At 37.8% G+C, this 487587-nt stretch overlaps 5 protein-coding genes and 1 long non-coding RNA gene across 14 annotated transcripts; 3 read left to right on the forward strand and 3 right to left on the reverse strand.

The window, feature by feature from the left end:
• Positions 1–79225: 79225 nt before the first annotated feature.
• Positions 79226–187783, reverse strand: BCAT1 (branched chain amino acid transaminase 1). 3 transcript variants are annotated; one of them, XM_043564793.1, is made up of 11 exons: positions 187345–187783; positions 151419–151490; positions 140756–140956; positions 134799–134909; positions 132328–132447; positions 111948–112111; positions 106505–106647; positions 100954–101039; positions 98137–98277; positions 96164–96238; positions 79226–85725 (listed from the first exon to the last, which is right to left on the reverse strand). In XM_043564793.1, the coding sequence occupies exons 1-11, from the start codon at positions 187348–187350 to the stop codon at positions 85684–85686; spliced, it is 1161 nt and encodes a 386-aa protein (XP_043420728.1). In that variant the 5' UTR covers positions 187351–187783; the 3' UTR covers positions 79226–85683. The 3 variants fall into 3 exon arrangements, with proteins under 3 accessions (XP_043420728.1, XP_043420727.1, XP_043420729.1); XM_043564792.1 differs by lacking the exon at positions 187345–187783 and adding an exon at positions 152582–153141; XM_043564794.1 differs by lacking the exon at positions 187345–187783 and adding an exon at positions 151565–152769.
• Positions 187784–231072: 43289 nt separating this feature from the next.
• On the forward strand, positions 231073–358824 carry IRAG2 (inositol 1,4,5-triphosphate receptor associated 2). 3 transcript variants are annotated; one of them, XM_043564826.1, is made up of 39 exons: positions 231073–231668; positions 238169–238279; positions 266879–267059; positions 269592–269671; positions 269762–269840; positions 271211–271369; positions 275144–275261; positions 277333–277383; positions 280617–280694; positions 282923–282979; positions 284439–284498; positions 284598–284662; positions 285376–285475; positions 287151–287282; positions 288020–288121; positions 289296–289459; positions 309125–309239; positions 309692–309854; positions 316748–316809; positions 317936–318016; positions 318592–318688; positions 320890–321037; positions 321772–321853; positions 332380–332426; positions 332529–332593; positions 332751–332858; positions 335857–335927; positions 338800–338857; positions 340644–340707; positions 340794–340821; positions 341079–341219; positions 345849–345983; positions 352421–352568; positions 353413–353456; positions 354945–355007; positions 355123–355169; positions 355428–355529; positions 357352–357459; positions 358309–358824. In XM_043564826.1, the coding sequence occupies exons 1-39, from the start codon at positions 231098–231100 to the stop codon at positions 358550–358552; spliced, it is 4329 nt and encodes a 1442-aa protein (XP_043420761.1). In that variant the 5' UTR covers positions 231073–231097; the 3' UTR covers positions 358553–358824. The 3 variants fall into 3 exon arrangements, with proteins under 3 accessions (XP_043420761.1, XP_043420759.1, XP_043420760.1); XM_043564824.1 differs by lacking the exons at positions 231073–231668; positions 238169–238279; positions 266879–267059; ... (12 more) ...; positions 289296–289459; positions 309125–309239 and having other exon boundaries at positions 309666–309854; positions 318595–318688; XM_043564825.1 differs by lacking the exons at positions 231073–231668; positions 238169–238279; positions 266879–267059; ... (17 more) ...; positions 318592–318688; positions 321772–321853 and having other exon boundaries at positions 320929–321037.
• Positions 358773–430411, reverse strand: DNAI7 (dynein axonemal intermediate chain 7). 3 transcript variants are annotated; one of them, XM_043564821.1, is made up of 16 exons: positions 430310–430407; positions 426367–426384; positions 405300–405381; positions 402993–403084; positions 400893–400994; positions 399898–400035; positions 394590–394736; positions 391644–391747; positions 389529–389838; positions 371347–371422; positions 368650–368810; positions 365612–365768; positions 362637–362851; positions 361539–361706; positions 360046–360159; positions 358773–359295 (listed from the first exon to the last, which is right to left on the reverse strand). In XM_043564821.1, the coding sequence occupies exons 1-16, from the start codon at positions 430310–430312 to the stop codon at positions 359017–359019; spliced, it is 2166 nt and encodes a 721-aa protein (XP_043420756.1). In that variant the 5' UTR covers positions 430313–430407; the 3' UTR covers positions 358773–359016. The 3 variants fall into 3 exon arrangements, with proteins under 3 accessions (XP_043420756.1, XP_043420757.1, XP_043420758.1); XM_043564822.1 differs by lacking the exon at positions 426367–426384 and having other exon boundaries at positions 430310–430411; XM_043564823.1 differs by lacking the exon at positions 399898–400035.
• Positions 430412–430483: 72 nt separating this feature from the next.
• Positions 430484–437796, forward strand: ETFRF1 (electron transfer flavoprotein regulatory factor 1). Of its 2 annotated transcripts, none has more exons than XM_043564830.1 (3): positions 430484–430593; positions 435703–435790; positions 435872–437796. In XM_043564830.1, the coding sequence occupies exons 2-3, from the start codon at positions 435740–435742 to the stop codon at positions 436091–436093; spliced, it is 273 nt and encodes a 90-aa protein (XP_043420765.1). In that variant the 5' UTR covers positions 430484–430593; positions 435703–435739; the 3' UTR covers positions 436094–437796. The 2 variants fall into 2 exon arrangements, with proteins under 2 accessions (XP_043420765.1, XP_043420766.1); XM_043564831.1 differs by having other exon boundaries at positions 430503–430597.
• KRAS (KRAS proto-oncogene, GTPase) lies at positions 437039–477611 on the reverse strand. 2 transcript variants are annotated; one of them, XM_043564827.1, is made up of 5 exons: positions 477243–477611; positions 473284–473405; positions 454975–455153; positions 453319–453478; positions 437039–441486 (listed from the first exon to the last, which is right to left on the reverse strand). In XM_043564827.1, the coding sequence occupies exons 2-5, from the start codon at positions 473392–473394 to the stop codon at positions 441370–441372; spliced, it is 567 nt and encodes a 188-aa protein (XP_043420762.1). In that variant the 5' UTR covers positions 473395–473405; positions 477243–477611; the 3' UTR covers positions 437039–441369. The 2 variants fall into 2 exon arrangements, with proteins under 2 accessions (XP_043420762.1, XP_043420764.1); XM_043564829.1 differs by having other exon boundaries at positions 477256–477423.
• Positions 477612–478825: 1214 nt separating this feature from the next.
• LOC122473963 lies at positions 478826–485929 on the forward strand. Its single transcript, XR_006294747.1, has 3 exons — positions 478826–478978; positions 484298–484407; positions 485689–485929. It is a non-coding gene; the product is annotated as an uncharacterized LOC122473963 (long non-coding RNA).
• Positions 485930–487587: the final 1658 nt, after the last annotated feature.

The raw sequence follows: 487587 nt of genomic DNA on the forward strand, positions 1-487587 counted from the left end.
GCCTGAGATTTCAACCCATTGTTTTATCTAAAGAAAACAAAAAAAGAAAGAAAATCAGTAACACAAGAAACAACAGGTATTTGTGAGAATGTAGAGAAAGGGGAACATTCTTACACTCTTACACTGTTGGTGGGAACGCAAACTGGTGTGGCCACTCTGGAGAACAGTATGGAGTTTCCTCAAAAAGTTAAAAACAGAATTACCCTAGAATCCAGCAATCCCACTAGTAGGTATTTATCCAAAGAATACAAAAACACGAATTCAAAGGGATACATGCACCCCAGGGTTTACAGTAGCATTATCTACAATAGCCAAATTATGGAAACAGCGCAACTGTCCATCGACTGATAAATGGATAATGAAGATGTGGTATATATATGCAATGGAACATTACTCATTCATAAAGAAGAATGAAATCTTGCCATTTGCAATGATGGATGGAGCTAGAGAGTATAAAGCTTAGCAAAATGAGTCAGAGAAAGACAAATACCGTATGATTTCCCTCATATGTGGAATTTAAGAAACAAAACAAATCAACAAATGGGAAAAAAAAAGAGAGGCAAACCAAGAAATAGACTCTTAAGTACAGAGAACACTCTGATGGTTACCAGTTTGGGGGGGGGGGAGGTTTAGCAGGTAGAAGGAAGAGTGAAGTAGTCGATGGGGATTAAAGAGGGCACTTATGATAGCCCTGAGTGATGTATGTATTGAATCACTATATTATACACCTGAAACTAATATTACCCTATGTGTTGACTAACTAGAATTTCAATAAAAACCTTTAAAAAATAAACAAAAAATAAAAACATTTATACTCCCCCCCCCCAAAAAAGGAAAAGAAACATAATGGCAATAGCACATATATACATTCATTTAGAAGTATCATTGTTACAGTTGAATGTGTCAGATTCTATTTCTCTAAAACAAGCAAGGGATGTTTTTCCATCCCCATATCTGATCCCTGCTAAAGGTTTAAAACCTAGAAGAAGCCATCAGATATAATCACTTGAGCTCTCCCTGTGGTGAAACCTCTCATAAAAGAGACTTACACTATCTATTGTAGGGATCTCAGATATATAAAATTTAGTGCATTCCAAGGTAGACGCTGCATACTGGGGGCCTTATCTCAAAAGGAGAACTGACATCTCAAAAATATAGGGTGCTCAAAACTTTTACTGTCTGTCCTCTTAGGCATTCTGAACTCAGAGTCTCCTGATCTCAATGACAAGGAACATAAATTTTTTGGAGCAAAAAAAACACATCCAAATTATTGGTTAAGATTATCCTGCATGTAATATTGTCAGTTCATTTTTTTTTTTCAAGACTTGCCTCAATTAAAACTTGGAGCTATTTTCTTTTTCTCAAACTAAGTCTGGTAAAATCATTGTTTTTCCTACCAAGTAGATATAAAATAGAGTTGTACATGTGTGACTATTGCACGTTGGTCCCATTTATTGCCTCATTCTCTGATTTCCCATACAAACACATCTTCACGCCTCTCTGGCTTTGTTCCTGCTGGTCTCTCCACCGGAGTGCCTCTCTCTTCACTTGGTCCTGGGTAAATTTCCCTTCCTTGTCATAAACCTTCTTTGCTTCCTGTGAGGAGCCCCTCACTCCCCCTGTCCTCCCGTCTCATTTCACACAAGGCTCTGTGGTGGCACATGTTCAAGTAGTGGCCTACTCCCACCTTGAAGTTTTTGCATTTCTGTACCTTCTGCAGGTCTTTCTGCAAAGCCCACATCTTAGAGAGGCCTTCTCTGATTACTCAAATTAAGGGTATAAGACCCTTAATTCCACTAGCTCTTTCTCTGCTTTATCATTTCTCTTTAGTGCAAAGCATTATTGAACATACTATGTATTTCACTCATTTTATTTATTTATCTACTTCATTGATTGCCTTCCCGCTCTAAGGTAAGATTTCTGATCATTTTATTTACTATTCACCAACCACAACCCCTGGCACACAGCAAACACTCAATAATATTTGTGGAATGAATGAATGAATGAGTGAGTGACTATTATACTACTGCAGTTATATATCTACCCACTTATCTGTGCTCTGCTCGTTCTCATATGTTCTTTAGCACTTAGTACAGTGCTAAACGCATCCTTTCATATTTACCAAGGAAAAGAGTAGATGGATAAACTGAATTAACCGTGTCTTTTTTGCAACTGAGAAAGGATGGAAATTTTACCCTAATCTGTAACATATTGTCATAATACCATAAAATAACAGTGTTTCCTGGAGAGTGGTAGCAGATCTTTTTCATTAGCAAGTAGAATAGTAAAAGGTATCCACAAATTATCTGGTAATACTGAGTATCTGAATACTTTTTTCAATAAGGCAAGTCATTAAATTCCACGGCAAATATTTATTGAATGGCTAGTATTTATCAGGCACGAGGCATTATACAAAGTCAAATAACTTAAATTCAGCTCCAAAGTGTACCAAAGAAATAGAAAATGCTGAAGAGTTTTACTTGAATATTCCTGTTTGTGAAAAATATGTCTCACCCTAAAAATCCAAGCCCTGTACATTGGCTCCAAGCGAGGAGAAATAAAACCATAAAGTGCAATTCAAAACTTTAATAAAAGAGTAGAATCTAAAATATAGCAGCAGCTAAAGCAGTAATAAACCAAATGAAACTGAATTACACAAGAAAGCCACGCCACCTTGTGGCTACTGGGAGTATTTTACCAGCCTCAATGTACAACTAGAGAAACAGTGACCAATTAGAGAAGGAGTAATTAGAAAGATTTTCAACAATTTTTATAACAGTACATAAAACACATCACATTTATTTTTTGATGCTGAACTGTTAGAATCCTTATACCAAAATGCACTTCTTTGTAAATGAATGCTACATCTTCTTAAAGATGCAGACACGCGCTCTTTCCTTTTCATTTGTCTTGTCTGAACAAAAGATGTTAGTTGTTAAGACAAAAAAGCATTCCAACAAAAAATAAAATCACCAATACATAGACTCTGATGTAATGCCCTAAAAAAGCAACCAGAAATTGTAATGCCTTTGTAACCTTGTACCACCAACACATAGCCTAAAATTTAAAGATATTATGTAATGAGAAACATAATTTTTCAGAAACATTGAAAGTACTAGCCATGAAACTACAAAGTGTCTCCATCACTCAGAGATAAATCTATCATTGTGTTGAGATCATTGTTTGGGGGGGGTGGGGAAGTAGACATCTGTTCAGGCTAATGGGTGTATCATAAGATATCTAGAAGGTAAAAAGTAAAGTGATCTTTCACCTAAAAGTGATAGGAAAAATTGTCCATGGTCTCAAATTAGAATCTTAGAATCATAAACTTTAATACTGGAAAGTACCTTACATGAAGCAGAGGGACCAATGACTCATTCTAATGAATCCTTAGGCAACCAAAGTATTTCATCTCTTGTTATTCTTTATCTGAGTAATTACCAAAAATCAAGAAAGAAAAACCCGCATACTGGCAAAATCTTTTAAAAAAAATAAATAAATAACAAAAGCAGAGTTACTAGTATAATTGAAGGCTAGCCGGAAAGGGTTTTAGAGATTACGGAATCCAGAACTTTCAAAAGATATTTGTTATACTCTATTCCCAAAAGATATTATGATGTGTGTGCCACTAGAAAAAAAAAATGTTTGGAAAATACTGAACCAAAGTTAAGCTGGGGTCTTTACCCAAAGAACCTATCACACTCCTTACTGTACTAATATAAATTTGGAGTGCATATTATGCAGCGGTTTTCAATTAATTTAATAATTTTACTTTTGCAGACAAGTTGACAAGCCTAAAGTACAAGTTTTGAGAACTCTGATCTAAGCCAGTTCCTTATTTTATAGAGAAGGGATTGATATCATATTGGTATTTAATTTTCCCAATGCAACAAAACCAAAAAATTGCATAAATAGGACTAGGTCCCATTTATTAGGATTTTTCCTAATCCCTAAATTTAGTGGTTTTTTTTTTTTTGGATGATGTCACTCACATTGAATTCGCTCTTCACAACTGTCATGCTTCAAAATTACTGCTCTGAAAAAGCAAATGTGTTAAGAAAAAAAAGTAAGCAATAAACTTCCATATATTGAAAAAAAAGTATGCCAAATATCTTTTATCATAATTTTGTGATTTATACAACCATTGACCACCCAAAGATCCAGCATCTCTAACATGGCCCCTCCCCTAAAGCTGTGACTTCCCAAAATGACATCCTTGTGGTTTCCTCAAAGTGAGACCACCAGACAAGAATAGTAATACAAATTAGTTTGATTAGCTATAGTGTTTCTGCCTCTCTTGGGTTCAAACCCAGATGTATAGTCAAATTGGTTGGCTTTAAAATGTTCATTTTGAGAAAGTGTCCTTGACTATAAATGAAGTGATTCAAATATTGAGAGAGAAATTTTCATGCTTAGTGATGTGAAAAACCATGACATTTACCAAAAATAGGTATCAACATGTCGTAGCTGTTGCTTTCATGGGGAGGAGTAGACAGAAAGGGAAGATGTGGGGGTCATAGGGTTGAGTGCAGCAAAGGCATGTTTTTCCCAAGATCATGGAGCAAAGGGGTAGATGTGTTCACTGACATATCTGTAGCTCCTTCCGCATGAGGCACTGGCCTGGGAGCACAAGATTCATGTGTAGATGGCTTTAGGATATCTCGGATGGCGAAGAAGTGGCTCTCCAGCATACTGAAATCCTGTTCTGAGGAAAACATGCATTCAGCTGTACTTCATGAAGCCATATTTATTGCTTTAGAATATTGACAGACACTTACACATTGCACTGTGGCAAACAAGGCAGTCTGAACTTGATAAATTACTTAAAGTACCAATGATACAGAATCCTGGGAACTAGAACACGACCTCAATGTAAGACACCAAAATACCTATTTTCAGGACAGACGTCCATCCACTGAGGCCATTTGTCCCTCTGAAGCATCCTTCCTCCTCCTACTCTCTGTGTGTTTAGACTGAAGGAACTCAAGATTATGTTGACAACACTACTGGAGCAGGTTTTGGTTTTGTTCTTTTTTTGTTTTTTTTTTTTATTTTTTTTTTCAACGTTTATTTATTTTTGGGACAGAGAGAGACAGAGCATGAACGGGGGAGGGGCAGAGAGAGAGGGAGACACAGAATCGGAAACAGGCTCCAGGCTCTGAGCCATCAGCCCAGAGCCTGACGCGGGGCTCGAACTCACGGACCGCGAGATCGTGACCTGGCTGAAGTCGGACGCTTAACCCACTGCGCCACCCAGGCACCCCGGTTTTGTTCTTTTTAAAAGCAGCTAAATAAAAGGAGATTTCAGGCTCTTGTTTGGGCAAATTGGGCCCTAAAACTCCGCTATTGCGGAAAAAGTTGTGATTTTGTTTTATTTTAAAGTGTGTGTTATTGTCATCTTAATGCAATGCATTAAGTGAACAATTGCCAGTTTTCAAAGTACGTTTCTAGAGCTCCTGTCAACCTAACTTTTTATAAAAATAATGCAAAAAGAGATAGAAAGGAGAAGTACTGAATATTAAATCTTTCTGCAGCCCACTGTCTGATTCTCTTAAGGTCTGTGGTGATATTTTTAGGCTTTGAGCACATATAAAATTTCATGGCTGTTTTAATATACATACAGGCTTGAAACAGATGAAAGCTTCCATCTGAATGATATAGATTCCCACTCCCACACGCAGTACTCAGACAAAACACATGAAACTAAGTTTAACTACTCCAGAGGAAAAAAGCTAATTCAATCCTGCCAGGATCTGAAGCTGAGATTCTAAGGATTTTAGGCTTTTCAAATCTGTTCTTTAGCTTTTTGACACACTCCCCTCTGTTAGAAACTCTCACATGGAATCGATCCCAGGACTTGTCTGGTGTCTACATAGTAAGTCTTCATTATTCAACATGGATACAATCCTGGGGGTCATGATAAACAAGAGCATATCAAATAAGTGAGCATAAAAGTCTGTTCTCTGGTAGAAGGCAAGGTCCTTCAGTGAGAAATCATTTCTGCTCCTGGATCAGTGAGAAATATGTGAGCCAATGAATAACATGACAGGAAAGAATGAGGTCCTTCTATCTATATGTATTCAAATGCCATTGGAAAGAAGGGGACAGACTTATAATTGAGAACTTATATACTATGCACTGTACAAGGATTTAAAAAATACTTTATGTACCCTCTGGTTCATAGAAAAAAAAAAACCTCTCTTTTTATAGAAACAACAACAACAACAACAACAACAACTACAACAAAAGGCTCAGGGCTTACATAACTTGCCCAAGTTTACAAAGGAATTAGGAATGTCCAAATTTGAAAGACCCAAAGCAAATTAGTACTGTAAGACTCTAACCCAGCAATGGAAAATTCCCTATAAGCAACATGGCTAGAATGTGCATGAAATCTACCTACCTGGCAAACAAATACTTGCCCTACACTTTGCCATTATCTAAATCTTTCACGACTTATCCAGGTTTTGGAAAGTCCCTTCTGAATATAAACAAATACATGTTTGAGGTCTCAAGGTGAGGAAAAGGTATTCTCCTTTTTATTCATAAGACAAAATTCTATCATTAGTCTTCTTTTCAGTTTTATTAAGGTATAATTGACAAATCAGATTGTAACCTATCATGTTTCTTAAGAGGAAAATAAGAGTCAGTTTGCCACTGCTGCCCTACAGGCCAAAATCAATACGTCCAATGCACATGTACTGATCGCACTTTTGTTGCAAAGTTCAATGGTTCTTTGCAATCTAAGCAATACACTAAGACGGGTTGAGTCCAGGTTCATTCACTAAAATATTATGATCTCATCTCCCTCATTAGAAAGACTGACAATTCATGAGAATGTGTCATATGAAAACTGTCAGAAGAAATCTCAGTGAAAATCTTTTATAAACCTGTAATTGTAACTTAATAATAAACTGCTAAATATATTGTTTATTGAAATGCATTTTCCAACTATCAAAAAAGAAAGAAAAACTCAACCATTAATGTGTTCTCAGGCTTTTTTCCTATGCCATTGTTTTCAGCTGGGTCTTCATAATCATGAAACAAGGTCTACTTGTGCTTAAACTATTTCCCCTTCCTTCCTAAGACAGAGAAACAATATTCTATGGGTCTATTGCATTTCTGAATATCTTGAACATCTTGAAAGAGAGCATTGACTGACTTTTGTTCCAGACTACCTTTTCAAGGAAGTCTGTATCCCAAACAAGCTTTGAGTATAGAAGCAGTGTTTCTCCTCAGAGCAAGAAGCAGGTTTGCTTACTGACTATTATAAAACATTTTGGTTCCCTAAGCCCAGAATTCCTCTCCTGTGACATAACCTACTGCGTGTACAGGTGTCATCTGACCTTCTTCACATCAGCCTGTGCAAATTAGAGCTGGAGGAACTGGCACAAAAATGCCAATACTCTGACTACTTCTATTAAGATGAGCAACAAATTGTTCTCTATATCCCCAGGAGTCTTGTGTTTTCTACCAGCATCTATAATACAGTGGCAGGCCAATTTGTTCAATTGCAAGTGGGGTAAAATCCCAGACCTTTCACAATGTTTGGCAGTTTCGGAGATGAGGATAGGATGCTGAATGAGAGGTGGCTTCACAGAAGAGGAAGGGTGGGGGTTTCACAGGCCAAGTCAAGGGACCCAAGGGAGTCCATATCCTCAGTAGTGAATACATTGGCCAAATTGTATGATGTATAGGGCAATAAATGTGCTTTCTCTTTATTGACTGTAAATGAGGGGGCATTTAGAAAGTGACTGAAGGCTGCATACAGGAAGTAGTTCAAAAAGAGCTGCCCAAATGCTGCTCTGCTTATTGTTAATTCTCTTCTAGGCTAGGGGTGAGGGAGGATGTCTTATCCTATTTAATGGTCAGCCTCAGATTCTCCATATTGTAACAAACAGCACTAAGACTCATCCTGGTGTTCCCTCTTTCAGACAAACATTACAGAGATATAACAACTACACTAAACGTGAAAGGAGGGAAATTTTTGACCATATAGATAGATGTCAGGCACATCATTAACACCTGGCCCAATATGTTGAAAATCTGGAAAGGAATGGCAGGGAGAGGGGCAGGTTGCCTAAAATCTGTTAAGTAAGAATGGCAATAGTTGGCCATCAGTCCATTCCACCTCCCATCATAACAACATTAAAACTATTTGGAAATGACAGTAAATGTCTCAGAGTTTTTTGTGTAGGTTCTGACTGATAATGGGGACCTTTGACCTTTTCAGGTAGATTTCCTCTGAGACAGACTTCCAGGAGAATTGGATTCTTTTTGCCCTGGTTGTCTTTACATTGCTGTTGAAGATGACCCACCGGAGAGGGTGAAAGTGACCCAAGAAATCTACACAAATTCTTGTGGTCAATATTGTTGCTTTGGAAAATTCCCCTAGTCCTTAGAATGAATCTGAACAAAGAATTTAAGATGTTTTCTTAGTAACAGCCAGCCATTTCTCCAGAGTAAGGTGAATCCTCAAAGAAGGCTGATGGTGTACAAGTCAAGGCTGAACTACCCAGAGAAGGCAAACCTTGCAGCTCCAGCTGGGAAGCAATGTGTCTGTGGTTGCAGACTCAACAGGTGCCTAAAGTTGAAATAGAAGGTACCAGTAATGATGGCCTTGTCACTTGACATAGGGCTTTTGGTATAGCAAAAAACATGAGAAATTTGTTTAGTGAAGACTCATAAGAAAGATAATGTCTCCCTCCAGAACAAAAGCATAAATATTTACCTCCCATTACAAAAGATCCAAGCTCTCTATGCGCAGGCTTCTCTTCTGTAACACAACTCACTGACCTGAAGGTGTCATCTGGCCCTCTTTGCATCATTCTGTGAGAACTGGAGCTCAGGAAGCTAATGCAAAAATGCTGATGCTCTGGCTTGCATGTTGCTGTATTAACTGTCCTTCGTTTCTCACCCCAGGGTTTTGTGTCTTCTGCCAGCATCCGTGGAACTGTTATTGGCTAAATTGCTAGCTTGCAAGTAAAGTAAACTCAGGTTCTTCACAGTTCTTGACACCACACACATTTATGACCTTCTGTAAGGATGTAAGAATTTGAATAGATGCACGATTAATGTGTGTTTTCTGTTGATGTCTAGAACTACTTTTAAGATAGAAACATTTCATTAAGGTAAGTAAAATAGCAAGGGAGAAAATGCCAATGAAATACAGCTTTTCTCTTGGAATAAGATTTGAAGCTTCTCTTGTTCTATTGCCTGACAATCCCACCATCTAAGCTTCCTCATTTTAGGTTTAAAAGGTTGACTTGTAAACAAAAGTGCTCCTGGAAATGGAATACACTAGGTAGCCAGTGGTCATTCATACTTCAAGGTAATCAAAACAATACCCTCTCTCCATCTAATTATAAGAATTACCCAGAAATGATGATAATTCCATGGGTTTATAGTTTCATAGTTCATGTGTTTATAGAGGGATAAGTAAAGAGAGGCAGAACAAAAGGAAAAGAAAGAGTACTATTAGAGCAATATTTAGCCTGTATTATACCACCTGGTTTTGGCAGCCAGAATACAGGACGACTGTAAAACATACTTCGAGTAAAATGCCTAGAAAAACCACAACAAAATGATAGTGGACAGTCACTAAAGACAAACTGCTTCTGCATCCCTAGAGATGCAGAAACCATAAACATAAAGTGGCTGGAAGATTCAGTATGACTGATCTATTGAATTCTCAATTCTCAACTGTGCTCCTAAGAACCACTCTTGACCAGGTTTTGAAGATGAGTTACATAGTAAATTTGGGCAGAGAGAGAGAGAGAGAGAGAGGGAGAGAGATTGAGAATCAAAAGTTAAGAACTATAGGAAATACTGGACTCAGGAAACCCAGTAGATGTGCAGATCTTGTACTTTCCTTCATATGCAATATAGTCCTCAATAACAGAGTCTCGTCAAGCATTTTGAGTTATATCCTTTTATCCTATAGATAATCCACTGGAAACACACACACAGATGCACACAAGGTACACATAAATATAAATTTGTCTCAGGAATTACTTTGCTCTTCTCATAGGATATTGAGTGGGAAGGAAGGACTTTTTTGTACAGAATTGTAGCTAAGGTTCAAAGCTCAGGGTAAGACTGTAAAATACCCTTCAGTCCCTAGATAGCTGCTATTGAACTCCTAACAATTGGAGTTGGGAGTAGTAGGGGAGACAGAACTGGCCTTCTCACCAACAATCACCACCAGAGCCTCTCCTCCCCCAGTCCATACAGGAAAATAACTGAAGATAAAAGGAGGGTATGGCAGTAAATCTCATGGAGAGAGCACTGTGGTGGAGACTTACTTCTTCCCCTGCGTGCTTCCTCCTTACTGCATGCAGATCTCAGGAACTAACTTGGAAGAGGGAGAGGGGGTCTATCCAGTACCACACCATCTATTCCTCTTCACTTCAATCCTTACTTCAGAATCTAGGGTGCAACTAGGAGGGAAACAGCTTTGAATTGAATATGAGATTGAAATCTTAAAAAGGTCTGAACAAATTTTAATATTCAGAATTGACTGGTAAATTATACAGTATGTCCAGGCTGCTATTAGGAATGCAAAAGGGGAAAGTATTATATAGTACAGTGAAAGGCAAAGTTTGGCCAAAGAAAATAATTTTCTATCCATACCCCAACTCTTCAATTAACCATTAAACACTTTACATGAATCAAAAAACATATGTTAAATTTTTTGCAAGCCATGATCTCTCCACACACAAAGCAAAAATGAAGACCCAAGATATCTGAGAAATAGGATCAATTCACAATACGTTTCTCTGCCTGTTACCATTGAAACATGTTCTAAATATTTGCTGCTGTCTTTATGATGATACTAAGAATCAGATCTCTTCTGTGGTTTTAAATGAAGGAAGGAACACACTCATTTGTACATGCTAGGGCATGGGTGGTTTGCAGGAAAGGGGGAACTTAACATGTGTTGGGTGCCTACTAGTAGACATCAAAAAAAAATGTGATCTCATTTAATCTTCGAAGTATGATAGATGATAAATGATAGATTATATATAGAGTTAATTATTAGAATCAAGTATCTGAAAGTTTCAACTAAAACCTCTTACTATGAAGAATTTAATTTTTCTAAAGCAAGGATGCTTGAATTCAATCTGACAGTTTTGTGGATATAAAAATCTCCCACCATAAACTTAAGACATGTTGCAGAGTCACCTACAGAATCAAGCTTAAAACTGAGTGAAAGGAAATCTAAGTTCAACTTCTCTTTCTTGACAGGTTCCTCAACAAGGAAATGATGGGAGTGGACTAACAGTCTGAGATTCTTGTGTGATAAAGAGAGAAGGATAAATAAAAAGTTCAGTTTTTTGTATAAAGCAAATCTTAATTAGGCAAGTCTAAGGTTATGTCCACCCGATGTCATCTAATTAGTTGAAAATGAATATGTCAGCCAAATAGTAGATTTGCTGTTACATAGTAGACCAATGAATGGCACTACAAAAAATATATATATATATACTAATAAAAAATCCCTATCCTGCTATTTAAAAATATCCAACTGTGTGCATAGATATGACCTCAGATCTCTCTCAGATTTCTCAAGTCTCAAAATCCTCTTTCCAATAATAAACAATACCCCAACAAATTCCCTCCTAGGAGTACAGCGGCTTTGGATACCAAGTGGCATTTCCTCTGCATATTTTTCCCTGGGGAGGCCTTTGAACTTCAGCCTTTTGGGGTTTCACAATCTTGACCTAACCTCAGTGAACGATAAGGCATGAGCAGGCTTTATTCTAAATCCTTTATTTTACAGATGAGAAAATTGATGCTCAAGAAGTCATTACTGACCCCACACTACCACCAATTCCGGCGACGTTGGCCACTAACTTTTCATCTCTTGAAGATAACTTCCCTAGAAAATACAAAAGGCTTTATGTTTCTCCTATTTAAGGTAGGAGCCAAAAACACCAAGCTTATTTTAAAGAAAGAAGTCTTTTCCATTAAGACTAGAAGTGATATGCTGCTGTGAATGAGAAAGATGTGGACAGAAGGAGCATGAGAAAGAGAAGGGATTTTTTGGTGGTTTTGATAAATTTCTCATCGAGTGATTTGTCATTTGTTGAGCTGAAGGCAACAGAAGCACAATTTCGAACTCTTCCAGCCTCTACATTTGATTTAAAAAAAAAAAAAAAAAAGACTTTAAAAAATAAGGTCCTAAAAGGATACTTTGTTCTTTTTCTCTGAAGTGAGTCCAAAATCAACAACAACAAAAATGAAACTGCTAAAGGATGGAATGTTTTAATCTGGATTAGTTTGGTCACTGTTTAATTCAATTTAACTCAAAAAAACTTTTATTGAGTATGTGATATGTGTAAGTCATTATCTTTTTTTTTTTTTTTTTAATTTTCCTGTCTCATTACCACGTATCTCTGAGCTGAATGGGAGGGGACAGGGTGTATAAATTGGAGTTCAGGACTATATTTGTCACTTAAAAACTCAACTCTTTGTACTTTCTTGACTGGCTCATTCTTAATGAGGACGTGATGTTGGAAAAGTATCTGGCAACCCCAAATGAAAAGCAATGCTATTACTTATATTATATTACTTACACTTTACTGAGTGAAGGAGACCTCACCTTCTCAATATTCCAGTGGAATTAATATGTAGGCATTTGTGCATGAGCAGTGGTGGAAGAGTGGCCCATTCTCTTGGTTGCCTCAGAGCTATCATTCAAAACCCACACCTAAAATACTTAAAAGACAGGGGCTCCTGGCTGGCTCTCAGTTGGCAGAGAATGTGACTTTTGATTGGGGGTTGGGAGTTCAAGCCCCACACCGACTGTGGAGATATTTAAAAAATAAAATAAAATGTTATTAAAAATAAATTTTAAAATGTTAAAAATAAAATACCTAAGGAGAGAAATGATAATCACTTCATATCAATGTTTACAGAAAAATCCTTTAAGACAGTTTCATGTAAATGTCCCCATCTCTCTACTAGCAGGAGCATAAATGGTCTTCCCAGTCCACTCATCTCAAACAGGTGGTAACTTTAAAGTCCAAAGAAAGATTTAACCCAAACATTACTAAGGCTGGGAACTTTACTTTCCAATCACTATAACGTTGGATTTACAAACATAAACAACAAAGGTTGGAAAGGCAAATATTAAATTTCTTTTAGTTCTGAGTTTGTGAAATTGATGTTAATCATCTATAAAAATTTTCAATTCATTACTGTAGGTGAGTGAAGAGTGTCATGAGATTATTGCGTTAGACTTATGCATTTAACTAACTGCCCAGAAAATTTTTTTAATAAAATGCTAGATTTTATTTAGCACTTTGGTCCCACCTAAGATGTTTGAAGACTTCAGAGATTGCCTAAGTAAAGCTCACCACGTCACTGAGATGCAGTAAGACCTGAGAAGCATGACCTTCATTGAAGAGATCGAGCAAACGAGAACCAGAAAGTGATGGCTCATCAGGTCTGACAATAAGCAGGTGGCATACATAGCTTGGGAACAAAGGGAGAGAAGCCTCAGACTTCCCTGCCCCAGGACACAGTTGTCTCCATCTAAGTATCCACACATTGCCACAAGGTTAAGAGTTTAAACTGAAGCAAGGGGGTGAGGAGGACACTTTTTTGGAATAAGTTCCTACCACTCTGGTCCTCTCTAGCACAGAAGATAATGACAGAGGAAATCTAAGTCCAACCTTATCAGCACTCCAAACCAAGATGACACAAAGTGCTATGGGGACACCATATTCTACAGATGGAGGACACAGTTGTGATGGTGGCAAACTTTTGATAAAAGACTTTCTATGCTATTTGCTTTGTACTGGTGTTATTTATGCATATGGCCTCTTGAAAAATAAACTGCAGAATCAGAAAAACAAGCCAAATCCTGGCCCTTCCCCTTATGAGCTGTGATATGGAAAGAAATACTGCACCCCAAACAAGTTCAGTTTCCTTATTTGAAAAATTGGGATAATAAAATTCATGTCACAACACTATTGTGATGACTAAATGGTAAAATATTTTAAAATTCTAGAGCTTAATGGACTAAAAACCATTATTTTTCTTTTCAATATGAGAGACTCTGGGTGGGGGGGAGGGGTTGGCAGAGTTGTGTTTGTGTAACTGGTTTTGTTGTTTGCAATTGAATCCAAATGAATCTGTGAAATCCCACACAGAACTCCACTTAGTTCAAAAGTCAAAAACTAGTTTACATCATTAGAAATGCAAAGTAACTCAACTTGAAATTTCTTTGTCACCATTAGTAAATGAGAAGTGGTCATTAAGCCGTATGGCTCAGTCAACTGAGGCTCACGGGAAGGGGAAATTGCATGCTCTTACCCAAGACACAGCATTTAAAACCTGAAGGCAAGTTATGAAATGCCTCACAAACGATGAAGCATTAAGTGGAAATCACTGCCTCTGTAGGACTAGCTCTTACTGGCACCGAAGGCAGAAGATGCTTCTCACTGTGGTACCCACACCCAGAAGGGCTGTCACTGTCAGTCATGGCTTTCTCACACGGACTTCATGTTTTCGGTCAAAATTTTTTTCCATATCCCTACACTGCCACATATCTGGTTTTTCCATGTCTCTTCACATAGAAGAATCTTTTGACTAGAAATAAAATACTTGCAAATCCTTTTCCTTTACCAGATCAAAATCAAAACACAATGACTATGGAAAGCAAAAAGGAACGGCAGGAAGGAATCAAACCTTAAATTTTTATTTTTTAACTTTGACATAAATCTTGATGCAGGAATTAGAGCTTCTTGAAAATTACAGAGAAAACTGTAGAATTCCTAGACTGACAACAAAAAATACATATTCCTTGCCAAAAATTTCTTCAGAAAAATGAAAGCTAATTCTGAAACTTCCCAAACAACAAGTAGCATGATTCTGATGGCAATGAATCCAAACATAAAAATCTTCCAATTGCCCCATAATTGCTATTTCTTCAGGACAGGTGCTCAAACTAAATGAAATCATTGTTTAGATTCAGGTTATAAAATATTTCATTGTTCTGACTTAGTTCTGGTTTATTAGTTTTTGGAAAAAAAACAAAAAAAAAACACATGAGCTTAGGTCTGGCTCAAACAGAGCCAGGTTTTCTTTGAAATGGTTTAATTTCATTCACAGTTCAGTTAAAAAAATAACAATAAAGTCAGGTTCAGAGCAGATTTAGCAAATCTTGCAGTTTCATATGGTTTGGGATTGAAAGGTGTTTTCAGGTCAAAGCTTGTCCTCAGAAGCCCAGAAGTTCATCCAGTGTCTTTGAATCAAGGGAATGGAAAGGGGACCAGTTGCCTGCTGTGTGAGGAGGAAAAGAAGGGCCCCGGTCCTCTGCAATTCAACCTGAGAGACACTGTAGCATCATACTGGGGCTACTCCTCCTTGGTAGAGGAGGGAAGCCGGTACACGTCCTCACACAGGCCAATTCTCTCCATGATTCCTTCCACTTTACCCAAGGCCAGTTTCCCAAGGAGTACCCATCTCGGCTCCCAGGAAGAGTCTTCTCCCACCCCACCACCTCTTCTGTGCCTAAATCAACTTCAGTGGCACTTGTCACAAAGGCTTCTCTGATCCTCACTTTTGAAAATAGAGCTGCATGTTGTACATACACACACCCCTTATATTTTTTCTTCATTGCCCTTATTACAATTGTAATTATACATATACTCACGTGGTGATCAGTCATGGCTGGTTTCCTTCATGATGCCATTTGCTCCGTCGAGTTAAGAAAAATGTTTTTTTAAAAAAATTTTTTTGGGGCGCCTGGGTGGCGCAGTCGGTTAAGCGTCCGACTTCAGCCAGGTCACGATCTCGCGGTCCGTGAGTTCGAGCCCCGCGTCGGGCTCTGGGCTGATGGCTCAGAGCCTGGAGCCTGTTTCCGATTCTGTGTTTCCCTCTCTCTCTGCCCCTCCCCCGTTCATGCTCTGTCTCTCTCTGTCCCAAAAATAAATAAACGTTGAGAAAAAAAAAAAATTAAAAAAAATTTTTTTAATGTTCATTTATTTTTGACAGAGAGAGAGAGACAGAGCATGAGTGGGGGAGGGGCAGAGAGAGAGGGAGACACAGAATCCGAAGCAGGCTCCAGGCTCTGAGCTGTCAGCACAGAGCCCAACACGGGCTCGAACTCACAGACTGCGAGATTATGACCTGAGCTGAAGTCGGACGCTCAACTGACTGAGCCACCCAGGAACCCCGAAAAATGAATGCTTTTAAATCCTCTATTCCTAGCCCTGAAGCAGAGGGCTTGTTACCCAGTAGATGCCCCATGAATAATTGTTGAATAGGCAGCTCACTGTTTACAAGTTTTCACCCCTTTATTACTTGCCTTTCCTGCCTTCAAGTCCTAGTTCACATTCAACATACCCTATATGGGTTACATATAAGCAGCTAGCAAAAATAATAAAAACTAACCCTCATTGAGGCCTTAATATATGTCGGATGTGGGAATAACTAAAAACATCATAGACATTAGTTTATGTAATTTTCTCAACAGTGGGAAGCGCATAAAATTATTATTTATATGTAATAGGTAAAGAACTCAGGACTGGATTAAGCCTGGGGCACTGCAAATCTTGGTGTGGAGTAGGGAAAGGGGGGATGGTGAGGAGTGTGGAGGGAAAGGTCAAAGACACACAGGGAAGGTAGGAGGGTGCCAGTGAGCATTCTTTGGGTCGTAATCCTTTTTCAGAGTCAGCCCTTTCTGTGCCACTTAATAGCAACTCACAGCCCATATGTGTTGTTATCTGCAGCGTTAGACAAATATTCCATAGTGGAATCCCTCTTCCTGGTGCTACAAAGTAGCAGATCAAAGGAAAATGATGAAAAGAGATTTGACTCTGTGGCCCTCATTGTTTAGTATCTATTAAATATGTTCTTTCCCTCTGTGTCTAAAACATTACAGCTAAGAAATGGGTGGTCAGAACAGATAAGTCTCTGGCCCTCTTCCCTGTGATTCTACAGTTCCATGTTGCCATAATAATTTCCCCTAGATTCTGTCAATGGGCTCTTCCTTCCTTCAGACTGAAGATTCATGTAGCAATGAAACTGGTCCTGACCACATCTAAAATGGTTTAGTTAATGGTGTCTCAAAGAAATTTCTTAACCCTATATTTATATACCACCAAGATAAATAAGTAGGAATTTGGCCATTAAAATGTTAATTGGGTCAGTTGTGATGGCCACATTGTTTTGGCATCTCATCCCCATCCTTGGAGCCATGATGAGAAGTGGTTCCTCTGGAGTCTGTCATGTAGCACTTGAACTCCTCGGTGACAGCTGGTGGGCATGCAAAATTGCAGAACACGCCTTTCTCCCACGTCTCTCTCCCCGTCTCCTCTTTGCTTCTGTCTTTTCTAGGGTTTTGTGCAACTGCACTGATAAAGCACTGCTTGAAAGCTTGACAATTATATATTTTGTTGTATTGTAACTTTTTAAGAATAAGGGTTTCTGTTAGAGAATGGAGATTTGGAAGTGTCTCAGAAGGTTTTAACTAACTGGACACTAATTACTTAGGCATAACTTGAATTGGTGGATTAGAGGCAGACTTGAAGCATAAAGATATTTAAGAAATAATAATGATAAATTTAGATGTTCAGGTGGAGATAGAGATGTTCTCAATGGGCAAGACTCATAATTCCTGGATTTTCCAATTCGTATGGAAAAAAACATGAGGACAACAATTACCTTGCTCAGGGGTAGATGCACTTGGAAGGAGACAGACCCAAGGATCTCCAACTTCCATCTCAATTCACTTACCTATTCCCACAAAGAAACAAGAAACACAGAATGCTGTATGGCCATCACTACTCCTTCATTTTGCATTTTCCTATTAGAAATCTCTAGTTATTTAAAGTGATTTTTTTAGTAAAAGAGGCAAAAGAAAGAAAGTGATAATGATACAAAGATATTACCTCATCACATCTGATTTGACATGAGCTTTGAAGAAGAAAAATCGATAAATGCGTCAGAGGAAAAGGTTAATGAATGAATTACTTCCGTGTTGGCCATCATTACAACACACATACGTATAAACAACATAGCCATGCACAAGGAATGAAGGCGAACACATCGGAAGAGAAAAAAAATAAGAGACATGTTCAATTCAATAAAAGAATTTAGCAAACCAGAGCTCTGGGTTTAAGTGAGCTTCTTTAAATATTTTTTTCATTATTAATATTTTATCAAAAAATAATAGTTTTAGCACAAATTCCACTTTTCAAAGCTCACACGGCTCCAACACTGAGGTTATCTTGTTTGGCATTAGAATAGCTCATGTCTACATTAAAGCTGGAATCTTAGAAGTGACATAAACAGGCCTTTTTCTATAAAGATAAAAGGCTAAGCTTTAAAGGATTTTATATTTATAGATAAATGTTTCCATAGTAATCAGTACCATAAAACTTGCTAGTGTCAGCAGTCCTATGCATACAAAAATGGCTCATATTAAAATGAGCTAGATTCAGAGAATCAAATGTAGATTCTTTTACCTTAGGAAAAAAACTTTTGTGAGATGATCAGAAATGTTTTTGAATTTTTCTGGAAACGGCTCTTCTTTGGGTCACATGCACCATCTACTCCCACAGAACACACAAGGGATGAAGGCCTGACCTTTGAAGGCAGCATGGACCATGATGAAAAGTAATTTAAAACAACACACTCATTATTACATGCTCAGATGATGAGCTTGGAGCTATGCATTTTAGATTTTTCCAGTGTCTGAGGTCAGTTTTGTTTTAGGAAGAAAGAAAGTTCAGGAAGAGGGAAAACAAAGTTCAGAAGGAGGCAAGATGAAAAAGAGGAGAACACAATTGTATTGCTTTAATAATAGAGTCAGAAGCGCATGGGATAAATATCACCCAGAAAATAGTATAAAACAGGTAAGAAATCTGTTTTTAACATTTATGGCTTTCCCTGCAGAAGTGGAAACATATGTTTACCAAAAGACATGTACAAAAATGTCATAGCAGCTCTCTTCATAATAGCTTCAAACTGAAAACTATCCAAGGGCCTATCAACAATAGAATACACAAAACAGTTGGGGTGTATTTACAAAATGAAATACTATAAGATGAGAATGAATAAACTATTTCTACATACAAATGCATAGGCCTCACGTTCAGCAAAAGAAAGCAGGAACACACAAAAAAAGTATATACTGTGTGATCCCATTTAGGTAGAGTCAAAAAATAAACAGAACTAATCTATGGGTTAGAAGTCAAGACAGTGATTACTTTGGGTAGACAGTGACTGGGAGGGGGACCGGAAGGTTTCTGGAGCCCTGGCAATGTTTGCTTTCTTAATCTGGGTACCGGCTGCATTGGTATGTTCATTTTGTGAAAATTTGTCAAGCTGTACATTCATGATTTACACACTTTTTTATATGGATATCATACTTTAATGAAAAGGGAAAAAAATTACAACTAGGAAGTGGCCTGAGCATTTTTCAGTAAATACATATAAATGTTTCCATTGTAATCAGCTCAGTTTTATCTGTCCTGGATACCTCCTCATTTCTGTTTCTCTTGGCCAGCAACCATTTGACACTCATAAGAGATTACTTTCATAAGGCAAAGTATGTGTGCGCATGTGTGCACACTTCCAACCTCAGTCATCCACATTTTTATGATATCTTTGGAGATACACATCCAGTTTTCAGCTGCCCAAAAGCTACTGAAGTCTGGGATCTTGCTGGTTGGGGGCAAGAAGTGATTTTTAAATAAATAATGAAGCTATGTTGTGCTAATACCTCACAAGAGGGCTGAATATAGGCAGGGAAGAGTGCTTTGATTTCGAAAGATATGTCCCTGGCTGCCCACAGTCTCAAATAGGACCTTGCTGTGTCAGAAGGACTGGCAGGTGAAAGCGGGACAGTGGCTCTGCTGCTCTCCCATAGTTTATCATGCTTATGGGTTCCCATGTGGCATTCCAGTGTATGGAATAAATGGATAAATGGATAAATGGCATTCCAGTGTATGGAATAAATGGATAAATGGATAAATGGAAAATGATAAATGGAAAATTAGTTGGGAGCTTTCAAAAATTTTCCATTCCAGGAGTTTATACTGCTCAATCTGTAGCACCTTTGGCTGAAAGGAATACTCCTTTTTTTCTTTTTTCTTTTTTTAATTCTTCAGAATGAGAAGCAGCAAGCTATGAAGAAGTGGCAAGGGGGCGGTTGTGAGAGTTTGTAGGCTCTAGGGCCTCTGAGTGACTGTGTGACCTTGGGCATAATATTTCATCTCCGGGAGCCTTAGCTTCTTAGCTATGAAATGGGGATGATAATAGAGCAGCTCTTATATATAACTGCTGTAAGCATTAAATGAGACAGTAGTAGAGTTAGCAGGTCATTATCTTTTGGCACAAAGCACGGTCAGTAGTCAGTAAATGTTGGCTATTGTTACTAGATTATTGCTCTTCAGCAGTTTTCAACTTAATATCTGGATTTTTCCATCGCACAGGGCTTATAAAAAATAGAATCCTGGCTGCCCATGCTAGAAGATCATCAAATATCACACATAATCTTCAAATAACCACAGGTACGCTGGCAATTGTTTTCACTGGTGAAAGTTGAACCCTCAGTGTCAGAGCCACTGTGACAGAGTAGTTATGTATGTCAGAGGCCTGTCTCCAGACAGACCACAGGAAAGAAGATCATCAAACCTCAGCTTTCCCTTTGTTTCTCATTCCATTCTTTTTGGTCTCTCTGATTCTTCATTCTCACCCCTCACTTTCCCATCTGTGCTTGCTTCCTGATGTTGGCATTAGTTTAGCAGTCAGGTTGCTGGGGGACCAAGAAGCTAAACTTACATTGAAGGAGTTAGTCATGAAAGGCAGGACAAAATAGGAGCCCAAATGAAGGGACTGTGTACAGGCAGGATTCATTCGTGAGCACACATAATACTTTTGGATGGTCTCCTGAGATGGGCTGCATGGCAATTTTGCTGCCTGTATTCAAATATATTTAATAGTGCTCATTGCATTTCTAATCATGTTGCTCATAAGGGAATTTCTATCCTGAGATATGACAGAGAGGCACAACAGGCATAAGGAATAAATATTGGCAAAACAAAGAGCAAAATATTTTACCTGCAGTGCTGGCCTCTACCTCCGACAAAAGCAAAACAAAAACAAAAAACTGAATGTGGCCAGAAGTTTCTTTAGGATCCAAGAAAATGCTAATGGATGGGCAGTTTTTCCAAGATTTCTTTTCACTTCTTTCTCCATTTTCCTTTTTCAAGTAAAATGAGAAATTTAAGCACTAAAGTTCCAGAGAAAGAAAGTTGTTGTTTTTTTCCTTTCTTTTTGTCAGCCACATTGTGATGGGAGACATGGTAAGCAAAATTTTGTGACAACATTTCAGTTCATATCATCAAGATGTATTCTAGATATATTCTATACTTGGATCTATGAAAATTAACAAATTGTAAAGGTATGGGCAAGATTTTCTGCTGTGGCTCTTCGTGATTGAGCCATGGCATGAAATTGCTTAACTAAAAAACACATTACATTTTCAGGCATATCTTTCAACACACGTGTGTGTTCATGACTTGCGGGCTCCTGAAATCTTACTGTGCCTTGAATCAGTGGTACCCCCCAAATCCTTATCACAGAGGCAAAAGTAACCCCAAGCCAAACTACTCTTCTAACATGGTGGTAACCCCTGGATGTAGAAGAAAACACAGTTAAATTTGAACTTGAAATAGATGCCATATGAGATACAATCGGGGCTAATGTTATAGAAATATACAGATGGGGGGCGCCTGGGTGGCTCAGTCAGTTGAGCGTCCGACTTCGGCTCAGGTCATGATCTCGCGGTCTGTGAGTTCGAGCCCCGCGTCGGGCTCTGTGCTGACTGCTCAGAGCCTGGAGCCTGTTTCAGATTCTGTGTCTCCCTCTCTCTCTGACCCTCCCCCATTCATGCTCTGTCTCTCTCTGTCTCAAAAATAAATAAACGTTAAAAAAAATTAAAAAAAAAAAGAAATATACAGATGGAAGAAATGTCCTAATGACAGCTCAGTGTGCAACTTCCTTTTCTGAATTTAGAAATATCTATAAACTTAAAGGCAGAATGAGCAAAAGTAGAGAAAGATGAAGATCTTATGCAAACAAGCCAAACCATGTTGTATGCACAGTTCTATGTGCATATGGCACAAGTGGTTACACAGGTTAGCTCCAACCACACCAAAGAACATCACGAAGCCCAACTGCGGACTTCCAAGATCCATGCGTATTGTGGCAGATTAACATTTTCGTATATTAATCAAGGCTTCCCCACTCACATTTTCTCTTACTGCTTCTTCTTTCCATCATTCAGGCAACTTTCCAGTGCCTCAGGAAAGGTAATGCAAAGAATTTAAAAAGGAATCAAAACCTTGGCTTTGGGAAGTTTCAAACACTTAGGTTATAAATTGTGGTGGTGTTTGTATAACTCTATAAATATGCTAAAAACCACTAAATTGTCCACTGAAAATGGATGAGTTATATGGTCCTGGACTTATATCTCAATAAAGTTGTTTTTAAATAGTTACAAAGTTTAGATTAGGCCATAAACCACAGATTTGGAAGAAAAAGACCAAGGCTACCCTGCATTCCAACTAAATGAGTATTTTTCTGACTCGGAAAAGAGAGGAATCTGAAATACAGGGCTTAGATATAGAGTGCTAGATAAAGGGGCCTCTTGGCTTGTCTACCTTACTTAACACAAGTCAGTCTTAGGAGGAAGTGGGTAGAAATCCCCAGATATATTTGAGGAATGTGAGAACACAGACAAATCTGTTTTCTATTTCCTATAGTCCAACACCCCAGTGCAGAAAGTCCTATACAGGTGTCTCTACACTTGGCAGTGAGGCAGCCCCACTGAGTTTGCTGCAGCTCAGTTATATGGCATCAGTGGAATGCTTCCCAGTACTCAAGAGAAGCTCAGATATTGCACCAAAAGCCCAGGGTCTAAAAGGGACAAGGTGTTTATAGAGTGATCTGTGTGGCCTAATGACCACTAGCTGGATAGCAATGAAGGTGCCTCAGGAGAACATCACATGAATCAACTGCAAACAAGAAGAGCACATGTCCACTTCTATCCCCACATTTTGGAGCTACATAATCCTTCCTGATCCTAAAGACAATCCCAAGGCAAATGAAGGAGACCCTGAATTGACTTGAGTATGTCTTTTGCCTTTTATCCCGATGAAGTATCAAGTTCAGTTTTAAACAAATAAATTACATTGATTGAACTGAGTTGGGAGATTGAAATTTTGTCTAATACAGAGTTATTTTAAAATCAGCATGTGAAATCATGAAAGCCTGAGATCCTGAATTCCACAGGCTACAGTGGGCTGGTTTTTACAGAGGATGGGGAGAGATTTTTCTGCCATTTATGCCTCTTGAGGCGGATCAACTGGGCATTCCAGACTCAGAAGGAAAGAATCAGGAAATTAAAGATACATTTACATTTTTTAAAGAAATACTATAGTTGAGTTACTTTCTCAATAATGATCTCTCTTTCCCTGAAAGGTTACACCACAATGACATGAAATCATTTCATAGGTTGAGTTATTCTATTAAACTTTGAACAACCTGATTAGAATGGCTTTGAGTTAGAAAGGGAAAAGTAGGGGCGCCTGGGTGGCGCAGTCGGTTAAGTGTCCGACTTCAACCAGGTCACGATCTCACGGTCCGTGAGTTGGAGCCCCGCGTCAGGCTCTGGGCTGATGGCTCAGAGCCTGGAGCCTGTTTCCGATTCTGTGTCTCCCTCTCTCTCTGCCCCTCCCCCGTTCATGCTCTGTCTCTCTCTGTCCCAAAAATAAAATAAAACGTTGAAAAAAGAAAAAAAAAGAAAGGAAAAAGTATATTAGAATGTTTACTATGGGTTTTTTCCATATGAGTCATATTACATATTGCCATCATTTTATCCATGTGTGCCCTTGATTCTTTCTCTTCTTTAATCTCAAGTGTTAATTGTTGGTTCTTTCAGCTATAGTTTTTTATGCATCAGAAATCAATGCTAGTGAAAATATACATTCTTGGTATCTACCATTAATGAATGAAATTGCATCTTTTTTCCTACAATTACCACGCCATTTTTCTGCTCTCCTTCTGAATATCTGAATCTCTCAAAAGAATGATCTATGTATATTGCTCTCCACTTCCTACCTCCCATTTATACTTTAATTCTCTGCAATCTGATTTCTGCTCCAAGTACTTTTGAAGGAAGGTCATGATCACTTGTCAACATCATCAATGACCTCCATGACTCCAAATTCAATGAACTCTTACAAGGTATTCTCCATATATGCAATTTTGCAGCAGTATTTGTTACAGGTAAATACTGCCATTGTCCCGAAATTATCTCTTTTCTTAGTTTTTGAAGCATCACATTGTTTTGATTTGCCTTTTTTCTCTGGCTGTTCCTATTCTCTTTTGCTGGATTCTTCTATAACTACTCTCTAAATAAAACTCAAAGCTAAATGAGAAGCCTCTTACCTTCTCTAATCTACTCACATATCTCATCATTTCCTGGGTTTAAATACCATTTTAACTGTGATGACTTTAAAATGATACCCTACTTCTGACCTCCATATACACACACAACATTGCTTACTTAAATAGGATATCTTATAGACATTTCAAACTTAATAAATCCAAAATGAAATTCTTGATTTCCTCCTCAAACCTGTTCCCTCATCATAAGCTCCAATCTTCTCCTCAGTAAATGGCACCACCAATCACTCAGCTGCTAAACTGAGAAATACAGATGTCATCTTTAATTTTTCCTTTTCCTCCTGCACCACATTCATACAACAGCAAGTCTTGTCCAATCTATCTCCAAAATACATATTAATCAGTTTGTTTTCTACATCTCTTCTGCCCTCACTTTAGACTAGTATGCTGTCATCTCATTAAAGTGACTATTTAAAGATCAATTGATCTCACATCTTCCATACTTACCCCTCACCAAGCCATGCTCAATACAGCAGCAATCGGTCATCTTATTAAAATGCAAATTTTGTCTCATGTCAGTCCACTGCTTTCAAATCTTCCCATAGCTCTTAGAACAAAATCCAAAGCCCTTATCAAGGTTTGTGAGGTCCTGTTTATTTCCCCAGTCTCAGCTCTTACTTCCCCTGCACTTACTATGAGCCAACCACTCTAGTATCCTACATTTTTAAATGACTGTTTTCTCTTCTGTTATACTCTTATCCTCTAGACTTCAAACTAAATATTACCTTCTCTGAGATTTCCTTCTTGAACTCCCTATTAAAAGTATGTCTCCTTATTTTCTATCTTAAGCTTCTTTCCTTTATCTTCATAACACTTAAATGCTAATTGTAACTGTTTTACTTGTCTGTTTTTAACTGCCTCTTTCACCAGAGTATAAACTCCAATTTGTCCACAAAGTAAATCATGGTCAACATGGTCCTTGTTATATTCCTAGAGATTAGCACAGGGCCTAGCACATAGTAGGCACTAAAAAATAATCTATTGATGATTAGTATAATCATAATAGAAATCAAGTGCATATCCTCATATGTTTATATATTGATATGGATATATATGTGTACAGGAAAAAGAAAAATACATATCTCTGTGAGCATATGCAACCTACCCAATGAGACAGTGGCTGAGGCGTATGCATCTTTTGGGGTAAAGGTGATACAGAGATAACATACATAGAGTGATGCACTTAGTTAGGGCTAGTTACTTAGCTATGGGATTTCTTTTTTTTTTTTAATTTTTTTTTTCAACGTTTATTTATTTTTGGGACAGAGAGAGACAGAGCATGAACGGGGGAGGGGCAGAGAGAGGGAGACACAGAATCGGAAACAGGCTCCAGGCTCTGAGCCATCAGCCCAGAGCCTGACGCGGGGCTCGAACTCATGGACCGCGAGATCATGACCTGGCTGAAGTCGGACGCTTAACCGACTGCGCCACCCAGGCGCCCCGTTATGGGATTTCTTAAAACAATGACCTCCAAAGTTTATCTTTCTACCTACAACACTAAAAAAATGTTTAAAACTTTGCCAACCTTATCAAGGGGAATGATTGATTAGGACCTGATAATGTGTCACATTATAGTAGAAGCCCAATCATATACTTGTTAATGGATTTTTATATGTTTTGAACATTTATTTGAATTTTATTTTTTCACTTGTCTGGTTTCATTTGGATATGGCTTGTTTACTTCAAATTTTGGGCCAATGCTTTGTAGATTTATATATGTGTTTGTACACTATATGAGAGTTTGTAATCATTCTCTGATGCTATATTTTATAGCATTCCTTTTCCTCATGATATTACTTCCTTTTGGGTATGAAATTTACTCCAAGTGACTTTCAGAAAACTTCCCACCATCGCCAATAAAAAGGAAAAGTATCTGTATCTGTTGCCATCAGAGAATATATTTGCCTATGTCCTATGTGATCAGATAAGGGTGTTGTCCCTGCAGCCAGGTCTCTGGCACCCTTCAATACTTAGCCTGCCTGTTTTCTGTGATTGTTAATTTTGTCTGTCCACTTGGCTGGGCTATGGTGCTCAAATATGTGGTTGAACATTATTCTAAATGTTTTCATGGAGGTTTTTAAGATGAGAGTAAAATTTCACTTAGTAAACTCTAAGGAAAGCAGATTACTCTCCATAATGTGGATGGGCCTCATCCAATCAGTTAAAGGCTTTAATAGAAAAAGGCTGACCCCCAATGAAAAGGGAATCCTGACAGCAGACTACCTTTAGGCTCAAACTACAACATCACCTCTTTTCTGGGTCTCCAGCGTGTCAGCCTACATTGCAGATTTTGAACTTGCCTCCACAATGGCATGGATAAATTTCCGAAAATGAATCTCTTTCTCTTTCTCCCACAACACACACACACACACACACACACACACACACACACACACAATTATTTTATTGCTTCTCTTTCTCAGGGGGACTCTGACTAACACCGTTTCCATCACCAACCCATTTTCAATTTGATTCCCATTTTTTTAAGAGTGCCATAGACACTACTAACAAGACTGAGGCTCATTTCTCCTGTTTTAAACTTTCACAGAGTAAGAATAACTGTAATATGGGTAAATGGAGAGACTCTGTTCTCTGAGGTGGAACACATTAGTCTCTATGGCCTTAAAACTCTCCCTGATCACCCTTCTCACCAACTCAAAGGCATCAGATTCTGTAAATGATACCCTAACAAAGAGCTTGACAATGCAAGCTCTCTGTTTCTCTATTGACCATTCATATTGACTCTGGCCAGGTCAAGAGCTTTTCATTGCTTTAGCTTCCCCATCTGTTTGTGTAATGCTTATTTCTCCAATATTCTGAACTCCTTCCATAAGCAGGTGCCCCAGAAGAGCAAGTGTAGCTATTGATCGGGTACTACACTCACAGAAAGGCTCCAAATAACACGCCTGAACCCATTACCCTGCTTTGTCACATATTAAAAGCCTGGAGATTACCAGAAGTATTTGGTTTGGGTCGTTCTTTGAAAGATATGACTGTACCCACAAATATGCACAGAACACTGGTAGAGGACTCTTGAATCACAAAGGCAGGTCCTTCCCTCTTCTTGCCACATCTTTGATGGTGATGAAGAATGTGTTTACTCAAGTTCACAAAAGAGAACTTGGTTTGCTCTGTTTTAGCAACAGATTAGGAATTTCAAAGAAATACTGGCAATGTAGGTCATTTTTTTTAACAAGCTTTGAAGCCATGCAGAAATCTTATCAGTATGTCAAGATTTAAAAACTCCCACCTGTACATCGGCCCTCCCTTAAACTCTTTTGAGCAGCTGCACCTCCTCCTTTGTTTGTTGATTATGTGTGAACAGAAACATAGCATACACTCAGCTCTAGGCACTAGAAACCACCGTAAGTCATTTCTATCTCCTTGTGGCCTATCTGGTAGGCAGATTCAAAGCAAACATGAATTCCTGGGGATATATTATAAATATATTATGTGATTAAATTGTGCTGGCTCACCTGCAATGGATTTGTATTCACTCTCTCTCAGAACCCCCATTTTTCCAGCAGTAATCTTCCCAAAGGGAAGGCCTGCTCACTGGGCTCTTTTTAAAAGGCGTGCAAATCTCAACACCGCAACCATTTAATGCCACAAACGTGATTGTAAAGAGAGCACAACAGAATGAAAATATTGTATTTTCATCACTCATCAACAGAAAGCTTATGTGTAATATACCGCTGCAGGCGGGTCTAGCGTGTATATTCATTTGTTCAAGAAACACATCAAATTACTTCACTTACAAAACCATATTAAAGAAGGTCAAAAGTCAGCCTGAAAGTACATTGGGAAGAAAAAGTCCTCCAGAGAAGAATCTGCCTCCCTCTTACTTTTGACCACCCTCGCTTTCTCTTCTAGGTAGTTTCTATATAAAGCAACAAATTCTAGTTTTTATACCAGCTCACACACGATGGTTGCATTCAGGGCATTCACAGAGTCCACTGTCATCTTTAAACTGCAGGGCCTTCTTGTGGCTGAGCAGGATTCCTCCCGCCCCTCTCTCACTGCATCTACCCCAAGCTGCAGGCCGCTGGGCTTCATTCCGTAGTGTCCTCATCACCAAGACACCGAAACCAGAGAACTAAATCCAGAGAGAGTCAGACAGCAGGGCTGGTGGACAATGAAATCAAGTCACACCGCTGATCTAACTTCATGCTCACATATATTTTCAAAAGGGAAAACTTTGAGCAGGCACAGCTTAGAATTCTCTTCCTGGCCCACACTGCAATACTTCTCTTCCGCTCTCCTGGAAAGCTGGAGCAAAATCTAACAAATAACACCCAAGAAGGACTTGCCGCATAAGTGTTATTTTCCCAGCTCAATGTCACAATTATTTAGTGTGCTGAGCACTATACGTCTTTTAATTTCCTATAATCCCTACCCATAGTATACTGTGGAATTCCATTTATTCTATTTTAAAAGGGATGAAGTCATTCATGGTGGAAACTATGACCTGATTGAAAGTACTGAAATGCTGCTATGTCTCAGACTGGGCTCTGGCACATGGAGAAGTATAAATTAAACTCTTCTGCAGACATTTGATCTCTTGCTATGAAAAGGGATATTGTGTTTCCTCTGTTTAACAGTATTCTCTGTCCACTGTGAAAAGAAGCCTGTTTGCTTAAAAAAAGTGTGGCATATTTTTTCCACTATGAGTGACATTGCAGACGAAATCACAGCACGCCCTGAATATAGTTCCAATGGTCTATATGAATTGTACATCTATCAAGAGAAGCCAATGTTGAAATTGTGGTCACTTAATATGAGATGAATAATTTAATAATATGATGACTGATCGCAACCACATCTCTGGATGCTAAGACTGGCAGCTTTTGTTGAGTGCCCACCTGCAGACAGCGCTGTGCAGAGCAAGTTAAACAGAAACAGTCATGCCTTCTAATCCCAGTCCATCTTGCTGCACACCAGAGGCTGCCCACACACAAAGTTAGGCTATCGCAGTTACTGGTGGGACATTATTCTGAAAGTGCATGCACATTTTGTTAATTGAGCAGAAACATTCTCTTCCATTTCCGTCCACAGGTCCTATGTGCTCTATGAAAATCATGATCATTCTTTGTGAAAGGATACAAACTTTGAAAATTTCTATGATAGCATATGATAGAAATGCGCTACAATAGACCTCTCGTTAGTATCTGGCATGTGGTAGGCATGGCGTTGACTGAGTGAACCAAGGCTACCACCCTTGAGGAAAAACCCTAGCAGAGTTTTTCAAGCTCTGCTCTGCCCTGTCTGTGGAGGCATTTCAGAAGCTACCAAAACGTCGTTTTTCATGTAATATCAACTTGTTTTATCCTAATGCCTTGAATTCTCCTCTCCTACCAAGGGAAGCTGGTGCATTTGGAAAGTGCTGATTTAGAGCTGGGAAGCCTGTAGACCTCTCCTAGCCCCCCACTTCTCCAGCCCCTGGTGAAAACATAGCTGCTTCTACTCATTTATATACCCGGGTTTGGGCAAAATGTCCAGCTGCTAGAATAACAGTTTGAAAACCATTCCTGGAAAGCATGTTTTTCTGCCTTAAATGAGTTTGATTTTTACAAGATTGTATGGAGAGATGGTGTACACGAGGAAGATTACATGGTGGGTACCACAGACCCAAAAGAAGAACTTCATTGTCATAAGCATGTAATAAAGTATATTTGGAAGAAACAAAAGATTTATTTTTCTTAACTGTAGTACCAGTAACAAATTTATTTCACTTTGTAATGAAAGGAAAATATAGTCTGACCCACATTTTTTTACCCCGACCTAATTGGCGGTACTTACTTTAGTGAAGCAATCTGGAGACCCAATAAAAAATTTGGCACAGTTGCTTTTTATATTGTCGTCATTCCTTCTACTAAAGTGGCTTGCAAAATTATAGAATATGCAGCCCCAACTATTTCCTCATTATTTTGATGCTTGGTAAGGTCCTATATTACAGTGTTCCTCTTAAGCTTAAATAGTATACGGTGAGTTGAAGAATGCTGTTTTATTCAATTTACTTAATCATTTTTGCAATGTTTCCCAAAGTTCCCTGAAGATCAGGAACACCTGGAGTGCTTGGCAAAAACAGATTTCTGGACCCCAAACCAGACCCACTGAACCAAAATTTACAGAGGGCGTACCTAATAATCTGCATACCTAAGAAGCCCCCGGGGATGATCTTATCCTCATGGAAGTGGCGAGTACCATGAGATAGAGGTAAATCGAGTCTGTCCTGACTAATACACAATTTCCCATTCTACTCTCTATGTAGTTCTCTACTGCAGAGTGACAATTCAGCTAAAGAGGTTAAAAACTTGGAAGTCTTGGCAATTGCACACAGCTGTCCTGCCAAGCCACTAGACTAGCTGCTGTGATCAGTTTGGGATCAAAAGTTAAATACTTTACATCTGAATGACATAGCAGATATGCAAAGGGAATGTGTTTTTCCAATATATGTAACTGTGAGACCATTTGCTTCACTCAAATATCTCCTTCATCTCCATGCCATTGAAAGGGAAAAGAGCCGCCAGGATATGGCAGCTGAAATGGAGGAGGCTAGGCTGTGTTTACCTAGGTTTTGAGAACCTCCATTATGCAAGTTTGCATTACCCCCATGCCCCAGAGGGATGCTCCTGAGTTTCCTTTAACTTCATACGGCTACATTCCCCAGATGCTAAGGACTTGGAGTTATCACATATTTATCCTTTTGAAAGCCTTTCGATAAAATGATTGTTGTGTGTCTTTGTGGGTGACAAATGACTTCTCTCAACAAATGATGCATTAACTTTTCAAGACAAGTAAAATATTGAGTGGCTATCAGGTGAATTCAAACACTGTAGACAATGAAGGCAGGAAAGGCAGGTCAAGAAAATATATATTATCAGTGTGATGAGATTCGCTTTGGGACCCTAAATGCACAACTGACCGGTTAATTGATTTGGAGTTGGAACTGTACAGCCTGGCTAGCTTTCTCCTCCTCCCTACCCTTCAAAGCCTCACAGTCTCCTACAGGATCAATTCCAGACTATTTAGCACACACTGCAGGTGCTCTGTGGATTCAGCTTTCTCCTTCCTCTTCATCTTCTTTAGTCCTAACCTACTGTTGATGATTCAGTTATCAGGAACCTCTTGCAGCTTCCTATACAGACCCTGGCATTCCCCAACCTTAGAAGGTGTTGTCACCTCTACATGTATTGCTGCCCCAGCCCCTGCCTTTAGGAATCAGCTTAGGGGTCATCATCTCCAAGAAGCCACCCTCCTCTACACTTCATTTTTGCTGTGGGAATAATCAATGTCATGATGTTGTCCAAATTCTAGAATATGAGCTACAGGACTATGGAGAAAGGAAAAGAGGGAACTTACTGGCCTTTATGCCTCTCAGTGCCCAGTGCAGAGCCTGGCCTACAGAAGGTTCTCAAAGAGATGGTTATGGACTACAAGAACGTTAATCAATCCTTACTTAGAGTGTTTAAAATGATGAGACCAGATTATCCCTGCCAATATTGCTTTTCTGTTGTCCTTCAAAAATGACCACAGTACCTTTTTTTTTTATTATAGCTTTGGAAAGAAGGCCAGAAGCACCAAAGGCACTCCATTCATTTTTGATAGAATGTATTTGTTTGGTGTGCTATGTGATTCTTTTTCTGCCTATTACGTGTACATTTAAAAAATTAGTTGCACCTTTTCCTTTCGAAGTGCTTAGTAACCATGTTGTTTCAGATACAAAGGCCTATAGAGCAATGCCCACTGCCCTATGAATGGGGCCTTTGTTCTCAGTGCTGTTTTGGTAGGAAATGGTTGCTATTTAGGTTTCCAAGAGGGAATATAAACTATGCTCACCTAATCAAACAGACCAGTAAATACAGCAGTTAATCTGACAACTTCAAATTCCTGAGTTGCATTCTGAGAAACAATTTAACACCAACAATCATTTAAAGCCTATGTAAATCATAAGCCTTTGGTTACTAAGAGCTTTATTGTATTTTATTTCATTTCGTTTTATTAATTACTGCAAATGCCTGGTTCTAAATCATATTTCAGTTAAAGATTTCTTGTTGGTGGAAAAGAAAAGAAATTACGTAGGAAAATATAGGATGAAAGCTCAAAAATAAAACACGTTAAACAGAAGTCAAAGCAAAGGACAAAACAGCATGGGTGAGTACGTGAAAGGGAAACATGACCCTATCCTATTGGTGTGCTATAAAGAACTGATCCTGAGGACAGGAGAAATCCGAGTTCAGGTCTGTGGTGCCTGATGAGCGAGCTTGCCCATTGTTCTCATTTCTTCAGATAAGTTACTTCAAACTAATCTGCCCCGTGGCTGTGGAATAAAAGGCAGTACCTGTTTGTTCAAGTTATTAACAGTTTTATAACGTCCTCAGCGAGTCACCTTGGACGTTTAGTCACACTGCTTGAGGAACAAAAGCACTGAAACAATACTTGCTGGGGGGAAAAAAATCCACCTAGTTCTTAAATGCAATATATAAACCCAAACAACAACAAAAAGATCTCTTTGTTTGAAGTATGGATATGAATATCACCATTTAGTTTCTACCTGTTTGCTAACAATTGTAATAGCCTCTTAAAACTATGTCCTTGCAATACATCAGGGAGCAGGGCCTAACATGCACACGGCACATATTAAAAGCGCTATCTGAACTATTCCTTCCCTCTTGAAAAAAAAAAAAAATCTAGTGTTTCTGGTTTTTAAAGGAGCCATTGTCACTTCTGGTTGAATGTTTGTTTTACTGTCTCCTGCACAGCGGAGGGCATTTCACCTATAAAGAGTGATTATAGAGCGCTGGCACGATTTGAATACTCTAATCAATGCTAGTTAAAGTAGGAATAAATAAACTTTTATGGCACCAGAGTTCCTACCCTTCATGGAAATTATTGTTAATTTATTGAATCAATAATCTTAAAACAATAAATTATGATGCCCTTTGTTTTACTAAGCCCTTCTCACAGTGTGTTAAAAAGCAAGGGCTTTATAAATATTGCAACAGGCTGGGAGGAGGTTTTTTAACCAAGTCTTTGTATGTGGCCCGTTCTGCAATAGATTAGACTATAAAAGTTAAAAGTGTATATGTGCTTTGGGGGTGGGAGGAAGTTGAACACAAGCAGACACTAATAATAATAATAATAGTAATAATAATAATAATAAATTCCGATACTAATTAAAGTAGCTGAGAAAGGAATTTTGATTCTTTTTCTCACTAAACCTGTCACTGTTTGAGCTGGTTTGGTTTTACTTCTCAGCTGTTTGAGAATTATTAGTTATAAGAGAATATGTATTACAAATCAAGGATAAAGATTTTTGGTTGATATAAGCAGGAAGCTGAGTGTCCAAAAGGAATACTTGTCCTCAATCTTTTTCTCTTAGCCATAGTCCCATGTTTGTTTAATCTCTTCTCTACCAAAACCCTCAGCAAAAACAGAACTCCTAGACTCATTTTGAATTTTGCACCTTCTACTGTCCTGACTTCTTAAGGATAAGATAGGGGCCTAAAACAGTGGCTGACACATGGCTGACTCTGAACCAAATGTAATGTTCCCTCTCTGAGGCCATCCTGGGACTGTTTCTCCACCCCTTACACAAGCTTAACAGGTCAGGAGAGTTGTATCCTTGCAATCTTTATTAGTTTTCTCATTATGTTCCTACCTTTCGTAGCAATCAAACTATCTTTTGGGTACCTATTCATCCTGTTACAAAACTGTACCCAAATGCAAACTCTCTGGCTTTAAAAAATAAAATATAATGGAGAAAAGTGTACATTTGGGGTAATATCTGCAGATGAGACATTACTGTAGAAGCGATGTCCCAGAAGCACCTAATATCCAAAGCTTTCTGTGTAGATTAAGCTCCTCTAATGGCTCTACAGCTACTATATACAATTATCTGCTCACTAACAGCATCCCCTAAAACAGACGTAAGGGATCTTTGAAGCCGAGCTCTGCATACCTTAATTACGGAACCAATTTGGGACACTATCTGTTCCAACATTTTTTAAAGGCCTTCCCTAGATTATAAGAACACATCTAATTCAGGATTATTTTTCGTGCTTGGAGACTACAGACCTGAATGCAGGCAGTTGGAATGGCCCCCCAGGGCGCCGGTGCCTGCCACCACATTCTGCTGGGGGTTTTACAGTTTTTGTTACAGGACTGACCTAAAACCAGAAATATTATTCCCTGGAGTTGCACTTGCAACAGAAGTTCCCACTCCTTGGGATCCAACTCTGACTACAGGACTGTAATAATTTAGCACCTGGAGGGCCCAGCAGGGAAACCTTAGAAGCTGACAATTTATGGAATTTCCATCAATCATTGGTATTCTGCTTTGAAGAACTCTCTGTGAGTTCAGTTAAACTTCAAGGAATCTTCCTGGGATTATGAAGAGTTCAAGAAGTATACCTGGGCCAAAAGAGGGAAGGGAGATCCAATATGTTTTGAGCACCTACCGAATGCCATACATGATGCTAAAGCAACCGAATCCTCCTAGAGTTGAGCCATCAGCAGAAGCCCTCAGTCTGATCCACTCTTAAGAGATTGCTCCAGACAAGGAAATTCCTCGGCTGGGTTTGATTTACAGGAAGGCTATGTCTTAAGTAAAGATTCTAGCTTGGTCCTCGTTCCCTCCCACCATATATTCCCAAAGCAACTCTAGAGCCACTGGAATCTGGTTGCAGGATAAGAAAAAATCAATTTTCTGAGTATTAACTGCATTCAACTGCTAACAGGACGAATAGGGATCCCAGGCAGTAAGAACGGACAGCACTAAATCTGAAAGGATGGCTAGCCTGTAGAAACTGGCTACCACAGGGGGAGCCCTATCTTGGGAAATTTAGTGTGACTTCAAGGAGCTCTCACAACAATGCTTTGAGGAATATATTGCAATCTCAATTTTAGAAATGAACAATGGTGATTTACAGGGGTTCAGAGGCTTACCCAAGGTGACACAGTGGCAGAGCCAGAAGTCACATCTGGGCCTTCCCAAATCTAAAGGTCATCCCAGTGCCTGAAGGCCATACTGACAGTCTTCTCCTAAAACTATTTTGTTGCTTCACTCTGTGTATCTTCAGGGACTTGGCAACTATCTTATAATGATCTTTTTTTACTCACAGAAATTAATCCAAACCTTGCCCTCATGGATATTCCACACTCTGAAATTCTCATAAAGAAAGAATCAGTTTCCATTATGTAGGTATAGGATTCATAGATTTCAGTGAATTCATTCATAACTAGGAAAGTTTAATATTGATTTAATATTAGTGGGTCTATTAATATTAAAGCTGATTAATTATATTCTTCCAGCCTTAAGCCTTTAATGTCCATGTTTTTCCCCCTTAGTACTTAATAGATTGGATTCTCTCCTTCCGTTAGGTAAAAGCCAAGTTACCTGAAGAAATGGGAGGAGACATTGTTATATGGAGATACATACTCAAAAACTGAATCTTTGGGGGATCCCAAAACAATCCTGTACCTGGGCTTCACAGAGTTGAAAGCATAATTTGAAAACCAAAAGGGTCTCAGACAGCTCTAGAACTAGAACTATTTTGTCATTTCATGTTGCGGATGCCAGCATTCACTGCCCAGACCCCGCTTTTAGGACTGAGGTTCTCATTCCCATACCCCTTCTATATTGGCTGCTGAGAGCTGATAATTGAGTCCCTCTCCAGAAATCACCCCTGGCAAAAGAGAGCCATGTTGCTCAAAGTTACACACCCTTCTAGGAAGTAGCCCACCTATGCAAGGATTGGTCCACGGGAGGGTTCAAAGGCTCGCCCTCCTGCCTCACTTAGGCACAACTTTGATGCGTCACCCCAGTTCCAGAGCTTCCATGGGATCAGAAGGGGCCCTGGTGCCACTCTATCTGAATTCAGTCTCTTCCCCTATCTAACACAGCTTTCCTTTCTCCCTTATAGCTGATTTCCCTACTAACCCTCCATCTGTGTCATTTGTGATGGCACAAATCATCTCCAGTGTTTCCAGGAATCTGACCTAAGACCCACCTCTAAAGCCAGAGGTTTATCAAAACCTTGCTCTAAGTCACTCAACCCTTCTCTGCCTTTACTTCCTCTGCGTGTCATTACAAACTTAAATTGTTGCCCTTGAACAAATGCTGGTTTTGGTTTTTTTTTCCATATCATGGCTCCAATTTTTGATGGCTTCTGCATACACATACCTGATTTACTCATAACTCTAGTTTTTTCTTGTTCCGTCATGTTTTGACTGCCGTCAATCTCCTTTAGAAAGAGATGTTGTCACAGATCATCATCTCATGTGTCACTGGCAATACTGTTGATTTGGCTAATTTTGGTTCAGGTACCTATCTTTGGTTTGTCTAGATGGAAGGTAGAGAAGATATAAGGCATAAAATATGGCCACCCCTGCTTAAGAAAAAGCTCAAACTATTTTTTTCAGTAGAGAGAACCATGGATGTAATAATTTCTCTTAGCAGGGAAGGTAGACTTGGCTGGCACTGTGACTAGCCCATCCATTGAATTTGTTATGTACTGAATGTTTGTGTCTCCCCCACATTCATATAAAGTAAAACCTTGGTTTACAAGCATAAAACATTGTAATCCAAAGCACTTGTTTATCAAAGTGGATTTCCCAAAGAAATGATTGACATTCAGATGATTTGTTCCACAACCCAAAAATATTCATATAAAAATTATTGCAATACTGTAATATAATACAAAATAATAAAGAAAATACAAAATATAAAGAACAATAAACAAATTAACCTGTATTTATCTTTGAAAACCCTCTTGGCTAGTATAAGGCAGACATGAGAAGAGGGTTATTGTGGAAGAAGACTTTCATATTGCTAGCAGAATCACTGCTATCTATTGGCTCAATGGAATCTTTTTCTGCATGGAGGCCACTCTCATGGATGTGTTAATATAGTACAGTGGTAACAAACTCTTGTCGTATACTGTATTTAATGGAACTGGCAATAGGCAGCAGAGGAAGGGTCTATATATACAGACAGCCTGACCTAGAAGGAAGCAAAGCATTCTTATGTTTCCTCTTGTATGGAAAAGCAAAGCACTGTCCATAGGTGCTTTGAAGTGACAAAAAATACACTGGTGCCAGTTGTGAGCACCTTCCAACGTTCTGAAAACTCACTGATTACTGCCAAACTCTGCGGCCCGAGATCATGGGAGACAATCACCCACAATCCCGCAGAGAAAAAAACGATTGACTTATTTGTGATTATGTGACAGTATGTGTTGCATATTACTCATATTGCAAGACATTGCTTTTTTATCAAGTTAAAAGTTATTAGAAATGTTTGTTCATCTTGTGGAACATTTGCAGAATAAGTTATTCACAATCCAAGGTTTTACTGTATTGAAATCCTAACCCCCAATGTGACGGTATTAGAAGAGGGGAACTTTGGGGAGTGTTTAGGTCATGAGGGTGGAGCCCTCATGAATGGGATTAGTGCCCTGATAAAAGACACAAGAGTCTGTTCCTCTCTCTGCTCTCTGCCACATAAGGATACAATGAGAAGACAGCCATCTGTAAATCAGGAAGAAGACCCTCACTGGATACTGAATCTGCCACACTTTCATCCTCTTTCATCCCACACTTCCCAGCCCCTAGAACTGTGAGAACTAAATATATTTTGTTTAAGCCACCCAGTCTATGGTAATTTGTTACAGCAGGCCAAACTGGCTAAGACAGCATTTAGGAACAGGTCTAATTCTAATCAATGTATCAGGTAGGAATTTATTTAACAAATATTTATTGTGCACTATGAATTAAGCCCTATTTTAGGTAAGGATAGAGCAGCACACAAAATGACAAAAACTCTTGCCTTCATGGAGTTTGCATTTTAGTGTAAATGACAGAAAAAAAGTAAATAGTTAAAATTCAAAGAGAGCAACAACGAACAATCTCAACAAATGTATATGTTTTCTCTGACAAAACAGGTCCTCTAGGAGCTGGGTGGCTCAGTCTATTGAGCGTCCAATTTTGGCTCAAGTCATGATCTCACAGTTTGTGAGTTTGAGCCCCACATTGTACTATCGGCTGTCAGCCCGCTTCAGATCCTCTGCTCCTCTCTCTCTCTTTCTGTCTCTCTCTCTCTCTGCCCCTCCTCTACCCCCACTCTCTCTCTCTCTCTCTCTCAAAAATAAATTAACATTAAATAATCATTAAAGAAAAAAAAATCCAGATCCTCAAGAGGTCAAAGCAAGTTGACCTTTCACCTCCTTTCTCTGCTCATCCTCTTCTATTCATACTAATTGGCAGGGAAATGGCAAGAGAGAGGAAAGAACCCAAAACCTTACATAATCCACTTCATTAATAAAGTTAGCTTTCCAAGTGAGCAATCAAAATCTTAGCCTGAGAGAGAATTTTCTTTCCTCTATTCAGGCTGCTTCATCCAGTCATTTATAATTTTTAACAACATTTATATAGCATTTTTACGGTTTCAGAAGCATTCCTATTTAATCTTTCATTTAGTCATTCACTCAGCAAGCATTTATTATTTAATTACGAGTGTCAGACCCATATATCATCTCCTTTCTCCCCAGTGCAACTCTGAGAGAAGAGCAAATATTAGCATACCTGTTTACCAGATGAATTTGGGGGAAAAATAAAGCTCAGCAATAAACAAGCAGAATAGAAAAACAGGCTTTAGGGGTGTGTGGGTGGCTCAGTTGGTTAAGCAGCCAACTCTTGATATCAGCTCAGGTCATGATCTCATGGTCAAGTCCCCAAGCTGGGCTCTGTGCTGGCAGTGTGGAGCTTGCTTCAGATTCTCTCTCTTTGCCCCCTCCATGTGCTCTCTCTCAAAATAAATAAATAAACTTAAAAAAAAGAAAAGGAAAAAAAAAGCAAAACAGGCCTTTAAAGCCAAGCAGACTCAGGTTTGTCTCCACATAAACATGTTGATAAGAATATCCTTGCACATGAAAAAAAAATTTTTTTAGGTCATTTATAATAATATATGGAATACAGTGAAATTAAAAAATATAAATGGATTGAAAGAAGATTAATGAAGGGACAAGAGTAGAATGGAAAACTGAAAACAAACAGCAAATCAGAGAACAGGCATGTGTGCTAACTATGTTAACAAGATCTTTCATAATTACTAAAGTTGAGTTTCCAATCCTTTATGAGATTCGTGGCTATCAGCGGAAAAATGCAAATGGAAAAGTAACACTCTTTCAATTACTAGATAGCAAGGGAGTTAAAAAAAAGAAAATGGTAGAACTTATGGGATAAAAGAGAATGAAGAGACACGCCATCCAACTGCAACATGTGGACCCTACTGGATCCTGACTCAAACAAACCAACTGTAAAAAATGATTTCTAAAACAATTGGAGAAATGTTAACACTCACTGTTTTTGTGTATTAAGGAACTGGTAAGTACTTTCAGTGCAATAATTTATTGTGTTCATGTTTTTGAAAGAGACATTATCTTTAAGATGCATATTAAATAATTTGAGCTGAAAATTGGATACAATTTTCAATGTATGTAATCTATACAATGGATGTAAGATTCCTATTGCCCACACAGTAGCTTTGTGTTTTGGGGGCCAGTTGGTGGACTTTATTCTCCTACAAACCTGAGGAAAGGCAACATATTGCCCAGAGTTTTTGTGAAGATTAAATGACATATGTATACTCAATCCTCATTATTTGTGCAATCACTATTTGTGATCCTCACTATTTGTGGATTTCCCTACTCATTACAATGTATTTATAACACCAAAACCAATACTCATGGTCGCTCTGTGATCATCGACAGACACGCACAGAGCAGCACAAAATTCGAGTCGCCTGAAGCTTGTGTTCCCATCTGCAGTTCAAAATGGCAATGCTCTGCTTTCTCCTTTTTAGCTCTCTTTCAATAAGTGTCCTTCCCATGGTCTATTTAATGCCATGTTTTTGCATTTGTGTGGTTTTTGTTGGTAATTTCACCATTTATAACTCTCTCCTGCCGAAGTGTAGGGCTGAAGTGCTGTCTACTGTTCCTAAACACAAGAAGGCTGTGACGTGCCTCACAGAGAAAATACATGTATTAGATAAGCTTCATTCAGGCATGAATTATAGTGCTGTTGGCCATGATTTTCATGTTAGTGAATCAACAACATATATTAAATAAGACATCTTTAAACATAAACACACACAAAACAAGGTTATATATTACCAATTGACAAAAGTTGTGGCCAGAGGCTCATAGGAACCTAACCTTGTGTTTCCCCTAGGAGCAATTATTCAGTATTCACAAATTCACTGATCATGGCAACTTTATAAAATGTAACTACTGAAGATAACAAGGATCAACTGTATATAAAAGACTTAAATTAATGCTTTCCATAGAGCAAGCACTCAGCAAATGTTGTCTCTTCTGCTCTTAAGTGATAGATAAAGATCAGACCCAAAATCCTTTCCTCAGAATCATTTCCTGGGTTCTTTATGTTTGACATAGCTCCCCCGCTCATAAGTAAATTGTAATGTGTGTAATACACTATTTGATCAAAAAGATCTTCAACTGGACATAAGTTTTCCAACTTTCAACCAATTTTTGTTTCTCTGGGGTTGTTCTGGTTAGCAGAAAATGCACTGGACTTGGAATTACAGAGAGTGAGCCAAGCTTCTGCTGTTCTATGAGTGTGTGATGCACAGTCATGTCTCAAGCACTTCAGAGTTCTAAGTGATAACTACATAAAGAAAATATAATGACTCCATTCTACAGGAAGAGCTAAAACAGAGATTAATGAAATCTGGAGAAGCTAGGAAACAGATGAAAAACAAGTGTGACGCTACCTTCTCTTCTTTTGAAACCACTGAGCACTGCCTGTCCCCACCAAGCTGGAGAACTCCTAGACAAGTTGCATATCTCCTACTATGATTTCCAAATTAGAATTTACTTCTGGGCTTCTAAATAGGTATGCCAGGTCTACTCAAACCACAGCATAAACATGCTCCCAGGAGCATCAATTTTACTAGAATGTTCACTGAGAAAAATACATTAAAATTTATTTTATTTTTGAACTGTGGCTCAAAATTTCTACATAGGAGGATGAAGTACGTGCTATTGGTATTTCCCAGTATATCCTCTGAACTCACCTTGGAATTCAAATGACAGCTTTCATGCAAACTAATGGCATCTTGGACTAAGGACCCACCGCATCTCTCAATTTTATGTCTCAAGACCTTTCCCAAGCCTCAGATCTTGATCAGCTGCAAGCAGGGCAAACCAAGAAGTGCAGGGAAGTTAATGCCCCTGGGAAGAATCTGCAACTAACAAGGGATACGTGCACCAGCTCCCTGTCCTTCAGAGGAACAATTCTGAGGAGTATTACTCATGAAGGGTTGAGCCCCATGGCCTGCAACAGCAAATGGCTCAGTGACTCATCCTATATCCGCTTTTCTTCTTCCTGTCTCACTCTCACTACTCTCTTGCCTACCAAATAAACTACCTGTGCCGAAATCCTTGCCTCAGGCTCTGCTTTTGAACTTAAGGAGAGCTATCTAGTTGGAATGGACTTGAGCTGCATTCACACGGCACTTTACAATAAACTAAAGAAATTCATGTATCTGTTTAGACATTGAACTGCAAGTAGATATATGAGATAACTAAAAGCATAATTTTCATATACTATGCAAAAAAGATGTCAAAAAAATTTCTATTATGGTGGCTATTTTGGACCATGCTCTAGACTTCAATGTATTTTTCTCTCTGATTAAAGATCTTGAGTGAGGAGAAAAAAAAAAAATTCTTAGATTAATCATCAATATTGCCCCACTCAAATGACCAATCAGGAGTTGACTACAAGTGAATGCCACTGCCAATGTCTAGAATATATATTTCAGCAGATGGGGCTTAGGGAATGTTTAAGTGTGTAGTTCACTTAGTTATCCCACTCATCATGAGACTCAAGGGGAACCATGTAACAAAGACACTCTGTCCTATTTTCAGGCAAAAGAAAGTGGAAGGCTCATTCAATAACCTGGATAACTGTGGCTATATGAACCACATTAACATAAAATTATCTTCCCTGCAAATCTGATCAAGACTTTATGTACATAGGATATGTTTCCCTAGAGGACTTCAGAAACCATTGCTTAAAAAAATTACCATCATAATTAAGGCTCTTCCTAAAAATAAAAAGTACTCATATCCAAATTGGGTAAATATATATATTTGAACACTCTTTCCCTTACTGATCATTTGTCCTCAGGAAAGGTGAATATAAACTTTGTTGCTGCTATTTCAAGGTAAAACTGAACAAAGGAGGAGAATAGAAGGAAATTAGTTGATTTTTAACCATTAGCCATGTGATAGAATTTCAGTTTATACCCTTCACGCGATTCCCCAGGATGTCCCATGCCAGATTCTCTGATTCATCATCCTTCAATTAATCTTACAATCTGCACTGCATAAATTAGGGTCCTCCTTGAGTTTTATGAGAAAGACATAAATACCAACTTCGGCAGGAAAATCTAGATTGCTTTACCCTATTGAAATTCAAGAAAAGCTGCACTGTTTGTGCATGAATTCCATCCTCATCCTCACTGGCTTGGATTCTGTTTTGTTTGGACAGAAGTGATAAATAAACAGAACTTTCCATCAAAAGCAATGAAGAAGTCACAGTTTACGATATATTCTCTTTTAAAAATTTAACATCATTACTTTCATTCCTTATATGGCCAGTGGTGTGTCCACCCCTACATCTTCTGAATGTGGAAGACCTGGTGGTGAAACACACTGGCTTCCTGTTGCCAAGATCAGGCAACAAATTCATGATCCAGTTATGAACACGTTGTGTATGTTCCGTGACTTTGTTGTAAATTAGTCCTAGCTTGGTTTTGCCCCCTTCCTTTTTAAAATATACTGTCTGCACCCAAATTGCTATTTGATGACAAGAAAAAGCATAGCCATACTTCAGCCATTCATCCACCAGTTTCTTCCAGCATGCCCTGGTTTCATTTAGTGTCCAAGTAGTGACCCTTCTCAAACCTGGAGCACGAAATAGAAATGGTAACATGGTAAACTCTCCTGAATCATACCTATCCCATGTTCTAATAGTTTGACTCCATCGCCAGAAACCATGCGTCCTTGGCATCAACCACAACTGATTGTTCAAAGAAGAATTGCATAAATTACCTTGACTTTACTTTTTCTTCTTTAAAATGAAGGAGAAGTCATCAGGAGCTCAGTGTTTACACAAGAATATGTCATTCACGTTGACGTACACCTGAATATAAACCCTTTTCTTTGTGAATAAAAGCAGTCTGGAAATAGTAATGTTCTATGTAAATGTACTTTAAGTTTCTAGAATTTTCACTGAGTGTTGGCGGTCATACATTTAAGTTTCTTGGAAGGCTACTTGATGAGAATTGGTCTGTAGCTTACACCCTTCACATACCATCCTCTGCTAACGAGCAGTACAGAGTCTTCCAGGTCCAGCTATTCAGGGAGCAGCAGCAAGGATATATAATCTTAAGGCATAATGACCGATTGTGAGGTTTTTTTTAAAGCATAGAATTCAATACAATTCAATAAGAAGTATATTCTAATGCAACTCATTCATTGATTCACCGATTCATTCACTGTTCAAACATTTACTTGCCAACAATTTTTACATGATACACACTATATATACCTTGGAAATTCAAAAGCAACTAGGATACCTTACCCTTTAAGAACTCACAGTCAGTGAGGAAGGTGGGTAAACAGTTATAATTAGAGATGAGGGTCCATATAGGGTATACAAAGGGCTAGAAATATGGGTGATGATGACGAGGGAGTCGTATTTTATAGTGCCATGAGAAAATGAACTTGATTTTCATTGTTTCAAATCCACGTGGACTTCCTTGCAAATATCTTCTTGGTACATTAAGATAATTCGAAAAGAATGTCTACCCTTTTAGTCTCTGATGCACTAGGTAGGGAAGAAAATGAAAATGATCTATTGTTGCTCATATAGCTGCTTGATGGCCCATCATCATGGACAGAGTCTACTCTGCAGCACAACTCACAATTCTTATCTCTGCAGCTGCACACAGGACTCTGGTTGCAAACACAGAGAAGCAAACAGATGATGGAAATCTCTTTCTAACAGAAATGTAGGAAGTGAGCTTTCTATTACTTTGGATTTATTCTCTCTTTTTTTGGCAAGTTCTAGGAAGGATGGACTATAGCCTCCTTGAAAGGCCTCATTATGCAGAAAGAACATTTTAGAAAGACTAGAAGGGAGGAAAGAAGAGAAAGAAGAAGGGAGAAAGGAAAGAATGGTGGGAGAGAAGAAGACATAAAGGCATGCAAGAGAGCTATAGTATTTGGAATAAGAGGAAATTTTTTCTGCTACAAAAAATAACCAGAAATCACACAACATCAATTAACACAAGAAGTAAAGAAATGTTGAGAATAAAAGCTAGCCCACAGTTTTTCCACAATTCAAATTTATAACTGGACAGTCATCTATTATTCATTATACTGGGTCATTTCCTACCATGCCTACCTGTCTACCCATTAGCAAAAACTGTGTGTTAATTTTGCTGCAACTATTTCAGGTATGTGAAACACGCTAGCCCCACTGGAAAATAACTGGATCTTTAAAATCAAAAGCCTAATGACCACAGCATATAATTCTCCCATTCTGGAGAGTACAATTCACATGGATGGTAAAAGTCATACACAATCACACGAACTCTTGGTATGGAGTAGGGAGGTCCAAAGACTATCTCTGAAAGCCCTTTCAGAAAGGAGACAGCTCACTGTGTTTTGGGCCCAGACTCTGAGCACATTCTCATTCTTAGACATTCTCTTGCATCATAACATTTCTTTACTATAACCAAGTAAAACAATTAAAGGGCATTAACGTGCTCTAAGAAGGGAAATTCAAACTCTGTTAAAACAAGAGACAGAGCTCCTTTCTTTGCTTAATATTTATTGAATGTTTCCTAAGACATGCAATTTGCTACAACTCTCTCATGCTCATCACAGTGAGGATTTAATACATTTGTTAAGCACATCAAATACAATTCTTCTCCTGGAGGGAAATCACTGTATAGAATTGTCAGGGACCTATTTCGGAAGCTTACACTAAATTGGAGTCATTCATTGTTGCTGTGCAGCTAAATAATGAAACTTAAATTGGTGACAACTTTTCAGTGTTTTCTTTACATTGCTATTTTATTTTGGAAAGTTATCTCTAATTAGAATGATAGCATTCAATCATTCATTCAAATATACATGCCTTGAAGACCCACTATGTGCAATGCACCATTCTAGGTTCTGGGGGAAAATGGTGAACAAGACCACCCTCTTCTATGGAGGCTATGTTTCAGCAGGAAAAGACAGACAACCAATATACATTGACACAAATACCCATGCATATAAACAAATAATTACATAAGATGATTTAAAATATAAGTGCTAGAAGATACTAAAATATAAAAATGGGATAGAGAATGACTGAGTCAATGTGGGGTCTGGCGTCCTCTTTAGTGTGGTCTAAGACCTCTCTGAGCTGAGAGGAAAACGATAAAATGAAGGAAGACATGCAAAGAAATAGAGAAAGACTTATCGGGGCGCCTGGGTGGCTCAGACAGTTAAGCGTCTGACTCTTGATTTTGGCTCAGGTCATGATCTCACAGTTGTGGGATCAAGCCCTGTGTCTGGCTCTGTGCTGGCAGTACAGAGCCTGCTTGGGATTCTCTCTCTCCCTCTCTCTCTGCCCCTCCCCTGCTTGTGTGCTCTCTCTCTCTCTTTCTCTCTCAAATAAACATTAAAAAAAAAAGAAATAGGGAAAGAGTAGTTCAGGCAGAGGGAACAGGAAGTGCAAAGGACATGGGACAGCTAATACTCCTGAATATTAGAGCGTGTTTTGCACAATTCTTTATAGCTTGGAGCACTTTCTTGTATATAGTTTCATTTGATCCTCACAACAACCCTAGAATAACGGTACTGCAGGTAATGTTATCCTCACCTTCTAAATGATAAATCACACACCCAGTGGAGGGTCAAATGAGGTCTTGTGACACCTATGCTTTCCAACACATTGTGACTCTTCTCTGTGTTCCACTGACTATGAAGGGTTCATAAATCATCTGAGCAGGAGGTTTAATGCCATGATTACCTCTACTTTTTTTCTTTCTTTCTTGTAGCATAGTAGATAAAGCTTGAGATCTGAGTCTGGCAGACCTTTATTTGAGTTCCACTCTTGCCTCAGTTACATCTACTACCTTCCTGCCAGTCACCATAGATGCACTGTCTGTTCTCCTATTAAAGCCAAACCCTCCACCTAGACCCTGGATCCCAGTGTCTCAAGCCTACTAAAAACATTACTGCAGAAATTCTCCCCTCTCTCCTGCATCATTAAATTATCCCTCCCTACTGTACCATCCCCATGAGCCTATTAACATGCCATTATTTTGCCCATCTAAAAAAGTGTTCTTCTGACTCCATATCTCCTGTGCTCAGCATGCCATTTCTTTGCTCCTGTCTTTACCAACACTACTCAGAAGAGTTGTTTGTACTCATATGTCACTGATTCTTTTCTTTCTATTCGACATATTCCTTATATTCTGACTGAACAGGATAGCAACCTTAGCATTATCCTTAATTCGCTCCCACAGACTTTATCTAATTTGGCAGGAAATCCTATTAGCTCTACCTTCAAAATATATACAGAATCCAAACACTTCTTCCCTTCTCTACAGCTACCACTCCAGTAAGTCATCATGACCTCTCTTCTGGTTTACTAATAGCCTCCTAACAGGCCTGCTGCTGCTTGCAGCCCATGCCCAATGCAGCAGCCAGACAGATCACTCCTCTGCTCAGACTCTCCAGTGGCTCTCATCTTGCTAAGCATTAAATCAAAGCACTTAGAATGGATGTGAGACCCACGTGATCTGTGCCCCCCACCCCCCACCCCACGCAACTCTTTTGACCTTATTTCCTACTTCCCTCCCCCTGGCTCACCTAGCTCTTGCCACATGGGCTCTACCCCCTGACTCCTCTGCTAGAATGTGAGCTCCACGAAGTCAGGTTTCTTCGGTTCCTGCATGTATTGTAAGGGCCTGGAATGGTGCCTGGCACATAGTGGGCATTCAGTATGTAACTGTTGAAAGAATAATCCAGGACCACCTAACACAAAGCTAGGTGCAGATTTGCCCATTTTTACTGAACCTAATTAATGTGTAGAGTTCCACCAGATCACACCACAATCTTAATTACTGAATACAGATCTCTCTTAAATAAATAAATATAGAGAAAAATTCCATCTCACTATGTACTTCACAGAGTTAGCTACTTATTAGTATCTTTCATGTATATATAAAAATCTGCTCCTTTGGCTGCTGCCTCAGTTTAAGGATCCAATCTTGACTTGGAGGGAAATATTGCTTGCTTATTGTTCAAATTATTAGTTTACCACTACTTAAGTGCCTAGAAATAGTTAGGAAATAACCTTAAGCTGTTTATTTCTTCCGGAACAGAATCAAATCTACTATTGAGTTTCTTTTTGAATCAATGAAAGCCACCATGAGAACACTGAATAATTCAATAATTTTTAACTCATTCATATAAAATAGAAAATAGTTGCTTGGGAAAACAAACAAATATTACCTTTTAAAATGCTTTATGGCTTAGCATTTGAACTAAAGCTTTCTCTATATTAATCAAGAGTCTTTTCATCACCCATCAGAGGTGATGATAAAAACAAGGGTGCTTAACCTCTTGTGGTGATCATTTTGCAATATATTCATATATCGAATGATTACGTTGTACGCCCAAAACTAATATAATGTTATATGTCAATTATATCTCAATTAAAAAAAAACAAGGGTGCTCAAATACAACTAAAACAGAGGGAAAAACAAATGTACCTGAGACAAGTAAAAAGATGGAAAAAATAAAACATTTAAAATAATAAATAACATTTCTGACTTTGATTTGAAAAAGATAATGTACTAAGTCTCATAATTACTTCATTTAACTCTACAACCAAAACCTGTTATGGCAATTTTACGGGTGTTTTGCTTAACATTCTTGAACTGCGTTCATAATATGAGTACTTCCCTCTATCTCCTGTCACTTACATAGCCTTAGAGCCTAAGATTTAAAAACATACTAAATTTGTTCTCAGACTGTATTTCGTACTTCCAAAGTTCTCCTGTGGAACTCTCAGAACTTGGAAATCTGGTGACTAGTCCTAATACTTCCCCGCTTTCCATTTGCCCTTAAAGAAGAAATCAGCAAGGAAATCCCAAACCCTAGCCACAATCCTGCTGAACTCTCCTGCAGCCATTTGATTCACAGCATGACTCTCCAATACATCTGGATGCAGATCTCCTCAACTGGGCCTCTCCCTGCAGGGTCTGTCCTGCTTCTTTTTCAGGAGCAGGATTCTCAGTTTCCCATAAAGCTCTGCAGAGGTCATTGCAATTGGGGGGTTGAAGGAAACCCAAAACTGACTGCCAAAGAACTATTTTTGGATTATCTAGTCTTAAATCATTTCAGTTCAGCCCTATGGACATTTATTCAACTTGCAGGCACAATGCTAAGCAGTAGACCAACAAGGCCTGGCCTTGCTTTTAACACAATGAGTGCGATGGTGGAAATAGGTCTGGCGTGATCTGTCATATAAACGAGGTAGGCTCGTCTGGCCCTAGGATTCAAAGAAAACTTTCTGGACACAATCATACATGGGCTGAATTTCAATACAAATGGAGTATAAACTGGGCAAAACAAGGTGGAAAAGGGTATTCACAACAAATCCCATTGCTCTACTTTATCAATTTGGTAAAAAAAAAAAAAAAAAATCAGAGAGAAGGAAGGTTGATACCCAGTCTTTTCAAGAAGGCTGGACACACATTTTCTATGTGTCTTAGTTTATTTTTGGTGTGTTCACCTTTGTTGAGTTAGGTTGGGGTTAACTGCAGTCCCATATTGAAAATGTTTGATGTATTTTGTCTTGCACGGCATAAATGTCTTCACAAAAAAAAAAAAAAAAAAAAAAAAAAAAAAAAACAACCCAGTTGTGCTGGTCTGAATTCTGAGAGTAAAATTAATATATTCTGGATTAAGTCTGAGTAAAACTACATTTTAACTCAGTTAAAAGACATTTATTTTAATAATCAGTTTTAAAATTTTGAGTGACTGTGTGAGATTTTTAGGAGTATTCAGTCTGAGTTTTGTTTACCAATATTGGAAGAAATCCTAACTTAAAAAAAAAAAAGAGGACTATATTCCAGTTCCTTCAATCCTTTGTTAGTTTGTCTTCCTTCATGTACCCACTGTGCTTGTTTCTATAACATATGGGACTTTATACATTAAAGCAAAACTGTGTTTGTAAAAAAAAAAAATCTGCTGGTTTTAAATTCCAGTTTTTATTCCATGTATGCTATACCCTGTTATAAAAAAGTTACAGATCATTGCTATTTTTGCCCAAATTTCACTCTACAGAAGTCTCTTTATTAAGAAATGAGAGTTAATGAAAAGAAAAGTAGGGCTACTGTTTATATGGCTGCAAATATCACTGGGGAAATATTTCATGTTTACATTTTGCTGAACTATTTATAGCAGGGACACATACTTACAGTAAAGCCCTCTTTTCCCCATATAATGGATATCTTTGTGCCTGAATTCTATATACTTATATGGTTTACATTTTTATCCAGTCTGACCACATTTCATTCCACATTACTTTGTCCTCTGAGCCCAGCTATATTATAGCAACACCTTCTGGCAGAACAGAGACACTGGAAATGTAGTGAAATAAAACAGTGCCTGCCTACCAGCATCTTAAATTGTTAGCAGGGAACATGGACTAAATTTAGCTATTTAATAGATCTTTCATATCAATTACTAAGATCTTTTTTATCCCCACTGGTGGTCTTTGAAAATTCTCAATTTTAAGTACCTGAGTTTGTTCCTCTGAATTAATGGCAATATGTATTGCTGTATTTTATCTATATTTTAACTATTTAGCATGATACATTCATAAATCTAAATCTTCCAAAGTGTTTCTTGCCTGAAGTACAGTGTCGATGAGTGAACTTTGGAGTCCCTCTGGTGGTCATTTAAGTCAGTTTTAAATGAAACTGATTTCTCAAAACCTCTCAGCCACCAGCATCACTGTTCCACCTTCTTATCTCTATACCCCCAACCCTACCCATCCTAGGTCACCGCCACTCACACACACACACACACACACACACACACACACACACACACATACCTGCCCACCCCATTTCTAAAAAGTATTTAAATACAATGTAAATAATGTCTATAAATTCCTAATATTAGGTTGTGAGAATCTTTTGCCCAGGACAAAAAGATTTATTGCCAAGATTTACAATAAAATGCTCTTATGTTTTATGACACAGCTGAAAGTTAAAATTATTGCCAATTCCCTGGTTCCTCAACTGGAAATCATAGCTCTGGCTTCTTCTTTACCTAAAATAGATTTTTAAAATTAACTTTAATTATTAAAGAATATTTTTATTTGTATAGCCCTTGATGACTTGTATTTCTTTCCAGTTACCTGATTTAGTCCCTTTAAATATTTTCTTAATTTTACAAATTCAGCAGCCCAAGCAGAAAACAATTGTATTCAGAATAAACACTGGCTTGGGGTAGTCACTGTGCAAAGCTACTGTCTTTCCCTTGGCTCCTTAGTTTTACCTAAAATAGGAGAGAAGACTTCCTGGGATTGGCTCTTGAGTGATAGAAGAGGTTTTCAAATAGATAAAGTCTTGAACTGTGCTTAGAGAAGATTAAGAAGTTATTTACCTAAACAGAAATGAAATGTGTCCTTGACATTACATGATGTCCCCTTGACATTTCTGTCATTATCTATGTTTCTGGTCAATGGTCTCAGAATTTCAGAGCTTTCAACGTTCAGTTCCCATGAGTCTGTGGTTTCTCTCAGAGGGAATATATTTCCTGCCTTCACTCTCAGTTGAAAGTGAGGGATGTGTTTGCTTATCTTCAGAAAATGAGTATATTTAATTTACTGTTTAGAAAAGGAAAGGGATAAAAGTAGTGATTGTATTGATATTGAGATCGCTGGGTGCTCCTAAACCTTTCCCAACACATGGCTCCCTGAACACCTCAGAATGCACCCTCTTTCTCTCTTGTAATAGGTTTCCTTGAGTACCAAAATGCTAGATTATACAACGCTAGTCACCAAATCCAATATATCAACCATCCATTTTATCCAATTAGACTGGAGAGAATTGAGTTTAGAAGTGTGGTACAAAATATTATCAGACTACAGATCCCGCTTTTAAAAACTGTAATAATCAAATATCAAAAATCTACATATACACATACTTCAGACTATTAAAAAATAGCCAAACAGATACAATCTTGTCCACTAGGACCTATATATAAATAATGTTGCGTTTGTTCAGAGTCGGCACTAGTAAAACATTTTAATAGAATAATTTGCAAGCAAAAACGTGAATGGCATCTTTCACTGCCTTTTCTTAGGTGTTGCACCACACCACATATGAAATGAAGAAAACACATGAAAAAAAAAAAAACAGCCACATAACTCCTTTTGCAGACATCTTTCCTCTGTAGTTTCTAATCTCCAATTCACTTGTTCATTGCTTTTGAAGGTGGGGGTGGAGATCACCTTTTAATATTTTCAAGGGCATGTAAGCAATTGGATAGGGCAAAGAGAAAACATGTTCCATTGTTCTTTGGGTTTTTAATAAGTAGTTACTTATGAATTATAGCAACCAACTTTCCAACATCCTGGCGTTCACTGCTGTCTGTTGAAGGTTTTCTGAATGTGAAACAATGTGACTTGTAGACTTTCACAAGAAACTGTTTCAACCGTTATCATATGGTACTAATTATTTTAGATTGGAGGAGCTGGCTAACAACACTAGAAACATGGATACTTAGCACCATCTATTGCTCAAGAACAAAACAACTGTATGATAAAGGGGAAAGTCAGTCATTCTCAATGTAGAGCTTTTAAAAAGAGCAGTTTTCTATGACTGCTGTAACAAATCATCATAAATTTACTGGCTCAAAACAACACAAATATATTCTTTGAATTTTGTAGGTTAGGAGTCTGAAGTGGGTCTCACTGGGATAAAATCAAGGGGTTAGCAGTATAGCATTTCTTTCTATGGGAGAATTAACCCATTTCTTTGCCTTTTCTAGTTTGTAAAGGATATAGCTTTTAGAGGCACCAACATCCCTTGGCTCATAGCCCCCTTCCTTCATCATCAAAGCCAGAACTATTGCATTCTTCCATGCTTTCTGACCATGCTTTCATAGTCACATCCTCCTCTGATTCTGACCTCAGGTGGAAAAGGTTCTCTATTTTTAAGGACTCATGTGATTAAGTTGGAGGCACCAACCCAGTCTGTCCACAATAATCTCTGTACTTCAAAATCCTTAACCTTAATGACATCTGCAAATCCCCTTTTTAATGCAAAATAACAAATTCATAGGTTCCAGGTATCAGGATCCAGATATCTTCAGGGAGCCATTATTCTGCTTACCATGGAGTCTGACAGAGCATTAATTAAAAACCTTGTACAAAAATATCCAAATTGTAAGTCTCTTGACTTTTGGTGGAGTTAATAGTTGGCAGTGGTATATTGCTATTTATATTGAGGGCAAAGAAAAGGAAGGCTGCATTGCAGTGTTACGATATTTGTCATTGTTATCATTTAGTTTTTATGAACCCAGCCTATAATTGTTCATTTTCTATTAGGTAGGCATTCTTAAAATGACCATCTTTTAAGAACATGCCAACTAAGTTAAATATTCCTTAGGGGAAGGGTCAGTCCTTATTTCCTCTATTCTTCCCACACACAACCTTTGCCATTCACTCCATCCCACCCTGTGATCTGGTCACCAATGCATGCACGTACACAGAGGCATACACACATCTAAAAATATTAACACAATCAATCAATGTCACTAATTTCCAGTGGCTGATTCCTGTTCCGCTGAGGGGTTCTTCTTTGAATGTCTCTTTTAGAACATATAGATAACTTTCCCACCTACCTTACAACACTAAAATGCTAGTTGTGAGTATTATTTGTTCTCTATAGTAATAATATTAGTATGTTAGTGATAGGCAACTTTGATAATCAGTACTGAGCATCCAGTTTTATTGTATTTATAACAGTAATACGGACGCATGAGCTATTGGATGCTCGGGATGCTTCTGGCATTTCAAGACTAATCTAGAGAAAGCAAAGAGCAGGTGCCAGAGGGATGCTCCGTGGACACGCTCCATCTGAAACCCATTCCCTCTCTGACCAGATACACTGGTGGCAGTTGGATATAGAAGACCGCTTTTGGCTGACAACACTGTTCATAGTCCTCACTGATTTATAACCAGTGCTGACCACTTTTAAGATTTCTGGTGGGGAGGAAATACCTAGAAAATAGTTTGTTCTGGCCGCATTCACTCTGGATGTGTTTGATGTTCCTCACTTTGGGATAGGAAGAATGGACACTTTGGAACATAGCAGCCTCTTTTTATAATTTCTCAAATTTCGTAATAAAACAAAGGCACCGAATTTTTAAAAGGACTTGAAAATTAATGTAACTATTCAAGGTCTATCAGATCATTATCCTCAAAATAACTAGAATGTATACAGAAATTATAACTTACAAATAATGTTCATGACCATCTAACTTGATAATGACATCAATCCTGTAAGACAGGTATTATTCTACAGTTGAAGAAACTGATGCTCATGTATAATTGACCAGGATTCTAAATAGCATACTTGTTGACAAGGATATGGAGAAATGATCACTATTATAGAATGTGAGTGGGAAAAAGATTCTTGTTTTTTCTCTGTTGAATATAGTCAGTTTTAATGACAGTGACCCACCTTTATTACTTAATATATAGGTCCAGTGGATATAACTGAGACTCTAAATAACAGGCTTATACAAGCTATAAGTCTATTTCTTTGACATGTGATGGGCCTGTTGTAGTGAGTTCTAGACTGGCATTCTGTCAACATCATAGGCACCTTCAGTATCCTGCCCTGGAATCTCTAAGGCAGTAGTTCCCTAAATTTGCTACACACCGGAATCACTTGGAGTGATTAAAAACACTCATGCCTGGGTTCTGCCCCCAGAAATTCTTATTTGATTGGTCCACAGTGCAACCTGGGCATCGGGAGTTTTAAAAGCTCCCTAAGTTCCCTAAGTAATTCTAGTGTCCAGCAAATTGATCCAGCTTTTCAGAAGGGTAGCTGATTATATCAAATGTTAAAACATGTCTTTGACCCAAATTTTCCACTGTAACTAATGTATTCTAAGGAAAAGTTTAAGAATATGAACAAAGATTGAAATAAAGTGATGTTCATCTCACAGTTGTTTATTACAGCAAAACACTGGAAATAACCTATAGCAAAAACTGCTGGATATTCAGCAAAATCTGTCTCCCCTGCCTCCTAAACACATAGCTGGAGTACATTTCCCAGCCTGTTCTACTGGTAGAGATGATTATGGAACTGCATCCTGGGTGATGAAATGTAGGCAGAAGCGATAGGAACAGCTTCAAGTTCTAGTCCTTCAATACTTCCTGAGTGATTGTCCACGCTCTCTCGTCCTGAGGTTGAGTTACAAAGAATCCAGGGAAGAAAGCCAAAGCCCGAAATCATAATGAAAGTAGGAAAGGGGCGCCTGGGTGGCGCAGTTGGTTAAGCGTCCGACTTCAGCCAGGTCACGATCTCGCGGTCTGTGAGTTCGAGCCCCGCGTCAGGCTCTGGGCTGATGGCTCAGAGCCTGGAGCCTGTTAACGATTCTGTGTCTCCCTCTCTCTCTGCCCTTCCCCCCTTGTGCTCTGTCTCTCTCTGTCCCAAAAAATAAATAAAAAACATTGAAAAAAAATTAAAAAAAAAAAAAAAAAAGAAAGTAGGAGAGGTAGCAACCTGGCTCTTTCCCTGGAATGACCAGGTGGGAGACTATTCCTGACCAGGAACATACACATTACGCTCAACGTTGAGAATGAGATAAACTTCTACTGGATTAAGACACTGAGATTTTTGGGTACGGCAGCTAGAGTTGACCCTAATACAAAATTTAGGTGCCAAATAATAAACAAATTAGTCAAAGTTAAGTGAATTTCTTGCAACACAGACTTTCGTTCCATGACTTACTGATCACAATCTGGGTAGTAGCCAAACTAGAATAGATACGAAAGCATGTGTTTTCATTCTGCTTCATTATTAGCAATTTGAATACCAGGCTATTAAACGAAGGCACTGCTATTCACTTGACTGCAACTTTGGTGCAGCTGAGCTGGGGTAGTTCGGTTTCAAATCTCTGTTTCTGACACGATAAGAGGCAGTCAACAAAATAAAACAAAACAGAAACAAGGAACGCCGCATGTGATTAAACTTTTTAAAAATAAAACGCCGTTGAAGTCTCCTACCTGGAGCTGGCGCACAGACCGCGCCAGAGCTCAGCCCGGCTGGCCAGGACGGTCAGGCTGCTGCTCGCCGTCTTTGCAGACTCGCTGGGCTGGCACGTACCCCCGCGTGGCCCTCGACAGTCCCAAGAGGCGGCAATAAAAATGGCGCTTTCGGGGCGCCTGGGTGGCTCAGTCGGTTCGGCCTCCAACTTCCGCTGGGGTCACAATCTCGCGGTTTGTGGATTTGAGCCCCGCGTTGGTCTCTGTGCTGACAGCTCAGAGCCTGGAACCTGCTTCAGATTCTGTGTCTCCCTCTGTCTCTGCTCCTCCCCTGCTCAAGCTCTGTCTCTGTCTCTCTCTCTCTCTCAAAAATAAACATTAAAAAAAATTGGGGGCACCTGGGTGGCTCAGTCGGTTAAGAGGCTGACTTCAGCTCAGGTCATGATCTCCAGGTTCGCGAGTTCAAGCCCTGCATCAGGCTCTGTGCTGACAACTCAGAGCCTGGAGCCTGCTGCGGATTCTGTGTCTCCCTCTCTGCCTGCCCCTCTCCTGCTCACGCTCTCTTTGTCTCTCAAAAATAGATAAACCTTTAAAAAAAAATTTTTTTTTTAAATGGCGCTTTACTTGCCCCAGGTTCCAGGGCAAGACCGAGGCCGTGAGGAACCCTCACACTTCACTTCATCCCTGTACCCATCACAACAAATGAAGCAGCCACACCTGAATTCCTCCAAACAATCTTTATTTCCTCAGTCTTCCTTAACCCTATGGAACAAGAAGCTGCGACTGAATAGGACCCAGTACAGGGGCTGTTTTCTTTTCTACTCCCTCCCTCCCAATATAAAAATATAGATGGGGCACCTGGGTGGCTCAGTCAGTTGAGTGTCCAACTTCGGCTCACATCATGATCTCACAGTTTGTGGGTTCAGCCCTGCATTGGGCCCTGTGCTGACAGCTCGGAGCCTGGAGCCTGCTGCGGATTCTGTGTCTCTTTCTCTCTCTGCCCCTCCGCCACTCACTCTCTGTCTCTCTCTGTCTCTCAAAAATAAATAAATGTAAAAAATATATGGATATAGTTATATTTTTTAATAAATTTTGAAAATAAAAAGTGAAAAATCAGATGCCATTTGTGACAACATGGACAGACCTAGAGTATATTATGGTACATGAAAAAGTCAAAGACAAGTAACATATGACTTCACGTATATGTGGAATGTATAAAAGCAAAACAAATGAACAAACAAACAAAAAGCAGAAACAGACCCTGAACAAACTGATGGCTGCCAGAAGGAAGAAGGGTGGGGGGATGGGCAAAATGGGTGAAGGTGAGTGGTCGATACAGCTTCCAGTTTTGGAATAAATAAGTCAGAAGGCTAAACGTTACAGCATAGGGAATATAATCAGTGGTATTAGAATCATGTTGTATGGTGAGAGATGGTAGCTATACTTGTGGTGAGCACAGCACAATGTATAAAGTTGTTGAATCAATATGCTCCACACCTAAGACTAATGCAACATTGTGTGTCAACTATTCTTCAATAAAGAATAAAATGACACATTGTGATCAGTTATGTGCCGTGGAATCCTAGAATTGGAGAGCTGAGATGAATTAAGTGTTGGTTAAGCCCAGATGGCTTGAATTCTAGCCATAACATTCAGTCCAGGAGCCATTCATTTTTAACTTGAACACCTCCAATTATGGAGATTCGATGAACATAGAATGAAAAGCAGCTTAGGGTTTTTGTGTCTATTTGTCTTGCAGAGCTAGTAACAAAGATACAAAGAGCAAAGAAGGCAAGAAGACAAGCTAGCGTTTATTGCACATCTATTGATTAGGCCCTGGGTTTAGCACATCCACACATGCTATTTTGTTTAATCTTCACTAGAACACTGTAGGGTTGGTGTGTCCATTTTTTTTCAGAAGACTTGAAGCTCAAAGAGTTAAAATAACTAGTATAGCTCCCAAGTTCATATATCTGCCAAAGTGATAGAGGCAGTGCTTACCCCACCACAGCATGCTGCCTCCTGAACTTGGAAAGGAGGCAAAACGAAAAGACACAGGGTAGAAGAGATTTGGCTAATGACTGTTGAGCTGACATTTGACATTCAGTTTCCCTAGAGGGCTGGGCAAAACAGCATCCTGGTACACAAGTGGCTTCTAGAGTTAGAAGCTGGGATTTATATCCAACTTCCTCTGCTTCCTAGCAGTGTGGCCTTGAGAAAGTTTCTTAACATCTTTAGGTCTCAGCTTCCTTATCTGTACAGTGGGAGAAGGTATGATAGCTACATCCTGCCATTATATTGAAGATAGTTTGACACGATGCACATCAAGTGCTTTGCATGATGCGTCATAGATAGCGGCTCAAAGGTGCAGGTTTGGTGCACAAAGAAAGGGGGGGACGGTGGTGGCAATAGGTGCGGCATTTGAGAAATTAAAGCCCTTCAGGGAGCCTGCAGCTTTCTCAGAGACATAGAGATAGAGATGAAAGAAAGTGACATAAACACATAGTATAGTTTCAAAATAGTATGTATTTATTTCAAGTTGGTATAATTCTAATTGGGCAAAAATTCTGAAATATTCCATGCATTGTATGTGAACATGATGTTATTGATGTGTGCTTTGAAATACACCTCGGGCCATCATCAGAAATTTGTACGTGGTATTGTTCTCTCGCCTGCTCTCCTCCTTCATTCCTTAAGACGAGTAACATAGAATCTTAGGGGGACAGTCCATAATCATTAAACAAAGGAGGGGAAAAAACCTAACAAATTCATTAAATGGCAGAAACCATTACTTTAGCATAGTGATCGCAGCTTTTAAGTACACCTGACTCAGATCAGGAACATTATGTCAAGCAAATTAAATACTCCTTTTTCTTTCAGAATATATTAATATAAATTACAAACAAACAAGGTCACATAGATATATGGAAATCTGTTCAAAGAAAAATGAGAGAGTTTTTTTTCTTCAGTGTTTCCATTTTGTAATTATATGCCTGCAATGATTTCAGTGCTGAGAGAAAAGTAAAGGAGCGTCTGTCTAATTGGGAGTATTTACAGCTCAATTCTAGTTGTCTGTGAGAATCAGGAAGAAATGGAATGCAAAATGTTAAAAAGTGTCCTGGTGAGCTGCAAAAGAAAAGCATTTGCAACTTCATGTGGCTGCTGAGAAATTAGACAGGAAGATATATAGAATTGAAGAGAGCTATTCAGAAAAAAAAAAAAAAAAGCAGTGGAACTCTTTTAGCAAATAAAATCCAGTGGAACCTCAATGTATAAACAACCTAAAACTGGAGTTGCTCTGTTGAAGTAGAATATGTAAAACCTCTCTAATAAACTTCTCTTCTGTTGAAACCTGAGATCATACCTACCTGAATGCATTATTATCACCTAGGGATACTTGTTGAGAAGACAGATGTCCGGTTCCAAGCCCAGAAATTCTCATTCAGTAGGTCTGATATAGGATATGGGATTATTTATTATTGGAATGCCCTCCCAGGGATTGTGATGAATGATGAGGTTTGGGAAGTGCTAATAAAGCTACCCAATACAAGCACTTTAAGCTCAGGCTTTTGGATGAATTCAAATAATGTACCCCTTCAGGTATTTAATAAAGTAGACCATGTTATAGGTTGATGTGATAAATGGAGGCAATCAAAAAGGTTAAAGTTTTTCAGTTAAAGAATGACCAAAACTTGGCCTAAAGATTTGGTAAAAATGAAAAGAAAGCATCAATGCACTCTCTCTCTCTCTCTCAAGATAGTAAATAAACTTAAAAAAATATTTTTAAAAAGGGGCACCTGGGAGGCTCTGTTGGTTAAGTATCTGGCTTTTGATTTCAGCTAAGGTCATGATCTCACAGTTTGTGAGATAGAGCCCTACACAGGGCTCCACACTGACAAGCCAAGCCTGTGTGGGATCCTCTCTCTCCCTTGTCTTTCTGCCCCGCCTGCCTTCTCATTCTCTCTCTCTCTCTCTCTCTCTCTCTCTCTCTCTCAAAATAATAAATAAAACTTAAAAGATATTTTTTTTTAATTTAAAAGAAAACACAGGTGCCCTTGAAGAGAGTGGAGTAACCTCCCATCTTCCCTATGCAGAGGTCACTATAGACAGTGGCCCAACGCATGGGCCCCCGAGTTCAATTCCTGAGCTTGAATTCATTCACTTAGCTGTCTGACCTTGGCCAAGCTATTTGATCAGGACACAAGGAAGTACAGGGATCGCAGGAAAGCTTCCATCAATGATCTACAGCTACCTGTAGCACCACAGTGGGCAACTCCTAGGGGGATCCCGGAAGCACGGTGGATGATCTCAGCTGCCACAGAATAATGGCTCTCCCTTTCTGCACCTTTGAAACCTCATATAAATGTATATCACTTAACAGAATCTAACCTAGAAACGTATTGGAAAGGGGTTCTGAGCATTGTATTTTCCGAGATTTCCTCTGCAGAAGAATGTAAATTCAGACAGTGGTAAGGCTGAGATGCCAACAACTGTCCAGTGTATCCATGTCTGTTCCCCACGTTTCAGTGTCTTCTGACTCTGCTCAGCCACCCACCATGTTCTCTCCTCTTGTTGGTTCTTACCCTGCTATTAAGACTCCAAAATTTGCCACAGCCAAACATTTACACATTGCCTACCACAAAATTAAAGGCTGTCGAAAAAATAACTGAAAAGCGAGAAATACCATATCGAGTTTCATAAGGGCTTACCACCTTTCTGTAGTAGAAGATGACCTGATTTCTCTCAGGGCTCACGAGCACATAGTAATTTCCTCAGCTAACTTACACTATATTATTTTACTCTTCTCAGGCAAAGAGAAGTCCATTTTGAGAAAATGTTACAGCAACATCGCCTCAGGGCACTTGAGATATATGAGTCGATGGTTCTTGACCATGTGTAATTGGTACCAACTTAACTCACTCCTCTATGCCCTACCCACTCTGCCCCGTTACACAAATACATACCAAAACAGTCATGTTTGGAAATGAGACAGGCACTATACCATGATTTTTTAAAATAAGTCCAAATCATTATCTGTCTCTGGGTCCATATGCTAAATAAAATGTAGTTAGAATTAAATGGATATCCCATCCCCTTTGGAAGACTGATGTACTTACTGATACATAGTGCTATGCACACTTTAGAAATATATCCGGGAACTCACAGAGCCATGTTAAATTGGCAATTAAGCTAGTTGGCAATTGAGTGCTCTTGAGAAATGACAAATTACCTGTATGTATTGTATAGACAAAAATTAAACCACACAAAAGGATAAACCGAACCATGTTAGCATTAGGAAGAGTTTCAAATGTACTTAGGAACCTATATGCACAAAACGTCTCTATAAAAATTTCTGAGATCTGTTTGTTCCTAAAATTTTTCACTAAATATTTAAAAAATAGAAGTGCTCCTGGTGCGCTTGGCTAAGCATCTGACTCTTGATTTCAGCTCAGGTCATGATCTCATGGCACATGAGTTCAAGCCCCGCATCGAGCTCTGCGCTGACAGTGTGGGGCCTGCTTGGGATTCTGTCTCCCTCTCTCTCTGCTCCTCCCCACTCACACTCGTGCTCTCTCTCTCTCTCTCAAAAGTAAATAAGTAAACATTTAAAAAAGAAGACATTTCATTTCTTTAAAGAAGCGCTTCTAGACACATGTGCACACAAAGCCTGTGTACTAAAACTATCAAAAATAATTATAATGTCATATGAGGTATTTCAAATTGCTACATCTAATTTAAAAGACTTAATAGTAAGTTTAAGATGATTTAAATGCTGATAAGGAAACAGTAAAAGAGAAAACACCTGTCTTGAGAACTAGCTAGTAAAAGGATTCAGAGGATATAATTCTTATTTGTGAGAAGCACTATATGTTATTTTTCAAATGTTTAACTTCTTAGACCAAGAAACATTATAGCACTCAGTCTTCAGTCAAATGCAAGGAATAATGCTTTGTTTTTGTTTTTGGTTTTGCATTTAATCATTGCTGGCTTCAAAGGCAATTGGTGATTGCATTATCTTTGGTCAAGTTGTCCTTGTTTCCATCCCAAAGGTTAAGCATTATTAAGTCACTTGAGAGGTAAGATCCCACCCTTTTAGAATTTGGTTTTTTTACTCTTCTTTTTCTATAAGCTGAGTAATAGTATGCAAATTTGGATATATATATCATCAAATTTAGTGTAAAAATAATCAACTATTAAATTTTATAAGTAAAATTATTTATGTAACACAGTATTTCTATTTTAAATGAATTCCCATTTATGTCTACATAGTAAGACAGTGGCTGTTACATTGCAATGATCACAACTAATACTTCTCAGTAACCAAAGAGGAACCCCTAATCTTTCCTTAACAATAGCCAAAAGGGTCCTATTTATCTGCCTCCAGAAATTAATCCATGCTCCTGGTGTTTAGTTAAAATACTTCTAAAACTCCCTCATAAACCAATTCTGTATTAAAAAAAAAATTAAGGCAAAATTAAAGCCATGAGGACAGAGATAATACATTGATAAGCCCTGAACTTGTTTGCTACCTGGTATACAAAAGGTACTCAAAAGCAAGTCAAGAAAACGGTATGGGCCTTAGGTGATGCAAGGAGAGAGGAATGCCAAAGAGAGAATATTTAAGTTTTGTAAGTGAGCCCCTAAATATCTCAAACAAGGTCTTAGTGAAAAACCAACAGAGAAAATGCTTTCTTTTTGAAACACTTATCCACAAAACTTGTAACTTACGGACATTAGGCAAACATTCTGTGCAAGGATGTACTCTTTCATTCTGCCTGGAAGAAAGCCGTAATTAGGTTAACACCTAAACATAGCCTCAACTAAGTAAAAAAGAAAAGTCCCTCCTCTTCACAATCCATCAACCACTTTATGGAAACATTCTCTCACACGCTTGGCCCTACCTCTCCATTCCTCCTCCGCCCACCCTGGCATCCATTTGTTCATTCTCACCACCTGTGTGCATTGCATGTGACACCTTCTGTGTTCCCTGGTTTACTGCTGAGAATTTCATGTGGAACATCTGTTGCTCAGATGTTCAGTTCCTTTCTGTCTTAATCACTTCTCATTCAAACCTAGAAAGAAGAGAGTTCATCTCAACTAACACAAAATTTCAAAATCAGAGTGATAAAACCAGATCTTCTGAACATCTCTGCTGTTCCCAAAGGAGGAAAAAAATATGCACATCCATTAAACGGGAAGGTCCCCATATGCAATCCACTAGCCATAATCATATCAGTTCTTTCCAGTGTCATATTAGGGTTTTAAAGTCAAAACTGATAAATATAAGAAATTGACTAAAGAAGTATTCTCATATTACAAGGAAGTGATAAATCTCTGGGAAGTTCTCTGTCCAACTATACTCCTCAACTACGGTAGCAAATCCACATAATCTAAGAAGCATTACTTCTTAGATTACTTCTACCCATTCTTAACAAGCTCAGGTAATGTTTAACTTTCCCTAGCCTTCTTTCCTATAAAAATTACTAGTTTCTTGAGGAAAAGACATCATTTTATGTTTACTAGACTATAAGAATTCTCAAGGACTTACTTTCAAGGACTAGGGCTTTAAAGGTAGAAAAAGCATGTGAAAAGAAGTCACTGATTAGGAGGTGTGAAAATATAGCAGGAGTAATATTCCTTTGTATCGGATAGAAATAAGTCAGGTCTCAGAGCTAACTTAAGAGAGGAAGAAAAGGCCTACATGGCTTTTTGAAAGTAAAAAAGTAATTTATGTCTATTTCAACAACAACAAAAACCCTATGCAAACTCTGATGTAGAGAATAACCCTGAGTGATTCTGGCAGCCAAAATCAATGAGGACCACTCTAATAGCTGGAGATAAGACAAGGTTTAAACATTAAGTGAAATGAGTAAGAGTTGGAAAGTGCATTTTATCAGGAAACGTATGCTCGAGCTACTCGAGCAATGGAAATTAGATTATTTTAGAAAAGCCAAAATAAGGACAAGATAAAAATGAAAATAACAGAGGTTGCCTGGAAAGGCTTCAAAATAAAACATTAATTTAAACTCATGGGGGAAGGTACAGAAACCATGCTCCATAAAATTGCTCGTCATCTTCTCCACATTGAAGAAGGCAGATTTCCCTGCTAAAGGACCAATTTTGTATGAGGACAGATTTTGCTCTTTGAAGAGAACACAGTTACTCTTTTACCTTTAAAAAGGCCCAAATACTGAGCTGTGAGATAAACTCCAGCAGCACTGAACATGGCAGTTTTTAGGACCGTGCTGAAAGGACAAGATTTTAGGAGCTTGCATCCAAAACTAAACTAATCTAATAAAAGTGATAATGGGGGAAAACCCCACCTAATAACACTCATGTATGGCCAACAGTCATATAGCTTATAACAAATGAAATTGAAATGAGAGCAAACAGTTTAACAAAAGCCATAAAGGGTCAGTATTAAACACAGAGAAAAAAACTGGTCTATATATTTTTAAAATATGTGTTTATTTGGTCATATTGAGGTATAACTGACATGGCTCATGTTAAAAAAAATTGTTTTAATGTTTATTTATCTTAATTTTTTAATGTTTATTTATTTTTGAAAGACAGAGAGACAGAACATGAGTGGGGGAGGGGCAGAGAGAGAGGGAGACACAGAATCCAAAGCAGGCTCCAGGCTCTGAGCTGTTAGTACAGAGCCCAACGCGGGGCTTGAACTCATGAACCGTGAGATCATGACCTGAGCCGAAGTCGGATGCTCAACTGACTGAGTCGCCCAGGCGCCCCAAATATTTATTTATTTTTGAGAGACAGAGAGAGACAGAGACAGAGCATGAGCGGGGGAGGAGCAGAAAGATAGGAAGACACAGAATCCGCAACAGGCTCCAGGCTCTGAGCTGTTAGTGCAGAGCCTGAAGTGGGGCTCAAACCCACAAAGTGGGAGATCATGGCCTGCCCCAAAGTCAGACGCTTAACCAACTGAGCCACCCAGACACCCTGACATGGTCCATTTTTTTAAAACTATAAATGACACTATACCATGTTATATCTATCTATCTGTCTATCTATCTATCATCTATCTATCTATCTATCTATCATCTATCGATATATTTTAACCCAGGTATTTAGTTTCTAAGTGATACTATAGGAGGTGTGTGTGTGTGTGTGTGTGTGTGTGTATGCATATGTAGGGAAACCACTCGAGTTATTTAATGCCCTCAATGAAAGGATCTAAGAGAAAGCTATAGAGTTATTTTCCCTACTTTCATCTGCCAAAGATAGATTTACCTTAAAGAGCCATGTTTTTCTTAGCATAACTAATGCTGCTACTATCATTTGGCAATTTGTTGAACTCTTTTTTTGACTTAATATGGTTGTAAGTTGTACCCTTTCCGTCTCTCAAAGCAATGTTTCATGTCCACTTACTCATAGGAAAATGGTAATTTTATTTATCTGAAAATAATTGCCTTCCAACTCCAATGGGTTTCAAGGTAAAGCCAGCCAAAATTTACCAAAATGGTTTTAACTTTGTTCCAGGAAAAAAAAATTAAATCTAGGGAAGCTAAACCAACTGAACATTTCAAGTTGAGAAAGGTAGTTTGGAAGATAGAAATTATAATTAGATATAGATATATCTATAGATGTATATCTATATCTACAGATATAGATATGGGTATTCTTCTGGACTAACACTGAGTTGATTCATAGAACATGGAATCTGAACAGGACTTAGAGAGTACTTGTTAACAACTCCCCACTCTCCTCCCCCGCCTTTCTTTACAAGAAGGAAAATTGTGATGGCTAAACTATCACCCAAGCAAACACCTCCTTAGTCTCAAGATGTAAAAAAAAAGGGGGGGGGGAGAAAAGAAAAGAAAGAGAAGGAAAAAGAAACAACCTTAATGAATGAGACAATATTGTCATTGAGAACAAATGAGGAATAATCCGTAATGTATAGGTAAAGCTGATGAAAGAAGCAATATTAACCAAAAGAAAAATGAAATTCAGTGGCTAGGGCTGCTTGCATATATTTTAACTGTTCTATTTAGTCTATTAAAAATGACTCCATGAGGGTTCACAGCTACTCCTGGGACAACAGAGGGATGGCATCTATCATAAATATCTGATCTGTAAAGCATACATTTAAAAACGTATATTATACTTTAAAAAATAGGAATAGACGGGGTGCCTAGCTGGCTGAGTCCATAAAGCCTGTGACTCTTGATCTCCAGTTCGTGAGTTCAAGCCCGACATTGGACATGGAGCCTACTTAAAACTTTAAAATTCAAATTAAATACATATATAAAAATATATATAAACATATATATTATATAATAATTATATAATAATAATTGTATATATATATATATATTTCTACTCAGAAAAAAAGAAACCTACAGGAGCTTATTCTCTCTTTCTTTAATTTTTTTAAATGTTTATTCATTTGAGAGAGACAGAGCACAAGTAGGAAGGGGGAGAGAGAGGGAGGCACAAAATCTGAAGCAGGCTCCAGGCTCTGAGCTGTCAGCACAGAGCTGGATGCGGGGCTCGAACTCACGAACCGCAACATCATGACCTGAGCTGAAGTCAGACGCTTACCTGACTGAGCCACCCAGGTGCCCTTAGGAGCTTATTCCTATATTTGAATCCAAAAGACCCTTAAATTTTTGGTTTAATGTAACAGTTCCAGGAATACCACAAGCATGTTCATGCAGCTGATGTTCTGTCAGAAATGATCAAGGAGCCAGGAACTTGGTCGACAAAAGCTCTTTGGCAGAAAAACAAAAGAAAACAACATATGTATCTACAATTCTTTGAAGCCGAAGTTTCCTTATGTGAAACTTCTGAGCAGCGTGAATCTTCCACAGGTGAAAAGGCGTTCCCCAAACCCCCCATACTTGGAAATGCTCGCATGAATTTCAAGAACTAGAAAGTTGGACGATAAGGAACCTCCCAAGATACAGCTGTTGATGTGAACCAAGTGTTTTACAAACAGGGATATTAAACGCCTCTGCTAAAGTCAAGTTGAAAGGAAGCTGTCTAAAATACACAGGCCATCGCTGTGCCAAGCAATAATTATTCATTTCTCTTGTAAGGAAATACATCTGTGGCATCTAGATTCAAGGAAGCCAAATGCTCAGTAGAGCCTGTTGTTCTGTTTCATATCTGGGTAGTTCATTTTGGGAGAAAGTTTGCACATGATGTATGATTAATAATCCCTTGTTGAGAATGTGTCCTGGAGAGCTGGTGATCCTCTTAGAGAAAGAATTTTTGTTTGCTGTATCTAAAGGCTTAGGTCTTGGGTAAAATAATGGCCTGCTGTGGCCTATTGAGTCTCTTTTCTAGAAATTTGAGCAGACACTGCAAGTGTGGCGGTGGTTATAAACCTAAAGTGAAAAGTTAACTTATGAGGTTTCCCAAGAATCAGTTTGTCACAGACTTGCGGCTCCAGGCCATGGGGAGTTGAGGAGCTAAATTCATTTCTTTTTCCTTCCGTAACCACAATACCTGGACCACTCCTAACAAAAATAAAAAAGAAAGTTCCCTAAGAGCATTTAACTCCCATTCCATATTCAAATTTCTCCAACTCTTTCCAAAAGTCTTGTCACCCAGTTTTGGTTCCCAGCCAGAGCATGGGATCTCACATTGCTGTTGATTCCCCTCTAGTGTCCTTATAAGTCTTAGGTAACCCCTCCAACACCACTCTCCATACCTTCTTTAATTATTTTAAACTGAGGGGCACCTGGGTGGCTCAGTCGGTTGACTTCAGCTCAGGTCATGATCTCATGGTTTGTGAGTTTGAGCCCTGCATTGGGCTCTGTGCTGACAGCTCAGAGCCTGGAGCCTATTTCAGATTCTGTGTCTCCCTCTCTCTGCCCCTCCCCAGCTTCCACTCTGTCTCTCTTTCTCAAAATTAAATAAACATTAATTATTTTAAACTGAAATTATTATTGACATAATTGTAGAGTGAGAAATAATACCACAAAGTCCTGGGTACACTTTACCCTGTTTCCCCCAGTCATAAATACTACATTACAATACTTTAGGATGCTAGCATAACCAGCATACTGGCATTGATACAATCCACTGACCTTATTCAGATCCTCCTAGTTTAACTTATACTTGTGTGTGTGCGTGTGCGTGTGTGTGTGTGTGTGTTAGTTTTATACCTATATTCATTTTTAAATAGTGATTTCGGCTAAAATGTGTGGAGTGCCTGCTATCTGCCTGGCACTATTTTAAGTTCTTTACATGTATAATCTCATTTAATACTCATGAAGTACAGTTCTCATCCCCATTGTACAGATGAGAAAGACTACATGACTCGGCAGTGGCAGAGCAGAGCCAATTTACTTAACTGTCATGCCACGGGTCTCATTATCTCAGAGCACTTATTGGTGTACAAAATACAGCCTTGAGCAACTAGATTGTGTTCCAAGGGGAATGAGGCTGGGAACATCCTTCTAAATAGCTATACAGTCAATGTCTCTTGCAGGGGATTGTTAGCACTGTGAAATTATTCTGCATAATACCATGTGGTGGGTACATGACATTATAAACTTGTCATACCAGAAAACCATTCAACACAGAAGGTGAACACTAAATAAAGTACACATTTTAGTTAATAATAATGTATCAATATTGATTCATCAATGGTAACTAATGCATCACACTGTTGCAATATGTTGATAATAGGAGAAAGGGGGGGGGGAGTACATGAGAATTCTTCAGACCTTTGCTTAATTTTTCTGTAAACTCAACAGCTCTAAAAAATAAAGTCTATTAATTTAAAATACAGGTTTTAGAGGTCAATTGTTCTTTCAGATGGATCCACATAACGAAGTAACTGGAAATACTTTATTGTTGGAAATCTCCAAACTGTGGTCGCTGAGCATTTATATTTCACCAGCTGCCTTACATTATCTCAAGTGGCAGGAAAATAGTGACAAAAACTTAGGCACTTAGAGGGTGCCCTGGGGATATGTGTGGCTTTTTTGCCTCCTTCCACATCTTCCCCTGCACGAACCTCAGCAGCTGAGCAGAACAAGGGCAGACAGAATACAGTGTCTGTAATTTCCATCCACTCTTGAGCCCCATGGAATTTGAACTTACGCGTACTGTATCATCACTTGAACGCTAAATCTTAAATGTCAAGATATTCTTCAGGGCAGAGGGGGGACTGCACCATGGTATCCCCAAATCGCTTTTCCATACTCTTTTTGGGAACTCTGAAAGAAAATTTTGCTACCACTTTCAAAAATATTGCTTTTGTGTTCCTGTGGAAATTCACAAAGGGAATATTACACTTACTCCTTACCACAAGCAGAAATACTTCTTTCTGGTGGAAATAATATGAGACATGAACATCACAGAAAATATTATCTAAACTTTTATATTGAGTAAGAAATGTATCCTGCACCTCAGGACTAGTGTATACATAGAGTAATCAGGAAAGGTGCCAGTCGCCAATGACTGCTCGCTGTGGAACTTGTTCTTTTGACAGACATGCCATGCTCTCAGGCAAATTGTACCACCACACATTATCATATAAAACTGGAGAGACAAATTAATCTTAGCAGCTATTTGGAGGAAGATATCTGAACACGCCTCACCCTCCTCTGCCCCAAATCACAATCCAATATTAACTCCTAATCTGTTCATCGTCTTTAGTAATTGTACCCTTTGAAGACGATCTATGAATATGGATATGGCCTTTAGGCACTTTAATTGTCATTTCATCCAATTAACAGATAATTAAAAATGCTTCATGTGAATACCTTTTCCCCCCTTCTTTTGTCACCAAAGAGTGCTCAGTGCCTGTAAGGATGAGGTGCAGGAAGCAGTCCATCCACGTCAGTGGCAGAGACCAGGTGTCTCAGAGGCGAACACAGTCTTTCTTCTATCTTTGGCCCTTGACCCTCCAGCTTTGGATGTTAATGCTCTGCTGTTCTCCTTTAACTAGTCAACTAGTCCTTATGGGACTAGTCATGAGATCCTCCCAAAGTGATAGTGTGTTGCTCAGAGTCATTTTTCATGTAGAGTTCACACGTGGATCGTTTTCATGGGAAAGAGGAAGTAAGTCATATTTATGTCTAAACTGGTGGTGATATCCCTTTATAGACACTGTAATCAGCCTTTCTTACACTCATCAATGGGAGGAAACGGGCATACCTGGTCTCAAGAAATAAAACCTGACTTGCAGAATAATCAAATATATTTTAGGGGATTTCTTTTTTCTGTAACAACCAAGATGGACTATGTTAAAGAGTGATAATGTGCAACCCTCACATCTCAGTGACTCCATCCAGGTGTATTTCTCTTTCATGCAACATGGCCAACGTGGGTCAGCAGGCGGCTCTGCTTACTCTGGTTTCCGAGGAACCCAGGATGACAGAGGCTTCATGCTAACTCATGAGCCCAGAATCACTGAAGTAGGAAAAAGGAAGTTTGCAGTTGAGCACCACCAATTAAATGCTTCCACTTGAAAACGACACGTGTCACTTCCACTCACATTTTATTGGCTGAAGCAAGTCACTGACCAAGTGCAACTTCAGTGGGGCAGGGAATTGCAATCTTAACAGGAACCCAGAAGGCGGAAAAACAGTGTATTTGTGAAGAGTTCTAATTATTACCATACCTGACTATTCTCTATGACTGACAAATAGGAGTTTAAAAACACAACGTGCTTTTGTGAAGTTTGAGAATTTAGTAGTGAGTGTTTCAACTGCATGTGAGTGGCTCCGAGGTCTATAATAAGCTCTAACATCATATGGGACGTAGCAATTTAGCTAATGAATTAGCTTCGTGGTTCTCCACTTGTTGTTACATTAAGGAAGATGATTAAAACTATATCTCTTATAAGCATACTTAGTTGTCCCTTATGAGAATTTTTATTGTTTAGGAACTAAAAAAGGCTTTGTCTCCCTCTGAAGCATTGGTATGTTTCCAGTTGCAAATTAGTTAGAATCGGTTGACTTTGCAAAGAATCAGGTTACAAACTTTGAGTTAGCCCCAAGAGCTGATATATTTGTTTATCTGCTTTTAAACTTGTTTTCGTCTTTGTAATTAATTTTAAAATAATGACATTATAGTTGTCCTTTTTATAAACTACTCCAGGCCTTTTTGTGAAAGAGATCAAGAATGAATTTTTTTGTTTAGTCAAAACAAAACGAAACCCTGTCACTTGGTTAGAAACAATACTTTTTTCTGGAATTAGCACTATTTGTAGAGCCCTATTTATGTAAATAAAGCACCAGCAACACCACAGGAAATCCATTTGTTGATGCACAGAGGACAAAATGTAAGTATACTGTGATTCTCAGAGCCAGCTCTTACTAGTGGGAAGGACATCTTGCTCCCCACATGTTTTCCATCTGCCCAAAATTCTGCTGCAGGTAGATACAACCTATTTATTTTATTATTAGAGATTAGACTTGAATATAATATTTCTTGCAGGAATAACACTATGACTTAGACTTACATTAAAACTATGTGACAATCCTGAAGAGAGGGGACCTCCTAGGGTTAGAGAGGGGATTGCTATAGATGAGAGGATATCCGGAAGGTTATACTTTCATAGCTATGTTTCACTTATTGAAGTTGTGAGGTGGGGGCATGAATCATAAAGGATTCATCTCTATAATGTTTTGGATTTTGTATATTTCTTAGTAGTTTTTTTTTAATGGGTAATTGCCTTCAGATTCTCTCCTAGGATTAGTTTTCGAACAAGTAACCTCTTAAAATAGGAAAAATAGGAAGGAGGGAAGGGTTGGAAAGGATTGTGGAGAAGATTGAGTGCTTTAATGATGGATTTCTCATAATTGAGGAGGCTTAGAACAAGAAGGGACTTGAGGGGTCAATTAGTTGAAGCCCTTCTTTTTAGAAGAGTTTATCTGTTACAAATCATGTAGCCAGTTGGTGGGGTTGGTAGAGGAGATGGGGATACGAATCTCAAATCCAGAACTCCTGATTGCAGTCGGAGCCCAGTGTTACATAACTTCTTTGAGTTTCCTTTTTGCTTAGTCACTGGTGGCATCAAATTTCATTTTTGTGACCGAGGAACACGTGAGTTAGAAGTAGACCTCAAAATGATCTTTATTGGCAAACCGGAGGAAGTAGCTTGAACAAAGATGATAAGGGGCAATGAGGATAACCAGCATGGCCAAAAAGAAAGAGACGCTGAGGAAATCACTAAAAGTAGTTATCTAGATGAAGCAAAGCAATGTAGCAAAATGAGCTTTCTATCAGGGAGTACAAAAGGAATGCCCCTGAAAGTAACAACTGTATCCTCTCCATTGACCAGAATGTTACTAAAGCTCCTTGTCCAGGTGCAGAGTCTGAAGGGTGAGAGAAGCAGAGAGCTTCGTGAGGCTTAAGAGAATAGGCACAACAGTTGAAGACAAAAAATGAGATACAAAGAGGAAAATTAGAACTTCACCTAGAGAAGCAAAAATTATTGACAGCTGGATAATATTACATCATCTGGAAGGATATTATATGGGGAAAGTTAGATTTTCTTCAGTTTGTAGATGTTTGTCTGTAGGTAGAATATGAAAATGTCTTTGGTGTCAAAAGGGACTATAACTTTAGAGAAAAAAAAATTCTTGACACTTTAGACATTAGGATGACCTCCTAACGGGTCAGCTGCTTCTCCTGTTCTGGCAATAGTTCAAAAGAAATAAATTCCTCAGATCTTGCTGATTTGGATGCAGTCCAACCCAATTACTTCTGTTCTACAAATAGAACAAGGAACCATGTTTTTGGTAAGAGCTAAACCCAACTGACTTGATTCTCAACATCCTAATTTCAGATTCTAGGAAAGCTTCTCCAGCAGAACTGAGGAAGGGTAACTCATTGAGGTCACCTGGGCCAAGTGCTGTACCTGTGGTACCTCACAAGAATGCTCGAGTTCCTCAGGTCATCAGCCAACTGTCATTGGCAGAGAACTTACTTTAATGTAAAAGGAAGCACTTATCTGGCTTAGTATTCCAAGAAACCTAAGAACAGCTGCAGCTTGGCTGGGAATCTTGTTTATCTTTTTAACTGTGTATATATGCCCAGAGGCCCTCCAATGGCTCTAAATATAAAGAATAAATAGTGTGCAGGAATTCAGTAATGAAGAATCTCCTGTTGTTTCCTGCGTGGTAATTTTCACAGAGACCACCATGGTAATTTACTCACATGAGGCTGAGACAGAAAGGAAGTGCCAGGAAAAAAGTCAGAAGGAATTAGCAACTTAGGAGGCACATTTCATAATCGAACCTGCATATGTCCAGGTTTGAGCAAAAACTCCAGGCTACCTTGAGTGATGTAAAATCACTTCCGCTTCAAAATGAATGTCTTTCTTTATAAAATTGACTCTGCCTTTTAAATGAACCTTGTTGCTGACCTCGCAAGGACTTCTTAGCAGTACCTGCATTTGATGTGGCTCTGTTCCCATTCAGGTCGGTGCTTTGAAATTTGAATGTGCAAATTAATCCTTTTGTTAAAATGCAGACTCTGACTCTGTAGGTCTGTAGGGGGGCCTGAGATTCTCCATTTCTAACCAGAGCCTAGGAAATGCCCACGCTGCTGGTCTGGTAATGATACTTTGAGTAGCAAGGCTTTAGATAACTTCTAAACTCATCTGGCACTTGCTATTTTAGATTTTTCAAGACACTCTCTGAAAAAATTAAATTAAATTAGATTAAATTAAGCCCAGGCAACAGGAAGCTAGGATGATTTTCAATGCTAAATGGTTATGTCTCTTTGGGGCAAGAAGAGAGCTTTTGCAAGTCGAGATCCTGAGAGCAAGCTGGCAGACAAAGCAGTGCCAGGCAAGACTCTACACTGTGGAAGAAGTAGGGATCAGCCCAAATCACCATGCCCAGGGGGTTATGGCAAACTCCTATCTAATCAAGGCCATTTAAAAAAATAAATTTAATGTTTATTTCTGAGAGAGAGGCGGGAGGGCAGAGAAAGAGGGAGACATAGAACGTGAAGCAGACTCCAGTCTCTGAGCTATCATCACAGAGCCTGACTCGGGGCTTGACCTCACTAGCCATGAGATCATGACCTGAGCTGAAGTCAGACACTTAACCCACTGAGCCACCCAGGCGCCGCTCATCAAGGCCATTTTTTTTTTTTAAGGTTTATTCATTTTTCCGAGACAGAGAGAGACAGAGCGTTAGTCGGGGAGGGGCAGAGAGAGAGGGAGACACAGAATCTGAAAAAGGCTCCAGGCTCTGAGCTGTCCACACAGAGCCCCGCAGCACTCGGGGCCAAACTCAAGGACAGTGAGATCAAGACCTGAGCCGAAGTCAGACACTTAACAGACTGAACCACCCAGGAGCCCCTAATCAAGGCCATTTTTAATAACAAAGAGTTAGTCAAGTTGATGGGGTCCAGCAAAAACCATAATTGAACAAGAAGCAGTAATTTTGTTCCAAAGGTGTCAATCTTTATTGAAGCTGGATTTGTCCATGTTAGGATGGGAAGAGACAAAGTCCAGGCTTGAAATGGTAGCCGGGCTGGGGCTGCGAGCAGGGTGTCTGTCACAGAGAAGAACTATACTGGGGCAGAAATCCAGTTAATCAGAATGGATGGACAGGCAGGTTGAGAGGAAGAAAGTTCAGTGGGATCAGGGGCTCATCCAAGAAACACCAGACGCTGGGGTTAGGGCGGCAAAGACAATTTCATGCCCCTGAACCTCAGCTGTTAATGCACTATCAGACCGATTTCCAATGAACTCAGGAATTGGTGAGATTTAGGCTTCAGACAAGACATCTTTAATACTTGGAGCTAAGTGGGGCTTTGATAAAGGAAGGTGTGAAGCTGCCAAATATTATGTACCTACTGGACGCTAGGCATTGTGCAAGGTGTTTAGTATATACTGTCTACAAATGAGTAAAGATTTTTTTCCTCTGGGAAGACAGGAGAACCAGTAAGTTGTAATCCTTTGAAGAGTTACTCAGCAAGTGAAAGAGGCAAACATTGGCATAATTACAAGTTCTCATAGTCACCTAGATGAAAGAGGTGAAAGAGGGATGAAAGAGGGAGCTCCAATGTAAAACTGTGCCCTTCACACATTTGACTAAAAGCTAGCCATTCAAGCGATTAGCAAAATAATTGTCCTCAGGAGGAGGAGGATTATTGCCATGAAAGAAAGTTTCCATTAGAGTTGGGGGGGGGGGGGTTGGAGGGTGGGGATGTTCTTGCAAAAATGCAAACATTAACCTCACAATTATGACAAAAGCAAGCCCTAGAAAAATACTGTTCGTTCTCAAATGAAATATGAAGTCCTCCTCTCCTCTGAGAGAACGACCAAAGTGGTGAGGATGGAGGTCATGTTGGATGATCTCTGTGTCCATCACTTAACCTCATTTGGCTTCCTATTGCCTTTTAAAATTGCCTTGTCAAATCTCATTGGAGAAGCAGACCAATTTATTATCTTTATTCAGGAATTTACAGAAACTGTCTTGCAAATACAACTTTAATATACTGGGAAGATAGGTAAATAAAAGTCCAAATGACTATAAAAGATGATTCTTAAATTAAACGTGGTAGCGAAAGCATCAGTAAATATGGGGTTGAAACTGTTTGCCGTGCTGTGTGAAGTCAGCAGGGTCTAGGTGACTCCTGCGATGATCATCGCAGCCATACATCTAGTAAACGTATGAAACCGATTTTTATCATCAGAAGGCCGTTTACCCGTCAAAACAAGCCCATCCCTCAATTACACCAGAAAGGGGTTCTTTCCATCTACTTTTGGCCATATTACATTCTCAGGGCATAGATTTGGGCCAGAAACACTAAGCTAACAATATTATATGGGCATTTGATGACGGCCCAACCCTCAAATATTTCCCTCACAGGTGTCTGCAATTTCACTTGTGATAACCTACCTTCATTTAGTTGCTTTGGGTTGTACAACATCGCTTGTCCTGAAATTCTTACCTTCTCATAAGTACTGTTTGCAATTAGAGCAGACTATTGTTGACGCCTTACATGATTAACAAGTTTCTGAATGAAGGCGTGCCTTAGGTTAGATACCTGAGTCAAAAGGACATAATAAAACACGTGATTTCCTTCCGTAGAAGAGGAAACTAAGTTTGGAATGTTAAGAATATTATTTGTTTTTGTATCACTCAGGATTCTATAGGGAATCAGAACCAATATATGCATATATATAGAACTTATACAATCTACAGTATATAATATGTAACATTTAAATGTATCATATATATATACATATATACACACATACATATAAAATACACACACATGCAGAGAGCGCAAATTTTTTTTAAGGAATTGGCTCAAGCAGTTTTGGGGTCTGGCAAGTCCAAACTCTGTGGGGCAAGCTGACGGGCAGAAAACTCGGTACGAGTCAATGTTTCAGTCTTGAGTCTGAAATCAGTATGGCAGGCCAGTCATGGTGGTGACTCAGGCAGGGTTTTTATGCTGCAGTCTTAAGAATGAATTCCTTCTTGGGGCGCCTGGGTGGCGCAGTCGGTTAAGCGTCCGACTTCAGCCAGGTCACGATCTCGCGGTCCGTGAGTTCGAACCCCGCGTCGGGCTCTGGGCTGATGGCTCGGAGCCTGGAGCCTGTTTCCGATTCTGTGTTTCCCTCTCTCTCTGCCCCTCCCCCATTCATGCTCTGTCTCTCTCTGTCCCAAAAATAAATAAAAACATTGAAAAAAAAATTCTTTAAAAAAAAAAAAAAAAAAAAAGAATGAATTCCTTCTTCTATGGGAAACCTATGTTTACTTGTAAGGCCTTCTTCAACTGGATGAGGCCCACCCACATTGTGGAGGGTAATCTGCTTTACTCAAATTTTACCAATTTAAATGTTAATCACAACTTTAAAAATACCTTCTGCACAGCAACATCTAGGCTGGTGTTTAGCCAAATAACCGAGCTCTATAGTCTAGTCAAGTTGACACATAAAATTAACCATCATAGTTGTATTCGTGTAGAACTTGGAGCTTAACTCGTATTTCTAAAAACTAAAACCATCTAAACCCTTCTTAATAATTTTTTATCAATCATTGCTTGGCCTAGCACTGAATTTCACCTCAGGCTTGACTAGATCACACATTTCTAATTCACCCTAAGCAGCCTGGGGAAGCTGGATTATGCCTCTTGTCCTGTGCCACTGGTCTGAATTAGAAACGTTCACCACTTCCACCAGGCATAGAAGGAAGAACTGGTCATCATAGCTTCTTTGTACATTTTTCTAAAGTATTTACTAGCCCCTCTCTGTCTTTGGGTTCATTATTTAGTTTTAATAAAATTCCATTAGCTCATACTTTACTCATGAATATTGTAAACTTTTTACAATATTACTTCATTAATCCTTATAACCCATGAGGCTGGTACTGCTATGATCTCCATTTTTTCCATGAATTTAAATAATTGGCTTATCTGTTTATCATTATCATGAATATTGAGAAATGTTTACTAGATTATTATACTTATCTTTAAAACAAAAGCAGTTTAGTTGCTTCCTTTTAGTTAAATCAGCTCAGTTTAAAAATAGCTACACCTTGGGGCGCCTGGGTGGCGCAGTCGGTTAAGCGTCCGACTTCAGCCAGGTCACGATCTCGCGGTCCGTGAGTTCGAGCCCCGCGTCAGGCTCTGGGCTGATGGCTCAGTGCCTGGAGCCTGTTTCCGATTCTGTGTCTCCCTCTCTCTCTGCCCCTCCCCCGTTCATGCTCTGTCTCTCTCTGTCCCCAAAATAAATAAACGTTGAAAAAAAAAAAATTAAAAAAAAAAAATAGCTACACCTTAGAGGCGCCTAGGTGTCTCAGTTGGTTAAGAGTCTGCCTTCAGCTCAGGTCATGATTTCATGGTTTGAGTTCCAGCCCCACATCGGGCTTTCTGCTATCTGCTCAGAGCCTGCTTCAGATCCTCTGTTCCCCTCTTTCTGCCCCTTCCCCACTTGTGCTCTCTCAAAAAGAAAAAAAAAAGAAAAAAGAAAAAGAAAGAAAAAAAAAGAGATATATATATAGCTACACTGTGTTTGGGATACTTTCAGCCTGAGTCTTGTAACTAAACTTTTTTCAGGAGTTATTCTCACAGATTTTTCAAAAATCCTCTTGACTTAGTGACAAAACCTTTGGAAAGAATGACCATGGGTTTCAGTCAGCACTGTCCCTGTTGCACACAGACATGACTGGAGAATAAACCCAGTGATTGTCTTACATACACATAACAAGTGTCTACATGTTGGCTGTGGGTATTTTGGTTACAAGAATGTGATCCTGTAAGTCATCACCACTATAAATAAAGTTAGGCTATAATAGAACATTTCATCAAAAGTTATCATGGTAGAAGGCAACTGTTGTGGAATCAGATTCTTGATTTTAAAAATATGTTTACGATCAAATTGAATCAGCTTAGCAGAAAAATAATTACAAAGATTGAAAATTCCCTGTTCCTCCAAGCCTTTTATTTTTTGTTAGTAAACTGATGTAGAAGAGACACTTGTTCCCCTGAAGGAGACTGCTGTCTCAACTGATAAATCATATAAGCTCCAATGAATGTATGTCCTCACCCTCAGGAATGACAGGTCTTTGTCACTCTTGTGGGATTTGAGCAGTGACGCCGTGAGAGAACTTGACTAATAACCTTCACGTGGACCTTTCAAAGTCTGCATGTAACTCCTTGATAAAGATCTTGGTAAAGGCTAATATTGTCACAGGTTGACAGCGTTGGGAGAAGAGGGCCACAGAGCACTTCGACACTTTTCAGTTTATAGTAACTCCTTGAAAAAAACCTTAGGTTTTGCTGTACTTGGCAATCATTGGGACAAATCACAAGAAAATGAGTATGAAATATGTGACCCTCAGATATAATGCATTTGGCTTTATTCTCTCAGACATGTGCACATGAGGGCAGTTTATACAAAGTCTGGTTTGACTAAAAGGACACATCGCTGATGTTCTCTGAGTTTAGATGGAATGCCTTTCATTTTATACAGTGTCTTTAATTCTGCAGCTATTTAGCCACATATGGGTGTGTTGTATCAGTGAGATAGATTCACTGTGACAGTGAATGGAAAGAAGTAATCTATTCCCCTTATTTTGTGCAAAATTTAAGAGACAAAGCTAGATTTTACTAAAGACAGATCCATACCCAGGGGAAAGGACAATTCTTAAAATCCCACTGTATTTCTAGCCAAATGTTTGAAAATAGATTTAGATTCTACCCAGGTGAATAGTTAATAGGTTTTTCGGGTGTGCTCGATTCTTTTCATGCTCCCAGTGTCATTTTGGTTTAAAAATACCACACTACATTTACTTCCCATGACCAAAAGCCTTAGAACATCATGAAAATGGTAATTAAGCATTACTTTCATGCATCCAACAAATGTTAATTTCAAGAGACTACACAAACAGGATTCCTTTAAGTTGTTTTATTGATGACAAGAACAAGTGCGTAATTAAAGATTTCATGAGACCTGCAAACAATAAAGAATGTGTCTATTGCCAGCAAAAATACAATTATTCCAGGTCCTTTAGACATTACAAATATAGAGTTCTTTCACACCAGATGGTTCATAAGTGACAAAGCCATTTTAGGATGTTTAATTGTGCTTCTACAAAACCTTCAAAGAATGAGGTAGTTTCCTTTACCCACGTTATTCTCCACATTTCGATTACACTTTCAGTGAGTTTAAATCTTTTAACGTAATCTTTAAACAATTTTTTCATGAAAGCCAAGCCTTATTTACAAAGTGTTTATTTCTCTGCACTTGATTTTTCTTAAAGAGAATTTCAAGAATGACTACACAACTAGAGAACTTTGAGACAATCAATGGTTGGGATTTTTCATTGCAATTAGATTTAGGTGTAACAGCACATATTCTAAAAATTCCAGAGCTAAGCTGATATTCTCCTGTTTCTATCTATAAACTCCGATTTAAAAACTACTTCCTCAAACTACTTATTTTCTCTCAGTCACCATTATTAAGCAAGTGCAAACTCTTCAGCAGTGACATAGGCTCTGTTTATTAGCCACTTGAGTCCATTTCAGAATCATTCATTCTCATAAGTCACCAGGGAAACATCTGCAGAATTTACAGATGCATACAGATTAGCTAGCTTATTTTTAAGACTTCATTCAAAATCTTATAGCCATACTCTTGAGAGAATTCCTGCACTTTTTAGAAACTTACCAAAGACGTAAAAATTGAGGCAGATATATGCATTCCTTTGTTAACCCTGAGAATGACTGCTGTGAAATTAACCTGGGGAAATTGCAGCATGTTGCACATTTTAGTTAAAAACTAAATGACAATATTCAACTCATTTCCAAATCAGGTAGCCTTCACCAAGGAAAAGGGGATGGCGGTAAACTGTATTTCTAAGGCGCGCGCGGGGGGGTGGGGGGGGGCGATGTGCAAAAGTCACAATGTACTCCTTGTCACTTATTTTTTCAGCCTCAAGAAGCTTCACGAATCTTAAGTAGTTGAAGGAATTATACAGCCTTCTCTAAATTTGTAGTACAGTGGTTTCCATATAACACTACCGTCAGGTTATTATCTCGAGATCATGGCCTAATTCTAATACCTAATGAACTGCCCCTTATACTTAGCCACTTCTTCCTCCTCGGCACTATTGGTATTTGGCACCTACGTTGAATGCTAAAGATCCCTATGGTTGGCCGAATAAGGACAAGGCTTCTCTGGACAACACGGAAGCAAGTTTGACTTTTTTCCTCTGTTTCTTCGTCTACCTTCAGTTGTTCTTCTTCTGACATCTTCTCTAATTAAAAGTTTCTTGCCCCATAATTTCATAGAACCTAGCCATTATAAAAGTGGATGTGCAGAGAAATCTGTCATCGAAACTACATTTTAATTCATTCTCATACCACAGCTTGCAGTCAAGTCTTACATCCCAACAGTGGATTCTGTAAATTGGAACATTATACAACTTAAGTTTTAAGCCTTATTCATAGGGTCTACAGAGGTATGAAACATATACTTCCAGACAGAAAAAGGCTTACTTAAGACTTCAACTGCATCCAGATTTTAAAGACCGCTTCATTTTCTAATACCAAATTTCATGCCTTCATCATTCACATTTGAATCATTCATTCAAATCATTCACGAAAGCAAATGTATGTACTTCTATCTGATCCCACAGAATTATTTACCCACAAACACTATTACATCATGTTGATATGTTTTTTATCAAGCTCCCCAAATTAATATCTGAAGTCTTTTGATGTGGTATGTACACTAAGGATGAAAAATCACTTTCTTCTACCTCTGAATTTTTTTAAAGCGTGTTTTGGCCATGATGAATATGAATCTCTTTGCAATATGTTAAATGGCCTTTCTTTTAAAATCTCAAACCATGAAAAGTCATTGTTATATTAGTCCTCTACTTGTGATTTTCTGAGTAGCTGGATCCATCATTTTCAAGCTAAAGCTCTAAAGAGTTTGATTCATAATAGACATTTTCCAGAAAAACTCATTCTAGGAACATTTTATTTCAATAATATCTGGCTTTGAGTTTAAGATCAGCAAGGATGCTGTAATTTCAGATGATCTTTTGTTAGATGAACCATGACAATTTAACATTGCTCCAGAGAATGTAGTTATCAAATGTACTAGGCAGGTTGGAAGTAAGTGGTAAACCAACAGGGAATCACGCCATGTAGATGGTGGTTGAATAACCCTCTAAATACTAATCCTACCGAGTAGTTGTGCAGAAGAAAGGAATAGAAAAAGGGACGAATTTCCTTAAAAAATGAGATGGAAATGTTCATTGTGATTTCTTGATAAGAGATGTGTTCTAGTCATCATCTATTATCTAACTGCATTAAATAACACTTTTTTTATCTAAAAATTTTAGTAGAGTATAAACTCCACGAGGATAATGTCTATATACTATTTTCTAAAACTAACTTCCTAATCCCTACCACCAGCTGTGTTAGATGCAAATTTGTGGGTACTCAACCAACATTTATCAAATTAACTATAATCTCTATGATCTTTGTCAATTAATAGGTAATCCTTACTGAAAAGCTGGTACTCTCTGTTGGGAGCAGATATCTGGAAAACAGGTGAACAAATTCTACTTGTAAAAACACAAAGTGACAGGTATTATGAATTATCCACTAATTATTCATGAGCATTACTATTGGTAACTTAAGTTTCTGAATATACACGTAAGAAATCCACATTACAAGGAAGAATTCTTTGATCACATTTAGCATCTGAATATAAAATAAGTGAGCCTTACAATGTTTCTCTGACCCCTAAGCCCTTTGCTTTAGTCCATCTGACGAATATTGATTGCCCTAAATATTTTAGAAAATATAAACAAGTGAACAAGTATTGTTATTTTCTGCCTAAAATACATTTTTCCCAATCGTAATGGTAAAATCAATGTATGCTCTTAAAAAGGAACTTTTTAAGGAAAAAGAATACAGTAACTGAGCACTATGTGGGAATAGGGAGAATAAATAAGCTTATTCTGGAAGCTGATTTTATAGCAAAAACCCCCTAACGTGGAGTTGAATCTACTGCTTTAATAAGAGGCTCCTATAATTCTTTTGACCAAAACATACTCATTAATTGCCTCAAGTGTTCAAGAGTGCCAATTTGAAGGAAGCAAGACCACTCGTTTAGGTACAATAACATCGAGCAATAAACCTGATCCTAGGGCATCTCACATAGGCTTCCCCAAACTTCAGGAGTGCTGACACTGCACGGCATGTAAGTGGTGTTCACTGTACTTTCCTGCTGCTATCGTCTGTCATCTTTTTTTTTTTTTTTTTCCCTTTACCTTATGGCAACATTTTGAGAAAAGAATAGAGGGTGTTTACCAGGGAGGAAAAAAAAAAAACATGATTCCTAACAAGTTTTCTCATTCGCTTATTTCTCTTTCCCTTTTACTTTTCCTTTGCACTTTTGAAAGCAAAGGTTAAAACAGGTATTATTAATTTCACTTCTGCCAGCTGCAGGTCCTTCAGAGCATGGTACACACCCCTGCAGTTGATGCTTCTTTTGGGGTATCCATGATTTGAATCCTTAATAAATGACTGTAACAATAAAAAAAATTCTAATAGCAAATATCTTTAGGAAATGCCCAAGTTTTGTTTATATCTGAACACTTCATTTTAAAATCCCGGTTTCTACTGGGGCACCTGGGTGGCTCAGTCAGTTGGGCATCCGACTTCGGCTCAGGTCATGATCTCACAGTTTGTGAGTTCAAGCACCACGTTGGGCTCTGTGCTGACAACTCAGAGCCTGGAGCCTGCTTCAGATTCTGTCTCTATCTCTCTCTGCCCCTCCCCTGCTCATACTGTCTCAAAAATAAATAAACATTAAAAAAATAATAAAAAGATCCCAGTTTCTACCAATGTGTTTAGGAAAAAGCTGACAAACTTGGTCTGAAATGTAAAACATGAAAGAAGTGGGAGGAAGAGAACATGAAAAATAAGTTAATCATTATCATTCTAAGTGCCACCAGTTCTGTTTATATTCATGCACATGTGAATTGTTGAATCTCATTTGATCAACCCAATTAAACATTAAATAATTGCAGCCAATTATGCAAATATCAGCAACAATATTAATTTGTTGATCTTTTTGAGCAGATTAGCCTCACATGTTCCTAATGCTAGACTATCTTACACCATAAATGATCAATTAGTGTTAGGATAACTAAGTCTTGAAGAATGGATAATTGCCTAGTTATAATGTGTCACTCTTGCTGTATTAATCCACTGCAATTAAACAAATAGTGCACAAGGAAAAAAGATGTGCAGATGTTCCTTTTAAATCTATTTAACAAGTTAGTGTCAAGGTCAATTTTCTGTCTTATTACTTAAGAAAATGGCAGATTGCGCTCTCTCAGTTTTAGGAGACCTCCAGTTTTTTAAAATATATATCCTTAGTTTTCACTCCATCTGGTAGAAAGGGCTTAAAATGCTCTTAAGGTTTGATGAAAGAAATCATAGAGACATAATGTCAAGACATGTTGTTCTCTAACTTTTATAACGGACATGTGTTGCCATACTAAATTTAGAGATGCAAAGTGTGAAATGTATTTATGGCAAACAAATGACTTCCATTTCTCATAGAAATGTAGGTCTAGTTATTAAGTGCTACTTGACAGGTTAGAATTACCTGCAAGTCTTTTCTAGACTACTGCTTTAAAAAGGAGGTCACAGGATTTAGCCAAGGTAAATGCATACCCTTAGAACACTACTTGGTGAAGTGTGCAGAGGACAGTTAAAGCACCTGAGGCCTGAAAAGAACAGACTTCCAAGACTTCAGATCACCAATTAAAAGCCCCCTAAAAGATATTTTTACTATTCCTTTTCATCTTATATACTTCCCTAATTTTCATTTTACCATTCCTATCTAAAAGAACCCTATGGCCAAAAGTCTTGGAAAAGAATCAAAGCCCCATTTGCTATGTGCTGCTAAATGCCTTAAGGAAATTTTTCTAACACATCAAACTTTTAGAAGGTCTTTTTTCCCCTTGCTCTGAAAAGAGAATGAAATATGATCAGCAAGATGAAAGTTACTGGAACTGAGGGAAACCAAAATATGTCTGAGAGTTGACCTTCCAAGGGTAAACGTTTTCTAGCAAGGTTTGACTGACTTTCCCTAAATTATAAACCAGGATTCAATTTTAACTCACAGCTCCTAAATGAGGAAAAGATCATCTAGAATTGCTCTCCTGTACTCTAACCATGTGATCCTCCCAGCCCCATTCAACAGAAATGAGGTATATCAAAGTATACCCCTTTGCTTTCTACCAAAAGCTAAATATGATTCTTTATTTTGTATTTAACATGTAACATATATGTATTTAACACTTCACAAAGGTCATTTCCATTTGGTTGGTATGATATCATGACCTCTCTAGAGCTGCTATTTCAATTCCAAGGCAGTCTTCAAATATGAAATAATCCCTCCAACAAACTATGCCTCTGAGTATCTCTAATGACTTAGCAGTCCCTGGAAAATAAAGACAACGTGAGGTAAATGGACACAATGTCAGAATCAACCACAAATTCTAATAAAGAGGTTTCATAATATAGAAACAAAGAAGGTACACTTCTATAGAAGCTAAATGTTCATTCATTCATTATTTAATGAGTACCTATTATGTGCCAGGCAGGGGGATACAAAGATCTCAAAGGCACAAGAGCCTCAGTCTTGTGTTGGAGGCTGACAAACAGCCAATTACAATACAATGTGGAAAGGACAATGGTGGAGATGTGCACAGGTCCTGCTGATGCACAAGGAGAGCCTGGAGGAGACTGTGACATCAGGAAGAAAGGAGATCTACTCTTTAAGATGGATTTAAGGGGCCTGCAAAGAAAAATGTGAAAGCAGAAATACCAGTTTTTCAGTCTTGATTATTAAAAAACAAAACAAAACAAAACAAAAACCCACAACCATTTTCCGAAGATGAAGATAATGTCACAGGAAACATTACCTATGAAATCTATTCAGATCAGTTTTCAAACACAAAGAAACTCATTTGGTTGAGGAGCAGAACATAACTTATACTAAGGAAGAAAATATTTTTGTATCTGAGGAAACTAATAAGGGAGGCACTAAGATTATTGAGGAAAAGTCTATGCCGTATGGCTTACATTATCATCTTTCGAAGAGAAGGTGAAGTAAGCTTTTAACACTGAGTTTACAAAATACCACTTGATGATTGCAATTCATTTTCTCTGGCATGAGGAAACAATCACCTGGTAACAACTAATAACACAAACTACATTAGGCACAACTAAAAACAGGTAGCCAAAGAAATCTATTGTAATTCAACTGCGACAGTTTGTCTCCATAGCACACAGATGATATCCTGTATTTTCCATTTAGGATACTATGATTGTCCAGTTGCTCTCTTCTCTTCCGTACTACAACAAAAGCAAGAAAACATGTTTAAGTGTAAACACTACCAGTGCAAGAATCGCTTACAAATAAGTTCAGCGATACAACCAATGTTATACAAAAAGGTCTGTTCCTATTTTGAACAGTAAAAGCATATTCATGTTAAAAATAGGATTAGAGAGGGGCGCCTGGGTGGCGCAGTCGGTTAAGCGTCCAACTTCAGCCAGGTCACAATCTCGCGGTCCGTGAGTTCGAGCCCCGCGTCAGGCTCTGGGCTGATCGCTCAGAGCCTGGAGCCTGTTTCCGATTCTGTGTCTCCCTCTCTCTCTGCCCCTCCCCCGTTCATGCTCTGTCTCTCTCTGTCCCAAAAATAAATAAGAAACATTGAAAAAAAAATTAAAAAAAAAAAGGATTAGAGAGAAATAAATCAAATATCTGGAGAGAATCACAAGTTTTATAATTATGGTTGAACTCAAATTTATAGCTGAAATAAGTCTCTAAGTAATGCCTTTTCATCACCATTCTGTATTTAGTTTCTGCTCCCCAAATAAAGTAACTGAGTTAAATTTAATTACAATCATCTTTATTCTAAAGAAGCGATGCTCAGAGTGTGTGCTCCAGACCCGGAGCATCGGTATCACCAGGCAGCATATCTGAAATGCAAATTCTCAAGCCATATCTCAGACTTTACTGGGGATGGGTCCCAGCAACCATGCTTCAGCCAGCACTTTCGGGGGATTCTAATGAGAGTGAAGTTTGAGAATCACCGCTCTGAAAGCCCCCTTTCTCAAGAGGGTTTTGTGTTTGTGGACAAAATATTAAATTGACAAACGCTCTGTTCTCTAAATGAAAGTCATTCAGGTTATGTTAGCATCTCAATTTTTCTTATTCCTTCAAAAGTGATGGAACTAGATCACAATCAGAATTTGATTATTTGCATCTCCAAGTAATTTGCTTTCACAAACCTGAATTTTAATACTTAAAATTGAATTAACTGACACAAAGACATTCCAGATGTCCAAAGTAGAAAGCTAGTTTTGATCAATTTGTTCTTTTATTCATTCATTCATGTATGCGTGCATTCATTCATTCATTCATTCATTCATCAAACATCTCTGTGTTCAAATGAGCTCTCACAGTGCTAACGCTATGGTGCCAGGAGCTTGACAGACTTACTACGAAATTTATCCTCACAGTAACCCCAGAGAGTAGGTGCCATTATCGATCTCATTTTATGGATGAGAAAAACTGTGTTAGGGAGATTAAACAACTTACTCAGGTAATTCGTAAAGGGTAGAGCCGAGCCCAGACCCTAGCCAAAGGTCTCTCTCGCACCAATGACATGTTCTTGACTACCATTTGGAGTTCCCTCCACATGTTCACATAGCTGTGTCTGTGGAGATGAACTTGGAACGTATCTTCCCTACCACCATGCCAGTGAGTCTGCCACCAGGTGCTTGCCTAAATTCCTCCGACGATGTCCCCTTTTCACATGAATCGGCTTTTCATTCCCAATATAACTTCAGTTGAAATTCAGATAAAACATTAGCAGTTCCATATGGGAAAGAACTTTAATGATCATCTAAAATGTAGGGGCTTTGGGGAGCCTGGCCGGCTCAGTCGGTAGAGCACGTGACTCTTGATCTCGGGGTCATAAGTTCGAGCCCCGTGTTGGGTGTAGAGATTACTTAAAAATAAAACCTTTAAAAAATTAATTAATTAATTAAATGCAAGGATGAGTCAAATAAGTGGAGCTCTGGACTTTAGAACAATTGCACTTTGATCAGTTTTGTATGTTGGGATTCTAGGAAAGATTTCCTTTGTAGAAAATTTCTGCTGCTTAAAAATCACATACAAAGAGCAATGTACTCTTAAAGCCAAGCTTCTTATTTTACGTCTAAGGACATTAAGGTTCTAGAAAACTCTTAATCTGAAGCCCAGGGCTCCTGCCTCTATCTGATGCTATTTCTCCTATGTTATATTGTCCATGTGCTGGGTTCCTCTTAAAGAGCTTTAAAGACCTCTGGCAGCAGAATCTATCAAATTGGTAAAAATACTGGGAGCCAAGAATGGGTCTACTTACAACCTTTTGGTTTACATAAAAAAGAGAATGAAGGAAGCCCAATGACTATAAGTGACTTGCTGAATCTCTATCAGAAAGAGTTGTTTCAAGAGTATGGCTTCCCACTATTAATTGTTGATCCATGATAAATATTAGATAAAAATTCCCAAATTCTGCTTGATTTATGTATGGTACAACATGACTTAAGGTAAGATCAAAATACGTGTTTTATTTCTCTTACTTGGATTCCCATTAATACATTAGATACTTATGCCATTAATAATTGAGTGTCATCATATTGACATTTTAGCAGATCTACATTATTGTGATTCGTGACCGCCATAATTCCATCTTGAATCTCATCAATTAAAGTGAATTTGCTTTCAATTAGTTGTTTCAGTTTTATAAACAGTCAAAAATCTATTTGGGTTACAATGACAGTCATAGGCCATATCACTCTAAGAACCTTCATAATATATATTAAGATTGGCCTCCTCATCCTATAATTTATGCTTTTATGTAAAAATTATAGCATTCTGAGATGTATCTAAGAAATGTGATAATACAGGTAATTCAAACTATCTAAACCTAAGCAGTAAGCGATCAAACTTTCCATTTAGATGATAAATAACTTGATTCAATTTTTCAAGGCAAAATAATTCAAGAGTAGAGATGACAGATGTTAGCAGAGATAGAAATTATATTCTTTCCTCAGGAGTAGGTACCTAGAGAAGGAGGGGAAAGAACACATGTCTGCATGGGCAAGGCTATCATTATCAGGGTCATTACAGAACCACAGCAGTAGGCTTACTCCTTCAGCATTTGGCAGGTCTGCTGTAAGTCACAATGACTTGATGTTGTTCACTGGAATCGAAGATGAGGTGAAAACAACATGGCAAATCCAACTGAGCACATGGGGTGGTACTCAGCCCATGTGGAAGATTATCAATGTGGTATGCAGAATTTTCATCTTTCATGAATTCCAGGAAGAACACTAAACCAAAACACAACTAATGACAAGTTCTAATCTTCACATCCAACATACATATGGCAAATAATTTTACATGGCCTTTGTTAAATGCCTTTTACATTAGGCAGAAAAGTTCTTAGCAACACAAAAGGACAATGTACATGTCATGCACTTATTCTCTGTGATGTCAATAAAAATATAATCAGTGCTGCCCACCAGGTGACAATTTGTCATTCTTGTTCTAAATCCTATTCAATGGCCCGCAAAGCTCTGTAATCCTGTAACGTGGAGAAGTGTGTATTAGGGAACAAGTACAGCTGGGAAGCTGGTCAAGGGGCTGAGTCATCAAGGCAATCTGGAAATGTTCACTTAGTATGCACACAAAGAGAAGGATAACTCGGGACATCAGCAGGGAAAAGGAGTAGGGCTCTTATGTAACTAAAAACCATCAAGCTGTTCCACTGAAAACAAAAAAATGCAATAACCACTAATGGTCATTTATTCTTACAAAACTGTAGCCACTAGTGGGGAAAACAGAATTTTAAAAGAAATTCCATCTGGTGGCCTACAGTCAATACAGATCCTGCACCTATCTCACTGGGCTTTCCTTTTCCTAACTACTTAAGACACCCACCTCTCTAAACTTAACCAAAGAGGTGAAAAATCTATACACTGAAAACTATAGAAAGCTTATAAAAGAATTGAAGAAGACACACACAAAAAAATGGAAAAATATTTCATGCTCATAGATTGGAAGAACAAATATTGTTAAAATGTTGATACTACCCAAAGCAATCTACATACTCAATGCAATCCGTATCAAAATAACACCAGCATTCTGCACAGAGCTAGAGCAAACAATCCTAAAATGTGTATGGAACCAGAAAAGATCCCAAATAACCAAAGCAATCCTAAAAATGAAAAACAAAGCTGGAGGCATCACAATTCTGGACTTCAAGATGTATCACAAAGCTGTAATCATGAAGACAGTATGGCACTGGCACAAAAACAGACACTTAGATCAATGGAACAGAATACAGAATGCAGAAATGGACCAATAAACATATGACCAACTAATCTTTGACAAAGCAGGAAAGAATATCCAATGGAATAAAGACAGTCTCTCCAGCAAATGGTGTTGGGAAAACTGGACAGCAACATGCAGAAAAATGAACCTGGACCACTTTCTTACATGATACACAAAAATAAACTCAAAATGGATGAAAGACCTAAATGTAAGACAGGAAGCCATCAAAATCCTAGAGGAGAAAGCAGGCAAAAACCTCTTTGGGGCATTTGGGTGGCTCAGTCGGTTAAGCGTCCGACTTCGGCTCAGGTCATGATCTTGCGGTTTGCGAGTTCGAGCCCCGCGTCGGGCTCTGTGCTGACAGCTCAGAGCCTGGAGCCTGCTTCGGATTCTGTGTCTCCCTCTCTCTCTGCTCCTCCCCTGCTTATGCTCTGTCTCTGTCTCAAAAATAAATAAAACATTAAAAAAAAATTAAAAAAAACAACAACATCTCTTTGACCTTGGCTGCAACAACTTCTTATTCAACATGTCTCCAGAAGCAAGGGAAACAAAAGCAAAAATTAACTATTGGAATCTCTTCAAGATAAAAACCTTCTGCATGGTGAAGGAAACAATCAGCAAAACTAAAAGTCAACTGACAGAATGGGAAAAGATACTTGTAAATGACATATTACATAAAGGGTTAGTATCTGAAATCTTATAAAGAACTTATCAAACTCAACACCCAAAAAACAAATAATCCAGTGAAGAAACAGGCAAAAGACATGAATAGACACTTTTCCAAAAAGGACATCCAGGTGGCCAATAGACCCATGAAAAAATGCTCAACATCACTCATCATCAGGGAAGTACGAATCAAAACTACAATGAGATACCACCTTACACCTGTCAGAATGGCTAACATTAACAACTCAGGCAACAATAGATGTTGGCGAGGATGCAGTGAAAGAATCCAACAATAGATGTTGGCGAGGATGCAGTGAAAGAGGATGCTGGTGGGAATGCAAACTGGCGCAGCCACTCTGGAAAACACTATGGAGATTCCTCAAAAAATTAAAAATACAACTACCTTATGACCCAGCAATTGCACTACTAGGTACTTATCCAAAGGATACAGGTATGCTGTTTTGAAGAGGCACATTCACCCCAATGTTTATAGCAGCACTATTGACAATAGCCAAAGTATGGAAAGAGCCCAAATGTCCATTGACAGATGAATGGATAAAGAAAATGTGGTGTGTGTATGCGTGCGTGTGTGGAGAGAGAGAGAGAGAGAGAGAGAGAGATACAATGGAGTATCACTCAGCAATCAAAAAGAATGAAATCTTGTCGTTTGCAACAGCATGGATGGAACTAGTGTATTATGCTAAATGCAATTAGAGAAAGACAAATACATGACTTCAGTCATATGTGGAATTTAAGATACAAAACAGACGAATATAAGGGAAGGGAAGCAAAAATAATATAAAAACATGGAGGGGGCAAACATAAGAGAATATTAAATATAGAGAACAAACTGAAGGTTGCTGGAGGGGTTGTGGGAGGGGGGATGGGCTAAGTGGGCAAGGGGCATTAAGGAAGACACTTGTTGGGATGAGCACTGGGTGTTATATATATAGGGGATGAATCACTGGATTCTACTCCTGAAATCACTATTATTCTATATGCTAAATAACTTGGATACAAATTAAAAAAAATAAATTAATTAAAAAAAAACAAACAGAACAGGACTTCCACCTCTCCGGTCTTTGCAATCACTACTTCCCACTTTCTAAAACCTCAACAGCAGCTCTGCTAGTTACACAAACATGCTGCCCTGATATTTAAGGCCTGGATTCCAGGTTTTTATTTGATTCCGACAGCAGTCTTGGTATGTGTATTTCACTTTAAAAATGTCTAAAATCAGGTTCTCTCAAAGTTTTCTCGAAAAGTAATATGTGGGGCGCCTGGGTGGCTTAGTCGGCACAGGACACGATCTCACAGTTCATGGGTTCGAGCCCCACGTAGAGCTCTGTGCTGACAGCTCAGAGCCTAGAATCTGCTTCAGATTCTATGTCTCCCTCTCTCTCTGCTCCTCCCCCACTCACACTCTGTCTCTCTCTCTCTCTCTCTCTCAAAAATAAATAAATGTTTAAAAAAATTAAAAAAAAAAGAAAAGTCATTTGATATTATTTAAGGCCTTCCTCCCACCTGTCCTCAGAATGTGTTAATATATAAGAGCAACATGTTTTTGTCCTTCAGTATCTGTCTGGTATATCACTCACTTATTTGTTCCTTTATTCATTTATTCAAGAAACATTACTGAGTGTGTATGATAGCCCAGGCCTTGTGCTGAATACTGGGGTTACAAGAAGGGAGTAAAACAATTCCTACATTCAAACAACCTTAAAACAAAGACAAGTGTGTGACTAATTAGAATACAACTTAAAGGCCATATGTGATATGGAACCCAGGTACTTTGGAAGCTGGAAGAAGAAGTTATATTTGAGGGGATGAATACGTGTTTGTACTGGGGACAGGGATGTTGCTCAAGACAGACTTTAAAAGTTCCTCAAGGAGATGTGTCTTGACAGACAACCAATACCTTCTCAAGTAGGCAAACTGTAGAAGGTACAGAAAGGCAGGAAGAAGTAGACAGCAGAGTCAATTGGAGAACAGAGATTATCCCAATAGCAGGCATATTGGTGAATACGATGGTGAGTAATCAGACTGGCAAAGAGCGATGCAAGAGAAAAGAAACATAGGCAATATGGCTAATGTTCTCCATGCTGAAGTCTGGTTAAGTAACACAAAAGTGTTTTTCTTTGTCACTTGAAAAAAGAAGAGGGGGAAAAAAAAAAGACTGAAACACTCCCCTCCTAAGAGGTATTTTTAGGGCAATCTAAAATCCATGGAATTTTATGGAAAATTCGCCAAGGGGAATGAATACTTAACCTCAGAGGTTCTTACTCATATACAGAAACACACAAGTTAAATGACAATCACATCTGTGGTTAAGAAGGATTTCCACCCCCCACGTCACAGTGGCAAGAATCTTCTGGGTTTATTGGTTGTTGTTGCTCTCTTCAATTTACCAGAGCACTTCTTACGAAATATCCATGTTTTTCATGTAATGTCAAAGAGATCAAATGTAAAACATGATGCAATTCTACGCTTTTTCCTCAATAATTACTTAAATTATTTTTCGTGGACAGAAACAGGCACCTGTAGCTTGGGTGACAGCACCAATTTGCTATCTTATAAGAGAATAATTTTGAAACTTTAGGTTCCATGCCCATAGGCATAAAATAATTGAAAAAGAAGGATGTGGTCTTAGATTCTGAATAGATAGTCCTCTGTTACTTAACAATTTGGAGCAGAGTTGGTCCTTCTGGTTTGTGGTTTAATTCAGAATCATTATATTATCTCACGTATCCTGTGTCTCCACCCCTTTTGTTTCCTTATTCCTAGGGAAGCCTTGAATGTATCATTAATTTTCAGTGTTAATACCATTACATTTTACTACCTAGGGTAAAGAGAGAAATTAATTTCTTCTTAGCCACAGGCACTAAGTTATATAGAGAATATATACAGGTAAAAGGAAAATGTTGTTTCTTCTCATTCTCTGCTTCATATGGATCTTTTATTCTTAAAAGTATTCATGTGGTCTCACATTTAAATTGAGTATTTTGTTTCTCTACAGCTTTGACTTCTCCAATTTTTTTTATCCCTTCTACTACTATTAAATCACCAGCACCTGGAATAGTCTCTTGCACACTGTTTGTGCTCAAGACATATATCTATTGAATGAATTAATCAAAAACATTCACTTATTCACTAATTTTACATCCATAATCTTACTTTAAAAATGCTCTGAGAACTTTTGTAATGGCGTGTCCTCTTGCCCCCCGAATATGTCTTTGGGCTTCTCTTTTACTTAGAGTTCTGATGCATATACTTTGGCACTATCTCAAGACAGAGGAAACATTTCTGCTTTTGCCTGCCTTAGGCAAAGCTTCATGATTATGTCCATCAAACACCTCTAGTTAGATCTTTCTTCCAATTCAAATTTAATACAGTTTGATTTTCCCTTTCAAATACAGTTGACTTTTTCTTTTTTTTAATCCTTTACAACCAAATCAAATTAAGGGTAATTTTCTTATTTCATATAATCTCCAAGAGGTACTGAGATCTCATTTTGTGTATTAAGTCCGATAAAATGAAGGATTCCCCTCTGTATGTATTCAAGAAAAGGTTCCAAAGTGATATTTTCTTATTACCATAACAACACGACCTCCCCTCTTTTCCTTCCAATTTTTAAGTTTTATTTATTTTTTATTATTCTTTATTTTTTGTTTAAATCCAAGTTAGTTAACATATAGTGTAATAATGATTTCAGGAATAGAATTTAGTAATTCATAACTTATATATGACACTCAATGCTCATCCCAACAAGTGCCTTCCTTAATGCCCATCACTCATTTAGCCCATCCCCCCATCCAACATGTCTCTAGCAACCCTCAGTTTGTTCTCTGTATTTAAGAATCTTGGGGCACCTGGGTGGCTCAGTCGGTGGCTCATCCGACTTTGGCTCAGGTCACGATCTTACAGTTCACGGGTTTGAGCCTCATGTCAGGCTCTGTGCTGACAGCTCAGAGCCTGGAGCCTGCTTCAGATTCTGTGTCTCCCTCTCTCTCTGCCCCTCCCCTGCTTGTGCTCTGTCTGTCCAAAATAAATAAACTTTAAAATTCTTAAAAAAAAAAAAAATCTCTTATAGTCTGTCTCCCATCTGTTTTTATCTTATGGGTGATATCATACGACATTTGTCTTTCCGCTACTTATTTTGCTTAGCATAATACACTGTAGTTCCATCCATGTTGTTGCAAATACTGCCTCCCCTCTTAAAAATCTTTCAATTTCTGTTTTGGATAAAGGCTTTCATAATTTGGCCAATTATATATTTTTATTCTATTTATGTTTCTTATTTGTGCAAAACACTAATAACTTATTACCTTCATCAGATTTACTCAACTGTAAAAAAATTTAGATTACCAAAACATCCAAATATTCTTATTAATTTCTTCCAATTACTTTTAATTGTTTCCATGTATAAAAGTAGAAGACTCAATAAATTATATGTCTTCTAATATTAAGATATTCCTTTATTTAGTTTGCAGAATTTTTTTAAATGTTTATTCTGAGAGAGAGAGAGAGAGGCAGAGAAAGGGGAATAGAGAATCCCAAGTAGGCTCCATGCTGTCGGCACAGAGCCTGATATGGGGTTCAATCTCACAAACCATGAGATCATGACTTGAGCCAAAATCAAGAGTCAAACCCTTAACTGGCTGAGCCACCCAGGGGCCCCAGTTGAAGGATTTCTATAGAAAGCCTTTACTGAAGAGGAAAAGAGCAACATTTCATCGATTCAAAAACCACAATCATTCTTATCTTTTAATGTTATTAATTTTGCATAAAAGTTGCTGAGTAAGTCTTCCAAAAATACCATGCTTATCACTATCCCAGGACCTCAGTTGCTCTGGAGGGGCCTGCTGTTTTGTCAACTTTTTTTTTTTTTTTGTATAGTTTTAAGACCTAAACCATCTGGTGTCACTCAAACTATCAAACTTTATTTCACATTTCAGTATGAATCTCATCTCCCCTTGGGTACATTCACTGACTGGCAATGATGATATGTGGGCTCAACAAAATCGTCCAACAACGTGTGAGGGGTTTGCAAGTTATAGAACAGTCCTTTTATTGATGACCCAGCATTACGTGGTACTTGATAAGCCTGCTTAGAGATATGCTTAACTGTCTGATGAGACACCACTGTAAACTGCTGCTCAGGAAAAAACAGGCAGAACAAGGTTAGCAGTAGAAAAAAATAGGTATGCACTGTTTTTGACCCAACAGTTACAATCTCAGGAACTTATCCTAAGGAAATAATCACAAAGATTGTAGTGTTTGTAACAGGTAAAAAAACAAACAAACAAACAAACAAAAAAAAAACTGCCAACAACATAAATGTTCAATAATAATGATTCTTTAAAAGTTATAGTACATCAATATCACAGAATTCAATTAAATTTTATACATGGAATGGAGAAATTTATTTATTGATACGAAAAAGCAAGTGATTTGCTAGATGAAAAAAAGCAGGTAACAAATCACATATGACTATTTTGTTAGAAAAATACTTCAAGAAGTATATTAACACAAAATATTTTTGAGATATCAAAAATTAACAGTGGTTATATTTCAGTGTTGGAATCACAGGTAATATTTTTCTTTTGTGCTTTATTCTACAAATTTAATTTGTTAACCCCAAATGGCAGTGTTTACTCTCTTCTCTCCACTGAAATATGATTTGGTTTTAGTTCTGATTGAAATAAAAAGAAGCCCTTTTTTTAAAAAAGAAGCCCTTACCTGAATATCAGTCAATTTTTCCAAGATCCGACTTGCAAGTTTAGGACCATTCTCCATAGTTGGGATGTGTACAGTCTATGAAAGAATATCACAGGCATGATAATTGGAGGATATCCATGTATGCAATAAGTAAGACACTCAGCAATTCTACTGTATTAAGACAATCCCACTGAAATAAGGAATGGTACTATGATAACCTGATCATAAGGGCTATGCCAACCCCTTATGCCAAAGACTCTTTTTCTACTCTGAATTTGAATAAAAACAAAGTAGCCAATGATAGTTTGTTTCTTGCCTACCAACTGATTTTAGGGCACAACTGGTTTATATGTTGGTCTTCAGGCTGATATGAGGAACCAAAGAGACCAAAGAGCTAGGGATACCTAAAATAGTGGCCAAACATAAAGAATCCTACCTCTTTCAGGATTCTGAGAATCTATAGGATGAATGATTGGCCTCCTTACCTAATTCTTCTGGCAGGGAATGAGAACTCGAAAACCTTTTGCCACAAATTAAAGCAAGTCATTGCAGGGACGTATATGAAAGCAAGTCTATGCCTTCACAAAATAGGCTTCTAAACCTATGTCTGTTCCAAGTCAAACCTCCACAGTGCTGGACAGCATCATTACACTGGGGGCTGAGAGATTTCCTGCCCCTAATTTACACTTGAGCCATGTCCATTCCTGCCTGGCTGGCTTGCAGGCTTTTGATAGTCTGATTTTAGTAGATAGCCCATGCTGTCATTCTTTTCTTCTTATGCTCTTTAGGATAATAGGGTAATTAGATGTACCTTTAGCTGGGCATGCCCTGTGAGATAAGACCAATATCAAAACATTGAGCTTTATAAACTTATTTCTAGAGGTGAAATGATTGTACTTAAAAAATGTGACTTCATGACAACTTTAGTTCATTAAAAAAGTGGACCAATAATGCATTTACCTAGATACTACAATAATGAAACACAAAACAGTAGCTTTATACTCAGTAAAAGTATTGATACATAGTAAAATAATTCTCCCTTGAAACAATCAATCTGTAGATGGAATCATGTTAAAAGCCACTCCTTACAAGCAAGTTCGAAAATCTCAAGCAATGAAGTAGCCACCATTAAAATCAGAAAAGGAAAATAACGGAGGAAAAATAATTATTTTATTTATCTATTTTCAATTTAAAAACCAATCAAGTTTGTATTTAATATGATTAAGTCAAGCCAATTCACATCCTAAGAATAATACCCACATGCCTTTAAGCTATAAAGTTAGACGACGATGTTAAATATCCAAGCTTTGTGATAAAGGGGAAGGCAAAAAAACAAAAACAAAAAAAAAAACCACTACCACCAACAACAAAACTAACAAAGAGTGGAAATATACCACATATAAAATCAGACTAATTCACTGGGAGGAGAACACTTCTTCCAACCAAATGATTGAATTCTTTTTGGAGGATTTTAGTTGATGTAACAACTTAGCCAAATGAAAATTTTTCATAAAGTGGTTTAAATAGTAATAACAACAACAGAAGCAATAATAATAATAAATGTAGGAGTTAATCATTCAAATGAATTTTCCATAACTGTTTGCCATTACTACTCTAATAGTTTGGGAGTACTTTTGGAAACCAGAAACGGAAATCTAATTACCTGTAGAACCTTCTTAGCAAGCTAAAAGGAAGAAATAAGAATGGACGCTTATTGGCACATCTCCAATCCCTAAATTGACATAAAACAGATGTGATACATTTCCAAGGACAAAACTGACTCCCTCCCATACTGGAGCTTGCACAAAATTGCTGGAAAGATGAGAGTAAGTAATTTGGTAATACAGGTTCATTGGGACAAACTGCCAAGTTATTAAAGAAAAAAATCCTTTGCATCTTGGGTCCAACTACCATTTCATTTACACATTTAAAGAATTAAATAAATTATAGGCAAATGCTTGGAAATGACAGGAGGTGAAGAGATTGTCTCTTACCTCACCCTTGTACAGTATATCAGAAACTGGGCAAACGACGCAGGCTGTACCCGAGCCAAACATCTCTCTCACTCGGTTCCCCTCCAGGGCTGTTGTCAAATCACCCATGGTGAGGTACCTCTCTGACACCTTAAATTCACCCTGTTTGGAATATAAAAAATAGAAATATTAACATTTGCAAGGAAAAGGCATGCAAAAAAAGCCCTGGCGTACTTAACCTTTCAACCTGACACTCTGAACTCAAATCATGTGAGAATCATCCTCTGAGGGAAAGCTGAAGAGAGCACCACTACCTTACTGGTAAACATGCTGAGGTGTTAAGCAATCTACTCCAAGGTCACAGCATCGCTAAACGAGATGATCAGAGTAAGATGATCAGAGTATAACGTAACACCATCACTATAAAATACGGGGTATATTTTAATGCATGCCAGCTTTTTTGGCCTTTTATTTGTTGCCATGCCTAAAGTCTCACAAGATAAGGCACTTCCCGTGCTACTTAATGTGTGTTCTATGTTAACAGTGTCTTGAACCCTATTTACCACAAAAGAGAACATATTCTTAGATAATATTAATAATTATTTATTCAGCACCCATTGCATGCCTCCTACTCTCATTTTTAAGGTAGGTATTATCATCCCCATTATACGGATGAAGAAATTAAGGTTCAAAGGGAGGCTAAGCGACATGTCTAAATCCACATAGCTAGTAAACGGCAGAAACTGAATTTGAACTCAGGTGTGATCTGACTGGCTCTAAATTTCCTCCACTCTCTACTAGGTCTTCTATGGAGTGAAAACATAGACTGAGTTTAACTATCTGAACTATTTCATTATTTTAAAACACTGAAAGTATATTTGGACTTTGAGAAATTGCATGGGATATTCCTTTTTTTCCTCAATTCACTGATTCAGTTGTCTTTACAGCAGAAATCCCCTTGCTCCTCTTTAGTATCCTATTGGGTTGAGTTTCATCACAGAATTACTGGCATAACCTCATCAACTCTGCTGAACTATTTCAACATTTTATTTGCTCAAAGATAGGAAATTGGGGGGGGGGGAAAGCTGATGCTTTTAAACTATCTGCTTAAATAAATGATCTTTTGAAACTCATTCTTTAATCTGTATTAATTCTCATTCTTTTATGTTAGTGGTTAAGGTTCAAAGTTTGTCTCAAACTTATTAAAAAAATATTTATCCATCCTTTGTTGACCTTAATTTTTTTAAGAAGAGTATTTTTTAAAACTTACAGATCCACGATAGATAAAAATGAAATTCAGAGCCCTTGGCAAGATTCAAAATATTAGAAGAAGGCATCATGCTCTAAGTATGATTTGGGAGAGTACGAAAATATGTCTACAACAGAAATATGGCTCTTTGCAAGTTTCAGTTTATCTCAGTCTGGAATTTCAATTATGTTGTTCAAAGGTAAATAAATAAATAAATAAATAAATTCCAGAAAATCAGCCAAGTTAACTGAAAATGAGATGAGCTCTGTGTTCTGGGGAAAAAAAAAAAAAAAAAATCTTGTAAATAAACAGAATTGTTTTTCCTCTGCTCACCCTTACTTATCTTTGGACAATTTCCCCTGTCTGGCAAGTAATGGTAACCCCCCACATGCCTCTTGGCATTTATGTCTCACTGTTTTAAAATAGCTTTTAAAATAAATTACAGCTAAGGAGTCAAGGAAAAACTTCCTCCATAATAACTAATTTCATGCTAGCAAATCATTAGTGTGGGAAAGCATTTCCACTTGCAACTTGTCATCAAACCTTCTGTACTTGGTTGATTTTTTTCTTTAATAAAACAAAAATTACTGAGTTTCGAAAATACATCTTTCCAACTGCAAACATATTTAGGACAGGGCAAGCTGTTTGAAATTATACCAACAGTTTGTAAATGTCATGCCCAATGTGCCAGCCAGCATGTGGCAGTTGGGTCTTTTCTACTTCAGGGTTTTGTAGAATTATTTATAGCACATTTCCTTTATTTCCAAAGCTTTTTCCAGAGAAAGTATGGTAGTACTCTCCTAGGTAATATGTGCGTTTCTAAACATTTGTCCTATTAATACTGTTTGACCACAGTATGCTCAAAGTCTTTTCATGTCCCATGGAGACCATTTTAACACATGGGTCAAAAGTTCCATCCAAGAACCTTTGCCAGACAACCAACTCATCCAATATTCATCTTGAGTATGTTATAAATGTCATTTCAATACCAAATGGTTTAACATGCATGCCTGTGTCACACAGATCAGAAACTCTACTGAAAACAACTACATTTGCTTGAGTGTTTTGACTTTAAAATAAGCATGTATGTGAATTGGGGAGGACAGGGGGCAGGAAGGAGGGAGAAAATAGGCAGCCAAACTAATAAAGTTATGTTAGTAAACATTTATGTCAGTAAAATTCTTTAATTTCTGTGACTAGCATGGTTACACTGGAATAAATAGAGGAAGGGAAGAACTACAAATTATTGGAATGGGAAACAACACACTTAGATTGGAAAAGTTCAGGCCTGGTGAAATGGAAGCACATGAAGTATAAACCAGGTGAGTTGGTAGGAGACACCTGCTACAGAGCTTGTGATTAGCACCAGGATACTGCTTCACTAGGATAACTTGCCAAACTGTTTTCTCTCTGCCCTTCCTATAAACAATACTTCTATATTGGCCTTACTGAGACAGTCCTTCTAGAAGAGTTCTTTCCACTCAAGTTAAGATTTAAAGATTAGATAACACTGGATGGAACTAAGCCGGGCTCATTTTGATGACTTTTTGTTTCATGCTTCTAAAGTGGTTCACGTGAAAGGCACCCACCCACTTGCGTGCCAGGTCCAGAATGCTCTGCCTCGTCACTCCTGGAAGAATGATGCCATCTAGCGGAGGAGTTGCCAGTTCTTCTTCTGTCAAGTAGAAATTGGAATATTTTCAAACTTTAACTACATTAGCCTTATATCAACAACCATTTTTTAAAAACTGTTTCTGGCAACTTTGCTAGTAATAAACATGAAGATGTGTTACTGTTCTGCCTTGTCTACCTTCCCAAATTGATTCACACTTCAGGTAGATCTTCATTAAAAAAATAAGAAGAAGAGGAAGAGGAAGAAGAAGAAGAGGAGGAAGAGGAGAGGAAGAAGGAGACAAAGAAGAAGAGGAAGAAGGAGAAGGAGAAGAAAGCAGGTCACTCATCTAATCATCTTCAATTTATCCTTAACTAGGAAAAACTGAGATGATGTTCTACTAACAAATACTAAGAGGAAAGTTCTGAAGCTAAATTTACCTTAGAGGATTAACACTGGCTACTAATTAGAATCATGTAGATAGATCTTAGGAACACTGGTCATTACCAAAGCATGTAAGAACACTGTGGAGGAAAACCCATCCTCAAGAAGTGTGTATGCTTATTTAGGTTGGTCACTGCTTCCAGACTGCCCTTCATAGACAAGTCTATTTATAGTGATTTTCAAACCTGGAGGCATATCCACATCAAATATGGAGATGTTGACTTCACCCTTTGAGATCCAAATGTTAATGGACTCAGGATGGGCTCGAGTATGTATGTGGCTAATAAAGAAAAAAGAAGAGAAAAAGAAATCCAAAACCCAAAACAAAACTCCATGGGTGATTCACAGAGAGCCAAGGTGAGACACTGCTCATCTTTGAGAGTGATCACATGCATTCCTAACCGACACGAGGGCTGGCATGGTGATCTGTCTATAATGGTCTGTGCGATCCGACAACCACACAAGCTCTCCTTACAAAAAATCTCTGGTACTCAACATTCTCTTCTCCTCCCCACGTCTGGCACCCAAGAATCTAAATCTAGTAAGAAACTTAAACCTTAAATCACTTTATAAAGATGTTGAACCTTGTAGCAGATGTGTTACTTATGTGTTTGCAGAGAAATATTCCAGGTATGCTTCAGAGGATCACCAGGTAGCAAAAACTATAGAAATCACACTGGTATCTTTAAGTTCCCCCCAACCATTTTATTTTTTATTTTTATTTTCTTTAAAGATTTTATTTTTAATCTCTACACCCAACGTGGGGCTCGAACCTTCTGAAGAAGGACTTCAGAAGTCACCTCATACAATCCTTATTTTACAGAAAAACAAAAACCAAAAAAACAGAGGCTCTGTAAACATAAATGACTTGCAAGATTGGTAACACTGGGGGACAGTCAGGATCACAACTTAAGTGGCCCAACACTGAGACCACTGTCCTTTCTTTTCATATACTGTGGTCTGGGTTCACCTGCTCCACTGTGGTTACATCAGACATCCCCAGAAAGCAAGCTGGCTGGAAGACCAAAACTCTATATGCATTCCGGTGTCCCTAAAACTTGGCATTGTGCCTGGCGTAGGGTGGTATGTAATAAGTGTTTCTGAATAAAAAAAATAAATAATTGAATAATCCTCTTTGCTAGGAGACAGCAGTATGATTTTTTTCAAGTTTGTTTCTAAAAATCATCTGCTGAAAACCGCTTTCTGGAAAGAAGAAAATTTGTTCTTGGCAATGTTCTTAGGGCTACTCTTTGTCATGTTTAGAAGTGTTGATCTCAAAATAAACCTGTGCTTTGCAATAGCTAGCTGGCTGGATACATAAGTGTAGGGATTTCTATGTGTGTGTGTGTGTGTGTATGTGCACACATATACCCCACACATATAGACAAACATACTTCCAGTGCCTCCAAACTGGACCTTCCCTAAAGCTTCCTGAGCTCTAAGGCTACAACAAGTTAAATAAAAACAGCGGCCTCGCATGTGCAAGTGTAGTTCTGTGAAATGTACTTAACACCCAAAACTGTAACCACTAGCCTAAGGTCAAGACACAGAACATCTGTTTCTCGGGTTGCCAGACAGAGATGATGACATGACAACATTTGGGTGAGAAATATTCATTTTCCTCTGCAACCACAAACATGCTTACAAGAGCCAGAACTAGCTCCAGATTGCCCAACATGAGGAAAACAGAGCCTACAAACACAACTTGTTTTTGACAAAGAAATCATTTTTAGGAGTTGAAGAATTTAGAAGCAATAACGGCAGGAGTCATCTGTGACATCCCAAAGTCAATTTCTAATAAAAACTGGGAATGTGGGTTTGTATGAGTGCCCAAGCACACACAATTATTATCTACTCAACAAATATACATTATCGAGGTAGGCACTGTGTGCAGTTGGCTTATCTATGCACTATGAATAAAGCAGTGAACAAAACTGATATAATTCCTGTTTACTTTCTAACAGGTAGACAACAATTATTATGTTAAATAGTATGTTAGACTATGGAGAAAAAAAGGAAAAAAAAAGAGGGCAGATAATGAGGAATGCTAGGGGTCAGGGGGGAGGGAGTTTGCAATTGATTACGATGCTCCATGCTCGAGGAAAGCCTTAACTGAGTATGGGGTAAGTGGGCAAAGACTTGAAAGCAATGACAGAGCAAGCCATGCCCACATCCCAGGGAAGAATGTTCCAAAGTCTGTAAATGCCTGATGTCTGAGAAGGCTCATGGGGCCTGAGCAGACTGAGCGACATCAACATTCACTGTCATGATCGTTCTCCCAGACTAACTCTAAACTCAACCACACAACTGGGTCTTATTCTCAGGACAGCTCCAAAGTCCAGTGCGAGATAAAACTGTTTGTCCCAACAGTGAATAGCAAATGTGTATGTTAAATTACTCACCAACACAGTAAAACAGAGAATCGCTGCTGTGTGATCTTAACACCAGGGTTGCTGTTACTAGAGCCAAAACCACATGGGTTATAGGCCAACTGCCACAGATAGTTATTGTGCACAGCACTGTGCTGTGAACACAGATTATCTATTTTATATACCTTTCTGCAGCAGCCATCATGTCCCAAAGGGGCAGTGAGTGTGGGGGCTCATAGAAAGAAGGTAGGTTTTTACTAAAAGAGTTCTACTCATACCTCCAATAGGCAAAGTTTGTGAAAATCAGTATTTTGTTGATTTTCAACTCATTATTCTTTGTATTTTCCTAAAGCCACATGGTGAAGTTAGAGTAGAGTTCTTTCAACGTCTTCTTTTGTTTTTAGCCTAAAGGTTATTCCTTACATTCTACTGACTTCTCTCATGGTACTGTCCAAACATTTATTCCATCTCTTGTCCCCTTACTTCAAATTTTATTTGATATGTTAGGTGAACACCCTCAAGATGGACTAAAGCTATCTCAGGCAACCATAATGTGAATAGCAACTCTTAAGGTCTTGTATATTTTGTAAGAGTCAGAAGACAAATTCACTCATTTCCGTTCTGACCTTTAAAAGCCATGGCGGAAATGGCTCATGATTATTGTTTGGATAAGAAGTAATTTTTCACCAGGAAAAGTTTCTTGTGTTCTGGGTTAAATCATGGAGCTCTGATTCAAACTGTACTTAAATCTTGACATCTCCCATCCATAAATAATGATGGTACCACTTCTGTATGATGTAACTGTTTTTGTTTAGGGTTGTGTGGTTTTCTTTTGGGGGTGGGGGGGCAAGGGCGTTGGAGTGGGCAGGCAGTGCAAAGAATGAGTTGAATCAACCTATTATCTCCTAAATACAGAGTGCAACATTGACTGTCATCTTTCAAGCATAGCTTTTGAGGTAGGTCATAGGCAATGACTCAGATTTGGAAGTCACGAATATTCCAGTATAAATTTTATTTTTAAATAGTGCCAAGTATAAACAACAGGAATGGAAGAATCAGCATGACCTGTATCTGGCTTTTCAGATGCCAAAGATTACCAATGGTCAAGCCCAGGACAAGGTGTACTCACCATACCTTCTATTTATTCTACCTCTGACTGGAATAGAAGGCTCATCTTACTAGTTTCTACAACTAATGCACAAATTAGTGCATAGCTCTGAAGTCAGCCACATGTGAATCACCATTTTCCAACATTAGTAGCCAAAAAACAAAAGAGCAAGAGAAGTTACTGTAGCTTCCTCAAAATAAAAATTTTACTTAAAATTTTAATTGAAATGCACACTCAGACTTTATAAGTGTTTGGGAACTTTTTCTAGTCTCTATACTCAGTACTGTGAAATGAACAGCATAAGAACATAAACAAGCCTAAAAAGATAGTTAAAATTTTTTGTGACTATTAAAATTCTAATGGAAATAGGGGCGCCTGGGTGGCGCAGTCGGTTAAGCGTCCGACTTCAGCCAGGTCACGATCTCGCAGTCTGTGAGTTCGAGCCCCGCGTCAGGCTCTGGGCTGATGGCTCAGAGCCTGGAGCCTGTTTCCGATTCTGTGTCTCCCTCTCTCTCTGCCCCTCCCCCGTTCATGCTCTGTCTCTCTCTGTCCCCAAAATAAATAAACATTGAAAAAAAATTAAAAAAAAATAAAATTCTAATGGAAATAAATGCCTTTATCTGTATTTTTTCCCATGATTGGACATTTAATCCAATACCATCGACATTGCCAATGCTTCACTAAACCTCTATGGTTTCTGCCAACTAATTAAAAAAAAATAGAAAAGAAAGATAATGAGCATTTAGGATATTTTAGGTAATATAGAAATAACTGGTTTTTATAGTAGATACCTATTAACAGTCTTGAATGAACCAGAATCTAAGTACAATCCTAAAAGGGACGAATTTGTCCATAAAAATAGTGTGTTTTAATCAAATTGAGCTCCAGAGTAAACCTGGAAGGCTCCTGATATATTATCAAAATATGTAGAAAGGGCATCAGTTGTTAAAAGACTTCTAGCAAGAGAATACACTAAATCTCATATCAGTAGAATCAGTAGACGATGCTTGTTATTACATTTTATACATATAGTATATGGTGAACTGATCTGAGACCTATCTCCAAATGCAGGGGATTTCAGATAGAAAAGCTGTTAAGAAGATGGCAGAGGGGATAAGGCTACGAATCTTCAAATCATGGGGATTTAAATTCCTTAAGTTGGTATCTCAATGATAAGCACATCTAGAGCCAAAAACCGAAACCAAAACCTTTATAAATTCTGTAAATTTAAACTCATTTCTACTTGAACAACAAAGCACAGTGGTCCTTAGCCTTTGGACTTGTGCTACTTATTCCTTGTTCCAAGGTCCTCGTTCTTTTCCTTCCAGCCCTATTGAAAATGACTGACAAAGGGGCGCCTGGGTGGCTCAGTCAGTTAAGCGTCCAACTTCGGCTCAGGTCATGATCTCACAGTCTGTGAGTTCGAGCCCCGCGTCGGGCTCTGTGCTGACAGCTCAGAGCCTGGAGCCTGTTTCAGATTCTGTGTCTCCCTCTCTCTGACCCTCCCCCGTTCATGCTCTGTCTCTCTCTGTCTCAAAAGTAAATAAACATTAAAAAAAAAAAAAATGACTGACAAAGAACAAAGAGCTGAAATCTGAGTGAATTACCTCCATCTTCATTTATCCAGTAAAGAAAAAGATTCATGGTTCCAACTTCAGTTATCTGATTATCCTCTCCATACAGCCACAGAACCTGCTGACAGCTATTTTCCACTGCTTCACATTGGGCAAAAAGGGATGAGCCATAATTCCTTTTAAGAAAGAGAAAATATATTGATTATGAATATACCACTCCCTCATCTTTGGTACCAATCTGCATGTGCATGTGATCAATGCACATCTCCTTTATGTGCGCGTGCACACACACACACATATGTATGCACATATATTCTCTAGTTAACTGCCTAACGTTAAAGGGAACTCATTAGAGAAGCTAAATGATCTAATTGCACTCATTTGAGAAAGAACACAGCAAAATACAAACTTCAAAAGTAGAGATAATGAAAAGAGGTAAATAGCTAAGTTAATGATAACAGTTAAAAGTATTTTTCACATTCCAAGCAATTGTCCATGAATTATTTCATTTAAATCTCATACCAGTACTATGAGTTAGCCAAACTTGTATCAAATAACATTAAGTAGTAGAGCACCAAGCTGTGCTCTTAGTTGAGACCTTTCAATGTACCCAAGGAATAGCTAATGCCCAATGCCTAAATTCTCCAAAGGGTGGGACAAAATGTTAAAAACCCTGATTTTAGCCAAAAGTATTCCAAAGCCCATTTTTCTCACCCTGCACTATTTATTCAAAATCAAAGGAAGACAGTACATCTTCCTAGGATAGCAGTTTAGTTTAGTATTTTAAATGTATTATATTTTATTAAACTTAAATGAGAAAATTATGGAGTATATTACAAAATATGGATGAATGTTTTCAATAAAACATAACAGTCCTCAAATAAATGTGATGTTTGCTTGCCTCCCTAAGCCCCTGGTTGTTTAATTCACTTTCCTGGGCTTTCACAGGACATTAGCAAACAAGTTGGGAAAGCACTACCATATGACAAGCAGGGCTTGGAAATAAACCCTAAACCCATCTTTCGATTATGCTGCTCCCATACAAACAAGCAGAAACAACCAAACATACAACAATAACTACTACAAAGCATGAATGTCATCTTCCACAAAATACCCACCTAGGCCTTTTAAATTATCTCTTTTATATCTGGTCAAGACCAAAATGTCTAATTAGAAATATAAGTTAGGGGCGCCTGGGTGGCTCAGTCGGTTAGGTGTCTGACTTTGGCTCAGGTCATGATCTCACGGTTTGTGAGTTTGAGCCCCGCACCAGGCTCTGTGCCGACAGCTGGGAGCCTGGAGCCTGCTTCAGATTCTGTGTCTCCCTCTCTCTCTGCCCCTCCCCCACTCATGCTCTGTCTCTCTCTCTCTCTCTCAAAAATAAATAAACATTAAAAAAAAAGAAGTATAATTTAAACACAAGAACCATATCCATGGCGGCTATCTGCCATTTTCAACTACACAGCTTGCCTTCCCATTAATATTCTCTTTGGCCCTTCCTTTGGAGCCAAGTCATTCTGCTTGGGGTGACAGTCACAATACCTCGCCCTACACAACTGAATTAATGGATGGACATGTAACCAGGCTGCTCACATAAGCCCTTCTTATTCACTCATTCCTATTAATGCAGGCACTGGACTGAGCCAGCCAGGCACACCTTGAGTTGGTTTTCTCACTTGCAACTCAAAGAGTATTGACTAACAACTAAAACATCCTAGAAAAACGATGAAAAATGGGCATTATGCTATATAGGTATAGCAACCTGAGTCATGAGGTTTACTCACATCAAAGTAATACAAGATTCATTAAAAGACCTTCAAAATGCAGATAATAAAATGTAAATTTATTGGTGCACCTGGAGATGATACCACACTTATACATAGGAGGATTTTATTTAATGAGCATAAAATTTAGGCCACCCATATTCAGAACTAGTGGTAAATAAGCAATAAGTGGAGTTAAAATTATGAATACTTTTTAATAACAACAAACAAGGCTTCAGAGGGGAGTCCAATAGAAAGAGTACAGGTTTGGGGCCAGGAGGCCTATATACAGCTCTTGTACTTCTATTTGGCTATGTGTGAACTTAAGCAAGTCAGTTGAAATTTTTGCCTTAACAAATTCTTCTGGCAAGTGCAAATACTTTCTTTGTATACTGCATAGAGTTATGCAGAACAAAATGAAACAGTAACAATAAAAGCTAAGAAACAGTTTATGTGAGCCTCTTATATCCTAATGAAATTAAGTTTTTTTTTTTTAAAATGACTTCTATTTTAATTGACTTCTCTCTAGTTCATAGACACAACCAGTGAGATTTTCCAAATCTAAAAATAATTGATTTCTCTCATTAAATGCTCTTTATTAACATTAACAGAATTTTCACAGCATGAATAACTAGCCTTTCCAAGAACCTTCTAAACACACCCACACACATACACACACACACACTTTTGAGGGTGTTGGTTGAACTAATAAAACCATGATTCTTTGGCATCATGAAGCTACTTGGGCAAGAAAGAGAATTTAAAAACCTCAAGTGTTTCAGTATACTGAAAGAAAAAGGGGGTTTTACTTGTTTGGTGCTTATTTGATTGACTGATTGATTGATTACTATATTATATAGGTAGTGTTTTTCCCCACATGAGTTTTTCCTCAAAATTCTCCCTCAGGTGTAAACTGTATTATTAATATCCACGGGTCATGAATACTTTGATAATATATTTGGGTTCCCTCTCATGTGCTGCCAATATTCAGAAAAGAAACACATGTCTTTGGAAAAAGAGAAAAATGAAAAAGTTGGAAAACTGTCTACACAGAAAATTTTTAATTATAAGTGGAATAAATATCTAGGAGAAGAGATATTAAATGTATCTCTCCAAAAGAGTAAATTCTCTTGTGTGAAATCCAACAAATTGCTCTTAAGACAGGGTCCAGGAGGGGCGCCTGGGTGGCTCAGTCGGTTAAGCGGCCAACTTCAGCTCAGGTCATGATCTCGCAGTCCGTGAGTTCGAGCCCCGCGTCAGGCTCTGTGCTGACAGCTCAGAGCCTGGAGCCTGTTTCAGATTCTGTGTCTCCCTCTCTCTGACCCTCCTCCATTCATGCTCTGTCTCTGTCTCAAAAATAAATAAACGTTAAAAAAAAAAAAAAAAAAAAGACAGGGTCCAGGAGATGAAACAAGAAAGCAAACTTCAGAATATCAACTATTGTCTATTGACAGGATGCTTAGTACCTGCCAGGCAGGGAACTGGGTACTTAAGCCCATTATTTCACTGAATCATCTTACAACAACACCAGACTTTATTATACTTTTGAGGACTTAGAGGAAAAGGGTACTTAATTATGTAAGATCACACAGATTACAAGCGTGTATGACTCCCATATCTCTGACTACCAAGCCCACGTTGTTAACTGCTAGGTTATAACACATTAATTGGGAGCTTTCAATAGGTTGACCACATGGTAGTAGGCACTTTATATTATCCCAAGTAATTCTCACAGGTAAAGTGGGTATCACTGGCCTAACTTTATAAATGAGGAAAGTGAAGCTTAAAGCAGTTAAGTAACATCCCAAGGCAGTTAGGTTAAGCCAGGTCTATCTGACTTCAAAGCTTGTAGTTAAGTGCCAAATGAGAGTACAAGACAACAAAAAAGAAAGAGGAAAAATTAAGATAGAGTAGAAAGAAGGCAGCAGGCCCCATTCTTTCCAGATTAAGAAACTAAGAAATTGGGGATAAGACATTCCTACGATGGAGGACCTTCTTCTAGCTCAGTGCTTCTCAACTTTGGCTACACATTAATATATTCTGATGCGAGGCTACAGAGCAGAACAAACAAACCAGAATCTCTAGTCGGGGGACCCAGAGAGTAGTAGTTGGTACAGCTGACTTCCACACTAACCACAGGTGAGCACTGTGCTACAACTCTCCCGCAGCTGTGTGCCATTGTATTACTTCCCTCACTTATGTATATTTAGATATAAAATAATATTACTATCGCTGGTGGCTTCAAAACAGGTGGAGTAATCTTAGAAGTTAAAAAATCCTTCTCTCTTTTCCTCAGATTCACTTAGGAAGCAGAAAGTTCTTCAGCTTAGGAGAAGCCACAGCTATTTAATAAATTCCAGTTAACTATAGAGGTCCTAAAAATCTTGGAAGGTAATTATTGAATTAATTGGCTTAGAGAAGAAGCAATAACATATAAATCTAAGGCTGCTGCCAAATGTCTCTGCCAACCAAATAGGTTAATACTAAGTGCAAAATCCTGTGTTTTCCTTGCACTTCTCCAGGTGGAGAGCATAGGAGCTTTAGAACCTCTTGGAAACAACAGACGGATGTAAGTTACTGCCTCCCACTTGCCATTTCTCTTTTATTATTATTTTTATAATATTTATTTATTTTTGACAGAGAGAGAGGGAGAGGGAGAGAGAGAGAGAGAGAGAGAGAGAGAGAGAGAGAGAGAGAGAGAGAGAGAGAGAGAATTTTTTTTTTTTTTGTAGGAAAGAAAAAAACGGGCACCTGGGTGGCTCAGTCAGTTAAGCATCCAACTTGATTTTCGCTCAGTTTATGACCCCAGGTTCATGGGATCAAGCCCTGAGTCGGGCTCTGCCTGGGTGTGGAGCTTGCTTAGGATTCTCTCTCTCCCTGTGCTCCGCCCCCGCTCATGCTCTCTCTTAAAAATAAAAATACAGAAAGACTATAGAGGGTTCAAAGCCAGCTGTCAACACCTCTCTCACATCCCAGCAGCGTGTCACTGAACGCTCCCAGGGCTGCCAGAATCTACATGTTTTCCCACAGCCCAGAAGTTGCCACCGAGGCGCCTCCCAGGACTGCTGCTGCCTGTGTCTGTGATACACATCAGCACTTGACGCACACAAAGGAAGAGCCCACACTGGTTAATCTGGCTATTCTTGTTCACCCAGAGGGGCATTCTCATGTCACGGCCAAGTCCACCCCTGAAATTGTCTAACACTTTTTAAATGCTCTTTTATTTCCAGCCAGCTACATATGGCCAATGAGACTGGCCTGACAGAGCCAAAGCAGGGCTGTCCCTCGGCCAGCTGGCAGCAGGTAGGGCTACAATCTGTGGCAATGAAGACAGCACTTGAGTGAAGCGGGCACCTTCCCCAGACAGGACTCCTTGGAGCCAAATGAGAGCCTCTGCCCCAGCACCAGATGCTCTTTAAGGCCACCTGTCCGCCCGCATCCAGAGACACAGCCTCCGGGGACAGTTCACTCAGAGCATGCATGCTGTTCCTGCTCTAGTCCCTTCTTCCAGTTCTTGCCTTTGGTTCTCCCTTACAAAGGGTCACGGGTTTATCCTTTAAACTAGCGCAATTCAATACTGGAGAGTAAACACAAAGCAAAAAAGAGCATTTCAACTTGAATATTAATATATGTACTTGGATTGATGTGGGATGAAAATAACTCAGTGGTAGTGAAGGGCTCTTTCCTTTAGATAGAGACACAGATTTACTTACCCTCCCATTTTGCAGTCCCCAGTCCCACCTTTCCAGGCTCTGACATACTTCGGATTGGCCCACAGGGACACAGGCTTAAAGGTTCCACTTGAAAAATAAGGTCCCACTGGGCTCAAGATTACAAAGAGCAGGGCTTTGGTAGGCTTCTTGACTCCAAGGGAAGGCTAAAATAAAATAAAAGTACACATGACTGTTAATTTAAATGTAGACAACAGTCGTAAAGTCTAGAATAGATCTGTAACTACCTCCCAGAGGGGCTGTCTAGGCACAGGCGCTGTTCCTTCTAAAGTTGAGTTACACAAAGCCAGATGGTCTTTTAAGAAGAAAACACAAAGAATGGAGTGCTGAAGTTTCATGTTGCTTTGCCTTCTGAGTCAGGATTTTCGGGAAAAAAGCCAATTTGTCAACTTTTTTTTTTTTTTTTTTTGTGCGTGAGTAGGGTTTTAAGAGGAGAGGTACCTTTTTGACAACTAGCTATATAACACCTCGCAATGTTGCACTGATTGGGAAATGAAAAAGGGAAGAACCCAGACGTGACTTTAGTCTGTGGAGAGGAAATGTAATATTTGCTTTTTTAGTTTCCCCTTCTATGTTCACTGACTACTGCTACTTCAGGACATGCCAGGGCCTCCAGCAGGTGGCGGGCACAGGTGAGTGTGCCATTTCCACAACTGTCACAGGAAGCAGACAGCAAGAGTGTAGCCTCCTTAGAGACAAAGATTCCAGAGGAGATAAATATCCCCCTAAAAGCCAGAGAATGAAGGATTCAGGAATTTATAACGTGAATGACAAAGATAGAAAATGGTCTTTCCCACAAACACTGGAAAATCATAAGCCAGCAATGCAAAACCATATAAATATCTCCAGCATAAAACAGTTTTCATAAGTAATTACTGTCAGTTGTTTACTAAGGAGGAAAACTGAAAGACTGAAAGCCTTAAGGGCTATGTATTATAAAGGCAAAAAAAAAAAAAGGCTACTGGGCTATTCTATGCAATTCAAGACCACTGGAAATAAGAAAACAAGTCCAGGATTATTACAGTCTTGGGATATAAAACACTTGTGTTCAGTCTTCACTAGAGTCTGGTCTGACTAGATGGTGGTAAGAGTATGTCATGGACAGAATAAGAAGAGACTCAATTCCAGCTGATTTTGTGGCTTTTGTTTTGATGAACTAGCTAAAAGTGGATTTGGGGGTATTTTCTTCTGAATTTCATTACATCTCCCTTCTATTACCTACTGGCCCAAGGCCCCTCACTCACTACTTATGGCCAGGTCATCAAAAATCAGGTAGGTAAAGGGGCGCCTGGGTGGCTCAGTTGGTTGAGCATCTGACTTTGGCTCAGGTCATGATCTCGTGGTCTGTGAGTTCGAGCCCCACATCGGGCTCTGTGCTGACAGCTCAGAGCCTGGAGCCTGCTTCGGATTCTGTGTGTCCCTCTCTCTCTGCCCCTCCCCTGCTCATTCTCTGTCTCTCTCTGTCTCAGAAATAAATAAAACGTTAAAAAAAAAATTAAAAGAATCAGGTAGGTAAAATATTCACAGACATTAAAAAAATGTGTCTCTATATGTGCACACTGATGCCATCTAAAAGGCATGCAACCCTCAGAAAACGGGAACATGATTCCATTTGCACTCCATGTGAACATGAGACCAAGAAAGGCTTGGATGACCAGAGTCAGCAAGAAACAACAGGTTTTGGTGTTTTACCTGTCTGGATTTGTTCTTAGTTGGGGCTGAAGAGGACTCACCTACCAATAAAGAGTAAAGAGCCTTGAAACTTCATTTGCCTTTTTTATTTCAATGTTTGGGACAGAAAACTTCAGAATAATAATACAAACCTGCCTTTCTTCTCAGCTTTGATAAAAACTGACTATCTTATCTCCACACTTTTATTTACTTATCAGTTAAGTGAATGCAATGATATTTTCATCTCAGAGGAACTGTGAAGATTAATATATTTTTTTTAATTTTATGAACCCTCGTACTGAGTAATGAAGAGAAGCTCCCCAACAGAACTTAGAAATACAATCTGCAGGACACATCTTCAGTGATTTATCTATCTTCCACATTTCTGAATAAAATGGCTTATTTGTGGGCAGATAAGCAGTTTATTAGAGAACACATAAATGTCTAGGCTTTTTTCACTCTAAACTCATGTATTTTTTGCAACCTGCGTTATACTAAAAGCAATAACTCATCATCATGAAAATACTGGTGTGAGTTAATTTTCATCTTCCTCATTTCCTTCCCCTGACTTGAAATGATGGGTAAACTTGCATTTATTCCACTAGGTGGTGGTATAGAGAGCACAGATGGAAATGGAATAATCCTATGCGTTAAATCTATTTCTGGAAAAAAAAAAATCAATAAACCTTTAAGGAACACTTTTATTCTTAGCAAGCAGGTAAATTATAGACTAGAATTTTCCAATGTTGAGAAAATGTGGTTATGTGTACTAACATTTTATTTTCTGAAATTTAAGCAAAGTCAATTCATGTTTTTTACAAGTACTTCAAGTACTAGTGTTGAGCACAGCTTAGTCACCTTCATCCTTAAATGATTACTTATATTGATCGTCTTCTCATGAAAAGAACTCTGCGACTTTACTGCAAACGGTCACACTGCTTCAAGAGTGAAAATAAATAAAAGTTAACTGCATCAGGAAGGGAGCTTTGGGACTGGGTTTGCTTCTACCCTCAGGAACCTTTATTTGTTTTCTCTGAATTCTCCCTTCTATCCTGGAAAGCAATTTAAATTCTGTGCTACTGCTGCAATTAAGAGTAAGTTCTTTTAGGGGCGCCTGGGTGGCGCAGTCGGTTAAGCGTCCGACTTCAGCCAGGTCACGATCTCGTGGTCCGTGAGTTCGAGCCCCGCATCGGGCTCTGGGCTGATGGCTCAGAGCCTGGAGCCTGTTTCTGATTCTGTGTCTCCCTCTCTCTCTGCCCCTCCCCCGTTCATGCTCTGTCTCTCTCTGTCCCAAAAATAAATAAACGTTGAAAAAAAAAAATTAAAAAAAAAAAAGAGTAAGTTCTTTTATAATATTAATTAAATGGCAGTAAACACACTTCTATGATGACAAGGTCAGTCTTCTATTCAAATAAAGCAAAAACCACACAAATAAAGAGAAGTTATGAAAGACCACATCTGATAAGTAATGTAAATCAGTTTCATTAAGTTTCATTTCCTTATGAACATTGTTGGGTTTTTTAAATTCTTTTTGCTAGTTTCCTGGATTATTTCAATATATAAGGAATTGAAGATGGCTTAAAAAAAAAAAAAGGCCAGGGGAAATGGAAAATATAAAATCTCATAGAGGTAAAGTATGTAACTTCTCAAGGGACCACACTGACTTAGGTTGACATTCTGATGTATACCAAAAATACTCATCTTACTTTATGTTGTACCTCACAGATAAACACATAAAGGTATTCAATGCATGTATATTTTGCACAAAATAACAAGACACTTGGGTGTGATGGAAAATAAAGTGACATGTTCCAGTGAAAATTACCACTTCTGAGTCAGTCAGAAAATTAGTGCATAAAAAGACAGGATTTCAGAGGTTATGTGAACGATGGCAGGAAGTGCTTTGAGAGCTGAGAAAGGTACTATTAGTCCTTGTGGCGTGGAAGGCAGAGAAGCACAGTAGCAGTGTGGAAACTTCAGAAAAATCGTTGTTGTTGTTTTTTTAACATTCATTTATTTTTGAGAGATAGATCGTGGGTGGGATAGGGGTAGGGAGAGGCAGACATAGAATCTGAAGCAGGCTCCAGGCTCTGAGCTGTCAGCACAGAGCCTGCAGGGCTCAAACCCACGAAGTGTGAGATCATGACCTGAGCTGAAGTTGGATGCTTAACTGACTGAGCCACCCAGGCACCCTGAAAAATTCTGGTTAAGCAAGACAAATACGAGACAGAAGAAATAAGATAATTGGGAATAACAGGGACATTTTTCAAACAGAGTGGCATGACTTTTTAATCCCCAAAGGATCCTAATTTATTTTAGAGGGGAAAATGGTAAAGAATATTGGATTGAGGGGCTCTATAAGAGATACGGAGAGGGCCAGTGGTTCATGCAAAGCTTTGAGCGCGTGAGCCACAAATTCATGACCTTTTGGCAGGAAAAACTAGTTGGTCTGGTGAAAGATTTAAAAAAAAAAAAAAAAACACCTCAGTAATTACACAGTTTTCGGTTTCTAAGACATTTCACAGGTTTTACCTTATATGATCAAACAGTCCTAAAAGTTAAGGGTTATAATTCCTGATTTTTACATAGGCTCCAAACAAATGATTTGCCCAAGGTCAGTTATTAAGCTCTAGATCTTCTGCTCTCAGTCCAGAGCTCTTTTTGTAGTGTTGAAACTTAAAACAATAAATGAAGGACCCAAGATTTCTTACCCTAGAGAGGGTTCCAACCGGGGCCTCACTTCCTTTCACCTCAGCCTTCAGCAGGGCCCTCACACTCTAGGCACCCCATGCTCAAACCACACTGGCCCCTTTCAGTTCCTCACTTTTCTGCCTCTACATGGTTTCCTGAACTATTCCACCTACCCAGAATGCTCTCTGCTCCCCTGTTATGGACTGAAATGTGTCTGCCCCCAACACTTATATGTTGGAAGCCCTAACCCTCAATGTGACTACTTTTTGAGCTAAAGTTTTTAAGGAGGTAATTAAGGTCAAATGAGGTCAAAAGATTAGGCCCTAATCCAACAGGACTAGTGCCCTTATGAGACAAAGAGACATTAGAACATGAGCTCTCCACTCCCTCCGCACACACAGAAGGCTCTGGGAGGACACAGTGAAGTGGACATCTATGGGGAGACCTTACCAGAAACCAACCCTGCTGGCACTTTGATCTTGAACTTCCAGCCTCCAAAACTGTGAGGAAATAAATTCTGGTATTTGAGATGCCTAGTCTGTGGGATTCTGATATGGTGGCCACAGCAGACTAAGACATGCCCTCTCTTTCTGAAGTAATATAAATCCTTCAATCTCAATTTTTACTGTGATTTCAGAAAATGAGCCCTCTTCACAAGGCTAGGTGCTTGTGTTACATGCTATTATAGCACCGTGTACTTCCGTACATTTAGATAAAATGTCCATCACACCTTCTTACAAATAAATGCTTCTTTAATTCCCTACCTCTTACAAATCTGTACACCCCATGAAGACCATCTTTGTCCCCTACACAGAGCATTGTACATTGTTATACCAGGTTCACTACATTTTTGTTTAACGACTCTCCATCTTAATAAGATGTTGTTTATAGAAAGGGGTTGTGAAAACAACCTAGGGGACTTATTTGCCATATTTGAATTATTTTGATTAAAAAAAAAAATCTGATGCTAATCCTTGTATGTTGCGCTGACACCACAGAGAAAATGTTCCTTTGCCCCCTGATTTCCTTTAGTGCTGGCCTCTAAACTAACAGAATTTATATGTAGACATTCAAAGAATACCATGGGAAGAAGCTAAAGTCCAGAATTTTTCTGAGGCTTGCTCTAAAATGGGTAGAGGATATCAGTCCTGGTCAAATAGAAAGACAGTATATATTGAACACTTGACAAAAAGAAGGTTAGCACTTCATTTTTTTTTTAGTTTTTAAATAAGAATGATCTTAAACTTTGGGGTGCCTGGGCGGCTCAGTCAGTTGAGCGTTGGACTTCAGCTCAGGTCATGATCTCATGGTCTGTGAGTTCGAGCCCCGCGTTGGGCTCTGTGCTGACAGCTCAGAGCCTGGAACCTGCTTTGGATTCTGTGTCTCCCTCTCTCTCTGCCCCTCCCCTGCTTGTGCTCTGTCTCTCTCTCTCTCAAAAATAAACATTAAAAAAAAAAAATCTTAAACTTTAAAAAACACACAGTTTAAATTTTTTTTTCTTTTCAACGTTTATTTATTTTGGGACAGAGAGAGACAGAGCATGAACGGGGGAGGGGCAGAGAGAGAGGGAGACACAGAATCGGAAACAGGCTCCAGGCTCTGAGCCATCAGCCCAGAGCCCGACACGGGGCTCGAACTCACGGACCGCGAGATCGTGACCTGGCTGAAGTCAGACGCTTAACCGACTGCGCCACCCAGGCGCCCCAAAAAACACACAGTTTAAAAAAAAAACCTAAAGATAAGGAGAAAACAACCAAAAGAACACCTACCTGTCATGTCTAAAGTTAAACGCAATGATAGTTCCTGCTCACAGGGTCGGTGTAAGAATTAGATAACCTGTGGAAAGCACCATAACCTCATCTTGTTCAAGCATCCAACAAGTAGCGATTGTTATTGCTTTTATAAATAATCATTTATAACTGGTAAATAAATTCAATATGTACCAACATGCAGGGCATGAAGGTGACATTAAGATGACTGTAGATGGGACCATGGAACTACATTCAATGCTCAATGTTGGAATTGTGGTGAATGAACACTTAGGAAAAAGGATCATTATACCCATATCTTGGGGAATACAGCTTGGTTATATTCAAAATCAATCCTAAAGAGAAATTTCAGCATGGATTATTAAACAAATGGTCCAGAAAATTCAATAGAGAAGTACCCAGGAGGAGCCGGAATGAGTCACTCTTTAGAAAAACCACGCTTCATTTCCCTTTGTGAAATGACTTGATGGGGGGGCGGGGGGGGGGGGGGAGAGGGTTGTCAAACTTCAGGCTGCTTCCTGTTTTCTAAAAAATTTTATTGGAATACATGCATTCATGCATTTATGTGCTGCCTACTGAAGTTTTTGTGCTACAAAGGTAGAGACAAGAAGCTATCTGGCTTCACAGGGAAAGTTTGCTGGCCCCTTCTCCAGAGGACAGGAAAATGCTACACGTACATTTTCCTTGTACCAAGAATGGCCTCAAAACCAAGGTCTCCTCACTGACCTAGCCTCAAGCGCTCAGACTTTGACTTTGTGATTCCATCCAATTTGGTTCTATTGTCTGGGCCAAGCACACAATGGGCCTGGAATAGAGAGTTTAGACCAACACAGGGAGTTGACAACTACCCTGAGATGCTCCCCAAATAGGCAAGTCCCAACCCAGCTGACCAAATGAGAAAGAGGATCCTGAGTGGGCTGGTGCACGGGAAAGGATGTTACACTGAAGGGAGCCCCAAGAATGGACTATTGGATATGGCAAATGGAGGTCCTTGGTGATCTTGACAAGCATATTTCAGTGGGGGTTCGGGGGGGGCTGAAAGGCTGAATGCCATGGATTCGAGAGAGAACAAGGGGAGAGGAGGTTATGAAGGGGAGTATGTACAAGTCTTGTGGGGCATTCTGTGACACAGTGGAGCAGAGAAACGGATGTACTCTACTTCTGTCACCTTTATATGGTCACGTATCACTGCCTGTCAGTACTGTCACCCTCAGAAGTAGAACCATGACAAAGGTAGAGCTTGGGAAATCTTTTGAATATTTTAACAATCAATTTTCCCTTTTCTCTGGATAATTCCATCAGCTTAGAAATATGCCATTGTATCTCCCATCTAAAACAAACACATTCCCTTTACCACATGTCCCCCTCCAGGACATCCATTTCAGCAAGGACCTTCATGTTGCCAAATCCAAGAGTCAGTCCTTGGACCTCACTTCTCTGGTCCTGTGGGCAGGATTTGCCAGAACTGATCACTGCTTCCATGTCCTTCACTTGCCTTCCAGTTCACCAAGCCCTCTTGTTTTTCTTTCTACCTAGCAGGCTGCTACTTCTCAGACTTCTTAGCTGATTCCTTTTTATCTCCCTTTCTTCTAAATGCTGTGGTTTGCCCAGGACTTAGTCCTCACCTTCTTTTCATGAGTGTCTACATTTCTTCTCTTAATAACTTCATTCCAACCCTTGCCTTTAAAGGCGTTTTATGTTAAACACTAGAATTTATGACTTAAATTCCAAACACTCCCCTGAATTTCAGACTTGTAGATCTACCTACCACTTGGTAACTTGAGCTTAAGTTACCATGTCCAAAACTGAACTCTAGATTCTACCCATCATCACCTCCAACAAATATGCATGAAAAACCTTTTCCCTCACTCTTTCCCATCCCAACAAACGGTCACTACCCAGTTGCTCTGACCCAAAGGAAAATTTGACCTTTCTCCTCTCATATTCACATCCAGTCTGTCAGAAAATTTTGTGAGCTACAATAAATATCTTTGAAGATATGCCTTCATGTGAACTAGGGGATATGTCTACAGCATAAATTCCTTGAAGAAAGCCTGCACTCTTAAGATTCCCAAATTTAACTATCTCATTTTATTCAATTTACTAATAATAGTTCTTATGTTTGTCCTGATCAACAGGACACTAGCTGCATAAATTATTCTGCCATACTTCATAGATCCTCAGATGTTCATTTTTCCTCACACTAACATGTCTGAAATCCAGGCTCGGCATTTTACAATTGCTTTTGGCTCAGTACACTCATGGTAAAGCCGGCATTACCAGACTTGGAATTAGCTGTTCATACTGATGGTACTTCCAATGGCTTATGGGCATTGGTGATGTCATACGTGTTAACTGTCACTTAAAATGTCTTTAAAAAGTTATGGTATGACTTGGCCCTGAAAGAAAAATTATCGCAGAGAAAGGTGCAAATACACGCAGAGCATGTATTTGATATTAGTGAAACAAATACCTGTATTAATATCAAACACCTGCAATTCAATATTTTCCTACAAAGCAACAACCAGTCTTCTCATGGGACCCGCAGTAGGAAGACATCCATATGAAGATAAATCTGTGTTAGCTTTTGTTATTAAGATATATGCAAAAATAAAAAATGCCTATCATAAGCCAAGCAGCACAACTGATGGCTGGAAGAATTGCAGATGTTCTCTGAAAACACACATTTAAAAAATAAATAAAAGGCTGGTATGATTAATTCATGACTCAGTCAGGAATGTCAGGAAGGTACTGCATCATAGTTTAGCAATGTTTTCCATTTCAGTGCATAAAATAACGGGGTGACATATAATTTATGGCGTCCTGTATTCAATTAAGTAATACATATGTAGGATGGAATGCCTTGCAGCTAAGAAAGTGGATAAAATAGAGGTAGATCCATATGTACTAATGTGGAAGAATCTCTAAGACAAATAGTGAATACAAAAACAAGAATACAAACCAGAGTGTTCATAGTATGGCTGCCATTTATGTAGAAATGAGAGAGAAACAAATAAGGGAAGAGGGAGAGAGAGAAAGAGAGAAGGTACAGCTGAGGAGCCAAACACAGACTTCATCTATGGGAAACTTAACATATCAACAGCTGGCATTGTAAATCAGGCAAGAAAAGACAGACCACTCAATAAATAGTAATGGAATAACTTGGCATCCATATGGAGAAAAATAAAATGGAGTCCTTCACAAAAAGTTCACTTCCAAATGGATTTCATTTAAATGGAAAAGCACAAGTATGACCTTGGAGTAAGGAAGAATTTCTTTAAAACACATAAAAGCCACAAAACATACTGAAAAAATAATTTAATTACATTAAAAATAAGTACTTCTGTTTTCTAAAAGATGCCAGTAAGTGGGGTGCCTGGGTGGCTCAGTCAGTTGAGTGTCTGACTCTTGGTTTTGGCTCAGGTCATGATCTCACAGTTCATGGGAACGAGCTCCATGTAATCAGTGCTGAGCCTGCTCGGGATTCTTTCTCCCTCTCTCTCTGCCCCTCTCACACTGCCTCCTCCCTCAAGATAAATAAACTTAAAAATAAATAAATAAATAAATAAATAAATAAATAAAACCAGTAAGAGTGTGAAAAAGCAAAACACAGACACAAAAGCAAGACACAGACTGGAACACTATTTGTAATACATTTATCTGACAAAGAATTGTGTCACAGAATGGAAACTTACTTATGAAACAAATGTACCTCTGACAAAGAATTTATATCTAAAACATATAAAGACTCTAAAAAAATTAAAAAGACAAATCAATTTTTTTAATGGCAAAAGACTTGCAAAGATATTTCCAAAAAGGATTTCTAATAGCCAATAAATATATAAAAAGGTACTCAATGTAATCTATCTCAGAGAAATAAAAACTAAAACCACAAGGAGATAAGACTGCAGATATCAGAATGAGTAAAATTAACAAGACACTACCAGTGTTAGCAAGGATAAGAAGCAAATAGAATTTTCATACATTGCTGGTGGGAGAATAAACTAGTATAAGCATTTTGGAACACCATTTGGCAGTATCTAGTAAAGCAAAAACACATCTAACTCTTAGGTAAATACCAAAGGAAAGTGGTACATTTGTTCACCCTAAGATGTGTACAAGGATGTGCACAGCAGCTTTATTTATAATAGTCAAAAGTTAGAAATAACCCAGATGTCCATCTATAGTAAAACAACCCCATATTTGGGGGCAGGAGGTAAAAAGGAGGAGAGAATAAAGAATTAAGTACACGCCACATGGTTACTTGACTCTGGGGAGGGAAGGGGAATCAACAGAGAAGGGTACACACAGGGTTTCAACTGTACTAGTCATGTTCTGAGCCCAGTTGTACTGTCATGTTCTAATCTTCACTGGGCATTATGTGCACAGATTTTCATTCTAATTCTCTTTAAACTCTATGTGTGTGTGAGAATGTGTATAAAAATCTTTGAGCTTTGGCAAAACTTGCACAAAGAATTACCTCTAGTTTTGGATTATCAAAAGTATGTTATGATTAATAGCATTGTATGAAAGCAGATTAAACACTTAAAGCTCTCTGTAGCAGGCTAGGGGTGAGGTAGATGGAATATTTTCCTATTTTTTTTTCTGTTCCCCCAAGAGGAATTTTGAGAAGATACCTTACACAAAGCTAAGGCTCAACAAATGCATTTTGAATTGGATTAATATTCTTTAACATCTTTCATCTCTCTCCATTTATGAGTGTTTTAAGTCTTCTAAAATGCAACCAAAGTGCAAATATAGGTTTGTGATCAAAAAATTTTGAAAATTTTTGAAGATTTTGAAAATCCTTGCAATCTTAGCAATTTGAAGTTTTTTGCTCTCACCATATCTATGGGAAGAGAGAGGCAGGAGGTGATAAATTTGGAAGGTAATCATTTTGGTGTTCTAATTTCTGTTCTGTTCTATCATTTATAAGTTATTTAGCAAGACATCTCCCTTTCTGTGTCTCTATTCCATCTTCTACCAAATGGAGATAGTACTAGTTAATCCATAGGGCTATTGTGAGGTGTAAGTATCATAGTATATATAAAATTATGAGGCACATTGTGTAGCATAAGGTTAATCTTAATAAATATTGTATTCTTCCTCATTTCTGACCACTTGGGAGTGAGAATTGTGGAGTATTAAAATATTTTCTATTTTCTCCTCTATTTTTTTTAACAAAACAAAATCCAGGGGAAAAATGTAAATATAAATGTTTACAGACTATAGGAAGACATTTTAAGAGTGTTAAGTTCTACTCACAGACTAATCTCACGTATAAATGCCCTGAATTCTAGCTTTTGAGTCTATTTCAATTCCTTCTATCACTCCCTCTAAAATAAAGTGAAGTTGGAGTAATTTAAATCTTTTTTTTTTAAACAATGTGTGCCAAGTGACCATAACCAAGGTATGCAATTAAACTCACAGTTAATTTATATACAGCTAAAGCAGTTTCTTGTCTTTCTAGACCCTGCTCAATGTAGAAGGAAGCAAAAGAAACCATTCTGAATTTGTTACACTTATTTATTCTGTTATTTAAAGTAAAAAATATAAAGCAAAAAAAAAATTACTTCTAGTTTTGTAAAAAGAAACACACAATGTATGTTTCAATGACAAATACATGTATGCAGGCAGAGGTATGAATATGTACCACTAGAAGAATCTAAGAAAAGCTGACAACAGGAATTGTGGAAGGAGGAAAACTGTGGAACTCTGGATCAGAATGATAGTGGGAAGGAAGCTTCTTTATCTTTGTTTACCTTTCGTACTGAGTTTGTTACCAGATGTTTTTCCCTCCCCCAATCTCACCTTTAAAATCCCAGAAAAATACCCTTGTGCACTGTTGGAGGGAATGTAGAGTGGTACAGTCACCATGGAAACACTATGGAGCTTCCCAGAAACATTAAAAATTGAAATACCATACGATCCACTGATTCCACTTCTGAGTACTTATCCAAAAAAAAAAAAAAAAATGAAAACATGAACTCAAAAAGATATATGTACCTCTGTGCTTACTGCACATTATTTATAACAGCCAAGACACAAAAACAACCTAAGTATCCACTGATGGATGAATAGATAAAGAAGATTTGGTATACATATACAACGGAATATTACCCAGCCATGAAAAAAAGAAGGAATCCGGCCTTGCAACAACATGGATGGAAACTGAGGACATCATGCTAAGTGAAATAAGTCAGACAAATACTGGATGATCTCACTTATGCTTGGAACCTAAAACAAAAATGAAAATACACACAAAACGAGCTCACAGATACAGAGAACAGATTGGTGGTTGCCAGAGGCAGGGGGTAGAAGAAATGGGTGAAGGGGATCAAAACGTACAAACTTCCAGATACATAATAAGTAAGTCCTGGGGAGGTAACTTACAGCATGGCGACTACAGTTAATAATACCGTATCGCGAACATTTGAAAGTTCCTAAAAGAGTAAATCTTTCAAGTTCTCATCATAAGAAAAAATATTTTGTAACTATGTATGGTGATGGAAGTTAACTAGACTTATTGTGGTGATCAATTTGCAATATATGCAAGTATTGGATCATTATGTTCTATATCTGATAGTTATACCTGAATTAAAAAAAAATTGGGGAGTGACGCCTGGATGTCTCAGTCAGTTGAGTGTCCTATTTCAGTTCAGATCATGATCTCATGGTTTGTGAGTTTGAGCCCCTCATCAGTCTTTGTACTCACAGCTCAGAGTCTGGAGCCTGCTTCAGATTCTGTGTCTCCCTCTCTCTCTGCCTTCCCCTGCTCTCTCTCTCTCTCTAAAATAAACATTTTTAAAAATTTTTAAATTATTTTTAAAAGTTCCTTTAAAAAAAAATAAAATCCCAGTAATAGATTGGCAAGTTGGCATGTGAAAACTGATATTCCTAAATTTGGAAGTATTATAACTGAATATGTGTACATGTGTGTTATATAACGCATGTGTGCATTGTGTGATTATGTGTTATGTAATGCATAATATATAACATATTATAAAACCTGGGGTGATTATGTCAAATATAATTGGGAGCAAAAAAAGCAGTTAGCTCAGAGAAGGGAAGGAAATAGACACAAAGGTGGACTGATAACAGAACAATATGGGAAAGATCTGAGTAGCCCCGTCTGTTATTTCCACACTAACCACTGTGATTGAGCCACACCACGTTTCTTCACAGCACTGACCTCTACCTATCAGTACACATTCATTTCATGGGTTTTATTACGAAAATGGGACTCCTACCCTAGACACCGAGTTCCTTGAGAGCAAAACTGTGGCTTTTGCTCAGCACTGCATCCCTAGACCCAACCCCACGACAGACAGGCTAAGAGCACAGGGGTTCTTATTTCATGTCTTTGAGCTTCGGTTTCCTTATCTCTAAAATGCCACCAGAAGCTCCTACACGCAGGGTTGTTTCAGCACAATGGAGGCAGCAAGCACTATGGCTGACACTTAGGAGAGCCTCATAATGCCAGGGGACGGTGACAGTGTCAGACCAAGTGACTGCATTTCATCAAAGAAAACCAGGACTTTCTTGAAAAGCAGAACCTTGCTAGATTGGAAAGTAAGATGGGCCAAGGGCATCTGGTCGGGAAACACTCTTTAAAGAATTCCCTTGGGTGTACATTTTCAAACTGCTCAGTGCAGGACCATATAAGGCAAGAGGGAAATGGAATCCTAGTAAGACAACTGGGACAGGTGTGGCAGGTGTCTGGCAGGAACAACGCTGCAGCAGTTAGAAGTGATGGACTGGAGGGGCACCTGGGTGGCTCAGTCAGTTAAGCGTCCGACGTTGGCTCAGGTCATGATCTCACGGTCTGTGGGTTCAAGCCCCGTGTCGGGCTCTGTGCTGACAGCTTAGAGCCTAGAGCCTGCTTCGGATTCTGTGTCTCCCTCTCTGCCCCTCGCCAACTCACGTGCACACTATATTCCTCAGAAATAAAAATTAATCATCAAAAAAATTGTTGAAAGAACGAAAGAACAAAAGAATGAAAGAAGTGATGGACTGGATATACACACAGTAACCTGGACAGAAATGAAAAACAATGTGCCTTGGGAAAACGTTAAGAAACACAATGAGATCTGTAGAACAAAACCATTTATATAAACGAAAATGCCAGGCATACAAAGTAATGAGAAATACTTAAAAACACATACAAACCAAAAGAATATTCATTCAATACATGATAATGATTTCCAATGGGGGAGAAGGAGATGAGAGGAGACTGGGGAATGAAGATGGAAGGGAATCAAGAAACCAAGAGAAAGACCTCAGCGCCGATGATGGGAAGGTGCCCTGAACTGAGAGGTAGAATTATTAACTGGCTGCACCACACTCCAAGGGTAGAAATGAAGATGACCACAAGAAGCATCCCCTGTGATAATGATGCAGTGGAAGGGGCTGTCCACTGGTATGACTAGACTGATGAGAACAAGCTGATCATCACAAGCTGCAATCAATGCAAATAAGCTGGATTTCTGAAAACCAACTCAAAATTTGAAGATACTTAGACGGGGCCATTAATGCGAAACATGTTAAGTTATACAAATGAGAATTTAATACTGTTTGTAACCAGTGTAGTGAATAAATATCTCAAATAGGATTGCAAAAGAGCACATTAAAAGTGTGGACGAGGAGCACCTGGGTGGCTCAGTTGGTTGAACATGTTGAACTCTTGGTTTCGGCTCAGGTCCGATCTCATGGTTCAGGAGATCGAACCCTGTGTCCAGCTCTGTGCTGACAGCACAGAGTCTGCTTGGAATTCTTGCTCTCAAAAATAAATAAACATTAAAAAAAAATTAAATTGTTGGGACGCCTGGGTGGCTCAGTCAGTTGAGCAACCAACTTCGGCTCAGGTCATGATCTCATGGTCCATGAGTTCGAACCCTTGTGTCATGCTCTGTGCTGACAGCTCAGAGCCTGGAGCCTGCATCAGATTCTGTGACTCTGTCTCTCTCTGCCTATCCCCCGCTTGCTCGCTCGCTCTCTCCTTCTCTCAAAAATAAACATTACAAAAATTAAAGTGTAGACAAAACCCAAGTTAACGATCACTAATTGCTGCTGTAACTAGTTGTCAAATCTGTTCAGATTCTTTCATCTATAGAGACTACAGAATGAAGAGAAAAGATGGGAAGATAGAAGATGTATAAGCATAAATAAAGGCAGTGAATAAAGGGAATTCTTTTCATGGGAACTGTTATGATTATAGGTTACATTATATGGGTGATATAAAGATTTTACAAGGTGATAAAAGGAAAAGAAAGACATGTCTACGAAATTTATGTCCTTAAGCTCCCTATGCAGTGAACCAGAAATCAAGAAGTGGACCATTTGGCAGCAGGAGTTTTGTAAATGTGAGCTCTAATGAGAATGTCATACTGACAGATTTCCAGAAGTTGTGAATGGGGAGAGTGTTTTATGTGAAGTGACTGAAAATGCTCTGCACTGTTCAGATTGTATTCTGTGCATCTGAGGCTGGAATTGACCAAAAGCAGACTGCCTCTCTAGTTGAGCTCAAGCGCAGAAATTTATTTAGGGGCACTCTGAATGCAGAAGTAGGAGTTAACTGAATATGAGGAATTCATCAACCTCCACATGAGCGAAGGTCAGTCGATCTTGGAGTACAGCTGAAAAAAAGTCCAATCTGCTGGTAGCTTACACATCTGTGGCAGTCAGCCTGGGACCTGGTCAAAGGGGCTGGGTGAGCTGACTCTTAACCATCAGACCCGACCCTTCCTGTGACACTGCTTCTCAGCCCTGCTATTATGCAGTGCTGCCTCCAGTGAGATGAGATGGCACTGAGAGAAACTGGAAAGTGAAAGGCTGAGAGCCATGACCATACAAGAGGATTCCAGAGTTCGTGGCTGTGCGTATTTTGCTATAGACTATGGTCAAATCACCTGTACACTTAGAATCACTGACAAAATAAAGCCTGTGTCTGTTTGTACGTTCATATAGCTGCACCTGCCTGGAGTTACCAAAGAGAGTGAAGTTTGATAAAACATGTTAAAATCAGCGAAACTCAGCTTTTTTAGATGTAATGTTCGGTATCTGGTACTGAACCTGACAGTCATATAATTTTTGCTTCTTGTCTGGTAAAGTGAAAATTTAGAAACTGTTCATGTAAATGTTCTTTATTTAAATATTATGATTTCAGATTTTATCTTAAATTCTAATTGACACATAATCAGCTGTGGTCTGAAGCATTCTACAGCTTTTAGCTTCTCTTTAATTACCTATAAATACTTCAGAAGATATTAAAGGGATGCTGAATTTTTTTTTTTTTTTTTTAAGTAGGCTTCAGGGGACACCTAGGTGGTTCAGTTGGTTGAGTGTCTGACTTGATTTCTGCTGAGGTCATGATCTCATGGTTGGTGAGATCGAGCCCTGCACTGGGCTCTGTGCTGACAGTGTGGAACCTGCGTGGGATTCTCTCTCTGCCCCTCCCCTGGTCACATTCTCCCTCTGTAAATAAATATATAAACAAACAAACACTTAAGAAATAAATAAATACAGTAGGCTTCAGGTGCAGCATGGAGCCCAATGATGGGCTTCAACTCACGACCCCGAAATCAAGACCTGAGCTGAGATTGAGAATTGGACACTCAACTGCCTGAGCTACCCAGGCACCCCTGAAAAATCTTTTGGTAACATGAATGATTTCACTCTCTAATTTAAGCCTGTTACAAAAGGTTTATGTATTCAGTTTAGTATTTTGTTTAATAATATGAACCTTATAGAAAAAAAATTTTTTTTAATTTCTACCCACTGCCAGCCTGGCATTTTTTAATTCGCAATCTCTACTCACTGGTTACATTATTACTAGCTGATTATAAATGTTCCAATAAAATACTTTCCTGTTTATTACAATCCTAAACCTAAAAGGATTTTAATAATGGATCCAATTATTATCAAAGGCCAGAAGACATATGACGAATTGTACAAATACATTCATACATAGGTATTACCTATGAAAATTGGTAAAAATGAAGGGTCAGTTAATTATAAAACATGTAAAGAAGCACCATATTGCAAATATAATGAAATTCAGAAGTTGGTATTAGAGTCACTGTCTCAGTACATGGCAGCTACCAAATTGTACTAGGCATGAGAAGGAATGATTAATATTTGAATGTTATATCATGGCTCCTGAAAGTGATAACAACACCCTGCCCTTGGGATGACACTGAGCTTTCAAAGATATAAATATTTCTACCTGGTGCCAGTTTACAATCCCTGGAGCAAATAAAGCATTCAAGACTGCCAGACATATGCTTAATTCTTTCACAAGGTTTGAGATGGTGATACTCTTGAAAGTAGTTAAGAAATCCCTGGAGAGTTTGTTTAAATGCAGAGTCTCTGATCCTGGCTCCACAGATTTAGATTATTTGGATCTGGGCTGGAGCTCAATACAAATAAATTTGTTGTTCAACACTGAATATTCTATACACATAAGGGAATATCATACCTGGGAATAGAGATCGACTAGGGGGTGATATCACTTAATAAATGACCCCAACATATATTTTCTCATTCAAAGAAATCAAAATACCTCTTTGATCAAAGACGGCCTTAATCAGTTAATCTACTCATGAAAAGAACATGAAAAAAAAAATGGATTTCAGCCAGCAGTAGATAAGACCAAAACATCAGATAACTGATATGGAGGTGGAGCCCACAGTTATTCTGTGAAGCCAGTGACAAGACAGAACCCTCACAAAACCAAGTAACGTAAAAAGGGCAGCAAAAGTTAGTCATCTCTGATGAAGTAATCCCAGTGAACCAGAAGTCATTGAGACTAAGCCAATACTCCAGCCAATACTTCACTTATTAATGCAACCACCATGAAAAGACAGTGCATGATAATTACCAGACTAGATTATATAACATCTGTGTAGAGTACAAATGCCTAAATCCATGTTTTATTATTTGTATTATGCTCATTTCTGAATTATAGGTGATCTTTTTTCTGCCTACACCATTAGAAAAATTCTAGTTGATATAAATATACCAACCAAATATAAATAATGTTGACACATCAAATGATATCAATTATTTCCTTCAATTCTTACCCTATTGCTTATAAAGCAGATTTTTAAAAATTCTTGACTCTGAGGCCCAAGGCATGATCAAATATGTAAGCTGGCAGAGTGGAAGAGAACTACTTGGCATGGCTTTTGTCACCAAGATTCTTAAATACGGGCAGGCATCAGAATTACCATTCTGATTTACTCAATGAAAATCTCTGGGGATGGGAGTCAATACATATATTTTAAAAAATACTTGGGCAATTCAAATACAAAAAGTTGAAGACTGCCAATAGAGGGGATTATTGTGACAACAGGCTAGACTATAAAATCAGATTTAAAAGCTGGTCTAACTCTAGATTATAGGATTCCGGGACTCTAAACAATTTGCTAAATCACAGAACTAATTACGCTAGAAAACTACAGACCAATACCTTTTAGGAGCATTGACATACATTCTTAACAAAATACTTGCAAACTGAATACAAGATATAATACTAATTATTCACCATAACCAAGTAGGATTTAGTCCAGGAATGGAAGGTTGTTTTAAAACCAAAAAATGAATACACTATAATTATAGAATGAAGAACAAGATCACAATCATGTCAAGACATATAGAAAAATCATTCAACAAAATCCAACATCCATTCGTGACAAAAATTCTCAACAAACTTGGAATAGAAGAATTAGATCTTACAGTGGGAAACTACTTCAGGATAACGGGAAGAGAGTGCTTCCAGATTAGTAAAAATGTTTCAACAAACATTAAAAATTGCTTCTTCCTATCCTAAAGTTAAATAATATAAAAAACTAAAAAAATAAAATTATATAAACAAAAATATAAAATAGATTAAAAGTTCATTAATATTAAAATGCCAGAGACATAAGGAGCAGATCATTTTTTAAATTGTCCCAATTCTTTCAAGTTTGCTAGGGAGACTACAGTTCATGAAGTTCATTATCTAGATTCTTAATAGTCTTTCAAAGGCATCAAGAGGGTGTCAAAAGACCATTTAGGTATTTATTCTATGGCCTTCTATTTCCCTACTTCTTGCATCCAGATGGCATAGTAGAGAACTTGGTAAGCTTACAAATACTTAGTAGAGAACAGAATGGCTAGACTATAGTAAAAACGTTATGTTTCCTCTCTATTCCTAAAGATCTCCATATGCTACCCACACTCAATCTCCCCCACCCATCAATTATCCCTTCGTATCACTCACTCTAAGAGGAAGGAGACAAGTGAGAGGGTCTTTATAGAACATACTCAACCCACACAAACAGCCTTAGCCTTTCCAGGCATGTCCTTTTGCAAGGGCCTCAGCCAGTAGAGTGTGGCTCACCAGCAGATCTTACAGCCATGCTGTTTAAAGCTACTACTCTCAAGTTCTAACCCTCCCATTGTGAACTTTATTTTCAACATTTCCTGTGAGGGAAGAGGGCCTTCCGCTCCCAATCCTTAGTAATCTCAAGACTTCAGGAAAATGAAAATAAGAAGCAGCAGCTCTTCCTTCTCCAAATTTCAAAACCATTACCACTTCGACCTTGGAAAACTACTGCCAAGACGAGACATGACACTGAGGAATGCCTCTGAGGAAACTCAGAAAAATATTGAGGAAATCAGTATTTGGTTAATCTTGATTAAAGGAAGGCAAACAGCCCTGCTCATTGCTCATCTACGTTGGTAACTGTGGCTGCTGCTTCTGTGCCACAATGGTGGAATCAAGTAGTTGTTACAGAAACCAAATGGCCCACAAAGCCTCATATATTTACCATCCGGTCCTTTAAAGAAATGTTTGCCAACACCTAATCTTGATAATCAGGAGAAAGGAGTCATTTATGATGTGGCTGGCGGCCCTTTCAAACTATATGCTAGAAGTTTCACACAAGAATAAACAATGATAGGGGCGCCTGGGTGGCGCAGTCGGTTAAGCGTCCGACTTCAGCCAGGTCACGATCTCGCGGTCCGCGAGTTCGAGCCCCGCGTCGGGCTCTGGGCTAATGGCTGAGCCTGGAGCCTGTTTCCGATTCTGTGTCTCCCTCTCTCTCTGCCCCTCCCCCGTTCATGCTCTGTCTCTCTCTGTCCCAAAAATAAATAAACGTTGAAAAAAAAAAATTAAAAAAAAAAAAAAAAAAGAATAAACAATGATAACTTGTCTACCGAAGTACCCCAAAACAGGAGTTGGTTTGTACCTCAGTTCCAATGAATGTAGGACGAATATAGAGACTAGCAGTTGTTGAATAGGGGACCCATTCTTGATCCAGTTTCACAAGCTGTTGAATGCACTCTAAAAGCTCTTCCTTGTCAAATACCTGAAGGAATGTAAAGCATAATGAATAATGGGATTTTCTTCCACTGGAGCAGTAAGAAATGATCCTCACGAAAGCTTTAGACTGTTAAAAAAAAAAAAAAAAAGCAGTAATAATAAAACCAGACAAGAATTTTTTTTCTGTGTTTTTTTTTCCACCAAAATTGTGATGGCATGATGCATTATCCATATGGAGGAGATAAAATGTTGGATCCCTACCTCTTACTGTAGCTAATATCAACTAGAGTTGGATATATAGTTAAATACGATAAGACATTAAGACTTTTATGGCGTAAAAATTTTAAAATACCTGTGTCTCCTAAAGGTAGACAAGAATTCCTAAATCAGAGATATAAAGCACAAATCATAAAGGAAAAAAATGGGTATAATTTGGCTATTTAAAACTTAATGATTTCTGTTCTTTAGAAGATGTAAGAAGCAACAAATTGGGTAAAGTTATTCATAACACATAACCAACCAAGGATCATAACTTGAATATGTTAAGATATTCTGAAAATCAGTAAGAAAGACACAGATGACCCAACAGGAAAATGGGCAAAGGCAAAGGGTTTATTTCTAAGGAGAAAAAGGTTTTCATGTACTAGATAGGTGACAGTATGTAAAATAAGTAATTTCTACTCACTCAACAGGGCAGAGAAACATACTGTCAGAAATGCATGTGATGGGTTATCCAAGACTGAAATGAGTCAGAAACACGCATGTGAACAAAACCCATGACATCAAGAATTGGCTATTTAAATGGGAACTTAGAACCAGGAATCACAGCACAATATTATAGAAATCAGGATTGTCCATCATATAGGACATATCATCACCCTGCATCACCTGTAGGCATCTCTGGTACTGTTGTCTAGCAATAAGATTTAGTGGAAAAAGAACTTGACCAGGAATTAAATAGATTTGCACCCAGTTTCTTGCCATGTCCCTTTACTCTGTGACTTAAGGCAAGTCATTTAACCTCTTAGGGCTCGAATTTTCTTCTAGTACAAAAGCGCTACTAAAATGTACAACATACACCTTCTTGGAAATGGCTTACTGTTATGATTCAACAGGCAAAGAATGTAAAACCATCAAACACAGTTTGTGGTAGAGCTGAGGTCCAAGAGATGTTACGTCCCTTTCCTCCTGTCCCCACTTTAAAGTATTTCCTGGTAGTTTGTAATGGCACAAGAATTAAACAAGTTCAAAGAATTCACTGTAATTTCCCTTCTGGTACTATATTATGGCCTCTGAAGGAGGTAGGTGAAGCATGGGTTACAAAAGTAGGAAGGAAAGGGAAGAACCTGGCTAAAAAGGAGTGGTTACTTGGGCTTCTTCAAAAGTGCAGCTTGGGCTAGGTTCTTGAAAGTTAGATACACAGAATATGTAAAAGAAGAAAACAGCTTCTTCAGCTCAGAAAGGCAGCCTGGTCACGTCTCAGGCAAGGGAAGTAATCTAAGACACCTCCTACCTTGATATGAGCCTTATAATCTAAATCCAACCCACTGTATAATGAATTCTGCTCTTTAACAATGTTCTAGACAGGAACCAATGGCTACGACAAACCATTTTGATATCATTTAAAAAAAATAATAAAGCTTGCGGTAAAATATCAAAATAAGTCACTGCAAACTTGCTATTGCCCAAAGCAATTAGGCAAGATACTCCCAAAATATCTGTGTGGCACACCATATTTTCCATTTCATATATTATAATTTCATAAGGTCTTCAAATTTTATTTATTTTAGTTTGAGGTACATTTTTCTTCCTTATCCTATTATCTCCTACATACATATTAATCCCCCACAGACACTCACAAAAAATAGACTCTGGAATTGCTAATTTTTACCTCACTGATTACAAAGTAGATCAGAAGTAACTTCAGTGTTCACATGTTTGTACTGTATATCAATCTAAGTACAGTTGACTCTTGAACAACATGGGTTTAAATCGCACGGGTGCACTTGCATGTAGATTGATTTTTTTTTTAATAAATATAATTCAGTACTGTAAATGTATTTTCTCTTCCTTATGATTTTCTTAGTAACATTTCCTTTTCTCTAGCTTACTTTATTACAAGAATTAAGTATATAATACACACAACATAAAAAATATGTGTTAATCAAGTGTTTATGTTTTGGTAAGGCTTCCAGTCAACAGTAGGCTCTTGGTCAAGTTTTTGGGGAGTCAAAGTTACAAACAGATTTTCAACCAGGTGGGGGCCAGTTCCCCTGACCCCTGCATTGCCCAAGGGTCAGCTACATTCAGAAATGATTTGTTCCGTAGTAAATTCACAATGACCCATTACATTAAAAGAAAGAAACATACAAGAAACTCCTAAATCCACTCACATACCGGCAAAGTGGCCCTCACAGCAGATCGGTACATTCTATCCATGTTGAGGTTTGGCCGAAAGAGTCGAATTTTATTATCTACTCCTCGAAATGCCTTCAATCCTTCGAATAACTAAAGATAAAAGAGAAATAAATCTTAGGGAATCATTAATGAAAATAATCTGTGTTTAAAAGACTGACTTTTCCATTGGCGCTCATCTTCTTCATCATGTAAAGTTGTTGACTTAGACCAAAGATCTCTAAATCTAGAAAAAGCCAGCAGTTGACAGGCTGGTTAGAGTAGCTGGGCTAAAAAGAACTTCTTTAAGGGGGAAAAAAAAAAAGAAGAAGAAAGAAAAAAAAAAGAACTCTTTGAGTACCAAAAATCTGGTAGGAAGTCAAAGATATCCCTTACCTAGGAGCCATATTAGTAAATAACACCTCAATGTAGGTGGGAAGAAAACATCTCCAATCACAAAACATGGCAAACTACCCAGACAATGAAAATGGAGGCAAAGAACCCATGGTACCCTGCTGCCCTAAACACCCATGCATCCTTTCATTTAATCGGGCTCATTCAAACTCTGGATAGTAAATAATCTAGATGTGACCAGGGTTGGTTTAGTCTCCCAAATCATAGAACCCAAGCAGCTCAAGACCATCCTGTGTTAGGGCCATGGCACCTTTCTCAAAATGGCGCCCCAGACAAACCACTGGGCAGGGATGTTAAAAACCTTTGAAGTAGGTGCATACTAACCATAAGAGACTCTTAATACTGAGAACTGAGGGTTGATGGGGGTGGGGGAGAGGGGAAAGTGGGTGACGGGCATTGAGGAGGGCACCTGTTAGGATGAGCACTGGGTGTTGTATGGAAACCAATTTGACAATAAATTATACTTAATAATAATTTAAAGAGTAGGTATATACTGATACACACAGAAAAGAGAAAAATCAATAATTTTAGTGGGAAATTTTAACACTGGTTCTCTAAATAACTGACAGAACAAACAGGCTGAAATTCGGTAAAGATACGGAAGATTTGAAGAACAGGAAAAATAAACTAGCCTAGTGGATACACAGAGCCCTGCACACACCACCTGCAGAATGCATGTTCTTTTCACATATTTCCCAACCTTACATCAGAAATCAGTAGCAGAAATACAGCCGCAAAATGTCAACATTTTGAAAAGAAGAAACTCATTTACTAAAGTATGAGTCAAGGAAGAAAAATTATGGAAACTAGAAAATTCGAACTGAATGATAGTTGGGCCTTTAGAAGGTTATAGCCTTAGAGCTTACATGAGAAAAGAAGTCTACATCATGCAGCACAATGTAAAAGCACTAAATGAGATTTAGGTACAAATATGTGAGTAACTTATTAAATGTAATAGGACTAAAGCTTCAGTTAAAAGATAAAGTTGTCAGATTGGACTCAGCTGATAACATCTGAAACACACATGAGACAAAAAGACATAAAAATAATTATGTCATACAAATTCTGGCTAAAGTTGGTGGAGGCGCCTGGGTGGCTCAGTCAGTTAAGTATCCGACTTTGGCTCTGGTCATGATCTCTTCGTTTGTGAGTTCAAGCCCCGGGTCGGGCTCTGTGCTGACAGCTCAGAGCCTGGAGCCTGCTTCCATTCTGTGTCTCCCTCTCTCTCTCTCTGCCCCTCTCCTGCTCATACTCTGTCTCTCTCTGTCTTAAAAATAAATAAAAAACATAAAAAAATTTTTTTTAATTAAATAAATAAAGTAAAGCTGGTGGTCTAGGGCACCTGATAGCTCAGTCGGTTAAGCGTCCGACTTCGGCTCAGGTCATGATCCCACAGTTTGTGAGTTCAAGCCCTGCGTCAGGCTCTGTGCTGACAGCTCAGAGCCTGGAGCCTGCTTCAGATTCCATGTCTCCTCTCTCTGCCCCTCTCCAACTTGTGCTCTGTCTCTCTCTATTAAAAATAAGTAAATGTAAAAAAAAAATTTTTTTTAAGTAAAGCTGGTGAGGTTATATTAGTAAATGCAAAACAAAATAAACTTTAATTCAAAGGTAATGTCATAGGATTCCATTTACCTTACAATTTAAAAATTGTATGCACCTGAGGTGCCTGGGTGGCTCAGTTGGTTAAGTATCCGACTGGATTTCAGCTCAGGTCACGATCTCACGGTTCGGGCGTTCGAGCTCCACATCGGGCTCTGCACTGAGGGTGCAGAGCCTGCTTGGGATTCTCTCTCTCTCTCTCTCTCTCTCTCTCTCTCTCTCTGCCCCTCTCCTGCTTGCACTTTCTATCTCAAAATAAACTTAAAAATTAAAATTGTTTGCACCTGATATAGGTTCAAATATATATAAAGATTATATGATAATCTCATTAAAAGTAACAGATGTAAAATATACAAAAGGATAACATAGCATGAAAAAGTTGGATTTATCCCAGGAAAAGAAGTTGATGTAACATAAGAAAACATGAGATTCATTATATTAATAGCTTAGGTAGAAAAAAAAAAAAAACTATATAATCATCTCATTAGATATAGTAAATGTATCTGACAAAATTAAACATTCATTTGAGGCTTTTATTTTTTAATTTTCTTTTTAACATTTATTTATTTTTGAGAGAGAGACAGAGCATGAACAGGGGAGGGGCAGAGAGAGGGAGACACCAAATCCAAAGCAGGCTCTAGGCTCTGAGCTGTCAGCGCAGAGCCCGACACAAGACTCAAATCCACAGAACTATGAGATCATGACCTGAGCCAAAGTGGGATGCTTAACCTACTGAACCACCCATGCGCCCCTCATTTGAGACTCTTTAAAAAAAGCCTCCCAAGTAACTAAGAAGGAAACTTTGTTAAGTGATAAAGAATATCTACAATATGGGGCACCTGGGTGGCTCAGTCGGTTAAGTGTCTGACTTGGTTTCAGCTCAGGTCATGATCTTACAGTTTGTGAGTTCAAGCCCCACATCAGGCTCTGTGCTGATGGTGCAGAGCCTGCTTGGGATTCTCTCTGTCTCTCTCTGACCCTCCCACACTCTCTCTCAAAATAAATAAATGAACTAAAAAAATTTAAAAAAAAATATCTACAATGAACTTGAACCAAACATCATATTGATAAAATCCAAAGCTTTTCTTTTCAGAGTGGGGACATCACAAATTGCCCGCTGTAACTACTTTAATTCAATACTATGCAACTATATGCAACTACAATAAGGCAAAAATAAATAAAAAGCATTAGACTGAATAGAAAAAAGGAGTGCTTGGGTGGCTCAGTCGGTTAAGCATCCGACTTCAGCTCCGGTCATGATCTCATGGTCTGTGAGTTCAAGCCCCGTGCCGGGCTCTGTGCTGACAGCTCAGAGCCTAGAGCCTGCTTCGGATTCTGTGTCTCATTCTCTCTCTGCCCCTCCCTGACTTGTGCTCTGTCTCTCATAAATAAATAAATCAATAAATACTCTCATAGATCATGAAACAGAGGTAAGAATAAATATGTAGAAAATCAGCACAAATCAACATATTCTTTTGAAATGTATTTCCTTAGATGAGGTAACCAAATACAAAATTATATTCTTATGTAACAGCAGCAGTTAGAAAATAAAAACACTATTTATGATAGAATTAAGAGAGGACTATGGGGGGGGGGGGCGTGCCCAAAAGAAGCAAAGACCCATAAAGACAATATAAAACTTTATCAAGTCACTAGAGACCTAACTAAATGCAGAAAGCAATCTCACACTCACGGATCCAAAGACTGAATATTATAAAGATGTTGATTCTCCCAAATCAATTTATATATCCAGTGTAACCCAAATGAACATCATGTCAGGGAGTTTTATTTTCTTTTTAACAAACTAAGCTATAAAAGTTGATTGACTTGATAAACTAAATTTAAAAGTTATATGGAAGGGGCGCCTGGGTGGCTCAGTCGGTTGAGCATCTGACTTCAGCTCAGGTCATGATCTCACGGTCCGTGAATTCGGGCCCCGCATCGGGCTCTGTGCTGGCAGCCCACAGTTGGATTCTGTGTCTCCCTCTCTCTCTGCCCCTCCCCCATTCACTCTTGGTCTCTCTCTCTGCCTCTCAAAAATAAATAAATTAATTAATTAAAAAAAAAAGTTATATGGAAAAGCAAAGGGCCAAGAACATCCAAGACACTCTTGAAAGGCAAAATAGAAGGACTTTTCCCAGGCAGACATCAAGACAGTGTGGCATTTATGCAGACAGACAAACAAAAGAACAGAATAGAATAGATAAGACAGTGCAATGAAAAATGAGATCCAGAAGCAGACCCATACATACAGGACAGAGGTCATAATAAAGAACAAATAAAGGAAATGCTTAAAAATTTGAAAGGAATATGGCAAATCTGAGGGCAGTGGTCTCAAACACAGTACATGTCCACCCTCACAGTTTCTGATTTCTACCAAACTCCCAGGCCACATTAATGCTGTTGCTCTAGGGACCACACTTGGAGAAACAGTGGCCTTTGGGAAGTACATGAGAAGGGATTACTGTGATTTTTGAAAGCTAAAAAATATTCTGATAGCCACTGGCATTTGAAAACTTGTTGGAAATCTATTTAGATGCCCTATGACACAGGGAAGGGCAGCTACCATTCTTATTTATTTTATAGTTGAAGAAATGGAGGCTTGGAGTGTTCAAATAATCAAAGAATTCATCCAAGCTAATACAGTTCAGACACAGAGATGGGAATGGAAACTGAAGACCCTCAAGTTCAACATCTAGTGGATACACTGGGCATTGAACAGGTTTCCAAATTGTTCAAATTTATAATTTTGAATAAGTTAATTGGACAGGCCTCTTCATAATTTTAGTGTATGCATTTAGGAGTGATATCGCAGAAAGCAGAAGTCAGCATTTGTACCCTGTCTTTTCCCTTAATATTGTGTAACCTTGGCCAAGAAACTTAACTTTTCTGAACCTGCTTCTACAATAGATGATAATGCTGATTTAAGGGTTAAAAATAGTAGGTAAGGACTGGGCTCTCCTTCTGCACCAGACATGAGTGTGTATGCTTAAACAAATTACCTTACCTTAACCTTATAATAGCACTATGAAGTAGGTATTATCACTACTTCAATTTTATAGGTAAAGAAATTGGAAGCACAAAGTGATTTTAAATAAGCTTCCCAAGTCAAAGAGTTCCCTATGGAACAACAGAGACCGAATTGGAGCCAGATGACTGACCTGAATATTTAACTACGTTTTCTCACTATTAAATGAGATGACCCATATAAGGTTCAGAGCACATTACTGGAATTTAATAAACAAAACTAATTTTATCATTATTGTTATAAATATCTACTACTACCATCTTTTAGTCCCTTAATAGGTAGGCCACTTCTTATTTCCAGGATTCTAATATTCTGGGAAAGATGTCCAACACAGTAAAAATGAGTAAAACAAAATGAGGGTCAAGGGAATGAGGAGTCTATTGTGAATCTAAGAGTGTATCCTAACAAGGACCAGAGAAAGCATTCTCCAAATATTTAATATTTTATGCTTACAATTATTCTACTCATGCCTGAAGAATGACATTTAATTACATGTCTCTTAACACATATAACTACACATTAATGCCGGTCATAAAAACATGCAGTTAGCATTAAAATGCAACCATTATATTGTACTCAATAACACCTTCTCAGTCATTAGAATATCTTAGAAATGACTTAGTAAAATAGTAACAGTACCAGATTTTTTATTGCTAATTCTCTTACCTACTGTCCTTATATTTGCTGTAAATAATTTCTTCATTGACATTATGGAAAATTCCAAATTATCTGAAAAATTGGTCTTTAAGACTTACCTTCAATTTAACTGCCTATTGGGAAAGCTTTAAAGACATTTATGACTTCCTTGAGTAAATATGATAAAGCCTATACTGCCCACAAGCTATTTGAGCAGGAAGAGCTACCGTGTACTCACAGTGAAGATCTAATAAGTCACCCTCATTGACTCCCATGTACTTACTTCCACTGCATAGTGGAAAGCTGATGAGCCAGGATGCAATGATAGGTTCTGAAGCGGCTTGATATGTGGTTTATCCCATCCAAACTCTGAGGACCACTCCACGGTCAACATGTGATCCGTGAAAATACTTCCAAAAACCAGAGTCGCTGGGTCTGGTTTTTCCTTTAAAACGGTGGCTGGTGTGATTATTAGATCTTTAGCCTAGGGAAGAAAAATCAGCACCATTAAAGAAAAGTTATTGAACATCCACTGGCATGATGATACAGAAAATCAAAAGACAAATGAAATTTAAGTCACTGGCCACTAAAAAGTGAAATCATTTGACATTTAAGTGCTGGCAACTAACTCAGAAATTTAACAATACTATGTGAGCCAAATAAATCATGCCTGCATTCAGAATTTGGCTTGTTGCTTGAAATCTCTGCACAATACACTGCCTAATAAGTATCAGAACCAAATTCAATGATATTTAGAAATGAGGACAAAAGAGCAGATGGTGTAAAATGATGGAAAAAGTCGAGAACACGTCCCTTCTTCACTCTCACCATACTGAGCATTCGGGAAAGAGGTAAGGGGTGTCTTCTACGACAAAACCAGCAACACTCATGACAATTTGTTAAACTAAAATTAAAGTCATTAAGAACTGAACCTCTTGGCGATGGTTGTACTCCAACTCCCTCCAAGAATTCTTGGCATAAGCCTTCAAAACCCCCTGGGTGCATTATAGAAGAAATGAGCAGAGGGAAGCAAATGTTTTCCTCTTTGAAAACAGAGATGTAGAGAATGAACACCAAGATATAAATCCTCTATTCTGTGCTGAAACAGTGAACAAAGGACCTCTTATTGAAAGAAGGATAAATTAGGAGTAATAGGTAACAAGTTCACACAGCAGCATTTTACTAAATCTGCACATAGCCAGCTTGCCCATTACAAATGGCCAAACACATCCGTGCCCGAATCGCAGTCCCATCACTAACTTCGCAAGGGCTGAAGACTGCTGACAAAAACCACAGGGAAGGAGCTTTTTGACCAATTAAAAGACAATATTAAATGAGGGACAGATTTGACTTCCTAAAGAAGGTCAAACTCACTTAATACACAAATGTATAAACTGCTCCCAAAATCAAGTATAGAACTTCCCTTTAGATCATCAGCTCTTATCCTTATATTTTTAAAATTTTTTTTAAAGTTTTAATTTATTTATTCTTTTAAGTAATCTCTACACCCAACATGGGGCTCGAACTCACAACCCCAAGATCAAGAATCACATGCTCTTCCGACTGAGGCGCCCCTCTTATTCTTATATTTAAAATGATCCAAGGGGCGCCTGGGTGGCGCAGTCGGTTGGGCGTCCGACTTCAGCCAGGTCACGATCTCGCGGTCCGGGAGTTCGAGCCCCGCGTCGGGCTCTGGGCTGATGGCTCGGAGCCTGGAGCCTGTTTCCGATTCTGTGTCTCCCTCTCCCTCTGCCCCTCCCCCTCCCCCGTTCATGCTCTGTCTCTCTCTGTCCCAAAAATAAAAATAAACGTTGAAAAAAAATTTTTTTTTTAAAAAAAATAAAAAATAAAAAAAATAAAATGATCCAGTTGTGGGCACCTGGGTGGCTCAGTCGGTTGAGCGTCCGACTTCGGCTCAGGTCATGATCTCGCATTTCATGAGTTCAAGCCCCGCATCAGGCTCTGTGCTGACAGCTTGGAGCCTGGAGCCTGCTTCGGATTCTGTGTCTCCCCCTCTCTCTGCCCCTCCCCTGACTGTGCTGTCTCTCAAAATAATGAATAAATGTTAAAAAAAATAAAATAAAATGATCTAGTTGCTTCTGATTAATTCACTGTCTTACACATGTCTTAGTCATTTGATAGACTATGAATGATAATCAGTTTTATTTTTAGAATAACATTCAGGCTGAATGTTATTCTAAAATAACCACAAAGCTCACATTACAGTGAAGCCTAAGGCACTAAAGACAACACATTATTGTAATTTCCAGGTTAGTCTTGTGATGAATGCTACTTTGGAAGATGCCAACAAAATGCCAAATTGGGGGATGGTGGTGATGGACTTTCTTCTACCACCATTTAATCCAAACAAGTAAATTAACTTAAAATCCTTTACTAAGTGCAAAAAAAAAAAAAAAAAAAAAGAAAAAAAGAAAAGAAAAAAAAAGAATTTATTTAAAGAGATACAATCGAGCTAAATTGTTTGGATCCTTGAATCCCATTTCTCTCCCTTTATCCTCTAGACCAGGTAGAATGTTGGACAAATTTCACCTACAGGCTAAATTCAGGCTTCTGGCCTCTTTGTAAATAAAGTTTTATTGGAACACAATCACACTGTCCTTTTACCTTCAATGATGGCATAGTCCACTAACAGTGACAGACACCTTACGGTCCTCAAACCTAAATATTTATTATCAGACCTATTAAAAAAGTTTGCCAGTGGGGCACCTGAGTGGCTCAGTCAGTTGAGCACCCAACTCTTGATTTGGACTCAGGTCATGATCTCACAGTTCCTGAGATTGAGTCCCTCATTAGGCTCTGTGCTGACAGTTCAAAGACTGATTGGGATTCTCTCTCCCTCTCCCTCTCTCTCCCAAAATAAGTAAATAAAACTTTGGGGGGAAAAAAAGTTTGTCAGTCCCTCTAGGCTGTTTAGACAAGAACTCTGAGTAGATACCCCAGTTAAATCTCCAGCCCTAACTCAGTGCTTCACATTCAATACAGTACAAATGTTCTCAAATAACTGAAAATAACATCCAGCTGACTTCAGATGTACTCCCTGATGAATGTCAGACTTATTCACAGAAGATGGTTAGGATTTAAAGTGAGTAAAATTCTCACAAACTTTTCATTACATGAACGGTGTCACAGTGTTCTTGAACAATGAAACACATATGACTTTGCTTAAGTTAGCTTTTTTTTTAGTGGCTTTTCTTAGTCCTAGACTAAGAAAAATCTTTAACCATATCAATATAGTAACACAAACAATGCAAGTTTTCACCTATTAAAACTACATATAAGGGCGCCTGGGTGGCTCAGTCGGTTAAGCGTTCGACTTCGGCTCAGGTCATGATCTCACAGTTTGTGAGTTCGAGCCCCGTACCGGGCTCTGTGCTGACAGCTCAGAGCCTGGAGCTTGCTTCAGATCTGTGTCTCATTCTCTCTCTGCCCCTCCCCCACCTGTGCTCTGTCTCTGTCTCTCAGAAATAAATAAAAATGTAAAAAAAAAAAAATTTAAACTACATATAAAAATTTCTTAATAACAGGAGAGGGTAGTAAGACCCAAAACAGAGGAAAATAGGTACAAATGGAGATGGGAGTGTGAGTAGGAGAGAGATTTTCCTACTTGCTGAGTTCAGGGTACATCTTCAACATTGTAAAGACAGCAAACCTTAGCTTCCCCCACCCCAAGTGACAGAATCAGTGCTTTGCATGGTTCTTCAGAAGTAAAATAAAGATCACGTTCCAAGTTATTTCTATCATTAGCTAAACAATTCTAATGAGCTAATCAATAAGATATCAACTACACGTGATCCTTACACCTTACAGGATTTCTAAGCTCTCCAACAAACAACCCCACCTGCCATGAAATCAATATAAGCAATGGAATATATACTTTATATCAATAACAATCTACATAATATTTAAAAACAAGACTATGGCCTCATATCAAACAACTGTAGGGTTGTTTTTATTTCTCTTTCCCATGGTTCCTCTTTCTTCCTTATATGCTTTATTATTCTTAGTATTTTGCCTTTTTTATTCACTCAGTGAACACTGACTGAATCAGCACATGGTTCAGGCACTGCACTAAATAAGCACAAGAGAGGGGCACCTGGGTGGCTCAGGTGGTTGAGCAGCTGACTCTGCTCAGGTCATGATCTCACAGCTTGTGAGTTCGAGCCCCACGTCAGGCTCTCTGCTGTCAGCACAGAGCCCACTTCGGATCCTCTGTCCCCCTCACTCTCTGTCTCTACCAGGCTTGTGTTGCTCTCTCTCTCAAAAATAAATAAATAAGCAAGCACAACAGATGCAAAGATGCCTGTGGCCCAGCCCCTCCTTCTCAGGCAAGCTCACAGCCAGCCACGGACAGGCAGTAGCCACTGTGAGCAAGTATTACGCATTCATTCAGCCTAATATCTGTTGAGCTACTGTGTACCTGTATTGCTACAGGCCCAAAGGAATCTCAGGGAATAAAACAAGTAAAATCCTGTTGTCTTAGAGCAGGAAAAACAGTATAAAGAAATAAGTGAAGAGAGGTCAGGAGGTGATTAGTGCTATGAAGAAAATGAAAGCTGCTTAAAAGGACAGAGTGGGAGAAGAAAATGCTTATTTTTGGTAGCAGCGTTGAGAATGACCTTCCTGATGAGGTATCCTTTAAGCAAAGACTTGAATGAAGAAGGAAGTAGGCCATGTAGATATCCAGAGGCAAAATATTTAAGAGGAAGCAAGGGCCAAGATTCTGTGGTAGGAACCAGACTTGGCATATTCAAGGAACAGGAAAGACTCAGTGTGGCAGGAATTCAGGAAATGTAGGGGAAATGGAGGCACTGTGGCTGCTGGAGTGGGGGAAGGGGTGAGCCGAGAGAACTAGTTACTCCATGGTACACTGACTAACATTCCAATTCTGCATGGGTTCTGGCTCTGTGCAGGTAAGACTGTACGCCATCTTCCTTATATCCCCAAGAATCTTCACCATAGAGGCTGCTAGCAATTAAAGTAACCCCAGTTTACCTCTTTATCCTGGGCAATCTGAAGTAGCCATCAGGGATAATATTAGACACATGGCTTCCATGCTTTTATTTCTTGTTCCAAAAGTATGAAGGAGCAAAACAGGAAGGGGGAGAAAGATAGTTTGGCAGTGGTAAAACACAAGAATCCGGGTAACACTGAGTTTTTTCTTTGAGCCTCTACATTTCCTCCTCTGCATCAGGGATCCTCAACCCCAGATACACATTGAATTCAACTACGGAGCTTTTTAAAAACACTAACCCACACTCCATTCCAGAACTGAAACAGAATCTTTGGGCTAGAGCAGGGGAAGCGTTCTTTGTTTGAACTTACCCAAGTGATTCTAACTGTGCACTCTGGGCTCAGAACCATACCACACTGTCTCCCTTGAAGATTTCAGCAATCTGGGGGCACTTAGGTGGCTCAGTTGGCTGAGCGTCTGACTTTTGATTTCAGCTCAGGTCACGATCTCACGGTTCATGAGTTCTAGCCCCAAGTCAGGCTCTGCGCCAACAGTACAAAGCCTGCTTGGAATTCTCTCTCGCTCTGTTATTCAAAAATAAATATTATACATATATATATATATTTATATATATGTGTATATACATTTATACATATGTATAAATATCTATGTATATATGTATGCATATATAAGTATATATACATGTATGAACATATGTATGTATATGTGTGTGAGTGTGTATATACATGTGTGTGTATACACACACACACACACACATACACACACACACACACACACACACACACACACACACAGATTTCAGCAACCTGAAGAGTGAGGGTTCCCAACACTGGCTGCTAAGACTGGAAGGGCTGAGAACCACTTCAGAGATTCAAGTCTCATTTGTGAATTCTTATCAAAATCTGTCCATTATTTTGTAATCCCAGGACCTTGGTTATCTCACACTGAACGTATCTAAAATGGAACACCTATTTCCTCCAAAAGTTGGTCCCTATTTCTGATATATTATGTTCTACTTCTTTACTTCTTAATCCTTAATTCATTTAGTAAGAGTAATGCATGTTTACTACTTTAAATTTCTACTGTAAAGGGAAGAAAAATGAAAAGTGTCAAATTCTCAACTAGTACCCTGGCCACCACATTCCCACTTCCCAGACAGGACCTCCATTAACAAATTCATTGTGTATTTTTTCCTGTATTTTCTTTACATCTTCATTCCTTTCGAGGTAATTTATCATTCTCACAACATTCTCCCAACCCTCGGTTCCCCCTATCAGTAATAGAGACGCTTGTAATTTCAAGAATCTCTTTAAGAAGCCTGATTCCTCAATTTCTATTACCCCCTCAGTAGCAAATATTCTGTATCTCTTCCTTATAATCTCTCTGAACATAATCACATGCTTGATCATAATTTTCAATGTGCACTGAATACCTAAATGGCTATAGATTTAAGGCCAAATATTTTAGCTGCAAAATTAAGTATCCCAAGTATGGCACTAACTTCTTTTTTCAGTTCTACCTCTCACTAATGTCCTGCATTAACCTTTTACTTATCACTTAGGAATGCATTCAGCTGCAAGTAAGTAAAACACAAACAGGAGTTGGTTTTCTCACGTTAAGTCTGAAAGAGCCAAGTCCGACAGAACCCCATCATCTCAAGGCCCTGTGATTTTCTTAGCCTTCTCCTCAGGGTCAAAGAAGAGCTGCTTATAGCTGTAGCTTCAGCTTTAATGATCTCATGAAGGTCCAAAGATAGGGGAGGAAAAGGATAAGAGGAGACAAGTGTATTCCTTTTGATCACAAAAGCAACATTTCTCCAGGAATTTCCATATGCCTTACTGGTCAGAAATGTATCACACTGATCTATCAAGTTGCAAGGGAGCCTAGCAGGGCTGGTCGGAGAACTGCAAACACAATCTGTTAACAAGGAACACAGGGGGGCTGTATTTGGGGTCTCCTCACTGCCTGAAAACTGACCAGCCCTTAAGCATTCTTGTTTATATGCCATAGTTTAACAGGAAGGACTAAAACCTGGCTACAGATGTCCTCCCACCTTTACCTCTTTTTCTTCCCATCATTTCCTCCATCTGTAACACTGGACATGTGGTGCGGCCAGTTTATCCAAACTCTCTTCTCTTTTACTCCAGCAGGAAGTATGGAAACTGTAGCACCCCATCTGGCCCAGCAGTCTGGGGGTATCCTCAGCTTTTCAAACTGCCTAGCAGTTGCTCACACAATCCCTCTACACAGATATTCATCCCAGCTCCCAAAATGTTTGGTTTGGCTCTATAAAATCTTTTAGCCAATTTGAACATTTGGAAAAGGCAGTCATTGCTTTGGATTATGTTGGACTCTCATTTAGCACAGTAACTACTATACACATCAAATATGTACTAATAATTCTGTTCTAAATTTCACTAAACATGGATTGATCATCATGGTTTAGTGTATTTCAACACGACAGACTGCTGTAGATTTTATAAAAATCTTACTAAAAGACCTTTTTTGTTACTACAGATCCTTAAAGAACCAACTTTAAGAATTATCATAACCTAGGGGCTCCTGGGTGGCTCAGTGGTTAAACCTCGGACTTCGGCTCAGGTCACGATCTCACAGTTTGTGAGTTTGAGCCCCGCATCAGGCTCTGTGCTGACAACGTGGAGCCTGGAGCCCACTTCCAGTTTGGTGTCTCCTCTCTCTGTCCCTCCCCTGCTCATGCTCTATCTCTCTCTTAAAAAAAAAAAAAAAAAAAAGAATGAGCATAGCATAGTATATAATTTTTACTTTTCTGAACTCTCCTTAAAATATCTCTAGGACCACCCATAGTGATCCACTGGCCCTGTGAGATCAAGCTAGTTAATGGCAAAGATATAGAATAGGTGGTTTTATGCTCGACTTAGTGCTCCTGTAATTATAACTTGATACTACTAATTAAGTTTCTGGAAACTGAATACAAATGATTAAATTATGTCTTATTTTCATAGGCTGCTACATCCTTTTATAAGATGCGATTTTTAAAAAATATTTATTTTTGAGAGAGAGAGAGAGAAACAGAGTGTGAGTGGAGGAGGTATATAGAGAGAGGGAGACTGAATCTGAAGGGGGCTCCAGGCTCTGAGCCGTCAGCACGGAGCCCGACGCAATGCTCGAGCCCATGAACCACGAGATCATGACCTGAGCCGAAGTCGGACACTTAACCGACTGAGCCACCCAGGAGCCCCTATAAGATGTGATTTATTAATGATATGAACAGCAACCCTCTAACTTTCTAATTTGTAAAGAAGGATTGCCCAACATACAGTTTTTCAAAGTAATGCACAACTTAGTGCTTTCAGAATTTCATCAAGAAGTCTATTTTCCTTCCTTTAAAAAATTTTCTGCAATTCTGGAAACTAAAACTAACAGCTTTTAACCTGAGCTCCAAGAGAAATTACCTAAGAATATTAAATATCCTAATTGGACACTGAATGAAATTCTAAAGTAAATATTAGCTGAAGGTTTGTGACTGGTTTTGAATAGATATGAAATCAAGTCTAAGGCGGTGAAAAAATTTTTGGCATAAAAGAAATTTTGCAAACAGTTTTTATCAGTGTTCTTTAGAAACTTTACATTTACTTTCTAAAGATGGATAAAAAAGAACAATATTTATTAAGTGATACTCTCTCCTGCATAATTAATCTGTCCCTTTCCAATGCTCCATGTTCTCTGATGACTTCAGGCCATATTATGCCTGAGGAAGAATTTGAAAGGCAAGGCCACAAGGACTGGACTGTGAAATGGCAAATATTGACAAAAACAAAGCATATTAAAAAAACAATGAGTTCCTAACTCAAAGCCACGCTTGGGTAAGTATTTGCTCTGAAATGGGGAAGCCCGTAAGAGGCAAATGCAACCTGGTTGCACCTGAGGGCTGTATTAGCCAGCATTCTAGCAACATCTCTCCTTCATTGCTCAGTATTGGAGCTGTTCTCTGCATTGGACACAACACGTAATGTTTAAGAGCTATCTCAGCCTTCCAAGTGTATCAGAAATTGTACAACTTTGTTCTACAATAAGTGCACGTTTCTTACTCTACTTCGAAAGCTTTAGGTGCTATGTTCATGATCTTTTAGAGACCCTCTTTTAAAACCTAATAGAAAGGTACGAAGAGCAGAATTACAGATTTCGAGTGTCACACTCTGTGGAGATGAATAAAGCAGGGGAAAGTGGAAGAAACAGCGGATTTCTTTGAAACAAAGATGACTCTGGAGTCCATAGAAAGATTCTGTAATAAGGCATCTTATTTCTGGGCTTTGTTGGGAAACTGGATCCTCTCTCAGTTGAGAACAAACTGAGGGTTGATGGGGGGTGGGAGAGCGGGGAGGATGGGTGATGGGCATTGAGGAGGACACCTGTTGGGATGAGCACTGGGTGTTGTATTGAAACCAATTTGACAATAAATTTCATATTAAAAAAATAAAAAATAAATAAAATGACTGCATCAAAATGAGGGGAGGAGATACAATATGAAAACTCCCTATGAGAAATCCAAAAGGCAATTTAAAAATACAAATGGAGTAAGTAAAAAAGAGATAGAAAAATATTTTTGCTTTTTGTCAAAAGCAAAAATGGTCTTATAAAACCCACCATTTTTCTCCCAAAATTATCAATTTCATTTTTCATTTGCCTCATCACATATGCACTGTGAATACAACCACCATTAACAACCCATGTTTTAATATATAAATACAAATGCAGAATGTCAGCACACCTCCCCCTTAACTAAAACATAATATATAGAAATCTAAATTCAGCAAATAGATTATTTACATTATGAATTAATTTTAACTTAGCAAAAATTCTCTATGTATAAAAATATAAAGAAATTTTGAGGAAAAAAAATCACATTCATCTATATACCCTTTGAGGAATTTACCTACTATATAAAAGGACTCTGAGAGATTACCAAATAGGAGTCTGTTTTATCTCATTTTTCCTAGGACCCAATATCTCAATATATTTAAGTCTCCAAATGTATTAGAACTTAGTCTTAATAGGTTAGCAGAGTAGATTAGATCAGCTATAAGGTTACAGAGGATATGATCTTTAAAGGACCAGGAGTATTATGGACACAAAAAATTCACAAGCTTATTTTTGTAAAGAAATTACGATATTCTATTTTTTTTTTTTTAAATCCTGACAGCAGAGACCTTATCTTGAATTTATCTTCAGATTTCCAATGCTTAGCACACAGTAAGAGCTGGGTGTGTGTTAAATTGATGAGTCAAGTTTCCACTCCCTCTCTGAGCCCTGCCAGGATGTGAGATCATGAGGACACTCTGTGCTATGGATGACAATTGACAGTGAGTGACAAATAGGCAGGAGACATAAAGAGAGGAAGCAAAAACCTCCATGGTTGGTGGGGTGCAGTGGAGATGATAATTTATAAAGAAAATAATAATACACCTTATATTTGTATTTTTATGATTTTCAAAGTGCTTTTACAAGATTGTTCCTCATTTGCTCCTCACTATTTGCCTGGGAAGTTATGAGATTATTTAATATACAAACCCCATAATTCAGAGAGTAGGTAGGGAAATACAACACATTTACTGTAAAATGTTAGGTGTTGGTTTAAAGAGAAAAATGACAAGTGTAACTTTTTCCACAAGCATAGTCAAAGGTTATACTTAGACAATCAGATAAACCTCTATCTAAATGAATATTTACAAATTAGTTGTTTTTCAAGAAAAAGTTATGATTCATGAAATAAGTAATTAACTGCTAGGTAATTTTAGATATGAAGATATTACTGCTCCCCAAATGACCCGCCCCCCCCAGTGGAATCTAAAATGCATGGCAGCATATCTAAACTACTGTAAAATCCACACCGTGAAATTGCCCCAAATCTCAACAAGAAATAGATTTATTCAGTTAATTGTTGTAGCACTTAACCTTGAGCAAATAACCTTACCTTGAAAGTCCCCACCGTCTCTTTTGATCCCGCTGCTCCGGTACATTCTGGGGAGCATCCGTTACTGCAGTCCTTAAAGAAGAATTAAATTCATTAAGTAAAACCAGGTGGGTAAACTGTGGCCTGGGGTAATCAGTATCACTCACCATCACACCGCGTGCTCCGCTCAGGTACCCAAGCAAACAGGAGGAAGATCAAGCACCCGGGCACCAGCCCCAAAGGAGAGCGTCCTGGGAGTGCTGCCCCTCACTTTCAACCTTTCAGGAGGACGCAGCTGTTTTCGTCCTCCACCGCTAGCTTAGGGCAGATTGGTTAAATTCCAGGTTCGCCCTACAGAGCCAGGGTTCACCAGCAAAGAACAAGAAGGTGATTGTCCCCCTTACATCGGAGCGAATAGTCTAGACCAGGGTTTTAAGCCATTTATAGAAAAATCTCCTGGGCGAGCTCAGCCTCGTGGTCTTGTCAATCACTGGCGCACAATAGCAAGGCTGGAAAAGGGATGAGGACGAGAATGAACCATTTTCTCCACGGGCAGGGTCCTGCAATGCGGGCGCACGGACACCAAACCTCACAGGTTAAGGACATAACCTCAGGAAATTAGGGGGTAATTCAAAAGATACTTAAGGGCACAATGGTTGAGGGACGAGTTGGGGAAAGGTGCAGACCTTAAAAACAAAACAAACACCCCCCCCCATCTGCTAAATAGCTACATAAGAGATGGAGGGGGGGGGGGAAGGTTGGGGGGGGTGGAATCCAAGAAGGCAGAAGGCTGCGGTCAAAATATTTTGGGGTGGCAAAGGAACGCAGGATGTGGTTGTCAGTTCTGGCAGCCCAGAAATTCCGCTTCCCCCTCCTCCCCCAAAGCAGCTTCCATGGCGACCCTCACGTCCCCGGTGGCTGTCCACGCCGCGCTCCGGAGCACGTCAGCGGCTGGACATTAGACCTGGCCGGCGGGGGCCTCTCCAAGGCGGAGTTCGCTGGCTGGGGCTCTAGATTTCGGTTAGGATTGGGGAGAGAGGAAACGCCTGGGTGGAGACGGAACGGCGGTGTGCGGCGAAGCAGGATAGTGCAGGAAACGACAGCGATGCGCCCGACCAGGCCGGCAGGCTTCGGAGACGCCGGTGCAATCCGCCCCCCTTCCGCAAACGTCTGGGTTCGGGTACCTGGCGGGCGAAGGCCGCAGCGGCGCGGGTTGGGCTGGCCATGGGGAGTCCCCGGGGGCGCGGGGCTGCGGAGAGCTGCGGCCGCACGCAGCGCGCGGCTGGACGCGAAAGCCAGCGGCGTGACCAAGCTCCAGCGCACCGACTGCGCGGCGCGGGCTGCAGCCGCCTGGGGCCCAGCGCCAGGGCCAGGAGCAGGGAACAACGCAGCCCCTCCAGCATCCCCGGGGGTGGAGCCTCCAACCGTCTGGTCCCTCTCGCTTTTCGGTGGGTAAAACCAAAGCCCTAGTTTCCACCACTTGGTCTCCGGCTGGGGCACAAGCGTGCGCGCCACGAGCGAGCGCCTTTCCAAAGGCAGGCACTTCAGGAGCATTTACCGAGCCACCCCAGGGTTACCGGCCCGTACACGCCCCTCGGCCAGGGCGAAGGCAAACTTGGGGAAATTAATTTACATTAGGGGAAGAGTTTCCGTGGACAGAAAGGCTAAAAGCTTCTGCCCCTGAGTCTGCAGTCCGGGATTGGCAGTTGCGCACTGGCTCTCTTCTGCCACCGATCCCCACGTGCAAACTAATGAGCGAGAACGTGAATCTGGGGTTTAGATTTCTTTGCACCACCTCCTCAAGTGGGATTTGTTGTGGGGTGCTGCAGGGTTACCAGGCTCACGCCCTCTAAGAGCTCTTTCTGCCGGAAGACCTCGACGCTATTGCATCCCCCAGCCATTCAGTGTTGTAGGCAAAATAAAGAGCCCCCAATCGAGCTGACCGGTCGCTGCTGTAAACCCGTGGAAGCAATATTTAAGGAAGCTGATAAAGCAACCTTTGAAAGGAAAAAGGAAGCTACTGCCTTCTCTACGTGTTCTCCCAGGGCGACGTCAGCTTCAGTTATGAGCCTTCCTGGGCTTTTAAATTAATGGGAAGTGGCTCATTTGTTCTTGGAAAGGGGGGAGAACGGTTTATTCTGGGTAAGAGCAGTTAAATCTGGTCTGGTTTTAGAATTTATTTCATAGAGTCCTAAAGACAATATAGCTCTAATCTTTTCAACTCAGAAAACAGCATTCACTTCTCCCTTCCCTTCAGAAAAGGCATAGAACAGCTCCTGAGGTTTGGGTGGAGCGACAAGTTCCAGCCCAGGCAGGTCACATGTGGCTGGAAACCAGAGTCCCTGAAGAAATTTAAAATCAAATTTTAAAATAAAATTTTTTAAAAAGTATAGACTAAGTAAACTCTAGGGCTGCCATTTTCCAACCTTGTCCCCATGCCTAAAAATAAGAAACCCTTAGGTGAAGAACTATTAACAGTTTGCATTCAAAAGCTTGGTTTAGGGGCACCTGGGTCGCTAGTCGGTTAAGCATCCAACTTCAGCTTAGGTCATGATCTCACAGCTGATGAGTTCAAGCCCCACATCCTGCTCTGCATGACAGTGTGGGACCTGCTTGGGGTTCTCTCTCTCTCTCTCTCTCTGCTCCTGTTCTGCTCATGCTCACTTGTGTGCTCTCTCTCTCAAAATAAATAAATAAATGAACTTTAAGAAAAAAAAAAGCTTGGTTTAAATGTCTACACCAGGGGCGCCTGGGTGGCTCAGTCAGTTGAGCGTCTGACTTCGGCTCAGGTCATGATCTCGCACTCCGTGTGAGTTGAAGCCCCGCATCAGGCTCTGTGCTGACAGCTCAGAGCCTGGAGTCTGTTTCAGATTCTGTGTGTCCCTCTCTCTCTGGCCCTTCCCCCGTTCTTGCTCTGTCTCTGTCTCAAATATAAATAAATATTTAAAAAAAAATTAAAAAAAAAAAATAAATGACTACACCAGACATGCATTAAAAGTCTGTTACTGTTTTTAAAGATAAATATTACACAGCTCCAATTTTCTGGCTATTTTAAGTGTTACTTGTAAACCCTTTTTTTAAAAATTTATTTTTGAGAGAGAGAGAGGGCATGAGTGGGGGAGGGGCAGAGAGCCAGGTAGACACAGAATCTGAAGCAGACTCCAGGCTCTGAGCTGTAGGCACAGAGCCCGACGTGGGGCTCAAAATCATGAACGTGAGATCATGACCTGAGCTGAAGTCAGACACTTAATGGACTGAGCCTCCCAGGTGCCCCCAAACCCTCCCTTTTCCATCAAGAGAACATATACTGAAAGAATGAAGTTACTGAACAATTATCACAGTGCTACCTATACCTTTTGGCTCGTCAGAGCCAACATTTGTGCAAGGGCAATCTGTATTAACTGCTTCTATTTCCTCCCACTTCAAGTGGCTACAATTTGACTCCTGTCCTATTATTCCATCTGAACAAGGCTCCTAACAGCCTTCATTTCATTTAACCCAATGGTTTGCTTCCTGTGCATTTTTGTGGCTGAACCTATATGCTGATGGCTCCTAAATATGTATTTTTTTCAGTCCACCTCTCTCCTGAGCAGTGAGTACTTACACCAAAAATCTGTCTAAAATACTTATTATTGTGTATGTAACATTCGTGAAGGAAATAGGCTAGGTGCTGGGGATGTATTGTGAACATACTTCCATCGCATTATCATGCATTGCCTTTAGCCACATAGAAAAATGGTACTTGTGTTAAAAAGCAGCAACTAATCCTACAAATGTAAAAAAGCAAAAGTAACAAGTGCTACCTGTGTTTTACCAGAAATGTCCGGAAGGGCTTTCCAGCAAGGGACCCTTAACTAGAGACCTAGGGGATAAAAGTATTTACTATAAGAGAGAATGAAAAACATCTGAGATGAAAGTGAGTTCCAGGAAAAAACATCTCTGAGAAGGGAAGAAATGTGGCACTTACAAAAGACAAGAGAGACAGGGCTGGAGTGGAGACAAGCAGGGAACTTGGTGGAGGGTGAGACTGGGAGGGCTGGCAGACAGCCAACCACGTAGTGCCTTTTAAGAGAGTTAAAGGATAATTTCCCTGATAAAGGCAAAAGTATGACTGCCATATACATATAGAATGAATTTATATTATAGTCTATGTAACTATAATGAAGTTACCAGGCAGATGTTAAAACTTGTTCAAAGAACAGACACACTTCCCGGTCAGGAATAGTGACATGAATTTGCAAATGGACATAAAACCAGCTTCTTCCACAATAGGGGAGATACATTAATTGAATCCTGACCTTCAGAACTTATTTGCATGTGTATTGACAAGAATTATTTTGCACTCCTGTTATCTGGACAGTAACTCAAAAACAATGAAACAACACAAAAACACAACGAAAGAACTCATGGAATCCTAAGAACAAGAAAAACCATCCAAAGGGTAGGATTAGATAGGGAACAGGGGTGGAGGTTGACAGGACTGAAGTGCACTGTGGCTGCAGTTTGGAGACTGGAGGAGGGTGTGGCTGAAGAAATGGATTTATGAGAAAGCTATTATAGAACCCACATAAGTGCTGACCTATTAATAAGTTGGATCTGGCAGGTGGTAGGTGATACAGCTGGAGAGAAGCAGCCAGATTTCTGCAATCTTTATACAGAGTGGACAAGAGAAAGAATGGGGAGAGACAGGTGACAAGAAGGGCTCCCTGGTTTCTGGCTTGCTCTTCCTGTTGGTGATATTCGCTAAGAAAAATGGAACACTGAAAGATGAACCAGCAGGAGTCTGGTTTGGGGCATGCTGAGTTTCTGGTCTCTGAGACTGGCTGTTAGACATATGCCTGTCTGAGGCTCAAACGAGAGGTCTGGTTTCGAAGTAGACACCTGAGGACTCAGTGGCATGCAGGTGGTCACTGAAGCTACGGGAGTGAATGAGAATGTCACATCTGTGCCTCTGTAAAATGGGGCAACGGCAACACTTCACGTTTGCCCAATGGGATGGACCATCGTAACATGTACCATATGTAAACTACTTAGAACCTCGTCTGGTAAGTGCTAATTCCTCAATAAATGAAGGTAATGATCATTTATCTCCTTTGGCAAACATTCTCTGAAAGGGCCAGATAGTAAATATTTTATGTTTTAAGGACCATGTGGTTTTTGCTAAATTACTCCAATCTCGGGGCGCCTGGGTGGCTCAGTCGGTTGAGCCTCCGACTTCGGTGCAGGTCATGATCTCGCGGTTGACGAGTTCGAGCCCCACGTCGGGCTCTGTGCTGATGGTTCAGAGCCTGGAGCCTGCTTCAGATTCTGTGCCTCCCTCTCTCTCTCTGACCCTCCCCCGTTCATGCTCTGTCTCTCTCTCTCTCTCTCAAAAATAAACATTAAAAAAAAATTTTTTTTTAAATTACTCCGATCTGTCAATGTATGGCAAAAGCAGCCACAGATAATATGTAAAAGAACAGTCAAGGCTGGGTTCCCATAAAACTGTATTTTCAAAAACAGGACACAGCGGATTTGGCCTGCAGGCTGTAGGCTACTGACCCCTACTCCATGCAGCTGCCCTACCAAGAAACATCAGGGTCATCCTTCAAGCACAGCCACGTGATCACCAACGTCTATACATTCTACCTCCAAATATCCTGACAGTCGCCATTTCTCCAGCCATATTATTACCATCCTGGTACCAAATAGCTTCCAAGTAGCCTCTGTATCTTCAGCCTGCTTCCCCTTAAGCCATTCTTAGCATGGCAACCAGAGAAATCGTCTCAAAATGCAAATCTGAACATATCTCTTCTTGGCCAATAGAATCCTCAAACTTTACATCATCCTGGTGACAAAATATTTATTTATTTATTTATTTATTTATTTATTTATTTATTTAATTTATTTATTTATTTTTAAGAGAGAGAGAGAGTGTGTGTGAATGAGGGAGGGGAAGAGAGGGGGAGAGAGGATCCGAAGTGGGCTCTGGGCTGACAACAGCAAACCCGATCTGGGGATCAAACTCAAGAACCGCGAGATCATGACCTGAACTGAAATCAGAGGCTCAACCGACTGAGCCACCCGGGCGCCCCTGTGACAAGGTATTTTAGCCAGCTCTCCCACCCATCCCAAATTCTGACCCCTGCCCCTGACTCTCTGGCTCTCTGTTCCCTACTCTCCCTCTCTCCAGCCACAAATTTAACTATTTCAGTCCTTCTTTTGGGCATCAGGCCTTCTCACAGCTGGCCGTCTGCCTGAAACACACCCGTGCCATTGGCTGGCTCTCTCATCCCCCTTTATCAGTTTATGGGGCACTCCGTCCTCAGGGAGACACCCCTGAACCCTATCAAGGCTGCCATAGGCCCCTCTGCTATTTTTTTTTTTTTCATAGAATTCTTTCCATTTCAAAATAACTGCCATACTTTATTGGAATTATTTGATTCATGCTGCTCTAATTTCTGTGATGGTAAATTGTGCCTGTTTGTTCCCCCTCACCCAATGCCAGGCACAAGGTTGAGATTTAACTATCCATTAAATTGTAACTCTCTGATTTTTAAAAAGTATATATTTAACATGCTTCGGAATTTTCACTGCTAAAGTTCACAAGATAACAGACTAAAAATGTCCTCAGAAACCCACTCTGGTGATGGGTATTGAGGAGGGCACCTTTTGGGATGAGCACTGGGTGTTGTATGGAAACCAATTTGTCAATAAATTTCAGAAAAAAAAAAAAAAAAGAAACCCACTCTTCCCCTAGATGTAGGTTTCTTTCTTCACCAAAAGGCTCTCCCTCACCCTAAATCTTTCTCTTTCCTTTTCCTCTTTCCTGTTCCTTCTCTTCCCTTAACCAGTCATAACAGGGGTTTTCAATGTATTCTATTAAGGGATTGGACCAGTGCTTTCCAATAGAACTTTCTACAAGGATGGAAATGTCCTGTACCTGCACCAGGCCACATGAGACTACTGAGCATCCAAATGTGGTTAGTGTACCTAAGGAACTGAATTTTTAATTTTGCCTAATTTTTATTTATATCTTAATACACCATGTGGCTCTGGTCTCAGTGCAGGTTTGGGCATTGTCATATGTTTGGTCATAGCGGAAGGTTGGTATCCTGGCTCTATCACTTATTAGCTCTATGACCTTTGGCAAATTACTAGCCTGTTTTGAGTTTCACCTTTAAAATTAGAGTAGGGGCGGCACCTGGGTGGCTCAGTCAGTTGAGCACCTGACTCTTAATTTTGGCTCAGGTCATGATCTCACGATTCAGGGTTCAAGCCCCACATCAGGCTCTGCTCTGACAGTGCAGGGACTGCTTGGGATTCTCTCTCTGTCCCTCTCCCATGTTCTCTCTTTCTCTCAAAAATAAAATAAACATTAAAAAATAAAATAAAATCAGAGTAAAAATTAAAGCAGTGATGAGATTCAGCATGAAGATATGTACAAAGGACTCAGCAGTACTTAGCATCTTCCTCAATAAATGTTAGCTATTGTTACATTTTTATTTTTTAACTTTAAAAAAATGATTGTTCTTCACTTGTAAGTAGTTGCCCTTGGATTATCTATATTAATGATGAGAACAATATTATATGGGCGAAAACCTTAAAAATATCTAGTTAGCTTTTCAAGTGTTTCTCTTTTTTTAATAATAACAGTTTAAAAATAAGGCTGTTTGGCTCATAAAACAAACTGCATACCTATTATTTACATGCTTTCTGCTTGCCTTTGGGAAGGCACAGACAGATGAGGCGCCCTGAGAAAGCCCCATCTCCGGTCTCTGGAAACCAGAGAACTGGTTCAGTGAACCAGAAAGAAATCTTGACAAAAGAATTAGTTGGGCTTATTCAATGCCAAACCCCTTAATCAAATAAAATGAATAATTCTTTGTAGTACATATATAGTTACTATATCTGTTTCCTAGGGCTGTTGTAACAAAGTATCATAAACTGGCTGGCTTAAAACCACAGAAACTGTCTTGCAGTTCTAGAGGCTAGGTATGGGCGACACATGCTAAACCTGCAGTGGAGGGACGCCTGGGCAGCTCAGTTGTTTGGCTCAGGTCATGACTCACAGTTTGTGAGTTCAAGCCCCGCATTGGGCTCTGTGCTGACAGCTCAGAGCCTGGAGCCTGCTTCAGATTATGTCTCTCTCTCTCTGTCTCTCTGCTTGTGCTCTCACACTCTCAAAAATAAATAAAAAAACAAACAATAAAAACAAAACAAACAAACCAATTTGACAATAAATTTCATATATTAAAAACAAAACAAAACAAAACAAAACAAAACAAAACAAAACAAAACAAAACAAAACCCAAAAAAAACCTGCAGTGGAAAATCCTTTGCCTCTCTTCCAGCTGCTGGTAACTCCAGGTGTCCCTTGGCTTACAGCTACAGCAGAGTCTCTGAAGGGGGTGATTACAGGTGTCTCTATTTTCCTCCTAAAGACACAATTCATATTGGACTAAAGCCCCTCTTAATTCAGTTTCACCTCATTCTAACTTGATTACATCTGCAAAGTCCCCCATCTTCAAGTAAGATCACATTCACAGGTATTGGAGTTCAGGATTTCAACATATCTTTTTGGGGGGACTCAATTCAACTCGTAACAGTTAACTAACTTTGTTTCAAATTAAATGATCATAGCACCTTTAATGTCATGTTTTCTATCTTGAGCAATAATATTTTTACCAATAAAATGAATTGATTTACAAAATAAAAGGACTTTCACACAATGCTCCATTAGGACTTGATGATTTTATGGGGACGGATTCTTACCAAAATTTGCTTACCATGTACAAAAGATCAATCACAAAAGCATACCTCTAGATGTTCCCTTTCCTTTCTCATCCCATTCAGTATGTCACCAATTCACACTAGGACTTCTGTATGCACGTTTCTCCGCCTGCGTCTCTCCTTCCTCGATGCTCCTTACCTGGTGACGGTCCCCCTGTTGGTCTCCTTGGCCCCATCCTTGATCTTCCACCTTCTCCTCTATCTGATACATCCCCAAGCTGTCATCAGAGTGCTTGCTCTATAAAGTGTCTACACCAGCCCCTCCCCAACTCAAAACCATAAGCATATCTGCTACCGATCCAGCCAGTTATGATACTGTGGGTACTTTGGTGCACATCTTCTTATCTAATACTCGAAAGTGGCCCCACCGCACCCCACAGATCATATCTTCTCCATTGTCAGAGATGTTAGCTAAATTCCCCAAGATCGAGGCTATAGGTCAAGTCACTGTGACAAGGTATGTGATCTTACCTACCATTCTGAGTCCTTCCAGTGGATTCAAATTTTTTGACTATACGCCCCATAAGGAAAAGTTCTAGCATATGTGGCCGACTGTAGTTTTCAATGATGGCCATAATATGCTCTTCTGTTCCAACCCCATCACGAGGTGGTTTATTTTCCCCGTGCTTTTGAATCTGGGTAGGCCCTGTGACTATTTTGACCAATAGAATATGGCACAAATGTAGAAGTAACACTGTTCCAATTTTAGGGGCATACTTTAACAGGCCCAGAAGCTCCTGCTTCCTTCCTCTTGGAAGGCATGGGGTCTCCCCCATTTGGAACCCAGACACCATGCTATAGAAAGCCCAAAGCCCATGGAGAGGCCATGTGCAGGCTCACTTGTCAACAACCCAGATGAACTCCCTGCCGACATCCAGTATCAACTGTGAGTGTCTATCTTGTACATCCACACCGTACAGTTCCCAGAAGACTGACTGAAACCACAGGAGAAACCCCACATTAAAACTACCCTGCTGAGGGGCGCCTGGGTGGCTCAGTCGGTGAAGCGTCCAACTTTGGCTCAGGTCATGATCTTGCGGTTTGTGAGTTCGAGACCCACATCGGGCTCTGTGCTGACAGCTCAGAGCCTGGAGCCTGCTTCGGATTCTGTGTCTCCCTCTCTCTCTGCCCCTAACCCACTCCCATTCTGTCTCTGTATCTCTCAAAAATAAATAAAAAAAAACAAAAAAAACCCAAAACTACCCTGCTGAGTCCAGACAACGTACAGACCATGAGAGACAATAGTACCTTGCTGTTTTAAGCCACAAAGTTCTGGGTGGGTTGGTTATATAAAAATATATATGTTTGGGGCGCCTGGGTGGCGCAGTCGGTTAAGCGTCCGACTTCAGCCAGGTCACGATCTCGCGGTCTGTGAGTTCGAGCCCCGTGTCAGGCTCTGGGCTGATGGCTCAGAGCCTGGAGCCTGTTTCCGATTCTGTGTCTCCCTCTCTCTCTGCCCCTCCCCCGTTCATGCTCTGTCTCTCTCTGTCCCAAAAATAAATAAACGTTGAAAAAAAAAAATTAAAAAAAAATATATATATATGTTTAACCAAAGCAGCATGCAAGCCTAACATGTTTATTTAGTTATCATGAAAATAATCTAATACATAATAACTCATGCACACAAAAAGGAGTAAAAAAGATGAAATAATCAGGGCACCTGGGTGGTTCAGTCAGTTAAGCGTCCGACTTCAGCCCAGGTCATGATCTCACAGTCTGTGAGTTCAAGCCCTGTGTTGGGCTCTGTGCTGACAGCCTGGAGCCTGCTTCCAGATTCTGTGTCTCCCTCTCTCTTGGTCCCTCTCTCCCCCTCACGTTCTATCTCTTTCTCTCAAAAATAAACGTTAAAAAAAAAAAAAAAGATGAGATAATCATTAAAAATTCTTTTTTTTTGAAAATATCTGATGAATTATGGTTGTTTTCTTATACCATCCTTGACTAAAGGCCCCAATATACACAAGACCCAAGTAATCATTAATGATAGTAGACATAAATGCCTTGTAAAGTCTTCTTGATGATACCAAAATTTTGTGGCCCACCACTTGTCAGTTCTGATTAAATCATTGATATTTTTGGGGCGCCTGGGTGGCTCGGTCGGTTAAGCGTCCGACTTCAGCTCAGGTCACGATCTCACGGTCTGTGAGTTCGAGCCCCGCGTCGGGCTCCGGGCTGATGGCTGGGAGCCTGGAGCCTGCTTCCGATTCTGTGTCTCCCTCTCTCTCTGCCCCTCCCCCGTTCATGCTCTGTCTCTCTCTGTCTCAAAAATAAATAAAAAACATTAAAAAAAAATTAAAAAAAAATCATTGATATTTTTATCTTGGAATATGGATAATGGAGAGCTTGTAATAAGCGTTGACAAAATATTAGTTGTCTTATTTTTGTTATATCCTTGTGTTTATATTACCAATATTTTCTTTATTCTGATTCTATGATTTTAAATTTTTTGTTTGTGTTTGTTTTGTTTGCAGAAATCTTTTAAGGCCCGTTGTCCCTTTTGCAAGGATTATCAATTAACTCTGGCTGGCGTAATCTGTAAATCTCCTTAACCAGGCTCGCATAAATTGCCACAATCACAACCTGCTGAAAGAGGGCAAATGCAGGTGGCCCCTTGGGGCAGTGGCCGCACTCCCTCTCCCCAAGGAAAGTTTGTGACAGCACGATCATCTGGTGCACAGACTGAGCAGAGGGTGCCCATGTCGACCCCTGCAAGTTAAATACGAGTAATTTTTTCTGCATATTAAAGAACACACACACATAATGAATGCTTCGGACACCCCAGGGGTCTCTGGGGCACACACTCAGCTTGGAAACCATGGGGCTCCAAGGGCAGATTCCTGAGTTCAGTCTGTGTGCGGGGGTTTCTGCACATTGTGGACCTGCCTGTCAGGATTCTTTCTTTAATCTCTCACTTCCTGACCTTCCCCTCCCCCTCATTTGCACTTCCCATTTCCCTTGGTCCACAGAAGAAACTCTCAGCACGCCCAACCTCTAGGTCACCCAGCAGTACTCTACAGAGAAGCGACAGGACGGAGAAACAGACAAGATTCCAGATAGAATCTAGACTAGAAATTTCATTTCATGTCTGGAAACAAGTAAGTTTCTAATTTTGCTTTTTACCAAAATAGAAGCATATATCAACTTCTGGGAGGGAGAAATTAATCCTAATTAAATGAGCCTTGTTTTTGTTTTTGTTTTAATCCAGAGTATTATATCCTGATTGCGTTAGAGAACATTTTGTTTTACACTAGTACCTAAGGAGTTGCTAAGATAAGTTGGTAAGATTCCAGGTTAATCTACTTGGAGGAAATTAACCGCAAAAAGAAAAGGCACTGGGCCACAACCCAGATGTGTTAAGTTTTATTCATGATTGTTAAGTGCATTATTTACAGTAAAATCCACAATATATTACCACTAAGATAAACTAGTTTTAATTATGTGGTAAATAGGAAAAACATGAGAAGTGGTTGGTGCTTGACACTGAGCAAAAGATAAACATAAAGGAAAATGTAGTATTTTGGAATAGAGTAGCCTCTTGGAAAATGTTAATGAAAATGCCTTTCCTGTGAGTGTAATACATGCTCAAGAAAATATAAAATCCTACTTTCTCTGGATATGTCCCTCTTGCTCTAAGATATGTCATTCCCTATCAGAAGTAAACAGGACACTGAACCCCTCTCTCTTTTTTTTTTTTTTTTTAATGTTTATTTATTTTTGAGACAGAGAGAGACACAGCATGAGCAGGGAAGGGGCAGAGAGAGAGGGAGACACAGAATGTGAAGCAGGCTCCAGGCTCTGAGCTGTCAGCAAAGAGCCCGACACAGGGCTCGAACTCACGAACTGTGAGATCATGACCTGAGCCGAAGTCAGACGCTCAACCAACTGAGCCACCCAGGCGCCCCTGAACCCCTCTCTTTGAGAAGATGCCAAGTACACAACAGAGACACAGATGGGAAGAGTGAGTCTACCAAGCTTTCTCCTGGTGAGAAGGGGCATGCCTCGTGTTTGTCATTCCTGGTCTTCTTATAAACTTCAAATACTCTGATTTTAATATGGAGAGATAAGGCAGGGAAGCATTCCATGTGTCCCTCACCCGGATGAAACAAGGACCCACCCCTCTTCAGTGTTTCTCTCCCGCCCTGATGATTCACAGACCAGAATTAGGGGATGGAAGAGGCAAGATCTTTAAACAAAATTTGTCATTGCTCCTGCTGCTTCCATCTTTAACATAGTCTGAATGTGGACTATGGCAACACACACCAAACTTCCGGTTTCTGATGCCACCCTTCACCCCTAGTGGGGAGAAACAGCAGTGACACAGACCTGAAGCCTGGCAGTGGATTTATGGTGACTTGATTAGAGAAGGTTTTGCTGACGTGATAATCCCAGCCATCCATTTCTTTATGCTCTGGTGGCTTGCTGGACAATTTGGAGTGAATGAAAGAGAAGCTTTTCTTTTGTAGAGCAGGAGAAGGGCCGTTTTGTAACGGGAGGTGGCAAAGAGAACTGGCAAGATGCTTCCTCCTTGGCAGGGCTTAGGAAAGACTTACAGAAAGGTTAGGAGCCTTGAATTTGGTTGACTTCCTAACACTCGTGTGTCCCGTGTACCGCTGCGGAAAGTCATCTTGCATCCCTAGGGGTATAAGTTCTGCAGGCTGGAGACACGGGGTTAGCCTTACGTTTACTAGAGCAGTTATGACACTTGATTACTGCTTTACTTGTTTGTACAGCAGTCTCTGCCTGTCGGGCAGTGACTTCATTTTCTTTTGGATTTCTGGGCCTTAGTACACATCCAGGCTAATGTACGAACCTCAAAAAATATTTTCTGAATAAATTTTTGGAATGTATAAATCCACCATGTTTTTGTTTAAGGTAAAAATTAATATGATGGATGTTGGCTAAACTTACTACGGTAAGAAAAAAATTGATAGACGAGCTGATATGTTTCTCTCTCTCTCTCTCTCTCTCTCACTCACACACACACACAAATGGGGAAAGAGGGAGAGCAAGAGAGCAAGAAAACAGACACCTGTATAAACTGTATTGTGTCAGGCATAAAAGAATCAAAAATAGATTTTCAATGTGCTCACTTGTTCAAGCTCTGCGTCATCGATATATTGAAGCTTATGCACTAAAACTGCCTTCATCTACTTACAAGGTATTTTGCTTATGTCCTCTAATTTCTGGACAGTCCCTTTGGAACTTTTTTCTGAATCTTATTAAGACATGAGTTCTGAGTCCATTACAAGATTTTGTTTCAAGCTCTAGCTCATTGTCTAGTTCATACGTGACCTTGACATATCAGCTAATATCTCTAAACCTCACATTAATATCTCTGAAGTTCAGCTACCTTCCCTATAGAGGTAAAAATGAAATACGTGAGAGCATTTTGTAAACCATTGAACAGAATATGTCACAGTCATTTCTTTGTTCTAATATAAGGTTATCAAGGTTCTAAAGAGACCCTATAATACAGCAGTGAAGCACATAGACTGTAGAGTGACATTGCCAGACTTCAGTTTTGCAAGCTTAATCTAGTTATCGCATCTCTCTGTATCTCACTTTCCCCATTTGTGAAATGCTTTAAGTAACAGTTTTCATGAGGACCAAATGAGACATTCACAAAAGCCCACGCTGGCACCAGTGAATTCTCAATTTATGCTGGTTATAATTATTACAGTGAAGATTCACATTGAATCTGAAGGTTTTTAGAGAAATTTTGGCATCTGTGAAACTGGAATTATTTATCAGTTTAGAGTGAAGAAAGGATCCACAGATACTTCACTTCTCTAAAACCAAACCTTGCTGCGTGGCTTCCTTAGAACCCTGCTGCCTGGCTGAGAAAAGGTGGTTTGGCCTTAGATGCTCCCTAAGCATCTAAGGAACACATGGCCTTAGACCACTCCATGTGGCCAGAACTTCTACCGTTGTACTAGGAGGTCCACAGTGTTTTTTAGCCTTTCCTCAGATTACTGGAGCAATTTTCTACTGGAGATCCTTTACTGTTTGGATTTGGTGCAGTCCTCAAGTGAGTTAAAACTTGCTTCCTCAAAAAGTCTGGTTAACTTATTTCTCTACTTTAAAAAAAAAATGGTATGGAAGCTCTTTCTCACCAATGATGGTGGCAAACATTTTTTCCCACCGTAAGTAAGCCCAATAGATGACAGTCTCAATTTACAAAACAGATGTATCATAGGGTCTCTGATATGCTAAAGTTTTGCCACAGATGGCTTTTATTTTTTCTTCATGTTTTCTTTATTTTTGAGAGAGAGAAAGAAACAGAGTCCAAATGGGGACTGAGCAGAGAGAGGGAGACACAGAATCTGAAGCAGGCTCCAGGCTCTGCGCTGTCAGCACAGAGACTGACCAGGGACTCAAACTCACGAGATCAAGACCTGAGGTGAAGTGGGACGGCCTAACTCACTGAGCCACCCAGGAGCCCCTACAAACAGCTTTTAAATAGCAATTCGCTTTGGGCATTTGAATGGGATTCATTTACAAAATAAAAGCAGATATTATGACTTTAAAATAATGCAATCACCTATTGGGTAAAAATAGGCTCAACAGTAAAGAACTGCATTTCTCTCAACCAGTCTATCTTCTGCCATAAAACAAGACAGTTTTAAAAGTTTTAGCATACCTGTGTGTTTTATGTTTACGTGGTGTTTTCTGCCGTGGTGATTCCAGCTACTTCAAATCATCAGAAAAATAGCCTATTGGTCATAAATTATGTCAGATCAAATAAAATATCCTATAACAGGTCTAAATTGCAAATCATCATCACCATACAACTCTTTAAAGCAGATAGCAGTAAAAAGTAAGTAAGGTTTAGTCACAGGAACTTGAGGGAAGTATAAGATAAAGAAGACTAACGAGAAATGATTTGGGGAGGCAGGGCAAGGATTACTAAGGAATATGTATGCCACTAGTTTATTCTATGGGCAATGGGGAACATTTTTAAGGCACTTGATTCAAGAAGTTACAGGTAGGGCACCTGGTGGCTTAGTCGATTAAGCATCTGACTCTTGCTATCTGCTCGGTCATGATCTCACGGCTTGTGAGTTCCAGCCCCACATAGGGCTCTGTGCCGATAGTGAGGAGCATGCTTGGGATTCTCTCCCTCTCTTTCTGCCTTTCCCACACTCGGGCACACACACATGCACACACGCTCTCTCTCAAAATAAATAAATTTTAAAAAAGGCTACAGGTGATATCAGTCTCCCAAGAATGTATAGAATGGGTTGGAGCAAGAGGAACTGGAAGATGGATGCCCTCTGGGGAGTTATTCCAGCTTCCTGGGGCCTGAACAGAAAACAGGAGCAGACAGGGAGCGGTAGCAATTCTGCAGTCTGCAGAAAGTGCACTGCCCAGATGGCAGACAAGGGAGGGACAGCCGATTTGGATCCAAAGCCTCCAGTCTCGCCCCATCATGTTTTACATATGTAAATAGCACGAATGGACAGTTCTCCAGGATACAGGACTCTGAATGTGAGACTGCTCTAAATCTGGAGCCACAGAGCCAAAAGTCAATATCCTCTGGGATTCTGCCTTTAATGAGCCTGATTTGTACTCTTCCTGAAAGTCAGCTTTGATAGTGTGGTGCTTGTGGTGTTGAGGCATGTTACATACCAGTCAGGAGGCATCCTCAGTGCTTTGCTTTCTTGATCCTAAGAGATACCAAATACCTTGGAGACCTTTGTATTATTTAATGAGACATTCAGCAGCATTCCCTCCATCTCAAGGCAGCCGACTTTGTAAGAAGTTTGTAGAGGACGTGGATTTATGATGTATCCTTGGAACATTTTCTTTTAATAGTTCCCACTAGTCACAACTCGAGAAACTTCAAAGTTCCTCTCTAAATCCACTCCATGCCCCCTCCCCACTTCTGTAACTTTCTGCTATTAGAATATATAGTTTGCGTTTACAGATTACCAGGCACACGACAAAGGAAAGCATGAATAAAAGAGAAGAAGAAAAAAGGGAAAACTGTCTTAGTCCATTCGGACTACTATAACAGAATACCGCAGACTGGGAAGCTTATAAATGACAGAAATTTCCTTCTCACAGTTCTAGAATCTGGAAATCCAGAATCGCAGTGCCAGCATGGCTGGGGAGGGCCCTCTTTTGAGTTACAGACTCCTCATTGTCCTCACATGACGAAGGGGCAAGGGATCGGTCTAGAGCCTCTTTGATACAGCAGTAATCCCAGTCCTGAAGGATTAGTCACCTCCCAGAGGCCCCACCTCCTAATGCCATTCCCTTGGGGGGTTAAGATTCAACATGTGATTTTGGGGAGGACACATTCAGACGACAAAACAAGTCCCAAATTATTTTATGATAGTTGTTAGGTGGTGAACACACATGTATGTTTGAGTGAAAGAACCAGGGACCCTTATAAACTGGCATGTGAACCTGGCGTTCCCATCAGATGAGTCATCAACGATTTGAGAGTTAATTTACTTGAATAGATATAACAGTGCTACCTGACGAAAAGATATGAGCATACACACATGAACACAAGATGTGCTCTATGGGAACAGTGAACATACTCCATAATAACAACCACCCTCTATCAGATGCACCCTTCATCAGGCCCTTAGTTCCACACACATTTTATCCTCACAACACTATAAGGTAGATATTATTATTATTATTATAAACCCTATTTTACAGATGCGAAAATTGGAAGAGGTTTGATGATTTGCTAAGATGACTCATAGGATCCAGTGCTCACGGCTATGAATTATTACAGGATAAAAAAGGACACAGGGCAAAAATCAGCAAAGGGTAAAGGCACGTGGGACAAAGTTCAGAGGAAGCCAGGCACAACCGTCCAAGAGTCCTCTTCCAGGGGAATCACACAGAACACTCCTCATTCCTCCAGCAACAAGTTGAGACAACGGGCAGCAGCGACTCACACAAAGAGGGTGGGGACACTGAGGCTTTTCTTTCCATGAAGCAGCTTTATTCGTGCCAGCACGGGCTCAGTGGACAAAGACCCCAAAAGGCTGAGCCCTGAGTGCAACAGGGGTTGGTGGCCTTTTGTACAGTTTTGGCTCCTTTGTCTCCAGTCTACGGTAACATACAATCTGAAGAGGCGCTCTATGTTACGGAGTCATGACGAATGTTGTGCACACGCACATAGCCAGGTTGCCTTCCCTTGTCTTGAGGTTTTCACTGCATTCCTTAGGGAGGGGCTCTACCACAAACACATGTGAAGTGCTGTCTCCCAGGGAAACACATTTGAGACTCGGTGCTCAAGGTCTTTACTGGGGGCTGGTCATGTAAGCACCTTCTACCTAGCACATACCAAAATTTCACACTCCCGGAAGGAAAGCAGATGTTCAGTAAAAACCACATTGTTTGTACAAATAGTTTAGGCACAGTGAACCCTTATCGGGGAATTGTGGGAATGCTCTCAAAATCCAAGTTCCTAGACAACAGCCAAGGGCCAACCCTGCAAACAGACATCTCCAAGACTGGCATTCTCAGGCCTGCTTCGTTAACTCTCTTCTGCATGGGAATGGACTGAGAGGCCTTGATTAACCATGGAGATGCAGAAGAGAGGAGCTGTCTTTGAGGGAAGGAGACATGAAGGATTCAAGTATATTTCTTATGTTCACTTTAGAAACATAACATGGGTATCAGGAAGGCTGCCTTGACCAGAATAAAAGGCCCAGAATGAGGCAGAGCTGACACTAGAACCCAGGCCTTCAGACTACATGGGGGCACTTAATGAATATTACAGTAGAAAGTAGTGTGGGCAGTCCCCATCTTTTTCTGTAATCAGTGACGATCCTGATCAATTTGTTTAATTTTTACTCAGCTGCTGTCAGATCTTATTACAAAACAAACAAAATCCAAGTTGATTTTGCACAGGTAGCTTTTTAGTCTGTATGATGGCATGATTCGAGCACTAGACAATTTCAAGCAAGTGTATTGGTAACTTACTTTCTCATTTCCTCTTTTCTAGATGGAGGAGACCATAAATTGCCATCAATTTATTGAAAATATTGTGAGTAATTCTTAATAACTTGTAAGAAAATAACAATAACAAATTATAATGAGAGAGAAGGGAGAGAAAGGGAAACCTCTTCTTTATACCAGAATGTCAGCTGATTGATGCTGAGAATGATAGAATTAGACCAGTTACAGGATACTAAGGTCATCAAATGAAAAGTTGTTGCAGACTGGGGTATTTACACAGTCTCAAAGTATCATGCACTAATTACGTATTAATTAAAAGGGGAGGAGGGGAATGCCCCTTTACAAGGGAGAGAGATGCTGGGCATCACTTTCACCAAATGACCAAATTTAACACGACTAATGGAGGTACCAACAAACACTGTGTGTCTCCTGATGTGAGGCAATGAGGAGTATACAATCTTACCTTGGTGGTATTCTTACCTCTTACCAGGAGGTTCAATCTCAATCTAATAAAGCAGTAACTAGCAAAATCTAGAATGTGGGACACCCTACAAAACAACTGGCCTGAACTCTTCAAAACACCCTAATATTTATAGCAGGACTATCGACAATAGCCAAATTATGGATAAAGATGTGGTGTGTGTGTGTGTGTGTGTGTGTGCGTGTATATATATATATATATATATATATATATATATATGCGTCACAGAGCATTTATGGATTCTTCACATACCCTTCTTCCCTTATCCCCACCACCAAAGAAGGCCTCTGCCCTGCAGCTCCCTACTGCAAGGATGCATGCTCTGCCTCACTAATGATGCTCCTTCAGCTCTGGCTCTGGCATTATGCCCTACAGAGCCTCCAATAGCTGGGCTCTCCTTGCCCCAGCAAGCAGCCTTCTTGGACAGGGTTCCGTCTAGGTGATTCCAATATGGCACCTTTCCTCAAAGTCCACATAGCTCATGGTGTTGACAAACACCCTTTCTTGACTCTCCCACCACAGGCAGTATCAGCCAGCCTTGACTGTTCCAGGAGTCAAATCTCAGTATATACCACACCAATAGGCCAGGGAACACACATCAAGTGCTCTCAAGAGCCTCTAGGCTCCACTCCAGACCCTTAAGGCAAAGGAACCCACAAATCTCCTCACAGAGTGTTTGGTAAGTATTCTGTTGGAGAGATGAGAATATCACCCCCTCCCTCCTCTGGGGTAAATAAAGAAGGGGAAATGGCAAACACACCTTGCTTGGCCAATAATTTTTTCTCCCCAAATTTGCCTCTTCTGCCTTGCCTGCTCAATCTCTAGCCTTCTCTTAAATATAAATTAGAGGTAAGTTAAGAAGTTCAAGGTTGCAGAATTGGTTTTGCTGTTGTTCAGAAAGTTCTTTGGGTACACCAAACATGTCTGTTTGGAACATGGAGGTACTTTTCCCTCTGTGCTTAGCACTAGAGCCTCAGTGGAGGCCACTGTCTCATTTGACATCCTGTCTCACCCATAGAAGGTTCACACACACCTACCTCTGTGTCTCTACACCCACCTAGCACCACAGTGTAACTACCCCTTCCAGATTCCAGCAGGAAATGGAAGAAATGAGCACAAAAGATCCAGGTCTGAGGGAATCTAAACACTGTTTTTAGGGGATTAAGTGAAAACCCACTTAATGATGAAATTCGTAGTCCCCTACCCCTGGTGGGCCTGTAGAACACTGGCAGGAAGTCCTTTGCAAATTGGATGATTCTTCTTGCAAAAACTACATAATATCCTGAGAACATACCTAGAGTTAAGATTATCTGGGAGTGCTCCAGTGAAACAGTCTAGTCACTTCCATGTGGTCATATAACGGAAACACCCAGAGAAGGAGCCAGGCAGAACTTCTCTATAGGCTTCTTAATGCCTAGATAGATTGCTACAAGTCACCAGATATTTCAAGAAAGCCTACTAACATGAAAGGTAAATTCTGGGGCGCCTGGGTGGCTCAGTCGGTTAAGCGTCCGACTTCAGCTCAGGTCACTATCTTGCGGTCCCCGAGTTCGAGCCCCACATCAGGCTCTGGGCTGATGGCTCAGGGCCTGGAGCCTACTTCCGATTCTGTGTTTCCCTCTCTCTCTGCCCCTCCCCCGTTCACGCTGTGTCTCTCTCTCTGTCTCAAAAATAAATAAGTGTTAAAAAAAATTTAAAAAAAAAAGAAAGAAAGAAAGAAAGGTAAATTCCTCCACCAAAAAAAAAAAAAAACAAACCACAACATAAAAATGGGTGTTGGGGAGGGGTGATGAAGAGAGCAAAAGAAAATATTTTAATTAATTTTCTCAAAAATATAGGTTTTAATTAACTTCCTCAGAGGGCCTCCTGGGTGGCTCAGTCTGTTAAGTGGCCGACTGTGGCTCAGGTCATGATCTTGCAGTTCGTGGGTTCAATCTGTGCTGACAGCTCAGTGCCTGGAGCCTGCTTCAGATTCTGTGTCTCCCTCTCTCTCTGCCCCTCCCTCACTTGCAGTCTGCCTCTCTCTCTCTCTCCCCAAACTAAATAAACATTAAATTTTTTTTGTAATTAACTTCCTCAGAAATACAGGGAAGATTTTTTTATTCATGAAACAATAGGAATAGAGAATTTTAAAAGCTCTTAGAAATAAGAAGGCTAAAATTTTAGAATTTCAAGAAAAAGGTTAGAAGAAAAACATTGATAAAAATCATCCCCTAACCCAAAAAAATGGATACAAGGAGAGAAAAAATTTAAAAATGAGAAGATCAGTTACAGGGGTCTAACATGAAACTAATATAAGTCTAAGAAGAAGAAAACAGGGAAAGAAGAGGGGAAGAAACTATCAAAGACATATGACCAGAAAACTTCCTAGGATGGATAAAGACTCATGCCATCATAGAGTTTCTAAACACAAGCAATAAAAAGAGATCTTGTATACTTCATGGAAGAACAAAAAATAGGTTACATAAAAAAGTGTATTTAACTAAGAGTGCCCTTGGTGTTGGGGTACCTGGGTGGCTCAGTCGATTAAGCGTCCGACTTCGGCTCAGGTCATGATCTCGCAGTCCATGAGTTCGAGCCCACGTCAGGCTCTGTGCTGACAGCTCAGAGCCTGGAGCCTGTTTCAGATTCTGTGTCTCCCTCTCTCTATGACCCTCCCTCGTTCATGCTCTGTCTCTCTCTGTCTCAAAAATAAATTTTAAAAAAAAGTTAAAAAAAAATTTAAGAGTGCCCTTGGTGTTCTCATTAGTGACACAGGACACTAGTAAACAATAAGGCAATTATTTTAAAATTTTATGGAAAATCATTTTTAAACTAGAATGTTATTCACAATCAAATACCAATGTAGTGATAGTAGAACAAAAGCATTTTGAGGCATGCAAGGATCAAAACACTGACCTCTCCTGTGCTCTTTATTTGACAACTATTGGAGCATAATTCTCCACACAGACAAGGAAGTAAACCAAGAAAGAGGAAGCCATATGATCCAAAAGTCTGGAGACCTAACACAGAGGATAAAAGAGGTTAAGGGGAAGTCTTAGAAAGATACCAGGACAGACTGGAGTAAGAATAAGGAGGGTAGTGGGAAAAAGAGTTGAGAAAAAGAGGAACTGACACTTGACCTATGCAAATTTTTGTTCGGAACCCTATTCGGCAGGTGGGAAGAATCATAATAAATACATAGTAAAGTAAATAAATAGAAGAAAATAATGCAATAACTGCAGGAAAAGCAAATGTTGTGCAAGAAAAAAATGTGACCATAGTACACTACTTGACTCACCAATGACTCTTAAAAATGTGATTCTTTCTGTGGCTCAACACTCACCCAACCCTCCACCCTCCATTCCCTTCTCCCTACCCCTGCCCAGGGGCATTCACTGCACTAGAATAAAATGTACACTCTTCAGCACCATTTAAAGGAGTTTTCATTCCTATAACTTCCTCCCTGGCTCACTAAACCCCAGGAAATCTCATTTCTTCCTCCCTCTGCTGGGACACTCATTTTCAAATCACCCTATAGTGTTTTCCTGTGTATGTAGTGCTCAGGTCGTGGCTCAAAGTTCACCTTCTCTCTGAAGATTTCCCTGACCAGCCAGTATGAATGAGTCTGGCTTCCCCTCAACTCTGTCACTATAACATCATTTCATTTTATTTTCTTCCTATTACACCACTAATTGAAATATTTGGTACCAGTATATGAGAGTAAATTATGCTATTACTTACTATTTATATAGGACTTATTTTGGATCATGTGCTGTTACAAATGCTTTACACTTGTTATTTTATGTAATCTTCACAGCATCTCTATGAGGTAAGGTACTATTATTACCACAATTTTTTTTTAATTTATTTATTTTTTTTTGAGACAGAGAGAGACAGAGCATGAACAGGGGAGGAGCAGAGAGAGAGGGAGATACAGAGTCTGAAACAGGCTCCAGGCTCTGAGCTGTCTGCACAGAGCCCGACACGGGACTCGAACTCACGGACCATGAGATCATGACCTGAGCCGAAGTCGGATGCTTAACTGACCAAGCCACCCAGGCGCCCCCCCACAATTTTTTTTTTTTTTTAAATAAGAAAACTTAGGCACAAATAACTTGCCAGAGGTCGATCATAAGCAAAGCCAGGACTCAAAACATCTACAGTCTGGCCCCGGTTTGTGCTCATAACTACCATGCTACATGACCTTTCCCTGCAATGGCCAGGAGGGCAGCGACTTTGCCAACTCTTCATCCTTATGGCCTCAAGATATTTAGCAGTGCCTGATATTTACATAGTGGGTACTCTACGAACACTTGTCCAATAAATGCATTACAGTATCTGAGGTAATCATCCTGAGGGAAATGGAAAGGAGGTAAGTATTTTGTTTGGAAACCAGTATTTGGCTTGGAAATCTCAACTACATACCCAACTTCATCACCTACAAGTTCTGCTTTCCACATAACTATAATACACAAGTCCATTAAGCTTTCTTCCATATAACAAGGATGACCTTTCCTCAGGTTTCCATGAACACGTTCTTCAATGTTTCCTGAGCCCTCATTGGTAGTGCTTTTAACATCCATGTTTCTACCAATAGTTTGTGACTTTTTAGATATTCTGTAAGATTCTATACATTTTCTGTATCCTATTCCTCACTTCCTTCTAAGTCCTCACCAGCAGCACTTTTGATTTCCATATTCTAACCAGCAGTCCATTCATTTCAAGGCAATCTCTGCTTTGTCTATCATGGTCCTCAAAGTTCTTCCATTCTCTGGCCAATGCTCAATTCAAAGCCTCTTCTACATTTTTAGGTATTTGTTACAGAAGCACCCTGTTTCCAGGTACCAAAATCATTTTGGTATTCATTTCCTAATGCTGCTGTAACAAATTAGTGCAAATTTTGTGGCTTAAAATAACAGAAATTTATTATCTTACAGATTTGGAAGTCACAAGTCCTAAGGCAATGTGTTCACATCGACTGCATTCCTTCTGGAGGCGCTAGGATGAGAATTTGCTTACTTGCCTTTTCCAGCTTCTAGAAGTCATAGAAGCCGCTTAACAGTCTTTGGTTCATGGCCACTTCCTCCTCCATCTTCAAAGCAAGCAGTGAAGCATGTGCAAATCTAATTCTCTCTCTCTCTCTCTCATACACACTCCCCTCTGCTTCCATTATCACATCTTCTTCTGACCATGACCATCCTGCTCCCTCTTGTAAAGACCCTTGTGATTACAATGGCCCACCCAGATAATCAAGGAAAATCTCCCTATCTCAAGATCTGTAACTTAATCACATCTGCAAAATCTCCTTTATAATACAGTTTCTGGCAATTAGGTCATGAACATCATTGAGGAGCCATTATTGAGCCTACCACACTCATCAACCATCTATAACAGGCCAGGTATTAGAATACATACGGTTGCATGGTAGTAAAAAGCAGTATATTGCCTGCCATTAAGAAATGTATGATCTAGTGGGAGAGTCAGACATCAGTCCCAAAACCACAATGATAATCACACCAATAAGCAATTACACATTGCAGTTAGTGCTCCGAAAGCCTGGGAATCACAGGGGGTCATGAGAGTCTTTGTGAGGTAACAACATGCAATCTGAGGCTGGCAGGGTGATAAGACGCTGGCTAGATCAAGAGTAGGAAGACAATCCCTTCCAGGCAGAGGGATTCCCAAGTACAAAAGCCCTGAAGAAAAAGTTTGGGGGCTAAAGGGTAACAAGGTATGGTTGCAAAGGTGAGAGGAACTAGATCCCTCTGGGACTTCTATGGTAGGGACTTTGGGTTTTATTCAAAGCATAACTGAAAGGGGTTCACGAATTTTTTTAAGCAGATGGATGATGTAATTACTTTGCTCTATGGAGAACAGATTAGGGGTAGGAGGTGGAGGTGAGCAAGAGGTGAGCAAGAAACATACACACACAGTAAAACCTTGGATTGTAACTCATTCTGCGAGTGTTCCGCAAGATGAGCAAATATTTCTAATACATTTTAACTTGATAAATGAGCGATGTCTTGCAATAGGAGTAGTACGTGATGCCAGTGTCACATGATCACAACTGAGCCAAAAGTTCTTGAAATTTGCTTTGATATACAAGTACTTTGGATTATAAGCATGTTTCCAGAATGAGGTATGGTCGCAACCAAGGTTTTACTGTATATTCAGTGAAGAGAAGACAGTGACTTGAACTAGACACAAGGAAGTTAAAATGGAGAGAGCGGTACAAATATCAGATATATCTTGGACCAAAAATAACCCAAGGACTTGTAATTTAGTGTCATTCAAAAGTCCAGGGTATAGCCATAGGTGTGTGTTGCATCTGGGAAATATAGCAAGTTAATGGAGATGAGAAATTAAAGTGACTGAGATACCAAAAAGGGAAATGAGCCACCCATGTACCTTGAAATAATACAGGAAAACAAGACTTGGGTTGGAAGAGAGAATTGGGAGCCAAGTGCTAAAATCTTCAGGGGATAATGGGGGCAAAGTAACCAGGAGGTCTTTCAATGATCATTACAGGAGGAGATAGGGTACACAGACTGATGGCATGATTAGCAGAGGGATTTCACAGGAAACAGCACTGGACATAGCGAAGGAGATCGGCCCCTTCCAATTCTGAGAAAGTGGAGAAAATGAGCAACATCCACCAGAGGAAGGTAGAGAAATGACCTCACCTAAGGCCAGAAGGATCAATATATATTTAGTGAAGGTGAAGGGGAGTGTGCTAATACTGAGTTGCAAAGGGTATTATGGACAAATTTGGGTGGGAGGTTCTAGTGAGGGTTGAGTCAAGACAGAAAACACAGAGAGAGTGAAGGTGAATGAGGACTTCATGAAAAAAAGTATAATAGGGCCCATTTAACACATTTGTCAGGTTGCCAATGCTGTGAGTTCCCATAGTTCATTCTCTGGAGTTTGCTGGATACTGGGGGCTGTCTGTGTTTACCAGTGTTCTGGAAGGAAAGCCAGATATGCTTTTCTTCATGGTCTTCTATGGTAAGGGAATCTAGGTCCAGAATCTGAGGTTGGATAAAAGCACAACATGTATATGCCTAAGATGCTCTTACTCCCTTGGTCATCTGGCTTTCTTTCATGGTTCTGCTCAACCTTCACCTCCACTATAAAGCCTTTTCTGATTTCTCTGACTAATCTTTGTTATGCTCTCCTGTACCTTGTGCAGACTTCTATTGTGGCAACTGTTATACTTTACTGCATTTGCTTTTTATACATTTCTCTCCCCGAGTGGTTATTTCTCAAGAGTGAGGATAATGCTTGAACTATTTCCATTTGCCTATTACCTAATACAAAGCCTGATAGCCTTAGTAAGAGCTACATAAGTGTTTAATTAAATGAAACCCGAATTAATCATTGTTTGCCGGTCATTATTGTAATATATACATTTTAGGTTTGAAGAAGAGTTTGTATACTCTTAATATAACAATTACTGTAAAGTTTGGTGTCCACATTGTGTTTAACCTGCCTTCTCAATAGATCATGTTCAGTTAGTAAAAATTAAATACAACCGTTTAGATATTTTGTCAAGGTATATATCCTGGGTCTTAACCAAATTGTGCTAAACTACCCAGTATTTCAGATTTTCTTGACAATAGCTTTAGAGTCAAGTTAATTTCACTCTACAGCATTTCCATTTCCTTTTTCATTTCAATTGTGAACATAATAAATTCATGTGTCAAAAATCAAACACTATATAAACATGTACAGTGAAAAGGCTCATGGAGATTTTCCTCTTATCTATAGAAAGAGCTTACTCATTCTTCCCTCTACTGATTTTTTTTTACCTCATTCTTTTCATTTATTTTTTTTTAAATTTTTTTTTCAACGTTTATTTATTTTTGGGACAGAGAGAGACAGAGCATGAACGGGGGAGGGGCAGAGAGAGAGGGAGACACAGAATCGGAAACAGGCCCCAGGCTCTGAGCCATCAGCCCAGAGCCTGACGCGGGGCTCGAACTCCCGGACCGCGAGATCGTGACCTGGCTGAAGTCGGAGGCTTTAACCGACTGTGCCACCCAGGCGCCCCTACCTCATTCTTTTTAACACCTGATGAATATATGGGTGTGTTTCAATCTTTTGTCTTTACAAACAATGCTGCAATAAATACTCTTGTTCATACATCATTTCACACATTTACAAGTAAATACAAGACACTTCCAATTAAGCTAAGTCTTAACAATGATGTTGAACCATTAAATCTATCAGCTATTATGTAGTTAAGTTCATATGGCTGCTAATGACTCCTCATTCCCAGCTTCAAAGTGTTGTCCTTTTAAGTCAAGTGGCGGACTCATGGGTTACTGTAAATAATGTTCTCAGAACATTGGTTAAGAGGAAGGAAGGTGCCTGGTTTACCAGCAGGGATGACGTTAATGTTAAGACTCATGCATGAAATTATTAAAGACGCACAAACCTCATTGACATCCTTTATTATATTCACTGAATTACTGACATTACTAGTAGAATATTCGCTCTAATGTTACTGCAAAAGAAAATGCCAGTTTAGTTAACAATGTTGTAGTTTGTAACCAAGTCATGAACACATACATAATGTTATATATTTTTTAAAAGCATATAGACTCATGGCAAATGATAAGCATAGTCAAGCAAAAATGGTTGATGTATATAACTGAAAGGAAAAAGAAGTTAATTATCAGAAAACTTTAAACAGTGACTATACTACGTGGCAGAACTGCCCACAGAAGATTTGAAGAGTCTTAGTTGTTGAGATATTTAAGTGGAATAGAATTGAAAGCTAGAAAAATAAACTTGAAAGGACAATCCTTCTTTGGCAGAAGTAAATGCCTAAAATGACCTAATAGATTTTTTCTTTCAAAATTCCAGTATTCAATGAACACTGCCTCTAAGTGCCTCTTTTGTTGGATTTGTTTGTCAGTGTATGCATTAATTAGTTTGCTTAAAAACTGCATTGTTCGCAACAACAACAAAAAAACATGTTAAACAGTATTGGAATTGGTTAGCATTCCCAGACACATGACTTTGTTCAATATTCTAAGTCAGTTCCTTGGGATATGACAGGGGAGCTTCCCTTTACAACCTGCCTAAATATGAAAACAGTAGTGATTTAGCAGACTGGCATTGCTGGGTTTATTTGCTGGGAATTTCATGGTATTCAGTTCATATTGCTATGAATTTTCCCAGAAACATTTAAATTGTTTATGCTTACAGTCTATTTGCAATCTACATAGTTTCACCACTGACATTCTGTAAAAAAAAAAAAAGTCAATCAGAAAATAACAGCTATATAAAATGAGTTTGGCCAGGCACCTGGGTGGCTCAGTCAGTTGAGTGTTGGACTTTGGTTCGGGTCATGATCTCATGGTTTGTGCGTTTGAGCCCCACGTTTGGCTCTCCGCTGTCAACGCAGAGTCTTGGGATCCTCTATGTCTCTCTCTACCCCTCCCCCATTTATGCTCTCTCTCTGTGTCTCTCAAAAATGAACATTTAAAAATAAATAAATAAAATGAGTCTGTCAATTAGGCATTAAAACATGTAAATATTTACTGTTCTCTATGTCTTTATAAACCTTTATCTTTTGGGAGTCAACTAAAGCTTTGACTCCGAACAAATCCAGATGTTAAGATGTAACTGCTGTTTGAAAAGGTATACAACACGAAGAGGTATAAAACATGATTAATTGATCTGATCTATGAAGCCTAAAACAGGTAGATGATTTAGCTTAACTAATCTATCAAGCACCAATGATGGTAGGATGTTCATGCCAGAGGAGAGGAAAGGTGAACGCAGAGAGACTATAGGACATGATCAGTATCTTATATCCTGACTTCAAAATGTAACCCTACTATTTCCTTCCACCACCTTCCACCCATATTCATTTCCCTTTAAAAGTAGTCAATGTTCTTCTCAAAAAGTGCCTGGGGAGTGAGCCACATAGTGAGGGGTGTGCCAGAGGGCATAGACAGGGAGAGGCATAAATGGAGACAAAGAGGTTAGGAGGGAATATGTGGAAATATAAGACCTCATTCTGAGGTAGAGCAAACCTACCCATTATGACTGGAGGAGTGCACAGATAGAAAAGTTATAGAAAGAACAGATTAGAAAAAGACCTTATGCACTATGCTAAATTCAGTAGACAATGGGGAAGTCATAGAGGTATTTTGAGTGAAGAAATGATATGATCAAAATAGTGCCTTAGGAAAATTAAGCTTGAGACCAGTTGAGAGACTTCTGAGAAAAATTCAAGTAAGAAGTAATGAGAGCATAAATCAGTACATTAGCAATGGGAAAGAGAAAGCATATAGATATGGAGAAAAGAGAATCCGCAGGGTACGATATCTCGTTGAACACGGGAGACAAGAGAATAAGAAAGAAGTAAACGATGGTTGAAATTGGGTCAAATATCCACCCTTGCTACAATCATCTGTGGCTAGGGTGCGGTCACCAGGTAGGACATGGCCTTGTATGCCTGCCCCTTTGACAGGCACTGTGGTGGGGAATTTACAGCTAAGAAATGGGAAAACAAGGCACCCCAACTATTAAGCTCTAGTAAAAAATTGTGTATTAACCCTGCTTCACAAAACAGCCATGCACACCCTTCAAAACTACATTGAGATCAAAGATATTAGGGTGCAGATTCTGTAAATCAAGGTCTAGTCTATGAATAGTATAAGGGATCAAAATGTGCCACCCCAAAATATGTCACTTTGATATAAGGATTGCTTTTGTTTTGGGGAGAGCACAATCAAGGGAGGGGTAGAGAGAAAGGGACAGAGGATCCAAAGTAGGCTTTGGACTAATAGGCTGACAGCAGCAAGCCTGATGTGGGGCTCGAACTCATGAACCGTGAGACCATGACCTGAGCCGAAGGCAGACCAACTGAGCAACCCAGGTGCTCCAACATAAGGATTACTTTGAGCTAAAGGCAATGGAGATCCATGAGATGGAGAAAGACGCCTTCCTGGAGATTCCCTTCTCTGACTAAAAGCAGACACTTCTGAGAAATCCCCTCTCCTGAGGAAGTTTCACAGCATTAAGACAGTCAGCAGTGAGATGGACTTACACAAACCTTATCCCATTAGTTCCCCTAATGTATTTATCTGCCCAGTCTGTTGCACTTGAAAACCTAAAACCTGTGCCTTTTTCTTTGTTATTTTTCTACAAATTTATCGTTCTTTGTTAAGATGCTATGTAAGCCCAAATTCTGACCATACCTTTGAGTTACTCATCACTGAATTTCTCTCTTGGGCATGCATGCTACAAGAGCTAATCAACTTCTTTTTCTCTTGTTAATCTCTCTTTTGTCAGTCTAATTTGCACGGCCCCAACAACAGAACCTAAGAAGGTACTGGAAAAGTTTGTATTCCTCTCCTACACCATACACCTTAGATCTTTATGAGATAAAACATAAAGAAGAAACTGATAACTCACATCCTGATAAAAAACAAGGAAACTGCCTTTCTGTTTGAGCTAAAGGCAGGTGATTACTTGGGACTTTTCAACAGTCAAAGGACAGTGTGGATCTTTTATATATTTTCACACCTCAGCTGATTGCAGAGGCAAGAGCCAATAGCTCTCTACCGCTCTAAATAACTAGATCATTTCAGTATTTCCCATCAGTCTCTCATCTTGGTTTTACTAACAAATAACTGAGACACACAATTTTATTCCTAAGTATGTTTGTAAATTTTGCTAGAGAGATTGTTTATACTTTCCATAAGATTTACAACATGTTATCAGACCCAAAAGAGGCTAGAATGACTGGTAAAATGGATAGCTCATTGGACTCTAATTTCCCATTATGCTCTGCAATTTGTGACCTTAAACACTTCCAGTATTCTGATCTTTATTTTCCTGGTCCTTAAAACAGGGTTAATAATAGCTGCAATGCTTTCCTTATACAAATGTTTTGAGGTTACAATTCAATGTCATGTAATTTATATGGCATTCAGAAATATAAAGCATCATCTTAGTTAAGCAACGAAGTCCTTCCTCAAGCTTGAATGTATTTCTTCTATAAACACCAACACTCACCTTGCAAGTATATATAACATTCACACCACTGAAAACCATGGAATCCGTGAGGAATGCATTCTGCTTTTCCACTGTAAACTTTATAGCTCCATTTTAACTCTACTTTTTATCTTCGAAGCTCAAACTAACATTTATTGTGATTTCAGATGCTTGAACATCTAGTACTGAAATCAAAACAATATAACTTTGAATCTGAATCAGCTAAAATGAAGTAAAATGTACTAGGCAAAATCGCCCTTTAATGTAGTGGTCGAATGGTAACAACTGCTGGGCAATCATCCTGTGCAAATACATCCTTGGCCTCATGCCCAAACTCTGTTGAGACCTTTGTTGGTCACGTAAGAGGTATCTATGGCAATGTTTGGCATAGAACATCCCAACAGGTGTCCCTTCTGTCTAGACATACAAGGAGTCAGAATTTGAATGCTCTAATTACATCCTAGGCTGGTTAGGGCTTCCTAAGGCAAATAGCCATTTACAGTTAAAATAGGAAAAACATTTCTCAGACTAGGGTAAACTATAAATGCAATCGATCAGATATTTAGATCTACATATCACAATAAAGAACTAAGAAATCAATTCTTTTCAGATGGACTCTAAGACAAGTGTTAAGGGAACTAGCTGAATTTCACAAGTATTTTACACTTTTTCAATTACAAAGAATCATGTGTTTTTCAGTACAACTTCTCTGGAATATTGTTTGTGGTAATATAATTTCCTCTTTTTTTTTTTAACTTGTCTTCTCTGATCCCTCTTTTCAACTTTTTTCTATATTTTTGCACCTTGAATATCTCTTTAGATTTTCTTTCTCCCATTAGCCACCGAACACAAAAGAAGTGTTGTGTAAAATAGCTTTTCTCACAAAAAAAGGCACAGCCAATATGACAAGAGAAAAAAAATGTTCATGTGATGGGCTATGCTGCATTAATAAGGTGATCTAATTTCTAAGTTATTTTTAAAATATAAATGCTCATTTTGCAGAGGTAATATTATGCAGCTTGTGGACTTAAGAGAACTAATTAGAAGCATAGGTGCAATTGGCACTTGAACGCTGGCGTTCTTGATTCTGCTTTGGCTTTGCATTCACCATTGATGGTGTGACTCAGACTAGATCTTATAAAGATTGCAAATATCGACAAAGTAGTATTTATAAATCCGAGCATCCCAAATGCTTAATTTGGAAGTATTTTAAAAATCTGAGTTGCACCTCACATTTGTGTCTCAGTTGATTTATACAGAATCCAATTTCAGAGGCGTTAGTTGAACGGCCATGACATGTATTACCAAATGGGCTACAGAGGCTCAGGAAAGCCTATCAGTTGGAATGTTTACCATATGTTATATTAAATGCTTAGAGCATTTGGACAGCTGTTGAGGGGATAAAGTTACAACACAAAGACTGCCCACACTTACAACTGTAAGGTGAGCAGAGCAGCCAGTTTCCTCCAGTGCTCAGAAAGAATGTTAGTATCATTTAGAAAGCAGAGGATGCCTGAAATAATGATGTCTATCATGGAAGGTCCTAGATTCTCTCCATTATATGGTAACAAAATCCCCTAAGGCATAAGGATGAACATTCCACTGGGTTTCCCCAGGGTGGCATCTGTTATTTACAGGAATTGCCGTTGCCAAGCCTAAAGGAAAAAAGAGAAAGCTCTTCATTTCCATCTTCCTACACCCACGGAGAAGAGGCCATTCAAAGAAGCAGACAATTTGAAACCCCAAAAGATATAACCAACCCAACACTCAAGCTGGCCAGAGTTTAGAAACAACTCTTCATTTATGCACAGAAATAGTCTACTCATAAGCCCAGACCTCTCAGGTTAATAACACTACTATCCAACTGTTCACTGGTTTACAACCTGATATTAGAAATAAAGAACTCAAGGGAAGTGGAATATACCATGCTAAAAATATGCCTCTGGCATAACAATTATTTTGGACCAGTTATTTTTGAGAGGTGTCAGACATAGGACAAATTCAGAAAAGAGAGTGGAAGTTGCCCTTTTCTGAAAGAAATTCATATTTATGAGGGAAATCTCCATTTTTCAGGGAGTCTCTCCTCCCCTGTACAGGGTGTCTCTTCTCTGAAGAAAAGGATAACTAAATCTCTAAAAACTTACCAATGGAGAAAGTACTGATTTAAATCTGCAATCTTACTCTTGTTTACTGTGCTCTGCCTGAAAATTTCCCAACCTGGTTCCCCCGCTCTCACTGCACCCCAACATCTTTCCTTGGTCTTTAGCTGAGGATGGTATTTTAAGGTGGTAGCTTGGGCCATTTTGTGGAGTTACTCACTTTTCCTGGATATCTCACATGTATACAGGAAGTACACATGGGATTAAACTTTTTTTGTTTTTCTCCTGTTAATCTGTGTTTTACCACCTAAGAAGGTGTAGAGGAAAAATTATTTTTTCTTCCCTACAGATCTAAAAGTCCTGACTTGAACGGAGGGATAAAATCTAAACTCATGAGCACAATGGGGGAAATACGCAGCTCCTGAGGGAAACCATAACTTGTTTTCAGTCTCAGCACAAATCTCTGTAATAATCAAATGACTGTTTTCAACTTTTTTTCATAAGGTTTTAAACCCATTTCAAATAATTAGACCTTCCCCGGTTCAATGAGCTGATTGAGCAAGAGAAATTCCTCCATACAAATGGAAAATTTTCTTAATTTTCCTTCCTTTCTCCCTGTAGTTCTAAAATGAAATGAAGTGATGGAAAGTCACTAAATGAAATATTAACCAAAACAAATTCTTGTCTTTTTTTCCCCCCTCCCTTTTCCCTTTTTTCTCACCACCAGTTGCTACCAATGCCCTTTTGTTAGGCCTGCTTAACTGGTTACGCATCCCTGAGCTCTGCCTGAGGGGCCACATCTGAATCTGAAAAGTAAACCCTTCTGCCTGCCAGGGCCCAGGACCTGCCCCCTGCACACACACAAAACAGCCCTCTCTACCCCCTCACTTCCTTCACTTACCCACACATCCCTGACTATGACTTCTCTTGTCTCTCTTTCCCTTTAGATATGTGGCTCCTTAAATCACCACCTTAGTTCAGCAAATCATAATATGTACTTACAATTCTTAGACACATCCTATTCAATGTATATGCTAGTTTCATTATTTGGTTGCCCATGCTGCATGTGTCCAATCTTAAAATAGAAGCTCCCAGGCAAGGGAGCCCCGTCTGGAAAATGTGCCAAAGACAGAGCCTATCTTGGTGCCATGGGCAAATAACGTTAAAAAAAAAAAAAAAAAAGAATCATGACAGCAAAACTTTGGTGAAAAGTTTTTGAAATAACAAAAACAAACCGGAAGGAACCTCATGCCTAGAAAGCCATCTTTTCTTTCCTGATCTCAGTAAGATATCGGAAAAACAGATATGAGACTACTTGAGGATATCTTCTAGTGTCCTGTGTTATAAAACTACCTTGTAAAAGGGATAGGTAGGAGTTTGGGGACTCATGTTAGAATATCCATGAATTTACAAAAATTCATAATCGACGACAACTCCACATAGGACAGGGAAAAGCTAGAAAAGCAAGAGTGTTTATTCTCATAATTTTCACCTTTTACTCCCTAACCCCATACGTGATCAAAGTGTATTTTTCAGTTGAAATGAGACAGGAATGAGCACCGCAGAAATAGAGCATCTGACTATGGAAGCAAAAGGTTGCTAAATCTTGTCACTGTGGCACATTTGCCTGATCTCCTTTTAACACCCAACAGTGTTTCCACTCAGTTCCTATTTAATCTCAGTAGAAATTTTTGGCCAAACAGGCACCATTTACATATTATTTCTTGAGAGTGGAATTGTAGATTGGGGCGGGTTGTGGGTAAGTGCAGTTGAGAACCATAACTTCAATCTTCCTCCTTCAAATTCTCAAAGGTGGGTTTCTTTCTCCTAAAAGTTCAGGTCGCACAGCTCTTCCAAGACATTCAGATGGCAGGGCTATGTGCCCATCTTTTACACTCTTTAAAAAAGCTGCTCTTCAGTTTTTAACCTCAAGGAAGTTTTCCAACGTATAAGACACCAGGAAAACACTTAACCAGTGTTCTTTTCTACACCTAAACCATCAGAAGTAATAGGCAGCTAGGCTAATTACCCTTGATTAGCATAAGAATTAAAACCATTAAGGCGCTCACACAGTTTAATAAAAGAATGCCCTTAGGCTTCTAAGATCTGTAACTCGTAGAAGCTTTCATTTCCACCAGCCAAAGACTAGCCTTCAGCTTTTTAACAGCGAAGAGACGGTTTTCCCCCCTTCTCCCACCCTCGTGCCCCGGTTCTGCACCTCCCTCCTTCATTGCATACACCCGCCAGGAAACCCCTGTTTACAGCCAGAGACACCCCAAGACCTCGTGCCCCAAACCCCCCACCTCCTATGCATCTTAACAATTGAAAAAAGCTTCCTCTTCCTTCCCAAACTTCAAGACAGGTAGGGGAGGGAGCGGCGAGCAGTCTTCCACCTCCGTTCACAAATGCGGCCGTGAAAAAGCCTGAGGAGGGACATCCTGTGAGCAAGTTCGAAAAGAAAAGGAAGGAAGTTCGAAAAGAAAAGGAAGGTCTGAGCATCAGACTTCAGTCGACCAACCACGACTGACAAAGAAGGTACTCGAAACGTCTGCGTGGAAACGAACCACGCTCGTCTTTCTTCCGCCCCCTTTCTGCCAACTGTGCTTCTGCGGGATCGCAGGCTCAATCCATGCCCACGTTTTTACAAAACACAGGCAGAATCGTAAGCAGTTACCTTCATGGTTCGGCGGGCCGTGAAGAGCGCTGGAACGGCGCGCAGGGCAAGCCCGGGGCGTCCCAGGCGCTCCGGGGCTGCGCGGGCGGGGGCGACCGGGGCGCGCGGCGGCGGCTGCGGGAATGAATGGCTGGGCACCGGGCCGGCGCGGCGGCGGCCACACGTGGCGGGCGGGATTGCTGACTGGTCCGCCCGCAGCGGAGCTCGCCGGCTCTCTCTCTAGCAGATTGCATCAGCAGGAAGAGTCTCGAGGCTGTGTTTCCCCCAGACCGCCCCCAGAGGGTAGAGTCACTCCCAGCACCGCGAGTCAGACCCAGCGCCCTCCCCAGCCGCCCTCGTTCCTCACTCCTGGGGGGTGCCAGTGTTGCAGACACGTTTCCACATGTTACCCCGCGCTCGGTTAGTGCCTGTGAGTGTGCATCCGCGTGTGGGGATGCCAAGGAGAAGGACGAAATCAATAGATCGTGATTGTCACTCCCTCTCAGCTGGCTGCGCGCCCGCCTCACTTCCCACCATCCCCGAAGTAACTTTCCCGAAAGTCCTGTTCAGAATTCTACGGTGGATTCCCGTCATCGAAAGCAGAAAATTTTAAACGTATGTTTTTAATGTAAAGAGCATGTGTCTGGTTTTTAAAAGTTTACCAACCTCGGTTTCTCCCATCCTTTATTTTTAGTCCCACGGCCCACCCTCAGATACAACCATTTTTTTGCCAGTTTCTTGCGTATCTGGAAGAATAATCCTTAATCCTGGGAGCATATAGAATTCTTTCTGATGTGAGCCTTGCCTGCTGGCCCAGTTCATCCTCTGTGGGACCCTCTCCGCAGCACAAAAGATACAGCACTGCTACTTTTCCATGCCCAGCGGCTCAGGTCAGGCTCCTGGCCTTTGCTTAATGGCCCTTCTGGTTGAGGTGCTCTCTCCGTCAATCTGGCAATGTCCTATTTTTGTCAATCTCAAATGAAACCTTTGTTAGGACGTCTTTGCAGAGTCTCTCAAGCAAACTTGAACCTGTGCACTGTGCTTTATCCACAGCCTTTATTAAATTCAATTTTCTTTTAATTATGTGTTTGCACAGATAGTACTTCATTAGATTAGGAGATTTGTAACGACAGATCCCAGTGTTGAACAAAAATATGTGTAGGGGCTGCTTAACAAATGTTGGTTAGGTGAATGCATGATTCAATCATTCAACAAATTTATTCATCTCTTATTACATATCAGATGCTGGGCAAAATACTAGGCATAAAGTAGTAAACAACAAAAATGTTCTCATGCTCATAGAATTCATATTTTAGCGTGGGAAACAGAAAACAAACATTAATCCAGGTAGCAAAATGTTCATGCACTGATTTACACAATGAAATATCGTTTGTTAATAAACAAATGAATTACTGATTCATACTTACATAGGGCATGAATTAACCTTGAAAACATTATAAGACATGAAATAAGACAGTCAAAAATAACCATATATTGTATGATTTCCATTTTTCTGAAATGTCTAGAAAATGGATGGTTGTTGCCAATGGTAATGGGGAGTGATGGCAAATGGGTACAGAATATCTTCTTGGGGTGATTAAAATGTTCTAAAATTAGGGGCGGTTAGGTGGCACCTGACTTAAGCTCAGGTCATGATCTCACTGGTTCGTGAGTTCAAACCCCACGTGGGGCTCTGTGCTGACAGCTCAGAGCATGGAGCCTGCTTTAGATTCTGTCTCCCTCTCTCTCTGCCCCCCCTCACTAACTCTCTCTCTCTCTCTCCCTCTCTCTCTCTCTTTACGTCTTTCTCTCAAAAATAAACACTTAGGGGCACCTGGGGAGCTTAGTCGGATAAGCGTCCGACTTCGGCTCAGGTCATGATCTCACAGTTCGTGGGTTCGATCCCTGCGTTGGGCTCTGTGCTGACAGCTCAGAGCCTGGAGCCTGTTTCAGATTCTGTGTCTCCCTCTCTCTCTGCCCCTCCCCTGTTCATGCTCTGTCTCTGTCTCAGAAATAAATAAATATTAAAAATAAATTAATAAATAAACATTTTAAAAAATAAATTTTAAAATGTTCTAAAATTGGATCGTGGTAATGATTGCACAACTGTGAATACACTAAAAACCAGTGGATTATACACTTTAAATAGATGAATTGTATGATATATGAATTTTATCTCCATAAACATACTACTTTTAAGAATCAAGTTGCAAATAGTAAATTTAAGAGGAGAAAATAGGGCATTAAAAGGGAAAAGAGCATGATAGGACATTAGACCAGAATTAATTTATGTGTCAATTCTAGAGCATGCCTGTCAATGACTTCTAGATCCAATGACTACCTAAGGATTCTTTTGATGTTAGCAATAGAGGAAGAGAGAAGGGGATATAAAGAGCTTTAAAAGAAGGTAGAAGTGAAAGAGGAATTAGGGAATGAACATATCCAGAAGAGTATGAGAGCAATCTGGCTATGTCTGCCCTCCCATTTCCCTCCAATGTTGAGAGGAGGGTCCCACAGTTCTCCCTCATTGCTACATGTAAACTCTCCCAAAGCTTCCCTCCTAGACACCCAAAATGTTTTTTTTTTTTCAAATGAAGAGGGTCATCATCAACCAAGATTGTTACTCTGCCAACAGCATTACACTTCAAGAAAGTCACAGTTAAAAGATAAGAGGGGTGCCTGGGTGGCTCAGTCGGTTGAGCGTCAGACTTCGGCTCAGGTCATGATCTTGCATCTTGTGGGTTAGAGCCCTGGGTCGGGCTCCGTGCTGACAGCTCAGGGACTGGAGCTTGCTTCGGATTCTGTGTCTCCCTCTCTCTCTGCCCCTCCCCCACTTGTGCTCTGTCTCTCTCTCTCTCTCTCTCAAAAATAAACATTAAAAAAAAAAAAAAGATACTAAAGGCAGCTGAATTCTCCAAACTTAATGTATTCCATATCTTTACCTGTAGGCAGGGACTTTAACTATACTTGAAGAAGAGACAAAATAGTTCTAACATACCCACACTAGCTTTGAGATTGATTTCAGAGCCCCAGAGAGCTCAACTCCTTTTTGTCACCACTGTTTGAACAGTCTTGTTGTTATCATTATGAAAATTATATACCAACTACTTGCAGAATTTCTCTTCTGATTCTTACTAAATCTTATCTAGAGGAAGGGAAACTCACAAATTTTCCCTGTTCCTGGGACTTGGGAAAAAGTTAGCAGAAAGCAATGATGTTTTCTGTCATAAAGAGTAGAGGGAAGTGTACTCTAAAATTCCACTCTACCAATTTAGGGGAACAAAATCATTCCTCTCTTTATTTCTCAAATGAAAAATACTGCAAAGTTTTATCTTTTTATATTTCATATATATCTCCCATTACATATATGTACACACACACACCAAAAAAAATTAAATATTCAAATTCAAATTGCAAATAGTAAATTTAAGAGGATTAAATTAAATTAAATATTCAAAAATCATTTATACTGTACTTTATGGGAAATATATAAAGTTTTCTAGGACATTTTACACCCATTGGACCTATTTTTAGCCTTACTGTACATCTTCTAGAACCTAATCTTCATGTAAAATTAGACTCACTTTATCAGAGAGCATTGGCTGCCCCATCAAATGTAGGGGAAAACCAAGTTGGATGATCCCTTATGCCCAGAAGTGGTGATAGCCAAGGAAGGAAAAGGTAATTATCCAAAGAGTTCTTGTTGGACATGGAAGCAGTAGCAGCCTTCACATCCAGCTGCCACTAAATACCTCAATAATCTTTGGATAAACTATTTCTGGCCGAAGGGGGAAAAAAAAAAGATTAGTGTTTTTACAACTCCTTCACACTTCTTAGTTTGATTCTTTATTTAGGTCTCTCAAAGAACAAATCAGACTCAAGCCTAATCCTAGAGCAATATCCAAAGTAAGTTAAGAGAAGACTGAGGAGCTATTTAATAAATGATCATCAAACAAAGGGATGACACAGATTGGGGAAAATCACCGGCTTTAGATGCAGATCTGAATTTGTATCCCCAGTTGCACTGATTTGTAATGTACAAACTTTCGCAGGTTATTTAATCTCTCTGAAACTCAGATTGATTTTTTTCTAATCACTAATATAAAGAAAGGAGCAGTTAATTTGGAAGTATAAGAGAGAGAGACAAGTTAATACATGCACAGTGCCCAGCATTAGAGGCTTCCTGTGTATGCCCCACATATCTCCTATGAATCTTTCAATCCTAATCACTTTAGAACAAGTACCAGCTACTCATTTTCCATGACTAATAAGTGAAGGATATAAAATGAAGGTACAACAATAGAAATTCAAGAATATTAAAAACACATCACTTATTAGCCAAGAAAAAATCTGGGGTGCCTCGCTGGCTCAGTTGGTAGAACATGTGACTCTTTATCTTGAGGTCATGAGTTCCAGCCCCATGTGTGACAGAATTTACATAAATTTTAAAAAATTTAAAAAAAATATGAGGAGAATTTATGGAATCTTTCTTCCAGGTTCTTTTTTTTTTTTTAAGATTTTTATTTTTAAATAATCTCTACACCCAAGTGGGGCTCAAACCTACAACCCCAAGATAGAGAGTTGTATGCTCTACCAACTGAACCAGCCAGGTGCCCCTCTTCCAGATTTTTAAAAATAAGCTAATTCTTGAAAGAATGTTGTAAATCTTCCTGCTAGTTCTCTACAGTCTCTCAGGGCACCTCCCACCCTGACTCTTAAAACTGACCACTCTCTCCTTGAAATCCTTCCCTTCCATGATACTGTGCTATTCTGGACTTTCTCCAGTCTTACTGACAGGTCCTTTTCTTTCAATTATGATCACGATTCTTTTTTCCTCAGGCCTTCTAGATGTGGACAAGATAATGGTCCCACCAGAATCTGACCTTAAATCTCCTTGCTTTATACTCTGTTCCTAGGTGATTTCAACTGTTACCTCTAGTCTGATAATTTGCAAAACTATGCCTCTAATTTTAATCTATTTCCTGATCTCCAGAACTTTATTTCCAAAGGCCCATATCTGGTTCATCACCTTTACTTCAAGCCAGTTGGTCCAAATTCAAGCACATAATCTTCCCTCTTAAACCTGCTTGTCTTGTCTTCCTTCTTTCTGCTGATGCCATCAGCAACCTTCCAGTCATCCAGGCTCCAAAGTTGAATACAGTTCATGCCATCATGGATAGCTTTTAAAGCAGGAGGGAAACATATGAGCCTCCCACATCCAACTATCACTAGGCCTTCCCAATTCCATCTCCACAAGATCTCTTATAACCTTCCTGCTCTGTCCCCATTCTCATTGCCCTACTTTCTTTAGTCATTTATCATGCCTTTCCCCTGGATTACTGTTATCCCTGCCTCCAATCTCTTCTTGCCCCAATCCACCCAACACACAGATGGCCAGTAATCTTCCTAGCCCTCAGTTCTGATTAGATTTTCCCCCTACTCAAAAGAATGTAACTTGCACTCATATGCTTTAACATGAGCCAGACTAGAGCATATGCTGTGTGCCTAAGCACATCTGAAATCTTCCCTCCTTGCTTTTAAATAACACTACTTGGAACTTCTTTCCCTCCAGCTTGCTTGCCCAAATGATATCCAATCTTCAAGATCCATTTCACCTAGTATTGTCTTCTTACAGTCTTCCCTGAAGACTGGCCCTATAGACCTGTGGTTCTCAACTGAGAGTGGACATTTTCAGACTATTCCTCTTCAATCCCATCATGTCCTCTTCTACCTCTTAATAACTCTTTACGTATTGATCACCCTTGGGTTTTCATCGTCTGTTCTCAACATTTTTTCTCATTCATTGAAAATGCTGTCCGTGGGGGGCGCCTGAGCGGTTCAGATGTTTAAGTGTCCGATTCTTGGTTTTAGTTTAGGTCATGATCTCATGGTTTTGTGAGTTTGAGTCCCATGTCAGGCTATGCACTGCCAGCGTGGAGCCTGCTTGAGATTCTTTCTCTCTCCTTCTCTTTCTGCCCCTCCCCCACTGGCAGTTTCTCTCCCTCTCTCTGTCTCTCTTTCAAAATAAATAAATATAAAAAAAATTTTAAATGCTCTCTATGGGTGAGTTCATCTACTCTTCATCCAAAACTACCAAAAGACCCTTTTCCTCCCTTTCTTCTTTGAACAAAACCCTGATTCTCGCCCCCCACCCTCCACCCCCTCGGACAGAGGCACAAAATATGCTTAGTCCTGGGGGATGAATGATTATTAATCCAAGGCAGTAATGACAATCTTATTTGACTTTTATTTTTTTTTTTTTAATTTTTTTTTCAATGTTTATTTATTTTTGGGACAGAGAGAGACAGAGCATGAACGGGGGAGGGGCAGAGAGAGAGAGAGACACAGAATCGGAAACAGGCTCCAGGCTCTGAGCCATCAGCCCAGAGCCCGACGCGGGGCTCCAACTCACGGACCGCGAGATCATGACCTGGCTGAAGTCGGACGCTTAACCGACTGTGCCACCCAGGCGCCCCAAGACTTTTATTATTTTTTAAGTTTACTTATTTATTTTGAGAGATTGAACATAAGCAGGGGAGGGACAGAGAGAGAGGGAGAGAGAAAATCCCAAGCATGCTCTGTCCTGCCAGTGCAGACTTGGACTCAGGGCTCTATTTCACAAACTATGTGATCATGACCTGAGCCAAAATCAAGAGTTAGATGCTCAACTGACTGAGCCACCCAGGTGCTCCTCATTTTACTTTTCAGTATACCTATTTTCTCATACTCTCTTGAGCCAGGGAGGACCAAGGAATCAAGTTCTAATCACTGAGACCTAAGAGGAGGTATCTAAGTGCTTCTAAGAAGGGTCATGCCTTCTAATTAGAAAAACAACAAAAAAGTCAGGCAAGGAGACCTTGCCGGTGCCATTCCCTTCTTCATTTAAAAAAAAATTTTTTTTAATGTTTATTTATTTTTGAGACAGAGAGAGACAGAGCACGAACGGGGGAGGGTCAGAGAGAGAGGGAGACACAGAATCTGAAGCAGGCTTCAGGCTCTGAGCTGTCAGCACAGAGCCCGATGCAGGGCTCGAACCCACGAACCGTGAGATCATGACCTGAGCTGAAGTCGGACGCCCAACCTACTGAGCCACCCAAGCGCCCCTCCTTTCTTCATTTTAAAGGTTGTTTATAAATGTATGTTTCAGGGAGCTGCCAGTAGCCATGCTGCAACCATGAATGACACGCCCAAGATCAAAAACCAATATATTGAAGATGGCAAAACAGAGAGAGAGCCTGGGCTGTTGAGCCACCTTGCCAATCCTGGAATTGCCCACCTTCAAAATATTTGTCTTAAGAGATAATTAAATGTCTTTATTGCCTTGCTGCTATTGGTCAGGTATTTTATTACTACCACTGAAAGTATTCTTTGGCTTCAATTACATCTACAGTCCAGTGCCACTTGCTTCAAGAATTCTTTACTCATCTTTCCCATGTGTTTTCCCATGTGTTTGACCCAAAGGCATCTCCAACTCAGTAGGAAATATCTTATGTATAATTAACTTATATTTACTCTCAAATCCTTTTCTCAGCAAACACACACACACACACACACACACACACACACACACCCCTACCATACGTTGTATGCTTGGTAGGCTCCCCTTGCATTTCCTATGTTTCTTAGTAACAGTATACTTTAACTAGTAGCCTGAACAATTGCCAGTCAACTTCAAATCCTATCTTTCCTTTACTCTCCACCAATTTCATCATTTATAATTTCCATAAACTTTTCTCTTTACTATTTCTCAAATTTGTCTTTTGTTCTTAATACTCATTAGAATGCCTTACTTCAAACTTCATCATCTCCTGGTTGGACAGTAGCCTCTTAACTATTATCTGTGTGACATCTGGACATATTAATCTATCTTGACCTTATTTTCCTTACCTATAAAATGAGAATTAAAAAGCCTGAAGTTTTCATGAAGACCAAAAGAGCTATTATATGTAAAGTAATTAGAGCTATTACATGTAAAGTAATGTGCCTAGCACATAGTAAATACTCAGTAAACATTAGTTATTATTATGGCCTTCAATTTCTCCCAACTAATATGTTTGTTTTGTTTTTTTATTATTCTGTAGGATGTTTATCTATACCATAAAGCACCTTCACTAAATCACTACTGCCCAAATACTCTCTACTTTAACCAAACCATTTTATGGAAGTTTCAAAGATCTTGTTTAAAACACATCAAATTAGGTTCAAGACACTCTCTTATATGACTTCTTAACACATATATCATTTACAGCCTGCTCAGACCTTCCATTTCAAAACGCCTGAAGATTTCCTTATACGGTACACAACTTTTATCTCCTTTTAAAATCGTCATTTTCTTCCATCTTCAAATGAGAACTAACACCCAAGTATCTAGAAAATCTTTATTTTTACTCTAAGCCATTCATGTACACAGTTATACCCTTGACTCCTTTTGAAGATGCTCACCCCAGGCTCCATCCCAGATTTACTGAATCAAAACTGCTGGGAGGGTGGGTAGGGGTAAGACTGCAACATTTGCATTTGAACAAGCACCTGAACCCACTGATATGCATACTGATGTTTGACACAATTGAACTAGACTTTCTCATCTCCCAGAACTACTATACCTCTAAAATTTTTATGAAAACATTATCCTCCAAACGAAGCCCCCTATCCTTCAGTTTTCTCAGGTACACATAGTAAATCTGTTCTTCAACTTTATCCACCTTTTTAGCCTTTTGACATATATAGAAAGCCCTCAATAAATATTTGTTAAATAAAGTTTAACATACACTCTAGTCCTGCCTAGGGATTCTCCTTTGTCTTCATATTTTTCCATATCTAGAATATTATGCCTTGGTCTATCATTTAGGTCTCTCTTTTTCTCCAATCTGATAATATTTGCTCTTTAAGTGAGTTGATGAGCTCATTTATGTATTATGATTATGAATACGGTTGTGTTTAAATCTACCATCTTGCTATTTATTTTCTATTTGTCCCATATGTTCTTAGTTCTTTTTCTCTTATTTTGCTGCTTTTGGGGGGGGGGGATTAAATGAATATTTATCATGATTCCATTTTGTATCCTATAATTGTTTATTAGTGATACCTATAATTGCTTATTAGTGATACCTATATTTGCTTATTAGTGGTAGCTTTTCTTTTTTTTTTTTACATTTATTTATTATTTTTGAGAAACAGAGTGAGACAGAGTGTGAGTGGGGGAGGGGCAGAGAGAGAAGGAGACACAGAATCTGAAGCAGGCTCCAGGCTCCAGGCTAAGCTGTCAGCACAGAGCCTAATGTTGGGCTTGAACCCATGAACTGTGAGATCACAAACTGAGCCAAAGTTGGATGTTTAACTGACTGAGACACCAAGGAACCCCATATTTTTTTTTATTGATTGCTTTAGGATTTTTAGCATACATCTTTAATCACAGTCTATCTTTAAGTTGTACTATACTATTTCATGTATGGTATAAAAATCTTACAAAAGTAGTCTTCCATTTTTAATCTCCTGGCCTTTGTGCTATCATTGACATACATTCTATTTCTGTATATGTTGTTATTTTGGCTTTAAACACTCAGTTATCTTTTAATATGATTTTTAAATTAAGAAAAAATTATTACTAATTTATTCACCATTTCTGATGATATTCCTTTACCTGTGTAAATTCAGCTTTCCACCAAGTATTACTTTAATTCTGCCTAAAGAATTTCTTTTAACATTTCTTATAGGGCAGGTCTGCTGGTAACGAATTCTTTTAGGTTTGTATGTCTGAAAAAGTCTTTATTTTGCCTATGTTTTTAAAGATATTGTCACTGGATATAGAATTCTGATTGACAGGTTTTTTTTTTTCTTTTAACATTTTATAGATGTTACCCTATTGTCTTCTTGCCTGCATTGTTTTCATTGAGAATCTCCTGTCATTCTTATATTGGACCTTCTATATGTAATGTCTTTTTGTCTTGCTGCCTTTAACATTGTGTTTATCACTAATTTTAAACAATTTGATTTTGATATGCCTTGATGTAGTTTTCCTCATGTTTCTTTTGCTTGGAGTTGTTTGAGCTTCTTGGATCTATAGGTTTACAATTTTCATCAAATCTGGAAATTTTTTTCAAATTATTTCTATTCTTTCTCTCTTAAATTCTTCAGAAAGTCAAATTTTATATAATATAGGTCACTTGAAGTTGTCCCCCAGCTGACTGATACTCCATTAATTTTCCAATCTTTTCTTGTTTGTGTCATTTTCAATAGTTTTTATATCTTATGTGTAGTATTTTTTTGTAGTGTCAAATCTGCTGTTAATCTAGCCTGTATTTCATCTCAGACATTATATTTTTCTTTCTTATAATTTTATTATTTGTCTTATAATTTTATTTTTTATTTTTACTTTTTAAAGTTTATTTATTTATTTTGAGAGACAGAGAGAGAGCATGGGCAGGAGAGGGACAGAGAGAGAGGGAGAGAAGGAGAATCCCAAACAGGCTCTACACTGTAAGCACAGAGGCCCATGTGGGGCTCAAACTCATGAACCACAAGATCATGAACTGAGCTGAAATCAAGAGTCAGATGCTGAGCCAACTGAGCCACCTCGGTGCCTCTATTTGGGTCTTTTTTATAACTTCCATATCTTAACACGCCTGTTTTCCTCTACCTTCACAAGCATATGAGATATTTTCTAAAATACAAATATACTTTGTAATAACTGTTTTAGTATACTCATCTATGAATTCTAAACTGTCACTTCTGGATCCATTTCTAATAGTTGCTAATTCCCCTCATTATGGGTCATATTTTCTTTTTTTTTTTTTTTCAACGTTTATTTATTTTTGGGACAGAGAGAGACAGAGCATGAACGGGGGAGGGGCAGAGAGAGAGGGAGACACAGAATCGGAAACAGGCTCCAGGCTCTGAGCCATCAGCCCAGAGCCCGACGCGGGGCTCGAACTCACGGACCGCGAGATCGTGACCTGGCTGAAGTCGGACGCTTAACCTACTGCGCCACCCAGGCGCCCCCTTTTTTTTTTTTTTTAAGTTTATTTATTCATTTTGAGAGAGAGAGAGGGAGGGAGAGAAAGAGAATGTGAGTAGGGGAGGGGTGGAGACAGAGAATCCCAAGCAGGCTTCACACCATCGGCACAAGGCCCTATGCAGGGCTCCATCTCACAAACCATGAGATCATGACCTGAGCCGAAATCAGTTGGACGCTTAACTGACTGAGCCACCCAGGTGCCTGTGTCATATTTTCTTATTTATTTGCATGCCTGATAAATATTTACTGGATACTATATATTGTGAGTTTTATCATATTGGGTGAGAGATATTCTTCTTCTTTTTCTTCTTCTTCTTCTTCTTCTTTAATGTTTATTTAGTTTTGAAAGAAAGAGAGTGTGTGCACACAAGCACACTAGTGGGGGGAGGGGCAGAGAGAAAGAGGGAGAGAGGATTCAAAGTGGGCTTTGTGCCTACAGGAGAAAGCCCAATGTAGGGCTCAAACTCATAAACTGTGAGATCATGACCTGAACCGAAGTAGGATGCTTAACTGACTGAGCCACCCAAGTGGCCCTCTTATTCTGTTTTTGTTTCAATATTCCTATGCTTTGTTCTGGGACACAGTTAAGTCCATTGGAACCAGTTTTATATTTCTAGGTTTTGCTTTTAAATTTTATTTGGTGGGATCAGATCAGTTCACCTTCAGTGAAGGGTGATTTTGTCCCACTACTGAGACAATACTCTTCTGAGTATTATACCCAATGTCCAATGTATTATAAGGTCTTCCACTCAGGGTGGTGAAAATGACAACTTCTCCAGGCCCTGTGGGAACTCTCTTGTTTGTTCTGCCTACTCCTTTCAAGTGGTTTCTTCCCCAACCTTGGGTAGTCTCCTTATACACATGTGCTGAGCAGCACCCAAGGAAAGGAGGGACCCACTGTAGATCCACAGACCTCTCTCTGTGACATTCTCATTCTCTTTTCTTCAAGACTCTTGTCCTGAAAACTCTAGTTGCTTTGGTTTTCCTGTAGTCCCAGCAATGTCTCTTCAACTCATTGATACCCCAAGTAGACAGATCCTCCTTATGCTATAGCCTGAAAACTTTCAGGTAAGAAGCTGAACCAATCAATGGGTTTAATTCACTTGTTTTCTCTCTTTCAGGAATTACTGTTCTCTTGTTTAATGTCTGACAACCATTGTGCCATACATATTTTTCTGGTGTTAGAATTATGTAAGGCATGAATGTCAATCTGATCCTAATACTCCATCTTGTTCCTTTATAGAAAGGTGATGGTGGGGGCAGGGAGGGAGGAGGTTAAGTAATGTGGAATGCCTTGTCATAAATAAATATTTTGTTACTACAGCAAACCTCATGAGCACACATAATATGACCTCCTATCATCAGACATATTCCTTTTACACCTTTATAAAGTGCTAAAATTGAGCACATTCACATTAACACAAAGTTATACCCACTCTATCTCATATAAAAATAAAATGCAAAAGTATATGTTGGTATATTTGGTAGGAAATGTTTCAATATTTTATCTTATTTAGAAATTACCAGGGGCACCTGGGTGGCTCAGCCAGTTAAGTGTCCCACTCTTGATTTAGGTTCAAGTCATGATCTCGGAGTCATGGGATCAAGCCCCATGTTGGGCTCTGGGCTGACAGCATGGAGGCTACTTGGGATTCTCTCCTCTCTCTCTCTGTCTCTCTCTCTCTCTCTCTCTGTCTCTCTCTCTCTCTCTCTCTCTCTCTCTCTGCTCATCTCCTGCATGCATGCTCTCTCTCAAAATAAATAAACATGAAAAAAAATTTTTTAACTCATGCATTGGCATATTTAAAAAAAAACAAATTACCAACTTTCCAAATAATATTATCTAAATTTTGTATTAGTCCAAAGTTTTGTTACCTAAGAATTTTGAATATTATATTTAATCCAACACATTAGAAAATATAATTGTTGATATGAAAACATTTGTTGGAATTATAACTCAATATCATTACCACATTATTTTATATTTTCAGTATTTTTTTTAAGTTTATTTATTTATTTTGAGAGAGAGCACAGGGGAGGGGAAGAGAGAGAGCAAGAGAGAGAATCCCAAGCAGGCTCTGCACTGCTAATGCACAGCCTGTCGTAGGGCTCAGTCCCACAAACCCCGAGATTATGACCTGAGCCAAAATCAAGAGTCAGAGAATTAACCAACTGAGTCATGCAGGAGCCCCAATATTTTCAATATTCTTAAACATTTCTAATTTATCTCATCTGTAAATACTATAAGGCTTTCAGGAAGTTCAGATTAACCAGTTTCTTTGTTAAAAAATAAACTCAATCTTATTTTTAAAAATTATGCACCTATACTTCACACTGATAAAATTGGGGAAAAGACATACTGCTATTTTTATTTTTTATTTAAATTTTTAAAAAAATTTTATTATTTTGAGAGAGACAGAGACAGAGCACGAGTGGGGGAGGGGCAGAGAAAGAGGGAAACAAACACAGAATCTGAAGCAGGCTCCAGACTCTGAGCTGTCAGTCAGCACAGAACCTGACACAGGGCTCAAACTCACAAGCCATGAGATCATGACCTAAGCCAAAGTCGGATGCTTGACCAACTGAGCCACCCAGGCACCCTGATATTGCTATTTTAAATCAAAATTATCAAACTAGTCTGATTTGTCCAAGGATTCACATGATATTTCAAATTTGGCTTCTTATATCAAATGCTCTGAGCAGAACTTTCTATGAGGGTTTTTTTTTTTTTAACTGGCACTTATAGAACACTACCTTGAAAGTTCCATTTCTTTATTTTCAAGGAAACTTAGGGATATTAAATTTATGTAAGCACTTATTATTTCCTGTAAACCAATAAAAACAGGTCTCGTATTCTTTAAGGACCTGATCTTTTTAGAGCAGTTTTATGTTTACAATAAAATTGAGAAGAATGTACAGAGATTTCTCATATACCTCTTCCCCTCAGATGAGTAAACTCCCCCATCAACATAATTTTTTTAAACCAAGGATGATGTGTTTTTTTAAACCAAAGATGGACCCACATTATATGACACATTATGATCACTCAGAGTCCATATTTAAATAAGGGTTCACTCTTGGTGTTCATTCTATAGGTTTGGGCAAATACTGACGTTTTCATCATTATAATATCATACAGAATGTGTTCACTGCCCTAAAAATCCTCTGTGCTTTGCTCATTCATCTTTTCTTGCCTCCTCCACCCTTCCCTCATCCCCACCCCCGAAAATCATCTCCATAGTTTTGCCTTTTCCTAAATGTGATATGGTTGGAATCGTATAGTATGTCATCTTTTCATATTGTCTTCTTTCGCTTAGTAGTATGCATTTAAGTTTCCTCCATATCTTTTTTTGTTTTCAGCATGGAAAAATATTCTATTATCTAGATGTACCACAGTTTATTTATCCACTTACATACTGAAGGGCATTTTGGTTGCTTCCAAGTTTGGGCAATCACGAATAAAGATGTTATAAACATCCACGTGTGATTTGTTTGTTTTTTATGTAGACATTAGTTTTCAACTCCTTTGGGTAAATACCAAGGAGAGGGATTGCTTGATCATATGGTAAGAGCATGTTTAGTTTTGTAAGAAACTGCCAAAATGTCTTCCAAAAGGTCTGTACCATTAACTTCCTCACCAGCAATGAATAAGAGTTCTGCTTGCTCCACATCCTTACCAGACTTTGGTGGTAGTTTCTGGATTTTGACCATCCTAATAAGTGTATAGTGTTATTTAATTATTATTTTAATTTGCATTTCCCTGATAACATATGAAGTCTATTTTGAGGTGAGGTGTATGGTAAGGTCTTTAGCCCATCTTTTGATTGAGTAGTTTGAGTTGTTTATTTTCTTATTGTTGAATTTTAAGCGTTCTTCATATATTTTGGATAATAGTCTTTTATCAGATTATCTCTTGCAGCTATTATCTTCCAGACTGGTTTGTCTTTTCATTCTCTTGACAGTGTCTTTCACAGAACACAAGATTTTCATCTTAATGGAGTCCAGCTTATCAATTATTTCTCTAATGGATTGTGGCTTTGGTGCTGTACTTAATATATCATCACCATACCTAAATATAAATGGTCATCTAGATTTTCTCCTAAACTATCTTCCAGGAGTTTTGTAATTCTATGTTTCATATTCAGGTCTATGCATCATTTTGACTTAATTTTTGTGAAAAGTCTAAGATCTGTGTCTGGATTCACTTTTTTGTATGTGGATGTCCAATTGTTCCAGCATTTGTTGTGTAGACTGTTTTTGCTCCATTGTACTGTCTTTTCTCCTTTGTTAAGGATCAGTTGACAATATTTGCCGGAGGCGGGGGAGGGGACTATTTATGGGTTCTTTATTCTGTTTCATTAATCTATTTGTCTCTTCTTCACCAATATCACACTATCTTGATTATTGTAGCTTTACAGTCAGTCTTAAAGTCAGGTAGTGTCAGTCTTTTAACTTTATTCTTCTCTTTCAATATTGAGGTGATGATGATGATGATAATGATGTTGCACATTCTGGTTTCTTTCCCTCTTCATATAAAACTTTACAATCAAGTTGTCAATACCTAAAATAAAGCTTGCTAGGATTTTGATTGGGATTGCATTGGCAATAAATCAAATTGGGAAGAACTGACATTTTAACAATAATGAGTCTTCCTATCGGTGAACATGGAATATCTCTCCATTTATGGTAGTCCCACCCTTATCCACTGTTTTGCTTTCCACAGTTTCAGTTACTTGCAGTCAACTGTGGTCTGGAAACAGATCATCCTCCTTCTGACATATCATCACAAGGTCACAATATCACAACAGGGGCCTAGTGCTACATCACAATGCCCCATATTCATCTCACTTATCTCATCATATAGGCATGTTATCATCTGACATCATCACAAGAAGAAGGGTAAGTATAGTACAATAAGATATTTTGAGAGGGAGTGTACATTCACATAACTTTTATTACAGCATATTGTTATAATTTTTCTATTTTATTATTAGTTATTGTTGTTAATCTTTACTGTGCCTAATTTATAAGCTTTATCATATGTATGTATGTATGTATAGGAAAAAACATAGTATATGTAGGGTTTGGTACTTTCTGTGGTCTCAGACATCCACTGGGGGCTTGGACTGTATTCCCTGTGGATAAGAGAGGACTGCTATTTTTAGTTCTTTGATTTTATTCATCAGAGTTTTGTAGTTTTCCTTATATATATATATATCTTGCATATATTCTGTTAATTTGATACTTTAGTACTTCATTTTGGGTGCTAATATAAATGTTATGTTTTTAATTTCAAATTCCACTTGTTCATTTTTAGTATATGTTGGTTCAAAGCAATTAACTTTTTAATATTAACCTTGTATCCTAAAACCTTGCTATAATCACTTATTAGTTTCAGGAGCTTTTTGTAGATTCTTTTGGATTTTCTACACAGATGATCATGTCATCTGTGAACAAAGACAATTTTATATCTTCTTTCTCAGTCTGTATACCTTTTATTTTATTTTCTTACTGTATTACCAAGGTCTTCCAGTACAATGTGGAAAAAGAGTAGTGACAAGCAACGTCCTGGCTTTGTACCTGACTTTAGTGGGAAGGCTTCAAGTTTCTCACCATTAAGTACAATATTATCTGTAAGATGGTTGAGAAAGTTCCCTTCTATTCCTATTTTACTGAGAGGTGATGATGATTATGATGATGATGAATGGGTATTAGATTTCTTCAAATATTTTTCATGCGTACATTGACATGATCATGTGGTTTCTCTGTTTATTGATATGATAGATTATATCAATTAATTTTCAAAAGTTGTACCCAGCCTGGCATACCTGGGATAAATACCACTTGGTTGTAGTATGTAATTCTTTTTATACTTTTTTTGGATTTGATTTGCTGATATTTTGTTGAGGATTTTTGCATCTATTTCATAAGAGATATTGGTCTGAAGTTTCTTGTAATGTCTTTGTCTGGTTTCGGTAGTAGGGTAATGCCGGCCTTATAGAATGAGTTAGAAGTACTCCCCCTGTTGCTATCCTCCAAAAGTGATTGTAGAGAATTCGTTTAATTCATTTCTTAAATGTTTGTTAAAATTCACCAGTGAACCCATCTGGACCTGTAGTTTTTCTGTTTTGGAAGGTTATTAATTTTTTATTCAATTTCTTTAATAGATACATGCCTATTCATATCATTATTTCTTCTAGGTGAGTTTTGGCAAATTGAATATTTTAAGGAATTGATCCAGATCCCATTTTTGAAGGCATTATAACTAATTTATTAGTGTTTTAAATCTAATTTATTAATATTTAACCTTTTGTCAAAAAGAGGTAAAGACTACCCTCATTAATAGACATACAGGCATCAGAGAATTTGTACTTTCAGTTCTCATTCACAGGTCAAAATCCAACACAGAAATATAAAAACTCTCTGGTCTGGTCTCCAAGAGCAGTTCTCCTTCCCAGTGGGCACAAAATATTTTCTTAGTTGATTTGTGCTCACAAATAGATGAACAGAGAAATAAAACAGGCTAGCAGATCATATTCTCTGTCTGTCATGTTGCACCAACAGAAAATTGGTCCTCATCTTCATGAGAGACTTTACCAGGGATCAGGTGATAAAGACTTACCAGGGATCAGTTATTATAATTATTACTGCCAACAATTAAGAATAAATCATCAGCCATGTGCGTCACAGACTCACAGGGTTCTCTCTTGACCAGCCTGGAAGTCCTTTATGCACTACTTCCTGGACCATATCGTGGAAGAAAATGTTGCCCAACCACTATTTTCTAAGGACTCAAGAATGTACAGGATGTTTCTCAATAATGAAGCCAAGACCTGATTAGTGGTTCATGACCATCTTTGTGCTACAGCTTATTGCACTGGCTCACAAGGATGGATTGTGCTTACTTCTTCCTAACTTTGCCCTCAGTGACATCACATTGGTAGCTTATCATTGGCCATATTGGAAGTATTTATACCACAGAAATCAGTAGACACTGACAAATCAGCCCCTATGCCACCTCAAAGAACCAACTGTTGAACATTCTCCAGCATACAATTGTCCTTTACTCACTGGACCCAGTAATAGGAAAATAAATGGCCCCAAATGTAAGTTAGACAAGATGTGGAAAGTTAGCAGACTTGGCCAAGAAAAAAAAAAAAAACAGAAAACAAATACACAGAATGAAAAGAGAAGGAAACAGAGGAAGAAAGTCAGCAGAGGGAAATTCCTTTGACACATGACTGGACTTAAGCAGCCCATGAGGTACAACTCCAAGGTAGTTTAACGAGTCTTAGCAAGTGAGTCCACTTGGACATCTCAGTGACCTCCCAAACTTTCAAAGCTAAAAGCTAACAACATGACTCCCATACAAATATAGAATCAACATGTATTAAAAAATTTATTTAATTCATTAATGAGGGAGCCAGCATAAGAATAAAGCTGATTCAAAGAAGTATAGCAAAGACTGAAGTATTTGTAGTCAGTGAAAGATGGAAAGCGGAAGCACAATGGCCAGGTCTGATACAAACTGGACTCTGGGAAAGCAAAGAAGGAAAGTATCCATTCTGACACAGACCAAAATAAGAAGGGGGAGGAGGAGAAGAAGGAGGAGAAGGAAGGGGACGAGGAGGAGAGAAAGGAAAGAGGGAAGGAAGGAAAAAAGAGAGAAAGAGAAAAATGGTTTAAGATGATGTTAATATTGACTGGGATATAATAAAGATCAAGTCATAGTTAACCATTTTTCCTCATAGGTTTATCTGGTTTCTGTTATGTAGGTCTCTCTTATTAACGATGACCAGGATTACTGTCAAATATGGAACAGACCAGGGCTTATCAAACTTTGAACTCATAGAATGCATGAGGAATATGTTACTGAATGTGTTAGGAATATGTTACTGAAACTTCAAACATTGTCACTTCAGGTGAATCCTTGACTACATACATGCTCCACTTGATCTTAGCCAAAAGGCCGAGAAGCGATGACTACATACATGCTCAAATGTGGGCAACGAAATTTATGATCATTTCTGGCCACAAGATGCTCTTCAGAAAATTTAGGGGATAGCAGGGGATATATATATATATATATATATATATATATATATATATATTATTATTAGAAAATGCCCACACACCCATGGACCTGCACCCTGAGCAGAAACAGAGGGTCAAAATTAACCAACAGCTCTGTGTAGATGAAAATCCCCAAGGAAATGGTGCCTGCTTGGAAGTGAGGGTTTCCAAACATGACAACGTGCTTCGTGTGGTTGACATGAGAACCAGCACAGCTGGCAGCAGGCCGGCATGCTCCAGAGCAGAGGCTTTCAAGACTTCAAGCCCAAAGTGTCCTTTTTTATTGCAAATATTTGACAATGCTCCATTTACTATCCTAAAATCAAATTCATAGATGAGATGATCTACCCACACACATAGTTTCAACACGCACACGATAAAGGAAAGCCAAAGGAAAAGTAATTTATAATAAAATAATCAAGGTTTCCATGTGTAAATGCATGGCCATGACCCTTCAGAAAAGCACAGCGGGGGGTGGGGGCGCCTGGGTGGCTTGCCATGTGTGCATGCACACACACACACACACACACTTTAAGTATGGCTTTTCCATGTTGGACTTTCGATGCCAACAGGCAGTTAAAATTTACTGTAGAAAGTTCAGAAGTTGGAATTCAGTTATCTTTAATCTAAGAGATTAATATTCAAACCTAGAAACTTTCTTCACAGCACTTTAAATGCAGCCTCTCCTGTTCCAGAACAGTGTAGAAATCTAATTTCTCTCAAAACCCAGCTAAGATCCCTAAGAATCTATATCTTTTCCAGGCTTGGGATTCGTTTCTAACACTTCCCTGGAATCATAATGTCTGAAAATGCTACTTACTTTAAAAAATGTTTCCCCAAGTGAAAAAAAATAATTAAATATGAGTTAAGTAGGGTTACAAGTATATCACTCCAGCTCTATATTTCCCAAACTCAAGGAAATTGCTATGGCAGCCACTTCAGTCACAAAGAAGATCCTGCCTGTTCTATTGGTCCACACAGCTGCAATTCTTGAGACCCCCAACTGACCAGTCTATATACCACTCATGCTCAGGGACCACACCAGAAGTTTGGGAAGAGTTTGAACTCATATAATTAAGTATCTTTGCTGTAGCTATTTAAATTGAAATTTTAGTTAATTAAAATAAAATAAGAAATTCAGTTCCTCAGTCACACTACCCACATTTCAAGTGTCCCAAAACCACATGTGGCTAATGGCGACTGTAGTGAATAGAGCAAAATGTAGAACATTTTCACCACCACAGAAAGTTCTATTTGACAGTGTTGCATTTGATTTTAAAAGGTTGCTCAGTACTGGGAAAGTCTGGTTACTTAATTTCTGACACAGATGTGTACATGATATGAAAGTTGTTCTTATCTCCTGAAACTGAGAATGCAAATAAGAATTTATATTAATTAAGACAATGGGACTGCCTTCAAGAAGAATATCACATTTAGAACTATCACGGTAAGTTGCTGTAATCTACTATCTTTTTTAAAAAATGTTTTTAGGGGCGCCTGGGTGGCTCAGTCAGTTAGGCATCCGACTTCGGCTCAGGTCATGATCTCACGGTCCGTGAGTTCAAGCCCCGTGTCGGGCTCTGTGCTGACAGCTCAGAGCCTGGAGCCTGTTTCAGATTCTGTGTCTCCCTCTCTCTCTGCCCCTCCCCTGTTCATGCTCTGTCTCTCTCTGTCTCAAAAATAAATAATAAAAAATGTTAAAAAAATTAAAAAAAATGTTTTTAATGTTTATTCAATTTTTGAGAGAGAAGGAGCATGAGCAAGGGAGGGGCAGAGAGACAGAGGGAGACGCAGAATCCAAAGCAGGCTCCAGGCTCTGAGCTGTCTGTCATCACAGAGCCTGATGCAGGGCTTGAACCCTCAAACCGTGAGATCACAACCTGAAACGAAGTCAAATGCTTAACCGACTGAGCCACCCAGGCACCCCACTGTAATCTGTTATCTTGCTCTTCACTGACTTTCCAAACTTCCCATAAGCCCTCTCAGTTATGACACTGGTGTAAAACACTAATGATGTGGGACTTCTGTTGATGCAGACATTTTCCTGCCATTTTGGAGTAAAGAAATTACTCTCACACAGGATTTTGTTCTTGTGGAAATAGTTAAAGGCTACTTCTTCCATGTAGAGCTCCCTGATTTCACTTCCTTCTGTGATGGCTCTTCCTTAGCAGCAGAGCATGGTGGCTAAAAGGGCTGACTCTGGAGCTAGACTGCCTGGTTTCAAATCCCAGCTATGCTACTTACTAGCTGTGTGATCCTGGGCAAGTCACTTAGCCTCTCTGTGCTTCAGCATGATCATTGGTAACACAGCAATGTTAGTACTACCAATTTTAGTTTTGTTTTGGAAATAATAAAAGTTGAAGAAAAGATTATTACGCAGGCTTTTTCCCTTTCTCTCCATATATATGAGACTATAGCATGTATAACAAGCTCTTGCTTACTTAAAACTTTTGTTTTTGAATTTAAAGATTATTTTCATGCCATTCCCATTTTATCAGTTTTGGATGCCTCCCTTTTCCTCACTTGTATTTGAGAATTGATGGAAGACCAACTCCTCAACTCTGTGAAGCATAAATGCACACAGCTTTTTGAACTGCCAAAGGGAGCTTTATTAAGTCAACAAAATACTTTCTCAGCTTTGAGCTGCTGTGCAGTGGGATTCAACATAGACATTCCACTTGTCTGGATTTTCCATTTTGAGAGTCATGTAAGTTAGAAAAATATGTACCATTTACTTTCTACTTTTTCCTTTATTTATGCTTTTACTTATAGCCATATTTTTAAAATAAGGGGTTTTCGTAGATGTAGGGCTTTGGTAGGAGTTACAGAAAATCTTACAGGAAGGTGTTATAAAGTCTGTAATTTACTTTTAAAAGTTTCAGTGTAGTTGGCAAAATATTGTGTGCATGCAATTTGTTTAAGCTGTGTCTCCAGGGGTGATCAGTTGACGTGCTGTTTAGCACATTCCAGGGTGGTCAGCAGCACTGTACAGAAAAAGCCAGATTCTCTGCTATCCTATCTCCTCCATTAACCAGGTCTTGGCAAATTAGCATATTGGATGATAAATAGGATTGTTTTTTTTAATCTTTTTAAAGTTTTTTTGTTTTTGTTTTTTTTGTTTGTTTTTCTTTTTTCTTTTCTTTTCTTTTCTTTTCTTTTCTTTTCTTTTCAGAGAGAGAGAAACAGTACAAGTGGAGTAGGGGCAGAGAGAGAGGGGAGAGAGAATCCCAAGCAGGCTCCATCATGTCAATGCAGAGCCTGATGCAGGGCTTGAACTCATGAACTTGAGATCATGACCTGAGCGGAAATCAAGAGTCGGATGTTTAACCGACTGAGCTACCCAGGTGCACCGATAAATAAGGTTTTTATATTGGCAAAACTAGTGTTTGTATGTTTATCAAGACAGTAGATATTAGAAACTGGTTCTCATTGGTAAAAATAATATTCTCTTTGTATATGTATAGGCAAAATAATTTAGGGACACTTTTTTTTTAAGTTTCTTTCTTTATGTTGAGAGAGAGAGAGCGCACAGGAGGGGTAGAGATCGAGAGGGAGGGAGACAAAATCCCAAGCAGGCTCTGCACTGTCAGCACAAAGCCCCATGTGGGGCTCAAATCCATGAACTGTGAGATTGTGACCTGAGCTGAAACTAAGAGTTGGACACTTAACCAACTGAGCCACCCAGGTGCCCCGGGACATTTTCTAAATCAGTTCACAATCAATGGTATGGTAGTGTTATGCCCAGAATTCGTGATCCCCAAATACCGCCAGGGAGCCGAGTCCGACATAAAAGCAAAAGAGCCTTTATTAGAGCTAGCTCAAGCTCAATCCCCTACCTGCACCGACGACGCAGCAGTGAGATAGCAGTGAGATACGGGGGAGAGAGCGAGTTTCAAAAGGACAAAGGTTTTATTGGGGCCTAGGGGCAGTTGGTGAGGTAATGGCTATGGCCTCAGCCGATTGGCTGGGGAAGGGTCTGAGTCCTGTTAGGCAGGTGAGGGGGGTGGTTACTCAAGGGGAGGAGGTGTGGTCAAGGTAAAGGACACAAAACAAGATGGAGTCGGCCGGCATAGGCCCGCCCTTTCAGTAGGCCATCCCCAATAATTCCTGCCTTTGTGAAATCTCTTACCCTAAGTATGTGCTAGATTTAGCGACTTGATTATAATGAATAGAATATGGCAGGAGTGGAATATCTCTTCCAAAATTAGGTTTAAAAGATTGATACCATTCTTGACCTCTCTCTCTCTCTCTCTCTCTCTTCCTCTCAGTGTGTGTGTGTGTGTGTGTGTGTGTATGTGTGTGTATGTGTGTGTATGTATGTGTGTGTGTGTGTGTGTGAGAGAGAGAGAGAGAGAGAGAGATAGAGAGAGAGAGAATCTTCTCTTTCTCTTGGATTGTTCACTCTGGGGGAAGCCAACTGCCAAACTGTGAGGTAACCCCACTGAGAGACCCATGTGAAGAGGGATTGAGACTTGCTAATAATCATGTGAAGGGTCTTGGAAGTCAAACTACATAGCTACACAGTCCCAGAATCCTAACCCTCAGAAACTGTGATATAATAAATGTTTGTTGTGGGGTGTCTGGGTGACCTAGTAGGTTAAGCATCTGACTTTGGCTCAGGACACAATCTCACGGTTCGAGAGTTCAAGCCCTCAGTCGAGCTCTCTGCTGTCAGTGCAGAGCTCGCTTTGGATCCTGTCTCCCCTCCCCTCTTTCTCTGTCTTTCTCCCTCCCTCCCTCCCTCCCTTTCTCTCTCTCTCTCTCTCTCTCTCTCTCTCTCTCTCTCTCTCTCGTGTACCCATGCACCCATGCTCTCTCTCTTTCTCAAAAATAAGTAAATAAACTTTAAAAAATGCTTATTCATCTGGGCCTCTAAATCCTAAGTGATTTGCTTTCTAGCCATAGATAATTGATAAAGATGTTTAAGACACAGAGAAGCTAAGAAAAACTACTCGTGTCTGAGATATTTTTGGCAATGAGATAACTAACACTCAGAATGCCTACTAGGTGCTAAGCAGTCTTCTATGTATTTTACATATAGCAATTCATATAATCCTCACTCTGATACCATTGTTATCAGGTTAAGTCACTTGACCAAGAGACAGTGTTTAGAGGAGACCCCGGGCAATCCAGGTGTTGAGTCCGTGCTCTTAACCGGGTGCTGGTCTTGTTAATTCTCACAGGGAGAATGCACCAGATTCAGTCAGAAGGCCCTTATGGGCAGGGTGGAGGGAGCACGAGCAAGAGGAAAAACTGAAAATGTTCACAAAAGGCTAAATTTGACTTGATTAAGCATAATCCACACGAATTAAATCTGCCCCTTCATGACTAAAAGCAATTAGCCGACTATGAGGAAATCCACCTGTTTTGGCAGGTGGGGCATTTTTCAAGAGAGGCAGAAAGCCCAGGCAATAGATACAATAGATACCGTCACCAACGTCATTTGTGATGCTGTCTTTTTGCTCAAATAAATTAACATTTCCATCCCAACTGATTCACTCATAAGAAAAAAAGTCATCAACAGATTGATCCAAGTAGTCTTACTCCAGGATAAAACAAAATATGTTACTGTGATTTTTCGCAAACATGTTATTTTGCTTTCTTTTTCTTCTTTTTCACAATGCCCTCCATGCACTTGTGTCTGGCATTTAGGAAAGCATGAAGGGAGCAGGTGCCTGGGGATCTCAGCAGAGCCTCAGATACACTTTAGGCTTGTCCTGTCCCTGCAGAAGTCAAGAAATCCCGTGTCTGTTCTGTGAGCATCTTTGACCCGACTGGTAACAAGAATAAATCCCCAGCATCCTGTGGCTGTTGCTGATTAAAAAAAAAAACAAAAACAAAAAACAAACCCTAGTTGAATATTAGGAAATTAAGCCCAGTTTAGTTTCCCAGCAAGATATTGTAGATCGTGGATAAACAAATTGGAGGAAAACAGTTTAATAAAGATACAGTAAAACCTTGGATTGTGAGTAACTCGTTCTCTGAGTGTTCTGCAAGATGAGCAAACATTTCTAATAAATTTTAACTTGATAAACAAGCGATGTCTTGCAATATCAGTAGTTCATGATGCCAAATGTCATATGATCACAACTTAGCCAAAGGTTCTTGAAATTTGCTTTGATATACAAGTGCTTTGGATTACAAGCACATTTCTGGAACGAATTATGCTTGCAAACCAAGGTTTTACTGTATAAGTACTGATGCCCTTTTAGGACCTATTCAATGCTGGTATATATTATAGTGGTCAGGACATTCTATCTTTGTAACAGTTTCACACCTGGTTTCTGATTTTCAAGAATAGCTCTTGTTTGAGAAACAGGAGGCAGAGTTTAACATGCCAAAGCTGAATCTGTTGATTTAGGTGTGTGCAGAATGCCTAGGTTTTGCATAGAGTGATTTATTATTCAACTCGGTATGCTAGTTACTTTGTGAGTAGTTTTATGGGGGAAAAGTCATGGTGAATAAGCGATTCCATTTTGTATAACATAAAAACAAGAATGTGAATGCAATATTTATGTAACACAACCCTAACACTAATTCTTAACTGCCAGACAGGGAAAATAAAAAAGCATTTTTGCTTTGCAAACTTAAATAGGGCTTTAGTTCAAGTATTTATGATTGCACATTTGGAAGGAATGAAATATCTCTTCCATTTAAGAAGTACTGGTGTGTGTTCTGTTTGATTTTCTAGTGCATAATATGGAAACATGAACCACTCAAGGGGCTTTTTTTGGAAGTACCCAAGGCAGATATATAAACAGATCACCTATGTCAAATACCTCAGTCACTAGGTGCCGTCTGAGCGCTCCATTTGGAAAAAGAAAATAAGCTTTGGCCTTACATAGTTATTAGAGCACTCTACCATAGCCTCTCGTTGCCATGGCCGTACCCTTGACCTCATCATTACCGATCGCTGCAGCCCTGACATAGCTCAGATTCTGGATTCTCTACTTTTTGAGTGTCATCTTCTAACTTTCTAGCTCACTCCTAGTACCCCAGTTTCATCATTCTCTGGCCCTACCTGGATCTTCTACCCACTGATCCTACTCCTGCTGCATCCTTAGGTCCTATGTTTTCTCCCTACCCAGTTAAATCCCGTGTCCATTGTTGAATCACTGCTTTTCATACACTCTCAACTCTGCTAACTCCTTCTCACATGTCACACCGTACTTGTTGGATAAATCACAACACAATGCTACCCCTGTTCTATGCCAGCGCCCATGCACCTAAACAACACACAGCCATGCTGGCTGGTCTCACGTGAAATTGGGGACCACCAGTCTTCGTGTCGTCTCTTATGCGATCCAGCAATCCCACTGTGCTTCCCTAATGCAGTCTGTTATGCTCTCTCCTAGGTTATTTTATATTTTATACCTTCTCGTCTCCCCTCAAACTTCTAACACTCCCTCCTTTTTGGCTCTGCTGAGATAACTGAAGCAGTCAGAAGAGAACATTCACCATGTCTCCCCAATATCTATCTATCTGTGTCTGTGCCCATACCTGCTGCCTTCCCTTGGCCTATGGATGGGCTGCCTCTGCAGCGAGCTAAGCCGGAACCCTATCCTGGACATAGGCCATACCCCCTGACACATGCTCTCGGACAGGGGCTACCATTCTCATGTCTCTCTTCTGTTGCCTCATTTTCCCCTCTGAATTGGATCATTCCCACAAATGTGCAAATACACTGTTCTCTCTCCTATAAAAAATAGCAAAACCCAAAATTCCCTTGACTTCACTTCTGCCACTGGTGTTATCCATTTCGTTTCTTCTTTTCACAACAAAATCCTTTTTTCCACCTTTGTTTTACTGTTTATTGGTATATAGTGAAATGCAAACACTTCATATATTTCATGTACTCATTTGATGAGCTTGGACATATGAATACAACTTGGACATATGAATACTATTACCATAATCAAGATAATAAACACACACATTACCTCCAAAAGTTTCCTTATCTCCATTTTATTTCTTCTTTTATTTTATTTATTTATTCTGAGAGGGGAGGAAAGGGACAGAGAGGGAGGGAGAGAAAGAATCCCAAGCAAGCTCCATGCTCAGTGCACAGCCTGGCACAGGGCTCGATCCCACGACTGCAAGCTCATGACCTGAGCTGATATCAAGAGTCGGACACTTAACCAACTGATGCACCCAGGCACGCCCCCTCTTTTCTTTCTTTTCTTTCTCTCTTTCTTTCTCTCTTTGATCAGAATATTTAACATGAAGTCTACCTCCTGTATTTTTTTCCTCTTTCAGCTATTTATTTTTATTTACAGTTTGTGTTCAATGCAAATCAATTCATAACATGAGAAGTTACTGTGAATCAAAGCGTAAATACACAAACACAATATGCAATCCAAAATAGATGTATAGCATTCAAGTATGAAACAAAATGGAACGTTCATTCATGCACAAAGTAGCTTGACATCTGTTGGATATGGTTGTTCTGGTGCCGGTTCCTAAAGATGGGAAAACATGACTTCGGTTATCAAGACTACTGTGGCCATATTAGATACTGGGACATCTAAGCATCGGTGTGTGACCATGTGAACAAATGACCTCGCAGTGTGTATTTTTAAAAAGCTTTCTTGTGCATCCAGGCAGTTGTGAAAAGATTTGCTTTCCAGAATCAAGTTCACATTAGGCTTAAGGCCAGGTTCTAACTATGTAAACTATTAACAAAAAGTGTTCCAAATGTGGCTATTCTGATTTAGAGTTAAAAAAAGAAAAGTATTTACAGGAAGAGTATAAAAGTTTTTCCGAATTTAAGGTAAGCAAGCTTCCAATCTTCACTTCCCAAATACTTGATTTATAATTTTCACTCCTACACATATTTTGCCTTTTTAATTTCAAGATTTGTTCATTTTACCTTCAAAATATCATTTTTTAAATTGTAAGAAGTATTTAACATACACAGAAACAAAAGACACCTTGAAATTACTTGAGATCAATGTACGTCTACTTCTTGGAATCACTTTAGCTAAATGAATCCGGCACTCTTGTCAAATAGGAATAGGTGATAAGTATATAAGCAAAATTTACTGATTATACTTCAATCTGGGGTAGATTCCAATCAGTCATTGCCTTGGTACGTATCAGTTACTATGTAAAAAATCAAATGCCGTGTCAAATCCAAAGCCTCAGAGGAAAGAGTTCAGTTCCCAAGAAACAGTGATAGCTTACCTATGTAAGACTTTGGGGCACCTGGGTGGTTCAGTTGGTTGAGCATCTGACTCTTGATTGTGGCTCAGGTCATGATCTCATGGTTCATGAGTTTAAGCCCCACATTGGGCTTTGTGTTGACAGTGCAGAACCTGCTTAGTATTTTCTCCCTCCCTCTCTCTCTGCACCTTCCCTGTTTGCTCGCTCTCTCTCTTTCAAAGTAAATAAACTTTTTAAAAAAGTGGTGTCCATATTTAGACACTCTAATTTCTCTTCAGCCATTTACTTTGAAACACATTATATTATACTATATTATATTATATTATACTATATTATATTATTTATTTATTTTTATTTTTTTAAATTTTTTGTTATATGAAATTTATTGTCAAATTAGTTTCCATACAACACCCAGTGCTCATCCCAAAAGATGCCCTCTTCAATGCCCATCACCTACCCTACCCTCCCTCCCACCCTCCATCAACCCTCAGTTTGTTCTCAGTTTTTAAGAGTCTCTTATGCTTTGGCTCTCTCTCCCAGTCTAGCCTCTTTTTTTTCCTTTTTTTCCCTTCCCCTCCCCCATGGGTTTCTGTTAAGTTTCTCAGGATCCACCTAAGAGTGAAAACATATGGTATCTATCTTTCTCTGTATGGCTTATTTCACTTAGCATCACACTCTCCAGTTCCACCCATGTTGCTACAAAGGGCCATATTTCATTCTTTCTCATTGCCACGTAGTACTCCATTGTGTATATAAACCACAATTTCTTTATCCATTCATCAGTTGATGGACATTTAGGCTCTTTCCAAAATTTGGCTATTGTTGAAAGTGCTGCTATAAACATTGGGGTATAAGTGCCTCTATGCATCAGTACTCCTGTATCCCTTGGGTAAATTCCTAGCAGTGCTACTGCTGGGTCATAGGGTAGGTCTATTTTTAATTTTTTGAGGAACCTCCACACTGTTTTCCAGAGCAGTTGCACCAGTTTACATTCCCACCAACAGTGCAAAAGGGTTCCCGTTTCTCCACATCCTCTCCAGCATCTATAGTCTCCTGATTTGTTCATTTTGGCCACTCTGTCTGGCGTGAGGTGATATCTGAGTGTGGTTTTGATTTGTATTTCCCTGATGAGGAGCGACGTTGAGCATCTTCTCATGTGCCTGTTGGCCATCTAGATGTCTTCTTTAGAGAAGTGTCTATTCATGTCTTCTGCCCATTTCTTCACCGGATTATTTGTTTTTCAGGTGTGGAGTTTGGTGAGCTCTTTATAGATTTTGGATACTAGCCCTTTGTCTGATATGTCATTTGCAAATATCTTTTACCATTCCGTTGGTTGCCTTTTAGTTTTGTTGATTGTTTCCTTTGCTGTGCAGAAACTTTTTATCTTGATGAGGTCCCAATAGTTCATTTTTGCTTTTAATTCCCTTGCCTTTGGGGATGTGTCAAGTAAGAAATTGCTACGGGTGAGGTTAGAGAGGTCTTTTCCTGCTTTCTCCTCTAGTGTTTTGATGGTTTCCTGTCTCACATTCAAGTCCTTTATCCATTTTGAGTTAATTTTTGTGAATGGTGTGAGAAAGTGGTCTAGTTTCAACCTTCTGCATGTTGCTGTCCAGTTCTCCCAGCACCATTTGTTAAAGAGGCTGTCTTTTTTCCATTGGATATTCTTTCCTGCTTTGTCAAAGATTAGTTGGCCATACTTTTTGTGGGTCTAATCCTGGGGTTTCTATTCTATTCCATTGGTCTATGTGTCTGTTTTGGTGCCAATACCATGCTGTCTTGATGATTACAGCTTTGTAGTAGAGGGTAAAGTCTGGGATTGTAATGCCTCCTGCTTTGGTCTTCTTCTTCAAAATTCCTTTGGCTATTCGGGGCCTTTTGTGGTTCCATATGAATTTTAGGATTGCTTGTTCTAGCTTTGAGGAGAATGCTGGTGCAATTTTGATTGGGATTGCATTGAATGTGTAGATAGCTTTGGGTAGTACTGACATTTTAACAATATTTATTCTTCCAACCCATGAGCACAGAATGTTTTTCCATTTCTTTATATCTTCTTCAATTTCCTTCATAAGCTTTCTATAGTTTTCAGCATACAGATCTGTTACATCTTTGGTTAGATTTATTCCTAGGTATTTTATGCTTCTTGGTGCAATTGTGAATGGGATCAGTTTCTTTATTTGTCTTTCTGTTGCTTCATTGTTAGTGTATAAGAATGCAACTGATTTCTGTACATTGATTTTGTTCCTGTGACTTTGCTGAATTCATGTATCAGTTCTAGCAGACTTTTGGTGGAGTCTATCAGGTTTTCCATGTATAATATCATGTCACCTGCAAAAAGTGAAAGCTTGACTTCATCTTTGCCAATTTTGATGCCTTTGATTTCCTTTTGTTGTATAATTGCTGATGCTAGGACTTCCAACATTATGTTAAACAACAGCAGTGAGAGTGGACATCCCTGTCGTGTTCCTGATCTCAGGGAAAAAGCTCTCAGTTTTTCCCCATTAAGGATGACATTAGCTGTGGGCTTTTCATAAATGGCTTTTATCATTTTTAAGTATGTTCCTTCTATCCTGACTTTCTCGAGGGTTTTTATTAAGAAAGGATCCTGAAAAAAAAAAAAAAGAAAGGATGCTGAATTTTCTCAAAGGCTTTTTCTGCATCAATTGACAGGATCATATGGTTCTTATCTTTTCTTTTATTAATGTGATGTATCACATTGATTTGCAAATGTTGAACCAGCCCTGCATCCCAGGAACGAATCCCACTTGATCATGGTGAATAATTCTTTTTATATGCTGTTGAATTCGATTTGCTAGTATCTTATTGAGAATTTTTGCATCCATATTCATCAGGGATATTGGCCTGTAGTTCTCTTTTTTTGGGTCTCTGTCTGGTTTAGGAATCAAAGTAATACTGGCTTCATAGAATTTGAAACACATTATAATGAAATTTCTCTTGTCAAGTCACCAATATCTTCCTCCCTCACTGATAATCCTAGGTAATTTCCTAGTCATTTCTCTTTCTTGAAACCCTTTGCCCACTTGGCTTCCAGGACACCACACTCACTGGATTTTCCATCCTCTGCCTTCTACCTTTCTGCTGCTCCTTTTCAATCTCTATGGCTGGTTCCTCCTCATCTCATCACCCACGCTGTTAAAAGTAGACATGCAGTGGGGCACCTGGGTGGCTCAGTCAGTTAAGTGTCCACTTTGGTTCAGGTTATGATCTCACCCATTAGCTAGTTTGAGTCCCACATCGGACTCTCCACTGTCAGCACGTAGACATACTGCCTCCTTGTCTCTCTACACCTCCCCCAGCTGCTCTCTCTCGCTCTCAAAAATAAATAAGCATTAAAAAAAAAAGTTGACATGTAGTAGGGCTCATGCCTCCGACTTCTATTTTTTTTTAATTAATTTTGGGGTGGGGGGCAGAGAGAGAGAGAGAGAGAGAATCCAAGCAGGCTCCAGGCTAACAGTGCAGAGCCTGATGCATGGCTCAATCTCATAAACCTTGAGATCATGACCTGAGCCTAAACCGAGAGTCCCACACTTAACTGACTGAGCCACCCAGGCACCCTATGGGACTTCTCTTTTCTATGCACTAGGCCATACCCCCAACACACACAAAGTCCTCAATATTTGTCAAATGAATTAATTAGAATTAATTAGAATTCTTAATTAGAATTCCTTATTCTAATTAATTAATTAATTAATTAATCAATTCTAATTAATTCATTTGACAAATATTGAGCACTTTGTGTGTGTTGGGGGTATGGCCTAGTGCATAGAAATTAGAATGGGGAGGACATGAGGAAACTATACAGACTGACAAGATAAACATGTACAATCATGCTCACTTTTATGCACATTGGTGATAATTATTGTTAAAAATAAGTATTGTTTTTTCTCAATTCCCATATGAAAGAAAAGTGAAGTTCTGCCCTCAGACAACAGTTAAAACATTAGAATTGTGGACTGCTACAAAAAAATGTGATTTTTTAAACTTTAGTAAATTCCAGTGATTTTTTAAAATTGTGATATAAAATATTATCATTCTTACTATACACTATTTGAGTACTTGATAATAATCATTTAGGTTTATTAATGATTTCTGTGTCTTGAATTTCAACTCATTACCAGCAGAGGGTGCTACGGATCCACATTTTCATACTTCTGTTTATGAGTTTTGCTGATTTCAAAATCAGCAGGTCTTGACACTGTACATGACATTATTTTACAAATCTATATTAAATGGTAATGGCTCAGCCACCCAAACCGAATAACTTGAGTTTTAAAAATCTGTTGTTTTTTTCCCTTTTTTTGCATTTATTTAAAATGATACTGTACATAGATATGAAACAAAAATTATACAGAAATAATTAAATCTCTCTTCTACTATGTTCCTTAAACTGCTAGTAGTTTTCCTTCCCAAGGTTATCATTGTCTCTAGTTTCTTCATGTATTTATGTGTACATGTATTTTGCTTTGTGTTTATACTGTATATTATTTAATTTTTTATTTATTAAAAAATACTTCAAATGTTTATTTATTTTTGAGACAGAGACAGAGCATGAGCAGGGGAGGGGCAGAGAGAGGGAGACACAGAATCTAAAGCAGGCTCCAGGCTCCCAGCTGTAGGCACAGAGCCTGATGGGGGGCTCCAACTCACAGACCATGAGATCATGACCTGATCCAAAGTTGGACGCTTAACTGACTGAGCCACCCAGGCGCCCCTATATATTTTTAATCAGAAATGATGTTAGTACTATTCTTTATCTTAGGGTTGATTTACAACTTGACCACATAATTTTGGGATTCCATATTAGTACTTATAAAACCTCTTTTAAAGAACTGTATTTTATTCCAGTGTGTCATTGAACTGTGATTTAATGTAACTAGTCTTCTTTTGAAGGATGAAAAGATTGTTTTCAATATATTGCCATTCCAAACAACACTAAACTAAATATATTTTTCTAATTAGCTTTGAAAATATGTGCAAATATGTCTGTAGGTTAAATTCCTAGAAAAAAAAAAACTGGGTAGCCATTTGAAAAACAATGAAGATATATATATTCACTATAAACCAAAATAAATTCTAAATGTATTCAGTCATGAAAGTACTAGGAAAAAAAATGGGAAACTTTTTTGTGATTTTGGAGTCAGGAAGGCCTTCCTAAGGCTAACACAAATTCAGAATTCACAGAGAGAAGGTTGAAATTTGACCATATTAAAAAAAAAATCTGCATGGCAAAAAATAGCATAAACAAAAAATAGAAATGACAATTCAACAAGTGAATTTCTAACACATATTACAAAGAAATAAATTTCTTAATATACAAAGAGCTTTTGTAAATTGATAAAATCAAGCCCCTATTGAAAAATGACCAAAGAGGGGCGCCTGGATAGCTCAGTCGGTTGGGCGTCTGACTTCAGCTCAGGTCATGATCTCACCATCGTGGGGTTCGAGCCCCGTGTTGGGCTCTGTGCTGACAGCTCAGAGCCTGGAGCCTGCTTCGGATTCTGCGTCTCCCTCTCTCTCTGCACCTCCCCCATTCGCACTCTGTCTCCCAAAAATAAGTAAACGCTAAAAAAAAAAAAAAAAGAAAAGAAAAATGACCAAAGATACAAACAAATAGAACATAGAAATACAAATGACTTTTAACACATGAAACTATATTCATAAGGATGGAAATGCAAATTAAAATGGCATCATGCCATATTTCACCTATTAGATTGGCAAAGATCAACACATTGTGTGTGATGAGGGCGTGGGGGATGAAGCAGGCTCACAAATTATTGGTGACAACATAAATTGATAAAATCTATGGAAAGTGATTTGGCAATAGCTGTTAAAATTTTCCAAAGAAGATTAGTAAAGCCTTTTTTTTCTTTTAATCAAATCTCCTTCTTTGAATTAGCTGTACTTATGTAACCAAAAGAAAAGGCTACACAGAATTTAAAAATAAAAACAAAATATTTTGAAAGAGGTATGATGCCCTCTGTGTATTGTGGATAACAATCATATTGGGCTATGGAAATTCATATGACAACTAAAAGTATCTCTTAGCGCATATCGGTCAGTGTTCCTTAGGAAGGAGATGGAAAATTGTTTTTAAGGGGAGGCTGAAAAGAATTTCATTCATGAAGGTGTGGACAGGGTTGAGAGAAGCTGTAAGAAGAAAGGACACCACCACCCCCCCACCCCTCCACGGCATTGGCAGGATGGCTTTAGGAAGCTATTACCTTCCCTAGTAAGTGCAAAGGGTGGGCCGAGGTATAGAACCAAGTAAGGATTGGAACTCCTGCTTTACTTCTGGTTAGATCTGGAAGGGCAACACCTGATTTTCATTCAGCTAATATGTATCTTAGTAGTATCTTCAGGGCCTTGTTTTATTTCCACTTCCCTCCAAAAAGAAATTGCCAAATTTTCTTTCAAAGCGTTCACTTCTGTGTTACTCCTTTTCAGGATGGAATCCATGGATTACCTAATTTCCAATACTTTTGTCTCTGGGATAGTATCTTTATGAAAACTGGCTTCCTGAAGACACTGCATTTGCTAGTTAATTAATTAATTAATTGAAATAAATAAATTAATTAAAAGAAATAAATTTAAAGATGATGACACCCAGAATACAAGGGCACAATAGAGTACATTATAAGAAATAGTGCATTTTACATAGAGCAGGTTTCGAAAAAGAAAATGCATATTAAGTTTGGCTATACCTATACTGAAGGAGGATTCCACTGATTTTCTTTCCTTCCTTCTTTTCTTTCTTCTAATAGGCCCCTCTTCCTTCCACACCCTCCAATCTATTTTTGTTGGACAAAGTGAGTCCGTTGGATCAACCAGATTTAATCTCAGAGATCCAGCCACTGGCTAATGTCTAATGACATTAAAGACTGAGTTAGAAAGAGACATGTGCTATTTGAATACATTTTTTCTTTTTTTCTCACCTAGTTACATGATAAGACTTAATTTCCTTGCAGTGTCCTTCAGTGGTTCTCTGATACAAGACCGTTGCTTTCAGGTCTGGCAATGTCAGGGGCCCTGTCTAGTCAACATGCATTAAGGGGAAATGACTTAGCAAGTAAACACCATTCTGTTATCAATAATACCTATAGTATATCCCAAAACCCAAAGCCCCATCTTGGTTTTTTGGCCGAGTCTGCATTTTATCCCTATGTACTCTCTCCTGTGTTAACCAAGCATGTGTTTGGGGTTGGAGAAGCTATTTTGGTGAAGAATGGACATTTCTAGCTGCCTGAGGGCAGGTACAGGAGTCACCAGCTTGTGCTGTCCAGGGGCAGAGAGCACAGTATGAGCACATCCTGTTAGAATCATATAAGGCAAACAATAAATAAATAATGGAATAACATGTGCATTGAATTAATTGCACATCCATTGGAATTTATCGCTCAGGCTATTCCTTTCACTACCTTGAGAAACATCAGTGTAATACACTCATCTGGAGGAGGAAGTAAGAGTATAATTTGCCAGACAGGTGATATGGTCTAGTGGATTCAGAATTTTAATATTATTTCTGGCTCCACCATTGGCTTCCTTTATGACTAGGAGGGAAATCTCTCTGGGTGTTGCTAGTTTCGGTATCTGTGGATTGATAAGAAGATCACAAGCATAGATGTTATAATAGTTCACTTCATGGGAAATTAAACAGAGCAAGTCAGTAATAGGAATGTGTTAATTCATTCTTTCTGGGCACTATTTTGTGCTGTAAGAGTACATTTAATACCTGAATAAATTAAAGAGGTTTCAGAAAGTGCATCATCCATGTGTTATCTCATTTAGTCCCTGCAGCAAACCCAAGGGGTCGTTCATAATATTGATTTTCTGGATAAAGACTGAAACACAGAGTTAAGTAATTAGTCAGAAGACACAGAACTAATTGGGGAGAGCTGGGATTTGAACTCAGGTTATTTGAATCCAGAGCTCCAACTTGGAACTACTACACTTCCCTTCTCTCTCATCTGGGGACAGAAATGATAACCCACAGGAACAGGAGCATATATATTCCAAAAATAGATTTTCAGAGCACCCGAGTCTGAGTGAGGAAGAGAGAAAATAGAAGAGAAGTAGGAAATCACCAGGGCTCAAGTCTGTGAAGCATGTGATTAGGGACTGAAGTGGTCTGGCTAGCCAAGCCCCAGGGAGTGTAAGCAAAACTGCCAGTTTGAGAACAAAATGTTCCAGTTATGATGCTTCAGGTTGTATGTTGGGAACTCTGATTCTGGTTTGTGTTTTTGTTTGTTTTGTTTTTAAGATGTGTGTCCCCCCCACCCCCCCCCCCCACCGAATATTATTTTCTTGGATGGCAAATAGCATTGCTAAAAAATGTCATTCATTTCTGAATCTGCCTGTATCTTACCTACGTAGACTTACATGTTTTCACTATTCACAACCTCCCACCTACCTCACGGTTGTATCTGTTTACCCAGTGCTGCTAAGCAGCAAGCTTAGTCTCCCCACCTCACAGGTTTGTCCAAGCCCCTATCTGCCAACAATAGTGTACTATTTAAAGCCCAGTTTATGTCTCACCTACTTCAAAAACTCTTCTCAGCCCACACTGACCTCCTCCTATCCTGACCTCTCATGGAGTTTAATGTACCACTCCTGTACTTTTTGCTTAATTATTGCACTTTGTATAGTCCATATACTGTGTCCCCCCAACCATATGCGGTTCCCAAAAGATGTAATGATAACAGCATTAGTGTTTTAGAAACCATAAAGCACTTGGCCCAACAGATATGTATGAAATTTAACTTAAAAAGTGACTTTTCCTTCATCCTGAATAGAGAGAGTATGTTATGGGTGATCTTCATTTTCTTGTTAGCACTGTGGTAGGGAGTGCACCAAAATGGCATCAATACCGGCAAATCGGCGGTCCTCCTTCCTCCTATGTCTTTTCTCAACCTCCCTCTCGAGAGCATCGAGAGGACCAGTGAGGCAGGTGCAGCCAATCATTGGCTTCCCTCTTCTCCAGCTGCAGTCTCTCTGCTGGCTCCATATCACTGGTGGAATTTAGCTCCACCCAATTACTTGATCACACAGACCTCCGATCTCTAGTCCCAGTTTTCAGAAGATGGCTCTTGGAGTGCTGGTAAAGTGAAAATAAGGTGGTGAGTTTTCCCCCAAGTGAGTAACTAAACTTTGATGGATGCTGGCTATTAGTCATCTGAGGTCAAGAAGTCCTGTTCTCAACAGGGAAAAGCCATTCCATGGGTAGCCTCTGACTTCTCCTCACTCCCCAACTCAATATGCTTATGATAAAGCTAGGTTCCCCAGAAATGTTGCTTTCACCATAGGCAACTCCCAGAATTGTTTTTAAAGGGACTTTTGGATTCCTAAAGTCCTAAATTGTCATTTCCAGCCTTAGTCATTTTCAATGTGTATTAGTGGAAAATGATTATGTGCTTTTGTAGACCCCAAGAACATGGGAGCACCTGAATTCTTGCAGTTAGATATTTATTTTAGGTCTTCTCCTAGTCTCTGAGAAGAAAACCAGACTTCACATAATAAGAACTGAAACAGAAGAACACAGTGCTGTTTCAGAAGCATATGTGTGACTATGCTATTTCAGGAATTGTTCCAGTATGAGATGTTTATAATAAGTTTGGTGTGACCCAGCCAAAGAGCTTAATATAACTGGGTTAAGTGAATGGTGGGAGGGGAGAGTCCCATTCTATGCCAGCTTGCATTTATTAGTAATCAAACAGGTTTGCAGATGAGACTCCGGAGCGTTTACTAAATCTGGGATTTGTGGTTTGCAAATCATTTTGATTAACAGCTGCTGTCACCTATCTTAGGACAGGAAAAAGTAAGTTTTATTATTTATTACATTAAATATTAGTCACAGACTAAAAACAGTGTTATCTGGCAAATATGAAGTTTACTGGTTAAATAGAAAACCATGCTCTGCCCTCCCACTCAGCCCGCTAAAGATGACTTTCCTGGGAGCATCTCAGTGAACAGATGTTTCTTCTGTTTCCATGAAGGGTTTACTGGCATCTGTTAGTGAAGGGCTCTTTTGGAAAAAGGAGTTTATTGTTCATCTACAAATACACATGGATATTTTAAAAATTTTTACATACATTACTTAAGGGTTTTGCATTAATTAAATCACCAACTGGGACTTGGATGAAATATTTGCCCGAATGTCATAATCAAGTATTGAATGATTATTAAAATATGCCTCCCTGATCTAAAATTTGGAAGCTTAATATTCAAGAAATAATTGTTAGTAAAGGGAGAAAATATTTAAATGGTTGGTAAAGGAAAGATAATTATATTGTCAACATAATCTTTTTTAAGTAAGATTCAGAAGGCTCTCTAAAGAGCTTTTGAATCACCCTGCAATCTTTTCCCAAAGATGCTACTTTAGTATGTCTATATAAATCTTTCTTTGCAAAGAAATTCAACTACTTCCTAGTGATTAAAGAATATTGATATTGAAAAATACAAATTATGCCCTTACGTTTGTCAATTCCCAAAGAACATGAAATATTCTATATACTTTACATAAATAGTGAATTTATTCTAACCTATTGAAGATTCCTTTAGGAAGTCAGAACAAATGTGGAAGATTTCTGTAAGGCTCAAAGAATGTAAATGCCTACAGGTTAACATTGAACATTTAAATCACTGGTGATATTAGATACATAATGAGTAAACTTACTTTAGGTAAGAAGCAAATAACACTTGTTTTATAAATGTTTCCAAAGCCTCTGAGGCTTTGGACCAGGGAGATGGTAAGAAGTGTTGATTCAAGAGCTTTTACTATTGGCAATTCAGGCAATAATAATAATGGGCTCAGATTCTAGAAATAAGAATAATGAGGTATATTTCAACCAATATGAGAAATAAATAAAATAAGGGAAATAATTGGTTTGGATCATCTCTAACGTGATTTTACACTGAGCTAATATGGATCCAAATGAGAATTCCTGTAGCAGATTTGTGGTCCCAGTTTTCTGTCTATAACCATGGACTTAGCAAACAATATGTATAGCATCATGCACAGTGTGTGATACATAATAGATGCCCCCCAATTTCTCCATCCTTATTTCCAAACTAGGATAACCCCCTAGAATATGCTCCCACAGCCCTGGCGCTTTTCTTTCCCAGTGTGTAATTATATATTTATCCCTGGGTTTTAGGGTTGCTAGATTTATCCAATAAAAATACAAATGCTCAGTGAAATTTGAATTTCAGATAAATAATTTTTCAGTATTTTTCCTGTGCAACTTTTGTGACGTACTAAAAAAATAACCATTGTTTACCTGAAATTCAGATTTTCTTGGGCATCCTGGATTTAATCTGGCATTCCCAGTAGCTTACTTGTTCATGTCTGTACCTCCTGCAGACTACAGGTTTTAGCAGAGCAGATACTCTTTGGAGCAGAGGTATTAGCACTTTTCAGGTACTTGATACATATTGGTTGAATGCCTAAAGGAATGAGTGATGAGAGAGGGAGTGCAGCTGAGATTCAGAGAATTTAAAAACAAAAGTACTTCTTGGGGCACCTGGATGGTTCAGATGGAGGAGCATGTGACCCTTGATCTCAGGGTTGTAAGTTAGAGCCCCACACTGGGTTTAGAGACTACTAAAAATAATAAACTTGGGAAAAACACTTTTTGCCATTGGGATTTCTACAAGTGTACCATCCACTGTAAATATTCAGTCCGCTAAAACAGATAAAGAAGAAATTGCTTTTAAAAGAGAGACCTCCAAGTAACCAATCCTGCAAGTATAATTAACTTTCAGTTTTTAATTTGCAGTTAGTATGTTTTCAAAAAGAGTTATTGCACAAGTTAGACTTGTATTTTTAAGTATTACAGCAGATTGCAGCTAATCTTTTCTATTGAAATCTAGAACTAAAAAAGAGGTTTGGACAGGACAGACTGGAGATGTTTCCAGGCCATATATGGAGGAGGTAGCCCAAATTTTGAAATCTTTATCACATCTTACTTATTGAATTCAAATGTTCTGCTTTATATTAAAAAAAGCAAAACAAGTTAGTGTTGTGAACGTTCGTTAGCTCATGAAGAGCCAGGGTCTTAAGTGTACTCTTTATAAGATTTAGTTTATAAACCACGGAGTGGAGGTCACTTAGGTGAGTCATGGGAGTTTAGGAAACAGATGGTAAAAGGAGAAAAATGCCTTAGAAAAACAAGTAGAAATGCAAGGAACATTAATCTGGAATAGTCGCAAATGCCCACAAGGCAAAGCCCTTCATTGTGGCTTGAACAACTTCCCGCCTCAGTGTTCAACAAGGAGAATAGACAGGATCTGAGAGTTTGAGGTTCCAGTTTTAGGGTTTCTATTAGCTGCATATCCAACCTTTGCTTCCATTCTCTAGCTCTTGAAGGGAAGCACAGTCATTGAGAATATTGACAGATACTTAATCAGTCTTATAAGACTCTTTACTTGACTCAAGGAAATCAGATGGCTCCTGCTGTGTCCTCACCACAGTTGTAGATTTATTTTTTTTCTTGAATGTTTTTATTTATTTTTGAGACAGAGAGACACAGAGTGAATGGGGGAGCGGCACAGAAAGAGAGGGAGACACAGAATCTGAAGCAGGCTCCAGGCTCTGAGTTGTCAGCACATAGCCCGATGCAGGGCTTGAACTCATGAACTATGAGATCATGACCTGAGCCGAAGTCGGACACGCAACTGACTGAGCCACCCAGGTGCCCCTCCCCCTTTTTAAAAATTTTTAATGTTTGTTTGTTTTTGAGAGACAGAGACAGAGCATGAGTGGGGGAGGGACAGAGAGAGGGAGACAGAATCAGAAGCAGGCTGTAGGCTCTGAGCTGTCAGCACAGGGTGTGTGGGGCTGGAACCCATGAACCGTGAGATCGTGACCTGAGCCTAAGTTGGAAGTTTAAACGACTGAGCCACCCAGGTGCCCCAGTTAGCTGTAGATTCAAAGCATGTGTGTGCACAGGTGAATTCTCTTCTGTCATTCCCTCTACATTCACTTCCAACCTCCCAGTTAAGCAATGAGCAGCCAGGGGAAATTATCCAGAGAAAGTGGTAGCTGTGAGTAGTTGAGGGTCAATAGAGCAGCTAGGGTACCAGTCCACAAGCCTGGTAATTGTGTGTGTGATTTATGACTGTGGATTATCAGTGATGCCAACAAAAATGTACTGTGTATCTAGAAAAGAATAGCATCATGGTTTTTGAATACAAGAATTATATGTGTTTTGAGGAAACAGGCATACAGTTTTTTAAAAATTTTGATATAATTTATCATGTCATTTTTTTAATGTTTGTTTATTTGTGAGAGAGAGAGACTGAAAACGAGCAGGGGAGGGGCAGAGAGAGATGGAGACACAGAATCCGAAGCAGGGTCCAGGCTCTGAGCTGTCGGTACAGAGCCCAACACGGGGCTCGTAGAGTGAACTGTGAGATCATGACCTGAGCCGAAGTCAGACGCTTAACCAACTGAACCACACAGGTGCCCTATGCATACACAGTTTAAACAATCCAAGGAGAGAGGATAAAATTTAATTAAATGACAAACATAAAGGGCAATTATTATAAAGCCTGGGAGAGATCACAAAGTAGAGTCCAGTGAGCATACCCTAAATCCAGAATTTCCACAGAGAAATTTTTTTTGGCATTTGGGTCTGGCATTGAAAGATCACCCTTGAATATACAGAAAGGAGGCTATTGTTAAGTTCAAAGGTTTGTTAAGTTTAAAGGTTCAAAGATGATCATTACCTTAAATAGTAAAGGATTCTGCTTGTAGGAGCCTCATTGGCTGCAGCAGGTGTCTGTCATCTTGAAGTAAAATGAAGCCAGATTGTGAGGATTTTTGAGTGTCTTCTTCTAAATACCAGTCTTTCTAAAATACCCTTTCCAATTATAGTTCTTCTTAAAATTTCTGTACCTTTTGTTCATTTTCTATGAGGGTATTTTTAAAAAGAGATCCATGAATGGAAATCTTTTTAAGGTTCTAAAAATCATCACGTTCAAACTCTCTGTAACCAGCTCTTTGTAACTATTCAAACTATGGTAACTCTTGACCTAGATCAATTTAAATTTTGCCAGCTTTAGGCAAAATTTTGGATTTATTTTCAAATTCCCTAATTACTATCTTACAAGAAGTGAGATCATGCTTTTTTTTTTTTTTTAATCCTATATCTTGCCATTAAAGAAAATTATGCTGGAGTCAGACACCTCCTTGGTTCAAATCTTAGAGATGTAATTATTAGCAAGCTACTCAACCTCTTTGTGCCTCTGTTTCATTACATGTAAAAGGGATATTTCCACATCTGACAGGGTTTCTGGGAAGTTTAGATACATGTGAAATGGCCGAGATAGGGCATATTTTATAAGTTCGCGACAGATGAGAACCAGGACAAGTACTCAAATGTGAGCTGCCTGCAGCCTCACCATCATATGTGACATATTGTAAATGTAAAGCTGTATGGTTAGGAGTCTAGCCTCTGGAGCAGGACTGCCTGGGTTCAAATCTGAGCTCCAGCACCTATCTGGGGTGAATTTGGGTTTGTCTCTTATTCTGTCTTTGCTGGAAAATGGAGATAATAGTAATGTTTACCTCATAGGGTGGCTTTGAGAATGAAATGCGTTGATACATATAAAGAATTTAGTATGAAACCTGGCAGGTGGTAAGTACTTTATGTTTGTTAGCTGTTGTTATTTTCTAAGAATTTGAGCGCCAAAGTTAAACACATGGAAAGTTGTTTAAACCAATTGTTTAAAAATATACTATATGTTGACTAACCTGAATTTAAAGAAAAAAATATATAATATTGGTTTCAGGAGTAGAATTTAGTGATTCATCACTTATGTATAATACCCAGTGCTTATCACAAGTGTCCTCCTTAAGACCCATCACCCATTTAGCCCGTCCCCCCTCTCACCTCCCTTCCATCAACCCCCAGTCTTTTTTTTTCTCTATCGGAAAGAGTCTCTTGTGGTTTGCTTTCCTCTCTCTCTTTTTTCCTTTCCCCTCTGTTCATATGTTTTGTTTCATAAATTCCACATGTGAGTGAAATCATATGATCTTTCTCTGATGGACTTATTTCGCTAAGCATAATACACTCCAGCTCCATTCACATTATTGCAAATGGCCAGATTTCATTCTTTTTGATGGCTGAGTAAACTATTATATAAATATCTGCCACATCTTCTTTATCCATTCTTCAGCGGATGGACATTTGGGCTCTTTCCATAGTTTGGCTATCCTTGATAATGCTGCTGTAAACATCGGGGTACATGTACCCCTTTGAATCTGTATTTTTGTATCCTTTGGTGAATACCCAGTACTGTAATTGATGGATTGTAGGGCAGTTCTATTTTTAACTTTTTGAGGAACCTTTGAACTGTTTTCCATAAAGACATCTTAATCCCTCCAAAGCTGATTTAGGAATAAATAGCACTGCTAAATTATTGTTAGGACAATGCTAACTTAAAACAAAACATGTCTACTTTTACCTGCACTTTAGTCACTTCATCTGCATAATTGGAGGAAGGTCAACAATGGCCTCTGCAAGAAAGGTAACCGACAAGCGACATAACCCAGTGGAAAGCATTTGCAGAAAAATCAGAGCCATCCAAAAGAGAGAAGAGATTTCAGATCCGATTCAACAGATTATCAAATACCAATCTAGCCGTTTTGACGGTCCACAGACTAACTTGAAGAAAGATTTTGAAGAGGTCCTGACGAAAATGGCTGCTGCTCTTCCCTGGCCCAACACACGTTTCTCACATTTTGAGAAAGACGATGCCTTCATTTCATATCCTCAAATAGCGTCTCCAAGAACCCTAACCGTTTCTCCTCTCTGCTCTCCTGAGAATGCAACATACTCTGTTCCCTTCACAAGTTCAGAAAACCTCTCAAGGCCAAGATCACAGAGCTCTCAGCATTACACATCTTTGGTATCACAGACCAGGAAAGGGGAGCATTTCTCTAACAAGGATTTGAATAACTATTCTAGTGAAAATAACTTAAGTGCCTTAATACTTGACTTTGATTCAACCTCTGAAAAGCGCTCTGAATGCTTTACTTCTCAGGATTCAGTGGGGAAAAACTTATCTCTAAACGAAGCTGGTAAATATTCATCTTTTAATGTTTGTTCTTCCAATAAAGGAATAAACATATCACTTTCTGAACACCTGAGCTACCCAACCCACATGATTAAAACCTGGATGGAAGCATCCATCTTTCCGTTTTAAAGTATGCTTTTCTTTTTTTCTTTTTTTTAAATTATTTTTTTAAAAAGTTTATGTTTTAATTGATATATGGTTGACCTATTAATTTCAGATGTACAACATAGTGATTCAACAATTATATATTAAATGCTCATCATAAGTGTAGTTAACATCTGTCACCATGAAAAGTTATTACAATGTTATTGTCTATATTTCCTATGCTGTACTTTTCATCCCCATGATTTATTTTAGAACTAAAAGTTTGTACCTCTTAATCCACTTCACCTATCCTGTCATCTATCTCCCCTCTGGCAATCACTAATTTGTTTTCTGTATTTTTTTAAGTCTATTTCCTTTTTTTTTTTTTTAACTTTTTCTAAAGCTTATTATCTTGACAGAGGGAGGGCAGGAGGGGCAAAGAGAGGGAGAGAGAATCCCAAGCAGGCTCCACACTGCCAGCACAGAGCCCAGTGAGAGGCTCTAATCCATGGTCTGAGATCATGACCTGAGCCAAAATCAAGAGTCACTCAACCAGCTGAGTCACCCAGGTGCTCCCTATTTGGTTTTTTAGATTCTACACTTAAGTGAAAGTATATGGGTGTTGTCTTTGACTTAGTTCACCTAACATAATACCTTCTAGGTCCATTCGTGTTATCCTGAATGGCAATATTTTATTCTTTTTTATGGCTGAGTAATATTCTATTGGAGATATATATATATATATATATATATATATATATATATATATATACACACACACACATATATGCATATATATATATATATATTATATCCACACATCTCCTTTATCATTTATCAGAAGACACATTGCTTTCATATCTTGGCCATTGTAAATAATGCTGCAGTAAACATAGGCATGCATATATCTTTTCAACTTAATGTTTGGTTTTCTTTGCATAAATACCCAGAAGTGCAATTATTAGTTATTTCCATTTTTAATTTTTTGAGGAAACTCCATACTATTTTCCATAGTGGCTGTGTCAGTTTATAATCCCACCAACAGCTCATGAGAGCTCCCTTTTCTCCACATCCTCCCCAGCAATTGTTATTCTTGACTTTTTGATATCACATTCTGACTGATGTGAGGTGACATCTCATTGTGGTTTCGATTTGTATATCGCTGATGATTAGTGATGTCAAGCATCTTTTCATGAGTCCATTGGCCATATTGATGGGAATCATCTTTGGGAGCAGTTCCTCTCACCATTTTTTAATTGGATTATTTGGTTTTTTGGAGTTCAGTTATTTACATATTTTGGATATTAACTTCTTATTGGATATATCATTTGCAAATATCTTCTCCCATTCAATATGTTGCCTTTTCATTTGTTGATAGTTTTCTAAGCTGTGCAAAAGCTTTTTAGTTTGCCATGGTCCCAATACTTTACATCTGATTTTGTTTCCATATCCTGAGGAGAAAGATTCAGAAAAATACTGCTAAGGTCAGTGTCCAAGTGTTTACTGCCTGTGTTTTCTTTTAGGACTTTTATGGTTTCAGCATTTACATTTGATACTTAATCCACTTTAAGTTTATTTTTGTGTCTGATGTAAGGAAGTGCTGTAGTTCTTTTTTTTTTTTTTTTTTTTTGGTGTGTATAGTTGTCCAGTTTTCCCAGTATCATTTCTTGAAGAGATTATCTTTTTCCTATTATGTGTTATTATCTCTTTTCTATATATTAATTGACCATATAAGTCTGGGTTTATTTCTAGGCTTTCATTTCTGTCCTATTGATCTCTGTGTCTGTTTTTGTGCCAGTACCATACTGGTTTGATTATTGTAGCTTTTGTAGGATAGTTTGAAATCTGGAATTGGGATATCTGCAGCTTTGTTCTTCTTTTTCAAGATTGCATGAACTACTTGGGGTCTCCTGTGGTTCCATACAAATTTTAGTATTTGTTGTTTTTGTTCTTTGAAAAATATTAGTAGTATTTTGAGAGATTGCACTAGATCTATAGAACTTCATTGGGTAGTATGCACATTTTAACAATATTAACTCTTATAATCCATGAGGATGGTATATCTTTCCATTTATTGGTATTGTTTTTAATTTCTTTGATCAACGTCTTATAGTTTTCAGACTACAGGTATGTCCCCTCTGGTTAAATTTATTCCCAGGGATTTTTTTTTTTTTTTTGATACAACTGTGAATTGGGTTGTTAATTTCTCTTTCTGTTATTTTGTTATTAGTATTAGTATATAGAAATGCAACAGATTTCTGTATGTTGATTTTGTATCCTGAGACTTTACTAAATTCATTTATACTTCTAAGAGTTTTTGCTGTAGTCTTTAGGGTTTTCTGTATGTAGTATGATGTCATCTGGAAATAGTGACAGTTTTACTTTTTTTCTTACTGATCTGGATGCCTTTTATTTTTCTTATCTGATGACTGTGGCTAGAACTTCCAGTACTATATTGAATAAAAGTGGTGAGAATAGACATCCTTGTCTTGTTCCTGATCTTAGAGGAAAAGTTCTAAGACTCAATTTTTCACCACTGAGTCTAATGTTAGCTGTGGGTTTTTCATATAAGGCCTTAACTATGTTGAGATATGTTCCCTCTAAACCTACTAACTCTACTTTGTTGACGTTTTTATCATGAATGGATTTTGTACTTTTTCAAATGCTTTTCCTGCATCTATTGAAATAATCATACGGTTTTTATCCTTCATTTTGTTAATGTGGTGTATCACGTGGATTGATTGGTGCATATAGAATCATCCATGAAATAAATCCCACTTGATTGTGGTGAATGGTCCTTTTAACATACTATTGACTTCATTTTGCTAATATTTTGTTGGGGATTTTGCATCTATGTTCATCAAAAATATTAGTCTGTAGTTTCGTTTTTTGTAGTGTCTTTGATTTTGGTGTTAGGGTAATACTGGCCTCGTAGAATGAACTGGAAGCTTTATTTATTTATTTATTTTTTTGGAATATGAGAAGAATAGATATTAAATCTTTATGTTTGGTAGAATTCAACTGTGAAGCTACCTGCTCCTGGACTTTTGTTTGTTGGGAGCTTTTGACTACTGGCTCAATTTCATTCATAAGTGGTCTGTTCAGATTTTCTATTTCTTTCTGTCAGTTTTGGGAGATTGTAAGTTTCTAGAAATTTATCTATTTTTTCTTTTTTTTTTTTTTAATTTTTTTTTTTCCAACGTTTATTTATTTTTGGGACAGAGAGAGACAGAGCATGCATGGGGGAGGGGCAGAGAGAGAGGGAGACACAGAATCGGAAACAGGCTCCAGGCTCTGAGCCATCAGCCCAGAGCCTGACGCGGGGCTCGAACTCACGGACCGCAAGATCGTGACCTGGCTGAAGTCGGACGCTTAACCGACTGCGTCACCCAGGCGCCCCTATTTTTTCTAGGTTCAATTTGCTGTATATAATATTTTGTAGTAGTCTCCTATAATTCTTTGTATTTCTGTGGTATCAGATGTAACTTCTATTTTGTTTCTGATTTTATCTGAGTCCTCTCTTTCTCTCTCTCTCTTTTTTTTTTTTTTGATAAGTCTGGCTAAAAGTTTATCAATTTTGTTAATGTTTTCAAAGAACTTAGCTCTTAGTTTCATCTTTTCTATTGTTTTTTGTTTTTTTTCCAGTCTCTATTTCATTTATTTTCCCTCTCCTCTTTATTATTTCCTTTCTTCTACCTTTGGGCTTTTTTTTTTTTTTTCTAATTCCTTTAGGTGTAAAGTTAGATTGTTTGACATTTTTCTTTCTTGAAGGAGGCCTGTATTGTCATAAGCTTCCTTCTTAGAACTGTTTTTGCTAAGTCCCAAAGATTTTGAACCAACAAAGATTTTGTGTTTCCAATTTCATTTGTCTCCAGGTACTGTTCGATTTCCTCTTTGACTTCCTTATTGACCCATAGGATGTTAGTAGCATGTTGTTTAGTCTCCAAGTGTTTGTGTTTTTTCCATTTTTTCCCCCCCTGGTAATTGATTTCTACACTTATAGCTCTGTGGTTGAAAAATATACTTGATATACAGTCTTCTTAAATTTACTGGGACTTCTTTCATGGCCTAATGAGATATAATTTGGAAAATATTCCACGTGCACTTGAATGTGTATTTTGTTGTTTTTGAATGGAATGTTCTGTATCTGTTAACTCCATCTGGTATAATGTGTCATTTAAAGCTGTTTCCTTATTACTTTTCTGTATGGATGACATATCCATTGATAAGTGAGGTGCTAAAGTCCCATGCTATTACTGTGTTACCATCAATGTCTTCCTTTGTCTATTAATAGTTGTTTTATGTATTTAGGTGCCCTATATTGGGAGAATAGATATTTATAATTGTTATATTCTCTTGTTGGACTTACCCCTTTTTAATTAGTAATACCCTTCCTTGTTTCTTGTTACAGGCTTTGTTTTAAAGTGTATTTTGTCTAAGTATTTTGTCTAAGTATTGCTACTTAGTATTGTTTTCACTACACAGGTCCCTAGGACCCAGGGTGCCTGATTTGGGGCTTGATCCCCTAGCTTCTCAGGGAGGAACTCCACACCTGTCCTGTACCTCCTCATTATGGGTTGGTGCCACACCAGGGGTTTGGTACTTTACTGTGTCTCTCCCTCTCCTGCTCTTCTCAACGTGGCCGCCTTTTTTGCTTTTAGCTGTGGAAGATCTCTGCCAGTATCTCAGGTCATTACCAATAACATAAAACGTTGATTAATGTATATTTTGTATGTTATATGTATCGTATACTATATTCTTCTAATAAAATAAGCTAGAGAAAAATGTTACTAAGGATATCATAAGGAGAAGATACATTTACAGTATTGTACTATATTTTTTGGTGCTATATCTATTTTTAAAAATCCACATATAAGTGGACCCATGTTGTTCAAGGGTCAACTGTAATTGGCACCTTGCTGTGTCCGTGGGAGGAAGTGAGCTCAGGATCCTACTCTCCCATCTTCTAGCAAGACTTACCCTTTCTTTTCCCCTCTCTTAAAAGAAAATCTTGCATGTGAAATGTAAGTATTTTCTATGCTTTTAATTAAAACCTGATAGAAATTTCAGATTGTATTTATAATCATAATCATTGGTATTTCTCTACTGACCTGAAAACAAACTTTCTCTGGAAAAATTAGAACGTTACAATGGAAATACATAGATATAGGGGAGTTAAAATTCATAAAGTTCCCAGATGCCTTGCTAAAAACTACCATTTTAAGTGTGTGTGTGTGTGTGTGTGTGTGTGTGTGTGTGTGTAGGACTAAAACATATAAGAGCATGTAGAACCAATAAGGTGAGCCAAAAGAGAATGTAAATTTTGCAGGCCAATTTTAATGCAAATTTCAGGAACTCTACTTAGCGGATGCTTGCAGAATCCCATATATGTTAGGCGTGAGAAAGCAAAATAATATAAGCTGACATGTTTTCTGTATAGCTAATTTTTGCTCTCCCTCTATTTGTCTTTAAAATATTTCTACTTAGGGGTGCCTGGCTGGCTCAGTTGGTTAAGCGACCGATTTTGGCTCAGGTCATGATCTTGCGGTCTGTGGGTTCAGGCCCCGCGTCAGGCTCTGTGCTGGCAGCTCAGAGCCTGGAGCCTGCTTCATATTCTGTCTGTCTGTCTGTCTGTCTGTCTCTGCCCCTCCCCCGCTCATGCTCTCTCTCTCTCAAAAATAAATAAACATTAAAAAAAAAATTAAGTATTTCTACTTATGGGGCACCTGGGTGGTTTAGTCAGTTAAGCGCCCAACTCTTGGTTTCAGCTCCAGTTGTGATCTCATGTTTCATGAGTTCAAGCCCCACATCAGGCTCTGCACTGTCAGAGCCTGGGATTCTTTCTCTCTTCCTCTTTCTCTCTGCCCTTTCCCTGCTTGCTCTTGCTCTCTCTCAAGATAAACATTAAGAATAAAATATTTCTGGGGCGCCTGGGTGGCGCAGTCGGTTAAGCGTCCGACTTCAGCCAGGTCACGATCTCGCAGTCCGTGGGTTCGAGCCCCGCGTCGGGCTCTGGGCTGATGGCTCAGAGCCTGGAGCCTGTTTCCATTCTGTGTCTCCCTCTCTCTCTGCCCCTCCCCCGTTCATGCTCTGTCTCTCTCTGTCCCAAAAATAAATAAACGTTGGAAAAAAAAATTAAAAAAAAAAAAGAATAAAATATTTCTATTTGTGTTACACTACTTTTTCACAGAATGCCTTTAATATTACAGGCAAAAACTCAAATCCTTCTTTCTCTTTTCTATTTGAACACAACTTATTCGTTTTTTCTTTTAATTGATAATGAAACATTCAAGATCAATTTGTGCTTTGTCTATGCAAGTCAACCAGTATTGTAGACTGCTACTTAAATTTGTCTCTTCTGTTAAAATTAAAACAAAATAGCACAGAAAACACCTGGATTTGCAAACTTTCTCCTAATAGGATGGAAACTAGGAGACGATAATGTCAAGAAAGATGTAACCTACAGCACTAAGAGGACTTGTGAAGAGTTACTCACAAGTATTTTTCATGCATGTGACACAAAATGCAGAGGTAAGTTGAAAATTTTCTGCTGAAATATTTGGTAGTGCTCCTTAAGTCATCTGTGCTTTTTGTTGTGAGAGAAAGGGAAATGGTTTATGTGTGGTGCTTGCATAGTTGTTTGTGTGATGGATGCAACCTAATTTGGGAATAAGGATGACTATTTAGGTGTTGGTTATTTCCTTGTAATTTCTTAATACCTATTTTGCATACTTTACCAGTGTCTTGAATGATTTTTTTTTGACACTAACTCCAATCATTGGAACTACTAAGTCATCAGTGATGCCTTACAGGAAATATATACCTCAAATTTATAAAACCACTGTACAAAGTTTAGCTCAAAATTGTTAATTTTAGATTTTCACTTCTGCTTTTTTAGACATATGTTCCTTTTAAAATGTCCACAGGTAATTTTTAGTACATAAATAATTTGTGCTCGTTGTAGTAATATACAGCTGAACAAAAGGAGAGGGAAATATATCAGTGATGTTATTTCTTTGAGTAACCATAATTAGTGGGTTTTGTTGTATAACTTTACAAAATTTCATTTATCACTGTTTTTTTTTAATTTGGATTAAAATTTCTTTTAACCGTGTTAACATTTCAAACATAGACAGAAATAGAATGTGATGAACCCTTATATGTTAGCACAATTATGTTTTATTTTTTTAAAAACGTTTATTAGAAAGCATGCAAGTGGGGGAGGGACAGAAAGAGGGGACAGAGGATCCGAAGTGGGCTCTGTGATGACAGCAGGGATCCATCCCACAAACTGTGAGGTCATGACCTGAGCTGAGGTCAGAAGCTTAACCTAGCCACCGAGGTGCCCCAATTAGGTTTCATTTTTTAACCCCACCCATTTTCCTTTCCTCAACTCAGCATTGTTTTATGATAAGTCTAAAACCTCACATTATTTCATCTGTAAATATTTCAATACATATTTTTAAAACATGAAGACTGATTTTAAATATGACTACAATGCTACTGTCACGACAAAAAATGTAACATAACTTCTTACTATCAAATATCTTGTCGGTGTTCAAAAATCGGTATCTAAGAAAGCTTAATTGTAATTAGTTGCCTGCCTTATCTATCTGTACCTTTCCTATATCTCTTTTTGTGTTATGACTTGTTAACAAAATTGGCTCTACTTTCTCATAGTTTCCAAATTGTGGTGATTATGTGTCTGTGGGAACACTTAACCTGTTTCTCTGTCCCCTATCTTTAGAGGTTTGATTAGATAAAGGTTTGGTTTATTTATTTTTTGACAAGAATTCTACATAGATGGTGTTATGTATTTTTATCAGAGGGCAAAACTATTGATGATTGAAGGCTGTTAAAAATTTTTTTTAATGAGTAAATTGGAAGATCTTATGGACTTCATTAAATGATTCAGGCATTGGGCAACATCCCATCAGCAAGTAGAGGAGAGTTCAGAGGAGATGTACAAAATGGAAGTTTTTTATAGGAAGGAGAGTAGGGAAAGAAAGTTATTAGCCAAAAAAAAAAAAAAAATTATTCTGGATAAGGTCACTTTCCCTTAGGGGAAGAGCAGGAGGTCTTATCAGGCAAGTTATCTCATCTTCCTTTGGGGGAGGGGAGAGCCCCTATGGCAGACTCCTTGGTTCCCATCAGAAAATTTCTGACTGACTGGGTAAGACTATATCTGGGGGAGGTTGAAACTGCAATTAGATTATGTATTGAACCCTAGTTTGGGAACTTGGCCTAAGAAATGCCATTTTGGAATTTTTAAACAATTCTCCCACTTTGGATCAGACTCTCCACTGAACTGAGAGGTGTGATCAAAATTTAAGGCACTAGCTCTACTCTCAGCTGCTGCTCTGTAGTTCTCGAAGCTCTGTTGACCTGCTGTGTGGTATTCACGGGTCATGACATTGTTTTCTCGATTCTTTGTGATATTCACAGGTTATAACTTTAGGTTTGCGGTTTTTAAGGCCGTCATCCTCTTTGTTCTTTTCCTGGCCTTCCAGTCTTAGGGAGATCATTTGCTTGTTGGTAAGCAGCTATGAACATGGATCCAATGTTTTCCAGAGAATATAATGTACCAGGGAGGTTAGAGAAGACGTCTAATCTACAGTGGCTGGTCATACTAGCATGAGGAAACAAGGGACCAACAGAAGGTTGTATACTGATAGACTTCTAAGAGGTTTACAAGGTTTTTGTTAAGGTTCATAGGATTTGCCCAGTGAAGTGGGTACCTTGGTCAATGGAGATTACAGGAGGAATGTCCCATATTTTCTAACAGTATCTTTTCTACCATGCGGGCATTAGCTTTACTTGAGAGAAAGGCTTCAACCCATACAGAAGACATACATCCAATAGCAAGAACATGTTGATAATCCATGCTAAGCGGTGGTTAAATGAAGTCCAGCTGCAGGTGTTCAAGGTGTACAGAGGGAGGAAGTCTGAGGCCTCTGGGAACAAAAACCGTTTTCTAGGATTATGGACCTGATAAGTGAGACATGTTTGGGTAGACTTTTTTAACAATATTATTGAAGTCCCCCCATAATGTCTATTCATAATTTGAATGATCTTAAATGCCCTGTGGTGGGTGAAGGAGTGCCAAAACCAAAAAATGGGGTTTGTCAAAAACACAAAAACACACAAAAAAACAAGCAGCTGTCTTGGGTTTCCCATAGCCCCACTGATCTTTGCTTTTAGGCCATTTTTTTGCCCACCTTAATTTCTGAGCAGGAGCAGACTAATTCAGGAGCAGACTGATGCCATGTTACAAGGACATCAGGATGGCAAAAGGCTAGCAATGAGGGGCCTTTTTTTTTTTCCTTTGGCAAAAGCAGAATGGATTCCATCCACATGTGCCACAGTCTTTCAGCTACAATAAAGGCTTAGTGTGACTTATTTGGCAATGTTTCCCTTGTCATTTCCATACCCAATAAGCCTGATTAGTTTAACAAATCCTTGGGACTATTGCAGGTCAAAAAGACTTCAGATAGTACTTGATTTGGGGAAAATTTACCAAAAATACTTATTTATTAAAAAAAATTTTTTTTCAACGTTTATTTATTTTTGGGACAGAGAGAGACAGAGCATGAATGGGGGAGGGGCAGAGAGAGAGGGAGACACAGAATCGGAAACAGGCTCCAGGCTCTGAGCCATCAGCCCAGAGCCTGACGCCGGGCTCGAACTCACGGACTGCGAGATTGTGACCTGGCTGAAGTCGGACGCTTAACCGACTGCACCACCCAGGCGCCCCCGAAAATATTTATTTTTAAAGGGTTTGAAAGCACTTCCCTAAAAAGGATCATATTTTATGAAAATACTTGGAAAGTAAAAAACTTTTTATAATTTGTTATCAAAAGCAGACCGAAAGTCCAAGAACACTTTGTCCTATTAAAAGAGAGAAACCAAATTTTAATTTTGTACCAGCTTTAGATACTAAAATTCGTTTTTAAATAAGTTAATTATATTCTTAGTTTGACCACACATTAAAATTTTCTTTCCAAATATTCTTTTTCCATAGACCTTTTATAGCTTTATTCTTTTTTTTGTTTGTTTGTTTGTTTTTGAGAGAGGAAGAGACAGAACATGAATGGGGAAGGAGCAGAGAGAGAGAGGAAGACCCTGAATCTGAAGCAGACTCCTGTCTCTGAGCTGTCAGCACAGAGCCCAATGCCGGGTTCAAACCCAAGTACCATGAGATCATGACCTGAGCTGAAGTCGGACACTTAACCGACAGAGCCATCCATGTGCCCCTCTATAACTTTCTTTTTTATATTCCAATTTTGTCCTTTTTTTTTTCCTTTTCAGGCAACCAGATTCCCTTTGGAACAAAATTACTTTCTCCTCCCTCAATAAAAAATGCATATCCATTTTTTTCATACCTTCTCGTACTAAAAATGCATCCTACTTTCCTGCCATAGAGATGTTTTCCTTATTATTTCTAGGAGCTTTAATTACATATATTAGTTAAAATTCTTAACCCTTAGAAGCCTTAATTTCTAGTGAAAACTTAAGAATTAAGCAATTGTGAACTGTTATACCAGCATTCTTTAAATTTGAAACATTATGAATACACTTCATAATTTCTAAAAGCATATGCATTTTTCAGTTTTTTAATATAGCACTAACACATCTAAGTGTCATTTAGATTATGTAATGAGAAGCTAAAAGTGGATAAATCTAAATTTAGTATTTGTCTTATTTGGAAATTATCTAGATATTTAATGAACTTAATTCCTCATTTAACCCAACTAAGCAAAACTTTAAGCTTTTAAGTTATCAAAAAGAAATTGGGAAAACTAGAAGTAGACATAAATATTGCTTAAAAGTTCATTTATAAACTTCTATCTTACCTCTATTTAACTTACTTGTCTTTAAAAATTATGTTTAGATTACCCACAGAAACTTCAATAAACAGTAGAAAAATTCAGCCATTATCCTAAGCTATTATTTTTTTTCTTGAAGATCTTGTAAGAGTTAATACGAACTTCTTTGGCTAGTAAACTTCAATTGCTTTATGTTTAATGTTGATAACTCTAAATACATGTCTTTTAATTAAACCATCAACCTTAAGCTAGCTTTTATATCAAATATCTTTCCAAATCATGTGAACTTGAGAAGCATTTGGGTTAGTTTCTATCTTTGAGAGTTTTAGAATGCACAGTTCTTACAAGCACTTGGCACTTGCCTTTAAACCAACTAAATAGAGCTCTTTTACAAAGCACTATCATCCAGAGGTAGAAAACCCCACTTACCTACAATAAACACATGGAGACACATGTGAACAGATAGAACTTATAGCTTCAATTTTAAAATAACTGCCATGAAATAGTTACAAAATTCACCAGTTATAAAAGTTGGGTTTGAGTTTTTCTAATACATGAAGTAAGTTAAGGGTATCTCTCTGGATGGCTAAAGCTTATTAAAAATATTTGTGGAGTGGGGCACCTGGGTGGCTCAGTTGGTTAAGTGTCCAACTTCGGCTCAGGTCATGATCTCACGGTTTGTGGGCTCAAGCCTGGTGTCGGGCTCTGTGCTGACAGCTTGCTCAACCTGGAGTCTGCTTCGGATTCTGTGTTTCCTTCTCTCTCTGCCCCTCCCCCACTCACTCTGTCTCTCTTTGTCTCTCAAAAATAAATGTTTAAAAAGTTAGAAAAAATATTTGTGGAGAAAGAAGATATTTAAGTTTTATATTTCTCTTTGGCAAGTCAAGTCCCAAATGGCCTTTCCCCCTTTTGTTTTTTCTTGATAAGAATTACCTCCCTGAAATTCACATTTTAAAGAGGTGGACTAGATAAGAGTTCCTAGACAAGACCAGGTAGAACATTGGAAACTTACATTCCAAAGGCACATGAAAAAAAAAAAAATCAAGCTCCTTCTAGAAGGAGGAGTGCAGATTTTTTTACACAAACTATTTGAAAGAAATATGGGAGGTTTGGGTTCCAGTAAAAGGATTGATAGTCCTTGAGTTGTTACTGGAACCACATCCTTGGTCCTGTAAAGGCTAGATTTGTAAAATGAGGAGTTATTTTTAATTCCTGAAAGAATTTGGTTGCTGCCTAGATGATGTCAAAGGGCTATCTACCTATGAGAATGTCTTTTTTTCTCTCTGTGTACACTTAGCTCAGGGGCAAAGACCTAAACATTTTATCAGGCTCTGAATATCAGCTTTGAACTTAGTCAAATTTCTGAGTATAGAATTATTAAATCCTTTCAAATATCTTTTCAGTTTTCAGCAGGGACACACAATAAATATTTTTAGCAGTATTAAACAACCTCATGGACCCAAGAGGCTTTCTCTAAGAGTGTGTAAAAGTTATATCCTTACAAGATTTAGTTACTCTAGCTAGTGAAAGCTGGCGAAAGAACTGACAATCTCCCTGTCCCAGGCAGGCAGAAAGCCAAACAACATTCTTAGTGATGCAGGCCGACTGAGTCTGAGTGTAAGGGTTAAATTGTAGTGTAGGGCTAACCTGTAGCCTTGAGAAATAACAGCTTTGTTTTGACACTATAGGTTAAGAGATAACAGCCTTGTCCTATCAATCAAGGGAACAAAAGTTCAAGGAAAATCAACTGGATTAGTGTTTGATTGGATTGGGGCAAGGGCATGTTGAGAACTTTGAAAAAATGGAGCCGGAGGCAGGGTCAAGGAGGTCAACTGGTTGTGGCTTAATGGCAGAAGGTCTGAACTATTTCCACCCCCATCTGGGAACTATTTCTTTGTTCTGTTCCCAGGTGATGATAAGACGATGTGGTCGGCTATAAAAACTGTACCCCGGCTGTTCGAGGCCGCACTCTGATCAAGAATGTCGGTCCCGATCGGTCGGCCTTGCCTCTCATTGCAATAAACTTTGCTGTGACTGTCACTGCTGCCTGTAGCATTCTGTTTCAGGAGTCATGTGGATGCCACACAAGGAGCTAGGGGAGGGTCCCACACGACCAGCCAAGAAGGTCCTTGGCTTTATGCAGGATAGAAATCAAATGTGAGCTGGAGAAAGTGAAAACAGAGTTTATTGGATAGTGTGAGTGACAGATAACAGCAGACTGGGAGACTTGGAAAGGAGAGAAGAATGAGTCTTACCATTGCTAAGGGTTTATATTAGAAGAGAATCTAGGGGGGCGCCTGGGTGGCTCAGTTGGTTAAGCGTCCGACTTCAGCTCAGGTCACGATATCACGGCCCGTGAGTTCGAGCCCCACGTCGGGCTCTGGGCTGACGGCTCAGAGCCTGGAGCCTGTTTCCAATTCTGTGTCTCCCTCTCTCTCTGCCCCTCCCCTGTTCATGTTCTGTCTCTCTGTCTCAAAAATAAATAAAAACGGTAAAAAAAAAAAAAAAAATTAAAAAACAAAAAGAATCTAGGGTGCATGTTCCCCCAGAAATCCAGGGTAGGGTCCAGCCAAAGGCAATTGTCAGGTGAACAATAAGTGCTATTCCATAAATTACCAAAGATAAGGGTACTGATGCCAGCATCTGTTTGAAGCTAATGTCCTGGAACATGTTTGGGATCTGGCTCTTCTTAACTGTTATCAGGTGTTTGGGGCCTAGGACAAAACTCAGTGATTAACTTTCTTGCCTCTCCTGTTTCTGGAGTACTAAGTGCAACAGTCAAGAAAGAATTCTTCAGTCATTTTACCATGCAACTTAGTAAGTTTATTCAATTCTTTTAAATTTAAATTTTATTTAATTAACATACAGTGCAATATTGGTTTCAGGAGTAGAATTCAGCGATTCATCACTAACACATAACACCCAGTGCTCATCACAAGTGCCCTCTGCAATACCCATCAGCCATCTAGCCAGTCTCCTAGCACCTTCCTCCATCAACCCTCAGTTTGTTCTTCATCATTAGGAGTCTCTTGTAGTATGTTTCTCTCTCCTCTTCCCAACCCCCTGCCCCACTTTCCATATTTCATCTGTGTTGTTTCTTAAATTCCACATATTAGTGAAATCACATGGTATTTGTCTTTCTGTAAATGACTTATTTTGCTTACCATAATACAACCTAGCTCTATCCACATCATTGCAAATGACAAGACTTCATTCTTTTTGATAGCTGAATATTTCATTATATATATGAATGAATATATATACATGCATATACATGTACAATATATATGAATGAATGTATACACCACATCTTCTTTATCCAATCATCAGTTGATGGACTTTTGAGCTCTCACCATAGGTTGGCTATTGTTGATAATGCCACTGTAAACAGTGGGCTGCATGTACCCTTTTGAATCTGTATTTTTATATCCTTTGGGTAAATACCTAATAGTGCTATTGCTGGATCTTAGGGTAGTCATACTTTCAGTTTTTTGAGAAATGTCCATAATGTTCTCCAGAGTTTACATTCCCACCATCAGTGCAAGAGGGTTCCCCTTTCTCTGCATCCTGACCAACACTTGTTTGTTAATTTTAGCCATTCTGACAGGCATGAAGTGGTATCTCATTGTGGTTTTGATTTGTATTTCGCTGATGAATGATATTGAGCATCTTTTCATGTATCTGTTAGTCCTCTGGATGTCTTCTTTGGAAAAGGGCTTATTCATGTTCTTTGCCCATTTCTTCACTGGATTATTTGTTTTTTTGGGTGCTGAGTTTGATAAATTCTTTATAGATTTTAGATCCTAACCCTTTATCTGATATGTCCTTTGCAAATATCTTCTTCCATTCTGTAGGCTGCCTTTTAGTTTTGTTGATTGTGTCCTTTGCTATGCAAAAGCTTTTAATCTTGATGAAGTCCTAATAGTTCATGTTTTTTGTTTCCCCTGCCTTTGGTATTGTGCCTAGTAAGAAGTTGCTTTGGCTGTGGCCAAAGAGGTTGCTGCCTGTGTTTTCCTCTAGGATTTTGATGGCTTTCTGTCTCACATTTAGGTCTTTCATTTATCTTATTTTTCAGTATTGTGTAAGAAAGTGGTCCAGTTTCATTCTTTTGCATGTCGTTATCCAGTTTTCCCAACACCATTTGTTAAGGAAACTTGTTTACATTGGATATTCTTTTCCACTTTGTCAAAGATTAGTTGACCATATAGCTGTGGGTCCATTTCTTGGTTTTCTGTTCTGTCCCCTTGATCTATATGTCTGTTTTTGTGCCAGTACCATACTGTCTTGATGACTATAGCTTTGTAATATAGCTTGAAATCTGGAATCATGCCTCCAAATTTGTTTTTCTTTTTCAGTATTGCTTTGGCTATTTGGGGTCTTTTGTGGTTCCATATAAAATTTAGGATTGTTTTTTCTAGCTCTGTGAAAAATGCTGGTGGTATTTTAATAGAGATTGCATTAAAAGTGTATATTTCTTTGGGTAGTATAGTTATTTTAGCAATGTTCTTCCAATCCATGAACATGGAATGCTTTTCCATTTCTTTGTGTCCTCTTCAATTTCTTTCATAAGTGTTCTGTTCTATAGTTTTCAGGGTATAGCTCTTTTACTTCTTTAGTTAGGTTTATTCCTAGGTATCTTCTTGTTTTGGGTGTAATTGCAAATGGGATCGATTTCTTGATTTCTTTTTCTGCTGCTTTGCTATTGATGCATAGAAACGCAACAGATTTCTGTGTGTCGATTTTATAGCCTGTGACGTAGCTGAATTCATGCAGTAGTAATAAAAATTTTTTGGTGGAATCTTTTGGGGTTTCTACATAAAGCATCATGTCATCTGCAAAGAGTGAAAGTTTGACTTCTTCCTTGCCAATGTGAATGCCTTTTGTTTCTTTTTGTTGTCTAACTGCTGAGGCTAAGACTTCCAGTACTATGTTAAATGGTAATGGTGAGAGTGGACATCCTTGTCTTGTTCCTGATTGTAGGGGAGAGGTTCTGTTTTTCCCCATTGAGGATGATATTAGTGTGGGTCTTGTGTATCTGGCCTTTATGATATTGAGGTGTATTCCATCTATCCCTACTTTGTTGAGGGTTTTTATCAAGAATGGATGCTGTGTTTTGTCAAGTGCTTTTTTGGATCTATTAACAGGATCATATGGTTCTTTTCCTGTTGTATCATGTTGACTGATTTGTGAATATTGAACCACCCTACAGCCCAGGAATACATCCTACATGATTATGGAGAATGATTTGTTTAATGGTACTGTTGAATTCAATTTGCCAGTATTTTATTGATAATTTTGGCATCCATGTTCCTCAGGGATATTGGCATGTAATTCTCCTTTTTAGTGGGGTCTTTGGTTTTGCAATCGAGGTAATGCTGGCTTTGTAAAATGAGTTTAGAAGTTTTCCTTCCATTTTAATTTTTTTAGAAAAGTTTCTCTCTCCTTTAAATGTCTGGTAGAAATCCCTTGGGAAGCCACTGGGCCCAAGACTTGTTTGTTGGGAGATTTTTGATTATATTCAATTTCTTTTCTGGTTATGGTTCTGTTCAAATTTTCTATTTCTTTCTGTTTCAGTTTCGGTAGTTTGTGAGTTTCTAGTAATTTGTCCATTTCCTCCAGATTGCCCAGTTTGTTGGCATACAGTTTTTCACAGTATTCTTGTACAATTGTTTGCATTTCTGTGGTGTTGGTTGTAAACTCTCCTCTTTCCTTCATGATTTTATCCATTTGGGTCCTTTCTCTTTTTGATAAGTTGGCCTGGAGGTTTATCAATTTTCAAAGAAACTACTCTTAGTTTCATTGATCTGTTATACTGTTTTGTTTTGTTTTGCTATATCATTTTATTTCTGCTATAATATTTATTTCCCTTCTTCTGGCTTTAGGTTTTATTTCCTGTTCCTTTTCTAGTTCCTTTAGGTGCAAAGTTAGGTTGTATATTTGGACCTTTCTTGCTTCTTGAGATAGGACTGGATTGCAATAAACTTCCTCTTAGGACTGCTTTTGCTGCATCCCAAAGATTTTGGACTGTTGTGTTGCCATTTCATCTGCTTCCATATATTTTTAATTTCTTCTTTAATTTCCTGGTTGACCCATTCATTTTTTTTTTAAAGTTTGTCTATTTTTAGAGAGAGAGAGACAGCAATCAGGAGAGGGGCAGAGAGAGAGGGAATCTCAAGAAGGCCCAAACTGTCAGTGCAGACCCTGACATAGGACTCAATCCCCAAAACCCACAAACCGTGAGAACACAACCTGAACGAAACCAAGAGCCAGACACTTAACCAACTTGTTTTTGTTGATTTTTGAGGAGGGTTCTCTGTGCCTCTTGGGCTTGAATGCTTGTTTCCTTCCCCAGATTAGGGAAGTTCTTAGCTATAATTTATTCAGATAACCTTCTGCCCCCTTTTCCCACTCTTCTTCTGGGACTCCTATGGTATGGATGTTATTTTGCTTTATGGAATTGCTGAATTTCCTAAGTCTACCTTTGTGATCTAATAGTTTTCTTTCCTTCTTCTTTTCAGCTTTGTATTTTCCATAATTTTATCTTCTAGATCACCTATTCTCTCCTCTGCTTCTTCAATGCTCGTTGTAACTATATCCAGTCAGTTTTGCACCTCAGTGAATTTTTTATTTCAGCCTGACTAGTTTTTAGGTCTTTCATCTTTGCACAAGGGTTTCTCTGAGGTCTTCTTTGTTTTTTCTCAAGCCCAGCTAGTAGCCTTAGGATGGTTCTAAATTCTTGTTCAGATATATTGCTTATATCTGTTTTGAGCAAGTCCCTGGTTATGATTTTTTTCTTGACCTTTCTTTTGGGGATAATTCCTCCATGTTGTCATTTTGGCTAAGTTTCTGTCTTTTGTGTGTTTTGAAAGCTTGCTATCTTTCCTGCACCTGAGAGTAATGCTCTATTAGAAAAAGGTCATGGGATGCCTGGGTGGCTCAGTCGGTTAAGCGCCCGACTTCGGCTCAGGTCATGATCTTGCGGTCCGTGAGTTCGAGCCCCGTGTCGGGCTCTGTGCTGACGGCTTGGGGCCTGGAGCCTGTTTCGGATTCTGTGTCTCCCTCTCTCTCTGCCCTTCCCCCGTTCATGCTCTGTTTCTCTCTATCTCAAAAATAAATAAACGTTTAAAAAAAATTTAAAAAGAAAAAAAGAAAAAAAGAAAAGGGTCATACACTGTCCAGGGCTGGGACTTCAGTAAGTGTTTCTGGTGTATGCTGTGTGCACTCTGCTGTTGCATATTGGCTACTCTTTCCCACTGGTCAGTTCTCTGTGGAGCTCCTCTTCGCTTGCAATGCAGAGTGTTTGGACCTTTAACTAGGTGTGCTTTGACTTGTTTGTTAAAATAAACCTCACACCTGTAATGGTGTCTCCCTCAAACCTGAGGGAGAACCTCCCTCCTTCTGCCTGTTCCTGGGTGTTCCAAGTGATCTGACCTCAATACAGTTGTGTTTGAGGTATAAGGAAAGTCCAGGGTCTTCCTACCTCTCTGCCATCTTAACTCCTCCCCAATAAGTGTATTTAGGTAGCACAGGAACAGGACCCATGGGCAGAAAGAGCTACACTTTTGCCGTATGAAGCTGGTTGGTTATATGCTTAGTGCTCAGAGAGGGGACATGCAGGGAGTATTAGATCATAAATATTTTCTTCAAATTTCTATTCATAAAACTACTTTTGTAAGAGCTCTCTGGTGCTTATCATTCAGCTCAATTTTAACTATTGGTGAGAAGTACAGGCAGTCATGAGTCCCTTTAAGAACATAGCAACCAGCATGTATTATCAAAACTATGCAGGCTGTAGGTAAGCCTTCTGGGCTAAAGGCAAACATTTTTCTGCTTCTATCATCACCCCTTGAAGTGGGAACATAGTTCCTTTGGCTTATTCAGAGGCAAAATATGCAAAATACATAAGTGAATGGGGCCTACCAGAAAAACAACAGAGATGGAATGTTTATAAAATGTAATCCCTTTAGCTTTCTTCATTAGAACATAAAATGAGACAAACAAGCAAGAAAGAGTTATTTCTAGGAGACAAAGAATCAGTAACCAATGGGTCTGGATTTGGGAAAGAAGGAAAACATGAATTTTTACTTCTGTCTTTTGAATGGACTCAGGAGGTAATCTATTTAGAAAAACCCTTGAGGATCCTTCCTAAGTTTAGGAAATTCTTTCTTTTAATCTTTTTGTTTAAAAACATTTTTAATGCTTATTTTTGAGAGAGAAACAGCATGTGAGCAGGGGAAAGACAGAGAGAGGGGGAGACACAGAATCTGAAGCAGGCTCCAGTCTCTGAGCTGTCAGCACAGAGCCCAGTGCAAGGCTTGAACCCACTAACCATGAGGTCAAGACCTGAGCTGAAGTCAGACACTTAGCTACGACCCTTAGTTCACCCTTTGGCCAATGCCTGATGAGGATCTGTGATAGCGCTGAATGGTCTTATTTTATTTATTTTTACTGAAAAAAATGTTTGTTTATTTTTAGAGAGAACATGAGCAGGGCAGGGGCAGAGAGAGAGGGAGAGAGAGAATCCTGTGCTGACAGTGCAGAGGATGACGTGGGGCTCAAACCCACGAACATGAGATCTTGACCTGAGCCAAAATTGAGTCGGATGCTTAAGAGCCTGAACCACACAGGCACCCATGAATGGTCTTATTTTAAAATGTAACTGGTTAATAGGCTCTTTAGAGTGGAAAGGCAATTCAGATATAGGATTGCTAGGATGATTTCTCAAAGGATAGAGGGGAACAGTAGGGGTTGCATCAGTCTTACAGTCTTATTTTAGGTATATTGTCTCTTCATTAGCCTTTTCTAATGAATCTTTCAGTGGAACAACTCTGGAATTTTGAAACCTTTTGGAGGCATCTGCATGCCAATTAAAACAGGTTTCCCATTGTATTTAATTTGGGAACTCTTGCTTTCAAGTGCACTTCTTAAATAATCTTATCTAATGTTCCTCATAATGGCCATTGTATTTCTAGGTCAAAATATCCTTGAGGGCTAGGAGAAGTTTGGTAGGACCCCAGCTGCAAATGGAGTTAACCATATTTCTGTTCAGCCATAGCTACCTGCAAATGAAGTGCAACTCACATGTCTGTCTGGCCTTATTTTGAGGCCTCCAACCTGACAGTTACCAAGCCAAGTTCCACAGGACGTAAAACAAGCTTAGTATGGTTTTGTCATTTTTGCTAGATAGCTGAAATTTCTGGGACTATAGTTCTTAGGCACAAAGTAAGCAGGTGTGCAGGAAGGTGGCATACATGACTCTTCAGAATTTAAAAATCCCATTAGCTAAGACTGTGGCTTTCTCAGGGCCAAACTAATACCTAAAAAGGATGTGCCACAGGGTTGGGGTTTATGTGTGTTTTATAGTATACCTTGTTGTACAGAAGTTTCCTTGCAGTTTGGCAAGTGACCTAGTGTCTATCTAACTCATTCTGTGACCAATGTATTCTGTCATGGGAATCTTTTTGAGGTGGCTACTGCTCTAACAGCTTTTGAATGCTCAACCTATGCCTACCAAGTTTTGCATCTTTTTGGCTTCTGAGATTCCTGCTCCTTTATCTACACAAAACAAAGCAAATAAACATTGTGCACCTTAATGTATCAGTAGTAACCAAGAAATGATACTGGGTCCTGGCCACAAGAAGACACATGTGCACCAGCAATAATTCCTGTGGAACTCGGTCAAGTTTTCCACCATGGGAATTGTGGTCTGAAAGGCTAAGAGTTTAGCTCCAGGCAGACTGTTCTGCCAGATCACTTGGGCTCTGGGCAGAACCACCAGCTCCACTGGGCTCTGGGCAAATATGCTAGGTCAACTGGGCTTCAGACAAACATGCCAGCTCAATTGGACTTGGGGCATAACTCTCTGCCAGCACAAGCTGACCTGCCCTGTGAGGGAAAGCCAATTAGATTGGGAGCTTAAACACAACATAGGGCAGAACTCAGAACTAAGGAAAGTTACCCACAACCCCTGGAAATGACAAGAAAGACAGTGAACTCAGATGGTTTGTGCGTACCATGCCTGTGTTTCTCACTGTCCCCAAATGCTACTGGAAGTTTGCTTTGGATCTCATTGCTGCCACAAAATCTGTTAAAAAACAAAATCAACTGAGTAAATTTGAAGATCTAATTGACTTTATTAAATGATTTATGAATCAGGCAGCATCCTATCCACCAAGTAGCAAGGGATTCAGAGATGTACAATATAGAAGGTTTTTATAAGGAGAGTGGGGCAAGAATATTATTAGCAGAAGAAAAGAATTATTCCAAGCAAGGTGATTTTCCCTTAGGGGGAAGAGTGCAGGAACTGGGAGGGATTGAAGGGGAGGTTGCAGATTATACCTCTCCTTCCTTCAGGGGATGGAGAGGGCCTATGTGGTAGACTCATTGGTGCCCATCAGAAAATTCCTCCTTGACCAGTTAAGAAGACTACATTTCTGGGGAGATTGAAACTGCAATTAGATTAGGTACTGAGCTCTGGTGTAAGGACTTGGCCTAGGTGAGACCATTTGGGGTCTGTGGTTTTCTTTTTTTTTTTTTTTTTTTTTTTTTTTAAATTTTTTTTTTCAACGTTTATTTATTTTTGGGACAGAGAGAGACAGCGCATGAATGGGGGAGGGGCAGAGAGAGAGGGAGACACAGCATCGGAAACAGGCTCCAGGCTCTGAGCCATCAGCCCAGAGCCTGACGCGGGGCTCGAACTCACGGACCGCGAGATCGTGACCTGGCTGAAGTCGGACGCTTAACCGACTGCGCCACCCAGGCGCCCCTGTGGTTTTCTTTTTAATAAAGCCTACATCTATTCTCTCATTAGGTGTTGCAAATGGTGATATTCTATCATTCCTTCCTAATTTATCAGCTGGAATAATTGATTAAAAAAAAAAACTCCCCTGCTTCATCAACTATTGGCTGTCCTAGGTCTTCCTTCCAAAGGAGAAGCAAGATAAAAGCTTGATTGTGTTTCTGATCACTTAAGGGTAGATTGCAGTTACTGTGCCTTCTTGCCCCTAAGAACATCAGAATATATTTCCAATAAATAAAGACATTTGCTTGCATGACTACAGAATAATGATCAAAATCAGGATGTTTAACACTATTATAATACTATGATTTAATTCAAAGTTCTATGTTCAAATATTCTCAGTTGTCCCAAACATATACTTTATAGCTTTTTGGTTTCCTGGTCCAGGATCCAGTTCAGTTCACATATTTAGTTGTCAAAGCTCATTAGTTTCCTTACATCTGGAGAGTTTCTCAATTCCTTGTCTTTTATGACCTTGAATTTTTTGAGGAATATAGGCCAGTTACTTCGTAGAATGATATTTTCTCTTGATTATTCAAGTTCTGTATTTTCACAGACATACAACAGCAGTGATGTTGTGTTCTTAATACTACATATCAGGGTTTAAAATCTTGATCACTTGATTGGTTTAGTGTCTGCCAAATTTCCCCATTGGAAAGTTACAATTGTTCCTTTGTAATTAATAAATAATTTATGTGAAGATACTTTGAATCTATGTACATCTCCTATTCCTCATCAGACTTTCATTCACTAGTTTTAGTACCTATGATATTGTGCTTTATAATAAAAAATACATATTTGGTTTTTGTCCCATTTCTGGCACTGAGCTCCTAAAACCGTAGGAATTTCCTAAATGATGAGAGCAATAAAGGTGTCTTTGGTTATGTTAACGAGGTGACTTTTGGGCCCCACATAAGGATGGGGACTGGTTGCTAGAGGAGACAACCACATGATGAGAATGTTGGAAATTTAAGCCACTCCTTCCTGACCTCCAGATGGGAGAGGGGCTGGATATTGAGTTCAATGATCAATGGCCAATGATTTAATCAATCCTGCCTGTATTATAAAGCCTAAAAGGAGACCTAAAAGCAGGTTTGGAGAGCATCCAGGTTGGTGAACATGTGGATATTTGGAGAGAGCGATGTGTCAGGGTGAGGCTGGAAGCTCGGTGACCTTTCCCCATACCTTGTCTTATGCATCTCTTCCATCTGGCTGTTCCTGAGTTATACACTATTGTAATTAACTGGGGATCTAGTAAGTGCAATGTTTCTCTGAGTTTTGTGAGCCACTCTAGCAATGATCAAACCCAAGGAGGTGGTCATGGTAACATTCAGTCCATAGCAGGTCAGTGAGAAGTACAGGTGACATCCTGACTTGAGATTGGCATCTGAAGGTTGTAGGGATGGGTTTTATGGGATCTGACACCATCACCAGATAAAAAGTGTCAGAATTAAGTTGAATTATAGGGCACCCAGTTAGTACCCAAGAATTGCTTGGATGTATATGGGGAAAAAACCTACATGTTGGAATTTGTGATTAGAAACATAGCATCCATTGATCTTTCTTGCCTAATTCAATTACTACTATAAATGTGGCCAAATAGAAATTTTTTTAATCTCCATTTTTTCTATATTTATTACTTGTCAACCTACCATAAGGATTTTACCTTCTTCCTAATTTTTTTTTTTTTATGTTTTATTGTTGAAAGAGCAAGCATGAGCACACGAGCAGAGGAAGGGCCCAGAGAAAGGGAGACAGAGAATCCGCAGCTGCCTCCACCCTGTCAGGACAAAGCCCGATGTGGGGCTCAAACCCACGAACCATGAGATCATGACCTGAGCTGAAGTTGGACATTTAACCAACTGAGCCATCCAGGTGCCCTTACCTTCTTACCAATTAATATGTTAATATCACTATGAATTTGCAGATTCTTCTATTCAGTGGTTTATGATCTGTTGCTATCATTTATTTTGAAGCTCAAATTGTCCCAGAGTTGGCCATCAGGATATTCTTTAAGCTGGCTCCTATGTCTGTTTGGTACATCTTTCTTTGAGTGTTTCATTACTTCCTGGTATAGCCAGATGTCCCAGGTACTAATACTTTTTATATGTCCTCACTGTTTTTAATAGCTTCCTTATTTTTCTTGTTGTTATAAAAGTCTCCAAGATGGGGCACCTGGATGGCTCAGTCGGTTAAGCGTTCGACTTCCGCTCAGGTCATGATCTCGCGGTCTGTGGGTTGGAGCCCACATTGGGCTCTGTGCTGACAGCTCAGAGCCTGGAGCCTGTTTCAGATTCTATGTCTCCCTCTTCCTCTGACCCTCCCCTGTTCATGCTCTCTCTCTCTCTCTGTCTCAAAAATAAATAAATGTTAAAAAAATAAAATTAAAAAAAGAAGTCTCCAGGCTTGTCTTGTACATTTCCTGCCCCACTTTTGAATCATTTATTTCTTCAAGTTATCCGTGGCTCTTTTTCATGGAAATAATAGAGACCATAATCTGGAGGCAAAGGATTGTTGTTATTTATGGGCCTTTTCAGTAGTCAGGTCTAGGAAGTACTTAAATATTTGGAAGATAAAATACATTTTGAGTTCATCAACCTCCTTCCAATGCAAATTTAGCAGTATAGGGGTTTTACTTATCTCTTCCATACCTGTATTTCCTTTGTCACCCATAGAAAATCCTAGTCTTCAACGAAACCAATATAAATGCTCATTTGCTTTATTCTACAATATACACATGACAATTTTAGAATAATAATACCCAAACTACTTGTATTTTTCCTGTTGCTGAATTACCACAGATTTGGTGGCTTGCAACAAGCCACGCCTTCTGTGGAGCAGAATTCCATGTGCAGCTTAGCTGGGTCTTCTGCTAAGGAACTCACAAGCTGCAATGAAAGTGTTGTCTGGGGCAGCTGTCTTATCTGTGGTTCAACAGGGGAATGGCCTGCTTTTGGTGGCAGAATTTAGTTCTTTGTGGTTATAGGATTGAGGGCCTCAGATTCTTCCTGCTGTCAGCTAGAGGTGTCCCTGTTTCCTGCCAGCTGGGCCTCTCAGCACAGAAAGGCCATAACACAGCTCCTTCAAATAATTTTGCTCCTTCAAAGCCAGCACGGGCGTGACTCTAGCAGGTCAAGAGCTGTAATCTTATGTACCTTAATTATATAACTACATACACGTATGCCCCATCACCTTTGCAATGTTCTACTGGTGAGAAGCATGCCCACACTCAAGGGGAGGGAACTGCACAAGGGTGTAAACATCAGGGGGCAGGGATCATAAGGGACGCCCTAGATTCTGTGTGCCTCACTACTGCAATATGACTGCTAAAAATGGTTTAAGATTTTTGGGTCATTCTTTTTTTCTTAAGCTACATACCAGTATATTCCCTAAGTATGTATGGGAATGTTTCCAGACTTTTTTTTAGAATCAGCTTTTTCTCATATAATTTTGAGTGCTCATCTGTGTCCACAAATTTTCTTCATATACTATACTTTTTGGGGGGATATATCATATTTTACTTAACCAGTTTATCTCAATTGGATGTTATTTTTTTCTGTTATAAACAGCATCACAATGAATATTCTTGTGGGAAAACATTTTCATGCACCCTTTAATTATATTGTTAAGATGAATGATGCCTATTTATTCCCAGAAAGCTTCTCTGCTTGGGCAGGATTTAAGGAACTATTTCCCTGAAGAAAATAAGGAAACTCCACTGAAGAGAGATATTAATCAGAGTTCTTCAGAGAAATGAAAGCAATAGAGAGAGAGAGAGAGAGAGAGAGAGAGAGAGAGACAAAGTGTGTGTGTGCGTGTGTGTGTGTGTGCATGTGTATTACAGAGATTTATTATAAGGGATTGGCTGACATGATTATGGAGGCAAGTAAATACCAAGATCCACCTGGTATGTCAGTCAGCTAGAGACCTAAGGAGCTGATGGTTAAGTTCCAGTATGAGCCCAGTGAGTCCAAAACCTCCCCAAAGAGAACTGGGAGAGCTGATGGTTTAGTTCCTATCCAAAGGCAGTCTCAAGAGCAAAGAGCTGATGGTTGGACTTGAGTCTGAAGGTAAGAAGAAAACAGATGTCCCAGTTCAAACAAAGGCAGTCAGTCAGGAAGAATTGTTGCTTACTCAGAGGAGGGCCCATCTTTTTGTTCTATTCAGGCTCACCCTCATTAGGAAGGACAATCTGCATTAGTTAGTCTAATTTAAATGTTCATCTCACCAAAAAATACCCTCATAGAACATCCAGAATAACACTTGACCAAATACTTGGACATCCCATGGCCCAGTCAAGTTGACACATAAAAAACAAAAAACCAAGACAGGAGGCCTTTTAAGTTTAAGGTATGTGATGAAGGGCTTAGAGTTTTAGTGGAGAAAGTAAGATATTGTTAGCTTTACAGTAAAAATCATCTCTCTAAATGTATTCATGTTTTCCCTTCTCAAAACTTCCTAACACTACCAAATGACATTTGCTGTTAATACAGATCCTCCCCAACTTACACCCTGATAAACCCATTGTAAATTGAAAATACCCTAAACTGAAAATGCACTTAATGCTTAACCTACAAAATGTCAGAGCTTAGTCTAGCCTAATTTACGTGCTCAGAAGACTTACATTAGCCTACAGTTGGACAAAGTCATCCAGTACAAAGACTATTTTATAATAAAGTATTCAATGTATCATGTAATGTATATGAACACTTAAAGTGAAAAAGAAAATGGTTGTAAGTGTACTCATTGTTTACCTCTGTGATCGCATGGCTGACTGGCAGTGGTGGCTCACTGTCCCTGTTGAGCATCAAGAAAGAGTATCGTGTTGCATATCACTAACCAGGGAAAAGATCAAAATTTGAAGTGCAGTTTCTACTGAATGTGTGTTGCTTTGCAACCATTGTAAAGTAAGAAATCAAACCATCTTAATTTGGGGATGAGCTGTACTCTCTTTAAGGTTATTCATTCTCCTTTACAACTACCCATTCTCCTAATCACTAGATGTCTTTTTTTCTTACAGCCTATACTTAACCTCCTTGAGGGAAGAATCCTCACTCTTGCATCCAGCCTGTTCCCAGAGCACATAGCTCTAGGCAGGCTTCAGTTATAAGCTGAAAGAGATGTCTTATGCTTAAATATGATTGGTGTGTCAATTACTAACTTAATTTCTAAATGTTCTAGTAGGATTGACTGTATCTAAGAATGACTTTGCCATACTAATTCATCCAAAAAAGATTGAAACTACTTACTTGAGACTGAAATTTCATCTAGGGCAGAGGGGAAACTCCCTTCACTGAATGCCTTTGTTTTCTTCCCTATTTTCATATATAACTAATGAACACATTTTTTTGTACCTTGAGAAAAATATCTATGCAGTAGTTAACCTTTGATTTTTTTTTGGGGGGGGGGAAGCATAGTTGGTGTACAACGTTACATTAGCTTCAGGTGTACAACATAGTGGACTTCACTATGTTGTATGTAGACTTTAACAAGTCTATATGTCATGCTGTGCTCACTGCAAGTATAGCTACCTTCTGTCACCATACAACACTGTTACAATACTATTGACTATATTCCCTATACTGTACATTTTATCCCCATGACTTATTCTATAACGGGAAGCCTGCATCTTCCACTCCTCTTCACCTGTTTTTGTCATCCCCTCCACCCCTTCCCCTCAGGCAACCATTAGTATTTTCTCCGTATTTATGAGTCTCTTTCTGCGTTTTGTTCATTTATTCATTGTTTTGTTGTTTTAGATTTTATATATAAGTGAAATCATATGGTATTTGTCTCTGATTGCCTTATTTCATTTGGCAGAATACCTTATAGGTTCATCTGTGTTGTCACAAATGGCAAGATCACATCCTTTTTGATGTCTGGGTAATATTTCACTACACACACACATACACACACACAGATACATATTCCACTATATATATAGCTGTTTCTGTATCTTGACTATTGTAAATAATGCTGCAATAAGCATAGGGATGTATATATCTTTTCAAATTAATGTTTTTGTACTCTTTGAGTAAATGTCCAGTTGTAGAATTTATGGAATTCCATAATTTATGGAATTACTGGATCACATGGTAATTCTAATGTTTGAGGAAACTCTGTACTGTTTTCCATAGTGGCTTCACTAGTTTTCACTCTCACCAACAGTGCACAAAGATTCCTTTTTCTCCACATCCTTGCCAACACTTGTTGTTTCTTGTGGTGTTGACTTTAGCCATTCTGACAAATATGATGTGGTATCTCATTGTGGTTTTGATTTGCATTTCCCTAATGATGAGTGAAATAAGCATCTTTTCATGTGTCTCTTGGCCCTCTGGATGTCTTTTCTGGAGAAATGTCTGTGCATGTCTTTTGCCTATTTTTAAATTATTATTATTTTTTTTTTTGGTGTTGTATAAGTTCTTTATATATTTTGGATACTAACCCTTTATCAGATATGTCATTTGCAAATATCTTCCCCTATTCTGTAGGTTGCTTTTTAGTTTTATTGATTTTTTTCCCTTCACTGGGCAGAAGCTGTTTATTTTGATGTAGTCCCTAAGTTTATTTTGGCTTTTGTTTCCCATGCCTCAGGAGAAATACCTAGAAAAATTTGCTGCAGCCTGTGTGAGAGAAATTACTGCCTGTGTTCTCTTCTAGAATTTTTATGGTTTCAGGTCTCATGTTTAGGTCTTTAATCCATTTTGAGTTTGTGTTTGTGTTTGGTATAAGAAAATGGTCTGGTTTCATTCTTTTCTCAGTAGCTGCCCAACACCAGTTTTTTCCTAAAACTCTTTGTTGAAGAGAGGTCATTTTTCTGTTGCATATTCTTGCCTCCTTTGTCAAAGATTAATTGACCATGCAAGTGTGGGTTTATTTCTTGGCTCTCCATTCTGGTCCATTGATTTATTCATCTGTTTTTGTGCTGGTACAATACTGTTTTGATTACTACAGTTTTGTGGTATATCTTGAAATCTGGGATTGTGATACCTCCAGTTTTGTTCTTTTTCAATATTACTTTGGAAATTTGGGGTTTTTTTTTTGTGGCTTCATACAAATTTTAGGATTATTTCTTTTAGTTCCATGAAAAATGATGTTGGTATTTTGATAAGGATTGCATTAAATCTGTAGATTGTTTTGGGTAGTATGGATACTTTAACAGTATTTGTTCTCCCAATCCACGAGCATGGAATATGTTTCCATTTGTTTGTGCCATCTTAAATTTCTTTCATCGGTGTTTTATAGTGTTCAGAGTACAGGTCTTTATGTGCTTGGTTAAGTTTATTCCTAGGTATTGATATGATTGTGAATAGGATTGTTTTCTTAATTTCCTTTCCTGCTACTTTATTATAGTGTATAGAAATGCAACAGATTTCTATATGTTGATTTTATATCCTGCAACTTCATTGAATTCATTTGTCAGTTCTAGTAGTTTTTTTGTGGAGTCTTTGGGTTTTCTACACATAGTCTCATTTCATCTGCAAATAGTGAATGTTTAATTTCTTCCTTTCCAATTTGGATGCCTTTTATTTATTTTTCTCATCTGATGGCTTTTCGCTGGGACTTACAGCACTATGTTGAATAAAAGTGGTGAGAGTGGACATCCTTGTCTTGTTCCTGATCTGAGGGGAAAATCTGTTTTTCCCCCAGTAAGTGTGATGTCAGCTGTGAGTTTTTCATAAATGGCCTTTATTATATTGAGGTATGGTTCCTCTATATCTACTTTGTTGAAGGTATTCTTTTTATCATGAATAGGTTTCATACTTTGCCAAATACTTTTTCTGCATCTATTGAACATATGATTTTTATCCTTTTTCTTGTTGATGTGATTATCACATTGATTTTGTAAATATTAAACCACCCTTGCATCTCAGGAGTGAATCCCACTTGATCATGAAGAAGGATTATTTATTTATTTATTTTAATATGAAATTTATTGTCAAATTGCTTTCCATACAACACCCAGTGCTCATCCCAACAGGTGCCCTCCTCAATACCCATCACCCACCCTGTCCTCCCTCCCACCCCCCATCAACCCTCAGATTGTTCTCAGTTTTTAAGAGTCTCTTATGGTTTGGCTCCTTCCCTCTCTAAATTTTTTTTCCTTCCCCTCCCCCATGGTCTTCTGTTAAGTTTCTCAGGATCCACATAAGAGTGAAAACATATGGTATCTGTCTTTCTCTGTATGGTTTATATACACAATGAAATACTACGTGGCAATGAGAAAGAATGAAATATGGCCTTTTGTAGCAATGTGGATGGAACTGGAGAGTGTTATGCTAAGTGAAATAAGTGAAGAAGGATTTTTTAAAAGCATTGTTGTGTCAGTTTTGTTGAGAATTGTTGCATCTATGTTCATTAGAGATATTGACCTGTAGTTTTGTTTTTTGTTTTGTTTTTTTTTTTTTTGTGGTGTCTTTATCTGTTGTTTGGTATCAGGATAATTCTGGCCGCATAGAATGAATTTGAAAGATTTCCTTCCCTCCTCCTCCTCCTTCTTCTCCTCCTCCTCCTTCTTCTTTTTTCTTTCTTTCTTTCTTTCTTTTTTTTGGAATAATTTTAGAAGAATAGGTATTAACTCTTCTTTAAATGTTTGGTAGGCTTCACCTGTGGGGCCATCTGACCTGGATTTTTGTTTGGGAATTGTTTTCTTTTTTGTTTGTTTTTTGGTGTTTGTTTGTTTGTTTAGTATTATTACAGATTTATTTGCAATGCTGATAACTGGTCTGTTCAAATTTTCTATTTCTTTCTGATTCCAGTTTGGGAGGTTATATGCTTCTAGGAATTTATCCATTTCTTCTAGGTTGTCCAATTTGTTGGCATATAATTTTTCATAATATTCTTTTATAATTTTACTCCTTTGTATTTCTCTTGTGTTAGTTATTTTTTTCTTTCCTGTCTTCCTTCCTTGCTTTTCTTTCTTTTCTTTCTTTTCTTTCTTTCCTTTTTTTCTTTCTTTCTATGAGCTTGGTTAAAGATTTATCAATTTTGTTGACCTTTTGAAAAACAGGTTTTGGTTTCATTGATCTGTTCTTTTTGTTTTTTTGTTTTTTTGTTTTTTTACTTTCTATTTTGTTTATTTCTCCTCTGTATTATTTCCTTTTTCTACTGGTTTGGGGTTTTGTTTGTTTGTTTTTTTCCTCTCTCTTTCTAAGTCTTTTAGGTGTATGACTAGGTTGTTTGAGTTTTTCTTGTTCCTTGAGGTAAGCCTGTCTTGCTATAATCTTCCCTCTTAGAAAAGCTTTTGCTGCATACAAAAGATTTTTGGCTATTGTGGTTCCATTTCCATTTGTCTCCATGTATTTTTTTTATTTCCTTTTTGATTTCTTGGCTGGCCCACTCCTTGTTTGGTAGCATGTTATTTAACCTCTTTAATTTGTGTTTTCAGATTTTTTCTTGTGCTTGATTTCCAGTTTCATAGTACTGTGGTCTGAAAAGATGCATGATATGTCCTCAGTCTCTTTGAATTTGTTGAGACTTGTTCTGTGGCCTTACATGTGATCTAGTCTAGAAAATGTTCCATGTGTACTTGAGAAGAATATGTATTCTCCTGTTTTAGGATGGAATGTCCTGAGTGAATATATCTGTTAGATTTATCTAGTCCAAAGTGTCATTCAAAGCCCCTGCTTTATTGTTGTTTTCCTGTCTGGATGATCTATCCATTAGTTAAGTGGGGTGTTAATCTCCCTTACTATTATTGTATTACTATTCTTTTATGTCTGTTAATAGGTGCTTTATGTATTTGGGTGCTTTCGTGTTGGGTGCATGAATATTTAAAATTGTTGTATGTTCTTATTAGATTGTTCCCTTTATCGTTAGGTAGTATTCTTTTTTGTCTCTTGTTGTAGTATTCAGTTTGAAGTCTATTTTGTCTGGTATAAGTATTGTTACCCTAGCTTTCTTTTCACTTCCATTTGCATGTCAAATGTTTTTCCATTCCTTCACTTTCAACCTGTGTGTGTCTTTAGGTTTAAAATGAGTCTCTTGCAGGTAGCAGATCAATGGTTCTTACATGTTTATCCATTCTGTCACCCTGGTTTTTTGATTAGAGCATTTAGTCTATTTACATACGTGTGTACTTCTTGCCATTTTGTTATTTTATGGTTGCTTTTGTAGTACTTCTTTGTTCCTTTCTTCTCTTGTTCTCTTTGTTCATGGATTCATGGCTTTCTTTAGTGATTTGGATCCCTTTCTCTTTATTTTTGGCATATCTGTCACAGGTTTTTGATTTGTGATTACCTTTAGATTTACATATAACATCTTATGCATATAGCATTCTATATTAAGTTGATGGTCATTTATGTTTGGACCCAATCTTAAAGCACTACATTTTTATCCCTCTGCCACCCACATTTTAGGTACATAGTTTCATACTTTCATTTTGTGAAGTCCTTGATGGATTTTTACTGATATACTTAATTTTAGTCCTTTTGTGCAACCTACTTTTCTTACTCCAGTCTGTTGCTTATCGATAACCTTTCCACTCATAGAATCCTCTTTAATGTTTCTTGTAAGGCTGGTCATGAATTACTTCAAGTTTTGTTCGGGAAACTCCATCTCTCCTTCTATTCTGAATGATACTTTGGCTGAATAAAGTATTCTTGGTCGCAGGTTTTTTTGTTTTTGTTTTTTTTTCTTTCAGCACTTTGAATATATATCATTTCACTCCCTTCTGGTCTGTCAAGTTTCTGCTCAAATATCAGCTAATAGCTTTATGGGGTTTCACTTGTATGTAACTGCTTTCTTTCTCTTGCTGCCTTGAAAATTATTTTCATCACTACTTTTTGCCATGTTAATTAATATGTGTTTTGGTGTGGACCTGCTTGGGTTGATTTTGTTGGGCCCTCTCTGTGCCTCTTGGGTCTAGATTTGTTTCCTTTCCCAGAGTTGGAAAGTGTTTAACTATTATTTCTTTAAATAAATTTTCTGCCCCTTTTTACTCTTGTCTCCTTCTGGGATCCTTGTAATGTGAACATTATTATGCTTAATGGTATCATTGAAGTCCCTTAAACTATTCTCTTTATTATTCTTTTCTCTCTCTTTTGTTCAGCTAGATCGCTTTCCACTACTTTGTCCTCCAGGTCACTGATCCATTCTTCTGTTTCCTCTAATCTACTCCCTATAATGTATTTTAAATTTCAGTTATTGAGTTATTAATCTCTGATTGGTTCTTTTTGTTTTCTCTTTGTTGACAGTCTCAACAAGATCCTCCACTGTTTTCTCAAGTCCAGTTACTATCTTTATTACCATTACTTTAAATTCTCCAATAGGCATATTATTTACCTCCTTTTTTGTTTAGCTCTCTAGCTGTGATTTTTGTCCTGGTCTTTCATTTGGGACATATTCCTCTGTCTCCTCATTTTGTCTAACTTTGTATCCATGTGTTAGGAAAGTCAACTATAGCTCTTGCTCTTAAAAGAGGTGGCCTCATGAAGAGGAGGTTCTATAGAGCCATGCAGTGTAATGTCCCCTTTTCACCAAAACCTGACACTTCAAGGGAGTCTCCTGTGTGTTTTGTGCCCTCCTGTTGTGGCTGAGACATACTTGCCTTCAGTTCAGTCATCTGCAATGGCTCTCCTTGCCTGTTTGGGCAAGATTTGGCCCCTGTGTTGCTAATGGGCCACCTTGGGACTGCCTTTGGCTTCAGTTGGGTCACACTAAGCATTTCCCAAGAGCTGTGATCACAGGGAACTGCAGGGCTCTCTTCCTGTGTTGTCCCCTGGGAAGCTTTCTTTGGTGAGTGGGGCCCGAAGTCAAACCATATTTCTGCCCCCTGCCCACTTTTGAGGTCACAGTCAAACTGGTATATGTGGTTATCTTCTTCTCTACCCAGGGCAGGTGTCAGCTTGGAGTGCTGGAACACAGCCAGATATGTGGCACTGCTTTGGATGGACTTCTAAGTGTGTGTTGGCTTGAGCAGGTCCACAGGAGAATGTGGGGGCAGGGTCACTTTTAACAAGTTAGGTGGAAAGTGTTCACACTGTGTAGGTACCTGCAGGTGTCTGTGTGTCTAGGATGGGGATAGGGAAAGGATGGTACTTGCCAGCACCTTTTTACTTACAGAAGTCTCCCAATGGTCCCTGTTCCTTCTGCACATGTTCTGAAATTAGTAAATAAATCTCCTTCCTGTATACCTCAGGTTTTTTTTTTTTTTTCAAATTGCTGCTTTTATGTTATAACTCAGTGGGATTGTTTGTTATCCTGTCTCTTAAGGGCAGAGACTCGATTTCCTATTGCCCTCCTGCTCTCCCAAAGCCAAACCTGCTGCTTTTTAAGATTGCAGGTGTTAAGCCCCACTGAGTGTAAGAACTTGCTAAGTTAAGCCCCTCTGTTTTTCAAAGCCAAATGTTATGGGGATTCATTTTCCCCCATGCCTGGGATGCCTGGTGTGGGACGTGCTCCTTTCCCTTCTCTGTGCCTGTGGTGTACCTCCTTCCTGCAGACAGTCTCACAGATCAGTTTGGTTCCCAACTGTATCTCTGCCCTTCCTGCCTTTTTTGATGTAGCCTCTTTTCTACACTTAGCTGTGAGGAGTCTGTTGTGTCAGTCTTTGGGTTATTTTCTGGATTATTTACACTGAGTGGGTGTTATCTAGGTGTATCCACGGGATAAGGTGAGCTTAGTATCCTGCTATTCTGCCATCTTCCCCAAATATCCTAGAAGTTTTATGGGTTTATACCTCACAAAGTTGGTCCTTAATCCATTTCGAGTTTATTTTTATGTGTGGTATAAGAAAGTGGTCCAGTTTCATTTTTCTGCATGTCTGTCCAGTTTCTCCAGAGGCATTTATTGAAGAGACTATCTTTTCTTCATTACATATTCTTGCTCCTGTGTCATAGATTAATCGACCATATAAGGATGGGCTTATTTCTAGGCTCACTAGTCTGTTCTATTGACCTATATACCTATTTTTGTACCAGTACCATACTGTTTTGATTACTCTAGCTTTGTACTATAACTTGAAATCTGGGATTGTGATACCTTCAGTTTTGTTCTTCTTCAAGATTGCTTTGGGTATTTGGGGTCTTTTGTGGTTCCATATGTGTTTTAGGGTTATTCTAGTTCTGTGAAAAATGCTGTTGCTATTCACTGAATACTTTTTAAGGAAAGAATGGGAGACAAAAATAAGGTGGCTTTTTGATTACTCTTAAAAGTTATTATTGATTATATATATCATACATATTTAAACCTCGTAACAACTGTGTATGGTAGGTTTTATCATCTTCATCTCACAGGTAAGGAAACTGAAACTCAAAGAGATTAAGTAATGTTCCCACATCTACACACCTGGTACACTTCAGAGTGAAGATTTGACATTAGGCCCATTAGACTTCAGCCTGAGGCTGATGCTCTTCCCACTCTGCCATGCCAACTCAGCAGGACTGGGAAGGTTCTATGGCAAGTTTCCAGGACCCCAGGGTCCTGAGGGAATAGAGTAATTCACTTTTCACTTTTAAAACATAATGTTAACACATCTTTCAAAACTGATTTGCCTTTCTTCCTAAGGCTCAGTTGGAATTGCCAATATAATAGACTACCTGAGACAGACAACTCGTCAAAATTCTGAAGATGGTGGACTTGAGGAGTTATGGAACATGCTTGATCCTGAAAAGAGAGACCTGCATGTGGATCTGGAAACTTTTCATACCATCATGAAAGAATGGATGGCTTGCTGTAGAAAGAAATGGTAATCATAGTCCGAGCAGGATGTGTATTCAGGTTCTGTTTTAACAACTGATTACAATTAATGCTAATCTGTTTTTTTTGTGTGTGTTGATGGAAATACTATAATCCGGTGCCCCTCACCCTTTAGCATGCACTGGAATCATCTAAACTGTTTATTATACCTGATTATTGCCCCCTAACGGCGATCCAGCAAGTCTGGGGAGAAGCCTGATAATTTGTATTTCTAACATGTTTTCAAGTGATAATGATGCTGATGAGTGTGCACATGGGGGTGATGAGCACACTTTGAGAATGTATTATATGAATTATATTAATTCTAATAGCATTCATTTACTATGATTAGGGCAGCACATATTATTATGTTCTCACAAAGAATTGAGCTGACATAGAAGTCAAGCAAATTATTGATAATGACCAGCAAATCTCCAAATGCATTTAAACTCAGAATAAATGCCCTGTAGAGGTCAGTGGGGATAATTAGGAAGTGAATATAATTTGGAAGCCTAGGATACAGGGAAGCTAAAGGGAAAAGGGGGAAAAAAAAGTAGTGGGATTGAAAAACAAAAAGGATGACTAGCACCCATGATAACAGCGCCCCTAGTGGAACCTGGAGAAGTGTTACGTTCTTTCATAGGAAGCTTGATTTCTGTGGCTTTTAATCAGCCACCAATCTCTAGCTATCAGCTCATATACAGTAGGAATTTGCTTAAAGAACCGTTCAAGCCCAATATCTGACAAAACTTTTTAATGTAGCTTAGGAAAAGATGATTGAAATGTTGTTTGCCAAAAATGAGTCAATCATGAAAGCAAGATACATATATAAAAATATCTAGTTTTACTTGTAATCAAAGAAATGCAAATAAAGACAACATACCAGTTTTCCTCATCAGTGTGCCAAAGTGTTAAAAAAATAACCCTATCCCATGTTGTCAAGGCAGGTGGAGAAATAAGCACTGTCCAGTACCTTGTTGGTAGTGGTGCAAGTTGGTACAGTTTTTTCAAGAGCTATTTAAGAATATGTACCAAACCCTTAAAAATACGTGATGGGTTTGGGCTAGTCATACAACTTAAAGAAAAATAACCAACCATATACTGCGATAGGTGTGTTTATGATAGCGATAAATACAAGCAACTTAAAAACTTTTAAATAGAGGGTCAGACTAATAAATAATTCCATACACTAGAATTTTAAATAGTCACTCAAAATTATAATTAGATACTTAACAAGAATTATATTCACATACATTCATTTCCAATAATAGACCATAAATACATATATGTAGTATAATTCTGTATTTATCAAGAAAAAAATATGCATAGGGACGCCTGGGTGGTTTAGTTGGTTAAGGGTCTGACTCTTGATTTCAGCTCAGGTCATGGTTGCATGGTTGGTGGGTTTGAGCCCCACATCAAGCTCTGCACAGACAGCGCGGAGCCTGCTTGGCTCTCTCTGCCCCTTTCCCACTTGCTCACTGTCTCTCAAATAAACATTTAGAAAAAAGAAAGAAAAAGAAAAAATATGCATAAAAAATGTTGAGAAAGATATATTCCAAAATGATTATCTTTCCATGATAGTTTCAACTTTTTGTTCTCATGCATTTTCTCATTTTCCTAAAATATTTAAGTTTTATAATAAAAATATTAACCCATTATAAAATGGTGTGAAGGCAAAAGAAAGAAACCCTAATTTTTAGGACAGAAGTAAAGAAAAAAATATGGAAGATATAAACACAAAATATAAGAAAAGAAACTCAAAGGGCGATGAGTGTGTAGCTAGAAATAGTAACATGGTGCATGTATGATTCTGATAGATATCTCACATTGAAACACAATGAGATGTAAGTACAAATATAGAGACTTTTGTGGCTGTTCCAGAGACGTATTCTAAGGATATGGCACTTAGATTAAGTAAAACTTAAATCATAGTATACAGACTCTTAAAAAGGAAATGGTTGAAATTTTAATGTTTATTTTGAGGGTTAGAACTAGAGTTTGGGTACTCGACAGCAGTCTATAGAGCGCTTCCCCCAACTTTCAGGAGTAAATGCTCAAAGTACAATTTGTTTAGGTTCTACCTGGTTTTCTAAGAGAAAAGAAAAATGATAGCCTCATAAATATGTCCTAAGTATTAGTTGTTTATGCCTTTTCCTTCCCAACTGTTTAATCCCACAGTATTCCCATCTCTGTAAGTGTCCACTTACTACTCCAAACTATATTGACTTCCTAACCCATTGAGACCTCACATCCCTAGTCATAGCTGCCGCACATCATCACCTGCCTACTTCTGCATGCTCATTTTCTTTTTTGTGTTAGATTAAAAGTTTATGGGAGGCAGAGGTAATGCCTAAGGTTTCTTTTCTATTACTCTATCTCAGCACAATGTTGAGCTCCAAATAGTTGCTAAGTGAAAAGGTAGTTTTAAATTCAGAAAGAAATACTTGAATAGAACAGTACAGAGCATATCTGAAAAATCAGCTAAGGTTTGGGCTGGCAGGGAATCCTAGCTCATTGCTTTGTTTTGTTTTGGTTGCAGGGAAGGAATGAGTACTGGATCAAGTGGCAGGATTGATGATTTTGTTTTTGAACAGGACAGCATCAAATCAAGCAGAGCAAGTATGTATGTGTTTCTTCCGTTTTTTTCTGCCTCTTTCTTGTGGTTTGGAGAAATGGATTTTTCATAAAACACTTTTGTATGTGTTTCAGTTAAGATGACCACAGATAAAACAGAATCTACGTCATGGAGCTTCGAGGCTTTGGGTGGAGATGTGTCTAAAGGAGTCTTGTAAGCATTCTTATTTGTGATGCTTTCACAAGTGCCCCAACTTTTCTGACTTATTTTTCTCATTTATTTCATAGATCTACATATTTTACTTATGATAAAGCCACTTGTGTGTGTGTGTGTGTGTGTGTGTGTGTGTGTGTGTGTGTGATAGAGCTAACAAATCTTTTTGTAGACTCTTTTTAACTATTCTATCCCAATTGCATTAGAATAAATTTCACCAGGAACGCAATTTATATAAGACTAGTATTATATAAATTAACATTTTAGCATTTTATCACTAATAAAACCCTTCTCCTTCATTAACTTCATGTGTTTTCCATGGAAAACAAGTTCCATTTGAGGTAGAGTTATGACATTGACATTACGCTCTTTGGGGAATTGTTTTTTTTTTATTTTTTTATATTTTTTTTCAACGTTTATTTATTTTTGGGACAGAGAGAGACAGAGCATGCACGGGGGAGGGGCAGAGAGAGAGGGAGACACAGAATCAGAAACAGGCTCCAGGCTCTGAGCCATCAGCCCAGAGCCCAACGCGGGGCTCGAACTCGCGGACCGCGAGATCGTGACCTGGCTGAAGTCGGACGCTTAACTGACTGCGCCGCCCAGGCGCCCCGGGGAATTGTTTTTAAAGCACCTCTTTAATAGATACTTCTAGATATGAATGAGAAAAGCTGTTTTCTGCTAAATGTGTGTGTTTTAGATATCAAGGAGAGGCAATTCTGTTTCTCCCTTATTTTATCCTTAACACTTTACGTTTGCCCATGCTAAAAGGTATAGTAGGAAACACGTACCCAAGCTGTGCTAAGCACTGGCATCAGATGGCAAAGAGGAAGAGAAGGCCTGGGACTCCATGAAATATGTGGCCTAGACTCTCAAAGGGTCCATTATCTAATGCTGAGGCAAGGGTGACACAAACACGAACAAGCTGTAGGAAATTTTAGGAAAGGTGAATACTAAGTTGTGAGCTACAGGCTAGTTTCCTAGTTAAAGGCCTGTTAAAACTTGTCAGGATCCCTTGACTGAAAGAGTAACAATGTGTTGATTTATTTCAGAATCTCTCCTAACCAAGCCAGAAATAGGAAACTTTATTGTAGGCAGAGATAAATGTTAGGCGTGAAGTAGAAAAAGAATAAACAAAAGCTGTGACAGCCAACTTCACAACTGGCAGATGCTGAATATTTGACAATTCTGGAAAAATCTTTGCTGCTGTAACAAATGCTTGAATACGTATTTATTCTATAAATGGACTGCACTTATTTATAAGGATGGAAAAGGAGAAAGTAGAAAATCGCACAGTGATACATACTGTATTTGGATTGGAAGGGATTGGAGATGTTGACGATTATTCTCATTCATTCTTTCCCCTGCAGAGAGGTGTCTCATTTGATTACCTATGCAGCAGACCTACATTTTAACAGGCAGAAATTGGAGGAAGAAAATAATAAGTTAAAACTGGCATTAGAAACCTTGGAAGAAGCTAACTGCCAGTTATCAGAAGAGTGTACTGAATTGCGCCTTCAGATAAAAAGGTGAACCATAGAGAGGGGTACGGTGCTCTGGGAGCTTTCCATCCTTTTTTTCCTTTTTTTAAAAAAATCTATTTTTAAAATTGGGTTATAATTCACACAGCATAAAATGTACCCTTTTAAGGTGTACAATTCAGTGGTTTTAAAAGAAATTATTTTTGGGGCGCCTGGGTGGCTTGGTCGGTTAAGCGTCCGACTTCGGCTCAGGTCATGATCTCACAGTCCATGAGTTCGAGCCCGCGTCGGGCTCTGTGCTGACAGCTCAGAGCCTGGAGCCTGTTTCAGATTCTGTGTCTCCCTCTCTCTCTGCCCCTCCCCTGCTCATGCTCTGTCTCTCTCTGTCTCAAAAATAAATAAACATTAAAAAAATTTTTTAAATAAAAAATAAATAAAAAAATAAAAAAAAAGAAATTATTTTTGATGTTTATTTATTTTTGAGAGATACAGACCATGAGCAGGTGAGGGGCAGAGAGAGGGAGACACAGAATCTGAAGCAGGCTCCAGGCTCTGAGCTGTCAGCACAGAGCCCAACGTGGGGCTCAAACCCAGGAATAGTGAGATCATGACCTAAGCCAAAGTTGGATGCTTAACCTACTGAGCCACCCAGGTGCCCCAAAGAAAGCTCATACCTTTTAGCAGTCACTCCCCATTTCCCTTTCTCTCAGTCCCTGGCAACCACTAATCTACTTTCTGTCTCTATGGATTTACCTGTTCTGGATATTTTGCACAAATGGAATCATACCATATGTGACCTTTGTGTCTGGTTTCTTTCACTTAGCATAATGTTGTCACAGTTCCATGTTATAGCATGGAGCTTCATTCCTTTTTATGGCTGAATATTCCATTGTATGGGTGTATACATTTTGTTCATCCATTCATCAGATAATGGACATTTAGAGTGTTTCCACTTTTTGGCTATTACAAATGCTGCTGCTATGAACTTGTCTATATAAGTTTTTGTGTGGATATATGCTTTTAGTTCTCTTGGGTATATCCCCAGAAGTGAAATTGCTGTGCAGTGACTTGTACTTAACATTTTGAAGAACTGCCAAACTGTTTTCCAGAGCAGCTGTACTATTTTAGATTTTTGCCAGCAATGTTTGTCAGTTCATTTCTAGCAATGATATTTTTTATGTCATTTAAGGCAGTGTTGTCTATATAAGGCGAATATGCCTATTGACCAAGTGTGGATCTCTCCAAAGTATTTTGTGGTTCAGTTGAACTCTTACTCTATGCAAATTCCCATGGTAAGTATAATAGATCCTTCAGTGACACAGATTTGATCTGCATGGGTCCACTTACACATGGATTTTCTTCAGTAAATACGGTACAGTACTATCAATGTATTTTTCTTCCTTATGATTTTATTAAGGATTTATTTTCTCTAGCTTACTTTATTTGGAGAACATGGTATCTAATATATATCACATAGAAAATATGTGTTAATTGACTATGTTATTGGCAAGGCTTCTGGTCAACAGTAGGCTATTGGCTGTTAAGTTTTGGGGGAGTCAGAAATTGTACACAGATTTTTAATGAAGGTTGACACACCTAACCCCATGTTGTTCAAGGGTCAACTCTATTATGAGAGATTCATTGGTGAGTCAGATTTAAAATGTGCTTTCAGGGTATCTGATAAACTTGATGGATGATAAGAAAATTCATGACTTTAGCTTAAGATAAAGAGGAATAAAGAACCAAGAAGACATACCACATGGTATCAAGCACTGGGGAAATGCGTTGCAAGGAGATGCTTGAACTTCAGGAAGAAAAGCAACAATTTTCTCAAAAGTTCTGCATTTAAAGATGTTTAGGTGCTAAAATTTTGAACAGAAGAGTTCTAAATTAACTTGAAAAGACAGTAGAATATCCTGACCATGGATTCTTTCCCTCATAATTTTTGACTAGCCAGTCTAGCCTCAAAGCCAATCTATAAAGTAAATAAAAAGAAACAATTACTTTAAGCTTTCTCCTTTCCACAATGGGTTTATTTATTACATATCTGAGATAAAATAATTCAAAGTTTCTCTTAAAAATCTATGCCTTGGATGAATGTGCCAGGGAGAATATTTGGTTGTAAGCACTAGAAGCTGACTGTAGTTAGCATAAGCAGTGAAGAAATGTACTAGAAAGGAATTGAATAACTCACAGAATGGACAGAAAGCCTAGAGAATCTGGATGGGCAGCCGGAATGCTTAGTGTCCACAAAATTAAGCCCTTTGTATCCTCTTCCTTCCCCTGATCCTTCAGAAAGGGCTCTGCTTCCTTTCATTGAGTGGTTGTCCCATCATTTGCCTCCTATATTAACTGTGTGTGGATGGGAGGAACCCCGTGTTACTCATCCTGGTCACCCTAGTGCTCAGTAGAATGTCTGCCATAGAACAACTCTGTCATTTGTCCACAGGTCTGCCAGCCAGAAACCTTTTTCTCCTGTCTTTCTCTGCCTTCACTTCTAAATCAAATAGCAAGTCCTGTTAATTTTACCTCTTTTATATTCCTCAAGTAGGTTTACATCTTTCTTTTCCTATATCTACTACTTAGTTCAACTCAACATCATCTTTTACCTGGATCACTACAGCAACCTCCTGATTAGTCTCCCTATGTTTCTAAAACTAGTGCCACACAGGCAGGAATGCTCTTTCTAAATGCCAGTCTGCCACATCATGCCCTTGCTTTAAATACTTCCATGGATCCCTGTCACCTTCAAGATGTAATCCAATTGGCAGAACCCTTCTTGAGGGGGCCTCTGTTGCCTTATCTCTATTCCCACTTTCTACTCTAGGTTCTAACAACATCTAATTGCTTGAAGTCCCTCAATGGGCTTCTGTTTGTTGTCTCCCTCTCCCCACCCCCCCAATCCCCATTATTTGAGGTGTCTGCCATTTACACAGTGTCTACAGAACTTGGATTCACTCCAATCTTGGTTCATATCACACTGTGTTATAATTACGATTTCTGTTTACCCTTCTAGTCTATAAACTCCAGGAGGGTAGAGTTCTCATATTTGGATTCACTTTGGCTTCTTTAGTGCTTATCATAACGCCTGGCACAGAGTTGCTGCTCCATGAACATTTGTTGAATGATCAACGTAATTCCTTAGTAAGGAAGACAAATGTACCTTCTATGAGACCCTGCTCAGAAAACAGTTTATAATCCAGTGGGAGTACAAATAGGCAATTCCATGCTATGGATTACCATAATTCATTTAATAGGTTTCTTTTTGTTGGAAATTTAGGTTGTTTCCAATGCTTTGGTATTGTAAACAATGCTATAATAAACTTCTAAAGGAAAATGAATAGACACTATATAGACAACTATAGTTGTCCTCTCCTTCATTAGTTTGTAACTGCTACAAGAACAAGGACCATGTCCCTTGTTCACCATCATAGGCCTTCTTGCAGGGTAGAGCATCTGGAACATGGTATTATTCAATAAATATGTATAGAATTGCATTAAATAATATTACATCTTAGTAGAAGGAAAGAACCATGTGATTCAGCCAGTGATGAATTTCAAAGGGAGACTCCAAATCTTTATCTTCAAGAATGTTTGTTTCCTTCTATCTCTCTTCCCCCACCAAAGCTCCCCACAAAATCTCTTTCTTTTCAAAGGGCTGTGAAAGATCATGGGTATATTTTTACTATTGTTGGTATCTGGTTTAATCCTTTAGTGGTTTTCAACTTGGGTCCAAAAATAGTCCTTGGCTTTACTTTGTATCTTTGACAGTTATATTTGAGGTTTTGCTCATTGCCTTCCTCCCCACCCCCACCCCCACAGTGCCCACCAGGCTAATATGAGAACGAATCTGTTAAAAGAAGAACTGGAGGAACTGAAAATTAGTATGAATGCTTCAGAAGAGCAGAAGACCATGATTGTAGCTCAGAACAAACAATTAGTAAGTCATCCAAGTACTTTGAAATTGGCATATAGTTTACATAACTGATAGCCAAGAGGGTTTATTTGGAGGCAAAACTCAGAAGTCAGTAGGCTGATAAATGAATTGGTAATACCTTAGAAAAGTAAAGGCAATTTAAATAAAAATTTGGAAGAAAAAAAAGAAAAGTAAAGGCAAATAGGATAGACTGTTTTTCTTTTCAACCAAGATTAAAATTCTTTACAAATTACTCAATCCTATCCACAATGGTTTGTGAAGACCTACATCTCTGGAATGCCTCCAGAAGTTGATATGTGAATTTGTAAATAACTAATGCTAAAAACCACTTGAATTTTCTTTAAAAAAATTCTCTATCAAATTTTCAGCTTTTTCTCAAGAAAGGTTTTCAAAAAATTCATTATCCCCATACTTATTTCTACTTAGATAACTAAGTACTTATGAATTTAGTAATCTAAGAAGCCTCATAAATCAGTCCTTACACTAAATAAACACAGGCTTATAATTTTTAGAGCAAAACATTATTTAGACAAAGCTTTACCTCAACTGCCAAAAAAAGTAGTTATTTTTATTGAGAATGTTAAACCATTTTGGTAATAATCTTTAGAGCTTTAGTAATAATCTTCAAAATCCTTCTATATGCCAGCAGTATTCTACCATTGCTAATGATGGTGGGATCAGCTATAAGTCATTCAGACTAATTCATTTTTAGATGTATTAGCCATTAGGACAGTTGGACTCCAGGCCTGTGTCACTGCCACAACCAACACAGCTTAGCTTAGCTCAGCTCTTGCCTCAATAGCAAAATGTGAGGACTAGACTCATTGTCAGGTGACTCTGAACATCTCTGTGGATGCAGTACAGGAAAGACTCAATTTGGGACCACACAGGAACTTCTATGTTGAGGAAATGTTGAGAAATGGTCAAGTAGCCACTCTTGGGAGTCAGACTGCTGGCATATAAGTCCTGCCTCTGACAGCTGTGTAACTTTAGGCAAACCATGTAACCTCTTTAACCTTTAGTGTCCTCACAAATAAAAGTAAGATAATAGTACTACCTGCCCTCGCTGGGAGGGCTAAATAAGTTAATACATGAAAAGAATCAATGTTCTCTTTCTTCCTAGGACTCAATATTGTTAGCTGCTACTGTTAAAAGTGCTGAGCCCTAGACATACAATCCTAACCTTGTGCAATTTATAGTGTTTTACAATTTCAAAAGAATTTTTACTACTTTATTTAGTTGGTTGCCATAGAAATTCTGTGAAGTAAAAGCAGAAGGTGCTATTCTTCAGTTAAAAAAATTAATAGTTATAGGTAAAGTCCAGAGATGTTTTGATTATTTAAAGTCAATAAGTGTAGAGCTACAACTTAACTCAGGTCTTCAGATTCCAATTATGTGGTGTTTGTGTTCTTTCATTCTTGTACAAATGACATCTTAACCTGAGATGTTTCTCCTTTTATTTTTATATTACATAGGTAATACCTGTTCACTCTATAAAATGAGGAAATGCATATTAACAAAGAAAAAATAAAACCCCACAAAAATCCTTACCTTATCCACAAGATTTCCTATTAATGTTTTGGCATATATCTTGTCCTAGAATATTTTTTTTCTTGTGGTTCTGAATTTGGGGCTCTTAATGATTAAATGGCTTTTGATATTTGTATGTTCTGGTAATACTGAATCTGAGAATATCAACAACTTCAAGTAGAAAGCTAGAACTTTTCGTGATTTCAGGGTGCCATTTTAAATAGATGAATTCACACTACCTGTCATAAGTGGATGGCAGGAAAGTAGCAAGGAAAGAAGCTATATTATTCCTTTTTTGGTTTTCCTCTTTCCTTCCCTGTCAGTTAGACTGAGTCAAGGAGAAAAGTGACTTACAAATCCCAAGAAACTTGAAGCCAAAGGCTTAGGTCCATATTGAAAATATTTTCAGACTAGGCTTGTGATATGTGACTACCATATTTAAAGTTAATAAAGAGAAAGAATGTCAGTAGCCTTAGAGGTAAATGTATGTGGTGTTTCCATAAACTTCTAAATATTTTTTAATTACTTTCTCTTAATGAATCAGGAGACAGAAAACCGGGCTCTGATTCTTAAGATTCGGATTCTCCAAGAAGAGGTGAGGTATGCTGAAATTGTTAAACACAGGCACAGATAAACATCTGGAAATCATACAAGCATGAGTTCTGACCCTGGATTAAATAGAAATTATCTGAATATTTAGGATTCTGTGAACCAAAGATCAGTTTCTGTTGTTGTTGTTGTTGTTGTTGTTGTTGTTGTCGTCAAATGGCAAGTGAGGAAGAATGGATAGGACTTTCATGTCTGTAATAGAAGTACATTATTACCTTTATAATTATCCGTGGAAGAAATGGTGTTTTAGAAATTCAAATTTAAGATGAAATGAAATTAACCCATATAAAAAGTATACAAATCAAGAAGGAAAATGTAGACATTATCTAATAATTTCCCATTATTATTCTACTGAACTAGGTGGCAAAAGTCTTGAGTCTAAGATTCAGGCATTAGGTCTGAAAGTCTGACTTTGGAAAAGCCATCTATCTTTTTTGGGTTAATAATACCTATTCCCTACAGTTATTTTGGAGATTGAGATAATGTATGTGAAGCTATTTGGTGAATCATAATGTACTTCATATATGTTAGGAAATATTAGTAAAATCTCTAAAAAATTCTATGAAATAAGTTTTCTAAGCAACAGAATTAAAGCATTGAAACAACAGGTACCAAAGCTACTAGTAAGGTACTATTTTGGAGGAAAATTCTCTATAAGTACCTCTTGAATGTCAATTTATATATAGTTTTTATTTGGGCTTTTTATAAGTTTATCAGGAATATTTTCTAAGCTGTGATGAACAGTCTGTGATGGAGAGTTATTCCAAATATGGGCCAACTGGACATTAAAGCAATTTTATAGTGGATTGGAAAGGAACGATTAAATGTCAAGAAATCCTACATTAGATTTAGGCATGGTTTAGCTACAAGGCCAGGTTTTCATGAAGCCTGTGCTTTACAATTAAGTTCCCAGTGAAAGACATTTTTCTCCTTGTATTTAAGATGTTTGACTAACATCAAAAAATTGTACAGAACTGAATTTAGAACTGAGATAGAAGGAGGAAGTTTTGGAACCCTTCAACATGAAACAACATTGCAAATACTGATTTGCGTTAGAAAATGCATATACTAGATTCATTACTAGATTCCTTAGGTGGTAAAAATCTGATACATTGTGAAGACTAACAGCGCAATGGTTTGGTGGTTAGTTCCATTCACTCCATTCATTCATTCATTCATTCATTCAACAAACACATATTCATTGGGAGACTTCCATGTGCTAGGCACTATTCTAGGTGTTGAGGATATAAGCTTAAGCAGAATAGTCCATGTGGAACTAGCATGCTAGGTGGTGATTAGTGCCATGGAGGAAAGAAAAGCAGAAAACAAAATTGTGGGACAGTGCAATTTAAACTAGAGTAGTTAGAAAAAGTAGCTCTATGAAGTTAATCACTTAATAAAAATGCAAGGTTTATCAGAAGAGAGCATTCCAGGCAGAGGAAACCATAAGCTCTAAGTCTTTAGGCTTAGTCTGCCTGCTCTTTGGGAAGGACAGCAAGGCCAGTTTGGCTGGAGCAGAGGGAAACAGCAGCAATAGGTATAGCGGAGAGCTGTGGGGAGCAAGACCCTCCCACAGAGGCACATGTAGGCTTTGACAGACTCTGGCTGTTTCCACTGATTGAGATGGGAGCCGTTGGACAGTTCTGAGCAAATGAGTAATGTGATCTGATTTCTATTTTAACAACATAACTCTGGCTGCTGGGTTTAAAATCAACTGTAGTGAGGCAAGGGAAGAAATGGGAGACCAATTAAGAGGACCTTGTAACATGGCAGGCATAAGTTTATGGAGGCTCAGACTGAAGCAGTTAGAGTGGAGGTAGAGAGAAGTGTTAGATCAACAAATACTTTATAAAACATCCAAGGATATTTATCATATGTTCTGGTGATATGGAAGCTCTCTTCTGATTGTTTCCAATGTCTCACTGAGATAAAAGAAAAGACATCACCTGAGAGTGAGGAAGCTGGAGGAGGTATTGGAGTTTAAGGAGAGAAAGGATGAAATAGGCCAAGAGTTGATAAACTTTTTGTACAGGATCTCATAGTAAATATTTTTAGTCTTGCCTGTCTAAAAGGCCTTTGTTGCCACCACTCACTTCTGCCATTGTCATATGAAAGCAACCACAGACAATGTGCAAAAAAAAAAAAAAAAAAAAAGGTAGGCATGGCTGCGTTCTAGTAAAACTATTTACAAACTGGGTGGTCAGCTGGAGTTGACTTGCAGGGGTGGGGTGGGAGAGTTGGTGTAGTTTGCAGATCCCTGGTTTAGGCCAGTGGCCCTGTGAATGGACTAGGATTGTATGATCTGATCACCAGTAAACACTGAAGTTAAAAATTATAAATTGAATGTGTGATCTGTTGGTTCATTTGTATTTTTCTTTAACAATGTTTATCTGAAAAGGTGCTGACAGGGAGTGGGTAGCAAGCAGAAATTAAGCAAATACTAAGAAGCAAGTGGGCGAGAAGCAAAGGAATTGAGGGGAAGTGGAAGGGAGGGATTATAATGATGGACCATGGAAGAATTTAAAGCTGAGTGAAAAGGCAACTGAGTTCACAGGAAAGTGGAAGGGTAATGAGAAGGTGGTAGGATCAATGGACTATAGACTTCAGTGGGGACTGAAGGTTTGTTGGCTCTCAAAGAAGTAATCTGGAAAGAAGTGATGGTTAAAGAGTGAGATGCTCACAATGAAAATGAGAAGGGGGTCAAATTTTCTGGGAATGACCGGTTTGAAGATGAAGATGTGACCAGGGAGTGCACAGCCAAGGTGGCATGGAAGATAAGAAGGGACTCTCAAGAGTATCCCTAGATGGTCATGTTAATTTTTTTTAAGTCTATTTATTTATTTTGAGAGAGAGTGCACATGTGTGCATGAGTGAGGGATGGGCAGAGAGAGAGAGGGAGAGAGAATCCTAAGCAGTCTCCACACTGTCAGCACAAAGCCCTTTGTGGGGCTCAAACCCATGAACTGTGAGATTATGACTTGGGCCAAAAACAAGAGTCAGGCGCTTAACCAACTGAGCCATCCCGGTGCCCCCTGGATGGTCATGTTAAAAGGATCATGTTATTTTTGGATAAAGTCTAAAGTTTTTTCCCTTAGTTTAAAATGAATTCTGATGTTAACAATGAAAATACCACTTCCTAAAAAAGACTTTGTGATGTTTGTTTGCTTGTTTGTTTGTTTATTTGGTCTAAATCTAAGAATATTATCTTCTTTTACCCAGAATACTAAGAATATTATGGATATCTATAAATTGGAAAAGAAGATTGAGGAATTGTCTAAAACTGAGACTGAGCACCAAGTAAGCACTTCCCAAATACTGGTAAAATATTTTCTTTTGTCAAACCAATATTACTTTATCAAGGTGTATATGACCCATTGACACAATAACCTTTGGTTATAAATTCTGAAATTTGTGTTCCTCAAAATGTCTCAATTAGAATATATAAAACACAGTTTCTATTTTTTTTTTTACATAATGGCTTTACTGATATATAACACACATGTCATTAAATTAGCCCACTTTAAATGATATGTCAGTGGTTTTTAGTATATTCACAGAGTTGTGCAAACATCACCAAAAGCAATTTTAAAACATTTTTATCATCCCCAAAGAAATTCCTTTAGCAGTCACTCCCATTCCCCACCAACCCTAAGACAACCACTTTAGAGATTTTTTTTGTCTCTATAATACAGATTTACCTGTTCTGGACATTTCAATAAAATGGAATCATACACACCATGTGGTCTTTCATGATTGGTTTCTTTCACTGAACATGTTTTCAAGGTGCATTCATGTTATAAAATATATCAATACCTTATTTCATTTTATTACTGGATAATATTCTATTTTATGGATATACCACGTATTGTTTATCCATTCATCAGGTGATGAGCATTTGGGCTGTTTCTACTTTTTGACTATTATGAACAGTGCTCCTATGAACATTTGTATATGCATTTTTGTGTCCATGTATTTTCTCTTAAGTATACACTTAGGAGTAGAATTACAGGGTCATAGGATAACTATGTTAGACCTTTTTAGGAACTGCCAGACTCTCTTCTGGCACCATTTTATATTTCCACCAGTTATGCATGAGGGCTCAGATTTCTCCACATCCTTGCCAACACTTGTAACTATTTATATTTTTTATTATAATGATATTTTCTAATTGAGGGGTATCTGGTTTTGTAAATCCCTCAATCATCAAAGATTTCAGCTATTATACCTTCATAATGCACAAAACAAGTGCTGGGAAAATGTATCCTTGATTGAATTAAGGGATAATAACCTACAAAAATGATTTTTTATCTAAACTGCATCTAAAAAGTCTATATTTGGTGTATATTTTGTTTTGTATTCCATACATTCTTATCAGGAAACTAAAGAATATTAATAAATTTAGGAATTCATATCCACTTATTGTCATCTCTAATAGTTTACTTGAATAATATTTTTTGCTGTAGTATATGTGTGAAATGATATATTTAAATTTCATGTTTGTAGGTATGTGTGTATACATATACATATACATATATATATATCATAGTTTAGACATTGAAATTAATTTTATTCTAGGAATGACTGTTTTTGGAAAACACAACTGTCATAAACTAGTAGAAAGAGTTAGAAGACATGGGTTCAAATCCTGTCTTCTCTACTTAAAAGCTTTATGACCTCAAGCAAGTAGTTAACCTCTTTTAAGTCTTTCTTTTCTCACCTACTAAATGGCTGTGATATTTTCTACCTAATCCCCAAGCTTGGTGGAAACTCAAATGAGAAGATTATGTGAAAATACCTAAAAGGATATCAAATATATATGATTAAGGGATGATTCTACTTCTGACTATGATGATCATTTTTCTAGGTTTTCAATTTAATCAGTATACATACTTGTCAATTATATTTAGAAGACTTTGCCAACAAGCTTGCCTTTGGTTTGAATAAACCAATATATTCTAATATTCACTCTGCTAAGAGACATCTTGAACATTTTTAAACTATGTTTTTAAAAGACAGTTTTTTTCTTGCAATCTAACTAATGAGATTTTGGCAAGTTTAGGTTATGTTGCTAGATCATCTGTGGGTTTCTACAATACTTGTTATCCAAGAGGAAGGGTCTTTTATATGTTGACATAGATTTGTGTTCATGTTCTATCTAGACTTCCATTTTCACCAAGAAAATGAAGACTCTATTGGTCTTCTTATTATATAAAGTGTAAAATAGTGGCAAGGGCACATGACTAAAGCTGAAGATTCATATTATAGGCTCAGTTCTGTCCCTTACCATGTGTGACATTGAGCAAGTCTTCTAATAGTGCTGAGCTTCAACTTCCTCACTGGTAAAGTGAGGGCAACAGCCCTAGCCTCTCGAGTTGTCATGAGGCTGATGTGAAAGTTGTTTATAAAGAAACACATGCCCGTTAAAGGTGCTTGAGAAACATGTCTCCCTTTTGGAATGATTTTATGGCATTATCTTTTACCAAAGCAATGTCCCAGTGGCCTTCCCGAAACTTGTCTCTTTTCAGATGCAGTTACACACATATGAGAACACTTTGCTTAACAAAGATGCAAGTTTGCAGAAGGTTGGTATGGTCCCTGCCCATGAAGTCCCATGGGGTTTGCTAGCTCTCCCCAAATCATAAAGGAGATGGTCATTTGTGTAACTTCACCCCTATTAGAGTACCTGATTCTAATATTCTATCACAGGACTTTCCTCTATAATACTTCACAAAAATGTTCTTCTGAACAAAGAATACAGACTTTGTCATCTGGGATAAGTTTTAACATATCCTAAGTTTGGGTGGTATTCATCCATTTATGTAATATTTGTGTACCAATTACCAGCTACTGGCTAGATATGGTGATGTAGTCTTTTTTCAAGTTTATTTATTTATTTAGAGAGAGAGAGAGTGTGTGTGTGCATGTGCAGGAGGGGCAGAGAGAGGGAGGGAGAGAAAAAAACAAGCAGGCTCTGTGCTGTCAGCAGAGAGTCCAATGTGGGCCTCAAAATCATGAACCATGAGATCATGACCTGAGCTAAAGTTGGAAGCTTAACCAACTGAGCCACCCTCGTGCCCCAGTGATGTAGTTTTAATTCATAATAACGTAAATGAGTGTGCGGTCATTTAGGGAACAAGAAGAATATATTCCCCAGTTATTTCTACCTAGTTAGATTGATTTGATTGATAGGTAGATAGACACGATTTTCTTTATCATTGTATCCTTAATCATGACCTATGTATTAAGAAAAGATGCTGGCTACAGAGATGCTGGTTATGGTAGCTTTAAGAGACATAGGAAGGACACAATCTAAGTAATAAACTTCCAAGATGGAGGAAGTGAATAAAGAGCAGTATTTCCTTTTCGTTTCTCTGTTACAAAGTTTCAAAGTATGAATTGTGGACATTGATGAAGATACTGAATATTGTACCAAATTTCTGTCTTCATTGTGAGTGTTCTTTGTCTCCATAGAGTGCATTGTTGTAGTGGCTTCTCACTTCCTCCGTAACTCTGGTCTTTCTACCACTTTGCATTTCTGCCCAACATTCACAAGGTATTGATTGAGCACTTCCCATTTGCCAGGCACTATGTTAATCATGAGGTAAAATTATAGGTCAGACAGTGACTGTACCTTCTGGTCTTAGAGTACAAAACTATGATTAACAGATATCATTTGAACTGGATAAAATTGGATACCTTAATAATTCATTAGTCATTTGCAGGTAGACTGATTTTTTTCCTGTTATGATAGTAAATATAATTTTGACTTGAGCTTAAGAATTACCTTTTAGAGTTTGATTCCACGGAACCAGGCAAATATAGAACATAACGGCACCAGTTAGGTATAGCTGCCTTGCTGTCCCATACTTTTTTTTATGTGGTTTTAATCATAAACATAGACTGGTTCAGCTTTCAAATAAGCTTGGTAGAAGGTCTCATCATCATTGAGCATTTACAATTTTTCTGTGGCTCAGATTGAGAATCTAAATATGATTTGGTAGACTCATACATGTATTTGGTATTCTCTCTTCTGCTTTTCAGAAGGATTTAAGTATAGAAGAACTTAAGTCAACCATCATAGAATATGGAAACATTATAGAGGTATACCATAATAATCTCACAGTTTGCAAGGTGGGGTTGTTTAAATGTAAATCCCCCATTAGAGTAACACGTACAGCCTAATGTTGTATGTGATTCCAGAATTTACGAGGGGATAAAAACAAACTGGCTCATGAATTACAGCACTTGCAACAGGAACTTATCTTGTAAGTAGAGCAACTTCTCACCAGCCTTCTCTCTCTCATGTGCCTCCACCCTACATTATTGGTCTGCTGAGCTATGTACAATTCTTTGTGCCACATTCATGATATTTTTCTCTCCTTTTCTGCAATAGATCTCCTTCTCAGTTTTCCATGACCTATGCTTTTTTCTTACTTTGAGATTAAGCAATCCTTTTGAATGCATGCATGGCATGCTGTTCTTACCTCTTTATTAACATACCTCATCTTATAATTGTTTTTAAGTATGCACACTATGCTATCCAGGAGTCTACAGGAGCCACACAGATATCAAAAGTGAGCAAAATATTTGGGATAAGTGCACACATTTAGAAGAGTGACAACTGAGAAAAGTGTATTACCCAGATGAAGGCCAGCGAATCAAGAATATATGGGCCCAGTGTAGCTGCATCTTTTGATTTTTAAAAGAAAAGCCAGAAATCTAGATTTTCTCATTTTTAACTATTGGCTCTAGTTCTTAAAAAAAGAGAAAAAAAAGCATGGCCTACTTGTTTACAACCGCCTAGAGTCATTAGTCTGTGCTGGTCCTGGAGGACAGAGAATATTATTTCTCTCTATTACTAAGTACCTTATACAATCCTTGGCACACATGAGGGCTTACTGGAGTGATAAACCCCATTTTGGTGACTTATAACATAGTCACATCTAACTGGACTGGATTATTATTTTCATTTTTCAAGAAATGGGATCCAGCTGAATGTTAGTGAAGAGTGTAATAGTATCATCTCTGAAGAAGAAAAATCTTTACATTGTGAACTCACTCTTGCTCAATCTGCAGAGGTAGGTGATTATCATCAAATGCAAAACTTCATAAAATAAGACCATATGCAATAGCTTACTTCAGGTGAAGGTCCAAGCTTGCTGAAGAGCACCTGTGATATTTTGAGGAAATCTGTTGAATGTTTTTAGAATCCAAACCTAAAGTCTCTTAGCGTGAAAAAAAAATGGACCTTTTTCACGTTATGACTGAAAATCATAGTGAGGTTAAGGCTAAGATTGAAGAAGCATGTGTTCAGTGAATCCAGACTTTAGAAATCTGTATAGTCTTGATATTTTTTTAGGAGAAAGTACCTGTGCCGATACCCGGGCCTGGGGTCCTGAAGATAACGATAGAGATCCATGAACTATCTTTAGGTATTTCCCTAACCCCCTGAAATAAATGTATCTGACAAAAATAAAGATGCTTATAAAAATCATGAAATTTCTTTGCTCTAAAATGAAATTGTAGCATCCCAATGTAATGGCACTGATTATTACATTCTGAACAGAAATTGGCATTTTTATGTTTTTGGTTAATTTAAAAATGCAAATGAATTACTTTAAAAAATTTCTGTTAGGAAGACCCAGTTTTTTCAGCATGGGAGGAAATTATCAAAAGCCTTCTTGGGGATGAAATGTTGGAGATCCACCCCCCAAAGACTATATTTTTACTCCTTTGTACTTTCCAGTCTGTGCTTGTTGTGTTAGGAAATGCTTTGTTAGCAAATTGCTTTCTTTTCACCACTTTGATGGGCTTTCCATGTCTGTGGACGATGGATATGTCAGAATGTCCTCCTCCTGACAGCTGTGACATGACCTTGAAAGAAGAGGAAAAATGTCTTCAGGGCAAATGCTGTTTGAATTTCTCCTGCCAAGGATCCGGGGGCAACATATGCTGCCTTCATCTAAAGCTGTCTCCGGCAGCCTTGGACATTCTTCTGAGGGCTGTGCTTTCCTGACATTCTGTTTCAAATACTCATCATCTTACTGTGTTTTTGAAACCGGGCCAGACTGCCAGACTGAATGAAATGGTGGCAAATCTGCCACAGCAGTCCTCTGAGATGATAATGATGTCAAGATGCCAGCCTGTAAAGTTCTATACTTCTAAACAGGGGTTAAGCAGCTGGCAAAGTTCTGGCTCTGAGGTTTATCGTTCTAATGGCTTAGGAAGTGTAGAAATAAGAGCTCTTGAAATGTTTTCCAATAGGCAACAAGAAGGAAGTTAAATGTGGTGTGGTCGTGTATCAAAAATACGATAGGAGACGGATGCTTTGGGAGAACCATAAGAATTATCCTTTGGAAAACATCATCTGAGAGTGACTTTTATGAAAGGAGGAGACAAAAGAAACTAGTTTTTTGTGGTGGTGGTTATTGAACACCCTCCCTATAGTTTTTTTTTTTCTTGTGTATTTCTTTACCTTCCCCTATTTTCTTAAATTAGAGCCATAGTGGTTTATATTATCCACATGTAAATGTTATCTATTGAATAAATGTTTTTCCTTAAGAATGAATAAATGTTAAGTTGATGCCATCCTAGAAAGAAAATGTAAGCTGTTGTTCGGTAACATAGGAGGATTTTATAAAACAACTAGCACTCTTTGGTGGGGACAGTTATATTGACCCATGAATATCATTTGCATAAAAAATGTTCTTTATTAGAATGACAGAGTTGTGGACACTTTAATAATTGTTTCAGGACAATGAAGTTGAGTGGCAGTGCAGTTTCACCAGTTTGTCATCTCTGGATATGTTGATGGACCAAGAAATGCTATTACTGAGAAAATTTGAACAAAAGGGAGTGGAATTCACAGCTGTCCTTCAAAAGCTGGTATTGTGTAACATGTACTGTGGTGATTCACTGGCTACGAACATTTGCAGATAGCTGATCTACAGTATGTTTGTGGAGTACAGGCATATCTGTGTTTTGCTGAGATTCAAATTAATCCTATTATGAAAAGAGATTTTTCTTAAACCTTCCTGAAGATGATCTTCCAGTTCTGGCTCAATCAGGACAAATAGGTTGATCATTCGTTATAAATTGTTCGAACTTTTTTTCCTACAGGCTAATCATTAGTATCAGAGGACTGAAGACATAGTATCTAGTGAACAGTTTCTTTCTGGCTAATAGTAGTACCTCTTATTTCATTTTGATTTTTGGCTAGAAATGAGATGGTCAGAGGAAGAAAACATCTTACCTTCACGTTGGTATTTCTAGACCCTTTCATAGTACCTAGCGTATGGTAGGTAGTATTTAAAGAGTGGAAAAAGAAATCCATGAAAATGCTTGTTTCCTACTATTTGAGACAGGAAGAAAAATGTGCATGTTTTGTCTAAAAAAATGATTCTATCTGTATGTATTCAGCATATATGCAGCAACTGACAAGAGTTAGCATTTACACATGGCAATATCCCCAGATAAAGAAAAGTCATGGGTGGCATTAAATGAGAAAGAACTGTGTATGGTGTCTTAATTATCTATAGAGGACCTTTGGTGTAAATTACTTCTTATATAATAGCATGTGCCTTTCACCTGAATTCCCAGTTGAACATGTGGAATTCTTTCAGCACAAAGAAGTTTCTGAAGTTGAAACCCTCATGGATAGCTCTCTACAGTGGGTAACTGGTCCAGAATTTACTGTGAAAAAAAAGTGGGAGAACAAGCTTACTGTAAGTGTTTTTTGTGTTTGTGATTTTCCTATTTTTTCTTCTGCTTTATTAAACCAGGTAATATTATATGCAGTATCATTTCTAAGACTTTATGTAATTTTCTGCTATCTCGGGCTGTTGATGTGTATGGAGTGAATGTCTGGGGATGTGCGTGAGTATGTGCATGTGGGTGAAAGTAAGAGTATGAGGGTGAGGATAAGTGTGTGTAAGGGTGAAGGTAAGTGTGTCTAAGAGTGAGAATAAGTGTGTGTGAACATGAGGGTAGCATAAGTGTGTGAGAGCATGAGGTAAGTGTGTGAGAGCGTGAAGGTAAGTGTGAAAATAAGTATGTGTGAGAGTAGGGAAAAGTATGGGAGAGCATGAAGATGTGTGTGTGAGGATAAGTGTGCATGAACATGAGGGGAAAAATGAGAGTGAGGATGTGTGATATGTATTAAAGAGACAGGATAAAATAGTTGAATGGAAAAAGTATTTTATTTGAATCTTGTGAGAACTGCTAGTCTAAGCTTGAATTTTTCTTTGACTTATTAAAATTGCTTAAATGTGATGGAATAATTATTGTGCAAAGGAATGTTACTCCTGAGATTCTGATAGTTTCATTATACCAGAAATTAGCAGAACATTGGAAAAATGAGAACTTAGGTAACTATTTCCTGTTTGGTTATAAAGGAAGCATAAAAGAAGAAATCTCCTTATCTTTTATCTTATTATCTCTACTTCTTGGCTGCCAGACAACTTTCTAACATCCATAAGTTTCCTAAGTTAAGCTCAAGCAAGAAGTGAACTCTGAAGACTCTGAAATACTAATTTCAACCCCCTTGACAAACCTTTTTTTGTTTTAATTGCTTTTGAGTATGCTAATAAACAAATACTGATTTCATTGCATTTCCTTGCCCCATCCTATTCTAAAGCAGTTGTGATGATTGATGAAATGGTTAGGGACCGCTTATATTAAGAAAGCTCAATTTTAGTCACATAATAGGCACGCAATATGTACTTGTTAAATTGAGATAATGGGTCCAAAAAATAATCTTTGGACAGTTGAGACTTGGTATCTGTTCAGTTAGAAGTTTAGTGTCTAATAACCATGAATACTATTGAGATGGGAATGGCCTGTCATTTGTTTATATTTAACACTGAAATAGTGGAGTTTGTTTTGTGACTTTTCTTGTAGGAAATCAAATATAAAATGGAAGAGAAACTAAATCTTTGCATATTAACGCTGAACACCTTGGGAAGCCAGAAAAAATCTCTTGATAAAGAATCTGTCAAATTAATAGAGACTTTGAAGAGATTCAGGCTGGAATATTTTTATTTCAGAAAAGAATTTCTTTCCAGGTGATGGTCATTTATCTGCAAGAAACCCATGCTTTGTATAATGACACGTTTGGGATTGTACCATGGCATTCAGTTTACTTTTTTCAAGTTGTATGCATTGATTTCAGATGATGATCTCACTCTTTCAAGGAAGGCATTTTGTCTGATAATTTTGAATTATGAAGTAGCATGAAATTGACATAAATATATTCAACTTATATATTGCAATAAATTGCAAATAGTGAACTTTAAAATTTGTGGAAACCTATTGTATAAGGAGTTATTTTCCCTAAAGAAGAAAATTGGAATTATAGAATATAGAACTCTCTTAATCAGAAAGGACTTCAGAGATCATTTAGTAAAACCTTACAATTTTACACAGGACTGAAGCATAAAGATTTAAAGTGAATTGGTCAAGACCTTAGGGTTATTAATGGGAAATCTACAAAGAAGTCTATTATTAATGGAAGAATTTGAGTCTGTTGACTCCTGTCCCATCTGGCTTCATTTTCTGCCTCAGTATACAATGTATTTATTGCACTGGGCACGAGTCAATTATATTTCAAGTAAGAGAAGTCAGGGAATAGAGGACTCTAAATGTAAAATAATTTACTATCTTACTCTCACCTTAATTCTTAATTCACCAAATTCTTGAAATTTGTGCCCTCTGTAAGCCACATACTAAACAAGGACAGCCAGTAACATCTTTTGTTGACCACTATTTATGTATCTGCTAGTACCACACTAAGAATCCCCTTAAGAAATGCTTTTTTGGTGAGTGAATGAACATGGGTGTGTAGTGAATTTGAATAAGATAAAAAAAAAAATGTAGTTAGAGACCAAAGTTGCTTAAAGAAAGTAGCCAGAAGAAACTGTTTTATTCCCACCCCACCCCACCCCAATAAGAAAATTAGATACCAGAAAGAGGTTAATACCAGAAGGAGTTCTCTCAAGAAAATGATCATCTATTCTCCCTAAGAACCAGGGAGCCCAGACTTCCCCATAGTGGTGTGTGGGTTAAGTGGATATGCAGCTTCCTTACACAGATAACATCTCCACAAAAGGGAGCGTTAAAATTCTTCTTTTTAGCAACAAAGACCTATTTGGAGAGAGTCATTTCTGAATAAGTGAATTTTCTATATTCCATAAGACTCACAAGCAGCCCAACTAAGTAACAATAGGTGAAATTTGTTGAGAGCTTACTGTGCTAGATGTAGTGTTAAGAATTTGACATTCATTTATCTTGAGAGTTTCAGAGATTCATTCAAGGTTGCCCAAGAGGGATTATTAAGTGGCAGCTGGGATCAGACCTAAATGTGTGTAACTTCAAAACCCACGTTCTTTCAACTATTAATCCCCTACCATGCTCTTGTTAAAATTGGATGAAATATTCATTAAAAATATTCTGGGAACCTGGTATTGAGCAGGTTAAGCCCAACTGGTTAAACCCCTGCCTTCCGGATAGAATTTTATTTTATTTTTTTAATTTTTTTTCAATGTTTTTATTTATTTTTGTGACAGAGAGAGACAGAGCATGAACGGGGGAGGGGCAGAGAGAGAGGGAGACACAGAATCGGAAACAGGCTCCAGGCTCTGAGCCATCAGCCCAGAGCCTGACGCGGGGCTTGAACTCACGGACCGCGAGATCGTGACCTGGCTGAAGTCGGACGATTAACCGACTGCGCCACCCAGGCGCCCCGCGGATAGAATTTTAAATAGACAAAACCATTTAGTGGCTACACAAGAAATGATTTGCTTATAAGTTTTAAATGAGTAAGCTTTATCTATGAGTAGGGAGTATTTTGTGGGGATGAAAGTAAGAATTCTATGTTTAGAAATATTTATTAAAGGTAAACTCTCAGGGGCTGTTTTCTGGGAAGGAGAAGGCTTTCATTCTGTTGTACAATAAATAGGCTGAAGTACTGAGAAATGGAAAGAATTGAATGAGTTAAGGAGAGGCAATGAAAGGAAAAACTGCTCTTGAAGGTCTCAGGGAGTGTAAAGTATGTCATTTGTGCAACACCCAATTGCCAACTCCTTGTCAGTTATTTTTCTAAATGCTAGAAAATTAACTAAGAAACCTCTGCATCCATGAAACTAGTATTTTTAAGGTATTCAAAGAGTGAACAAATAAACGTGTAACTATATACTATAATACCAGGCAATGGTGGTAAGTGATATAAAGAAAATTAAGAGAATAAGAAGACCAGGAATGGTGGGGCAGGAGGACCAAATTTTAGAAGGAAGGGCCAGTAAAGCCTTGTCTGTGATTGGTAAATTTAGTAGATAGCTGAACAAAGTGAGAGTATGAGCTAAGAGATGATCTGGGAAGGGTTTTAGTCAGAGGAATTAGCTAGTGCAAAGGCCCTGAGGTTTTAATGAGCTTGCATGTTTGAGCCACTGAGTTAGAAACTATTTCAATAGTGTAGGTGAAGGAGTGTAACATGAGTCAGGGTGAGCAAGGAGATAAGAAATGGTTGGATTCAAACTTTATTTTGAGGATGGGTCAAATCTTACATGCTAGTGAATTTGATGTGGGAATACAAAAAAGAGTCATCCTTGACTTACAGCATTGTTGTTGGTTTTTTGTGTTTTTTTTTCCCTGAAAACTAGGTAAATGGGGTTCTCTTTGGATAGTGAAGTTTCAGAGAGAATCAGATAACAGGAGTAGAAATCAAGATTTGGCATTAGGACATGTTAGCAAGGAGATACTGAATTTAAAAACACACTCAAAGCTGATACTACATATCTTAACATAATGCAAGTCACTACGGAAGAAACATCTTCAAAGATTTAAAATCTCTTGAATATCTTTAATAGCTAGTACTGTCTAATTCTTTAAAAGCTATTTTTAAGACTTAATCACAAAGTGCATTATAGGTGCAAATATATGTAATATATATGATTAAAGTTGTAATTAAATATGGATTTCTGTTGGTCCTTACAATCCTTTTGCTTTCCCTTGGAAGATAATGGACAGTCTTGAGAGCTTAGACTATTACAAAAGAGAAAAGTTGGTAAAACTGATGTCTTAAAAAGAAGAAGAAGAAGAGGAAGAGGAAGAAGAGGAAGAGGAAGAGGTAATGTCAGCAAGAAGGTCGAATAGGAGGCCCTGGGCCTTCCTTCCCTCATGGGATATACTGATTCAACAGTGATACATGAACAAATTCACTTTTTTGAGAAATTCAGAAACTATTTGGGAAGCTCTGCACCTGGGTGGATGTGAAACCAGCCACATCAACGCTGGTAGAAAAATTCTAGATACCCTGTCAGTGTCATTCCTGCTCCAGGTATAGGACCATGTGATCAGAAGGAATCCCCCAGCATCCGGCTTCTCCCTGGGAAGAAAAGAATCAGACTGTGTGTCCACATTCCAACATTTCTGAGGACTTGCCAAGATAGTGGCTTTTGACTCAACTGTCTCAAAGTGCAGATGGAACTGGACATACTGTAGACACTTAGGGGACACTAAGAACAGTGATGGCAGGTGGAACTAGCACACAAGTACTCATCATAGTCCCCTAGCTCAGAAGAAAACAGATGAAAAACCCCAGATCTTAGCTTCTCCCTAGGGAAGGAAAGAATAGGATCACTTTTCTGAGGGGTATCTAAAAGACTGTCTTCTGTCACACCCATCTTAGAGCAATGTTACTATCATACTCTAGACACTTAGGCTCCAATAAGGATGATAATGGTGATTTGAATTAGCATGAAGACTTGCAAGCCCCCAGAACTCTGCCCAAACTGATAAAGGTTTTCTCCTGTATATATGAGTCCAGGCTATGGAGACTGGGAGAAGTGGTTGTTTTTTCTGAAGTGCAGATACTGACACAGAGTCAGAAGAAATGAAGAAGCAAAATCTCCAAAAACTGTCACTAATTGAATCAGAGAAATAATTTACCTCTAAGAGAATTCAAAATAACTGTCATAAAGATGTTCAATGAAATCAGGTAAAGGTAAATATATATAGAGAGAAATATAGAATACTGTAATATTATAGCAGTGATAAGCAAATCACTTAATTATAAGATAAAAGTTTAAAAATTGTAAGTATATAAAATGATAAAAATATGTTAAAGTACACAATAAAAATTTGTAAGTTGCATCAATAACAAAGGGGGGGAGGGGAGATGTAAAAGTATAGTTTTTGTATGTGATTGAAGTTAAGTTGTTGTCAGCTTAAAATACTGTTATATTTTATGTAAGCCCCATGGTAACCACAAAGAAAATATCTGTAGAAGATACACAAAAGAAAAAGGAGTCAAGAACTATTAATCAAAAAAAAAAAAAAAAAAGAAAGAAAGAAACACGAAGACAAGGGAGGAAAAAGGAACAAAAGAACTGCAACACACAAAACAATGAAAAATGGTCACGGTGAAAAAGGGGTCATAAAGGTCCCTCTTTATCAACAATTACTTTAAATGTACATAAACTTTCCAATCAAAAGACATAGACTGGCTGAATAGATTAAAAAACAAGATCCAACTATATGCTGTCTGCGAGACGCACTTCAGATGTAAGGACACACATAGGCTGAAAGTGAAGGGTGAAAAAAGATACTCCAGGCAAATACTGGCCAAAGGAGAGTCAGAGTGGCTATACTTATATCAGAGAAAAAAGACTTTAAGTCAAAAATTGTCACAAGAGACAAAGGGAGGGCAGTATACGGTGATAAAAAGGATCAGTTCACTAGGAAGATATTACAATTAAAAATACATATGCATTCAGTATCAGAGCATGTAAACATATAAACCATATATTGACAGAATGGAAGGAATAAATAGCAATATAATAGGAGACTTAAATACACCACTTTCAATAATGGATAGAACATCGAGGCAGAAGATCAATAAGGAAACAACATACTTGAATATTATAGACTAAATGGACCTAACAGACACTTACAGAACATTCTACCCTATAGCTACAGAATATACATGCTTCTCAAGGGCACATGGAACTTTCTGCAGGATCACATGTTAAGTCACAAAACAAGTTTTATCAAATTTAAGAAGATGGAAATTTTGCTATCTTTTACAACCACAGTGGAATAGAACCGGAAATCATAGCAAACTGGCAAATTCACAAATATTTAGAAATTAGCACACTGCTGAAAAACCACAAAGAAGAAATTACAAGGGAAATTAGAAAATACCTTGAGACAAACAAAATTGAGCGCAACATATCAAAATATATAGTATGCAGAAAAAGCAGTACTAAAAGAGAAGTGAATGGTGACAAATGTGCCTACATTAAAAAGAAGGAAGATCTCAAGTTAACAACCTAACTTTGTAGCTCAAGAAACCAGAAGAAGAAGAACTAAGATCAAAATTAGAACAAGGAAGGAAATAATAAAGATCAGAGCATAAATAAATGAAACAGAGAATAGGAAAACTCTTTAAATAAAAATCAATAAAACGGAGTTGGCTTTTAAAAATTTTAATTTTTAAAATATCTCCAATTTATAATTTCAACTCTAGCAGAATATACAGTTATTAGTTTCAAGTGTACAATATGGTGGTTCAACAATTCTATCCATTGCTCAGTGCTCACCATGATACATGTATTCTTATGCCCTTCACCTATTTCACCCATCCCCCACCCACCTCTAGTAACCATCAGTTCTCTATATTTAAATGACTTGTTTTTGTGTGTGTGTGTTTGTCTTTTTTTCCCCCCTTTATTCATTTATTTTGTTTCATAAATTCCACATGAATGAAATCATGGTATTTTTCTTTCTCTGACAGATCTAGGTCCATCCATGCTATTACAAATGGCAAGATTTTATTCTTGTTTTATGGCTGAGTAATATTCTAGTGTGTGTGTGTGTGTGTGTGTGTCTCTCTCTATATATATATCACACCTTGTTTATCCTTTCATCAATCAGTGGACACTTAGGTTACTTCCATAATTTGGCTATTGCAAATAATGTTGCAATAAACAAGAGTGCATATATCTTTTTGAATTAGCGTTTTTGTATTCTTTGGGTAAATACCCAGTAATGGAATTACTGGGTCATATGGTAATTATCTTTTTAATGTTTTGGGGAACCTCCATACCGTTTTCCACAGTGTACGCTCACCAACAATAGTGCACAGCATTCTTTTTAGCTCACGTCCTTGCAAACACTTCTTGTTTCTTGTATTTTTAATTTTGGCCATTCTGACAGGTATGAGGTGGTATCATTGTGGTTTTGATTTGCATTTTTCTGATGGTGAGTGATGCTGAGCATTTTTCATGTCTCATTGGCCATCTATGTGTCTTTGGAGCAATGTCTGTTCATGTCTTCTGCCCATTTTTTAATTGGATTATTTGTTTTGGGCTGTTGAGTTGCAGAAGTTCTTTATATATTTTGGATACTAACCCTTTATTGGATGTCATTTGCAGATATTTTCTCCTATTCCATAGTTTGCCTTTTAGCTTTGTTGATTGTTTCCTTGGCTCTGCTGTAGGTTTTTATTTTGATGTACTCCCAATAATTTATTTTTGCTTTTATTTCCCTTGCCTCAGGAGACAAATCTAGAAAAATGTTGCTACAGCTGATGTCAGAGAAATTATTGCCTGTGCTCTCTTCTAGGATTGTTATGGCTTCAGGTCTTACATTTAGGTCTCTAATCCATTTTGAGTTTAGTTTTGTTTTTGGTATACGAAAGTGGTCTGGTTTCATTCTTTTGAGTGTAGCTGTCCAATTTTCCCCAACACCATTTGTTGAAGACAGTGTGTGTCCCACTGCATATCTTTATCTCCCTTGTCATAGGTTAATTAACCATATAAACATGGGTTTATTTCTGGGCTGTCTATTCTGTTATATTGATGTGTCTATTTTTGTGCTGGTACCATACAGTTTTCACTACTATGGATTTGAGTACATTTTGAAATCTGGGATTGTGATAGTACTAATTTTGTTCTTTTTTCAAGATTACTTTGGCAATTTGGGGTCTTCGTGGTTTCATACAAATTTTAGGGTTACATGTTCTAGCTCTGTGAAAAATGCTGTTGGTATTTTGATAGAGATTGTATTAAATCTGTAGATTGCTTTGGGTAATATGGACATTTTAACAATATTTGTTCTCCCAATCCATGAGCGTGGGCTATCTTTCCATTTGTTTGTGTTGTCCTTCAGTTTCTTTCATCAGTGTTTTATAGTTGTCAGTGTATAGTTCTTTCACCTCCTTGGTGTGTTTATTCCTAGATATTTTATTATTTTTGGTGTGCAATTATAAATGGGATTGTTGTATTCATTTCTCTTTCTGCTACTTCATTATTAGTGTATAGAGACACAAAATTCCTGTGTATTGATTTTATATCTTGCAACTTTACTGAATTCATTTACTAGTTCTAATAGTTTTTTGGTAGAGTCTCTAGGGTTTTTTATATATAGTGTCATATCATCTGCAAACAGTGAAGGTTTTATTACCAATTTGGATGCCTTTTATTTCTTGTTTGATTGCTATGGTTAGGACTTCAAGTACAATGTTGAGTAGTAGTGGTGAGAGTGGACATCCTTGACTTGTTCCTGATCTTAGGGGGAAAGCTCCGTTTTTCTCAATTGAGTGTGATGTTAACTGTTGCTTTTTCATATATTTATTCATATATGCCTTTATATATATATATGTATATTCATATTCATATATGCCTTTATTGTGTTGAGGTATGTTTCCCTCTAAACCTTCTTTGTTGGGGGTTTGTATCATGAATGGATGTTGTACTTTGTCAAATTCTTTTTCTGTATCTATTGAAATGGTCATGTGGTTTTTATCTTTTGTCAATGTTACATGTCATGTTGATTGATTTGTGAATGTTTAATTATTTTTGCATCCCAGGAATAAATCTCAATCATGGTGAATGATTTTTTTAATGTATTGTTGGCTTTGGTTTGCTAGTATTTTGTGGATGATTTTTGTGTATATGGTTATTAGAAATATCGGCCTGTAGTTTTTTCTTTTCTTTTTTTTTTTTTTCTTATGTTGTTGTGTCTATATCTGGTTTTGGTATCAGGGTAATCTTGGCCACATAGAATGAGTTTGGAAGCTTTCATTTCTCTTTTATTTTTTGAAAGGTTTGAGAAGAATAGGCATTAACTCTTCCTTAAATATTTCATAGAATTCACCTGTGAAACCCACTGGTCCTGGACTTCTTTGTTGGGAGTTTTAAAAAAAATTACAGATTCAATCACATTGCTGGTAACTGGTCTGTTTGAATTTTCTGTGTCCTTCTGATTCAGTTTTGGGAGGGTATATGTTTCTAGGAATTTATCCATTTCTTCTAAGTTGTCCAATTTGTTGGCATATAATTTTTCATAATATTCTCTTATAAGCTTTTATATTTCTGTGGTGGTGTTTATTTCTCCTCTTTCTTATTTTGAGTTCTCTCTTTCTCTCTTGAGTCTGGCTAAAGGTTTATAAATTTTGTTGATCCTTCCAAAGAACCAGTTTTTGGTTTTATTGATATGTTCTATCGTTTTCTCTGTTTCTATTTCATTTCCTTTTGCTCTTATTATTATTCCCTTCTCCTGGTTTTGGAATTTGTTCTTCTTTTTCTAGCTCCTTTAGATGTATGGCTAGGTTGTTTGAGATTTTTCTTGCTTCTTGTGGTAGGTCTGTATTGCTATAAAGTTTACTGTTAGAAGAGATTTTACTACATCCCAAACATTTTTGTACCATTAGTTTCTGCTTTCATTTGTCTCCATGTAATTTTTGAATTCCTCTTTGATTTCTTGGCTGACCCATTCATTGTTTGGTAGCATGTTATTTAACTTCCATGTATTTGCGTTCTTTGGAAATTTTTTCTTGTGGTTGATTTCTAGTTTCATGGTACTGTGGTTGGAAAAGATGCATAGTATGACTTCAATTATTTTGAATTTGTTGAGACTTATTTTTTGGCCTAATATGTGATCTGTTCTATGTGTACTTGAAAAGGATGTGTATTTTACTGTTTTAGAATAGACTGTTCTGAATATATCTGTTAGATCTATCTAGTCCAATGTGTCATTCAAAAACACTCTTTTCTTGTTGATTTTATGTTTGGATGATCTATCCTTGCATGTAAGTGGGATGTTAAAGTCTCTTACTATTATTGTATTGCTATTGATTATTAACTTTATGTAATTAGGTTCTTTTTGTATTTGGATGTTTCCATGTTAGGTGCATAAATATTTATAATTGTTAAATCTTATTTTTGCATTGTTCCCTTTAAGATTATATACTGTCTTTCTTTGTCTCTTCTTATAGTCTTTGTTTTAAAGTCTCTTTTTGTCTGATTTAAGTATTGCTCCTCTGGTTTTCTTTTACTTCCATTTACATGATAAATGCTCTTCCATCCATTCACTTTCAATCTGCATGTGTCTTTAGGTCTGAAATGAGTCCCTTGTAGGCAGCATATAGATAGGTCTTGTTTTTTTATCCACTCCATCTCCTTACATCTTTTGATTGGAGCTTTTAGTCCATTTACATCCAAAGTAATTACTGATCATTATATACTTATTGCCATTTTGTTATTTGTTTTATCACTGTTTTATAGTTTTCTATTCCTTTCTTCTGTCATGGTTTGCTGGTTTTCTTTGTGATATACTTGGATTTCTTTCTTTTCATTTTTTTTTTTGCATATCTATTACCAGCTTTTGATTTGTGGTTCCCATTAAGTTTTTCTATATTATATTTTTGATATAGCAGTCTATAGTATTTTGATGGTTGTTTAAGTTTGAACTCATTCTAAAAGCACTAAATTTTTACTCCTCTCCCTCCACAATTTAGGTATATGGTGTCATACTTTACATCTCTTACTTTGTGAATCCCTTGGCTGATTTTTATAGATACACTTAACTGTAGTGATTTAGTGCATCTTACTTTTCTCATTCCTACTTATAGTCATTCTTTTCCACTCAAAGAGTCCCCTTTAACATTTCTTGTAAGGCTTGTTTAGTGGTAAATTTCTTTAAATTTTTTTTCTCTGAAAACCTCATCTCTCCTATTCTGAGTGATAGCTTTGTTAGATAGAGCATTCTTGGTTGCAGATTTTTTCTTTGAACACTTTGAATATATCATTCTACTCTTTTCTGGCCTGCAAAGTGACTGCTCAAACATCAGTGGATAGCCTTATGGGGACTCCCTTGAATGCAACTGTTTGCTTTCCTCATGCTATTTTAAAAATGCTCTTAATTGCTACATTTTGATCTTAATTACTCTGTGTCTTGGTGTGGCCCTGCTTAGGTCAATTTTGTTCGGGACTTTCCTCATTGCCTCATTGATCTGAATTTGTGTTTCCTTCCCCAGATTCAGGTAGTTTTCAGGGATTATTTATACAAATGTATTTTATGCCCCCTTTGCTCTCTTTTCCTTCTGGGATCCTTATGATGTGAATGTTATTATGCTTCATCAGGTCATTGAGTTCTATTACTCTGTTTTCATTTATTATTTTTTTCTTTCTCATGTTCAGCTAGATTGCTTTCTACTATTCTGTCCTCCAGATCACTGATCTGTTCTGCTTCTTTTAATGTATTTTTTTTGTACATAATGCAGCTGATTTATCTTTTTTTAATACGAAATTTATTGTCAAATTGGTTTCCATACAACACCCAATGCTCATCCCAACAGGTGTCCGCCTCAATACCCATTACCCACCCTCCCCTCCCTCCCACCCCCCATCAGCACTCAGTTTGTTCTCAGTCTTTAAGAGTCTCTTATGTTTTGGCTCCCTCCCTCCCTCCCTAACCTCTTTTTTTTTCTTCCCTTCCCCCATGGTCTTCTGTTAAGTTTCTCAGGATCCACATAAGAATGAAAACATATGGTATCTGTCCTTCTCTGTATGATTTATTTCACTTAGCATAACACTCTCCAGTTCCATCCACGTTGCTACAAAAGGCCGTATTTCATTGTTTTTCATTGCCATGTAGTATTCCATTATGTATATAAACCACAATTTCTTTATCCATTCATCAGTTGATGGACATTTAGGCTCTTGTTGAAAGTGCTGCTATTAACATTAGGTTACAAGTGCCCCTATGCATCAGCAGTCCTGTACCCACTGGGTAAATTCCTAGCAGTGCTATTGCTGGGTCATAGGGTAGATCTATTTTTAATTTTTCAAGGAACCTCCACATGTTTTCCAGAGTGGCTGCACCAGTTTGCATTCCCACCAGCAGTGCAAAAGAGATCCTCTTTCTCCACATCCTCACCAACATTGGCTGTTGCCTGAGTTGTTCATGTTAGCCATTCTGACTGGTGTGAGGTGGTATCTCAATGTGGTTTTGATTTGTATATCCTGGATGATGAGTGATGTCGAGCATCTTCTCATGTACCTGTCAGGCCATCTGTTGGCCTTACACATCTTTAGAGAAGTGTCTATTCATGTTTTCTGCCCATTTATTCACTGGATTATTTGATTTCCGGGTGTGGAGTTTGATGAGCTCTTTATAGATTTTGGATATTAGCCCTTTGTCCAATATGTCATTTGCAAATATCTTTTCCCATTTCATTGGTTGCCTTTTAGTTTTGTTGATTGTTTCCTATGCAGTGAAGAAGCTTTTTATCTTGATGAGGTCCCAATAGTTCATTTTTGCTTTTAATTCCCTTGCCTTTGGGGATGTGTCAAGTAAGAAATGGCTGCAGCTGAGGTCAGAGAGGTTTTTTCCTGCTTTCTCCTTTAGGGTTTTGATGGTTTCCTGTCTCACATTCAGGTCCTTTATCCATTTTGAGTTTATTTTTGTGAATGATGTAAGAAAGTTGTCTAGTTTCATCCTTCTGCATGTTGCTGTCCAGTTCTCCCAGCACCATTTGTTAAAGAGACTGTCTTTTTTCTATTGGATATTATTTCCTGCTTTGTCAAAGATGAGTTGGCCATACTTTTGTGGGTCTAATTCTAGGGTTTCTATTCTATTCCATTGGTCTATGTGTCTGTTTTTGTGCCAATACCATGCTGTCTTGATGATTACAGCTTTGTAGTAGATGCTGAAGTCTGGGATTGTGATGCCTCCTGCTTTCGTGGTCGTCTTCAAGATTACTTTGGCTATTTGGGGTCTTTTGTGGTTCCATACAAATTTTATGATTGCTTTTTCTAGCTTTGAGAAGAATGCTGGTGCAATTTTGATTGGGATTGCATTGAATGTGTAGATAGCTTTGGGTAGTATTGACATTTTAACAATATTTATTCTTCCAATCCTTGAGTATGGAATGTTTTTCCATTTCTTTATGTCTTCTTTAGTTTCCTTCATAAGCTTTTTATAGTCAGCATACAGATATTTTACAGCTTTGGTTAGGTTGATTCCTAGGTATTTTATGCTTCTTGGTGCAATTGTGAATGGGATCAGTTTCTTTATTTGTCTTTCTGTTGCTTCATTATTAGTGTATAAGAATGCAACTGATTTCTGTACATTGATTTTGTATCCTGCGACTTTGCTGAATTCATGTATCAGTTCTAGCAGACTTTTGGTGGAGTCTATCAGGTTTTCCATGTATAATATCATGTCATCTGCAAAAAGTGAAAGCTTGACTTCATCTTTGCCAATTTTGATGCCTTTGATTTCCTTTTGTTGTCTGATTGCTGATGCTAGCACTTCCAACACTATGTTAAACAACAGCAGTGAGAGTGGACATCCCTGTCGTGTTCCTGATCTCAGGGAAAAAGCTCTCAGTTTTTCCCCATTGAGGATGATATTAGCTGTGGGCTTTTCATAAATGGCTTTTATGATGTTTAAGTATGTTCCTTCTATCCCGACTTTCTCAAGGGTTTTTATTAAGAAAGGATGCTGAATTTTGTCAAATGCTTTTTCTGCATCGATTGGCAGGATCCTACGGCTCTTATCTTTTCTTTTATTAATGTGATGTATCACGTTGATTGATTTGCAAATGTTGAACCAGCCCTGCATTCCAGGAATGAATCCCACTTGATCATGGTGAATAATTCTTTTTATATGCTGTTGAATAGTGTCTTATTGAGAATTTTTGCATCCATATTCATCAGGGATATTGGCCTGTAGCTCTCTTTATTTGCTGGGTCTCTGTCTGGTTTAGGAATCAAAGTAACGCTGGCTTCATGGAATGAGTCTGGAAGTTTTTCTTCCGTTTCTATTTTTTGGAATAGCTTGAGAAGGATAGGTATTATCTCTGCTTTATTTTTAAAAAAATTTTTTTTTAACATTTATTTATTTTTGAGACAGAGAGCATGAACAGGGGAGGGTCAGAGAAAGAGGGAGACACAGAATCTGAAACAGGCTCCATGCTCTGAGCTGCCAGGCCAGACCCGTTGGAGGGATGGATCCACAGAAGCACAGCGTTGGGTGTTTGTGCAGTGCAAGAAAGTTCGGTGACAGAAACTGGTTCCATTTGGGATTTCAGTGCGGCATGGGAGAGGGAGATGGCACTGGCCAGCGCCTTGGTTCCCTGCCGAGCTGAACTCTGTCTTCCGGGGCTCAACACCTCTCCCTCCCATTGTCCTCTCGCCCTCCTGCTCTCCGAGCAGAGCTGTTGACTTATAACATTCCAGATGTTAAGTCCCGCTGGCTGTCAGAACTCATGGAGTCCGGCCCCTCTGCTTTTGCAAGCCAGACTCGGGGGCTCTGACTTGCCGGGTGGGCTGCCCCTCCACCTCCCCGGCTCCCTCCTACCAGTTCGTGTAGTGCTTACTGCCTCTCCACCCTTCCTACCCTCTTCCGTGGGCCTCTTGTCTATGCTTGGCTCCAGATAGTCCATTCTGCTAGTCTTCTGGTGGTTATCGGGGTAAATTAGGCAGATGTGGGTGGAATCTAAGTGATCAGCAGGACGAGGTGAGCCCAGCATCATCCTATGCTGCCATCTTCTCCCCTTCTTCTACCTAATGTGTTTTAAATTTCAGTTATTGAGCTGTTTATCTCTGGTTGGTTCTATTTTATGTTTTATATCTCTTTGTTGAGTGTCTCACTGAAATCCTCCAATCTTTTCTCAAGTCCATTGAGTACCATTATTACCATTATTTTAAATTCTCTAACAGGCATATTATCTCTGTTTTGTTTAGGTCTTTTGCTGTCATTTTGACTTGTTCTTTCATTTGGGACATAATCCTCTGTCTCTCTCTCTCTTTTTTCTTTTTTTCTTTTTGTCTAATTCTCTGTGTCTCTTTCTATATGTTAGGAAGGTCAGCAGTGTCTCCTGCTCTTGAAAGTAGTGGCCTTATGAAGAAGACATCCTGTGGAGCTCCGCAGTGCCATGTCCCCTGTTTACCAGAACCTGATCCTTCAGGAGTGTTTCCTATGTGTGTTGCATGTACACTGGTAATAAGGCTGAGCAACATTTGCCTTCAATCCAGTCATCTGTGATGGCTCTCCTTGCCTGCTGTGGTCATAGTTTGGTACTTGTTTTGTTAATGGGCCAGTCTGGGACCACCTCGGCTGGATTTGTCCCAGACCAGGACTTTGCCAGACCTGTAGTAGCACCAAACTTCAAGGTTCTCTACCTTTGGTGTCCCATGAGAAGCTGTCATTGGTGGGTAAGGACTGCAGTCAGAGCAGTTCTTGGAGAACTCTTCCAAAGATCCCTGCCCCTCCAGCACCTGCTCTGAGATAAGTGAATAACTCTCCCTCCCATATACCCCGGGTATATTTCAAACTGCTGCTTCTATGCTGTATCTTGGTAGGACTATTAGGCCCCTCTGGTTTTCAAAGCCCAACGTTATGGGAATTCATCTTCCCACTGTGGCTCCCCCATGCCTGAGATGCTTGGTGTGGGGTCTCCTTCTCTCCCCTCTCTGTGCCAGTGGCATCCTTCCTTCCAACAGACAGTCCCATGAGTCATTTTGGCTCCTGACCATGTCTCTGCCATTCCTACTCTCTTCATTGTGGCCTCTTTTCTACATTTAGCTGTGGAAAGTCTATTCTTTCAGTGTTTGGGTCACTTTATGGCTTATTTACACTGATGTGTGTGTTATCTGGGCATATCTGTGGGATTAGGTGAGCCTAGGATCCTCCTCTTCTCCCATATTCCCTGAAAGTCTGAGTTGTGTTTTTTATTTTTTTATTTAAAAAAAATTTTTTTTAACGTTTATTCATTTTTGAGAGACAGAGACAGAGCATGAACGGGGAAGGGGCAGAGAGAGGAGGAGACACAGAATCCGAAGCAGGCTCCAGGCTCTGAGCCATCAGCCCAGAGCCTGATGCAGGGCTCGAACTCACAGACCACGAGATCATGACCTGAGCCAAAGTTGGATGCCCAACCGACTGAGCCACCCAGGCACCCCCGAGTTGTGTTTTTTGAAGATATAATTGACAAACCTATAGCTAGACTAAGAAAAAGTAGATTAAAATAAAATCAGAAACAAAAGAGGAGATATTACAACTGATGCTACAGTGTGGGGGCGGGTGGAAGGATCATAAAAGACCATTATGAGCAAGCAGTCATACACCAATAATTGGATAAGCTTGAAGAAATGGATGTTTAGGAACATATAACCTAGCAAGCCTGAGTCAGTAAGGAAAAGATAATCTGAACAGAGCAAAAAATGCTAAGGAGATTGAAGCAGTATTCAAAAACCCAACAAAGATCAGGACCAGGTGGTGTCTTTTGAAACTTTCAAAAAATCATAGAGGAGAAACCACTTCCCCATTCTTTTAGTGAGGTCAATTTTTTGCTGACACCAAAACCAAAGATACTACAAGCAAAGAAAACTACAGGTCAATATTCCTGATGAGTATAGGTGCAACAAAATACTAGCAATCAACTTCAATAAGGTATCAAAAACAATAATACATGATGACCATGTAAGATTTATCCCTGGGATGTAAGGATGGTTCAACATACACAAATAAATTAATGTGATATACTCCATTAACAGAATGAAAAATATATATCACATGGTCATCTGAAATGATGTAGAAAAACATTTGGCAAGATCTAACTTTTTCATGATAAAAATATTCAAAATACTAGAAATAGAAATGACTCAGCATAATAAAGGCCATAAATGAAAAGCACACAGCGAATACCATACTCGAAAGACTAAAAGCTTTTTCTCTAAGATCAGAACCAAGGCAAGCATGTCCACTCTCACCACTACTAAGAAACATACTCCTAGAAGTCCTTAGCCAGAACAATTAAGCAAGAAAAAGAAACAAAAGGCATCCATATTGGAAAGGAAGCAGTAAAATCATCTGTATTTACAGACATGATCTTATACATAGGGCACCTTTGGCTCAGTTGGCTCTGTCAGTTGAGGGTCTGGGTCTTCAGCTCAGGTCATGGTCTTGCAGTTCGTGAGTTTGAGCCCTGTGTCAGGCTCTGCACTAGTAGTGCAGAGTCTGCTTTGAATCTCTGTCTCCCTTTCTCTCAGCCTCTCTCTCAAAAATAAATACAGCAAAGTTCCAGCATACATACAAAATTAACATATAAAAATCAGATGCATTTCTATACACTAACAATGAACTATCTAAAAAGGAAGTTGGAAAAACAATCTCATTTAAAACAGTATCCAAAGAATAAAATAGCAGTGAATTTAATAAGGAGGTGAAACTATAAAACATTGCTGAAAGAAAATGAAGAAGGTACAAATAAGTGAAGACATCTGTATTCATAGATTAGAAGACTTAATAATGTCAAAAGGTCCATATTACCCAAAGTGATATACAGATTCAGTGCAATACCAATCAAAATCCTAATCGTATTTTCTACAGTAATAGAAAAAATAATTCTGATGTTCATATGGAACCACAAAGGATCTTGAATAGCCAAAACAATCTTGAGAAAGAATCATAAAGCTGGAGGTATCACACTTCCTTATTTTAAGATATCTATTTCAAAGCTATGGTAATTCAAAAAGTATGTACTAGCCTAAAGAGAGAACAGAATAGAGTGCCCAGAAATAATATGGCCATGTGTAAATGGCCAAGTCATCTTTGACTAGGGTGTCAACAATACACAGTGGAGAAAGGATAGTCCTTTCAACAAATGGTGTTGGGAAAACTGGATATTCACATGCAAAAAGAATGAAGGTGAACCTTGCTACATACCACATACAAAAATCAACTCAATATGGATTAAAGACTTAAATATATGACCTAAAACTGTAAAACTCCTAGAATAAAACTTGGGGGAAAATCTTCATGACATTGGCCTTGGCTATGACATCAAAAGCAGAAGCAAGTCAAGTAAAGCTAGATAAGTGGATCTACATCAGATTAAACAGCTTCTGAACAACAAAGGAATTAACAGAGAAAAGGTAACCTATGAATGAAAGAAAATTTTTGTAAACCATATATCTGATAAGGGTATTCAAAATACATGAAGAACTACTACAACTCAGTAACAACAACAAAATAACCCAATTTAAAAATAGCAAAGGACTTGAATAGACATTTTTCCAAAGAAGACCTACAGTTGACCAAAAGGTATATGAGAAGGTGATCAACATCACTTGTCATCAGGGAAATGCAAATAAAACCCACAATGAGTCTTTCACAATGATGAATGAATCATACCTGTTAGGGAAGGCTATTATTAAAAACCAAAAAACACAAAAAGATACCAAATGTAGGCAAAGATGTAGAGCATTAAAACTCTGTACACTGTTGGTAGAAATGTAAAAGAGGGCAACTGCTATGGAAAACAGTATGGAGTTTCCTCAAAAAATTAAAAATAGAACTACCAAATGATCCAGCATTCCCACTTCTGGGTATATGTTCAAAAGAATTCAAAGCGGGGCGCCTGGGTGGCTCAGTCGGTTGAGCGTCCAACTTCAGCTCAGGTCACGATCTCACAGTCAGTGAGTTCGAGCCCCGTGTCGGGCTCTGGGCTGATGGCTCGGAGCCTGGAGCCTGCTTCCGGTTCTGTGTCTCCCTCTCTCTCTGCCCCTCCCCCGTTCATGCTCTGTCTCTCTCTGTTTCAAAAATAAACGTTAAAAAAAATTAAAAAAAAAAGAATTCAAAGCAAAATCTTGAAGATATATTTACATACCCATGTTTATTGCAGCATTATTCATGATAATCAAGATGTAGAAACAACCAGGGGCGCCTGGGTGGCGCAGTCGGTTAAGCGGCCGACTTCAGCCAGGTCACGATCTCGCGGTCCGTGAGTTCGAGCCCCACGTCCAGCTCTGGGCTGATGGCTCAGAGCCTGGAGCCTGTTTCCAGTTCTGTGTCTCCCTCTCTCTCTGTCCCTCCCCCGTTCATGCTCTGTCTCTCTGTCCCAAAAATAAATAAACGTTGAAAAAAAAAATTAAAAAAAAAAAAGATGTAGAAACAACCTAAATATCCATGGTAAATAAAATATATACGTGTGTGTGTGTGTGTGTGTGTGTGTGTAAAATGGAATATTATTCAGTCTTTAAAAAGAAGGAAATTTTGTCATATGTGATAAATGGATAAATCCTGAGGATATTATGCTAAGTGAAATTAACCAGTCACAGAAGGACAAATGTCATGATTACACTTCTATGAGGTATTTACAATTGTCAAACTCATAGAAGCAGAAAGTTGAATGGTGGTTTCCAGGGACTAGAGGAAGGGGGAATGGAGAGTTGCAATGTAATGGATATAAAGCTTCAGTTACCAAGACAAGTAATTTCTAGCGATCTGCTATACCACACTGTGCCTATAGTTAACAAACACTTAAAAATGTGTTAAGGGGATAGATCTCATATTTAATATTTTTGCCACAATTTACAAAAGGAAAGACTAACTATAAGGTATTAAATAAAGCTCAATATATTGTTTGTTTAGGTAGTTCTTATTTTTCTTTAGAGCTTTATTTGCTAGTTTTCCATGATGGTAAGCATTCTATGCAACCATCCTGGTCTCTCATGTGATTCTTCTTGTAGTTAGGGATAGATTTATGTAAGTATACAATGAGATTCTGACTCTGTTAACGTTTGAGAGGCATGCAAAAGGCCTAAACCTGATAGTGCTTTCCTCACTGCTTTGAAGCTCCCAGAGTTTATTATCCCTTTGAGCTAAGGTCCTTATTCAGTTGTTTCCAGATAGTCATGGACATACTGATACATAACATGGTTTAAATAATACCAGCTAACTGAGAGCAGGTGCATTTTAATGTATTTGGAGGATTAGGGTTGGATCCAAAAGAGAGGTAACATAATAACACTAAGAGATTTGGAGTGAGGAAGAAAGGGAGAGGGGTCAAGTTTTCAGAAAAGACAAGGCTTCACTTGGAAATACTAACATCTAGTGTTTCATCTGTGCTTGGGAGCAGCCCTTCCTATACTCATGATTTACCATGATGGGCAACTCTTAGAAAAGGCCAAGATCATGAAACAAAGCTCTTATTTCTTTTCTTTTTTGTTTCTTTTTCCTTCTTTTTCTTTTCTCTCTTTTTTCAGGAAAAAAAAAAAAGGCTAGCTATGATGTGTAAATATTCCACCTCTTACAGTGATCTCACTGTGCCACCATCTAAGCAATTGGTGACTGATACTAACTACTATGAATGTAGTTTGTGGGAAACTGAATATTCCAGTGTAAAATAGGAGATCAAATACCCTTATCTGTAAAGTAGGGGTATCAGGCCAACTGATCGATATGATTGCTTTGGTTAAAATTCTCTATTTGTCAAGTATTTATATATGTATGTAAATACTTTCACTTTTTCCTCTGATCTCTGAGGAAGTATATTAAGTCTCAATTTGTCACAACTTCCCAGGGGTGACTCTTAGTTGAAATGTCACTGATAGCTTGCGGTTTGGACCTTTTTTTTTTTTTTTTTTTTTTTTTAACTCCAGGCAGAAACAACTAGAAACCCTTGAACAACTGCAAGAAGATGCTGTCAACCCGGAAGCTGACCTTAGGAAGAAGGTCCACAGAACCAGCCTATGGCTGGAGGATGGAGAAGAGCAGGTAGGGTGGCCTTTGACCACTTTATGTTCAAAGGGAAGTTTCCTCAGATGTCTTTGAAACCATGAAGTAAAAAACAGAGGAGGAACAGAAAAAAAAAAAAACAAAAACCAAAAAAACAAAGAGGAACTGCGAAGTTCAGTCCCTGGCGACCAGCAGCGAGCGGAGGAAGTAACGGGGAGTTGTAAAAAAGGCGGTGTCAACAGCCTACTGATGAAAAGAGGCATCTTTGCAGAAAGAGGCAGCTTGACATATCAGGACTTTTACCGCTGAAGAAATAGCTCAGGCATACAAAGCCCATGCAAACACAGAATTGCAGAAGTTCAGTAGAGGCTTATCACTTCCCTGAGAAGAAAAGCACATTTTCAGTTTCGTGTGCATAGTAACAGTGAGCGCTCAATTGCTTTCTTTCCTGGCCACCCTGCTAAAATCCAGCATTAACTGTACGTGTCCAGGTTGAGGATCGAGATCGGGCAGCCCACTCAGCCAGTGACAAAGCTAAGTCTTTGCTGCATAAATTAGAGGACGCAATTTCGGAACAACGGAATCTTCAGACTATAAATACTGAGTTAGTGAATACTTGCCAGACACTTGAGCGGAAGACAAGAAAATTGAAAAGTGAGTAGCAAATATTTGTTATGTCCCAATTCAGTCCACCTGAGAAAAAGGACTACAGCCATTTTTGTAGATTACAGCTGCTGTGTTATTATTGTATTTATGACAACCAAATGGTTCCAGAAGGCAGAGTTGTGGGCTTCCAGAGAGGCTTGCCTAGTGACTAAGTAGATTGATTTAACGATTAACTTTCCCTTTCAGATCTTTTATGATGAGCTAGATTTGGCCCTGACTGCTATTTCTTTAAAAATTAACGTTCTCAATATCTGTAAAAGTAAACAAGGAAAAAAATCTTGTATGCATGGGATATTTGAAATCACAAATAGCTTACATATTCTACTCTGATTTTATTAGCTCACTTGTACTCAAGACATGGTAGAAAAGGACCTGCCTCTCTATTTTCTTTTAAGTAGTTATCTTAGGGGGCAAAATACTTACGAATTCAGTGTATCCAAATATTAAATATATGAGAATGCTTTTTAAATTTTAATGTGTTCTTTACATATATATTTTGCTTTAAACAATTAGAATATTCAGTATTTTTCTGTATTACCTAAAAGTAGATAAATGTTTACTAAGGACTTAGTTGAAGAGACAAGTGTCAAATGACAGTTGGCAGATTATTCATAAGCTTATTTTATTCTAGAAAGATAATTTGGTAAAAATAAAGCTTACTTATTTGAGCATTTATCAGACAATTGCCCTTATTTGGCTAGCTTTTTGTTCTATCTGGTCAGCTAAATATTCTTTTTAGAAACAGTTATTGGTTTGGGTGACAAACAAATGAATTATAAGCTTCAGGTGAAATAGAGATGGAGATTTTCAGTCTTGGGTTTGTTTGTTTTGTAGCCTTTCTATTGCTCTCTGAGAAAGCTGTTTAAAAGTTTAAAGGACTTGGCTAGTTTTAACATAACAGTAATTATTCAATATTTTATTATAATTTTTAAACCTTGCAGACCTTGCTAGTTTTCAGTAATTCTAACTATCAGTTTACTCCATCAGACAGTGTGCGGCTTTAAATGACATAATCTATATATTATTTTATGATTGCTCAGAAGGTATTAGAGAAGGTTCCCTTGTGATTAGAAGTGTTCATGTTGAGATGTGAATAACAAAGCATTCCAAATTTGGCTTATGGTATTTTTGCTTTAGACACTGTGCTTAGAGGACTAATCTTTTGCTTCAGTTATATTTATCTTTGATTAAATCAGCATTATACCCACTGTTTTATAAAAATAAGAATTTATCTCCTCCTCCAACTCCCCCCACCTTGATTTCCTTATAGTACCTTGTTGGAAGAGTCAATTTTTTAAACTTATTCCAAAATATACCTTCTTGATATTATGAACTTGCTCTTGTCTTCCCCAGTTTATTGGTCCAAACATTATTAAAAACAGAATATGAAAGCTACCCTGAGTCGCAGGCATGTGTTTTTGTTTTGTTTTGTTTTGTTTTCTGGCTGAATAAAGTAGAGTGGATGTTTCCTTTCTATCTTGAGTTTCTCACAACCTGCCTGGCTTTTTGAACTTCTTGTACTTGATTGTATCTTTTGCTGCCCATAGAAGGCTTACATATCAAGATTTTACCCTGAAGACCATTTACTTATGAGAATTTTTCTAAAAATGCCCGTTAAAATCAACCTTGCAACAAGAGGGAAATTTAGGTAGCACATATTTTTGAGATGTTCTGTACAGCAGATTTTCCAGATAGACTGTGAATAAATGTCAGCGAGGTAGGACAGTTATCACATAAACACATCCTGGCACATTCCACCATTACCACTGCCACCACATGCTGTTTGAATTCTGAGTCAGACTTTTGAATTCTGAGTCAGAAAACAAAAATATTCAAATCCATTTAGCTCTTCTGAAACTTTCTGGTTAGCTTAATACATTTATTAAGTGTTTAAGGCAATTACTTTCTGTTGTATCTAAGAATGGTTCATTAGCAAATTGGGTGCAGATTCAGTTATTTGGTCCAAATGTTAAGGTCAATGACAGTGTTCATAAACTGAAACTAGGAAGTTGTTTATGACATTTGATTAGAAGTCCTGAACTTAATATTGAATAAGTAATATTCAAGCTTTCAGCTGCCACCAGGACTGGACTTATTTCTTAGTGTACATGCTTTCCTTCATGAAATATGCCATTATAACTGCTAAGTTTCTGGAATGGTTCCTTACATATTTTCTTTCTTTTGCTTCTTACCTACATATGTATCTAAGTATCTTGTTAACAAAGGCCATTCTAGATGTATAAGTGGATTTTTGTTTTGAAAGGGAATAAAAAGGCTTCTTAGATCTAGGGTATTTACCCAACACATTAGAGTGACTCTAATGTACACAAAACATAGACCACTTGATCTAATCCAAAATATCACCTCTTTGCTGTTCATCCTCTTCTTGCCCCTGTCCCACATGAAATCTTGATTGAGTCTCTGATGTAATCAATGATGAGGGAATTAATTTCCTTTAGACATTATAAATATTTCCTTGGCAAGAGAACCCGAGAAGCTCCTGTATATCATAAATTCCTTATTTGAGCATAGTGTCTCTATTAACTTTATAGTTTAGAGAAGGCTTTCACCTAGATGATCTCACTGGAAACTCTCTTCTGACTTGCCATCCCTAGCATGAATGGCACGAGGTATGGGACAGATAAGAGCCATCTGGCTTTGAGGATGGATGCAAGATGAGGGCCACTTGTCTTGAGCCACTAGTACACAAGAGGGAAATGAGACAAGAAAGAAGGGTTCACGTGATTCAGACACTTAAAGATAGGTGTTGAGCTGAGAACCGAGGGAAAAACCCAAAGTCAGAAAAAGCTTGCTCAACAGCTCTGATGGGATGGGGGACTAAATTTTCCCAAATGTAGGATGCAGAAATGGATGAAATAATCTAGGAGGCAGTATAGCATAATGATTAAGAGCATGGTATTTGAAGTCAAACCTACATTCTGATTCTAAGTCTACAAATGAGAAACTGGATAATGTTGGGCAAATCACTTTACCTCTCTGAGTCTCCGTATCCTCTTCCAGAAAATGCAGTAGTTTATAAATAACACATGCAAAACACTAGCTAGTGCTTGGTCATACCTGGCAGAGTCTGTTCTGATAGAGCACGTTTCTCCCACATGCATTACCTCATTCACCATCGGCAAATGGATAATGACATGTCAGCATAATATGGAAGTTATGTCGTTTCATTCATGATTTTCCTGGGAATAGGATCTGGGTTGGTAGGCATGGAATTGTAACCTTCGACAGGGAAGGAAGAAGCATTCGGCTTTGGCTGCTCACAGGCAGCAGGAGCCCTTTTAGCTTTACTTTAAGAAAATTAAAATCAAGGGTCTGCACCTGGGCCTCCCTCCCCAGAGAGGTGCACCCAGCCTTGCAGAGCTCTGGCTTGTGGCAGACTGTAGTCCCTCCTGTGTTCTCTTTAGCAGTCCTGCTGCCCAAGAGTTCTACTTCCATCTGCATTTTCTTAGCACGCCACCAGCACTATCCCATTTGAATGTCGTCAGCTCTCCATGCTTTTGTTATTGTACGTTTGTATTATCCTGTGAGGCAGCCTTTAGTCAGTCATCTTAAGATACATGTCTCAGTGATCCACATTTTCTCCCAAGGCACTAATAGTTTATAATTGTGTTGGTCAGTGCTCTGGTTACAGTGGTACATGTGTGTTTTTAGTGATCTCTCCCGAACTGTGTTTATCTCATAAACTCAGTTATTTTTGGTCTTACAATTTTTATGTTCATTTTTTGATGCACAATTAACCTATCCTGAAATGTTCAGATCTTAAGTGTAGTGTTTAACCAGTTTGCCAAATGCACATCGAAACACAGAACTTCTATAACCCCAGAAAGTTCCCTTGTGCTACTTTCCAGTTACTGTCCTTCTCCCACCTCCTCCACTACAGGGATCAGCCTCTGATCTTTCTTGCTTTTAAGTTTTTATTTATTTTGAAAGAGAGAGTGTGTCTGAAAGCAGGGGAGGTACGGGGGGAGGGGGGAGAGGGAGAGAGAGAATCCCAAGAAGGCACCGTGCTGTCAGCGGAGAGACCTACATGGGGCTCGATCCCACCAACCAAACCATGGGATGATAACCTGAGCTGAAATCAAGAGTTGGATGCTTAACCGACTGAGCCACCCAGGTGCCCAGAATCAGCCTCTGATCTGATTTTTATCCCCGATGGGTTAGTTTAGCTTCCAGAATTGAGATATTAAGTATGTACTCTTGTTCGTGTCTGTCTTCTCACTCTCAACATAATAGTTATTTTACTATTTTGTTTCTCAGTGGTATGCCATTTTCATGACTGAACCATATTTCTTTATATGAACGTTCCACAATTTGATTATCTTTCCTCCTGTTATTGGACATCTAAGTTATTTGCAGTTTGGGGGTGTTATGGAGTAAGCTGCTATAAATATCTGTGTATAGGTCTTTGTAGGGACGTATGTTTTTCTTTAACTTAGGAGAAAGATCTATCTATGAGCAGAATTGTTAGGTCGTAGTGTAGCTGTAACTAGCTTTTTAAGAAACTGGCAGTTTTCCATAGGGTCAGTAACATTTCACACTCACCAGCAGTGTCTGGGAGTTCCAGGTGCTCTACAACATCAACGTGTGATGGTATCAGTCTTTTTGTTTTTTGCCACTCTCCTGTGTATCTTGTGATTTTCATTTTTGTGCTGATTGGCTGTGACATATCAAAGTCTTTTGCCCATTTGCAAATTAGGACATTTGTCCTTTTGTTTTTGAGTTAGAGGATTTCTTGACATATTTTGGAGACAAGTCCTTTGACAGATATATCTGTTGTAAATTATTTTCTCCTTGTCTGTGGTTTTCAGTGAAATTTGATGTTTTTTAATACATGCTTTTATAGAACATGAGGTGACACATATATTGTGTTACAAGAGTCCATACTCCTTAAATATCAACCATCACTGATAGCTAACATTATTATAGCTCTAATTCTATGGCTTTAAATTAGCAACAGCCAATTAATTGCAGGGCCTTTGCCCGAAAGCCTCATTGCATAGTCATTTGGAAAGTTGTTTTGTCTCAGCTTCTTCAGAGGCAAAGTATTGGAGACACCTGGTCCCATCCTATATCACAGATGGCAACAGCAGGGGATACAGTGGCCATTGTTTTATTTGCTTCCATGTGAAATCTAAATGTCCTAGAGACATGGCAGATCCAACTCCAAACACATAAAAAGAATGCAAAGGTGAATGCAAATTAGGGTCATAAAGGCAACATGTTTTGCCTTATAAAACATATGGAAATACTTGCTACACATTTCACAAAACATCTGTTGAAATAAGGTTTACAATTTAAATGTCTTGAGATGGACTATTCCTAAAACCCAAGATTGCCTGGTGGGAAAGCAGATGGGCAATTTAGGCAGCCTTCTACTAGCTCATTATTTCTTGTGAAACACAAGCTTAATTGGAAAATCCAGAGACAGTGTTTTGGAGATATATTACCTTCAGAGACATAATATTGGCCACTTCTAAAAGGTTTGGTTGCTATTGCTTAGATGTAGGTCTGGAGAAGTATAGGGCTTTATTTATGAATAGAGTTAACACAGAGAATTTTCTAAAATTGAATCTTTACTGGAGTTTTAAGTATTAAAATTTAAATAATTTTACTACTTAAGTGTGTTAGAAATTTTTAAAAAGATAATTTCCTCCTGGTGGGCCCAGTAACACTGTGTCAAGCTTAGTTGCAAAATAAGTAATTTTTAGCAAAAAAAGTCTTACAAAATAGAATTTTACTTATTTTTTCAAGCCCTTTTTCCTAGAAAAAATAATTTTATAGATTATGTACTTTTCACATATATTAACATTATTTTCATGGTTCAGAATTTCTTCAGGCTATTGAGATATAAAACTGTTGGTCTTTAAAATAAACACCAGATTCACATGTGTTTTGGACACCAGAATATTTGCTGTTAATTTTCCTGGCTGTTAGTGATATAAAAAAAAAAAAGAAAAGAAAGAAAAAAAAAGTGGCAGCTATTAATATGTCTCCATCTAGCAGAGCTTCCTACCCTCATTTGTTTTTAATCATCTGTGGGCTGAGAACACAGTCAGAGCTTGTGAGATTTATAGATAAATCCAGAGCCTACTGCATGAGTGGAAGTGTGAGGAGTTGCCACATGAATAAAGGGCAGGCATATCAACATCTATTTTGGTTCAAAAGATTTGGGCCTGTTTTCTGGTTCTTGGCTATATTTCAAAGAGTAAGGATTGTCAAATAAGTGATATGTTACTATGTAGCTCAGGGTTAAAAAGGTATTTTTTTTCTTCATTTCTGTTGCTCCAGAGATGAGAATTTCGAAGTTACTAGGAGACAGATTTCACTTAAGTAGAAAGATAAATATTTTTAATTGCACGAAAGAGTACACTGAGTTGAGCATTATCCTATGCATCTGAGCCCAGCTCCATGCATACTGAGTCATCATTGAAATCCTCTGGACAACGTTCTCATGATCTCAGATGTACCTGTAGGATTCTGGGGCTCCCGTCACTCATAGCTCCAGCAGAAGCTGCTTGGAGAGAGGATTTCTACCTTGTAGGCAGTTGGACTGATGACCTCTCAGGTGTATTCCTATGTGAAGGTGAAATAATGCTATGACTCACCTCTAGAAGTCAATTGCATCTACCAAGGTTAATTTTAATACCCAAGAGTGATAGTGGTTTAGCCTCTCCAACCTTTGTTCTCTGTATCCACTGCCCCAGGACATGATTTGAGAACAGTGTTCTCAGAAGTCATTGCTTTTCCCTCTCCTTTCCTCAGGCCCCAAATTTAAAACTGTTAAAAGTTTATGAAATTAACCAGGGGAAAAAGCGGGTTACTAACGTCCATATTAAGCTGGTTATGAATTCTTTTTATAGCAACAGTTGAGTCACTGAGAAAGAAGTTAATTAAAGGACGACGCCATGGCTTACCGTTTCAGGTAAAAAACAAACAAAAAAAACCTGTGATGTGTGTTTACTGTGGGGAAGAGGTCCAATCTGTGTAAGGTTTTGAAGCTAATTTATAATAGATAATGATTTTGATTATAAAATTAAATAACCAATTTAGAAGAAAATCCTCCGGGGGACTTTGTTCTCTTATGCACTGAAAGCATTTAGCAAAACAAGAGGAGAGAACTCACGTTAGTGAATGGCTTCTAATAACATCTTTCAAAAAGAAACATTTGAGAATTTATCTATTAGCAAAGGGCCAGTTTTCTTAGTCTTAGGCACCTCCTTTCTGATACTGTTGAATGTGTACTCTTGGATGGGCTGGGATGGTTATTGTCTCTTATTTTCTCCTGTTTGAATTAAACTTTCAACTCCTTTCTGTCTGGATATCTCAATATATCCATGGCAGAGTCCAATGTATTTCTTTCCCTCGTGATACTTGGTGAATTTCTCCTTTTTGTTCTTAAATGAGGAACATAAGGAAGGGTAAGTTTGGCACTGGTGGGGGAGGGACTGGAGAAGGGAAGAAAGAGAGGGGTGATGTCTGCATGTATCTGTTTCCAAGGGTGTATTGCAGGCACATCTGTTTAAGTAGAACAAAAATTATTCATGTGGAGACTAAGCTAGGCAGAGTGCCTAGAAAACCCCCTATAATAAGTTGAAGTGGAAAAACCTCCACATCCAAATGTTCTCTAATCATATTAGGAACACCAATACGATTTTATATTATAGCATAACTGTGATCGATATGTATCTACCTCTTGGACTAGGGCCACAATTTGATAGCTATAAAATTTTCATAGACACCATTTTCACTACACTGACATGTCTCCACCAAGCTTCTTTGGCCTCTGCCTAAAGATTTCAATGACAGCCCTTGTGTTTCCTGTCCCTGATAGTTGGATTTCATTTCTAAAACAAGTAATGAGGAAAAGAAAATGAAAGCTTTACAATTACAAACCTATTCCCTTAAAGTTGAACACTAGAAAGAACTGGCCAATAACTACCCTCCTCAGGTAGCATCATATCTTCTCTTAAGCATAATATGTTTTGCATCTTTCTTTGACTCTGTCATTGTTCTGTCTTTGAATATGTTCCATCATTTTCTCATGACAGAGCCGTTTAGATGAAGAATTTCCTCACTATGATCCCCTGTCCTGCACAGATGGAATTCAACAACCTCTTCAAGAACAACTGGTAAGTTTAAGCTTTTTGAAATGATTTAAGTGCCTGTTGCAAACCACTACTATGCCAAAATAGAAAGTGAAGTCCAGTATGTGTCAGTAGTCTCAGAACTCTAAACTCTACCACTTTTCTTTGGGAGATTATGAGATGAGGCAATGGATTCCTATTCTTTTTCTTTATCACACACATGCATACAATGCTGGTAGACCCTACGGTATGGCAATATTTTAAATTTGATTGTGGTATCATGATGAAATATTGTATAACTAAGCTTGCCCCTCACCCATACCTCTTTCCTCAAAGCTCTTGTTTATATGAGAATTCGATTATTGGGAATTGATATAATTCTGTTAAATTATTGAACTGTGATTTTTAATGAGAATTATAGTTTACCCACAGGGTAAAGTATACCCTTTGTTCAAGAGGATGAAAGCTTTCTTACTTGACATCATTTATTTTCTTCTGGACCTCTCTCACAGGGTTGAGACCGGTAATAGTCTTTCTGCCTTTGGAGATAAAGAGAGTAGATAATGAAACATACTGTTACATGCCTTTAGATACCTAACAGTACTTAATTTTCTCTTCAGAAGCAGTGTTGCCATAAACAATATAGCAGTCAAGAAGCAAGAATACATCAGGCACCCCTGACTTTCAAACATACATGCTGGTACACACCTCTGCTGGGTAAGCATGGATAGCCCCCCTCTTATACCCTGTCAGGCATGGCTGAGGGTAGGGCTCTTTTTGAATGGGAAAGTAATCACAATTATATTTGTACAGAAAAAGTTGTTGAACACTTGGATATTTATCCCGGAATTCAGTCAACGAACTTATGTTTGAGCACTTACTCTGTACAAAGCACCATATTATGTGTAATAAAGAATCAATCTTAAAATAGCTCACAGATTATCAGGGAGATTAGAATGGGCTCAGAGGGGATACCTGGGTGGCTCAGTTGGTTAAGTGTCTGACTCTTGATCTTGGCTTAGCTCATGATCTCACAGTTTGTGGGATCGAGTTCCACATCGGACTGTGTGCTGACACATGGAGCCCGCTTGGGATTCTATCTCCCCCTCCCTCTCTGCTCCTCTTCTGCTTCTGCGCGTGCCCACTCTCTCTCTCTCTCTCTCCTCAAAATAAATAAATAAATTTAAAATGTATATAAAAAAAAAAAAAAAGAATGGGCTCAGAGAAGTCTCCATAGAAGAAATGAGAGTTGAACCAGGCCTTGAAACATGGGTTGCATTTGGGAAAGCAAAAATCATGGACAAGGTATTCTGAGGAGAATGGCATGAGGGAAAAACAAAGTAAAACAGAAGTAAGAATGCAAAAGCTTCAAATGTTTGAAGAAGAATCAAAGCTGGACAAGTCATTTTGGAAACTGGAGTTTGGCTGGGATATGGTAGAATATAAGTTTGGAGCAAGTTGCAGGTTACATGTGGGCTATTACTCAAGGCCAGGCTAAGGAGAATGAGCTTTATCTTAGGAAATGCTCAAAGCAGTAACATCTCTCATCTCTCATCACAACCTAGATGTGAGTGAAAGCAAAAGTTAATGCCTGGTTCTGAAATGACAAGAGAAATGGGATGGTTATCAAATAAAGTTAAGAAGAAATAAATAGAAAGTAGAGTGATCTGTGGGTCATTTCAGGTGGAGAAGGGAAAAGTGCTACCACTGCTAATGGCCTTTTTGTATCATACAACAGCTTCGTGCTTTCTCTAGATGACTTTGTTCACACTAACCCAGGCGTAGTAACGTGATCACAATGTCAGCAGTCCCTATGAGTGCCTGCTGCATGCGAGGCACAGTTCTCTGCTCTTAACATTGCTGTTACCTCCTTTAATCATCACCTCCCTGCTAGGTAGATCCTAATGTCATTTCCATTTTAAAGATAAGGAAACAGGGGCGCCTAGGTGGCTCAGACAGTTAAGTGTCCAACTCTTGATTTTGGTTCAGGTCATGATCTCATGGTTTGTGAGTTCGAGCCCTGCACTGGACTCTGTGCTGACAGTGCAGGACCTACTTGGGATTCTCTGTCTCCCTCTCCCTCTGCACCTCCCCCACTCATGCTCTCTGTTGCTCTCTCAAAATAAATAATAAATAAATAAACAAACAGAAACAGTGAGTTAGTAATTTGCCTAAGGTCATTTTGTCATTGCTTACACTTTATATGTAAGTAAACTGAGGCTCAGAGTGGTTTAGTTATTTATCTAGATCACACAGCTAGTATGTGGCCAAGCCAGGATTTGAATTAAAAATTTGTGATTGACTCCAAAGCCTGTTTTTTTCCATTAAACTCTTTTTCCTATACTCAGAAAAACACATAACAAGATGGTTTTCTCCAAAAAACAGTTTGTCACCCTATGTCTTTCGTGTCTTTGATGACTTCTAGTCACAGCATCTGACAATTTTCTCTTCAGGAGTTGGTAAGCTGTCTCTGTAAAGGGCCAGATAGTAAATATGTTAGGCTTTGCAGGCTATATGGCTTCTGCAGCAACTACTCAGCTTTGCTGTTGTATCACACAAGCAGCCATGGACAATACTGAATGAATGGGTGTGTCTGTGATACAGTAAAACTTTATTTACAAATTAGGCTGGATTTTACCCTCTGGTTGCAAATTGCTGACCCCTTTAATTGCTTAGTAGGCAGGGATTTTTCGGCCCCCTCCCCAACTTGCTTTAAAAAATTGGCATTTTCACTTCATACAACGAGGCATCAAGGTGGGGGGGAGGGTTATGTTAAAATAGAATTGAATTGACTTCTGTTTTTTCAGAAATAGTTCCATCTCTCAGGAGGGAAAGAATATGTATGTATGTATGTATATACGTAAAATATAGTTTAAACCAGAAATGAATTTCTGTTTTTATTCTTTTCTGTTCTGCAGATGCCTTGCATCTAGAGAGTCTTACAGTGATTCCAAGAGTGGAGTTGACACCTTTCTCAGGTGTAGCCAACCGAATCCAAGATGCATGTGAAAGTCCCAACCATGTGAAAATAGAGGATGGTGCTTTGGATGTGACTAGAAGACACAAGTAAGTTAAAAGAGCCAAATATATTTACCCTATTCCTGTTGCCTAAGCTTTTAATCAGTTAAACTTTTGAATCCTGAGATCATAATGTGTTAAGTAAGAAGGTTTTATTGTGGAACTTATCTAACTCTGAAAATTGACAATTTTAAAGGTATCTCTATAGTTTTCTTGAAGTGCAGTTTTCTTGCACTTTGAATTCCGTAACATCCAGTCTAAAATGTAAAAAGACAAATTGGGCTACCCAAAATGTTTCCCAGGTTTTAGGAATATACTATATACTGCTAAGTTAACTTTTTCAGATAGGTTTTGATCACATTTCTATTCCTTCTTCTTCAAGGTTAATGAGCCTTTGCAAATCCTTATCCCCACACCCTCCCTCTCCCCAAGCTCCTCTGTGCTCACCTTCTGAGTACACAGACTGACCTTCCTCAGGAAAAGTTTGAAATGTCAGTGGGGTTTGTGAGCACCATCCACCCCGGTGAAATTTCCTTTCTGTATCAAGGATGCAGAAACAAGACTTTGAATTGCAAATTCTTTATTTCCATTTTTGGCTAGATTCTCTATGGTTTGCCATCTCTCTCTGGTGGAGGTTGGAGCTGCCTTTCCTTATGTCTTACTAAAACCATGAACTTAATTAGAAATTTGGTTAAGCTGAGGCAGGGAAGGGAAACATTTGGTATTAGCTGAAATTCTCCGTCTTTCCATCAGGAGTAAGGAGCTTTGTTTTCTGTTGCCAGGTGCCCAGGCCCTGAAGTTGGCCCCCACTCAGGAACAGATCTTTCAGGTTGCCTCAGGATGAATGATGATCTAAGGATGGAAGTGAGCATTTGATTATATTTCACCTTTATTTTTAGTACAACCATATCCTGGTCCTCTTCTATGGTATATTTTTTTGAAGTATTATGGACACTCTTATAGCAAGTGTGAATCTCATACCACAAAACACAGATGCATGAGAAATGTCAAACTTTCTTGACAAGAAATTACAATTCAGTCATTTGGGGGCTTTCTACTCCTTCTGTAGTACAAGCTAAAGGATAAATAGACAAAAGGAGATTTTGGTGAAGTATGCTGAATATTTTATTCGAGAGGCAGGCTGATTTGGGACTTAAAATTTACTAATGACTATAAGTCTTAGGTCTCATTGTCTGTCTAAGAATTGAAGTCAAACCTAGATAATCTTTGAAGTGCTGGTACTTTGTAAAAAGTCACAAAGTAGGGCAGTGCCCAGAGAGTATTCATTGCTGCAGTTAGGTGCTAATGGTACTTTTCTACCAAAAAAAGAATAACACTAAATAACACGTCATTTAGGCAAACTCCCCAGGTTATGGAGATATGTATGGAGTGATCCCTCTGTCTACAGTTGAAACCACTTTCCATAATTTTCTCAGTCAAAAGGAGCAGACAGTTCTGTTTCAGGATCTAACAATCCAGTATTCTTCCTTTTTTTTAATTGCTTGAGATATAATTCACATATTAAACAACTTATTCAGGTAAATGCTTTTATTAATTTTTTAAATATAATTTATTATCAAGTTAGCTGACATATGGTATATACAGTGTGCTCTTGGTTTCAGGAGTAGATTCCCATGATTCATCGCTTACATACAATATCCAGTGCTTATCCCAACAAGTGCCCTCTTCAATGCCCATCACTCATTTTCCCCTCTCCCCCAGACCCCCCATCCACCTCCCGTTTGTTCTCTGTATTTAAGAGTTTCTTATGATTTGCCTCCCTCTCTGTTTGGAACTATTTTTGCCCCTTCCCTTGCCCCATGGTCTTCTGTTAAGTTTCTCAAATTCCACATATGAGTGAAAACATATGATATTTGTCTTTCTCTGACTGATTTATTTCACTTAGCATAATACCCTCCAGTTCCATCCACGTTGTTGCAAATGGCAATATTTCATTCTTTCTCATTGTCAGGTAGTATTCCATTGTATATATAAACCACATCTTCTTTATCCACTCATCAGTTGATGGACATGTGGGCTCTTACCATAATTTGGCTATTGTTGAAAGTGCTTCTAAAAACATTGGGATACACATACCCCCCATGAATGAACACTCCTGTATCATTTGAAGAAATTCCTAGTAGTGCTATTGCTGGGTCATAGGGTAATTCTATTTTTAATTTTTTGAGGAACCTCCACACTGTTTTCCAGAGCGGCTACACGAGTTTGCATTCCCACCAACAGTGCGAGAGGGTTCCTGTTTCTTCACATCCTTGCCAACATCTGTTTTTTTCCTGAGTTGTTAATTTTAGCCACTCAGGTTGGTGTGAGGTGGTATCTCAATGTGGTTTTGATTTGTATTTCTCTGACGATGAGTGATGTTGAGCATCTTTTCATGTGTCTGTTGGCCATCTGGATGTCTTCTTTGGAAAAGTGTCTGTTCATGTGTTCTGCCCATTTCTTCACTGGATTGCTTTTCAGGTGGTGAGTTTGGTGAGTTCTTTATAGATTCTGGATACTAACCCTTTATCTGATATGTCCTCTGCAAATATCTTTTCCTGTTCCGTCAGTTGCCTTTTCGTTTTGTTGATTGTTTCCTTTGCAATGCAGAAGTTTTTTATCTTCCTGAGGTCCCAATAGTTCATTTTTGCTTTTAATTCCCTTGCCTTGGAGATATGTCAAGTAAGAAACTGCTGCGGCTGAGGTCAGAGAGGTTTTTTCCTGCTTTCTCCTCTAGGGTTTTGATGGTTTCCTGTCTCACATTCAGGTCCTTTATCCATTTTGAGTTTATTTTTGTGAATGGTGTAAGACAGTGGTCTAGTTTCGTTCTTCTGCATGTTGCTGTCCAGTTCTTCCAGCACCATTTGTTAAAGAGACTGTCTTTTTTTCCATTGGATAGTCTCTGCTTTTTCAAAGATTAGTTGGCTATATATTTGGGGATCCAATTCTGGGTTCTCTATTCCGTTGGTCTGTGTGTCTGTTTTGTGGCAATACCATACTGTCTTGATGATTACAGCTTTGTAATAAAGGCTAAAGTCCAGGATTGTGATGCCTCCAGCTTTGGTTTTCTTTTTCAACAGTACTTTAGCTATTTGGGGTCTTCTGTGGTTCCATACAAATTTTAGGATTGTTTGTTCTACCTCTGAGAAGAATGCCTGTGTAATTTTGATTGGGATTGCACTGAATGTGTAGATTGCTTTGGGTAGTATTGACATTTTAACAATATTTGTTCTTCCAATTCATGAGCATGGAATGTTTTTCCATTTCTTTGTGTCTTCTTCAATTTCTTTTGTAAGTTTTCTATAGTTTTCAGCATACAGATCTTTTACATCTTCGGTTAAGTTTATTTTATGGAATTTTAGGTATTTTATGATTCTTGGTAGAACAATTAACTGCTTTTAATTAAATTCACAGAATTGCACAACAACCATCAAAATCAATTTTAGAACATTTTGATCATCCCATAAAGAAACCTCATACCCATCAACAGTCTATCCCTTCTTCCCACCAAACCCTCAGTCCTAGGGAATCACTAATCTACTTTCTCTGTATATGCATTTGCCTATTCTGGATATCTCATATATATGGAATAACCTCTTGTGGCCGACTTCTTTCAGTTAGTATGATATTTTCAAGTTTCACCACGTTGTAGCATGTTACAAGTACTTCAATCCTTTTTATGACTGAATAATGTTCCAATGTATGTCTATATCACATTTTATCTATTCATCAGCTGATGAGTGCTTGTGTTGTTTCAATTTTTTACCTATGTAAATAATGCTACTATGAACTTTAGTGTATAAGTTTTTCTGTACCCATATGGGTATCCTTTTGGGCATATATCTGGGAGTGGAATTGCTACATCATATGGTATCTGTAATATTTCAAGGAACTATAAAACAGATTTCCAAAGTCGCTGCACCATTTTATATTCCTGCAAGTAATGCACGAGGATTCCAGTTTCTCTACATCCTTGTCAACATTTGTCCCTTTTTTGATTATAGCCATCTTGGCAGGTGTGACGTAGGTTTTGATGGACTGGGTATGCATTCTCCTAATGACCAATGGTGTCGAACATCTTTTCTTGTACTTTTTGACCAATGTGCTTCTTCTTTGGAGGTATATCTCCCCAGATCTTTGCCCATTTAATAAATGGGGTTCTTTTCACTGCTAAGTTATATGACTTGTTCTTATTATTCCTTTTAAGTGTGTGTATCTGAAATTTTTCTGTTCCTTAATACCCATCCTATTGAGTAGCTAAGAAAAGGAAAGAAAAAGGAAATGAATCTATTTTGCTATTAGTTAGCAGTTATTGTAAGTTTAATAAAGGAAGTTGAACTTGGAAGTTTACAGGATGTTTGGTTATTAGTAATTTCCCTTTTATCTGGCAGTGATTTTACCAAGAATGGGGAAGAAACAAACATCACTTGTGTACCAGGTACTTTGTAGGAAAGCATTTCCACATGCCATGTTATTAATCTTCTCTGCAACTTTGGTAGGCATTCTCTGCTTTTACAAATGACACAGCTGAAGTTCACAGAGGTTAGTAACTTCCCCAAGATCACTCAACTGGTAACTAGCAAATGTGGGATTCAAATTCTTGTTTGTCCACGTTCAAAAAATAAGCCTTTCTCATGGCTCCTCTTAGAACACTGAATTTAGAACTTTCACTCATAATAATTGATCATAATTACCTTGAAAGTAGTTTTTTGGCTAGGAAATGGGCTTCTTTATTTATCTAAAAGGATCTCCAAATACACTGTCATTAGGCTATGTGACTGAGTTTTGGTTTTTGTTGTTGTTGTTGTCCCCCCCCCCCCAACCCCCCATGGTCTTGATGCCATTAAGAAGCAGGAGCTAACACATCACAATGGAAACTCCTACCCAACGTTCCTGGGGAAACGTATAGGTTCCCTGAAGGTTCTCATGCTGTATTCTGTGCCATTTCTTCTAGAGTCCCCAGGAAGCAGTCTGTCTGCTGCACTTGGCAGCTGATATCACTAATTCTCACTGTTCCCTTTCCAGGTTTCTTCTCCCCTGAAGAATCTCTGCAGCCTGTTCACTGCATGATTCACTCTCTCATGAGAGTAAATCCTACCTTCCTACCCCTCAACTCCCCCCACTTCATAAGTAATAGAAAATTCTCCTTAGAAAACAATTTTCTAAGCATTCTCATTAATAAGTACAGGGATTTATAATGAAATGTGAGATAAAAATTGCCAGAAAATATAATCTGTGTTTATCCCAGTGACCCATAAATTATGGTATTTTTCTTACGTCTCTGGCTTCAAACTCTAGGATTTTTGTCACTCTTGAGAGCCTTCATAACAAGCAACTTGAACCCACGAGCTGTGAGATCATGACCTGAGCGGAAGTCAGACACTTAACCAACTGAGCCACCCAGGCGCCCCTGAACATCCGTATTCTTAAGAGGATCTATTTGAGTGAGCAAAGGACTCTAATAAGATTATTATCTCCAAAAGAACATCTCACAGTAAATAATTTGGGGCCCAGTTTAAGACATTTTTGGGAAAAATGGAGTTACTCTACTGACCCAGAAAATTCATTTATTTGGAATATTGCAGAAAAAAAAAAGAGAGAATAAATTATTTCTAAACCTCGCCTTTTAGAGATTCAGACTAAAATATTTATGATATCTGAGATTTGTATCAAAACAATGCAGGGGTGGGTTTAGTGGGTGACAAAACAGAGTGGCCACAGGTTGGTAATAGCTGAATCTGCAGAACAGGTACACAATTTTTACTTATTCTATTCTGTTACTTTGGTATTTATTTAAAATTTTTCTGGTAATGATTTAGAATTATAGCCACATCACATAGGCTTTGGAATCAAGCAGGCCTGGATTTAAGACTGGCTCTATTACTTGTTCGCTGTGTAAACTTGGACAAGTGGCTTAACCTCTCTGAATTTTCTTGACACCCTCCTACCCTCCCACCCCGTGAAACAGAGATACTACTTTTCAGGGTTCTTTGGAGGATTCAAATACACACATACATGCATTACATGTATGCATATGCATAAAGCAATGGCTATGTTCTGGCCTAACCAGTCCATGGGAACAAACCAAATCAGTTATATTTAAAGAAAAGACAAACCTTAATTCTGTTTCCCCACTCGCTGATGAATAGGAAGGCCTTTCTTCTCCATGGGGTCCTGTCTCAACATTTCCAAGAGCCTCTAGGGGTGTATACCAATATCTCCTAATGTCCTTCAGGCCTGACCAACTAGTGAGTCCCAGGGCAGGATGCTTCAATTCCTGAGAAGCTTAGGGGAAAGGAAGCTGGTTTCAGCACTCACATCTCTGCAGGCCTTTTGTTTGTGGCCCATAATCCCCACACTCCCTCTATGTTTAACTCTTTGGAGCTCTGTGCCTGATCACCTTAGTGATCTTTACTCCCCAGCCAGCAGAGAGGATTCTTCTTTCTTGTCTCAGTACTTCAGAGCAAGGTCCTACTACAGTGTTGGGGGGCGGACTACTTGTGATGGGATTGTTAAAATGACCCTCTCTGTGTCAAGGTGCATACAGAGATAAGCCAGTGGGCTGGGAGGCACAGTGGCCAGGAGCCGTCTCCCACTGACTCCAGTACTGTGGCTCCCATCAGTGGGGGGGTCCCAGTGGTCTGTTTAGCCCGACTTCCTCAACTCTTCCTCACTCTTGGCAGTTTCTCTCCAGGGCCCAGTTGTCTCTCCTTGTAGTCTGTCTTCTTTTTCTTAATCACGTGCTCCCACCATGGAGTCTGAACAGCAACCGAAGAGCCAAACTGGGGGTGTGCCTAGGTACCTATGTGTGTCCCCACATACTCAGAGAATTAAGGAGCTTCATGAAGATTCTATGACAATGAAATGGATTCTTCTCTTTACCTACTTCAGTCTCAGATCTAACCCCACCAAGACACTTTATGATGTATGCAAAGTACCTGTTTCCTAGTAAACACTCAGAAAGCAGCTATAGCTGTCACCCAGAATCAGAATTATCAGCAGTGTGAAGCTCAAAAGATCCCTTCTCGTGAGCATTATGTAATGTGTAGAATTGTCAAACCACTATGTTGTCTACCTGAAACTAATAAAACATTGTATGTCAACCATAAGTCAATGAAAAAAAAAAAAGACAATACCTTGTCACAATCGGAGGATATGAAGATGAATTTCTCTGTTTTTAATTTGGCTGTTAAAAAAATAGGTCTTTGAGGTCTCCTCCATGTTATTACATGTTTTTGTCTAAGATATACTATCACTAGGAGGAGATGATTTATGAGACAAAGGACAGAGTCAATTTTGAAATATCTCAGAAGATTTTCTGGTCATTGTCTGTCATAACCTTGGAGAATAAATAACATTGCCAGTTGCAAAATTGGAACATATAGAAGTTGACTTATAATTGTACTATAAATGAACCTCAGATTGGTAGGTGTGTCCTGTAGATCTGAGGGTGTGGTGTCCTTTTAGGTACAAAAAAAAAAAGCTTGTGAGGAAATTTAGTTTTGTTTAGGTTATAGTAGTTGTGATCTTTTGGTATTCGATTTTACATTCTCTTTCCACAACATTGAAACCAACACTGAGTCAAGGACTTTTTTTTTTTTAAGTTAGAATGAAATAAGCCTATATATAGACTCTTTTCAGGTTTTTTCCTCAGAAAACCCTATGAATTTATTGGAGTAGTACCGATCATCTAAAATAGATCTAATAGTAAAAATTACATTGGTAACACAAATGGAAGGGTCTCTGGTCATAAAATCTATAGCTAAAGAAACATTTTATCTAAAAGAGCAAAAATAAAGTAATCCTGGGAGATGATCTAGGCCTGTTAATTACTCTTACTAATAACCTAAATATTAATAATAATAATATCTTATTCTTCATATTTTTCTATCTAAATATTGAAATAATCCTGGTGTGTGTGTGTGTGTGTGTGTGTGTGTGTGTGTCCATGCCTGTGTGCGTGGCCTGCGTTTGCTGACCCAGCCCATGGGAGAATATGTCTCACTTTGTTCCATGAGTACCTGGCTACCCCACCCTCCATTAGACGCTTGCTGTCAAAAGCAAATGGGCTGGCCACGGATTTTCATGTAAATGTTATGCAGGTTGCTATTTGAATGACTTGCACAGGAAGAACATTCTTCCTGCTCTATGCTGTCGACATGTGTTAGACTCATTGACTTGAGCCAGTCTTCTACGTGTAAGTAAGTCTGTCATCTGAACTTTCTTTTTCTTGCTTTTAGTCAGTTTCTTAACTTGTCTTGGTTTTAAAATATATCCAGAAATTTATCTTTTTCATGATCTGCCAAGTATTTATAGCTGTTTTGTGGAGGTTAGGTTTCCTGTGGGTCCGGGATGCTGGTTTGAATAGTGGTGACTTGAAGCTGGGGGGGAAAAAGCACAATTGTAGAAAATTTTTGCTGAGTTGTCTGTCATCCCCACTCAATATGCACAGACACCCTGAGGACTTATATTGCCAGTTTCATTAACTAGAAATCTAAATTTGAAAAAAAATCGTTTTTCTAGTTATTCTGTAAGAAGGGAAAAATGCTTGGACCAATTTATGAAAATCTAGGCTTGAGATATGTTTGTTGTCTATTGGGATTTTTCCGATTAGTGAGATATAGAAAGACTAATGAATTGGAAATAATATCCAATTGCTTACCTTGCAACTGCTCCTGAACAATGATGTAGTAATGTTTGGCTGCTAAATGTGACATTTCTCCAAAATTACAGAATTATTATTTAATCCATAAATATTTTACGTTTATCAAAAAGCTTCTCTCTAAAATGTTTCACATATAAGGTATTAAAACAGAAGAAGGGCTTACACAGAGCATTACAGCAAATGAGACTCATTTGTAATGGAGGTAAACCGTATTTTGCTGTATTTTTTATTTTGAGTTTAAATAATAGACATTTTTTAGTTTATAAAAATGATGTGTTTCCTGTTTTCTCATATTGAAAGCCAGCTTAACTAAGTATAAAATACTTAAGTATAAGGTAAAATTTCATACCCCTTAAATTCAGATACAGGTATCCACAACCCTAATAGGTATAAGAAGTCTTTTTCTGAAAAAATTAACTTTTTAGTTAGTACAATATAATTTATTATTATTATTATTATTATTATTATTATTATATATGTATTACAGCACAGCAGCAAGTGTTTCAAGACATATGTAATCAAATTTTTATATGTTATAGGATTTTAAGGGGGTCTTATTTTTAAATTGTCAAGGAATGAATCCTTGTTGACTTTTATGAAGTATGATATTCAATAAAACTGAAGGATATTTAATATTTTACTATTTTTATAGCTTCATTTCTTACCTGTATATTGGAATATAGTTAAATAAGCATGTAATAATTGCTAATACAATCTATTAACTATTTTAATGATGGGGATATCATCATTTACCTGTAGGGTATAAGGTACAATTTCTCTTCAAAATGTAATTCAGGGCACTTGGGTGGCTCAGTCAGTTAAGTGCCTGACTCTTGATTTCAGCTCATGTCATGACCTCACAGTTTTGTTGGTGAGATTATGCCTCGTATTGGGCTCTGCACTGACACTGCAGAGCCTACCTGGGATTCTCTCTCCTCTCCCTGTCTCTCTGTCCCTCCCTTGCACACGTTCTCATTCTTTCTCTCTCTCTCTCTCTCTCTCTCTCTCTCTCAAAAATAAAGACATTTAAAAAAATGTAATTCAAATATGACCCCAGTCTATTTTGTGCGTATTACTTTCCTCGGTGCAATGCTGCCTATAATTTATGGTTTGGTTTAGGCATTTGTCTTCCTGACTGGCCTACAAACTCCTGTGGGACAAGTACTGTAGTTTAGTGTGCCTCCAGCCTCTGTCACTGTTCCTGGGACAAAGTGGGCCTTTGATGAAGGTTGTTGAATTATATCAAGCTGATGTCATGAGAGGCTTCAGGCACGCATGATCTGACCCAAAGGGATTTAAAGCAGAGACAAAATGAAATAGGGAAGATTGTTCAACATTGATATATAAGAGGATGAGGTATAAATTCTTGCTTTGCAAGTCTGTGGATATTTCTAAACATTTGAGATGAACGTTGTAAACATTTATGTTTAAATCATCTACCTGTTTAAAACAATAATTGGCAAGTCTGTACCTCACCAACAGCCTGGGTTAGGGTATCCCAGAGACAGTTCTGTTTACAGTAGAGAGGACACTGTATTTCATCCGAACTGGGTTTGGAAGCTTACATTACTATTCTGAATACTGCTGGGAAATTATTTGATTCACTGGCTTTACTTTCTTTACCTGAAATAAGTAAATACTTTCTTGCTAAAACCCACTTCATAAGGTTGTTAGATGAATTAAAGGAGACGATATATGAAAAGGGCTTCTATAAATTTTGAATGCTGTGATTGCATTGCATAACTACATATTCAGCAAACTCTTACTAAATCCTTACCTTTCTGTGACTATAGTCCATATTATCTGGGGTAGATTCTAAATACTGGGTGTGATATACAATATCCCTCCATTGAAACCTGTTTGGTTGTGGCTGTTAATAAGTTCTCTGCTTGATTATAGAATATGTAAGTGTCTTCACCTTTGCATGGTCTGTGCAGGTTTTTGGTATTTTCGAATGGTTTCAGTTTTCAGTATTAAATTTTATTTCCCACATAAACCAAATAATAATGAAAATATACTTATCAGAAAAACGTATTATTAAAGAGTAACCCATGTTCCTACTGCATTATTTGAGAGCATGTGAACTAATCAACCCTAATGTCCTCAAGTTCCCCCCAAATTAGGAAATCCTGATCAAGATTAAGAAATTCAAATAAGACTTTCAAGCATTTGCCCTGACAGGCTGGGACTACAGTTTTGTTAAGCTCTTTTTGAGCGCCGAGTAGTAGGTGGTGACGTCGATGTAATCCCTCAGATCTTTGAGAATGGGATTAAGTTTAAAATGTATGATTTGTCTAGCTGGAAAATAGAAAACCATTTTTAAATCACCAGGTCAAAAGTTTTAGGTTGAATAACATTTCCATAAATAGAAATATTTTATTACGCCCACATAGAATGTTCTGTTTAAAGACAACTTAAGTTCATGAAATAAACTCTATCTGCCCTTTAAGTTTAGAATTTGTTTTGCCCGAGAATTTATCAGGTATTCTTTAAATATTGAACTTGTAAGTATATTTAAAATTGGATTTTTTTTTTGCAAGCACAACTTTGAGAAGTATGTATATCAGCCTGCACTATACCATCCCCTTCCCATATCCTCTCAAAAAGAGCAAAGTAAATACGGGTTCGTTTAAAACTCTATGAAAATGTTTGCTTAAAACAACCTCTCTAGAATGGAAAATGTCAAATTGTTAAACTTGTTTTTCCTCCTTTTTTTTGTCTTTAGGAGAATGGTGTTGAATGCTTGTATCCTAAGAGCCTGCCACAGTCCAGGTTTGCCTGTTTTTATATGTGAATTAGAATGCATATTTTGTTAATTTTTAAGGAAATCTTTGGACCTGACGCTCCAAAATGTCTTCTCTACTCATTTGACAGGGAATATTCCACACTGTCATCTCCTGGACACACTTCATCCACAGAGAGTACTGTGACTTCAAGTGGTGAGTGAACTTGGAAAAGATATAAAAATAGAGTGTTAGTTTTATAACTAGAAGCTTGATTTCTGTGACCTGCTGAGGTGAGTGCAAATGAAAAGAACATAGGCAAATAATTTCTTTTTGCATAGTGTTCATGCTGTTAGTTTCTTCCTGTTGATAGATTCTGGGTCAGAAATTTTGAATATGGCTTCTGGTGACCTTGTCTGTAAGTCACTCTGTGAGAAAGAGGAGGATACAGGATCAGCTTCTTCTATGATAAAGATCACAGGTAAGCTATTGGAGTTGAAATATTCAAATATAGTTTCCATTCTAAAACAGTAAGCAAACCTGTAAGCCACTAGACTAACTATCCTCATAGTTCAGTAATATTTTATTTAAAAAAATGAGGTTATACTCTGGGGAGAAAATGTCCAAGAGGTGCCATTTTTCCCCCCAATTCTGTAGATAGAGCAAAACTTACAATATATTTTAATAGGGCTTAAATATTTCCTAACGGCAAAGGTTGACTGGATACAACTGGGTCTCAACTGTGGCACAGATATAGACTCATCTGCTTAGCAAATTCTCAGAATCCCCATTAGAATCTATTTGGTTGAAAGGAGGGGCCAGTTTGTGATGGTTCACTCAGGGGGCAAAAGAATTAACTATATACTATGTTGGATCCCTTTTTGAGTCTGAAAACAAAGTAGTGATTCTCAAGCATTCCCACTAAACCATCACTGCAGTTAACACTCACGGAAGTCCATAGCTCCTGTTCACCCCAAACACATCAGTCAAGGAAAATCCATTCTATTGTGTGAACTGGACAGTTCAGATATAGATGCTAAACTAAAGGAGTTGTAAAATTGTAGAAATGGAATCTATTCCTTACTTAAACTGAAGAATATTTTCATATTCTACTTCAGACCGAATAAGAGAAATTTATTTTTATTTTTTTAATTTTATTTATTTTAAAAAATTTTTTTAATGTTCATTTATTTTTGAGAGAGAGACAGAGACAGAGCGTGAGCGGGGGAGGGGTAGAGAGGGAGAGGGAGATGCAGAATCCGAAGCAGGGTCCAGGCTCTGAGCTGTCAGCGCAGAGCCCAATGCGGGGCTCGAACTCAGGAACCGCGAGATCATGACCTCAGCTGAAGTTGGACGTTTAAACTGACTGAGCCACCCAGGCGCCTATTTATTTTTTTTTTAAAAAACATTTTTTTAGTGTTTATTTTTGAGAGAGAGCGAGACAGAGCGTGAGCAGGGGAGGGACAGAGAGAGATGGAGACATAGAATCCGAAGCAGGCTCCATGCTCTGTGCTGTCAGTACAGAGTCCAACACGGGGCTTGAACCCAGAGCCGTAAGATCATGACCTGAGTCAAAGCTGGACGCCCAACTGGCTGAGCCACCCAGGCACCCCCCTGAATAAGAGAAATTTTAATTAGAACTACATCAGGGTACCATTTTTCACTAGTCATGTAGACAAAGATGCAAAAATTTTATTATACTCTGTTGGTTAGACTGTGGGGAAAACTGGAAATCTCATACATTTCTATAGGGAATGTAAATTATTATAATTAATATAGAAGGGAATTTGCTGATATCTACCAATATGTTAAATGTACATATCCTGTGATAAGACAATTTGGTTTCTGGGAATTTATCCTATAGCTCTAAGCACACACATAACTTGTAGAAGTTTCTTTACTACAGCATTGTCTATAATAACAAAATATTGGAAACAAGTTAACTATCAAAAGAAGCCTAGTTAATATATATTGGCATCTCAATGTAATGGAATACTACTATGAATCCATAAACATATATAAGGAAACTTCCTTAGAAGGATATCAAATAACTATTGTCTCTTTAAAAAAAACAAATATAAAACATTATATATTGCGTGTAAAATTTTGTGGTGAAAAAGGACAAGAAGAAGTTTTTATGTATACATAAAATACCTCTGAAAGGCTAGACAAAAATAACATTGTCTATGCAGATAGAAAGTAGGTTTCTGGCAGGCATGGATGGGAGGGATAATTTTCACCATAACGGTTTACACTTTTAAATTTATGGACCATATGAATCTATTCTCTGTCTTAAAAGTTAATGAAAACATCGGGCACCTGGGTGGCTCAGTCCATTGAGACTCTGACTTTGGCTCAGGTCATGACCTTGTGGTTCATGAGTTTGAGCCCTGCATTGGGCTTGCTGCTCTCAGGACATAACCTGTTTCAGATCTTCTGTCCCCCTGTCTCTCTGTCACCACTTGGTCGTACTCTCTCCAAAATAAAATAGAGATGAGCACTGGGTGTTATATATAGGGGATGAATCACTGGATTCTACTCCTGAAATCATTATTACACTATATGCTAACTTGGATATATATATATATATATATATATATATATATATATATACACATACATATACACACACATATATGTATATATATGTGTATATGTGTATGTGTATGTATATGTATATATATAGTTTTAAAAAGTAATAAAAAAATGAAGTAAAAGTTAACAAAAACTTGAAATTTCATTGGAAAAAGACTTTTTCATTTTGTTCTTATTTCCATATAAAATTTAAAAATATAATACATACTTTATTCCTTTTTTAAAAAACAAACACAACCTATTTATAGCTGCTGACCTTTGTGCCTGCACTGAACTAAATTCAAGACAATAGATCATATAAAGAGGAAAATCATTATCAAGTACATTTCAGTACGAATAAAGTACACAAAAATAAAGGAAATTACAAAAAGAAATGGCATACATTTATAGTGCCTTCATTCCTTAGTTTAATAATTTTCTTTTTTAGAAAGATACCACATTTTGGAAGAATATCATACTTGTTTATCAGTATTACATATGCAATTTTTAAAAACTGGTTTGTCAAGCTATTAGAAAGCTACTAAGTTACTGGTTGTTCAACCTTCCTTCATCCAGTTTCTATAAGTATACTAGTAATGTGTTTGATTAAAGAAAAAAAGCAACAGCCTTAAAAAGGATTTTAAAAACTTACTTGAAGGCCATTCATACAGATATTAATTTCTATTAAGAAATCTTATAGGGCTAGCTTTCTTGGGAACCTTAGCTGCTCTAGACCTGATTTTGAATCAATGGACACGTTTAAAGTTTTATAGTATATAATTTGTCTCACATGTTAAGATTTTTGCCACTTACTAGTCTGCTCATAATTGCCACCCTCACTATTTCTTCCTCTTTCACTTGTTACTGCTCAGGCAACTGTTCAGTGTGTTCCCTTTCTCTCACAGGCAAAAGTTCAGCTCATGACAATACTGCACCCCAAGGCTCTGTGAGTGAGGACAAAACCACATTAAATCTGGTAAGGAAATATACGCGTGTTGGCAATAAAAGTAATGATATAGCACGATGGTAGAACTGTCCCTTTAAATTTGTAAAATATTCTTAAAAGCACATTTTATCCTTTCAAAATATTAAGTTAATAGAATTGAAACACATCAATGTTTTATTGATTAAGAAGTTGGTGCCCAAGAGTCCCTGTGACTTGTCCAAGGTCACACAATAGAGTTAGAGCTAGGACTTCCTTACTCCACATTGTTTTTTCATTCATTCACTCACTTATTCATCAAAGGTCTACTGGAAACATGTTAACCATCTATCAATAGAGGACTTTTAAGTAAACAAATGTATTAATAAGTAAGGTTAAATAAAACAGTAATATTTACCTTAAAGATCTGTTCTAATTAAGAGAACATGTTCTAATTAAGGGAAGAAACATACAGTTACTCAGTAATATACAAGTACGCAGTGTGGTTAGTGATGTAAAAGAAAAATGCTTGGGTTAGGAGGCCAGACACTGTCATGGAGGAGGTACTTTGTGAATGGTATTGAATGCTATCCAGGAACCTGGAAAACTGCTATACAACATTATTTAAATGTTTACAGAGAAAGTTCCTTTCCTTAAAGAGAAAGTTCATGGACACTGGTATGAATTTATAATTATTGGAGAGTAACTTGTAGACTATTGATCCAATTCCATGTTTCCTCAAGGGTCTTATTTATGTATTAGTCCCTCTCTGTATTGTATGTATACAGGTATGTACGTATATGTGTGTGTGTGTGTGTGTGTGTGTGTGTGTGTGTATTGATTTCTCATCAGTATATAAACATTGTTTTAGTTAGGCCCATTTGGTTTTAAGAAACAGAGACTTACAAAAGCTAACTCAAGCTGAGAGATGGTTGTGGCATAAATACATTTGAGGCAATAGGGTGGGCAAAAACTTTATAGTATTCTAGTCTGAAGGGAGTGGAATGATGGGATATGTGATTTGGAATCATCCTTTGTAGTGTGAAGTGTATATAGAGTGTAGTGTTGGCTAGCAAACATGCCAAAAGTGGTTGCCCCTTATAAAAAAATAGAGGAATATTTGAGTCCTCTAATTTTTCATGGTAGTCTTCTGAGAAAAATATTTTTTCTCATCTCAAGACAAGATAGAAATAAACTTAAAAATATGGGTTAGAATTAGAAAATGTAATCATGGAGATGAGGTGCTGGTTAGGATGCCATTGATAATTCAGGCAAGAGATGAGGATAGTATGAATTTGGTGTGGATGGATAAAAGACTAATTTGGGAGAGATTTAAGGGACAGAGTTTATAGGACACAGTGACTGATAACCAGGGTAGGTGTGGGGGATGCATGGGAAAATGTAGATACTCAGGATTGTGGCTTATCCAACAGAATGAATAGGATTTCATGAGAAGAGGGAGGCAGTAAGAAAGGTAAACTTTAAGGGGTAAAATAAGATTGGTTCAAGTCAAGTTTCAGGTTGATGCGAGACATCAATACTCTGAAAGATTACATATACAGCTGTATATCTATATTCATAAGTTCATTCCTAGGACTTTTAGGGGTAGACACACATTTGTGAGTTACCAGCTAAAAAAAAAAAAAGTATGTGGGTGAGATTTCTCAAGGAGACTTGGAAAGAGCAGGCGGGAAGAGCACACAGAGAATAATGGACTCTTGATGATTCCATTATCTAAGAAAAGAAGGCAATGACAGAAGAAACTCAGAAGGAGCTACTGCAGCAATGGGAGGACATCAGGAGATGAAAACCAAGGAACGAAAAATCTTCAAGGAGGCGGGATTGTAGGTCATTTTAGATGCCACAAAGAGGTCAAGTAAGCTAAAGACTGAAAATTTTCCATTGAATTTGGCAATAGAGAGTTCACTGATAACTGGAAGGGGCAGTTTTCTTGGAGTATTGGGTGGAGGGACAGATGGGAGTTGAAAAACTGGAAATTGCAACTATGGACAATTCTTCCCAGAAGAAGCATGGCCATAAGGGAGAGGAGAGAAAGAAGATGCCACAGATGGAAGAGATTAGGGTGTTGAGGGAGGATTCAGAAAACTTAAGAATATTTAAATGTTGATAAGAATGACCCAGAGGTTTACCTTTATGACTGCATTTGTTACATTTTATCAAAGTCCTAGCTTCAATTATCTAAAAATTACATGACATAGTATCAATGGCTCTACCAAGGAAATTTGTCATAGACTTGCTTTTTATGGAAAATTTCTGAGAATGTTGAAGAATTGTCACCATAAAAATGATTTTATACCTATTGCTTTCCCATTAGATTTTCCCAGGCAGTATAGTACAACCCTCTAATTAGGGTAATTCTTGTTGTATAGATATGTTTGTAGGATAGCTGGCCAGTGACCTTAAAATGTATTTATACGGAGTAAAAGCCTAACATAACACAATCCTAGTTGCTATTTTTGCCACCAGTTCCCCAGCAGCCTATCTAGAAAGCTACATGTGATAGTCCTAGATCACCCCCACCTCTTCATGCATCCAGTCCTACCTCTCCATCAAGCTCCAGCATGTTTCTCATCTGCAGAGACTTGCCAAGCTTCTCAAGCCATGGTGTCTCCCTATCTTTGTAGAGCACTTATTTATTCACATCTCATTTATTTGACAATCAAACCTAGTGGTTGCCTTGTGGTAATTTGTATCACTATTCATCTATTTCTGTCTTGTGTACCTCAACTACATTGGAAAACCCCTTAGAGCTAGTCCTGTTTTATTCTTAACCCCTAGTTCAGTTCTTTGAATGTCACAGTGTTTTTGATAGAGTAGGGTTAGGAGAGGACAGGAAGTTGGGAAATGATTGGCTATGAAGGATTTCCACTCTATGTACAGCAATAAAATCTCTTTATGATTTTAGGAAGCTAAAGAGGAACCAAAAACAATAGATGAGCATAGAAAAGAATGTGCCGCAGGAGGTAAGGAATGTTCTCTCCCAAACCCCATGTGAACTTTTGTTCCTTGCTTATATTTTTATGAGTGAAATCTTTCTGAGTAAAGATGTGCCTATAATTCTGCATCTCTAGATAAAATCAGCCAATAAAACTGACTCTTGCTTCATTTTGTATCATTTTTGTAAAGCCACATTTATGTTACGTTAACTATTAAGCTCCAGAGGACTTGTAATAGCTTCTACACTATTGTGAACAAAGAACCATGCCAGTGTTGGTAGTAAATTCTAAGCTCCACTTTGAGATTTTTTTATTATCCCATCCAACAGTGAATAAGACTAAATATTTAAAAATAAGTGCTAATATGCTTCGCTCCCCTTTTCACCTCCATTAGGATAGATTTGAAGCTTTGAAGTCAAGCAGACTCTACCCTGGGTCATTCTCTGACTAGCAGATTTGGAAGAATATTTAACCTGAGTGTCAATTTCCTCATCTGTAAAATGGAAATGATGAGAAAAAAACCTAATCTTTATTGAGAATTCATGTGCAGAGTTTTATTTAGTTCCCCCAAATACGCACTTGTATTAGATAGGTAAATTGCAATTCAGTTTCCTAGCCTGTAGACTTTGGATGGTACAGTACCTACCACAGGTTTGCTCTGAGGATTGAATAAGTTAGGTATAAAACAGGTGGAAAACGCTTGGCAAAGTTCTCATAAAAGCTACTATAGAAAAATAAGGGCACCTGGGTGGCTCAGTTGGTTAATCTTCTGACTTTTTTTAAAGTTTTTTTTCAACGTTTTATTTATTCATTCATTCATTTATTCATTCATTCATTAGAGAGAGAGAGAGAGAGAGAGAGAGAGAGAGAGAGAGAGAGAAAGCAAGCAGCAGAGGGGCAGAAAGAGGGAGACACAGAATCTGAAACAGGCCCCAGGCTCTGAGCTATCAGTACAGAGCCCAACACAGGGCTTGAACCCATGAACTGTGAGATCATGACCTGAGCCAAAGTCAGACACTTAACCAACTGAGCCACCCAGGCACCACAAGCATCTGGCTCTTGATCTCAGCTTAGGTCTTGATCTCAGCATCATGAGTTCAAGCCTTGTGTTGGGCTCTGTACTGGGCATGCCTAGAGTCTACTAAAAAAAAAAAAAAGAAAAAAAAGTAAAATAATATCATCCTTACTTTATACACGTTTGATGAAGTTGTGACTTGTTCCAGGTCACAGAGCTATAAAGGTGAAAGCTGGAACTTAAACCAGGTTTTTTCCATCTCTAACACTCTTCATAACTAATATATCCTTTTTGCGAAGTTGTCATGAAGAGTATCATTATATGTAAAGAGCGTTGTTTTGGGACTGGCACATAGTAAACTTGTGACAAATGGTTGATACCATGTTTATTGTTGCTGTTGTTGTTATTATTATTTTGCTATTATACCACTACTATTACTTCAATGACTACTCCTGCTGCTGTTAAAGCCTTGATCTGAAGAAGGACCAAGGTACCAGAGGAAGGTGTGCATTTAGCCATGGGATCCAGTCAAACATTCAAATGCAAAGAGAGCAATTGGACTCTGAGACCTCTTCAGGTTTCAGACTATTCACACGATAACGTATGAGCCAATGATTTTAATGTCATTGTGATCCCAATAGCATAACATAACATTATCTTATATTTAAGAAAGTGCATTATTAGCTGGCTGCTATTTCAGCTATACGTCAATGAAATGCCTATAGTGGAGAGGGGACGTTTGATTGTGTCTTCCACTAAGCCTTTATAACCCAATAATATTTTACTGTCTTTTAATAGTTGCTGCTGTTTCCTCTCTCCCTGTAACCACTGTGAAATCGGTTAACTTTAAACAAAGTGACAAGTAAGTTCTTCTTCATATGGCATGCTCACATTTTTTGCTTCTCTATTGAATTACGTTTGAACACTTTTTTTTTTCTTATCCTACAGCACTTCTGCTAATGAGAAGGAGGTGGAGGTGAGTTTTGTCCCTTTAAGTTAAAAAAAAATGTTTCTGACTCCCTTGTCTATTATCACTTCATACAGTCTATGACAAGCTGTCATACATTTGGTGTCTGGTTACCTTGGCAGTGTCTAAGTGCAGGTAAAGCCGATGTATGCCAGCATTATGTTGCTGGGAGGAGAAAGTAATGACTCAGCATAACCCAGTATTAAGTTGAAATATTTCACTACAACCAATTTTCTCCCCTCACCTTCACATTATTTTGACAATAGGCTGAATTTCTCAGATTATCTTTGGGATTTAAGTGTGACTGGTTCACCTTGGAGAAAAGAGTAAAGCTTGAAGAAAGATCACGAGACTTGGCAGAAGAAAATTTGAAGAAAGAAATCACTAACTGTTTAAAGCTGTTAGAGGTGAGAACCCTAACATTTGGGGACTATACACCTGATCATATTGTTAATAATGTTTTCAAAATTACATAGGAGTTTACTTTTGTGACTAAAACCAATACCAGGCACCAAGCCCTGCCTGACTCAGATGTGAATTAGAGGAAGTAAGAATTCAGGATCAGGCTAAAATAAAAGATTGCTAATAGAGTATGAGCAATAAAAAAAATGCCTCTTAAAATCATTGTGGGTCACCTGCCTTCTCTCCAAATGTTCACATAGGTTTCAGGCAGAAGAGTCATCATGCAGGAAACTGAGCAATAGGAGATAATATCAATTTTAAGCTTCCAAGAAGAGAATCAAAAGTCTATTTCCATTTAATTAACTGAAAAAAAGAATGGTGACTGATTTTAGTCTTGTCAGATGATGGGCAAGCCCTGTGTAGGTAGATAGGTAACAACTACTACTATTTTTCCATTTTGTGAAATAACCATAAGTATAGAGATGGGTTGGAAAATTAAGAAGGTTATTTTTGGAAAAAGAAAAATAAAAATTTAGAAACCATATTCTGTTTTTTTTTATTGTAGTAAAAAAACCTAACATCAAAATTGCCATATCAACCATTTTAAGTATACAGTTCAGTAGCGTTAAGTATGTCACACGGTTGCAAAGCAGATCTCCAGAACTTTCCCATCTTGCATACTGAAACTCTGTACCCATTAAACAACCCCTCTTTTCCCCTCCTCTCAGCCCCTGGTAACCACCATTTTACTTTCTGTTTCTATGAATTTGACTACCTCAGATACCTCATATGAGTAAAATCATATAGTGTTTGTCTTCTTGTATCTGGCTTATTTCACTTAGTATAATGTTTTCAAACTTTATCCATGTTTTAGCTTGCGACAGGATTTCCTTCCTTTTTAAGGCTGAATTAATATTCCATTACATGTGTATCCTGCATTTTGTTTGCCCATTCATTTATCAATAGACATTTGAGTTGCTTCCATCTTTGGCTAGTGTGAATATTGCTGCTATGAACATGGGTGTGCAAATATCTCTTTGGCACCCTGCTTTCAGCTCTTTTAGAAATCTACCCAAACTGGGAATAGGAGTTCCATTTTTAAGTTTGTGAGGAACCATCATATTGTTTTGCTTAGTGGTTGCACCATTTCACAATCCTATTAATAGTGCACCAGGGTTCCAATTTCTGCACATGAGGGCCAACATGGTATTTTCTGCTTTTTCGATAGTAGCCATACTAATGGGTGCAAGATGGAATCTTATTGTGGTTTGCTTCGCATTTCTCTGATGGTTTGTATTATTGAGCATCTTTTCATACATCTCTTTGTTGGCCATTTGCATACCATCTCTGGAAAAATGTCTATTCAAGTCCTTTGACAATTTTGTAATAAGATGTATGTTTTTTTTTTCTCCTACTCCATAGGTTTCCTTTTTGTTTGTTGATTATGTTCTTTGATGCACAGAAGTGTTTAAACTTGATATAGCAGTATTTGTCTATTTTTGCTTTTGTTGCTTGTGCTTTTGGTGTCATATCCAAGAAATCATTGTCAAATCCAATGTCATGAAGATTCTCCCCTATGTTTTCTTCTGAAGTTACATAGTTTTGGGTCTTAAATTTAAATCTTTAATGCATTTTTTTTTTTAGTTTATGTTGAGAGAGAGGGAGGGAGAGAGCATGAGACCAGAAGGGGCAGAGAGAGAGGCAGAGAGAAAGAATTCTAAGCTGGCTCCACACCATCAGCACAGAGCCCAATGTGGGGCTCGAACTCACAAACCATGAGATCATGACCTGAGCTGAAGTCGGAGGCTTAGCCTACTGAGCCACCCAAGTGCCCCTTTAATCCATTTTTTCTCGTGTTTGTTTATTTATTTATTTGTTTATTTATTTAGAGAGAGGGAGGGAGAGAGAGAGAGAATATGAATATGAACATGATCGGGGAGAGGCAGAGAGAGAAGAAGAGAATCCCAGGCAGGCTCCACACTGTCAGCACAGAACCCAATGCAGAGCTCGATGCCACAAACTGTGAGATCGTGACCTGAGCCAAAATCAAGAGTCTGATGCTTAACCAACTGAGCCACTCAGGTGCCCCTATTCAATCCATTTTGAGTTTACTTTTGTATATAGTGTAAGATAAGAGTCCAATTTCACTTTTTTTGATATGGATATTAAATGTGGACATGGATATGGGTACGGATATGGATATTGTTGGTTTGCAAGATCCTCAGGAGCTTCGTGGATATAATCTGAAACTAGCCCTCATATTCAGAGGGCAGGGAGAAACTGAAGGAAAAGGCAGGTCACTCCAAGTTGGTAGATGGAAGGTTTAATAAGCAAAGGAATTTACATATGCGCTTGTCTTTGGTGGCTACAAGACAAGTAGATCTCTGCAGCCACCCACCAAATCTATTAAGTTTATATAGAGGCTTTACTGGGTTGTTATATATACCATCCAAATGATCTCAGCACTACGTCATTATTTCAAGGCAGTGTTCTTGGGGCAGCTTCTCAGAGTGGGGAAGCCATAGTTCAAGGACAGGAGAGGGGGTGAATAACCTCTGATTACCTGGATCCAGCTGATAGATCAACTGGTGGTCATGTCTTCTTGATGACCTCCATGAAAAGATATCCAGTTTTTCCACTGGGTCTTGGCATCCTTGTTGTTTTTTGTCTTTATTCCAGTACCATATTATAGCTTTGTAGTATGTTTTGAAATCAGAAAGTGTCAGTCCTTCGACTCTTTTTCAAAACTGTTTTGGCTATTAGGGGTCCTTTGAGATTCCATATCAGTTTTAGGATATGTACAAACCCAAGTACAGCCCTGGGTTTGCTTAAAGTTCTTTTTTTTTTAATAATAATAAGTGTATTCGACTCCCCATCATTTATTTCACTCATCCCCCTACCCACCCCCCTTTTGGTAACCATAAGTTTGTTAACAGTTTCTCTCTCTGTCTCTTCTTTTTCCTTTGCTTATTTATTTTGTTTCTTAAATTCTACATATGGGTGAGATCATATGGTATTTGTCTTTCTCTGACTGACTTATTTCACTTAGCATTATACTCTCTAGCTCTATCCATGTTGTTGCAAATAAAATTTCATCTTTTATGGCTGAATAATATTCCATAGAATATACATAGCACATCTTCTTTATCCATTCATCTATCATTGGACACTTGGGCTGCTTTTATAGTTTGGCTACTGTAAATGCTGCAATAAACATAGGGGCACATGGATCCTAATTCGAAATTAGTGTGTTTGTATTTTTGGGATAAATACCCAGTAATGCAATTTTAGGTTGTAGGGTAGTTATATTTTTAATTTTTTGAGGAGCCTCCATACTGTTTTGCATAGTGGCTGTAGTAGTTTACATTCCCACCAGTAGTGCATGAGGGTTCCTTTTTCTCCACATCCTTGCCAATACTTGTTGTAGAAAAATGGTTTTAATCTTCTTTCCATGTTTTGTAGAATTCTCCAATGAAGCCAACCATTATTGGACTTTGTTGGGGGAGTTTTGCTTCAATTTCTGTACTAGCTATTGTTCTATTCAAAATTTCTATTTCTTCATGATTCAATTTTGGTAAAACCATACTTTGTTTGGCTGACAACTAACATCTGCTCTTCCTTTCCCAATTGAATGTGGTTATTTAAACTACAATAGGAAACTATGTGTTTGACAATGGCCACTACAGTTGGTTAGCAACTCTCCAGCTGCAACTCACACATTTGTTTCTGTTTCAGAAGTGGCTGGCATTTATTTAGCATCTACTGTGTGAAAAGCAATTTGCATATATTACCACTCATGTCCCGGTATTCTGGAAAGGAATTCCCATAGTTGTCTCCATCTGGCAGATGAAGAAAGAGCAAACAGAAATGTTTACATAATATTTTTAGGATTACAATGCAATATATAGTCAGTGATGCCTTATAATTTTATTGACACAACTTTTCCTTTTTTAATGATATACAAAATTTATGGTGTTTTAGATTTGGGCAAGTCTTAGAAATTCACTCATGGAAACACAGCTAATAAGCAGTGGCTTGTTTGTTTCCAAATCTGTCCACTTAATTCTGTCTCTACCCTAGTGAAATGGATGGTCTTCCATCAGGAAAGAGCACAGGTTTGAAAGAAATATTCATGAGGCAGTGCAGGCATACCCATCTAACCTGCCCAATAATGCTTTGTAATCAATACAAGAGGAAGTATATAAGTCAGAACCATATCTAAATGTAGTATATTTCACTACTTTTCTTAAAAGTTCAAACCATGCTCCTTATACAATACACTCAACTCATTCATAAGCACAATTTCTCTACCATTACCAGTTAAGTATATCCTATTCTGTTAAGTGGAAAAGTGGTAGGTAGAAATGTGCACAAAAGAATGGCAAATTCAGGAAGTAAAGAAGGAAGAGATCAATACTAGATATAAAAAGTTTTGTGAACATCTGCATAGTCTGTTTGATAGCCAACAATGATATTAATATTTCAATATCATTCATTATTGGTCTTTGCTGCTTCTTTCCACTTTCCACCAACATAAGTGAGATGTGACTGTCATTTGTATTTACAACATAGTGTTAGAATCATTGGCTGAATACTTGGGTTGGATATATTTTAATACTTTACTTTCTGTGCAGTCTTTAACACCACTTTGTGAAGATGACAACCATGCCCAGGAAATTGTTAAGAAGCTGGAGAAGAGTATTACTTTCCTTAGCCAGTGCACTGCACGAGTGGCCAGTAGGGCTGAGATGCTTGGAGCCATTAATCAGGTAATCTGTCTCCGTTTCTTTTGCTATGATGAAACTACTAAAAATTACTATTTCCCCTGAGATTATGGATTACAGTTCTAGGAAGAAGTTTTTAAAAATACTTCTGTGTTGTACAAGATTTACGTATTTAATACAGAAAAAATGGAAAATGGAATATGCAAATAAAAATGTAAAAAAAAATACCCTCTCATAATAGCATTATCCAGGGACAGTCATCTAAATCATCTGTTCCAAATATCAATTTCACACTTTCTCCTTTCTCCTCAAATCTTCATCATGTCCTTCCCCATCTTCTCTATCAAATAACGACTTTGCTTCCTGCCTCAGGGAGAACTTGGAGTCATTTGGAAGGGAACTGCCACAAGTTCCAAACCTAGTAACATCTCAACCCTCATACTTTGCCTTCCTTCACAGTACAAAACATGAGTTGTTTCTAATCCTGTCTAAGGCTAACCATCTCAACTGTATACCAGAATCCATCCTCCTAATTTACTCAGAGTCTTGGGGTCTGATTCTCCCTATTTTTCTTCAAAAATCTTCAACTTTCCCCACTGTATTGAATCATTCTCATGAGAACACATATATATTGTCTTTAAGATGGAAAAAAACACAAAAACAAATAAAATAATCTTTGACCCTTTCTTCTTTGACTACCACCGTTTCTCTGCTCCCATTTCCAGCAAATTTCCTCAACAGAATTGTACTCATGGTCTCTAATTTGTCCCTCCCATTCTCACTGAAATCTGCTCTAATTGGCCTTAACCTACCTATTTTCCTTAACCTATCTGCTATATTCAGCATGGCTGAGCTCTTTCTTCTCCTGAAAATACTCTCCTCACTAGGCTTCTAGGTACCACATTCTCCTGTGTTTTTCTCTCTACATCATGGGTCACTCCCTTCCAGGCTCCTGTGTGGGTCCCACCATTCTCCCAGGCCTCATCAGTGGGGCCCAGGGCTCCATCCTTGTACATGTAATGTTCATCTTCTTCAATCCCCATACCATCTTATGTAGTCAGCTGATGACTCCAAAATTCACATGCTTATCCTAAGCCATTGCTGTGAGTTCCAGACTAGAATATACTAACTACAGATGCAGCATTTCCACTTGGATGTTTGACAGACAATTCAAACAACATATATATATTATTTGACAAACAATTCAAACATATAAAAATAAACTGCCCATGGTCTCTCCAAAACTGGTTTTACTCATAATCTCCTTATCTCAGTCAAGGGTAACTTCCCTTCCAGATTATCATATTGAAAATCCTTGGGAGCAATTCTCAACACCTTTCTCTCACACTCTACCTCTAATGCTACAGAAAATCCTATTTACCATCAGAATATATCCAGAATTCAACCACATGTTTCTTTCTCCACTGCTACCACCTTGATCTAAGCTACCATTCTATGTTTTAGAGATTAATACAATATTTTTCTAAATGGTCTGCCTGTTTGCATTCAAACCAAATACTCCCTGCAACATAATCTGTTCTCCATAAAGCAGCCAGAGTAATACTTTCAAAACTTAAGCCAGATCATGTTTCTTTTTGGTTCAAAGTCCTCCAGTGGCTCCTCAGTTTTTTTCAGAATAAAAACCAAAATCCTTATGATGGCTTAAAAAGATCTACATGATTCCCCTACCCTCTTACATCTTGAAATTAATTTCCTAAGTTTATCTTCCTGAATTATTGCACTCCAGCCAGACTGGTCTCCTTTCTGCTCACCAAATATGGGAGTAAAAATGTAGTTTGTTTCGAATGTGTTCAAAATTAGTGACTATCAACTTAATATAGACTCCTATATACTTAGGATGTTAGATACAAATTTTAATGGTAACCACAAACCAAAAACCTATGATAGATACACAAAAACAAAGAGAAATGAATCCAAGCATAACACTTGGAAAATCATCAATCACAGTGGAAGAGAGCAAGAGAAGAAGAAAGGAAGAGAGAACTACAAAATAAATGAATAAATAAATAAATAAATAACAAAATGGCAATGAGTACATATGTAGCAATGATTACTTTAAATGCTTTAATCAAAAGACATAGGGTGACTGAATGAATAAAAGGACAATACCTGTCTATATGCTGCCTACAAGAGACTCACTTCAGAGCTAAAGACACATATAGACTGAAAGTAAAGGGATGGAAAAATATTTCGTGCAAATAAAAATGAAAAGATCTGGGGTAGCAATATTATATCAGACAAAATAGAATTTTAAACAGACTGTAACAAGACACAAAGAAGGTCATAATGATAATGGGATCAGTCCAACAAAAGGATATAAAATAGTAAATATCAATGCACTCAACATAGAAGCATCTAAATACATAAAGCAAATATCAATAGACATAAAGGGAGAAATTGACAGTAATACAGTAATAGGAGGTCACTTTAATACATCACTTACATCGATGAATAGATCATCCATTCAGAAAATCAATAAGGAAACAGTGGCTTTGAATGACACATTAAGACCAGACAAACTTAATGGACATATACAGAATGTTCCATCCCAAACTAGCAGAATGCACATTCTTCTCAAGTGCACATGGAAAATTCTCGAGGTTAGATCACATGTTAGGCCAAAAACAAAATCTCAATAAATAAGATTGAAACCAAGCATCTTTTCCAACCACAACAGTGTGAAACTAGAAATCAATTTTAAGAAAAAAAAAAAAAACAACTTGAAAAGACACAGACACTAGGAAGCTAAACAATATGCTACTAACCAACCAATGGGCCAACAAAGAAATCAAAGGGGAAGTCATAAACACAAATGAAAATGAAAATACAGTGGTCTAAAATATTTGGGATGCAGAAAAAGCAGATCTAAGAGGAAATTTTATAATGATACAAGCCTACCTCAAGAACCACAAAAAAATTTCAAACAATCTTACCTTACACATAAAGGAACTAGAAAAAGAACAAAGCCCAAAGTTAGTAGAAGGAAGGAAACAATAAAGCTCAGACCAGAAATAAATGAAATAGAGGCCAAAAAAAAAAAATCAATGAAAACAAGAGCTGTTTTCTTAAAAAGATAAAGAAAATTGGTAAGCCTTTAGCTAGACTCATTAATAAAAAGAGAACTCAAAATCAGGAAAGAGAAAAAATAATGACTGATATCACAGAAATACAAAGAATTATGAGACTACTATAAAATATTATATATCAACAAATATAACAACATAGGAGAAATGGATAAATTCCTAGAAACATACAATTTCCAAAACTGAATAAAGAAGACATAGAAAATCTGAACAGGATTACTAGTAATGAATCAGTAATCAAAAAACTGTCAACAAAAAAAAGTTTAGGATCAGATAGTTTTGCAGGTGAATTCTTACCATACATTTAAAGAATAGGTAGTACCTATCTTCCTCAAATTATTCCAAAAAATAGAAGAGAAAGGAAAGCTTCCAAATTCATTCTATGAACTCTATGAATTCATTCTGTGAATATCACCATTACCTGGATACCAAAACCAAAGACGCTACAAAAAAGGAAAACTACAGGTCAATATCCCTGATGAACATAATTGCAGAAATCCTCAACAAAATATTAGAAACCAAATCCAGTAATACACTAAAAGAATCATTCCCCACATTCAAGTGGGATTTGCTCCAGGTATTCAAGAATGATTCGATATGTGCAAATACATCAGATTCACAAAATGAAGGTTAAAAACCATATGATCATCTAAATAGCTGCAGAAAAAGCATCTGACAAAATTCAACATCCATTCATAATAAAAACTCAACAAAGGGGATTTAGAGGGAACATACCTCAAAATAAAAAAGGTCATATATGAAAAACCCACAGCTAACATCATACACAGCTGGAATATTTTCTTCTCAGATCAGGAATAAGACCAGGATGTCCAGTCTCACCACTTCAACATTGTACTGGAAGTCCTGGTCACAGAAATTAGCAAGAAAAAGAACTAAAAGGCATCTAAATTGGTAAGGAAGAAGTAAAACTCACTATTTGCAGATGACATGATACTATAGCTAGAAAACCCTAAAGACTCCACCAAAAAACTATTAGAACTAATAATTAATTTCAGTAAAGTTGCAGGATATGAAACCAATATACAGAAATTGCTTGTATTTCTATACACTGAAAATGAAGTAGCAGAAAGAGAAATTGAGAAAACAATCCCATTACAATTGCACCAATAATAATAATATATCTAGAAATAAATTTAACCAAGGAAGTGAAAGACCTGTACTCTGAAGACTATAAAACAAAGAAATTGAAGATGACACAAATGGAAAGACAGTCCATGCTTATGGATTGAAAGAATTGATATTGTTAAAATGTCCATATTACCTCAAGCAATCAATAGATTCAATGCAATTCCTTTCAAAATACCACCAGCATTTTTCACAGAACTAGAATAAATTATCCTGAAATTTATCAGGAGCCACAAAAGACCCTGAATAGCCAAAACAATCTTCAGAAAGAAGAACAAAGATAGAGGTATCATACTGCCAGACTTCAAGATATACTACAAAGCTGTGGCAGTCAAAATAGTATGGCACTACCCCAAAGTAGACACATACATCAGTGGAATAGGATAGAGAACCTAGACATAAACCCTCATGTATATATGGTCAATTAATCTACAACAAAGGAGGCAGGAATATACAAAGGGGTAAAAATCTACAGTTATTAAAGCTCTAGTCTTAGGGATAAAAAGTACAGCATAGGGAATGTAGTCAATAAATTGTAATAATGTATGGTGACAGATGGTAACTACACTTATGATGGTGAATGAAGCATTGCATAATTGTCAAATCATTATATCATGCACCTGAAATTATGACAATATTGTATGTCAACTATACTTCAATTTAAAAAAAAATCCTGAGAGTTAAACTTTTCGAGACGTTATATAACTGAAAATGTTTTTATTTTCCTACTTAATTGATAGTCTAACTGGGTGATAGATTCTAGGTTAATTTCCTTTAGAATTTTTCTTGCATTGTTTCATTTCCTTCTGAATTTCTGGTGTTGCTGTCAAAGTTTGATGCCATTCTGACTCTTGAGCTTTTGTTTATGCCTTTGCTTACTTTCCAGAAGATTTTAGGATATCCTCTTCTCCCTACTGTCCTTTTTTTTGGTATGAGTTTATTTTCACGTACAGGCGCTGGGTGGATATAAGCTGGCAAGTTCTTGAGTTCTAGAGATTTTTTTAAAAAATTATTTCCTTTTTCTACATTCTGTGGAATTTTCCTATGTTTTCTTGAAGTCTTGTTCTTTGCCTGTTGGATCTCCTGAACAGGTCCTTTTTCATCTCTTTTCTACTTTTTAGTGTTTTTGCTCCATTTGGGGGGATATTTCCTCAACCTTAACCTTGAAGCTCTTCTCTTATGTATTTTTGTCATATTTTTAATCCCCAAACTTTATTTTCAACATGCAGCTTTTTAAGATCTTGTTCTTATTTCATGGATGCAACCCTTAATCTTAACTCTGACGGTATTTCTAGTTTCTTCAAAGACTTTGGGTAGTTGATCTCCTCCAGCTTGCTTTTCTAGTGCGGATTTTCCTCTTTCATGGTTAGAGGCTTTTCTCTGATTAGTGATGATCCACTATATAGCTGAATGGGAGCTGTGTGTATGTTGGGCAGGGGAGGTTCTCATTGTCTCTGAGCTTCACACAAGCTAGGATGTCTCTTTGGGATATTCTTAATGTCAGTAATGTTAAGACTTTTATCTTGCTGTGTTAGATTCCTCAGAGGAAAACCTTCCAACCACCTGCTTTGAGAGTATAAGCCTGGCTGCCAGTGTTTGCAAGTTGGAGGGAGAAATCAGGCTAGGTATCTCACTATTTAGTATGTATACAGACTTTTGCTTAATCTCTTCTTTTCTGTATGATTCATTCACCATCAACTATCTGTGACTGCCCAATCCACAGGCTGTTTCTCTCTCTCTAAATATTCAACCTTTGTGGTCTTTCGTCAAAGTGATGAAGGGAAGTTGCTCAGCTGGTCTGAGTAAGGAGATCTGTGGATCTAATCATTTTTCATGCAGATTTTCAACCATTTCTTCTGTTATATATCTACCTTCAAGTTTAATTTGAGGCACCTTTAAATCCTGAGCTTGCATGGCTTTCTGTGGTGCAGTGCAGGTTGCTTGCAGGCTTACTGCTTTTTTTTTTTTTTTTTTTTTTTTTAGAGTTCACCTTTTTCGGGTCTTAGACATTCATCACTAGTCCTACTAGCAAGCTTTCAAAATTTTATTATATCTTCTTCTGTTCTATTTTTCTTTGTGTACTCATGTCTTCTTTAAAAAAATGCCTTTATTGTCACTTTAGGGGAATTTAGGGATGGAGTAAAGATAAATGCATGTGCCTAATCACCATTTTTAAACTGGATACCAAGAATAGTATTTTCACTGTAAATTTATTCTTTTTTTTCCTACTAGGAAAGCCGAGTTAGTAAAGCAGTTGAGGTGATGATTCAGCATGTAGAAAACCTGAAGAGAATGTATGCCAAAGAGCATGCTGAATTAGAAGAACTGAAACAGGTTCTTCTGCAAAATGAAAGGTCTTTTAATCCTCTTGAAGATGAGGGTAATAAAAATTTAATAGTATCAGTTATGTTTTTCTAACATTCTCCTCTTTCATTCTCTCTTACAAATTCCTATTATGTCTTTGATATAAAAACTTTAGATTAAGGTTATGTTAGAAGAATAACTCATTCCTGTTATTTATGTAGCCCAAATGCTATAGATATTATTTAGAAAACAGGTTGAGAGACCAGAAGGATTCTTTGGTAATGACACCAAAAAATTCATTAAATTAGATTGCTGACATGAAAGAATATATGTAATACAACCCATCGAGTTTACCTAATGTTCTCCTATTTAGGGTATGTTAGAGTTGGCTTTTTCTCCACACATAAAACACAGTAGGTTAAATGAGCCACTTTCATCAACAATGGTTTTGTATTTCTCAAAGAAGGAATGACTGTGGCATAGTAAGCTGGCTGATGGATTGGATAATAGACATCTGAGACCATGGAAAATACCTTAAAACATAAGGTTTATATAAAGTTTTAAATAGTGTGAACCTTTCTGAACAGAATTATTCTAATGATCTGTTCCCTTTTCTAGAAAAAGTAATCACATTTGATAATCTTCTGATCTGTAGTTTCATTTATTCAGCATACATTTCTTTAGCGCCTCCTATGTGCTGGGTAAGCATTGTGGACATCTGTAGTGACATAGAGGATTGCATTCCATCAATTAAAGTGGTAATTGTTATGAATCACAAAATAATAACCAGATACTTTTATTGCTCAGTAGTCTCTGGGGTCTTATTTTCTGACTTTTGCTCTTCTTTGTAAAGAATTAAGACTGTTGCAAAAAATTGCATATGTAATTCCTAAAATGTGCAAATGTGTTTTTCCTTTCAGATGACTGCCAAATTAAAAGACGCTCATCTTCTCTAAACTCCAAGGTGATTACTAATTGTCTATCAAGTGTTACCGATGAGATGGTTTTAAAATATTATTTGAAACATGGCTTTACATGTAAATCATATGTCTGTGTTTATGTAGTTATGTGTGTATATATGTATGCTTTTATACTTACTGTATGTGTACATCAATTAAGTTTCTCCAAAAGCAGGAGGAAAACCAGATAGTTTCTCTTTCATATAAAACCAGAGTTGGAAAGAGGCAGTCCCAAAATGGTAGAGAAGCTTCACAAAATCCAAAAGGCCCAGTCTCCTCTCGCTGCTTCATCACCCGCAGCCCTTTGCTAACACCTTGAGGTCTAGGATGGCTTCATCGGTTCAGGGGCACCAACTCCTCATGGAGTCACATTCTAAGAAATAGGAAGAAGCAAAAATGGATATTCCCTCTCCCTCTCATAATTCCTAGAAATCCCAGATAACATTTCCCTTTTGTTTCTTGGTTGAAAATGAGGCTGGAAAACCCGTTTTTAATTCTGGAGTCTTTGTGCCTAACTAGAAACTCAAGGAGGTTTTTTTACACCAAGTGAAAAGGGGAAAATGGGATCTTGAAAGTCAACCAGCAGTTTTTGCCAGTTTGAAAACCAGGATTTCAGACTTTTTTGAGCAAGAGACTTTAAAATCATTCCATCCACATCTCTTTCACAAATGAGGAAAATCACTTTCACATAAGTTAAGTGATTAGTTATGATCACGTAGTGGCAGGACCATGGTGAGAACCCAAGTTTCTTGGACTGCAATTTTATATTTTTAATATTCAAATAACCTATACAATTAAATTAGGAATGGTGGTATAAGAAAAGGATTCACCTTAAGCTTCTTTAGTCTATCTCCTACATTTAATATTACATTTTTATTTCCTGAAGTTAAACTTTAAGAACCACATAGTAGTATATCACATTTTCCTCTGCAAATCTCAATGCTGATATGTAAATATATCAATTTATCAAAATATGCCCATCTTTAAATGTGCTAAATGGAAAAAGTGAAACCACGAAAAAAAAAAAAGCTAGAAAATAGGTACATATTTATCGCCTCTTGAGTTGGGGAAAACCTAGGCATAAAAAAAACTCTACAGCAAAAGACAGATTTGGCTGCATTAACCATGAAAAACATTTCTGTCAGAAATATCATTAATAATATGGGCAAAAATCATGAACAGATAGTTCTCAGAGAAGATATATACATGACTATTAAACATTTAAAAAATGTTTAATGTTACTAGAAACCGAAACAAAAAGCCGTATCTGACTGGCAAAAATTATACTCATCGGGTGTTGGGAGGAGGTAGAATATAAATTGGTAGAATATTTCTGGAAGGCAATTTGGCCATAACAAAATATGTCTACTGTTTAACTCAGCAATGACCAAACGCAGGTATGTGTAGGTACAAGGATATCCACTAGTGTTATATATATACAATGATAAAATACGGATAATTTTCTAAATGTACTTTTTGCCCCCTTTGGGTAGCCATCTTCTCTTCGGAGAGTGACCATTGCCTCTTTGCCCAGAAATATAGGAAATGCAGGAATGGTAAGCAAATTCTTAAGTGTTCTTAGCCAAAAGCAAATTAATTTTCATATAACAAAACATAAACTTCACTAAATTGACATTTCATTATTTTTTAAATTATTTCTGAATTTTAAAGGTGGCTGGGATGGAAAATGACCGATTCAGTAGGAGGTCAAGCAGCTGGTAAGTGTAATTTTATGGTTGCCCTTTGGGAACCACCTCCTGTTTTATAATTGACTGAAGTAAATGTTTGCAATAAGTAATAGAGTAACATTTGATTTACACAGAGTACATGCACAATAATTATAAAAATAGGTGTATAACCATGAAGTTTTGTAATGAAGCATAATGTGAATATGCCAACAAAAAATAGTACTTATAAATTGATAATGGCTACGGATATATTTAATTTGACAAGTGGCTATAATCATCTTTATTTAGGCGTATTTTGGGGTCAAAGCAGAGTGAACACCGTCCCTCATTACATCGATTTATTAGCACCTATTCCTGGGCAGATGCTGAAGAAGAAAAATGTGAACTAAAGTAGGTGAAGCTTGGTGTGTTTATTAACCTGATGTGAACTGGGAAATAGTGGGGATCACTTTTACTCTATGGAAATGAGATCGATGCTGCATCATCAAAAAGATAATTAAGACTTTTATAAACTGTAGAGCATTCTATAAATGTTATTTGCAAATACATTCACTCTTTAGTACCTAAGGTTTGAGGTCTTGAGTTAGAGAAGACCCTTAAATTTGCCAGAATTGTGAAGATTATTTTTTTCCTGTATAGGTAATCTGGCCATCTGAGAGAAAGGTCAGTATAGAGCCACAGAAGTAAAATGTCCATCTACTTAGATTAAAAAATGAAACAAAACATGAATTATATATATGTATGTATAGCATATGGGCACATATGTAAATTATGTGCATTATATATACATCTATCTTCCCTTTATGTGTAAATGAACAGTAGGGGAAACGTAAAATGCTATATTGCTATATGTCTGTGTAGCAAGTTAAATAAAATCTTCTATAGCAAAAGGTAGACAGCTGAGGAGAAAGGACATGAAGAAATGCTGCCTCTAAGTCCTGCGTGAACATTGGACAAACTATTTAACCTTATTTGGTCTGTTTCCTCATCTGTAGAGATCTGACTGAAATGGCTTTATGTTCTTTTTATACATGTTTGTTGCCTGCCTACTCTGTGGTATATACTACATTCGATCCTAAGGGGTATAAAGAAGAGTAAGACATAGTGCCTACCCTCAGTTTTTTTGTTTTTTAAATAATCCTGGGAGTCTATTGCATATGTTGAAAATTCTTTTCAGATTTAGAGCAAATGTAATGGAGTTTTCTTACCTGGGTGAAAAAAAATCAAGTTTTCTCCAAAAGATTACAATCTATCTTTTGTTTTTTTGTTAGTACAGTATGATTTCTACTGAGAAGTCTTTGCAAACAAAAAAACTGAAATCTTGAGAAACAAGAATCCAGGCATTTGGACCTTGTTTCCTTTAAACACTAAAACCACCCACACACATTCCCTATAGAAGTCCAACAAGAAAAGAAAAAAAGAAAAAAAAACTTTGAGAAACAGTTCCCTTTGGCAACAGTGAGGGCCTAACGAGCTTCTAATTTCAAAATTCAAATCTAACTAGGAACTTTTTAGTGAACATGATAATGAAACAAGTTTTGTTCAGGTTAAAGGAACTCCTGTAGATAGCAATTGGATTGAAAGTATTTAAAATACAATCATACTATTTCTCAGCTCGTTAAATATTAATTGTAGCTAGCTTTGTACTGAACATATTTTTATAAACATTTTTATAAAAAGATTTATAAAATATTTCAAAATTAAGATTTTTAAAGAAGAAATGGCATTTTGATGTTACTCCAGTTTAGCATAAAATCCACTGTTAATAGATTAATTATATGGTAGAAGGAGAAAATATTTTACTACATATTGAATAAAAAAATACGGAAGAAGAAATATTCACATTTGTTTTTTAAAGTATGATTACACATACACAAACAGGGAAAGAAATCACAGATTAATAACACTGGTTAATTATGAGTGGTGATAATTGACTAATTTCTGCATGTTCTTTGTAAATTTCTCCTTTTGCTTTGGATAGTATCTCAACTTTCTACAACAAACATTTTCCTAAATATAGTAAGTATTAAAAATTAAATTCCTATAAATGGTTAAAAACATAAATTTAGTGATTTGAATTTTAGAAATAGTTGTTTTGCTTTAGAAAAATATATATCTAAAGCCTCTTTAGTAGTACAATCTAGCAATATTTTATAAATAATCTGGTACATTATCCATAGTTTCAAACATTTTTAAAAATACTTATTTACAGAAGTAAAGATGACTCAGAACCATCTGGAGAAGAAACAGTAGAAAGGACAAGAAAGCCAAGTCTTTCTGAAAAGAGAAATAATCCATCAAAATGGGATGGCTCGTCAATGTAAGTTGTCTACTTGCTCATGATACCATTTTCGTAGAATGGGGAAAGATAAGGCAGGGTTAACAGTATTAATTTTAGTCAAAGTACTAAAAGACTTGTCAAATTGTTAAATTTAGGGTAAAAAAACAAATTTCGCATGGTGTACAGGAATTATGCCTGCATGTGTAAGAGTTCAGTGTTAGGAACTTGGCCCTGGAGTCAGATGGCCTAGGCAAGTTCATCCATTATTGAACACCAGTTTATCTAGAAGATAGGAATGATAATGGTAGCACCTGTGGCATTGTTTTGTTGTCATGATTAAATAACTAGCACATGTAAAATGCTAAGTGTAGTGTCTAACACAGTTAACTATTTTCAAAGACCTATGATATAATAATCTTTTCTTATGGGTGTTTCTAAAAATAGTTTAAATTTCAATATAGCAAAAGTCCAGGGTATGGTGAGAAGTATGTGACATAGGTATATACACACATATCATGCTCTACCCCAAAAATAACATTTTTGTTTCTACTGTAGGAATAGAAGTTGCCTTACTCAATTGAAAGAATGAGATAAATACTCAAATGTTCTTGTTAATAGTTAAGAAATGCTATGGTGATGATCTGAAAATTAGGTGTCTGTCTCAGGCATTATTTACCTCTAAATCATTTCTCTAATTCTAAAAATTATTGGGGGTGGGGATGGGGGCAAATTGTAGTACAAACCAAGACAGCAGGTCACATTAGGTAGCTTCTTACAAGGCAGTGTTGGTGGCAGATCAAGGATTTGATTGGCATTGTTGGCAAAAGGAGTGTTTCTAATAACAGATTGTTGCTATTACCAAATACTGACTTTGTATTTTCCTTACAGTTATGACACAATAGCTTCCTGGGCAACAAATCTCAAGACTTCCATCAGAAAAGCTAATAAGGCACTCTGGCTTTCTGTTGCATTCATTGTACTGTTTGCAGCTCTGATGAGCTTCCTCACAGGACGATTTTTCCAGAAGTCTGTGGATGCTGCTCCCACACCAGATGGGGACTCCTGGATGTCTCTAGAACAAATCTTGTGGCCATTTACTAGACTCCAACACAATGGACCACCACCAGTGTGACCAGAGCACATCTCAATGTGTGTGTCTTCATTTTTAAAGTTTCAGTATCTGAACTTTGTAAATTAGTCATTTTTAGCTGGGAAATTATAGCATAGAACCAGAGGGTCTCAGAAGGACTGCAAGATATTTTACATTCCCTCTTTCTGTGATTTCCTCCCAAATAAAATATAATGGGGAGGAAGCCTACCTATGATCTTTTAATGAGCTTTTTGAGGTGATCTTACATGTTGTTTGTTAAAATTTATTGAAATAAAGAACCATTCAAATCTTCATACAGTGAAAACTGAAAGTATTCATGGGAAAAACAACCCCACTTTTTAAAAAATAACATTTGAGTATAAAATGCTGACTAGATTTTAATAACCTACTGGAAATATATCAACTCATTACATTTTATTGAATAACCTGATTTTTTTCTCCAAACTGCTTGATTCTTCATACTGAACAAAATTTACCATTGGGGATTAAGAGTAGCTGAGTAATCTCGTCGAGAGTAGCATATAGCATACAGAATCAATAAACTGGCATTTGGAGCTCCTAATTTTCTCCATTGCTTCTTTGGAAGCAAAATCCTTAACCAGGTGATACAGAGTAGAATGAAACTCTGTTTCTTCTTTAAGGGCTTCAGAGAATGTTTCACTGTTTTCATTGATTTTGAGTCTCTGTGCTCTGTCACCACTAAACATTAAAAGGGTCCAGTTAGGATCCTGAACAGTTTCTTCTTCAGTAAGGTGTTCCCTCAGCTAAAGAAAAAGAAAATTTAGAGAAATCCATTAATAGTTCTTCTATTACGTATTTTAGCAGAGTGTAATTTGAATTAAGTCCCCCAACTTCCTAATGTAAAAGAAACATTCTTAGTGTCCCATTTCTTAAACCATGTGTTTATAGACCTTATCAAAATGTATTAATTCATTCAACAGAGATAATGTTGAAAAGCTATCATGTGCCAGGTATTATTCTAGGTTCTGGGGATATAACAAAGAAAGAAAACCAAACAAGTAGCAACTGCAACAATAAACGCTATCCTCAAGGAGTTTACATTCAAAATACACAAGTAAATATGGTGGCTCACTTATGCTAGAACATTCATCAGTCAGCATTTAGAATTTGATAAGATACCTTTGTTCTCAGGCAGTAAATGTGCCAGAAAGTTAAACTGGAGGCCTACCCATCTCTGAGGAAAACGTTTGTGAATCATAGATATATTCACATTAAAAGCTTCCATTTGTTCTTGTGTTGAGGTAAAGAGAGATAAGGACATTAGCCTAAAGTTAAGAGGGTTTGACACCATACTGGGCAATGAAGGCATGATCTTTACATAGTTCGGCTTTATATTTTTGACAAAATAAACAAAAGTGAAGTTTGAAAACTATTTTGGATGCTAATTTTTTTCACCTTTTCAAGAGGAGAAACTATGCTCTACATTCATTTAGCTTTTGAGTACCTTATCTTCTTTTGGAGGACAAAGTTTTATGGGTTTTTGCATACTCTACCTTAACTATAACTTTTTTTGAACTACATTCTACATTCCACTTGCTCCAACCAAATGCAAAAGCAGAACTTAGCAGGGCCAGTTGTCGATAAGCTTTAATTTCTACCAAGGGTTCCTGTCAATATAAAAACAAATACAATTGGTCATAGAGCTTCACAACAAGCCTCTCTTCCATCTTTGGCCTCCTACAGTCGCTTCTCAGTACAGAAAAATCCATTTAAAATGTAATATTAGATGACCGCCCGGTCAGGACAAGGCAATGGTGTTGCCTTTCAGAAGAGAAACCAAGGTCCAAACAATGACTGACAAGGGGTCTGATGTCCCGTCACATACACCCCATAATCTATCATCTCCTTTTCTTCTTCCTTTGCTTTTTTCACTTGGCCTAATTCCCCACCTTCAAGTTTTGCTTAGATCTTACCTTCTCATTGAGCGCCCCCTCCTCCAACACCGTTTGCCATCGTATGCTGCACTAGCCCCATGATTCCTGACCTGCACTTTTTTCCATAGCACTTAGCACCTTTTGACATACTAAACTATAAACATAAAAAGTAAGATGATTTTTGCTTTCCTCTGCTAGAACGTAATCTCCACAATGGCAGGGACCTTTGTTTTATTCACTAATGGATCCTAAGCACCTATGACAATGCCTAGAATATAAGTGTTTAGAAAAAAAATTCTTGGATATTCTGCAATGACTAGTATACTACATTCAGCATTTGTAGAGTGGCAACTGAGTGCGTAAAGCCAAGGTGTTTTTTTTCTTGCACGTATGTACACTGTACTCATTTTCCAATGTTATAGGTCTACCTGTATTGTCACATCTGATATATGATAAACCTGTTCTTGAGTACAGAACTCTTCTGCCTAAAACATTTTTCCTGATTAGAACCTTCTTTGTCTTCATTTATATATCCAATTTATTAAATGTCTACTGATTTAAGGAAGACATTAAATCTAGAAGTGCTAGAAGAATGCTAGGTGATGAAAAAGCAGTCCCCATCCTCAAGGAGCACACAGTTTAACATGGAAGGATCTTATTTAACTAAAGCCTAATGGGTAACATGAAGCAGTATGCAGATGGGGAGCCTCTGCCAAGAAGCAGAAGGAAGTGGGTTCTGTATCAGTGCGTTTAATTTTGCCTGATTTGTCATGTTTGGGCAAATGTTGAGTCATTTCCTGTTTTAAGAAATCTTACATATGTCCATCCTGGAAGAAGGAAGAAAACATACAAAATGCAGAACTGGCCAGCTGTGGACAATGCTCCATTTGTGATATGAAGATCATACTACCGGCTTACTCTTTTGGGAAAGATTATTACACTTGAGACAACCCTGGGTTTCTGGTCTTGCCCTTTATTCCCTCCTTTCTAACTATAATCCTGTACATGTGGATATAGAAAACCTGCAACATACCTTAAGATTTACGTAAAATTTAGGACTTGCTAACATTCTAACTGCCCATTACATTAAATCTGGAAAGATTTGTTCTTACCTTATGATTTATAACAACATAAAAATGAGAGTGTCCAGTAGGAAAGATATTCAATCCAGTTTCTTTCAAAGCAAGAATAAAAGAAATAGGAGTCATCCATCTTCCTTCCAAAGTAGAGGAGTGTTTCTTGTTATCTACTTTGACTGATGCTAACATGCAGAGGTTTTCCTAATCTCAAGAAGAAGAAAGAAGCTGTTATGAATTATTACTTCGTTATTCCATTTCCAGACTTGACGTTCTTTATACCATTTGTTTTTTAGCCCTATATCATTCTGCATTGAGAAGAATGCAGGACAGCTATGTTTTAAGCCAGCTCCGAGCTTCGCCACAAAGTCTCCTTGTTACCTCACCCAATCAGTCAACCTTTTTTGGGCTTTATTTGAACAATCGAGGGACTAACGTCTCAGGTGTCCTCCCATCTTATAAGTTATGATCTAAGAACACTGATGATGGTCATATTGAATTACAATAGCCATTCGATAGCTATTCATGTTGCAACTTTTAAGGATATTTTTTTTTTACACATATAAAACAACATAATGAAAAATTATCTGGTTTTAAAGTCTGCAAAGTGGCAATTTGAAGGTGTACGGAGTTCACATCTCTCTCTTCCAGTTTTGAGGAAGAAGTCTCTTGAGAGTGGATCAAAAACTCTCGAAGTCATATTACAACTGGGCTTGTAGCTTCATTAATTGGTCTATTTCTACTAACTTTAGGGTTCAAAATTGGATCTCATTTATTACATGTTATTACCGATCCAATTACTATTTCATTTAGAATTTTTGTTTTATTTTGTTTAGAAATTGTGGCTCGGTCAGTTAAGCACCTGACTCTTGATTTAGGCTCAGGTCATGGGTTTGAGACCTGTGACCAGCTCCGTGCTGACAGTGCCTGCTTGGGATTCTCTCTCCCTCTCTCTCAAAATAAACTTTAATTAAACATTAGGAAAAAAGGTTAAAAAATTATGGGTCAAAGTATATTTTAAATATATTTATAAAAGACATTTCAAAATGTAAATCACCAACGATGGATTGCTTCGACATGCTGTCCTCAAAGAGGCTTACCTCTTTAATATGACTTACTATAACTGTGACTTACCTTAATTTGTATTTGTATCTCAGTAAATACCGTAGTCACAGTCAAAAGTACTTTATTCACATCAAGTGGTCTGAGTTCCCATGACTGGAATGGCATGTTAATATGAGTATCTTGAATCAAGGTAACAGGGCCAAAAGTTTCTAGGCTGAATGTTATAAGTCTTTCTTCTGATTGGTAAAGGACATTGCTGATGCCATCAGTCTGCCAGTGTTTACCTTCACAATAAGAAAGTCACAGATTCATTTTTTTCTACACAAAAATAAGATGAATGAAACCACCCAAATAACTGCAAATGTGTATAAATCTTTTACATTTAGAATAGAATCTCTACAAAAAGCCAACTTTCTGGGAGTTTCTTCTTGTCTACAGGATCAAGTCCAAACTCCTCAACATGGTATGTAACACCTTCAGAATGAAGACCCATGTTTCTAGCTTCATCCCTTGTACTTCCTTCACTTGTTTTTAGCTACACTTTTTTTTTTTGCCTCTCTCCCAACAATATCATATACCTCTGAGCCTCTAAGCACATGCAGTTCTATCTTCCTAGAGCACTTAATCTTACAGAGAACCTTTCTTCATTTAAAACAAAACAAAACAAAACACAACTTTAAAACTCACTTGTGGTAAGCATATAATTACTTTTAGTAAATACACCCAGTTGTGCAACCAGTACCACAATCCAGTTGACAACACTCTTATCCTCCCCATAAGATCTTTCTTGTCCATTTTATAGTTAATTACTCCCATTCTCACCTCCAGCCACAGGAAGTTTATTTACTTCCTGTCTCTAAAGATTTGCCTTTTCTGAACTTTTCATATAAATACAATCTTGTGATAGGTGGTCTTTTGTGTCTCTTACAACTCAATAATAAAACACAACCCAATTTAAAAATGGGCAAAATATTTGAATAAACGTTTCACCAAAGAACATCTATTAAAGGATAATAAACACATTAAAAAAGATGCTCAACGTTATCAGTTATTAGGGAAATACAAATTAAATCCCTGAAATACCACTTCATGCTCACTAGAATGATTAGAATCAGAAAGATAAATAATCACAAATGTTGGCAAGGATATGAAAAGTGGGAAACCTCATATAATGCTGGCAGGCATGTAAAATGGTACAGTTACTCTGAAAAACAATTTGACAGTTTCTTAAAAAGTTAAACCAATTTACCATTCAACCCAGCAATTCCATCCCTAGGTATATACTCAATAAAAAGGAAAACCTACGTCTACACAAACACTGGCATGTCAGTACCCTCTTAGTCTCTTAAGGCCCAGTTCAATATTGCATACCATGACAAGCCTTCCTTAATGCTCCAGGTGGACCCACTGTTCTTCTCCATAACACTTTTAGCTATTACAATAGTACCTTACTACATCGTATTTGTGGCTTTGCCTTGTCTGCCTCTCCTACAACTTTGAAAATTTCTAGAGGAAGAAACTATGTCTCCTTTATTCTATATTTCTTCTTGTGTAGCACAATTATGGAACACATGAGTCATTCCCTTCCTAGAATGCCCTCTCCATCTCCACATGGCTTTCTCCTCACATGGAGGGTTCCACTATTTTTGACTCTTAAATTCAATATGCCAAATCCAATTATATGGATAAAATAAGTTATTCATAATTCTTTTTGTTTTTACATTAACAAAATTACCTTGTACAGGCAAAAATTATGTCTGACCTCTAAATAAACTCCCCATATTTGTAGCATTTCCTGGAAAAAAGTTTCCCCACGGGAAGAATTATCAAAGTTGTATATTGCTATCTAATTAGTATAGTAAAAGTCAAATTTTACTTCCCTGAATCATATGGAGTAATTGCCTAATTCTAATTTAGTGTGAATAATTTTTAATGTCATAAATATTTAAGGAATATTTAAGGAATATTCCATTAAAGGAAAAGTGAAACTTCTAAAGCAACATGAAGGGAAAAAATTACCTAACTGTTCATTTTGATATGTTTTATTATTTAATGTATTGACAGACATATACTGTTTTTAATACTGTTTATATTCTATTTCTAGAATATAAATACCGTGTGGCTACGTCTACACAACCAAAGTGTGGATTACTGTAGCAATCGTAAAAAAGTTTAAACTACATAATATTTATCCTTCTTGGCAGAGAAATTCCTAAATGCTCTCCTCCTATAACTGAATAGATTAACTAATAGCTCTGTGCCTTTGTGATCGTATCTGTTCCCAACCTGTCACCAAGTAAATACTTACACAAATAGATGAATGTAAATTAATTCACATTAAAAGCAAAGTTCTATACCTTTTATCCAGCAGCCTCAAAACTGCATACATTAATTCACAAGATCAAGACCTTTCAAAGTTTAGCCAGCCAACCCCAAATAAGGTATTTGTTAATGATCAGTGAATCATCAGCTTGTATTCTGCTGGTGCTTCTGATATTGTTGATATTTATTTCACATTTTGAATAAGCAATAATGTCTCATGGTTCAACAATCAAAAGTTATAAAGAGGCATAAAGTGGCTAGTTTTCCTCTGTCTCAGATTTCCCAATGGCCAATTTCCCATCTCCAATACTTGTTTGTAATAAGATTCGTAATTTATAAGTTATTAACATTAAAATAAATTTTAATCACCCTAATCTGAATTATATAGTCATTTCAAAAAATGTAGGTTTTTCATTTTTTTGTTTTCCATGTGTTGTACTATTTTGATATTTTTGGTTTTTTTTTTTAAAACATAATTACATAACTGTAACTGTTCAGAAATTATGGCAGATATAAATACTTCAAGAACTGTTACAAAATTCAATAAATAAACTCCAATCCCTGTTCATTTCCATCAAGAGCAAACAAAGACCCTAGAATTGCCATAGAAATGTGTAAGATTAGAAACTGGGAGTGTAGACACTGTATTTCCTGTTTTAAGGAGTCATGTTATACCACTTTTCATTACATAATTAACAGAATGAATTAAGGTATTGCTGTACCTTCAGCATCCCACCTTGCAACCATAGGATCCTCAAAAAAGATTACACTCTCCTGAACTTCAAGCGTGACCTCTATGGGTGGGAAAGCATTTTCTGTTTCAAAGTCTTCTGTACTTTCTGGAGGATATACATATTTCTGCAGTCCTTCTTTGAGTATCTTTTAAAAATGGCCCAAAATAACATCAAATTAGAAGCTGACTAGTAACAAAGATGTAAATATTGCTGAATAAGCTATATAGTTTGTTTTTTTTTAGTATTTATTTTTTGAGAGACAGAGGCAGAGTGCAAACAGGGGAGGGGCAGAGAGAGCAAGAGGGAGACACAGAATCTGAAGCAGGCTCCAGGCTCTGAGCAGTCAGTGCAGAGCCCGATGTGGGGCTCCAACTCACAAATCATGAGATCATGACCTGAGCCAAAGTCAGACACTTAACTGACTGAGCCTCCCAGGTGGCCCGATATAGTTATTCTTAGTAAGTACTGAAGATTGGTCTCATTTCATTACAGACTAACAAAAAGTCACAACAAAGTTAAAAGATAATGGTTGAGGGAGAAAAAAATCACTAAATTTGAATTACAGAATTTAACCTATGCTAGGTTCTATGCTGGGACTTATTCATCATTTTATTCCTCCAAGTAATTCTACAAGACATATTTAATGGAGAAGATAACTGGGACTTAGAGAAATTACATAATTTGCCAAAGATTACAAAATGACTTCAAGGAGATGCCACAACTGAGAAACAGAGCTACAGGACCCCAAATCCCATATTCTAATACATTGGTTAGGGTGTATATGTGAAGAGAGAAAGGAGTATAAGCAAAGTTTGGGAAGTGTAGAAATGAATGGATAAAAGTAAATTAAAAATCATCAGGTAGGTACACCTTAAACAATGTAATATGTCAGTTACATCTCAATAAAGCTAGGGAAAGAAAGTAAATTAAACCAACAGCAGATTTCTCTGGGAGGAAGGAGGTTTGTTCATTATTTGAAGGTAGCAGAAAAGGATCTAGGGAAGAAGGGGTGGGGAAGATTAAGAATGGTACAAAATAGGGGAAAAAAGTGGATGGGTAAAAATTCTAGACAAGGTGGGAGAGGACTGAAAAGAGACTTGAATGAAAGCAAGAAGACCTCTTTGTTGACAGAGAGCAAAACATATAAAGTATAAAGGAGTATACTTCAGGCTCAAGGAGAAAATGTGGAATGGTGGTATCAGGATATCAACAAAATTCAAGAACAAATCCTTGAATAAATTCTTGAAAACCCAACTCTGGCTGGGACCTTCCCATGGACAAAGAGGATTTTTTTTTTTAATGTTTGAGAGAGAGTGTGTGCACATGGGGGTGGGGCAGAGAAAGAGGGAGAGAGAGAATCCCAAGCAGGCTTTATGCTGTCAGTGCAGGGCTCCGACCCAGGGCTTAAACTCATGACCATGAGATCATGACTGGAGCTGAAATAGAGAGTTGGACGCCTAACCAACTGGGCCACCCAGGAGCCCTCAATAAAGAGTTTTGAAGGCCTACCTTCACCAAAAGGATGTCTTTCTTGGACCCCCACCCCATTGTCTTTCAAGTATCCCTTAAGTAGGAAAAGCTGACTCAAATAGATTCTTCAAAGTAGCTACAGACCAGATTATCTCCCCCAGGTATGGTCTAATAACTGCATTCTCATTTGTGGGGAGAACGGAAAAGGAATAGCAATATCACCCCAAAGAGGGTAAAAATTAGTTTGGGGGCATGAAAAAATCATACTCTTTTAGGTGTAAAGCACAGCTATATGTATGGTACATGCACAAATATATTGTATACCTCTGGTATTAAAATTTCATGGGTGGGGGTGGTTAGGAAAAAAATGTCTACAAAGGCTCTTTAGAGGGGTGATAGTGGAAAAAAAAAATAAAAACTGAGAAATACCACTCTAATATGGGAATGCACCAAGGTCCTTAATGGGTAGGGCTGTGTGTGAGAAATGCCTGGTAGTCTATGTACATGATGTGCTACAGAAGAGAGAGAAAGAGGTGGACAGACAGAGAAAAAGAAAGCTACGGGGATGAGGGAGGGAGGGGGAAAGAAAGGCTGGAGAGCAAGGAGGGAAGGAGGAGCGGGTTATGACAATATAACAGGGTTATTTGGGACACAAGCACCATGAAATAAAGTTAAAATAAACCAAGTCAATACCAAGGCAAATGTTAGTAGTTATTAAAACGGGAAAAACTCCTTCAAAAATGATCTAACAACTGCTGTCATTAGCATCCTTACTAAAAGTGTGGAACATGCATCAGCAACGTTGGCATCACCTGGATCTGTGCTTCTTAAACTTAAATGGGCATATGAATCACCCAAGGGTCTTCTTAAAATGCAGACTCAGTAGATCTGAGGCGAAGAACCAAATTATGCATTTTTAACAAGTTTCTAGGTGATGCTGATGCTGCTGGTTCATGGACCACACTTTATACATCAAGGATCCAGACCAGTGGTTCTCAAACTTCAAAGTGTGTTTTACTAAAACGGATTTCCGGGCTTCACCTCCAGACTTTCTGATTCAGTAAGACTAAAATGGGGCCCATGCATTTGTGTTTCTAGAAAATTCCCAGAATGATGCCAATGCTTCTGATCAAGGGACATGTTGGAAGCCACTGTAAAGTTAAATGATTACATGTGGCTGTCTTATCCTTACAATGAGAGTAGCAATAGAGCTGGTATGCACACAAAGCTGAAAATATTTACCACTTGGCCCTTTACAGAAAAAGTTTGCCAGCATCTTAAATAAACTATCATTATTAAGACCAAATTGGCACAATCTAAACGTAGTGCTATAGGTTTACAATTAACACGTATGATTTATAGTTTTAAAATTTGCATCATTTTAGAATCCTTTCCTTTAGTATCTGATTCAAATTTTATAAATTCAAGACAGTTTAAAATTAGTTTTTTTCCCTTATGCTTGCTTAATAGGGTTAAACTTCATTAGCTGTTAGATCATTTAAGATAAAAGTGTGAGAAATTATTTCACTCATAAATTTGATTTGAAATCAACCTACTTCCACAATCATCCAGCCTTTCATTGGTTTACACTGTGGTGGAAGTTCGAAAATATCCAAGTGGTACACTCCACCCAGGGTTGTGAATTGGCATAAATCAACCTCATTGTCTTCACAGAAACATGGCTTTTCATTAGCATTCTCTATCAGCAACAACTGTGCTAAAATTAACCAGATTAATTCAGTTTCTAAACAGATCATAACATTTTGGTATTAGGAGGGAAAGGAAAAAATTCCGATGCTGGAAACGAAGTTTTTATTTGGCTACTAAAACTTCAGAAAGTGGTTAATTCAAAACTATTCACAAAGCTAACTTTCAAAGTGGGAATAGGCATGTATAATGGTTAAGATACAGAGGAGGGCTCCATTTATATTTTATATGCCAACATTTTAAGAATTTGTATATAATAAACATGTTACTATTAACATAACTTTAAAAATATATTGTAGAGGAGGAAAAATAATTTTCCCTCTACTCTTCTGAGTTCTCAGCTGAAACCTCTAGAACAAAGACAGATTAACAAGAGAAAAAAAAAACATTCATTTATTAATATGTATACCTCCTGTATATATGGGAGATACCCAGGGAAAAATGAGTAACCTACAGAGGTGGCTCAGAATTCTGGCTTATAGAGCATCTGCAGCCAAGAACAACAAATTTGTGGAGAAATGACAAGCTAAAGGAAAGCTTTAGGTTTTAGGTTTTCTGAGTTTTAGGTTTCTGAGGATAGAGGAAAGGACTAGTTAGTAAAGTTTGTTATGTAGATTCCTCTGGTCCCCTTTCCAGGCTGATAGGGTCTGAAGTTTTCTCTGGGGATTAACCATTGTTCTTCCTGGAAGAGGGAAGAAGGGACACCTTTGAAAATTTATGTCCTGGTTTGAGGCAGATAGGGTGAGGGTAAGAAGCTTTTCTTGCAACTGCATCTTTTCAGTTTCTCTCAACTCAAAATATCCTTATGCTGAAATGACATATTTTGAGGTGACATATTCTGTTACCTTCATCGTAAAATATCAAAAAGTGGCTTAACACAACATTTGATAACTGATAAATGTCTTAAAACTGGACATTATGGGGCTAAAAATCTGAAAGAAGAAAATAAAATGGTAAAAAAAAAATTTGGTACATATACTAAAGCTAATTTTTTTTCAACAAAAATAAGCCCAGCTCATAAAAAAAAGGGGGGGGGGGCACAGAGGCTTAAAAGTGAAAAAAAACCGTATTGGCTAATCCCTTCTGTTTAGATATTTTACAGGGAAATTCTATAATTCCATAATTCTCAGTGCAAAATCAAGGGAATATTTTAAGTCACATGTCACGAGGACCATTCCCACCTGTCACCCAAAATCTTTCAATGTAGTACAATGGATAAGTGGTGGATCTGATTCCACCCTTAACTAGCTGTATGACCTTATTGCAAGATATGCTAATTAACATGTCTTCTCTCCCCTTCCTCTACAAAAGAGATATTAGTGTCTAACTTATTGAATTGGGGGAATTTGTGAGTTAATACATGTAAAAAGTGTAGAACTCGTACCAGACACCCAGTAAAACTTAGGAACTGTTAGTCTTATTATTTATCATTACAGTTTTCCTCTCTCATAAAAGGAAGCATACTGAGGACTCACTGAATTTAATCCGTGGAGATCAAGCACTGATAATGAATGACAATATGCAAAGCAAATTCCACTTAAGCAATTGCTTTTTCCCCCTTGTATAACTTCAATAAAATGCAGACTTAAAAATTTTAAATGTATCTAATCATCCATTTACATAAAAAGAAACAAAGAATACTGTATCCAAATTTAAACATTTAGGATATATATTATTTGAGGATCACCATGTAGAAAACCTCAGTATTATTGACAGATATTCACGAATTGACTATAGTATCCTATCTCTAACAGGAAAACTACCTCCTCAGGGTTATAGAAAAGTTATAAAGATATAAAAACTATTTGGCTGCTGAAAAAAAAGCGTGTTGGAAGAAGTGAAGTAGACAAGAAGCCCATTATGAAAAATATGCAAAAAAACCTATCAAAAATGAATTCCTTAGAAGTTACTGGGAAGTGATGCACATAAATCTCAAACTAAAATATTTGCAAATTAGATATCACTATCATTTTGATATTTTTAACTAGCTCCAATTGCTATTTTCCAAGATAAAATTTAATATAAAAGTGTTGAGCAATTTATGGTTGTGTGTGTGTGTGTTTGTGAATATTCATCACAACATGGTTTGTAATAATGAAAAATTAGAAATAAACTTACTATCAATAAAGATTTAAATAACATTCCATTACTGGATGGAATTATATAGCTACTAAAAAAGTAAGGTTATTAATGTGTTCTGACTTAGGATAGTGTTGAGTATCATTCACTTAAGAAGAATAGATATTATGTTCTTTGTATGGAGAACGTTCTATAACATAACAAATATTATTGATAAAAAAGTAATTTTCAAGCATTTGTATGACATTTCATGGTTTCATTAAAAATCAAAAGAGAGGTATAGAGAGAAGAAATACAAATAGGAGAAATTTTTATTAATCTTAGTTATTTCAGAAGAGGGATTATGAAGGATTTTCACTTCAAACATATTTCTGCAACATCTGAATTTTTTAATAATGACCCTGCATTTCACTTGTAAGCAGACAAATCCCAATAAAGTTAAATTCTAAAAATATAATTTAGAATACCTGCGAAAACTGCCTCACTTAATAACTTCATCTCCAGTTTACATTTTGTGGCTTCAGATTCTTCCTGGACAAAACTCTATGGAAAACACAAGGACAGATGGGTATGATCGTCAGTGTCTGCTTCAGCCCAGATTCACTCTTCACTCTCTTTCTGCTCCAGTTCCCACTCCAGAGGCCTGCCACCTTAATTCTAGGGCCCTGAACTGACACTTGCTCTGGCATAAAAACTGGACTTAACGACAATAATTTAAAAATCAGTTAAAATCGAAGCACATCTCCATAGAACCTCATGAGGGCAGGAATTAGCCTGCTCAGATTCTCTGATGACAACCCTCAACTATAAAATAGACTAGGAGGCAATGCAAGCTATGAAGTATTATTTATATTTGTATTTTGATTTTAGCCAAGTTTTAGATTTTGTTTGATCTTGGCAATCAGCTCTCTGATAGAGTAATTCCAAAGTCTGTGTTTGGGTAAGCCTCTCAAGGAAACCAAAGACACCATGCACCAAGTAATGTAAAAGATACTATAGCATAGTAAAATGAATACTACAATAGGAAGACATAAAATCTAGAATGTATATCTAAATCTGCCACTAACTTAGTTTCGCAACCTTGAGCAAGACATTTAACCATTTGGGGCCTCAAATTCCTGCTCTAACAACATATTTGGTGCTTAACTGTGTGCCAGACACACAACACACCTTGCAAACAACCCTGAGAGGTGAGTATTATCTTCATTTTACAAAGAAAGAAAACCAAAGCTTAGGAAAACAACTGTTCTAAGAGTCAAATAAAATAATAGAAGTAAAGAATTTTGTACACAGTAAAGCACTAGAAAAATGCAGTGTTGTTACTGTAAAAAAAAAATATATATATATGGCAAACATATATGTATATATATGTATATGTATATACATATATACATATATGTATATGTATATATGTATATACATATGTATGTATATATGTATATGTATATGTATATATATGTGTATGTATATATGTATATATGTGAATCTATCTATCTATCTATATATACACATATGGTATGTGTGTGCTAATATTTGCAAACTGGATGATATCCAGCAAACTTCATTTGACCCAAAATAGCATCTGTACTTCTAGAGCAATAGAAAAACCTTGTACCCAAATTCTAGTCAGAAGCTTAAAGCTAGTTAATCCCATCATGCCTCTCATCCTCAACCATCATACAAAGCCAAGCCCCCCTTAGTAAATTATCCTTTCCCTTATTGTCAGTGTATTGCTTTGTGTCTTCCTCTTGACCAGTTTCAACACTATGGCATTCTCTGCCAACCCTTTCCATTGCACCTCTGAAACTTCTCATTTACTAACTCACCCTTCAAAGAATTTTAATAGAGTGCCTAAATTGTACAGGCATTGTCAGACACTAGGAATAAACAACAAAAAAGACAAGGTCCCTGACTCAAGACGCTCCCAGTCTATTAAGGAAAATAGGTAAACAAATAGTTATAATACAGCTTTGTGGGTGTTGTACTAAAAGGTCAGGGGGTCCACATAAGAGTACAAGGGAAGAACAATCAGTTCTGTGAGCAAAATATCTCTTGGATGGGTGAAGAGAGGAAATACTATCCAAAGGTGGTAAAATTTGAACTAAATCTTGAAAGATAATTAAGTCTTCCCAAAAAATGGTGGGAGAGAATTCCAAGCATGAGTGAAGGCAGAAAGGCATGAAGCAAAACAGAGTTTCAAGCACCCCAAGTAATCAGGTGAGGTTGGGGTGAGACATGCTAAGTGAGTGTAAGATGTGAAGCTGGAGAGATGCAGAGGCCAGAGTGTAGAGTTTAGATGCCACTCTAAAGACAAGAATTTCTCCTATGGGTAAAAGAGAGCCCACAAAAGACTTAGCAGGAAAGTGACATGAAGAAATTTTCATTTGGAGAGACTATTCTGGTGGTCAGCTGATGAATGCACTGTTTAGTGAAGAGTGAGAGGATCAGAGCCTAACTAAAGGTAGAAGTAATCGGAGTCATCAGAAGGAGCATGTATGAGAGATGACACAGAGGTAAAATCAACATAACTTGGATGGTGACTTGATATAGAAGGCAAAGGACAGGTGAAGACTGATTTCCGGGTGTCTGGCTTAGGTAATAAGGTGGACGGTGATATGATTATCAGGAAAAGACAAGGAGGAAGGACAGGTTTGGGGGAAACATAATGAATTCAATTGTGGATATGTTGAATTTGAGGTGTCCATAGATATCCAGGTGGCTTTGGACATTATCTGCCATTAAAAAGCCAGTTGCATTTCCTTCTTACAGGAAGGATTATGATCATTAAAAATACCAAAGGTATGAGGCCAATAAGCAAGTCAGGCTTTCCAATTTACATCTTCAAAAAGTTGAGAATTCTTCAGAGTTTAGACCAAATTGGTTTCCAACCTTGTAGGAAAACTAAGAATTTAGATTTCTCGATACAACTTTCCCCTTGATAACCACAATACTGTAGCATGCAACAATAGGAATTTATCAGCTTTTCAATGAGACCTTGGCTTAACAGATACAGGAAATGACTTATAATATGGGAAGAACTTCATAGAACACTAGCAAAGTATTTTTCACTGCAACTTGATAAATGTGCAGATACTGTAATATGGAAATCTTTTTTAATATATATGTGATTTGAGTTTAATATAAAACAGTCTGATCATGAATAAGATCAGTGGAAACAGAATAGAGATTCCAGAAACAGATCTCATGATCCACTTGGGAATTTAGCATTTGGCATTTCAGATCAATAGGAAAAGCCTAGGTTCATATGGTACATGTTTTGAGACAGTTGGCTAAGATCTGAAGTAAAATAAATTTAGATTCTTTTCACTTGACACTAAAATAAATTCCAGATGGATAAAAGATTTAAATGTAAAAACATAACTAACCCAATCAATAGCCACAAAAATCATGAAATTACTTGAAGAGAACATAGGAGACTGATATCAACAATTGTCAGTGAAGTAGATGATTTTGATATTGCACATCTCCAAAACATCAGCACTGAATACAAATTTGATAGACTGTCTAGAATTCTGTTGTCCCTCAAAATAGTATCTATGAGAAGAAAGTTCATTGACCTGAAATCCAATTTTTTCATCAAAAAGTGATTTAAATTAGAGCTTTAGAATAAGTTGTTGGAATTGGTTCTTCACCAGCAATTAATGATGAATTTTGAAAATACAGCATCATTTGTTTCATTTTGTCTAGAAGCGAAGGCTGATTATCCTGAGTTTGCTGAGTTTATTCCTGTGGCTTTAATACCATCTGTAGTTCAATGGTTTCAAAACTTATGCTAGTGACACTCTTCAGGCCACCATCTGTGTACTACTCAACTCTAGAAGTGCAGTGCTCAACCTGCATGAGACATGGCAGCTGTGTCTGACTTTCCTCAGAACTCCAGGTTCACATCTGCCTACCTGACATTTCCATTTGTGTGTCCCCAAAAGTACCATTCCCAAAATAAAACTCTTGTGTCACTGTCACTCTCAACAAGTTCAGCCCATTACTGTGCATCTCAGTAAATTGCACTACCATCTGCCTAGTTTCCCCAAATAAAAATTCAGCAGGATTGTTTATTTTACCTCCAAAACATATCCCAAACATATCCACCTTTCCACGTCTCTTACCACCACCTTCAACCAAGCACCATTGCCTCTCATGTCTCCCCAGTGCTATTTAACCAGATGCTGGGCTTCTACTCTGGCCCCTCACAACAGTAGCCAGGATAACCTTTCAGAGCTAAAAATCAGATCATGCCACTCTCCCACTTACAACTCTTTAATGGTTTCCCATTGCATTTACAATAAAATCTTAACTTCTTACTCATGGTCTGTAAAGCCCTGCCTTCCTCTCTGATGTCATCACATGCCACTTTCCTCCTTGCCACCATACGTCAGACCACTGGCCTTCTTCCTGGTACTCATTTCTGTCTTACAGCCTTTGTAGTAATTGTACTCTCTGACTAGAATATTTTTACCTTATCACAGAACTGATTCCTTCTAGTCTTTCTCAGCTTTAATAACTCATCATGTAAGCCTTCCCTAACGACCCAATCTTTCCTAACCTCCCAATGGGAATCACCATCAGTCACTCCCATAATCCTGTTTAATTCTGTGCCTGACGTTTATTACTATCTGCTGTTTTCCAGTTTTGATTATTTATTGTTGGTTTCTCGTGACTTGTATATAAATCATGAGAGCAGGAATCACACTGGTCCTTTCACCACTGTCCTCTGAGGGCCAGAACAGCACCAGCATATGTAGATAGGCATTCAATAAATATTTGTTGAGTAAAGACATAAGCACCAGTTCCAGAGTATGACCATGAAAAGGGGTTGCTGAAGTAAATTTGTGGGAAGCTGAAGGCTGTGGAATGTTAATGCTCTATTTTTTACATGGGTTATTCTCATGAACTTTAAATTTATCCATGATGATACCAAGAAATCTCTAAGGATATTTCATGTCTTCATGCTTTCCCCCACAACCAGAATAATTTCCTTCTCCTCTAAACTCCTCTGTGCCTATCAAAAGATTTAGGGCAAATGTAACCTCATCAGAGAAGCCTTTCATTCTACTCAAAATATTTTTCTTTTGGATTAAATTTGATCTCTTAACTCCCATCCATAATCTCTCTTGTTGCACATATGAGAATACATGGCAACCGTTACTCTCCTCCTCCACAAGATTGTTACTAGCTCATTAAAAAAAATGATCATGTTGAATTTCTTATGGAAGGTACCACTTAGTAAATGTTTTACATATATATCTCCTACTTATGTTAAATCTTGTATCTGTTTAGAGTATCTTAAAGACAAAGACCATTTTTAACTTGAACCTCACAAAGTTCAAAGATACCCTTTAGATCCCTAAAACATTTCTGAAAGTGATTATCATTCTAAAAAAACAAAATTTCTCATATATGTGTAACATTTAAAATAGGCATTTATAAAAATTTTGTAAGATATATAAATTGGGAAGACAATATTACCCACTACCTATAATTTTAATATATTATCATTATTACACATTTAAATTAACTAAAATATGGTATTAAGAGCCCTCTAGTGGCAAAGTTCTTAATAGACCTATGAAAAAAGAATTTGGATCTTCTAAATCTAAGAGATTTAATTTTTTTTTAATTCTTTTAATGTTTATTTTTTTTTTTGAGAGAGAGAGAGAGAAACAGAGCACAAGTAGGGGTGGGGCAGAGAGAGAGACACACACAGAATCTGAAGCAGCCTCCATCCAGGCTTTGAGCTGTCACTGACCTGGGGCTCAAACCCACAAGCTGCGAGATCGTGACCTGAGCTGAAATCAGATGCTTAACTGATTGAGCTACCCAGGTACCCCTAAGGGATTTAATTTTCTAACAAGGTACTAAATACTTAACTTGTGATCACAAATGACACACAACTCAGGTATTTTGGGTAATAAATTCCTGCATTATTACACTAATAATTTACCTTGCAATCAGCTTCTAAATTCATTAAAAAGATATGGGAAATATATTTATATTAAAATATGCCAACCTAAAATTTTAAAGGTAAATTGTTTACCCTAAATTAAAAAAAAAAGTTGTAAAAATAACGAAATCTCTTCCTCTAAAACCAAAACAGTAAGTTTGCCTATTGATGTTGCAGGTAGTCCCTAATTTACACATATTCTTACATAAACACAGATACATAGATACATACAAGTTAAATTTCATGAATTTACATGCCAGTTTAAAAAATTTAGAACATACTAGCCACACAAAGAAAAGTGTTGTGAATGACATTTAGGGTTATGACGGTCCCTATACTGCTGTGATTATCAAGGAATACAAACCTACCTGCCCTCCATGAATATTGTTTCAAATTCACTCTGAGTTCCAACTGGACTGCAAGGGGGCACGCATCCTGAGGTGCTGTGGTGATGGAAGTGAAACCTTCTTATCACCACTTGTATTATGTCAGATCATTACAGGGATCAGAGATGCTGAGGAGAGGGTCCCAAGAATCTCTAGTGACAAGTGTGCATTTAACCATCCATTCATTCACTTATTTCTTCATTTATTCAATGAACATTTATTGAGCCCCTATCCTGTCTACATAAGAGGTTCTGTGCTTATGGTAAATACAAACTGTCAAGATATTCTTGTCCTCAAGATCATAATTTACCCTTTAAGGTAAGAATTCTAATAATCAGACATAATAAGAATGGAGTAGAGACATCTAATTTAGCCTGAAGGGGAAAACCTTGTGGAGGTAAAATTTAAGGTAAGTTTTTAAAGATCAGGAACAGGTAGGTGAAGTGGATGAGGAAGATGAGTGGAAGAGAATTTCACAATGATAAAATAGCAAATGGGGCATCATCACAGAGGCTTATGAATTTTCTCCCTTTAAAACCAAACAGAAATACACGGTTTCATTTTTTCTAGTGGGAAAGTAATGTGTGTTCAGTACTTGCTTACTGGAAATTCAAATAACACAGAAGTGTAAAGAAAATAAAATATCACCGATAACAGCACCATCTGACCTTTCTCACACTCCCCATTATTGGGTGACTAGGCTTCCAGATTCTTTTCAATGAATTAACAAATAAAATCCTCCCCCCTCACAAAAATCAGAATCCTATTGCAACTATGGTTTTTTAACTTGAATAAATATCTTAATAATACATTTTAGGTATCTTTCCACATAAAAGTAGGATAGGTTCTAGTTCAAGATGGTGATGTAGGAGAATCCTGAACCCACTTCCTCCCACAGATACATCAAAACTACAGCTATATATGAAAGCTTCCTCTGGGACTGGGGGGGATGCCCAAAACTAGCTGAGTGACTCCTACACATTGGCTGAATGAGGAAAAAAACCCACATCAAAGTGGGTAGAAAAGGCTGAGACATAATCTTTCCAGGAATGCCACCTCCATGCAGTGACCCACAATCAGGAGGGAATGCATAAATGCCATCGTCTCCTTGAGGACTGAAGTATTGAACCCCAATTCTTGCACCATAACTTTTAACGCCACAGATTGCACCCACATCTGGCACTTGAGAGACCAGCCCCTGAAACACCTACCTCTGACAGCTAGCGTTCATAAGACCCAGGAAGCTATAGCAAACTGAGTAACAGTTAAAAGGAACTTGTGTGGGGACTTACCAGCCCCAGGGCCCAGTGCAGAAGCAGCTGACTGAAAATCACCCAGGCTTTCTATGAAAGAGGCTTATTTGCTTATCTTAAAGCACAGGCCTGAGGGCAATGCATCTAATTTAACATACATCTAGGGGCCTACTGAATTACTCTTCAGAAACACAGGCCATTGGGCACCATCTCTGTGCCCTCTGCCTAGTTATCTAGCTCCACGTTCTAGTATCTCCCAGAAAGGAACCTGTAACCTTTTTCTGTGTGTGATTTTTGCAGCTGCCACCCAGGGGACACCTCTAGATTGCCTGGCTCTGGTTACCAGTAGGGCTTACACACAAGGGTCCCACAAGACTATAACAAATGGAGAAAGCGTTCTTAACTAGCTACTATCCCCAGGGCATAGCAGAGAGCCAACAAACCCAGGAGCTTAGTCTTTTGTGAAAGAGGCCTATTAGCTTATCTTCATAGCTGTGGCCTGAGGGGCAGGCTTCTAATTAAACACACATCTTAGGGCCAACTGTAATCTTCCCCAGCAACTGCAGAGGGTAGTCTCTCTCTACTTTGTCTCCACTGCACTCGGCTTACTCTACTGCACCCTAGAACACCAGTATTTACCAGAGAGCTTGTACACAAGCCTGGTGCCCTATATTTTGCATTTGGTGCCCTGGGTTTTGTGTCTGCTGCCCAGGGGGTGCCCCTTGATCATCTGGGTCTGGTGGTGAAAGGGGCTTGTATTCATGAGTATAAGGAAACATTGCAAAGAAAAAAATAGTTCTTAACTGGCTACCACCCCAGGGCTCAGCTCAGAGGGAACAGACAAAAATACCCTTCTCCCAGTATTCCACTGAAAGGTGTATATTTGCATACTTTAAAAAGCCGCAGCCTGAAGGCCTGGCTTTCAATTAGCCTGAACCTAAGTGCTGACTGAGACTCTCTCCTTTGGGAAACTGATAGGTCTTGGCACATCCTCAACTACTGAGAGCCACTAAAACTAAAGTTGGCTGCTTGGACAATCACAAAAGATGCAGAGACAACCAGGAGCTAGGGCAGGCTTGAATGAAACATTTTATCTGCTACATGAGGACACTCCAAGATGGGGAGAGGTGGCTGTTCAATGCATAGAAACCAACAATGAGATGCAAGGAAAATGAAGAAACAAAGGAGTATATTCCAAAGGAAAGAACAAGATAAAACCTCAGAAAAGACCTTAATGAAATGGAGATAAGTGGCTTATCTGATAAAGGTTCAAAATAATGGTCATAAAGATGCTCACCAAGCTTTTGAGCTTCTGAGAAGAATGGATGAACAAAGTGAGAATTTCAACCAAGGGACAGAAAATATGAGAGTGTCGAACAGAAATCACAGAGCTGAAGAATACAGTAAGTGAATTGTATTCACAGTGGAATTCACCCAATCAGAGCAGAAAAAAGAGAGGGAGACAAAGTGGAGATAGCTTCAGAGACTTATGGACATGACACAGACCAACATTTACATTATAGGGGTCCCAGAAGGAGAAAAATGAAGTGGGTAGAAACATATTTGAAGGAATAATGGCTGAAAACTTCCCTACTCTAGGAAAGGAAACAGACATCCAGATTCAGGAAGCCTACAGAGTTCCAAAAGAGATGAACCCAAAGAGACCCATACTAAGACACATTATAATTAAAGTGTCAAATGTAAAAGACAAGGAGAGAACCTGAAAAGCAACAAGAGAAAAATATTTCATTACATACAAGGTAGCCCCCATAAAATAATCAGATTTTTTCAGCAGAAAATTTGCCGTCCAGAAGGGAATGTTACAATTTATTATGCTAAAAAGAAAAAAACCTGCCAATTAAGAACACCTGGCAAAGCTGTCATTCAAAATTGAAGGACAGAGTTTTCCTGACAAGCAAAAGTTAAGAGTTCATCACCACTAGACCAGCCTTACAAGAAATGTTAAAGTGATAACTGATTCAAAGAAGACATCCAGATGGCTAACAGACACATGAAAAGATACTCAACATCACTCATCATCAGAGAAATACAAATCAAAACCACAATGAGTTACCACCTCAGACCTGTCAGAATGGCTAAAATTAACAATTCAGGAAACAATGGACGTTGGCGAGGATGCTGAGAAAGGGGAACGCTTTTGTACTGTTGGTGGGAATGCAAACTGGTGGAGCCATGAACTGGTGGAAAACAGTATGGAGCCTCCTCAAAAAATTAAAAATAGAACTGTCCTACGATCCAGCAATTGCACTAGTAGGTATTTATCCAAAAGATACAAAAACGCTGATTTGAAGGGGCACATGCACCCCAGTGTTTATAGCAGCACTATATCAAAATAGCCAAATTATGGAAAGAGCCCAAATGTCCATCAACTGATGAATGGACAGAGAAGATGTGGGGTGTGTGTGTGTGTGTGTGTGTGTGTATGTATGTGTATATATGTGTGTGTGTACACATATGCACAATGGAATACTATTTGAAAATCAAAAAAAGAATAAAATCTTGCCATTTGCAACAACGTGGATAGAACTAGAGTGTATTACGCTAAGTATAATAAGTCAGGCAGAGAAAGAAAAGTATCATATGATTTCACTCAGATGTGGAATCTGAAGACCCATCTATATAGATTCACTAAAGTGAATCTCTGAGTGAAGGGATGGAAAGAGATACCCGTGCAAAAGGAAACCAAAAGAAAAATAACACAGCTATACTTTTATCAGACAAAATAGACTTTAAGACAAAGACTAATAAGAGACAAAGGTCATTACATAATGATAAAGGGGTCACTCTAACAATAATATACAACACTTATAAATGTTTGTGTATACAACATAGGAACACCTAAATAAAGAAACCAATTATTAACAGATCTAAAGGGAGAAATGGCAGCAATACAATACAGTAGGGGGCTTTAATTCCCCACTTTCACCAATGACTAGTTCATTCAGACATAAACCAATGCCTTAAATGACATGTTAGACCGGATGAACTTAACAGACATATACAGGACATTCTATCCAAATACAACAGAGTACACATTCTTCTCCAGTGCACATGGAACATTCTCCAGTACAGATCATATGCTAGACCACAAAATAAGCCTGTATTTAAATTTAAATTTAGAGAAAATAAATTTAAGAAATTTAAGAAAACTACAATTATATCAAGCATCTTCTCCAGTCACAATGTTAAGAAACTAGAAATCAATTATAAGAAGAAAACTGGAAAATCCACAAATATGTGGAGATTAAACAACATGTAACTGAACACCCAATGAATGGGTCAAAGAAGAAATCAATTGAGAAATTTAAAAAACATACCTTGAAACAAATAAAAATAGAAATACAACATACCAAAACCTATGAGATGCAACAAGAGCAGTTATAACAGAAAAGTTCATACCAATAAACACCTACATCATGAAACAAGAAAGATTCCAAATAAACAACCTAACTTTACACCTCAAGGCACTAGAAAAGGAACAAATGAAGCCCCAAATTAGAAGTAAGTAACAAAGATCAGAACAGAAATAAATCAGACTAAGACAATAAAAAATATCAATAAAACTAAGAGCTGGTTTTTTAAAAAGATAAACAAAACAAATTGACAAAACTTTAGCTAGATTTACCAAGAAAAAGAGAACTCAGAATCAGAAATGAAAGAGGAGACATTATAACTGATACCACAAATATGAAGGATCATAAGAGACTACACTGAACAATTATACACCAATAAAATATACAACCCAGAAGCAATGGATATTCCTAGAAACATAAACCTGCCAAGACTGAATCCTGAAGAAATAGAAAATCTGAACAAATCAAGTGCCAGTAAGGAAATTCAATAAACAAACAAACAAACAAACAAACAAACAAAAACTTCCTAACAAACAAAAATTCAGGACCAGATGGCTTCACTGATGAATTCTACCAAACATTTAAAGAATAATTAACATCAACCATTCTCAAAGTCTTTCCAACAACAGAGTAAAATGGAACATTTCCAAACTAATTTTATAAGGCCAGTATTACCCTGATACCAAAACCAGACAACAGCACCATAAGAAAATTACAGGCCAATAATCCTGATAAACATAGTTGCAAAAATCCTCAACAAAACATTAGCAAACTGAATTCAATAATACATTAAAGGGATCATACACAATGATTGAGTAGGATATATTACAGATTCAAGAATGGTTCAACATCCACAAATCAATCAATGTAATATAGCACATTAACAAAATGAAGGATAAAAATCATATGATTATCTCAGTAGATGCAGAAAAAGCATTTTAAAAAAATTTAACAGCCACTTTTTGTAAAAACTCTCAACAAAGTGGGTATAGAGGGAATGTACCTCAACATAATGAAGACCATATATGACAAGCTCACAAACATCATACCCAACACTGAAAAGCTGAAAGCTTTTTCTCTAAGATCAGGAATAACACAAGGATGCCCACTCTCACCACTTTTATTTAACATGGTATTAGAAGTCCTGGCCAGGACAATTATTTCAAGCAAAAGAAGTAAGTCCTCCAAGTGGAAAGGAACGCTATTTGCAGATGACATGATATTATATACAGGAAAACCCTGTTATATATAGAAAGACCCCTAAAGACTACACACAAAAAAAACTGTTAGAACTTATCAAATATTCACCAAAGCTGCAGGATACAAACTCAGTATACAAATATCCCTTGCATTTCGATACACTAAAAACAAATTATCAGAGAAATCAAGAAAATAATCCAATTACAATTCTATAAAAAAGAATAAAATATGAGGAATAAATTTAACTGAGGAGGCAAAAGACTTGTATACTGAAAACCATAAAACACTAATAAAAGAAATTAAAAACACAAAAGTGGAAAGATATTCTATGCTCATGGATTGAAAGAATTAAAATTGTTAAAAAGTCCATACAGATACAGGTAGTCCAAAGCCATCTGCAGATTCAATGTGAAGTCTATCAAAATTCCAATGGCATTACAAAAAAACAGCCCTAAAATGTGTATGGAACCACAAAAGACCCTGAATAACCAAGGCAATCTTGAGAAAGAGGAACAAAGCTGAGGCATCATATGTCCTAATTTCAAACTATATTATAAAGCTATAGTAATTAAACAGTAAAATATTGGCATAAAACAGACACATATATAAATGGAACAGAATAGAGAGACCAGAAGTAAACCCATGCATATTTGGTCAATTAATTTATGAAAAGGGCCTGGGAATATACAATGAGAGAAGAACAGTCTCTTCAGTAAATGGTGCTGGTAAAACTGGACAGTCACATGCAAAAGAATGAAACTGGAGCACTTTACATCATACACAAAAATTATCTCAAAATGAACTAAAGACTTGAGCCTAAGACCTGAAACCATAAAACTCCTACAAGAAAACATAGGTGGTAAACTTGACATTGGTCTTGGTAACAATTTTTTGGATTTGACACCAAAGGCAAAAGCAACAAAAGCAAATATGAACAATTGGGATTACATCAAACTAAAAAGCTTCTATAGAAACAATCAACAAAAAAAAACAACCTACCAAATGGGAGAAAATATTTGCAAATCATGTATCTGATAAGGGGTTAATATCCAAAATACATGAAGAATCTATATAGTGCAATAGCAAGAAACAATCCAATATAAAAATGGGCAGAGGATCTCAATAGACCTTTTCCCAAAGAAGACCTCTAGGTACATGAAATAGACCAACAGGTACATAAAAAGGTATTCAACATCACTAACCATCAGAGAAATGCAAATCAAAACCACAGTGAAATATCACCTCTTACCTGTTAGTTATTTTCAAAAAGATAGTAACAAGGGTTGACGAGGAAATAGAGAAAAGGGAACTCTTGTGCACTGCTGGTGGGAATGTAAATTGGTACAGCCACCATGGAAAACAGTCTGGAGCTTCCTCAAAGTAATTAAAAATAGAGATACCATGTGACCATATGATCCAGCAAATTTCACTTTGGGGTATTTATCCAAAGGAAATAAAAATACCAACTTAAAAAATATATATACACTGTTCACTACAGCATTATTTACAGTAGTCAAGACTGTACTAGAGGCAACCTAAGTGTTCACTGATAGATGAATGTATAAAGAAAATATGGTATATACACACAATGGAATATTATTAAGCCATACAAAAGGAAATGTTGCCATTTGTGACAACATAGATGGACCTTGAAGGCATTATGTGAAGTAAGAGAAAGACAAATATTGGATTATCTTGTATGTGGAAGCTAAACAAAAACAAACACAAATTCATAAACACATAGAAGAGACTGGCAGTTACCAAGGGTGGGGGTGAGTAAAATGGGTGAAGACGGCTAAAATGTACAAAACTCCCATTATAAAATAAGTCCTGGGGATGTAATGTACAGCATGGTGACTATGATTAACAATGCTGTATTATATATTTGAAAATTGCAGAGAGAGATCTTAGAAGTTCTCATCACAAAAAAAAAAATTGTATTTTTGTATCTATGTATGATGATGGATGTTAACTAGACTTATCGTGGTAATTATTTCATAGTAAAGACATCAAATAGATGTTATACACCTGAAGCTAACAGGTATGTCAATCACATCTAAAAAATTTAAAATTTAAAGTATATAAAATCTATAAGTACATAAAAGTTTATAAGTATATAAAATCGATATCATTTTGAATGAGTACTAATATTTGACTGTTGACTATTTGATAATTAATCTGTGGACTATATTTGCTACTATAAAAATATCTCAATAAACACTGTGGCACATTTTTATTTACTTGTCCTATTATTTCAAAACAAATTACTAAAATTAAAATCACTGATAGGTACATTTACATGTGCCAAATTGCCCTTCAGAAAGATTATACAAATTTACATTTCTAACAACAGTATGCAAAAATGAGTCCTCCCCCTCATACTCAATCTGAGAAGACAGGATATAATGTTGCTTCTAATTTGATCACTTATTGGATTCAGTATCTTCTCATTTTTCAGTTGGTTAAACTTCTTCTCTCATCTGCCTCCTCAAGTCCTTTGCCTAATTTTACATTAGGAAATTGTCTTACCAATTTGTAAGAGTTCTTTCGATTCGAATACTAACCCCTTGTTTTATGTGTTGAAATAGTTTTCTCATTTCATGATCTTTCAAATTTGTTTATAGTGAGGTTTATTGGGCTATACAAAAGTTTAGATCCAGGGACGCCTGGGTGGCTCAGTGGGTTAAGCGTCCGACTTCAGCTCAGGGCATGATATTGTGGTTTGTGGGTTCGAGCCCCGCATCAAGCTCTGTGCTGACTGACAGCTCAGAGCCTAGAGCCTGCCTCGGATTCTGTCTCCCTCTCTCTGCCCCTCACCTGCTCACACTCTGTCTCTTTCTCTCAAAAGTAAATAAACATTAAAAAAATAAAAAAACCAAATGTTTGGATCCAGTGAATCTCCTTTTATGGTCTTGATTTTAATGCACTGATAAGAAAGACCTTAGTAAAGATAATAAAATAACTTCCCTATGTTCTCCTCATATACTTTTATCATTTTGAGCTTTGATTAAAGCTTTAAATATAAAAACAAACTAATCTGTATTTTTTTAGTCTGTAGAGTGAAATATAAAAATTTATATGCTGTCCCACTGCCAATTATTATACTAAACTCATTCTTTCCCTTCTTGATTTCTGGAAATTTATATAGAGTTTGAACCTCTTACTTCATTCTACCATTTCTCTTACTTTTTTTTTCCACATCAATTCCACCAAATTATCTTTGACCTCCTCTTTTGAGTTGCTGATCCTCTTTATAAATCCAGTGATTTTTGCCCCCTGCAGTCTACTCACATTTACAAAAATTAGAGGCAAGTGTAGACCCAGTTGACAACTGTTAAAGTCTGTCTTCTCTCTTTTGTTACCTAGCACAGCACAGCAAGTGCCTTGAGGGATTCTTCTAAGCAATTACTTCTCCCCTGACTTGACCCCACCCCAACAAGCCTCCCAGCACAGGAAATGGCTTTTCCCTCTTGCCTTGGCACACTTAACCATCACTACAGGTTTCTTCTGCTTCTGTGGAAGAATGCTTTAGCACTATTCATATTAACTTTCTCAGTTTTGGAAGGATGATGGGCACACGTGCAGAAGCATCTACACATGCCTGTTGGGTGTGGTAAGAGTTTTGGTTCCTAGAAATAGGGGTGGTAAGTCAATTAATGTTATTTTCATCTTTCAGGCAATTTTCTCTTTTCAAATCCCCTGATAACAAAGTTCCCTCCAGCCAGGTTCCCCCATCTACCATTCACACAATTGTTGGCCAAGCTTCCCAGGCTGTGGAGAAGTTTCATAAAATAAAACTGTTTCTGCCATATCACTAATTGCCTGCTACCTCTAGTCTGGGGTTCCTAGACTACTTATTTGAGGACAGCTTCAACATTCCATAAAACATGCAATTTACCACTGGGTGGAATGCTTTTGCTGGGTTTACTTTTGTGGCATTATCAACATTAGGTATTGGCATACTGTTAGTTAGACGTTGAAACTGTTCAATAAAACATTAAATAATAACAGAAAAACCCAATGTAAACACATTGGTAAGAGCCATTTGAGCTGAGGAAATCTTCATTTGGTACCCTCGAGCTCAATTGCTGAAAGTAAAGGAAAGCACTCCTTACTGTAAATAACTCCTTATTGTCTGAAATAAATGACAGACCTTGAGAAAAATACATAATTTCACTGTTGAGTATGTCAGTGAATTCATATGCTTATACATTAAAAACATTTTTTGATTCATTTATTTATTTTGTGAGAGAGTGAGAGAGAGAGAGAGAGAGAGAGAGAGAGAGTGTGTGTGTGTGTGTGTGTGTGTGTGTGTGTGTGTGTGTATACACTTGAGCACAAGCAGAAGGAAGGGCAGAGAGAGAGGGAGACAGAGAATCTTAGGCAGGCTCCACATGCTGTCAGTGCAGAGCCCGACACAGGGCTTGAACTCATGAACCGAACCGCAAGATGCTGACATAAGCTGAAATGAAGAGTTGGATGCTTAACCAACTGACCCATCCAGGCGTCCCTATATGCTTACATTTTTTATATATAACTATTTCCAACATTTACAGAGCATAATAAATCATCACTGCATGAGGCCCCTTTAACAAAGATATGTTCATAAGAAAGAATTGTGTTAGCCATGTACATTCAAGTAATCTATCAAATTATGTTTTCTAATTTAAAAATTTTTAAATGTGAAATTCTTGAATAAAATGCTGGTGGGTTTTCATAAAACATTAATTATATAATCAAGGGACCTGAGGGGAGAGAAATTATCCAATATTTTTAATCAGATCAAGATCAAACATTTTCAGATACTTTTTGCATCTAACAGTTCTGAATGTTCAACCATGAATCCTGTCAAATTTTAAGTTAATGGGTTTTCATTTTGGTCTTTTTTACTGCATATTTAAACAATGTCAAGTCCAGGGCCCATTTACTCATTCTTTATTTTTTCCACCTTTAGAAATCAGTATGTCCCTTCCACTCACATCTGATCAGGTAAAGCAAGTCATGGTCATGCCTAACTTCAAGGTGGTGGAGAGTGTAATCATCCCGTATGTTCAGGAAAGGCAGGATAACAGGAAATATGAACTCTAGTGAAGCTACCAAGCTACCTAAGCTTTTTTTTTTTAAGCTTTAAGTTTTTTGTTTTTTGTTTTTTTTGTTTTTTTTTTAAAGCTATAGGATTGCTCAAAGATCCTTTCTTTAAGTGACGAATTTTTAAAGAGAAAATTATTTGTGGGGTGCCTGGGTGGCTCAGTCGGTTGAGCACTGACTTCAGCTCAGGTCATGATCTCACAGTTTGTGGGTTTGAGCCCCACATCGGGCTCTGTGCTGACAGCTCAGAGCCTGGAACCTGTTTTGGATTCTGCGTCTTCCTCTCTTTCTCTCAGCCCCTCCCCTGCTCGCACTTTGTCTCTCTCTCTCTCTCTCAAAAATAAAATGAGCATATAAAAATTTTTTTAAAAGAGCAAATCATTTCCCACCTCTCTAAAATGTCAGCTATATACAAGTTTCTGGGTTCTCCTCCCCTATTCCATTTCATTTTGACATGCTCGTAATCATACTCTAAATACTAGGCTTTGTACCGATCATCATGTCATATCCATTTTCTATATTGCTAAAGAATCTTTATAATCTTTTATTCTGGTGTAATATTTAAAGTGAAATTTTTCAATTAAATTTATTCTTAGAATATCTAATAAATTCCTATTCTGATTTCAAGTTTGTATTCAATCTAATTCTTAACCCTGTTTAAAGAAAATAAACCAATAAAACAATGCATATCGTGTCTTAGCACTTGTAGGAAAACCTGCTACTTCTGGACCTTCCTAAAATGCAGATTTTTTATGGCCAAACATAAAAGCCACTCAGTTCTGAAAAATTCTAAAGATACAGTTAATTCTAACATAAAAAGTAAGTGGCTTGCAAATCCCAGAAATATAAAAGAGCAGAAAACAACTAAAGGAGTAGGATTAGTAAATTGCCCAAATATGTTATTATATCTAAAGATGTCCAATTTTAAGAGAGGAGTACAGCAATTTAAGAAAATCAATTTTACTTTCTAAAATTCCATCTTATAAAACCAACAGGTGAGAAAGTAATGTAAGATAATCCTTCGGTTAGTGAAAGTTATTTACTACAAATTTCCATTTAATGACAAGTTCCCTTAAGTGAGTTGGAAATAAAATACACAAAAATTAAATTTGCTTCAAAGTTGTTCAGGCATATCCCTAGAATACAAAGGAGCAATTCCTGTGCTGAATTTCAGGATGTGGAAACAACAGGCTCAATTATGAATAGTGACTATAAATAAAAGGCAAGAAGAAAATATATACATTCAAAACTGAGCCATTGGCAAGAAAGCGGCTTTCAGACAATTTCTTAGTTGTTAAGGAAAAAAATCTTGAGAATGCTTCAAGGGAATCTAATAACATTTTTTACATAAAGAAAAAATGTATACATTTAAAAAATGTGTCCTACCATTTGTACTTCAATATCACCTTGTTCCTCAACTTTTGTTTCTTCCTCACAAACTGATACAGACTCACATTCTTGTTGTTTATACTCTTCTTGGAGCTCTTTGCTGATTTCTGCTTCTCCCTTCTGAACTTCATCTTTGACAAAGTGAGTTGCTGTGGCAGTATGTCCTTGTAATGATGCTGAAACAGGGCGCAGTGGTGTGGTATGGTCATAGTGAGTATGCAGGAGTCGTATAGCAATGCCACTTGTTGCTAAAATCCTTGGAATTTCAAATCTAATTTGTGTTTCAGAGAATCTGACACTTCTGTACCTGTTAATGATTTTAACAAAAAGGTGAGACTGTAGAAAACAAAGCCTGCTGAGAATCTATACCTAAGCAAGATTTCTCTCCACTTTAATTTTGCCACAGGTTTGAGTCCCAACCCATGCCTGCTTGCTTGCTTTGCAATTTGGACCCAGTTGCTAGTGTTATCCTTCTCAAAAACACTCTCTTGGGATGTATGACCCCATACTCTTCTCTTCCATCTCAGGCAGGTCCTTCTTTGTTTCCCCTGTATGGCTTTCTTCCTAACTGTCCCTTAAATGTTGATATTATATTACTCAGTTCTCTATCCAGGCCCTCTTTCTTTCTCCCTCTACATATTCTCCTTGGATCTTATTTTGATGGCTTCAATCGTTACTTATGTAATCTGGCATTTTTAACATGAGTTCTATGTGTCTTGGGATGGGGTAGTGGGACAGAAGAGGGATCCCTGAATCGGCTTTAAGAGGCCCAAAAATGCCCTTACCTATGATGAGTGTATGTAATAAAGTTTGTAAGAGTCTATGACTCCCAAAAAGTTAAGAACTACTGATCTATATGATAATGACTCCCCAAAATAGATCAACTCAGATTTTTTCAGTGCCTTCAGACAGTTGCACTTGGATATTTCACAAGTACTTCAAGCTCAACAGACCCAACATTAAACTCGTCATGCCTGCAGCCCCCCTCATTATCATCAAATAAAGCAAAACTTGTTTCTGCCTCCATTATTCACTATCTTAGTAAAAAGACACCATCTAATTCTCTTCTAATTCTCTTCTTAAATCTGGACAGTTAATAGAGGGCTATTCATTTTATTTCTTTAAAAATTATACAGAGTAATTTCTATAGGCAACGCATTTTACAATGAAAAGGGTTATATTAATACACTGTCTCATTAGATTTAAACCACAGAGTATTTTACAGCAAATGTAACTTGGAAAGTATTTTGTCCATTCCTGTTACTAAATATCAAAATTAAAGTCCAATTCTTTCCACTATCATATGACTAGTCTTGTCAGAGCTGGGACCAGAACCTAGGCCTCCTAACTTTTACTTTGCAATTTTTTTCCCCTAGAACTCACTGCCATACTAACTCAATTAATTTGAACTGTTGAAGATTAAATAGCAGAAGTGATTATAAATTTATCATTATCACTCTCATTTCTCAGAAAGATGTTATTACCTATAAATAAGTGGGGAAACATCACTTAAATATATATAATATAAATATATTTTATTTTTATAATTAAATAAAATTTATATAATATATATAATTATACACCATATATTTAATTATATATAATATATATAATTATATATATAATTATTTATATAATTTATATAATTAAATATAATTAAATATAATTTATACATATATATATGTATTTTTTAAGTACTATTTAAAAAGTTCACAAAGATTTTTAAAGTTTTAGATTGCCATGTAGAAAGCACCTACCACCCTATGGGGGGTGTGAATTCAGTGGGTAAAGAAAAGGGGAAGACATTTATCTATTCAGCATTTGTTTGTACTAAACATCATGCTATGATTTTTCTATTAATATTTAATCTTCAACCCAATCCTATTAAGTAATGTAATCATCAGTTGACCATTGATATAATGAAGCTCCAGAAGGCTAAGTAACTTGCCTCAGGTAAATAAATGGCAGTTCTGTGATTCAGACTCCAGCTGGCTGACTTCCTAACATAGGTTTTATCCATGTATACCACACTATTATGCAAAAGACATATGCCTGGTCATCATGATGTGACTCCCAATGTCTTTTGACCTACAGTATCACCCATGGGAATACCTTGGATTCTTCTTGAGGTTTGCCCACACATATAGAGCAACATTTTCATCTTGAATGACTTTTTCCATATTTCCACTGTCCAGATCTGCTAATGTACTAGCTTGCTGTAACAGAAAAAGAAAACATTATAAAAGATTAGAGGCCTCATAAATTATGCAACTTACAAGAGTCATTTCATTACTTAGGTGTTAGATTCCCTTTATTACTTAAAAGAGTAATTTGGGTAAAAATATCAAACTAACAAAAAATTGCTTTAAAAAATTCTCTGAATGATACAAATGAACTTCAATGATACAAATGTGCTTCACCTTTGCACTCAGTTTCCCTTACAGTCTCTAAGGATTAAAATTGCTCCTGTATTCCCAGGATTACTGTTAAAATTTTAGCATTATCATGATTACCATGAACCCTTTTCAATTTTAGCATTATCATGATTTTTCATCTTAACTATACACCTGCTTCTTTATCTGTACCTTATTAAAATGTAGATCATGCTACTGCAAAAGTTAGTTCATTTCTGAACATTATCAAATTTAGAAAACAAAATTTCCAGTTTATGAAATCCAAATGTCACGTTTCATTAGTCTGACACTTGATGTCCAACATTAAACGCACAATTTAAGGATGTTCTTAAGAATGTTTGATAAAAACAAGGGGCGCCTGGGTGGCGCAGTCGGTTAAGCGTCCGACTTCAGCCAGGTCACGATCTCGCGGTCCGGGAGTTCGACCCCCGCGTCAGGCTCTGGGCTGATGGCTCAGAGCCTGGAGCCTGTTTCCGATTCTGTGTCTCCCTCTCTCTCTGCCCCTCCCCCGTTCATGCTCTGTCTCTCTCTGTCCCAAAAATAAATAAAAAACGTTGAAAAAAAAAATTAAAAAAAAAAAAAAGAATGTTTGATAAAAACAAATAGAGCTTGTTGCATGTTAGCTCTCTTAAATGCCTCAAATAAGTCAATACTGTATGTGTATAGCTGCCATATTGTAAAACCTTAGAAGTACTGGAGATTGAATATATTGTTAATTTTTAAAAAGTCATTGATCCCCCACTTTTCCTTAAAAGGTGACACTACCTTTTGAAGTATCCAGAATAGCTGTCTTGTAGAACACTGTGAATTTATCTGATTGTTTCCTCATGGTATTGTTTAACTTGCTTTTCTATCCCCTTTATTTTTTGTAACTTTTTTGAAAGTTAGGTGTGTACATAGGCTTAGTAATTTTTGGCAAGAAGGCATTGGACCTTATGTTGTATTCTTCATGTTGCATCCTATCAGGAGCTCTATGATGTCCCACTATTAACAATGTGGACTTGATCACTTGGTTAAGGTGTAAGTACCCATATTCTCCCAGTTACAAAGTATACTTTTCCCCAATCAATAAATAATCTGTGGCCTAATACTTTGGCACTAGGAGAATCAGGTGTTCTTCAACAACTTTTCACCTAATTATCTAGGTGAAAATGATCCTTATCATTTATTACAATTGGGGACTGAAAAATGGTGACTTTCTAACTTACAATTCCTTCTACATTTATCAGATGGCATTCTTCTATAAAGAACTCTTCTTTCCCCTTACTCCACTGTCCCCCTTCCTTTTTGGAGTTATCACTTTAGACCCATGGATTTTTCTTTATTTAATGCGTTATAATCAATTATGATTATTCTTTCTGATATTCAAATTATTGCAAATTTGACCAGTGAGAGCTTCTTTAAGCTAGTTCTATGCCTTTGGATATGACTCCAATAGTGTGTAAGTATTTATTTGCTTTCTAGCACAAGATAATTCAATCTCATCTTTCACTGTCCTTGCTCCAGACCCGGAATCAGCTGTTTACCCCAGTTATACTTGGTTCCATCTTAAGGATTAAAAAGGAATCTGCTTCATACTGATATCTCCACTTCAAATTTAACATTACAGTATTTTTTTCCTAATCTTTTATGTACTGTTTTTCTCTTAAAATAATCTTGATTACTAATAATTTTAATACACTTCCTTGTTTTTCTTAAAACACAAATCAAAGAGTTGCAAAATTATATGAATATTACTAACAATAAATTTAGTGAAGTTTAAGCCTTCTTCGCATTTCTTTTTGTAGTTAGAACATATGCTACCAACACTATACAGAGAACTATGTTCTAGACCAAAATAAACCAAAATAACCACAAACCATGTGAGACCTTAAGGCTGTTTTCTGATTAGAGGACAAAATAAAACAAAAACGGCTATAGAAGACATTCATGGGATATTAGCCAAAATTTAAATATGGACTGGATATTAGAGTATGGAATCATTACTTCCTAAGGTATAATAATGATTTTACAGTTATTTCAATATTATTTTTAGCGATAAGATATTTGGGAAAAATAGAGTGACTACCAATAATTATAATCGTTTTCAACTCATTTATCTAGAGTAGTGAATATCTAACATACAATGTTTAGCGAATTTATTTTCATAGTGATCCCACTAAACCTTAGCAAGTATAAGGAAAAAACTGGACTTTAACTACATTGATAATGCTTTTTTTTCTTTAGAAATATTTATGGTTGGGGGAACCTGGGTGGCTCAGCTGGTTGGGCGTCTGACCCTTGGTTTCAGCTCAGGTCATTATCTCACGTCACAGCTCATGGGTTCAAGCCCCGCGTCACAGCTCATGGGTTCAAGCCCCGCATCACAGCGTGCAGCCTGCTTGGGATTTCTCTCTCCCTCTCTCTTTGCCCCTCCCCGGCTTGCTTTCTTCTCCCTCTCTCTCAAAAAATAAACATAAATAAAAATTTGGAAAAAAGAATTATTTATGGTTGTTAGATCTGGATAAATGTATGTGCCTCATATTATTCTGACTTTTCCATAGCCTTTTAATTAAAAAAAGATACTAGATGTTTTATTATGTAGCATAAAGTTTCATTCTTATAAAAGTTATTCATAAGTTATGAGTAAAATAATCACACTTACTCTGAGAAGTCGTTCTGTGGCTACATTGAACTTAAGATGGAGGAGCTCCTGCAGCTCTAGAATTGATCCTCGGTATTGTATTATAGTTTTATCTTCCAAATCATATGATGGCGTTTGCAATAAAAGTAATCTCAACTTCTCAATTAACTATAAAGTAAAATGTAAAGTAAAAATTTACTCTAAGTATAAATTAAACTTCTGACAAATAGTCAAAGAAAAAGTGAAAAGGCAATGTTCTATCACTTTAGAATTGACGAACACATCGTATCATCAGTAAAACATAAAAATCCTTTGTGTTAATTGTATTATTTAAGATCATGGAAAAATAAAAATATTTCCTCCAGATACTCCTTTATAAAAATTCTCAACTATTGGCAAGTTATAGAGGAGGCACAGCTTGGATGCTGAAGACAATGGAACAATAGAAATAGTGATAAAACAATAATGAGGAGGAGGGGCACCTAGGTGGCTCAATCAGACAAGTGTCCAACTTCGGCTCAGGTCATGATCTCACTCACAGTTTGGGAGTTCGAGCCCCAAGTCCGGCTCTGTGCTGACAGCTCAGAGCCTGGAGCCTGCTTTGGATTCTGTGTGTCTCTCTCTCTGGGCCCCTCCTCCACTTGCTCTCTGTTTCTCTCAAAAATAAACATTAAAAAAATGTAAAACAAGCAAATAAACAATAATGAGGAGGAGAATGAGAAGGTGGAAGAGCAGATAGTTACTAATATGTACCGAATGTTTATATAGGTGCCCACGGCAGGCCACCCCCAAATGTAGCACAACAGCATATTGATCATTTTGGGTTTTTTTTATTAATTTTTTTTCCTCCGTTTTTTATTTATTTTTGGGACAGAGAGAGACAGAGCATGAACGGGGGAGGGACAGAGAGAGAGGGAGACACAGAATCGGAAACAGGCTCCAGGCTCTGAGCCATCAGCCCAGAGCCTGACGCGGGGCTCGAACTCCCGGACCGCGAGATCGTGACCTGGCTGAAGTCGGACGCTTAACCGACTGCGCCACCCAGGCGCCCCGATCATTTTGAATTGAAGCTACTTGAGAAGCAACCAGTATAAAGACACTTGCACCCTCCTCTGTCTCCTGAAAGCAGGAAACAAATCTCCCGTATGAAAATACCTTCCCTGTACTAAGAAGTAAAAAGACCAGAGATAGGAAGTTTAAACTCAAGAAAACTGTAGAAATAAACCTTGTTACTTTTTTTTTTTTTTTTTTTTACTAATCTACCACATCAAACCAAACTCCACTTAAAATTCCTTACTAACTAAAGCTCACAAACACCTATTTTCCTTATCTTGTAAATTCCTCACAAATCGATTGTCTAAAATGTATAAAAACTGCCTGCCTCGGTCATTTCTTTGGGTCTCAAGTTCATTATTGGGTCTCCATGCACGTCTCATGTGTATTGAATTCTCAGTCCAGCTGAAAGAGCTTGAAGGATAGAAGAATTTCCCCTCTCCTACACTTACTATGTGCCAGGAACTGTTCTAAATGTTTATGTTTTAATCCATTCTATCTTCATCATAACTCTATGAGGTAGATACTATTATGCCTATTTTTATAGATAAGGAAACTAAGGCAGTCTGATTCCATTGGTAAGGAGTTTGAAAGACCCCACTCCTTCCTAACAGCAAGTGAAAAGCTCAACAGACTGAAAAATCAACAACTCTTCTTTGATCAACAAGAAGGGAGGAGACTGGGCAAACGCCTGATCTCAAGACTGGGAAGACCTATAAGTGAACAGAGGGAGTTAGCTTACCATGGTATATTCAGGAACAAAAGCCATTGCAGAAACCAGTGCCAGATAAGAACATCTGAAACTGCAAATGACAAATTACTGAAGGCTTAGTGTGGACAGCTCTTGAGAGTTAAAAACTCCAGGAGAGCACAGCCATGGAAGGAGGAGAGCCCACAATATTGTGAGACTTACCTCCAAATGCTCCACCAGGTTCTCACAATAAATATGGGAGCAGAATCCCCTCCTACTTCCAGCAGAGGGAAGGGAAAAGGAACGGTTTTGAAATACACCAGAGTACTCTATCCTTAACAAGGCCTGATCTTAGGGGAAACTAATTAACTAGAGCCTAAGTTTTGGGACTTTTATCAAAGCCTCACTCACCTGGGGGAAAGGTAATAACTCCAGCTAGCACTAGCCATCCCCTCCCACCTGAGGGGAATAAAATAAATTAAAAACACTTGTGAAGTTCACCATGCAGAGATACAGGCTTATTAAAAGACCAAGACCTAATTGCAGGACTATAGGATTCTTCTCCTCCCCAACCCCACCTCACAGCCATATTACTAAAGCCCTATTTATACCACTTCCTTTCACTCAGTACATCATGTCCAGCTATCAGGAGAAAATTACAAGTCATACCAAAAGGCAAAACCACTATTTGAAAAGACAAAGCAAGCATTAGAACCACACATGGCAGGGATATTGAATTATCTGACCAGGAATTTAAAACACCTATGACTGATATGCTAAGGGCTCTACTGGATAAAGCAGACAGCATGCATAAATAGATGGGCAACATAAAGCAGAGAGATAGAAATCCTAAGAAAGAACCAGATAGAAATGAATGAATGCCTTTGGTGGTCTTATTAGTAGACTGGACTTAGCAGAGGAAAGAATCTCTGAGCTAGAGGACATAACAATAGAATCTTTGAAAACTAAAGTCAAAGAAAACAAAAAGTGAAAAAAAAATATTTTTTTAAATAGAACAAAGTATCCAAGGACTGTGGGACAACTACAAAAGGTATAGCATACATGTAAAGGGAATACCAGAAGGACAAAAGAGGGAGAAAGGAACAGAAGAAATATTTGAAATAACAATTTCCCTAAATGAATATCAGATGCTAAACCACAGGTTCAGGGAGCTTGGAGAACACCAAACAGGATAAATGCCCTAGAAAACTACACTTAGGCATATTATTTTCAAACTACAGAAAATCAAAGATAAAAAATCCCGACAGAAGCCAGAGGAAACAACACCTTACCTTAAGAGAAACAAAATTACGAATTACATTTAACTTCTCAGAAATCATCTAATCAAGAAGAGAGTGGAGATATTTAAAGTGTTGAGAGAAATTGAGGCACAGCATGACCAAGGAACAAGTAATAAGTGGTAGGATTTAGTTTTGAACACTGACACAGATAATACCTAGAAAATTTCTAAATTAAGAGAGGTGGCATTGTGGTGGAGGGCAGTATGGACTTAAGCCAGCATGCAGGGCTTCGATCCTAGCCACTTCCTACTGGCAGTGTGGACTTAGGTAAGTTATATAACATCTTTGTACCTCTGTGCATCACTATGCCCTCTTCATTTGTAAAATGAGAATACTGGTGCCTACCTCCTAGGTAGCTATGAATTATTATAAGAATTCAGCAAGTAACTATTTCTAAAGCCTGGAATAGTAAGTATTATATAAGAGCTTGCATGTAATTTGGAACTTAGTGTTTACCGTGGGGTCACTGCTATCCAATTCTTTCTGTTCCTCAAGTGCTGCCCTCTTTAGTTTCCTATTGCTATGATCATCCTCCTCTCCTATTTTGTTTTACCTGCCCTTTCCTCATTTTCTGTACTATTTCTTACTTCTATTTCTGTAACCCACTCTCATAATAGGAAGATTTCACTTCCAGCTCATCACTAGTGAACTCCAGTGCTACTTCCCACTCTCTCCCAGCTATTGCAGAGCACTGGCTTCCTGGGCCAGCAGCATGCCATGGCAGCCGGCAGAGAGGATGTGCAATGGCAAGAACCCTGTACAATGAATTCACTGGTGTCCAAATATCTCACAGTGGACAGGAGGCTTGGGAGCTTCTGGAAAGTCAGAGTAAGCCCTATTTAAAGTCTCATAGGAGACTCTAAGCAAGTCACAGTTTTTCTCTCTACATATGTAAAATGGATCTCATACGCTTGCCCACATCAAATTAGGCAATGCATGTTATGAGCTTAATGGTCTGGAGTTACTCCATCTTCATAACAACATGCTGAAGAAGTAAAGCCCAGCGACAAGAAGCACAAAAATGTGGTGAGGAATTGCAACAAAAAGCATTAGAAGATAATAGGACCAAGTGCAGTGAATTCCTTCCAGTTCCTACTACTATGTAAGTGTGCCTAGTATGGGTTTCTTTCTATGCATCCTAATGGGATTTGTTGGGTTTCTTGAATCTGAGGGTTTGTATTTTTCCTCAATTCTGGAAACATGTCAGCCATTTTCTCTTTGAATACTGTCATTCCCTTCTGGTACTCTTTTTTGATGCATTTTAGCCCCTTTTACTCTATCGTACATACCCATTAACTGCTCATTAATATTTTCCATCTCTTTATCTCTTTCTGTGTGCTATATTTTGGTAAATTCTTCCAATACAACTTCTGATTCACTTGTGATTAAGAATTCTCAGTAGAGACATTTTTGTTTCCCTTCAATAAGCTAAAGATGAGCCAAACAAGTTCTTATCATCTCCCTTTGCAGAGCAGGTATTTCCCCTATCATCCACAATAACTTTTTGAGGCTCCCAGCCATACATGGAGTTTCTGATCCAACTTGCCACCTTGCATGGACCCTAGGCTTTGCTTCCTGATGGTCCTTTAAACCAATGCTAACCCAAGACTTAACAGAAAAAGAAGCCTCTTGGAAAGTGGTGTCTCTGGGAAGCCACTCTGAGATTTGCCCACTTTTCTGAATTGTTTTATGGCCTCCAAGATTTTCCCTTACTTTCTTTTGAAATAGGCAATGAATTTAAATATCATTAAAACATTTTTTTTTAGCATTGTTAAGTGCATCATAAAGTGCTAGTTCCTCAGGGTAGCCTATCCATCCTGTTTGCAGAACTAGAAGGCAGGATATTCTTATTCATCTTTGTTCTTTCATGCCTACAAGAGTAGGTGCCTGGCACATAGTTGACATAGAAAAGTATGTGTAGTGAATCACCAAATAGTGGAAAATTTCAACTCAAGATAAAATCATGCACTTTCCCTCCAAGTTATCTACATAAATGGATGCAACTTGATTTTTTTTTCCCTGCTTAGATCAGACACATAATGTTTCACATTTATGCTATACTGACCTTATCTAAGGTGGCAAAGATAAAAAATAAAAATGGGAGTTGTAAAAACAAAAAAAAGAGAAAGGTTAAATATTATTCTCGATATCCAAACATGCAGTAGTGTTATTAATTGGCAAATACAAATATATATTTGTTTAATTTACTTCTATTTTGGAGTCGATACCAGATAATTTGTAACTTAAACAACTTAAAATTACAGAGTAATACTCTAGGACATACATTTAGCACTAATTTACTCTTCGTGATCACTTCCTCTAAAGTCTCATTTGTTTCCTCTTTCCACAGACTAATGAAAGTATTAATTTCTGGGGATACTGAAGGATCAGGACTTCCATCACATTGAATGTAGTGATTCCACTGTGGAATAAAAATGTTGGAAAGGTCACAATGATGAAATTGCAAAGATTAAATAACTTTTTTCCAAGTATCAGTTCTCATAATCTAGTTTTCCCAATTTAGGTAAAAAAAATTATGACTTTAACTGCCTACTTGAGATATCTCTATAATAACCAAATTCTCTTTATCAAAATAATTTATAAGCCTCAATAGTTCAAATAAATAGCAATTCTAGTAATTGTCATATTTTTAAAAAACAGTATTTATGAGTTGGTTTTGTTTTGCTTTCGTCTCTAAACATATAGCTCCTGTATTTACAAAAGCCAACACTCGGGCTAATTTCTACTTACCAAATTATTACTGTTTTTTGTGGGTTTTTTTTTCCAAATTATTACTAATTGTTAATCACCACTGTCATTTTAGTATGAGTTCTTCCATTCATTTTGCAGTCTATGAAACTTCTACACTTGTAATCATATTGTACTTTGCTTAAAATTATAGTGTAATCATCTTTTGCCATATTATTAGTTTTTTTCTTTTTCTCCTTATAAGAACCTTTATTTTTTTCCAAAGTTACACTGTTTTGAGCAATGGTAGATTGACTTAAGCTCAGTTTTCTATTTTAATTCAGAATAATTTCTTCAGTATAGATTCTCCCAAAATTAAATCAGAGTCAAAAGATACAAAAATTTCAAGGGTCTTATTATTGACAATAGTTTTCTACAAAGGTATGTGAATTTACTTTGCTACATGCAATATGACAGATTTGTCAAATTAGAGATGTTTTACAGACAAATTAAAAATCTGAGGGGATTAAAAAGGATATCAGAGTATAATTTCCTCTTGTGGCACACACAAACACACAAAATCCGTTTTACCTGAGAAAGCAATCTAGTATCTCGTTTCAACTTCTCTGCTTCAGGAAAACACTCCTCTAATAAATAAAGTTCTTCAAGTTCTTCATTCCTCCTTTCTAGATCCTGTTGCATGGGGATACATTGGTGGGCTCTTTAATTTTAGCTTTATGTTTCACAGGTAGCATCTAAACTTTACTCGGCAAAATACTGAGTTTCAAAATGAACACTAAAATTAGTTTGAATGTAACTGGTATTTCCAAAAGGTTTCCTCTGAAACAGAGGTTTGCAAGTTATCTGCAGACACCTGGTGGGTCCCCAAGACTCTTCAGGGATCTGTGAGGTCAAATATGTCTTCATAATAATACTGAAATAGTATCTGCCTCTTTTGCAGTGTATACATTTACACTAACGGTGCAAAATGGTCTAAAATTGCTGGTGTCTCAGCACAAATCAAGGCACAAGCTATACTAGGAGTCATATTCTTTGGGGTTTGTGGGTGGTAAACAGCCATTTTCATATAAGAGTGACCTGAGGAAGTGAAAATTATTAATTTTGTTAAGTGTCAACCCTTCAGTATAAGTCTTTTGATTGTTCTATGTGCATAAAGCGAGAAGTATGCATAAAGCGCTTCTGCCATGTATCAAAGGACAAGGCTGTCTTGAGAAACCACTGCTTGCACAATTATTTGAGTATTTTGGCAGACACTCTCAAAAATGAATGCACTGAGTATGTCACTTTCAGGAAAGAATTAAAAGTATTTGTTACCAATAATAAAATTCAAGCTTTCAAATAAAAATTCAAATTAAACAAAAAAACTTGTATCGACCACTGAGAGCTTGACATTTTCTCAATCCTTAAAAACCTTTCTGATTTGATTGGGGAAGACATCAATGCATGTGATTTTTGGTAACTAATAATAAAAACGTGTCAACATTTGGAAGGAAATTATCAGTAAACCAAGTTTTTCTAAGCAACCAATGTATGACATTTCAAAATCATACATGGATACAAGATCAATTTAAAGTGTAAGACAGATCAGTGTTTTATTATAACACTATGAAAACTTCATTGATATGATTTCACATTCCATATTAAGAAACTATGACTTACTGAGTTTTGGTATAGAATCAAAAAGAATATCCACAATTACCTGAAAGGCTATTACAATATTCCCCTTTTCCAACTATGATTCTGTGTGAGGCCAGATTTTCTTTCTACACTTCGATAAAAACTCATTGTAACAGACAGAATACTGAATAGATATGAGAATCTAGCAGTCTTTTGTTAAGTCTGACATCAAAGAGACTTTAAAAACATAAACAATGCCACTTATTTCTCTAATTTAAAAAATATAGAATGTGTGGTGATGAATGTTAACTAGACTTATTGGAATAATCATTTCACAATATATACAAACATTGAATCACCATGTTTATACCTGAAACTAATACAATGTTATATGTCAATTATAACTCAATAATATATAAATATATGTACAATAGTTTTCTTCCTTAAAATATATTAATATATTTACTTATTTTTATTAATTTTTATTTTATATAATATTTAATGTCTATTAATATGACGTGTCTTAAAATTTCTCGGTTTGAGTTTCTAATGTGGTAAATATTGAGAAATATGACCCACATAAATAAATTTCCTTGGGGGGGGGCCTTCAATTTTTACCAGTTATGAGGCCTGTCGAGATCAGAACTACTGATATGAAAAATCCTGGTAATTCTGGTAAAAAAGAGAGGTAAAACTAAAATATGAGAGGTAGAATTTGAGTTTTGGGGGAGGAAGCCCTGTTTAATTATCTATAAAACAGATCGAGAAAAATAACTTAATGCCTACAAGCAAGGGCTCTGAAGCGAGACCATGTATGTCTAAGTCCTGGCTCTTCAACTCATTAGCTGCTTACCTTCCCTTTTCCTCAATTTCCTTATCTGTGAATTGTGGGTAATAATTTCACTTCTTTATGGTAGGATTAAAGGAGTTAAACCAGTTTACATAGGCCTATACATTAGTGGTAGGTATGGGGGAGAGTGACATTACATGACCAAACAGATTTGATAGCTACATAGTTTGTCTTCATTAATAACATTGCTAATGTTTACATACTTTTGCTTCAAGTTGATGCCATTTTTCTCTCTCAATCCGTTGTCTTTCAAGTCTTTCCATTTCTTCTTTTTCATGTTTCACACGGGCGTCCTCTAAAGAACCAAAAAAATTTTTTCTCAGTGATTAAATCAATCTAATTTTAATCCCTTAAAGTTACTTAAAATATTTTCAAGATATAATGGTAGTGAAATATTTTATAGAACTTACAGCCTATATTATGTGGTAGAAGTAAGACAAATGCTGGATTTCTTTCAAAAAAGTAACATGACTCAAACTTTCTGGCCAAAAAAAATAGGCCCATAATAATATTTCTCTTCTCCAAATTTATAGCAATCCAATAATAATTTTAAATAATAAAAAATGACAGAACTATCATAGGTAATTAAGGAGAGGTAAAATCTTCAGGAGATTTCCATAAGTTTCTTATATCTATATCATTAGAAGCAATTACCACTTTTCCTAAGTTCGTTTATGTATTTTGAGAGACAGAGAGAGTGTGCACAGGTGTAAGCATGGGAGAGGTAAAGAGAAGGAGAGAGAGAATCCCAAGCATGTTCTGTGCTGTCAGCTCAGAGCCCAACAGGCCAATCTCACAAACTGTGAAATCATGACCTGGGTCGAAATCAAGAGTCAGATGCTTAACTGACTAAGCCACTCAGGCACCTCCAGAAGCAATTACCTTAAACTTCTCTTGCTTTCACTATTAAATACAAAAGATATGTTGAAGAATATAAGTTTAATCCAATATAATAAAACTTTCCCCAAGTTCTAGATCCTGATACTGTATTCTTATCATGAACCACCTAAAAAGGATTTAATAATGATTGTATATAAAAAAAATCAACGTGGAACCTGAGGACAGACTTTTAAAACCTGAATTTGAATCCACAGGTTCTTTAAAAAAATTATTTATTTATTTATTTATTTATTTATTTATTTATTTATTTAGAGCACACAAGCAGTGGAGGGGCAGAGAGAGAAGGGGAGAGAGAATCCTAAGCAGGCTCCACCCTATATGTGGAGCCTGAGGTGGGGCTCTATCTCACAACTGTGGGATCACAACCTGAGTCGATATCAAGAGTCAGATACTAAACCAACTAAGCCACCCAGGCACTCCCACACATGCTCTTGATGCTAAAAGGTATACCGGTTTTTTAAATCTCTTTTTGTTATTTTAAATAATAGATATTTTTATTAATTTTTAATTTACTTTTTTTTTACAAATGAAAATCCTCTTTAAATTTGGCAAAGGCATATTATTAAACTATAATAACTTAGGCTGTTCTGTGCATTTCTTGTTAGTGTCTATTTCCTATTTCCCATATTTAATGAATTTAAGTTTTAGAATCCGTATTGTAGAGTTAGCACCAAAGCCCCTAATTTCATAGGTAAACATAAACATTTCAAGACATGATTGCCAGAGTTAGCAAATAAAAATACAAGATGCTCAGTTGAAGTTGAATTTCAGATAAATAAATAGCCTTTTTGCGGGGGGGGGGGGTTAAGTATGTTCCATATTGCATGGAACAAATTATCCCAAATCATCTATTATTTATCTGAAATTCAAACTTAACTGCACATTCTGTACTTTTTTTTTTAATGTTTATTTATTTTGAGAGACAACATGCACAAGAGCTGGGGAGGGGCAGAGAGAGAGAGAGAGAGAGAGAGAGAGAGAGAGAAGGAGACAGAATCCCAAGCAGGCTCCACACTGTCAGGACAGAGCCCTCTGTGGGTCTCGATCAGATGGCTCTGATCATGACCTGAGTTTAAATGAAGAGTTGGATGCTGAACCAACTGAGCTTCCCAGGTGCCCCTCCGTGGGAATTCTGTATTTTATCTGGCACTCCACTTCAAGATATATCTCAAAGTGATTGGTATATAGTAACAAAACTTTCTGGGTACCCTTTAAATAGCAGATAACTATTTAAAAAACAGACGAAATTTGGGGCGCCTGGGTGGCTCAGTCGGTTAAGGGTCTGACTTCAGCTCAGGTCATAATCTCACAGTTTGCGGGTTCCAGCCCCACGTAGGGCTCTGTGCTGACAGCTCAGAGCCTGAAGCCTGCTTAGGATTCTGTGTCTTCCTCTCTCTCTGTCCCTTCTCCACTCACACAGTGTGTGTCTCTCTCTCTCAAAGATAAACATTAAAAAATTTTTTTAAAAATTAAAAAATAAAGAAACAGATGAAATTTGAAAAATTGAAGAATTTTGAAAATTCTTTTTAAAAATATTGATGGGAATATAGAAATATCAACTATTATTTAAGTCCCTGCATGTGAAAATAGTATCACTATGTACTTTGTACCTTCCTCTTTTTGCTGTCTCTCCTCCTCCTCCTGTAGCTGCTTTAACCGTTCAGCTTTGGTGATTTTCTTCTTCCTGGCAGACTTAAATGTCATAACATAAAAAAAGGCTACTAATATATATATCTCTCAAAGGCATAAAATACATACCTCTCAAACAGTAATTATGAAAAATACTTTTACTTCCATGAATCCAGTCTTTCATTCATTCAAATAAAGACTACCTATCCTGTACAAAGCCTTGCCTTAATGTATTGAGGACAAAGTATGGAAACAAGTAAGAAAAATAAGCAAAGTTATTAAAAGGCAACAGTGACGGTGACAATTTAATTATTATATAATTAATAGTATACAACTTAAATAAGTTTCTTATTCCCAGTTACCACATCTTTAAAATGGTGCTAAATAAGACCTCATTTTATTGTTGTAAAGATTAAAATAAAATATATGTAAAAACAGTTTTAATACTACTGCATGCCTATAATAATTAAAAACATTTTTATGACTAACAGATATACAGAGAGTCATTTTTAAGTTTAGAGGAAGGAGAGATTATTTTCAACAATTGGAATGAAGTAAAATTTTTATAGAGCAGGTAGTATTTAAGTTTGTGCCCAGAAGATTTTAAGATGCAAATATGCAGGGAAGAGTATTTCCTATCTCAAGAAGAGGGAAATGCAGGCAATAAGATATGGAGATGGGATAGCACTGGAAAGGCCAACAAGTTCATGGACACTGGGGAGATTCCAAGGAAAGGTGATAGAAATGAAAATGGAAAAGAAGGTTGGAGCCTATGCTATAGATGTTGGGCATTATTTTAAAAGAACTGGAAACCTCCTAAAAGTTTTGAGAAGAGCTATGGCTATTAAGAATACAATTTTAGGATTTTGAAAGAAGATGGCGGCACAGGAGGATGCTGGGCTCACCACGTCCTGCTGATCACTTAGATTCCACCCACACCTGCCTAAATAACCCAGAAAACCACCAGAAGACAAGCAGAATGGATTCTCTGGAGCCAAGCGTAGACGAGAGGCCCACGGAAGAGGGTAGGAAGGGCGGAGAGGCGATGCGCGCTACACAGACTGGCAGGAGGGAGCCGGAGTGAAGGGGCAGCCCGCCGGCCAAGCAGAACCTCCGAATCTGGCTGGCAAAAGCGGAGGGGCTGGATGGAGTGTGTTCGGACAGCAAGTGGGACTTAACATCTGGAAGGTTATAAGCTAAAAGCTCTGCTCGGAGAGTGGGAGGGCTGGAGGACAACGGGAGGGAGAGTTGTTGAGCCCCGGATGACACAGCTCAGGTTGCCGGGGGACAAAGGCGCTCGCCAGCTCCATCTCCCTCGCCCATCCTCCAGCCAAAACCCCAAAGGGAACCAGTTCCTGTCAGGGAACTTGCTTGCACCGTGCAAACACCCAACACTGTGCTTCTGTGGATCCATCCCTCTGGCGGGTCTGACTCCCTCCTGGTGCCGCAGGGCCCCTCACGAAGTGGATCACTGAAGGATAAGCGAGCTGAGCCTGCCCCTCCTGCCCCTGTGCACCTTACCGATCCACCACAGCTAATATGCCAGATCCCCAGCACCACAAGCCTGGCAGTGTGCAAGTAGCCCAGACAGCCACGCCACCCCAAAGTGAATCCTGCCCCTAGGAGAGGGGAAGAGAAGGTTCACACCAGTCTGACTGTGGCCCCAGCGATGGGCTGGGGGCAGACATCAGGTCTGACTGCGGCTCCGCCCACCAACTCGAGTTATTCAAGAGAGCACAGGGGAAGTGCCCTGTAGTTCCGTACCACATCATGAACTATCCAAAATGATGAAACGGAAGAATTCCCCTCAAAAGAATCTCCAGGAAATAATGACTGCTAACAAACTGATCAAAAAGGACTTAAACAATATAACAGAAAGTGAATTTAGAATAATAGTCATAAAATTAATTGCTGGGCTTGAAAACAGTATAGAAGACAGCAGAGAATCTATTGCTACAGAGATCAAGGGACTAAGGAAGAGCCAGGAGGACCTAAAAAATGCTATAAATGAGCTACAAAATAAAATGGAGACAACCACAGCTCGGATTGAAGAGGCAGAGGAGAGAATAGGTGAATTGGAAGATAAAATTATGGAAAAAGAGGAAGCTGAGAAAAAGAGAGATTAAAAAGTCCAGGAGTATGAGGGGAAAATTAAAGAACTAAGTGATGCACTAGTAAATCTGTGCATAATTGGTATTCCAGAGGAGGAAGAGAGAGGGAAAGGTGCTGAAGGGGTACTTGAAGAAATAATAGCTGAGAATTTCCCTGATCTGGGGAAGGAAAAAGGCATTGAAATCCAAGAGGCACAGAGAACTCCCTTCAGACGTAACTTGAATCGACCTTCTGCATGACATATCATACTGAAACTGGCAAAATACAAGGATAAAGAGAAAATTGTGAAAGCAGCTAGGGATAAACGTGCTCTAACATATAAAGGGAGACCGATAAGACTCGTGACTGATCTCTCTTTTGAAACTTGGCAGGCCAGAAAGGAATGGCAGGAAATCGTCAATGTGATGAACAGAAAAAATATGCAGCTGAGAATCCTTTATCCAGCAAATCTGTCATTTAGAATAGAAGTAGAGATAAAGGTCTTCCCAAACAAACAAAAACTGAAGGAATTCATCACCACTAAACCAGCCCTACAAGAGATCCTAAAGGGGATCCTGTGAGATAAAGTACCAGACACATCGCTACAAGCATGAAACCTACAGACATCACAATGACTCTGAACCCATATCTTTCTATAATAACACTGAATGTAAATGGACTAAATGTGCCAACCAAAAGACACAGGGTATCAGAATGGATAAAAAAACAAGACACATTTATTTGCTGTCTACAAGAGACTCATTTTAGACCTGAGGACACCTTCAGATTGAAAGTGAGGGGTTGGAAAACTATTTATCATGCTATTGGAAGTCAAAAGAGAGCTGGAGTAGCCATACTTACATCAGACAAACTAGACTTTAAATTAAAGGCTGCAACAAGAGATGAAGAAGGGCATCTTCTCATATATAATAATATATATATATATATATATATATATATATATAAAATAATTACAGGGTCCATCCATCAGGAAGAGCTAACAATTATAAATGTCTATGCGCCGAATACGGGAGCCCCCAAATATATAAAACAATTACTCACAAACATAAGCAACCTTATTGATAAGAATGTGGTAATTGCAGGGGACTTTAACACCCAACTTACAACAATGGATAGATCATCTAGACACACGGTCAATAAAGAAACAAGGGCCCTGAATAATGCATTGGATCAGATGGACTTGACAGATATATTTAGAACTCTGCATCCCAAAGCAACAGAATACTTTCTTCTCGAGTGCACATGGAACATTCTCCAAGATAGATCACATACTGGGTCACAAAACAGCCCTTCATAAGTATAAAAGAACTGAGATCATACCATGCACACTTTCAGATCACAATGCTATGAAACTTGGTATCAACCACAGGAAAAAGTCTGGAAAACCTCCAAAAGCATGGAGGTTAAAGAACACCCTACTAAAGAATGAATTGGTCAACCAGGCAATTAGAGAAGAAATTAAAAAATATATGGAAACAAACAAAAATGAATATACAACAATCCAAAAGCTTTGGGATGCAGCAAAGGCAGTCCTGAGAGGAAAATACATTGCAATCCAGGCCTATCTCAAGAAACAAGAAAAATCCCCAATACAAAATCTAACAGCATACCTAAAGGAAATAGAAGCAGAACAGCAAAGACAGCCCAAACCCAGCAGAAGAAGAGAAATAATAAAGATCAGAGCAGAAATAAACAATATAGAATCTAAAAAAACCTGTAGAGCAGATCAATGAAACCAAGAGTTGGTTTTTTGAAAAAATAAACAGAATGGATAAACCTCTAGCCAGGCTTCTCAAAAAGAAAAGGGAGATGACCCAAATAGATAAAATAATGAATGAAAATGGAATTATTACAACCAATCCCTCAGAAATACAAGCAATTATCAGGGAATACTATGAAAAACTATATGCCAACAAACTGGACAACCTGGAAGAAATGGACAAATTCCTAAACACCCACACACTTCCAAAACTCAAACAGGAGGAAATAGAAAGCTTGAACAGACTCATAACCAGCGAAGAAATTGAATCCGTTATCAAAAACCTCCCAAAAAAAAAGAGTCCAGAACCAGATAGCTTCCCAGGGGAGTTCTACCAGACGTTTAAAGCAGAGATAATAGGGGCGCCTGGGTGGCTCAGTAGGTTAAGTGTCCCACTTCGGCTCAGGTCATGATTCCACGGTCCATGGGTTCGAGCCCCGCATCAGGCTCTGTGCTGGCAGCTCAGAGCCTGGAGCCTGTTTCAGATTCTGTGTCTCCCTCTTTCTCTGACCCTCCCCTGTTCATGCTCTCTCTCTGTCTCAAAAATAAATAAATGTTAAAAAAAAAATAAATAAAGCAGAGATAATACCTATCCTTCTCAAGCTATTCCAAAAAATAGAAACGGAAGGAAAACTTCCAGACTCATTCTATGAAGCCAGCATTACTTTGATTCCTAAACCAGACAGAGACCCAGTAAAAAAAGAGAACTACAGGCCAATATCCCTGATGAATATGGATGCAAAAATTCTCAATAAGACACTAGCAAATCAAATTCAACAGTATATAAAAAGAATTATTCACCATGATGAAGTGGGATTCATTCCTGGAATGCAGGGCTGGTTCAACATTCGCAAATCAATCAACATGATACATCACATTAATAAAAGAAAAGATAAGAACCATATGATCCTGTCAATCGATGCAGAAAAAGCATTTGACAAAATACACCATCCTTTCTTAATAAAAACCCTCGAGAAAGCCAGGATAGAAGGAACATACTTAAACATCATAAAAGCATTTACGAAAAGCCCACAGCTAACATCATCCTCAATGGGGAAAAACTGAGAGCTTTTTTCCCTGAGATCAGGAACACGACAGGGATGCCCACTCTCACCGCTGTTGTTTAACATAGTGTTGGAAGTTCTAGCATCAGCAATCAGACAACAAAAGGAAATCAAAGTCATCAAAATTGGCAAAGATGAAGTCAAGCTTTCGCTTTTTGCAGATGACATGATATTATACATGGAAAATCCGATAGACTCCACCAAAAGTCTGCTAGAACTGATACATGAATTCAGCAAAGTTGCAGGATACAAAATCAATGTACAGAAATCAGTTGCATTCTTATACACTAACAATGAAGCAACGGAAAGACAAATAAAGAAACTGATCCCATTCACAATTGCACCAAGAAGCATAAAATACCTAGGAATAAATCTAACCAAAGATGTAAAAGATCTGTATGCTGAAAACTATAGAAAGCTTATGAAGGAAATTGAAGAAGATATAAAGAAATGGAAAATCATTCCGTGCTCATGGGATGGAAGAATAAATATTGTCAAAATGTCAATACTACCCAAACCTATCTACACACTCAATGCAATCCCAATCAAAATTGCATCATCATTCTTCTCGAAGCTAGAACAAGCAATCCTAAAATTTCTATGGAACCACAAAAGGCCCCGAATAGCCAAAGTAATTTTGAAGAAGACCAAAGCAGGAGGCATCACAATCCCAGACTTCAGCATCTACTACAAAGCTGTAATCATCAAGACAGCATGGTACTGGCACAAAAACAGACACATAGACCGATGAAACAGAATAGAAACCCCAGAACTAGACCCACAAAAGTATGGCCAACTAATCTTTGACAAAGCAGGAAAGAACATCCAATGGAAAAAAAGTCTCTTTAACAAATGGTGTTGGGAGAACTGGACAGCAATATGCAGAAGATTGAAACTAGATCACTTTCTCACACCATTCACAAAAATAAACTCAAAATGGATAAAGGACCTGAATGTGAGATACGAAACCATCAAAACCCTAGAGGAGAAAACAGGAAAAGACCTCTCTGACCTCACCCGTAGCAATTTCTTACTTGACACATCCCCAAAGCAAAGGAATTAAAAGCAAAAATGAACTACTGGGACCTCATGAAGATAAAAAGCTTCTGCACAGCAAAGGAAACAATCAACAAAACTAAAAGGCAACCAACGGAATGGGAAAAGATATTTGCAAATGACATATCGGACAAAGGGCTAGTATCCAAAATCTACAAAGAGCTCACCAAACTCCACACCCGAAAAACAATCCAGTGAAGAAATGGGCAGAAAACATGAATAGACACTTCCCTAAAGAAGACATCCGGATGGCCAACAGGCACATGAAAAGATGCTCAATGTCGCTCCTCATCAGGGAAATACAAATGAAAACCACACTCAGATATCACCTCACGCCAGTCAGAGTGGCCAAAATGAACAAATCAGGAGACTATAGATGCTGGAGAGGATGTGGAGAAACGGGAACCCTCTTGCACTGTTGGTGGGAATGCAAACTGGTGCAACCGCTCTGGAAAACAGTGTGGAGGTTCCTCAAAAAATTAAAAATAGACCTACCCTATGACCCAGCAATAGCACTGCTAGGAATTTACCCAAGGGATACAGGAGTACTGATGCATAGGGGCACTTGTACCCCAATGTTTATAGCAGCACTCTCAACAATAGCCAAATTATGGAAAGAGCCTAAATGTCCATCAACTGATGAATGAATAAAGAAATTGTGGTTTATATACACAATGGAGTACTACGTGGCAATGAGAGAGAATGAAATATGGCCCTTTGTAGCAACGTGGATGGAACTGGAGAGTGTGATGCTAAGTGAAATAAGCCATACAGAGAAAGACAGATACCATATGTTTTCACTCTTATGTGGATCCTGAGAAACTTAACAGGAACCCATGGGGGAGGGGAAGGAAAAAAAAAAAAAGAGAGGTCAGAGTGGGAGAGAGCGAAAGCTAAGAGACTCTTAAAAACTGAGAACAAACTGAGGGCTGATGGGGGGTGGGAGGGAAGGGAGGGTGGGTGATGGGTATTGAAGAGGGCATCTTTTGGGATGAGCACTGGGTGTTGTATGGAAAAGAATTTGACGATAAATTTCATATATTAAAAAAAGAATACAATTTTAAAAAACTAACCTTGTATTAGGAAAAAATGATTATGAAGAAGACACCATTTGAGTGACTATTAACAGTAGTTACTAAAACTAAAGTCATGACTGTAAATACTGATAGGAGAATGGGTCCAATAAATATTATATCAACTAACTTATTTGATATAAGTAAAACTGGAGACAAGGAGAGGAATGAGTTAAAGAAGAGTCAAAAAGAAAAACTGTAGTCTAGAACAAGCAAATTTGAAAGAAACACTGTTGAAAGGAGTTTGAATATAATTAATATGAAGTGCTAGTAGGGCATCCAGGCAATGTTTACAGACACTGAACTTGGGGAACTGAAGTTTAGCAAACAGATCAGGGCTACAGAATACAAGTTTGAGAACTATCTTGGTGGTAACCACCTCCCCTCCATTTTCCCTAAAGGAAAGTATAGGAAGAAAAGAGGACTATCTAAATTTAGCAATCAATAGAATGGTTAATCCTTGGAATATACAGACTTTTGGATGACTATCTTCTCTTTTTGGCTCACCCACTGCATAATGCTCCACTGGAATCTCCAATCCATTAGCCCTATCACGTCTTCCTTGTTTATCAACCCCCTCATACCTTCACTTCTTTACCCAGGTTAGATTTCACAGCTCGTCACATAATCACTACTTTATATATTTCCACCTCCCCTATTTCTCTGTCCCTCTGAGAAGCTCCGCTGGCAAATTCTTAGTTCTAGTGAAACTCAATTCTCCCATTTATTATGCATTAGTAATATAAGCAGCTGAAACTTGCCAGAGAAAAATACATGAGCGCAAATTTATTAACACAAATTTTAAACAGACTTTGTACCATCCAGTATTCCTACTACTATTTCACTCCCCTGACTCTTCAAACCTGCAAAATACTCTCCTCTTTCCTGCTCTCGGCTGTTGACCTTCTCTCTCATATCACCAGAAACTCTGGAATAATCTCGGTTCCACGCCCAAATCTTTGTACCCATCTTTGTCTGCCTTCCCTCCCATTATGGTTTATGATCTAATGTAACATACTTCTGCTATTTAAGGCTGAACCTGCCGATGTTACACTGGATCTTATCCTTTATTGCCTATTTAATAAGACTTGGCTCCTGTAATTAATACCTCTAGTTATTCATAAATTTCTCCCTCCCTAGATTTCACATCCCTTTCCATCTTCTGCTCCAATTTTGTTACCCTTTATATGAGACGACCTAAAAAAGACTTGCCTAACTGCTTCCACTTTCCCATTTTCTTCATGGACCACTCCAGTCAGGCTTTCATTTCTATTTCTCTGTTAAAACTTCTCTTGTCAAGGAATCAAGATTGCCATGTTTCCAATGCTAATGGTCAATTTTCAGCCCTCATTTTAACCATCTGTCATCATCATTTGGCCAAGTCTTCTTCTTCCTTCTTGAATTATTTTTTTTCGTTAGGCCTTTAGGTTACAACTGTCTGATTTTGCTTCTTCTCTCATAGGTCCCTCCTCTGCAGACTTCTTTTCTGGCTTCTCCTTCAGCTTCAGCTATGGCTAATCAGTAACTTTTAAAATCATTTAAAATTTTTTTGGGGCGTCTGGGTGGCGCAGTCGGTTAAGCGTCCGACTTCAGCCAGGTCACGATCTCGCGGTCTGTGAGTTCAAGCCCCGCGTCGGGCTCTGGGCTGATGGCTCAGAGCCTGGAGCCTGTTTCCGATTCTGTGTCTCCCTCTCTCTGACCCTCCCCCGTTCATGCTCTGTCTCTCTCTGTCCCCCCCCAAAAATAAATAAATAAATAAATAAATAAATAAATAAATAAATAAATAAAATCATTTAAAATTTTTTTTAATTTTAAATTTTAAATTTTTTTGAAAAGCCAACTACTCCCCTTCACACATTTTTAACTTGGCATTGAAAACTTTTCATCATAAGTTTAAATAGCTACAAATGTACTTTCCAGTATAAAATAAAACTTTTACATCTCTTTCTAAAATATATTCATCACTATATAAAATACATCCAATACAATCTACATATCAGTGATTGAATATCCAATATCATATATTTTTTAAAATATGAACAAGATTATTTAATAAAAACTTTAATCCTTTTTCTCTTTGACCTCATATTTCATTCGACTTCTCTCACAGAACCTTATCCTAATGTAATATACTTGAAAAAATTTTGATCATATTTATCTGTTACAAAACTATGTACAAAAATTTTAAATATTTAGTTCCTTGTCTCTAAGTTTCTGGGTAATAAAAAATTTGCTCTGGATTTAATCTCATAATTATTTTCAGTATACAAATGAACCAAGCAGCATATTATATTACAAATTTTGATAAGCAAACATGACATTGCTCATGATCCATGGATAGATATTAGCTATTGCTGAATGAAACAAGGATTCAGATGGATTCTAATTTTTACAAATAGAAGAAATTAGAAATCTGATTTATATTTAAAAGCCAGTGGAAAACAGGTTTGTAACAGCTATCTCATGCAGTTCTTTGCATCCTTCCCATATCAGATACCAAAAATTACATTGATTTACCAAAAAAAGAGCACCTAGAGATAATCATTGACATTTGTTAAGACTGTCATTTTTTCCCTTTAATTTTTAAAAAATTTATTCATTTATTTTGAGAGAATGCATGCATGAGCAGGGGAGGGGCAGAGACAGAGAGAGAGAGAGAGAGAGAGAGAGAGAGAGAGAGAGAGAATATCCCAAGTAGGTTCCACACTGTCAGTGTAGAGCCAGACGCAGAACTCATACTCACGAACCATGAGATCATGACCTGAGCCAAAATCAAGAGTCAGATACTTAACTGACTGATCCACCAAGGTGCTCCTATCTTGTTTTTTCTTTAAAGTTTTATTACACATATATTTATTCCTGAACAAAATAATTTGCTTATTTTTGAACTTTATATAAATCCAATTATACTTTATGTATACGATTATAATTTACTTATTATAGTAAAGTATACATATAATAAAGTTTACAATTCTAACCATTTTTTTTTTCAACGTTTATTTATTTTTGGGACAGAGAGAGACAGAGCATGAACGGGAGGGGGCAGAGAGAGAGGGAGACACAGAATCGGAAACAGGCTCCAGGCTCTGAGCCATCAGCCCAGAGCCCGACGTGGGGCTCGAACTCACGGACCGCGGGATCGTGACCTGGCTGAAGTCGGACGCTTAACCGACTGCGCCACCCAGGCGCCCCCAATTCTAACCATTTTTAAATGTGCAGGTCAGTGGTATTAAATACATTTACACTGTTGTACAACCATCACTACCACCCATTTCCAGAACTTTTTTAATGTTACAAACTGTTACTCTGTATCCATCAAACATTAACTCCCCTTCCTCCTGTGACCCTAGCCCCTGACAACCACCATTCCACTTTGTCTCTGAATTTGACTACTCTAGATATTTCACATAAGTATAATAATACAATAGTTGTCCTTTTGTATGTTTTAGATCTTTGGATATGTGTTACGGCTTGTAAGATCCATCCATGTTGATGGATATAGCTCTAGCTATAGATTTTCACTGCTGAATAGTAACTCATTTTTATACTGATAGATATTGGATGGTTTCTAACTTGTTACCATCATAAATGATGCTGCTATAAACCTTCAAGTGTATGCATCCTGGTGTCCATTTGCAAGAGTTTCTCTACAGTGCATAGCTAGGAGTAAAACTGGTCGATATGTGCATTTTCAACCTTATTGAAGATGACCTTTCCAAAGTATTTCAACTTATACTCCCATAATCATTATACAAATCAATGTTTGTTAGTTTCAGTGCTTTTGTTTCTCTAGTAGTTGGATTTAGTTTTTGGGGTTTTTTTCCCCACAATACCTTTACCAGGCTAAGGAAGTGCCTTTAACATATTAAACGGTAATGTATAGTAATTGAATTTCCAACTCAATCTGATTCCATTCATTTAATTTCCTATGTTAAACCAATTCTGCCTTCTGGAGATAAACTGAATTGGGTTATAACTTATTATCACTCTATATACTTCCAGATTGAGCTTCCTAACCTTTTCTTTAGAAATTTTGTACTTAAGCTCATGAATGGGCTTCAATTTTCCTTTCTCACACTATTCTCAGGATACCCAGGTAACTAAAAATGAATTAGGAGTGTTACCTCTTTCTTTATACTCTAGAAGAATTTGTATAAAAATGAAATTACTTATTTATCTTTGAATGAAGACCTAGCTAACAAACACTTGTAGACTTAGAATTTTCTTTCTGGGAAGATTTTTAACCACTGATGTAACTTTTCAAATGATTATAGGACTACTCAGGTTTTCTACTTATGATACAGTTTAAGTTTTTTTTTTTTTCCTGGCCATTTGTCTAATTCATCTAAATTTTCTAACTTACTGACACATAAAGCTATTCAAATAATGTAATTTATTATTAAAGTCATATTTCCCTTTTCATTCCTAATATTCATTATTTATGCCTTTCGTTCTTCTTGATAAAATTTACCAGCGGATTGTCTATTTTATCAGCATTTTCAAAGAAATAAGTTGTGGCCTGTTCATTCAATTATTTTAAGAAATACTGAGAATATAACGTGATGGCCATTTGAGATATACCAGTAAACAGACAAAAATCTTTTGTACTTATGAGCTTATATTCAAATAGGAAGAGAAAGACAAAAACAATAAATAAAATTTGAAAATAAGTTATAAAACATTTTAGAGGATGAAAGTGCTATGGAGGAAAACAAAGGGGCTCCAGACTGCAGGCATAGTTAGAGAAGGGATGAATTACAATTTCAAACAGAGTGGTTAGGATGGGCCTCAAGGAGAAGGTAACATTTCTTTGAGGACCTGAAGGATATGAGGTTATTGATTCTCTTCATTGTATGTCTTCTATTTCATTAATTTTTCTAGATCTTTATTATTTCCCTCCCTCCTTAATTTTCCTTTTGTTACTTCTTTTTTTTAATGTTTTATTTTATTTTTGAGAGACAGAGAGAGAGATGGGGGGGAGGAGGGGTGCGGGGGGTGGGGGGGGGGGAGACAGTGCGAGCAGGGGAAGGACAGAGAGGGAGACACAGAATCCGAAGACAGGCTCCAGGCTCTGAGCACAGATACCGACGGGAGGCTCAAACTCACAAACCATGAGATCATGGCCTGAGCCCAAGTTGGATGCTTAACCGACTGAGCCACCCAGACGCCCCTTCTTTTGTTACTTCTTGAGAGGATGCTTACTGTTTTAGTCTTTTTTCTTCTTCTGCAAGTATTTAGGACTATACATTTTTCTGTAAGTATTGCTTTAGATACATTCAACAAATTTTCAAGTATTTTCCTTATCATTGACTTGTATCTTCTGACTTCCATTATCTTACTTCTTGACCCACTAGAAAGTTTTAAGAATTCCCAGCATATTGGATCTTCCTGTTTATAACTGATTTGATTTCTTTAAAGCTTAATCTCATTGAGGTTATAATACATGCTCTGAACTGTTTCAATCTTTTGAACTCTGAGAATATGTTTATGTCACAGTACATTGCCAATTTTGTGCAAAAATGTGTTTAAAATTCTCTAGTTGTTGAGTGCAGTGTTCTAAATGTTTACTTCATTAGATTTGTTCATCATGTTGTTCCAATCTTCTAAATCCTTATTTTTTAATAGTTGTTCTATAAGTTACTGAAAGAGGAAATCTTCCACTATGATTGTGGACTTGTCTATTTCTGCTGATCTCTGAATTCGTGAATTGCATATTTCAATTATATATTTGTATATATACAAACTTATATACAAATTATATTTTCTTGGTTAGTCAAATCTTTATCATTACAAAATGACACTCTTCGTTTCTAGAATTACTTTTGGTTTAAAAAATCTATTGTGTCTAATATTAATATAGCAATATCAGCTTTCATTTTTCTAGTATTTGCATAGCATATCTTTTTCCATCATCTTAAACTTTTCTGTATCTTTATTCTTTAGATGGTGTTTGTTAAAAGGTTATTGTTGGAGTTTATTTTTTATCCAATCTGGCAATCTTCCCCTTTTGATTTTTGATTTTGGGGTGTTGTGCCTTCTTTTTGTATTCTTTCTTGACACCTTTTCAATGGATTTCTTTTTTGGGGGGGGTCAATATACTATTTTCCCTTTACTAATTTGGAAGTTATATATCTGTTTATATCATTTCAGTGACTGTCCTAGAAAGTCAACATATATACCAAATATAAGAATACATTTAGGGGCGCCTGGCTGACTCAGTTGATGAAATGTCCAACTTTTTTTATTATTATTCATTTTTGAAAGAGAGAGAGACAGAGTGTGAGCAGGGGAGGGGCAGAGAGAGGGAGACACAGAATCCAAAGCAGGCTCCAGGCTCTGAGCTGTCAGCACAGAGCCCGACACAGGGCTCGAACCGTGACATCATGACCTGAGCCGAAGCTGGATGCTTAACTGACCGAGCCACCCAGGTGCCCCAAGAGTCCAACTCTTGATTTCAGCTCAGGTCATGATCTCACAGTTCGTGGGTTCCAGCCCTGCATCAGGCTCTGCGCTGACAGCACAGAGCCTGCTTGGGATTCTCTCTCCCTCTCTCTCTGCCCACTCCCCTTGCTCGCATACTCTCTCTCCTCTCAAAAATAAACTTAAGGGGCACCTGGGTGGCTCAGTTGGTTGAACGTCCAGCTTTGGCTCAGGTCATGATCTCACAGTTCATGGTTCAAGCCCCGCATCAGGCTCTGTGTGGATAGCTCAGAGCCTGGAGTCTGCTCTGTCTCTCTCACTCTCTGCCCTCTCCTGCTTGTACTCTCTTTCTTTCCCAAAACTAAACTAAACTAACAAACTTAAAAAAAAAAAAGAATATATTTATCCTACTACCAAACAGTACAAGGACTTTAGCACATCTTAATTTATACTCCTCCTACCTAGATTATATGTTATTGCTGTCAAGTATCTTTTTATAACAGTAATTATAACAGATATAATTCACATACCATACAATTCATCCATTTAAAGTGTACAATTCAGTGGCTTTTAGTGTATTCAGAGTTGTACAACCACCACCATAATAAATCTTCATCACTCCTCAAAAAAGAAATCCCATAGCCATTAGCAGTCATCCCTTCCCATTTTCTCTCAACCCCCCAGCTCAAGGAAACTACTAATCTACTTTCTCTATAGATTTGCCTATTCTGGACATTTTATATAACTTGAGCCTTACAGTTTGAGGTGTTTTGTGACTGGCTTCTGTCACTTAGCATAATGTTTTCAGAGTTCATCCATGCTGTGGTATGTATCAATACTACCACTTTATGGCTGATTTCATTGTATGGATATACGACATTTTGTTTACTTATTCAGCAACTGATAAAAATTTTGGGTCCAGTTTGTTGTCCTGTATCTTATTTTTTAAACCTACATGTTATTTTGATTATTGTTTTATACCTTACACATATAATGTGTTTTGCAGGTGGCAAACTCAGTTTTTGCCTGAGAAAATATTTTTATTTCACCTTTATTTCTGAAAACGATTTGAGCTCATACAGAATTCTAAGTTGGCATTTATTTACTTTCAGCACCTTGAAGACCATCCCATTGTCTTTGGCTTCCACTGTTGCTGTTAAGACCAGAGCTCAAGTTTTGCTCAGTTCTGCAAATGCCCTCATGATAAAAACAGTTTTAAGTGCTTCCCTTACTTCTTTGGTTGTTTAGGTTTTCTCCTGATAATTTCTTACTATCTTATCAAATCTTACTTGCTTTAAAGATGGTAGTTTTGATCTATATGTACATATTTTAGTCAGCATTTATTGTTTTTAGCAGAAAGTTTGATCCAAAAAAACTTAAGCCCGATATTACTAGAAATGAAAAAAACCAAAATAATATTTTTGATAAAATTACTTTTTCTTAGCACTTCCTTTAAATTGATTGAAACTTTACAACTGCAGATTTCACTCAAAGTATTTTTTAAAAATCTATTTACCTAATTAGCAAAACCCAGCCTTCAAAGTTAAGCCAATGGGCCGTATCACAATTACTTCCTATCACATTCAGTCTGACTTCATTTTTCAGTACAAATAAATGTGTTAATACACATCACCATGACAAGCTACCTTATGTTTTATAATGAGCCAGGTATGAATTGATTTCCTCACACATTGTTTTCAAAAGCTGTAATTTTAATGTTCTGAACTTAACACCATTTATATTTTAGGGTCAACACTGAACATTCCATAGAAACCAGGACTCAAATTTTAGGCAACCTGAGCCTGTTTGTGAATACAGATCTTCCTTGAGATAGGGTTACATCTTGGTCAATGCATTTTAAGTTGAAAATATGGTTAAGTCAAAAATGCACTTAGTACACCTAACCTACCAAACATCAGAGTTTAGCCTAGCCTACCTTAAAAGTGCTTAGAATACTTACATTGGCCTACAATTGGACAAAATCATCTAACACAAAGCCTATTTTATAATAAAGTATTGAGTATCTCATGTTATGTATTGCATATTGTACCGAAAGTGAAAAACAGAATGGGTACAGAATGGTTATAAATGCTTTGGTTGTTTAACCTTGTGATCATGTGGCTGGCTGGGAGCCGTGTCTCACTGCTGCTACCCAGAATGAGAGTATTGTGCCACTTATCACTAGTGCAAGAAAAGAGCAAAACTCGAAGAATGGTTTCTACTGAATATGTATCACTTTTACACCATCATAAAGTTGAAAAATCACAAGTAGAACCACTGTAATTTGGGGAACATATGTATAGCATTCTAAAATTAAAATAGGATTTAAAGTACAGATGTGAACACTAAGTCCCCCCCATCCCCACCTTTGCCCATTATTCATAGTTCTACAGCTGGTGGTACTCAGGCACCATTCTTAACCTATTAAAATAAAATAAATTCAAATAAAACTATTCTAAGTCCTGTGAAATATCTTTTTTTTATTGTTGTACTACTAAAGTTGTATTATTAAAAAGAATTCAAATATCAAAATTTCATTATTAATGCTATTTTCTTTACTGGAAGAACAGTCGTAATTATTAGCTGGGAACAACTGGAATCATCTATGCATTCATCAATCTGCATTGCAATTCTCCCCTACTATCTAATTAATGTCTTCTGCTACTTCATGTATTCTATGAAGTACAGTGGTTTCTGAAAAAAAAAAATACTGATATAAATGCAGTGATAGATCTTTTAACAGTGTACCTTTTCTGTAGTCTTGTACAATTTTCCTAGCTTTTGCAACAGATAATTCTAATTTATGTAAAGTTTCACAAGCATCTTTAGGGTCTATGTAAAAATATTAAGGTTATTTACATTTTTGTTGATACCTTTAATTTCTCTTCATTAAAAAAATTAATATTATTTTTGGAGTCTGGATGTTTTATCCATAAATTACAGGGGCACCTATGTGGCTCAGTTGGCTGGGCATCCAACTTCGGCTCAGGTCATGATCTCACATCTGTGGGTTCAAGCCCCGTTATCAGGCTCTGTGCTGACAGCTCCAAGCCTGGAGCCTGCTTTGGATTCGGTGTCTCCCTCTCTTTCTGTCCCTCCCCTGCCCTCACTCTGTCTGTCTCTCCAAAAATAAAATAAAACGTTAAAAATAAATAAATAAGTAAATAAATTACATTGTGAGAGGGTTTTTAGCATCATCATATCACAATAATCTCATGGGTATTGTCACTAAAAATTATTATCAGTTCCACAATTCAAGATAACAATGTATAAGAAATCCAGAATATCTCAATACCTCTGATGCCACATTTTGCCACAAAAGACAAAATGTCCCTTGGTAACTTGATTAGAGAGAGTTTTACCAACATCCATATCTGATTTGTCCCTCAGTTTCATAGTCCAGGCCCTGGCACAGTGAACCGCTAAGATTTGGATATGTTTTGTTTTGTAAAGCAAAAGGGTAATTGTGAAAAGTCAGGACTTCAAGACAGATTTTTTTTTTTCCCCCAGGAAAGGGGAAATATGGAAGTTGATGATCTGGAAATTGATTTCCATAAAACTATCTGTGTCCTAGCATCCTTAGAAAACCTTTGTGTATCTCTGAGAGTACTTTTTACGTGTATAAGTAGGTTAATTTCAGTGAAAAACTTCTAATCTAGACTGCTGCAATAGCTTCATAACTGGTCCTCCTGCTTCTACTCTTGCTTCCCTACAGTGAATTTTCCTCTCACCTTTTAAAAATGTAAATCAGACCATGTCACTCTTCTGCCTACAACTTTCCCAGGCTATCCACCATTCTCAGAATAAAACCCAAACATTTCACTATGGTCTACTTGGCTATTTTTGCAATGTGTCTCTTCTTTCTAGAATGCTTATCCCCTAGATAACTATTACTAATTAAGCAACTCCCTTGCTTCTTCTAGGTCTCTACTTAATTTCCTTAACATCCTGTATGAAATAGCATCACCATTATCCCCTACCCCACATTTCTCACTGACCCCTTTCTTTGTTTTCTGTATTTTCAATGCTATCTGATACTATATTATTTTTTCCTTCTTTTTTTTGAAATGTTTATTTTTGAGAGAGAGAGAGAGAGAGAGAGAAAGACAGAGAGGGAGTTGAGGGAAGGGCAGAGAGAGGGGGAGACACAGAATCCGAAGCAGGCTCCAGGCTCTGAGACGTCAGCACAGAGCCCAACACGGGACGCAAATTCATGAACCATGAGATCATGACCTTAGCAGAAGCCAGACACTTAACCCACTGAGCCACCCAAGTGCCCCAATATTGTATTATTTCTTCAATTCTCCTCCCCAGACAGAATGTAAACTTCGGAAAATGAAACTACTATCTAAAAAGATATCTGCACCCCCATGTGCATGGCAAGACATGGAAACAAGCTAAGTATCCATCCACAGATGAATGGATAAATATATGTAAATGGAATATTATTCAGCCATAAAAAAGGAGAAAATTTTGCTATTTGTGACAACATAGAGAAATGAGGGCATTATGCTAAGTGAAGGAAGTCAGAGATAATCACCACATGATCTCCCTTGCACGTGGAATCTAAAAAAGCTATATATTCTATAGAAAGCTATGTATTCTGTAGAAATAGAATAAATTGGTGACTTCCAGGGGCTAGGCCATGGGGGAAATGGGCAAATATCTGTCAAAGAGTATAAATTTCTAGTTATAAGATGAATAAATTCTGGAGATCTACTGTATAGCATGCTGACTATAGTTAACAATACTGTATTGTGTATCTGAGACAAATTAAGACAGTCGGTCTTAAATGTTTTCATGACACACACACACACACACACACACACACACGCTGGTAATTACATGAGGTGATGGATGTGTAATTAACCTTAGTTTGGTAATAATTTCATAATATATAAGTATATCAAATCGTTATGTTGTATGCCTTAAACTTACACAATGTTATATGTCAATCATATCTCAATAAAGCTGCATAAAAAAAGAATGTAAGCTTCATGAGATCAGGGACTCTCTCTTGCTCCTGTTCTCTTAATGTCTACAACACTGCTAAATCAATGAAATAAGTATTCTTCCATATTTCTGCAAGGCCTTAAATACAAGATCTTCATTCCTACCTTGTTTGTGGTAGCAAAAAATAACATAAACAACAAACAAATACAAATAAACAACATAAAAATCAGAGTACATACTTTCAATGAAACATGATGCAGCTGTGAGAAGAAGTGGCATTATCTCAATGTGCTGAAAGAAAAAGTTTCCAAAGACATACTTATTCTATCCAAACTATGATGCCATTAGATGTAATGTACCTTTAAATTACTACCAAAAAAGGGAATGCCCAAGATGGAAGTCTAACAGGAGATGCCTGTATAAAGCCGGATATGAGTAAAGAGAAATAAACTCACAACACAGAAAGATACAGCAAGAAAACTTACAGATCTCAATCCTGAAAATGAATAGAAAGAGGAAAAAAAAATCCCTGAAAATTTAGGCCACAAGCCAGTTCATGTGAATTTGCTGTCTGACTCATACCATTAGTGTGGTCCAAAAACTCACAAGCAGAGAATTTAAAGCAGTATCAGGTTGTGAGTAAGCCCATGTGACTGACAGAAGCAAACATCCTCTCTGGAAGAAATGGATGTCAATCCAAGACTACGATGACTGTAAGATGATATAGATACATCTCAATTTTAGTAAAGTGTAAAAAGATGAGTTTCCCAGAATATATTAAATACAGTCTCATTAAGTGATAAAGAGAAGCTGCAGGATACTCCCATCTGTGGGGAGAAAAAGATGTGTGTGTACTTCTCAATGCTAAGACAATTTAATGAAACGACATGCAATAGTTTTTCTAGTCTTGAGTAAGAGGAAATTTTCTGGTTTTTATGCTATTTTAATTTTGTACCATGTGCATATATTACTTTCCCTTAAAAAAACTGTGACAAATCAGAGAGAATAAAATATATCTTTCAATGTTTTCTTAACTATACTTACAGACTCAATTCATCCCCAACCACAATCTTTAAGAATGGAATAAATAAAAAGGGAGAGATTTACTCCTTACGTTTGGTCTCAAATTTCACAGGCTTACTATCACGATTCTCTAAGGGATACAACACTCTGAATAAAAGAATATAGAAGTATTTATGTAGCATCCATGCATACACAATTAAGCACCAAATCATTTGGAACAATGAGTTTTCACATTGAAAACAATGCCTCTAAAATTTCACAATCTAAAGCCAAAAATGAAAATCCACACAAACCAATAAACTATTATAGACCCACGTACAAATAATTGTAGTCCTCCAGAATATTTCCATGAGAATGTGTCCTGAGCCTTCATAAATTTTGTTCAGTTATATCCATAGCCCTTAAAACAATACCAGGTTGGTAATGAGTCCAAGGGACTGAGAGAAGTAAACACAGAGGCACTCAACAGTATGTCTTGAAGCAATGTTTAATAGTGTAAATATTGAATACATACATTTAGATAAGCATTGCCTTTAAATAGTCAAAGCCTGAGGTGTTTTTAAATGGTGGCAGGGTACATGTGGTTTCACATATTCATTAGACAAATACTGATTCAATGTCTACTATGTGCCAGGCACTGAGCTAAACGCTATGAACATAAAAATAAATGACATGCTCCTGACCTTGAACAGCTCACCCCACATGGGGCTCTGGGCTGACAGCCCAGAGCCTGCTTGGGATTCTCTCTCTCCCTCCCTCTGTGCCCCTCCCCCACTCACACTGTCTCTGTCTCTCTCAAAATAAAAATAAAAATAAAAATGAAGTTAAAATCTACTCAATGAAAAAAGAAAAAGGCATCCTAGGCATCCCTAATTAAATTCAATTTCTTGAATTAAGTTAAATTAAATTAAATTAAATTAAATTAAATTAAATTTCTACAAAGTACAAAAGAAAATCAAGTATGCATTACTATACAATGCTCTTAAAGACCTATTACCTTAGGGTCCACTTTTAAAGTTTTGTAACTTGGGGCGCCTGGGTGGCGCAGTCGGTTAAGTGTCCGACTTCAACCAGGTCACGATCTCACGGTCCGTGAGTTCGACCCCCGCGTCAGGCTCTGGGCTGATGGCTCAGAGCCTGGAGCCTGTTTCTGATTCTGTGTCTCCCTCTCTCTCTGCCCCTCCCCCGTTCATGCTCTGTCTCTCTCTGTCACAAAAATAAATAAACGTTGAAAAAAAAAAAAAAAGTTTTGTAACTAAATTTTTGCGTTTATCTGGAAGAAAGAAAAGGGGTTCTGAATCTAACATTTTCTAGAGCACAACTAATAAAAAGCCCCAAATCTAGGTACATGTAAAAACTAAAGACTATTTTTAAGTCTTTGTGAAACTAGGAATATCTTTTTATATCAAATGTGAAATACGTCCTGTTTTGTAAAGGATTATCCATGATTTAAATAGCATTAATATCTACAAAGTAAGCTTAGTAAACCCTATAAACCATAATAAAACTAACTAGAAAACGTTTAAAATGTCTGTTCATACAACGTCAGTGTTTACAAGACTATTTTGAGAAAATAATTTCTACCTACCTTTTTTGCTTTGGGACCCTGAAAGTCGGAAAAACAAAAGGATTGATAAATTTTTTAAAACTCAGATATTTTTAACAAAAGTACCAAGATTATGTAAAACGCGAAAATTAGGAGAAGCCAGATAAAAAGCATAAGGAAACTCTCTGTACCATCTTTGCAACTTTAATGTAAATCTAAAATTATCTCCAAATGAAGTCTTTTAAAAAAGAATTTAGACAAAACTACAAGCAGGTCTAGGAAAAACTAAAGTAGTTCATCCACTGAAGCATCTTTTTAAAATTATACTCTTTAGGGGCGCCTGGGTGGCGCAGTCGGTTAAGCGTCTGACTTCAGCCAGGTCACGATCTCGCGGTCCGTGAGTTCGAGCCCCGCGTCAGGCTCTGGGCTGATGGCTCAGAGCCTGGAGCCTGTTTCCAATTCTGTGTCTCCCTCTCTCTCTGCCCCTCCCCCGTTCATGCTCTGTCTCTCTCTGTCCCAAAAATAAATAAACGTTGAAAAAAAAAATTTAAAATTATACTCTTTAAATCTTACATTCTTTCTTATGACAATCACTCCATGATCTATGCAGAATGATGGGACCTAAACCTATAGAGTAGCAGTCAGAAACTGCTAGTTTAAACGGTTCCAAAGAACAATAATGATTAAGTACTGGTACTGATGTCAAATTTGAAAGTGTGGAAATGATTTCATAAATAAATTACCTTTCTGTGATTAGATTGCTAAGTTTATAGAAAGAAAATCAGTTATTTAAAGCAAGCAAATCTATGATAAAATGATTCTGTTCAGCAATGTGTCTTAATGCAGATCTATTCTTTGGAAATTATTTTGGAAAGCACAGTATTTCAATAAATATTTACCACTGGCATTATCATTACAAGTGATTCAATAACACTACTTGTAATTTCCTGATTAGGCTCATGTGTCCATTAAGTTTCTGATAAGGAATCGGTAGGAGATCATGTGACTAAAAGATTATACACTTTCCACATCTGAAGACTTATACAGGAGAAATTATTGGTTCAAGCTGTAAGATTATCACTGTATTAAACATAAATGTTGAAATTCACATGAAGATTTTATCTTCTTGAAAAGTACACATATTTCATTAATTCATTCAGCAGATATTTAAGATTTGATTTGCACACAAGGTGCTCTGGGACACCAGAGGATATAATGAAGAACAGTAGAGCTTTTGCTCTCATATAATTTTTACAGTTGGGTTCTATATCTATTATACTTACTATCAATTCATAGTTAACACACTTTCATCTTGAAATAACTACAATACAGCAGAATATGCAAACAGTATTGCTCCTGTTCTCAAGTAGCCATATTTTAAAATGGGCAAATTATCATCTCTTACTAGTGCTTTTAATATGAAGCAGGGTTGGAATTAGTACTTATCCTAACCCCTCCTACAAATCATAAAAAGAGCATTATGTGTGGGGAAATAGGTTCTACTTACATAAATGGGTTAGAAAAAAGCTTAGGGAGGAAAGCCACCACCATGGGGCAAAAGCACCAAGGTTAGCTAGTGAGATATCGTAATGGATCACGAGTAACTTGTTATATCACCTGCAGGAAATTACTTCCCATCTGACACCAATACACTATTGTGCTTTGATCACACACTCCACTTGCCCCCCGCCCCCCAGACCCTTTGCTTCTTAATCACACAAGTTAATGATTATTATCTGATTGTTTTCTTCACGTTCACCACACGTGTAAAATCTTGTGCGCTTAATAAATATGGAGACAAACCCCTGTTCAGGGCTCTTGTCTCCCCCTGGACATTAGCCTTTCTCATATTCAATTCTGTGTCCGCTCTCTTGCTGGACAAGAGAGAACTCCAGACTCATAGTCTATGACAATTATGTAGTATAGTACAGTTGACCCTTGAACAACACACGGGTTAGGGGTGCTGACCTCTATGTCGTCAAAAATCCACATGTAACTTATGACTCCCCCAAAACTTAACTACTAATAGCCTATTGTTGACTAGAAGACTTACTGATAACATATAGTCAGTTAACACATATTTTGTGTATTATGTTTATACATACTGTATTCTTACAACAAAATAAGCTAGAGAAAAGAAATATTAAGGAAATCATAAAAAAAGATACATTAACAGTGCTGTATTTATCAGAAAAAATCTGCCTATAAGTGGATTCCCACAATTCAAAGTGGACCATTGTTATTCAGGGGTCAACTGTAGTTCTCAAAGTTCAGAGGGCATAAAAGTCACCTGGATGCTTGTTTAAAAAATGCATATTCCTTCAGTAAAAGTGTACACACTCACTTTCCCTTCCGCATTATGATTCAGTAGATATTAAGGACTGAACTGCATCCCCACAAAATTCATATGTTGAAGTCCTATCTCCCAGTACCTCCAAATTTTAGTTTATTTGGAACTAGGGTTGTTGTTGATATAATTAGTTAAACTAAGGTAAGATCATAATGGAACAGAATGGCCTTTAATCCAGTATGACTGGTGTCCTTATAAAAAGGAGAAATTTGGATACAGACATGCACACAGAAAGCACACCATATAAAGAATGGGGATATGTTGCCAAGGAACTATCAGAGCTCGGAAAGAGGTCTGAACAGATTCCTTTCCAGCACCTGCAGAAGGAGCAGAGCCCTGGAAACACCTTGATCTTAGATTTATCAGCCTCCAGAATTGTGAAACAGTAAGATTCTATTGTTTAAGCCACTTAGTTTGTTTTACTTTGTTACCTGGCAGCACTAGGAAACTAATACAGTAGACTTGGAGTCCAGTCTATTCCTGGACTCTGTATCTTAACAAGTTTTCCAGATGTGGTAAAAGCAAATGTTCCAGGGACATTTTGAGAAACATTGCTAGAGGGATAAGATGAAATTTATGCTCCATTGGAAAATAAATTAAGGGCTTATCCTTCCCTCAATTTACCAGCAGTTTTAAGTCAGTTTAAAGTCCATTTACTTCCTTGTCTTCCAGACATGAATGTTCTCCACACCTTATTTTTTTCCATCAATTCTGGAAACTCACATTCATACTTTAAAACACACTTTGAAAAGCATTGTTCTTCTCTTTCTGTGTCCTTCCTCACCCCAACTTCATTATTTCCAATCAATCTTACTCCATTGTAGACATTTCAATTGTTATGGTTAAAAAACTGTATTATTATTTAGTTTAGCCTGTCTCCCAGAGCAGGGAGGGGTTGCAATATTCACTTTTAGATCCTTGACTTCTAGCCTAGTGTCCAACACACAGAATTTAATTTGTATCTCCCCCTAATTAATGAATTAAATAATTAACTAATTACATTTTTTACTTCCTTTGGTTTTAACCATAGAAGATGGAAGTCCCATTTAAGAAAATGGGGGAAAAGATACTCTCATAGCTACAGGGTTGGTCTGTGTCCTTGGAAAAGTCATGACAGCTGAGAAGTGCATTAAAATAAAGCAAGAAGCTTTATTATACTTAATAAAGGCAAGGCAAGCTGAGTAACTTGAATTACAAAACAATTCATATTTCCACAACAGACCATAAAAAATAATTTTTCAAAGCAGAATAACTTGTAACAGTTTTTAATTAACCACTGAGGAGGCACAAAAACATACTTTTGCCAAGCTGCCAATAAAAAAAAAAGCAATTTAATGGAAACGTCTATCATTATTGGAAACTACCAGGTTCAGACCAATTCTTAAACCTAGCAACAATGCCAGATTAGGACACCATCTGACCGCAATGGCCATCCCCCGTCTGCCGAAACCGGTTTGGGATTCCCATCTGTCCATCTCCCGGACGGGAAGGCCATAAATCAGAAGGCAGACTCCCCACAGGGATATGGGTGCTTTCTTAAACCGACCGGCTCCCCTCTAAAATATGACATGCTCTTACTATATCATTGTAACATGGTGAATCACTGCTCGCCCCTCCACCACTTTTCCCGCTCACCATGCTGCAGCAAGCGCAAACCCGGTACCGGGCCAAATCTGAGATTAGAGTTGCGTGGACAAACGCTCCCGGGTAGTTAGGACGACAAGCCCCGCCCACTTGCGCCCTAGGGAAAGAGCGCAAATCCTCGCGGAAGTGTCCGCGCAATCGCGCTGGGGTTCTTCCGGGCGGCGCCCCGCCCCCTTCTCTGACTGGCTGCCCCACATCAACACCGCCCTGTTCGAGGCTGACCGACCCTGGAGTCGAAGTGGTCGGAGGCCTTTATGGCTGTGGAATGCCGGAAAGTGCGTGAGTGCAGCCGCCGGGGCGTTTTATTCTGTTTTCCAGATCTTGGGGTCTGGAGGCCGTGAAGTATGCTCTGGGGCAGGGACTACCGGGTGTGGCAAAGGGTTTCTGAACGTCTTCCGACGTTGACAGTTTCTCTTCCTCACAGTTTCCCAGGAGTGTTTTGGGGCACTTCTTTCCGTAAGGGTTTCGAAAAGGAAGGGAGCCGTTGGCTACGCCATTGGGTCAAGTGATTGACACCCGGGTGGGCTGCCTGGGCCACCACAGCTTAGGCCCGACCGAGTGGCAGGGCTCAACTGGCAATTTAGAGAAGGACTAAACAAATTAGTTTCGAGAGGGTTGGTCATTTTAAAATTAATGACTTTCGGATTCCTCTCTCTGCACATGGTTCAGATTACTCTCTGTGCGAGTTATGTATATGCCGATTTTCCTAAGAGCAGCTCTAACGACGAAGTGGAAATTATTTGAAGCAAATCCTGGGTAAAGTCTTATGGTTGAAGGTCGCTGAGGCCCAGGAAGACTCATTAAGTTACTGGCCCAAGGTCACCGGCTCTTTGTACTAGCCAGTAGCACAACCTTCAGAATTTCAGTCTCCTCCCCGCAAGAAGAAACACTACCAATTTAGACCCACGGGGAAACTAGAAGACATTAAGTGATTAAGATATTAAGCTCCCTCCAAATCCTCACCCAATTCTCTGATCTCAGGGCCCTGTTTTAGCATGACAAAACGTGAAATACTTTAAAATCGTTGACACCATTTCTTATCTCTGAATTGTAATTTTATAATGCTCTCTCTTTTCCAACTTCATTGATGAAATGTATTAGTAAATAAGTATTACTGAGCTAGTCTTATGGGTTGAGGTCTTATTATCGCCATTGTAACAGAAATCCGATTGTAAATTATGACATTTCCATCTCCAAGCCCTGGTAGCAAGATACAAAACACCTTAATATCGACCTCATACAGGGTTCTGAAGCCATTTAATATGAAAGTAAGCTTTTTAGTGTTTCAGACTACTGTTTATAAAACCTCAGTCAATTCAGTTAGGATTGATGGGCCAAGGAGGTGTTAACGTTCTTCCCAAATGACCTTAAAATGGTAGGCCTCTAAGGGAGAGGACTTGCTCAAGCCCTACACTCTAGGCCCCCTCCCTCCCAGGGAGGAGGAATTGCTATGGATGTGTGAGAACACACTAGACTGTGTTCTAGGGGTCACTGTGCTATAAAAGATTGTACCAGTGAGTTTGGTTCTTCTCTCGTACTTCTCTTGCAAGTTGCCTAAGTGTAAGGGCGATTTCCTGTTCCCTCTTCTTTGCCTTCAGACAGGTGTAACAATATCCACCCATTCTGAACATATACATAAATAGCTCTTTTCAGCTCACTTCTATACTCTGGCTTCTGGGTAGGGCTCAACCAAGCCAAATACCAGCCTTAGGGGGCAAAAATCTCTTGCCACCTACCTCTGTGATAACATATCCTTTGGTGCTGGCACTGGTTTTTTGTGTGAAGCTTTTTAGGCTTAGTTTAGGGACATGTGTGTCAGCTGTCTGAGTCATATCTAACAGAACCCAATAAATAATAATATTGCACTGCCTTTCTTTGCCAGTTTTCCTTCAGCTTTTATTGGCATCTGAACTTCATGAGGAAAAGTAATTAACAACAGCTTTTGGCAACCAGTAAAATGACAGTTCTTAGATAACCCAGGAATGGAGTTGGTTAAATCTGAACTCCTCAGTCCACAGTTATTAGGAAAAAGCTATCAATGAGGATTGTACCTTCTTCTCCTTGCCCACCACATGCATTCTCAGAATGGTAGGGGAGTTCTCTCAGTCGCTAAGAGTTTGCTTCTTTACAAAGAGCAGTAACCTCCATGACTTCATGCAGGATTAAGGAGCAGTCCCCGGTCCCTGCTGCACTTCAGCTTCACCAATTGTGAACCCAGGGAGACCTCTTTCTCCCAATGGCTACTCAAATACTTAAAGGTCAACACAAAATAATAATGATTCCTTTAAGGTACCATATCAAAGAATGGGACAATTTTACCCTAATCAAACCAGCTACATTTTTTGCTGCGCAAATCCTTTATTATGTATAATTTGTAAACTAAAAAGACACTTTAAGCCAGATCTCTACAAGTTTTTACAAATGACAAATTGTGAGTTAAATAAAGCTGTGCTCCTGGCCAGAAAATTAAACAGGCTACAATTTGCAATTTGAAATTATGTCTATGTAGATTTAGAATCGTTTTTAAAGCACGTGGTTCTGAAGAGCCATTCTTCAGTAAGATTAACCATACTGGAAATTGGCTCTCAGCAAAAAAAAAAAAAAAAAAAAGAAAAAAAAAAGAAATAAGTTTTAAAATTGAAATTCGGTATTAATATAGTAAATTAAATACATCCATCTGACTTCATTCCTTTCCAAAACTCCACTAAATCTTCAGTGAAGGGATATAAAAATAAATTGGAAAAATGAGAGAGAAGAGAGAAGATGACAACAGTAAGATTTCGGAAGCTGCAAACCAGATAAATGAATGTGACTCAACACACCAGAAAAGCCCGATTTATACTGCATAATTCTTAAAAGGCACTGGAACAGGGCCAATGGAATTGGAAATGAAGAATGAAGTAAATCAAAGAGATTAAGTGAAAGCTCTTAGAGAAACACCTCTGGAGGGACCATACCTCTTACTCCTACAGAAGCATGGAGATTGATTTCTGACAAAATAATACTATTCTGTACACTGGGGTGTCTTCAGGTATACTAAGTACGAGAACCACACTGGAAACAGAAATTAAGTAAATTTGGTGTCTATACTGCTGAGTGCAAGGTCCCCCTTCTTCCACTTCTCAAGATTAGATAGGCAAATCCTCAGCAAATTGGAAGTTTCTTCTCTGGGGAATCTGACCAGTCCAGGAGGAATGATCTAACACTTTGACTTCAGAGGTTCCCCAACAATGGCCCACTCGGATCCTAAGAGAAGCTCAGAGTCTATCAGTTGCAACCATGTATACAAATCTTCTAAAAAGCTTTTTTTGTCCTTTCACTTATAAAAATGGACAGAAAAGGATTACCAGACTTGGGAGGAAAGCTCAGAAGCAATTTGGAGAAAAACAGAAAATTCCAAGAAAGCTTAAAGAATTGTTCTGCTGCATTGTATGTTTGCTGTATGAATTAGCTCAAAAACTACTAGTGAAGAGGGGAATTACAGAAGTATTAAAATGGAAATAATGTTTGTTCCTGTGTGGTTTTTTCCCCCTTAAGAAAGAGAATCCAGAGAACCAGATTTATGAACTTAAGCAAGAAATAAAAAGGTTTTCATTTAGCTGCCATACTTACTTTAAACTTTGTAAAAACTTAAATTTTGGGGGGCACTTGGGTGGCTCAGTCGGTTAAGCATCCAACTTTGGCTCAGGTCATGATCTCTCAGTTCGTGAGTTCAAGCCCTGCGTCAGGCTCTGTGCTGACAGTTCAGAGCCTGGAGTCTGTTTCAGATTCTGTGTCTCCCCCATCTCTTCCCTTCCCCCACTCGCACTCGGTCTCTCACACATAAATAAACATTAAAATAAAAAAATTTAAGTGCTTATACCCAGGGCTCCCACCCCAGAGAGGCATACCAGGTTTTAGGAAACTTGACTGCTGGCCAGTTGAACCACCTACCCTAATTAGCAGTCTTGTGGTTTAGATAGATCTCTTTCCATGTCTACCTCACTATCTCCCAGCTCTACTCCTAACATTTTGCCAGCATATTTACACCAATTTTTAAAAAGTTTTACTGGTATAATTAACATACAGTAAGTTATACTTCTTTAAAATGTAAATATAGTTTGATAAATTTGACATTTCTATAAAACCATCACCACAATCATAATTAACATCTCCATCATCCCCGAGGATTTCCTCCTGCCTTTTGATCCCTCCTGTTCTCCAACCCCTTGCTCCCATTCTCAGGCTACTCTGTTATTTCTAAGCATTTTGAACAGTTCTGTGGTAGTCTCCAGCTATTCTACAAAATAAATGGCCTGTGATCTTCACAAGTATGAAGTTCATAGAAGTCAAGGAAACCCTGAGGATCGGTTTCAGATTGAAGGCTGAAGAGACATGAAAACTAAATTCAGTGTGTAATGTTTGGACCTTTTTGCTATAAAATAGAGCATCTTTGGAATGAATGCCAAAATGTGGAGGGGGTGTGGATTTCAGTAGTAATGTAGCAGCATTAGTTTCCTGATTCTGATAGTTATACTGTTCTGTAGGGAAATGTCCTTGTTCACAGGAAATATACTCTAAAGCTGTGCTGTCCAATATGGTTACAACTAAGCCACTGATAACCTATAAGCACTTGAATGTAGCTAACATGACACACTGAAATAATACTTCGGTATAAACAAAGTATGTTAAAATAATTTCACGTTTTTAAGTTTTTATTTGAGAGGGGGGCGGGGAGAGAATGAGTGGTGGAGGGGCAGACAGAAATGGAGACGGAGGATCCAAAGCAGGCTCTGTGCTGACAGCAGAGAGCCAGATGCAGGGCTCGAACCCAGGAACCATGAGATCATGACCTGAGGCAAAATCAGATGCTTAACTGAGCCACCCTGCTTGACTCCCACACTCAGCTTCTACTCTTTGGCCTCTCTTAGTATAGCACCCTTCTAGATATGATCAGGCCTCTTCCGTGTCCTCCAAACAAATCTGGCCTTGCCTTGAGAGCATTGTAGACAGTCTTCCTTTTGACAGGAAGGAAACTGAGGCTCAGAAAGGTTAAGTAATTTGTGTAATGTTATGCAGCTTGGATTCAAATCTCATTCATTTCACTCGTATAAATGGAGGTACACCTACATATCCCTCTTTGACAATTCATTTTCCCTCTCATTACCCTTTTTCCTTCGTAAGAAAATTATCTTATTATGTCTCCCCCAAGAGAGGTTAGTTCTGTGAGAACACATATCTTATCTGACATTTCATGGCTACGTCAGTGCCTGGAACATAAAGTGCTCAAAAAGTTATTTATTGAATGAAAAACAAAGTTTCCATATTCCCAATATGTACAATTGTTTTTGATTCTAAAAGAGACTATAATGCAGTTATTTACAAAACTTTTTATTTTTCTTTAGGTATGTTATGTATAAAGGCAGATACTTTTCATAATAAATGAAAATGGCCAATTCTTTAAGAGGAGAAGTACTGAACCTTTATAAAAATGTAAGTACTTATGTTGCCATTTTTATACATATGTTATTGAGATACAGATTGTTTAGAAATATATAATCTTTCTTTTTTAAGCTGCTGTATCTTGGACGAGACTATCCAAAAGGAGCAGACTATTTTAAAAGGCGTCTGAAGAATGTTTTCCTTAAAAACAAAGATGTGAAGGACCCAGAGAAGATCAAAGAACTTATTGGACGGGGCGAATTTGTAATGAAAGAGCTAGAAGCCTTATACTTCCTTAGGAAATACAGAGCGATGAAACAACGCTATTATTCAGATATCAACAAAACTAACTGATCACAATTACTATAATTTGACTGAAATTCAGTGTCAGCTATCTATGTATACCAGATATGATAAAAAATAATTGTGTCTTAAAATGGCAAGATATACAGGTTTTGTAAAAAAAAATACCTGTGCTGCCTTATTGAACTAAAATAGGTTTCAATTTCTATTCACAGAGCTTCATCAATAACACTTTATGCTTAATTTTACACAAAATTAGCAACATAGCCAACTACCAATTAAAATTTAATAAATACCCAATTTGAATGAAAACATAGTACACTTGAAATAATTTTAACTTAGTAAGTTTTTGCCAATTATTCTTAGCCTCTTTCTCCATTTTACTGACAAGAAAATGCCACTTAATGCACATTTAACTAAGCAAAATAATTTCTTACACATTAATTCCCTTAACTTTTGAAGGAATACCAGCTTATTTTTGGCCCTATTTGGCACTTGACAGCACACATTCAAGGTTCGATACAAAACAATAGCACCTGGCAATGATTTAAGTGTAGTTATAGAAATAATATGTATGGAGTAAGATTATTTCTGATCTTGAAGTAGGCTGCCAGTGATTGGCACTACATACATACCTATTTAATATCTTCCATGAATTTTGCTGCTGGTTCTCTTTGGGTCTTAAAACAAGTCACCTGTTGTGTATCAAGTACCTTTACTGATAAAAAGTAATAATGTTATTCTATTGTTTCATCATAAAGGTAGATCTGTTTTGCATCTACTTCTAAATGAATTAACATGATAATGGACCTAAATCTAGCACGGTTTTAAGTAAACACTTAAACCTTTACATAATGTTCACAACACCTTTCACAAATAAAGACTATACTTAACTGATAAGCTGCAAAAGATTCACTAATATTCACTAATATTACTGTTCTGTATCAACTGTGGGGCAAATGTTTCAAATTCCATCAAGAAGTACACACTGTCGTGGTCACCATAACTATTTTTATTACATTACAATAATTAGGAGCAGTACAGTTCATGACAAAAATATTACAAATTTCAGATCACTTCACAGCACATACTCCTATAAACATTTAAAAGTTAATTTTAATTAAAAGAGTGGTCATTTTTAAATTTAATGTTTGATATGACCAACATTCCTAGGTCAGCGCAACCAAATGATGGAAAACAACTGGATCACACTGCATATGTCCCACAAAAAAAAAGCACAATGTACAAAATGTGCATGTTTCAGTTTACACTATACAAAAATAGTTAAAATACATTCCAGGTAAACATGTTACATTAAGAAATAGTACTAGTAAGAAATTGGCACTCAAAGGAAAAATGCAAAAGTATTTTCAACATGAAAACACAAGACAGTGGAATTGGAAACTTTTGGATAAAACATTACATAACCCATTTAGCTCTATGGGGAGGGGGACCCTCTGTAATTGACATTTCTGCAAGTGAAAACTTTGTTTTTTCCTAAACTCATATAAATTGCCTATCATCATCCCAAACAGGCACTTAAAACTATTAAACGAAAACAATTACTAACCTAGTTATGACTGTTCTTCAAGAACTCATGTAAATGTATCTTTAGGAAGAAATAATTTTCATTTTCTGAAGGAATTTACATCTACCAGTTGTATGCTGTTCAATTTCTCAATGCAGATTTCATGCTACCCAATACTAACAGAAATTATTAAATATAAATTCAGTTTTAAAGTAACTGATTTTTTTTTTTAAACCGTTAATACAGAGTTACCAAGAAATTATTTTTTTTGACAATGGAAATGACAGTTTTTATTGCCTACCAGAAAAACTGAATGTGTATATATATCGTTTAGAAGAAAATGGTTAGAAGAAAAAAAAAAATCACCGGAATACAAATGAGATGAACTTGTGCAAACTGCAACTGAACATGCCTCACAAAGTTTCTATATATTAGGACAAAATTGTGCAATGGTGGCAAAGATTTTGATAACCTAGAAGTTAGGTTCTAAATTCCTATGCAGTGTGACTCAGTTAAAATAGAGCCTAGAATTCCTAATTGGAAATATTCACTGAAATTATACTACATACTTCTGCTACATTCTTCCACAAACATGTTAATGTCTAAGACTATGTAATTTAGCAACTTTTTTCAACTTCAACAAGGATTTTTATCTTTAAGGCCGTAATAATTACATAAATTTATTTCTAGAATTATGGCTCCCCTTTTAAAATCCCTACAAAAACAAACCTTGTGTCAAACCGTTCAAAATTCACATAATAAAGGATAATTACCACTGCCTAAAAAAAGTTGCCCAGCTACATCAAAAAATTCAAGAGTCCTAAAAATCCCTCAGTTAAGCACTGCAATTCCTGAAATATGGCCATTTCTTTCTCTTGTGTAGAAACAAGAGGAAGTTCTATAAAGTCTTAACACCCTATCTAGATAATGTTCCATAAACCTGTAATTTAGCACAGCATTTCAGAAACTGGACTGATTTTTACATAGAAATTTCTTTTTCTGTGAATTAGCTCAAGCATCTGTTTATTCATACCCAGATAAATAAAACTATTTTTAAATTCAATTATTTAATTTTAAGTCTATTTTAATTATTATACAAAGAGACCAACTAGAATAATACACACTTGGGAATTTTAATGTTATTATCTGACATATGATTTAATATGTACTATAAGTTGTCCCAAGGGAATCACATAATTATCCCAAATAAAAAACAATATATAGTCAAGTTTACTCCTTTAAAATAATGAAGTAGAGTGATTTATGTAAAGTAGCTTGATTAAACAACTTTACTGGAATCAGAGCAAAACAATTATTTTAGAACTGGAAGAAACCTTAGAGACCATATCCCTTCTTTGCAAAACTAAAATATGCATTATGTTATCTCTGGGTCATGTGCCAAATGCCTCACTAAGATATTACAGACCACTCTAAAATATCAGCACTACTTAAGGATAGGGATCATGTCCCTTTTTGGGGGATATTGTAATATCCCCAGTGCCTTGTGCAGTACCTGGCATCTAGTAGGCACTCAAATAGTTGTTGAATAAATGAATTCTGCTAAAAAGTAAGCCTTGTGAATTAAATTTTAAGGTATTTTTCATTGTAAGATTTTGCTTGTCAAAATAATGGAATGTATCACTGTTACCAGGGCTAGTCCTAATTTTAGATTATCTAAGGACATCTTTCAGTACTACCTTTATCAAATTCTTCCACTGGATAGGGTTCTGTCTGTTCATAGCAGGTATGAAAATTCCTACTTAGTCACTAATGGACCGGGTAGCAAAGAGATGATGTTCAAAAGGATCAAAGTTAAATTGCTATATAGCTACCATCTAAAAATTAGCTATTAGGTCCATCTCACTATAGTAACTGTCAGATTATGTTAGGCCTGACTAATGTGACTTGATGGGAAGCCTTCACAGAGATATCCAAAGCAGCAATAAATCTTGAGGTTAGAGGAATCAAAAGTATTAAAAGGAAAGCATCAAGTCATGGGGCATGTAGAAGGGTAGGCAGGCAAAATGACACTAATGTGGGGGAGTACTGATACTGATACTGGAGAGCAGATACTCAAAAATAAACTTCACCTCTTGCACAACTTTGCCTAAGACTGGCACTGAAGATAACACAGGTAAAAAGTTACAGATTGTGCTGAGATTGACAAATAGGTATTCCTTATGTAAACTGAATGTAAATCACATAGCTGTAATGCTAGATATAGCCTCTGAGATGACTTCTTTTAACATAGAAGAAATGGATAGTAAGTGATTTGCCCAAAATTGAATTGTAAAAGACACGTAACTAGAATCTAAGTCACCTTCCTCCTAGCCCAGTGATATTTTCACCTCAACACACCATCTTACTTCAGATACTTAAAAATACATCTTAAACGCATTGAAAGAATCATGTTATTAGTTTATTTTTTAAGCATTATATATTCTTAAATATGGACCATACTTGTAAAGTGTTTATGAAATGTTACTTTAGCCAGTGTTGAGAACTAGCCAATACTAGAGATTTTGAAACTTTTTCACTTCATTGTTTAAAAAAAATTAAAGTCTTGCCACCCCCAACCCCAAAATCTCATTTAAAATAATGTTTTTTAAAAAGTTCTGTTGGTTTTTTTAAAAGTGATGTTCCTGATCTGTCAGAGGACCACCACATAGTGAGAATGTAACTTATCCAAACTCTGCTAGTCCCTACTTTTGACCACCCAATGCATGAGCACCCTGGGAGGCCACAGGGATGCAGTCCATACCATGAAACTCTTAATGAAGCTCAAACGTTCACACAAGGCCTGGCCTTGCAGTCTTGGTCTCTTTAACATCTACTAAAGCTAACTGGCCCAAATAATCTTTTATGTCACTACCAGAATTAAAACTATTTTCTAAGACTGAAGTTCAACAAAAGATTTAAAGTTATGCTAAGAAAGAGCAATCTGACACAGGGAGACTATATTTAATTCCTATGGGAATTTTTTATACATGTTAAAATTTTTTCAATTATTACAAAAATTTAGTAGCATGTAAATATAGCCCCAAAATGGTTGCTATAATCCTCATCACATACTGGGTCTGCCTTAACAGGAAAAGCTATTCAGAGTATTATAGGAATTTATCTAATACAGAAAGTAAATGCCTTTTAATATTTTCCATTGCCTTGTATTTTTTTCCTTTTTTTCCCTTTTTATAGAAAAAATATAATATTTTGGGGAGCGTGACTATGACAAACAGCAGTGAAAAGATGGAGAAACCTTTATGAACAGTGTAACTTTACATTCATTAAGGGTGACTGAAACTATAGGACATTAATACCTACAAGATGTATCTACAAGAAGCCCATAAATTCATGTTCCCTCAATGTTTCAGTAAAACGAATCATGAAATCTCAACTGAAGTTATAATTAGTAATTAATCCATGTATGTGACTACATGAAACACAGAATAGGGATGATTCGAAAGTTTCATTAATTTGTTTCACACCAAAGTTCACAATTGGTAAGAAAAATCGGAAGTAATCAACTGCATGCACCAAAAACCCCAAGACAGAAATCTCAGGTATTCAGTTTCTTTTTCACAGGCATTGCTAGTTCAAAAACCAAAACTCAGGGAATACTGGCACTTAGAGGAAAAAAAGTTTCCACTGTCATTTAAAATAAGCATTCAAGATAAAAGCTAACAGTTTGGATGGAGCAGAAAATTAGGTAATGCTAAAACAAATGCTAATAATTTAGTGTAATGTACAAAAATTACCACTTTTACTTAAGTATGCCTTAAGAAAAAAGTACAAATTGTATTTACATAATTATACACTTTGTCTTTGACTTCTTTTTCTTCTTTTTACCATCTTTGCTCATCTTTTCTTTATGTTTTCGAATTTCTCGAACTAATGTATAGAAGGCATCGTCAACACCCTGAAACACATAACAAATATTAAAATGTGAATATATATGATGGATTGAGATACAGAGATAACAGAAAGGATATACTACTACTGGAGACATTAATACTGAGAAAGAATAAGGACACTTTACATTTCTCTTTAGACAAAGACTTTTAGGATTTTTTTTTTTTAAGACTTTAAGGATTCTTAAATGTTTTCTTCATGAGTATTTCGTCAACATTATAAATAGGAACACTGATTTTCACAAAAGGCAAAGAAAAGCAGTGGTACAGAATCTTACATAAGCTGAACAAGTACCTTTTTCCCAGAACTTACTTTGCTACTTATTTTTTCATATTGACACACTTCTGTCACCAAATCCCAGTGCATTTCTGCATGTGTTTTTATGTGTGTGAAAATGCATTTACACTTAATTATCTCTGAGTTTCTACATGTTAGATATAAGACATGCAACTATGTACCACTTTCATAAATACTGACAGCAACAATATTTGAGCTCTGGGTTCAATACTTACTTAAATCCGTTAGATTTAAATAATCCCCAAGAAATAAACAGTATTCAAATATACTTACAGTTTTGAAAATAATATATATTAAGGCATTAGTTTCAATTCATATACTTAACATATAAAAAAGAAATTTGAATTGACCCCAAAGATAAGACACAATACTTTGAAACATGTAATACCTCTGACTTGTAGAGAAATGAGCTCAATCACTTAAACGGTGGTATGGTTATCAATTTGGAGGAAATTCTCTTTTATTTATTATTGTTTTACTTTCTGTTTAATTAATATATTACATATTCAAAAGTTTGCCATATAAAGCCAAATGCTGTATCTTCAAAGAAATTTCCATGTAGTCATTTTGGTAAATCTATTCCTGATCAAAGCAAGGTATATAAATAAATAATGGCTGAAAGTGATTTCAAGTAGAATAATTTTCAACCTAATAATTCATAAAGTGAAAAATGGCACTCTCAAAGTGGTAGATTTTAACCCTGCAATACTGAAATTATACAATTATAGAAATCAATTCCTGTTATGACCCCATTAAAAAACAAGCTAAATATAAAAGCAAAATTTAAAAATAAAAAAGTATGATTCTCTATGTACTTTAAAATCTGTGAGTAGTAATTCTTTTTAAAAAGCTGCTAACCTACTGATGCTTTCAGAGACACTAGAGGGAGTCCTAGGAACAAATACTCAGCAAATAAAGTTATATAAATCAAGACACTTTAAATATAATGAAAACTGAATTTTTATTCATTTTAACTACTTCTGTTGAATATTCATATAAACACATTCATGTAAGTTATTTATTTCTTGAAAATAAATTTAAACTTTAAAAATTTATCAGCAATATGATTTCTCCTTTACTACACTACAAAAATCTTCTACAATTAATATTTCAAAATAGTAAAATTAATTCAGGGCATTTTCATTTAAGTTACACTTAACTAATTTTCATAACAGATCTAAAAGAAAAATATATTTTTGAAGAAGTAAACACAGGGGCACCTGGGTGGCTTGGTCAGTTGGGTGTCCGACTCTCAATTTTGGCTCAGGTCATGATCTCACAGTTCGTGGGATTGAGCCCTGCATAGGGCTCTGTGCTGACAGTGTGGAGCCTGCTTGGAATTCTCTCTCTCCCTCTCTCTCTCTCTCTCTGCCCCTCCCACACATACACTTTCTCTCAAAATAAATAAATAAACTTAAAAAAAAAAAAAAGTTAACACAGAGCAGGAATGAGAGGCTTGGTGAAGGTTTAAATAAGTAGTTATAGGATGAAAACCAGAATTATTTGGCACCTAAATGGCTTAGTGTGTTGAGCTACCAACTCTTGATTTCAGCTCAAGAGTGGGACTGAGCCCCACGTTCAGCTCCATGCTGAGTGTGGAGCCTGCTTTAGATTCTCTCTCCCTCTGCCCCTCTTCCCCACTCAAAAATGAAAATAAATAAACAAAATTTAAAAAAAAAACCACCAGAATTATCACATGAACAGCAATGAAAAGTTCAGGGGAAAAAGTTTCCAATAAAACCCCTAAATTGCACTCAATAATGTTCCCCACTTTCTGAAATCATTCATTACTGGCACAACATATGCTTTTCCTTCACCCAAAGGAGAGGAAAAGTGATAAAATATAACTTATCAGCAATACAATCAAGGCTTAATATATGTAAATCTTTATGCTAACCTTCTTAACACACAAAATGCAAAAGCTTCCAACGATGTAATAAAGAACCATTATTTTATAATTCACCAACCCTTGACTAATTTATAATCATAAATGGTTATGAATGGTATGGAATCTTAAAAGAGGATCTAATCCAACTCCCCTACCCTTCACAAATTCCCTTTTATCACATATGCTTATGTAGCCTACTCCATTTCAACTACTTTTACAATGAAGAAAAATGTCAATGGTACTAAAACAGTGAAGCAGATAAAATGAAAAACTATGAGATGGATATAGAGAAGACACATTCTAAGTTAAAAACAATACTCAAGTATTTAGGGGACAATGAAAACAGAATGTGATAACATTACCATCTTCTAAGATTCTGACAAATAGTTTAGGTTAATATTGCACTCTTAATACTGAACTCTTATGTAACTTATTAAAATTGAATAATTGCAATGATTAAGGAAAGGTTACAATTAATCAAAATGGACACTGAATTCCTTTTTTCCATATGGGAACTAGTCATTTTTATACACACATATATAAAGACAAAAAATTATCCCAGTAATTTTGTTTAAACCCATCCATTTTAGGGGCACCTGGGTGGCTCAGTCGGTTAAGTGTCCGTCTTCGGCTCAGGTCCTGATCTTGCAGTCCGTGAGTTCGAGCCCTGTGTCGGGCTCTGTGCTGATAGCTCAGAACCTGGAGCCTGCTTGTGATTCTGTGTCTCCCTCTCTCTCTGACCCTCCCACCATTCATGCTCTGTCTCTGTCTCAAAAATAAACCCATTCGTTTTAGGACTGAGAAAAACAAATTTGTATATATTTATTACTGTCAAATTAATTTTGTAAAAATATTTTTATTTAAAATTTTAAGTATTACCAAGTACACTTTTAAATAAAATGATATCTACGCCCACTGAAAAAAGCAAGGATTCAATTCATCATGCCCACTAATTATTTGACATTTACACTACAGAGTCACAAATTAGAAATCTTGGAAAAGTATATGCCTCCATCTTTGTTTTAAATAAAAATTAAAGTGTAAAACTTACTTTATTCTAAGTAGCTCTACTTTTAAAAAAAGTTTTCAAATTGCATTGCAATGTTAAATTTTGCCACAATTTCTAAATTAAGATATTGCTCTATACAATGATACTCAAAGAATATTAAGAGTTCATAAATCTCAATAAAAATTAATGCCAGTCGTGCTTTATTTCTTCTGAGTTTAGCAGATTAGTATACCATGTGTCTTTTGGGACTGAGTCTATTATTCAAATGTACATTTTATGCTTTTGGGAGATACACTATTTCAGAACTCAAATCAATATAATAAAAACTACTGAGTGAAATATTTTTTGTTCAAGACCAAATTTAATATGGGCTGGGTTAGAAAGGAAACTGAGAAATTCCACTCAGTAAATCCAAATGGGCAGCTACTGTATACGTAAATATGTATATACATAACTTAACATTGTTAAATTATGGTCCTGCAAAGATTAAAAATACATGATTCTGGCTAAGATTCTACTGTTTGGGAATCAAACATAAAAGAGGTTATTTCAATTTAACATGCAAGCGTGTAACAGTTAAGAACAGTATATTGGATATTATGCCCATTTAAGGCTATAAAGATTCTTGGATAGTAGAGAATCATGAAAAAAGTGTTAGCTAATTAATATGACTATGGATAAGGATACGGGCATTCCAAACAAGAGCAACAGCCAAGACTCAAGGAAAGGTAAGGAATAACATGGTATTTTTTTTTACATAGGACAAAACAAACAAAAAACCCTTCAGGCAAGGAGTTTTTAGGAATAAGGCCGAAGGTTAGAGGGGTAGGAAGATGTTACAGACATATATGTATAAACTGCTATGAAGTTTGAGATTTTATTCCATACATAACAGGAAGTCAGTGACTGGACTTAAAGAAAAGACAATGACATTTCTTTTAAGTGTATCTCTTTGAATACACCGTGAATAAAGGCAGGAAGAGGTAAACCAAATAAGTTATAACAGTCCCACCAAGAAATGATAGGGGCCTGAACTAATGATGTGATAAAAGTTGGAATGTAACATCAAAGGAAATTGTGGCTGCCTCCAAATGGGGGTGCAAAAGAGGAATATAAGAGTCATCCCAAGACTTTACCCAGGTTTCTTACTTGGGTAAAACAGTGATGGTGCTGCCACCAAGTTAGAGAACACAGGCAGAAGAAGTATTTGCTTGCAGAATGTCCAAAAGAAAGAATACACTATAAGAGTGGGCCCTTCCCCACCTTCTGGGCCACTCTACCTTACTACTCTTTACAGTTTCTTTTTTTTTTCTTCCTCTCTAGACCCAATGACAAATGTAGTATACAGCTATCAAAACTACATCAATTATAATTAATACACATTAGATTAAAAATAAGTGTAGTAATGATGGAAACAAACTACCCATTTCTTATCTTTCAATGCTGCCAATCAGAACCCCACACGCTAGGTAGTTCTAAAGTGGTTGCTACTTTGTTACCTCTGAAAGACATCTGGTTTCTGCCAAAATTAATATGCCGAACTTACCAGATTACATTACAATGCATTTTTTAATTTTCACACAGCCAGGAGTCTTTTCTTCTTTGTTGATTTTTTTCAATCTGTACTGTCGGATCTCTCTCACCAATGTATAAAAAGCATCCTCCACTCTCTGCATTGTAAAACACAACTTCTTTAAAGTCTGTTTCATTGGTAATTGTAATTTACTGGGACAGCCTTGTGCAAGAAGTTTGAAACTATGACCTTTACTTGAGAATTTCTTTTTAAAACAGACATCAGATTATTTTAAAAAAAAAGTGGGGATGCAGTTTTAAAATATGGGCTTGAATCCTGGTTTGTTCTTTAAAATCATTTTTGTTTTGTAATGGAATTGGAATTTTTTAAAACAATTTAAATTAGTTATTAGGGGAGATCAGGAAAAACCTAGGACCTATATTAGTATTTGTGTATCAACTAATATAATTGTTATAGTTTGCTAGTCATGGAATTAATCAAAGCTTAAACTGAAGTTAGATTTAAATTATTTAACTTAGGAAAAACAAGCATCCCTGCCTCTCTCACCCCTGCCCTATGTGAGGAAGGAGAAAAATGGTACAGAAGAGATATTTAAACACACACACACACACACACACACACCTCAAAATAAAGTTGGGTCAAGGGACTGGAATCTTGAGTTCTATCTTCAATTAAAACACTGTCCAGACTATTTCTAGGGTCCACAAGTGGATCGGAGATTGGGACTTTTGTAGCTACATTATTTAAATAAAAATGCTACATGAGGGCCATATACCATTAATATGAAAACATCACAAATTGTTTAAAGTACACACACAGAATAGTAACAGTGCAGTTTGTTTCCTTATTAGAAAGAAGTCTTAAAAATAATTTTTAGAGCACTATCCAATTATATTGGCTTCATACCTTCCATTCTAATTTAAATACTCTACAGGGACAAAAGGGATTTCTGCTTAAGGCTACAGTGATAAAGCTATGACAACAAATCATGTATGGCCATATGGAGGCCAACAAAGTTTTTAATGTCTTTTCCAGTCCAGAAAAGTAAGCAGTAGCCAAAGGGGACAGAGTATTCAGTTAACTGTACTCCTAGTTTATCTAGAAAAACATACCACCAGAGTTGAAGCTTACATCTAAAAGATATACACAAATACTAATCTCCATGCAGTGCAAATTAACTTAAAAGATTAGTATTTGTGTTTATTATTCTAAAAGAAAATGAAGTATTTAGAAAGACTGGTATATTTTACTACACATTTAATTTTAAGCTTAATCTGTTTTTACTTTAAAAATTACTCACTAAGGGGGATTGGCCTATTTGAACTCTCTGGGATTGGTAACATCAGTCTTTCTATGAACCAAATGTGACAAAATGAACCCAGTACCTAGAAAGCTAATACATATCAAAAATATGATTTATAGTTTTAAGTTCAACCACACACAAAGAATTGGCCATTTAAATATTAACTGAAGTAAACCAACAACTAAGGCTTAATTTTTGCATGCAGAAGTTATCACACATTCATTGCCTATACTAGTTAAGGAAAAAAAAAGACACCTCAATTCTTTAGGGTATATTAATTTTTATAAATCACAAGAATATATATTAAGCACTGCTTCAGTAGAGTTCAATAATTTACCTTTAAAGTAAAACTTTAAAATTGATAAGATTAAGTTTTCTTAAGAAAGAGGCATTTAAATTTGCTGTTTATATATTAAAATGTACATCTCAAGTTATTTATCCCAGGCAGTGACATATTTCTATTCAGCTATCTAATACAAAAATCATTACAGCCCAAGAAAATTTGCATCTCTTTTTAAGTGGAATCAATTTACTCAACTAGCTAGCTAAGTCAACTACAAAATAAAAATCTCCAACTGTTTTTTGAAATTATTAAATATGTTGGTACTTTATAAATTAGATAGCCACTTGTGCCTGTATACAAATTTTTAAAAATTTTATATTTATCATTCTCAAGAGGGTGTATTTTTACTTTTTAAGTCCTTAAAAATTATATATTAGAAATTCTCATTAAATAAGATAAATAACGTAAGGCATTAAAATGACTTGTAAAATATGTAAACTGTAAAGTATGAGCTGGCATTTAAGATATTTTCACAAATGATTCTCTTCCAGTTCAAAAATCAATGCAAGAAATTAAAATATAGACATATACACATAAAAATAAAACAAACCAGGTAAAAGCTCATATTTTTTAAGAATAAACTTTTACTTCTGTTTAAAAAAAGTTACAAAGTCAATAGAAAAGTAGAAAAAAAAAATGATGGGGAGGGTAAGGGACAGGGTTTTGGTCTCCTACTAATTTAACAGAAGCAAGTTTTGATTGTAACTTATTTCTAAAATCATTTTGAACGTGTCTTACTTTTCAAGTGTGCACATTCCCATCACCAGTACAGGATATATGATTTTTGTTTCCAGCAATGCAGAGAGAGAACTGGAGGCCAATAATTAAAAAGAAGAGATTTCTACCCACCACCAAGAATTCAGTATTAGGGCCTCAGTGGCTAAGATTATTAATAGTGAGAAATAGTTATTCCAGAGTGACTCTGTTCACTTTTTATTTTTACTAATACAAAAGTATATTAAATTTTAAAGAGTCAGTTATTTTCTCAGACTTAAATTACTTCTCATTTCTTAATATGCCTTAGAATCATACTGACATCAAGAGAACATTTTTTATCCTTGTGTGTACCTTAAACCACTGGCACTAGCAAAGAACACTGGTTTCATACCCCAAAATGTGTAGCTAATTTTTAAAGACAAAGTGTAGCTGAATCAGATGTCCAATATCCACTGTGGCTAGCTGCTATAAGCTCTTAACTGGCACCCAATGATTTACTCTTAAAAATATGGCTCATTGCCACACATACTTACTAAACTTTCAGAACTGAAAATATTTATGTAAAACAGAGTGTACAATATGTATAATTTTTTCTTAAATCAAGAGATTTGACAATAACTTCAGCTCAGCTATTATCTGAAAACACACCTGTGAGATTAAGGAAATAAGTGTATTCCACACCAGAAGTGGAACTGTCAACACACAGGATCACTCTATATCCTGGTGCCTATAATGCTTTCACTGAGCGATTTCATTTTACACAAGTTCCTGCTGAGTGGCTTATTATCAGCAAAAATTCTTGCAAACACTTTCAAGGAAATAACACTTCAAGTACTCTCAGTATAGACAGATGCAAGACTACTAGTTTTATTGGTGGACAGGCATGGGAGAAACTAGATGTATCCTAAAAAACAATTCTGTATTGCTTATTTTTCAAGAAACCTTGCTAAACTATAGTCCATCTCAGGTACTACTGAAATGCAGCAAAACCACTACACAGGAGGTTATGCATGGAGCACAGCAGGTGCTCAGTAACTGTTTTATTTTTAACTTGTAAAAAGTTAAAGTTCAAGATATTTATCTCACATACACAAACTCAACTACAAACTATTAAAGAGAAATATGCCACATAAGGAGTTCCTTATTTGGTTTGCTTTAAAACAATTTGGTCAAAAGTTTTCTTTAATGGAGGTCTTCTCACAACTAATTTTAAGTATCTAGAAATTAACAACAAAAGCCAGAAATTAATCACTCAACATTTTTAAGTTTGTAAAACTAATTTTCCCATTATACTCAAATTGAGACCTCCAGAAAGCAAAAAAGCTGAATCAGGAGTAGCAGATATGCTAAGAATTCTGCTTCTGTCATCCACTTTACTGAATACTCCCCAATTCTGATTTTAGCAGACTGGAAAACACACATCTGATTACTATGGTGTCAATGTTTTGGTTTCAACAGTCTTTGCCAACACTGCATCTACTGCCCAATGAGGCCAGAAAAATCTGGCAATTACTAAACTACCCAGATAAATGTGAACTAGGGGTAGCAGTATTTATATACTAGGAACATAGGGACCACATAAAGCATACTAGCAGAAAATATAAATTACGCTGGCCTTTCAGATGTAAACGAAAATATTGTAAAAAAAATATATAGAATTCATTATATTCTAGCCTATATGATGGGCTTTTTAAATCACAAAGTAATTTATTTCATAAGATACACAGTCTGCAATCCTGTCTTAAAAAGTACTAGAGTAAAACTCCTATTTCCCTTTCACAGAATATGTAAGTTTTATTTTAAAATTACTAATGTTAGCCTGTAAATTTCAAGTCAAAAGTCTGACCTAACTTCTAGCATCTAATCAAACAATACAGTTCCCCAGAGAATCAGGGATCAGCACACTACAGCCCGCAAGCCAAATGCAGCCATAGCCTATTTCTTGTACTGGCCACAGCTAAGAATTATTTTTGCATTTTTAAAGGGTTATAAGAAAAAAAATTGCAACAGATACCACTTGTGGCCTCCAAAGCTTAAAATAACTTATCTAGTCCTTCTAAATGAATGTCTTATTCCTATTAACTTGACTTATAATTGTTTGGTGTTTGTGTTTTAGGTTCATGCTCAAGACTAAAACTTAGGGCATGAAACAAACAGCTGCTGATAAAATGCAACAAGAGTATACGTAATTATTTTGTTCAAACAGCAAATAAATAATAGCAGATGAGTAACAAAATACTCTGCAGAAAACAGGGATTCAAATTTTCACAGAAACTGGAAATATAAATTTTTAAAATTTTTATATATTTTATAACCTCCACAATTACTTGGAATAGCTCTTTAAAGTCTTTCAAAAGCATGCAAATATCAAATTAATTTCAGCAGAGGAAGATTAATAAATTTTTGAAAGGCAAATCAACAAGTCCATGAAATAAAAAGAAGTCAAAGATCAGAAACTAAAATATCTAAGTTATAGTTTAGCAACATAAATTATATAAAGATATGATGGGTTATAAATATACGAAAAGTTGAATGTTAGAGGAAATAAAGTACTACAAGTATGCCTTTGTATTACTCTGTATTTTAATTAGACAATCTCTATATAAATATCTACAAAGCGAATTTAAATTAATCCACTTCCATATCATATATACTACATTCACCTTCCCTACCTCCCCCCATAAGAAAACTTATAAAAAAAACCTACAAATCTACTTTAAAAGGAATCCAGGTAATTTTCGGATTAATTATGAATGCTGTGGTCTAGCAAAGCATTAACATCAAACACTAAGAACAAACTAGTATTTCTTAGGTAGTAACCATACATGACACACAGCTAAAAGGCTCTTATCATTGAGAAGCAGAGGGCAACATTGTTGAAATAACAAGACGACTCCCTTTTACCGTGTTCTGTGTTGTCGCCTACCCCAAGTGTGGTCCACATACCAAATATCAGCATCACCTGAGAGCCTGTTAGAAATGCAGGATCACAGGTCCCAACCTGAACCCACGGATTAGAATCTGGATTTGAGTAAGAAGCCTGGTCAATTCATATGCATTATTAAAGGATGAGTAGCCCTGCTCTATTTGCAAACCTTTATAACATTAGGCAATAATCTCAGATTTTTTTTTTTTTTTGTAAAATGTGAACTAAAATATTAACTAATGTTGTCTAAAAAGTATCTTTTAAAAGTTACAAATAATGCAAGTTAATAAAATGTTAATGGTATGGTTTAGTAGTAGGCAGTATGTTTACAAACGTTTTCAGTAACATTCCTTCAATTTTACGTTTGCAAAATATGTTTTTTGAGTACTTCCTCTATAAGGGAAATCAAGAAGTCTGGTTAGAGAAGATCAGTAAAAAGAAGACAGAAACCAAACTCTTCCCAGTCTTTGGGACCCGGGAATAGATTTGAATGAAATCTTAACTCCTCTGAAATATAGTGAAGTGCTATATACCAATTCCTTTTTGAACCTGTAAGTCAGGTTTTAGAATGAGATATTTATACTATAATCAAACCATAGAAATTCAGCTTTTAATCCTCCCAAAAAACTTAAAATAGAATTCATTGTTTTTTCAGTGTGTATAAATTTGTACAGCCATGAAGCAGTACATAAGCTTTTCCACTAGGGAAACAGACATACACACTAGCTGAATAATGGTTTACTTGAAAATATTTACACCTTTACAAAATTGAGTGAAAGTTTTCCAATACCTGTTTTTATAAGTTTAACCTGTTTTATATGTAATGAGTTGTTCATCAATTTTCTTAACTCCTAGCATTACAGAAGTTAAATTCCACAAAACTGTTTTTCTGGGTTCACAGATACATGTAACGAGCAAAACCCTAAATAAACGTTCGTCTTGTATGGAACATAAATTGATCAATTTCTTAGTATATGAAAATTATATTCCATCATATCCTTATGTATTCCTTTCTAGAATTTTTTTTCTGTATGTTAAACTCTCATTTCACACAAATATGTTACATAATATACCTGAAATTATTTTATTTCACTTAGAGAAAAAGTTACTTTTAAAAATGAAGATAATTTTTGAAAAAATTCAGGGTCAATCTGGCATTAATTTTTGTCAGAGCAACAGAGCAAATGAATAACTGAGAATTTCCATTTACTTTCTAAATATCCTCTTGCTTTAATAAAAACTTTCTCCAAAAATAAATATATCCTTAAAAAAAGTCTACAGAAGTAAAATTCTTCAAAGACAACAAAATTTAATCTAGAAACACATGACCTAATACTCTTCAAAACACTTCTAAAATAGGAAACTCAGTATTTGTTCCCCTGTTCTTTGACTTTATAAATATAACAGTTAAAAAAAATTCCCACATTTCTTGAATGCTGAATGTAAGATGTGCTGAGTTTAAGAGAAATGTTCAATGTGGAAAGAAACCAAAGCCAAAAGTAATACCATGGACACTGGATTAAGAAATGCTGCCCTTTCATACCCTTAAAAGAACATTTACCAAGTAAACATTGTTTTTTTTTTTTCCTATTTTAGCATAATGGAAAGAAAAAACTAAATTATATTAAATAATATAACAGTTATGCTATCAGGCATGTACATTTATCAATGCTCTTGCCCTCCTGCCCTCAAAATGATGTTACTAGAATATACATTAGCAAATTATGATTAATGATTAAAATTATCTGATATAGTTTGCAGAGAATAGATACTGATTACTATATTGATTACTATATTACATATTGATTACAATTTCACTTACCTGTCTTGTCTTTGCTGATGTTTCAATAAAAGGAATTCCATAACTTCTTGCTAAGTCCTGAGCCTGTTTCGTATCTACTGTTCTAGAAGGCAAATCACATTTATTTCCTACTAGGACCATAGGTACATCTTCAGAGTCTTTAACTCTTTTTATTTGTTCTCTGGGGAGGAAAAAACAAGTTACAGTGGAGACATTAGTAACAAAAAAAAAAAATCTTTCAAAAATTGTCCATAATTTTCTTATAAAATATGGCTGAAAGAAGACATTTAATGTAATTCCTAGTTTCCACCACACCAAATTTTCCTTGCTTCTTCATCTAGTTATTTTTTTTCTCCATTTTAAACAGAGAATTTCTGTGTCTCTTAAAAGATAAAATATCCAGAAATATAGGAAAACTACAATCTAATAGGTTCAAACGCAGGTAGGTCACAATGATAAAACAGAAAATATTGAAAAATTTTAAGCCAAAAAAGTGCTATACCTAATTTTTAAAATTATAACCTTAGAAACATATCCTGTATATGTTATTAAATGTATATGTACAGAATTTAAAATGTTTATACAAAAACGTAAATTACGATACTGACCTAATTGTCACATACCTTTCTCAAAAAAGAGACCACCAAGGTGGAAAGGTTCTGATTTCTACGTGGACAACATTGATGTTACTATACTGTTTATTCTGTTAAAAGTCCTTCTAAGGTGTTTTTTTTTTTTTCCAAGAAGATGTGCATAAACTTTAAATTTGGGGTAAAATTATATTCCTTCACAATTTTGGGTTAATTTCAAAGATACAGCATGGAGGGAGAAGCAAGACAACAGAGTTAGAACTGGTTCAGATTCCCAGTTCCTCTACTCATTAGCTAAGTAAACTTTATAGCTTAACAAACATATTGACACCTATTTACTATTCTACAAAAACATTGTCACCCACTCAAATTTCTTTTTCTCTATTACCAGACTACAAGGAAAACATGCTGTAAGAAATGTATTAGGTAAAATGTTAAACCTCTTAACTGGGCTAACCCACTGTTATAAAACATAGCTAATGAATGGGATGTTTAATATGCACTTTTTTGAAAACTGGACATCCTCAAAGCAATAGAATATAAACTATATTTAATGCAATGATTCTTTTAAAGAAGTCAATTTTATGCAGATTTGTCAGATTCTTTATGAAGTGTAATTTTTCTAGTATTTTAATCTTTCACTGCTTCAGTTTGTTTTTCTTATCTACAGCCAATGTTTATCCCATTACAAGAAATTCTACACCAAATATACTCAATTATTTTTAAGGCTATTTGAGTGGTACCACCTCAATTACCTTTTCGTATTTTTGTTGATGGTTTTCATTTTTATCATGGCTCTACCTTAAGGCCCTGTGACCCTAGTGTACAGTGATTAAGAGCACAGGTTTTGAAGTCAAACAAGCCTAAGTTTCAATTCCAGCACTGCCATCTACGCAATCTGGAACAAGTTACTCAACTGCTCTAATCCTCAAGAACTTCATTTGTAAAACAGGGATATAATGCCTACCTCATTATTATTTTAAAATTCAAATTAGATAATTAGCGGATGGTAGTCAGCAAAGACTCAGGAAATGAAGGATATAAATAATTACTCCTCAATGTCATTTTATTATCAATTTAAACCCACCTATAGTGGTGAATATCTTCAAATGATTTAGTATTATTTATGGCAAATACACAAAGAAAGCCCTCCCCAGTCCTCATGTACTGGTCCCTCATTGCACTGTACTCCTCTTGACCTGCTGTGTCGAGAATATCCAAGAGACAGGTTTCTCCATCAATTACTACTTGTTTCCTGTAGGAATCCTGAGAAGGGAGAAACACAGTCTGGATTATTATGGTGCACCTTTTACTTTTAAAAAGGTGTTATGCACAACTCAACAACAAAAAGACAACCCAATTCAAAACTGGGCAAAGGGCCCTTCTTCCTCAGAAGAATATACATCAATGGCCATTACACACATGAAAAGACGCTCAACACATCATTATGGAAATGCAAATCAAAACCACAAGGAGCTACCATTTCACACCCATTAGGATGGCTAGTATTTTTTTTAACTTTATTTATTTTCAGAGAAAGAGCATGAGCAGGGGAGGGGCAAAGAGAGAGGGAGAAAGAGAATCCTAAGCAGGCTCCACACTGTCAGCGAACAGCCTGATGTGGGGTTTGATCCCATGAACCAAACTGTGAGATCATGACCTGAGCCAAAATCAAGAGTTAGATACCACCCAGGATGGTTATTATTTAAAAAAAAAAAAAAAAAAAAAAAAAAAAAAGGAAAACAAGTGTTAGCAAGGATGTGGAGAAACTGGAAACTTTATACATTGCTGGTAGGAATGGAAAATGGTGAAGCCACTGTGGAAAATAGTTTTGCAGTTCCTCAACAAGTTTAACAGAATTACCATATGATCCATCAATTCTGCTTCTACATATATAACCAAAAGAATTAAAGCAGGAAATCAAACAGATACTTGTATGCCAATGTTCATCACAGCATTATTTACAATAGCCAAAACGTAGAATATATACACAGTGGAATTTTATTCAGCCCTAAAAAGAAATTCTGACATATGTTACAATATAAAAGAAACTTGCAAAACATTGTGTTAAGTGAAATAAGCCACACAAAAAGGCAAATATCTATGATTCCACTTACATGAGATACCTAAAATAGGTAAAGTCACAGAGACAAAGAGTAGAATAGAGGTTATACCAGACACGGAGAGAGGGGATTTTATTGTTTAATGGGCACAGAGTCTCAGTTTGGGATGATGAAAAACTTCTGGAAATAGAGCTAATGGCTGCTCAACATTGTGAATTTACTTAATGACACTGAATTGTACATTCAAGAATGGCTGCAATGACATATAAAATATATATAATATATAAGATACATACACCATACCACAATTTAAAAAAAAGATTTATAAAAAAGTGTTATACAGAGATTCAACAATGCAAGTATTCATATTATTAACAAAATGACCCGAATATTCTATTATTTTTTTTAATGTTTATTTTTGAGAGTGAGAGAGAGAGAGAGAGAAACAGGACAGAGTGTGAACGGGGGAGGGGCAGCGAGAGAGGGAGACACAGAATTCGAAGCAGGCTCCAGGCTCTGAGCTGTCAGCACAGAGCCCGATGCGGGGCTCAAACTCACAAACCGCGAGAGCATGACCTGAGCTGAAGTCAGATGCTTAACTGACTGAGCCACCCAGGTGCCCCCCCCACCAATGCTCTATTAAAGAAAATAATTATTACAGAAATGGGAGAGCTCTACCAACTCTGTTATTCAGGATGATTTAGAATGGCAAAAAAATCAATTTACAAATAATTGTCACGCATTTATTTACTTAACAGTCAAAAGAATACATAAGAGCAAGGTCAGTACTGAGGATTTTGATGCACTTATCCATTTCTGAAATCCTGGAAATATCTAACAGCCAGATAGATACTATGATAACTCTAGAGAGCATGACTGCTTTATCTGCAAATTCTGTGGGGCCTCTATTAAAAGGGGCATCAAGAAAGGGAGGGAGAAAGATGAATATCTTAAAGAGATTTTGCAACTCTAAGACTGAATAAAGGAAAGGGAGTAGATAACATTATAGAATATTAAAATGAAAATTTTATTTTCCTCTGACTTTTGATTAATACTTAAGACTTCATGTACTTTCTGCCAAAATAGGACTAAAAAAAAAAAGGGAAACGGACGGTGCAAGGTGAAGTCATGGAATAAGAGGGAGGGCTGAAAATGGGTATAAAGTGTAAACCAAGGACTTATTGTTTCTTATTGTTCCACATGTGGGCTATAGTATTAAAGTGCCCTTAGTTCATGAATTACTACATAGACCATTCTATCATTAAACAAAAAGAATGGTCATTAAAAATCATGTTTTTGGTAAAATATTTGAAAATTCTTTATAGAACACAAAGATATATATGTGTAGCATGATCCCAAATATACGAATATATCTATATACATGTATCTGTATGTATTATTTTAAAACTGGTGATATATACACCAAAATGTTAAAAGGATATGTTTTTGATAAAGAAATACCTATCTTTTTTTTTGGTACTAGATGCTACATTAAACATATTCCTTTCTATGACTTTTAATTTTTTCTTAATGCATTGAAATCTTTTTTTTTTTAAGTTTATTTGTTTATTTTGAGAGAGAGAGAAAGAGATAGTACGAGTGGGGGAGGGCAGAGAGAAAGAGGGTGAGAGAGAATCCCAAGCAGGCTCCATGCTGTTAGTGGGGCTCATGAACCGTGAGATCATGACCTGAGCTGAAAAACCAAGAGTCAGATGCTTAACCAGATGAGGCACCCCTATGACTTTTAATTTAAAATTTTTTTTAATGTTTATTTATTTTTGAGAGAGACAGACAGTGAGCAGGAGAAGGGCAGAGAAAGAGGGAGACACAGAATCCAAAACAGGCTCTAGGCTCTGAGCTGCCAGCAGAGCCTGACGCAGGGCTCAAACTCACGAACCGTGAGATCATGACCTGAGCTGAAGTTGGACACCCAACCAACTGAGCCACCCAGGCACGCCCAACCTTTTTTGTTTTTTCATTTTTTTTCCCTATGACTTTCAATTTTAAAAGTGTGAAAGACTACCATATTAGACTATGATGTCATGGTTATCTTTTAAAGTAACTATATTTTCCAAATTGTCTATAATAAAATGAATTATCTCTTCAGAGAGAAAAAAAGGAGGGGTATCGATTTTTTTTTAATGTTTTTTTTTTTTTAATTTATTTTTGACAGGGAGAGAGAGAGAGAGAGAGAGAGAGACAGAGCATGAGTGGGGGAGGGTCAGAGAGAGAGGGAGACACAGAATCCGAAACAGGCTCCAGGCTCCAAGCTGTCAGCACAGAGCCCGACGCGGGGCTTGAACCAACGGACCGCGAGATCATGACCTGAGCCAAAGTCGGACGCTCAACCGACTGAGCCACCCAGGCGCCACCCCCCTTTTTTTTTAAATGTTTATTTTTGAGAGACAGAGAGCATGAGCAGGAGAGGAACAGAGAAAGGGGGAGACAGAGAATCCAAAGCAGGCTCCAGACTCTGAGCTGTCAGGACAAAGCCTGACGTGGGGCTCGAACCCACAAACTGTGAGATCATGACGTAAGCTGATGGACACTTAACTGACTAAGCCACCCAGGTGCCCAGGATGGGTATTGATTTTCTAAAAAAGAAGCTTCTTACTAAAGATTTGAACATCTGGTAGGATTTTTTAAGCCTATTCCCTTAACTAAGTACTTGAAAGAACTCCTGTATATTATAAATTGAAAACCAGTATTTTTGAAATGTGATGAAAGAGCAGGAATTGAGAGTAAAGTACAGTGTCTTAGTCAATCCGTTCGTTACCCAGGTGTAGCTACAGATGAAAGACTTTCTTTACCTATTGCTATCACCTCACATTCTTCACTTACCAATTCTAACTTAGGTTAACCTTAGAGTTGAAAGTTTACTTAGTCTTCACATCTAAAAATTTCTACCAATAATAAAGTTAAGGACCATAGTCTTCTGGAGCCACCAAAATCTATACCTAATGTGTGGCTGGGGGATTACTCACCATCTGTCCACATAGAATTCCTCCAAGATGTACCTCAGTGATTCCCATCTATAAATTTTTTAAACATTTTTCATTTTTGATGAATACTCCATCAAAGGGACCGAGAAACTGGAAAAGCAGTCCCTATTCACTGATGTATTTCATTCCCATTATCTTTTCCCTTCTAAACCCTAACAAAATTGCCAGCAAAGTTAGGAGTCACATTTAGTTACTGAAAAAAGTAATCTACAACCTACTTATGTGCAATGGAGTAGAATATCCTGATTAGAAATAATAGATTTAGGTTAGAAATTCAGTATTTCCAAAGCTAATTTTAACTACAGTCATCCTTAGAAGTGCAATCAGTCACTGAGCTATATAAAAAGGCAGTGCAACTTGGCAGAAGCTTAAGAACAAAGTGTTAAATGATGAAGTATACAAAGCAGAAAGCAAGCAAAAATGATATATAAATACTAAAGATTTTGTTCTAACTTCAGGTTAGCCATAAGAAAAGAAATATACGGAGGTAGAAAAAATTTACATCAATGAAGACTCTTTCCCAAGATTAGAGTCTAAGGGTTCAGCAAACTACTGGCCCACAGGCCAAATTCTGCCCACCTGTTTTTTCATGGCCCACTAGCTAAGAATAGTTTTTATGCTTTTAAATGGTTATTAAAAAAAAAAAAAAAAAAGCAAAGATTATGCGACAAAGACCACTGTGACCCTTTAGAGAAAAGTTTACCAACCCCTGCTCTAAGCTAATAAAATAACTTCACAAATCTGAAGTATTCTCAACTAATATTATTTGTTCTTTTCATCTATAAAAAAAAAAAATCACCACTTTGTAAAAGTACAAGTTATCAAAGCCTAACCAATTTTAAAACATAGGTTCTATAATGAAACCAGTTAAGAATGAAGCAAGAAAAAGATCAAGACTTTACTTTTTTCAAAATTTTTACTTTTTTTTTAAGTTTTATTTATTTATTTTGAGAGAGAGAAAGAACATGCAGAAGCAGGGCGAGGGCAGACAAAGAGGGAAAGAGAGAATCCCAAGCAGGCTCTGCGCTATCAGCACAGAGCCTGATGAGGGGCTCGATCCCAAGAACTACGAGATCATGACCCAAGCCAAAACCAAGAGCCAGATGCTTAACCAACTGAGCCACCCTGGCACCCCTACTTTCTTGTTTTTAAAGTAAGCTCTATGTCCAGTGTGGGGCTCAAACTCATGGCCCTGCTGAGATCAAGGGTCCCATGCTCTACCAACTGAGCCAGCCAGGTGCCAGAAGACTTTACATTTTTCATGAGTATTATTTCCAGCCTTTCAAAGAGAATAAACTTTCATATCAGGTACATAAGTTACTAACATCCTTTGCAAATGAGGATAAAGCCACTTAAATTAATTCAACATAATAAAATGAACGAAAGTTATTCCATATATTTCCCTTCACTCCTGGCCAAAGTGCTATTTTTTAATTTACTGAAATACTGAAATACTAAATGAAATCTACCATGCCGGAAAAAGTTAATCGTAGATAGTAGTTAATCGTAGTTATCTGGCGATAACAATAAACAGGCACAATCCTTTTGGAAAGCAATTACGATATTTACCAAGAGCTATACAAATGTTCACAGCCTTTGACAAAATAATACCCCTTCTGGTAAATGTGCTAAGGAAAAAGGGTTTATTTATTTTTTTTTAATGACAGTGAAAATAGACATATACCTAAAATGGCATCCTAAGATGTCTTACAAAGAAAGATTACATAGGCATTTAATACTGACTCACAACCTTATGCCATTTACTGTTTTCAAAATATACTTCAAATCCAAGCATCGACCACCACCACTACCATCCCCTTAGTCTATGACAACTATCTGGTCTCATGCAATTTCTTACAACTGCTTCCTAGCAGGGATCCCTATTGTTACTCTTAAGATATGTTCTCCACAGAGCAGCTAGTGATCGTTTTTAAATGTCAGCTAAATCATGTCACTCGCTTGCTTAAAGTCTTCTAACAGCATCCCTTCCTTTTTAAAAATAAAATCCAAAGGGCTTACCACTTCTTCAGCACCTCTATATTTCCTTCACAAGCATGTATTATAATTTGTAACTATGTTTTTTTTTTGTTTGTTTAATTGTTTAATTACTATCTATATACCATCCATAATGGTTGGGGCACACATCTGCTCTGCTCACCACTATACACCTCATGTGTAAAGTCTTGAATACAGTGGGTAATCAGTACTGTCTGTTAAATAAATGAATGAATCCATTCAATGTAAATAAACGCACACACTATAACACAGTCTTCTACAAATAAGCACAAGTTTAAGATACTGTAAATTATATTAGAACAATGAAGTTGTAAATTTTAAAATTATATCAAGACTCTTAATAAATGTATTCAAGCAACTTTCATATAATATGAAAGCTTTAATGTAAAAATACAAACAAAACAATATATAAGAAAGATTTAAAAACATTTATGGGAGGGAAGAGAGTAAGACTACAGAGATCACAGGGGCCTTTAACTGTATTAAGTTTTGTATCTTGAAAAAGAAAAAGGATCTACACCAAATGTGGCAGAATGTTAAGATATGAAAAAGCTGGTTGGTGCATACATTGTGTTCAGTATCAAATTTTCCATACAACATTAAGAGTGTACCAGCTTCATCATCACTCACTAACAATAGATTTATACTTTTATTTTTCTTTAAATTTCTGTCCATTTATTAAGCTAAATATTCTTACTGTTTTAATATCCATTTCTTTGAGGACTAATAATGTTATATAGGATTTTTTCATATTTCCATATTTACTCCCATCACATGTGTCCTTTGCCCACTTGGAATTTTCATCTTTTTTTTTTGCACTGACTTGTATAATTTTTTAAAAGTGTTTTCAAGTTTGTTAAAACACCTTTAAATGCTGTTTTATGCATAGAAATTTATCTGTAGAACCATTAGAGGAATTTGAGAATTAAGACTAAATCATTCAAGATGAGATAAACTCATGGACCAAGACATCACTTTGTCAATTTTCTATTATAATTAATAGTAACCAAGTTACTCAGTATGTTCACCTTTTAACACACTCAATTTAGTTTTCCAACTCAGGCAGTGAACCCCTGACATGGGAAGACACCATAGTAAACAACAACAAAACAGTATTCGGATACTGTGATAAGCATATTATAATCATTAACCCATTTAATCTCCTTCTTCATGCTGCTGATTCCATCAGATGCTCTTGTAAACATGAACAGGACTGCTGAAAATGTGAGCTAAAGTATTATTTGGGGATTTACTTTTGAAAAAAATTTTTTTAACCTTTATTTATTTTTGAGACAGAGAGAGACAGAGCATGAATGCGGGAGGGTCAGAGAGAGGGAGACACAGAATCTGAAACAGGCTCCAGGCTCTGAGCTGTCAGCACAGAGCCCGACGCGGGGCTCGAACCCACAGACCGCGAGATCATGACCTGAGCTGAATCGGACACTTAACCGACTGAGCCGCCCAGGTGCCCCTTGAAATGTTTAATAAGGTTTTCTTAATGCGTTAAGTACCATAAGTACTTTTCACATACTACTAAATAACATCTATAAGAAAAAAGGAGAAACTCACTTTTACTCCTTTAATGCTCAAGTATTTTGCTACTCTTCCAAAAGATTATTTGCATCCATCATAGAATAATGTGGTCCACACTACTGGTTATAAGCCATCAAAGATTGTTATAGAAAGCTAGTTCTCAAAGACAGCTAAAATCCTGTATAACTGCCTAGTACGTTGGAATTATAGTAGGGAAGAAACATGGAATTTGAGAGATATAAACACAGGCTTATGAACTCATTCCCACCTACCCACTTGATTCTCTCTTGCATCATAGGGACACTTACAAAAATATCTAGTAAGTATCATATATTATGCCAGGAATTCTAAAGTTTTGGACCTCAAAGAGCTAGGACTGCTAGAAGAGATATGATATACAGACAATTAAAACTCAGTGAAATAAATGCAATGCCATGTGCTGGACAAAGCACAATGGTGGCACACAGGAAGAAGAGATCAACTCTGCTTGTATGAATTAAGTAAGACCAGCGGCTCCAGGCAGCAAGGAGCAAAGAGAATGCATAGAAACACGAACACTATGTTGAGTACATGGAACAAAGATGTTCAATACAACTTTAACTTAGAGGAATTACTGGTAAGTAGAAGTGAAACTCCACAATCAAGAGGTCAGCTTATGGAGGGTCTTGTCTGCCACATCAAGGAATTTTGAACTCTACTTATACTAAATTACTGGAAGGTTTTTAAGTAGAAAGGAAAATCAGATTTAGCAGGTTCACTATTAGATTATGAAAAATTATAGAAAGGAACCAGGTTGGAGGCTAGGAGTATTAAGAAACTATTACAAGAAATGACAGAACCTGAAGACAGAAACAACAGTATAGATGGAGAAGACTAAATAGTTTTGAGAACTATTTAATGGGTAAAATTGGCAGAACTACCCTCATACATTGCTGGTGGGAATGTAAATATTGCAACCACTGTGGAAGAGTCTGACAGCTGGTCAAACAGTTAAACATAAAGATACCACGTGACTCAGCAATTCTACTTCTAGGTATATACCCAAGAGAACTGAAAATGTATATTCACACACAAAAGTGTACACCAATGTTTACAGCAACATTATTCAAAATAGCCAAAAAGAGGAAACAATCTAAATGCCCATGAACTAATTGATTAACAAAGTATGGTAATATCCACACAACAGAATATTATTCAGCCATAAAAAGGAATAAAGTATTGAACCATGTGATAACATGGATGGACCTTGAAAACATTACACTACACGAAAGAAGCCCAAACACAAAAGGCCACATATTGTATGATTCCAATTTTATGAAATATTCAGAATAGGAAAATCCACAGAGAAAGTAAATTAGTTGTGGCCAGCAGCTAGCAGGAGAAGGGACTAAGGAGTGACGGCTAATGGGTATTGGGCTTTTTTTTGGGGTGACAAAAATGTTATGGTCATATAACTTCGTGAATATACTAAAAACCACTGAAATGTATATTTTAAAAGGATGAATTTTAGGCTGTATGAATAATATCTCAATTTTTTTAATGGCAGTTTACTGACTGGGCATAGGAACCGAAGGGGAAGACTAGAGGAAAAGATGAGTTCAATCTGGGGCATGTCAAATTCCCTACGCTTATGGGTTTGACCCGGAGGCAGCTTGATATAGAGATCTGATGCTCAGGACAGAAATCTAGGCCAGAAATAGGCTAGGCTATGGGCAGCCGCGGAACTTCACTAAGTTCTAGTGTGAGTGTCGACAAACTACCTAATGTCTCACATACTCACATACTCTAAGCCATTATCCTTCAGCAGTAAAAGTAGGTAAATAATAACATACAGGACTTTGTATACAGGTTAGGATTAAAAACTATGAAACTCCTTTATAAAATGAAAAGTGCTATAAAAAGGGTAACTATATGCTTTTATAGATTACATTACACATGCTATTATAGGCCAAAAAGGTCAGGGGGCAGGCCACTGGCTACTAGGAACTATATGGCAACAGCAGTATCCTGTTTTTATAAGATCACTGAACATCTACACTTGGACTACTTTTTGCAAAACTGGTCACCGTATTTCAAAATACATATAATCGAGCTGGGGCAAGCTCCAGGGAAGGAAAGCTAAAACTCTGAAGATGACAAAGGATCTCTGTTTTGATTAGGGTTCTCATGACAGAATTTTTGATTAAGACATTGATTGATTACAAGTAAAAATAAAGAAAACAAACGTTTTTCTACTAAGTGAGGAATACTTAAAATGATGAGAATGTTGAATCTTAGCTTAAGACTAGAGAGAATAAAAGGTGCACTACTTCCAAGAGATAAAGCTGGTTCAAAAATCTGAATAAACTCAAGGAAAATTTGCATAACAGATTTTGAAAATAAAGATACAATAAGCATACACCTGTAATCTATTGAAGTCATGTGGCATCTTGCCATAAATTATCACTTGATGCCAAGGACAGAATGTGAAGCAGGACCAATCACAGATCCAATCTTAATAATTACAAATGCCAATATAATTTTCATGTTCTGTATTATATATCTCTCAGCTATTCTTTAACTGGCCTAGTACCAATTTCATTATCCAAGATACATCTGCATTATCCAATGTGTTGAATCTTTTAAAAAAAGAAAGTAAATTATGAAGTAATTTAAAGGTATCCACCATGTTAGTGACTTTTCTCCCTCAAAAATGAATATTTATTTTCCCCTCTCTAGTATATGCTCATTTTTTTTTCAACTTTTTTTTTTTTTTTTTTTGGGACAGAGAGAGACAGAGCATGAATGGGGGAGGGGCAGAGAGAGAGGGAGACACAGCATCGGAAACAGGCTCCAGGCTCCGAGCCATCAGCCCAGAGCCTGACGTGGGGCTCGAACTCACGGACCGCGAGATCGTGACCTGGCTGAAGTCGGACGCTTAACTGACTGCGCCACCCAGGCGCCCCTATATGCTCATTTTAAAAAACCAAATATTACAGAGAATGAGTCTGGCTTAACTCCTACCACATTTTCTATACATATCCACATTGCTTTTACATACTATATGGAATCACACTCTATGCAATATACTATGATGCAGCTTTCATTTACACAATGGGTAATTTTCAATGACAGTACATACAGATCTACCTAATCTTTTTGACAACTGTATAATACAATTTGTGTAGATATACCATAGTTTATTTTACCCATTCCCTACTGGTAACCTGTAGATTATTTCCACTTTTAAAAATCATAAACAACACTGCAATAAACATTACCATGTATTATACATCTTAAACATTTATCCAATCGAATCCTTGGGATAAATTCCTAGAGGAGAAACTACTTAGTCAAAGAACATGCAGTTTACATTTTGATACATACTGCCAAACTGACCTCCAGGAAGTTTATAACAAGGTACACTCCACTACCTCGTAAGGAGTACATACACTTGCCTACGCACTCTTCCTAGCACCCCTAACATTATAATCTTAGCCAATATCAAAGTAAAAAGTGTTATTTATTGTTTGAACTTGTATTTCTATATTAATGAGGTATCTATGTCATTCATTTTACTTTATTTTTGATGGATAGGTTGGCTAATTATATCCTTAGCCTCTTTTTATTCCGATTGGGTGTTTGCTTTTTTCTAATTTATATATGAGAGCTTCCTGATTGATATATGATGCAAATACTTTTCTCAGGTTTCCGTGTATTTTTGTTAATGATGTCTTAATTTTCATGTACCCAAACTGCTCCATCTTTTCCTAAATGTTTTCTTAAATGGTTTAAGATAGTTTGAAAACAAAAAGGATCCTACTTTTCTCAATGGAGAAAAATATTTAATCCCAATACCACAAATATAAAAGCTAACCTAATGTTAATTCACTCAACCTGTTTTACTTAAAATAATACTGCAAGAGGGGCACCTGGGTGGCTCAGTTGGTTGAGTGCCCGACTTTGGCTCAGGTCATGATCTCACGGTTCGTTGAGTTTGAGCCCCACATCAGTCTCACTGCTGTCAGCCTGTCAGCGCAGAGCTTGCTTCAGATCCTCTGCCCCCTCTCTCTACCCCCACCCCCAAAATAATAATACTGCAAGAACCAGGATTTAAGATTGGTATTATTTTATTTCAACAGCTGTCGGATATAGAAAACAGTAAAATTTATACAAGGTAGAACCAGAACCTCTCACCATGGGAGAAATAAAATTAACGGAGGAAGGTGAGGAAGAATGAACTCATGATTTTTAAATAAATATATTCCTCAGAAGGGTCTAGAAACAGTGACACCCCAGCAGCAATAAATAATACCTAACATCTAGGTCTTTTTTTTTAAGTAATCTCTATTCTCAACGTGGGGCTCAAACTCTGACCCCAAGATCAAGAGCTGCATGCTCTACCAACTGAGTCAGCCAGACGCCACTCCAACATCTAGGTCTTAATTTCTAAGTACCACTCCCCACTAAAAGGAATTAGGACGCTTTGGACAAATGGCTGAATCCACACTGAAGACAGGAAAGTACAAGGTGAACCTAGCACACTGTGCCAGAAAATGAAGAGCTCAGAATCTTATAAGAGACATGTCAATGGGTACAGAGGCCAACTTGAAAGGGATTCCACTGGCCATATCAAAAACAAATTTGAGATCAAAACCAATAACTACAGTAGTAGACTTTAACACATTGAATAAAAAAAGAATCCAGGCATCCACACTAATACAAATAAGAAAAAAACAAATAAGGAGAGAGAAAAGAGAGAGCCCTTATTTATGGTAGATTGTCAACTAATAAATGTAGAAGTAATAACAGGGTTATAAGATGATCTACTATTTTGCAACCACTATGGTAGTAATTTATTCTGGCAAGAATTATCAGTGGATGCTATATCCCACTGAGTGCAAGTATGTTGGGAGAATAGGATACTTATAAGTCTCAAAGCATCTCCCCACAGGGCACATATTAAAGAAAAAGAAGATACCTTTACAGAGAGAAAACTGATAGACATCACCTTAACCAAATCAATGTAGCCTGTTTAAGGGTAACAGGTATTCATTGTACTACTTTCCCACAGTCTGAAAAATTTCAAAATAAGAAGTTGAAAAATTACCTAACATAAGCACTGTGTCCCTACTTAATCCTCTCAAATATTTTATTTTTACTACCCATTTATACTAATTCTATTAAGATTACAATACAACTATTCCATAAACCTATGCACTCTTTGACAATATAGTTAAAAGAGATGCAAGAAATCTAATGCCCTCCTAAAGCACAAAGCTTAAATTAAAGCTCCAAATTAAACAGAATGAGGATCATTATCTAGAAGCACTGCTTTTCAAAATAGATCTAAGACCAATAAGCTTCATGAAGACAGTGAGATCTGGTCCCTTTTGCTCAATGTATCTCCAGCCCCAAGGAAGCCTGCATGGTACAGAGTGGGCACTGAATAATAATCATGGAATTAAGGAATTAGGTGCATTGTTAAGAACAGAATCTTAAGAGGGGCGCCTGGGTGGCTCAGTCGGTTAAGCGTCTGACTTCAGCTCAGGTCACAATCTCGCGGTCCATGAGTTCGAGCCCCGCGTCGGGCTCTGGGCTGATGGCTCAGAGCCTGGAGCCTGCTTCGAATTCTGTGTCTCCCTCTCTCTCTGCCCCTGCCCCGTTCATGCTCTGTCTCTCTCTGTCTCAAAAATAAATAAAACGTTAAAAAAAAAAAAAATTAAAAAAAAAACCAGAATCTTAAGAGATGCCAAATCATAAAAACATTTTTTTCCTTTCACTTACTTCCATTACCAACTTTCACTGTATATCTGTAAAGCTTTGTATTTATAAAAATCCAGTTGTTGGACCAAAAAAAGTTGGAATAAAACATATCTGATAATTTTTAACATTAACATCTAAATAAGCAGTTATTATTATTAAGTAAATATTTATTCTTAAATTGACCTAAACAGAGCCTGAATTTTATGTTACTTTATTTTAAAAATCAGGTGCTCACAACTATTCCACAGTACTATAAAAATCTACAAAATGTGAACTTTCACAATTCGCCACTTTACAAATGCCCTTAACACCCATGTAGCACATCACTAGGCTTTGAACTGTAGTGTAGCTCCTGTGTGCGTGAAGAAATTCAGAGTTAAAGTGCCACTTTTTACTCCCTCAAAGTAACGTCAGTGTTAACAACCGACCACCCTATTTTCTCCTTCACTGCCACATTTCCTTTCTTAGTTAAAAATAATTCACCTACATATTTCATTAGTGAAACCTAACTCATCCACATAGTAGTCTTAATATTAGCAGAGAATAAAGGTGATATTTTAAACTTTAAAAAATTAATCATATAAAATAAGACTTAAAAAAAAATTATGGGGCACCTGGGTGGCTCGGTTGGTTGAGCGTCCAACTCTTGATTTCAGCTCAGGTCATGATCCCAGGGTCATGGGATCAAGCCCCATGGGGAGCCTGCTTAAGATTCTCTCTCTCTGACCCTCTCTCCCACTCATGCTCGTTCTCTCACTCTCTCTCCCCCCAAAAAAGAAAAAGTGACCTTTTAAAAAATTAAATTTTATTTATTTAAAAAATAATAAATAAAAGTTACATGGTTATAAATTGATTTTGCCCACAGTTTAAACAGGAAAAATAAAAAATAAAGTTGGTATTTCATTGTTATTTATAATGAAAGTGAATAAATTGACCAGTAGAGGGCACTCACTTGAAAAGGGGGAAAGCTGGCCAAAGCTCTGAAGAAAAATGCATGTACAAAATTGCTGTCTACCTTATTTTAAAAACGTTTTAACAGAACACTAGAATAAGCTAATGCACTATTAGTTTAGAAAAGGTAAAGTTTAAATCTGTGTTATGTTAGTATATCTAACGTAAAGCTTATTCAGAGACTTGAATTTGACAAAGAGATCTTTAACACATGGGAGTGTCTCAACCTCAGCACTTCTGTCACTTGGAGCCAGATAATTTGCTGTGGGAGCTGTCTCTGCACTGTAGGAAGTTTAACAGCATCCCTGCCTCCACCTCTAGATCACAGATGCCAGGAGCAGTCCCCCTTCTCAAGTTGTGACAACCAAAAATATCTCTAGGTATTGCCAAATGTCCCCTGGGAAGCAAGTCACCCACCCCTCATTGATAACTCCTGATACATATGTATAAAACCAGAAAAATAACAGTCGACAACATTATCCAACGCTTTTCCCACACCACTCTTCAATATTGGTTTAATGTTATAAATGTTCTCTCTATAATGCCTTATTCAGCAAGTAAAATAAATTCTGTAATTAATATAAAAAATAGAAAAAATATTAAAAAATAGAAAAACAGAAAAACTGATAACTCTTGGTGAATAAATACTCCACAGCTCAGAGCTCTAAAGATAGAACAAATCAATCCAATCATGAATCCATCTTCCTGAGTAGGAAACCTTCATCCAAAGCAGGGCATAATACTTAGACTGAATTCCAAGTGTCACATTAACAGAAGAATGGAAATGTCAATGAATTGCAGCCTGGAAAAAATACTTCTCTCTACATCTATTTTTACTAGCATGTTATATCCAGTAGACACATAATATATATTTGCTAATCGATCAAATGATCATTCTGATCTCAATGTCTATAACTACTCATATTTTTTTTAAAACAAGATTTTTCTCCTTCTACCAAATTTTACCTTGGAAAACACATTTTAGAGAATGTGTTTTGATAAAAGTGATCTCTAAACTATAAAAGCTTATGTTATTTCTAGCCTGGTATTGTGCTTGGAAATTGCTTTGACTTTTTAATATTCCTGTATCACTAACCATGACTTCATTATCTCTGGAACTCTTTGGTGAACTTCACACAAGATAAAGGTAAAATGTTTCAGAACAGTAAAGTTAATTATCATGTGCATAGCCTCAAATACAAATGTACTCTCTGCATCACAACTGTCTAATTCTATGTCATCTCACTGCCATTAAGATGCCATTGGATAGTGTGCTAAGTTCAAATTTTGGTATATTGATAAATCTGAATCAGCCTCCAATATTAAATATCTTCCTAGCTTAAAGACTAATTTTTCATTTTTAAAGTTATATACAAGGGTACAGTGGAAATCTCACTTAACTTGGTCTCAGAAAACTTAAAATTCCATTACTTACTAGCTAAGTATCCTCAGGCAAATTACAACCTCTCAGAGACCATTTTTATCTATAAAATGAATCAATGACCACCTTCTTCTTCTTCTTCTAGTATAAATCTTTGTAAATTCTAAACCACCAGAATATGGTATTCTTTAATTTTTTTTAAATTTATTTCCATTTGTTTTAGTGCAGGAAAACAAATGAGAATTCCAAATGTGCAGTCCATGTCCTGTCTCATTTTCTCTCTGACCTACATTATTCACCAATCAAATCCTAACTGCAGTAGTGATATCCCCACATCTCCTTTTTAACTTTTTACAAAAATATCAAGTCAGCATTTTTGCTTAACTACTATTTATTAAAATAAGCTACTAAATTATCTTGTCTTTCTTGTATATGAACTACTCCAAGAATTTAATTTGTAATTTGGGAGACAAGAGACAATCTCAGATAGCTTTCCCCAGATGGCTAACCTCAGGAGGGAATGTCAAAGTTTCAAAGTTCACAGGTAATCAATGCTTCCCAGAGTTAAGTCTTCTGGTTTGGCAGAAATCATAATCAGAATTATGGGTTTGAATTTATAAACTTTTTCTACTTTCATCCAAAATAAAGAATTAATTTTTGGTTTTATTTATTTTAGATTTATATCATACTTTAACAATTTTGACAGAAAGGCTTCCTAACATGTTTTACCACATTATCTCATACAGTATTCATGACCTCTGACAGGAAACAGAGTGTAATGGAATTCCTCAGATTTTCAGAGAAGATGGAGGGCACTTCTGCTAAAATCATCTTCCAAAATCCCAGGAAAACTTCCGTGTTTAACCTTAATTCTATTAAAACTTCCTTTTACCTCTGATTTAAATGGAGTATGCCAAGTAAACTTGGTTTTAGAACTGAGTGAACTATTTAATCTCCTTGAAGAAAAAGAGAAAACACAATCAAACCATCATACAGCACTGAACTAACTTGTCAAGAAAAAATATAGAAGACTACTATACAGGTGGTCCACTTCAGTTAGACTCTTTCCCTTTACTTGTGCCAAATAAAAGCTGGCTCAGTTTAAATCAAATCTTTGCAAATAAGCATTATTTCTCCTTTTCTCTTCTGCGGTACCAAAAAGATTTGACATTTTCCTCATGAAGTTATCTAATCAATCCTCAAAGTTTTAAGTGCATAAACATCTTGCCAAGGCCACCAATGCCCTCAGAATCTACCTCAATGCAGTCAAAGTGTTTCTTGAACACATCACACAGCACAGTCCCTTAACAGGACATCTTAACCTGTTCTAGATTCCACAGCCAAGGACTCAGAGAAAGTACTGGGAAATTTTTCAGAGCTGATTAAAAAATTGGTATGATCTGCAGATCCAGAATAGAAAGCTAAGAGATTAGGACTGCCTAACATGGGGTAAAGAAGTCTAAGAAATAATCTAACAGCGTAAATCTATTTCAAAAACGAGGTGATACATTTATTTCCATCTCCACTGATGTTACAGTTAACATGAATATTCAGATTATGTATAAAATATGCTCATAATTACATTCTGGAAGTGAGTGAACAAGGACAGTTATGTGCCATCCCCTCCTGTAGGTCTTTAGGATTAAATAAATCCTTATCTGCTTGAGATAATTTGAGTATAGTGCTGCCAGAAGGCAGTAGGAATACTCCATGACCTCTCTCAAGGTCTCTTGCAGGCCTTTATTCTATTATTTTGCTCTTGGCCTATATTTTGGCAATTTTTCATGAAATTAATTTTAAAAATATTCATTAATCAATTTGTAATAAAAGCAATTCTAAAATTTCCTTGAGTAAATTAAAAGAGAGCTATGAAAGAAGGTAAGGATTGGATGGGGCGCCTGGGTGGCTCAGTCGATTGAGCATCTGACTTCAGCTCAGGTTATGATCTCGCAGTTTGTGGGTTCAAGCCCTGCATCAGGCTCTGTGCCAACAGCTCAGAGCCTGGAGCCTGCTTTGGATTTTGTGTCTCCCTTTCTCTCTGCCCCTTCCCCACTCATGCTCTCTCTCTCTCTCAAGAATAAACATTAAAAAATTAAAAAAAAAAAAAAAAAAGGTAAGGATTGGATGTGGTACCCTTCTATATGAACTGATATAGATACAGATATAAATACACAAAAAATGAGCATTTTAAAATTTATCATGTAGCTGTAGGTTCTCCACTACTTCAATGTGAAAAGAAAACCACTAATTGTTTGTTAAAAGCCAACCATCAAATGATTACATTTTCCCAGTACAATTCAACTGTAACTTCTACACATGACATAAAAATAGCAAAACAAACAAAACATAAAACAGCCACATTTTTTTTAATGACTATAAGGTAAGACGTAAATTCACATTTTTACCCTCTCATAAAACTCTGAAATACACTTATAATCAAAAAGCACATATACTAACATAGAGTGTACGTTATGTATCTTAATATTCTCTAGAGAGAAGAAAAGCCCTCCATATCTCTGGTTACATATATAACTTCACAATAAAGCCATGGAACCCAAGTACATTTTAGAAAACTTCGTAAAATCATTTTCAGTATAATTGCCCCATAATGAGTAGTCACAAAAAAAGATCAGAGAAACCCTTTCTTTGTACCCAAAGAATGGGCCTGCACAAATCAATATGCATAATGTTAAAACAAAATTTACCTCTATTGTAGGATCATATTCATCCACAAAGTGATTCTGAATTAGCTGTATCGTCAAGGCACTCTTGCCTACGCCACCAGCTCCAACTACCACAAGTTTATATTCAGTCATTTTCAGCAGGCCTTATAATAAAAATAATGAAAATGTGACTAAATTAGAACATGTGGCTAATATAAATTAGAACATGAGGTTAATATAACCCACTCTATCGATACCTTTTAACGCAAATTCACCTTTGTATACAAAATTACTTCAAAATGCCTCACAAAATTCAATGATGAAAACTTCAGTTGACTACAGATAAGTGAGTGCTGTAATGAATTGCACTTTGCTTACAAACTCCCCCATCAACATCTGAGAAAAATGCATTCAGAGTACAAAGTTCTTTTATCTTATACTCAGGTTGCTCTATCTAAACAGCCAGTCTGCTGTTCTGTAGCAGTTAATGGCTCTCAAAGGAACATGCCATGACTTTACTCAGTACAAATGTCTATACCCGTGGACACACCCACACAAAGCTCCTTGACAGCTACCTCTACGCTGTTCCTAGTTGACTCTGGCCCCTAAGAGTTACAAGTGGATATGCTGAGGGCCTTAGTTGGAGCCCACAGCTATGGAAAACCTTTCAAAGCATCATCACAGCAGCTCTCCTGGAGAGTGAGCAAGAGTCAGATGTGGGGTGAAGGGAAGACTGTCAAATAAAACTGGACTGTGTAGTGGAGAAATAAAAACCAAGACACTGAAGCAGATTTGGCAACATTTCAATCTGTAAGATATCCGCTGGGGAAAATAATGATGTAAAAACTAAAAGAACTTCAAGAACTTTGAACCATTCAGTATGGATGATTTCATCATGTCACATATATAATCATACATTAGTGCTGAAAAATAGCACTCCACACCAGAAAAATATAATCATACAAAATTTAAAGGTAAGCACTGCTTTTAACGAGAGGTATTTTAAAAGCTGTACGTGAATACTTCTCGGTGACTTTTACTCCCTGCTACTGTACATAGTCCTCCAACAGTTGAAATAAATATTGGCAACTTGGAAGGCTGAGAGCACAAGACCAAAAATATTTTTTAATCAGCTGTTTCAAACTTCTTGAAATAAAATTATTTAATTTTACCTCCTTTCCCCCAATAACTACATGTTATTAAAAATAAGGAATGAACTGCAGAAAGAATGGCAGCAAATAAGCAGTAATGATAGGATAGGTAGTTCTAAACTAATGAATGTGCAAATATAAACACTATACGTGCATGCAGAATCCTATTAACTGAAGACCAAGAATTATCCAAATAGGCACTCCCCCACCCCCCAAAAAAAGATAATATGGTTTCCAAATAGTAACATACTAACCGCCTCCTTAGCTATTCCTGAGCCCTCTCGCAAAGAACAGTTAGCCTAGACAACTGATATAGTACAGAATGTTATAGTACAGCCCCTGGCCTACTCTGTGCCGCCTAGCCTTGTTCTTGTCTAGGGCCACCTTGGGAACCTCTACAAGCATGCATCTTATCCTGTTTGCTCCCACTTTTTATTCCAAATATAGGCCAGAAGGAATGGGGAACAATGAGGAGAATCACACCAAAATGTATACTCTAGCTCCCTGCCTACCCTACCCCCTAAAACAATTTGGATAGGCTAGAACAGTAGTTCTCAAACTGCGGTCCAGGAATCCAGCAGCATTCCTCAAACTTTCTGGGGGTCCAAGAGATCAAAACTAATAATACTAATAATATTACTACTACTACAACGTTATTTACCCTTTCCACTCTTATTCTTTAACAAAGGTAGTTTTCCAAATAGGATCACAATAGAGTGAGCGCATAAGCAGATATGCAGATGTCTTCTATTAAGCAATATAAAGAGATTAGCAAAAACGTGAAACAATGCCACTATTCTAATGTTCCTGTTTGTTTTGAAAAATAGTTTTCATGAAAATGCTATTATGTTACCAAGTAATAGGCTTATTATTTCTATTTATAATGCATTAATCAATTTTTTAAATTCTCATTTGTACTATGGTACACATAGACATATCCTATATTGGGACCTTCAATAATTTTCGAGAGTATAAGGTGTCCTTGCAACTAAAAAGTTTGCTAGTCTAGGAGATACTGTGGGCAGACACCGGATTAGAGCTTAGCTGTGTGAATTCCGAGACACACACACACCTTCTGGTATACATGTTTGTGTAGCTGTTGTTTCTGGAAAAAAAAAAAAATCCCTGAATTGATTTTAGAAACCAAATAATATTTAAATCCACTAGAGAGAACTGTGTTCCCAAGGAGTCTTACTGAAGATCATAAGCAAAACAGAGCCCCTTCACCCAAAGCTAAAATAGCTATGAAGGGGTGGAAGTGGGACCAGAACCCAACATTTTGTTAAGGGGGAAAAAAATTCAATTTTGTCAGAAACCTGAATTATCCTCTCATCTATGGTCTCTTAAAATCAAGTATGCCTGTGGATGGCTAAAAAGTAACAAAGTAAACAGTACTGATATCAACCATATTTGATGTCTATAGTCTACCACTGCAGACTGGCCGAGTCAGCGTTTTGGACCTTAGTCACCTAAGAGTGACATCACTCACATGGTTGATTCTAAGATGATGATTAGGAATAGAATTTTTCCCTTTGTAATTTTTTTAAATGATTTTTTCCCATTACCAATAAAATATGTATATTGTGTAAAAATTAGAAAATGCCTTCCTGTTCTTAACCCTTGTTTTGATAAACGTCAAGATTTAGGACAGCCAGTTTAGGACTTCAGCTACAGCATGCACATGCCTAAGAGTATTTCGGGCAGTTGGCTGGAAGATTGCTACAATTAACTCCTCTGGCAAGTCAGTCCAAAAAAAAAAAAAAAAAGTGTGAGTGCTATTTAGGAGTACTGTAATAACTCTTGGGATGGGGGTCAAATTTGTAAGGATGAGGGTAATCTACAAGAATAGGAGAAAGGACAAGAACAGGCAAATTAAACTTTAAGTGTGATTGTAGCTATTGCTGTCTACACTCAACTAGCAAGGAAAAAGCCCTGCTTCAGCTCTGCGGGTTTTCTGAGTGTGTTTTAACTTGACAAAGCAAAACAGACCTTCTGGGATTAACTTTTCCTTTTCACTTAAGTCACAGGCTTTACGTTGTAGGGTGTTGGCCACCTGTTCTTCCACCACCATCTCTACCTCCACCTCCTCCTTTGTGGCCACAGTAATGTCACAGCCCATACATGGGGGAGGGGAGCAGTCAGGAACTCGGCTGCAGATGCATTTTTTCCAAACACAATAACCACAAACAGTGGTCTCTAAGCACTCTCCTAGGCTCTTCCAAAACGTGACCTCCCCTATTACTCATATACCCCCCTACACACTGTTAAGGACCACTATCCGTCCAGTCTGCGCTCGAGGGAGAAGTTTATACCTTCGTCCTAGAGATGCTAGATGCAGCAGAGAAGGCAGTAACGAGGCAGCCTAGTGCTGGGAAGGGAGGAAGAGGTGCGGGAGCGAAGGGAGAGAAGAGACAGACAGAGAGAGGGAAGGACGACGAGGGGGAGGGGAGATTGGAGCGCATCGGGAGTAACCTCCACCGCACCCGACCGCCCCGAGGGGCAGCCCGCCCAGCCCGCGAGTTTCTCCCCGGCCGCCTCCAGCCGAGGCTCTCGGGGAGGAGGAAGGAAGGGGTTCCCCGTCCAGGAAGCAGCACAAGCGGCGGCCGCCTCTAGCCTCACCCTCCTCAGCCCCGCACCGCCCATTCCTCATTCCCCGCGTCGCCGCGTCCCCGTGCCTCCCCCTGCAGCCACCCCCACCCCGTCCGCCCGCCCGCTGGGGCTCAGCGCCCGCGCCCCCTCCCCGCCCCTCCGGGGACCCCTAATTCATTCACTCGCCGCCGGCCCCGCCCGGCGCCGGCGAGGAGGGTCGGGACCGGGGCAGGGGCCCAGGAGGGGTGGTCCGCTCCATACCTCTCTCCCGCACCTGGGAGCCGCCGAGCCTCTGGCCCCCGCCGCCGCCTTCAGTGCCTGCGCTGCGCTCGCTCCCAGTCCGAAATGGCGGGGGCCGGGAGTACTGGCCGGGCAGCCGCCACCGCCGCCGCCGCCACCGCCGCCGCCGCTGTGCCTCCGCCGCCGCGGCCGCCGCCTAGGGAAATCGAGCTCCGAGCTCACCGATGAGTTCGGGGCCGGGCGGCCGCAGAGGGCAGAGCGCAGAGCTATCGATGCGCGCGGCGCTCGATTCCTCTTCAGACCGGCGTGCGGGGAGGGAGCCGCTGAGGGCGGTGTGGGAAGAGGGAAGCGAGGGAGCCTGCGAGCGCCGCCGGGGAGAAGGAGGGGGCCGGGCCGGCGGCGGAGCAGCGGGGGCCGGGCCGGTGGGGGAAGCGGGTGGCGGGCGGCGGTGGGTGGGGGAGCCGGGCCGGCCGAGCAGGGGGGTCTGGGCGGCGCCTCGGCGGGGCGGGGAGGAGGCACCGCCGGACCCACGCGGCGGCCGGCCTCCGGGCTCTCGCCGCAGAGTCCAGCCCGCAACCGCAGACTCGGACCCGGGCCGGCGCGCAGTGGGCTACCCTGCCGCACCCTCTTCGGGTCTACTCGGACAAGCTTCGGAAAATCCAGCGCCCCTCGGGGTCGGCTGCACTCGTGCACGTTCATTTACTGTCATTTACTGCAAGTAAATAAACATGCAGTCACCAAATGTGGGAGGCGACTTCGGTGACTTAGGGAGACATCAGGCAGACAGTTCCCCACCCAGGGGCTTTCTAACCACGGCTTGCTGATTACCAGCCTCAACACTCTGGGGGCTGGGAACCTAGCCCCAAGCCCAAACATTCGTGACATACGCTTTCGTCATTAATCCCAAGAGGGAGGAGGTCTGTTGTTTTATGTTACTGTTTTTATGGATGTTTTGAAGTCATCACAGGTCATTCTAAACAGCGACCTCAGATGTACCTACTGCCCAGGAGGGCACAAACAGAAGACAAACAGTCTTTAAGTATAAGTGCCCTTGATAGTTTAACCTGAGGAGAATCACTCAAACATTAATTAGAAGACTGAGATTAGTCAGTTAACAGTTCAGGGAGTTAACATGTTTAACAATGGAACAATTAAAACTGTTGGCATAACCCAGAGTCTGATAAAGTACCTAGAAAGGTAAATTGGGAGAGTTTTGAAGATTGAGGACCGGCGTCTATACCTAATAGGACCACCCATCTGAGCCTCTTATTTCTAGTTCTGTCTTTCTAGCCCACATCATAAAACACGAATAAAACGATTATTTTAAATACCAATTATTATGTCTGTTAAGGTAAGCCTTTCACCAACTGTCACCCTTTTCTTTTTTTTTTTTTCAACATTTATTTATTTTTGGGACAGAGAGAGACAGAGCATGAACGGGGGAGGGGCAGAGAGAGAGGCAGACACAGAATCGGAAACAGGCTCCAGGCTCTGAGCCATCAGCCCAGAGCCTGACGCGGGGCTCGAACTCAGGGACCACGAGATCGTGACCTGGCTGAAGTCGGACGCTTAACCGACTGCGCCACCCAGGCGCCCCTACTGTCACCCTTTTCTTGTACCCATCATGTGGGCTGTCACCTGAAAGGCTTATCCTGGTCTTTCTCTCCTAGCACCTGGTACCAGGTAGAAGAGAGAGAAGAGAGGAAGTGGAAGACATGAACGGGAAAAGAATACACCTACTCTATGTCAAGTCGTTGGTAAATGTTTTGCACATATATCTGCTTTAATCATCACAACAGCTTCATGAGGTCAAATACTTTTCACTATTTTATAGATGAGGAAACAGATTTACAGAGATTAAAACTTGGGTCCAAGTTCACACAGCTGAAATGAAGTACTCTTCATGTCAGGTTACATTCACTCCTCTGCTCCCAGCTCTAGGGGCTCCCATCCCACCTAAGGGAAAAGCAAAAATCTCCAAGTGCTACATGGCCTTAGATTATGTGACACCCCTCACCCCTTATCTCTCTGCACTCTATCCTACCAGTCCTTTCCTCACTTACACACACACACACACACACACACACACACACACACACACACACACACTGGTTCCCGGCTGTTCCTTGAAAATGCCAGGCAGGCTTCTCTCTTGGGGAATTTGCACTTGCTTCCTCTACCAGAGCACGTATCCAATATATATCCACAATCTCCCTCTGACACTTAAAACTCTTTGTCCAAATGTCTTCTTCCAATAAATTCTTGCCAAAAGATCATCTTTGATATTGCATCTCGCCCTCCTCACCCCCAAATTCTATCTTTCTTCCTGCTTTATTTTTTCCAAAGCACTTACCATTTTCTAATATACTATATAACTTATTTACTGTGTTTTCTTGTCTTTCTCCTACCAGAATATTAAGCTCCAGGAGGGCAGGGATTTTTTTCGTCTGTTTTACTTACTGCTATATTTCCAGTGTCTACAACACAGTAGACACTCAATAAATATTTATGGAATGTTGGATGAATGAAGTTACGTCCCCTCCTTCTGAACTCTGTGACTCTAAATCCTTATTTAGAGTGCCTTAAACTCTCTGTAATCTGTTTTCACTTTCTTTCAAAATCTGCCTTTAACCTCGCCAGGTCACCTTCTGATAAACCACACCTTTGTGGAGCCTGCACTTAACAGACACGATGAGTTTTTGTTAAATGAATGAATTTGCACTTATTGTATGTTGCTTTGTAGTCACTCCTAGATATAAATTACAGATTTTGTTTTGGTTCAACTTCAAGTGCATGATAAGCTCTTGTTTTCTTTGACAGCTGCTAATGCAATGTTCTCACTGTAGTTGGTGCTCTATAAATCTTAAAAGGACTATAATAAAAGGGAGGGGGGTGACTTTCTATACCATTTTTATGCTGATTGCAAAAATTCTGGCATTAGCAGAAACCTAATCCATCCCCATGGTCTCAGTTATCATCGAGGCTCATGATTCCCAGAGCAAGCCTGCATCCTGATCCCTGTTCTGTGCACCCTATACTCTAGTTGTACCTCACGCACCCTCCCTCCCCTTCCTTTTCACTCCTACAGCAATGTATGCATATGTTATGCCATGCTTTTCCACCCTTCAGTCATGGGTGCTTTCTCAGAAGCCAGCACCCACTCCCCAATATTTTCTTTCTTTCCTTGACCTGGGGCCAGTGGCAGTGGGTCTCAAAGGAAGATGCTTCACAAAGCACCTTGCATACTTAACAAAACTGCAAGTTCCCTCGCCCAGAGATTCCATTCGGTTGGTCCAAGGTAATCTAGAAATCTTCATTTTTAATAAATCAGATGATCCTAAACTGGTGGTTAGCAGTGTGTACACTGAAAAACCCTGATCTAGACACTCACATTGCTTGTGGTGGCCGCACTTTGTACTGTCTTCAGGGGTTTTCTTCCAAAGCTTGGTGGCTGCATTGAATAGTCTCCATGGCTCTCCTTTTCCTTTCCTTTTCTTTGCTCTCCCCCAAGACAAGCACACAAACCTACACGGTGATCATGACAGGAAAAGAGAGAAGAAATTGCAAAAAGTATAAACTTGGGGATTCTGGGCTTGCTCTAAGAGGTAACTGAGGTTTTTACCCTCCACTGTTGCACTCTTCTGGGAAAGCAGCCACATACATGCAGACCCTTGTGCACATCCTTTTATCTTGCTTTATGAAGATCATTCTGGCCTATCCTTCACAAGATCCTTCTTCTGTAGATATAATCAAAGCCAAAACAACAGGAATTCCTTTGTGCTAGCTGGGCTCTTGTGTGAGACATAAAGTACCAGGACATGTTCAGAGCCCTACAAATGCTGAGGGTTTATTTAGGAAACAAGGAAACTTCAGAAAACCATATCAACCATCAGAACTAGTGTTGATTCCAGAAATTAACTGCTGTTTTTATGATCCAGCAACAGGCTCTGGTGCCTCGCTCATCCTCTCATTAAGAAGCATCTATTGCCCACACTCTAGTTAATTTTGCCATTCTCCTGAATCAGCATCTCTCTGCTTCTTCCTCATATACAGTCTCAACTTCAGCTGCTATCTCTGCTTCTAGTGACTACTCTCTGTGACTTACATTTACAACATCCCAAGTGAGAAGATCTAAATGTATCTGTCATTCACTATTCAATAAGAAAGTCTTTTATGGGGCACAATTTTCCTGATGGGCCACCTAACTGGTGGCTGGTCTTCTTTATGCCTGGCTTAGAGGTGATTGCCTTCATTTGGGGGCCAATCCCGAGTCCAGACAACTGTGGCCAGAGTAGCAGGTCATAGAGCAGGAAGAATTAAGCAGAAGGAGCTACCTATGGGTGCTTTCATGGACTCTCCATCAGTTTTCTTTCGTGGGAAGTTTGTACCAATGATAAGTTCTATTTAATTCACTTTCTCTGCATATAATCTCCTCTGGACACTTACTTCATTAGACTTTATATTCCCTTTTTGCATATGTTTCCTCCCATTAGGTTGTTAAATTCTCAAAGTCTCTACCTCATTTGACCCTGTATCCCATAGCCCTTAGCACATAGTAGGGCTTCTAAAAATATTTGTTGAAGTGAACAAAATTATAACAAAACTTCAGCCCCATTTCTACATAGTCACTTCCTTCTCATCTAGCCAAATTCTAGGCCATTTCTAAATGAATGTCCTCTCATCTTGGATGCCTATTTCCCCAAATCAACTTATTTCCCCAAATCAACTCCCTCTCCCAATTTTTCCATCTTACCTGAGCAGCATTGTGGCCCTTTGAAACACTTAGATTTAAAAACTTACATTAATTTTTAACCCACTCCACATTCAAACTGCTTCAGCTCCTTTTAATGATACTTCCTAAGTATTTGCTCATATATGTCTCTTCCACATCCTTTCCTTCATGCTTACATTTCCTGGAACAACTTCCTTGTGATTTTCCTCTTGGCTTTCTTCTTTTCAATTCAGGCCATATGCTGTTGCCAAATTAATCTTCCTTGCACATGTCTTTCATCATCATCATCATCAAACATTTACTTGGTACCTACTCCATATAGGCTGCAGTCATTCAGATTATATAGTTTTAAAGTGCAAAGAGTTCCAAGCTAAGTACCTAATGAGTACCTAAAGATGATGATAATTACCTTAGAAATTAGAAGGAGAAATGATCACTAGTCCCAGCAAAGCGTTCACTATGACCAAATCTTGCTTTCACATCTTCAATAATGCTTTATATGTAGCTGAATCAGGTCCAAACCCTTGATGCCCAGCTTTTGCTCACAACATGCACAGACTGACACCATCCTGCCCTGTGACTTTGTCTTCCACCTTCCCAGAGCAGATGCTCTCCTGTCAAGCGCATCCCCTCTATGCCACAAACCCAGGATGTTGTTTTTGCTTCTCTTTTTACCTAGCATCTTTTTGCCTCTCTCATTACTAAAATTCTCTCTTCCAGATCTAGAAGAAAGCTGTTAATTATGCCATCTCTTTTTGATCTCTCTCTATATATTATTTTGTATAAGCTAATCACGTCTCCCCACATAAATTCTAAAATCCCAGAGGCAAAAACCCTGTCTTAGGTGTGTGAACCCCACCCACCCATGCAAGCCTAGTTTGATGCAATTACTCCATTACTGCATGAATACATATAATGTGCTTATCAGCAAAATAAACACGATGAAAGCAATGTCTGAGGAAGATCAGAATGGCAGCTAAATGCAGAAAAGATTGGAAGGAAAAAGACCTCAGGTAAGATGTTTTGTGAATGGTGTGACAGTACCCAGTGACAGTGGAACAGTGCACTGGCTGAATTTGCTAATCCTGTGAGTTAGAACAAATTCCTTAATCTCTGCAAGCTTCTTGCTTAAGAATAGACCAGTGACGTAACAGCTACCATTTGTTAAACTCCTCACATGAGCCAGATGAGTTTTATGCACAATTTCAAACAAAAAACACATCAACCCATATCTGTCCTCCTGCCCTCTTCCTCACTGCTACCACTGCAGTCCAAACCACCATCCATCGTCCCTGTCCCACAGGAACAGTCATCTCCAACGGGTGTCCTTGCTTCTATGCTTGCTCCTCTACAATCCAGTTCCCATGAGGCAGCCACACTGATTCTTTTCAAAATGCTAATTGAGGCTCGTGATTAGATCAAGCTCTTCCAAGGCTTTTCATTGCACTCAAAAATAAAATTCAAACTTCCTCAAGCTATTTAATGACGGGGTTTTTTTATGGGCCTCTGAACACACCATGTAGGACTCGTCTCCTTTCTGGGTTCCAACTGCAGTAGCCACCTTTTTCTTCTAACCTCTTTGGGGTTTTACACTTGCATGCTCCTGCCACCAAGCCTCTCCCTGCCTTTCAGGTGTCTGCTTAATACCGCCACTTGAGTGAGAGATCCCCCAACACCCAGTCTACATCAGCGCTCCCTACCCTATTCCCTCACTTCTACCCTTCAAATAATCGTCCTTTAACACAATGGCCTGTTTCATTCTTTTACTTAAGCACTCATCATATCTGGAATTATCGTGGTTGTTTATTTGTTTGCTTGTCTCTTCCTCTGCGGAAATATAAATTTTATGAGCCAGGGACCACTGAATTCTCAGATTTTATGAGCCAGGGAGAGTTTAGCATATAGTAGTTACTTAATCAAGATTTGCTGATAAGCTGCCCTAAAGAAAATAATAGAACTAATAACCCCCTCTAAGTGAGGTCTTTGCAAATCAATTTAAGTCTCTTGCTTTTGTTTCTATCTGCCTAATGCAATAGTACTTTATTTAATCTTGTTTTGTTTTTAAGAATATTAAAAGTCATATTAGGTTTTTTAATTGCTTTCCTCTAGTTCTCGAAGGAGGTGCTCATTGGACTACCTATTAATTACAGGCCTGAATTTCCTAGTTTCTGTCTTTTCTCTTTAATCACAGTTATTAGGTATGTTGTAACATTAATTCTAGAGTCTAGGAGCATTAACCCTTTGGGACCATCTAATTTAGTATCCATATGTCCTCACTTGAAAGAAGCAAGTCCTCTTTTTGGCAGATTCTTCTTTGTCAAACGAAGATGATTTGCCTTGTCAGACGTCCAGTGAAAGCTAAGATACAGGAGTTTGTGAATGTACCAAAATATACGAGGACCAGCCATTCAGATGCTGAAGACCCAGAAGAGTTTCTTGGTTTCCACTGCAAAGGTGATTATTTCTTATATCAGGGGACTGTAAATGCATGGAGAGGCTGCAGATGGAAATATAAATGATTACTTCACTTTATTCAGAATTCTTGTCACAAATAATTCTAACGGGTGCATAAAATAAGTCCATCCTAATGTATGTTCAATCCTCAACAACCCCCAAATTACTGTTTGTTTCAGGGCCTTAAAAAGCCCATATTCATCTGACATGTTAGTAACCATTCATTCATTCATGTATTCAGTCAACGAATATTTGTTGAGCACTTACTACATACCAGGAACTCTGGGATACTCGGTGCATGATGCACAAAACAAAAAACTTCTGCTGTCTTAGCACTCACATTCAAAACAGTGGTTCTCAGACTTTTTGATTTCAGGATCCTTTCGCACACTTAAAAATTATGGAGTTCTGTATTCATTCATTTCAAATAACAGTAATAAACTCATTGCATGTTTGCACAAATAACATTTTTATAAAAATAGCTACATATTTAAAAGTAGTGAGAAGAATAGCATTGTTTTAACATCTTTGCAAATCTCTTTAACGTCTGCTTTATACAAGAAGCTAGATTCTCATATCTGCTCCTGAATTCTGTTTACTTATTTAAAAAATTTTTTTTAACATTTATTCATTTTTTGAGAGGCAGAGAGAGAGCACAAGCAGGGGAGGGGCAGAGAGAGGGGGAGACACAGAATTGGAAGCAGGCTCCAGGCTCTGAGCTGTCAGCACAGAGCCCAATGCGGGGCTCGAACCCAGGAACTGCGAGATCATGACCTGAGCCGAAGTCGGACGCTTAACTGACTGAGCCACCCAGGCGCCCCAATTCTATCTGTTTAGATATGAAACAGCCTCTAGAAAATTCCACTGTACACTCAGAAATGAAGGTGAAAAAAGAAAATAAGAGCTTGGTATTATTATATAACTGTGTCTGACCTTGCAGCCCTCCTAAAAAGGTTTTGGAACTTTCAGGGGTGTCAGGACCACACTTTGAGAACTGCTCTTCAAAAGAACTTTTTGTTAATTTTTTTTTTTTGGTGTTAAAACAGGGCCAAAGTTAATAAAAACCAGTGCAATAATTAGCTTTTCCAAAATTATTGTTTTTCTTCTCAGAACATTCTCAGAACAGGCTCTCTTGGGTCCCTATTAGACATTATCTATTGAAATAGTATTGGGGAGAAATTATCACTACGATAATATATAAAGGTGAAACAGATGTCCCAAATAATGTACTTCCTTGCAATAATTGAAAACTCTTTTTTTTTTCAGTTTTTTGTCTTTCAGGATCTTGAAGTACTTTACAGACATTACTTAGTTAAATTTCCCAGAATGCCAAGGAAATGTTTCCAAATACAATTTTTTGTGCGTTTTGCAGACAGTTGAACTGACAGGGTGGCAGGACTTGTCCTGGCTTGAAGAAAAGCTGTGAGCAAAAACAAAGAACTATCATGTATTTATTATGGCTAGAAACACACCACAAATCTTCCTTGACTTATATCCTAATAAACCCATCCTTAATTGAAAATATAGTAAGTCGAAAATGCATTGAACACACCTAACCTGCCGAACATCCCATCGTAGCCTTGCTCACCTTAAATGTGAGAACCCTTCCATTAACCTACACGTGGACAAAACCATCTGACACAAAGCCTATCCTATAATTAAGTATTGAATATGTCATGTAATCTATTGAATACTGTATATAGAAAGTGAACAACAGAACAGTTGTACAGGTACAGAATGGTTGTCAGTGCACGGGTTGTTTACCCTCGTGATTGTGTGGCTGATTGGGAACTGTGGCTGCCACTGCCCAGCACCAGCAGAGAGGGTCATACTGAGTATCACTAACTCGGAAAAAGATCCACATTCAAAACTCAAAGTATGGTTTCTACTGAATGCGTATGGCTTTCTCACCATCATAAAGAAAAAACTGTAAGTTGAACCATGGTAAATTGGGAACCATCTGTATATATTTTCAAGCTCGTCAGGAGTATGGATAATGTTACCACGAAAATTTCTATTCCCAATGTCTCAACAATACTTGATTTTTTTCTCTCTCTCTTCCTTCTTCCATCCTCTCCTCTTCCTTCCCTCTCTCCCCATCCTTTCCTTCCTTTTTTTACAAAGAAACAAAAACAAAAACAAAACACTATGAAACTTCTCAGACTAAATCTTAGCCCAGCTCCATAAATCACCTTGGCTGTCTAGAAGTCATCATTCAGTGACCTCAAACTTATCCACTGATGTTCAGGTCCGTCACAATAAAACCCTGTTGCTTCTTTGTTCAAAACCTCCAATAACTTCCCATCTCATTCAAAGGCAAAACCCTCAAAATGACCTATGAGTAGCCCCCATAATTTCCTAATGGTATATCCTCCTCCTCGTCTTTTGTGTGTGTGTGCTCCAATAAAACATTACTTATAGACACATTTTTATTTCATGCAACTTTCACGTACCAGGAAATGTTCTTTTGACTTTTTTCAACCATTTACACAAAAACCATTCTTAGCTCTTAGCCTGTATAAAAACAGGTGGTGGGCCAGGCTGCAGGCTGTAGTTTGGTGACCCTTATCCTAGAGGGCAGATTTCCAGTAAGTTCCACAAGGCAGATTTTCAATAAATCCTGCCAGTGCAGTACCACAGCAACTTCTTTGATTTTGAGTGAACCACAGCTGCCCTATCCCACAACTTCTAGATCCCAGCCCAGGGTGTGGGGTTTAGGGGCAAGTAAAGCATCTCTTCTTTGGGTGCTCTGTCTCAGCCCTAGGGATAGCGGCTCCTTATTATCTGCTATTCCTATTGTCTTAACTTAAAAGTTCTCGATACTTTCTGCTAGCTATATTGATTTCTATTGCTGCATTGACCATCTTCAGATAATAAACACTGATTATCTCAGTTTTCACAGTCAAGAGTCTAGGCATAGCATAACTGGGTCCTTTTCTCAGTGTGTCAACACTGCAGTGAAGACATCAGCCAGGGCTATGAGCTCATCTGGAGCTGGGGTCCTCTTCCAAGCTCACTGAGTGTTGGCAGAATTCACTCGTTGTGGTTGTGGTAGTGAGGTCCTCAGCTAAGCCTGCCATGACCATCTTCACAACATGGCAGTTTGCTTTAAGGCGTTAGAGCACATCTGCAATTTCTGCTTCTTGTGGCACTCTTAGCTTTAGGCACTCTTTGTAATTT

This window comes from Prionailurus bengalensis, chromosome B4 (genome assembly GCF_016509475.1).
Source record: "Prionailurus bengalensis isolate Pbe53 chromosome B4, Fcat_Pben_1.1_paternal_pri, whole genome shotgun sequence".
Lineage (NCBI taxonomy): Eukaryota > Metazoa > Chordata > Mammalia > Carnivora > Felidae > Prionailurus > Prionailurus bengalensis.

Coding starts and splice junctions, on each gene's coding strand:
- KRAS (XM_043564827.1), bottom strand. CDS start 473,394: ATGACTGAATATAAACTTGTGGTAGTTGGAGCTGGTGGCGTAGGCAAG. Junction 455,154..473,283: donor AATATGATCCTACAATAGAG/GTAAATTTTGTT, acceptor CTCCCTTCTCAG/GATTCCTACAGGAAACAAGT. Junction 453,479..454,974: donor GAAGATATTCACCACTATAG/GTGGGTTTAAAT, acceptor TTTCCTCCCCAG/AGAACAAATAAAAAGAGTTA.
- DNAI7 (XM_043564821.1), bottom strand. Junction 361,707..362,636: donor AGATACAAATACAAATTAAG/GTAAGTCACAGT, acceptor TCTTGAGATTAG/GAAAACCTCTGCATGTTAGC. Junction 359,296..360,045: donor CAAAAAAAGTTATAGTTAAG/GTAGAGTATGCA, acceptor CTTTTTCTTTAG/CTGAGGGAACACCTTACTGA.
- BCAT1 (XM_043564792.1), bottom strand. CDS start 152,800: ATGCTGGAGGGGCTGCGTTGTTCCCTGCTCCTGGCCCTGGCGCTGGGC. Junction 132,448..134,798: donor CTGTGAGGGCCACTTTGCCG/GTATGTGAGTGG, acceptor ACATTCCTTCAG/GTATTTGACAAGGAAGAGCT. Junction 85,726..96,163: donor AAAAATTGACTGATATTCAG/GTAAGGGCTTCT, acceptor CTTTTGTTGTAG/TACGGAAGAGAAGAGAGCAA.
- ETFRF1 (XM_043564830.1), top strand. CDS start 435,740: ATGAAAATGGCCAATTCTTTAAGAGGAGAAGTACTGAACCTTTATAAA. Junction 435,791..435,871: donor TACTGAACCTTTATAAAAAT/GTAAGTACTTAT, acceptor TTCTTTTTTAAG/CTGCTGTATCTTGGACGAGA.
- IRAG2 (XM_043564826.1), top strand. CDS start 231,098: ATGGCCTCTGCAAGAAAGGTAACCGACAAGCGACATAACCCAGTGGAA. Junction 275,262..277,332: donor TAGCTCAGAACAAACAATTA/GTAAGTCATCCA, acceptor TTAATGAATCAG/GAGACAGAAAACCGGGCTCT. Junction 318,689..320,889: donor CTGGTACACACCTCTGCTGG/GTAAGCATGGAT, acceptor TCTGTTCTGCAG/ATGCCTTGCATCTAGAGAGT.